This window comes from Balaenoptera musculus, chromosome 16 (genome assembly GCF_009873245.2).
Source record: "Balaenoptera musculus isolate JJ_BM4_2016_0621 chromosome 16, mBalMus1.pri.v3, whole genome shotgun sequence".
Taxonomy (NCBI): domain Eukaryota; kingdom Metazoa; phylum Chordata; class Mammalia; order Artiodactyla; family Balaenopteridae; genus Balaenoptera; species Balaenoptera musculus.
In genome coordinates this window covers 55761317-56328162 of record NC_045800.1, presented here as the reverse complement: position 1 = coordinate 56328162, position 566846 = coordinate 55761317, and the positions used below count along the sequence as shown (strand labels likewise).

The 566846-nt window shown below is 53.5% G+C and overlaps 5 protein-coding genes, 1 long non-coding RNA gene and 1 pseudogene across 18 annotated transcripts; 4 read left to right on the top strand and 3 right to left on the bottom strand.

Moving 5' to 3' along the window:
• Window positions 1-100962: 100962 nt before the first annotated feature.
• ZMIZ1 (zinc finger MIZ-type containing 1) lies at window positions 100963-334417 on the top strand. Of its 9 annotated transcripts, none has more exons than XM_036827832.1 (25): window positions 100967-101333; window positions 147042-147164; window positions 168423-168518; window positions 190416-190493; window positions 226985-227093; window positions 233194-233307; window positions 240295-240400; window positions 298135-298279; window positions 308360-308474; window positions 309519-309736; window positions 310693-310891; window positions 311874-312164; window positions 314896-315078; window positions 316030-316107; window positions 316789-316963; window positions 317486-317627; window positions 319456-319666; window positions 320833-320938; window positions 321827-321987; window positions 322944-323011; window positions 323329-323397; window positions 323883-324127; window positions 325380-325546; window positions 328978-329232; window positions 330718-334417. In XM_036827832.1, exons 5-25 carry the CDS (start codon window positions 227034-227036, stop codon window positions 330823-330825), a joined length of 3216 nt encoding a protein of 1071 aa, XP_036683727.1. In that variant the 5' UTR covers window positions 100967-101333; window positions 147042-147164; window positions 168423-168518; window positions 190416-190493; window positions 226985-227033; the 3' UTR covers window positions 330826-334417. The 9 variants fall into 9 exon arrangements, with proteins under 9 accessions (XP_036683733.1, XP_036683731.1, XP_036683727.1 ...); XM_036827831.1 differs by having other exon boundaries at window positions 190413-190493; XM_036827835.1 differs by having other exon boundaries at window positions 100969-101333; window positions 190413-190493; window positions 311892-312164.
• On the bottom strand, window positions 291719-293238 carry LOC118882309. Its single transcript, XR_005016756.1, has 3 exons — window positions 293118-293238; window positions 292523-292625; window positions 291719-292134 (listed from the first exon to the last, which is right to left on the bottom strand). It is a non-coding gene; the product is annotated as an uncharacterized LOC118882309 (long non-coding RNA).
• A 24911-nt stretch (window positions 334418-359328) lies between the features above and the next one.
• Window positions 359329-365628, top strand: PPIF (peptidylprolyl isomerase F). The gene is made up of 6 exons (XM_036828944.1): window positions 359329-359604; window positions 360857-360887; window positions 361442-361530; window positions 363305-363401; window positions 363940-364015; window positions 365349-365628. The coding sequence occupies exons 1-6, from the start codon at window positions 359416-359418 to the stop codon at window positions 365482-365484; spliced, it is 618 nt and encodes a 205-aa protein (XP_036684839.1). The 5' UTR covers window positions 359329-359415; the 3' UTR covers window positions 365485-365628.
• An 11904-nt stretch (window positions 365629-377532) lies between these two features.
• ZCCHC24 (zinc finger CCHC-type containing 24) lies at window positions 377533-439977 on the bottom strand. 3 transcript variants are annotated; one of them, XM_036828158.1, is made up of 5 exons: window positions 439527-439614; window positions 436601-437294; window positions 427213-427413; window positions 389702-389866; window positions 377533-381626 (listed from the first exon to the last, which is right to left on the bottom strand). In XM_036828158.1, the coding sequence occupies exons 2-5, from the start codon at window positions 436829-436831 to the stop codon at window positions 381513-381515; spliced, it is 711 nt and encodes a 236-aa protein (XP_036684053.1). In that variant the 5' UTR covers window positions 436832-437294; window positions 439527-439614; the 3' UTR covers window positions 377533-381512. The 3 variants fall into 3 exon arrangements, with proteins under 3 accessions (XP_036684053.1, XP_036684052.1, XP_036684054.1); XM_036828157.1 differs by lacking the exon at window positions 436601-437294 and having other exon boundaries at window positions 439527-439977; XM_036828159.1 differs by lacking the exons at window positions 377533-381626; window positions 436601-437294 and adding an exon at window positions 387845-389545 and having other exon boundaries at window positions 439527-439927.
• A 25253-nt stretch (window positions 439978-465230) lies between these two features.
• LOC118883007 lies at window positions 465231-465696 on the top strand (annotated as a pseudogene).
• A 37469-nt stretch (window positions 465697-503165) lies between these two features.
• Window positions 503166-543558, top strand: ANXA11 (annexin A11). 2 transcript variants are annotated; one of them, XM_036828019.1, is made up of 16 exons: window positions 503181-503420; window positions 526082-526144; window positions 527217-527395; window positions 527682-527794; window positions 528819-529205; window positions 530517-530604; window positions 530852-530946; window positions 531576-531689; window positions 533705-533795; window positions 534185-534264; window positions 534397-534453; window positions 536511-536604; window positions 539666-539761; window positions 540781-540839; window positions 541052-541174; window positions 542780-543558. In XM_036828019.1, the coding sequence occupies exons 3-16, from the start codon at window positions 527371-527373 to the stop codon at window positions 542837-542839; spliced, it is 1482 nt and encodes a 493-aa protein (XP_036683914.1). In that variant the 5' UTR covers window positions 503181-503420; window positions 526082-526144; window positions 527217-527370; the 3' UTR covers window positions 542840-543558. The 2 variants fall into 2 exon arrangements, with proteins under 2 accessions (XP_036683913.1, XP_036683914.1); XM_036828018.1 differs by lacking the exon at window positions 527217-527395 and having other exon boundaries at window positions 503166-503420.
• A 9681-nt stretch (window positions 543559-553239) lies between these two features.
• PLAC9 (placenta associated 9) lies at window positions 553240-565266 on the bottom strand. 2 transcript variants are annotated; one of them, XM_036828023.1, is made up of 4 exons: window positions 565111-565266; window positions 555145-555242; window positions 553852-553993; window positions 553240-553373 (listed from the first exon to the last, which is right to left on the bottom strand). In XM_036828023.1, the coding sequence occupies exons 1-4, from the start codon at window positions 565172-565174 to the stop codon at window positions 553363-553365; spliced, it is 315 nt and encodes a 104-aa protein (XP_036683918.1). In that variant the 5' UTR covers window positions 565175-565266; the 3' UTR covers window positions 553240-553362. The 2 variants fall into 2 exon arrangements, with proteins under 2 accessions (XP_036683918.1, XP_036683917.1); XM_036828022.1 differs by having other exon boundaries at window positions 553865-553993.
• Between the last annotated feature and the right edge of the window lie 1580 nt (window positions 565267-566846).

Below are 566846 nucleotides of genomic sequence, written 5' to 3'. Positions count from 1 at the left end.
CAAGTAGGCCCTGGCTCCAGCCCAGGAACTTCTCCCATCTGCCTTCATCCTGTGGTGTGTGGGGGTCTGTTCTGGGACGGTGGGGCTCAGACATGGGCTCTTTATCTGAGTCTTTCCTGACACCCCTCTGATAACAAAGAAGGCAGCTTAAGAGAGAACAGAAGGTTTACTGGGGATTTCAGCTTCTTCCTCTAGGTCTGTGTTGGAAACACGGATGTTCACATAAAGCCCAAGGTACCATTGGCAGGGAAATCAGAGGGGCCCATGGCAGCTCTGGGGTTGGCCTAGTTCCCATCCCCTCTCCTGGTCCTTGAAGACTCTCAGCAACCGTGTGTGCAGCCCACCCTCTCCCTGGCCCGTCCATTTCAGGGAACAGAGGAAGGGGGAGAAGACGAGGAGAAGAGCCAAGTTGCACAGCACAGAAGGATGCAATGCTTGCAGCCACCAGACTGGAGTTCAAACCCCAGCTCAGCCACATCCTCTTGCTGTGTGATTTCAGACAAACTGCCTAACTCTCCAAGCCTCGGAACTCTCATTTATAAAACAGCAGTGATAAGCATGGGATTAAAGAACATCCATGCTGGCTGCAAGATCCAGAAAATGTTATTTTACTTTCCTTTGCCTCACTAACCCGTCTTTAAAATGGAAACAATAATGTCTATTCCTAGAGATGGAGTGAGGATTAAATCCATTAAATGAGTTAATCCACATAAAATGCTTACAAGAATGTCTGGCCCATCCCAAGCAAGCATTAATTGTTCCCTATTATAGCACTCCTAGCATGGGCCCAGGCACACAGTAGTTCCTTAAGAAACATCTGCTTCCTTCCTCCGCTTCCAGATACTTTCCGGATGTGGCCGAGTGTAGTAGGCAGCTGCCTTCCTCTGATGCCTAGTGACTGGCTCTGAGCCAGCTCCTTAAAAAATTGGAAACGTTGCCCACTTTCTCTTCTGTTTCATAAAGCGATCGCAGAACAGAGGCACTGACCTTGGGCAACCTTGTACTGCAATGGTTTCCAAAAGGCAAAACAGTATAAGTCACCACGGGAGAGGTTGGCACACCACGCACGCCCCACCTCCCTCCAGCAGCCAGGGCCCACCTGAGCAGGGCTGGCCTGTTGGTCTCTGCTTTTTCTTATATGGAGGATGTCCCCCAGGGCAGAGGGCGCAGGGGGGCCTAGATGTTCTGGAGCAGTGAAGAATCATGGAGACTTTTCCAAACTCAAGCCATGCTTAATAAGCACCAGCCCCGTGCCAGGCCCCAGGCTGGTCACGCTGGAAGCATTTCCTCTGATCCAAGTACAGCCTTGAGGGGCACAGTTTCTGGAGGGGAGGCCAAGGGTCAGAGATCTCCACGACTGCCAACTGACTTGAAGAAGTGGAATAGAGGGAACTCAAACCTATGACCTGTGACGCTGTGTCCCGCATTCTGTCTTTATCATGCCATGCTCTTCAAATAGTGGATAGAATTTCCTGCAGAGGAGGGGTCAGGCTCAGTGACTGAGCTGGGCCCAGTGGAATCACTGAAAACAGATTTCAGGTCTGGATAAGCACAATGGCTAACGGTCCAAGCTGCCCAGAGATGAAAAGTGCTGCCTTAGGGCCAATGAGCTCCCATAGTCCCCTGGGGCTGAGGAGGGATGCAGAGGAATTTCCAAGATCAAGCCAAGAAATGACCAAGATCCCTTCCCACTGGGTGTCTATAGCACCCTGAAATTCACTCATTTGACAGAGTTCCTTGAACACCCTCTCGGCTCCAGCCCAGGCTCTGGACCACAGGATGGACGAGACAGGAAGTGCCCTTTGTCTTGAAGCTTACATTCTAGTTGGGGTAGTGGGAGGACAACAAAACAAGTAAGAGCTCCAGAGAAAGCAAAGTAGGGTAATGGGATAGAGTGAATAGGGTGGAGCAACGCCAGGCCTCGCGGTCAGGGAGGGTCTCTTTGAGCAGCTTGCTTGACCTAGGTGAGAAGGGCAGACCACAAAGACACCCAGGGGAAGGGAATTCCAGGCAGCAGGGACACCACGCAAAGGCCGGGAGGTGGGACCAGCCGGGAAGTCAGGGATGAGAGAGGAGAGAGCAGTGCCGAGGCACAGTGGGCCAGGAGGATGGGGGAGGTGGGCAGGACCAGGTCACACAGGCCGTCTCCTCTCAGGCCAGGGTCCAGGCCCCACAGGGGAGTGCCATGTTCTCCTGACAGCTGCGTGGAGAAGGAAGCATAGGGGTGCAGAAGCAGACAATCGAAGCCCAGTTCGGAGGCCAGTTTAGTCACCTGGCAGACAGAAGATGAGGGTGTGGATGGGAATGGTGAGAGTGGAGGTGGTGAGACATGGAGAAATTTGGCATCTAGGTAGAGTCAATAGAATTGGTTGTCAGCAAGGAAAGGAAAGCAAGGAACCAAGAGTGACTCAGGGCGATGTGGGGCATTCCCGGAGACCAGCCTGGGGAGGAATCAAGAGGCTGATATAAGCCATGATCTTTTTGGATGGGGTACCCACTGAGGGCCTGCCCAGCCATCTGGGGTTAGGAAATGCCCTCCCTGAGTCCAGGAGATGTGGGGCTTAATGCCAGCTCCCCTCAAGGAGTTCACTCTCTCATCCGTTCGTTCATCCGTCCAGCCAGCCAGCCACGCCTTCATTCATCCCCTCGCTCATTAATCCATTCATTCATTCAACAGTTCTTAAGGAGAGTTCTAGAAGAGGAAGTCCCCTAGTTCTGGGCCTGCTCAGAGCATCCAGGTTTGACCCGGACCGCCTGCAGGGCAGGGGCAGCCGTGCCTTCACCCAACGCCTTCTGGTGAATCTATCCCAGAGAAAGAAACCAAGGGGGCTAGGCCAGCAGTGCCCAATGGCTGAGCCAGTGGGGAGGGGTGTCCATAGGAAACCAGGACTGGAACTCCCAGCTCCCAGCTGGCTGTGTCACCTCAGGTCAGCAGCTCCCCAACCCCAGGTAACCAAGGTATGACTGCTGTTCCCAGACAGAGGTACAGGGGCTGCCTGGCTGTATGCTGAGCTCTTCCAAGAGTCAGAAGCGTAGGCCACCCACTGACCCTGCACAGCGAGTCAAAGGAACGGACAGCCTGGACAGCTGCCCTCTGCTGTCCACTCCTCTCCTGCTCAGGGCCTGCTCACCACGGAAGGTCAGCAGCACATGGCTGGCAGGAGCGCCATAGAACCTGGAGAACTTAGGGACCCCAGTGCGTGCAGAGTCAGACAGATGAGGGGCTCCCGTCCTGGCTCTCCCATTTACTTGGGGCGCAATGGTAGGAAAGCTGCCTGTGTATTCATTTGTTGAGCAACGCTTTTTCCGCCAGTGAAGTGGGGATAGTAACTGCCTATCTCATAAGGTTATTACAGAGATTAAACACCCTCGGCTCACGCCAACTTTTCCTTCAGTTGTGGCATCTCAGAAGCTCTTCCTGGCTCCCTGGACTGGAGTGAGATCCCTGCTAGGTCATCCCATTTTCACGTTTGTCACACTGTGTGGTGATTGACAAGGTACAGGCGTGTCTCCTACTCTGACTATTGTGTTCACCATCATGTCCTCAGAGCCTGACACAGTGTTGAGCATGACATTGATGCTCAGTAAACTGTTGAATGAATGAATGGATTAATGAGCAAGGCGATGAATGAATGAATGGATGGATGGATGAATGAGTGAATGAATAAATGGATGGATGGATGAGTGAGTGGATGGATGGATGGATGGATGGATGGATGAGTGGATGGATGGACAGGTGGATGGATGGATGGGTGGATGGATGGATGAGTGGATGGATGGATGGATGGATGGATGGATTGTGAATGAATAAATGAATGAGTGAGAGAGTGAGAAGCTGCGTCTTCAGTTCTAGCCAACCTCCAACTCTCTGGAGAGACACCTCTCAGGGTCTTATCACACTACACCAGCCATGCAAGGCACCGGGGCTGGGCTGGGGCTGAGCAAGTACCCCAGCTTGGACCCAATCTGCACCTGATCATTTGGGGCTTTGTGTAATTCCACAGTTGGCCAGGAAGCCAAGCCTCAGGAACTGAGCTGGAAAAAAAGTTTACAGCTGGGAAACAGCCTCTCCAGCCGGAGCATGTTCCCCAGTCAGACCTGGGCCTAGAGGCAGTTCTGACAGGACAGAGGTCTGGGGCACTGGAGGCCAGCCTGCCCACTGTACAGATGGAAGACCTTAAGCCAGGGAGGGCGGGGACTTCCCTGAGGTCACAGGGCAGTCCTTGCAGTTGCTGGTACTACACGCTGGGTTTCCTGACTCTTGGGCCCTGTGTGGTGCATGCGGGGAGAATTAGGGCAGGAAGCATGGGGACCAGGCCTTCCCAGGGCAGCTTGGGGCCATGAGAACGGACTCCGAGCCTCCTCCAGCAGCCCAGCTCTCACAGGTGACCCGCTGCCTTTCGGAAGCAGCCAGCTCCAAGCAGGCAGATGGCCGACGGGCCCCTGGCCCAGCCCTCGAGCCCTGGGCACCAGGCAGGATGTCGCAGCAGCAGCAGCAACAGGAAGCCCTCCGCTTGCCAAGGCCATCAGAGGCCCATCATCGAGGGAGGAGTGCCAGCTCCAGCCACATGGCTGCCCTGCCCTGCCTCCCGGGGCCTGGCGCTGCTCAGAGGCCAGGAAGACCATAAGCATAGAGGCAGGGGGTGGTCCCTGCACTGTACAGATCTTGCCTGGGCCCTACTGTTGAAGGTGGTATGACTCAGTGGGGGCACATTGCAGAAAGGGCAACTCCTCCCAGGTTCAGCCGCCATCCCTCACTGCCTGCTTGTCTATGACCAAAGGACTGGGGCTCACATGCTGCCCAGAGGCTGAAGAGTCCACATCAGGGCTTTGCATCTCCAGTGGGATCTCTGAAGGTCACAATGAATAATTCTAACAGTAATAGTAATTGCTAATATCTCTTGAGGGTCTACTATGCACTGCACACTAAAAGCTTTTCAAGTACAAATTCAACCCTGGTAAGAACTCCGTGAGGCAAGGCTATTATGATCCCATTTTACAGGTGAGAAAATGGAGGCTCAGAGAGGAGATGTAACTTGCCCTAGTCACACAGCTAAGAAATGGCAAAGTCAGGACTCAAACCCAGGCAGCCTGGCCCTAGAGCCCATGTTCTTAGGCACCCCACAGTTCTGGCTGGGCCCCCAGCTGGTGATTCCTACAAAGCACAGCGCAGAAGGGCCAAGGGACCCCCTACCTTAGGTTCAGGGGCGTGACTTGACAGATAATGAGCTGCCCATCACAGGCGCTCAACCCCATCCCCACCCGGGGCTGAAGTTCTCCAGGCTGGCAGGAGCCTCCTGCAGCGGGGCCAGGACAAGTCCAGGTGAGCCCTACGAGGTGGATCGAAAGGGCAGTGCTGTGGAGGCCCAGCCATGGGTGTCTCTGGGATAAGGCACGGGGACCCTAGAAAAGCAAACACACTGACACACAATATTACACCCTCCAATGCTCACAAGCGTGAACTCATAGATATGAGTTTGTGTGTGCACACCCACAGACACACCAGGCCATTCTGAGGAGAAGTAGGACACTATGATGACCACACGACAATTCTGGGTGCCCATAAGGCCGCCGGGTTGGGGGCGCTCATCTTGATGCTTGCCCCTAGGAAAGTATGAGGACGGCCCGACCTCTCTGAGCCTCGGTTTTCCCCATCAGTGCAAGGAAGGGGTTGCCTGAGGTCATCTCCAAGGTCTGGGCTCTGTGCCGCCTGGCCAGTCACCTGCGACTCTCTGTCCCAGAGCCTGGCAGGGAGCTGTGACTCAGCAGCAAAAAGCCCTGTAGGAGCCCCCTCCCCCATCCAGCACACACAAAGGGCATCTTGTTACCGAAGCCTGCTAGCAGGAGGGCAGGGCCGAGAGGGCTGGGGAGGTGAGAGGACAGGATGCAGCCAGTGTCAGGGGGACAGGATGGGGAGTGGGGGGGGGATGGGGGGTCTGCCCGGCCAGGGCTGTCCCACACAGTGGGACAAGGTGCTCCCAAGTGCGTGGTCACTTGGAGAGGCTGCCCCCTACCCCGGCCTCTGCACAACACCCTGTTTATGAAGTTCCCTTTTTAATTTTTAAGTTACAGATCTGAATGAGCTTTGCTCTTCTAGCAGCAGCTGTAGACCTGGAATTTCCCAGCAGTGTGGGGCAAAACCCACAGCCCAGGGCTCCAACTCAGAGCCTCTGAGTCTCTACTCTGCACGGTCTGGGATGTGAGAGCCCTTCGAAGGAGGTCATGGCCAAGTCCCTTTTCCTATCTGTCAAAGAGAATGCTGAGCTGAGGCGAGCTGGCAGTCACTTCACTCACAGGTAAGGGCATCTCACTCGCGGGTAAGGGCAGGCATCCTGGAGCCAGACCTGCTGCTACTGGCTCTGCCACTGCCCTGCTGTGGGACTCTGGGCAAACCTCTTACCCTCTCTGGCCTCAGTTTCCCAGTTTATAAAATGGTTCTGAGGGGAGGCAAGAGGTAAATGGACAGAAAAATCTCCCTGGAAGTTTCTGGGGAATCATCTTTCCATGTGTGTGTAGAAAAAGACACGAGGCACTCGCTTGGGTCCATGCAAGCGAGGGGATCAGTCTAGAGCACAGTGTGCCTGTGTCGTGTGCCTCTGTGTGTGCGTGTGTGCTTCCACCTGTGTGTGTGCATGCATGTGCACACATGTGAAACATGTGACTGGACAGGCAGGTGTGTCCCCACCATGAATGTGTCCATCCTTCAGGCTACCCAGGCCATGGCCCAGGCAGAGCAGGGCCCAGGGCAAAGGATTTCCAAAGCCGTTATCCTCGGTGCTCAGGGCCCCTTTGGCTACTTGTGACTGATGTGAGAAGTTCAGGTAAGCCGTAAGCTGTGGCTCTGCAGGGCAGACCGGCTGCTTCAGACACCTTCTTTTCCAGGCATCAGGCAGAACTCACTGTCAGCGGTCTGTCTGTCCCAGGACACAGTGCAGCCACCTCGCTCTACTGCCAGGGGCACATACGTTGTATCCACATGAATGGTGCCCCCAGAGTTGCACCCACACCATGGCATCCTGAACTTTCACGTGTGGGTATGTCATCTCCCCAGTGCCCATTAAGACCCTAGAGATTCCAGAAAAGGAATGGTCTTCATGGTCAGGAAAACACACGATAGGCTATTACAAACTGTAAAGTACTGTGAGAGCTAGTTATTCCATTGGCTCCTCAAAATACCACCCACCTTACAAGGTTCTAATTCCCATTTGACAGATGAAGAAACTGAGGCCCAGAGGAATGAAATAGAAGAGCCAGGACCCAGGTGGCTTGATAAGGAGACACGAGTGCCAGGCTTGTGGTCAGAAGTGGATTCAAGAGCCGGACACAGTTTGGGGAGGTGTGGACAATGACCCCAGAATCCCAGGCTGAACACAGCCACCACAGTGGGCATGGCACTCTCTCTTAGCTGTGGGCTTAGGGGCAGGCAAGGCCCCATTATCAGGCTGAGGAAACCAACCTTGTGTGCAGACGCTCTCTGTGCCAGGGATGTATCCTGGGAGGCCCTGGCACACAGGGTTTTCTTTCAAGCAGACCAACACTGGGTGCTCAGATCACAGGTACACCTCACCTGTCCCTCCCTGACCTCACCGCATCAGGGGCCAAGAAGATGGTAAATCACCCAGTGGGCGGCTACTTCCCCAGAAAAGGCAAACTTGTGCAGGCTGAACGGGGAGCCTTCTGCCAGTGGAATTTCCCACCGGCAGCCTGAAATGAGGAGCAATTACATGGCCTCTGGGGGCTGCACTTGATAAGAAGATCTGTAATTGATTGAGTCCCTAGTATACATGGACACTTTTTATTTTTTATTTTTTTTTTAATTCTTAGTGTCTTATTTCTTTTAAATAGACTTTGTCAGAGCAGTTTTAGGCTCACAACAAAATTGAACAGAAAGTACAGAGAGTTCCCATATTTCTTTATACCCCTTGCCCCACATAGATACAACCTCCCCCTCCTCCCCATCAGCATCCCACACCAGAGTGGTACATTTATGACAATCCATAAACCTACACTGACACACCATTATCACCCAGAGTCCATAGTTTCCATTAGGGTTCAATCTGGGTGTTGTACATTCTATGGGTTTGGACAAATATATAATGATATGTATCTACCATTATTGTATGCAGAGAAGAGTTTCACTGCCCTAAAAATCCTCTTGCACGGACACTTTAAATTTGTTATTTACTTAGCAAATATTCACTGCCTTTGAAGTGCCAGGCCCTCTCTGTGTACCAGGGAGGCACGGCCCCTGCCGTCACGGAGCTAACTGTCTAATGGGGGAGGCCAACCCCAAATAGAGACTCACACAAGAACCAGTGACCAGGGAGGGCTTCCTGGAGGAGGTGACATTGAGCCCAGACTTTCTGAAGGATGAATAGGAGCTGGCCAGGCAAAGAAGAAGGGAGAAACACTTCAGACAGAGAGAACTTGAGACAGGCGGGAGCAGGCACAATGGGGCCTGTAATTTCCACAATAGCCTTATGAAATGGGAATGGGTGCCCCATTTTATAATTGAGGAAACTGAAACACTGAAAGGCTGAGTCACCACAGAGCGCACACATCCAGCTGGGGTGCATGACCCAGACCCTACACCACATGCCGTGCCTTTCCAATCCCCAAAGCCCTGCACCTGAGCCCTGAGGCTAAGAAGCCAAGGTGTGGAGGGAGAGGCCATGTCTGTTCATGCCTGCAGCCCACACGCGTGGAGATGAGTAAGGGCTCTCCTTGCAGCAGAAAGAGCCATATGTGCTCTCTTACCAGAGCAATGTGAGGGCCCCTGTGACAGGGCCAGGTGTCTCTCCAGATGGCTTTGGAGCTGCTCACAAGGTCCAGCTAGGCCTCATTCCTGAGCTGTGGGTGGGTCCGTCACTGCCCTTCTAGCCTGCTTAAAGCATGGAGGCCTCAGCTTCTCATGGACACCAGGATGAGGCCCAGAGATCCTACAAGGACAGCAGTGGGGAAAGCCCAGGGCGTGTGGAGAGTAGAGGCCTTCTCCAGGCAAGGCTTCCTGGAGGAGTTGGCCCTGGAGTTGAGCCTTAAGAACTGAGAGGATTTTGAACAGGCAAAATGGAGCAGAGAAGGGAACTCCAGGCCTGGCAAATGGAAGCAAAGGCCCAGCAGTGGGAGCGCCTGCAGCATCAGGGGAATGGCCAGAGGTGCCCAGGGGTTGGGATGTCCAGTGCTCTCAGAGACCATCAGGGCCTCAGCTCCAGAGCTGCCCAAAGCCCCTCGTGTCCCAGACCCAGAACTCAGCAGAGGCTGAGGGCACAGTAAGATGTGGCCTTTCCTTCAGCCCGTGTAACTTCACTATGTACGGGGAATGGCGCTGGGTTCCGGATCTGGTGTGGACCTCCCAGCCTTGGTCCCTGCCCTCGTGAAGTGATGGTGTAGCAAAGACAGCAGATGTTAAGCAAGCATGAAAGCCCGGCAAGCTTACAAAAGGAGAGGTGCCCTTGGTCAGTCCTCCCTTCATCAAGGGCTGGGCACCAGCCATAGGATGGCTGAACTGGCAGATGACGGAGTTTAGAGTCTGCAGCGTCGCACCCACAGCCTGCAGCATCCCAGAGCCCGGGAACAGGGCCAGGACAAGAGGGAAGGCAAGCAAGGTGAGGGGGAGCAGGAAGACCCTTCCATATCCTTTGCTGACTCCCAGTGCTGGAGGGCCAGAGCCCTGGGAGCCAGACTCAGCCCACAGCCCAGGCCTCTGGTCAGACCAAGGCTACAGGACATCCAGATCATTCCTGAGAACCCTGATGGGAGCTTTGACAGACATCAGCCTCCCCGTGCAGTCTCCTAATGACCGCAGCTCTGTCAGATATATTGATGGTCCCGGAACAGAGATATCCACATTTAATTTCCATAAAAGCTTCTTTTGCTTACAAAGGGACCCTCCAAAGTGCCCTGGGCTGTCTCTGCTTGCACTTGGAGGGGAGGGGATTCTAGCCCTTTTGAGAGGATGACACTTCAACCTGGGTGGGCAGGAGGATAGGTCTCAGTTCAGCCCCGACTGGTCTCTCCTGTCCTCACTCTCAGGAGAGCCAAAGGAGCCTTTTGCTGGCCTTCCGGAATCCCAGGCAGGACCCACTGTCCCCTCGTCATTCCTGGAACCCAGCTCTGAGTCCTCACTTCCACCCCATTGCCTCAAAGCCTGTGCTCCCTTCTTTGGATGGACACTCAGGTGGGACTCTAAGCTGATTTGCATCCGACTGCACCCCTGCCACTGCCCATCAGCTTCCCATAGGTCTTTTCAGTAGCTAACAGACCAGTCCAGCCCCCACCTTGTGCCCAGCTCCGGTGCCTAAAATCCCATCTTAAGTCCGTGTCCCAGGTTTCTACTTATTCAAGAGGCCAATGAGACCCACATGATATGAGACCTGTTCTTAAAACAGGAGTGACCAACAAAAATCATCCTACAAGGCACCTCTAATTCAACAGCATCAGCTTCCTGGAGGACGGTATTGAGAAAGATTCTGATGCTATGCGTGGGCTCAATGGGAAAGAGTGTCATGATTGATTAGTGATGTCTGCTGTGAGCACACTATGGGAAGAATGTGCCACTGGTTTTCCATACAGGGCAAGATTCTTTAGCCATTTTAGGAGATGTAAATATGGGAAGTGCCAGTACCCAGTCCCACGCCCTGGCATGTGTGGAACCCCTGCTCTGTGTTCATCCTTGGGCTGGACTCTGAGAGGAAAGCCAAGAGGGAGGAAAAGTTCTGCCCTTTGACCCAAGTTGTTGAAGAATGACTGGAAAGTAGGGGGGAACTGAAAGCACTGGATTGGGGCTCCTGAAGTACTCAAAGTGGTCCTGAAGTTTCTGAGGTCAGAGAGACAAAGTAATTTGCCAGAGGGTGGTGCAGCCTCCTGGACACACCAGGGCAGCTTCCTGAAGCCACTACGCAACTACCAGAGGCGCTGAGGGGCTGGGCCCCTGAAGAGTCAGGCAGCTGCCAGAGCTGCGGGTCAGAGGATGCAAAGAGAGAGAGAGAGAGAGAGAGCAAAACTTGGGCACGAAGGTCAGGAATGCTCCCTGGGTCTGGTGAAATGGGGGCTGGACTTTGAAGGGGGTTAAAATGACAGGGGTGGAGGGCACGGGTGGAGGGGGAGACCATGGGGCGAGGATTAGAGCCCTGGTCTCCTGACTCGCCATCTGCGCTCCATCTTTTAGGGCAGAGATTCAGGCTGACTTGGTCTAGGATCCCATTTGCTTCCCAACCTCCTTTTCCCCCACATAGGATAGGGACCTCTGGGAGGCTTCCCTGACCACCCAGATTAAAGAAGATCCCACATACCCCATTATCTCCATCTCAGCACCCTGATTATTATCACAATTCGTAATTTCTCCTTTTATATATCTGTTCAATTTGTTTTGTCTGTCAGTCCCAATGGTCTGAGTCCGACAAGAGTAGAGACTACATATCTTATTTGCCCTGTCTCCATATGCTAACCCAGCACAGCAACAGAACTGGTTCAGATTAGGATTGTTCAATGAATAAACCATGGTGGGCACGGTCACACACTCAGACATTCACGGGGCTGAGCAAATAACATAAATGAATGAGGTGGACAGGTGTAAGAATCCAGCACAGAGAGTGCCCACCTGGCCCCTCCCCCATGTCACATTCAGGGCAGGCATCACTATAACATTTTAAGTAGCGTCTATTTGACATACGTGCAAATTGCACACAGACACACGGGAATATCCTTCTTGTCCCCACAGAAATACATATTCCACTTTACTAGAAAAAATATGCTTTCTGTCCTTTTTTATTTTCCTACTTTTGCTAGAGTTTGAGTAGAGAGAAATATTGCCCTACCCCACAGGAAGACAGTGGGCCAAGTGAGCCGATATATGGTAACCCACAGTCAGATTCAATATCAGATGGGCCAGGAGTACTCAAAGTGGGTCCCTGGACCAGCAGCAGCAGCAGCATCTGGGAACGTGTTACAAATGCAAAGTCTCAGGCCCACCCCAGACCCACTGAAATAGAAACTGGGGTGGAGCCCAGCAATCTGAGTTTTAACAAGCAAGTGATTCTCCTGCACACTCAAGTTTGAGAACCAGGGCAATAGGGAGTGGTGGAGACTGTGGTAAACAGAGAGCACATGTCCTGCCCAAAGGGGGCCCCCCACTTCTCAGCTTCAAGCCCACAGTTTGCCACATAGGAATGTGAGCCCAGGGTGGCCAAATCTCCCAATTATCCAAGGAAGTTGAAAATCCACATTTTCATGGGAAATTTCTTCATTCCTAAGTATTCGCTGTTTTTTTTACCCCACGTAGACCAAACAACTTGTCCACAAGTCGAGGTCAACCCAGGCACAGCCAGAGTATGCTCTGAAGGGTGGAGACTTCTCCCCACAGAGAAAGCCCCAGAAGGATGCTGTAGGTCCAAGCTGTCCTGCCTAGATGGGCCTGGCTCTGAAGTCCAGGCTCAGATCCCACACTGCCCTGGGAGACCCCAGCTACTGTGTGGGACTGCTTCTGAGTCCTCAAATTCTAGACAAGGTCCTTGGGGCCAGCACTTCCCTAGGTCAGAGGATAAGCAACATTGGGCAGGTAAAATTATGGGCCCTGATGATCTAGGTCCAAGGCTGGCTGGAGACGGGGACAGACAGTGAGCTCTTCAGAGCCTCTATTCCATGCTAAAGGCTCATGGGCATTTTTTCCTTAATATTTGCAACTACCCCATGAGGCAGGGGTCAGTTTGTACATTTTAAAGAAGAGGAAAGAGGGACTTCCCTGGCGGTCTAGTGGTTAAGACTCCACGCTTCCAATGCAAGGGGCGCAGGTTCGATCCCTGGTCGGGGAACAAAAAGATCCCACATGCTGCGCGGCACAGCCAAGAAAATATTTTTTAAAAGAAGAAGAAGGAGAACAACAAAGAGAGGTTCTGGGAGATCAAGTGACTTGCCCTAGGTCACCCAGCTACAAAGTGAATGAGCCAGGCTATGAACTCACATTTACTTGCTTTCCAACCCATGTTGATCTAGACTTTCAAACTGCCTGTCAGCTGAAGGATGGGAAGGAGGCTGGGAAATGACCAGGGTTGGCCTGCTGCCCCCAGAGCCTGCCTCCCGGTGTGGCCGGTCAGGGCCACAAGCACCACCGTGATTCCAGCACTAAGAAACCAAATCCAGCAAGCCAGTGCTGCCAACAGAGCTGCAGGAGAGGGTGATGGTGAGGGAAGGGCAGCAAACCTGCACACTGCTTCAGTCTCAGGGGGACCTGGCCCTAAGTGCAAATCTCCAACCCGGAGCTGGAGAATTTTAGGAGCCTGGGCTGGCCCGTGGAGAGGGAACTGGGCCAAGGCTGGCAGGGTTCTGGACTCAGCCAAGTAGCAAGGGCTTGGGCTGCAGCTTGAGTCACACCCACGCTTGGTCTCACCAACCTTCTTCCTGAAGGCCTAGCGGTCAGCACTGGCCCTGGGATGGATCTCTGTGAAGCTGTGTGATTGCCAGGGAAGCCAGAAGAAATGCCCCACTCCTGCCCCTGACTCTGACCCCATGGAGTGGGCTCTTCTCTGCACCAGAAGCCCCCAGAACGTCTGGGCTAGCTCAGGCCTCTGTCCCTGAGCCCCAAAGCTCATGAGAACTCCCACAGGCCGGGCCCAGAGTGCCCTCCCCACACTGGGGGCTCACTCAGCCCAGGCCCTGGTCAGACTCCACTCCGCTCTGCTCTCGCCAGGCATGAGTCAGCGCCGGGAGCCTGCGTGTGGCCACAGCTGGCTGGACTCTGAGGCCAGCCAGGCCAGGCCCTGGAGGTCTGCTGGGGCCCTGGGGCCTCACTAATGGGAAGAGATGGCCCCGAATGACCCACAGGATCACACAAGGGAAAGGAAAAAGGCCCAAGTAGAGAAACTAAGCACAAAGCAAGAATCTCAAACCTTAAAGTGGCAGAGGCAGATTCAGTGTCAGAAAAACCATCACATAACAAACACACACACAGGCCACCAGCCCTGACATGGACACACACTCTTGTGTATCCCACACTCCAGACGTACACCGCACGCATACACATCCCACATACACACACCCTCACAGTGTTCAGGCGTCAGCAGCATACACCAGACATACACATAAAGGAGAAACCACACCAACACACACACACACACACACACACACACACAGGCATTCCCAGAGGGTGAGCCCACACAGGGAAATCAACCCCACACAGCAGATGCTCACATGCCTGTTTGTGGCGTATGGCTTTTGTCAAACCCAAGAAAATCAGACTCACAACCCTCAGCACACGTGTACAGATAGGCTTGCGGACATCGGGTCACACTCGCTTGCTCTAACGGACACGATGTTTGAGAGGTCTGTGCTCAAGGCCAGCTTGGCAACTGTGGTCCCGGGCACCCCATTCCATGCCCACTGGGGGACCCGCCCGCCCCTGCCCACCCCTGCCCACCCCAGCCAGCCCGGCTTCTGCGCCCGCCAGGAGGTCGCGGAGCCGAGCGCGGCCAGGAAGTCAGCCCGGAGTGACAGCTCCCCCACGCTGTTTGTTTATTCATGACTCATTCGACTCCACAGACTGGCTCTTCTTTCTTTTCGGGAGGAGGGGAGAGAGGAGCGGGAGGGAGGGAGGCGGGAGCGAGGGAGGGGGACGGGAAGGGGGGCGAACCAGACTCCACAATAAACAATGAGGCAGCTGAGCCGGCGGGCGAGGGAGGCGGCGCGGGCCGGGGCCGGGGGAGAGGCGCCCCCCGACCCGCCGCCCGGGCTCTGCGCGCAGGAGCCCCGCTCCGCCTGCTCCGCCCGGTCCATCCCATCCCATCCCATCCCGGCGCGGCCCGCCCCCACCTCCAGGCGACCGGGCAGGAGCAGCCGTAATTGGATCCGCGCCGCCTCCTCTCAGCTCCCCGCCCCCAATCGGGGAGCCGGATAAATGCCGGGTACCTTGGCAAAACAGTCGGATCCAAACCTATTATTTGGCTAATGGGCTTCCCTCGTGCGGCTCCGCAACACCCCGCAGGCTCCCCCCTCCCCCATTTCCCAGAGCCTTTCCCCGCGCCCCTCCTCGCCCGCCGCCTCCCCGCCCCGCTCCCGGAGGGGCTCGGCCGGGGCTCCGGATAACTGGAGGAAGCGCGGGGCCGAGGCTTCAAGGGCCTCATTGTTCTGCCTCGAGGGGCACATTGAAAATGCTCCAGGATTTGCTTCCTGTGAAAACAGCCTGGGAGGGAGGGGGCGATGCACGGTGGAAAGACATTATCCTCCTGGAAGCTGCCCAGATTACACAGGGAGAAAAGGCTTGTTTTGATTGTTGCTGGCTCTTCTTTCCTTCTTTCTTCTTCCTTCCTTTCTTCTTTCTTTCTTTTCCCTTTTGGCCCTCCCCGCCTTTTGCTACCCTCTCCGGACCCAAGATGAATCTTGACGGCTGTTGAGCAAGTTGGAAACATGGGGCTGTTTTCTGCATAAAGAAGGCGGTGAGCGGCAGCGCCAGATATAAAGTCTGATTCAGAGAAATTCTAAAGAACGCAGGGGCGATGAGGTGGGCAAATCCAAGAAACTCATTTCCCCAGCATGCCCCTCTGAGTCACATCTTGCACCATGAGGGGAAAACACATCACGCCACAGTATGTCACATGGCTGCTGCAGAGGACTGGGCCTGGTGGGGGATGTACAACTCCTCCTTCCTCAGTCTGGGTCAGCACGGTGGGTCCCACTCAGGGCCAAGGTCAGCTGGGAGGAGGCAGGGTTAGCCCCACCACGGGCTGTCCAAAACCCTGCTCTTCCCCTTTCTACCTGAAGGAACTTGAACATAAATAACAGTAACAGGGAACACTCAGTAGCACCTACTGTGTGTCGGGCTCTGTTCTGTGTGTTTTCCATACGTAATCTCATCTAATCCTCACCACACCCCTATAAGGCAGGTGCTTTTATTATCCCTACTTCCAGATGGGGAAGCTGAGTCCAGAAGGATTCAGGAACTGCCTGATGTCCCGTGGCTAGTAAGACGGGGGCCACCCAGCAGGTTAGCTCTCAAGTTTGTGATCTTGGCCACTGTGTGACTCTTCTGAACCACACACTTCTCATCAGGAAATGGAGATAATGACCCTGACCTCATGAGGGGGTGGGAGGATGCATTAAGAAAATGCAGGCAGTGTTCAGGACCATGCTGAGTACTAACTCCTTTTGATACTGCCATTATTCTCATGTAAACTAGGGACAAATAAGGACAGTTCCTTCCTGACTCCTAGGCTTGTCAGGAAGAGTAGTAGAGACTGATTTAAGGAGCCATCCTAGCACAGTGCCTGGCCCTTAACAGATGCCCATGAATATTTGTTTTCATCTCCTTCCTTTTCCCATCACTTCTCAACCAACCTAGTCGATTCTTCTTGTCTAAAACTCTTCCCACGGAACCATCCATCAGGGGAACCATACAGGCGCCTCTTCCCTTATCCTCACCCCCTACCACCCATCCATGTCAAACTACGTGGAATTTCCCACAGACCCAGAGCCCTTGGCTGACCTGGCCCTACCCTGACCACCATACTTTCCATTTCAGCACACTCCCCCCAGCCCCCTGCCCGACTCCACCTGTAGGACTACTGCTGCATCTTACACTGCCCTGCTTCTTCCTTTTTCTATAGCCTTATCACCTTCTCACATACTCTAAAATGTACTTCTTGTCATGTTTTCTTTCTGTCCACCACCCCACCACCCCAGCTAGAATGTAAGCTCCCTAAGAGCAGGGAACATCCTTTTGTTCACTGATGTATCCCAACCATTCCCATCTCACAGAAACCCTCTATGGAGGGTGGAATGAATGAATGGGCCTTCACACTGGCTACTCCCTCTTGTTGAGTTCTCTTCCCCCTTTCCCACCCCCCTGCCTTTGTTCCCCAGGGAAACTCCTACTCATCCTCCAGGTCCCCACCTCTCTCAGTCCTTGCTGTGTGCTTCTTGCCCCGCATCCTTGGTCATGGCCCACAGTGCACTTCCTTTCCCCTCCCTGCTCTGTGCCTCACCAGGCCTGACCCACCTTCCTTACCACACCTCCCCTCTGCCCCTTCTGGAACTCACTTCCTTTAAGAAGCAGGTTCACTTCTTCTTGTGAACGCAAAAAGTATTCACAAGGACACTTCCCTCTGTCCTTGACCTTGTGATGGAAACCTTGCGACTCCTGTGCCCTCGGTCCTCCCCGGCGAGGCTGTTCCTATTTCCACATCTCACTTCCTCGAGTAGTCCCCAAGGTCCCCACATCCCCTTCACGTCCCCAGGGGTATTTCCATGATTCCATCAACCTCACGTGATGGGGTTTTCTCCTTTGAGATTCATGCCATCCAACTCTGCTACCTTGCCCCTCTCTTCCTGCCTCTCAGCCTCCACCTTCCCAGTCACCCTTGAGTGCCTCCTTGCCCACCTGCCCCAGATCACTGTCTCTCCTTCCCCTGCCAAGGCCTGCCATCAGCCCGATGGTCTTCGACATCTGTTTAGGTGACGTCCAACACCTGGGCTCTCCAGAGCTTCAGCTCCCCCTCCCCAGGGACCTTCTCCCCTATTCAAGCCCAACCCCCAATCCCATGACCCCCTGGCCATCACCCAGAACTGCTCCTTTTCTTCCATTTTAACCTCAACATCTCTTTCCTTCTGCCCACATTCTCTAGCTGCTCCAATGGTTTGGTCATCCGAATGGCCCTCTCACCAGCACCCTTGATTTTTTTGTACGCCACCATTCCCTTCATCTGTGCAGCCTAACATCACCCAGGGCCAACCCCAGTAAACTTCACGCTCAGGCTGGTGAGAACCCAAAACAGGAAGATTAGGGATCCATGTCAGTTGTAAGATCTCCAGCCTCAGCTGAACCCTCGATGTCACCCCAAACTCCCCTGGCCTGCCTTGGCCAGCTTCCCATTTCCATTTCCCTCACTGGTTCTTTGCCTCACTGACCTTCAGCCCTCTTCTCATGACCCCTGTCCCTTCTGCCCACCTCAGTTCCTGGAGATGCCTAACTTCATCAAATCCATTAAGGCCTTCAGGTGCAACCTGCTGCCCCTGTTCCACCTCCAATCACAGCCCCCACGCCCACCCTGATCACAACTCTGTCCAGAATCAGAGGGAAAGGACGGTCCCCCTTCTGTCTGACAGGCCACCCTTCCAATTGTGTGCTGGGCCACCCACTCTGGACCCTCCATCAATGCCCCCATCTCTCCTGGGCCTCCAAGACCTCCCTCTATTAAGACTTCCTCCTTCTACCAAGCCTCCAAATGTGCTCAGGGCTCTTCCATCCAACGAAACCCTCCCAGATTCTCATTCTCCCTGGTGGGCCTTTTTCGGTCCTTTTCTCACCAGCGACTCTGCTGCACTCAACTCAGTTACCCACCCTCACTCTTGCAGCCCTTCCTCACTTGGCCTGCATGATGTCACTTTTTCTGCTGGCCTCCTGCCTCTCTATCATCTCTTCATCTCCCGGGGCCCTCCCTTCCTCCACTCACCCCCTAAAGTTCAGGGTCCGCAGGGAGGGACCCACTCCTCCCTCTACTCTGTCTGCCTGAGCCATCTCACCACTCCTGCGGTTCCCACCACTGCCATATGCTCATCAGTTCAAATCTACATTTCTAGCTCAGGTCTCCCTCCTGACCTCTAGTCCCTGGGTTTCCAGCTGCCTCCTGGGATTCTTGCATCACCTTAACACTTCCTGGGCACCTAAAAGTCACCGTGTCTCAACCTGAGATCAGTCTTGAGTCTCTAAGTTTGCCCCGCCCCCTGAATTCCTTGTGGTTTGGGTTGCAACACCGCTCAACCCCTGATAAGGCCAGCCTTGAGTCCAACCCATCCCTCATCCCACACAGCCAATCAGTCACTAGGTCCTGACAACCTGCCCTCCTAAATGTTTCTCAACCCATCCCTCTCCCCGCGTCCCCACTACCACCGCCCAAGGTCAAGCCCTCATCCTCTCTTCCTGGGTGATTGCAACAGTCTCCCCGGCCTCCTGCCTTGGCTCCCTCTGAGTCAGCTGCCACACTCCTGCCAGGGCCATCGTTTAAAACACAAATCCCAACAAGCCGCCCTCCACCTTAAAACACCTGTAGGATGAACTCAAACTGCTAAGGAAGACGGGTCAGGCACCAGACCTTGTCCCCTCCCCGATCCCTCCATTGTCCTCTGCCTTCACTCTTGGGCTGGGCTGTGTGTTAGTTATCACGGAGTAAAGCAGTAATCACTTTACACAGCTTCATGGCTCCCTGGTTTTGCTCACGCTGTTGGATCTGCTGACAGCACCCTGCCCCATTTGCGGTCCGCTTAGTTCTCTCTCGTCTTTCAAGACTCATCTCAGGTGCCTCCTCTTCCAGGAAGCCTTCTCTCACTACCCCTCCTCCGTTTAAGGTTAGAGGCTCTGCTCTGGGTGTAGGATTATTCTATTAGAAGTACTTGTTTAGCTGGCCCTCTTCTCCATAAGTTATGAGTCTTTCTTGATACCTGTATCCTCAGCACCCAGAGCCTATTAAGTGCTCACAGAGGGTAAATGGAGATGAGGATGATGCCGGGCACACAGTGGGTACCCAGCTGATGCCCCAGGCAGAGGCTAAGGGAAGCTCCTCCCTCCAGCCTTTGAAAATATTAAAAATGTCATATTGTCTTCCTTAGTTTGGCCATCCTTTCCACTGCGGGGCCAGGGGGTGGGTTGGTAAGTCGGGAGACACCATCACAGCTTTTGAAATATAAGTAATATATAATTTGGGGCCAAATCTAAGCCAGATCTTCCACCTGACACTCAGCCCCAGCTTTCCCTTGGTGTGTCTCTCTGACTCTCCTTTTCTTCCAGCTCTATCTTCAGCTCCAGCAACTCCCCTCTAAGCTCTCCCTAACTTGGTTTAGTCCTCATGCCCAGAACCAGCCCAGGGCCTGGAAAAATGCCCCACGGAGAGCAGGAAGCGAAGTTCTACCCTTGGTTCTGCCACCGACCCCCGGTGTGATCTTAGCTGGTGCTTCCCCACTTGGGGCCTCAGTTTTCCCCTCATAGAGTGAAGGATAGAACAGAGGACCCATCGGGCCTTTAAGCTCTGCAAGTAGAATTCCTGGAGGCTGTGAATAAAGCTCGGACCTGGAGGTCGCCAAGGGACTCATGAGAAGTCCACATCCTCATCCACAGGGACCCCGAAGGCCACCGCTTCTCTGCCCTCCTCTTTATGCATCTTGTGCTTCACCTCTGGCCACAAGACACCTTTAGTTGTTAAAAATAAAAATTAGCCAGAGCCACCAGATCCAGCTAAGACAACTCTCCTATTTTCATTGCAGTCACTAAGCTTGAGTCTAATCCAAGAAAATCAAAAACAGACATGACTTGGCCCATCCGAGCTGATCTGACCCCAGAAATGTAGGTCAATCCTTGTTGTGGTGGCATTTGAGGGTTTCACGCCAACATCGCAGAGCGAGACACGGAGCACAGTGTGCGCGTGCTCAGACCATGGGCCAGGTTTGATGGAGGACATGCAGTGCGCAGCCTACATGGAGCTGTGGGCACCCGGGAGGAAGAGGACAGCTGCCGTGCCAGGTAGGCTGCCGCACCTGTGCTCTGCCACCGTTGCTGTCCCGAGTACGGGGCACTTGGGACATTTGGGAAAAGCTTCATCGAGGAGGCAGGATCTGAAGGCGGGGTGAGGAGGAGACAGTGTCAAGAAGAGCCAAGGCGTGTCTTTGATCGTGTCTCTCTCCTGCTAAAAGCCTTCCTTGGCTCCCCGCCGTCAAGTGGATGAAGTCCAGACTCCCCGGGCTGGCGTGCGAGGCCTCCCCACGCTGACCCCGAGGTGACCCCTCCACTCTGGCATCCCGGGGCTGCCCGCCCTGCCCACCCTCCTTCACAGGTCCTGGGTGTCAGCCTCCTGGCCTGCTGCTCACTGCTCTCTCACTGCAAGGAGGCTTTGCACATTCCATTCCTGGAGCCTGAGACACTGTTCCCGCCCCTCCCCAGCCCCACCTTTCTCTCCTCTTCGTTTAAAATCCCTTCCTGTTGCCTCAGGGCCACCTCTCATGTCCCTTTCTCGTGGGCCTTCCCCAAGCTCCTAGCTGGAATCCAACAATTTATCCTCCAGTTCTGCAGAGCAGCACTTTATATTCAAAACAAACAAACAAATACACAAAGCCGTGCTCTGACCGAGACAGAAATAATCCCTATCAGCTATGGAACGTGTTGCCACCCTGCTTTCACAATTGCTCTGTCACTTGACTCTCACAGTCTGTGGAGTGAGAGGGGACAGAGTAGCACTGTCCACAATCGACGAGCAGGCACCTGGGGTTCAGAAACCTCAGACCTCAGGGGACTTGTCCGCAGCCACGTGGTCGTTTGCTGGCCACGCCCTGTGCAAGGCCGGCTCTAGCGTCTAGATTCTGGAAGGGAGACTCCCGGTTCTGACTCTGTTTGCCCATCTTTCTCCCACCCCTCCCTGTCTCCTTAGGTCATCCCCTCGCTCCTTGAGGGCAGCGGCCTTGTCCAGGTCTCACGGTGGCCCCTGGAGCGTGGAGCTTGGTGTTCAGCGCACAGCAGGTCCTATGGTTTCATGACAAAGGGGCGGGCTCTGAGCAGTGCGGGGCAGCGGAGAGAAGGGGTCCCTGCGGCACTGCCCGGACGGAGCAGTGTGTCTGTGACAGTGGGAGAAAGGGCAGCAGGCAGACTGGGGTAGGCTGGCGAGGCCAGCCAGGCCCTAGGTGAGGATGCGCAGGCAATGGGGGTCGCTGGAGGATGTGAAGAGAGGTTGCTTTGAAGCCCTCCTAGCCAGCGCCCCCAGGAAAGAGCCATCACTCTAAGAGGGACTCCCCAACCCAGCCCAGATCCCCACGCTGCCGCCAGCTCAGCTGTAGCCCCGTGTGCAGACTCACCTCAGGAGAGGCTGTTCCCCCCTGAGATGAGAGACCTTAGAGATGTTTGTTGTGGAGGTCCGGGATCCGCACGTGGGCTGGGGTCCACTCTCCTGAGGAGAGACTGGCAGCAGTGGCAGACCCCAGAGTGGTGACCTGTCCCTCCCAGGGGCTTCCTGCAGCCCAAGGCTGGAAAAGGCTTGGCTCCCTGGGAGAGAGAAAGACAGGGGAGCTGGTCCTCCCATTCCCTGGTCCTGTGAGTCCCCCATCCCGCCAGCCCCCCAGGAGGGAGGGCAAACTCTCTCTGCTGCCTTGGGCCAGCCCTGCTCAGGGGAGCACCCCGCACGCAAGCAGATGGCTCCCCAGACTGAGCCGGTGCGTCAGCGTTTCTGAAGACACGGAGGCGAAGCCTGGATTTACCAAGATAGCAGTCTGCGGGGGGGAACCAATAGGACAGGGAAGGAGGCACCTCCGAGGGGACCACGGGGCCAGCAGCCTGGGCGCCCAGCCATGCAGGGAGCTCTTAGCGGGCTCACTCCTCACATGTTGCAGGGAGGGGCTCATCAGGGGCGATAGACCCTGCACTTGCCCCTCCCTGGTCACCAGCAGCACACAGAGATCGGGGCTCCAGCAGGGGGGCTCATGTCCAGCTGCTGCCAGAACAGCTGCCCCAAGAACGTACACCAGTTCCATCGTGGACCCAGCACAGGCTCCCCACATGCAGCATGGCAGCCGGCTCCCTGGCCAGGATCCCACAAGGCCCTGCCCATTTGACCCCAGGGTTCCCCCCCACCCCATTACCTCTCAGGCTGATGTCTTCCTGGATTGCTACCTCCACATACTTTCACTCACCACTTGGATCAGGGTAGCTAGGTAAAGTACAGGATGCCCAGTTAGATTTGAGTTTCAGATTAACAGTGAATGTTTGAGGACTTCCCTGGTGGCGCAGTGGTTAAGAATCCGCCTGCCAATGCAGGGGACACGGGTTCGAGCCCTGGTCCAGGAAGATCCCATATGCCGCGGAGCAACTAAGCCCGTGCGCCACAACTACTGAGCCCGCGCACCGCAACCACTGAAGCCCGCGCACCTAGAGCCTGTGCTCCGCAACAAGAGAAGCCACAGCAATCAGAATCCTGCGCACTGCAACAATCACCGCAACTAGAGAAAGCCTGCACGCAACACGAAGAACCAATGCAGCCAAAAATAAATTTTAAAAATTAATTAATTTTAAAAAAATGCACTTTATAAAAAAAACATTTCTAAAAAAAGACCAATGAATGTTTGCTATAAGTATATCCCATGCCGTACTTCAGACACACTTATACTGAAAACTTATTTACTGTTTATCTGAAATTTAACTGGGCATCCTGTATTTTTAATTGCAGAATCTGGCCACCCTCACTTGGATGCCTCAATCCCTCCATCCCACCTGTAGGGACAGGTGCTCTTCCTCACATCTAGGGGGTGAGCCCTGCTGGCTTTGCCTCCCGAGGGCCTCTGTCTTGCATCCTGTTCCACTTTCTCTGTTGCCATGGAATAAACTACTCTGAAACTTAGTGGCTTAAAACACGAACTATTTTAATATACTTTACGATTTTATAGGTCAGGAATTCAGGCAGGGCTCAGCTGGGTGACTCTTCTGGTCCACATGGTGTGGGTGAAGGTCACTCACCCACATGGTGGATGGGCCCATCTCAAGGTTCTCTGTTGGCTTCATTTGTATGTCTGCCACCTTGCGGGGGGATGCCCGGAAGGCAGAGCTCAGCTGGGACTGTCCGCAGAGCAGCGGCATGTGGCCTCTGCAGCATGGGGGCTTTGAGGTCGTCAGAGTTCTTCCATGGCAGCTCAAGGCCCCCACATAGTGTCTGTCCTAAGGAGCTCAGGGAAGCTGCGACCAGCCTCAGAGGTCCCGAACATCACTTCTGCCACATTCCATTGGTCAAGGGAGTCACTAAAGGCAGCTCAGATGCAAGGGTCAAAAATTAGATGGCACCTCTTGAGGGCAGGATTAGCAAAAAATACACAGATGTCTTTAATCTATCACATGTCACCGCCCTCTCTGTCCCCTCCACATGGGCCTGGTTCTGACCAGTCCCCCTGCCTCTGCCTTCTCCTCCATCCTCCATTTCAGCTACCATAATACTTAAATTTTCCAAGATCCCAGTCTTACCATGTCACTAATTGCTTAAGCATCTTCAGTGGGTCCGTTATAGACTCTAAGCTCTGCAAAGGTTGGGACCATGTTCTCTTTTTCCACCAGGGTATGCCCAGAACCTAACACAGAACCTTACATGTAGTTAGTGCTCAGTAAATATCAATATTAGTGAAAGACATGCCTGAGTGAACGAGCTACAGGATAGTGTCCAAACTCCATAGCCTGATATTCACAAGTTTTTGTTATATGCCCCCCCACCCAGCTTGGCACCCCACACGCAGCCCTGTAAGACTTTTCACCATTCCTCAAACACACCTTCTCCCCTCCATGACTTTTTACTGGCTGTTCCCTTGGGAACACGGCACAGGCTGTCTTTCCTCTCTTACCTACCTTGAAAACTCCTGTGTATCCTTCACAGCCCTGCTTGAGTGTCAGCTCCTATCTGAAGCCTTTCCCAAGCTTTCCTGCCCCAATTCCCATAGCTTTTTCCACATATATCAAATATATTTGTCCCAAATGTAAATTCCCCCTGTGGACCTAGCTCCCCAAACACACCACATGGGTGAAGGGCTTCCTGAAATTAGAGACAGCCTACCACTAACTCAAGTACGTTAATAAGCGTTTATAGAAAGCAGTTAAAATACCTCTCCCTTCTCTCCAGCTGTTCAGCATCCTCCAAGGCCATGATCAAGCCTCACCTCCCATAGAAAACCTTTCCTGACCACTACTTCCCATAAATGTGTGCTGTTGGGTATACAGTCCTGACCTCTCATTGCAGTCAGCCTGCACTCATTTGACACTTACTGTATACAGACAGACAGCACCCCTTCGATCATTCGACTAATATTCCCTGGGAACCTCTAATGAGCAGGGCATGCACTAGGTGCTGGGGACTGTCCCCTGCGGCCCAGAATTTACCGTCTGATGGGGAAGACACACAAGTAAACAAGAGATGGCAATGCAGAGGCTGATGGTGAATGTAAGGGGCACCCCCAGGAGGGACCCCTTATCCTCACTCGGGTGGGAGGAGGTTGCCAGGGAAGTGAGGTCTAAATTGAGACCTGAAAGAAAGCAGGAATTGGCAAGAGTGGTTTAGACTGCGGGAACAGCATGGGCCCAAGTCCGGAGGTCAGAAACCTGTTCCAGAAACAACTTAAAGATTTATTTTGGCTGGAACATAAAGCAGAGAGTGGGAGAGGGTTAAGGCAGGAGAGGAAACCAGGGGCCAGGTAGTGAAGGGCCTTCCACGTCCAATAAGACATCGGGGCTCTGACACAGAGGACAATGATACTAATTAATATTAATAGCTAACCCATATTGACAAAGTGCTATGTGCCGGCTCGCTTACCTATAGTCAATCCTCCTGACCGTGTTTTGAGATGGGTACTGTGATGACCACTCCCTGTTTCCATAAGAGGCAGCCAAGACTCAAGGTTACTCTACACTTCACCTAAGGTCACACACCTGGTCAGAGACAGAGCCGGGGTTTCGGCTCAGGCCACCTGACCCCAGAGCCTACACCCCAACCGCCCTGTCTGACAGGCTGAGCTCAGGGGATGGGGGAACAGTCCCATTAGCACATTCATGGCCTTTCATCTGGACAGGACACAGCACCCCCATCATTAGAGCCAGAGAAGCCCTGAGTTCTTGCTGTGCTGCCTCAGTTTCCCCATCTATAGAATGAAGAGTCTGCACAACTCGAGCCGATGCCAGGGTGAGGCCTTCTCCAAGTCCTCCCTCCACTTCAGCCTGCCAGCCCCCAGGGGGACTATGCCCTGACTTGCCCTTCCCCTGGGCTCCCCCAGGAGACCTAGGAGAGGGCCAGGCCCCTGCAGAGCCTCAAGGACACTAGGCCTGATTCTGCAGCATCAGAGCAAATTCACAGAACCCACCCTCCATTTCTCATCGGAAGTTCTTACTAAGCAGATGCCCTCACCACAACAGCGCCCTGCTGGAGTTCAGCCAGGGGAGGAGGGATGGGCTCCCCAGCGAACACCACTGTACTAGTGCCCAGAGTGGCCCAGCCGCTGGGCCAATGCCCCAGCAGCCAGCGGTTCCCTCTGTTCTCACATCATTAGTGTTTTGACTGAGAGGCCGGCTGTGGTCATCTGGTCATCGTCTGAGGCGCTGCCATTGCCAATCTAGTCATTCAGATATAGAAGCAGCAGCCTGTGTGTCTAAGTATCTATAAAGCACTCTGCCAAAGGCTCCAGGCTGCCCTTAATAAAAGCGGGAAATGGTGGCCATAGCTAAAAGCTCCTCAGAATAGTGAGGCTGGAGGGGAGAAAGGCGTGTAGCCAGATGGTTCTGTGTTCAAATCCTGCTCTGCCTTCCTAGCTGGGACACGGGACAAGGGGCATAACCTCTCTGGGTCTGTTTCCACATTTCAGAATGAGAATTTTTGCTTCTTTCAATAGCCGTGAGAATGGCCCTGTGGTTATGGAAGACAGCGTCCTTGTTTCAGAGGTGCGTGTTGAACTGCATGAAAGTAACATGCCACACGTGAAGTCTGGGGTTTGCTTTATCTCCAGCTACTCAGATGCTCCTGTGCACGCAGATCCCCTGGGGCTCTAGTTAAAAGACAGATTCTGACTCAGTAGGTCTGGGGTGGGGCCTGAGGTTCCGCATTTTTAACTAATTCCCAGGTGACACTTGTGCTACTGGTCCATGGAGTAGCATATGTTTGAGATTCTTCAGCAACCACCTTGGCAAAAAAGGTAGAAGCGGGATGGAACTTGATAACAATGAAGTTGGGTGGCTGGATAAAAGGAGTTCTTTATGCCTTCTCTACTTTTTCGGTACATGGGGAGGAGAGAGAGCGAGGGAACGGAGGATGACTGCTGCTGGGGACAAGGTTTCTTTGGGGGATAATGAAATGTCCTAAAATTAGATTATGGTGATGCTTGCGCAACTCTGCGAATACACTAAAAACCAATGAACTGTACACTTTAAACAGGTGAGGTGTAAACAATAAAGCTGTTAAAAAATAAAAGAACAGTAACTTCTTCATGGTTTCTTCTGAGGAAGAAATGAGTGTATGTAAATGCCTAGGTCCCTGGGAAGGAATGAAATTCCCTTCCCCTAGAGATTTGGATTTTCACAGCCTGGAAGTCTTTGAAGCAGGACCCACATGTGTCTAAAGCTAAAACCAGTGAGTCCTTGGAGTTCGTTGCCAAGGAGGTGATGGGTTTCAGAGAGAAAAGGGTGTTGGGAGACTCCAAGAAAATGTTAGGGACTCAGATTCTGAGGCATGGAGGGACCAGAGGAACGGCCTCCTGTCCTGACCCTGGCTGTTCCAGGCCTCATACAAGGTACGGTCAGACCCCCGCCCCATCCCCAGGGCCTGAGCCCTTCCTCTATCCTGCTCTCCCCTGCATACTACTGATGGAATTCAGCTGAACCCAGAGTTCTGTTAGGTCTCCTACCCCTTGGCCCAGAAAGGGTTTCTCCTCTCCAACTTCCATGCCCTGTGCCAAGGCCATCTCCTCCAAGAAGCCTTCCCTGACATTCCATATCCCTGGATTTGCCTCTCCCTTAGAGAAGGGACCATTTTCCCCAGTCTGGGCTATCAGGCCACACAGGCTGTATCTGGAGGACTCAGTGGGCAGCTGGTACTTACAGAGCCCCTACAGGTGCCTGCTCTGGTGCAAGGCCCCACCATGGGTCATACATCAGGGGATCATTCACTCAGTCGTACATTCCTTCATGCCTGGCTAGGCCTGAACCTCAAAATCACCTACCATGCAGTTTGGTCTTGTGTTGCTCACCTATTGTGTGCCAGCCTCCTTGACTTCTCACCCTGATTCTGGGGCAGGTGAACCTGCAGAGGCCCCTCATGACCTAGTGTCATGTGTACCCTGGATGGAGCCCAGGGCTGGAAGCCAGTAAGTCTGGGGCTTCTTCACACAGATGACCACAAGCAACAGGCTTCACCTCCCTGGGCCTTAGTTTTTCCATCAGCAGAATGGGGATACAAGCCATGCCTGCTGCCCTCCCCCTAGGGCTGTACGGAATTAAGCAGAGCCCCACCTTGGGACCCACCCAGCCTTTAGAAACACTCTCCCACCTGTGAGGTCGAGCAGCTGAAGAACAGAGAAAAGGGCCCTGGACTGCAAGCAAGGCAGCGTTACTGTCTTCCTCTACAGGGCCTCAGTTTCCCCTTTGTCTTAAGAGGATGAGACCTCCCACACGGGACTTCTGGGAGAGGAGAGGCCTGCCAGGACCCGCCAAGACCAGTGGAGTCAGAGTGTTCAGCCAGGAGGGGAGAATGAAGGGCAGCAGGGAGGGAGACTTTATGCATAATGTCTCCTGGGGAGAGCAATGGATCCCCACGAAGCAGGGGAGGGGCCAGAGACAGGTGACCATCACTCCTCAGGGGCTTGAGAGCATTGACTTTGGTGCCAGAATCCCTGGGTTCAAATCTCAGACTCACCAATTACTAGCTGAAGGACACAACCTTTTTGTTTTACAATGAGGATACTAATAGCACTACATTATAGGTTGTTAAGAGGAGTTATTCTGTTAATATAGGTAGTTTAAAACAGGGCCTAGTGCCTATAAACACTATCAAGTGTTAGCCATTCCTGTAACTCATTCATCGGGTACTGGCTGCACTGGGTACTGGGAGCACAGCCGAGAACAAGGCCACAGTGACACCACGGCACAGAGCCGACAGTCCAGCAGGACAGATAGACCAGATCTAGAACTCATGAGCCAACAGACAATGGCAGACTGTGATAGTGCCAGGGAGCAAACAAGCAGGGGATGGAGGAGCTTTCAAGGAAGAGAGAGTGGATGGTGGATGTCTTTTTATGGCAATCAGGGAGGGCTTCTCTGAGGAGGTGTCCAAATCCACGTGTAAGGCTAGAACTAAAGGGCCTAGAAGAACCAGGCATGAAAAGAGCAAAAGGCAAGGGGATCCAAGCCATGGGGACAGCGTACAAAGCTCAGCCCACCAAGAAGGGAGCTGCGGCAGAGGAGCCAGCCTGTCCCTCAGCTCAAGCAAGCCAGGCCCTGCTGCCACCTGTCAGTCCTACGTGCCCCCAACCCAACCTTGCCTCTCTCACTCGAATCTTTGCTCTCCAGACAGCTCCAAATGAACTTGGGCCTCGTGATCACTGGTTGGTCCTGGGAGAACAGGGCAGCACAGGAGCCCTGGGCTCTGTGGGACAGGCCAGGCCAGAGAAGGGCTGTGTCAAGAGGGGAGATTGGGGCAGGGGGCAGCCAAAGCAGCCCACCCAGGCCACGTGCACCCCTCAGGGCAGAGCCTGGGCCATTCTGATCTGGCCTCACGGAGCCACATCAGCCTATCAGGGCGGGGAGCCAGCTCCAAGAACCATCTAGTCCAGCCTTCATGGGGGCCTGCGTTCCACCCTGGGGTCCCAGCAGGGGCTGTGCAGCTTCCCCCATGCACCTCCAATGATGAGCTCTCAAGTGGTCTTATCCTGAGCCTGGAATCAGCCTCCTCCAGTTCTGCCTTCCAGGCCAAAGAGGCCCCATCTCCTCCTCCTGTTTCCCTCTGCCCAGGACAGCCCAACCCCACTCCCTGCCAGAGCCCTCTCTTCTGAGACAGAACAACCAGGTTCAGCCAGTGCCTCCCTAACTCCTGGGATTCAGGCTTTGCCTTTGCTCTGCCCTTACCTGGCCAGTCCCTAGCAGGGTGGAAGCCCAGGGGCCCACCCTTCCTCTGCTGTGTCCTATGCCCCCCTAACCCCACCGTGTCCCTGGGCCCACCTGCTTACTTGAGTGAAAGTCTGCTCTCAAAAAAGCATACTTTGTGGTGATGGAAATGTTCTCTTTCTTGACTCCATCAGTGTCAAGGTCCCAGTTGTGATAGTGTGCTATTGTTTTACAAGATGTTACTGATGCGGGAAATTGGGTAATGGGCACACGGGACGTCTGTATTTTTCTTAAACTGCATGTATATTACAATTACCTCAAAAAAAAAGATTTAATTAAAAATAATTTATAAAAGAAAGAAGCATAACAATATAAAGTATTACTGTAATTATTATGGCTCTTCCTGGTTTTCTTCCTTGTCTTCCCACTCCTCCTCCTCCTCTTCCCTCAGGCATATGGGTTTTCCAAAGATGCAGTCAGATTCTTAAAGTGACTAAGGGTCCACGGCCACAGATGCCCCTTAAGAGCAACCCCAAGCACTGGGCAGCTCTAGACACAACTCCCACTTTACCCAGCTCGTCCTTTCTCCTCACCTGCCCCCATTGCACAGATGGGGAGAATGAGGCCCCAAGGGGAGGAATGGCCTGCCTGATGTCAGGCACTCACAGTGTGTTTGTGGCAGAGCTGTGGTGTTTGTGAGCCGGTCTGACTCTAATGATCAAGACACATGACTAGCACAGAGCAGGCACTCAAATCATCACACATTTTAGCCTCTTCCTTGCTTTCTTCTTCCCACCCTCCTGCCTTCTTCCATCCTTCCCTTCCCTCTGCCTTTCCCCCTTACTTCTTTCCTTCCCACCTGAGTCTTAATCAGACTCAGAAGGCAAATGTTCCAGTTATCTAGTTCTGTGAAACAAACCATCCCCAAGACTTAGTGGCTCAAATCAGCAATGGTCATTTATTTTGCTCACAAATCCGCATGTAAGGCAAAGCCTAGCAGGGAAGGTTCATCTCTGTTCCACGCTGCACCAGCTAAAGGAGTTCACCCAGAAGCTGGAGGATCCAATTCAGAGATGGCTCCCCGCCCAGGGCTGGCAAGTTACTGCTGCTGAGGACTGGAGACCTCGGTTCCTCTCCACACAGACATCCAATGGGCCCCTCCAGGCTGCTTGGACTTCCTCACAACATGGTGGCTGGGTTTTCAGAGCAAGTATCCAAAGAGACAGGAAGCAGAGGCAGCTAGCTTCTAAAGGCCTGGGAACTTGCCCCTGTTACTTCTGCCATATCTTATTAGTCAAGAACTTCCAGGGCTTCCCTGGTGGCGCAGTGGTTGAGAATCCGCCTGCTGATGCAGAGGCCACGGGTTCGAGCCCTGGTCCGGGAAGATCCCACATGCCGCGGGGCAACTAAGCCTGTGCGCCACAACTACCGAGCCTGCACTCTAGAGCCCGCGAGCCAAAACTACTGAGTCCGTGGGCCACAACTACTGAAGCCCATGCACCTAGAGCCCGTGCTCTGCAACAAGAGAAGCCACCGCAATGAGCAGCCCACGCGCCGCAACTAGAGAAAGCCTGTGTGCAGCAACGAAGACCCAATGCAGCCAAAAATAAATAAATAAAATAAATAATTTTAAAAAAAAGAACTTCCAGAGCCAGACTCAAGGGTAGGGACATAGATTCCCATCTCTCAATGGGAGGAATGTCAAGACATTTTGGTTTTAAAACCACTGCAGCATATGATACATATACAAAAATCAGTTGTATTTCTGTCTACTACTGATGAACAACCTGAAAATAAAATTAGGAAGACAACTCATTCACAATAGCAATTGTGAATAGAATTCACAATTCAAAAAGAAAGAAGTATTTAGGAATAAATTTCACAAAAGAAATAAAAGAATCGTGCACAGAAAACTATGAAATATGTTAAAAGAAATCAAAGAAGATCTAAATAAAAGATCTAAGTAAACACTCATGAATTGGAGGACTTGAAATTGTTACGATGGCGAGTTTCCCCAAATTACCATTAAAATCCCTATCAATTCTCTATCAAAATCTCAGCAGGCTTTTTTTGTAGAAATTGACAAGCTGATCCTACAATTTATATGGAAATGAAAATTACCTAGGATAGCCAAAACAATTTTGAAAAACAAGAACAAAGTTGGAAAACTCACACTACTAGATTTCAAATTTTACTATAAAGCTACGGTAATCAAGACAACATTGTATTAAAAAGATAGAAGAATAGATCAATGCAACAGAGTAGAAAATCCAGAAATAAACTCTTGTATGTATGATCAGTTGATTTGCAACAAAGTGCCAAGACAATTCAATGAGGAAAGGATAGTCTTTTCAACAAATAATGCTGGAACAATTGGATATTTATATGCAAAAAAGGAAAAAAAAAGGAGAAAGAAAAAAACTTAGATTCTTACATTACACCATACACAAAATTAGCTCAAAATAGATCATAGATCTAAATATAAGCTAAAATTATACAATTTCTAGAAAAATATAGGAGAACATCTTTATGACTTAATTTAAGCAAACATTTCTTAGCTATGACACCAAAATGTGATCCATGGTAGAGAAAATTGATAAATTGGACTTCACTAATAGTTAAAACTTTTGTACTTCTAAAGGCTATTAAGAAAATGAGGAGATAAGCAACAGACTGGGAGAAAATGCTGACAAATTACATAGCTGATAAAGGACTTGTATGGAGAGTATATGAAGAATTTTACGACTCAATAATAAAACAAACAACCCAATTAAAAGAAAAAGATTTGAATAAACACTTCACCAAAGATACACGAATGACTAACAAGCCCATAAGGAGAAACTCAGCATCATTCATTATCAGGGAAATGCAAATTAGCGACACTGCTATAGACCCAGGTGAATGGCTCTAATAAAAAGATAGATAATAGCAATCACTGGAGAGGAAGAGGAGAAAATGAAACCTTTATATGTTGCTGGTGAGGATACAAAATGGGGCAGCCACTTTGGAAAACAGTTTGACAGTTTCTTTGAAAGCATATACTTAGCATATGACTCTTAGGTATCTACCCAAGAGAAATGAAAATATATATCTGCATAAAGACTTATCTGCAACTGTTCATAGCAGCATTATTTGAAATTGCCCAAATTTGGAAGCAATCCTAATGTCCGTGATCTGGTGAATAGATTAATAAAAGGTGGATAGCCACACACGAGAATACTACTTGGCAATAAAAAGGAATGAAGTACTGACACCCAAGACAACAAAAATGTACCTAAGAAACATTATGCTGAGTTAAAGAAGCCAGAAACAAAAGATTCCTTGTTGCGTGATTCCATTTACACTAAATTTCTAGAAAAGGCAAAACTAGAGAGAAGGAAAGTGGATCGGTAGTTTCCTGGGGCTGAGGGTGGGAGTGACAGAAAGCTGGCATGAGGGAACTTTTTGGAGTGATGGAAATGTTCTAAACTGGATTGTCCTGATGGCTGCGCACTGCGTAAATTTATTAAACCTCATCAAACTGTGCACTTCCAATGGATGACTTTTATGGTATGTAAATTATACCTCAACAAAGCTGGTTTTTCTAAGAAGCCACAGCAAGGCGCAAGCCTGGAAAAGGCTGTGGGAGACTCTGAGGGGCAAGGCTGGCTACGGAGAGGCAGAGAGCCCTGGACTCAGACCCCTAGAACACAGACTGACTTGAGCCCCAGGAAGCCCCTTGATCACACCCCGATCCCTAGATTCCCCCAGAGCCCCAGGCCGTAGACAGCTCAGAGGCCTCTTACCAGGCTCGTCGACAGCACCATCATTCAGTCCTCTGGGCCAGGGTCATACTGGTCTCATGTGCTGCTCCCGTCCCCACCCCGCCACCTTCACCACCAGTGCTGTGTGTCCAGGATCCCACCCCCCAGGAGCCCTGAAGGAAGTGTGGTGGGCCCCTGGACAAGTCATTTCACCTCCCTAGACCTCAGTTTCCTCATCTGCCGATATGGTACCGCCACCTGCCTCTCTCAGGGGTAGGGGGTGGGGAGGTAGGCTATATTAGGGGAGTGGGTGAGATGGTACCTGAAGAACTGTCAGATCACGGAGTAAATGTGGTGGGAAATTAAACCACTGAGCCCCAGGGCATCCCGGGAAATGGGAGAGAGACTTCTAAACCCAGGACCTGCCCAAACTCTATGTCCCCAAACTCCCTGTGCACAGATGTCTCCGTGAGGGAGGAAAACCCTGGAGATGCCCACCCAACCTCTATCTCATTCAGGGTCCCTTCTAGCACAGCCTAGAGGGTTGGTGGCCCAGATTGGGCTTGGACTCCTCTAGCACCGGGGGCTGGAGGCTGGCTACTTGTCTGGGCATCCCTTGCCTCTCTGAACAACTCCAAATGTTCAAAAAGCACTTCCTACCCTAGAGGGAGACACCACATCTCTTGTGACCTCCTCCAGCAACTTGGGGCCAGAGCACTGGGGTTGATCTGACTCCTCAGCCCCCAGCAATGGTCTGAAAATTCAGATTCTACATTTGGGGTGATGCTCTAGCATGTGTGTTTTGAAAAACATCCCCCAGATATATGCAATGCACACACACAAACTGAGAAGCACCTTCTAGGACAATGGGTCCCATAGTGTGGTCCACGGACCGCAGCATCAGCATCACTGGGAACGTGTTAGAGATGCAAATAATGGCCCCGCCCCAGACTCGCTGAATGGAAACAGACTCTTGGGACCCACAGGTTCTGTTTTAACCAGCCCTCCAGGTAAAAACATGCAAAAATTTGAGAACCAATATTGTCCTAGAAAGCCTGACTCGAAAAACGGATTTAACCTGAGCACAGCATGGAGGTTCCTGAATGTCACCCAGTGAGCCTCTCAGTTCCCCTCAGCAGCTCTTAGTTTGAAAGCTACGAGTCATGATGCTTTGGGGGGCCATTTTAGTTTCCCGACAAGGAAAAAAAACATTTGATTTAAAGAAAAACCGGACCTGAAGCTTTCCCTCTGTAAGAGAGGTGATGGCAGGTGATGGCAGCCCATCAGTCCCAGGGTGACAAGCACGGTGACAAAACATCAAAGCGGGCAGGCAGCCTGCGTGTTTGCCCTTACACCTGTCAGGGCCTGCCTGGCAGGCCAGCGGTGCCCAGGGCCAGGCCGCCAAGGCGGTAGGGGATGGCGGGGGGCCATTGTTCCCATCCAGCCTCCAGCAGCCCCGAGTAATGACACCGGGGTCTGACAGCCTCAGAGGAAGCTTTTTGTCTCACAGCCATGGCCAGTGCCCGTAATTGATATGGATTGCGGGACTACCACCCTCACCCTGGCTGGCAATTAGCGCTCGAGCTGCCGGCTGTCAAGAACTCCTGACGCTTGGGGGGAGTGAAGACTTGTCAGGTTGCTGGGCCCACGTGGCTCATTATGTTAGGGGCATGGGTCCCCCACCCTCAGACCCCTTTGATCGCAGTGGGGTGGAGAGAGCAGGTGAGCTGGCTGTCTCTCCCACTCTCTTTTCAGGAAGGTGAGCCAAGGCCACTGGTGACAGCTCTCCCACCCCTTTTCCATCTGGAGTCTCTAAGTCCTGCACAGAGTGACCAGTGGGGAGGGCTCCAGCGGAGCTCAGGTTGAGCCAGAGGGAGGAGTGTACATGAAGGTCAGATGGCCTGGCAGGTTGTGGCCTTGGGCACCTCCCAGCCTGGGGGGGTGGGGCTAGTCATTTCCATGCAGCCTTTGACAAGTTCTTTGTCAGAAAACTGAGGGGGTGGACCAGATCATAAGTATTCAAACTGCTGGTCGCAACCATTAGTGGATCATAAAAGTAATTTAATGGATTGAGACAACATTTTAAAACTTTAGAATGGAATATGGAATGGAATGGAATAGAATGAATGAAATGAATAGAATAGAATAGAATCCCAAACATTCATTAAGCATAAGTATTGTTGCCTAAAATTTTGTTCCAATTATGTATGTATAACACAGATGTGTGTCTGGGGTGCAACGTAAAATGTTTTTCATATTTTGGGTAAATAAAGTTTGAAAGCTGTCACACTGGATGACCCCTACATTCTAGAATAGGGGCTGAACACCCAGAGTGTGTGGAGCCTCAGTTTATAAGAAAAGAGCCTGGAGGAGTGGAGGAAAGGAGAAGGCCTAGAGCTTGGCTTCAGGGAGCCTCCAGTCTCATTGGCATGAAAGGCAAATGGACAAGAGAGGAGACCACATGGGTCCCAAAGAGCCAGGCAGGGTCTCATTCACTTGCTGTGGTTCCCACTGCCCACCCTTGCCCAGTGCCTGGCACAGAAGCGCCCCCTGAACACTCCTATAGGTGTTTTCCTAACTGGACTGATGTGGAGAGAGGAGCAGCCTTCACGGGCTGCTTCCTGTGTACCGGGCTCCCTGCTGCTTCGTCCCGAGCCCATCCAGCCCGAATGAGTGACGTGGGAGCTCTCGAATTTCAAGAACATGCACAAATGAAGTCCGCGGCTGTAAGGTACATGATGTAGGTCATGTGCACACAACTTGACAGCGCACTCCAGCACGACCACATCCTTCCACCCACACTCAGCACATCAAAGCCAGCCCTGTGCTGTAAGAAGTGCAGGAATCTTCGCCAGCTGGGGTCGTGTTCAAATGAACATTAATTGGCCAGCCCCTCGCACTTTACAGTTTATAAAGCTCTGGCTCGTGCACCAGCTCCTGCATTCCTCCCTATGAGATCAGCATCTCCATCCCCAGTTTACTCAGAGAAGTGCAGCAGCCTGCCCAAGGTCACACAGCCACCAAGCAGTCAAGCTGGGAGGCCACTCAGACTGACCTGGGCCCACAGGTCTGTAACCCCCCTTCCCCTCCCCCCGTCCGCCAGGCCCCCCGCTCCCCCGGTCAGTGTGCAATGTGAGAGCCCTGCCATCCCTCCCCTTTCAGACAAGTACAGCTATTTTGAAAAATCCCTGTTGAGCTAAGTCAGGTTCAACGGGATCCAATAAAGGCTTTATATTTTTCTCTTTGCTATTAAATCGTATTTCACTTAAAAGGCTAAAGCCCCACAAATCACCACTAAAGCAGCCTGCCCCACGTTGGCTAGGCCTGTATCTACCAGCCTCCACCCCCTGGAATATGCAGATGGCCTCACCCGCCCTCCCCTCCCCCTTTACACACTGGGAGGAAACACTGGAGCTTATGACTATTATATTGTATCTGTCTTAAAAGCCAGCCCCTCTTTGCAGACACAGACACTCCCCAGCTCACATTTATCAGTTTTATTCCTTTAATGATTCAAACTTGTGCTGTGATGTGCTACTCAGAACGGAGGATTTTATGGATTTAACAGTTTTATTAATTTAAGAGGTTTCCACTGAGTGCCAGAATGGCACAGTGTGACAAAGAAGGTATCATAAATGAATTGATTTGTCACGTATCAGAATGCGATCCAGCAGTGATTTCATTATTGAAGTTATTTTCCTCCAATTATCTGCAAACTTAAAATGCTAAAGAGCAGCCCCCTCACCCCCGCCCCCAGCAGCAGCCAGCCTGGATCATTTGAGCAGGAAATAAATGCAAATCGATGGCCCAAATTTGCCACCACGGGTGGAGGCCGCCCATGCCTCCCTCCTCCCCTCAGCCCTGCCGCCCCGAGAAAACAAAGCCTCGGGACGTAGAGTGTCTCTGCGAGGCCTGGGGGCGGAGGTCATCTGCAAGCCCACGTGCTGTGTCCTGGAGACCAGGTCTCGTCCTCAGTGGGTCCCAGGCCTGGAGGAGCCTTAGCATCTGTTCCTGAGTGCAGGGGGCAGACAGGCCAGGAGAAAGGCATCTGGCCACAGCCTCTCCTGGCTGTCCAGGCCTTTGGACTTGTGTCGGGTGCACACGGAACACGCACCGGACAAGGAGCCTGGCCAGATGGGGTTCTAGTCCTGTCTCTGCCCACACCTCATGCCACGGCCTAGGCAGCTCCAGGATCTGAGGAACTCTCCACCGTGTCCTGAAAGTGGCTACGCACTGTCACGTCGGGGCTGCCATATGTTCTTTCTTCTCAGCCTGGAAGACACCTGCCCTGCCCCACCCCCTCCCTCCTCCTCCCCAGCCTCGGCCCAGCTGCTCTGCATCTTCTCCCGCACCCTCAAGCCCAGGCCACGCGCCCGTGGGCCCCTGAGCTCCCAGCTCTGAGCCCTTCCCTGGCAGCCTTACTCTGGCCCACTGAGTCCTCTGTCCACGCCCTGCCCCTGAGACTTCTGCTCTCAGGACTCAGTTGCCTCATCTCCTTGAGGGCGTGAGGGCTAAATAAGTTCCCAGACAGGGCTTACTGACTCCAGCGGGTCCCCAAGACCCTCACTCGCTGCTGAATTGATTTTGTTTGTTTGTTCTGCAAACAGCCACCATGTGTCAGGCATCCATCCGGGGCTGGAGAGAGAAAGTGATGCATCAAATGACCCCTCATCCAGGCAGGGAGATAGGACGTGTGGCCCAGACCCGAAAGTGATGTGTGCCCTCACTGGACCTCTAAGCTCTGTAGAAATTCAGACGGCGGGCAGCGGGGGAGCTCTGAGTCACCAGGCTCAGCCTCCCACCAGGGGTGCTCCTCCAGCCTCCATCTCTCCCTGATCAATCGGGGCCGCCTGGGCTTGCCATGGGGCCCAGATGGGAAGGGAACAGTCGGGCCCAAGGTGACAGAGTGAGGGGCAAGGGGGAGGGCCACGGCAGAATCCTCACAGGCACATTGGCTCCCACCTACTTCCCTGGCTAAGCAGACTCGAGCCTATGCCAATCCACTCAGTTTTAAGGGGAAGGAAAGGGCCAAGAACCGCTTTATGAGACATGCCTCCTAAGCTCCAGAAACGTATCTGGGCCCTTCTTGTTTCCTTCTGACGAGATTTTACCGGTGAAGGGAGGAAGGCCCAGAAAGATGAAGTGACCTGCCAACCCAGGCCAGGTCTGAAGGGGCGACTCCAAAGCTCTCCCAAGAGGCAGTCTCCCTGCCCCTCCACACTGCCCACTTATCTCACAGGCCCTTCCGCCTCTGCCCAGCGAAGCATCCAGAGGCTGCAGGAGAAGCAGAGAGAGAGGAATGGGGTGTTCAGGTCCACCTGGGGGGCACAGGGGTTCTAGACCAGACCCAGTTCAGTCCCTCACTCACTGCGAGCTGGCCACCCTCCCTTCATGTGTCCAATGGGCAGTGGCTGCCGCTGGGACTCTGAGGGTTCTTGAGCAAAGGAGGAGAAAGTCCTTGGTAGACTGTAAAGTGCTGTGCCCACTAGGGCCAGGGCAACTGTGGGGGCCAACAGCCCAGGGTGGCCAGAAAGAGCTCTTGTTCCCTCTCACCAAAGGGCACCCCGGGAATGCACTTGCCCCCACTCCAACCCCGGGCGAGTCATAGACTTCAGGCCTTTCTGAGTTCTTATAAGGGTGCAGGTGACTCCTCACATCTGCTGGCTTATCAGGAAAGCTGGCATCCAAGAGGAAATCAGAGAGGGGCAGGCTGGGGGACAGGGGGTGCCTCAAAGGGCACTACATGGGCATTCCAGAAGCATCACCAGCCAAGCCAACAGCCCCAAGGGAGGAGAACAGAGACCCTAGAGCAGGTCTGATTGCCCCAGCCTGGGGGAACAGAGGCCCCCAGAGTGGGCCTGGGGGACCCCAGAGCTAGCTGAGGGCCTGCTAGCCCTACACGAGCCCTACAGAGAGGGCCTGAACGGAGCTACCACATTTCCTGGGAAGCGGCTGGAGGTCTCTGGTCTAAAGTCTCCCAGCAATGGGAGTCGGGGCCCAGAGAGATCCAGAATCCTGGGATCCCAAGGCTGAGTCCATCCACCACCTCTGCAGTGTCCTTCCTCCCTTATAAGAGCCCCTCCAGAGAGACCGGCTGCCCAGGCTAGCTCTGGGGCCTCTTGTTCCTCACAAGCACTTCCCATAACGGGGAGCTCATCCCCGCACAGGCAGCCCGTCCGCTTTCCTCCAGCTCAGTTAAAAAGGTCTCTACACACATACATATGCGTGGAAACCCACTCACTCTTCACACACACACGCACACACGCACACATTCACGCCCAGACACACAGACACAGGCACGCTCACAGGTGAGCTGGGTTTTTTTCATTTTGAAGTTTTTTAATGCACAAAACGAACATCCCAGAAACAGAACAGGCATTGACTTATTAACGGTGAAGCACTGTTTAAAGAAGCCCCCTCCCAACTTAGTAAATAGGAATGTAGTATAAATAGACATGAAAGAAGGTGAACATTTTAGGATTAAATGCAAACCCTAACACACACTTTTATGCCACACTCCTGCACAATGTGCACACCAGTCAGGCCCCAGTGTGCACCCGGGTCAGACCACCCATGCAGACCCTCCCCCTGCCTGCCCACCCCTGTTCTAGGATGCTTGAGACTCCAACAGGCCCTGGGCAGTGCCTGACGGATGAGCTGACGGCACTGAAACATGGGGGAAATGACCAGACTCAAGGTGAAGTGTGATTTCTCCCTTCTAGCTCAAGTACTTCATTAACTCTCTGACCTCCGATGGCTAATAAAGGTGTCTAATTCGTGTGGCACGAAAATAGCATCTTAATGTGCACCACGACTATCTCCTAAAATTAATGCTATGACAAGTAATGAGGGTCTCCATTAGCTAATATCTGCATGTGGAAATTCTCATTTTCCCAGAGTGGGCTAATGTCTCTGAAAGCCCCCCTTCGGGGAGCTTACCTTTCCAGGCTCTAGACACAGAGCAGATTGGAAGGCACTAGACCTTGTCACCAGGCTACCACAGACAAACAACTGCCAGCCAGTCGCTCAGGATAACAACTTTGACCGAGGACCACCAGTGACTCTGCCCCAGGCATGGAAGGACAGGCAGGAGGGCCCAAGTGTCCCTGGGCTAACCTGCACGAGGGCGTACAAATGTCTCCACGGTGGAGCCCATGTTGGGTATTATGGGTATCCCCAGGAGGTTGTAACTCACTCAGCCCAGGGGAAGTCCATGAAGACTTCTCAGAAGAGGTGGTAATTCATCATCATCCTAGTTCCATTTGGTGTTTGCATGAATAAGATTGGTAAATTGCATGGGGATGTGATGTGGGCCTCCATCGTTGCATTCTTTGATAGTGGTATTAATTTCTGGGATTCCTCCCAAGATTGATTGTTGCATCTGATTTAAGATTTGGGGCACGATATCACTAATTATTAGAGAAATGCAAATCAAAACTACAATAAAGTATCACCTCACACCAGTCAGAATGGTCATCCTCAAAAAGTCTACAAATAATAAATGCTGGAGAGGGTGTGGAGAAAAGGAGCCCTCCTACACTTTTGGTGGGAATGTAAATTGGTACAGCCACTATGGAGAACAGTATGGAGGTTCCTTAAAAAACTAAAAATAGAACTACCATATGATCCTGCAATCCCACTCCTGGGCATATATCCAGAGAAAACCATATTTCAAAAAGATACATGCACCCCAATGTTCATTGCAGCACTATTTACAATATCCAGGACATGGAAGCAACCTAAATGTCCATCAACAGAGGAATGGCTAAAGAAGATACAGTACATATATACCATGGAATATTATTCAGCCATAAAAAAGAACAAGACAATGCCATTTGCAGCAACATGGATGGACCTGGAGATTGTCATACTGAGTGAAGTGAGTCACACAGAGAAAGACAAATATCATGTGATATTGCTCATATGTGGAATCTAAAAAAAGGCTACAAATGAACTTATCTACAAAACAAAAATAGAATTACGATGTAGAAAATAAACTTACGGTTACCGGAGGATAAAGGGGGGGAGGGAGAAATTGGAAGATTGGGATTGACACATACACACTACTATATATAAAATAGATAACTAATAAGGACCTACTGTATAGCACAGGGAACGCTACTCAATACTCTGTAATGGCCTATATGGGAAAAGAATCCAAAAAAGGTGGATATATGTATATGTATAACAGATTTACTTTGCTGTACACCTGAAACTAACATAACATTGTAAATCAACTATACTCCCATAAAAATTTTTTAAAAAGATACACACACTCCAAAGTTCATAGCAGCACTATTTACAATAGCCAAAGCATAGAAACAACCTAAACGTCCATCAACAGATGAATGGATAAAGAAGGTATAGTACATATATACAATGGAATATGACTCAGCCATAAAAAAGAATGAAATAATGCCATTTGCAGCAACATGGATGGACCTAGAGATTATCATATTAAGTGAAGTAAGTCAGACCGAGAAAAACAAACATCACATGATATCACTAATATGTGAAATCTAAAAAATGATACAAATGAACTTATTTGCAAAACAGAAATAGACTCACAGACATAGAAAACAAACTTATGGTTATCAAAGGGGATAGCGGAGGCAGGGGGCACAGGCTGGGGGGAGATACATTAGGAGTTTGGGATCAACATATATACACTACAATATAGAAAATAGGTAAACAACAAGGACCTACTGTATAGGACAGGGAACTATACTCAGTATCTTGTAATAACCTATCATGGAAAAGAATCTGAAAAAGAATATGTGTGTGTGTGTGTGTGTTTGTATGTATAACTGAATCACTTTGCTATACGCTTGAAACTGACACAACATTGTAAATTAACTATACTTCAATTTAAAAAAAATAGATTTGGGGCACAGCCAAGCCCTCCAGGCCAGAGCCCTTTCCTCGCCACTGTGCATAGACACACGGTACTTGTCACGTGCTGACTCTCACCAACTCCTACCAGATTTACAACAGCAAGGACTGAAAGACGCTGAACTAACAAGAGCCATTCAGGTGCCTTCCTTCCCCCTTCTCCCTGACCTCCACCCTGAACAGTCTCCCTTCCCATTTGCATCTTCCTCCTTCCTTCTTTCAGGTCTCAGCTCAGAAGTCACCTCCTCCAGGAAGCCTTCCTTGGTTGAGGTGCTTCTGCTGTATGCTCCCAGAGCCCCCTGAACAGCCCCCATAGGATTACCTTCCCCATGGGATTTTCTAATCTGACTACTTGTCTGCCTGCCTATCAGACCGTGAGATGTGTGAGGGCAAGACCAAGCCTTCTTCTCATCTCCCACACCCACGATGGTTGTACATAGCTCACCAGATACCTGTGTAACCTTATCTTTATTATCTTATTTGATCCTCCAGCTGTCTTAGAAGGCAGAAAGATTATTATTGACACCCATTTCACACATGGGAAGACAGAGGTCCTCAAAAGGGGAAGCAGCTGCCCAGCATCACATATCAGTAGCAACTGACACCTGGAGGGCTGGGACAGCGGCATCTTCATCCATGTCAAGTCTGGTTCTTTCCTGGGGCTCTTTCACCTCTTGAGTCAAGGACTGGGTTTGAGACAAACTGCCGTGTAGAGGGATCAATTCATCTCAAATGATTAATGATACATTATCTGAACAAATGCTAAGCTTAGGTGCCCCAGCTTCCCAGGCATGGCATATCCCCTGCCCAGCTCTGCTTTGCAGATGGTGACCCCCGCTCCAGCTGTGAACCCATCCTGGGATCTCTTTGGACACCCTGCAGAGAGAATCGCGGTCCCTTCTCCACCCTACAGGATGCTCTCTGGCTCCCCAAGGCCAGCGCTCCACCACCCACTTCGTCTCCTGTTTGTGTGTGGCAGTTTCAGTCAATACCTGCCCATTCCAAACACGCCTATCACCCGCACGCATGAGGTTCCCGTGCACGGGGGCTTCCGCTCTGGGGAGCTCCAGGGCTGCTTATCTGGGCTCAGCAAATCCAGCTCTGCATCCCCCTTCCTGTGTGGACGCCAACCCGGTGGCCAGTGGTATTTCCCAGAATGTCCACACTGCACGACCGGTGGCATAGCCCCACAGTTCTGCTTCCTCTCGGAAATCCAAAGGCACAGGGGACTGAGGGGGTGGGAGGGCGCCTCAAGGAAGGTCCTCGGCCACTGGTGTCCTGGAGCACCTCTCCTGTGTAGTCAATGGCATGGACTCTCAATCACCCTTTAGCCCCCAGCCTAGTTGTCACTTCCTCCAGAAAGCCTTCTGTATTACCACCTTGGCCCTTAGTCAGAGGAGTCTTGCAGTTCAATGACACGACTCAGCGTTTGTGTCCAGGGTGGCCAGGCACAAAAGGCTCTAGTAGACAAGCTCAGGGATTCGGACTTGCTCTTGAGGTCTATGGAAGCCACCGAGGAATTATAAGCAAGGAAGGAAGATTAGCTCAGTTGTGCCTTAGGAAGACCCCTCAGTCTGAAAGGTAGAGAAACAGCTAGAGGGAAGAAGCCCCTGGGTAGAGAGAAGCAGCCGGAGACGATGGCAGTGACCCAGCAGGCCAGAGGTGGCGCTGGCAGTAGGGCGGGGACAGTGGCGTGGGAAGGAAGCAGGCAGAAGCAAGGGCGGTAGGAGGACGGACCTCCCAGTGGCTGACAAGACGAAGGTACCTGGGTGACAGGAAGAGACCAGTGGGGCCCCCAGGATCTTGTCTGGGGGACTAGGATGGGGGTGGGGCACTACTAAGCTAGCACACCCAGGGTGAGGTGAGAATTCCCTGAGATGGCTCTGAAAACTGTGTGTAAATTAAGCAGTGCTGGGACCTCCCTGGCAGTCCAGTGGTTAAGACTCCACGCTTCCACTGCAGGGGGCACGGGTTCGATTCCTGGTCAGGGAACTAAGATCCCTCATGCGGAGTGGTGCGGCCTAAGTAAATAAATCAATCAATCATGCAGTCCTGCTCAAAAAGTATCTTCTTGGCATTTTGCTAAAGATTTCCGCTGTGTGCAAAGTTGAGCCAGGGATTCCTCGGTCAGCTTCCAGAGCCCTTGTGCGCCCATGTCCGGATTCCTGCCCTGGCTCTGAGTCCCGGCTTCTCTCGTCCTCCTTCAGGAAGGAGGCTGACCACCCCCATCTCTCAGGAACCTCCTCCTCCTGCCTTTCACCAGCCCCCTGTGGGTTCTGAGCTGCCGAGGTCACCAGGTTCTTTCTAATTCAGGGGACCTCTCAGCTGCACAGTCAGCCTCCTGTGGGGAACACGACATCCATCTCCCCAACCCAGAGAGGAGAGGGCCTGGCTCGGGGCATGGGCCAGGACGGACACCCAGGTGTCCGGACAGCTGGCCCAGGGCTCTCTTTGCAGCTGCATCCTTGTGGTGGGGTAACATGGTGGCTAAGAAGGGCGTTCAAACCCAGCTTAGTGACTAACCAACAGATGCTGTAAGTGATTTGCTTAACCTCTCTGTTCCTGTTCCCTCATTCTTGAGAGGGGATGTCAACAAGAGTAGCTCCCCCACTGCTGGGTCTGAGGATCAAATGAGTGGCTCCAGGAAACTGCTTAGCCTGGCACCTGGCCTGTAGTAGGCGTTCAGGGAATTGCAACGATGATGGCTGTTAAAAATGTCTATGGTGCCCAGGGTCCCTCCCTGGCCTGGGTGAGGGGAAACGCCAGTAACAGTCCAGCCCATGCTCAAGGAGAGGGGAATGAGGCTGCACTTTTGAAGGCAGGAGTGTCAAAAAGTAACGGGCAGGACTTCCCTGGTGGCACAGTGGTTAAGAATCCGTCTGCCCATGCAGGGGACACGGGTTTGAGCCCTGGTCCGGGAAGATCCCACATGCTGTGGAGCAACTAAGCCCGTGAGCCACAACTACTGAAGCCCGCACACCTAGAGCCCGTGCTCTGCAACAAGAGAAGCCACCGTAGTCAGAAGCCCACGCGCTGCAATGAAGAGTAGCCCCCGCTCGCCGCAACTAGAGAAAGCCCGCGCGCAGCAACGAACACCGAAAGCAGCCAAAAAAAAAAAGTAATGAGCAAATTTTAAAGCCTCACATTTGGCATCTCTATGTGATGAGATTCAACCTAATTGTCATTAGCCGTGGTGGCAGCTGGTCGAGGGCACAAGCTGGCCTCATCCAAAGTCCTTGCTCTTAAGCACTGCCTCGTGGTGCACCTAGGCCATGTGGCTGAAATCACACACCTTCTCTCTCCAAGGGCAGCAGCAGGAACCTCTGTTATTCCAACACCCCCAGGCTGAGACCTCAAGGGAACCAAATCTGCTGCCTCCAGACCTGCTGTGGGCCCCCCCCCCCACTGTCTGCTCGCTGAGTCCCCCACTCTGAGAGGCAACTTTGCCCACCCTGCTGCCCAGTGAAGAATGGCACGCTCCCCGTTCAAGGGCGCTCACTGGCCCTTATCACGGGAGAGTGATGTCTGCAGCGCAGAGCCGCAGATCCTGCTCGCCTGGTCAGCACTCTGCGGAGGGCAGGGAGGCAGCAAGAGACAGACAAACCCCTGCGCTTGACAAACGCCACGTGGCCGGGCACCCAGGCAGGAGCGGAATGAAACCAGAAGGGAAGGAGGTGAACCTGGCATCCTGACCAGGTGCTGGTGGACACACCGGGCTTCCGCAGGGGGGATCTAACATGCAGAAAATTGGTGACCTTGGTCATAAAGGGGATTGATTGGCCTGGGACCCATTGTGCCTGCCGAGGTGTGGCCTTGGCTGGCCCTGCTTCCTGGAGGACGGGTGCCCTCAGAGACTTCAATTCACCAAGGTTCAATTAGCTAATAAGTTGTGCTGGGGCGGGAGGAGGCTGGTGGAGGTTTTCCAACTATGAACACCAGAAGAGGTGGCTTCAGGGACCCGAAAGGGCCTGACCGTGACTCTTGTCCATGGGAGGAAGAGGGAACTAAGGAAGACGACGGTTTGGCTTTGGACTCACATGGAGCTGAGTTTAAACGACCTTCTTGGGCAAGTCCCTTCCCCTCACCAAGGCTGCTTTCCCATCTGTCAAACAGGAGTGACAATCCCATTTATGGGGGCCCAGCTACGTGCCAGGCACTTTGCTACCAATCTTATGGGCGTGAACTCATATAATCAGAAGCAGAATCCTAGGAGGATAGCTACTACTATTATTATTAGCATTTACAGATGAGGAAACTCAGACCCAGAGAATGAAATGACCTTTCACAAGTCCCACTCTGAGTTGCACACCAGGAACCAAACACAGGCAGCCAGCTTGTACCTAAACCCTTGGCCACGCCCCTTTTCTTCCTCTTGTCATGAAATACACTAACAACAGCAAACTAGCAGCACGGTCTATGGGCTGAAACAATAACAAGAACTTTCCAAGGATGAACTCCTTTAATCCTCACACTAAACCTATGAAGAGGGTACCAGTGTAACCTCCATTTACAGATCAGGAAGCTAAGAAACAGAGAAGGTGAGTTACTCACCTAAGTCACCAAGCTCATGGGCGACAGCAATGAGAGTTGAGCCCAGGTAGTCTGGCTCCAGGGTCCTGACCTTGACCTTATGCAAAGGCATGAAAGGGCCTCACCCAGTGTGTAGCACATGGCACGGAGCAGGCTCGGCGAAGGGCTTTTCTACCCTGGGGCAGCCCTTCTCCCTAAAAGGAAGACAGATGTAGTGAACACTGGGGCAGGCTCCCCACGTGCCCAATACAAGCCAGGCTTCGGGAGGGTTCGGAGATGCTCTTGGCAGACTCCGAGCTTCCACTGCAGAGGGCACGGGTTCAATCCCTGGTCGGGGAGCTAAGATCCCACATGCCTGCGCAGCGTGGCCAAAAAAAGAAGGAAAGAAAGAAAGAAATGCCTCTGGTTCAGGGAAGATGGAGGGAAAGCCGGGGTTCATGGGCCCCAGTGTGTGGCGGCTTCTTAGCAGAGGTGGGCTAGCAGGCAGGTGGGGCTGTGTCGGAGAAAGGGAGAGCACACTTCCAGTGAGCCACTGGGCTGGAGTGAGAGCTAGGAGGTGAGCGGCTATCGGACAGTCGAGGCTAAGGTAGCAGACAGAGATCGGGAAGGACTGTCAGGATCTCCAACTCCAAAACGTCCCACGACGCCTGGCCAGGGCTGTGGGTCACAGGAAGCAGCCAGCAGGTGGACAGCTCAGGAGAGTGACAGGAAGCAGCAGGCAGCCTTACCCCAGCCTGACGCTCAGCCTCGGGCCAGCCCCTGCCGCTGCCAGGCCAGAAACGCTGGGCCTGACTCCTGAGGGGTCCCACCCTCCTCCCCGCAGCTTTGCTCCCATCCTCCAGCCCTCTGGGACCCCACCCCTTCAATCATGACCCCAGATCATTGAACTGGAGGTCTGTAATGCTGACACTCCCTCAGAGAGCATTTATCTGGAAAGTCATAAAATCACACCACGCATGGTAATTAACGATTAGAGATGTTTATCCCTCAGCTGGCTCTGGCCTGTGGGAGTCTGTTGTGGGGACAGAGGCGGGCTTCCCTCCGCAGAGTGGAGGTGGGCGGCTGCCGCTGCCAGGTTCTTGCCATCGGAGCTGTGCCAACAGAGGAGGCCAAGCCCTGCAGTCGCTCGCTGGGGGGCCCTGTTGGCGCACTGAGCCATCTTCCCAACAAAGCCGTGCAGAGCTGGCTCCTAACACCTGACCTCTCCGACCCCCATGCCTTTGTATGCACCATGCCCCTCACCAAGAATACCGTCCTGTCCGTGCCTCAAGGCTCAGCCACCTCCAGGGAGCCCTCCCTGACCACTCTGGGCACAGAGCTGCTCCGTTGCAGGCCATCAGGACTCTCGCTTCCTCTGATCTTCACCCGGATGTGTGCATCCTGTGGCTGCATCCTCATCACTCAGCCAGACCTGATGTTCCCAGAGGGTACAAACTCACTCCCATCCTCCACCCCGCCACTCTCCCGTACCCAGCACTGGACCATGCACCCAACAGGTCCTCAACAATGAACCATGACACCAGAGTGTTAGAGTTGCAAGGGGACCCCCCTCACCCCCTAGACAATGCTCTGCATGTATGGACATCAGCACCTGGCTCTGGGGAGCAGGCCCAGGCTCCTTCTCAAAGGGACTTGTAGCCCAGACAAGGCCAAGGCCCAATGCACACCAACTTGGAAAATGGAGACCTGGACCAGAAGTTAGGAGCTTCCTTCGCATCTGACAGCATTTTGGGTGGCAGAGCCAGCACTCAAGCCAAGGTCTTCAGGCACCTGGGCCTGGCTCCCCAGGGAGAGTGGTGGCCCACCTGAAGTCACCTGGAGAAGGCTGGAGGATCCTGGGCCCCAGGGTGTGGGCTGGCTCTACCACCAAATTTCTATGTCACCCCAGGCATGTCCCTGATCACCTGGGCCTCAGGGTGAAGATGATGGGCAGAGTATAAACCTGCCGGTGCACAGGCAAGCTCTGAGTAGGGTAGCCAGGACAAAGCGTCCATCTACCCTAAAGCCAGAAGGATCTGGGTGGGAGAGGGCTCTGTGGCTGAGTGGGCCTCTCATTCCTCCTTAGACACAGGCAGAAACACATGCACTGCCCCTTCTCACCCAGCCTGCCTGGCTCCTTGCAGGCAGCAGCTGCCCATGGCATTCTCAGGGAAGCTGCAAAGGCCAGGCCCCCTGGTGCTGGCACTCACCCACCCAGGCCCAGTGCTTCTGTGGACTGAGCCAACTCCCAGGGCAGCGGCCAGCACCCAACCACCCACCCACCTCATAGAGCCTCCCCTACTGGCCTGTGAGTCACTGAGGCCCAAGTATCAGGTCATCTAGTCCAGCCTGGCCCAGAGCCTTGCCCCGAGATGCTCTGCAGGGATGAAAAGGGCCCAGTACTTAGAAAAGTTATGCAGCATAGCTGGTCTTGGAGATCAAGAGCTCATTGCAAGTTAAAGGCACAGACAAGGCTTTCAGGAGGAAACAAGACTAGGTTCTTAAACAGCCTACGTATGTGCATGTGTGTGTGCATGTGTTTTATGGGCACGGAGAGAGATGTGTAAAGACACAGCCCAGGCCATTAGCAGCGCTTGCCCTGGGAAGTGAGCATTACAGAGGGTGGTGGCTATTGGCAACTGCTTTATAGCACTGTATACTTCCCGCTGATCATAGTGAGTATGCATTTCTTTTGAAATTAAATTAATTATTTAAATAAAGTAACGTTAGGAAAAGAAATCTGTTTAACTTTGTTTAACCCAGCAGTTCCCAAACTTATTTGATGATGAATTGTTGCTTTGTGTAACGCCTAGAAGCATCCACTGGAAGTGGGGATGTGCACGAAATATACTCTGGAGAAAGATAAACTGGTCTAGTTTTTGATAGATAAAACCATGGTCCCTTCTGACTCTGGGAACCAGGAAGAGGAAAGGGTTTGCAGAATCCAGACACCGCATCAACCTCGGAGATAGACCGGAGCCCGCAGCTCCTGAAACACCAGTCCAGACGCTGCTGCTCTGCCCGGTCCCCTCTCTGAGTTGGGATGAGCTGCAGGCAGGGGTGGTGAAGAGGGTACAGTGTCACAGGGGAAACACCTGGTACAGAGAGAGTGAAAGGACCACAGAGGAGTAGGGCAGAGCCAGTGCTGCGGGGTAGGCACAAGCCCTCCTGGGAAGAACTGGAAACCAGGAGCCGCCACACGGCCATGACATCCTGCAGCCAAGCATCAAGTCCCAGCTCCGGTCCCTTCCAGCTCCCCAACTCTGGGCAAGTTGAATTTCTCTGGGCATGAAATAGGGGCCAGATGGGATGGTCCCTAAGGTCCCTGCAGCCTGAAATTCCAGGATTCTCGGCTTCACAATGACCACTGTAGGTATGACCCTACGAATTATCACCTCCACTTTATAGGTGATATAACCGAGGCTCAGAAAGGGTAATTTTTTTTTTTTAATGAATGTAGCTGCCTTTTTTTTTTTTTGGCTGCATTGGGTCTTCGTTGCTGCGCACGGGCTTTCTAGTTGCAGCGAACGGGAACTACTCTTCATTGCAGTGCGCAGGCTTCTCATTGAGGTGGCTTCTCTTGTTGCGAAGCATGGGCTCTAGGTGCGTGGGCTTCAATAGTTGCAGCACGCGGGCCCTAGAGCACGCAGGCTTCAGTAGTTGTGGCACACAGGCTTAGTTGCTCCGCAGCATGTGGGATCTTCCCAGACCAGGGATCGAAACTGTGTGCCCTGCCTTGGCAGGTGGATTCTTAACCACTGCGCCACCAGGGAAGTCCCAGAAAGGGTAAATGACTTCTTCAAGGTCAGCAGAGAAAAAGTAAAGTCCAAGTCTGCCATCATGCCACCGACCTTCCTACAGGGAGTGCTCTGGTTCTTGGCCTTGGGAACTGCTGCTTGTACCAGAGCCAGCCCCAGAGTCAGACCACCTGAGTTTCTAGTACTGGCTCCACCTCTTACCAGCTCTAAGGTTTGGACCGGTCGAGTAGCCACTCTGAGCCTCAGTTTACTCCTCTGCAATTGGGAATAAGCCCTCACTGGTTACATAGCACAGTCCATCATGTCAAATTCACCATGGGGCCCAGCACACTTAGGTCTTTGGAAAATGGGAGCTATTATTTTTACTATAACTCTATAAATTATCCCACAGTTGAGAGAAAAAGGAGAGGTAGGCACTGAACTCCAGGTGTACTGGCCTGGGGGTCGGGAAATCTGTGTGCCCCAGGCAGATCCCAGGACTCTCTTCTACAGACTGAGTCAACTCCCAGGTCAGTAGCCAGCTTGCTGCCCATTCGAGGTTCCCATTTGGAGCCTCCGTTTCCCCATCTGTAACAGGAGGGGCTGGACTGGGTGACCTCTGGGAACACACGGATCTATCATCTGGACAGAGGAAGGTCTCCATGAGATACTCTTTTCCCACAATGGGTTGGAGAATTTTGCTCTCCAGCAGCCTGTAATCCTTTTCTGGGGGATGGGTGTGTGGTTGATGCATTAGGAGAAGGAGGGATAGGTCAGGGACAGGAATAAAGAGAACATGAATGGGGCACTTCCTGTATACCAGGCGCCATCCTAGGAGCTGTCCACAGATGAATGCATTTAGTCCTCAGAACAAGCCTATGAGGCCAGAACTAGTTAACCCATTTTATAGACAAGAAAACTGATGTCCAGAGAAATGAAGTCATATGCCCAAGGTCAGAGGGTTGGTGAAGCAGGATTTGAACCCAGTCCTCCCCCATCTTCATGGCTCCATGCTCTAAACTGCTGAGTGGTGCCAGCTCTAGGTCTCTACAAAAGACAGAGACCCAGGGAGGGAGAGATGGGGCAGGGCAACAGGCGCAAAGAGAGCAGGTGCAACGTCCCAGGGCAGCCTGGGCACGTTTTCAGGGAGGGGAGTGGGAATCCCATCTGGGAAACAATCGTTTGCCTCCATCTGGGGCCTGCTGAGTTTCGGAGTCGTTGTGCCCAGACAGGAATGCACAACCCTCTCCCTGTAGGGCCGCAGAGGGTCCCGCTGCCACGTCACCAGGAAGGAGGCACCTGCTGGCCTGAGAGAAAAGTGGGGCCTGAACTGCTTTGTCTAGTGGCCACTGGGCCCGGGAGATTCTTCGCCTGCCACTGCTTGGTCACTCCAGTCCAGCGACCCCCACTAAAGCCACGCACTCCGAGACGGTTTGCTCCCCAATATCACGTGCAAAATGTCTGTCAGCTCTTGACACTAATATTATTTAAGGCCCAAAGTCTAATGTAAGGCTTCCTTTTAGGGAGATTGTCTCATTTAATAAAACTCTCTGTCTCTGTTCCCCCAAGGTAAGCACGCTGATGATAACGTATTCCCCGCACTGTGATTTGATCTGGGAATAGAATTAGCACACAGCCTTGCTTCATCGTCAGATTGGTATTTTTATTTTTTTCCCCGGAATAAATAAACAGGAAGCCATCCAGGTGAAAGGCAGTCATCTGCCCCTGGGACCTTTAGTCGCTGGCCTCCTAACTGGGTCACCTCCCATCTTCAGGGCTCACTCATTCACTCATTCATTCTTTCACTGATTCAGTCAACAAGCTGCCCCAGTGTCAGTACCCTAGGCTGTACCCAGGCTCTGAGCTGGGGAGTTGGGGTGTGACTAAGACAGAAGAGCCCTGTCCTCAAGGAACTGACACCTTCATAGTATTGCCCTGCACCCCTCATCTTCCTTTAACTGCCCCCCAGCCTGAGGTGGCACCAGTAGGACTGCCAAGAGAAAATTCAGACTCTCGCTCACACGAAGGCATTGCTGAGAAAGAAGACCTGGGCTCAAGGGCATCCCTGTCCCCACACCACTGTGGCCCGAGGCAAATCACCTGATCCGTTCAAGTCTGTTCATTCCTGGGTGGGAAGGACATAATGAAAACATGGGACTAGAGTCAGACAGAGCCTGGTTCAAATCCCAGCTCTGCCTCCTACTAATCGTGGGACCCGGAGCAAGTCACTTTGCCCTGCAGTGTGGTGCCATCATTTGAGACACGACCTGCTTTACAGAGATGCTGTGAGCAGGGGCACAGCAGTGAGAGAGGAGCTCACCCCAGGAGCCACTGAACTTGCACAGTCCTGAGAGGAGGGGCCCCAGAAATGTCGTGTCCTCTTAAAAAGGAGGAAGTTTAAATGAGATGATGTAGGTCAAGTGCCCGGCTCATGGGAATTACTCAGCAAACTTGCTGTCACCATCACCATCGTCATCATCAACATCAACATCATCATCATCATCATCATCATCATCAACACTGCTGAGATCACTCATCTAGTGAGGAATGAAAGCTCTTTAAAAACTTTAGGGACCGGGCTTCCCTGGTGGTGCAGTGGTTGAGAATCTGCCTGCTAATGCAGGGGACACGGGTTCGAGCCCTGGTCTGGGAAGATTCCCACATGCCGTGGAGCAGCTGAGCCCACGTGCCACAACTACTGAGCCTGCGCGTCTGGAGCCTGTGCTCCACAACAAGAGAGGCCACGAGAGTGAGAGGCCCGCGCACCGCGATGAAGAGTGGCTCCCACTTGCCGCAACTAGAGAAAGCCCTCGCACAGAAACGAAGACCCAACACAGCCAAAAAAAAATGAATAAATAAATAAATAAATTTATTTAAAAAAAAAAAAAAACTCTAGGGACCTAGACTGGAGGGTGTGCAGGGCTGGCACTAGGCTGGGAATTCTCGCCCTGTAACCACGGGCAAGCCCCTTCACTTCCCTGGCTTGGGTGTCTAGCTGTGACGCAATATCCTTCCTGGCCCTGATGCCCCAGTGCCTGTGAGCAGCTGGGAGAACACGTCTCTCACCCTGCTGGGCCCTCTGTTGCTAGTTGACCCAGGGAGGGCCAGGGGCTTGGCGGGGCCTGGGGACTCCCCCAGCCTGGGCACGCCACAAACAAGGTTACACCAGGCCTCGAGCTGAGCCCAGCAGGCAAAGATGGGGTGCTCGAGGGCCCCAGCGGAACGGGGCTCCAGGGCTCGGCTGGCCCTGCTGCTCAGATGAGCTCTCCCTTACTACACATCACTAGAGGTGCCTGAAAAAGGAAAAGAGGTGCCTGGAAAAGGACAGGAGTTCAGGGCTCAAATCCTGCCCCTCCTGGCACTCACTGTGGGAGGCACCCTGGGCCTCAGCTTCCTTCTATGACATACGGTGTATCGGTGAGAGTTCTGGCAGAAATGATCACTCAAGAGGGCGACTGAAGAGAGTTTAATGAAGGGGCTTTTTAAAAGTGTAAGCAGGGTTAAAGGAAAGCATAAAGGACTGGTGAAGCACCCCAGGGTTAGCGACAGTGGGAGCTGCTGCCACCCCTAGAATGATTCCAGAAACGCCCGTAGGTTGGGAGCTGCCACGAAGGAGAAGACAGACCAACAGGAGCTGTGGCGTTTGCTAGAGGAACACAGTCATTACTGACCCACGGTCCAGCCGGGAGGAAGCTACGGAATGTTTGTGGATGGAACCAGAGAGTAAGTGAATCAGTGAATCTGATCTCCTGCTGATTTATCCTGAGGCAGATGCCATTTTCCAAATGGCTGCTTCAATAGCTCCCCTCCCACACACTCTTCTTACAGTAGAACTTTAACACTCCATGAATCTGGGCACAGCTGTGATTACAGCGGAAGTGACACTATGTGATATCTGTTAGGTCATAAAAAGCGATGCAGCTTCCACCTGGCTCTCTTTGGGATGCTCACGCTTTGAAGTGAGCCATCGTGCCGTGAGGAAGCCCAAGCAGCCACGTGGAGAGGCCACACACAGATTTTCCTGTGGACTACCACATCGGAGGTCCCGGGCCACAGTCAGTATCAATTGTCACACAGGTGAGTGAGTGAGTCTTCAGATTTCAGATAATTCTATCCCCAGCCTTAGAGGCTTCCAGCCCGAGGTCCCAGACACTGTGGGGTAGAGACAAGCTGTCCCTACTGTGTACTTTCCAAATTTCCAACTAATGGAATCAATGAACATAATCAAATGGTGGGTGTTTTAGGCCACAATGTTTGGAGTAGTTAGTTATGTCAATTGTTTGCTTTGGTCCATAGGGACCATGTTCCCAGAGCACAGAACAGGGAGGAGAAGGGTGGAAAAGGAATGTGAGGGGGAAATGGAGAAAACCCAGCAGCACAGATGGCTCATATAGGGCAGGGCTTTTAGGACCCATCCAACCTGACAGAATCTAAAAACCCATTCTTACACCCAAAGTTAGTTCCACTAACCTGCAGAATTGCCCCAGCTGCCTCAGTAGCCTTTTGCATCTCGAACCTGTGTTCCCCATGCCCCATTCCGACTCAGCCCTGCCCACGCTGCCAGAGAACCAGCACACACCCGCTACCTGGGCACTCCGTCCTTGACCAGTGGACCCGCTGCATACTCTGACTTGGCAGGGGAAAGAAGCGGGTGGCAGGAGGGCCTGGAGTGACAGGCCTCCTCATTCTGCCCTACACACACCAGGCACCTGCACACCCCTTGCCCTCCCCTCACCTGGAACTCTCTCCCCACCACACAGCCAACACTACCAGTACCATGACACCTTCAAAGAATTAACCCTCTGCCATGGGCTGCATGTTTGTTTCCCCCTAAACATCATATGTTGAAGCCTTAACCCCCAAAGTGGTGGTATTTGGAGGTAAGGTCTTTGAAAGAGATTTAGGTCATGAGGGTGGAACCTTCTTGATGAAATTAGTGCCCTTATAAGAAGAAGCACTAGAGAAATGGTCTCTGCCATGTGTGGACAGAGCAAAATAGGCAGTGGGCTCTCACCAGACACGGAATCAGCCAGCACCCTGATCTTGGCCTTCCAGCTTCTAGAACTGTGAGAAATAAATGTTTGTTGTTTAAGCCACCAGTGTGTGGTATTCATTATAGCAGCCAGCCCAACTAAGACACCCACCACCACTACCACCCTCCCCCTCCCCTGAACCCCATTCCAAGATGCACATGGTTGTAATTTTCCTGAAAATGCCAACAGGATAATTTGAGGGCACCATCTGAGTAAGAGACCTAGCATACACAAGATTTGTCTCGCCAGGAATGTAGACGGGTCTGTTCTAAATCCCATGTATACCTTCCACCCGCAGTCCTGGGCAGGGCTCACAGCTGCTTGCTAGAAAATCTTCACCAAGGCCACAAATCCCCCCGGCTCCCCTGTGCATCCACAGCATCTTATGTCCACTCCCCCCAGCCCAAATCTCCCGTTACCATAACTAATAACTTCCCTAACCACGCTACCACGGGAGCAGGACCCATGTCTTCCCAACACTCCTGATAAAACAATAACCACACTTGGTGTTTCAGTCACTGCTAAAAAGAACATCGCATTTCCTCACTTGATCCTTGCAACATTATGAGGAAGGTGGCTAGCATTATCTCCAGCTCACAGAGGGGACAAGCTCAGAGAGGTGAAGTGACTTGCCCAAGGTCATCGAGGAGGTGGGGACCAGAGCCAGGACTCAGAGCCAGGTCCGGCTCTCCCCACATGCCCACCCCCAGAGTGCTTTATCACCTCTGCAGCTCCAACATGGAGCAGGGGGCTGAGCACGAAGCAGGAACTCGACAAATATTTGTAAACTGAACAAAACCTTAACAAATTCTCGTTGCATGAATACAGCTCTGATACGGAATAGAATCCAAACACCACCAACCACTCCGTGCATTCTGATGCGCTGATGTCTTTTGTTTTTTGGAGGGGTTTTGTTTCCTCCAGCAATGCGAGTGGGCGGCAAGGAGGTACACAGAGTCCCCTGGGGAACTGTTTCTGCACAGCATCTCAAATGTGAGGTGGGGAAACATTCTAGAACAAATAGGTTCTGGTTATCACAACACTACTGAGAGAGAGGTGGGCAAAGACTCCCGATCCCATTTAACAGATGACAAAACTCGGACCCCCAGAGTCAAGGGACCTGTTTGCAGTCACTCAGAGAAGGAGGGCCCACACCAGCTGTCTTGATGCCCATATAGGAGACTTACAATTCCCCGGCTCCCCTACTTCCAAAATGACCAGCTCTGAACACTACAGCCTCGTAAAAAGGATAGAGGGTACGGCTCTAGGGAAAACATGTGGCAGCCTCACTTGATCAGACGGCCGGGCTCTGAATTCTGGCAGAGACCAAAATGAAGCTTCCTGAGGCAGAGGCCTCAGCACCCCACACACCTCCTCCCACCTCCCCTTCCTCATTTCTGCACCCAGCAGGCAGATCATCAGACCACGTGGGCTGAATCTCCACAACCAGGCAGCTCTGCAGAGGAAATGAAGGGAACGTCGCAGGCCCTACGCCCTGTCGGCAATTGATGGCTCTGGCTGGGAATGGGGTTCTCAGAGGACTGTGACCCTCAGAGGGGTCTCCTTGCCAGGGAGTGAGTGATTGGAGACCCCCTCAGCCCAATCTCCACTGGAGACTCAGGCCCCTACCTCGGCGATGGAAGGAGATAGAGTGGACCCAGCCCCAGTCTGGAAGGCAAAGCCCTCTGGTCCTTTGACTTCCTGTGTGACCTTGGGAAAATCACATCCTTTTGAACCTCAGTTTCTCCATTTGTCAAACAGGTTCATACTACCCTCTTTCGCTACCTCTGGGGGTAAATGTTCATCTCCAAAGATAAAATGATAACACTTAACTTTATGCCTATTTACTATTAGCTCCCCCACCCCTGGTGCTGACTCAAGCTGTCCAGGGTGTGTTCTCATGGTCTGGAGGTCAGTCGCCCTGGCCTGACTGATGGTGAGTGCGATTGCCCATGGCAACTGGAATCAGGCTACATCCAAGGGACAAGGTCGAGTCTTAGCTGTGAAGGCAGCCAAGCCAGCTTCTCGGGAGCAGTATTAAGCATCATCACAGAAGGGGGATGAGGCAGTGGGTGAGGAACCACAGAGATGAGGAAGGTCAGAAGGCAGCAGCAGGGCAGTGAGGCCAACAGCTCAGGAAGAAGCCCAGTTCTTGTCAGGGAGCGTCCACCCCATACAAGGCCTGGCAGGCCACAGCCCACAGAACATGGACCAGGCTGCCAGGAGTGCGTGTGGCCAGAGCCTGGAGGGAGACAGGCCTGTGTGGCCGAGAGCAGACCCAGCACCAGCGCTCTTCAGCCTGTAACTGAATCCTGGGTCAATCTGGGATCAATGTGCTCAGAAGTACCATGTGTATGCACTTGGTTATACCTTGCCTTGTTCCAAGAAAAATGATTTAAAACATATACAAACCCTAAGGGATTTACAAGGATACCTAAAGTACTGCAATAAAACATAAATTAGAAATTGATAAGACAGTACAGAGGCAAAACAGAGGAAAGGACATTAAACGAGACAGAAATATGACTAGTTCAGAAATGAGGACTACAAAGCTCTAAATGTTGTTTCAAAGGATCCAGATTTTAGATCTGAGCTTCCTGGTAGCAACTGCAAAAGGGGAAACCTGCTCAGTCACACGATTCCATGAAATAAAATATAAATATATAAATAAAGCCTGATATTTAGGAAAATCATAACTGCTTCTGATTATAGAGCAGGAATATTTCCTGGCAGTCTTCATTATAAAATTCTATGAATAGACACGAAACAAATCTCATGGAGATGTTTTCTGGGGAGTGACATCATACAAAGAGACAATTCAAGAGAAGCAGTCCTACAGGGACCAAAATAATATGCTATGGAAGCCATCTTCTCCTGGCCTAGCTTAAGGTACAGGCAGATGAGGCTGGGATATTTTAAGCAGGGAGCATTATTGCTATTACTGCTAATAGCATTGGTTGCTATTTATTTATTTATCTAAAATTCTTTTACGCCACCTATACTTACTGAGCACCTAAGTAGTGCCAGCATTGTACAGGGCATTAGAGAAGCAGAGGTGAGCAGGACAGACATGAACCCTGGCCTCCTAGAGCTCAAGGTCTTGGAGGAGAATCTGTTTACTACAGGCAGTTACAGACCACAATTCAACAAGGGTCCTGACGGGAAGCCCAGGTCACTATGGGAGGACAGAGAAAAGGCCTCTGAAGAAAAGGCAGATGAAGAAGCAATGGCTGGACCACCAGAAATCAGGATGCCAAAGAACCCATCATTGCCCAGAGACGCCACTGAGAACAGCCTTAGGAGGGGCCCCAGAGGCCAGGCCTGGTTGGGTTGGGTCCCTCACCCAGCCACTGTCAGGATCAATCTCAGGCAGAACTACAAGTGTGGCCAAGCTGGGAACAAATGCCCCAGCATCCTCTCTGGGTCCTTCCAGCTCATGGGTGCTGCCCCTTCCCCCATTCTCAGAGCTTGGCCCTGCTGCCCAGGAATCATGGATATCAGGCCCTCTTGGTTTGTTCACAGCCAAGAGAGACTCAGCTTGGAGAGGAGCAGCAGGCAGTCCTGAGAACAAGCCACTCCCGGATATGAAAACAAACTCGATTGTTTTAGAGCTGAAAGTGCCCTTCGACATCAGCCAGCCCAACTCCCTCATCTTATGGAGGGGGAAACTGAGACACAGAAAGGGGAAGTTATCCAAAGCCACACAGGCTGAGACTCCAGAAGTCCAGAGGCAGGAGAGAGCAAAAGTAAAGAGGAGACCAGGCAAGTCAGCCAGGAGCCCTAGGGGGGAACAAAGAGGAAAATTCCAGAAGAAGCTTGACAAGAGGAGGACAAAGGGCCTATACCTGAGGCCATGGACACGAGCCACATCCAAGATCTGCAGTTTTCTCATCTGTTCAATGGCAATAATACTGACCTGCCCCACAGGGTTGCTGGGGGAACTAGAGGGTACCTTGTAAACTGTAAAGTCCTGTGCACCTGCAGATGGCACAAGGGGCCAGGAAAAGGGTGACTTCAAGGATAATAATGAGCCACACCAATCAGTGTGCTTGCTATGTGCACGGCACAGCTGGCAATAACCCTCTGACGAACGTAATTATCACCCCCATCTTACAGACTAAAGAAACTGAGTTAAGTAGCTTGCCCAAGACATCAGAGCTAAGAAGAGGTAAAGCGGGGATCAGGACTCTTAATCACACACAAGAGGGCCTGAGGCAGACCAGATTTGGGAACTTATTTCTGAGAAAGTAGTGGGCAGAGGAAGCTGACCAGATGCAACCCCCAGGAGATACAGAGCCCCCCACACACACACACACCAATCCTGTACCCTTCCCTTGGAGCAATGATTTGCATGGAGAGTGTGAGCCCAGCCAGCTGCCCAGAGGCCATGAGGAAAAGATGGGCTGGGTGGGACCTCTGAGACGACTGCATGGTATGTCCCAGCTGGCATAGCTGTGCTGGTTATCTATCGTTGCATAACAAATCACCCAAAAAACAGTGGCACAAAACAATTTACCCTGCTTCCAGATTCTATGGGCCAGGGGTTCAGACAGAGCATAGCAGGGATGATTTGTCTCTGCTCCATGACGTCTGAGGCCTCAGCTGGGAAAACGAAACAGCTGGAGAGGCTAGATGGCTGGGCTCAGCTGGGACTGTTAACCAGGGTGCCTAGACACGGACTTTCCATGTGACTTGGGCTTCCTCACAACGTGGCAGCCTCAGGTCAGTGATTCTTCTTATTTCTTACATGGTGGCTCAGGGCTCCAGGAGCAAATGAGCTCCAGTGAACAAAAGGAAAGCTGCATGGTCTTTACTGACTTAGCATCACTTCTGCCATTCTCTGTGGAGTGAAGCAGTCACCAATCTGCCCAGACTAAAGGGGAGGGGACATAGAGGTTATTTCTCAATAGGAGGAGTGTTGAAGAATTTGTGGCCATGTTTTTAAACCACCACAATCGCCATGGGTGGCCCAGCAGCCTGATAGGGGAGCATGGAAGGGACCCACCCCTCTGTGGCAGATTCACAGAAGCTGAAGGAAGTCACATTCAGTCAGGACGGACCCAGGACCCAGCCAGGACCATCTAGGCCTCCTCTACCTGTGCTGTTGGCCTCTTGCACCCCACCTTTGACTCGAAGCCTCCCCCAGAATGATGACAAGGTTAGACCAGGTACTCACAAAGGCAGGGCTTCATCACATCTCTGCTACGGCAGGATGACCCTGAGTGAGTCATATGACCTCTCAGGGCCTTGGGCTCCTCACCGCATCATGGTGAACGCTGCCTCGCTTCCAGGTTTCTGGGGAGGAATGGAAGAGAGAACATATGTGAAACCCAGACACCCAGTAGGCTCCCAGGGAACACTGGTCTCCTTCCAGGGAGAATTGGGTGGGGGAGGGGTGTCACATGCAAGGAGAGGATCTGAGTGCCTGACTCACGGGGTTCTTGCCCAAGGACTTCACCAGGGTAGCATGTCTGCACTTGAAGCTACAGCAGGCACCTCTCGGGCCTGTGGCTCCCGGCTCTAATTACAGCTTTCTCGACAGGTTTCCTGTTTGGGATCCAGCAGGGTCCCCTTAGAGGAGCCACGGATTATAAGCAGCTGGCGGCAGAGCCTCCATCCATGGGGACACTGACCCCAGAGCAGGCCTGAGCAGGCCTACCTAGAAGGGCAGAAGGCCCTCAAAATTCCCGGTCTCAATCCTGCCCTATATACACACACGTACTCACACACACACAACCACAGCCATGGCCACCGGATTTCCTGGTCTCTGCTTGCACAGCTCCAGTGACAAGGAGCTCACTACCTTACAGGCAGCTGGCTGACCTCCAGACAGTACAGATGGTTAGAAGCACATCCCAAATCAGACTGCCCTTCAGCTTCTAGCTGTTGATCCTCAGGTCCTCCAAGGGAAGGAACTGGCATTAACTGAGCCACCAATGCATTCATTTATTTATTTATTTATTTTTATTTTTTTAAAGAAATTCGCATTCTTATTGATTGATTGATTGATTGATTGATTGCTGTGTTGGGTCTTCGTTTCTGTGCGAGGGCTTTCTCTAGTTGTGGCAAGCGGGGACCACTCTTCATCGCGTTGCGCGGGCCTCTCACTATCGCGGCCTCTCTGTTGCGGAGCACAGGCTCCAGACGCGCAGGCTCAGTAATTGTGGCTCACGGGGCCCAGTTGCTCCGTGGCATGTGGGATCTTCCCAGACCAGGGCTCGAACCCGTGTCCCCTGCATTAGCAGGCAGATTCTCAACCACTGCGCCACCAGGGAAGCCCCCATTCATTTATTAATTCTTTCATTCAACAGGTATCTACAGAGCAATTCCTGTGAACCAGGATCTGATTATAGCACCGAACAGAAGTGAAAGGAAGCTCGTGCCTCATGGAGCTGGCCCAGTTCTTTGTACCGCCTGCTTTATCCCTTTTATCTCATTTCACCTTCACCTTCTCATGTCACCTCCAGACAACCACGTGAGCTGGATGTCCTCATCCCTGCTTTACAGATGAGGAAACTGAGGCCCGGAGTAAGTGGCAGAGCTCGGGTTCAGAGCTGGGGTTCCACAGACCATCACATGGCCCCGAGACCTCTGCCCTAACCAAGCCCCACTTCCTCCCGCTCTCTGCTGGGTGGGGGTCATTCCCTCCAGGGTACTCCTCCCCGCAACCCTCCAGGGTCCACCACCTCACAAGGAAGTAGAAAGATCAGTAGCCATGGGGATGACTGTTCCCACCCCGCCCCAGATTTGGGGATTCCAGGGCTTCTACCACGCCCCGCCCCCTTTCACCGATTGCAGGCTAGGCTGCTCAGACCCTCCCTCGGCAGCGGGTGCCTGGAATAACTGGGTGCTCTGGGAGCGCTGGCAGGCCTTTCTAAGTCCCTCATCCCCGCCCACCCTGCCCATCACCAACTCCAAGTGCCCATACGTGACCCACGAGGTAGAGCGAGCCCACGGCGCAGGCACTAACACAACACGGCTCCCCAAATGAGACAAGTTCTGCTTCTGTGCACTTATCCAGTTTTACAATCCAGAAACTAGAAAGGGGCTAATTTAATTTCAACATACAAGGAAGCTTAGTGTTGCTATGGAAAGTAAACTTTATCCTGAGTTATGCAGGGTGGGAACAAGCATCTTCTCAGAGCTCAGGGCCCTTAAGGTCTCAGCCAGCCTTGGCCACATGCCTCTCCGTTCCACTTTGAAGATGTGCCCAATCATTTCCCAGGGCCCAGAAAACTCCCTCTCCTCTCTGCCTCTCCAAAGATGCCCATCTGCCATGGCTCCATTCACCTTATATGTCTTCCAGGAAGCTGCTCTCGGCCCACTCGCTCTCCTAGTTCCCGCTGCTCCAGCTCCCAGCTCCCAGGACTGAGCTCTTGGGCCTGGTGTTTGGCCTTTGGCTGATTGCTGGGTTCCTGAGGCATTTGTCAGGTTGAGGAGCCTGTGCAGGGGTCATATCAGGAACGATCTAAGACACCTATTCTTTCAGGGGCTCTGCAAGGTTGGAAGGTGTTATTTGCCTTATTTACCCTCTTCCTTTTGCAAACATACAGTGGAGTTTTCCAGCGGCTTCAACAGATTGAATGCAGAAGCAGACATGAGAACCCAACCGTCTTCTCTTAAGTGAACCATTTTTTAAAAATATTTATTTATTTATTTATTTTGGTTGTGCCAGGTCTTAGTTGCAGTGGGCGGGCTCCTTAGTTGTAGCATGCGAACTCTTAGTTGTGGCATGCGAACTCTTAGTTGTGGCATGCGAACTCTTAGTTGCGGCATGTGAACTCTTAGTTGTGGCATGCGAACTCTTAGTTGCAGCATGCATATGGGATCTAGTTCCCTGACCAGGGATCAAACACAGGCCCCCTGCATTGGGAGAACAGAGTCTTATCCACTGCGCTACCAGGGAAGTCCCAGTAAACCATTAAAGAGAACTGTGAAAACATACAGTGGTACCACTCCTAAATTTTTTCATTTTAGAAAATAGTTATTTCTCCCGAAAAATATGTTAATGGTTGATATGTAATGATTTATTGTCATTGTTCTTCAAGAATATTTTATGATTTCTCAGATTCATTTTGAATGTGGTAAATATCAATAGACATAACCCCATAAACAAAAACTATTTTGGGTCCTCGGTAATTTCTAAGAGAATAACAGGGTCCTGAGACCAAGTTTGAGACCCTCTGGGTGAACGGAAAGTGCCCGTCCAACCGCCGCTGACTGCACGAGGGCTGGGGCCTGACAACGGGCAGCTGGGGCAGGGAACCTGGCAGGGTGGGAAGCTGACCTTGAACTGGGAAATAAGAAGTGAATTGGGCATGCAGCTGGGGGAGAGGGCCTGAAAGGAGGCGTGGACAGAGGCCCAGTGGAGAGTGGAGCTTCCAGGCAGACGCATCCGTGAGGAGCAGGGGTCCAGCACAGACACACAGAGAGGAAGAAGGGAACGTGGGAGCTGGCGTGGGACAGACAGAGCAGAGAGCTGGGAAGGAGGAGGCCCACTGAGGGTGATGCCAGCACTGCAGCCCCGGGGGTTCTCTGCTGCACGGGCCCCCAGCTCCTGTGGCTCCACACCGCAGTCCCGCCTTGCCTGCAGCCCAGGGAACTGGCTCACCCCACATCCCCACGATGTTCCTCTTTTCATTCAGCCCTCCCTTACTCGAGGTCAGCTGAGTACCTCTGTGCTTTGTCATCCTCAGAGCCCAACCAAAATAGCCTTGAGTTCTATCCTAGCTCTGAAACCCTGGGCAAGTGCAGAGCATCCGTCCTCTTGTTGTCAACATGGAGATGGTAGGTCCAGCTCACGGCTCAGGGGAGGACTGACATCAGAACACATGCGGGAGCCTGGCACGTGCTGGGCCCTCAACAGGTGCAGCTAATATTAGTATGCTTGCTCCTGCTTCGATGGCTACTGTTATTATTAGTGGTGGTATTAATATCCCAGCAGGAAATGATCTTCAAGGTCACAGAGCTGCCGACGTTACTGAGGGACAAACAGGAAGGCCAGGAGCAGTCAGAAGCAGAGCTGGAGTCAGAAACCCAACGCATCCCAGTGAGACTGAAAGCTCCTGGGGGCCAGGGACGTGCCAGCAATGTCCACACTCACGACTCCATCCATTCCTTCTCTCCGCAGTTAATTTTTGGACACATCTCATGGGCCAGGCACTAGGCCAGGTGCTGTCTGCCCGTGGGCTTGGCCCCAAATTGGTTCAATCAATGTTTGTAGATCAATCCATGGCCTCTCCCATCTGGCTGGCCACTGGGAATCTAGGCCAGGGGTGGGGTTTGGAAAGGATTCCATGAGCCATCCCCCGACCAGCAGTAACAAAAACACAGCTGTTACTCTGAGCAGATCCCACTCTGGGGCCCTCTGGGGCTGAAAAAGGCCTGATTCCTCATCCTTTTAGCTAGGTAGAACACAAGGTCCGGAGAGGTTTAGTGCCTGGCTCAGGACTCACAGCCAGGTCTGGGAGAGCCAGGGGACACAGGCTTCTCAGTACAGGCTCTGGATTCCAGAGTGTGGCCAGGGATGGCCATGGAGAGCTCCAGCAGGTAGACGCTGGCCAGGAGCCTGGACACTGGTCAGGTCGTGCCTGAGAGTGGGGAGCAGAGACCAGGGTCCTCATGGGCAGAGGACAGGGTCCGCGGTGGGGGGAGCCTGTTGGTGCAGCCATCCCAGAAACCAAGCCCCTGGAACAGCCACTTCTCCCGCCCTCTGCTCAATGGAGCACCTTCACACTAAAACAGCGGGGCATCCATGCTGGATGAAGCCGGCTGTCCTGAAAAGGAAGGAAGATAGAGCGTGGGTCTGGCAGAGCCACCCGTCCTAGCCAGGGGTCAAGTGTGAAGAGAGGCGGGGCCTGGGAGAGCACTCGCTGGGGAGGAGGTGGGCAAGTGGACAGTTGCAGGCGGCAGGGGGCAATGTGGCTGAGGAACCAGCTTGAGCTGAAGCTAGGAGCCCATGGGCTCCTGGAAAGGAGGGTGGAGCCGAGGGCACCCGGGCTGCCTATGGCTGGGACCCTGCCCTCCCTCTCTCCCCACCCCTTACTCCTCATCCCAGCTGGAGTCAAGGCGTGTCTTCCCAGCTGGATGTGAGGCTCCCTGAAGGCAGACCCTGCTTGTCTTGCTCACTTCCAAATCCAGGCCCTGGCCCAGAACAAAAGCTCGGCAGGTCTGCCGAGCAGGTGGCTGCAGAGGCTGGCCGTGAGAGCCCGGGACACCGAAAGCAGAGCCCTGACTCCAGATGGGTCTGTTTCTAAGAGGCTTTGCCCTTGTTTCCTGATTTGTTCTGGGTGTTACAACCCAATGGAAAAGAGGGTGGCAGAGAGGAGGGCCTGGAGGGGGGCGACCACCGGGCAGCCAGGTGCCAGCAAGACCCAGGCGGGGTGTCAGTGCCCCACCCCACAGAAGCTCTGCCCACAGCCCCAGACCCCCCCACCCCGGGGGCCGACACGCACACCGGGAGGAAGGATGCAGCACCAGCGCTGCCCCAGGGCAGCAACTCTTGTGCTATCCCTGAACACAGGATGGAGGGAAGAAAAGGGGGCTTTGCTCAAAGAGCCCCTGGGTGGGGTTGGGGGGAGCAGGAGGTGGGCAAAATCCCCCTTGGTTGGCACCCAGCAGGCCTGAATTCAGGACCAGTGCCACCTCCAGCTCCCTGGATGTCCTTAGCCAAGTCGCTGGCCCAACGTCTCTGAAGACCCTAAGGGGGCTCTGCCATCAGGCAAGGCCCACAACTAGGTCTGTACCCCCAATCTCTCACACACTCTCACACACACACTCACGCCCTGCACGGGCTCCTGCCTGCCTGCCGGGGAAGGGAGGAGGCAGCCCAGGCAGCAGGCCCGCCGCAGGGCCCCTAACAAAGGCAGAGGGGGTTGGGCGGACGTCGGCAGCCAAGAGCACTGGGGGAGGGGGCTCGGGCTGGGGAGGGATGTGGCTCAGAGCCGAACAGGCCACCAGCAGCTGCAGCATCTGCTTTTTCTCACCTCTGAAGGGAATCGATTTGTCTCTGACTGATTTCCCTGACGTCTAGTTTTCTTCTCCGCCCGGCTGTCAGCCCAGCCACTGTGTGCGGGGAAGCGGGGACGCGCCCTGGCCGCCCGCCCGCCCGCCGCTCCCGCGCACACCGCCGCCCCCCCCCACACCGCCCCGCACGCTCACCCCACACGCCACACAAGCACGGAGAAGCCCACGCCCCCCCGCAAAGCAGCCACCCTCCCAGAGAGACACGCCCACGGCCAGACAGACAGACACACCCAGACAGACACACACACCACAGCACACACACACACTCCCACCCACACCCGCACCGCAGTCACCCTCCCAGACAGACACACCCACAGACAGACACACACATCTCCACACTCACGTTCCCCGGCACCACAGAGCACTAGCACCCACACACCCACGACGCGCGCACACACACACACACACACACTGCTCGCCCTCTCAGACGGCAAAATGGACCTGTGCACACACAGCACACTCACCCACACGCTCCCACGCTCCCAGACAGCACAGCCGTGCCCACACACCACACATCTGCCCAGCCACACAGGCTACATTCCTACCGCACAGACCCACACGGACACCCCACAGTCACCCCTCCGTGTGCTCCCACATCGGCCCCGCCGCCCAGGCCGCCCGCAGAGCTGCTATGAGCGATGCTGTCACCCTCCCGCTGTAACACTGGGAATCGGGCGGGAAAGTCTTGCAAGGAAATCTACCCCAACGTCTTGGGTGCAGGGATGCCTGGGCATGGACGGAGGAGGTGGTCGGGAGGCAGCTGTGGGCCCGCTGAGCGCATGCCCGGGGATAGGCTTGCTGCAGAGCATCCTGGGTGAGGCACTAGACCCAGGCAGGGTCCCAGTGATTTGGGCTGGAGGGTGTCAAACCCTCAAGGTTACCAGGATCAGGCCGGGTTTCCCTGGTCACAAGCACCTTGATAGGGTCTCCTAATCCTCCAATGGACCCCGATTGGGACTTCCCTGATGATCCCGTGCTAAAGAATCCGCCTTATAATGCAGGGGACTCGGGTTCAATCCCTGGTCAGGGAGCTAAGCTCCCACATGCCCCGGAGCACCTAAGCCCACATGCCACAACTACTGAGCCCACACCTCAACTAGAGCCCACGTGCCACAAACTACAGAGCCCATGCACCCTGGGGCCTGCACACCACAACTAGAGAAGAGAAAACCCGCACACCACAACTAGAGAGAAGCCCGTGCGCCACAACGAAAGATCCCACATGCCTCAACGAAGATCCCATGTGCTGCAACTAAGACCTGACGCAGCCAAAAATAGATTAAGTAAATAAATGAATAATAAATTTTTAAAAATAGATATTTAATTTAAAACAAAAGTTAAACATCTATCTACTGGGACTTCCCTGGTGGCGCAGTGCTTGAGAATCCACCTGCCAATGCAGGGACACGGGTTCGAGCCCTGGTCTGGGAAGATCCCACATGCCCCAGAGCAACTAAGCCCACGTGCCACAACTACTGAAGACTGCGCGCCTAGAGCCCGTGCTCCACAAGAGAAGCCACTGCTATGAGAAGCCTGCGCACCGCAATGAAGAGTAGCCCCCTCTTGTCTCAACTAGAGAAAGCCCGCGCGCAGCAACAAAGACCCAACTCAGCCAAAAATTAAAAAATAAAATAAAATAAAACTATTTTTAAAAATCTATCTACAATATGATCCAGACATTCCATTCCTACTCACCCATAAGGAAAGGAAATAACTGTCCATACAAAGACTTGTACACAAATGTTCATAGCAGTTTTATGTGTTAGCCCTAAACTGTAAACAACCCAATGTTCTCCATGAGGTGAATGGCTGAACAAACACTAGTACATCCAGACTATGGAATACTACTTAGCAATAAAAAGAGATGAACTACTGGGACTTCCCTGGCGGTCCAGTGGTTAAGACTGTGCACTTCCACGGCAGGGGGCCCGCGGTTGGATCCCTGGTGAGGGCACTAAGATCCCGCATGCCACGTGGCACGGACAAAAATATAAAAAATAAAAAATAATTAAAAAACAAAGGTTTTTTGATTGATTACCCGATTAATCAACAACGGCAGCAAACAGCAATAATAATACACACTGACCCTCTCTATGTTCACATTTTCACTTCCATGACAGCACTTGATTGGATCCTGGAAACACCCACTGGGATTGGTATTGCTCCCATCTCACAGATGAGGAAACCAAGGTCTGGACTGGGAAAGGGACTCATCCAGGCGCCCGCATGGTTAGTGAATTTAGACCTCTGACTCAAACCCAGGTCTCCTGATTCCACAGCCAAATATTCAGACCAAACCAACCAGCTCCAGGTAATGATCCATCTGCCCTCAGAAACCCCATAAGGCCAGTCCATTCTGGCACCACTCTCTGCCTGGGGGAACATGTAGGAAGCCCTCAGCATGGGTGCTGGCAAGGTGTGTGCATGGAGAACGTGCATATGGACACGCGTGCGTGCCAGAGGTGTGTGTGATTGTCAAGGCGGAGGATGAGTGTGCGGAGGTGGGCGGGGCAGATGGGAGCAGGCTCTGCGGGCTGATGTTGGGGGAGGGTGTGTCCACGTAGGGTGCATGTGACCGTGGGTGTGGGAAGCAATGTGTGTAGGGGACACGCTGCAGGAGCGATCCAGGCGTGATTGTGGGTTCGTGTGCGCTACAGGTGCACGCAGGAGGGCCTGTTGAGGGTGTGGGGCTGCGTGTACATGTGAGAGGGGTGATAGGTGTGCCAGAGATGTTCCCATCGTTGTGTGTGAGTGTGAGGGTGCATGCCCACCGTGGTGTGTGCCCACCGGATGCGGGGGCTCCACTCCTGCACCCTGTCTGTTTCCTGGCCCCCTGTCCCTCCCCTGGGGCTTTATCTGTCCAGGCAGCCCTGCTCTCAGCGCAGGCAGCAGATAATTGATGAATAGAACTGGTTCTTGGCTCTTCGAGGTCTGGTCAGAGATAAGAGGAGACGTGAGAACCAGCAGAGTGGGTGCTGAGGGTTCAAGGACCACCGTCGGAGCCTTTGTCCTCCTCCCTCTTTGGCCAGTGATCCACACACCCACCACAGCAGCACATGACAGGCAAGGAGGCCCGGTGAGCGCCTGGAGGGCGGGGGCTGGGACAGGGGTGCCCACCAGGCCTGGCACTGAGCAAGGCTGAGCAATGTTTGCTGAGTGAATTAGCTCTCAGCTCAGCATCTACTCATTCCTTCCAACACCTGACCCAGCACCTACTAAGTGCCCAGCTGGGGCTGGATCCTGGAGCCGGGGCGGCCAAGGACACCCAGGCCCTGCCTCAGGGACATCACAGTCCGCATGGCCGCCCCAGGCCAGCAAGACAGGCAGGGGACAGAAACGTTAACCCCAACGGTCTGGTCACATTAGGAGAAGCCCCAGAGCTCAGACCTGCAGTTATCGGGCCAGGGTCCCTGGCAGACGTCAGGAGGGAAGGCATGTTTGAGAATGAATGGACCTGGCCCGCCCGGGGGCAGCGCCGATGGGAAGGCCACCACCCACCACTTACTTCCTGTTATGTGCCAGACCCTGTGCCGCGGAGTCATTTAGAGTGACGGTCACTCCACTTTGCCCAAAGCCCTGTGGGGTAAATACTGTTTTATCCAAGCTAAGGACCTTATCCGTAGGAGTTGAGAGGAATGAGGGAGGTGGACAGATGAGGTTTTAGAAAGACCCAGCCCCTGCACTTCAGTGTGTAAGAGGAAGATGAACGATTGTCAGGCAAGAACACCCAGCTGCCCCAGGCGGCTCCAAGCAAGGCTCCTCCCAGGCTGCCCCAGAACTCTCCCGGGACTGATCCTCAGGAGGGTCAGGGCTTCCTGGGATGAGGGCAAGAAGGCCTGGTTGGGACAGGGGAGGTGAGGGCGATAGACAGGTGGAGGGCAAACACACAGGCCCTTGCAGTTGGGGCTTGGAGTCCAGGGACCATTCAGGTCCACAGTTCTCCCTTCAAGGAGCAGTGATGGCCAGTTGGTGCTGGGAGTGGATACCAACTCCATCCTGCCAGGCAGCCCTTCTGGGACATCCCCACCATCCTGGCCTGGCACCGGTATAGCCTTCCTGTGGCCTCCTCAACGTGGCTCACTCCAGATGGGTAATTGGGAGAACTATCAAAGGCCAGGACCAAGGGAGAAACTGAAGCCAGTGGGGGCGGGGAGCAGACTGGCTTCTGGTCGCATGGTGGGACTGGGATTGGACTTCAAGTCTCCTGATGCTCAGCCTGACCACATAGTGAGTGGCTGAGGACGTCTGACATGGGATGAAAGTCAATTTTCCATCCTCCTCCTCTTTCTTCTGCTACTCCTCCTCCTGCCCCATGTTCCTCTCCTGTCCTGCTCCCAAGCCCTGCCTCCTCTTTCTCTTTCTCCTTTTCCTCTCCTTCTTTCTTCTACCTCATACCTTATCTTGCTTAAGAGAAGCAATGCAATGTCCTCTGGCTCCAGATTAGAAAATTTCTCTGAGTGACGGAGACCTCAGAGGTCTTACCCGTCATCTGTGATAGGTGGAGTAATCACGCCACCCAAAATGTCCACATCCTAGTCCCCAGAACCTGGGAATATGTTGGTTACATGAAAAGGGGAATTAGGTTGCAGATGAAATTGAGATTGCTGAGCAGCTGACCTTGAGATGGGGAGATGCTCTAGGACCATCTGGGTGGGCCTGATGTAGTCACAAGGGTACATAAAATAGAAGAGAGAGGCAGAAGAGAGAACCAGCAAGATGGCATCACTAGAGGGACACAGCCTGGTGTCACTGGCTTTGAAGATGGAGGAAGGGGCCGTGAGTCAAGGAAAGCGGGCAGCCTCTAAAAGCTGGAAAAGGCAAAAAAATTGGACTCTCCCCTAGAAGTCTCCAGGAGAAATGCAGTCCATCCGACACCTTGATTTTAGCCCAATGAGACCCATTTTTGAGTTCTGACCTCCATAACTATAATAAATTTGTGTTCTTTGAAGCCATGACTCTTGTGGTCTTTTGTTACAGCAGCAATAAGAAACTAATACACGGTTCCATGTCTCCTGAAGCCCTCCAGTTGCTTTCCTCCAGTGACAGGGAGCTCCCTCCAATGTCAGCCAGCTCTGGCCATTACCAAATCCCTCCTCATGGGATCCAAGCTGTCCCCTGGGACTGCTTTCCAATTTGCCAGCTCAGCCCTTCTGGGCCCCCCAAACAAGCCACTCTCTGCCTTTATAATGTTTAAAAACAGTATTCATGGGATTAATCCCCCTCCATTCTTTCCTTCTCTTTGCCCGGCATCCCCAGAAAGCTTTTCTGATTGCCCCACCAAAAACGCCTCTCAAAGAAATCTTATTCCCTCTTCCTACATTTCTTCTGAATTCTGGGGGTCACTCACGCCTAGGCCAAAGTTCTCAGGAGCAGAGACTCAGCCTGCCTGCCAAGGAGGCACTGAGGTAGGATGGAGGTCATGGTCTCTGCTGGCTGTGTGATCTTAGTTAGACAAACCCACGCTCTCTCTGGACCTCTGATGTCCCATCTGTAAATTGGGATGAAACCCCATGAGCTCCGTGGACGGCCACAAGGCAGAGTGAGTCTTACTTGCCCTGATTCCTTTGCCAACACAACTCTCAAGTGTTTGCCTCCTCTCCATATTGCTTGTCATTAATAAGAGAGGGGAGGAGAGGGGAAGAGAGGGGAGGGGAAAGAGAGAAGAGAGGAAAGGAAGGAGATGGAAGCTGTAAGTCCCTACAGAAATTGTATTTGAATGTTTTATAACGTGCTCTGGCTCGGGCAGCACCTTAGTTAATGGTGTGTCAGATGATGGTACAAATTTATAGCTGAAGGTTTACATCACAGACAGCTGGAATGAATGACAATAAATTAATTTAAAGTGCTACCAAAGTGTTCCCCAATGTATATGTGCTTATGAGCTCTGGGCTGATAATTTATAAATGCATGTCTTTTATAATCCTGGTCTTAAGTCTTGAAAGCAGATAGTTAAAAAGCAGTCACATGACATAAATTATTTTTATTAATAATGATGAGGGTGGCGGGAATGCTGGTCACCAGTACAGATTTCTGCAGCCAACCTTCTCTTCCTTCCTCCGTCTTCTTGTCCTGAGGGGTTTGAACCTCACAGTTCCAGGTTCCATCCCAGCCCAAGACCCCCTCAGGTTGCCAGGGCCTGAGCCGGTGCCACCACTCCCTGCTCCCCTCTCCTGGGTGAGAATTTCACTCCACATCCATATGGGGTCCCTCCTCGGATAGGAGAGAGCAAACACGTTCTGTGTGCAGACAATCAACACATTCACACAAACTCAAAGACAGAGAGAGACTTGCTGAGCCTCAGTTGCTCCACCTGTAAAACGGGCATCACCGCATTGACCTCATACAACCAAACAGGGCCACTGGGAGAACTGATTAAGGCCGAAGTAGCACTCAATAATAAGTGTTGTTCTTAGGAGTCTCTCTGCTATGCTACAAAGGGAGGGGAAGTTCAAAGTAGTTTACACAACCCAGAATTTTGTGGTTGGTTGACCTGCTCAGATCTTGATAAAATATACGATGACCCTACCCTCCTGGAAGCCCATTCCAAGCCCTTCTTCTTTCTAAAGCCAATCCCACTGCATGTGCCCTGGGCCTCCAGCCCTGCCATTTTCTCGATAGATCCATCAATTATTCCCGTTCAGGTTCAGCTTTCCCTTTTCCTGTGTTATGTTAAAGATTGCCAAAATTCTTCGCAGCTCCTCCCAACAAGAAGTGATGGAATCTATTGCCCCCACCCACTTGACTCGAGGCTGGCCTGTGACTTGCTTTGACCTATATAGAATGTGGTGGAAGTGACATTGGGTAACTTCCAAAACTGGGTCTTAAGATATCTGCAGCTTCTTTGGAGCACTTGGAATACTCTTGGAAGCCAGCTGTTATGCTGTGAGAATCCCAACCAAGATGGAAAGGCCACACGGAGAAGAACCACGATGTTCCGATCGGCCCAACTCACCGCCAACAGCCAGCACCAGCCGTCAGCCATGTGATGGGCCATCTTGACATTCTAGTCAAACATACAGGTGACTGCAGCCCCACATGAGCCAGCGGAGCCCAGTTATTCCAAGAATTATGAGAGATAATAAATGGTTGTTGTTTTAAGGTATTACGATTTGGGTGGTTTATTACACAGCAATAGACAACCAGAACACCCCTCTCTACTGGCTGCTTTGCATCAGCGCTTAAACGAATCCAGGCTGCTCTCATCTAAAATCCTCCCTGGATCCCACATCCCTCACCAGCTCCAGCCTTGGCTCACCCGTCCCCACCAAACTGCAAAACAAGACAGAGACACCACGCTCCAAACGACCTCCCTGTCCGTCCCCACCATCCACTCCTCACCACCAGCCAGCTCTCCGGCTTTTGCTCCTCCCACTCTTCCAAGGGGGTCATCTCTTAGGTCACCAGGGCCTGGCCATCCTTGAGTTCTGCCCTTTATCTGACTACCCTTGGGCAGCATGCCTGCTGGTGCCCGCTGCCATGCATTTCAACACTCGCCCCAAGGCTCCTCCAACCCTCTTTTGTCAGCATCTCTATTTCCCACACCATTTCCTTCAATCTCGCTTGGACACCTCTTGTCCTTCTCTTGAAATCCTGGTGCTCCTCAGGTCCCTGTCCTGAGCCCTCGGCCCTCCACATTCTTCACGCATTTACAGGCACGCTCATCTGCTCCCTGCTCCGTGCCAGGGCCTCTCAATTCTGCATGTCCAGCCGATTCCCTCTCCAGGCCACAATATCCAGCTGCCTCCTGGACTTTTCCACTTGGACATCTTTGATCTCAACAGTTCCCATGTTTACTCATCATCTCTACACCCCCTGCCTCCTCCTTACTTGCTCCCCTTCCAGGGACATGGTTGCCCAAGTCCCAAACCTGGGATCTAGTCTTAATTCATTCTGCCTCCCCCCCACATAAAATCAGTCACCAGATTCTGGCAGGTTTCCCCTAAGTTGATCTAAAATCTCTGCTTCCCATTGCCCTTGGCCTGGTCACCACCACCTTTCCCTGGAATACTTACAACACCCCCACGGGCCTTTCTCCCTGTATTTATGCACCCAATCCTTTCTCCACTCTGAAGTACAGAGATCCTGATAAATACTTTGCAACTTAAAGTCTTTCAGTGGATCCCTTTTGTCTTTAGACTAAAAGCCAAACTCACTGATGCAAAATATGGGCCCTAGGACCACCTCTCCAGCCCCAAATCTGACCACTCCCCACGTTCACACTGGCCTCATTCCTCCAACATGCTGTGTACTCTGTGTGCTCACACGTGTTCCTTCTGCCAGGCACACCTTTCCCTCCTCCACGGTCCAGCAAACACCGCCTCCTTCAGGCCTTCACTTCCCTGGGAAGCCTTGTCCACCCCATCATGCCCTTGCCCTGCCCTCCCCATCTCCCACCCTTTCTTTGTCTTCCTTTCTCCCAGCACTGATCTCCCTCGCTGTTAACCGCTTGGTGAGTTATTTGTCTTCTCAGCTCAACAGTCAGCTCTGGAGCGGGCAGAAACCATTCGTTATAGCCTAGCACAACAGTTGGCACAGAGTAGATACTCAGTAAGTATCTGTGAATTAATGAATGATAAATGAGTCTTGGGAAAACGTCATCACCTTGCTTCCTCCAACCTCCATCAAAGCCTGGCTTTAACAGATTTGCAAAGTCCCCACCTTCAGCTTCCATTCACCCCCTCAGGTACTCAACACCCATTTATTGAGCGCCCAACATATGCCCAGCCCTGGGATGGACAAATGAATAACAGATGCGTGAATTAACAAAACACTGCCGAAATAAAAAGGACCAAACTACCGATATACACAGCAACATGGGTGAATCTCAAAAGCAATATACTAAATAAAGGAAGCCAGACGACACACTGGATAATTCCATTCATATGATATTCTAGAAAAGGCAAAACTATAGGGACAGAAAACAGATTGGGACTCCCAAGGCATGTGTCATAGAGAACGAGTGAGGCAGAAGCAGGGATGTCTTTTTATAACCAGTCTTAGAAGTCATTAGGCATCACTTCTGTCATGTTCTATTCATTAGAAGCGAGTCACTAAAGCCAGAAGGGGAAGGGAATTAGAGTCCACCTTCCAATGGAAAGTGTCAAAGAATTTGCGGATGTGATTTGATACTATCACAGGTACCACCTGACCACAAGGCGATGCCATGTCCACCAGGCATGGTGGCCACACGCCCCAGCATTCACAGTATCTGCAGGCAATGGGGTACCATGGACACCTGGATGACCCAAAGGCAGCTTTAAGAACATTATTATAATAATGTTAAAAGAGTATTTTGGCAGAAAAGAAAACCACCTCTAATTGATAGTTATTCTCTGTGTTACCATCAGTCATTTCCCCTCTCAGTGCCTCGGTTTCCTGATCTATAAAATAGGCATAGTTATAGCCCTACCAAGTAGTGTTCTTGTGAGGACTAAATGAGGTGATTGTGTAAAGTGCTTAGAATAACACAGGGCACATGGCAATTCCTAGTAACACTGTAATCTTTCATGAGCTGGCAGAGGAGTAGATGAGATGATCCATGGAAAGAGCTTAGAGCAGTGCCTGCCTGGCACATGAAAATACATCAGTTACATGTTATTGTATTTATAATTATTTCTTGCTATAGCCTCCTCAAGACCTCTGGGATAATGTGCAAACTCCTAGATGTCATTCCAGGTCCTTTGCAAATACATTCCTGCCTATCTGTCTGTTCACGCATAACCTTCCCCACACACGTACCACAAACACCATCCCTGAACATGCCCCAAACTCACAACTTCCCCCTATGCAGCTCTTTCTCCTAAGATGCCCCTACACATCTCTTCCTGGTTAACTTCTACTCAACATGAACATTGGACAGGAGTCAGTGCTGTCCACTCCTAGCCATGACAGAGTAACTGGTAATCAGATTAGCACTAGCATCAGCACCATAAAAAATAAAAAGAAATAGAAAAAGAAAACTGAAGAAACATAGAAACACCTATTTTCACATAGAGGCACAGGTCAGTGATTCCCGAGAGACGGGAAACAGATGAGGTAAGCTCTATGATTGTCTCAGTTGTCTAACTGGACACACGTTCCAGGCTACTGAACAAAGAGAGAGAATCCAAGTAAAGCACAGCAATCTCACTGAGCCGATGAGACAGGCTGGAGAACACGGAGGCTAAGCCTGTATAGGAAGTCATGGGCAGAGTACCAGAGAAGAGGGAGCTAGGCAGAGAAAGTTCCAGAAATCTTCACAGAGGTCCTCTTGAGCCTTAGAATGAATTATAAACTGTGCCTGTCTCGGGTGAGATGTGATGAAGCCAGGCAAAGTCCAGCTATCAGAGAAAAATTATTACCAAGGAACTATGAGTTTAACTACTTGGAGAGCTCACACAGAGCTGAAAGACTTTGAGTTCCAACCAGCCAGAGCAGAGCAGAGAGGCCTCATTGATCAGCTTAATAAAGCTTAAAAATAAGCCTCAAAAGGAGCAACTTGATCCACCAGTAAACTAACTAACTGCCTGCCAAAGCTATATCTTTAATAATCTTTAAAGAAGACAACAAAATCCAAACACTCAGCAATGGAACATCAAAATGTCCAGCATCCAAACAAAAACTGCTAGACATGCAAGAAAGCACGAAAATACAACCCACAACCAGAAGAAAAATAATTCAGTAGAAACAGACATGGATGACAGAAATTATGGAATTAGCAGACAAAGACATTAAAATAATTATTATAAAAATATTCAAGGATTTAAGAGAAAACATAGTGAAGAGATGAATGAGAACCATAAAAAGAAACAAACAGAACTTCTAGAGCTGAAAAATACAATTTATAAAATAAAAATTTCATAGGAAGGAATTAATAACAGATAAGATGCTGCAGACAAGTTGAAGCCAGGGCAACAGAAATCACAAGGGAAATTAGAAAATATTTTGAACTGAATGAAAAAATAAAAACACAATATATTAATTGTTGTAGTATGCAGCTAAAAGACTGGCTGGAGGGAAATGCATAGCTTTAAATGCTTGTATTAGATAAAATGAAAGTTTTTAAACATTTGTGCAGAAAAGCGTTAACAGAGTAAGCCTGAGACTTCTATCATTAGAAAGTCCTGCTTGGGCTTCCCTGGTGGCACAGTGGTTAGGAATTCGCCTGCCAATGCAGGGGACACAGGTTCGAGCCCCGGTCCAGGAAGATCCCACATGCTGCGGAGCAACTAAGCCCATGTGCCACAACTACTGAGCCTGAGCTCTAGAGCCCGTGAGCCACAACTACTGAGCCCGTGTGCTGCAACTACTGAAGCCCGCGCGCCTAGAGCCCGCGCTCCGCAACAAGAGAAGCCACCTCAACAAGAAGCCCGCGCACCACAAAAAAGAGTAGCCCCCACTCGCCACAACTAGAGAAAGCCCGTGGGCAGCAACAAAGACCCAAAGCAGCCAAAAATAAATAAATTAATTAATTAAAAAAAAAAAAAGCGGGGGCTTCCCTGGTGGCGCAGTGGTTGAGAATCTGCCTGCCAATGCAGGGGACACGGGTTCGAGCCCTGGTCTGGGAAGATCCCACATGCCGCGGAGCGACTAGGCCCGTGAGCCACAATTGCTGAGCCTGCGCGTCTGGAGCCTGTGCTCCGCAACAAAAGAGGCCACGACAGTGAGAGGCCTGCGCACCGCGATGAAGAGTGGCCCCCACTTGCCGCAACTAGAGAAAGCCCTCGCACAGAAACGAAGACCCAACACAGCCATAAATAAATAAATAAATAAATAAATAATTAAAAAAAAAAAAAAGCGAAGCGTGATAAAAGGGGGAAAATAGTTTGAAGAGAGAGCAAGCATTAGAACCAGACTCGGATATGGCAGAAATATTGGAATTATCAGACCAGGAATTTAAAACAGCTATGATTAGTATGCTAAGTCCTCTAATGGAAAAAGTAGGCCACATGGATGAACAGATGGGTAATACAAGTAGAGAGATGGAAATTCTAAAAAAGAAAAAGAAATGCTAGAAATCAAAAGCATTGATCCTGGATCTGCTGACCCAAAACATAAACCCACCAATGAATCTCAGGTTGAGCCAGTGGGCATCACTTCCCAGGCCCAGAGCCCATGGGGAGGAGGAGCCCATGGCAGGCCTGGGCAGGGCCGGGGCTGTGCCTGCTGCAACATCTGGGATTGAGATGTGGCTTCAGTGGGTCCAGGGCAAGCTCTGCAGCCAGCAAGGGCTGTGGGAAGCAGGTAAGGAGGCCAGAACTTCTCCACACTGTCAGGACCTGGAGGCCTGGTGTGGGTGGCCTTAGGCTGAAGAAGAGGGATGCTGGATGGGCCGTGGGCAGCTTGGACCAAGAGGAGGGCAGCTTAGTGTCTAAGCACAGACTGGGTAGTCCTCCCTCACTTCCTAGCTGTGTCACTTTCCCATGTGGGCCTTATTGTCCTATCTGTCCCCCAAGTGGGGTGATCTTGCCAGTCAAGGAGGCATAAAAAAGGCAAAAGCGGCAGAGGCTTTGACATCAACAGACCAAGGTTCTGGTCTCTGATCCACCAGTTCCAAGCAAGATGTCTTTGGACAATTATAAACTCTCTGAGCTGCAATTTCCTCATCTGTGCAGTGGGTCTAATAGAACTATTACTAGGGCACGACGCTATACCAAAATGTACAACTGCAAGAAGTATCACATTCTGGATTTTTCTTTCAAGAAACTAAATTCTGACCATCTCACCTCCATCATTATCAGGCTGTTACCCTCGGCCTCAAGAAGAGGGAGGCCCCATGGTGCCCAGGAAGTAGGGCAGGGCCTTGGATCTCCACTCTGTCCTGGCCACTGCGGAGGCCCTCGTGCTCTGAGTTGTGTGTCCCTGACGTCCTGTGGCCTCCTGCACTGCTGGGCATGAGGCTGAACCAGGTGCAGGATTGGCTTCCCAGAAATGCTGAGGCCTGGTCACACACCCGAGTCTGGGCCTGTTTTACCCACCTTCCTTCTCAGTCTGTCCCATCCTCCTTGGGGTCTTGTCCCTCGAAGGCCCTCCAGGCCACCTTACAGCATCTTGTCTGAGATGACAAGAGAGAGCTTTGGATCTGGAGCCATTTCTGCTATAGCTCCCAAACCCCCGGGTAAAGGGATGCAAAGGCCTGGTCAGCAGGGGAGTACCAGTATAATATCTATAAAAATCCTCCTGCGCAGAACCCCCTCAGATGGTGGGTAGATAGTAAGTGGTCCATGAAGCTCACTCTGTGTCAGACATCTAAGGCTGCTGTGAAGACAAATTAAACACACAGAAGGGGGCTGCCCAGTGCTGGCCCACAGAAAGTGCTTCCAATCCCCTGCACTCACATCCTTTGATCCTTGCAATCCCACAAAGCAGGCACTGCAGATGATGTAGAAGAGGCCCAGAGAGGGTAAGAGCCTTGGGGAAGGTCACACAGCAAAGCAGGGTGAGCACTCGTTCCCTGCCTGGAGGCCTCTATCACCAGGAGAGAGGGTGAGGCAGGCACATTCCCCCAGGGTATCTGGTTGTCAGCCTTATAGGCAATGCCGGTCCTAATGCGAGTTAAAATTAGAACTAACTGGAGAAGTATTTTTATTACAGGGTTGAGCATGTGGACAGCAGAGGAGCCCAGCAACACAAGAGCAGCCACAGGGCTAGCAAGGAACAGCATCCCTCCTCTTGTGCAAGAGACTGTGTACTGGCCAGAAACTGAGGACCGTGGAAGCGGCAGGGCAGCAATGCCTTGGAAGCAAGCAGAGAGAGACTTTTCTTCTTGACCTAAAGTCCAGAGAGTCAGGCTCTGAATATGAGCAAGGACATCTAGGCTCTCACTCTGGGCCTTAGTGTACCTGTCTCGGAAGTGGGTACAATGGCCACAGGAGGGCTGTGAAACTCAAACACCCTTCTTTCCTGCCATTAAAGAACCTTTGCCAGAACAAGATTGCTATGGTCCGAATGCTGCCTCTGGAAATTCATAGGTTGAAATCCTAACCCCCAAGGTAATGGTATTAGGAGGTGGGACTTTGGGGAGGTGATTAGGTCCTGAGTGTGAAGCCCTCATGAGTGGGATTAGTACCCTTATAAAAGAGACCCCAGAGAGCTCCCTTCCACCCTGTGAGGACACAGTGAGAAGGCAGCTGTCTATGAACCAGGAAGCAGGCTCTCAGCAGACACTGAATCTGCCACCACCTTGATCTTAGACATCCCAGCCTTCAGAACTGTGAAAAATAAATGCCTTGTTTATATAAGCCACCAGTCCATGGTCTTCTACTGTAGCAGCCTGAATGGACCCACATAACGGTGCTCCCACTCTCCACACTCTCCATCCGACAAACTTCAGGAGAAGGGGGAACAGTAAAGTTTCCTCAAGCGTCCCGGCCTCCTCAGCTCCTCCAAGCTGTGGCTTATCCCCAGGAAAACCTAGTACAGGTGGCGAAGGATCGTTCATCTTTAAGAATGCCTGTGACACTCACAGGGAGACACATGTCAGGGGAACTCTTCACATTACAGAAAAGGTGCTTCCTTCACAAAAAGAGATGGCCTTCGATTCCCTGCATCATGAGCTTCCCTCCCATGTCCTGGATGTGGGGAGGCTGGAGTTGCGGCGGGGGAAGTGTACACAGACGGCCCAGCTGCTGCCCTGCTCTGGGGGGACTTCTTTACCTGTAAGGTGAGGGGTTGGAGGGAGTTTCTCAAGGGCTCAGGGAGTGTCGGGAGGCTTGAAGCAAGAGGTTTAGGAAACCCAGGGGAAGAGGTCAGTGAGAAATGGAAACTGCGGTTCTCAGGTGGACCTGGATTGCCAACACTTCTCAGGGACACTGGGGCTGTTGGGAGGAGGAGGACACCCTATGTCACACCTGGCCGCTGGTGTGGGCTGGGGTTCAGGACCCCTTAAACCTCCAGTTCCTCCTCCCACAGGGCATGATAGCTGAAGCTGGGAGGAGGCCAGTGGGGGGAATCTGTCCTGGGCAGGAGTCTGGCACACCATCATGGTCTGGCCTCCATGATTCTTGCTCCTGGTTGCAGGGGGTGAGCGTGGGCAGGGGTGTGGGGTAGGGAGAACATCACCTTATTTTTCTGAAAAGGAAGTCAAAGCCCCCTTCAACAGCCCCCCAGCCTCTACCTCTCCCCTGCAGTCTTCACCCACACTGATGCCTACGTGATCCTTCTGGAACATGGTCTTCATTGCGGTGCTCCCTCACTCACCCACCTTCAGCAGTTCCCCACCACCTCTGCCAATTCCCCAGACCCGGCTGACAATTGAAACTTCCTGAGGCCCCTGTTAAGCAGACAGAGACCCCAGCCCCCTGCCTGACAGCCTTCAGAGTCCACCAGTCTCTCTCAGAGATTTCTCCAAGTTTCTCTCATTTGATGGCTAAGCCAACTGATGCTCAGCGAGGCTAAACAACTTGCCAGAGGTCACACAGCAGGAGGACTTGAAATTCAAATCCAGCTCTGGTAACATGGCTAGAGCTCATGCCCTACCTACAGAGGGGCCACGATGCTAGGACGGAAGATTCAGGAAGCTCTGTCCCTCAGCTGGGGAGAGCCTGGGCCCTGTGTGTGTGGGGAAAGGCAGGTAAGGAAGGAGGAGGTTGGAATGGTGAGCTCTGAAGGCAGCACGGTGTGGTGGGCAGAGTCCGGACCACAAATCCAGAGGCCTGGGGCCCAGCCACCTCTGCTGAGCCTCAGTTGCCTCCTGTGGGAAACGGATAATAACCACCCGCCCCACCCCCACCCCCACCCCCACCCCCCCTGCCCCACCCCCACCCCCACCCCACCCCCTGCCTCGGGCCCAGATGCACAGGTTCCCGAGGGAGTGTGAATACACAGTAGGTGCTGCAGAGCCCAGCCCCCGAGCTGGGGGCACAGCAGGTGTTTATTCCTCACTTGTTGCCTTTGCACAGGATCCAGAGGCTCAGGGTTGTGCGTGCAGCCTACGGGCCCAAATCCACCCCCCAGCTGCAGCCCACGGTGAGGCCTTGCAGGCCCAGTAAACAACCCCTCACCGCCCTCACCAAAAGGAAACTTTTTTTGAAAGCAACAGAAACCAACATCTCTGCAGGCTGCGTGTGTTGGTGACGGGAAAAGGAGCTTCTGAGAGGAAAGGGCTACGGGGGGGTTGGGGGCGGAGGCCAGGCAGAGGCAGCAGAGCGGAGGAGAGAACCAAGATCTGATAAGGAGCTCTGCTCTTCAGGGCCTGGGGCCTGGGGGCGGAGGGGAGGCTGGGGTGCAGTGGGGGAGGGAAGCTCAGCCCCTCCCCAGCCCTGCAAGCACGGAGCTGGGAGGTGGGGTCTGAGATCGCCTGGGGAGTGGCACTCAGGCCACAGGACTACAAAGCTCAACCATTCTCCCCTCCCTTGGGGCAAGCCCTTTCCCTGGATGCAGGAGCCAGCCAGAGGCTCAACGGCTGGTGGTTCCTTTGTCTAGCTGTGTAGCCACTCACCCATGGCCTTGGGCCAGTCTCTCGGACACCCAAGGGGTCTCAGTGTCCCCCTCCCCCAAAAGAAGGTACTGCCTGTCTATAGCGACAGCATCAGGACATGGTGCCAGCCTGGGAATCAGGAGGTTCAGGGCCTGGGCTTGCTGTTGGGCCCTGAGCAAGCAGCCCTAGCTAGGGTGATGGAGACTGTCCCAATTTAGCAATGAAAGTCTGCATCCCAGGAAACCCCTTGGTCCTAGGGAAGATGTTGGTCACCCTTTGCCTCTCTGGGCTGGGATTTCCTCTGCTGAGACTAGAGGACTTTCCCAGCTCCCTGCATGGCCCTCCCCATGACTGAGGACTGGGCCTGGCCTCTTGGACAGACTCACAGACTGATTGCAGAGACTGGATGTGAACCTGTGCCAGGGAACCCAGACAGCTCCTGGGACAGGCAGGCAGAGTGAGTCGGTATCAGAACCGGAGGGCGAGCGCATCCAGGGAGGCTTGGTGTGGCATGGGCTTCACAGAGGAGTCTTCCAAGCAGAGAAGAACAGGGAAGGGCATTCCAGTGGGGGTAACAGCTTCCCCAAGGCTGAGCGGACAGATGGTGGACTAAGCATTGCGCGCGCCCTGTACTGAGTGCTGGCCTAGATGGTAGGGCCCCAGCTGGCCCTCAGGGGCCCTACAGTTGAATTTCTAAATGTACAGCCTCCACTCTCTGAATTCCCCCAGCTGTATCCACCACCAAATGATTTGCATAAAAACAAACACATAAAAAAGAAAACCGGCAACAGACAACAAAAGTTTGTCTTTTTTTTTTTTCAGTGAAGATGGGCTTTTCACAGAAATTAAAAGGACCCACCTGGGCTCTGGATGCGTATGCCCACGCCCCGCGTGCTAACCTGACTCCCTGTGCAGCCCACCCAGCAGAGGCAGACCCCCCTAGGGAAACTGGAGGCTGAGTGGAGAGGGCCTGCCTCCAACACCCAAGGGTCCACCCACACCCCAGGGCACAGGGGGGCTCCACCGGGCCCGGCCCAGCTGCCAAACCCAACCCCTCAAAGCATCTCACCAACAGCTTCAGGGATAGCAGGGAAGTCACGAGCCCATCCTAGTTTCTTGTGCCCAAGAGCCCCCCCACTTCCTAGCTGAGCTGCCCTGAACAAGTCACTTACCCTCTCTGAGCCTCAGTTACCTCATCTGCTAGAGGAGGGCAATGAGACATGCCGAGGGTGGAGGAGGGAGGGCATCTGGTGCATGTGCCAAACTCAGCGGGGACAGGGCTTCCAGGAAGCCCAGCAAACGCATCTCTGACCCTCCTCGGAAACCACAACCCCCATCCTCCAGAAGGGCAGCGAGAGGCAGGAAGAACAGTGAGCCCCACTCTTACCTGCTAGGCTGAAAGCTTGGGCCCGGTCCTGTCCAGAACTCTCTGCTGGGAGGAGGGGAAGGGCCGCGGGCCATGAGGGCAGAAGTGCTAGAAGTAAATGCTGTCGCCGTTCCTGTGGCCACCTCAGCTGGTCTGGGGCCTCAGTGGGGGCGAGGGCTGAATCTGCCCTTCCTCTCTCCTCAAGCATTTGCTGAGCTCTTCTGACCTCTCACCGAGCCAAGTCACGTGATTCTCCGCCCCAACCCCCCAAACCACGCTGTGTAAGTTACATAGCCCGTGGTTCACTCTCAGTGACCCTATCCCGAAGGCCTTGGTTGCTCACATTTCCTTAATCAGTGAACTGAGGCTCAGAGAGGCAGTGACTTGCCCAGTATAAAGCAGAGCAACTTCGGAACCGAGTCTGACAAGAGATCAAGGTACTTTCCACTGCGGGTGAAGGTCCCAAAGCAAAAGGCCCTGGCAGGAAAAGGGCCCTCGGGAGCCACCAAGGTTCCTGAGCAGAGGAGTGGCGTGATCAGGGGGGCAGTGGGAAGTTGGACTGAGGGCCCTGAGCCTGGAGCCAGCGAGACCAGGGAAGAGGCTACAGTAAAGGTGCAGGCGACTGGGGGAGCCGAGGGAAGTGTGGGTGCGAGGGACGCTGGGAGGGCAGACCGCTGTGGCTCTCAGCCTCTGGGGACTCAGGGTTGGGAGGAGGAGGCACAGAGGGGGAGAGGGTGGGGTGGGGAGGACATCTAGAGTGTGCTCACAGCACTCCCCGCTCAGCACTGCCTTCCATCTTCCAGCTCGCCACGCAGTGGGCCCAGCAGGGTCGTCACCTCACCTCCCAGGTCGGGAGCAGCCGGGGCTGGGCTCCCCCAGTGCCACTTGGCCAGTGCGGGGCTGTCCCTGCTCCCTACCACACACCAGGCTCCTGCACCCACCTCTTTTTCCAGGCTGATTCCCCATGCCAGATTGATGAACAACGTAATAAAGGAGGCAATCACATTATTCCTGAATGCATTTTAATAAAAATCAAATAAAAGCAATTATGCGAATTTTCAAAAGGATCACCTCTGCTCCTTTCCCTGAGGTAGGAAACAGAATGAATTCAGGAAATCATTAAAATCAGAAACCCAAGCTGCGTGCCACCACCCCGCTGGCGGCTGTCACACAAAGGCAACAGGGAAACCCAGTCCCCCGCGGCAGAGCGGGTGCCTTTCTTTAGTTCTTTGAGTGGAAATTCCACCTATGGGTGAAGAAGGGTAATTAAGGGCCAGGAGAGATGCTTTGAATCCAGGCTGCCTTTGCCCCTCCAGTACAAACTTCCCAGCTTCAAAGGGGCCTCAGACTCCCCAAGGGAGAGCTCTCCAACCTGGCAGCTCAGGGGCCTGCAGGGAGGGCAGGCACAGGGCTCAGAGAGGGTCCCCAAATGAACACGCTCTCCCCTCTGTGAGGGACGTGCAGCTCTCAGCCCAGCTGGGGGCCAGAAGGAAGAGGTCCCACCCAGGGGCCTGTTCCCCACCCCAGCATCCCCAGAGTGGGCATTTGCAAGGCCCTTCCCATCTGATTGGTCTTTCTAGCCCCTCAAACTGGTGTGCTCATTCGGGGCTGAGGAGGGTGAGGCACCCAAGGTCACCCAGCTGGTGAGGCAGCACCAAGACAGAGCTTGGTTCTCCGGAGGCCAGACCCGAGTCCTGTGGACCAGGCAGTCTGGACACAGTGCAGCCTGGCCTTGTGCTGACCACCTGCCGGCCATTTCCTGGGCACTGGCCTGGGCCACCATCCCCAAACACCTGGAAGTGAGGGTGTTCCTCCTCTGGGTACAGGTTCAGGACTGCGCTCCAGCCAGGTGAAGCGGCCAGCCCACAACCCTGCAGCTAGAAGTGAGGAATCCAGGGTGTGCGCAGGGCCGTCAGAATCCAGAGCCAGTTCCTGATTGCCAGGCCGCAGGGCATCCTCATCACAGGAAAGAGGCCTTCATGCAGGGCATTCTGGGTTGCATTTGGGCGTTAGGGGGAGGAAAGGCAGGGATTTTCCCTTCCTCTGGCCTCCGTATTCACACTGGGTAACCCACGTCCCCCTCCCACCTGAACAACAGGCTAATGGTGCTGCAGAAGGAGCACCTAACCACCCCCAAGGTCATCTCCCTCAGCCACTGGGTCCTGGTTCTCAGATGGAGGCAAGCTGGAAGCCTGGCAGCCAGAGGTCCCCTTTAGGGCAGCCTGAGTTAAAGGAGCAAACAGGGCTGGGAGGCAGAGGGCCAGCACTGGTTGTGTGTGACCTTAGGCTACTCCGATCGCCTCTCTGCATGTGCATGCGTGCGTGCGTGTATGCACGTGTGTATTTGTGTGTGCACATGCATGCATGTGTGTGTGAATGTTGGGGGGGGGCAGTGCCCGGTCCCCAGTTCAGACCCTTGGCCCTGTTCCACACTGTCCTGTCTGACTCAGCTCAGAGCTACCCTTAGTCCCTGCTGCTGCTAACAGTTATGGCGCCCTCCTACAGGACGCTCCGGGAAATGTCACTCAAGAAGTGTGGTTTCCAACAGGGGGAAAGCAGAGTGACTGGGAGGTTTCTGGGCAGCCCCTCCCAATATCAGCTTTCCCTGGGAAGCAGGGGTTTCTGGCAGGCCCTGTACCATCCAGCACCCAGGACTGGGAACTGAGCACAGAGCTTCTGGTCTCGTCCACCTGTCTCCACTGGTGCCCCTGTCTGGCCTCTGAACTTCAGGGGCTTCTGAAGCGAAGAGGAGACAGTGGCACCTGGCTTCTAGGGCTAGTGCATAGGGGAGAGCAGGACGGGTAGATGGTGTGCAACCCCTCTGTCATTCCTGTCCTCCCAGGGGCCAGCTGCCCCCTGCTCTGCTCTGCCCAGCCCCTCGGGTCTTGCACACAGCAGGCACTCCATAAATGTGTGCGGTGTGATGCTCAGAGAGAAGACAGGCTTGTTCAGGAGGGGGAGTTGAAAACAGGAAAAGGAAGTGCCCCTGCTTGTTTCCTCGGGGCCTGTGGACTTGGGACTACGTGTATGCACACGTGTGTAAGCACATGTGTGAACGTATGTACTCCTGTGACCACACCCACCAGCTGACGTACCCACTGGCTTGCACACATGTCTTGCACACACACGTCAACACAGCAGATGGGTAAACAGCAGCCCCAAGCCTCAGACAGTCTCCTCCCAGCCTTGCATCCAAATCCCCCTTCAAGACGGGCCTTGGAGCAAACTGGCTAGGACCTTGGAGGTCCAGGCCCATGGGGTCCAACAGGGACATCCATCTGCTGTCACCTTCACCCAGATTCTATCTTGGTCACTCTGGGAACATCTGCCCAGGTCTGACTCCGGCTATGCCTGGGATCTGGGGATAAAAGGCTGCTCTTGGGAGCTACTAGAACATCTGCCCTGGGATAAGGGCTGACAGAGGGATGTCCAAGGACTCTGACAGGGTAGAGGAGGGCTCATCCAACTCTGCTGGGGGCTGAGGGGATGGGGATCACAGGGAAGACCTCCCAGCAAATGGAATCTTGGAGTGGGACCTAGAAGGAGCTGGGTTTCCTGAGCAGACTAGGTGGGCAGGACATTCCAGGTGGAGGGAAGAGCTTATGCAAAGGCATAGTGGCACGCTTTGTTCAGGGAATGCCCAGCTGCCCAGGTACCTGCCCTGCTTCTGCTGGCTGCACCAGGAAGAAGTGTCCTTTTCAGAGCACTCTCGAGAGGGAGAGGGCAAAATGGGGCACCACACTGCAAACAGACCCAGAGCCGGGAGCTAGTGCAGAAGGCAGCTCCTGAAGGAAAGAGACACATGGGTGTGAGTTGGCCCTCAAAACTCCTCCTCTTTCCCTTTAAAGAAGTCACTTCCCCTGGGAATGCAGCATACATATAATTCAATGTCTCAAAAGTGCAGTTAGCCCAGGGATCCCACACTTGTGCTAAAACCATGTGTCAAAGCGAGGAAGGGAGCAATGGATGAACGTCAGGTAGTGGTTCCCTCTGGGAAGCGAGGGGCTGGGAGGGGCAGATCCTCACTGGTGTCTGTCATACTGTTAAGTGCAGGGGTCATGAGGGTTCATTTAATGTGCTCCATGGCTTACAAATAGTCTTTTATATGTATGAAATATAATGTAATAAAAGTTTTAATTTTGTTTATGCCCAAGTTTACAAGGCTGTTCCAAGGCCGGGTTGGATGAGACGCCCCTATGTGATTATGCTTGGCATCCTCACAGGTACCTTATCTCCGACTCTAGGGCAGTGTAGGGGCTGGACTCTTGTCCCAGCTCCACTGCGTCCATAGAAGATTCCAGTCATTTCCAGGTGTAGCTAGGAAGGTAGGAGATAAATGCCCAGCCAACTACCTCTGTGGGCTTCGTCCTTCCCCTCTCTGGGTTTCAGTGTCCTCTCTGTACAGTGAGGGACTCTGCTCAGCTTGTGTCCTGGGTTTGAATCCAGATGTCACCACTGCAACAGTTACATGGAGCAGTTTCCTTACCTGGAAAGTGGGACCATGACAAAGCTGCTGTGAGGAATGAATGGAATGATGCTTTAAGACACAGTTCCTGGCATGTAGTGACTACTCCATAAATATCGTTGTTTGTTTGTTTTTTAGGTTTTGTTTGGGGTTTTTTTTTAGTCACCAGAATAAAAAAAGACCCTCAGTGGAAACAGGGCGAGATTGGAGACTGAAAAACCTGTGCTCCGGGTCTGGACCCACCACTCACTGGCCCAGAAGCCTCTGGAGTCCTTTCACCCTGGGCCTCACTCTGCTCCTGTGTAAAATGGGAAGCCCAGGGCCCCCTCGGAATAGGAGAGAAAATGAGAAAGTTCTGGCAAAGGAGAGTACATTGTGAATGCCAGGGTCAGTAACCAGAGCTCTAATCCCCAAGACCCCTCCCCAGAGGAGAAACCCCAGTCTGCCACGTTGGGGATGCGCCCGCGGCTTCACCCAGGCAGCCCTAATCTCAGGCCAGCCCAGCACCGGCTCCCGCTCAGAGTTAGGGGCCTGGGCTGGATCAAAGGCGGAGGGAATTAGCATCACAGAGAGCCCGGGGGAGGGGAGGCCAGGATTAATTCACTCTCCTCTTCCTGCTGTTTTTCCAGCAGCTTGTGGAGTTGGGGGAAGGGTAACCATCCACCCCCAAGCCCCCAACCGCACCCCCAGGCCAGTTCTCACGGGAGGAGCGGAGCGGGGGCAATGATATGGGCGGGACCTGCAGTAATAAGGGGATGCTCTGTGTACACATCTGGACCCATCGGTTTGAACGGACAAGAATGCAAATGCCTGGGCCAGAGGAACATCCTCAGAGGCTGGATGTGGGGCAAGGGGAATGCAGTGTGAGTTCACAGACGCCACTGTGTCATTTCAGGGACCTAAAAATGTGTGTGTGTGTGTCTGTGAATCTACGATGGTGAACCACATGTGTGAATGTCTATGTGAGTCCGGGTGACCAAGGTGTCAAACGTGTGGTCATATGGGCACACGTATGAACAGAGGAGCTGCCTGAGAACTCTGAAATGAGCAGAAAGGAAAAGTGTGAGGGGGGCTCGAATTGGAGTATTTCCCACAGGGAAACAGCTAGAAGGTGTCCAGACGACTATCTCGCAGGGCCTGCCTCTAAACTCCACAGGCTGTCTCCATTCCTCAGGCTTCACCTGTCCTACCAGGGAACCGCCTTGGGACCACCTGGCTTAACCTTTCTGTGCCTCAGTTTCCTCGCTTGAAATGTAATTACAGTGTGTTTGTGAGGATTCAATTAGTTAATATAAGGGAAGCAGTTAAAAGGGCCCTTGGCACACAATGAATGCCCTCAGGGATTTGTTGGTACAATTAATGCTACCTGGAGGGGGCATGGTGGGGCTGAACCGGAGGAACAGGGTCAGACCAGAGCCTGCCAGGAGCTGTCCTTGCAAAAGCCTGGAAGGAAGATTGCTTCTAAGCCAGCAGAGCTGGGCAGCCTTTGGCAATGCCGGGAAAATGGAGCATGTGGTGTTGGAGGAATCACGAGGCACAACCTCAGCCAACTTGGCAGGCTTGGCGCTCACTGGCCGTGCACACGGAGCTCCTCCCACCCCTCCCCTTTTAGCTTCTCATTCTCCCCACCCCCGTACTTCCCACCTACTTTCTGCCCCCCGGAGTGTGAGGCACATCCCCCCAACCAGGCCTGTTTCATCTTTCAACTGGCTGAAAAGGTCCATTCTTCATGCCCATTCTGCAGGTGGGGAAACTGAGGCTTGGAGAAATGGAGGGATGGGAGCAGGGAGCAGAGCTGGACTCAGGAATCTCAGAGTAGATTATAGAGAGGCAAAATGCCAGTCCGGCCTCCGGAGCAGCCCAATTGGCTCTCAGCTCCTTAGGGTCTGTGCTGGCTTTCAAGGCCCCTAAAACAGTTCCCTCGACTATTCCTGAGTGCAGACTGGGCAACTGACACACGCCTCCCCACATTCACCCTGTCTGCTCCATCTCACCCTCAAGAACAAGGGGAAATGGCTAGCCTGACACCTAAATGAACCCCTAATGTACCTCCCCCACCTCTACACTTTTGCTCCTGCTGTTCTGTCTTGTCCATCCCAGTCCAAGTCCTCTTCATCTGTCAAGGACCACGGCAAATGCCACCTCTTCCACGAAGCCTTCTCTGATTGCCTTGTCCATTAGTGGCCTCTCGGTCCCCTTCCCCCCAGGGACCTAGCGACTTTCCTCTCATCAATACAAACCACTTTACCTGTTGGGAGGTCCTAGAGGGCAGACCAGGAGCATCTCGGTACACCCCCACTCCCACCCCACAGGTCAAGGAAAAGATGTCCACAGGCTGGGGTGCACTGTGGGTACTCACCCTCCCACACCACTCCAGAAGCCCCTCCAAGCCCTCGTACTGTGGCCATGTGACGTAGCGTTCAACAGCTAAGGCTCTGGAGCAGATTTTTCTGGATTCAAATCTCAACTCTCCCACTCACTAGCTATGTGAGCTCGGGCTTATTATCTAACCTCTCTGAGGCTCAGATTGCTCATCTATTAATGGGAATAATAATAGTTCCAAGGCCACCAGGTTGTTGTGATAATGAAGTGAGTTAACCTATGTTAGTTCTTAGAATAATACCTTGTACACAGTAAGTGCTATGTGAGTGTTTGCCATTGTTGTTAATAGTTATACTGTTATTGTTATAACCAGGAGAATACAAAGAGGCACTGGACACAATCTGTCCCTAAGAGGATGAGAGTCCAGACAGGAACAGGAAAGGAGGTTTACATTTCTAATCTCATTTAATGGTCAAACCACCTTCGTAGATATCACCAACCCCACTTTACAGATAAGGAAACTGAGGCTCCAAGAGGTGGTGTGTGTAAGCTCCCAAGGGCTCACAGCCCTAAGTGGCAGGGCTGGGATGCAGGGCCAGGTCGTGCGGCTCCAAAGTCCATGCTCTTTCAACAAGCCCGCGCTGCCTCTCTGTCTGGCAGCGAGATAAGCTGCGTACACAAATAGCTGTAATCCAAGGTAGAACGTGATAAGTGCCAAACAGGGACTGATAAAGGCTCTGGGAGGGTGGGGCTCTGGGAGGGAAGGGAAGAGAAGGGGTGGAGGTCAGGGCGGGCTTCTGAGAGTGGGTGACATCTGAGCGTAGCCTCAAAGGTGGACAGGCTGAGTGGGGAGACTTTCCAGCTGGAGGGGGCCAGTGTGAGCAGACATGGGTCACTGTGTCCACAGTACCTAGTACAATACCTGTCATGTCACTGAGGCCCAATAAATATTTGAGGAAGGAGGGGGGAAGAAGGGAGGGGGAGGGGGGAAGAAGGGAGGGGGGGAAGAAGGGAGGGTAGGGGCGAGGGGAGAGGGAGGGGAGAGAAGAAAGGAGGGAGGGAGGGAGGTTGGGTGAATATACCCTGCCCCCACTTGGCCCAGGAACTACCCTTCTCGCGTGGAGCCAGTGTCAATTCCTCCAATTCTCTGAAGGGCTTCATTGGGGCCAAAAGGTCTCCCTTGTCGTATGACACCCCCAGAGAAGTAGCTTCAGCATTTCCAGGCTGGAGTTCCTAACATTATTAGATGTTTTGCTCAATAACAGGAAGAACTTCCCCAGCATTTAAACGCTGGACAGGGCTTCTCTGTGGGGCGGGGAAGTGGTGTGTTGTGGCCAGTTTGGACTGGGCTCACAGGAGCCGATTGTTAAATTTTCAGGAACTGCCTGACCTAGTTGATATTAAGGTGGCAGCCTAAAATTGGCCATGGTGGGAGTATCTTACACCATGCGAAATCAGCAAATGCTACAGATCAGGTTTTCCCTGCTTTGGAGAGCCAGCTGTTAAACATTTAGCAGCACACCGCTAGGCATTATCTGCTACGTGAGGGAGCAAGCTCCCCATTTCCAGAAAGATGCAAGCAGAGACAGTCACCTCCTGGAAAGAAATGAGACCAAGGGGTTCGTTGGTAGTGATGGGGCTCAGATTAGATGACGTCAAAAGCCCCTTTTTGGGGCTTCCCTGGTGGCGCAGTGGTTGAGAATCTGCCTGCCAATGCAGGGGACATGGGTTCGAGCCCTGATCTGGGAAGATCCCACATGCCGCGGAGCAACAAGGCCCATGAGCCACAATTACTGAGCCTGCGCGTCTGGAGCCTGTGCTCCGCAACAAGAGAGGCCGCCATAATGAGAGGCCCGCGCACCGCGATGAAGAGTGGCCCCCGCTTGCCACAACTAGAGAAAGCCCTCGCACAGAAACGAAGACCCCACACAGGCCAATAAATAAATAAATAACCCAAAGTTAAAAAAAAAAAAAAAAAAGAATTACCCTCTTTAAAAAAAAAAAAAAAAAAAAAGCCCCTTTTTGGCTCCAGAACTTATGAAAAGTCAGGTTTAAGAAAAAACTTAATCAGGGTAATTATTCATGCCAGGAAATTATTAACCACTTGACTCGAGGCTGGGAGTAGGGCATGAGGGAGCCACATGCTTGCAGATTTCACAGATGGAAAACCCTGTCTAACGTCACAGGGGGAGTCAGTTGGCAACACTGGGACCAGAACCTGTGTCTCCCAGCCTCTCGGCCAGAGCTCCTTCAGGGCACATGGGCTGGGGTGGGGTAGGGGAGGACAGGCACATCTTGCCTGCACAGTTTGTTTTGGGGTCTGTCTCCTCCACATAAGAATTAAGCACTGACCGCATCTGTTTTGCTCACTGTTGGATCTCCAGTGCCTAGTTTTGTGCCAGGCACATAGCAGGTATGCGATAAATATTTGTTGAAAGCATCAGTATGTCTGAGATCCTGTCTCCTGGAAGCGTTTGGAGAGCTGGGAATGCCGTCGTCTGAGGCCATTACCACTCGGGTCCCCACTCCTGCTTAGTAACATGGGATCAACAGATCAGGCTTCCCATTCCCAACTCTGCCCCTTCCTGTATGACCTTGGCCAAACCACCGGTTCTCTTGAACCCTCAGTTTGTTCCTCTGCCAAGTGGGTCGACTTTTGCCTGCCTCCTGAGGCTGCTGTGCACTCAGGTGAGACAGAAGTGCTCTCTACAGACTCTAAAGTGCTGTGCCCATTGCAGGAAAGTCGGAGATTGGAAAGCCGTCTTTGTTGGCTGGGTCAAGCCCAGGGTTCCCCCCGTGGACACTGGGTAGTGGCGAGGCTTGCTTGCTCTCTCAGGGCTGACATTTTGGGGAAACCCTGCGCCAGATCAGCTCATTGTGTGTGTGGCGGGGGGGCGGGGAGGGGTGTAAAACCAGAGCCCAAAGTTCTAAAGGGGCAAGTGAGGGGGAATGAAATAAAGATAGTAAGGGAGAATTTGGAGAAGCCTTTTTCTCCTAAGATCAAGTCCCTTGAGCAAAGGGAGCAGGCAAACCAGTGACTTTAAAAAGCATGTTTATGTATCTGCAGAGCTGTTTGTCACTGCCCGCCCAGCCCCCCAGGCCTTCCCTACTGCCTTAGTGGGTGAGGATTGGTACCTGCCAAGTCAGGTTGGGGGCAGGGAAGATGGAAAATCCTGGTATGTTCTGAAATCGAACCAGTGTTCCAAATGATTCCATGGAGAAGGCTTTCCTGCCACTCTCCCAGAGAGGTATCGCAGGCCCCTCCCGGTAGGGTGAGGGGCCGGGCTGTCAGGGAGGGAGGCCCAGCTCACCCCAGGCTGTGGGAGATGAGGAAGGAAGGCAGGGGGCTAATGGCCCTCCCAAGTGGCATCGGATTTTCGCAAAGAGGGCGAGGGCAGCAGGAGGCTGAGGGCTGTGGCCAGGGAGGCAGGTGGAGAGGGTTGCCCATGGAGCATCAGCCTGGGCCCCCCTTGGGAAGCAAAGAGAAGGCCCTGTGTCAGCAGCCAGGCCCCTGGGCGGCAGGGCTCTCGGCTCCATTCTGTCGGGCGGGATTCTAGTTGGCACCAGCTGCAGTCAGGAACAATGCCTGGATTTCTTTCTTCTTTCTTTCTTTCTTTCTTCTTTTTTTAAAATTTTAATAGAGGGGAGAGAAGGACCAGAGCCACTCACTGAACAGCTCAGCATCATGGAGGCGTCTGAGGCCACGTGTCCTTGAAAAAGCACAGGCGCAGGGGCCCTACAGCTGGCTGCAAGGTGCAAGAAGGCACGTCATACTGGCAGCCCGGGGTCTCAGCCCCACTGCTGCCTCAAACTTGCTGTGTGACCTTGGGCAGGTCCACGCCTCACTCTGGTCTATGGTCTTTCCAAGGCCCCCGATGAAGCCAGCCTTCCAGGCCTCACACAGTGACGATTAGTCTCTTTCCCCCAAACTCTGAGAGTGGCATTCGGTGTGGGTAGTCCTTTCTGATAGCCTGTGAGCTCCCAGAAGGTTGGGTCTGGTTCATCCTTGTGTGCCCCCTGCATCTCTCACGGCACTTGACCAGCCATCAGTCACTCAGCAGCTATGCTGGGTGATGGGATAGAGCAGTGAGCGATCCTACAGCCTGCAGTCCCCAGGGAGGGGAGATGGGCGCATACCAAATAACTTCCCTGACTAGTGAGGTGTCACACCAGGCAAGTGAAACTCTCTGTGCCTCAGTTTCCTCATCTGTGAAATGGAGATGTTAATCCTAATAATCAGCTCAAGTGAGGACTGGAGGAGTTTATACACAGTGCCTGGCACATAGTAAGAACTTAACCAGTAATTGCTATAACGATGACAATGCTATGGGGACAGCAGCATATGGGGTTGAGACCAGGTAGGCAGCACATCTGCCAGAGGTAATCAGAAGAGGCTTCCCAGCAGGTGGCTGTAGATGTGGCCTGGAAGGCTGGGAGGGGTGCGTCCCAGGAGGTAGGCAGAGCATGAGAAGGACAGTAAGTATATAATGCTGACAATTCTGGAAGCCACCCAGAATGGCTACATGACAGGGTCAGGGCAAGAGGTATGAGCCTTGAGGCCAGGCAACTGCTGTCCAGGTGAGGAGGGGAGATGTTGAGGCTCTGAGATCTTCTCCGCCCTCTCCAGCGCCAGAAAGGAGGTATCCCTCAGGGCACAGGAGCTGTCAGGAAGGAGGGAGAAGGCTTGACCCTCCTCCCATCGCCTGTCCCAGAGTCCGCCCCGCCCCCACCCTGCAGTGCAGGACGTGCTAGATCACCCCTCTGGCAGCACTCGTGCAGGTGAAGGATTAGGAGAACTGGTTCCTGTCCCATCTCTGACTCTTCCTAGATGTGTGGCCATGGGAAAGCCACCACCTCCATCTGAGGCTCAGTTTTGTCACCCTTAAAAGGGCCGTTGTGAGGCTCAGAGAGTGAGAGGTACCCCCTGAAGGGAGGTGTTAAGGTTGTTACCTATTCACAGTCTCAGACAGCTCCCTCCGAGATATTTTCCTGTCCCTACCTGGCCAAAAGGGGGCCTCTGAGAGCACTCCCCAAAGCAACCACCCTCCCCCGAAACCCTAAAGTGCACTGTAGCTCAGCCCAAGGCTGGAAAGCTCAGACCTACAGAATCGCAGGATGATCAGAGGCACAACTGCCATTGGACAACACCTGTGTGTCCCACGCTCTCTTGCTTGGCAGATGGGGAAACAGAGGCACAGAGCCTGTGATGTGGAGGCAGGCTCTCGGTTTACTCCCTGGGGCCTCCGATGGGAAGAAGTGAGTGGTGCTGGAGCTGGGTCTGGAACCATGGGGCAGAGCTCCCTGATGGAAACTGAGAAGATAACAGGCCTGGGGGAAGGGCCTGGGAGAACTGGGGCCTGGATGCTGGGTGGGTGTGGCCTCAGAGAATGGAGGGGGCCATCTGATGGGCATACGGAGAGGAGAGGAGGCAGACCAGGGGAGCCTGCTGTGCACATCTGCTCTCTGCTGGACCTCACCACCCACCCTTAGAGGCACAGGCCTCAGAGCTGGGCAGGAACCAAATGTCTCCTGGATCCAACCAAGGTGTGAAGACTAAAGGTCCTCCCTGTTATTCCACTGCCATGGGAGGGCCCGATGACTGCCTGGTGAGTAAGAGTCTTTACTCCACCTCAAAGTACCCAGCTGGTCACCCTGTCTGCACCATAGCCTGGGGATGAGATGAAGGCAAGTCCCCATTCTCAACCCAGAGGCCCAGCCCAGACCTGCAGCTCACTCCCAGCCCCGCCCACTGAGTAGTTGTGAGGTCCTAAGCAGGTCACTTAAATCTCTCTGAGCTTCTTTCCTCAGAGGCAAATTACACCTTCTGGCTTGTGGAGAGGATGTAATGAGAGACTATTTCCCAAGTGCTTGGGGAACCGTAAGCACTCAATGAATGTAACTTTCCTCCTGCCCCTTTAGCCCTCTGGCTCCCTTTTGGGGAGGGGGGTTGTAGAGAGTGGAGACAGAGAAGGCAACCCCGTAGATGCAGGAATTCACCCCCCACATGTGTCAGTCCCCTGACCACCCCCAGCCCACTGAGGAGCCCCTGCCCGAGGGGACCACAGTCATGACACCCTGCATAGGACCTAAAGCCTCCCACCACTGCCTTCCTCCCAGGCCTAAGCAATGGCCTTCTTCTCCTGCTGATAGCTCCCCGGAGGGTGGAGGGTGAGGGAATTAATAGCACTTAAGTCTGTTCTGAAGGTGGGTGTGCGCTGGGCCCCATACTGGCGCCCACAGGCAGGCCCCGTGCAGCCTGTACCCTCCTGATGGCCGCTGAAGCCGCCTCTGGAGCCAGGTGATTTATGGGCCTGCATGGGCTGAGCGGAATCCATCTTCCAGCTCCCAGTGGCTGGGCAGTGAAAGCACTCTCCTCTCTGATTCACCCCAGACCTCCAGGCCCACAGAGGCCAAGGCCAAGAGGGTGGGGGCCCAGAACACACGGTCCCCAAAGATGCCTGATCACCATGATGAGACCTTGCCCTTGGTTTACAGAGGCCCAGAGAGGGCTAGCTACTTGCCTAGGGTCACACAGAGAGTCTAAGGATGAGGATACAGAGCTGGGGCTGAGGGACCAGCAGGAAACTTTGTTAATGAGGACCTGAGTTTGACTCCTGTTGACCCTGGACAAATCCCTCACGGTGCAGTTTCCTCTGAAGGGGGAATGGTAACAGCACCTAACTCAAAGCAATGTGAGAATTCAATAAACTAATGCTTCAGAGGCCCTCAGCACAGTACCCAGCACACAGTAGGCACTAACTAAGTCATAGCATCTTCCAAGACCCCACAGGGATCAAACCTGCCTTGTTATTTCTCAAAAGTGGAATAGAGACAGCAAGGGCCTGAGTCCCAAGAACTGGAGCCCAGGGTCCCCAGGAGGCCAGGCAGACTCAGGGCCCAGGTGAGATTTCTTGGACTTGCTGCCATCAAGTGCCATGCTTGCCCAACTGGGAAGAGGGGAGATTACCCCCCGGCTCCATGCTTCAGAGAGTTGGGCCTGCTTTGTGTGCTGGGCTTGGCTCTTCTGCCCTCTTCAGCCACTTCCCAGGTTCCAGATGCAAAAGGAACTGGCAAGGGAGGTGGCAGGTAGGTGTCTTCTGGACAGGAGCTTTTGAACATGAGTGGTCACCCCCAAGGTCACCTGCATCCCCCCACTTCCTAGAGGTAGCTATACCTTGTCACTCGCTGAGAGATTTGGACAAAAATGTTGAGAGGACTGAACATTCTGACGTAGGTGGTCATCAAGGCAACAGGAACTGGCCTAGTTCTCGGCTGGGGCTGAATTCTTGCCCTCCAGGTCCTTAAACACCCAGAAACTCTGTCCTAAGGTTTTGGACCTGGGGTGGGGATAGCTTTCTGGCTGCTGCAATGCTATGGATTCTTGGAGGTGGGGTGGGGTGGGGTGGGGGTGGAGGGAGGGCAGCTGTGGCTCCAGTTACCTTTCAGCAAGTGGAATTGCCACCCTCCAGCCCTGGATCAGGCCTTCAAGGGTTTCTCAGGCTACCCTCATGTCCCAACTTAATGAACCTGGGCCACTTTGATGACGAGGGGTTGGGGCTCCCTCCCACAGGAATGTGCTGGGACCGCGCCTCCCTGGTGTCCCTAGAGGTCTGGAAGTCTTTCATACCATCCACCCTCCCCAGGGGACGCTCAGCTGACACCTGTGTGAGAGCAGTAGCAAAGTAGCAGCGCGGTAACAGTCCATGTGACAGGTCGAAGGACTGAGGCCCAGAAAGAAGTGCCTAATGGCATAGGGAGGCAGAATTTCCCATGGGAAAATCAAGCAGGCTCCCGGCATCCTCCCTCCGTCCCCCAGCCCCTTTGGACCTGAGCTGCAGTCCTCTGAGCCCTCAGGAATTCAGGCTGAGTTTGCTGGCTGTCAGAATATTGTAGCCTTGAGAATGAATTCAGGGCTGGCAAATTCATTTTGCCTCTTCTCCCTCCGGTGGTGGAAGGAGTGATCTCGCCGGCCCTGAAGGAGTTCAAGCCGAGGTCAGAGAAGCCCTCTGAAAGATGTTCTAAAATGGGGGTTGGGGGGGATGGTACTCCGGCCTGCTCCCGCGTTGGCCCAGGGTTCTTGCTGATCACTGCCCAGGAGGCCGGGGGTGATCCTCGAGTCTGCGTGGCACGTCCGCGCTCCCAAGCGGGCCTCGTCAATCAGACAGCGGCTCTGGCCGGGCCAGGACGTCTTCCGCTAGTCTCAGGCCCCGGGGGAGACCCCCGCCTCGGCTGTCTCCGGGTGCCCGCCCCCCTCCCCCGGCGGTGTCATTGTTCTCTGACGTCACGCTGCGGCCCCGCCCCTCGACCCCCACCCTCCCTCCCCATCTCCGACTTCAGGCGCCCGAGACCCTGCAGCCTCCAAAGCCCCGGCCGACCAAGGCTCCCCCCGCGGCCCGACCGGGGCTGCGCCCCCTTGCGCTCTCCCCAACTTGCCTTTGTTATTCCAGCTCCCTTCCTCGCCTCGCCTCCGACACCGCGGCGAACTGCAAAACGCGGAGCGCGGAGCCGCCACCACACCTGGAATCCGAAGCGGGCGCCGGGCCGAAGCCTCCCCAGCTTGTGCGGGGAGGGGAGTGCGCGCGTGCGCGCGCGCGTGTGTCCAACCCGGGCTGCGCGGGCGCTGATTATGATTTGGAACTGAGGGTACCGCAAATCATGAGTAGGGGGGCTTGGGGAAGGGGTGTGGAAGAGAACGTGAGGGGATGTATTTGTATATGTACTTGAACGTGAGGATTTAGTGCACAGGGAGATGTTTTGTTTTTTGAATGTATGTGGGTTTGCACAGTGGTGTGTGTGTGTGCGCGCTTGCCGTGTACACGGGCATTTTTGTGAGCGAAAGTGTACGTGTGTGGGTGCGTGTGCGTGTGAAAGCGTGTTTGTAATACTGAGTGTGGGCGCGAACGTGTGTGCCGTTTGTGTAGGAGTTTCCGTGTGAGGGGCAGCGGACGTGAGCCAAAGTGGGCGCGCACTTAGATGCTCTCAGGCGTGGGTCTGCCAGGGGAACCCCGCGACCGGGCTCACCCAACTAAGCCTTGTGAGTGCCATCGCTCTCCGCGGCTCCTGGGACAGTGCACAGCCCTGGGCCGGGATCCCGCGGCCCCCACCCCGCCCGCACACATTGGGCCGGGACGCTTCCCGCCGGGCCTCTGGGAATCCAAGCGCTTTTGGACCGCGCAGGGTACCGGGGACAGACCGTGCGCACCGCTTCTACCCAGCGCTCTAGCCTACCCCAACATTGCCCTTGGCGGGGGCGGGGGGGGGGGGGGTTCCTCTGCTCGCCCCACCCGCCAGCCCCCGGGCTTTAGGAGCAATCCCAAAGCCTCCTCCAACGGAAGTCTTTGGCAATCTCGTTAGCGACTCGCTCAGCCCCAGTTTGGGTACCTGACAGCTTTCGCGGCCCCAAACGCACTCCAGTCGGGGGCTTGAGAGCAAAGCGGGGGACACTCCGGTGAGACAGGTGATTTTAGCCCCCTCTCCAATGTGATCCTCAGCATTTCTCTCCTGCTCCAAACTTGCTGGAGCGGGTGGGGGTGGGGTCGCGGTTGGTGGGGGGAGCGGCCAGGGAGTAGTGGAGGTAGGAGAGAGAAGGTGAGTGGGAGTGGGTGACGCGTGAAGCCCCATCAGAGCCATAGAGGGGAAAAAGCTTGGAGAGCGCCCAGACCGAGGAGCTGGGAAGAAAGGGAGCAAAAGAGGGAAAGGGAAAGGAAAGGCGAGGGAGAGAAAGAGAGGCGAAAAGAGACAGAGGGAGAGGCGAGAGCGCAGAGAGCGCTAGGCGAGCGGAGCTGAGCGCTGGCGGCGGCGGCGGCGACGGCGGTGGCGGTGGCGGTGGCGCGGCGCTCCGCTCCTCCCCTAGTTCCGCACCGGCTTTTGCGGCCGGCCGGCGGCGCGGGGCCCTTTGGAAATAGAATAGCCAATGTAATCTGACACTTCAACTTGCTCGGCTCCGGGCGAGTTGATTCACTTACTCACCCCCTAACGCCGAGTTCCTTTTCACTGTCTGTGGACATTAAAAAAGCGAGCGGCGGCTGGCGCCCGGGAGAGCGAGCGGCCGGGCGGCAGGCGGAGAGCAGCGACCGGGCGGCGGAGCGAGCGAGCAGCGCCGGCGCAGCGCGGTGACCCCAGCCCCGGTCGGCGCGGAGCAGAAGCCGGCGCGGAGCCCATCTCGGCGCCCTCGCAGCTCCTCCCGGCCGGAGCCGGCCCTGCCCGGCAGCGGCGGCGGCGGCGGAGGCAGCGGCGCGTCCTCCAGCGGCGGCAGCGGCGCTCGCAGCTCCGGGTAAGTTTGGGGCCAGACCCGGGCGTCCGCTGGCCCCAGGCCTTCCTCCCGCTCCCCGTGGACTCTTGGGGTGCGATAGTGGGGCGCTGGGCGTTAGGGTTTTCCCCTTTAATTTCCGCCGGTACCTGGCGAGCCGGACGAGTGGCCGGCGGCTGGGCCCCGCTGCGCTCTTCTTGGCTACCAGGGGCCGAGGCCCAGGCGACCGGCGAACGCCGGGCTGCGCGGAGCCGTCTTGGTCTGCGCGCGGGGGCCGGGGCTCTTCGGGTGCGCGGGGCGTGAGTGCAGTTGTATGCGCGCGGACCTGGTGCCCGCCTCCTGCCGGCGCGCCTGCAGCCCTGGTTCAGTACACCGGGGGCCGGGCAGGACCGGGATTCGGGAGGGAGGGAGGGAAGAAAGAAGGAAGGGAGGGAGAGAGGGAGGGAAGGAAGGACCGGCGTAGGATCACCTCGGTTTCCCTCGTCTCCTTTGGAAAGACGCGAAGTTGTGCGCCTGTGTGTAGGGGAACCGCCAGGGAAGGCGCCGGATTTCGTGGCGGCAAGGGGTGGTGGTGTTAAGTTGTGCATCTGAATTTCCAGGGAAAACACACACTTTTGTAAATGGGAGGGGGGGGCGCGGTTAAGTTGTTTGTGTGGGAATTGCCCAGGGAGACGCGGCGTACCATACTAGCGGGGAACGCCAAGGGGTGTGTGTAGGGTCTTCCAGTAGATCTTTAGAAGCCCGAGGAACCTTAAGGCCAAAGCCTCGATGGGGCTGCCCCGGCCAGGAGGGGAGCCCAGGGGAAAGATGTGCGTGTGTGCGCGCGCGTTGCAAATACGAAAGTAATTTCCCCGTGTTCTTTTCTTCCTCTCCGTCTCCGGCGGCGGCGGCGGCGGCCCCGGGGGAGTGGGAGGCCGGCCGGGGCGGAGGTTGGGGGGCCGGGCCGGGGCTGGAGCTGGGGTGGGGGGCGGGCTCTGGAAGCTTGTTTCACATTCCTGGCGTCTGGGCTGGGGAGAAAACAGTGGGGAGCGCGGCCTCGGCGTCTGGGGCGCGGGCAGCGGGCGCGCGTCGCCCCCTCGCCGGGGACATCTGTCCAGGAAGCCAGCCGGGCGAGGAGAGGGCGCGGTGCGGAGGGCAGGCTCCCCGCCCCGGAGCAGCAGGGGCGCGGGCGAGGGGCGGCCGCCTTCCCGGCCATTGTGCGCCAGCAGATTTTCACGGGAGACTGCCCCGGAGCCGCCGGAGAAGGCCGGGAGCCGGCCTCAGCCCCGGGTTTAAAAGACACTCCAGGAATGTAAACAACCCGAGCGGGAGGGCGGGCGGGCGGGTGCAAGCCAGGGCAGTCGGCCCGGGCCCCCCACCCCTCCCCGGGGGACAGCCCGACAGCAGGGCCGCTCAGCCCGACCCCTCTACCTGCCGCAAACTTTTTTCTCCCTTGCCGTCCCTTCCCACCTCGCTCCTCCGGCGGGCCACGGAGCGAGGGCCTCTCCCTGGGCGGGAGCCCAGGGCTCCTGGCACCTGGCGCCTGACCCTGGAGGCCTGGCGGCCCGGCCCCTGCTTGGGTGTCCGGAGTCCCGGCAGCGCCTGCCTGGGAGCCGCAAGCTTCCTGCGCAGGCAGTGCCGGAGTAACTGGGGCTCTGAGAGCCTGCCCGCCTGCCTCCCTCCTTCCCGCTGCTCCTTCCCCCGCTCTCCGCCTTCTCCTCCCCCCTGACTGCCTTTCCAATGCCCTGACATGAGGGAGGAAGATTTAACTTGGCAGCCCAAACAAATGTTCTCTCAGAGGTCCTCCAAGAAGCTGGCGGCTGAGCTGGCAGGGTGAGGGCACTGCTCGGCCAGCCTTTTCTTCCTCCCTGCTCTGCCATGGCCATTCGGAGCCCCCTGGGTGGACAGCCCAGGGCATGGGAGAGTAGGGCCCAGCCCCACAGATTTAAAAGGGCAGAGGGAAGCCACCTCTGGAAGCCCCTGGCTTGGCGCTGGGCAGGAGCTGCCCGGAGTTGCCTTCTGGTGCCAAGGGTTTTCTGGAGGATTTTCTTGAGCAACAGTTTGTCTCCTTGCTGCAACCCCGGGAACAGGGCCTGGTAGACCAGAGGGTTAGCCAGTGCTGTCTCCTCCTCCCTCGTGGGTGTGAAGACAGGCTCCTTACACAGGGCAGGGCAGGAGGCCAGAGGCTGTTCCCAGAGGTGCCTGGGTTTGCTTATTATTGTTTCTTGAAGGTAGAGATAAAGAGGCAGGCGCTGTAGCTGGAGAATGGGCAGCTTGGCTGGTGATGAAGTCTGACTGGCCTTTGCTGGCATTTGTAGTGTGGTCCCGGGAGTTTAAAAGTTGCTCTCAGGGAAGTTCAGATGAGGGAGCAAACCCGTAACTTTCTCTGTCCTGGCTGCTTTTTGAGGGGGTCCAGGGAATTCCTGGCCCCTCACTTGCCCGCTGCCTGCCCCTCGTGGCGCAGTTTGTGAACGCCCCAAGCCAAGTGCTGACCTTTCTCTCTTCAGGTTGAAGATATTGAAGCACCAGCATCAAACAAAAGACACATTGAAAGCCGTATCTGCCACAGAGCACGTGTGACTTTGGGGCCAAGGGAATGCATTTGGAGGGCGATGGTGTTTTCTTCTGAGTTTTATGTTTTCGGTTGGGTTTTGTTTTCCCCAAAAGGACAGAAGCATCTCCTTGTCCCAAGTCACAAGGATATGAAATGCTGTTTTCACATGTAAATCTCAAAACTGTAGACTTCTGAGTTGGTGGCAGTGACTGTGGTGACTAGGGGGTGGTGGGGATTGAGCAGTAGGGAGTTTTCAAGAGTTTTAAATGGTTTTTGGATTGGGGTTTTGAGGCATTCAGGGTATGGCTCACAGAGAAGAGTTGGGAATAAGTAATTGTTGGACTTATGGGAAACTTTGATAACTAGTCCTGTCTATGCAAAAAAGATTGCTGGCTTCTTTATGGGGACAAATGTCCCTTTTTTCTCCTAAGGAAGGAGAGAGGAGGAGGAGCCTCATTCCTTTCTCAGCCAGGAGCAAAGAAAGGTCCAGAGACTTAGGGTTTCTTTCTCTCTCTCTCTCTCTCACACACACACACACACACACACATGCCCAGTGACAGTAACACAACATTGTTTCCATCCCTGGTCCCCAGAGATGTGCCCCAGCCTAGGACAGGTGTACACCATCAATGGAAAATTGCAGAGGGAAGGACCCAGCTAAGAGCTGCAGACTTCACTTTTTCCCTGATTGACAGAGATCGGGGTAAATAAGGAAGGAAGACACTTGGAAACCTGCTGTGTCCTGAGAGTTTTGTCATAAGAGTCCGCGTGTGTGAAGCCACAGATACTGAGTTCTCTAGCCTCGGCCAGCATCCAACAGGCAGTCGTGACCCTAGTCTCATGGAGAGATGTTGCTGTAAGAAATTCAGGCACCAACAAGTCAATTTCCGGAAGCTTCTCTGGGCACTCTGTCACAGAACCAGGAAGCCGGGCCTGCCAGGTCCTGAGTCCCATAAGTTTTCATTCATAACTTTGCTCCCCAGGGCCCTAGCCTGGCTCCTATCACCACCTCATCTTTATGAGGTTCCTTAGTTTTTGTGTGGACAACAAAGGCCGGGCTGCTGTAATTACCCTGAACCCTGCTGCAGCCTTGCCTGGTGACTGCTCTGACCTCTCAGCAGGACACAGTGGCTTCTGTCCACGCCCTCTAAGGAGGGGGGCTCTTTGTCCCTAGAGCTCTACCCTGAGGAAAGGGGGAGGCAGAGCCTGCGTAGGCTGGAAGCTCCAGGGGTGATCCAGAGGTTGGACCCTGCCCTCAGGGAAGATGAAGGGAGGCTGAGAAAACCAGTCCCAAGCACAGGCTGTGAGGAAAGAGTCCAGAAACCCGTCACGATTATGAGGGCGTTTCCTATTACCTGAGGAGGTAGGGAAGAGGGATCAGGAGGCTGTAGCTGACTGGCTGCTTTGAGCCCATAGCTTCACTCAGCTGGGCCTCAGTCTCCACATCTGTAAAATGGGCCCAAGGGCAGAACCCCCCCCCCCCCCCCCCCAATCCTTGCTGTGAGGATGAGGCAGATATGGGCGTGAGATCCCTGGGTGTGTGTCCCCTGAAGGCCTGGCAGGCTCTGGGTACAGGATGGATGAGGCACAAAGGGGTTGGATTGGAGGTGCTAGAAGCATTTTCCAGAAACTGCTGTCCCATCCAAGGCTACCTCCCTGGCAGCTTATTGTCCAGCCTTGGCTTGCATGCTCCCCATGACAGGGAGTTCACTACCTTCGGGGAGTTTTTGCCTTTGGTGGACAGTTCTGACTATTGGCGTGCTCGGCTGCATGCCTTCTGGAAATCAACCCCTCCTGACCCTCTCTGGGCTTGAGGAGCTGGGGGTTCTCCAGACCACAGACTCGTACTTTCCTGAATGATCCCAGATTCAATACCAGTGCCAGGCAAGCCACACTCTGTGGGGTGGGAGGACACCCTTCAAATGGCTGCTTCCAGCCCTTATTGGGAGTGACCCGTGGGAAGCAGGAGAGGGTCTGCCTGAGGGGCTCACTGTCATCTGTCTTTGTGTGCCAGCTTTGCCTCCTGGCACTTTCCTTGGATCGGGTAGGAGGAGAAGGAAGGAGATAGATAGCAGGGGGTGGGGTTGGGTCAGGGGCCCAGCATTGATCCCACAGATACTTCCTGAGAGTCCGCAGTGTGAGGACCGTGGCCTGTGAGAGACCCTGAAGTGTGTAAGACAGCTCCTGTTCCTTAGGAGCTCCCAGTCCGGCAAGGGCAGGAAGATCAGTCCAAATAAATAATTAACCACCACCTGCTGGCTGCCTGCCACGGGGCGCAGGATGACAGTAATAACCACAGCCCCTCGCCTTTGTATGGCACTTGGTGGATTTAGAAGCGCTCTCCAACTTTGCTTAACCCCAAGAACAGCAGCGGAAGCTAGCTGCTATTTGGAATTAGCCCCATTTAGCAGAGAAGAAAACTGAGGTTCAGGGAGATGAAATGACCTGTGCCTCAGCCAGGACTCAACCCCAGGCCTTACAGATGCCAGCTGTGCTACTGCCTTCCCAGTCCACCAGCAAGGCAGGGACAAGGATACAGAAATCCACGTGGACCCCGAGAATGGGGAATCGGGAACTGAGGTTAAGGTGGAGGAGCTGTGCCCAGGAAGGGTCATGGTGGGGCCTCCCTTGCTCCCCCCATTTGGCAGCACGCGGCCCATGCCCCGAGCAACTGCACCCTTTTCTTATGGCACAGTGTCTTACAGCCAGAGCTTTCTCTGAGCCCCAAATCCTGCCATGACTGCCCAGGGCACACGTGTCTGTGCATGGGGCTTCATCCCTGGCCCTGGAGCAGGAAGCAGAGATGTTGCCAGGCCCCAGATCCCCGGGCAGACCAAGGCTCTTTCCTGGGCTGTGATGGTTTCTATAGGTACAGAAGTTGGCTCAGCCTGCCCCTCCTCTGGCTGAGTCAGTCCCCAGGCCGTGCGGGGTAGCCGCCCTATGGTGGCTCTTGAATTCCTTCTGCCCCTTGACACTGCCCGCCTGCAGGCCAGGCCCCTGCCCCGGGTTTTCTGGAGCTCATCTGAGCGCCACCCCAGGACAAGGCTGCAGGTGGTGGTGTCCAGAGCAGGGAGCAGCCGGGCAGGCTGAACTGGCAGCTCCCCAGGAACCCTGGCCCAACCTGGCACACCTGCACAGGTAACGACTGTGGCCCGGGCGGGCCCCGGGCCCCGCCTGTCAGGCCCAGCTGCCGGGGTTACTGCAGGATCGTGTTGGGGGAGGCCGGGGTGTCTGAGCTAATTAGATTTCTTAGATTTCAATGCTCCCCTAATCCTGTTAGCCCGGCTGTAATTGTAACCACTCGAAGGTTTCAGCCGTGGCAGGCTGTTGAGGACAGACGGTGTGGGGACTCTACTCGGCCCCAGCCCCCAGCCTTAGCCAGCCGGCTGGGGACTGGGGACTCCCTTCCCAGGTCTCCGGGGTGGAGGCCTGATTGATGTAGGTGTTGTGCTTTTCCATAGAGTCTTAGCATTGCAGACTGTCACAGCAGGCCTGGCCCTTAGGGATCATCCAGCCCAAACCCTTCACTGTGCCAGTGGGGTAACTGAGGCCTGCAGACGGATAGGGACTGGCCTAGGGCCTGGATGGCTGGTAGTGGCAGGGTGGCAGGGACTTCTGTTCTGGCTTTGTAATCTTTGTACCTGGAGACTTCAGGGCAGGTCTAGAATTGTCCAGGGGCTAGTAAACCCTCCAGAGAAGTCTGCTGCCAGAGCTAGGGGCTGGAGGGATTCATTTGTCTCAAAGCTGGCTCCCCAGTTGGCATTACCTGTACACAGACACAATGCTGTTGCCTCTGCTGGCCAGGGTTTCTGCTGAGGACTCAGGCCTGCCTCTCCCAGGGCTCCCAGACATGGGGGCTTTCTCCCTCCTCTCCCACCAGTCTGTCCCAGATTCTTGATTGTTTGGAGGGTCCACCTCAATGCAGATTATAGATTAGCCGGAAAATAACAGAGCTAATCTGAATGTTGGGGGGAGGGGGGGGCATGTCGTTTAAAATATAGTCTCTTTGTACTTTTCAGTGGCTCTTCTAAAATTATTTTGGAATTATTTTGGTGTCTGTCTTAAATGGACACTGCACCCACTTTCTATCCTTTCTTCTACCCTGTCCCCATTCTCATTCCCCAGCATCTCTAGTCATTCACCCACAGAGTTTGGCACTTGCAGGGAAGGGGGGCGGATGGCTGTGATGCCTTCAGAACCCCTGCCTGGGAGCTTCCCACCCAGCAGTCACGTCCTGTCCTCCTCTTCGCTCTGGAGCAGTGGGAAGAGATGTTTGAAACCTCCTTCTACTCTGGAAGCTCCCTGCCTGTGTGTTGCACACCTAAGCATGTGGTGTAGAATTGAGGGGCCGTAAGGGTTACCTGGTCTGACTTTTTTTTTTCCAGTCCGGGAAACCCAACTATGGAAAGAAACAATTGGCTGTATCCAAGGGCAACAGCGAATTAATGGCAGAGCCAGGCCTGGAACCCTGTCTCTCTAGCCCATTAGTTCATTAAACATTTATTGAGCACCTATTGTTGGCCTGGTGCAGCCCCAATAGCCACCCTTTGGAGCTCAGAAATGAATGCTGTTCCACCTTTGACTTGGGAAGGGCCAGATGAACCTGGGGAGGACATTTTCAGTCGAACCCCCAGATCCTATGCAGCTGGGGGAGGATGGGCCATGGAGCCCCAACCCAGCAGCATATTTCTTGAAAGGTAATAATAGGCTGGTTGCATTGGAGATTTGAGGGAAGTAAAACAGAAACCCTTTAGGGAGGGTACAAGATTTCTCATCTGCCCAGGCCTGTTTAGTCCAAGGAGATGGGTGGCTTCCTCTGCCTGTCTCCCAGCCCCACCCGGCCCTCTGAGGGCTGATTTTTGTCCTTTGTAGAATGGCCTGCTGCCTTGTTCCTGCTAACACTTCCTCTGTGGATGGAGAAGCAGGGAGGGAGCCCGGTCCGCCGTGGGAGTCACCCGTGTCACCTCAGGATGAGGGAGGAGAGCCAGGTGCCTGGGCCTCACCCCATGCCCGGGCTTTTGTCCAAACTCCAATCCTACTCCCTGGTAGACCTTGGCCAAAGCTAGGAAACCTGGCACTCGGCTTAGCCCAGGTAGCACTCTGGCTGAGGGACAAATGGGGCACACAGACCTCTGGGGAAGGGTCCTGAAACCCTTTGGCATTTGCAGGTGGGGAGGGCCCTTCTAGGTCTCTGTCCCACCTTCCTGTTTTGCAGTGGGGAAACCCCGAGCCCAGAGAGGTAAAGGGACTGGCCGCACATCACACAGCGAGATGGATCCCTTGCACCAGAGTGTCTCATTGAGGGGGCCTGAGTGTTCTGGGTGCGGAGGGGTGGAATTTTCTTATTGATGTCATTATTTTGGTGCTTCTGCTGTTTACATCTTTAAAACAACTAACCAAAGTCCTCCATAAATATCCTAATAGCCAGCATTTCTTGGGCAACTCGTTTGTTTTAGGCTCATATACTGCCTGGGATCAACTCTCATCTCCACCCTCTGTGACATCTCTGACTTTGGGCAGCTCCACATCTGCAAAACAGGCTCACTAATAGTATAAAAAGAACATATTACCTTTCCGTTAGGTTGAGGAGATGGAGCACATGCAGGGTCTGACACATAGTAAGTGCCCAAGACACAGTAGCCTCAGTCATCGTCATGGCCGTTGCTTCCCACGACACCTGGTCAGCTGTTAGCCCTGTGTTACCTCCAACTGACCGACAAGCAGACTCAGGTCAGGGGGATTGCCCAAGGTTATCTGGTACCTCAGGACCAACAAAGGGAGGCTTGGGATCCAGGCTTCCTGACACCTGCCATTCTCCCCTCTGTAGCAGGAAGGGCTGCTGGGACATCTCGGAGAGGCCCCCTGTGACAACCCAAGTTTTCATCCACCCTATCAGGGAAGCCTGTTCCCCTGGGAGAGATGTTCCGCAGGTGGAGACTTACATCTGGGTTCCTGCCTTGGAACCTCATATTCCTCACCTGTAAATTGAGGCGAGTGATGATCATCCGTCCCTCGCAGGCTTTTCCCCGGTGGAGAAAAGGAGAGGATGGAGGGGCTGAGCCTTGTCAACCATCAACTACTGTGCAGAATCACAATGGATGGTAACTGACTCTGGGACCTTAGGCCAGTCACGGATGCCCTGAGCCTCAGTTTCCTGACCCGAAAATCATGAGCTGAGACCACATCCAGGTTTCCCAAAGTGGGTCCTCGGGAACACCGGTCCACAAAAGGAAGGACAGATGGCAGAGCACACCCTGTCCTGGGAAATCGCCAGCCCCTTTGCCTCACCCAGGGTTTCCCAAGCTGTAGGACACTCCTCCGGTCTCCCTTTTTAATGCAAAATAACTATTAGAGACACCAGTGGAACATCCTGGGAAACGTGCGGCTGGGTGGTCACTTCCAGCTCTGGCATCTGCAGCTCAGCCAGCCCAGTGGATGGTTACCCTGCTGAAGAACAGCCTTTCCCGAGGGATGCCTACGATGGGGAGGGCGAGGACGGCTTCCCTGTGGACAGAATCCCCGCCAGCCTGCCTTCTTGGCGGTTCTACCTGACTTCCACCCCCTTCAAGCCTGCAGGTCTCTGTCACTTTTGCTGGCCTCCTTTTCTTTTATTGTTACCAGACCACAAATCCGTTTGTGGTTGGGCAGGCCCCAAAGCAAGGCCAGCTTGGCAGAGGGGTGGGGCCCCTGCCATGTCCCTAGAGATAGGCCTCAAAGACCTGCCAGCTGTGAGGCAGGAGGGGCCTTGTACCCGACCTGCGGGGACCCTGAGCCTGCGTGCACACCTTGGCAATTATGTATTTTTCTGGAGAGATATGGTCCCCAGCTTTGTTCCCATCCTTGAATGACTTTGGACACCTGAAAGCAGTGTAAGAACCACAGCCTTCATCCAAGGGTCTAAAATTACTCTGGCCCTGGAGTGAGCATGACTGTTGGGTCGTTTTTCCCTTCCTCCTGCCCACAAACCCTCTGATTCCCACTCATTTTTGTGTGTCACTTCCGTAGTCACGGAGGCATTTGTGTTTAAACCCCTGTTCCTAATCCGGCCTGACTTTGGGCTGGTGAGGAAAAGAGGCCGAGGGAGGGAAGGGACCTGACCAAGGTCACTAACAGCGGTAGGGCCCCCGGGACACAAAGCCTGGCACAGGGACTGGGTGGCCCCAGGGGGTGGCCTCTTGTGCTAGCCGACCTCACTGCTGAAAGCATTCTGTCTCATCCTCTGTCAGCGCCAGGATTCAAAGTCCCCAGAAAGAGCTAAGGATTAGGGTGAAGGGAGCAAGGTCCCGCCCACTCCCTCTTCTAGGAAGGCTGGGCAGGACTGGTTTAGGGCTTACCTCCTCTGGGTCAGGAGGCCAGTTTCAACCATGCTGGCTGCACTGCCTGTTTATCCTGCCCCGGTTAATGTTTCCTCTTCCTGGGCCGAGGGGCCCAATGGCATTTACCTATAGAGGAGTGCTCTGTGTCTTCCGGATGCCTCGCTGGTATGAATCAGCTGTGAGCTGTGGGTGTCGTGCTGCTGTCGGAGAGGGCGAGGCGACCTGGGGCCCTGGGGAGAGCACCGTGCTGGCAGGCCCACTCTGTGACTGTGGACGTGTCACTTTCCCTGCCGGGCTCGCACTCCTCCTGTCCCTGACCCTGTGGGATTCTGAGGAATGGGCTTTGTGGCTGGCACGGGGCGAGTCAGGGGGCTCCTTGGCTCTCAGCCTCCCTGCCCAGTTTGCTCACCACCACCCCGCCTCACACCCCGAGCTCCAGGAACCCCCTGTGATTCTGATCCTGGAAAAAGGGAGGAAACCTCAGGTGTGATTTCTTGCCTGGTGTTTGGTAATGGGGCCTGGCTGTGAAAGGAGCTTCCTTGAAGCTGTGAGCTCAACACTGATTTATTTCCTGCAAAAGGACTGCTTTGTGATTCCTCCCACCCCAGCCCGGGTTGACACCTTCATTTTTGCACGTGAATTGTCTGTGAGGCTGATTTCTATAGGCAGAAGGAGTGGAGCTGCTTTGAAGGTTGGAATCCTTGTGGGCCCCAGAATTCTCAGCGTTTTCTGCCCTGTGGATGGCTGCCCTCCTAGCCGGCTCCCTAGAGGCGTGGTTGTCCAGCCAGTGTGATGGTCCCCCAGACCACCCCCTCCAGGGGCTCTGGACACTACTATGCCGGCTATTCGTGGGACCTTTGGTTCTCAGGACTGCAAGGGAGCTTGGCGGCCACCTCGTCTGGTGCCTTGTTACACAGATGACTTCTGGCCCTTCTGCAGCATCCCCAGAGAGCACCCTCTGTCATGGGCTTGCACGCCTCCAGGGACGGGCCGCTCCCTGCCTCCCAGCAGCTCCCTCCATCTAGGAAGTTCCACCTCATGTGGAGCCTGGAAGGATGCCTCCTGCTAGTTCTCATCTCAGGACAATGCAGATGTGGGGAAGTCAGTTCTCGGGAACTCCCTTCCATACTCCACGTCATGGGTGTATCCCCAGAGACTTCTTGCTAGGCTGAGTCCAAGGCTGGAGTGGGCAGAATGGGCTTCCTGAAAGAGGTGGCCTTTTTCAGTTCCCTGGGCCTCCTTATTATCTCTGCCTCTGGTAAGAGCTTGGGCAGCTTGGAGACCTCAGGCCTGACCTGAAAACGGTCTAACCCAGGTCGTAAGACGTGGATCTAGGCTGGGGAGGTCCTAAATGTGGCTCAGTAGGGTCTGAGGGAAAGAAAGTGGCCTGGCATCTGCTCTTCAAGGGTCAGACCTACCCGATGGTTCGAGAAGGCTGTCTATCTTCCTAGCCTCTCCCAGCATGCTCACCTACCACTGGAACTGGGGTCCCTTTCTAGGAGTATAGCCAGGGGGCTGTGGGTAATCCTCCCTCCCTGTCTGCTTCCATCTGCCTCCTCACCGAGCCCCTCTCTGTCCCCTGCCACTCTGTCAGGGGACATCCTGCCTAAGTGTCCTGAGGCCCCAGAGACCTGGGTGTCTGCAGAGAGCACTGGACTTAGAGTCAGAACTTCTGGCACTGCCGCCCACCGACAGTATCCTCCGGGGCTGTCACAAGAGTCAGAGGGGAGGGCCAGCACTTTGCACGCTGTACAGTGTCATGGCGTCGGGGAGGGCAGTGTTTTATTACCATGTGCCTTGATGACAGTGTCAGCACAGAAGGGCCTTGGAGATTATCCAGGCCAACCCTCTCATTTAGCTGCTGAGTCTGACCCCAGAGGGGACAGAGGCCTCCCCAGGGTCACAGGGCAGTCTGTGGCAGAGCTGGAGCTAAAACCCGACCATCCGCCAGTGCCCATCCTCTGCCTTGTCGCTTGACAGAAACCCTTTGCTCCAGTGAGGCCCGGGGCGAGGTCCCTTATGGCTGTGGTGATGGTGCGCCTGGCTTGCCTGGGATTTACCATCCTCATCTCACAAAGCTCCTGGGCCTCATGTCTCTGGCTGTGCTCATCAGAACCTCTGGGCCTGGGGGCAGGCAGGTGTTCCCTGGGGTCTTCAATGAGACAGCTGGCTCCCCCAGCCTGGGGCTGCTGCCCTATAACAGTGTTCTCCCCTTCACTTCCTGGCTCAGACGGGGCTGCCCCGCACTCTGCCAGCCATCACCTTGGGTGGAAACGGGGTCTCCAGGAGCCCACCTGAGACGCCTTGCCCAGGTGTCTGTTCTAATTGGCTGCAGGATGTTACCCTTGCCTGGGACCGTGGGTTGAATCTGTGGCCCTAGTTTCAACCTGGTTTGATCCCTCCTGGGGCTCTGAAGACCCAAAGATGCCCAGACTGTTGGAGCAGGAGGGACCTGGGCAACCAGCTTATCTTATCCCTGTCTCATCCCCATTTCCCAGAGTAGGAGACTGAGGCCCAGAGAGGGAAGGAAGCTGTCTGCAAAGCCAGCAAGATGCTAACTCCTCCCGCCCTAGCCAGCCTGGCCTCCTTCCATCCTCTGCTCCCTGAGACTGATTCCTTGGGCTGCTCAAGTCTAGTGTGTATGGAAAGAACTATTGACCCTCAGGCCAGGCCCTGCTTCCCTTCCAGGTCTGGGAGCCCGTGCACTGGGAGGGCAGCACATTTTTCCTGCTTGTGGGTCCTTAGGCCAGCCTGAGAACAAATTTTCCTGGCTGGTCTGGAAGCCTCCAGTGTTCTGCGCCTGAGGGAGCAGGGCCTGGGATCTTTCTGTGCCTCCCGTTACCCAGCTCTCCAAGAAAGATTGATTACTTATTCATTTATCAATTTGTTGAGCACCTCCTATGTGCCAGGAACTATTCCAGGCCCTGGGGATGTAGTGGTGAACTTGACAGAGGCCTTGCTGCATTCTCCTAGGTGAGATAGTCAACAAGTCTACAACTTTATGTATGATGTCATGCTGAGTTATGATAAGTGTTTTGAAGAAAAATAAGTCAGGATGAGGCGATATAAGGAGATGGGAGAATAAGGGTTCTTTAGATGGAGTGACCAGGGAAGGCTTCTCTGAAGAGGCTACATTTGAGCAGATATCTCAGGGAGGTAAGAGAGTGAACCCCATGAACATCTGGGAGAAAAGCACTCCAGGCAGTGGGAACAGCATGTGCAAAGGCCCTGTGGCATGCTCTAAGAAAGGCAGGGAAGCCAGTGTAGCTGGATGGAGTGGGAGGGGGAGGAAGATAGGAGAGGAAGTTAGCAAGATGGTCAGGGACCAGGTCGCAGAGGGCCTTATGGAGCACGAGAAGGGCTTCTGACTTCATGCTCAGTAATTTGGAAGCCACTGGAGGATTTTAATTAAAGGACCGAGACTATCTGGTGTACCTTCTAAGAAGATCCCTCTGCCTAGTGAGCTGAGAATAGACTCTAGGGGACAAGGGTGGAAACAAGGAGACCAGCTGGGTAGCTTTTACAGTAACCCACATGAGGATGCTGGTGGCTTTGACCAGACTGGTCAGTGGACTTAGTGAGACAGAGTCAGATCCTGGATGTATTTGAAGGTTGACCGAGGTTATGCCTAGAAGCCCATTGGGAATGCCTACCTACCTCTGCAAAACAGGCTGAGGGCTGGGACTGGAGAGCTGGCCCAGATCTCCAAGTCCTGTGGCAGGACTTTTTCTTTTGCGCTTGTCACTTTCCATATAGCTATAAGGTGTCCATTTAACAGTTGGAAAAACAGAGGCATGGGGAGGTGTTTGTCATACCCTAGTCGCACTTGTAATTTTGCCTTCTGCATTTGGTTTCCATCGTGATTTTCTTCCATTCATCTCCTCCACTTTCATGCCCTCTACTCTGTGCACTGTCCCTTTCTAATGTGCCATCACCCTCAAGCCCTGGGACCTTTGCCTATGTCAGTTCCTTCCCCAATCCTATCTGGTTAACTCCGCTGCACCCCTAAGAGCCCAGCTCAAGAGCTGCCACCTCTGACCTCCCTCCCCTGACATTCTCAGACACTAGGGTAGGGATTTCTTCCTCCACTGAAAATTCTCCTGTTCCTCTCCCTCCTGCCCTCCATTGCTTGGGATCAACTGGAATGGGGGCTGGGTCTGTGCCTCCCTTCACACCCCCTCTTTCCGCTCTGTGTCCTCACAGCCTGGCCCAGGGCTGGCAAAGAAGAGGGAACACAAACATTTCAGTGTATTCCTGGAGCAGTAGCTAGTCACTATGGAAACAAGGAAGTGTTGCAACTTCCCTAACTTTTGAGGCTGGGGTCACAGAGGGCGGCTCTATCTTGGCCCCACGGGATCTACCCAGGATTATCATCCTGGGATTCTTATTGATTCAAAGTCACGTTTGTCAGGTCCTTTCCCATCCCTGGGCCTCAGTTTACCTGTCAGTGACATGGGGACACTGGGACTGCTTGGCCCACTAAGGTCATCTCTGCCCTAACATTCCTTGTCCCTGTGCCTCCAATCCTGCCTCGTAACCGCAGGCAGACCCTTTGCCCTCTCCGGGCCTCCACTTCCCCATTCTCTTCATCCCTCTCCTCTAAGAGGATAACCTGCCTGAGTCAGGCCACTCCAGAATCCCAGAGTTCCCGCAGCCGGGAGGCCCTCGATAACTAAGCTGGGATTCGTGTGACTTGCAGAGGCAGCAGGAGGGTGGGTTGCGGGGGAGAAGCCAGGCCAGCTCGCTCTGGTCTGAACCTGTGCAGGCCGCTGGGTCTCCTTGCCTCACCTTGAAGGTGACTAGAGCCAGTGTTTGTCGGGTGGGCCTTGCCTCCGCCGGCCACCGCCTCTCAGCATTCTGGTGCTGAGCAGAGGGCTGGGGCTGCGGTCCAGGGCGGCCCCAAGGCTGCCCGCAGTGAGTGGGCAGGCAGGGTGAGCGGATGGACAGTGCCTTCTCGCCATGACTCCTCTCTCCACTTCATTGCGTAGAAGCCAAGAGTTAGCCGAGCACAAAACCGCAGCCTGGCTGCCGGCACCCTCCGTGGCCTAGCAGCACCTGGGCACGGTGGTTCCGGGGCTCTGCCCCAGCCATCAGGGCTCAGACTGCTGAGGCCGAGGGTCCAAGATGCCCCACGAGGCCTGACCCTGAGCCAAGTCCGCACCTTCCAATGGGCTCAGTGGGCAGAGGACTCAGCTTGTACCAGCCCACCCCAACTCCCGCCTGGCACTTAGCAGTGGGTCAGTCTTCCCAGCAGGCCCAGAAAGAGAGGAACCCGGGCAGAGAGGGGTCTCTGGATCTGCCTGCTCACCTGTAAAATGGGTGGAGAGCGCCCGCCTCCCAGGGCTGCCAGGAGGGGAGGCTGAGGAAGGGACTTTGTACCCAATAAACACACTTGTTAGGATTGCCAGCTGGAGGCAAGAGCGGGCCTCAGCCAGAGGGATGCCCCTGTGAACATCTTTTTCAAGAAATGAAAGCCCGAATTTTTTTAAGAATGAGAATCTGGCCTGTGTAGGAGAAGTACCTCCCCCTCTATGTTTAAGTGGTTCCCAGGGGTCAGGGACTCATGTGGCCATCCAGATGTGTATTCCCTGCCTGTCACTGCTCCACAAGTGTCAGATGTTGGGCTGAATAGCTACCCCCAGGGCAGCACTGGGCCCTGGAAGGGGCTCTGGCCAGTGTAGGAGACTCATTTCCCATCTCTACCAGGGAGCAGCTTCCTGACCTAGTCAAGGCCCTGGCTCTGTCTGCCCTCGGTTTCCCCATATGTGCATTGAGGCCTCTTCTACCTGGGATACTTCTGGAAGCCTGGTTGAGCATTTGTACCTCCAGGATAGGCAAGGCTTTCTATACCAGCCCCCCCACAAGATTGAATGTGGTCTTATCTGACTTCTACTCACAAAGTTCTCACGTTTGTGAAACAGGGATCTGTCCATGGGGCTTTGGACATCATCATGTGGACCGTGGCATAAGGTCTCCCAGCCCCTCCTTACTGACAGGCCTCCGTTTTGTCATTGCCTCCTCCTGGGGGGTCTCTCAGTGCCCCCCTTTACTCCCCCAGCCCTCTGCATTCTCCCTGGACTGCCCCTTCCGTGAGGGTGCCAGCTAGGTCTCATTCCTGTATCCCCAGACAGCCTGGATCGGTGAAGATATTCAGTAAAGCTCGGATAGATGGATAATGAAATAGAAACCCTCAGCTATCCATATACTTCTGATTTTCTCAGCACTTAGGTTTCACTCAGCTGTGTTCACTTGCTGGGGTTTTGCTCGGTGTATAGGATCCTTTAAAAGAAATCAAAGTTTTAGTAAGCTCCAAGGCCAGAATTGGTTTTCTATAGTTTTCGCCAATCTCTGTCTTTTAAAACTGGTGCTTTCTGACTTGTGTTTTTGCATTTCATTTATTTACCTTGTTTGAGCAGCTACTTTTTCTTTTCGAATTCCATATAGTAAATAAGCCCACCTCTCATTTTATTTAGATTTCTCATGCTGAAAAGGCAGGGAGGGTTAGTAAACACTCTGCTTTGGCTGTTCTTTGTTATGTTCTTACCTTCATGGACTAGATTTTAATATTTATTTATTTATTTATTTATGACTGTGTTGGGTCTTTGTTTCTGTGCGAGGGCTTTCTCTAGTTGTGGCAAGCGGGGGCCACTCTTCATCACGGTGCGCGGGCCTCTCACTATCGCGGCCTCTCTCTTGTTGCGGAGCACAGGCTCCAGACGTGCAGGCTCAGTAATTGTGGCTCACGGGCCCAGCTGCTCCGCAGCATGTGGGATCTTCCCAGGCCAGGGCTCGAACCCGTGTGCCCTGCATTGGCAGGCAGATTCTCAACCACTGCGCCGCCAGGGAAGCCCTGGACTAGATTTTATGTCTGTTCTTCCTGCCTGAACCCCAGGTCTCTGACACTCCATCTTCCCAGCGCTCGCTCAGTGCATTGTGCCTACTGGGACCACCATGTGTGATCGTGCATGTTGCGCACTGCACAACTTGGGGGCACTTGCAGTGTAGTTCTTATAGATTACACGTTTATTAAATAGGTTCTGGTGGATGGTGGTAAAGTGTTTGAGGAAGGGGAGCCTTGTTCTAATTCTCGTAAAGCCACTGTAAGCTTTCACTGGGGCCCACTGCCCCAACTGAACCTTGGGAGTCACCCTTGACTCCTCCCCAGGACTGCCAGCTATGACATTGGGTTTCCATGTCCCCACTGCCCTGCCTGGAGCCTGGCCTGTGGGAGTATATAGTCAGGGAGCTGACACCTCTAACTCCACCTTCCAAATGCTTCCGAAGCCTCCCCTCCTTTCCACTCCCATGCAGCAGCCTTTCCCTCCGGTGTCTACCTCCAGCTTCCCCTCTCCTATTCTCCCTCCACTTAGCCACCAGCATTACCTTAATATTGTGTAAAAGAGACCTCTGAGGCTGTTACCTCCTCTGCTCTAGTTAAAACTCCTTCGTGACTCTCTACCACCTACAGCCTGGTACTCAGGGCCCTTCGTTCTCTGGCCCCAACTAAACTTTCACTTGTGTGTGCTTTGCATATTCTGTTCTCTGCCCTGTCTGCTTGGTGAACTCCTAGGCATCCTGCAAAACCCTGCTCAAGCCTGGACTTGCCCTCATGCACCAGCTAGATCAGGGGGGTTGCTCCCCCACCTCTGCCCCCATTTCCCCAGAACGGTTGCAGCCCTCATCTGGCGGGATCTCAGCTATCTTCAAGGTGCCCTATCCACAGGCAGGCTCTGACTCCCTGATACCCAGCACCATGCTTGGCATGTAACAAACATTCCAAGATGCTTGCTGAAGAGGCAGATGAATAAACGATTGGCTACACTTTACACAGAGCTGGTAGGTTTTGCGGTTTGGAGATATATATAAATACATAAATACAAATAAATAAACACATACATAAATATAAATAAATAAATACATACATATATATATATATATATATATATATATATATATATATATATATATATATATATATTTGCACTCTAGTTGGGCACCTTGGAAGTGATTTGCCTGCTTCGCTTGAGAAAGAATTGAGTAACTTCGGTCCCAGAGTCCCAGCTGCCTCTTGTACACAGTCTGACCCCTCGGCCCCTTCTTGTGCCTCCTGCCCCCCACTCCATTTAGAACCAGAGGGGTAGCTGCGCCCAGCCGAGCTCCTAGGAGCACCTCCTGGCCCAGGTGGTTTTGCCCAGAGTTGCCGCCTTCCTCGGCTTGGCTTCCTGGGAGAATTGGCTCAGCAGCAGCCTGGCCAGGTCTCAGGGCTTCTTGGGCAAGACTCCCCGGGCGGGCCGGGGGCTGGAGCCTCGTACGCACAGCCTACGCAGCAGGCCAGTCTGCGGGGCGAATGGGCTCCAGCTTGCCACGGGGGCAGGAGGGAGGGACACCCTCTGTCGGGTAAACAGGGATGTTCGGGCCTGCCGAGGCATATCCCCGCGCTATATCGGTTAGAGGCGCTGAGCTGGGAGTTGGCAGGTATCAGCCAGAGGGTGACAGGGAGGGAAACTTGCCTGGGACTCGGACCCTGCAGCAGAGCAGAGGCTGCAGAAGGTTTGGGGTCCCCAGGCCAGCCTGACTGCTGTCCCTCCCGTCGCTGATGGTCTTTTCGCTCCCTCGACTCGGGCAGCTCCCGGGGACCTGGGGAGGCTGGGTCGGTCACAGGCAGGTGAATTTGCTTAGCCGGTACTGCGATCAGAGCTTCTGTTTAGCTGTCCCCACTGCAAATACATTTCAGTCCATGTTCACTTGAGTCAAAACTCATATCCTTGGAAACACCCACTGTGCACCAGGCATGGTTAGTTGGGATCTCATGATCGTTACAACCCTCAGAAGTGGGTGGTGTTATTCCCATTTTAACCAGGCAGAAGCTGGAGCTCAGAGGGGTGAAGTTGCTTCAGGCCCCACGGCTACCAAGGGGATGCTGGTTTTTTTCTTCCTACATGTGACCCCTTCTAGATTTTTCTTTTCAAATCCATCCCTGTTGGGGCAGATGAGTAACCCAGCGGGCATGGTTGCCAGCCTCTGCCCCTGACTGGGGAGCCTGGGCAGGTGCCTGTGCCGGCACCTCTCTGGGGGAGGTGGAAGGCAACCAGGGAGCCTGGAGCAGCTGGTGGAGTTCATTGCCACCAGGGAGAGTATCTCTGTGGCCCATGGCTGGCACACTGACATTCTGGATCCTTCTCCCCCGCACAGCTGAATGCCGAATGAGCCCGCTTCAGTGGAGGAAAATGTACCCCGTGGTACTTCTGTAAGCACAGATCGAGGGCCGTGGCATTGACAGAGAAATCCAGATGCCGCCCGTGAACCCAGTACTGTAGGTGGGAGCGTCTGCTTACTTGAACTTGGCTGAAGGTGTTTCTTGTCTTCCCTGATTTCCTCTTGTCTGGTTTTTGGCCCAGTGCTGTTGGAGTCCTGCCTCATGCCAGTGGAAGCAGTGAACCCCTCTCCCTGGCCCCTGAAAACCTAGGAACCCTAGGACTGAGACGTCTAATCAGACGGATTTGGTAGAAATTGGCGGTGCTGGGTCCCTCGGGCTCTTGGGGTGCCTGCTGCATGCTCCTGAAGGTGGAATCTCACGCAGGGCATGCCAGCCAGTGTGTCTTCATCTGTCGATGGAGACAGCCCCCTGGCTTTGGAGGGCTGCTGTGAGCATCACCTGTACGGGCTGCACCTGAAACAGGGAACCCGCCAGCCCTTCCCAGGACAGGGGCCAGAGCTGCCTCCTCCTTTGTCCCCCTGCCATGCACATATGTCCATGTGTGTGCACAGGACTTCTGGTTTTCGGAAGGGAGGGGACAGGTGGCAGAGAGACAGGATGAGCCCGAGTGTAATTTTATTTCTGTGGTTCACCTTTCAAGCTGTCACGGTAAATCTGTTTTACTTGTCACTTTGTAAATCATTATGCAGGATTAAGCCTTTTACCAGCTTTTAGGGCTTCTGCAGCCATCGACAACCCCACCTCTTCCCCATCCTGCCTTCTGAACGCCCCTCACTGCTCTGGGCATTGGTCCTGCTGCTGTTTCTTCAGGCGTGGTTGGTTAGAACGACAGTGGGGGCCTGGGAGACAGCTGGCCCATCATTGACTTTAGCCGCCCCATTTTACTGACGGGAAAACAAGCTCGGGGGGAGGGGCAGAGACTCCCAGACCCAGTGCCCAGGATGCTCGCGTGTTTCTGCCGCCCCTGAAGCAGTGGGGAGGGAGGCTGCTGACGGTAACCCGGGGCGCTGCAGATGGAGGGCTTCTCCTCATCCCCTAGGGGGCTTGGAACGCCCCACCCCGCCATGGCTGTGAGACCCACAGAGAGCTCCAGCTTGGAAGAGGTTTTGAAGGGAGGCAGGGTCTTCTCGAATCCAGAGAAGAGCCTTCTGTCCCCTGCCGGGGTACAGGGCCAGGGCCACAAGCTTGGGTGACAAGGAGCTGGATGTGAGGGTGTGGTCAGAGGCCCCCCCGCTGGCATGCAGGACCCCCATTTATTTATTTGTCTAGACACCCATGTGCTTCTCTAGAGAAGGCTTCAGGGTGGAAGAACAATGCAACCGTTCGTTGAGATGCTCAGAGCTGCAGACGGTGGCCAGGGCCCACTAGGCCAAGAGCCAGCAGTGTGCGGTGGTGCATTTCCTATCGTCGGCCCATCTGGAGAGGCCTGCTCAGAAAAACAGAAAACAGAAAGGCCCCACCCGCAAGGCTGACACATGTTTCGGGAGCTGAGGCTTCTGGGGCGCTGGCTTTGAGGGGCTAGGGAATGTATGTGCCCCGCAGAGCCCTGCCGGCTCGGGCTCAGCCTTCTTTCTCCCTGCCTTTTCCATCAGGGTGGACGGGCTTCCCCCAGGCCAGGGGATTCCTTCTTGTCACTTGGGTTCAGCGCTTCTTCCTGACCGCCTGCAGGTAGAGGGCTCGGCCTTGGAGGGCAGCGTTCGCCCACCCTGCTTCCCCCACGCGCCCAGCCAGACCTCCTTTGTCTTGTAACCTGACAGATAAATCACTCGCCTGCAATTTCAGTCCAGCAGGAGACCGGCTAGAGTGTGTCCTTAGGGTAGGGCCCCGTGCTTGGCATGGTGAGGGCTCCCAATGGAGAGCAGCACGTGGACCAGGCAGCGGTCCCGTGGCCTCCCACTTCGCCCGTTGCAGCCCCTACTAAGCTAGGTGGCAACTGCCTGTTTCTTTCCCCATTTCTAGATGTGAGCTCCTTCTAGAAAGCCAGAGCCGTGTCTCCTGTATCCCCTAGCACGGGGTCGCAGGGAGGTGGCGTGGGCAGAGGAGCACAGGCTAAGGCAATATTTCTTGAGCAGAAGGATGGCCAAACGAAAATCCTGAGACCCTGACTTCAGCGAGTTTCACAGTCGAAATTGGAAACTAAGCCTTGGCTGCTTGGCAGAATAGGAATGATACATACTGAAAGTGCCAGAGAAATCTGCTAAGAGGTTCCAAGGAGACCTTGAAACAAGTGAGCGATGAGAACGGGCTAGAGTAGTCAGGGAGGGCCTCCTGGAGGAGGGGGCACTTAAAGGTGGTGTTGATAATGCAGAGGCTTTAGCTAGAACAAGGCGAAGAGGACAGGGGAGGAAAGGCACTTCTGGGAAGCGGAAAGGTGTGAAGAGAGGGAGAGAGGTGTGCATGCCCCGGGGGTCCGGGGGAGCCCAGCCAGTGCCTGTGTCTTCAGGGGAGTAACTGAGGCCAGGTCTCCAGGGATGGCTGGGACCCCAAAGGGAAGGCAGGGTTGGGAGGGGACACTCATCCTAGAGGCGAGGGAGGTCAGGGAAGGGCAGTGTTTTAGGAGATTAATCGGGGGGCAGGGTGCTGCTTGGATTGGAGGGAGAGACTGGAACCTGTTGATTATACAGGTGAGTGGAGTCCCTCAGCTGCATTTCAGGACCAACCTACCTGAGCTGGGTGGGAGGGCTGGTGGGGTCGGGGCCTAGGGGGCTGGCCCTTCCTCCAGCTGGGCCCGCCCATGCTGAGGGAGCGAGGAGAAGGTGAGAGCAGCAGGGGTTTCTGCAGGTCTGAGGGCAGGCTTGGCCCAGCTACTCCCTGACGGGGTGACATGGCCCTGTGCCTCTGTCCTCAACCTGCAAAGCGGGGAGATTTAACAGCCCCCACCCAGCCTGTCTGCTGGGCTGCTGTGAGCAGTAAATGAGACTGGGAGGTGAAGGTCTTTGGGAGCTGACATCATCCGTCAGGTGTCATCCCATCGGGGAAAGTTGGTGGCTGCAGTGGCATGGCCATTTCATGGCTGCTGGTTTCATTAACAACAAGCTGTGTGACCTTGGACTGGTCACTTCCCTCCTCCAGGCCTCGGCTTTCTCCTCTGTAAATGGGTCCATCCTGGTAACCCCTGTCTCCCCGGGTGCTAAGCGTTGCGGTGAATGCATGCCACGTACACCGTTGCTGGCGTTCCCTGCTAGGAGACCGAGGCTTGGGCCTCACTCTGTGGGCAGGGCTCCACGTTGCTTGCCAAGCCCAGTTGTCACGACAGCATCGTGATGCCTCCTTGTAAGCCTTGGAACCCCCACCAAGAGCTTCCAGTGCACGTCTTGGTCTCTGGTGACTTCTAGGACCGTACTGAGGTTACTTGCACTTCCGGTCCACTCCCTGGAGGCCCCTTATTAGTCTAGCAGGTAACAGGCCCTTATCAGTTCCTGGTTATCCCTCAGCAAGCCTTGCGCAAGTTATGTGCCTTTAAGTGATGCTTACGGCTGTTTAGACTTCCTGACACCAGCTGGCAGAGGGGCGGTCAGATAGTTTGCTTTTCTATAAAACGCGGAGGGGTTTTTTTTAGAACAGATTTTGTTTTTCTGATAAAAGAGCCCTTGAGAGAGTGAAGAGAGAGGGTACTGGAAACAGCAATCCCAAAGCTGTTTGAATATGATGCAGGCAGTCGAGCGGCTGGGCGGCCAACCAATAGGAGAAAGGCTGCTGGGGGCGCACTTTACAGTGGGGACACCTGAGGCTCAGAGAGCAAAAGGGACCATCCTGAAGCCACCCAGCAAGAGTAACTGGGTGGCACTTCCAAGCTTCAGATAAGAATGGCAACTATTTTCTTCTCCTTCTTCACCACCACCGCTACTACCACCCTATTCAGAAGACTTACTAGGGTTCAGCAATGTATCAAGCAGTTCACATACGTTATCTCATTTAATTCTCCAGCGAACCCTATAAGGAAGGGACTATTTTTATCCCCACTTAACACACACACGGGCACATGGAGTGATGCTCAGAGGGATTAAGCCCACAGAGCTAGGAACGTGTCAGGGGCAGGATTTGAACACAAGTCTCAGAGCCTAGAACCTTCTCTCCCACTGCTCTCATTGACCCCCTCACATGCCCTGGACGCCTCTGCATGGCCTGTCCCCGGACCAGCCCCTGTGAAGCAGAGAGAAGACGTCTTCCTCTTTCTAGGAGGTATGGGACTTTCTGTATTGAGGAGATAAAAGAGCCCGTTTGGGATGATTTTTATCAGCTTGAGCAAGCCGGTTTGACTTACAGGAGGAAGCCAATTTGCATTTTGGGAAAGAGCTGAGTGTAAAGGCCGCGGTGAGCACTGGGTGGATTTATAAATAAACAGTCGACCAAGGGCATTGTGTGTTCCCAGCTATACAATGCTGGGCTCATATTGACACCATAGACCATTCTGCACGTCACAGCTGCCCTTTGGACAGAAAGGGCCTAATTGAGTAAGAGCCCGCTACTAGAAATGCCAAGGAACCCGTCCCCCGACCTGGCCTCCCCGGGCACAGGCCAGCCGGGTGAGTCCAGCTGCAGCTGGGCCTGTTTACCGTGGCTGCTGGCATCGCGTGCCAGGTGCAGAGCCCGCCGGCGGTGACAGCCGGGCGGCTCAGAAGGCTGCAAGCACTGGGGCTGGGCAGCCCGGAGGGAGGCACAAGGGCCAGGTTCCAGGCATTTAGCCAGGTGGCACGGGGGTTACCCAACAGCCTCCCGTCTGGGTCCAGACCCTCACTCTGCCCAGCAGTCCTTTTGCTTTCTGGAGACTGAATTCTTTGGCCATGAAATTGGTAGTACTCTCTTCCCAGGTTATTTTGAGAATTAAGTGAGGCGACGTTCACGGTAGATTTATCTGTTGTCCCTGCCCTGCCTGGGATAACTGTGTGATCTGGGGCACGTCCAAGGCCCTCGGTGATGGGCCTTGGATGCTGGTCAGGCGGTGGGACCCTCGGGCCAGAGGGGCTGCTCCTGCCCCAAGGGGTCCAGGAGCTCTGACTCTCGGATCTGCCAGGATTCATACCCTGCATCTTCCACCTGCGGGACCTCAGGTATTCCGACGTCCCCTCTGAGCACCTCAGTTTTCATGGGTATAAAGTGGGGAGACTGGGGGTTGTTAGGATGAAATATAGGGTTAGTGCTTAGCATAGAGCTGGGCACGTGGTAAATGTTCATAAATAAATGATATCTGAAATATTTATTTCAGGAAAACCTACTTGCAAATCAGAACACTACCTATCAAGTCAAATATTCTGATTTAATCTCAGAAAATACTAAATAACAATAATAACCATAATACCAGTAGTTAGAACACTACCCCTACAAGGCCCATACGTTGGCCCTGTGAGCTTCTAGAACCTTCACGGTGACCCTCATTCATGGCTGAACTGAACCAGTTCTCACCTGGCCTTTCAGCCTTTCCAGCGTCCAGCTCGCCTCTCTGCTCAGATAAGGATCATCGTGTCTTTTTTAGCTGCCTGCTCTGAGGGCAGACGTGCTGCTTCCCCCATCTTCTCATTTCACCTGTCTGTTGCCTTGGGCCTGGAACGCACCTAATAATCCTGCCATGTGAACAAGGGCCCTTGGTACCCAGAGATACTGCCCGGGCCCCTGCACCCCATGAGGCGCCCACTTCTTCTATTATTCCAAGCCTTTGGGGAATCCACGTCTCACAGCCACCTGGGGTCCCTGCACCTCAGTTCTCATGGTCACTTTGAACCACTGTCATCTTCTGAACCTCTGTCACCTCCTCGCCCGTGTTTTGTAGGAAGGTAGTTGGGCAAAACTTGGTGCAGTCAGTTACATGATCTGCTCAGGTGGTGAGGCCGGGATTTGAACCTGGCTCCCGGCCTGACCTCCAGCCCTCAGCTTCCCACTGGCCCTGCGGCCTCTGAGGGCTCCTGGAGAAAGCTGAAGGGGAGGCTGATTTGGGAGAGGAAAGGCAGGAGATGAGTCCAGGTGGGTAAATGTCTGCACAAGGAGCTAGAAAGGAGAGGGCCTAACGGAGCCCCTAGCATGGAGGTCAGGGGTGGGAAGAGGACAGTCAGCTTGGAAACAACCAGCCATTTGCTTGAGAACCTCTTGACCCAAAACACTGCCTTCAGGGTTGATAGAAGCTGGCTCCTTCAGTGGCTGCCTGCTTTCAGACTCATGCACTCGCTCCCCACGTGGGTACGGGACCTGCAAGGCTCTGGGGCAGTGGTGGTGACCAGAACAGATAAGATCCCTGTCTGCAGGGAGCCAGAGGGGAAACAGGTCAAGAAGCCGATCGATGCCACCTTTATAAACAATGAAAGATGCTAAGAAAGAAACAAGTAAGGTGCTGGGTGGAGACACCAAGGGTGGGCGTGGGAGGCCTTAAGGTGGGGAAGGCCTTTCCAAGGAGGGCCCTGCGATGGTGGGGGTGGGGTGGAGGGAACCTGAGGGCAGAGGGGGCAGCCTGTGCTAAGGCAGGCCCTGAGACCGGCAATGGCAAGTTCTAGAACAGAAAGGAGTCTCGTGTGGCTGGAGGAGTCTCCCGAGTGGCCTGAGATGAGGTGGGCACCACCTCACATCTTCCATCCCATCCTGGGTGTCCCTTTTGCCCCCGGAGAGCCAGCAGAGCTGCCAGGCCAGGTGTGGACATGGGCCAATTTCTGCGTGTGGGTTCCATTTGGGGCCAGTTCCCTGTCCCAGCCAAGGGGCAGATGACAGGTGACATCAATGGCTATTTCTTCCTCCCACTGGCACCTCCATCTTTGTGGCATGAGTGGGAGGCCTGGCCTCAACTCTTGATCTGTCCCCCGGCTCTCCTCTCCACGAGGAAGCCACGCTTGCCCCTCTCCGCCGCCTGGCATTTGAGTGACCCCACCCTGCTGTCACAGAGGAAGAAAGCAGAGGGGTGGGAGAGCCATCACCAAGGGTCCCAGGACAAGCCCAGGTTTTCCCACCTGAGGTCAGCCCTGGTCAAACCTTTCTTTATTTGCTTTGGTCTTTGCTCAAAAACTCTGGTAGCAAGCTGCGTGGAATGAAATGTGAAGAACTCAAGATAATAATAAAATCAATTGGACTGTTTCCCCAGTAATTCTAGAGACTGATGCATCATTAATGTTGGTAATACAGTGCCTGTCAGATCACAAACTTCTCAATAAATGTGCAGCTGGCAAGCTCTGATAGAAATTGCAGGCAAGCAGAGAATGGAATTTGGGGCCTTTGATATATGGGGTGTCAGTGGTGTGGTGAAGTTTTTATCAATTTCTGTCACTTTGGGCCTTTCTGCTCACTACATATGTGGTCTTCATGGCACCTCTCTGTGGGCTGCCTAGATGCTAACTTCCCCCCCAGCAGTGTGAGGAAGAACACCTGCTGGAGGGACCTTGACATCCGGGCCTCGAAATTTCTGTGGGGCCTCATTACTGAGAGCTTCTCAGGTGACAAGGACTGACTGGATGGGCATAGCCAGAGGCCTTTGGACCTGACCCCATGGGTCACTCAGCCACTCCACAAGCATTTATGGAGTCCCTGCTGGGTCCAGGACACCACTGGGCCCTGCCCTTGGGGGCTCCAGGAACTGCGATGGAAGCCTAGGGCTTGGGGAGCGGAGAGTAGTCAGGTGGTCATTTCTACCTGAGGTCAAAGGTCTGAAGGCAAGTGGAGGGAGTGCCTGAGCTCGTGTGGCAGTATCTGCCAGTAGACAGGCGGGGAGGAGGCACACTCAGGACCCTGGAGTTGATGGGGAGTGAGGAGTTTGACGAGGCTAGGCCCCCAGCAGCATTGGAGAGACGGTGGAACCTTCCTGGGGGCAACATAGAGTGGCGATTAGCGCGTGCTCTCTGGAGACGGCCTGCTGGGGCTGAATCCTAGCTCCCGTGCTTACCACAGGGCAACCGAGGAGATGAGACTCAGTTTCTTCATCTGTAAAATGGGGGGTATAGTAGCAGAACCACCTACCTGGAGGGATCTTGGGAGCATAATGAATTAATCCCAGTACAGAGCCTAGAACAGGGCCTGGTACCTTGTGAGCGCCTGACCAACACTGGCATTATTTTTGCTCAGTTGTCAGTTAACCCTCTAGTAACTGAGAGTTAACTCAGCCTTACAACTGAGATTCAGAGAGGTGAAGCAGGACATCCCAACTCACACAGCTGGCGGGAAGCAGAGCTGGGATTTGAACTCAGCTGCTACTGAGGCTGGGGAGGAGGTGTCAGGGCCTGCAGCTTTCAGAGCACTGGGCCTGTGAGGTCACCAGGGAGGTTAGCAGGGAGGTTAATTAGCAGGCGGGCAGTGGGTGGGCTCAGGCCTCACTTGTTGGTGGCCTCTGGGGCCTGGGGAGATTCTGAGACTCAGGACCTGACGGTGGAGCTTTGGAGTTGGCTCCTGGGGTTTGGCGGGAGAAGGGCGGCTGCGTCTGTGAGATGAACCAATAGGGAACCACTTTGTTTGCAAATCCCAGCAGCAGGTTGGGATTCAAATGCTCCTGGGTGCCCCCTGCCAGGGATCGGGCCCTGAGAGCCAGCAGCCTCCTTGATACCCAGCCCAGAGCCACGGCCTTGGAAACCAGAGCGAGAGGACCCCTGAGCGGTGGGAAGGACTTGGGGGTGTTCCGATGGCTGCCAGAGCCGCACTGAGGGCCTGGGGGTTGGGTGTACCCATGCTGGGAGGCTGCGTTCCTAGGAGGGCTCTGGGTGCAGGGCCCCTCACTCCACTGGACAGCAGTCCCCCGAGTCTGCCTTTATCACGTTGCTCCCTCCCGTGGCTGCACGGGAACCCCAGGATTTACTCACTGGTTCTGTATTTGTTTGCTTTGAAAGGAAGGCCAGGTTGTGAGGCCCCCTGGGGCCTCAGGAAAGAGGAAGCGATCTAGTTAGACTGGGGTGTGCAAAAGACAGAGGGGCCTGCACTGCACTTCAGGCAAGGAGAGGTGGCGACTGGGCCCAGGTCTTCCCCAGGCTCCCCTGCCCCTCTTGGAGCTCCCATGACCCCTGTGGGCCATCCTGCTGCTGAGCCTGGGACGCTGGCGCTTGCTCTAGGTTGGGGAGGAAGGCTGGCTTTGCATTTAGCAGGTAACTTGCCTGGAAGAATCTCTCCCCATAACTCTCCCCACCCCCCTAACCATGGCTTGAGCTTAGAGGAAGTGTCCCCTTGTGCGAGTGGGAGCTGGGTGGGGGCTGAGTGAGGTGCTGAGTGGAAGCTGTAAGGTACAGTAGCTGCAGGTGCGTTAGAAGGAGGAGCAGGTGGCCCTCTTTTCACTACCTGGAGGGCCTGGTCCCAGAGGCGTGTAGGAGGAGCACGGGTGCTGGCTGGTCCCACCCTGCCCGAGTCCCACCACTACTGCTTATGTGACCTGAACGGATCCTGCGCCTCTCTGAGCATCACTTTCCTTATCCCCAAAATGGGGATCCTCATGCCCACCTAATTGGGGGTGTGGTGGGCACGTCCCGTGATGCTCGGGACCTGTCTGCTGCTGAGTGCCAACCTTGTCCCAGGCTCTGGCTGACCTGTCCTGGCCTGACACCAGCAGCTCAAAGCCTCACTAGGGAACAAGACAGGCCAGCATTGCTATAGCAGGAAGGCCTCGTAGCCATGATGAGAGGCCTGCCAAGGGGACTAGCTCGGGTCAGGCTGCTGGGGAAGGGCATTCAGGGAGGGCTTCCCACAGGAGGTGACCTTCGAGCTGCACCCCAAAGGACGAGCCAGGGAATGCTCAGCACAAAGGAGCAGCGGAGGGCATCAGGCCTGGGTGGGTGGGAGACAAGACCAGGCTGCTCAGCGGGGTCCTGATTACATCCTGAAGGGCCTTAAATGCCGTCCATGCCTTAGAGTTTACCCTTGATGCAGGGTCAGTGAGAAAAGATTTGGGGTGAGGAGTGAGGTAGCCAAATCTGAGTGATAGAATGATCACCGTGGGGGCTGCCTGGAGGGTATCCTCGCAGGGGCCCTGAGGAGGCCTGCCACCGTCCAGGGGAGGGGGCGTGAGGCCCGGCGCTGGCTGGGCCTGGGCAGGGGCCACAGCAGTGCTGTATGGGGGGATGGTGGTTGGTGGGGACACTGGGTGCTGGGGTATCTGAGGGGAGTGAATTCCAAGCACTGAGGGATGGGGGGGTGCCCTTGGCCCTCGGGGCTTCTGTGCACAGGACCCCTAGGCACTTGTTTAACATGCAGGTGCCGGGCCTCACCCCAGCATGTCTGGGCAGGTGCATTTGGAAACCTGGTTGAGAACTGCAGGTCTGATGAGGAGCACAGAGGCAGGGACGCTGAGGGGTTTGCAGCAGGACAGGAACCTCTGAAGGAAAAGGGTAGATGGAGCTGATTGCAGACTCTTGAAGGGATACAGGGAGGTGCTGCAGGGGTGGACTGGGCTGGGGAGAGGAGAGAAAAGGACTGAGCTCTTGCCTTGAGAGTTAATTCAGCAAACAGGTACAGAGCACCCGTCCCATGGCAGCCCTGATGGTGACCAGGCAGGGTCCTTTCTAATGGACGGGGGGCACACGGCACTGACAAAGTACTGAGCCCACTCTACTGGAGAAGGAGGCAACTGAATCAGTCATCTGGGATGAGTGGGAAATTCCCAGGCCAAGAAGTGAGGGAAAAGCATCTGAGGCAGAGGGAATAGAGCTTGCAAAGGCTCAGGATACGAGAGGGATGTTGTCAGAGGAGCACAGCCCTTAAGGTCAGGCCAGTGGGCCTGGACTTTGTTCCCATCTAGGGGCAGCAAATCAACCAGGCCTCCCAAATCAGAGAAGAAAGGCCTGAGGCTGCTGGATCCTAGGAGGCCTGAGGTCCTCAGCCTGGTGGCTGTTTGAGGGTAAGGGGGCTGGTCAGTGCTTGCTGGGCTCTGCCTGTCCAGGGAAGGTGACTGAGCAATGTGCCAGCCCTCTGACAGCCTGCATGTTTCCTTTTGGCAAGGCCACATTCACGGGAACTGTGGGGTCAGAGACAAGCCTGTTTGTCCAGAGCGAAAGGCCGCCTCTAGGCAGGTGACTGGCACCTGCCCCTCCAGTGCTAAAGTCCATCTGGGCGAACCAGGGCAGGGAGGGAGGAGGGTGGCCAGGTGACGGCCTTCTTGGAAGGTGTGCCCTGTCATCCTGCATGAAGACAAGCCATGGGGCCCCAGGTGCCAGCACCATCCCTCACACTGTCCCCTCCTCCCAAATACACACACACACACACACACACACACACTGAGGATGCACTGTCAGCCCTCCACACTGAGGACGTGACGTGGGGAACCAGGAAGGTGTCAATTATGGACTGCCAGTTGCCACAACACAGAGGTCACTGAAGACCAGAGAGGGGAGGTGACCTGCTCTAGGTCACACAGCGAGTTAGACCACCAACTGGCTCCCAGGCTCCCCCATGGCACCATGGCCCCAAAAGCTTTGGGATGAACTGGCTGGGCCGCCACATGGCTCAGGTTCTGGTCACCTCTTTAACTCCTGCTTTAGCTGTATCTCTGAGCCCCGGGAAGGGGAGCTGTCTGCCAACAGTAAGCTTTCTCCTGATGGAATCAGCTTGTGCAGCTTCTTCACTCCCCGCACCTAAAACAACCCAAGGAAAGAAACCCACAAAGCGCTGGTCCTCGCCTCTGTTGGACCAACATTACCCAGCCCAAGTGGAAGATCTACAGCGGTGAGCGTGGACAGAGTAGAGTCCTGAACGCCTCCTGACAGGGAGGCAGAAATCCCAGCTCTGGAAGTGTGTAAACATGGTTATTTTTAGCCCTGGGAGGGCTGTGGGCGCAGCAGCGTGACCCGCATTTGGCTCAGCCCCCTCCTCCTGCCCCCCCCACCCCGGGAGAAAAGGCCTCCTTTGCCCCCCTGCCCTCCCCTGCCACCAGCCTCGGGGCTGGGCCAGTGAATTCAAGGCCCACCCAGAGAAGGAGCCGGGCGGGGGAATCTCAGGCTGCCCACGGCCGGGAGCTGAGGCCAAGACCGGCTCACAAGGGGCAGGATGTGGTTTGCAGAGAGGCGACATTTCACGTTACAAGAGAGATACTGGAGCCACACAATTTCATGCTTTTTCCATGGGCTCTTATTCCCTAATCCTTGTACCTTCCCTGGTCTGGGTGTCATGAGGCCTGGTCCCGAATGAATGTGCTGCCACTTTCACCATTGTGTGCTCTGACGTGTATGACACCTCTCAGCATTTCATCCATGCCCTCATCCTTGAAGTGGGATAAGTTCCCAGCCTGGCTGGTGGGAGTGGGGGGTGAGCTTAACAAGATCATGGCTGTTCACTCACTCATTCAACAAACACTTAGCATCGATTTTGTGCCAGACACTATTCTGGTCACTGGATATAAAATAAGGAGCCAGGCTGACACGGTGCTGACCCTCCTGGGGCTAACATCATTAGGGTGGGGGCAGGAGACAGATAATAAATAAGCACGTGCATAAACAGTAATCAGTTTGCAGTACGTGCAATATGGGAATAATACGGAGTGATGTGTTATGGGGTGATTGGAGTGAGGGAGGGGGCACATGTTTTAGACAAGGGCAATCAGGAAGGAACCCCTGAGAAACTTAAATAAAACAGAGCCAGTCATAGTGAGGGGAGGAGGTAGTGAGAGGGAACAGCAGGTGCAACGGCCCTGGGGCAGGAAAACCAGTGGGGCTGGAAGCTAAGCAGTATACTTGGTAAAGTGGGCAGGGCCAGATGCATGGGGTGTGTGGGTCATGGGGAGGCCTTGGAGAGGGCTGAAAACAGGAAGAGATTTGCTTCACAGCTACAGGGTAAAGCATGAGGGAAGTGAGAGTGCCAGGCCAGTGGGGGGCTGTTGCGCTCACCCAGGCAAAGGAGCTGCCCAGCGGTGGGCAGATTAGAGCACAGGGAGGGTGAACCGTGGAGGTGGCAGGTGGCTTGGCTGAGAGGGAGCATCAGAATCGAGGATGGCTCCTTGGCTTTTGGATTTGATGGCTGGGTTGTGCGGGGAGAGGGCAATTGATCAGAAGGGGCCAGTGCAGAGAGGGTGGAGGGAGAACAGGACCGGGGGGACGGAGGCTCTTCTGGACACATGCATTGGGGATATCTGTTGAAGTTCAAGTGGAGAGGATTGCTCAGGCGAGTGGCCGCAGGGGGAGCACCAGGCCCCAGTCTGGCACGGCTCTCCTCCCAGGGGCTCTCTACCAGCCTCAAGCCAGGCTGTGTGGGCGGGCACTCCCTTGGGGCCTGGCCTAGGGTTTTGTCCCAGTGCATCATGAATGAGGGCCTTCCGGTCCCCTGGCTTGGGTGGGGCGTGGGCAGCTCCTGCAGCCTCAGTGCAGAGGGGCTTGAAGGCTCTGCCCAAAAGCTTGGGCTGGACAGACCAGAAGGCACCCTGCTGGGGGACATTGGAGCACCATTTGCCTTTGGCTGGACCTGAGCCCTGGGTGTCACTCCCATGCCTCATGCCCAGCTAGATTGACTTCTTATTGTGAAGTAGCAATGGCCCCTCCTGTGTCTGGATCAAGATGTCAAGGATGGAGGGAGTAGCAACATGTTTGGGATTTTTTCACAGCAAACTTGGTTCCCCTTATTTTGTCATCAGCCAGCTGTGTGACCCCCAAACATGTCCCCTCCCCTCTCTGGGCCTCAGAATTCCCATCTGAGACACCAGGATGGAGCAGAAGGTCCTCAGGGTCCTATAGTGACAATGCGTCCAGGTTTGATTACAGAGGTTTGGTATTAAGGGTCATGGTGTGAGCAAAGGCCTGGCAGCTGGACCATGGAGACGCCTTGCAGGGCCCCGGGGAGCAGATGAGTATGGCAGAGAGGCCACTCGAAGGATGGTCACAGGAAATGAGGCGGGAACGCCAGGCTGCCTGTAGAGGGGCAAAGGGCCCAGCTTACCATACCAGCAATTGTGCCTTCGGGAAACTCTCTACGCTTTTTAAAGCCTCAGTTTTGCCATCTGCCAAATGGGGGTGATAAACGTCGCTGACCTCAGAGGGATGAATAACTGTTACTGAGGTACCATGAGGAGAGGTCAGCTCAGCCCTTGCTCATGGAATGTCTTCGATTTCTGATGGCTGCCCTCTCCCTGTCCCTCTCCAGTTTGCAGCCGGAATCCTAATTCAGGGGAGGGCTCTTTTGCTCTTGGGGCTTCCTGTGAGAGCCACAATCCTGGGCCTGGGAGTCCTGCCAAACCTAACTGTGGAGGCAGTGAACCTCACCATGGCCTTGGGGACCGGCCCACTGGCCATGGCTTTCTGAGCATCAGCCTTCAGTTTTGCTAGTAGAGGCGCATTGGGGCTTTAACCAGAGGCGGTAATGAGCTCTGAAATCACGCCAGTTTTGTGTTTTACTTCTCAAAGAAGAGGTGGGTTTTGATTTCCTGTCAGCATTGATGTGGTTGCTGTAGTTGTGTTGTGGGGTGTGTGTGTGTGTGTGTGTGTGTGTGTTGTAACTGCTCCGGGTTTTAGAGCTGTGGTAGAAAATGAGGAAAATAGCAGATGCTATATCCATTTGCCACCAAACTGTCTTGAAATGCTATAAATATTTTCTAAAAAGACTAGCTTCCCAAGCCCGATGTGTTAGTTATCTCCTCCCCGAGAAACTGATTCCCGAAAATTAAGACAAATAACCTCTTAAATCACTGTGTTAACCTCAGGTGTAAAAACCGTTACCGCGCCAGCCGCGGGTCAGAGTGACTCTCCTCCGCCTAAGTGACTCTGTGTGGTATTGAGACGGCGGCAGCAGCAGCAGCAGAAAGGAAAGAACCCTGTGCTCGGTCAGGAGGCCTGGCTCGGCCACTCACTGCTGTGTGACCCCAGGCTGGTGGGCTCACCTCTCTGATCCTCTTGTTTCCTCATCTGTGTCACAGAGACATGTCACCCGCCACCTCTCAGAGGTGACGCTTGTGCTCCTCAGAGGTACACAAAGGAGACCGGCAGGATTCAGCCGCTGCATTCATCACAACTGAGAAAAACCCTCAGCTCCAGGCCTGTCCAGCCCTCTGGCTGTGTGGAGGGCAGCCTCCAAGCGCCGGGCCCCTTGCTGGTCTCTCTTTCCCGCTTGCAGCCTCCAGCAGGCAGGCAGCAAAGTAATGCCAGTGTTTCTCCTCCCTGCATTTGTTTTTATGTTCAACTTCTGTTTGTGGTGAGTGAGGCTAATTTCATACTTAAGGTAATCCTATAAAGTTTTTTTTAATCAAGGTATTTTAGCAAAAACTGTGAATCGATTTCAAGAAAAATATGAAACGAATGGCAGGCTAGATGGCAGGAGGAACTGACAAAAAGCCAGGAAGCTGGTTAGGAAACGTGGGGGGGCTCTGCAAACTGGGTTGCCCTTTTCTCTCCCAGTCACCTCTCTGAACTTTTTATCTCCGTTACCTTTGCATCTCCTTGTAAAGGAGTGGATGGCGGGGGGGTGGAGGGCAGTACTGGGAGGACATTTTGGTGAATTGTCTTCCGATGGCACGATATTCAGAGGTGACCACTAACTCCGTCACGCGGAGGGCTGCAGGTGTCCCTCTCCCGGGGTCCAGGCCTTACCTCCACCAGGTGTGGCCCACCTCTGGCAGGGTGTAGTAGCCGCTCCCCTAACAGGGATGTCAGATACTGTAGGTTTTGTTTTATGCTCCATCTGGGAAGGACAGGCTGGAGGGCTGTTTAGAAAAGTCATTCTCAAGTCACGTTTGAGCTCTGAAGGGGAGTGTGGGGATTTGTTGGTAAGGCCACCCTGGGTGTGGCAATGAAGCTCGGTGACACCTGCCTTTCTGTCACTCACGAGCTCCCCCAAGCCTGAGGCTGGATCCTGTCCACAGTGCACCGCCAGCGCCAGGCAAGGTGGTCAGCCAGGGATGGGTCCACAAGCTCCTGCTGGAATGAAGCAGGTGCTCCTTGGATGGGCCTTGCCCATTATGCAGGGGCCCTCCCCCAACCAAGTCGCAGGCCCTGGAGGGTCTGCACCCAGCCCAGTGCTCATGAGGCCTATGTACTCCCCATGCCCCCGCCCCATCATGGCTAGCCTAGAGCTGCACACAGGGTAGGTGCCCAGGAAGGGCTTGACCAGACCCAGAGGTCGATGCGCTGCCACGGTTTCAGATCCCTTGTCCATTGTTCTTGGGGTTCCCACCAGGGCAGGGACACAAGCTTCTGGTTTGGAAATCCTGGCTGCCGTATACACAGACATCACGATCATGCCCTGTCATCATCCTCAGAACCTCACTCTACCATTGCCTTCATATCTGGTCAGTAGATGAGGCAGCCCCATTTACCCCCATTTTACAGGTGAGGAAATTGAGGCCCGGAGTTAGCAAGTGACCTGCTTGAGGTCACACAGCCGATGATGCAGAGACCTAGCCCGAACCCATGACGATTATTTTCTGGCCACTTTGCCTTCCACTCACAAAGATAGTTCAAAGGACTTTATGTATCTTGCTGCTTAAATTTCATCCATTCATTCATTCAGTTGGAATCTTTGTAGCCTAGTGGGTAAGAGCTCTGGAGCCAAGTGGCCTGCTTTGAATTTCAAGCACTTCCTGGCCACGTGACCTTCGGTAAGTTCCTCTATCTCTCTGTGCCTCAGTTTACTCACCTGTAACGTGGGCGTAAACACCACATGGGACTGTTGTGATGATTAACAGGTTAGCCGTGCCTGGCTCAGGGTGAGGTTCTCGAGGGCCCGCTGGCCGTGCTTATTCCTCTGAGCACTGAGGGATTGTAGAGACCTCTGGGCTCCACTGCAGGGTAAGGTAAGGGTTGAGGAGGAGTGGAAGGGCCAAGTGGTTTGTCCCAGTGGTAGGCAGAGAGAATCCTGTCCCAGAGCCTTGGCACAAGGTAATGGTCTATGGTTCATCTGCCGACCAGCCGGCTCCTCACCTTCTGTCTGTCTGCCTGCCTGTCTGTCTCTCCTCTCGGCATCTGTCTATGCAGTGCAGTCCCTCCCCGACATACAGCCCCCAAGGATCCGCTTGCAGGCCTGTGAGTGGGGGTGACACCCCAGCCCACCTGGAGACCCATTTATTCTGCCGCTGGGGCATGGAGCCCGGTTTTAATCATCCTCTCTCCACCACGAGATGCAGATGGTTGTATTATTAATAGTCATAATTAATCAGCATCCACGGAGGATCTTTTCCCTGGGCATCAGATCCTCAGGACGAGCAGCCCCAGGAGGTCCCGCTCCACTCCTCACTTTACAGAAGGGGTCGCGTAAGGCCAGGAGGAGGGAGGTAACTCATGGGAAGTACAGCTGAGAGTGGCCCCTGGGCTCAGAGCCTGGGTCTGGTGACAGCGCCCCAGTGTTCCTGCCCAGAAGTGGACTTTCCAGCACCCCCAGCCTCAGCCCTAGTGCTCCTAGGTCCTAGGGTGCTGGCCCCTGGGAGAAGCCTTCAGCACTGGGGGTGGGAGGGCTGCACTCAGCCTGGGAGCTGAACTCTGGGGTCTTGGGCCAGGAGCAGAGGAAGGAAGGTAGAATGGGAGGAAAGGCCGGGGGGAAGCAGGGCCTAGTAGGCTAGCAGGAGAGGGGCCTGACTGGGGGCTGAGTGTGGGGAAGTGGCACTGGGTGGAGGGGTGCCAAATACCAGGTACCTCTCCACCCCTCACCCCAACGGCGAGCCTGGGCCTGATGCCAGCTGCTTCTCCATTCTAAGCACCGCGTCCTAAGGACAGTGATTTACCGCTTGCGGCAGGCTGCTTCCTGATTTATGGGCCTGCTCCGGACAGGCCTAACTCCGTGAGTGCAGCGGCAGCGAGGGGCTCCTGCACGGTTCTGCAGATGGCCACCTGCCCACCTGCTCCCCGTGCCCACTCTCCTGGGCCCCACGGCCGCCGGGGCCCTGCCCATGCGTGTGCGTCAGAGCTGTCCACATCCCTGCTCAGCGTGCAGGTGCCCCCGGTGCCCCAAGTGCAGGTGTGTGCTGTTCTGAGTGTGAGCGTGTGAGCGCTCATCTGAGCACGTGTGCCTGGGTGTCTGCAGACACTAGTAAGGGAAGCGCGCGTGCCCGCGTGTGACTGTGTTGGGGTGTGATGAGGTACGTGCCTGTGGGCTTGCGGCCACCACCTCACTCTGTTTTCCTCGAATGGATGCCATCCACCCTCACACACCTACACATGGTGACCTGTGTGGCCGGCTGAGACATCCCGGCCTGATCATTAGACTCAGCAGTAAGACTCTGCCATGGTAAACGAGTCCAGAGTGCCTCCGCCCAGGAGTCCTGCAGGGAAGTGGGAGGTAGGCTCATCCTCAGGGCAACTCCATCCCCACAGTAGGAGGCTGGGAGAGAGGGACACAGCCCCTGGCCCCAGGCCCCCATGCCGTGGTCCTGTGTCACCTCTCCCTACCATGCTCACAAACCTGCACTTACTCTGTGCCAGGCCTCGGGGACAAACCCGTGTCATGGGAGAAGCCCAGTCGGGAGTCAGGCAGATCAGGGCACAAACCCAGGCTCTGTCCCCAGCATGTGGGACACGCTCCCTCTGCTTCTCTCATCCTCAGAGTTTTCCCATCTGCAAAATGGTTTTAACAAGAGCCACCTCCTGGGGTTTGTGAGGATTAAAGGGTTATAAAAGCTCCTAGATAAGTCAAGGCTCTGCCCCATCAAGCCTCAGTTTCCCCATCTGTAAAATGGTCGTAATGACCCTCACTGGCCATCTCATGGGGCTGTTTTTAGGATCAGATGGGAAAAGGGCTTTGTGAAGAGGGTGGGGTGGCGACCACAGGGCGTCTTCCAGTGCAAGTGTCTTGCACTTGACTGAGTATAAGACAAGGGGCTCTGGGCACATGGGAGGTGGGTGCCAAGTGGGGGAAGGGTTCTGGGTCAGATGCTCCATCTGAATCCTCAGCTGCCACATTCCAGCTTTGGGACTTGGGCACATTACCTCATCTTCATCTGCATCTCTGGGAACCGTGGATTCCTCCTCTTTCAAGTGGGTGTATTAATAGTAGGTACCTCGTGGTGGGATGGAAGGACTTGTGAGAAATGTGTGTTGAGCTTAGCACAGTTTGACACAAAGCAAATGCTCGAGTCAGTGATATTTGTTCTTATTTTTGCCAGCCTTATTGCCACACAGGTGGACGTTAAGTTCAGAAACACAGGTGAATGATGTACTGACATCATATTATAATAGGATCTATGTTTCCAGACTTTGTGTTCATTAGTCCCCACCCAAGAAGAGTTCAGGCCCCTCTTCAGGGCAGCTTGGAGGGGCTGTGGTGAAATTGCAGCCCAGCCTGCAGGATGGTGCCCTGGGGATGGAGGTGGCCAGTGCTAACCTCTGCTGGCTCCTGGGAATCAGGGTGCCGGGTCCCCCAGAGCCACCTGGATCCCCAGTGGGAGTCCAGCGGGCACCTCTAGCCCCGCCTGAACTGCTGGCCTGAGGCCCAGAGCAGGACTTGATGTCGCACCTGAGCCAGGGGAAGACTGCAGACCCTGCCGACACCCAGGTGCTTTCCCCTGCTGGCTGCAGACTGAGCCCATGGGCAACCCCATCACGTGTGGGCTCCCTGATCTGTGCCCTGCCTCATACCAGCTGACGGGGTCCAGGAGAGGGGCAAAGTCCACATCCCGCTGAAGGAATGAGGCCCTGCACCCAGGCCAGGGCTGGCAGACACAGCCAGAGCTACAGGGGCTCAGAGATGGCGGGCCAAGGTGGGCCCAGATAGGCAGGGCAGAGAGGAGGAAGGCCAGGCTGGAGCCAGACCTTGAAGGACAAGGGGACTTAGCTCGCTGAAGGGACAGCATTCCAGAAGGACAGAAGTGTGTGGCAAAGGTTTGGAGTCGTTCCTAGGGAGAGGCATGCCCTCTCCCATAAGACATCTGGGCTGCTCTGGTCCAGATGGCCTCGACTCTCAGTGACCAGTGGCCATCGGGTGAAGCAGATGGCCAGCGGGGGGCGGGGCCACCCTCAGGCCTGAGCCAAGGGAGGCCAAGTGGCCCACATAGGCCAGAGCCCGAGACCTTGGCACCGGCCACTCAGAGCTCTCGACTCGAGAGTTAATGATTCATTTGTGGCCAATTTCTGCTGGCCTTTGCCTGGAAATTCCCAAGCCTGCCCCTTCCCTCGGCTCCCGGGAGCTCCAAGAGTACAGTCTCATTTACACTTGGCCAAGAACATCTCACCCACTATCCAGGGAATGGCTTTTACAATTACAGCAGTAGTGATGCAGGTTAGCCCTTAGGAGGAATTGATTCTGGCCTGCAGGCGGGGGGCCGGGGTGGTTGTTTGTAGTAAAGTTAGAGACCCCTCTCTGACCCCATGGGCAAGTGCTGATGGAAGGAACCCTGTTTGTGTTCATGGTATCCCTCATTAAGTTCAGAGCAGATGCAAACAGAATCCAGTCTGGTGTGATGTGGAAAGTATTGCAGCAGTTACAAAGGGGGAAATAGAGCTTGACCCAGGGCAGGACTTGGCTGCATGAGAGAAAGCAATAATAAATGCAAAGACCAAACCAGGCAAAAAATAGAGTAGCCTGATCCTCCAGGTTGAAAAGTCCCAGGCTTGCAGAGGGGGCTTCCTTTATGTCTTTTCAACTTTGCAAATTTAATTTCTTCTGATTTTTTTCTTGACGGTCCCAGGCGTTGGTGGTAAACAACCGCTCTCCCCAGAATGTTTCCCTGTGACAGCAGCTTTCTCTGGAGAGGGTGCTATCAACACTTGGCAGGGCCTCCTCCCGGCTCCCAGCTCAGGCTCCTGAACAGTGAGAGCTCCTAAAAGGCGTTCAAGAATGTGATGCTCTCCCGGGGTGCTGGGGGCGCAGGGCCGGGGCGAGCGTGGGCCTGGCCTCTTTGTTCCCTGCAGCGGCCCAGCAGCCGGCCTGGCCCCAGAACCTCAAATGGCCCCTGATTGTGGATGGTCCCCAGGCGGAGAGGTGGGGGAGTATCGGGTGTCCTCTGGCTCCCACTGGTGCCCTGGTCCTTGGCACAGCTCAGCGACAGGAGGGAGCCCGTCTTCCGAGGACAGCTCTGCCAGGCCCGTCTGTGGCCAGGAGACCAGCGGTGTCCCGGCCCTGCAGCCTCCATGGTCTGCGTCACGCGCTGGCTTAGGTGTCCTGAGTCAGAGCCAGGAAATGGATCTGCCGTGCGGGGGTGGAAGTGCCGCTGCCCCGGGCAGCTGGGGTGAACCCTAACCTCCTGCCCATCCACGCTGAGGAGGGGGTCCTGGCCTCGTGCATCCCTCCCCTGGCCTGGCCTGGTTTTGACCAGTACCTGGAGGAGAGGCTGAGGTGACAGCCTGCTCCCTGCTCCACAGACGGTGCCCAAGCCCCACACCCCACACGGCCAGTAACCGCAGGGCTGTTGACAGGACGGAGCGCTCAGATCAGGCGCAGAGAGGCTGCTGGGCCTCTCCCAGGGCCGGACCGCTTTCCTGGAATGCCCTTCCCGGCTTGTGCTCTGGCCGAGAATTTACCCAAGAATGACTTCTTTGGCAAAGCCTTCCCCGTCAGCCCCCCTCCAGCTGAAGCTGCCCCTTTCCTCTGAGCCACCTTCTGTGGACCTCCATCGCGGATCCTAGCACAATGTGGTGTGATCACGTTTTCCAAAAGGGCTGCCTCGCACGTTTGCCTGCGTGTGTGCTTTGAGGCGTATTTATCTGTGCGCCTTGCGTGCCTGGTACACACTAGACGCTCAGTAAAAGCAGGCTGGATTCGATGAAGGGGACTCCTGAAGGTGGTGTTGGAGTGTCCCTTTGTTAATCATGTGGTGAAGATGGGGGCCTGGGGTCAGCACAGAGGCTGACCCTCCCCCCCCCCCACCACCAGACCCCCTTCGCGGCCTCTGCCCGGGTAATTGCTGGGGGCTGCAGTGGGCCCCTCCCCGATTCCACACAGCCAGTGCCTTCCTTGCCAGCAGGAGTCGGCTCCCTGGGCTGCCCCTGTGATCACTCTCCAGAAAACACCCCAGTGGAAACTGCATGAATGATTGATAAGAGCTGAGAGCTGTTTAATTTTTCCCCCTGTTTAATGGCTATCAATAATTTAATACGCTCTGTGTATGTTTTTAAGAAATAGCACCCATTTCGCCGGCTCCTGTTTAGCGGGCTAAATGATTTAAGTGTTGGAAATATGCTCTGAGGATGGAGGTTGAGAGTCAGAGGAATCTGGAGGCCGGGGGTGGGGGGAGGTGGGTTCAGAGCCAGCCAGCAGCATCTTGGCCTGGGGTGTGCGTGTGTGTGTGTGTGTGTGTGTGTGTGTGTGTGTGTGTGTGTGTGTAGGTGGGAGGGAGGGGGAGGGTACAAGCCAGCGCCATTCTGCTAAGAGCAAGATAATTGCTTTTCCGGGTCTCACTGAGCAGCCCCTGAACAGCTGTCAACTCACCCCCTCCCCAATGCTGAGCTTTTCTGGAGACTCCGGGGGGCCCAGGGGGGGTAGGAGGGAGCGGCTGCCGGTACCACCATGGGCTGAGAACTGCCCTCCCTCTGACATCTTTGCCCCCTCCTAAAGCTGTTAAATCATTTTTATTTTAATGAGGCAGTTAGTCTCCTGCCAGCCTCATCTTCCAGATAGGATAGGGGTAGTGTGGAGTGGGGGGGCTCAGAATCACTAATCTCAGGACCCAAAGGGACCTGGAAGGTCATCTGCCAGTGCTCCCCCAAACTTTCCAGAGGCACAGGATCACCTGGGAGGACTTGTTAAAAATTTAAATTTCTGGGCTGCATTCCAGACCCACAGACTTCCATTCTCAGGGGAGAGGCCTGGGAAGCTGTGGGTTTAACAAGCAACCCAGGTGATTCTTATCATCAGAGGAGTTTGGGAAATAGAGAATTCAGCTCCAGTTCTGATGCTTCCTGCACCCACAGCAGCACAGGGCCGCTGCCTCTGCTTGCACGCCTCTGCGGACGGGACCCTCACCGTCTTGTGAGACAGCACACCCACCTGTGGAAGGTGCGCCCCAGCCCAGAGCTCCTTCTGTCGTTAGGCTGGGCCCACGCAGCTGCCCTCATGTGCTCCTCATGTGGAGTTAACCTCTGCTGTAGGACAGACTGCCTGGGACCTGGTGTCTTGCCCTCTCCCATCCTGGCCACCCTCTGGCTTCTCTGTGCCTCTTTCTTGGGCAAGAAGCTTCCTTTCTCAGCAAAGGAATCTGGGTAGCAGAGGAAGCATAGGAGTGGGGATGCACTCTCCCCTCCAGGCCTGAGTGCCCCCTTCCCAGGGGCAGGCGGGTGACATGGTGCTGTGGCCTGCCCTTGGTGGCCTGCAGTAGCCACATCAGCCTGCTTGTGGCAGGCACCGTCGCTGACACAGTGGAGATTCTGAGAGGGGGCAGAAAGATTCCCGGGCCTCAGAACCACCGTGGCCTTTCAGGGGCCAGTCCTCCCATCCGAGAGAAAATGTGACTCATCAGAGATTGTTGACTAAGCCAGATCTCTGGGATGAGAGTGGAGGAGCTGAGGCCAGAGGGGGCTCCCCCAGGGCCAGGGCTACACATCCATTGAGCACAGAGCTGAAATTGCAAAGGTGGGGCAGGGGCCTCAGACAGGGGCATTCAGGACTGAGGCCCTGGCGCTCACCTGAGTCACGGTCACTGAGGGCAGGGGGTGGGGCAGGGGAGAGCGTCCACCTTCTTGCTTGGCCCTGATGGAGACAACTCAGTTCATGGAAGGACTTTAGCAGAGCTGATGCCCTGGCCGTCTGACATTACAATTCTTCCTTTGCTTTGGCAGTTTGCATTGTTTCAGCAGAGATACAGTGCTGACTGCCAGGCGGGCTTGCTACTTCATTTCACGAGATAATTAAGAGGGAAGGAGTGGTACCCTTTCATAGGTGTCACCATCTGCTACAAAATGGGGGACCCCTTAAGTCCTGTGCCTCTTTGTAGACCCTCTTTGTACCCCCAAATTCAGCCCTGCCCTCGGTCTACATGGGAGAAGCCGGGGTCCCAGGAGGTGCTGTCATATGACCTGTCTTGTAATCACCAGTTCGCCTTGTGCCCCTTCACCCCCGCAAAGCCTGCAGTGATCATCACAGCACCACTGTGGAGGTCTCAACCCTAGGGGAATTGGAAGAGGGGTGCCACCGAACCCCGACAGGGCCCCTACTTGGAGAGTTCCAAGAGCTGGGGAGACTGAAGGGAAAGACTTAACCCCATGCTCAGGAAGACCCAGGTCCAGAGAGAGAGCTGTGTGAATATAGACACCTGGGCAAGGCCAGGGGCAGTCAGGGAAGGCTTCCAGGAGGAGGTGCTGCCTGCCCTCAGGCTTGAAGCAGGGGAGGAAGGGGTGGGGCATCCCCAGTGCAGAGGTGTAAGGTGGCACTGTGAATTGCAGAGGAGAGTGAGGTGAGGCCCAGCAGGGCAGGGCGGGGCTGGATATTGGCTGCCTAGGCGGAGAGCCACCTGAAGGTTTGTTTGTTTTTAGCTTCTGTCGAAGTATTACATCCATGCAGAAAAAGTGTGCATATCCTAAGCGCAGCTTGACAAATTCTCACAAAATGAATACACTCATGTAACCATCATAGAGATCAAGAAACAGAACATTCCAGATCCCCTAGAACCCCCCGCATACCCCCTTCCGGTCACTGCTCCCCCTCAAGGATAATGACAGCATTATCCTTACATGATCAACAGCACACTCAGTTATCTACTGCTGCCCCCAAAACCGCCCCCAAAACTACCCTGAAACTTAGTGACTTAAAATAAACAACCACCATTTATTATGTCTCATAACTCTGTGGTTTGCCTGGGCAGTCCCTTTGCCAGTTTCCCTTGGGCTCATGTGACTCCAGTCACCTGAAGGGCTGGCTGGACCAGATGGTCAAAGATGGCCTCAGTCACATCTGGCAGATGGTGCTGGCTGTTGGCTGGGCAGCCTCAGTTCTCCTCCATCCTCCAGTAAGGTAGACCAGCTTCCTTCCATGGCTAGGCTGCGTTCCAAGAGGTCCAAGGCCAGAAACAGCAGGATCTCTTGAGTCCTAGTCTCTGGAAGTCACAAAATACCACTTTCACCAAGTCCTATTGGTCAAAACAAGTCTCAAGGCCAGCCCGGATTCAGAGGCGGAGAATAGACTCCACCTCTCGATAGGAGGAGCTGCAAAGAATCTGTGGCCATATTTGTTTTAGTCTGCCACAGCATAGAGTAGCTTTGCCTGTTCTTGACCTTTATACAATTGGACCCCTTAAGTATGTTCTCCATTGTCTCTGGCTTTTTTGATCAACATTATGTTCATAAGATTTTTGTGTATTGTTGGATAGAGTTGCAGATTATTTGTTCTCATTGGTGTGATATTCCATTGTATGCATACACAGATTTATCTGTTCTACAGTTGATGGCCATTTGGGAATTTTTCATTTTTGGGCTGTTATGAGTAGCACTGCTGTGAACATTCTTGTATGCATCTTTGGGTGACCACATGCACACACTTCTGTGGAGGTGGAAATGCTGGGCTGCTGATAGACCACAGTGTAGGGGATACTTCCAAACTGTTCTCCAAGGTGGTGACCAGTGCATGCCCTACCAGCAGTGTTTGGGAGGCCCAAAAGAGCTTTGTGGAGGAGAGTGAGGTGGTTTTAGAAAGACCCCCCCCAGCTGAAGATGGGCTGGAGGGGTGTCTCTGACCCTAGGGCTCCCTGTAATGTACCCTCTCTGCCTGCCCCTAGCCTCAGGCCTCCAGGCTGGGGAAGAAGGGCCATCAGACCAGATGGCTCTTTTCTGAGTGTGATCTCTACTACTGCACTTTTTCCCATCCCAGGGTCCTCCTACTGCCCTCTCTCCTTTACCCAGAAGCGTCCTTCCACAGCTAGCCTGATCCCCCAACAGCCAGGGAAGCTGGGTGCCTGCATGCGCTGACACACGAGGACACAGGAGCTGGGAGGGACTGCCATGGCAGCCTCCATCCATGATAGCTCTGGGCAGTGGACAAGACCAGGAGACTTGGGTTCTACTTCTGGCCTTGCCTCTCTCTTGCCATGGGACCATGGGAGGAACCCTTCCCCTATCAGGGCCTCAGTTTCCTCATGAGGCAGAGAAGGGAGTCAACCTCACCAAGTCTCTTTCCTCTCACCAACCTGAACCCTGGATTCTAGAATCTAACAGGGAAAAGGGCACGAGGAGGCCCGTGGAGAGCTTGGCAGGCTTCTGGATTTCAAGGCACATGTCAGTTGGCCCCCTCTGTTCAGCTTCTTCACGGAATATCTTCACTGCCCCACTCATTCATCCATCCATCCATCCATCCATCCATCCATCCATCCATCCATCCATCCGTCTCTGTGGCCTTGTGAGCCTCAGAGGATAGAGATAAACTAAGACCTCATTCCTGATGTCCAGGAGCTCTGCTCGGGGGAGGAGCCTGGCCTATAGAAAGCTGGGGGAGACATGGTCAGCTAGACCCAAAGCTGCTGGGGGATGAACAAAGAAAGGAGCGACAGGTCGGAGAGGGCTCCATGTAGGCATCTGAGCAGAGTGGGGCTTTGAAAGACAGAGAAGTGGGGAAAAGGGCTCCAGACAGAGCACCCAGCTTGTCTGAAGGGTGGGGGTGCTAGGGGGGCTGGGCTGACTGCAGCACAGTGGTGGGTGTGCCAGCAAGGCTGCTGCTGTGGTACGCGGTGCAGAGGAGCTGACCTTGGTGCTGGGGCCGGTTCTGGGCCTCTGACCTTTACTGGCGGTTGGGGACAACATCCAGTTTCTAGGGTCATTCCACTTCTGTGGGCCAGCTCGGCTCTCCAGGAGATGGCCAGAGGGGCCTGGGCAGGCGGGACCTAGAGCTGGGTGAAGGGGGTCGGGGCCACCCCCAGACTCAGGCTTGGAGCTCACCACACCCTCTCCTCTCTCCTGCAGGACCTGCAACAGCTCTGCTCGGCCAAGTCAGCCTGCTGGGGCGGCCGCCTCCTTCCACTGTGACCTCCTTTCCTGACGCCCTTAGCAGCCTCCAGTCCTGGTGGTCGGCAGAGGCCTTGGCAGGTGAGCAGGATGAGCTGGGCCCTGGCACTGGGTGTCTGCTGGTGTGGCGCCCAGCCCAAGCAGCTGGTGCCGTTTCAGGGCCTGGGGAGCCCAGAGCTGGCCTGTCATCACTGAGGAATTAGGGGAAGGGGCTTATTTCTCAATTTTCACTTCTCCTTGGCCTCCTCCTCTCAGAGGGAGCCAGAGGGCGGAGGGGTGTGCCCTGGCCTGGCACTCGGATATTTGGTTTTCTTCTCTTGCCAACTCCTGGTGTAGCATTGGCTAGCCCTGCCCCTTCATGGCTGAGAGCCTCAGTTCTCTCATCTGATGCATGAAAATAATAATATCCTTTAACATTCTGAGCACTTAACTGTATGCCAGGCACTGTGCTAAGTACTGTGTAGTTGTTAACTCTTTTCATCTTCACCACAACCCTGTGAGGTAGGTGCTGTTATCTTCCCCATTGTGAGGCTTGTGGTCTGAAAGCAACTTGCCCAAGGTCACACTCCTGGCTGAGCCCCCATGGGGTTCAGTTCCAGGTCTTTGTGGCTCCAGTGTGCCAGCTCCTGACCCCTGTTCCATTCTGCCCCTGACCTTGCCCCCCCTCTGCTGGCCTCTTCTTGTGGGTGGGCGTCAAGGCAATCGTGGATGTCCTCAGAAGTGTTAAGTCCTGTCCCAACTCAAGGCAAAGGGAGGGGGCTTTTACAAGGTGACAGTTGCTGCTGGTTGCCTGGGGTCATGATTCATTTGTGGATATGATGTGACATGAACCAGACCTGACCCCTCTTCCCCAACGTGGCACACAGGGCCCTTCTGGAAGAGGGGTATGTTGGTTGGATACGGCTCTCTCTCCCTCTGCCTCCCAAGTTCAGTTTCCCAAGCTTGTATTAAGCACTTACTGTATGCCAGGCCTGACAGTAGGCCCTGTGGTGCCGGGGAGGAGGCCTTTTCCCATTATGTACTCTGGTGGAGAAACAGGGAGATCACATCAGATGTGGAAAGCCCAAGACAGGGGAAAATAGATGGGGTTCATAGGTTAGAGAGGGGCATTCTGGGGAGGTGACCCAAAAGTGAATTACATCATGGGAGAAGGCTGGGTGAGAGCCTGGCAGGATAGGGGATGAGGTTGGCGAGGGAATGGAAAGATTGTAAAAGGCCACAAATGCCAGGCTGGGGAATTAGATCCCAAGGGCACTGGGGAGCCATGGAAGGTTCTAAGTCAGATAGTGGCCTATTGAAGGTGGTTGCATTGGAGAGGCCTTTGGAAAGGCCTCTCATAAGAGACTGTGAGGCAGGGAAATTGGCAGGATTTGCAGTTGGCTGGTGGGGGGACATGAGGTTAGGAAAGCTGCCGTGACGTGGGATGGGGATTAACGTTGGAGTTCTGTGTAAGTGTGGGGAGTCTGGAATCCAGGAAGGCTTCTTGGAGGAGGTGGACCAGGTTGTGGTCCGGAATGCCTCTGAGAGGGCCGAGATCTTCCTGAGGAAGAAGATGATTTATAGTTACACATGAGCTTGAGGTTTTCATCTGGAAGTATAGATACACATACAAGTCCCAGAGGATTCTCCCAGCCCATATTCATATCTGTGTCCATGAACCCATGTGCACGTGCATGCTCTACACAGACACACATTTGCTTGTAAACCTGTTCCTGCATGCTAAGGGGCTACAGATGTGCATGCACATATGGCCATGATTGGTTGTCTGTGCACAGACACATGCAGAGATGTGCAGAGACATGCTCCCTCACACCCATATACACGCAGACATTACTTGTGCGTGCTACAGACATACATGTGCACACACAGACTTGCTGCACACACACGCTCACAGATGCACGTTCACGAACTTCTGTGTTGACACCTCACACAGATACACAGGCAGAAGTTTTCACAACACATGGTGTCTCCACATTCACCCGGGGATGCACTCACATGCACACACAGTGGGGGATGTGTTCCAAGGAGAAGGGGCTGTTCAGGGGTCATTGGCTTCTCACATTGCAGCTCCTGGGGTCACTGGGCAGCTTTGGGTCAAGGCTGAGCCATGACCTCTGAATGTATGTTGGGAGGGGGACTGTCAGGGTTTGAGGGCCAGTCATGTGACCATGGCCACACTCTTGCCCTCTCTGGGCCTCAGCTTCCTCAACTGGAAACAGAAACAGTCACCATCTGGCCCCAGCATCCTGGACAAGGTGCTCATAAGGATTAGAGACACCAATTCACAGTGCTGAGAAAAATTCCCCTCACAATGTAGGGCTTAACAAATAGGAACTATTATTCTCATGAGAAGAAAGTAGGTTGTGGGTTAGGTAGGGGCGCTTGGGCATTGCCATGGGATGTCCGTGGGACCTTATTCTTGCTCCTTATCTCCTGCAGACTCCATCCTGGCTCCCTGGGGCCTGGGCACCCTCTGAGTCCTGGGCATGACAAGCTGGTAGGGTCTGTGTCATCCCTGCCCCCAGCTGCACTTCCTCTGTTGGCTCCTGGGAAGTCGGGGTCTTGTGTCGTCCACTTTGTTACACCAACCGTACAAGAGTCCCTGCCGGGGAACTGGTATGTTACATACATGAGCTTACGAGCCCTGAGAGGGCGGCCTCACTGAACAATTTCTAGATGAGGGAACTGAGGCCCATCGAGGGTAGGTGAGGTTCTCAAGGACACCTGCCCAGAAGTGGTGAAGCTGGGCTCCAAACCAGACAATCAGATGCCAGAGTTTGTGCTCTTTTCTCTAGTAAGCTCCCTTCAGGGATAGGTCATTTAATGCCTACTTTACAGATGAGGAAACTGAGGCTCAGAGTGGGTGGGCCACACAGCCAGGACGTGGTACCTGCACCCCAGATTCAAGACTTCCTCTTCCCTCCGCTCCCTCTTCCCGGCAGGGCCCCTCCAAGTTGGAGGATTTTCCCAAGGGGGATCCTGGCTCCTAGCTTTATTTTAGCCTGGCCCAGTCTTCCCAGGCCAAAGAGTGTCCATTTTCTTGCAAGTAAAAAGGTGGGTTATTCTCTGGGGTCCACTGTCTGGGCATCATGTAATAACTTCCTCTCTGAGACCCCTTTGTAAAATGTCCTTAGCATGGTCCTTTGGAAACCTGGTCAGCAGGAAGCTCTGGGGTGCCCTAGCCCTGGGGGAGGCAGGTGCTGCTTGCACACCCATCAGCAGGCTTGTTGCGTGGGACCAAGGCAGGAAGTGTGGGTTCTGCCTGGTATGTGGGGTCAGGTCTGTATATGGGGAAGAGATCTGGGAAGGATCCCCAGGAGGTGACAGGTGGGCTGGGCATTGGAAGGTAAGGAGAAATTTGCTAGGTTGATGTCAAGGGAAAAAGGGAAGACCAAGCAGAGGGCCCGGCTCTTGCAAAGTCCCAGAAAAGTGACAGTTCATTCACTGGCCCTCTGCCTCCTCTCCCAAAAGTGCCTATCAGAATCTCCTAGAATCAGGACCGCTACATAATTTGTGGGGCCCAGTGCAAAACTGTGGGGCCTGTTGTCCACGAATTATTAAGGATTTCACAAGGGTGGCCCCAGAGCAGTAAACGAAAGTGGGTCCCTCTGAGCTTGGGGCCCCATGCAGCTGCCCGTGAAGCCAGCCCTGCCTGGATTAAGTGAAGAACTGAGTTCACGTGCAGGCTCCACCAGCCACTGACTGGCCCAGTGACCTTGGGCAAGTCCCCCATCACCCTGTGAGTCTCATCTGCCCGAGGGAGAGATGTTGCCCTCCCCCCAGCAGCAGAAGCCTCAGCGGTGCCAGCATGCAGCTTGTCTCAAGCATCCAGGTTCAGTGGCTTCAGTGAGGGTGGGATTACAGCTCCTCCTGTCAGGCAGTGGTGTTTGAGGGTTCTCTGATGTACCCCGTCTACCTTTTCGGCCCTGTCCCTGCATACTTCGGAAACCTGGTTTTTTTGTGCTTTTCCAAATCCACAGGGGCAGAGGGGGTTGGGGGCTGCTCTGTGTTTTATTTGCAGAGTCTTCTGCCTCATTGCCCCTTGCCTGCCCTTCTCTGCTTGGCAGACTCACTCCAACGGGTCAGATGCCATGGAGCCTTCTCTGACCCCAGCCCCTCCCTCCCGACCTTTGCCCTGTGACCCCTCCAGTAGCTACAATGACCTCTTGTACTGTAGAGTTCTCTACAGCGTGTAAGCTCTTTCACACCCCATCAGACCAATGAGAAAGCCCTTGAAAGGTCCTATTCCCTTTACCGGACTGGAAAACAGAGACTCAGAAGTTCAACCCCCAGCCCAGCTCCTGGGCTGATGTCAGGCCCACATCAGGAAGGGGTACAGGCAGTGGCAACAGAGGGTGGCATCTGGGCTCCGCTCTGGGGCAGCTTCACATTTCAGCATTTTGGAAGACTGGCTTCCCCTCTGGGAAAGAGCCCCAGCCCCTGGCCCACGAGAGGCCCCGCAGGTGTCTGGGTTGGTGAAGAGGAGCCAGTGAGCCAGAGGTCTGGCCAGCTGGAGTACACAAGCCCCAGCCCTGCCCCTACCTGTGGGTGACTTGGCCCGCTTCCCTCCGCCTGGTGGACTGGAGCCAGGCCTGTGTGAGGCTCAGGCGAGGCCCAGAGCAAACAGAGGTGAGAAGGCCCCAACTGGTCTGGGACGTGACAACCAGCAAGGTTGGACACAGAGGATGACCCGTCAGGGGCATGACAGCTGCCCCCTCTGGCTGGCACTCCATAAAAGGTACTCAGAACAGCTTTGGTGGATGACTGCACAGGGCACTGACGTGGTGAAGGGTATGGACTCTGGGCCTCGGCTTTAGGATTTTCCAACACTGCCACACTATTCTCTTTGTGACTTCAGATGAGTGCCTTAACCTCTCTGTCCCTCATTTCTTCATCTGTAAAATAGGGATAATAATAGAACCGACCCCACTGAGTTGTGAGGAGTTCAATGAAGTCAGCCATGTAAACCCTTGCAGCAGTGCCTGGGACCAGGCTAGCGCTCCACAGCGTACGCATTGACGGTGGGTGAGCAGGCAGGGGTGAGTGTTGGAGCTGATCCCCAGGGGTGTGGGCACACAGGGAGGGACTTGGCTGGATTGTCATTTCAGAGAGGCTGTAGGGGGACAGCGAGGATTGGGGTTGGCCTGGATTTGGGTTTCATATGCGGTGATCCCAGACAGTTGTTGATGAGAGCTCTGTGGGCAGGGACCTGGGGTGACAGCCACACTCCCTGGCCAGCCCCTCCAGCCCCGGGTTTGTGGCTTCATGCTGACAGCATGAACACCATCATCTGTCAGTCAACAGGTTTCCAGGGCTACATGTCGCAAGGCGGGTTTGGGGCTGGCTTTGAAGACCTTGAATGCCAAGCCCACCTCACAGCGGGCCTGGCCGTGGCCACACAAGAGCTGGGATCCCAGGGCCCCCATGTGGCATACCTGTCAGTATCCAGCGCCAGCTGAGAATGCACACCCTCCTCTCACTCCCCGGAATTTGTTGCCTGCAGCCCAGGAGGCCTCTCCAGCCCCTGCCTCTGCAGCCAACCCTGACCCTGCAGCCCCTACCCCAACCTGGAACTGGAAATAGCCCATTGGTCACTCCTGCCCGATGTGGGATGCCCTCTGGGTCAGCAGGGTGGGCCACTGTGCTCACGGGCTCTCTGAGCAGGACTTTCGTTCAAGCCTCAGTCCTGCTGCAGGACTGCTGTGTGACTTCGGACAAGTCGCTGTCCCTCTCTGAACAATTGTTCATTGGTCTATAAAGCCAGAGGCTCCGCTGGGACAGGTCAGGATTCACAACCTCCAATGTTGTCAAGGGTCTCAACAACCCAGGGAAGCTGGGATTATCCCACTGTGTGGAAGAGGAAACTCATAAAGCATAGAGAGGTTAAGAAATGTATCCAGGGTCACAGAGCTATTGGTGGAGCTGAGATTCAGCCCAGTTTTACCTGACACAATAGTATGTGTTTTCCCCACTAAGTCAAACTGTCTCTGGTAGGTACATGTGTGTTTGCTGGGTGAACTATTCACTCCGTCAGCCACAGTGGTCGAACACTTAACTGGGTTCCAGCACTGTGCTAGGCACTGGCATTCAAAAGTGAATCTTTGAGCATCGGCTGAGCACAGCCCTGGGCTTGAGTGGAGGTCACACAGTCTACAGTGCAGCGTGTGCTAGGTGGGTGCTCTCAGCGGGTGAAGGCAGTAGGACTTGGGATGGGCAGCTCTTCCCCCATGCTGGAGGAGGCAGCCAGGGGAGACTGCCTGGAGGAGGGGGCTAGATCCCTACACAGAGGAGTGAAGGAATAGGGTCTTCCTGGGGTTTCTGCATAACTTGATGGGGTAGGTCTGGAGTCCATCTGGAGAGGAAGCTTCATTCAGCCACAACTGGAAGCAGGCGCTGAGGCAGCTCCTGGGGGCCACAGAGTTTGACCTGCAGAGAGTAGGGAGCCAAAAGGGGCCGTGGAGAAGTGGCAGCTCCTCTGTGAAGGCCATGAGGGGTGGGCTGGCCCTGGCCTGCAAGCGGGGGCTCACAGCTCACGCAGAGACTGTCGATCAGGGAGGGGCAGGACTGGGGCTTGTGTACTCCAGCTGGCCAGACCTCCAGCTCCTGACTCCTCTTCACCAACCCAGGCACCTGTGGGGCCTCTCGTGGGCCAGGGGCTGGGGCTCTTTCCCAGGGGAAAGCCAGTCTTCCAAAATGCTGAAATGCGAAGCTGCCCCAGAGCAGAGCCCAGGTGCCACCTTCTGTTGCCACTGTCTGCACCCCTTCCTGATGCAGGTCTGACATAAGCCCAGAGGTGGGGCTGGAAGGGAGACATGGACAAACCTGTTCAGTGACATGGTGGGGACAGAGAGGCCCAGAGCCCAGCCCAAGGTCACGCAACATCATCATGGCAGGTGCAGGAGGCCGACGGGCTAGACAGGAGGCATCCTTTTGGGGGGTGAGGGGGCAGCTGGTCTGGTACCCCCGGTTCTCCCAGAGTCTGGTGGGAGCCTTGCTGTTGTGTGTGGTCACCCGTGTAGGCGTGTGGGGCTGCACTCACACCCCAGAGACCCCTGACCTCGGCCACCAACAGGGCTCTCCGAGGACAAACTGGGATTTGGTAAACTACGCTGAGAAGGATTCCTTGGGTGTTACTCAGCACGGGTGCTTTTCCCTCCCCCTGATGTTTGCTCACCGTCCCCCCGCCCCCGTCCCACTGAGTCCTGGAGGTTGTCTCCCTCTGGTTCAGGAGCCACACACTTAGGGTGAGGACAGCCGCGCCCATGCCCTGTGTCCTAGGTCCAAAACCTCCGTGACCTCGCAGGGAGGGAGCAGACACTGGGTGGGGCTGCAAGGGTGGCCTCTTTATTTGAATCATAGCATCCCGGCCACCTGGGAGAGGAATGGTCTTTAGAAATCATTTGGCCCAGTCTCTCATGGTACAGATGGGGAAACTGAGGCTCAGAGGTAGGAGGGTACACCCCAAAGTGGCCCAGCATGGCACTCCAGGCTTTCAGCTGAGCTCACTGCCACCCTAAACTGCTTCAGATGCATGGCGGGTGTAGACGCCAGCAGGGCCCAAGACCTACAGCGGTGCTCATGACCCAGCCATGGGGCGTGGAGTCTGCAGAAAGGCAGGACCCACCCCTGAGGAGCTGGGGGCGCAGAGTGTGGGGCTGGGGAAGTTCTGGGGATCTGTGGAGAGCTGAGCAGGGCGCCCTCAGACCTGGCTCTGTTAAGCCTCATTTGTACTCCGCCTCTTGTAATCACTACCTCCTGCCAAGACCTGCTACCATTAGGGCTTCTCCTCCCATCTGTTTACCCAGAGAGCCCAGTGAGGTCTGGAGATTGCAGGCCCAGAGGCCAGGCCAGAGAGAATGCTCTGGAGTCAGGCCCCGATTGGAAAGCTGACAAGATGCAAGGGGGTGAGGAAGGAAAGTGGACTCTGGAAAACCAGGGGCCACCCGTGCCCCTCATCAGCCCCTTTGGCTGAGCCACAGCAGTGTGCCCAGTGGCCTGCAGTCCACGGGAGGCTGCTGGGTCTGTGATACCTAGGGTGAGTTCCAGGGGTTCCGAGGGACTCAGGAGTCAGGGTGGACTTCCTGGAGGAGGGGGAGTCCCAGCTGGTTCCTGAAGAATGAACATGATTGTGAACTGAAAGCATTCTAACCAAAGGGTCCAGCTGGGCCAAAGCCTTGAGGCAGGCACGCTGGGGACAAATTCAGTGGGGCTGGATGGAGAGCCAAGACTGGGCAGTGAAGGAAATAAGGTTGGAGATGCCCCCTAGAGGCCGGATGGTAGAAGGAGGAGGAAGTTTGTACTGTGTTTCTAACGTGCTAAACATCCCTGAGAGGTTCACTGCCCACTTCTGTGCCTGTTTCTGTCAGATCTCCTCGGAGCTTTGGGCACCTGGGAGCCACAGCAGGGCAGCACCTCAGTGGGAGAGCCTGCCTTTGGGGAGGGTGTGAGCAGGTGCCAGGATCCTAGGCTCCCCTGGGAGCTGATGGGTCTCCCTCAGCCTGGGGTGATGGGGGATTCAGCCCCTGGGGCAGACTCTCCTGCAGGCTAAGGGTCCAACACCCAGGGTGGACTCCAGAGCTGAGAGTTTTGCAGGGGAGGGGAGTGGGCTGAGAGATGGGCTTCCCTTCTCCTTCCTGTGACCAGCTGCCTCCTTCCTTCTTGTAGAGAAGCTGTGTGGGGCAAGGATGGGAGTAGGTGGCCCTCCCCGAGGCTTTGGGTGCGCTCAGAGCCTGACAGAGAGGAGGTGAGCCTTTGAGCTACGTGTGCTGTACCAAGCTTGTGATTTGCTGCAGGCGCTGTGGGTTCCTGGTGCCCCCACGGGTGCAGCCCCTCCCTGTAGCCCTGGGTTCAGCCCAGGTTGTGTTCGCTGAGCCTCCACTGACCCAAGGTGGCCTCTCTCTCACCTTTCCTATCAGCAGAGCAGCAGCCATGGGCCTGGGAGCTCAACTCCTGGTACCCAAGATTTCATACATCCCCCCAGCAGTTTGCACAGCAGCTGGCTCCGGCTCTGTCAGCTTGGGTTCCCACTCGGGAAGCCCAGAATTCTTTTCTGGGATAATACAACAGCCCTTCCACAGCAGGAAGGGCGAGCTGCCCTCATGGCAAAGCTTCTTCCTGAGCCCTGGCTCCTGCACCCTCAAAATAGCAGGTGGGCTTAGCAGGGGCACATTTTCCAGGGAGGAATTAGAGTCAGAGAAGAGATGGCATGGGACTTGGCCAGCATCACGTGGCCAAGGCAAGACTCACCCAGGATTCCAGGCCCTAGTCAAGCTCCTTTGGGGACGGAGCCACGGTTTCTTTTCAGGGCCACAGGAAGACGCTCCAGGGCTTGGGAAGAGGAGGTGGAGGAAGAGAGCTTCTGGGGGGCGAGGAGCCCAAGAGAGAAGCCCCGAGTCACTGTCTCTCCTCCTCGGCTCCAGCTACTTTAATGGGCGGGTCCACCAGTAGTGCTGACATTTACCTGGTGGGGAGGTGGGCCTCCTCCCTCTTGAATCAAGATGCTAAAAATAACTGGGCCCAGCTTTTCAGGGCCCCTGCCCAGCCAGCGCCTGCTTGCCTGCCTTGGCGACCTTTTTCCTGGGTGCTGGAAGCTAATTGCTTTGTGAGCATTTGGTTCTTTGTGCCAAGGACTTCCTAGGGGTCAGAGCAGGGATAGCATTGCATGCTCAGCTCCTGAGCCTGAAGAGGGGTCTCTGCAAGGCCTAACTATCCCCCAGGTATTGGGGTGATGGGCCCCTGCCCAAACCCTGTTTTCTCCCTGGGTCTAGTACCCTGCCAGACTGGCCACTCTGCCCCTGGATGCTTGAGCCCCTTCCTTGAGCTGCTGGAGTTTCTCCCAATACCCCTCCTCCTCAGAGTTATCCAGTGCTCACCTTGAGTCCTGTACCACGCCCAACACAGATGTCCAAGGTGTGGTCTCCTGCCTTCATACTGCATGTTCATCCTGCAGCCAAGAGCAGCCCAGACTTTGTCGCTGGGCATGTTTAAATCCAGCTCTGCAAACTTAGCGCATTTCTGAGCCTCAGTATTCTCATCTCTGAAATGGGCATCATACCTGACTTTGTAGTGTCATTACAAGAATGAAGTGGGGTAACATGCAGGTGTCAGATCAAGAGAGCTGCCTGCCGCCCAGCCAGGAGAAAGCCTGAGCACCTCTGGGGGCTTTCCTTTCTCTTGCTGTGTAAATCAACCCTGGAAACTTCATACATATGGTTGATGTGTGTGGACTCGAAGAGGAAGGTCTTAAAGACCCAGGCTGAGGACTGGGGACTTGATCTCCTCAAAAACAGGGGTCCCTTGCCCGTTCCTCTGCATGTCCAGAGTGGCCTGCCCCACCTGAGTGTTTGTCCACTTCTTGCCCTCGGTCAGTGTGATCAGAATTGTGTTGGCATTGGCCCACAAGTCCCTGGCTGTGGGGTCAGCCCCATGGAAATGGAAGTGGTTTTCTGGGCTCCATTCTCGCCCACTGTGAGAACCTGGGCTGGTGGCTTAGCCCCTCCATGCCTCAGTGTCCTCATCTGAAAATGGGGATAATAACGGCCCCTCCCAATAAGCATTGTGAGATTAAATTAGCATTGTCCATACGGTGCTTAGGACAGAGCCTGGCATGGGGTGAGCCCTTGGTGTGTGTTCGCTGGTCCTTGTAGTGGTCAGACTAGTCGTAGCCATCCGTGGTAATAACAGTGGCCACTGCCCTTGGTTGAATGATTGTTATCAGATGCTGTGTCAGAGGCTAAGGACTTTACTGACATTATTTAACTTAATCTTCGTGACAGTCCTACACAAGGTACTCCTATAAGCTCTATGTTCCAAATGAAGAAAACCGAGGCCCAGAGAGGTGGTACAGTCTGAAAGTGATAGCGCTGAAAACCAGAATTCAGATTCAGCCCTGCTAGGTGATCAGCTATTCGGCTTTGCACTGAAAATTTCACATCCTAGAAACCTCTCAGTGCCAGGCCCACAGGGACAGTTGACGAGCTAGCCCCATCTAATCCTCCATTCCGTTGCTATACCCACTGGCCCCCCTGGCCCCCCTCCTCGGCTTTCAGGCTCAGCCCTGTCCTGCCCCTGCTCCCTTCCCACACCTTATAGGTGCCTCTTCTCGCCAGATCATCCTTGCCCATCCACTGCGGCCTGACTGCAGTCTCGCCATCCAGCTTCCTACCCTCAGCCAGCTGGAGGGGTGTGGGTCGCACCCCGTGGGCTCTCTGTGCCCAGGGCTGTGCCTACAGTTGGCTGGTGGGTCCTGAGCTGCCCCTCACCAGCCTCAGGCTCCCCGATTTGCACTGAGAGCTTTGGCACCTCTGCTCCCAGCCTTCTAGAGAGGCTTTAGAAACCTCTTCCTTAAGAGAGGGAAGACTGAGTGAGCCCCCGCCCCCAGCCCTGGCCCCAGGCGGCTGAGAGAGATTGCACCGGCCCTTCCGGTGCATTGATGGAGAGCACTGCTGACACAGGAGAAAGGTCAGCAGTGGGACAGAGCGGAGTTGGTGGCGGCCTGCCGGCCAGCAGCACCCTCCCCCAGGTCAGGGCTTCCTGGGGGGAGGGGCCCAGTGCTCCTTGGGGTCCTGGTCAATTCGTATTGACTCAGGCAGCCGCTGGTTCAGCGAAGCTGGGCGTCCAAGCCCCCAGAGGGCTGGGGGAGATGCCCAGGTCGTCCTTGGCACCTTCCTCTCCCTCCCCCCACAGTTGATTAGATCCTCCAAGCCATCTCTGAGTTTGTGTCCCCCTCAGCGCCCCCATCCTCTGCTGGCTCTCAGGTCTTACTCTCTTCCTGCCTCTCAGTTACTGAGCCCTTCCCAGTCTGCCACTACCCTCCCTGGCTCCCCACTGCCACCAGGAATAAAGTGCAAATTCAGAGGCTGACATTAAGGTCCTTCTTGAGCTCAGTGAGGCTGCCCAGAGCTGCTGGTCCTTCCCCAAGGACTGAGTCAGCCGTCCCCACCCTCAGATGAAGGCTGAGCCTCTCTTGGCCTGGGAGGGGTGGGGATGGAGGTCTCTTCGCCCCAGACGTGCCTTTCCAGGACCCAGCCCATTGCTTTCCCTACCCAGGACTCCCGCCCTCTGGGAGAGGTTAGAGGAGGTGTGTGAGATATCCGGGCACCCTGAGTGCCAGGCCAGGTCTGCACCCAGTGCTCCAGCCTCACCCAGACTGTAGGTACAGGACCTGTGACTAGGACATCAGCCCGGTGCATTGCCCACCCCACACCGTTCCTCACGCTCCCCCTTGAACTGCTCAGTGCATCTCATGCCCCAGCCTCCCGGTGGGCAGAAGCCATCTTCTCCCCAGCTCACATGGACGACAAGCCCCAGTGAGGGCAGGAGGTACAGCGGTTAGTGCACAGTCTCTGGGGTCTGACCCCAGCTCCATCCCTTACTAGCTGTGTGACCTCAGGCAGTCACTTAACTCTTGTGAAATGTGGGTAATAATAGTTCCTTCTCCACAAGATGGTGAGATTCATTGAAATGACACATGTTTGTGGGACCCTGGAACGTTTTCAGATCAATAAAGCCAGCTTTCGTCATCATCAACACCGGGGTCCCCAACCCCTGGGCTGCAGACTGATACCAGTCCGCAGCCTGTTAGGAACCGGGCCACACAGCAGGAGGTGAGCGGCAGGCGAGCTTCTAGAGCAGCTTCATCTGCTGTTCCCCATCGCTCCCCATCGCTCGCATTACCGCCTGAGCCACCCCACCCCCTCGTCCCTGGAAAAATCGTCTTCCACGAAACTGGTCCCTGGTGCCAATAAAGGTGGGGGACCGCTAATCAACACCATCATCCTCAGGCTGGCGGGTACCGTATCCACGAGATGAGGACCCTCTCCTCCAAATGGGCTCCTCCTGGTTATTTGAATGCACCTTCCACTTCTGCCCCTCACGGTCCCCTTTATGCCCTTTTTGCCCTTTTTTTCGCAGCACTTCTCTCCCTCATTTCCTAAAATCCCAGGAAGCCCAGCCCTCCCTGGCCTCGTGTTGTCACCTGCATACTTGCCTTATGCACCCTGTCCGTCGGAGCTGGGCCCAGGATTTATCCTCTGTTTCCCCCACGGCCCCTCACAGGTGCCTCAAGCACAGTAGGTGCCTGATGAAAGTTTGTTCTGTTGAACGGACACTCTATGGAGCCAAAGTCACCTGCAGGAACAACACAGCAGTGACCAGCTAGGCCCCTGGGTGCATCCTCAGGCTGACGAAGGGCACGTCTGAGACCGGGCCTGAACCGCCTCCCGCTGGGTCATGGCTTGTGCCCACTCTGGCCTCCTCCACGCGGGGTTTTGGGGGAGGCAGCGGGTGGCGTGGGTTTGGGCCGCTGTGTTGGAAGATTTTTCAAAGCTGGTTCCTCTCTGGTCCTCTGGGCCGTCCCTGTGTTTTGTTTGCCTGGGTCCTTTCCCCACCCCCACGCTTCTCTGTTAAACTGTGATATTATATTTAAACAAATCAATTCCATTGCAGAGTCCTTCCTGTCCTAATGATGAGTTTGCAGCACAAATGCCATTGATTTCTCACAGCCCTGAAAACCAGTTGATGAATAGCACTGGGCTTGTCTTTGGAGAGGCACTTAGAGCAGCTCTGGGCAGCCCCCTTGTTCCCCACCCACACTGCCCCCCATCACCACCCCACGCCCACCCGACATTTCACAGCTGCTGCAGTGGGGCTGAGGCTGTGTGATGAAGCAGGACCCTCAGCATCCTCCGCCAGGGGTGGAATGTCATCACCAGGGGCCCGGCCCCTCGTGCTGGTGAAACAGTCATAGCGGGGAATTGTATTGATTTTGGCCGAAGGCAGGAGCGCAACTTACAAAGCAGAGAAGCAGTGCGGTGTGATCTTTGTCTTCCCTTACAAGTTCAGAGCATGGTCCTGAGTGACAGCAGATAACAGCTCAGGCAAAGCTCAGGTTTCCAGACCTTGATGGGGCTGCTGGGTTGCTGCTTTTTTAAAGGGGCGGTTCAGAGGTGAGGGAGCTATCCCCACCGGGGAGCGTGAATATTCCCTCTGTGAAACCCTTCCCAGCCTCCAGTGTCAAAGTCAGACCACTGCTCAGGGCTTTGCCCTTCAGATCACTGCCGGGATCACGGCTTGTTTGAGTTTTGTAGTGACGCCAGGGCTTGGGTGGACAGGAATTATTCTTCCCAACTTTGAGCCGGGCGGCCTGAGTCATGGGCAGTCACTGGAGAGGGACGGTCAGCAGCCACACAAGCCCGTGAGTTGGGCTGGGGTAAGGCAGGAGGCAACAGCTGGGACTGGGGCGAACTGGAGTGCCTGCCTCACCTACATCCCTGAAAGTTAACCCCATGCCCGTAAAACTCTCCGGGATGGGGCTGTGAGCTGAACTGGTCACTGCTTCTCCCTGAGTCTAGTTCAGGCCTTTGTTTTAGAGACAAAGATGTGGCCCGGAGTTGGGAATGGCTCTTCAAGGTCACAGTGCAAAGCAGTGGTGGAGCTGGGGTTTGAACCCCAGATGGGGGGCAAGGTCTCTCGGGCAGTGCTGGCTCCCCTCCCCCCCAGCAGTTAGGGTTGGGGGCAGGGCAGGGGCTCTGTTGTAGGGGAAGACAGGCCCCTCACTCAGGAGACCCAAGAGTGGCCCAGCGTGCCCCCCTTCCCTTGGCCCTCAGAGCTGTCACCCTCCCTCCCTTCCTCCCCGCAGACAAACCTCCTGTCCCTCCTAATCAGGTTAGTCTCCTGCTCCATGCTCGCTCTGCTGAGCTGGACCAGCTGCCTCTAATGGCCTGTCGACCTGGCCCTCCCCCTGGCTCTGGGGTGGGGGAGGGGATGCTCAGGAAAGAACTGTGAGTGGGAAGGGGCTGCCCGACTTCCTCGATTCAGACCTTTCCACAGCTTCTAGGACTAAGTCCAAACCCTTAGCCTGGCATCCAAGACTCATCGAAATGAGGCCCCTGCTTATTTCTCCAGTCTCCACGGCCCTGATGCCCTCTTTGCTACAGTTGCAGAATGCTATTTTTATTTCCCCGCTTTTGCACATGCAGGTCCTTTTGCTACTTCCCAACTTCTCAGGAAACTCCTATGCATCCTGCAAAACCCAACTCTTGTCTCTTCTTCTGGGCTGCCTCCTCTCAAGACTCCTGCCTCTGTCTCCCACTGGATGCTCCACTGATCTGGAACTTAAACCTACTGTGTTTGGGTGCATTATTTCCTAGACCTGCTTCCCCTTGAGTTCCTGGAGGAAAGGGAGAATGTTATAGAGAATATGCCTCAGGGTGCAGCACAGAGAAGTGCTTAGTGAAGAGATAGGGCCAGCAAAGAAGAGAGAAGTGGGGACTGGGGAGGGAAAGAGACAGGAGTGCGCAGAACAGCTGCTCCCAGCCCCTCCACACTGCTGTAGCCTACTTCCTGCCAGGGAGGCCACTCCCGGCGACACATGTGGGGCCTGAAATAGACATGTGGGGGCCATGGTGGTGCACTTTCACAGCCTAGTGCTAAGCACCATCCCCCCCATTCCCTGGGCACAGAAGCTCCGTCTCCCAGGGCTCTGCCCCTGCAGCCACGACCCCTCCCCCAGCAGTGCCCAGGCCTCGCCCCTCTGTTCCTGCTAACTTTGTTTTATAAATAAACTATATAAATAGGCTCCTCTGATTCCTCCGAGCACGCAGCATTTAAGGACCGGGGCACTGCTGCAAGCATAATTGTACTACCGAATCCATCAGCTGCCTAATTACCATTCATTTTGCATTTATTTCTGCTAATTAAAAAGAGAGAAACTCCTAACAACTTTTACGTAAATACTATATTTGTTCTATGTAAAGATGGGATGCTAATTTGCTGGTGATTAGCTGATTATCTAATTTTATAGCTGTCACACAGGCTGGCCCTGTCTCCCCTTTGCACCCCAGATGCCACTTGAGGCCCCCGATCAGGTGTGGGAGGAAAGGGTCCAGGGAGGTCCACATAGGTGGTTAGAGGGTCTGTCTGAAGCCCAGGGGTCACATGGATCACCACACATCACCAGGGTTCAGGGGGGCTGCAGTCTGACCGATAAAGCTGGGAGGAACCATTGGCTCATCCACTGTTTCTGTACAGATGGAGAAACTGAGGCTCAGAGAGGTCCAGCGTCCCCAAGTCAGACAGTGATAGAGACGGACCCCCGACCCAGGTGTTTGGGCTCCTCCTCCAGTGCTCCCTCTCTGTAGAGCTACTGTCAGGAGGAATTTGCAGGCTCTGTTTGCAGCTGGAAAAATATCTGGACCAAAGGCCAGCCCAAGTGGAAGAAAGAAGTAGTCTGGTCTGAGCCCATGGCCCAAACCAAACCCTCCACATGCCCTTCTGGGAACCTCTGCCTCCTCCCACTTCCCCATCCAGCCAGGGCTCCGTCCTACAGCCTCCTGACCTCGCTTACCGAGGCTCACTCTCCCAGCCCAGGCCTTGCACGCTGTAGACCACCGGGACCCGTGTGAGGGTCTGAATCTCAGATCTTAACATTATGTGTTTATTTTCATGTGAATTACGAACAAATATTATTAGTACATCAAACCTGTGATTTCACAGACAATATTGCTTTAGATGAGGTTAAATAAAACAAAAGTGATTGGTTCAAAGCAAAGTGATTTAAAGGACAATATGTGAAAGATGTAGATGAAACATGATGTGGTTTAAAGTTTCTAATAACTGAAGTCAGGGACATACTCGTGGAGGGTCTGAGAACACAGGTCAGGGACCAAGCGGCGAGGCCGGGGTCAGCAGCAGGAACCCGAGGGCAGGGTTGGCCAGTCTCTGGCCTGTAGGCCACCACTGCCCCATCTCATGGCCAAGCCGGCAGTACCTCTGCATCATGCCCTTCTCCCCAGCCCTGCGGTCAGTGGGAATTAGCCCACCACAGAGGACTCCTCTGCCCTAGAGGCAGTTTAAACGGGACTCTCGTTTCAGGGAGGCCAGGAAGTCAGACTCTGCTCCCTCTCATACCGCCTGACCAGGTGTGGGTGACTTCTTGGGCTCCCTGGCCGGCCCGCCTCCCCAGGCGTTGGTGGGCGAGACCCAGTCTCACCACTCTCTCTCTGACTACTCCACTCTCTCTTCCTGGACAGTCTGAAAATAGCCAGTTCTAGACGTAAAGGGAGAACGGCTTCCACTAGACCAGGTGTCATCTGGGCTTGGAGGCAGGTCAGGGCCAGGGTCAGCACGGCCCGCTGGAAATCCCCGAGGCCAGGGATCCGGTCCTGGCTGCCGCTCTCTGGCGCATCAGTCCCCTCCTAGACTGGGAGATCGCTGTGCTTTCCTCCCAGGGTTGCTGAAGGGATTCTGAGAGCCACATGCAGAACCCCTCAGAGGAGCACTCGGTGTAGCTGGTGGTGAGCCCGATTCCTGGCCCGGCCCCCCCACCCCCACCTCGGCCTCCCACCTGCCGCCACGGTGTCTGTGCGAGGTGACCCGCTGCCGCCAGAGATCTCCCGCTCATCTGCCCTTTTATCGCCCTGTGCACAATCAGGGGAAGCCTGGAAGGCCACGGGGGCGCGGGCAGATGGAAAACAAAGAGAGAACAAAGGCGCTGCTCTCAGGAGGCCAAAAGGCAGGGGGCCTCCTCCCGCCACTGCCGCCTGGACAGCTTGTCTCACCAGTGCCGGGCCTTGGCCACCCTAGGCTGCAGGCCACCTGCCCCGCCCCTCCAGAGCCTACCCCTAACCTCACGCGGGGTCCCCACTTGCTGGGTGACCCTCGGAAAGTCACTGCTCTCCAAGCCACCTTTTTCTTGTCTGTAAATGAGGAAGTGGTGGGACAGCTTGCTGTGTGATCTCCAACAGACCCTGCCCCTCCCACCCCTGCTGGGGTCTCTTTGGGGACAGGCCGACCCATTTCTCAGGCACTCCCCACCCCCTGGCCCTAGAAGGTCAAGTTGGGTGCCCGCTTCTGCCCACAGAGAGGACCCCAGTGTGCCCTGGGCCGAGTGAGGCAAGCAGGAGGGCCCTGTTTACAGCTAAGATCTTGGTGCTGGGTGTAAGCATTGGCGTGGAATGAATGAACGGTTTTATCAGAAGGGGGCTTAGCTGTCGGCCTTTTGATCGCTGCTGCTGTTGGAGCCTCTGAGGGAGGGGAAACTCCTGGGCCCTCCAGAGCAGTAGCAAAGAGGAGTGGTTGAGGGCTCATAAGAGCTCCAAGGCCAGGTTATCTGGGTTCATATCCTAGCTGTGTGACCTTGGGCTGCTTTCTTAACCTTTCTGTATCTGTGTCCTCATCTGTTAAAATAGGTATAGTACCTATATCATAGGTTGTGTTGAGATTAAATGAGTTAACTCACATAAAGGACTTAGTACCAGATAAAGGCCCATTAATGTTGGGAATTACTATTATCAGTTTCAGCACTATTATTGTTTAGAGGTGGACTTAATGGGAAGCTCATGCAGCTTCAGCCCCCGGGCTCCGCCCCTGCACCGCCTGGGTGAAGGTGGACGTTTTGCTGGCAGCTGGGGAGGGTTCTAGCTGGGGAGGGGTGGCAGATTGCCATCAGGAGCATTTCTGTGTAAGCATTTCTGGTAAATTGTTTAAAGGGGCCTGGCTTCCTAAGGCTCTAGGAATTTGTTACTTCTTTTCTCATTCTGAGTATGTATTTGTAGGGAATTCCCTGGCCGTCCAGTGGTTAGGACTCTCACTTTCACTGCCAGGGCCCGGGTTCAATCCCTGGTTGGGGAACTAAGATCCCGCAAGATGCGCGGCGCAGCTAAAAAAAAAAAAAAAAAAAAAAAAAATATTTTTAATTGTATATGTATTTCTAAAGAGGACCTCCAAAATAGTATAAGCTTCGGGTCCTGCAAACCTGGACCGTCCCCTGCTCATTCCCGTTACCTTGATTATATTTCTGGGGCCTGACCCTGTGCTGCCCACCTTGTGGCGCCCCAGGAGGATGGATGCGGCCTTGGGGCTGGAGGGACCTAACTTCTTGCCCTGTGGACAGCTGTGTATGCAGCCCAGACTGTGGTCTACACCCCACACTCCAGGTCAAGGGAGCCCCAAGGAGGGCAGGCGGGGAGAATGGGACCCTGTCCTGAAGGAGACCCTGGATGTTCAGTGCACAGAGTCCTGTGCCCAGGGCCCGAGGGCCCCTGCACCGCAGGCTGGAGCCCTATCCCCTGCCTCCTCCCTCCCCCCACGCTGGGCGGGCTGGGTGGGCAGGCGCAAGGGGCGGTTGGGGCCGTGGGAAGCAGGCTGCTGAGTTGGAACAGTCGCCCTGGAGGCTGTCGCCGAGGGGGCTGGCTTTGCGCCAAGCCCCAGGTTTAGTATCAGGTAGGTGGAGACCTGGGATGGCCCCTGCCCTCTGAGAGCTCTTGAGGGAGCTGGAACCACAAGATTTGCACCTGGAGGGGTGAAGAGTGGGCAGGGGGAGGTGGTATTAGACCCTGTCGCATCAGGCATCTCAGAGAGGGGTCGAGAGAGCCCAGAGGTCGTGAGGGCTGGACGCCTGGGGAGGGCCTTCTGGAGGATGGGCCCTCGCCTGGGGACGCCCCCAGAGGAGTGGGCGCCGTGGGCCCTGGCGCCTCTACCCGCAGCAGGGCCTCCCAGCCCGGGCTCTGACAGGGACATTTATAACTCACAGCTGTGCGGTCCTGGGCCCAACTGACTGTGGTAAACCGATCAGGCTGCAGGAAGTCGAGTCCTGAGGCCACTCCCCACCCCGACCCTACACTCTCCTTCACCTCCTGACACCCACATCCTGTTCTGGGCGGGAGGGGCGGGCAGCTGGGGCATGGAACCGGGGCCCAGCCAGGGGTCCCCGAGCTGGAGAAAATGGAGAAGCTCAGTGAAGCCCCCGAGCTGTGAGGCAGGGCCTCCAGGATCACCAGGGTCTACCCCTCAAGGCACATGTGGGGAGACCCAGGCCCAGAGAGTGCCAGAGGCCACCCAAGAGCCCACGGGAGCCGAGGAGTGAGAGCTCAGGCTGCGGGGCTCAGGGGTGTGCTGTGTGCTTCCACATCTTAACTGGAGAAGGGATTAAGCTTCTAGCCGCTGCTGACCAACGCCAGCCTGGGGGAGCCTGGTGGAAGGGGGCGGAGGTGAACCAGAGGCCTCAGAAGTTGCTGGGAAGAGGAGCAGAGGATGCCTGGACCCTGGGCCTCTGCACAGCTTGTAGCCCTCTGTTGGAATATGAGACCCATCCTGAGACCAAATACCTCATACCTTGTGCCCGTCCACCTAGATTCTCACAGCAAAATTCACATTTGGGGAAAGGAATGGTCTCGCCCAGTGCTGGGAAGGACAGTAGGAAGAGCTTCCAGCATACCATGTTTTTGACCCCCTTACCTCCCTTGGCCTTATTTGCTAACCTATTCTTGGACTCCTCTGGCCAACCACCCCTCCCCCACGCCTCTTTCTCCTTCCGTGCAAGGAGAGGGATGATAAACGATAGTGAGTTTGCCAGAGCTTGGCCCACATAACTCTGGTAACCTGCGACACGATTCTAGAATTAGTACCCGAAAGAACATAGAAGTTTGTTTCATTAGTTGTATATTTATTAAGGTATATTAGAAATATATAACTAGCACATCAAACCAATGATTTCACAGATATGTTCCCTTTGGACAAGGCCAGATTCATCAGAGCTAAAAAAAAGTGCATTGAAGTAGAGGCAAGTATTAATTAAGTCATCATATGGACAGGACTCAGCTCGGACCAAGAGTTCTGAAGGGCATAGGAGAAGGCCTGAAGTTCGGGGGACACTGGGGCTCTTTTCTGCTTGAAACTCTGTTCCTGGGCCTCCTCCAGGACTCTGGGCCTCAGTTTTAAGCGAACCGTCCAGCCCCACAGGCAGGAGGGGATGAGCGGGGAGTGAGCTGGTTTTCCGAGGAGGTGTACACACATAAAATGACTCCAAATGTTGGTCAGAGATCTGGTGAACAATTCATAATGAGGAAAGAATTCAGGCAGGGGTCAAAGAGTGGCTTTGGAAGTGGCTGCCGACCGGCCGGCTGTGTGAGATAATTCCCCGAAGCCAGGCATGGTGCAGAGAGAACACCGAGGGCTTAGAGGCCCGGCTAAAAATACCCCCGACAGCTTCTCCCTGTCACCGTGCCTGGGGCCGCACAGGAAGGCCCTGGCTTTCTACCTTTCTCACCAGGAAGAAAAAGACAACAGCACAAAGCCCCCGAGCCCCAGAAAAAACAAAACTTACATAGATTGCACATTTTTTTTAAGAATGCCACCAGGAGGAGTTGGCTTGCCAGTTGGAGCACCGCAGGGTGGGGAAGACAGCCGGTTCCGATAAATCAGGCATCCCGGGGCGTGCTTAAGTGGCCCAAGAGGCCACCAAGATTAGCCCGCCGGTGGGGACAGAGGTGGGAGGGAGTGGACTGCCGCCTGCGCCCCTGGCCACTCACACGTGTCCTGTGTCTCTCCCTGCGTACCCAGGACAAGGAGGACGAGGCCCGTTGGCATCAGACCAATGCTGCGAGGGGTGTGAGGATTAGAGCCTCCGTCCATCACTCAGCTGCCAGACCTAGAAAGGTAACACCAGACCCCCGACGCCCTGATGCCCAGGCTGCACTGCCCACTTCACCTGAAACCTGGCCGGGGCGAGGTGGGGCAACCGGTCGTGATGGGGCAGGGCCAGAGCCAAGGGTTATCAGCCTTTTCGCCCAGCCCTTCTTGCCCTGGGCTTCGGGGCTTCTCTGTAATGCCTGTGTGTGTCCAGCACAAAATGCTTCTGAGCTTCAGTTTGTCAGTCTCTAAGATGGGTCCTCCATTGACTCCAATTCTCGAGGATTCTGTGAATCACTTGGGCCTCCTTGTTATTTGGAGTTAAGCCATCTTTGCAACCTGGCTCAGTTTGAACTCTGGGGGCATAGCCAAGGGTCCTAGCCCTTGGGGGTATAGCATTAAGGCCACAGGATCTGCAGGGCCAGACAGGGTTTGAGAAGGGAGGATTTTCCAAGGCAGCCCTGGCTGGAGATGTGTCTCACTGGAGCTGTGGCTGCGGTCTCCTTTGTGGCAGGATTTGAAACTCCAGAGTGATCTCCCTGGCAGCTCTGGGCAAGAATTATCATCTACATTTTCAGACCGGGAGACCAAGGCACAGGGAAGTTAATGGGCCTGCAGGGGTTCACACAGCAAGCTCTGGCCACACCGTAGCAGCTCAGCTTTATCCTATTCGCTCTGTCAGCCTCTATGCTTTTACTACACTACACTGGTCTGGCCAGGGAAGTCTGGCTGTTGAGCCCAATAAACCACCAGTCTTTATTGTGTGCCCATGGTGGGACCCATCCATCCATCCATCGACCCATCATCCATCCACTCATCTATTCATTTGTACATCCTCCCACTCAACCTCCCTCCTGTCCAACCATCCTCCCATCCATCCATCCATCCATGCATCCATCCATCCATCCATCATCCTCCCACTCAGCCATCCTTCCATTCACTCATCCATCCATCCATTTATTCGTTTGTCAATATCTATCTGCCCATTCTTCCAACCGTCCATTTACTCCTTAATTCACACATCAAACACACACTGGCTCTTATACCAGGCCAGCCCTGCACTAAAGGCTGGGTTTTGAAGATGAATCAGATCCAGCCCTGCCCTGGAGATGGTGCACTCTGCGATGGAGGTTGATACATGATCTCAGAGCCAGGCTCAATTCCATAAGGTCAGTGCTCAAGGCCCCTGTAGTGTCTGAGACTGCATGAGGAAGGGAGGAGGGGCCACGTGCTGGTAATGCAGGCAGGCATTCAGGGAGTGCTTCCCAGAGGAGGTGGCATTGTTCATTTATTCATGCCCTAATTGTTTATTGAGAAAGTCTCCCTGTTGGGAACCACTTGATGTTTTGGAGACACCTCAGGGAATAAAACTGACAAAACTCCCTTTCCTGTGGCGCTTACATTCTCATGAGGAGACATGGACAATGAATGCCTAAAACGTGATATATCATGTCAGATGGTGCCAAGTTTTAAGAAGGGAAATTAGGCACTAAAGAAACAGAGACTACAGGGACTTCCCTGGCTGTCTAATGGTTAGGACTCTGTGCTTTCACTGCGGAGGGCCCAGGTTCAGTCCCTGGTTAGGGAACTAAGATCCTGTAAGCTGCGCGGCGCAGCCAAGAAAAAAAAAAAAAAGAAACAGAGACTACAGGATGAGTAGAGTGTTCTTTGACGAAGGATGGTCAAGGAAGACCTCTGACAAGGTGACATTTGAACAGAGACATGAATGCAAGGAAGGAGTGAACCAGGGTGCACTTGGCACGTTCATGGAAGTAGCAGGGAGGCATGTGGCTGGAGGGAAGTGAGAGGTAAGAGGGGAAATCAGATCCTGGGGGACCCGCTCATGTAGTCGGACAAGAGGAGAGCAGGGAGATGGCTGAGAAGCTGTTGTCCACATCCAGGTAGAAGGTGGTGGTGGTTTAGACTAGGGTTGCAGGGAAAGCAGTGGAAAGCATCAAAGTCTTGACTGTATTTCAAAGACCTTGCAGACAGGCTTGTGGGTGGATTAGACGTGGAGGATGAGGGAGGGGGGGACAGTCCAGGAAGCCTCTTGGGTTTGGGACAGGAGCCACCGGGAGAGCAGAGGTAGCTGTTTTTCTCCGCCGGGGATGATGGCAGGGAGGGCTGAAGGCAGCCAAGGAGCTGTGTTTTAGACACATTAGGTTTGAGATGCATTTGAGACATCCAAGTGGAAAGGTTGAGAAGGCAATTGGATATATGAGTCTGAGAGGCAGAGAGGGGTCCCGACTAGAGATATAAATGTGGGAGCTGTTGTGTATAGATGGTGTCGCAAGCCACAAGGCTGATGAGGTCATCTTGGGAGTGAGTGCAGAGAGAGCGCTTCAGAAGCCTGCGTCTGAGTCACAGGGCATCCAGCCCTTAGAGGGAGGGAAGATGGGGTGGAGGCAGTAAAGGAGATGGAGAAGGTGCAGCCAGAGAGGGAGGAGGAGAGCTGAGGGAACAGGCTCTTCGTGAACCAGGAAGATTTTGCTGGCAAATCGGGGAAAGGACACTCCAGGTAGAGAGAACAGCATAACAAAGGCTCAGAGGCCTCAATAACAGAGCCATATTTGGAGAGGGGTGGTGGAGAGGGAGGAGGGACCAGAGCAGCTCCCCCCGTACACCTGGCCACACAGAGGCCAGGGCCCATGGGTGTCTGGCAGGGCTGTATAATAAATGACCCCATGTCTGGGGACCTTCCTTGTCACCCTGGTTGGCACTCCCTGGTCTCAGCTGATGTCTGCGCGCTTTGCACTTTCTTTCAAGAAGCTTTGTCTACCTCCTCTCCTGACCTCCCACCGTCCCTCTGGGGCTCTTGGGCCCCTGAGACCTCCCCCTTGCCCAGAGCACTTGTCTGAAAACACAGGGCTCAAGGCAGCAGCTCAGGAGCTGTCAGCAGGGGAACGGCACCCAACAGCTTCCTATTGAATGTCTAAGCACTACCTGGATCCTTTATCTTAAAAGAAACTGTCGAAACTTCCTGGACTATGAGTGTGTCAGAGCTGCCCGCTCACGCTCAGTTAGAGCAGAGGAACTCACTACCTCTAGTGGGCAAACGCGCGCGTGTTTGGGTAGGGCAGGGTCAGCCTTTTGTGCGCCTGTGGTGTTGCGCACTCAGTACTCAGCTCTTGGTGGAGAGAATGGCCACGGCTCGGTCAGGGAAAGCTGCAGAGAGCAGCTGCTGCCCGGAGGCTGAGCAGCGGTTCAACCGGGCTGTGAGGCGGGATGGGAGGTGGGGGGGAGAGCATGTGGCGGGCCAGCAGGCTGCAGGGGCACAGGCCGGCCCCTCTGCCCCAGCGAACACAGCCCGATGTGCCTGGGATGTGGCAAAGGCCCGGGAGACTTCTCCGTACTGAGTATAGGATGGAGCCAGGCAGGGACTTGGTGACCCCCATCGTCCCTCAGGGAGGTGTGCCTCTGACTCCGGAATGGGGACTGGGGGAGCCATGGGAAGCCGCTCTGATGATGCACGGCTCTGTGGCAGGCCGGTGGCAGGAGGCTGTGGGTAATCTAATTAAGTGTGCCAGGCGGATGGGCCAAGTAATCCTGTGCCTTTAGACTCACTTTCCTTTAAGCCTGCCCCCACCCAATCTCTCCCTAAATCCTTCCACTGCCTGGGTGGCATCTAACGGGCGTGGACTTATCTCCATTGAACAGATGGGTAAACCAGGGCCCGAGAGGAAGAAGCTTGCATGATACCACAGCTAATAAGTGGCAGGGTGGAGCTTTGAACCGGGTCCATCTGAACCCCAAGCCCACGCTCAGCGCTGCCTTCTACCTTCTCCCAGCCTCTCCTAGAATATCCAGACTTGCATGCACCTTCATATAAACCACCTCTTCAACATCCCCATTTTGTAGATGAGGAAACAGAGGCCCAGAGAATGTAAGACACTTGCCCAGGAGCACACAGCAAGCCACGGGCAGAACCTATACCAGAATCTGATCTGGCCCACTGTGTCCACCCAGCTCCGCCCCACCGTGTGCAGGCCCAGGGATCCCATCCTGGACCCCACCCACTTCCTTTCTGTTCTCCTGCAGCCTTTGGCACTCTCTCTGGTTGAAGGCACCAAGTTCCTCATCAGAAGGCTCCATTGTGCCTATTGTTTAAATATAGATTACTAATGAAATGCCTTTTCATTGCCTTCCCAGTGAATAGTTTCCGTGTAAAGTTAATTTGCAGTGTTATGTAAATTCTGTTTAACTTCAATCAAGTTTCTAATTATGTTTTTACCGCAGTAATTCCCATTTGATTTGTCATCTCCTGTTAGGTATTTAATGTTCCGGCGGGCAGGTTTGCTTTCCCTCTGTCTCTTGGTTTTCCAAGGTCCACTCCCTCCCTGACCCCCGTCTGTCTTTCCTCCTTTGCTCCTGCTTCCTTCGTCCCCTGCCCCTTCCCCGTGAATCTTTCCCACCTCCTCTCCTTCCTTCCCTTCTTCCTCTTGCAGCCGTTCCTTCTCCCTTTCCTGTTTCCCTCTGCTCTTTCTGGCTTTGTCGCCCTCTCTCTGCTTCCCCTCCTCCCTCCTGCCCTCTTTCCCCTTGTCACCTCCCCCATCTTCCTTCTCTTTCCATTTCTTCATCACTCCTTCTCTCCTGCTCGGTGCTGGGGGCCTGGCCCTGGTACGGTGGGAACTGGTTAAGAGCATGGGTGCTGGATCTGTGTGCAGGTCCTGATCTGCCCCTTATTAACGCTGTGACCTTCAGGTTGCTGATCCCTCATCTGTAAAGTGGGGTGACAACATTACCTACCTTGTAGGGTTGTGAGGATCCAGTAAGATAATATGTGAAGAAGGGCTTAGCTTAGCGAGGGGGCCTGGTCGGAAATGGCTTTCATTTGAGAACTCTCGGCCACACCCCTTATTTCTCTGTGGGCTTCCTGAGGTGCCTCTGCAGTGGGTGTCTGTGCCACTGGGGTGATGGAGGTCAGGCCTGAGGCCAGGGCAGGGTGGGAGCCAGCCGCAGACCCCCACAGAGCTGGTGGCCGTCCCCCCGGAGCAAGGTGTCAGCCCTGCCTGTCAAGAGATGTGGCCTCCTTCTCCCTTAGAGGGCTGGTCTCGGGGCTGTGAAGATGAACAGGCCTGCTGTTCTCAGGGAGCATCTGAGGCACAGACCCCCAAAGCTGGAAGAGCCCTCGAGACCCTGGCCCCCAGACCTTTCCCAAATGACAGAGTAAAGGCAGAGCTGCTCCCACCAAGTTGGACTAGACACCCCCTTCCCCCCACCCTTTCTCCCACCCTGGATGCCCCCCAGGCCAGACCATGGACTCTGGCTTCAAAATTGCTGCTCCGGGTACCAGGCCCCGACAGACCTGTCACTAACTCACTTGGAGACTCCCCTCTGAGCCCCGGCTCCCCTCCTGCCCTACATCCAACGCTGGGCTTTGGGATTCTCCCTGCCGGCAGCAGCTGGGCGGCCACAGTTTCCCAGCAGGCATCTGCCCTCTGGGTGGGGAGGGCGGAAGGAAAACACCAGACAAGGCCGAGGGCTGGGCGCTGCCCCTCCTTCTCTCCCCTCCTCCCCCCCTGCTCTATTCCCATCCAGCACGTCCCTGACTCGTCCAGGAAGCAGAAAACAAGTGTTTGGAGAAGGCATTCTTCTGGGTGAAGAAAGGCAGGCCTGGTCCCTTGTCCTTCAGACACAGGGAAACCTGAGCTGGCCCAGTCCTGGCCTGCTGGGCTGCATGATCACCTGACCTGCCGCAAGTGTCTCTGTGTGTGTGTGTGTGTGTGTGTGTGTGTGTGTCCCTGGTCCAGGAAACCTTAACCAGTCACGTGGCTGCCTTCCCTGTTTGTCTAAGTAAGCAGTTCAGGCCAGCTGCAGCCAGGAGGCTGAGCCAGGGAGCCAGGGGAGGGGGCCACACTGGTAGGGGCAGTGGACAGAGGGCAGCCCTGAGCCAGGTCCTGGAGTTCTCGGGCCTCTGGATTTGGCGTGGGGAGGCCTAGCCTGGGGAATGGCCACTGCTTCTGACCCCCTACCCTCCCTGGACCTCCCCTACCTCCATCTGTCAAGAAAAGATATTGGGCTTGCTGACTACAGAGAACACGCCCAGCCCTGAAACAGGGAGGGCATCCTCTGTCCAGGAGCAGCTCAAAAACGCCAAAGAGGGACACATGTGGATGCAGCAGCCCCTGTGATGTCCCCTAGAGCGTGTTGCTGAGTCCTCGCCCCTCAGCAGGAGAGCCCAGGTCAGCCCATTGTCATGCATCCAGCAAGCCATTGGTTAATTCAGCAGATAGGTATTAAGCACCTACTGTGTGCCGGGTCCTGGGCTAGGCAAGGGGGTAGGGTTGTCCGTACACCAGGTCTTCCAGAACCTCTCTGGACCTCCATACCTGTGACATATTTTCCTCCTGTTGGATGGACAGGATCACCTTTCATTGCAAAGACCCTGTGCTCACGTCATGAGGCAGCCATGTCCCACCACACTGCCACTCCAGGAGGATGAAACCTCAGCGTTGGGCAGGGGACCTCGGGGGAGCTGAGACACATCACTGAGTCCCTCGGGGGCCAAGCAGCTGGGGCGAGGGTCCCTGTCCTCCAGAGAGGCTGGAGTCAGAGCCAGGCTTCCAGAGCAGATGGGGGCAGAGTGCAGAGGCCCTGAGCCTGGACATCTGAGGGCCTTCTCCGAGCCCAACCAGGCAGCAGAGCCCAAGGGAATGCCCTGAGTAGGGCCTCCCTCGGCCTTCCTCCATGTTTACCTGACCTGAGCGCTGTGTCTTAGCTATAGAAGGCACAGTCCCCCAGGTCCTGGAGGAGGAGGAGGGCTATGGTGGCCTTGGGGGCAGTGCTTTTGAGAGCCCGCCTAGGTTCAAGTGTCTGTTTATCTCCCTTCCTCCCTGCTGCTTCTGTCTCTCCTTCCTTTGACAAACATTTCCTGGCAACCAAGTCTGTGCCAGGTCTGTGCTCAATACAAAGCACATTCCTGGCCCTGGACATGCTCACTGCCAAGCTGGCATCAGCAACGTCTCAGGGTGGGCTGAGGCCCAGGGAGAGGCAGCCATTGGGTGGGGATCAGGGTGTGACTGACCCCACAGGCTGTCACACCCTAGGTTCTGGGGAAGCTTAGGCATACTTTCCCTGGATGGACTGAGGCCGATTCTACTAGGTGCCCGGGATGAGGGGCACAGAGAGCTGCCATCAGGGCCACACAGAGCATTGTCGGACCTTGTCTCTGTTGTGATAGGATTTGGGGGTGTTCAACCTGTAAGGGTCCCATGGGCTAATGAGCTCAAGGCCATTCTGATACAGCTGGAAAATTCCAATCCAGAAAAGGGATGGAGGTGGAGTGGCCACTGGTTGAGCTGGTGACACAGGCCAGCCATCCTGCCACCCATGACTGAATGTGGATTCTGGCCAGGGGTGGTTCTAAAGCCTGTGTATCTCCAGCCTCAGCTTGCATGCCCCCAGGGTCAGGAGGCTCACTACTGCCCCATCGCTGTCTCAGTAACTCTCCCTGGTAACTGGTGCCCTGGCCGCACACCAGGCTGTAGTCTGGCTTGTCTTCTACCCTGCCCACCTCAGGCCCACAGACCTGAGGCTTTAGCCTCCTTGACCTAGTCCCTCCCAAGCTTCACTGCTTCCAGGAAGAGCATCCGGCTGGGCCCGCAGACAGCCCCATCAGGGCCTGTTTGATTGGACTAGTGTGGACACGTCATCAGTGTCCTGCGTTGGGCAGCCGAGGTGAGGCCAAAGTCAGCCCCTGCCCGAGTGAGCAGTCCCACCTCCCCAGCACAGCCCCTGGGGAGGCCCTTGGGCTGCCCACGGAGCAAGCAGGAGACCTGGATCCCAGCTCCATTCCTGTCCCCACGGTGATCTCAGGCAAGGCCCAGCCCCAGTCAGCCCAGACCACCTCCTGTTCGCGCTCCTCCCCAACACTGAGCTACAAGAGGCCTTTGTCCGTGGTGGGCCCTCCGCACTGTCTGGCCTGTTTGCTTTCTGAGTCGCCGGTTTGCCGAGCAACCTTGAGAGAGACCTGAGGTGCTTCTCCCATAGCCTGTGCCCTGGGCTGAGGGCCTTTGTTCAAACCTCTTCCCCCTCACTGGGCCAGGCCACTAACTTCTCCTTTCCCACCACATCCTCTCCTGTGGACAGGTGAGTCCCCAGCTCCTGAGGCACACGGAATGGGTTGGGTTCACCAGGAGACCATGGGTGGTCCCACAGCCCCTGGACCGAGTTCCCATCCCACCCAGAACCTGACACTTTTAAGGATCCAGGCATCCAAAACTGGGGTGGGGGGATGAAGGTGTCTTGCTCTGGGTGCTGCTCCCATGGTTTGACATCACATTGTCCCTGGCGTGGGGACTACCCTGCCCGGCTGGGATGCCACAGCTTCTGCAGAGGTACCACACTGTCCCTCGTCTTTGACCCCTGGGAAGTTCTGCCTTTGAGGCCTGAGATCCATCCTTGTTCAGCTTCTCCCCTTGTCCTGGTCGCTTCGGCATGGCTCCTTGAAAGTGACTCTGCCCGAAGTGGGGGAAGACAGTGATCTGATCCCCAGGGAAGGGCTGATTCCTACAGCCTCTACTCAGCTGTGCCTGAAGTTCTGGCACAGAATAAAACCCAGTAGTGCTTTTTTGTCAAGGCCTCTTGCTAGAAAACAAATAGCTGGAGGTCTAGAGGTCAGAGGCCAAAGGCCACTGAAGAGGCCAGGGCAGCTGCCCACTCCTGCCCCAGAAAAGTTTGGTGCTTCTGAGGAAGCCTCCACAGGGCCCTGCTCTCTCCTGGTCTGGGCGGGGCCAGTGAGACAGGAAGCCAGGGCAGGCCTGGAGGATGGGACTCAGGGTGGCCTGGGCCTGAGCCAGGGATGAGGCGAAACCCAGCCCTGGCCTGGTCCCAGGGCCACAGGCACACAGGTCACCCACCCAACAGGAAACCCTGCCCGGCACCCCCTTTGTCCCACCCTGTGTTTCCCGCGGGTGGCGCTTCTACTGTTTCCCGTGGGAGCTGCTGCCAGGAATCATGCCCTCTTGAGAAAGGAAGCTGGACCTCAGGCTCGCGGCTACCCTGCCTCTGACCTGTTTTTACCCCCTCCCAGGGCCTCCCGTTGGTGGAAGCTCTGGGTCCCTGACCGTCCCTCACCCACACATGCTGGTGACTTATCTTCTCCTAGATGATCAGTCACCTTTAGGGGCCTGGCAAGAGAAACCTCATAGTGGGGCCAGGCCTGGGAGCCTGGAGAGTAGGGTTTTTGTCTGGGATCCACCACCAGCTTGCTGGTGCACGTGGGCTAGTCTCTCACCCACTCTGGGCCCCATCGGTAGAAAGGGGAGAGGAAGAAGCTTTGCCCAGCTATGAGCATCCCATGGGATAAAGGGTTTGGAGGTAGGATGAATCTATACCCTATAAGGACAACCAGGTTTGGGGTTAACTGCCCCAGATCCCCCCCACCCGCAATGCGTCTCAGATATCTCTACATCCAGCCCAGTGGGGAACAGTGTCTGTGATGGCCCCCAAGCAGGGAGTGACACGTGAGTGGCTGCCAGTGTCGCCATGGGCGATGGGGGTAGTGATGCTGGCATCCCCCCTCTCTGGGTCATCCCACTGACGACACAGGGGCAAGCTGGGCATCTGTGCCTGGGCAGGAGCCCTCCCTCCTCCCTCCTCCCTCCTCCCAGCACCTGAGAGGTGGAACATGCCAGCTCTCTCTGCTCTGCTCTGCTCAGGCAGATGGGCCAGGGTGGCAGCTTGTGGGCCGAAAGCTGGGGAGGGTGCAGTGCCGAGGGGCAGATTCTCCTGCCACTCTCCAGCCCTCCTCCTCCCTCCTGGTAGGTGCTCTGAGGATTCCAGTTTTCCTCTGGTTGTGATGTCGAGTGTAAGGTGCAGGGAGGAACAGGGCAACGATACTAAGAGCTGCAAACACTTCTGTAGCACTCTGTGGAGGTGCTGCTCCGATCCTTTATCTACAGGAATTCACGTTCACTGTGACAGCATCTCTGAGGTCACTACTCCTGTTGTCCCCATTTCCAGAGGAAGAAACTGAGGCACAGCCTGGTGAATCGACCTGCCCAGGGTGGTTACGCTGGGATTGAACCGGGCAGCTGACCGCAGAGCCCGTGCTCTTGGCCGCTGTGCTGCACAGCTTCTCTGACCCACCTCCCCCGACCAGGTACCCCCAGCCTAAGCCCAGCCCAGTATCAGGGGTTACAGCCTGTTCCCAAAGGGGGATGAAGGGAGGGTCAGGATGCCAAGGTGAGCAGACCCAAGTCGCCATGGCATTGGGTGAGCTAACTAACAGACTCGGGGTCACCCTGACCTTGTGGGCCAGCTAAAAGCTTGTTAGCAACAGGGAAGACCATAGGTCCAAGCAACCCAAGCCCCTGCGCTGTGTGGTGACAACTCAGCCTCCAGTGTGGTCTTGGACACGTTGCCGCTCTGAGCCTCAGCCTCCACGTCTGTCAAATGGGCCTTTCAGAGCCAGTGGCATAGGGAGCTGTAAGGAGTCCTTGAGGGTCTGGGAACACAGTGTCTGACCCCCGCGGCTCCTCGGGGGAGGTGTGAATTTCCTTCCCAGTGAGTCAGGCCACAGGGACGGGGACATTCCTGGCAGCAGGATTAATGTGGGCAGGGTGCCGAGGTGGGATCCCAGACGTTATGGGTCAGAGTCAGGCTGGGGCCTTGAGTATGAGGGTGAAGAGTTGGAGCTGACCTCGTAGACAATGGGGAGCCACTGAAGTCCTTGGCCAGAGGAGTAATGCATCCTTGGGGAGAGGAACCCGGCAGCAAACAAACCTAACATGCCCTTCCAGGTGTGGGGCCCCGATGCAAAGGGAGTCACGTGGCTGAGAAAGTTGCCCCTGGTGGGTGTCAACGCCAGCTTTCCTCCTGGGCGCGTGGTCCCCAGGGCGCTGGCCAGCACAGGCTGGGGGTGCGGGCACGGCAGGGAGGAGCAGGGGCAGTGCTTATGCCTCTTCCTCTGCGTGTCCCGGAGTCCACCCCGCCCCCCCCCTCACCCGGCTCTGGTTGTCTGGCTTTCCCACCCAGCTCTGGGTGGGGCCCCGCCGCTCCTTCCTCCCTCTGTGGCTTTCTGGTCCTAAATGGGAGGGGACTCTGGAGGTTGCAGCGGGCTGTGGAGTGTGAGCCAGGGTGGGGACACTGGCGGTGGGTGGAGTCACGGGATGGGGGGCCGTGAGTCAGGAACTGCTGGGCCTGTGTGTCATCTGGCTGCGGGCTGTTCTGGCTTCCCTGCGTCCGTCCGCCTCATCTCTCCCACCCGCGTCTGCGCCTGTGGGCTGCTCTGCTGGGGCCACAGTGCTATTTCCAAGAGCTCCAAGCCCACGATGGAGAAGTCAGAGGAGCTGGACTCCAGGTCCCAGGCTCCCCCAACACTCAGGGTGACCTTGGACATGTCCCCTCCCTGTCTGAGCCACCATTTGAAGAGTGAGGGTGGGGCTGCCCAGGGTTTCTCAGCTCTTGCTGTACATGAGATCCAGGGCAGCTTTGAAAGATAGCGCACCCCAGACCACTTAAATCCCTGGGGCAGGGCCTGGAGCCTGGGCGGGGACCTCCGGCCTGCTCTCTCCACCCTCCCCAGGGCCCCCACCCCAGGCAGCACCGTGGACCAGCGTGTGGATTCTGGAGCCCAGGGCCTGCACTGGATCTAGCTCTGCCACTTTCTAACACCATGGGCAAGTGACTTCTTGTCTCTGAGCCTCAGTTTCCTCATCTGTGAAATGGGGAGGACCTTACCGCTTTATAGAATCGCCATGGGGACTAATGGGTTAACCGGCGTAGCCAGTGCCTCTTAGAGCCGGGCCGAGGATGGATGTGGTGAGCACTGTGCAAGTGTCAGCTGCTGTATTCTCTGATCTAAATCTGTTTTCACACCACCCCTCCCATCACTGCTCATTCATTCATCCATTCATCACTGCTCAAACATTCTGGGGGCAGGTCCTGTGCTGGGTGCTCTGGGCGACAGGAAGGAGACACCATTGTGGGGCTGGCCTTGGCCTGTCCAGGGGTCCAGTCCCAGAGGGCAGCTTCTGTCAGTCCCAAGGATTGATGGGCAGGTGGGGGGTGGCTCCCCCAAGAATCCCACCAAGTTGTTGGGCTCAGGGAGCCCCTTTCTTAAAGAACGCACAGAGACCTCAGCCTCACGGGAGAAGGAGGGGCATCGTAGGCTGGTCCTGACGGCCTCAGCTGGGAAGCACCTAGGAGTCCTCAGTGCCTCCTGGCAGGGGCCCTGGGACGCTCTCTGGGTGTGTGATGGCTCAGGCAGGGCTGGGCCCTGGGGCTGCCCAGGAAGGCAGGAGCAGCCAAAGTAGGCAGTGAACAGAACAGGGAACCTCCTCGTAGCCCATCACCAGACCTGGCCCAATCCTCCATCTCCCAGAGTCCTCCCAGCAACCCAGGACATTAGATAGGCACTAATGCCACTTTACAGATGGCAGATGGAGGCTTCAAGGGATCGGAAGGCACTTGCCCAGGTCAGGGAGGGTACATGCCAAAACCAAGCTTGGAGCCCCCCTCGGTGTTAGCAAGATCCGGTGAGACCAGTCAAGCTTCCCTGGGCGGCTGCATCAGTGGAGCATCTTGGGACAGGCTACAGAATGCAGTTTGATGACTAACACACCCCGCAATCCTTTTCTTCCCCAGCCTTCCCAGCAGCGACCCTGCAGACCACAACTGGGCTGCCCTTGCAGGGAGGGCTGGCGTCCCTGCAAATAGCATGAGCTCCCGTGGCCTGGCTCCTCCGAGGGCCAGGGGTTGGGCGCCCTTACCCCAGTGCAACCTTCTCCCTCCCCATTGCACCGTGAGTAAACTGAGGCAGGGAGAGGTGCAGGGACTTGGCTGCGGCCATGTGGCTTGCAAGCAACAGAAGTAGGACTTCATCCAGGCCTGGGTGATGTTAGTGCCCGTGCTCTGACCCGCTACCTCTTGCAAGCGAGAACGGCGCTCTCCTTTGTCTGGCATCTGTAGATCTGGGCCTTGGCCATCACTTCAGACTGGCCTGGCCCACGTGTGACCAGAATCCCAGAGGGATGCCTGTTTGGGGAGTGTGACCGCCGGGGGCTGGCCCCTGGCCCAGGACAGGGATCGTCAGGAACACTTGGTACTAGCGTTTTGCATGTGCTGTCGGGAGTGCCCGTGCCCTTCAGCCTCTCGACCTTCCCGCCTGCCCTGGGCCTGGAGTCCAGGCTGCCCTGTGGAGCGGACAGCTGACGGGGCTGCCCAGTCCTGCACCAACCATGGGTTTCGTGTCAGCTCAGCCAGTCTTCCAGCCAGTGTTAGCCCAGACCAGGAAACTGAGACCTGGAGGGACAGGGGGCTTGTGCGTGGGTCCTCAGCTCCTCAGTCTAACCTCCAACCAGAGCTGGCCTGGCTTCTCGTCCTGTCCCTCTCTGAACTTATGTCCCCTCCTCTGCAAGGTGGCAGGCTTAGACTGAGGACCTCCACGGACTCTTCTAAGCGCCTCTGCAGGCCCAGTGAATGCTGCAGGGGATTTGGGATCGAGGGTATCACAGGGGTGAGGTTGAGATGGGCAGCACAGGGCCCTGCCACCCTAAGCAGAGTGGGCAGGGGCAAGAGACAAAGCCCATAAGAGGGGCCACTGGCAGAAAATTCAGTTTAAATCATCGGCATTGGGAGTGGCAAGCACCCAGGTGGGTGGCAGGGGCCCTGGTTTGGCCAGCCCCAGCCAGGTGCCCCTCTGGGCAAGACCCTGGCCCCTGGGAAGGGTGAGGCTATGCCCACGCATGGGGCCTGATGACATGGTGGGTGTGGAAGAGAGCCCCTGGCACAGAGCTTGTACCCAGAGGATGCTCAACACGTTTGGCCGTTCTGTGCGGAGGGATTGGGGGCCCCCCTCCTGGGAGCAGGTGTGACCCTCAGGAAGCCTATCTCTGGGGAACAGACCCACCGGGCTGGCTCTTGAGTCAGCCTCAGAAGGGGCCTGAAGCCAGGATTCATCTTCTCAGGATCTTTCTCCATCTTTTTGGTAAGAGATCCAGTGCCTCCCTCCCCAGCAAGACCCTAAGTCTGCACTTGGCAGCAAACCTGAGCCAGTGAGAACAGTGACAGTCCCTGTTTACCAAGCACTTCCTGTGCAAGTGCAGTGTGGGCATAATCTTGTTAAGTCCTTACAACTCTGTGAGAGGAGGGACTCATTATCCCCATTTTACAGATGAGGAATCTGAGGCCCAGAGAGGCTAAGTTTCTTGCCCAGCATCACAGCTCAGTGGATAGCAGAGCCACTGTACACACACATTCTGTTGTATCAGAATCTAGAGCCACATTATGTGCCCTTAGCCCATGTTGTACCTCTCCCCTTGATTAGAGGAGAAATTGTTCATTTGACGGCTTGGAAAGAAGAGAGCCCCTTCCCTCTTCCTCCAGCAGGAGTGAGCCACGAGTCACAGCCAACTTCTGTCTGGTCTCAGTTTGCCCCATTGCGCAAGCCCGACATCAAGAGGCTGGGTGGCTCGGCACACACGTGCGCCATGAGCCGGAGCGCCTCTGAGAGGCAGGTTGGGTGAACGTCGTTCCTCGGGGCCTGGGTGGTGCTCGTGGAGAGAGCGAGGACTTTCCCCTCTGATAGGGCTCTCCCGAGGAGGTGCCACTCCAGCCTGGCCTTGAAAACACAGCAAATTGGGATTGGGCTCTGGGTGAAGCTTTGGCGGGTTCGCCGGGGATGTGTCTGCATGTGCCCTTGAACGCAGCTGTCCCCTGCTCCTGATTTCACCTATCATTTTCTCTTCAGTCTGAGGCTTTTCTCCTGACAAACCTCTGGGCCTTTGCCCAGGAGGGGTGCCCTCCTGCCTGAGAGACTCTTCTCAAGAGCATGATGCCCTCGACACGCCGTTTTGCTGCCCTCCAGCACTCTGTCCTAGAATTACTCTGTGTCTTGCCCGCCTCGCATTAGACAGTGTGCGAACACCCTTGGGAAGCATCCAGGCTGGCGAAGTTGGCCTTTGACCGTGCCCTCCTCTCCCCACCCATCCACTCCTACTCTTTTCCCTTCTCCTTCTCTTCCTTCTCTGGCACAAAGTAGGCAGTGTCATTAGCTGTCGGGAGAAGGAAATGAATGAATGGATGGATGGCATAAACAGACATGAAGGGGAAGCAACCTAAGTGTCCATCGAGAGATGAATGGATAAAGAAGATGTGGCACATATATACAGTGAAATATTACTCAGCCATAAAAAGAAACAAAATTGAGTTATTTGTAGTGAGGTGGATGGACCTAGAGTCTGTCATACAGAGTGAAGTAAGTCAGAAAGAGAAAAACAAATACCGTATGCTAACACATATATATGGAATCTAAAAAAAAAAAAAAAGTTCTGAAGAACCTAGGGGCAGGACAGGAATAAAGGCACAGATGTAGAGAATGGACTTGAGGACACGGGGAGGGGGAAGGGTAAGCTGGGACAAAGTGACAGAGTGGCATGGATACTACCAAATGTAAAATAGATACCTAGTGGGAAGCAGCCGCATAGCACAGGGAGATCAGCTCGGTGCTTTGTGACCACCTAGAGGGGTGGGATAGGGAGAGTGGGGGGGAGACGCAAGAGGGAGGAGATATGGGGATATATGTATATGTATAGCTGATTCACTTTGTGATACAGCAGAAACTAACACACCATTGTAAAGCAATTATACTCCAATAACAATAAAGATGTTAAAGAAAAAAAAAAAAAAACCATGAACAACCCCTAGAAGTCCTTTTATAGCCCCCATTTTCCAAATGAGGAAACCAAGTCTCAGAGATGTTAGGTGGGCAGAGAGGTTTTGGAAGCCCCTACCTTTCCCAACACCCTCTGCTTCCGTCCCGCGGTGCCAGGTGTGGCCCCAGGTTTGTGCTGGGCGTCTCCTGACCACCAGAGCTTTTCCCACCTGGAGGCATCCCTGAGGGCCCAGCAGCAGACTTGCCAGGCATACACTTCATTCAGCAGAACCTGCCAGTCTACCCTGCCCCAGTCACTTGCGAAGTTTCCATGCAGGAGAGAGGGAGGCGGGAAGCCGAGGGGCACGCAAAGAGGGGCATGCAGCAAGGACCTGCAGGGCAGGGCCAGACAAGACGCACTGGGCTTCCTGGGCCTGGGTGTGGGCAGGCTGTCAGAACAGTCAGAATATTCTCAGCAGAAGTGAAGACATACAGGATTATTGAACCAAGGGTAGTTTGTGATTCTCAGGCAGCCCTGGCCAGGAGTTTCCCCAGACCCCAAGCCACCAGCTTCCTAGGTCTGTTTACTTATCTTTTCCTTGAGGCCACCTGCAGCTGCTGTCCTTTGGGGAAAAGACTCAGGATTTCAGGCCTCCCCTGAGCACTCAGGGCCGCCCAAGCCTCTGTGCTCAACCCCGCTGTCCCTGGAGTGAGTATGAGGGTCTCACAGCTGGAGATAACCAGGCACCCAGTTTTAATTTTGCAAGGAGAAAGAAACACCGTCCAAATGTCTGGAAGTTCTGGGCAGGGAAAGCTCACTTGGGAGAACTATCAGGGAAGGCAGCATGGTGTAGGCGGTCCTTTGGGCATTGGAGGATGGACAGGGTTCCGATGGGCAGAGCTGGGACCACAGAGCTGTTGAAGGCATGGTTTGGGGTAATAAGACAGTGCACGTTCTACCACTTCCAGCTGCGTGACCACTGGTATCTGCTGCAAAGTTTCTTTGTCTATAAAACAGGTCTTGCAGTTCCCTGGTGACAGGATCGTGCTGAAGATGGAGTGAGGCAGTGAGAGCTTCTGGGGCTGTTGAGGAAGGGCCCTGGCAGGCGGGGGAATCTGCCGGGTTTGTCACATCTTGAGCACAATGGGTGTGTGTGTGTATGTGTGTTATTGGCAGCAGGTGTGAGGATCTGAGGCCTGGTGACAGCCCTGAACTGCAGGCCAAGAGGTGGCATTGGTGTAGCCCCTGCCCACCACACCACACGGGGTGGTCCAGCTCCCTGCCCCAGTGGCTTGTGGGTAGGTCGGTGTTCTGGCCAGTGTTCTGCTCTACAAGGTCAGCCTGGGGCCTCCCCTAGTGGGTGAGTAGTTAGACAATTCAGAGTTGCCTTTTTCCTCCTGGCCATCAGGCCTTGGTTTCCACATAGGCCCAATTAAAACTGGGTGACTGGTTATCTCTGTCTCTTCCCCATGTCTGGATTCCCCCAGCTTGGTGAGGTCAGAGAACATGTATTCCAGGAATGTGGGAGGCGGGACAGCCTGCCTGGTTTGGATAACCATCGGGGTAAATATTTGCCTTGCTCCTGGAGCCAGCACTGGCTGCCAGGGTAGGACGGGGGGCCTGTTCCCAGGGTCATGTAAGGGGATGCTTCCCTGGGTGGGTCTTTGAGGTGAAGGAGCCCAGGCGAGCCTGGGAGCTGGGTCTGAGGCCACCCTGCCTGTGCAGGGCCCCTGAACCAGCAGCTGTTCGGCCCATCTGTAAAGCGGGGGTAGGCAGAGCTGCCTGGTCCAGCTCAGGTGAGGAGGATCGGCCCCACGTGAGAGCCAGTTCAGGTCAATCAGTTCAGCCCGTGGAGCAGCAGGTTGGATCCGGTTTGGGTGGGTGCCCACATGACCGTGTTCTGGTCCCCACTTGACCACTTATGACCTTGACAGTTAACCCTCTCCCAGACTTTAACAGTCACCATTCGCTGACCTGTTCTTGCGTGGCACCTGCATCTACACACCCGTGTCTCGTTAAACCCTCACAGCCACCAGGGCATGAGGGGCACGTGTGTGTGATTAGCAGCAGATGACAAGAGCCCTGAACTTCAGCTCAGCAGTGCCACTCGTGTGGTCCCCTGCCCTGCGACCACAGCGGGGCAGTCCAGTCCCCTCGCCCAGAGGCCTGGGGATAGGTCAGTGCTCTGGCTACCATCAGGCTCTACAAGGTCAGCCTGAAGCCTCTCCTGGTGGGTGAGTATCTGGAGGGGCAGCTAGTGCCTGTTTAGAGAGGAGATGGTCAGAGATGCCAAGTGACTTGCTCAAGGTCACCCAGCATTAAACGGCAGAGCAGGGATTCAAACCCAGCTCTACCCACCCTTGCCCTCGACCTCACCACTGAGGACAGGGCCGGGCTCCAGGCCAGAATGTGGGCTCCCAACCCTTGGCGGCTTAGAGAACAACTGGTCACTTAGCCAAGGGCACAGAGCCCTCATGATGCCCCACATCCTGGACACCCTGTGGCACGGGCGCCTCTGTCCTCCAAGAATCCCTAGTCAGCCCTGAATCTCTCTGGGCCAGCCCCAGCCCCAGTCAGCTTGGCCTGGTGCCTCCACCCAAGCCCACACCCAGGCGGGTCCTTCCTCCCAGGGGATCCATTAGAGGAGGAGGGGATGGGAAGGTGACCATGGCTGGGAGAATCCATCTGGGTCCTGGGACAGTCCCCACCCCTGAGTGACCTCTGCCAGACCCAGCCTTGCCACTTCCCAGCTGCAACACCCCTGGCAACTCTACCCTCCCTCGGAGCTCAGTGTCCTGCTCTGCAAAATGGGTACTCGTTCCTGCCCTGCCCTGCCCCCGAGAGCGCCAGACACGCGATGAGAGTGAAAGCACGTTTCAACCTGTGATCTGCACACCGCGTCTTCTGCCCCTTCCTGCCCTCGCAGCCAGAAGCGGCCCTGTGGTCAGGGTGTCCCCTTCACCCAACCCGACGTGAGAGTCCTGAGCTGAGGATGCCCAGGAGAGCCCTTTGGGCAGTGGGGCACCTATCCCTCTGGGAGCCTGGGTGGGCCCTACCACCCCCCTGGGCCCTGAGTCTCAGGCTGTGCACCGCCCCATGGCACCGAGGGCCCTTTAAGCAGAGAACACTTACCTGCGTGGATCCATGTCCTTTATGGTTGTGGTCTGCTCAGGCTGGGAGCAGGCATGGGACACCTCTCCCTGGTCTCACCAGGTGGCCAGACCCTTACAGGCTGTGAGGCCCACCTAAGGGCACCCAGGGGGCCGGGGATGGGGATGGATGATTTCACCTCTGTGTTCACAGCCCTACCTGGGCCTGAGCTCCCTCACCTCCACCCCAACCTGTTTGAGCAGCCAGTGTGAGTGAGGCCCAGCACAGGGTCAAGGGAGCCCGGGTGCCCAGTGCCAGCTGGGCAGGGTGTGGGCTCCCCGGCTGGTCACCTGGTAGTGGGCAGAGTCTGAGTGTCGGCAGACCACCCGCTCATGTCCGGGCTCTGTTCCTATTACTTATTCGCTCCTTACTACCTGCATAATCTTAGGAAGCTATAGAAGCTCTCTAGGCCTCGTGTGTAAATTGGGGGTGCTCTTTAGTTTCGACCTCATAGCATTTCACCGAGGGCTAAAGGAATATCCCAGGCATAACCCCCAACGTGGACCCAATCAAGGCGAGCTCCTGGTCCTTTCTCCTTCCCGGGTTGGGGTCCAATACAGGTTTATGGGGAAAAAGGGTCAGTCCCCAACCAGGGGAGTTCATATCCTGGTGCCCCCTCTGTGTGGTGCCCTTGCTGTATGACCTTGGACAAGTTCCTTCCCCTCTCTGGTCTGTTTGCCCCTTTGCCCAAGCCCAACAGCAAAGAACCGGGGACGGCTGGGGGCAGAGAGGCACGAGCACGTGCGCCATGAGTCCAGGCGCCTCTGCAAGGCAGGATGGGCAGACGTTGTTCCTTGGGGCCTGGATGTCGCTCACCGAATGAGCGAGGACTTTCCGGCTTCTGTCTCAGCTGCCAAAATAATTATTTTCTCTTTGTCAGTGGGTCTGCGGCCAGCTTGCCTTTGGGAAAGGCCTGAGCTGTGGGCAGTGGGGAAGCAGGAGGCTGATTCCAGTTCTCCCCCAGCCACTGACTTGCTGCGTGACCCCGGGATGGGGGCAGGTGCTGCTCTCTCCAGGCCTCACTTTCCTCCTCTGTGAAATGGGAGAGTTAGAGTCAAGGGCCGTTTGTGTCCCCATGGCTAGCAGAGTTTGGGGACTGCCAGAGTCGAAGAGTCAGGACACAGAGATATTCTCTTTCCCGTGTGGGGTGGAGGTGCCAGGCTAGGCTGTGGGAGCCTGGGGCTCAGGACCCCAGCGCTCCGTGGAGGCCAGCACCAGCTCCTGCAAGGTAATTTAGCCTCGGCTGACATGGCCGGAAAGCTGCCTGCGTGTCCGGCACTCATATGCGTTGCCTTACACTGTCTGTACCACTCTTAGAGGGAGGACCCCTCCTTCTCTCTCTATTGCCTCCCACAGGTAAGGAAACAGAGGCACAGAGAAGTTTAAGAAATTGTCCAAAGCCACATGGTAAGGGGGTGAAACCAGGACTTGAACCAGATCATTTTTATTATTGAGCCCACCTCTCAAATGCCAGGCCTTGGTGCCCTTTATTGAAGCCATAGGCACCCACTTCACTCCCTGGGAGACCCTGTCTGCTGCACAGCGGGTCTGAGGCCTCCCTCCACCAGACCCCCACACATGTGGGAGCCCACAGTTAATGTGGCTTATGCACGTCCACTCCTGCTGTAGCCACGGGCCTCATCCCAAGAGGCGCTCAGCCCTGTAGGCAGGTTTCCCATATCTTTTTTCTTTTTTTTAGTATTTATTTATTTATTTGGCTGCGCTGGGTCTTAGTTGCAGCATGCAGGATCTTTGTTGCTGCGTGCGAGATCTTTTGATTGCAACTTTTGATGCGAACTCTTAGTTGCGGCACGTGGGATCTAGTTCCCTGACCAGGGATCGAACCCAGAGCATGCAGCCTTAGCCACTGGACCACCAGGGAAGTCCCATGGTTTCCCGTTTCTTAGAGGAGGGCACGCAGGTGCAGGGAGCATGGCGATCACCCGGAACCATCCAGCGAGGTGCCTTCATAGCTGGGACTCAAACTCTGGGCTGTGTGGCTCCCACCCTGCAGCCAGGACTCCAGAGAAGCCTCCCTGCCAGGCCCCTGGGTCTGGTCCTCCTGGATTCCCATGGGGCCCAGTGGGTAGGGAGGAGAGGGGAGCACTGGTGGCACGTTGTGGAGATGGTGCAGCTGGACCCGCTGCAATGGGGGGCATGGGGCCTGGGGTCCCCACATACCCAGTGCACCAGCGGATCCTGCCACTTCTGCCTTCTGTTCCCTCTGCTCTGAGCACCACAGTCTCTGGCCCAGACCCCTGGGGCAGCCTCTGCACGGGTTTCCCTGGCTCCTGCTGTCCCTTCTAAGCCCTTCTCCCTAGCAGCCATGGGGATCTGTTCAAACTAGACCTAAGCTCATGTCCCTCAGCTGCTCAGACTCTCTCATGGCTCCCCTCCACCCTCGCAATGATCAGGCCTGCCTCTTGGCTGTCACTCACCCCACCCCTCCCTCCCCTACCGCACCCACCGCACCGCCCATTCTCAAGTCTTCTGCTGAGCCAGTCTATTTACCCTATCTTGGAGTCTTCACATATACTGTTCCCTGTGCCTGGAACACTGTTCCATGCATCTTGGCCTGCCTCTCTCTGGCTCATCCTTCAACTTTACTTCCCCAAAGAGACACCCCTGACACTTGAGTTTATGCTGTGTATGGTCGCCCTTGTACTCGTTCTTTCTGGCAGACATCACTGGTAATTATGTATTGTTTGGTTCTTTGCCTATTATCAGAGTTCCTACAGGTCGGGGACCACTGTCCTGTTCACAGCTCAGGGTGTTTGCTCAATGTCTCTTGAGTGAATGAACGAATGTCAAGTGCTTCTGTCACCATATGTCCTTAGAGCCTCCCAGAAACCCTAGGAGAGATCATTGTGATCCCATTTAACAGGTGACAAAACTGAAACCTGGAGAGGCCGGGAGCTTATCCACGATCACATAGCCAGTAGCTGGCAGATGTGGGGTGTCAGGGGCCTGTTTGTGTTAGGGTTCCCCAGCATGATGCCCATTTTCCTCTCCATCCTTCAGATTCCCCATCTGTCAAGTGGGGACGAATGGTTTGGCCGGCAGTAAACGTTCCAGCAGGTGGACAGTGTGGGTGGGGTGCAGTGGGGAGATGCGGCAGCAGGTCATTTCTGGGGCCCCTGCTGTGAGTGGTCCCTGACCACCCTTCTCATTGCAGCAGGATGGAGCTGGAGTGAGGCAGAGGGGCCGCCAGCTGCTGACCGGCACGTGGGACGCTGGTGATTCGTGGGTCACTGAGGTAGGTGTGCGGCTGGGCTGGGGGAGGCAGCTTGGCCTGGCTGCTTGGGGAAGGGGCAGTATGTCCTGAGTGGGGGACAGTGCCGGCCCCGGCACACTGCGCCTTTGTCTGTGGCACAGCCCTCATGGGCGGGATTGGGTGCAGCACCCACCCCATCCCCACTGAGACCTCGTCGGCCCCCAGAGGGGCCTCGAGGGGCCTCTTAGGCCTGGCCTGTCTCTACAGTGGTTGCCAGGGCAGGGGTGGGGAGATGCACACAGAAAGAGGGGCAGGTTTGGCGTCCCCTGCATTGGCACAGCAGCCCTGTCTGTACCACTCAAGCCCGTGGCACATGGGCTTCATGCAGTATAAGCAACATGGCAGCTACACGGGAAGAGGCCTGGGTGGGCAGAGAGGCCTGTTTGCTGGGCTGGGTGCTGTGGCTGGCCCACCCCATTCTCTCCCACAGTCGCACTGAGGTGCACACCTGAGCACTCATAAACCTCTGGGCTCTGGGGTCAGAGTGCCTGCGTGCAAATCCTGGCCCGGCCACTCGTCCACCATGACCTTGTGTGGTTTCTTTGTGCCTTGGTTTACCTGTCTGTAAAAGAGGGATTGGGATCACAGCACCGGCGCCCACAGGTGCACTGGCACAGCTGGCACACAGTAAACACTCTGGACCTGTCATTTTCCTCAGCAATGTAGGGCCCCTTCCTTCTTCTTGCATACCTCAGTTCCCACCATCCCTCCTCCCTGAGGGCCCACCAATGCCGGGATAGAGACCAAGTGGTCGTCCAGCCTGATGAGGGAGGGGGCTTGGGCCCCGCAGGGAACTCCCGGGAGCAGCTGGAGCCCGAAGGTCCCGAGCTGCGCCTCCCGGGCCTGCCTCAGGCCCGGACACCAGTGTGTCTCATCCCAGAGTGGCATTTCAGGGTTGATGACACTTGGCCCTGTGCCAGAGGGCAACCCGTGTAATCCCTCTTTACTCTGTGGCTCCCAACCCAGAGGTGAGAGGCTGTCACAGAAATGCTGACTTGGGCCAGGGCCTTTTGTCCCAAGGCTCTGGGGCCCAGCCAGGGGAGCCCGAGTCTTCGTCCTGACGTGAGGCCCTGCCCGATCGTCTCCCTGCTGCCCTCAGCATCTCTCCTGAGGCCCCAGTGCTCCCAGGTACCCACAGGCAGGGCCAGGCGAGCCCTGGGGATCCTCTACGCTTCAGCCAGACTCTGGAACCAGGGAGCAGGCCTTGATCTCCCTTCCTGCTGTAGGAAATCCTGACTTCCTCCTATCAGCTGCACGACCTTGGGCAAGTCCTTTCACTTTTGTGAGCATTCTCATCTGAAAATGAGGATAATCATACCAACGTTGCTGAGAGGGCTGTTATGAGGATACTTAGAAGCCTGGAATATTTTAAGTGTTGCAGCTTGGTGAGAGTCGGCTGTGTACCAGGCACTAGGCTCCTTAAATACATATTTCTCCACACAGTAATCCCATGAGGAGGTATGTTGAACGCCTTATTCTCCAGAGGCTCATCGTGGTTAAGAAACCCATAGAACTGTATGTGGTGGAGTGGGGATTTGAACCGGGAGAGGTACCTTGGAATTAAGCAGCCCACGATGCTTTAGAGACCAGGGGTGGAGCCACAGGGCAGGCTCAAGGTAAGGTGCTCAGGAAACAACCCCCATTTCTACCGGGCGGCCTTTGGCCAGCCGTCCAAGCCTGGCTGCCCGCAGGAGCCGGTGGGTGGCCCCCAAAGGCTGGTGGCCTGCCCCTCCCCTGAGGGCTTGCCGGCAACTCCATAAGGCTAGGGGAACCCGCTGCTCATTGTGAGGTAACCTTTGAAATTCTCCTTCACGGTGGGTTCTCTTTTCGGATGTTTTTCAAGGTAATTCATTCCCTTTCCAGAAATTGCTGGTGGAGGAGCATTAGGCAGCTGGTAATTAATAATAGGAGCGGCTTGGAGTTTATTCTTTTAAAATAAGAAAAAGGAGGAACAGAAAGGCTTGGTGGAAAAAAAGAAAAGGAAAGAAAACCACTCCAAGGCGAGGGTGGTAATCAATACCTCTGTGTCCTAGAAACGGCTGGGGGGTGGGGATGGCGGACGCGCAGGCTTCTCCCTTTCTTCCCGGGGCTGGCAGATGGTCAGTGCCTGCAGCATCATGTGTGAGGCTCTGCCCTTAAGCATCAGCTCCCTGCGTGACTCTAAGCAAGCCGCTGCCTCTCCCCAGACTCATCTTTGCCGCCTGTAAAATGGGCGAAGGTCAAGTGTCAGACTAGGAAAGAATATTAAACGACTATGCTTGTTCACTGCCACATCCTAGTGCCCGGCACATGGTCATTGCCTGGTCGATATTTTATCAATTGAGTGAGTAAATGAATGAATGATTTTCTTGGATCTTTGTTAGCTGTCATCAGTCAAGGAGGTGGTCCTGGCTACAGAACACTGTTTCTCTAGTTCTGTTGTAATTTAGAGTGACAGCCAGGGTGACAGGCTAGTTTTGTCACTTTCCAAACTAATGATGAAAGGACAGTCTTTGATGAAAGGCAGACTCTGGCCAACAGAGCTCTGGCCCCTCAGTGGCAACCACACTGTCTCTGTGGTGTCCTCAAGTTCAACTTTCCAAGAGTCTGAGCTGTCTGGAGGTTTTTTTTTTCAAGCTGCTTTCTGGGAAGATAGTGAGCTCCTCATCGCTAGAAAATATGCAAGCTGGGGTTAGGGCTGCACATAGCACTCAGGCAGCATTCCTGAGTTTGGGTGAGAGCATGAGGCTCCCTGGGTTGGACACCGGGATGGACACTGGGATGGACACCGGGATGGACACCGAGGAGGCTGGACTGGCAGGGAGAGAAGCCCCTCCCCTCTGGGAAGGCTGGAGGAGGCCACTGAGAAGGGGGGTTGTCCACGCAGGACTCCGCTGTTTTGGTGCCTGTTCTCTGGAGGGAAGGAGAGTGTGCAGGTATGTGTGTGTGCCCTCGTGTGCTGGTACGTGCGCATGAACAGGTGTGTGTGATTATCTAGGCTGCGACGTATGTGAATATGCGTGAGTGTGCAAGGAAAGGAGAGTGACCGCCCATATAGGAGTGCCCCCACCCCTGTGTGCAGCTCCCGTCAAGAACCTGGCACCTCAGGCCATCCCCACACACGAGGCTTGGCTCCAGCCTCCCATTCAGACTGACCAGATGGGCCCTGCCGCCCTGGTGACCACGGCGGAGCTGACTGAGGGGCAGTGCTGGGGACAAGGTGGGCTCCTGAGGGACCCTGGAGGGAAAGCACGCCCGGGCCCTGAGCGCTGACCTCCCGGCCCCCAGCTGGCCACATCCCAGCAGCTGCCCACGGTCACGGAAGGAGATGGTTCTTGGAGGTCCATGCCTCCTGCTCCAGACGCGCAACCCCTGAGTCTAGTCCCAAGAGTGGGTGGTCCCAGCCGGCCCCCCGTGGGGAGGAGGGTGGGTCTGCTTGGGGAGTCCTCGGAGCAGCCTGGCCAACTTGGCCCTGGTGTTTTCTTTACTTCTTCTCTCCTTGGCCTCCAAATCCCAGCTCGTGTGCATGTGTGTGTGCGTGTGTGTCTGTCTGTCTCTCTCTCTTGCCCCGGCATGTCTTTGTGTCTTTCTGTCTGGTTCTCTCTGTGCGGGCGCCTCTCTCCTGCCCAGCTCCCCTCTATTCTCACGGCGGCAGCCCCACTCTCCCTCCCTCTCAGCTCTGTGTCATCACCTCCATCATCCCAGGACTCCGCAGAACTGACACCTCCCAGGCTCCCACCCTGCCGTCTTGCCCCCCGTTTGCCCAGCTCTGGCAGCACAGTGTCCTCCCACCCTGCTCTTTGGAGACGCCCAAGGCAGCGCCCCACAATCCCGCCGCTGGGAGGCTGTGCGCTGTGTGTGTGGTGGGCCCCATCCCACCCCCTGGGGGCAGGCACCGTCCCATCCCCACGGACCCGCCATGCCGACCACTCAGGATGGAGCCTGATCTGCTGGCTCAGAGATCTGCCCCCATGGCTGCCCCTCTGTGCCATCCTGGGCATATGGGCCACTGGCCACAAGCTAGAGCAGGGGAGGAGGGGGCCTGCATCCACTAACGGAGGCAGCTGGAAACCTGGCGTTTCCCTCCAGCACTAATGAAATTTTACTATAATTAGAAGTGAGGTGTCCAGGAGCTGGCTGCCTGGAGGGAGGGGGTGTATGCTCATGAATAAATAAATTGTCCTTTTCTGAGGGGAGAAGGAGCCAGAGGGTGGGCTTCCTGAGAACTGCGGGCCGGGAGGGTCTCAGTGGCCTGTGAGGTGGGCAGTGGGCCCTGGTGGCCCCCACTCACCTGGATGCCCTCGGGGACCTCTCTGGGTCCCCGTCCCCCGCCAGCCAGTCTTCCTGCAAGTGCCTGCTGTGTGCCAGGCCGACCCAGCCTGGCATTCGAGGCCGCCACCATCAGGCCCCAGCCTCCTTCACGGGTGTCCTGAACCGCAGCTCCGCCGTGCCGCCCCCTTCCCCATCGTTGTCACCGGTCCCCACTGCTGCACCTTTCTCCTGCGCTTCCTCCTGCCTCGAGAGCCCTCGGCCCTGTGGCCTCACGGCTCGAACCTTCTGGAGCCTTCTTCCAGCCGTGCTCCCTCCACAGGATTGGACACGGCCTCTTCCCCGCTGGGCCCCGGGGCCTCCATTCCTCAGAGGCCCTGGTCCTTTCCTCTCTGAACTCTCCTAAGCTCCACACCCTCTCCTCCTACTCTGATGCCCTGCAGAGTGCTCATGAGACCGCCCGCCGCATCATCTTTTATTTTGTATTCATTACGTGTTGGGATGGTAACATATTGGATGTTTTACGCTCTTTTTTCCTACTAAGTCTTCGGAACCTGTTGTGTATCTAACACGGACACCACCTTGCGGGCTCCGGCGTTCAGTTGCCACGTGCGGTTCTCGGCTGCCATAGGGGACCACGCAGCCTTGGCGGCCCCGGTTTCCTTGTTTCCAGGCCGGGGAAACTGAGGCTGGGGAAGGAAATCTTGCAGATGAGAGTTTGCAAAGCGAGTATGCTCGCTGTAGGCAAGGCTGCTGCTGTCCTGCTGTTCAGAATAAAGAACTGGGCACGCCGCACTGGCCATAAAGGTAAACTGAGGCAGGCAGGAGTGTAGCTAGTACCCAGGGGAGCGAACCTCGATGAGAACAGAGGAGAGATAATGTGGGAGTTCCAGTGCTCACGAGCGTCCCCACCAAATCCCCAAACAGCCCCAGAGCAAGGCGTCTCTCACAGGCTGTGCCACAGTGGGGACCAGTCCCCCCCCATCACCCCCAGAAAACGGGGCTGCGGGTTGGAGCCCAGGAAGGGAAGACGCCCCTGTCCTCCTCCCCCTCCCACGTCATCCAGGACGCAGTCTGAGTTGCAGAGGTGTCCAGCGGGCGTGTCCCTGTGAACCCAGAGGTTTCCCACAGGGTCAGGAGATGCCTGGGATCCCCACCTGCCTGGAGGGGCTTCCAGAGATGAGATGTTTCTCAGGAGCAGACTGGCAGCCGAACAGCCGCTCCAGAGCCCTCCTCCCTCTGAAGCCGATTTTCCCCTCCCCGCTGACTGCACTTTGCTGCCCACTCAGTTGACAGGCGTACTCTTGTTTGCCTCCACTGAGGCACTGCGGTGGGAGGCCAGGAGGTTCAGGTGCTGGGCTTGCCCTCCCTCTGAGGGGCCCCTGCCCAAGGAGGAGTCCCCTCGGAGGGGCTGCGGAGCGTGTGTGCGCTCCCTGAGACACACCCATCCCCTCCTTCAGCCTCACGCACCTGGGGCCTCTCCCGGTCTCTGCTCCTCCAACCAGCCCCCTGCTCCCTCCCCGCTGGGGTGTACGCCCCTTGAAGGCTCAGGGCAGCTCTGAACTGTGTCCCCCGCACAGGTCCTGGTACACCGGTGCTGAACGGCAGCGGGAAGCCAGCAGGCACCCGGACCGTGCACCCTCAGCTTCCTGTGCAGACGGCAGGGAGGTTTTATCCGGCATGCCAGTTTTTAATGTGTGGGGCGGGCTGTGTTAAGAAGGACTCTGAGGCTGTGCACAGGTTGTGAGAAACAGTGCCGTGGGCTGCGTGGTGCACGTTTGCCCTTTCAGCCCCGGCTCCCTGAGCATCGGGTCTCCTTGTCAGATGTGTCAATTCTGGGCTGTGGCGGTTACAGGGAGGGGCAGTCACCTCAGTGTGGTCCCACACGTGTCAGTCTGCCGTGGCTGCTGGGCGGACCGTGCTCAGGAAACCTTCCAGAGCCCCCGAGTTACGGGAACCACATATGTCCCCAGAGAGCTGACTGGGGAGCCCCAGCCCCTGCCCCCCGACCCTGGTTAATGGAGAGCAGGGGGATGTATGGAAGCTTTTCCCTCACGTCTGTCTCTCCTGTTAAGTGCTTCTCACCCTTCCTCAGCTCCAGTTTGGGAACCAGCACCTCTTGCCTCACAGCTGTTTGGGACCCTCATTGCTTCCCTGAGGCATCTTTGGGGGCCTCTTCCAGAGCCCATGGGAGCATCTCTGCTTCATAACCTTCGTGGAATGCTCCCCTGGTGCCCCCTCCTTCTGGCCCGCGCTTCAGTCGGTGGACAGTCTATTGTGGGACAGCCCTCACTGGGTGGCCCCTGGTGAGCTCCCTCAGCCCTGCCCCCACCCAGACTCCCCACCATGGTCACCGTCTGGGGACCCAACCCCCTGTGCCCGCCTGTCTCCGCCCTCAACAAATGCCAAAGCTCCCAGGTGTCCCCTGCCCGGCAGCTGCAACAATCGAGCCAGGAGGACCTTGATGCACTTGAACCTGTAAATCATCTGGACCATTTTTCTCTGTGTGTGGAAGAAACACAACGAACAAACACCCTTGCATCCTTGATCCAGCTTAGTTTCTCCCCAGTCACAGCTCCGGGAGGCTTGCTCAAGGTCATCCTGTGCCTGCCAGGGCTCCTCTAGCAGCTGCTTGCACGCCTCTGCTGCTGGAGAGCTCACCATCCCCAGGTCCACCGGTGTCAGTTTCAGTGTGATAAAAGACGCAGTATGACACACGCTTAAAGCAAGGGTCTTAGGGACAGACACTTCTGGTTTCAAATCCCTGCTCTGCCACCTATCAACTGGGCAAGTCGAGACAAGTTACTTCATCTCTGGTGCCCTCCGTCTCCTCATCTGTAAGTGGGCAGAAGCCCACCCACCTGCGGGCAGTGCTGTGAGGCTGGAATGCAGCAGTGGCTGCATGGTGCCAGTCTTCCCTGTTGACTGAAGTCTCAGAGAGACACCTCCCACCCCTCAGCACTGGAGCATCTGCTTGAGGTTGACATTTGTTATGTCTGGTACCCAGATACTTCCCTCCTTCAGGGACACTGGCCTTCTGGGTCCTCTCTGGAGCTCTGGAGTGGGAATTGTCAGGATGACACTTCAAGATGACACTTCTCCAAAGAGCCAACACACACACAGGCCACCTGGGCACCTGGGCAACCTGGAGTCTGATTCTGTGGGTTAGATTTGGGCCTAGGGCTCTGAATTTTTAACTGGTGCCCCATATAACACCTGTGATCAGGCCAGGCTGGGACACACTGATGCTGGCCAAGGGGAGCTGGCCTAGAGGTAGGGCCTTGGACAGTATCAAAGCCTTGCTGGGGGAACTTGGGCAAGCCCTGTCCCTCTCTGTGGCTGTTTTCTCGTGAATAAACCAGGGGTTTAGATGATCTGGAAAGGCTCTTCCTGCTCTTAAAACCCCATGATCATCAGAAAGACATTCCCTGGTGTGTCTCGTCTGCCAGGCTCCCTGAGTCAGCTCTGTGCGTTTCAGCCCCACTCCCTCTGGCCACAGACTGTTCAGGTCAGCAGCTGCCTGCCAGCCCCAGAGCCCGAGGGACAGAAAAGCTGTTCCCTGGGTGTGACATGCCATTTAGTGGTGATTCCCCTGGGCCTTGCAGGAGATCTTAGATCCGGAGGCATCTGCTGAGTCCACTGAGATCTGAGATCTCTTCAGCAAGCTGAACTAGCCCACTAACCTCGGCCTGGCCGAGGGAAGCAGGGTGAATGGGGTCGTCTGGCTCCTCTGAGGGACCTTGGAGCTTTATTAATAACCCGCATGGAAACCTAGAGTGTCAGAACTAGAGGATGGCCCTGTGGAGCCCTTTCTTTTTTGTAGATGGGGAAACTGAGGCCCAGGGTGGAACGTGCCTGGCCAGGTCCCCAGGGAGAAGTGGGTAGCAGGCCTGGAACCAGGCCTCTTGCCTTGTGGTCTGGTCTCCGGGCCACACCAAGCCACCTGTCACCCCTCTCCTTGGACGGTCCATCTGGCATGGGTAGGCCTGCCAGGCTTGAGCCCTAAACCAGCCTCCACAGCTCCTGGGAAGAGATGGGAGCTGTCTTGGGACAGGGACCAAGGGGCCAGTTGCTCCTGAACAGTGGGCCCTTTTCAACCCTCACTAAATCAACAGCTCCCAGTCTACCCCAAGTCTTTCCACCCCAGCCAAGGACGCCCCATGGAAGGTTTCCAGGAATATCCATGCAGAGGGCGACGTGCTCCAGAAATGACAAGGTTCTCACTCCCTGATTCCCTCCCATTTTCCACTCACTAGCGCTCAGGGGAGTTAATAAGCAGAGGTGAAAAACCGGTCCTTGCCCTAATAAGACCTCGTTTGAGGCAGCTGGGCCCTGGCAGGTGGCAGAGGAGGAATTATTCCCACCAGGGCCTTCACCCCCGTCTGGGATGATGTCAGAGCCTGGGGCTCAGGGTCTGGGCTACGCCTCTCTGACCACTGGCATCCTGCTCGCATCGCCAGCCCTGGTGTGGGCTGGGGCCAGCAGCTCTGTCTCCTCCCTGGGCCAGGAGTCCTGCCGGGTCCTTGGTTCATGCTGGCACCTGGTACAGGGCCCTTGCACAAGCTAGTCCTCCTCACAGTCTCCATCTGCAGTTAGTAAGGCGGTAATTTTAGTAAGCACCTACTCTTTGTGTGGGTCTGTGGTTAGCTGCTGGGAGATCAGGAAGCAGAAGACCCTATGCTAGCCCTCAGGTGGCACACAGGCTGGGCCAAGACTCACATGCAGGGAACAGAATGAGTGATGCCCAGTGCCCCTGGCACCAGGGAGATGTGAAGATCAAGGAGGAGGAATTTTCGCAGAGTGAGGGTTACGAAAGGCTTCCTGGAGGAGGCTGATTGGAGCCGAGCGACGTGCAAAGGATTTCAAGGATTTCAGGTAGGGTTAGGGGTGAGGCAGGAAAAGCCACAGCCTTAGGTCAGGTGTGGTCCAAACCAGGACCCAAGATAGATGCCTGTGTGTGAGTGTTCTTGTGCGTGCGTTGGGGGGAAGGGGGTGGTGGCATTTGTACCAGAGCACCAGCGGGCACACACCTGGGCCTCTCCTGCATCAGGGAGGAGCAGGGAGGTCCGTTGGATGGAGCGAGGCTGTGGCTCCGCCTCTGAGGCAGCCGTGCGCTCAGGCCTGGCTCACTATAGGCTATGCGCCTATTAAGTGGATGAACAGCACCGAGTAGCTATCCTTTGAGTGTTGTGGGAATGAACAACACATAGTAGGTGCTCAATAAATGCAGATTGAATGAAGGCTACGTGACATACACTAGGTATCTGCCGAGTGACTGAGAACCCAGGTCAGGAAGCAACAGGGACAAAGAGGTAGGGGGAAAGGCCTGGAGACAAGGAGCAGAGCCTGTAGTGGCCCAGCAGAATCCCTCAGAACCCAGGGTAGCGGGTGCCCACCAGGGACTCGGTGTGGGACCTGACCAAGTGGAAACATGGTGGGTAAAGACACTCGGGGCCCAGCTGCAGGGTGGGGGGAGCCTCCCTGGGGCACGCCTGTACATAGCATTCGGTGCACGCCTCAGGCAGATCCACCCACCCTGTAACTTCTGGGACAGGAGGAAAATGCCTATCACACCTCTGTCGCTGAAATGCAAAGAACAGCCAAGCCACAGGACCCTTTGACAATAATAATAAAGATAATGTCAGCAGGCAGGACAGCATCTCCTTTGATCCTGACAACACCCTGTGAGGTGGGGACCGGTATCATCTCCATATTGCGGATGGGGAAACTGAGGCAGAGGGAGGCCAGGAAAATAGCCAAAGACGCCAGGTGGCAGAGCCAGGATGGGGCTTGTGTTGTCTGACCCTGAACTCCACACTGTCCTGCCTCTCCCCTGGGCTCGCCAGCCTATGGAACTGCCAGCCTATGGAACTCAAGGCCCCCTGGAGCATCTTTTTTGACACAAAGAAGAAGGAGGACGGCAAACTCTCTGAGAAATCATTTGAAGTCTTTCATTATCGATCTTTGCATAGGTTCTTTCGCAGCCTTCCCAGCTCCATGGGAAGGTGAACGCCCAGTGGTTAGAGAATGGGCCCTTCCCCTGAATCGGTCTTTTGTAACGAAAATAAATTATCTGCCAGCCTTTGGTGCCCGGCCTTTTGATAATTCAGGTGTTGAAATGGTAATGACCATGGGGTCAGCCAGGGGAGGAGGCCAGTGAGTCAGATGGGAGATTCAACAGGAATTAAAGGCATTTAATCTCAATGCAATATGATTTTTTCTAAATCTGCCGCCTCTGCACCAAGAATGAGCTGACTGGAGACACCAGGAGCCCTGGTGCCGGGTTCCCTGGGGCCAGCCACACCGGGCCTGCTTGGCTACACCGGCGAGGGCCTGAGCTGTGGAGCTTCTGCGAGGTGGCAGGAGCTCCGTGGCTGTGAGTGCAGAAAAGGACACAAAGGGTCAGAGGGCAGCCAACAAATCCCTCAGGTCCCAAGGAAAGCCTGCTACTATTTTAGGGGCTGGGGAGGGGTCTCCTGGAGAGTAATACGGAAGAATTTTAAGAATAGACCTCAGTGAGCAAACAGAGCAAGTGACTTGCCCAGGGTTACCCAGTCAGGATTGAAGACCCCGTCCTTGCTGTTATTCGCAATAGTATATTGCTGTGTGTATGTGTGTGTGTGCGCGTGTGCACACGCACGCACATGCTTTGGGGGAGTCTTAATGGCAGTAGTGTTCATTAACACTCTCCCCATGGCCTTTATATGCATTATCTAATTTCCTCTTTGTAGAGCCTGTTTTGCAAATGAGTGAACGGTGGAACAGAGAAGTTAAATAGCTCACCCATGGTACACAGGCCCTGGGAGCAGGGGTCAGAATGTGAACCCGGTTCCAACTGACTTTCAAGCCTGAGTCCTCAGCCAGACCCAGGGCACGGAGCACTTGCTCTGGGCATCGCTGGGGGAGAGCCCCCCACCAACCAGGAAGATCAGAGGGGGCTTCCTGGAGGTATGTCAGTTTTGTCCCTGACAGACTGATATCTTTAAATCTTTAGGTCCTGAACTGTGTAAGGTCGAGTCACCTGACCTCCAGGCTCTTCCTCGTCATCATAAAATGAGGAGAATAGGGCCTCCTCACTAGGGCCTAGAGGATTGGGCACGTAGTAGGTGCGCTCCCCAGATTCAGCCAGGATTCTGAAGCAGCCAGGGCAGCCATGGGTCAGGCCTGCGTGTATCGGGGCCCAGAGCCCCTCCCAGCATCAACTCGGACTTTTCCCACGGCCAGAGTGAGCTCAGCTGCAGGGGCGCCTGGGCCACACGGCTCCCACTGGGAGGGGCAGGAGAAGGCTGAGGCAGAGCGGGTGGAAGTGCCCGTGGGTGGAAGTTCCCCTGGGTGAAGACCACAGGCACGGCCAGTCCCGGCCACCCAGGTGTTGGCTCCAGAGAGGCACGTAGGAAGAGAGGCCCCACGGTGGATCCCACCTCTGTTTGATGGGTGGCTAGGAGCTAGTGAAGCTTTGGATCTATAGAAGGACATGGCCATGCCCTTTCTCACCAAGCTTTCCTCAAATCCTGCATGTCAGAGCAGAGACCAGATGTGGTCAAGCAGCGGCTCTGCTGCCCTGGGCTCTGGCAGGGAAGGGAAGCTGACATCGGCAGCCCCTTTGCAGCGGAGATGTCCTGTGGCATGTCTGGGTTTTAAAATCCAAACCCAGTGGGCACGGGGTTGGAAGAGTTCAGAGTTCATTCAGAAATAGGGGCAGAGAGGGGAGGAATACACAGAAAACATGTAGCACAAAGACGCCCTAAATGTGAAATTCTGGAGACCCTGGATGTTAGGGGCTGGGGGAGCTGAGGAGCCAACAGATCCCATCTTCCCTAGATAGGGGGAAACTGAGACCCAGAGGCTGGAAGGGGCTTGTCCCCGCAGAGGTTGGGGCAGCAGCTCCTGCTCTGGCCTGCCCTCCCTGAGGGGTTTCCGCCTCCCTCTCTGTCTGACCTTCCTCCCCAGGCTCTTCCTGAGCACGAGCTGGAGGCGAGGGAAGGAGCAGGACGGGAGGGGGGGGGTCAGTGTGTCTCACCTGGGGCACCTCACTAGGCCTTGGAGATGCAGAGCCAGGGGAGTCCTCAGGAAGGGGTGGAGAAGGCCAGCTTCGCACTCTGAGAGCCCCAGCTCCATGTCGCAGCCCCATGACCCTAGAGAGGTTTCTAAATTCCTCTGGGCCTCAGTTTCCTCATCTGTAAGATATGAAGGTCAGACAGCTCACAGGCTTGTTCTGTGGCTTAAGGGTGGTCACAATGCCTGGCTTGTAGGTGTGCAGTGGAGGTCAGCTGTCATCACCATCATGGCGGGACATGGTGGGGGGCTGCAGGACAGTCCCGTCTTGCCAAGGGACTCAGTTGGGAATCTGCCAATCTGATTTGAGGTCATTCTTTCTTTGCTAATATTCTGGTGGCATTGGGAAGCCTCTTCTCTCTGTGGGCCTCAGTTTCCCCGTCTGTCAGCAAGGGAGTAGGACTAGCAGATGTGGGAGCCAGAAGGCCAAGGATTGGAGTTTGTGGAGTGGCGTCACCGGGTGCATCAGCTGCTAAATGCAGCCAGAGCTGTCCCGGAACAAGGCCCCTCAGGGATCCCACGGGGTCCCTCTGCGGTCCTGGAGCTCCACTGGGCCGGCCGAGGGCTCCCAACTGCGGCGGGGCCTGGAATTGCTCTCCCCGCACAGCCGATTGGTGGAGCGCGGGCCTGCTCGCAGCGCCTGGCAGGGACCCGTAAATTGAAAACATGATGTTTCCTGTCGGAGGCCAGCGCGGGGCTGGACTCGGTGTGGCCTTGGAAAGCTGGCCTCGCTCTCAGGAAGCCCTGCTCCCCACAGCACTGCCACAAAAACAGTGGAAAAGTGAAACCTTTTCAAGTCTGTGTTTCCACTGTAAACAGGGGATGAAAGCTGGCCCCTCGCCTCCTGGCGCTGCTCGGCCCAACTCCTCCACCCTGCGCGCTGGCCTGCCCGGTCTTTGGAGGCACCTCAGCTGCCCCCTCTGCCCCAGACAGTGCCCCATCGATCAGAGAAGACCTGTGCCCCTAATTCATGAAGCCTTCTGAATTTAGTTCAAGCATGCCCAGGCCCAGCAGTCCTCGGCACCCATCCAGTGAGGTGTGTAGGGCAAAGGGAGCACACCAATGCACAGAGAGGTACAGGACTCGCCCAGAGTCACACAGCAAAGTGAGAGCAGCCCTGGTCCCCTCCTTCCTGCCTGGAGTGACTTCTCATGGGTGAGCACGTGCGCCTACTCGAAGCTGCTGCCTACATCCAGCAAGAGTTTCTTTGACGTCCTGTAAATGGAGAATGTAGCACGAGTAGCATTTAGTGGAAGGGGCTTAGTTATTTTAACTCTAATAACGTCCTTTTTTCCTTATTGTAAAAGTAATGCATGCTTGTGGTAGAAAGTCTGGAAGTCACAGAAAAGTTGGAAGAAGAAAAACAAAACTTGCCCATCATCCTTCCAACCAGGGGTCATCCTCGTCAACATTCTGGTCTGTTCCTTTCTGGTCACTTTATAATTCTCTTTCCTTCTTTTTTGGACTTAACGTCCTGAGCGGTTTTCAGGGTCGTTTGCTGTTCCTAGGAAACGTGATTCTTGATGGCCCTGTGGAGGGGCCCGGAGGAGAGCCAGGGCTGCAGCCCCCTTCACAGGTCTGCTCGGCCCCAGCCGGGCTGGCTGTGATGTGGCACTGTTGCGGACTCAGCAGGGAGAGGCCCCCCAACCTGCAGTTCATGGTGAAGGTGGCCTGGCCTGGCCCCCGGGCTGGAGAACCCAAGCGGCTCTGATTTGTGTGTGACTCTGGGCCTGTCTCCCCATCTGCTAAACAGGCAAAAGGGCTCCATCCAGCCCTCACGCCTTGTCAGCCTGCTTCGAGGCCTGCTTGCCAGCTGCCTGCGGACACGGCGCTCCATTCCTTCCGTGGGTCGGCCTCAGTGACAAGGGGCCCCTGTTCCCGGCCCTGTTCTCCCGAAAGCTGCGCCTCCGCCACTCCTGCCCCTTTTATCCCGCAAGCCCACCCAGCCCCTCTCCTCCCCGACCCCTCCCCAGTGGGGGGCTGGAGCCTAGCTGGGTGGGGGGTGGCAGGGGTCCCGGGAGGAGCCATCTCCGGCCTCCTCTGCCCACCAACATCCTTGGTGGCCCTAAGACAGCTTTATGGAGGACGGATCGAGGCTGTCTTCCTCCTGGCAGGTTTATTTCTTCATTTTTCAAGCCCTGCTCTGATTTTTCCAGGTCTCCCCGCCCCCTCCCTCCGCATGCTTCCCTTCCCTCCCCCTATAATCTGTCAGCCCAGCCAGGAGAGAGGGCCACTGGCCTCCAAGGTGATTGAATTACTGGGGGGGGAGACAGGCCACGGTTTTCTGCCTGAGTGCTCTTGGCTTACTGCCCTTGGAGAGGGGCTGAGGGAGGGGATGTGATGGCGGCGACTGTGGGCCGTGGGTTTCCCAGACGACCCCACTCTCCCCCGTCTGGGCCGCAGATGAGCCCTGCCACCGACAGTGCGGGCTGGCCCACGGCCACTGCTCTGCCACCCTTCTCTCCCCCAAGCCCAGCCCTGCTCAGGCCTCGATTTCACCTCCCGCTGAATGGACAGGTCAAGGGGAAGGAGAGGCGTCAGGGCAGCTGTGACTGCTGACTCACACGGGAGAATTTCCTAAACATCTGCTATCTCTGTGTTGCCAGCCAGGGCCCCAGGATGAAGAAAAGAAGGGAGGTTAGCACTTGTAAAACATCTACTGTGTACACCAGGCATGTTCACATACATAACTTCATGTTACCCGCCCCCCTCCCCACAACAGTAGTAACTCAAAGATAGTAGCAGTTAAGCGTTACTGGCCTCATTTTTACAGCTGAGAAACCTGCCCAGTACAGATTCCTCCTGATAACCAGTGGGCTCATGAGGGACAGGGGCTCTGTCTGGGTCCTCTCTGGCTCTCTGGGGACAGCAGAAGGCCAGACACTCAGAAGGGACCCAATGAATGCTTGATGAACTTGGTTCTACTGAAGTGAGACCAGAGAGGTGAAATCGCTAGCCCAAGGTCACACAGCTAGAAACGGAGCCCCGCTTTCCTGGCTCCAAGCCACCTCTCCTGGTCCGGGTGTTGGCGGGAAGGCCTGCCTTTCTAGCTGGCGTTGTCCAGCCACAAGGCTACTGTGGCGGGTCGAGCGAGAGCTTGGTGGCTCCAGGTCTCACGCCCCTCCCGCTGGTGTCTGTGCCTCCGCTGCTCAGGCCCCACACACTCTCTATCCAGCCTGCCTTCCCCCAGAGCGGGGGGCCGGAGGGGAAAGCCCCCTCCCCCGCTCTGCTCCTCACTCCAGCTCATGGAAATGAAAAACACATTGGCTTCATTATCCCGGACTGAATGAGCAGGGTTGCCATGGTGACAGCCATCTCAGGCCCGCGAGGGGGCAGGGAAGGGGCTGGCGAGGCCGTGGCAAGTGGGACCAGGCAGTGGGTGAGCAGACTCGCCGGTGGGCAGGCCCCAGGGACATCGGCCACGTGTGCTACCTGCCCTCATGTCAGGCCCAGGCTTCAGATCACTGTCTCTGGCCAGAGAGAAGCAGGCAGGCCCCGTCCTCCACTGACTGGCCCCTCGTTCACCTGTCCCACCACCTGTCCATCTCTTCCCTTCCTGGAAGGGTGCCAAGGGTGCCTCACGCCGTCCTGGAGGTCAAGAGGGAGGGAAGAGATGGGAGCTGGGGGCCAGGAGAGGGCAGCGGCCTGTCCCCAGCAGAGACCAGCCCTGGGACTCCACTGGCCTCTCCAGTGGCATGGCCTGAGGAAATGGCTGAGGGTACCAGGCCCTGCACACTCCAGCACTCCTGTGTGACCAGGGTCATCCTGGTGACCTGTCCTTAAGCATAACCCTCTTACAAGAGGTTGGGTCTCCAAATATCCAACAGGACAATAGGTGTGATGGTAGCTGTGGGGATGCCAGCAGAGAGTCCTGGCCCAGCACAGCCTGTGCCCGCAGAGGCCCCAGGCAGGTGTCTTTAGCTCCAGGCCTGAGCTGGGCCATCCCCATGGCCCTGACCCAGAGGCCCTGAAGCCCAAATGGGTCCTTGTCTCCCCAGGGCCTGGGGACCCCGTTGCTCTTTGGCCTGTCACCCTGGGGCTGAGTCTAAGAGCTGCACCCTCGGGTAGGCCCTGGCCCTGCCACCCCTGTGCTCAGGCTGATGCAAGGGAGGCTGGCTGCACCCCCTTTCTCTTCTGGGCTCCCTGGGGGTCTGGGCGTCCTAGCAGGCCCTCTGGAGTGGCCCCAAGCAAACACTGCCACCCGCTCTGAGCAGGCAGGCTGGCCAGTCCCTTCATGTGATCCAGAGACATTGGAGCAGCTGCTGAGGGCCCCTGCTGGAAGGTATCGGGCGCCCTCAGGAGACTTCCCTTTCAGACAGTACCGGTCAGAGAAATCCAGTGCTGACCCCAACTCCAATTTCAACCTTGACCCTAACCCTAACCCCACATCCAGCCTCAATCCCAGTCTCCTGGGCATGTTTCCAATGGCTCTCTCACCCAAGCTGCTGTTCAAGCCATTCTGTCCACCCGGAATGCCCTCCCCTCACAGCCTGCACGCTGCCAAGTCCAGCCTCCTCCCACTTCCTATTTTAGATGAGGAAGCCCAGGCCGAGAGAGGCATGTGACTTGTCCAAGGCCATGGAGAGTCAGGGCAGCATGACCTGGGGCGGCATGTCCCTTTTCCAGGAGGTCGGGCCTTTCATTCCCCACTGGGACGGGGCGAGGGTCCAGGTGACCCTGGACGAGAGCCCCGCAGCGCTAGGGGCTGGTGACACTTCCCTGCCAGAGCAGGTTTGGAGGGGAGGCAGAGAGCGCCAAGGTTTCAACTCCCTGACAGCTGTTCTCAGTGGGGAGGGGCCTGGGAGGGGTGCTCAGGGGCTGGCCCAGGCCTTGCTGACCAGGCGGCAATAAACCCAGACAGTCCTGCAGCCCCGCCCACAGACGGGTCACGTGCCTCTAAGGAGACAGGTGGTGAGCAGCCGAGCTCGGCAGACGTGCTCCGGGTGTCCGTGGCACCGCTGCGGCCTTGCCTCCTGCCAAATGGAGGTTGGTGCTGAGGGGAAGGCAGCACAGGCAGGAGAAACCCCAGCAGCTCCCCGTGACAGGGGAGATCGAGAGGTTCCCAAGCAGCCTCCTGCAACCAGATCTCAGTGGCTCATTCTAAAATGCTGATTCCCCAACCCTCCCGGGAGGCTGGGGCAGAGCCCAGGAATCTGTGTTTGTAGCTTCCCAACGCCCAACCGGTGGGCAGTGCTTGCCTTGCTGCCTCCAGGGGCCTGGCCAGCCTCAGGGTCTCGGGCCCAGGCCATCGTCTTTCTGCAGAGGCCCCTTCCTTGTGCTTCTGGCTCCTGGGTCATGACCCCTTGCTGACTCTCCCTGGGCCTTGTCCTGCAGAGAACCAGCCTCAGGCCAACCCTGAAGTCTTGTGCCCTCCCCTTCCCCTCTTCCCTCTCATCCAGTGTCTACCCACCCCAAAGCCCACAGTCCCCACGGCATTTGTCCCCCGCCGTTGACCTCCCCTGACTCGGCGGCTGTGTGTCCCGGGCCCGCCTCCCAGCCACCACCATGGCCACCGCCCGGCTCCTCGCCCATCGGCCGAGGGCGGCTGCCGGGCAAGGCTGTCATTTTCCCTGCTGGGGATTATAGGTTTGGGGCTGAAGGAGTCTGAGCTGGAGGGGGAGGAGCGGGGGCTCTCACCCTGGTGCCAGTCCCGAGAGACACCTCTTGGGTAGGGTGGCCTGGTGTGGAGTGCTCTTTGGGCCGGGATGGGGACTCCTGCAACCCGATGTCACCTCAGCTCTGTGGGTGCACGTGTGTGCATGGACGTACACACCTCTCCAAAGGGTCAACACTCTCTCATGCTCATTTAATTTAATCCTCCCAACAATCATGCAGGCAAGCCCAACTCATTTCCCAGATAGAAGAGACAAAACTCCGAAAGGGCAGCACACTGGCCTGGGTCACACAGCAGGTTAGGGCAGAGTCAAGACTCGGCCTATCCCTGCCCTTGACTGCTGCCCGGTTTGCCCTGCCCTCGCCCATCCTCCCACCTGTGAGGGTGGGGCAACAGGAGAATTGGCTGGGAGATCACAGAGGGCCCAAGTGCTGGGCCCCCCATTCGGTGTGCTATAGTCACCGTGCCCGCTGCTGGGGAAGGCTCTGTGGAGCAAGGTTTGGGAAGAAAGCATGCGTCCCTTTTCCGCTCTGTGATCACAGTGCCCCCAGGGCTGGGTTTAGAAGGGTCAGTGTGAGCCAGACTCAAGAGTGGGCAGCACCAGTTCTGAGCATGCAGAAGCTGGAAACGTCTCGTGGTTCACAGCTATGGGAACTTGGATGGGGTTTAACCCCAGAGGGGTGACCCCAACCAGAACCAAACCTGGGCCCCCTCGTTGTCCCCTCTGGGGGAAATTCAGTGAGTATCTGTGTACCAGGGACACGGTCCAGGGACCCCAGTGAGGTTTGAGGATTTGAGGGAATACAGTGGAGTGGTTCTCAGAACAGGCTCTGGAATCAGACTGCTGATGTTGAATCCCAGGCTCAAGTCACATAACTTCTCTGAGCCTTGCTGCGTGTGACGTGCACTCAAACGAGACAAACCTTAAAACACTTAGTATAGTATGAGGTATGTGGTATGAGTCGAGACATTCGCTAGTGTCCTCAGTTCTGTAGGTGCTAACGGCCCTGCTCCCTGCCTCTGAGCAGTGAGGACCAGAGTGTGAGGGCTGGCAGTGGGGTAGGACCCACCCAAGGGTGGGGGATGGGTAATCGGGAGTGGGGGTGACCCTGGAGCCAGCGTTTCTGATAGGCAGGAACAGGGCTCTCCAGGTCGGCGACCACTCCCAGGGCTAAGCTGGCCGGACCTCTGCAGAGCTGACCCACAGGTGGCCAGGTCACCTGGGCCTGTCTCAGCAGTAGAGGCTGCGGGGAGGCCTGCCTGTTCTTGGGAATTCACGGCACGCTTGCCTGTCACAAGTGCCTCGATAGGGAAGATTTGTGAGTGAGCTTTGCAATTCTGTTTTCTCTGGGGGTTATAAATTAGCTGCATGCACAACCTGATGCCACCCAGCCTGAGGTGCACACACCTGCCCACTCACATCCACACATGGAAACGCACTCCAGGTCCTGCCTGCCTGTTCCTGGGGGTGGGAGAAGGCACTCTCCTGGGAGCTGATCTCTAGGAAGGGAAAAACACAACTGCTACCTGGCTTTACAGGATCCCAGAATCAAGGGCTCAGGCCTGGGAGGATGTCCCAGTGGTTGGAGAAACAGGGCATCTTATGAGTCACTAGTATGAATTTCAGGAGTCTACCTGAATTTCTGGATCCAAACCTTGGCCCTACAGCTTATGAGCTGTGTGCCCCTGGCCATGTTGCTTATAGAGCTCCGTGCCTCAGTTTCCACATCTGTGAAACGGAGCTAATTGTAACATGTACTTCATAGGATGGTTGAGAGAATAAAATAAGTAAATGTGTGTAGAGTACTTAAAACAGGACAGACACATAGTGAGAGCTCAGGAAAGTTTGGCCATCATCATTATCACCATCATCATCATCATCGTTAGTTAAGGGTATACCTAGATTTTGACATCAGACTGGGGCTTGAATTCCAGCTTCGCCTCTTGCTAGCTGTACGAACTTGGACATGCTACTGAGCCCCCAGTCCTCATCTATAAAGTGGACTATTACTACCTACTTCATAGAGCTGTTCTGGCCTTAAAGGAGACAAAGCTTATAAAGGATGCAACATCAGGCCCTCAGAAAACGTTAGCCAGTGCTACGTCTGCCTCGAGGTGGAGTGTAGGGGCTGGGGCCTCTGGGTCAGAGCCTCTGGGTAGCTCTGCTCTGGGGCCTGTCTTCCTGGGGAATGTTTAGATGCAGGGGGGATTGGGGGGAGGCTCTGGGGAGGGGAGCAGAAGGGAGAATTCCAGGAACCTCTGTCTCCCTTTCGCCACCAGTGGAGTAAACCGCTAGCCAGAGCAACTCTCCCCTCCCTCCCTGCCCCTGGCATTCCATCCACCCCTCTCCTGAGAACAGGCTCAGAGACTGGCAGGTGTGACTCACAGCTCTGCCACTCACTTACTGGGTGGCCTTGGGCAGGTCACTTGACTCCTTCCATTCCCTCCAGCCAGGAATAATTGTGACTGCTTCCCCTGGCAACTGGAGAGAGTGTTAAATGAGACAGAGCGTGTGGGGCACTTAGCATAGCGCGCCTCGGTGGGATAAGTGCTCTGCAGATTCCATCACCGGCCCCTCTCTGCTTCCTCTCCTCCTCCCACTCACACCCCACCCCTCCCACACCTGCTGCACGGATGGCGTCTTCCCAGGCCAGACGTTTAAATATTTCTCTCTGGGAAGCTGGGCTCCAGAGCCACGTGAGTGAGCCTGGATAGAGGGAGGTGACTTCAGAAATTCAGACCTTCTCTGTTCTGATGCCATTCCTCTGTGCCAGCCATGCGAGGCTGAAGCGCGCTGGACCATCAGCCACCCGCCCCAAAGCCATTACTGTTCCCTCGAGGTCCTCGGGTGCTGTCAAACGCAGGCTTGTTTCCAAGCTGTTTCTAGCATTTTTTACCTGCTTGGCCATAAAGCCCTGGAAAGTGGTGATCTGGGGATGAATAGCTGCTTGCACAAGTGCAAGGGGGAGAGACGGAGATCGGTGCCCACGTTTTTGCAGAGCCGACATTTTTGCACCTCTCCCACCCAGCGCACTGCCTGGGCGAGTGGGATGGTGAGACCTTGGCTGTGGATAATTGTCGGGAGCATCCCAGGCCAAGCCTTGGTCTCTCGGCAGAACTTTGGAGGCTGGACTTCTCTGTTGCCAAGGAAACCAATGTGTTCCCTGGAAAGGAAACCACAGCGCCTTTGGCTGTTAAGACGCCCCCCTCCCCACCAAACAAATGAGTTCCCTCCAAAACTGATTCCCCCAAAACTGTTGAGTCGGCAGCATCCTGCCTCCTACCTCAGCCTGCTAAAATTAGAGAAAATGAAATCTGCCCCTGACCTTGTGCTCTTCACCTCTTTTTTAAACATTCCGCTGTAGCAGGAGGACATGTTTTGTTTTTTCTTATTTATCTTCCTCCCATGCCAGCTGGGGCTCCGAGTCCTTCTCTCCTGTTGTTGACTGGAGCCAGAAGGGGATGGACTTCCACATCTTTTTTTGTTGTTGTTGTTCAGCTGTCAGCAAAAATAAAACAAGCAGGTTTATATTTGGAAAGCAGAGGGTCTCAGCCACCAGATCACTATGTCCAGAGTAGGTCACAGCCTTGTATCCCCTCATGTAACAAAAGCTTGAAATTTGATCCACAGATTTGCAGAGAGGGGGCGGCTTTTGTGGTAGGCCTGTCTTTACTCACATTGATTTTAAATGCCATTGGAGGATCATGGGGAATTCTCCACTAGCTGGGATGGTTCTAGAAAAGGATCCTCTGGAACACTGCTAGAGCAGTCTGGTATGGGCAGGGTCTGGAGGGCCCACATTTCCTTCCCATCCATCTTCAGATCCCTGTGCAAGGATCCATCTTCTTCACCCCATTTCACAGGCAAGGTACCTGGGCCTCAGCGGGGTTTTGAGATTGGGTAAGGAGTAGAGTTGGGATTCACAGCCAAGGCCACCCTGTGGGTCAGTTCATTAGGAGACAAAACAAAACAGGAAAGAAAGGAGAGAGAAATGTGGCCAGTGTTCATTTCAAGATCCCTGATGCTTCAGAAGAGATGGTAGAGGAGGAAAAGGATGCGAAGAGACCTTGGTCCCAAACCCAGCCACGCCCCTCCCCTTCTTGGGCCTGGGTCTCCCCATCTGAAGAACTGTCTCGGACCTGAAGCCTCTCGAGGCCCCTCCCAAGTCTGCTCCACGGTCAGTGTTCCCAGGGCCACTTTGTTTTGGTGATCTGAGCAGTTAATTTTTCACCTAGAAGTGACTCTCTGTTCCGTAAGTAATATTAAACAAATTCTGTTCCTGTCCCTGGACTTCCGTGAGGGAAAAAACAAGACGCAGCTGGGTTTTCCACCGTCCTCAGCAGATAAGGGTTTGAAAGCAGTGTGCGCTCCAGACCATGATCCCTTAGAGCCCCGGGCAGTGAGGGTCCAGCGCTCTGTTCAGGAGAACAGCCTCGAGGGGCACAATGACCGGGCCTCAGGTCAAGCAGATGAGTCCCAAGGAACCATCCTGATGGGGCTCAAGTCCTTTTCAGCCCCATTCTGGGTTTTCAACAGGTCTTTCTTGGTGATTCCTGAACCCCTCTGTCAGATCTTGCTATTAGCATGAGGCTCTCAGAGTGTAAACTAATGAATTACAACATGATTACACAGCACATAATTAACTTTGTAATTAATATGCAACTGCCACTTAAGCTAAAACACTGCTTATAGAGATGTACGGCAATAGTAAATCACAGGTCAGAAACAGCACTTTGGAATTTTCAAAAGAATGAGCGTAAGCAGGGAATCACTTAAGGCAGCAGGGCGAGTTAATTGAAAAGCAGATGAATTGTGAGCGTCCTGCTTCATTTCAATACCTTCTCCCTTAAGAAAGACCCCGATGCCACCCTGCCAGGCTGACTGGCCAGGCCTGGCCAAAGGGGCACTGGGCATGTGTGGTTTTATTTCCAAAATAAGAGAGGCTTTCCTTGCCCCAACCCAGCCCACCCTCATATCTTGGCCCTCTGCCCAGCCACACTGCCCCTGCTGGAGGTCTAGCTCTGCCCCTCTACCTTCAGAAAGCTTATGGGGTTGCCCCCCAGCCCAACACTGGGCCTTCCATAGTCTAGCCCCCATTGTGGGCATTGCCAACAGGTCAGTTAGTACAGCTTGTCTGCCTTCACCTGGATTCCGGGCTTCTGGAACTCGGGGATGCCATCTCACTTTTTTGTTGTTATTTAATCCTTTCCTCCCCCACCCTCCTGTCAGAGCATTAAAGCTAGAAAATGCCTTAGGAATCATCTCACCCAGCCAGAATTTCACCAACGCCGAGAGTTGAGGGGCTGAGTGCTACAGTCACCCGGTGATGTGGGCCCAGGCCTGGCAGGAATCCCTCCCTGCATCCTCTTCCAGCCCTGCATCAGGCTGGGTGGGCCTTGGAAATGAGGCAAACCCAGGTTCCAATCCCAGCAACCCCGCTGCCCCACTGTGTGACCTTAGGCAAGTTTCATAACCTCTCTGGACCTCAGTTTCCTCATCTGTGAAGTCTGAGCAACGATGCCCACCTCCCTGGGTTGATGTGGGAATTAGGGGAGGTAATGTGTGTGAAATGGCCTGGTACAGAGTGAGTGCTCACTAGATCCTGAGTGTGCCCTGCCATCCTCAGGGGTTTAGGGAGTACGGGGAAAAGTATATGACATCTCAATCAGCCCCATCCTTTAGGGGCTCAGAAAACAGGCCCAGAGAGAGGTCACCTGTGTGTCCACAGCACTGCTCGTGTAACTGGCATGGTTGGGGTCCCCCACCCAGGAGCCCCCTGAGAACTGACGGCTCTTGTCCACGTTGTCCAGCTCTAGGCTGGGCACAGCCAGTGCAGAGCTGGCAAAGGGTGGCGCCCAGCGGATCAATGAACTGGAAGGCCTCTTCCAGAACAGCCTGGAGCTGGGCCATCTGCAGAGAAGCTTTCTCAGCCCCCAGCCCCAGGATGGTGTGGATGTAGCTTGGTTTAGGGGATAGATGCTGGGTTTTGAAGTCTGACAGGCGGGTCTGAATCCCAGCTTTGCCATTTTCTGATCTTGGGCAAGTTCCTTAATCATTTTCAGTCTTATTTATCCCATCTGTAGATGGTGCTAATCATTCTACCTATATCGTTATAAAGATAATTCACATAAAACACCAAATGCGCTGCCTGACACACAGGTACTTAATGGTGTTGTTGTTCTTATTATGCATAATTATGAACAGAGATTTCTGAGTGGCTGCTGGAGGGCCACCTTGGCCTGTGGCCTCCCTTTAGATTTCTTGGCTTGGGTGGGGCAGGGGATGTGCCAGCATCCCCAGACAACCCGGACTCTTGTGTCAGGCAGCTCAGTTGACCTTCCAACTCTGGCCTTTGCCCTTCCAGAATGTGACCTGGGCTGCCCTTCTCCTGACCTGGGCCAGCCTTGCGCAGGGCAGGGAGCTGCAGGGGCCCGCAGGCGGGCTCCTGGCTGGTTGGGTACATCTAAGTGGTGGTGGCCTCATGAAGCTGGCCATAACATTGGATTCAGAATCCAGGGCCCCAGGCCTCCTGGGCGGTGCGTTTCAGATCTTGGAGTGGGTGCTCTGTGACTTCTCTTCCTGCGACCAGAAACACTTCAGTTTCTGGTCCCCCACCCCATTAGGCACCCCTCCCCTAGCCTGCCAGCCTACTGGTCTTCCTCTGCAGTCTCTCTCCCTGCCGTCCAGCCTCTTCACCCTACAGCCACTCCCCTTAGGTCGGAATTTGTCAAAGGCAGTTCCGGGGAAAACTAGCTCTATGGGATTTTAAAACGTGTTTAGTGAAAAAAGTATTTTGCTCTCTAGTCACTTTGGGAAAAGCCAGATTCTTTAAGGCCCTTCGCGTGCAGGTGTGCTTCCTCCCCTCCGGAGGGGGTAGAATGTGCAGCTTTCACCCAGCGATCTGACCAGAGAATCCTTCGCTCAGGGAGGACCCATTTCCAAGGAACAGACCTCAGGCAGCCTGGTCTGGAGTGTCCTGGCCACTGCCCTCCTTCTTCCCAGAATAGGCCTCCTTCAGTGACAGTGCCCACCTGGACAGATCCCGCGTGGGCGTCCAGGCACTGCTCTGCATCAGCCGTGCTCAGTCCACACGGCCCAAAGCACTGACCCTCTCCCCGCTTCCTTCTGGAACTTTTCACAACTGGCCTTTGCCACAAGGACAGATCCCTCCAGCTCCTCAATGTGGCCTTCTGGCCAGTGGGCACGGGGCCCCTGCCTCAGCCACCCACGTGCTCCGAGGCGCCCGGCACTGAGGCGCAGGGTGGCTCCCAGAGGCCCCGGTGTGAGGGCTAGTGGAGGCGGCAGCCTCGCCCCCTCCCCTCCATCCAGAGCCCGGCCCCTTTCACTGTTGCATAAGCTGAGCCTCTGCCTAAGATGTTGTTGCAAGGTTGAAAAATAAGTTTTAAAACTAGGTTTCTAAAGAAAGTTGAAGGTCTTTAGTGTCTAGGGTGGTTGGCTTTTAACTCCCCCCACCCCCCAGCAAGTACCGGCTCCTCTCTGACCCCCGGTTTCCTCCTGCCTGCGATGGAGATGATAAGGCCCACCTGGGTCCTGTGTAGAGCCAGGGCCCACGTGCTTGGGGCTGTGCTAAGTGCTTCCTATTCAGTAACTCATTTAACGAACACAGCAGCCTACGGAGTAGGCACCGTTATTATTATCGCCTCCGTTTTACAGATCGGGAGCCTGAGGCACTCGGAGAACAGCATTTTGCTCCAGGTCACAGAAGCTAGCAAGTGAAAGAGTCAGGATTTGAACCCAGGCAGCCTAGTGACCTTAACCGCTAAGCTATACTGCCCGTGTAAATGAGGTGATAACTAGGGTCAAATGAGGTTATGACATCGGTGCTTTGTAAACTGTAGAGTGCCTTGCACAGTGAGAGTGTCAAGTCAGCACAGGATTTTGGAGCACCTAGTGTGAATTTTTGTCTCTCAGCAGACATTCAGGAAGCATGTTTTCAGGCTGCCTGTGGGGTGCCCAGCTTGTCCCTGGAGGGTTCCAGGGATGAGGCTCCCACTCCCAGCCTGGGTCAGGGGTGGTTTAGTCCCTGAGTAGCCTCAGACCCAGAGATTCCCCGCGTGCAGATTTGATGACAGCCAGGGTGATGGGCACCAGATCCCAGCTGACTCACCCCCTGCACCACAGGCCTTCTAGAAAGAGGCAGGACTTACGGGGTCAGTGTGCCAGCTTCAGCCCAGCTGGGACGCCAGAAGTCCACACAGAGCCACGGGGACGTCACAGGGCTTCTGCAGAAAAAACCACAGATGCTCCCCAGGGGGAACAGAGCCCTTGCTCCCACCAGGCTTGGCATAGCCTGTCATAGTCACCCTGTCCCTCCCCACCCCCGCCACCTCGAGACCCCTGAGAGCTCCCCGGGGCAGGCCCCTATTTGAGCGGTCTGGGCCCACAGGCCTGCCCTCAGCCGGCACCTGCAGGAGGTGCCTGGACATGGGTGGGGCAGAGAGAGCCAAGAAGTTCAGGGCAGCCAGGGCTCCCGAGGCCTGGGTGTGGCCCTGGCCCCCACTTCTGACCCAGAACAGAGGCTCAAGGCTCTGCTCCACCTCCACCCCTGCCCCTGCCCTGGGCCTCAGTTTCCTCATCTGTAAATGATGGGCCTGAGCAGATCCCCAGATCCATTCTAGATCTAAGCCATGAGGACTGCTTGTTTTTATCATCTACCACTTTTAGTGCAAATAAATCTTTTGGAAAATCTGACAGTTCATAGGGACTAACTAAAAGAAAAGGTATACCCATAAAAATAAAAGCCCAGGCTCAGGAGAAACAGCTATTGTCCTGGGCCAGCCTGTGTCATCCCTGTGCGACTGGGTAGTAATCACCCACCCACTCTGAGCCTTAATCTTCTCCTCTGCAAAATAGGATAGTACTGTCCACAAGCTGCTGTGAGACCGTGATTGATGTAAGGTTGCTTGAAATGTGGCTGGCTTGCCTGAGTGGTCCATACGTGGGCTCTCAGCTCAAGAAGAGCCTGGCTCTGACTCCCAGTTTAGGGAAAAGAGGACTAAGTCAGGAATTGGGAAATCTGCACGCAGGTCTCTGCTCATGCCTTGACTGGCTGGTGACCTCAGGCTAAGCTCTCCCCACTCTAGGCCTCTGGTCACCCTCCTTTTAAAAATGGAGCTGCCCAGGACTTCCCTGGTGGTCCAGTGGTTAAGGCTCCGTGCTTCCAGTGCAGAGGGTTCGGGTTCAATCCCTGGTCGAGGAACTAAGATCCCACATGCCTCCTGGTGCAGCAAAAAAAAAAAAAAATGGAGCTGCCCAGAGGTTTTCTTCTCATGTGTCAGTACCAAGTGGTTAAGAATGGCTGGGCAGAAGGGTGTGTGGAGGATTGGCTGGGCATGTCTGGACCCAGTGGGAAGAGTACGGTGACTGATTAGTCATGCCTGTCATGGGTGCAGGAGGTAGAAGTAGCGTCCCATACACCACAGCCCTATGTGCTTCTTAAGGGCTCATCTAGTTATATCTGACTCTCCTTTGGACATGCCATTGCCCCTGCCCCTGTCTGGAGCTCCTGGAGAATGCCAGGTGAATGGATTTGGAGCCTTGAGGGGCTGGGGTAATGAAGACACAGTGGAGAACACCTCTTTTTCCTAGAGCTGGAGCTGTAGGAATATCTGCAGGGTATTTACAGCCTTCTAGAGGACACCAGATGGTAGTCAGGGGACCCTGGCTCTATCTCCAGCTTCATCCCACCCTGTGATCTCTGAGTGCCCTTAAGGAACTGTTTCCACCCTCCCTCTTTCCCACTTCATGGCATCTGAGCCTTTTGTCTGGCACATATAGGTTCAGTACTTGTTCAGTTTCTCTTTTCATTCTGAGGAAACAAAAAGCAGAGGTGGCATAGCCTTGGGAATGAGAGAAAACCCAGCAACCTTATCCAGCGCTGAAGCTGGCCCTCCTTCACCTTTTGGGGAGAGAAGCTGTCAGTGAAAGTTCACTCTGAGGTCACGGACTTGGAGTGTGGCCAGAGGGTGGCAGGAGAGTTTGGCCTCAAGGGCATGGCCTGGGCCTGCTAAGGTGTCACATGCCCCAGGGGGATGAGGCACACCCAAGTACAGCTGGGATTCCCAGCACAGTGTGCGCGGGACAGTGGGCTGGCATCTTTGTCAGCATAGCATAAACACGTGTTCTCCCAAATTAGCCATCCTCTCCTCTGGATTAACTCTTGTGTCCCAGAACAGGTTGTCAGGCGTACAAGGCTGCCCTCAGGAAGCCCCCTCTCTGAAACACCCAGGGTACATTGTGTTGTCCCATTAACGACCATTGACAGTAGGGGTTCCTGTAGAGGAGAGTGGGAGCTGGGAGATGGGGTCATGGAGAGAAGTAGGTCCACCCTTCCAGGAACCTCAAGTGCCAAGCCAGAGCGTCTGAACTCTGTGACCAGGAGGTGTGGAGCCTGGTCGAGTCTTGTCATGGGGCATCCTGGAGTTGAGAAGGGGGACCTGGATTTGGAAGAGATGTTGTCCAAATCAGGATTTCCCTTTTCAGAACACTGTGCCCTGAGTGACTTCACTTACTCAGCTCCTCAGTGCAGTGGGCCGGGAGGCGATGCACCTTTCTGTTTGACAGATGAAGGCTTAGGGAAATAAAGTGCCCTCCCACAGTCTCCCAGCCAAGAAGGTCTGGCTCTCAGGGCCCACCCCCTACCCAGGGGCCTCACCCCATGCAAGGCCACAAGGTGGCCCAAGGGCCTGCTCCAGCTGCCTGGCCAAGAATGGGAAGCAGCTGGGCCCGGTCAGCTGCCTGGAGTTGCCTCTTTCCTCCCTCTCCCCCCTCACGTCTGTCCCTCTGCCCCACCTCCCTGACTTCCCTGGGATAGGACACAAAGTCACTCTGACTGTCTTTGCTTCACCACCACCCTCTTCCTCTGCCTCCAGGCAGTGTGTCTGGTGCAGACTGCAGAGCTGCTACACCTCTCTGAGCTCCTTTACTTTTAAGAGGAGGAAGGCATCAAACTCCATCAGTGCTTGCTTAACTTCCGTCACTTTCATACCATTTATACTGTGTTTAAAATGGTTCTTTAATCCTTTTAGGTTTGCCATCCCTCCCTTATTTAACCCTGTCCTAAATAATAATGTCCACGAACTCACCAGTGATAATTGTTCTAGTCCAAATACTTCACTATGAAAATGTACAAGTTTTGCCCATGGACCACCTAAAATCATCTTCGTTCCACCAGTGGTACACGCATCACTCTTTGGGAACCCCAGACCGAGTTATCAGAGTCTCTCCCCGTCTTAAGATCCTCTGATTAGGGCTGAGTCATTGGGTTTTCAGCTCTTGCCACTCTGGGCCCAATGATGGCCATCCATCCATCCATCTAATAAACACTGCTGAGCACCTGCTGGGTACGTAGGCTAGGCTCTGGGAATCCATAACTGGAAGACACCCCAGCTGACGGGGGAGCCAGACGCAAAGACACCCCACTGGTCTAGTACCACCAAGTTGGGGGTGCGTGACAGGGGCACTGAGGACATAGAAGTAGAAGTGAGTGGCTCTGCTGGGGGAAACCAACCAAGAGGGTGACCGTTGAACCAGGCCTTAATGGATGAAGGGGGCCAGGCATTCTGGGCTGAGGCAAAGACGTAGAGGTGTGATCTTCAGAGCACTGTCCAGGAGGCAGGGAGCAGCCCCACGTGGAGGACACAGGATCAGCGGGGAGTAGTGGGAGGTGGGGGCCAGGCAGAGGAGGACCTAGAGTGACACTGTCACACTCAGGTCACTGTTGAACCCAGGGCCCACGACATCTGCCCCTCTTGGAGTCTGAAAACTAGAAAGGGGCTGGTCGGGATGGGTCCCCTGGAACCCCAGGCTCTGCCACCAGGCTGACCAGCAGGCATGTCCCAAGCTCCTTGGCCCTGGCAGTGTCTTGGAATGCAGCCTCTGCTCTGCAGACTGTAGGTATAGTCCCCCCACCGCTGTTGCCGGCACTGCTCGCCCCGGGGGAATCTGAGCTGCAGATGTGCATGGTGATTGAATTGTTTCTGCACACCACTGCTCACACAGCTCCCCTGGGGACCTGCCACTTGCCGGTGCAAGCTGTCAGGAGTTGTGTGTGCTCTATACGTCTGGGCCAGCCCTCAAGTGTGTGCATATACCTATGCGTAAGTGTGCAAAGGGGGTACCTAATTATGTGGGTGTGCACACACATATGCAAATGCCTCTCCCCTGGGTGCTTGTGTGTTAAGTGTGCCAGTTAACTTGTTTGGCCTCAAAAGGGAAAAATAAAACACACTGATATTAGTACTGCTGATGTCAGCCCCAGGGAGCTGCCTCCAGGGCTCCAGGACCCCACTTTCCACGGGGCAGCTGAGAGCACCCTGTTCCCCGTTTCTAGGGAGGAGGCCTGCTGAGGGCCATGTGCCTCCCCCAGCATTTCAGACCAGGAGATATGCTTCCAGGGAGCCTGGAGATGACCCAGGGCCCTCCTTAGACCCCGACAAATGGGCTCCAGTCCCGCTCGCCCTTGTCTCCCCTGTGTCCATCCTGCTGCATGAGGACCCAGGAGCCGGTGGTTCCCAGGCGCCCTTTCAGCTCTCAACAGTCTACTCTCTGAGCAGCCCTACGTGCCTGAGAGCAGCTAGCTTTTCCTGAGCTTGTCTTCTGTTTTAGGCTCCTCTGAGGCTGAACTTGCCCATGCCCCGCTAGTGGTGAGTCGTGCAGAATGGAAGCTTGGCCCTTTCAAGAGCTCCCCTGGGAGCTGAGAAGACCGGCCAACCCAGATGTCACCATCAGAAAACCTGCCTACGTGCAGTTAGGCCAAGCTGAGCGTAAGCTGCAAGGAAAAGTGTGTAACAGAGAGGGGGGCAGTGTCTGCGGTCTTAGGTGACCCTGGAACAGCAGTTCTACCAGAGTTTCCTGGGCCTTCAGGCTCCCCGCAGGCCTGCCTTGAGACAGGCTTCGCAGTTCTAAAGTCAAGCATCCTACACTTGTTGAGATGGCATTTTCCAAACAGCTGGAGCTCCTGACACCAAAATCCTAAGATGTTGAGTTTGAAGGGCTGCCAGCGGCCTGCTAGCCTTCGTTTTACAGATGGGGAAACTGAGGCCTGGAGGAGGGTGGCAGAGCTGGGCTGCCTCCAGGCCCCCAAGCTGACTAGCTGTGCATCTCCTGCAGGCCGGTGGCTGCTCAGACCAGGAGAGAGGGCCAGGGGCCACAGGCGGTTGACTGCCTGAGCTCACTCCCCATTGGGAGGCAGGCAGATGGCAAGAAGAAGGGCCGAGGCCCTGGGTACACCCAGGGCCGGGCCAACAGTGATCTCCAGTTGGGAGGGAGCCTGGCCTCTGTGGGCACTGGAGTTGCAGCCGCCACGGAGGATTTGTAGCAACTCGACTCTTAGCTTAGGAGTCCAGGCTGGGAGGAGAGAGACTGCAGCCAAGCCCAGCAACGCTCCTGCGGCGGAGAGCGACCTCTGCTGGCCGCTGAGCGCTCGCCACTTCCCGGCACTGGCCAGCAGGCAGGGAGCCCAGTGGCACCAGGATGGCCTTAGAAGCAAGTGGATGGGTTTGGGCAGGTTGGGTGGAACCAGGGGAACATCTCTTTGGGCTGAGGCACAGCCTTGGGTGGGGACTTCCAGGAGGCTCTGACAGTCTTGGAGGAGTTGAAAGAACAACACATTAATGGTTAGAAAGGCAGAGGGTTTGAATCTCAGCCCAACACTGTCCCGGCTGTGTGATCCTGGGCAAGTCACTTCACCTCTCTGAGCCTTTTAGGATTGAGTGAATTATCAGTGCACAGGGCCTGGCCTGGTGCCTAAACACAGCAGGTGCAGAACTGATGGAAGATCTCAGACTGCCCCTCAGTGAGCTATTAGCTCTCTCATGCCTCCTTCAGCCCTCCTCTTCTCTCCATGTCCATAATCTTTAGCCTTCTAGGCCTTGACCCTTTTTCTGCAGGGGTGGAGCCTCCAGCCCCATCCATTCCTGGTGTTAATAACCCCAATTTCCCAATGATCTTGGTGGTTTAAAAATGTCACCTAAGTATCTCCTTAATCAGCCAGACATTTTGTTCTTTTATAGATTAAGACATACACGACACACAGTTGTCCCTGTGATGTCTCTCCTGTCAACGCTCTGGGTCTCACAGGTGTCCCAGGCCCAGCCATTCATTTCTTGGTTCCTACAACATGGAGCCCCGGCCTGGGAGAAAAGCCCCCTGGGGTCTAGATCCAGCCCAGACATGCTGTGTGACCTGGGACACAGCACCTGTGGGCCTCAGACTCCCCAGAATAAAACCAGCTGAGCTCAGGGTGGTGGGACACCTCAAAACACCTTTGGCCAATGATATTCTGAGCATCTTTGAATCCAGAAGCCAACTTAGTCCAGCCACTGGCCTCTAGAAAAGATTGCCCATGAGCCAGAGTGGAGACAAACCCGACAGTCTATCTCCCCTTTACTGTTTGCTTCCTCGGGGGAAACCTGTGGCCCCCTGCCATGGCTCAACAGGAAAGGACAACCTCTGGGCCCCCAGGTGGCTGTCTGGGTGAGTCTGGACTCCTGGTGCCTGCTTGGGGCTTCCCTGGGTGGGCTGAGCAGCCCCAGGCCCCAGAAATGATCTGTCAGTCATTCTACAAGCATTTATCAAGGCCCCACTAGGTCTCTGACACTATAGACAAAAGGCCGTGCCCATCCTGGGAAAAGTTCCTACTTTTCTTTCTTTCTCTTTTTTTTTTTGGCTGAGCCGGTTCTTAGTTGCAGCACACGGGATCTTCATTGCGGCATGCAGACTCTTAGATGCGGCATGCGAACTCCTAGTTGTAGCGTGCATGCGGGATCTAGTTCCCCAACCAGGGATCTAACCCGGGCCCCCTGCATTGGGAGTGCGGAGTCTTACCCACTGGACCACCAGGGAAATCCCCCAAAAGTTCCTACTTAGAGACAGTGTGTTGTGTGGCCACCTAATCCCTCACCAGATTTCCACAGTGCAGGTTTCTAGCCCCCTGGGCAGTTAGCTTCATCAACAGCACCCCCTGCTGGCCTCTTGGGCCACCACAGGCCCTTTGTCCTGGTTGGCTGCAGCCTGCAGCCAGGGGATTGAGGCCTGCACAGGCCTGGGGTTTCTTTGTATTTTCCTTCAGGCTCCTCCTGACTTGGCGCAGCCCTTTGTTTTTTTCTGGGTTTTTTTTGGCCGCGTTGGGTCTTCGTTGCCGTGCGCAGGCTTTCTCTAGTTGCGTCAAGCGGGGGCTACTCTTCGTTGCGGTGCGCGGGCTTCTCATTGCGGTGGCTTCTCTTGTTGCGGAGCATAGGCTCTAGGCGTGCGGGCCTCAGTAGTTGTGGCACGCGGGCTCAGTAGTTGTGGCTAGCGGGCTCTAGAGCACAGGTTCAGTAGTTGTGGTGCACGGGCTTCATTGCTCCGTGGCATGTGGGATCGTCCTGGACCAGGGACTGAACCCATGTCCCCTGCATTGGCAGGCAGATTCTTAACCACTGCGCCACCAGGGAAGTCCCCAGGCCTTTGTTTAATGGGTCCCTTTGGCTTGGCGTCCCTGCCCCACTGACTGTGGAAATGGCACTCTGTAATTGGGACCCTGGCAGCCAGTGTTCACTCATGTCCTGGGTGGGGCTGGAAAGACCCAGCTCCCTGTTTACCTCACCAGGCCAGGTGCCTGGGAGACCACCAGGGTCTCTTCCACTCAGATGGCATCTGGCACCAGGAACTGAAGTGGCCTCACCGAAGGTGGCATTGGCTCACTCCTGCTCTGGGCCCCACCCATGTCCCTGCTTCCCCCACCAGGGTTTGTCCCTGGTCCCTGGAGTCCTCATCATGTGAGCACTGGCTGAGGTTCCATGCAGGTAAACTCAGCAGGAGAAACCCAGCCCCTGCTTGGGGGACCTACAGGTGTAGCAAGGGGAGTAACCCCATCACCACTCTCCCCGCTGACACACACACCTACAAGACGGTGGTACCCTCCACCCTCTGTGGCCCATCCCCAGTACCTGTACAAAAGTTTTGGTTGTAGTGGGAAAGCCAGGATTCTGGAGCTGCTACTATAACCCCTGAGCTTCAGTTTCCTCATCTGTAAAGTGGGGATATAGTAACAGTGTCTTTGCCTAGTGCCTGGACCAGCACCTAACTTATAGGAGGAGTTCAACAAATAGTCACCTAATAGGTGACATGGAGTGGATATGGGGTTAGACCAAGAGTTCCATGAACCCAAGAAACTGATTTCGTTTTCATCTCTCATGCCCCGTAGAGCTAGCACAGTATAGATATTGATAAGTGTTTACTAGGTGAGTTGGAAGCATGCATGGATGGGCAAGGGGAGGCTGAAGATGTTTGGGTGGGTGGGTGGATGGATGGACAGACGGGCATTTAAATGGATAAGTAATGGAGAAGTTGGATATCTGGGTATGTAAATGTGTGATACTGGTGTGAATGGAGGGGTGCTGGTGGGGTGAGGGTAGGAGAGATCAATGTGGGGATGCTACCCCCATTTTTACCGTTTTGCTGGAAAGCTCCAAGATAAGGTGAGTCCAGCAAGCATTTATCAAAGTACAAATGACCAAATGACCCAGAAACTCCACTCCAAGAGTGTGTTCTCTAGATTAATTCACACACAATAATGTGGCTGATGTAAAAGGCGATCCTTCAACAGTGTTTGCAATAATAAAATCTGGGGACAGCTCAGGCCTCATCACTTGGGCTAGAGTGTGAGCCCCTGGAGCAGAAGGGCCTTTTCTAGGACCTCAGGCCTTAGGACAGCACCTGGCAGGGGTGGACATTCAGATGGCAGTTGGATAAATGATTCATCGGTGCCTGGGAATACTGTGCAGCCATTAAAAAATGAAAAGGCTCTTTACGTCTTGATGTGGAATAAACTTTGAGATATTATTAAGAGGAAAAAAGCAAGGTCCAGATAGTGTGTACAGAATGCTACCGTTTTATGGGTTTTTTTAAAGGAGTGGCAGGAGATAGTACACATAGATATTTGCTTCTCTAAGATGAGTCCCTCAGAAGGAGACGGGTGACACTGGTTCTCTCCAGAAAGGCCCCTGGGGGCAGGCCCCTGGGGGCTGAACAAGGCTAGCACTTCACTGGACACCCGTGATTTTTGAACCACACAAATGAGTTGCCTTTTCAAGCACAAATGGAACAATAAGAAGTGCTTTAAAGGAGCTGTGTAGTGAAGAGCTCCTTGGAAGAGGAACAGGGCATTCTTCGCGAGGCTGCAGCCAGGCATGGTGTCAGTTTCCCCAACCAGGGTGCCCGTGCTGGGGGCAGAGAGCCAGGGCATGGGAGCAGACAGGCAGACAGACACTGTCCAAGCTTCCACTAGCCATGGGACTTGGCAGATTTCAGACCTCAGTTTCCTCATCTGTAAAATGGAGATGCTTCTAGTCTTACAGAGTAGGCGTGAGGAGTCAAGAAGAGAATGCAAGGGCCCAGCCTACAGAAAGTACTTGGTAGATGGGACCTGGTGACATGGACAGAGATGGGGGGCCTTCAGGGGGCAGTATTTCGGGGTAGCAGAGAAGGCCAGGTGCCAGGGGCCTCTGTTGAGCACCCTGTGTCTGACCCATGTGTCTGCAGCCTGGCTCATGGGAGGGCAAACAGCCAGTGATGTGCAGACTTCTGCTTTGGCCCGAGGACCTGGACCCATGAGCAGTGGGGGGACCAGAGGTGAAACCTCGCTCTTCTCTCTCTGTCTTACTGCCTCTCCTCCTCCATCGCTATCTCCATCTCTGCCTTTGAAGTCGAGGCCTCCCTGGAGAGGCCTGGGGGCTCCAGGGGCCTCCTCACCTGCATGCTCATGTGCCCCAGGCCCAGCGCCATTCAGGAAGAGTGAGCCTGTTGAGTGTGACAGCTGTGTCCCCCAACCACTCGGCCGTGAACTGGCAGTCAGAGCCCCGGGGCCTCGTTTGAGCTCTGACACAGGCTCCCTGTGCCATCCCGGGCAACTCCTTCCTCTCTCTGAGCCTCAGTCTCCTTATCTGCAAAAGGGGGGCGGTGCTGAGGGCTGCCCTCCTTCTTTCCCGGGAGGGCAAAGGGGAAACATGGAATTGTGGTTTGCAAACTCTAAGGCGTGGGGGGTTCGGGGAGGGCACCCGTGACGGGGCTGCTGCACTCAGACCACACATGCAGTCAAGGTCGTCATGTGGGAAGATCCCTGTGCACACGTGCACACACACGCGCCCACACGCACACACAGCCACATCGAGTGGGTAAGCCCCGTGCCGGGAACCTGCGGATGGAGCTGTCGTCCCTACTGCCGCTGCCCAACACGCACGTGTGTGTAGAAATGCGTGGTGGACACGCCTGCCCAGCGCCCATGTGAGCCACCCACAGAGAACACGCAGGAGCACCTCCTGCCCTCAGCCCAGATGGGGTTCCCCCAGGGCTGAGCGTGGAGAAGCGCTGGCTGGCCGTGGCCACAGTTCCTCCTTCCAGCGCGGGGCTGCCCGGGGCAGAGGCCACCACAGCTCACGAAGGGCCCTGGAACCTGCTGGGAGCCACTGAGGCCAGCACGGGGCAGGAAGGTGGCGATGAGGCCGGCGGGCCTGGCACAACCCCAGTGACACCCACTCTCCTCTGTCTTCACAGGCTGGACAACGTTCATGGCTCTCGGGTAGAACCCAGTGAAACGGCCAGAATGAATTCTATGGACAGGCACATCCAACAGACCAATGACCGACTGCAGTGCATCAAGCAGGTGGGTGTGTGGCCCGGGCTTGCTCCTCCACCTCTGGCAGCCAGGCCCGCTGGCGAGGGCAGGGCAGGCGAGGCGGGCAGAGCAGTGGGGATGCTCTACACTGTGTAGCTGAGCACGCAAGGTGCTGGGTGGAGGTGACAGTGGGCAAGGCTGACTGCCTAAGGCTCCCCAGCTGCCCACCTCGTGAGAACGTGGCTGGCACGGACCAGCCTCGCACTGGAATCACTCACCTGGGTTCAAATGCCGGCTCTCTCCTGTCCCTTCCCTTCCCTTCCCAGCTGTATGACTGGGCCAGTGTCGTGCCCTTTCTGAGCTCTGTGCACTCTGGGCTGTGTTGAGGATGCAGTGAAGTGCCTAATCTCCTTCCCAGACCCAAGCTCCCCACTTCTCTGCTCCAGGGGTTCTCTGTAAAGAAATAGAAAAGGAAAGGTCCTGGGAAAGTCAACCGTCTTACAGAAGAGGAAACCAACGCCCAGAAGAGGGAAGGGAGTCACCCAAAGTCACACAGTCCAGCCCCACTGGTGCCAGGAGGGCCTCGTCCCAGAGGGTACAAGTTCCCCCTCCTGCCTGTACTCACACCAAGCTTAAGACGCGATTCGCCTGCCAGTACCCTGTCTGGATTGTTCACAGTGGACTCAGAGGTCCCCACTTTAAGAAGCCTGGTTACGCTTGGGCAGGCAGATGCCCCCCAGTGGCGACCAGGAGTGATGCGGCCACCCTCTGGGCTCAGCCTCCCTGCAGCCCAGGGCAGCAGTGTCCCTGCACAGGCTCCGGTGTTGTTTTACTCCAGGAAGGAGCAGATGTGGCGGAAGGGGCAGAGGCTTTGACATCAAACCGACCTGAGCCCAAATCCGCACTCCTCCACGTACCCACCCACGGTACAATCTCAGGCCTGTCCCTCTGTTTCTCTGAGCCTCAGTTTCCCCCGCGAAGTGGGTCCAATAAGGCCGACCTCGTAGGACGCTCTGAGGACATTGTGGGCGGAGCACGTAGCCCAGGCTGGCACGTGGCAGGTGATCAGCTCACTGTGGCGGGGGCTCTTGTCCTCAGTGTCTCAGTGACAGGGAGGGGACAGCTGTGGCGAGGCCCCTGGCTTAGGCGGGCTTAGCTGGCAGCTCGGGTAGCCAGCGTAGCCCTCTGGCCTCAGGACCCCGGGGGAGGCAGGGGCAGAGCTCACAGTCCCACCCCCACCCAGCATGCCCCCTCCCCACCGAACACCAGGGCCCAGTGGAGCCGAGGCTAGTCGGCAGGAATGAAGGATGTGTGCCGTCCCATTAGCATCACACAGAGCAATCTCAGAAGCCTGGGCCTGGTCTGAGGAGAGGAAATTGAAGAAGACTTGTTACAGATTGAACTCCCCCGAAAAGCTCTCCCAAACGCCAATTGCGCCTCTGTTCCCCGTCACAGAATAGAAACCAGACGATGGGCTCCTCCTCCCCTGCCCTTCCCTCCTCCTCCTTCTCCTCCTTCTCCTCCGCCTCTAGGCTCTTTGGGGCTGTCTCCCAGCTCTGCCTTTGACCCAGTTTCTTCCGCCCATGAGGGATCAGCTGTCAATGGCTCCACCCCCAATAATACAGTCAAGCCCCTATGCCAGAGCCCTCTGTGTGCTGGGCAAACAGCTCCCCCTAAAACCTGCTCACAACTTGACTTTTCTCTCTGCGTCTGATTCCCTGCGGGAATCAGGGTGCCCTTTAGTCCCTGGGCCTCCCAGGGATCCAGCGGGGGCAGAAGCCCACCCAGGAGCAGCCCTCTCGAAGCGTGGCACACAGGACTCAGATTTACCAGTCAGCGAACCTGAGCCCCCGTTCCACCACTCACTGGTTTCCTGGCCTTGATTAAGTCACCGCTTCATCTCCCGTCGTCTGTAAATGGGCATCATGATGCACACCCAGCCATTGGGTCCCAGAGCTGCTGAAAAGCTAGGGATCGCCTCCACTGCCCTCCCCCGGCCTGCCCTGCGCACACACACACAGACACACACAGAGCTCTGCGTTTGGGCCAGAGAGTGGCACATCAGTGAGGGTGAGCAGGCTGTCCAGATGCCCCCCCTCCCGGGCTATCCAGAGCTCCCTGTGTCCTCCACGCCCACTCCTGCACTTCCAGGCAGACACAGCTCAGCACTGATGTCTGTCTGCTCCTCAGCTGCCCCAGAGGGCGACCGCGGCTGGCTGAAGACTGTTGATTCTCAGATGTCCCGTATCCTAATTAGAAGAGAAAGGTCTGCGTGCCCTGAGGATGATGCATGTGTTGGCTGTGCCTACCTCTGGCCGGTGGAGCTGTGGCTCCCATCGGGGGCCTCACAGCCTCCGACTCTCGGTCCTGCCTGACTTCTACAGCGCAGCCTTCCCTGTCCACCCACCCCGGTTCTAGCCACTGCTGGCACTGGCCAGCCCCCGAGCACCCAGCTATCCATCTTCCCTCCAGGCCTCTGTCTCAGCTGTCTTTCTCCTTTCTCAGCCTCAGGTAAAGGGAGAACCAGTGCCCCCTCTACAACATGCCCTACTCATGTCCCCACGGGCTTATCTGGGCTACACGTGCAAAGCCATGCAAATCAGCTAATTCCTGCGCAGCAACCTCCCCAAACCCCAGGTGCCCTTTTGAGTATCTGCACTTCCCATTTCTGAGCCCTGGTGCTTCCTGGGCACCCAGTTACCTCACCCATCCTGCTCTTTCTCCCTTAAGATACCCTGCAAGGTATACATCAGGTCTCCCACCAGGCTGAGTTCCTCAGGGGCAGAGGATGTGCCGTATTCCTCTGTAAGTCAGCAGAGTCCAGGCCAGGGTGGGGCCCAGATATGTTGGGGAAGAATGAGAGAGGGGTGGACTGACAGATCAATAGCTAAGGGAATGAATGGATGGGTGGATGGATGGACAAATGGAAAGGCAGTTAGGTGAGCGGATGGTAGGTGGATGTAGATGATGGATAGATGAATGAATGGATAAGTGGGTGGTTGGATAAGTTCTGGATGGATAGGAAGATAGGTAGGTAGATGAATGGATGGATGAGTGATGGATAAAGTAGTAAATGGATGAATGGGCTGGTGGGCAAGTAGATAGATGCATGGATGAATTGATTGATTTTTGGATGGATGGATGGGTAGATGGATGGATGGATCATTTGATTCACAGATGGACTGATAAAATGCATTCATCACTTGGTCTGGGTAGCCAGTCCCTAATCTGGGCATTGGTGTCCCCAACTCCTGCTCCAACAGACTCAGTGGCCAGTGGATATAGCCCAGGAGGATCTTCTGAGAAATTGTAGAGATGGGCAGGCTTCCTGGGGAGGGACGGGGTATTAGTATCCAGTAACAGCCACAGCCAGGGAGGCCTCTGCCTGTGATTCAAATCTGTGCTCCCATCCCCATGTCATCAAAGGGTAGCCAAGCTCAGCCCACCCAGCCCTGGCCCCTCCACTGGGGACCCGTTCTGAAGCTGCCAAATTGCTGGCCAGCTCTGCAGATGGACCATCCTTTGGCCAGCTAGCTGCTCACTAACCATTAATGCATGGACTTGGCCTCGTGCCAGTTTTGGGGGTTCTGGAGGTGAATGGGGCCCTAATTCTGCTCTCAAGGAGCTTGCAGGAGAAACAAGAAACTGTACAGAGATCCTAGCATATCAAGCAATAGCAGTCTTTACCTGACACCTGCTCTGTAATGAGGATGTCATGACATATGTTGTTTCTAAACTTTGCAGCAGCCCTGCAAGCTGTCCCCACCCCATCTTGCAGATGAGAGATCTGAAGCTCAGGAACACACCCAGGCTGTGTGACTCAGTGGCCGAGATGGGGTTTGGTCCAGGTCTATCCTGTTCATTTCACTGCATCACGTAGCCACCTTGTAGTCTAAACAGATGACAAAAGCACAGAGAGGGCAGGAGGTTTGGCCAAGGCCACAGAGCCACAGAGCAATAGCTACTGAATGGGGTGCCTGACGTCCTTTCTACCAATGAGTTGCACCCACGAGTCACTACCCATAGCCCAAGCCGAAGGCCACGTGAACTGGCTGGGTCGAGAGTGGAGAAGCTCAGAGGTGGGCTGGACCGATATGGGAGGCTGGGTGCTTGGGGGCCAGAACAAAACTGGGCCCATGAGACTGGGAGCCCAGAGCCCCAAAGAGGTGTGCCTAGGGTGGGAGTGCTGTAGGTGGGCAACTCTGAGAGCACCAGGCGGTGGTTGCTGACCCTGCTAATTGGGTGTGACATCATGGAAATAAATGGAATAACTCAGTTAGCAGAGGGAGACTGCTAGGCAGGGAATTAACCGATTTGCATGGCTTTCCACGTGGAGACCAGATGCCGCCCGTGGCCTTGGAGGGGGCAGGTTTTAGAGGGGGCACAGGAGGCAGAGGCGAGGGCCCAGTGCTGCCCTCTCAAAGGGTCTGCTTCTAGCCGTGGAAGTCCTCCTGTCTTCCGCAGGAAGACCACGCGCAGGGAGCTCTGTCTTTGCAGAAAGAGCCGTGTGTGGGGCTAGGGCGGGAGCTGCCGAGTGCACAGCGGAGCCTTTGGGAGACAGAGTCGGGGCCAAGGGCAGCCCCACGTGGGAGCATCCCACGTGCCAGGCGCTCTGCCAGGGGCCATATAAGCCTCATCTTGTTTAATCCTCACCGTGGCCCCATAACAGAGGGCTGTGTTGCTGCACGCTTGCCCTCTTTCTTTCCTTCATCTCTCCCTCTCCCTTTGCTCCCACAGAGGGAGGATACTCCAATTCAGTTCTCTTTCCTCCATCCACTTTTAAATCTTGCCTTTCACAAACCACGTCGTAATAGCAGTGATGGAACCCTAAGCAAGACAAAAATTCCCACCACCAAGCCGTGATCTGCCATCCCCATTTTACAGGTGGGGTGACTGAGGCTCAGAGAGGGGAGGGGATGCCCTAGGTCATGAGATAGTTGTGGATGAAGGCAGTGTGACTCCAGGGCGCCGGCCCCACAGGGGCTCCCCCAGCACATTTGGCTCACCTCCCAATTCTGGGACCTGGCAGCTCCTAAGACCCCTCCCTGTCTTGGCTCTGAGGCAGACTCTCACTGCAAGTTGGGAGAGAGCCACTGCCCCGGGGACAGCTGCTGTTCCCAGTCTCTCCCAGCACCGAGGACACAGGGATCCCAGAAGGTACCACCATCCCCTTTGCAGCTGGCTTACACTCCAACCCCTGTGGACACCTTCTAGGTGTCCTGATGGAGGACCCACAGGCGGTCACACCCAGCCCTGGAGTCCCAGCTCGGCCCCAACCTGCTTCATGACCCTGGACTCAGTGCCTAGTTCGGCCTGGCCTGGGAAGACATGGATAAGTGTTAAGGAAGGAAGGGGTAGCCGTGGAAGCGACCCTCCACCCCTGTCAGCCCCGTGGCCTGGCTCTGAAGCAGGATCTAGACGCCTTGGCACCAGAATTCATTCTCTGTTAGCTCAGACCCCGTAACTGGGCGGGGCCTGCACCCCCGAGCTGAGCCAGACTGAGCCCAGGAAATCTGGGTTTGGGGAACAGGGGTGGCTAAGTCACATACACCTGACCACGGTGTGACAGTAACCTGGGCACAGTGTGCTTGAGTGCACCTTCCCGGCTGGGTGTGGCCTGGAGGCCTCTTTCTGACGCCCCTGCTCTGGCTATTTGGCTGTGGCAGGGCTTGCTGAAGCCGGAGCAGGCAGCATGTGGTGGTGGTTACTGGGGCAGGGGTGGGGGTGGGTGCTCATCCAGGAGGAATCTCCAGGGCCAGTCTGTCCTGACTCAGGGAGAGCCAGCAGCCCCAGGGATGGGAGCCACATGCCACCCTCCTGAAGCCCACAGGGTTTCCTACCCCACTGCCAGCATCCAGAAGACATTTTAATATCTAATATTAGTGCCCTTTTCTAGACCCTGGTTTTTCTATCTTTGCAATGGGGCCGCTAATCCCCATGCCACCAGGAACTGGGCTGGGGTCGGAGATGCAGAGGGACGGTGGATGAGAAGGAGTTTGAGAAAACTCGTTACTCCTGGCCTGCCCCTTTCTGTGTGTCTCCTCCCCAGGGATGCCTGGGGTCTTTGCGGCCCCAGACTCTCTCACACTAACGTGTGCTGGCCTCACTCCTGGAGCCTCATGCTGCCTCTCCTTTCCCTCTCCCACAGCACTTACAGAACCCTGCCAACTTCCACAATGCTGCCACGGAGCTGCTGGACTGGTGCGGAGACCCGCGAGCCTTCCAGCGGCCCTTTGAGCAGAGCCTGATGGGCTGTTTGACGGTGAGTCTGCACTCGCCCCGCCTGTGCCTGCGCCCAGGGAGGATGGCTAGGGACTAGTGCGCCGGTCCAGGCTGCTGCTGGAGGGGAGGGCCCTTCTGTGTGTACCCCTGACACACATACACCCGCAGGGAACCTGGTCTGATGGGGAGACAGAGTCCTCGGGTTACGTGGGTTCTTTACACTTGATGAGAAAGACACAGATCCTACCTTGAAGAGTTCCAAGTCTGATGGGAGTAAATGTTCCATCATAAGTAAAGCAGAGAGACTCTTGAAGGGTTTTCAGCCCTCCTTTTATCCAGTCATTCATTCATTCACTTAGGTAAACATCTTTTGAGCTCTTTTTATAGTCAGCCATCCATCTATCCATTCATGTAAGCGTTTATTGAGCTCCTATTACATCCATCCATCCATCCAAATGAACACTGATTGATCCCTCGTTTATCATGCACAATCCCCTCTGCTAAGTCCTGGGAAACTGAAGATGAGTAAGACCTTGCCAAGCCTGATTCCCTCTTTAGGGGGGAGACAGATGTGGAAAGAGACGGTTGAGAAGATTGTGTACAAAATGGAGGCAGCATAGAGAAGGGAAGTGTTATCGGCCCGGGTGGTGGGCAGGTTGCAGAAAACTGAGAAAAGGAATGACTTCTACATCTGCAGGAGTTTGATACATCTGCACAAGCAGCTGAGGATAGCGAGAGCATTCTAGGCACATGGAATGGCACACACCAAGGCCCAGATGTGCAACAGAACCCAGGGAACTGAAATTAACTCAGCTTGGTGAAGGTCTAGGATACAAGCTGGGCAGAGGCCAGGCCCAGAGCTAGCGGTATCATTTGCCAAGCTTCGGAGCTTGCCGGCTGACAGACACATGGAAGGGGCTCAAAGCTTATGCTTGTCCCCAGCCACGTGGCCTATATCCATAAGTGTGAGGGCACCTCTGCGGCCAGTGAGGACAGCTGCTCAGAGGGTCCTGAGTCAGCTTTAAAGGGAACGTGGGTAAACAGATTGCTGGGGAGCCCAGCTACCCCAAGGCTTGGAGAGGAGAGACCAAGACTTATGCCTGGTTAGGCGGGAACAATAAGTAAAATTCAAGGGCACCATGTTTTCTGAAAACCTCCAGACAGGAGAGAGGTGAAAGGCCATCACTGCAAAACACCTCTTCTGTGCCTGACACTGAGCTTGGCCCACTGGATATGCCTTCTCACTGTATCCTCAGAGAAGTCTGGTCCTGCCTTCTTCCCCATTTCATAGAGAAGGAAACTGAGATGTTGTGACTGACTTCCCAAGTTCACACAGCCAGTTAGAAGTGGACCTGGGATTCAAGTCAAGACCCGTCTGCGTCTAGAGGGGATATTTCTGGCCATTAGGGATGCGAAGCAGGGATGCAGCCAAGACCCTCCCTGGGCTCCTCCATTTGTCCGAAGCTGACACCATCTGGCTCCCTCAGGGCCACTGGGCCAAATCAGGCGGCAGCCTGCACTGCCCAACCCTCCTTATCCTCCAGCCCCCTGAGCTCCCCCTCCTTCACCCAGCTCCCTTAATCCTCTTTGTGGGGATCCTGGGTCAGGCTAAGCCCTGCGGGCAGGGACAGATGTTACTCCCATCCCAGCTGCTGGTAGCCGTAAGTGAAGGGGGTGGGGGGGCTGCCACGCTCCCCCAGCACCCCACCCCAAGCCTGGCCCTGCCTAGGAGGTGGGGACCTGAGGCTGAATCCAACAATGGCCCTGGCCAGGCTGGCTGGGCAGGTGGACAGGAGATGACTAGAAACTGGCCCTGCCCCAGCCCTGTCGTTCATCTATTCATTCAAAAAACATTCACCGAGTCCCTGCTGTGGGCAGGTCCTGCACAGGGGCCCCCCAGGGGAGTGCAGTGAGCACAATGGGCCTCTCTCAAACAGCTTACCTTCCAATGGGGAGGCAGACGCTAAACACGTAAGGAGTAAGTAAGGATGTAACCCAGCGCCCTGTAAGAGGGGGCAGGGTGGTGGTCAGGAAAGGTCTTGGTGGAGGTGACCTCCAGCCGAGACCTGAATAGCAAAAAGGAGTCAGCCAGGGGACGATGAGAGAGAAGGGTGCTCCAGGCAGAGGGAACTGCTAGTGCAAAGGCCCCAAGGCTTGATTTGTTCAAGGAACAGACAGAAGTCTCAGATGTCTGGAGCACAGGAGAGGGAGAGGGGTACAAGATGAGGTCGAAGGGGGAAGCAGAAACCAACTAACACAGAGCCTGCAAGCTAAGTGAGAAGAGTTTGGAGATGATCTGAAGGGCAATGGGGAGCCCTTGAAGGGTCTTAAGCAGGTGAGGGATGGGATGTGATTTGTGTGAGGACGTGAGCTCTGAAGGGGAGCATCCTTGGAGGGTAGGATGGAGGGATTCTGGAGGTCTTCCCGGAGGAGGGAGCCCAAGGAAAACTGTAGGATCTGACTGGCAGGGGATGAGACCACAGGAAACTGTGTAGACAAAAGCCCAGCGCCAGCTCTGCACCCCAGTTTAAGGCATACACTTGGTTGAATGGCCAGCTCTGACCCCCACCCGAACCCCCGACCTGCCACTTAGCCAGAAAGGGGACTTTGGCCCACTGGCCACAGCCATAGAGACCTGAGTCTGACTGTCACTTGAAGCACAATAGAACCAGCAGCAGAAAAGGTTGGGGGGCGGGGGGGCCATAGAAGACACCCTTGGTGCCCACAGCATTTTCCTGGCACTGTCTCCTTGCATCCTTATGAAGACCCTGCAAGGGGACAGGGAAGGGCTTATCGATGCTATTTTACAAATAAGGCAACAGAGAAGGGGAGCAGCTTGCTGCAGTCCCAGGCTGGTACCACTGACCCCCCAGGAGCCCCAGGGCCCTGCTTGCTGCCAGTCCTCCCATCCCCCTGGGTATCCTTAGCTGCAGCCGTGACCCATGGGGAGGGATGAGATGGGACAGGTGAGAGATCCCAAGGGGCCTAGGCAGGGCAAGCCTGCCAAGTACCCCCCATCTCGCTCCACAACACACATACACACACGCACACATACACACACACACACACACACGCACTAGTACCGCTTCCCATTCAAGGGGCAGCCTGAGCCCTCCAGGTTGCTCTCATTCCCTGGGTGACCTCTGGAAACAAATTCCTCTGGATCCGGCTTACTTGGAGGGTGTAAATTAAAAACAACTTAGCCTTGGGCAGTAAATGGACACATTTTTGCCACACCAGGGCCAGGCCCTGGGATGAAGAGCCTTGGGACGCTGGCAGCCCCGGTCCCCACTCTCTCCTTCATGCCCTCTGACGCCAGGATGCAGAAGTGCAGGAGCCCCACAGCCCCTCCCGAGGGGCATCAGCATGGGCACTACTTACTCTTCAGGATCAGGTTCTTCCCTGGCCCCTCCCTTAGCAGCAGGGCTGAGCCCCCTCTCTGGGGGTCCCCCTCAAAGTCAGGCCTCTCTGGACTTGCTCCTCCTTCCTCCCCTGAGGTGGAACATGCTTGATCTGCTCGAGGAACAGAAAGAAAGCTGAGGCGGCCAGAACATAGGAGAGGGGAGATGGGTACGAGAGGAGGTGGGAAAGGGAGACAGAAACCAGTTAGCACAGCAGCAGTGCCCTCCCCGTCTCTCCAGGGAGGAATTACCCACAGCCTCAGAGTGTTCACTGCTGAAGCCACGGGTGTATGTTCACAGACAGCATTCACTGAGCTGTGTGCCTGGTCCTGGCTGTCATCCTTACAAGGAGGAGATTTTGTGCCCATTCCACAGATGAGGAAACTGAGGCCCAGAGAGGTTAAATCACCTGGGTGAGATACAACAACGAATAATTGGCAGATCCAGAACTCCGTCTCATGCCTGACTCCAAAGCTGCAGCAGCAGTGGCCACAAATACCTGTCCACCCCAGTATTGAGAATGGTAGCAAAGTAGGAAATGAGGGCTCTGTCCTGAGGGGCTTAGGGTATAGCCATGAGACAGAACTGGGACACATGGAACTGGCAGAGCCCATCACACACAACCTTGGAAATGAGAGACATCCTTGTACCTTTACAGAAGAGGAACCTGAGGCTCAGAGAGGTTAAGTAACTTGCCTTAGGTTGCACAGTATAGGATGGAGCAGGATTGGAGCACAGGCCAGTTCTGCTGACTGCCTCATAGAAAGTCAGAGTCCAGCCACCAGCTGGGAGCAGAAACCCCTTCTTTAGCATCTCCCAGACAGCCTGTCCTGCTTCATGGCCAGGAGGCTCACTGCTTTTCAAGACAACACACTCCCTTTATGGGACTAACGTAACTGTCACATGCCTTTGAATATGCCCCCTCTTTTGCCTCTGGACTTCAGTTTCCCTCTCTGTGGCATGAGGGGCTGGACTCCCTGACCTACAGGGCCCCAGGGTCTGGGTCTCAGCCAGCCAGGCTCCACCGGTCAGCCTTAGGAGCACCTCGAGGGCTGGGCCGAGCCGAGCTGGCTGGACCCAGGCAGCCAGCAGAGGGCAGCAGCTCTGCGGCCGCTCACCGCAGGCCTTTGTCGGGGAGGGGTCTTCACTGAGGGGTCTTTACGCCCATTGGGGTGGGAGAAGGCCTCTCTGAAACACGACAGGAGGCTGCTCAGCTGAGCCCGCCCTCCCCACAACAGTCAATCAGACTCACCTCACCGGACCTTCCGGGGGTCCTTAGACTGGGCCAGGGGCTGCACCAGGTACTCTAGAATCGCAGGGTCCAGCTTACCCTGCTCTGCCACACCTGTGCTGTGTGACCTTCAGCCAGGCCCTACCCTCTCTGTCTTGGTAAAAGGAGACCGTTGGAACCAATGACCCTTCTGAACACTGGGCTCGGGGCACTTGGTGACAGATACTTCCAGGCCTGCAGGAGAGCCCTTAGAACCAGTCCCAGGCCCCTCTTGCTCAATATAGCTAGTTTCTGTCTTTCTTTTTTCTTGGAACCAGAGCAACAGGATTAGCCAGTATTGGCCAAACAGAAGGACCTTTGCCTTTCTGCCCTCAACCCAGAGCCTGAGGGTTCTCCAGGCAGGTTGGGAGTTATGGCCTTAACCCTTTGTGGGCTGAAAAAGAAGTCCTCTCATGGAAAGAGCCCAGGCTTTGCAGCCTGACTGCCTGGCATCGCATCCTAGCTCTCTCACAAACAAGCGTCGTAACCTCAGGCTGTTATTCATCCTCAGTCTCCTCATCTGTAAAACAGAGATAGTCATAACACTTCCTGGAACTGTTGTGAGCATTTGGCACCTCACTGCTTAGGAAGGAAACATTTACTTAGCCCTTGTACCTGGGAGCGAGCATTCTTACCACACCACTGTGTCAACATAGCCCACAAACAGCAGCCTCACTGATGCAAAAGTCCAAACAAACTGCCTGTGCTCACTCGCATCCACCCCCAGGCTCTCCTACTAGTGAGGGCACCATAGTCAACATCTGAGCTGAAGTGACCCTTCCGGAACCCTTCTCCCCGATGTACAGTGTCTGTCTCCAGAACTGAAATACTCAACAGGCCATAAAGAATTAGGGGCCTTGGTTTTTCTGCTTGGACAGTGAGACTAACAGTGAAGAAGCCCCGGCCCTGGGATGGCTCAGTGACTCTGGAACGTGGCGTGCGTGTGGTGGACGGTGCAAGGGGGAGTGGACGGGGTGCATAAGAACTGCAGTACAGGGGCAGATACTCTCTGTGGGCCTCAAGTGTCCATATATGGTAAATGAGGTGGTTGGCCTAGATAAGTGGTTTTCCCACACTTTGTAGCTCTAGAGCCCTTGTAATGAACCCCTAAAATATAAAGCATATAATGGGGAACTGTTCTAATGGCTGCAGGGGCCGGGCGAAAACCCATGGCAGCCTCGGCCCTCTGAGGACCTCCGAGCGCCTCTGCAGCAGGTGGTCTCTAGGGCTCGATGACGGAGCCTTCCCTTTCTCAGAAGAATGAGCCCCACATCTGGGAGCACTCCTTTCCCAGTCAGCCATAGCCGCCCCAGCTGCTTCCTGAAACGACTCCATTTTCCAAGGTCCTTTCTTCTTAATAAGGAAACCTAATTTGGCTGCTATTAATGAGGAAGCCAGGCAGGAGGGAGCAGGTCTGGCTGGCGGGACACCTGGGAACGGGCAGGTGTGAGCCTGCGGAACCGTTCATGGGGCCCCAGGAGCGTCCTGTCCCTCACTGCCCCCCACCCCCTGGCTTCTCCCACTTCCAGCCCACACGTCTGAGGTTCACAAGGAGATGGGTGGGACCTCCGGTCTGAATGCACAGCCTGCGCTCTTATAGGTGCCTCCCGTGTGCAAAGCCAGCGCTTGGCGCTGGAGACAGACCCCAGGCTGAGCATGACAGCCCTGCAGTTTGGGGACTAGGGTCTGAGAGGCTGCGGGGCGCTTGGCACGGAGCTGGGGAGCACCAGGTGTGTCCATCTGGGGAATTCTAAGCTGTCCGTTGGGCAGCTCCAAGCTGGAGCTCCTGGGAAGCGGTGAGTCCTAAATCAGGGCTTCTCCCCAGGTGCAGATTCTGACTCAGGAGGGACCGATGCCGCTGGGTGGGGACCGTGCTTGGAGTAGTGATGATAGCGAGTGCCCCGCAGTGGTGGCTGCTGGAGCTCAGTGAGGGATGGGGGAGAGGTGGGAGGCGTGGGAGACTTCCTTGGGGGGGGTTTGAAGAGCTGCACTGGGGGAGCAGAGACCCTGGCTTGGGGCCACGCAAAACGCGGTAGTACAGCATCCCCCCGCCAACTCCTAGACTGGGGCCAAATTTGAAAGTGGCAGGGCCTGGGATTTGGGGTCAGGCCTACCTCTGGACTGGAAACCCCTGAGGGCAGGGCCCGGGATCGCAGGGCCTGGCATGGAGGAGGTGCTTATCAGTGTTTGCTGAGTGACTGAACGAGGCAGTTTGAGTCCCAGCTCCGCCTGACATTGGGGACCTGCCTTAGCCTGCCCGCCTCACCTGTGAAATGGGCACATCTGCCACTCTGGATTCAGAGGCCTGGCGTGGAAAGTGACTCACCCCTGCCCTTCCTCCCCATCTTGCTGGCAGGTGGTCAGCCGGGTGGCAGCTCAGCAAGGATTCGACCTGGACCTCGGCTACAGACTGCTGGCTGTGTGTGCCGCAAACCGAGACAAGTTCACTCCGAAGTCTGCCGGTAGGTGACGGCTGGGGGCTCCACGGTATCGTCGGGAGGGGGGTGGGGCACTGGACTTGAACCCAAGGCTGTCACCACCCCTGTTGGCTGGCACCTTGGTTGGTCCAGGTATGACGTGAGCCCCCGAGTAGCAGCAGCTCACCTGCTGGCCTCTTGAGCCCACAAGTAGGGCCTGTCCCTCATCTCAGGGCCAGCAAGGGGCCCGGGGCACACCACACCCCAAAAACAGGCTTAAAGGGAGATGCACATCATCTCATTCCATCACCACAGTGACCCCTTGGTGTAAGTGCTGTGATCATCCCCATTTTACAGCCCAGGAAACTGAGGCTCAGAGCAGCTGCAGAGATTTCCCCAGGTCACACAGCTAAGAAGTGGCAGAGCTGGGATTTAAGCCCAGGCCTATACTCCAGAATCAGCATCCTTAACCCTGAGGCTCACTGTATTCATTCAAAATTTTTTTTATTTAAAATAAAACACAAATTAAAATAAAAATGAATCAGTACATTCAGGATTCTAAAACACTGCTCTGTGTAGTATTCTCCATTGCAACTCTGTCCCGGCACGGGACCCCCTGACTCTATAGTAAACAGAGGCCACAGAAGGTGCCAGGCAGCATTCTGTCTGTGAGAGCTTTAAGCACACTAAAGGTGCAGCTTTACCTGTCCCTCCATCCTCATTACCTTGCTTAAAAGCAGAGGAAGCTGTGTAAGCTTTTACTTGAACAGACCTGGACAACCCAGCCCTGTCACTTGCTGAGTGTGTGGCCTCTGAGCCTCAGTTTATCTCCTTGGGAAGGCAGGAATGGCAATGAGACCTACGTTGCCGGGGTCAGTACTGAGCAGTGTCTAAATGTTGTTAACGTTCTTTATGGAGTCTGAACAATTCATTGAAAAAGAAAAAAGTCAGTTATTTCCTCTGTATAACAATAAAACAGACGTTTTCTCTGAATTCGTCCATCAGCGCTTTGGAGTGTATCTAGAAACAGCTTAATGCAAACGTTTAAAGGACATCTCATGATGGGTTTTCATCAGTCTGCACAGCCCACAATCGCTTGAACGCGGGTTTGTGCTTTGCTGTGTTTACGACGGTCCATGCACGTGGATGGCAGGTCACTTATAAAAGGTGGTGAAGGTCTCATTAGCCAATAGCTGCTCTGAGATCCCTGACGTGCCAGCCTGTGTTGGGCTATCGCTATTGTATTGAACTGCTTGCCAGAAAATGGTCTTGGAATCTCATAAGAGACGTCTGTTCCTGATGGAATCTGCAGTTTTAATAATAACTTAAGTCAATACAATTTTGACAAGGTAAAAATTGCTACTTATCCAAGAAGCATATACATCCATATCGCTATTTAGTGCCTGCTCTCTGCAGGCATCTGGCCAGGGCTGGGTTGTGCTGAGGGGTAAAACAGATGTGGTCTCACCTCGGGAAACGTACCGTCCAGAGCAGGGATCGGCAAACTTTCTTTGTAAAGGGCCAGATCGTAAATAGTTTAGACCTTGCAGGCAATACGAAAGCAGCCATAGACAATATGTAAACAAATAAGTGTGGCTAGTTCCAAGAAAGCCTTACTTATGAAAGTAGATGATAGGATAGTTTCCTGATGCCTGGTCTAGAGGGAGAGAAAATCATCGACCAGATAATCACAGCTGTTTGCTGTACACCAGAAACTAACACAACATTGTAAATCAACTATACTTCAATTTTTAAAAAAAGACATGCAAAAAAGTCACAGCTGTATGTGTGACTGTGTGCGTAAATTCAAGCTGTGATAAGGGCCATGAAGGAACGGTCTCAGGGATGCCACGAGACCACCTGGGAGTGGGGAAAGTCTTCCCTGAGACCCAAAGGTCAAGTAAGAGTTGAGTAGGGGAAGAAAAGGAGGAAGGATTGACCAGGTAAAGGGAACAGCCTATGCAAAGGCCCTGAGGTAGAAGCAAGCATGGCTTTTTTTAATAAGAACTAAAGGAAGGCCAGTGGTTCCAGAGCCCTGGGGCAGAAGTCAGCAGCAGTTAGACACACAGGGCCTGTCTTGAGGGTTGTCCTAAGAGTAACGGGAACGTGGCTAAATTCTAATTTTGCAAAGATCGCTCAAGCTGCAAAAGAACAGATTGACCAGGGGAGGCCGGTGTGGATGGAGGGAGCCAGTTGGCAGATTGCTGGGATGTCAGGATGAGGATGATGGTGGCTGGACCAGGAAGGTTCCACTTCCTGTGGAGTGGAGTGGAGACAAAGGGATGACTCCAAGGGATATGTAAAAGGCAAAACCAAGACAGGGAGATCGTGGCCAGAGGGGTAGAAGGAAAACAGGAGAATGGGCTGTCCCAGAAACCCCAGCTGCTCCCCAGGTCCATGTGTAGCCCCTCCCTCAAGGGTCTCTCATACCCCTGCTAGTACGTTCTGGGTGCTCTACCATATTTTGCTTCAATGCCCAGCTCTGTGAGACACAGAATATTTTCTACATTTATGGATGAGGAAATTGAAGCTCAGAGAGGTCTTGTGACTTGCCTGCTGTCACACAGCTCGTAAATGATAGAGCTGAGAGACTTGAAGTCCTGGCCTCCTGAATCCAGGCCTAAAGCTGTGCCCACTGCATCATTGCTGACTCTGGGGCCAGTTGGGGACCAAGATTTAGGAGGCCTCTGATCACCTGGGCCAGGATCTGAGAAGCTACTCCATTTGGAAGTGCTCTTTGCTTCACTCAGATCTCTCTAGCATGGCCCTGCCCTCCTCTAAGTGGTATTTCCAGCATCACTTCTTCTCCTGAGACAAGGGATTTGTTCCTTCCCCATCTGTACCCCCGGTTGTGCACTGCTCTTTACAGTCTAGAGAGCCCTTTCCCATGCATATGTCTATCTAGTCACATGATAGGCCCTAGGCCCACGAGGTGCGTTCTCGTATACCCATTCTGCAGCTGAGAACACTGAGGCCCAACAGGGCCTGTGGCTTAGCTGTCACTTGAATTCACTTATCAGGAGTCAAACCCAGGTCAGCCCCAAGAGCCATGACTAACCACATTTCCCAGGCCACCTGCCCTCTTGAGAAGTATGAGCCTCAAGGCTCTCAGGGTCCCGGTCACCCCCCTGCTTGGCCCGTCTTTTGGGAAGGCGGGGCACCAGTCTGACGGTGAAGGCTTCAGCTCCTGGTTTCGTTGGTTGGGATAAAGGGTCCGCGGGGGGCAGGCTTGACCATGAGAGGGGTGGAGACCACAGAGAACACAGCAGTGACCCCAGATTCCAGAAGCGACTCCAGCACTGGCCCCCATCTTCTCCACATTGCCCACCTCCCAGAGCTGTGGCCTCATCTGTAAAGAAGGATTATATGCCGATCCCACAGGCTGCCTGGGAGGATTAAATGAAATGCCCCAGGCGTGGAAGTGAGGGGCCCAGCTAATACCTGGCACACGGTGGGTGCCGAGTCAATATTACTTTCTGGCCTTCCTTCTCTACTTCTGTCTGTCTTTTTCCCAACATGGTTCCCTACCTCTCTAAGGCCCTTTCTGCCTTAGTGAGGCTGTTTCCCACCCTCTCTTTCCCTGAGGCTCTGTGGGTGGGTGCATGACCTGCCTAACCCCACCTCTGGGTACAGCTGGGAGAGCCCCTGTGTTATCAGTTGTGTGTGTGCAGTGGCCACACCGGCCACTACTGGGCCCACCTGGGCCTCTCCCAGCCAGGCTTCTGCAGTTCTAGAACATGCTCTGTCCCCAGAGCTCCTGCAGCCTCTCCGCCCTCCCGTCTTCCTGTCTCCGTCTGGGTTCCCACTCTGCCTCACTGGCTAATGCAGTTTTTACCCTCCCAGTCCTTCCCTCTCCTTTCTCTCTGAGTGTCTCTGATGCTATATGTCTGTCTCTGTCTGTCCTTCCCTTTCCTGCTGCCTCTGACTTTCTCCCCGCGTTGTGATGTGTCTGCGCGTGTATATGTGGTGGTGAACATGTCTCTGTGTGTGTGTGCGTGCGTGTGCGTGTGTGCGTGTGTGTGTGCGAGTGTGTCTCCCCTTCTGCCTCCCCCACCCCTTCTCCCACTCTATCTCCCTGTCTGTCTCTCTTGTCAGGAGGCCAGGCTAGGGCCAGAGGGCCAGTGGGATGAGCTCATGCAGCGAGGAGCAGAGCGGTGCTTTGTCAGGAGAGATGGCGGTGCGCTGGGCTGGGCTGTGCGCGCCAGCATTGGTGGGCTCTGGAGCAGGAGCTCAGGCCTGGGGGCAGTGCTGTGCGGTGTGTGTGTGTGTGTGAGAGAGAGGGAGAGGGAGAGCGAGAGGGAGAGAGAGAGAGAGGGAGAGAGACGGAGCGTGAGCGCAGAGCAGACACTGCAGCAAACAGCCAAGTCAGGCGTCTCCACGTGGGCCCCTCTGATACCCAGCCCCCAGCTCTTTGTTCTGGTGCAGCCTTTAGCCTGTGTGCTCGCACACGGGAGCACGCGCACACGAGCACGCACGACAGCATCCTCCGCGTTGGGAAGGTCCTGGGGGGCCAGCGGCTCCCTCCTCTGCCTCAGTCCAGAAGGTCACCTGCCTTGCGCCTCCCCTTGTCCCCTCTCCAGGCCACGGCAGGCCCCCGCGCCCCCCGGTCGCTGCCTGCCTGCTCTCGGCAATTTGGCAGGCAGTGCTGAAATGTCAGCCTCCCTGGCACCAAGAGGCCCACGCCTGCTGGCTTCATGGGCACCAAGCACCAGGCAGTTACCATGTCCAAGGTCCCCAAGAGCCCTCTGTGTGCCTCTGCTCCTGTCCACGCTTGAATGACTCTGTCCCTTTGGTTGCCCCTGTGAACAGCCCAGAGGCGGGTTAAAATAATAGAATAGGGAATGTCAGAACCCAGGGGATGGGGAGCCCAGGGCCCAGAGAAAGGGGGACCTGCCCCAGGTTACAGTGAGGCGGGGCAGAGCCCAGACAAGAGCCTGGGTTGCCCGCTGCCCGTCCTCACGCCCCTCTTGCCTCCCTGGATGATGACTCTGGGCTCCCTCTGAGAGGTGAGAGGCATGGGGCTGCTGGCAGAGTGGAAGATGTGGAGAGAGTCGCAGGTCTGGGAGGTGCCAGGGCATCCCGGGGGCATCCTGGGAGAGGCGACCAGTAGGCATTTGGAGAAGGGACCAGAGAACTCAGGAGAGAGGTCAGGGCTGAAGAGGCAGCCCCTGAAAGCTCCGAGGAAGAGGAGGCCAGCCTTCTTAGGGACAAGCGGAGGGCAGTTGTCAGTGACCTGCCTGTGGGCTGGATGTGACCTGCAGACAGCTGAGGTCCGACTGTTCAGCAGTTCTTAAAAATGCATATTAGTTGCCAACATTTGCTCTTTGGAAGATTGCACCGTCCAGTCAAATGCCTGGCTTCCTGTGAATGGGAACCTTGGTCCCAGCCCGGCGCGGACTGGGTGGTGGCGGACCCCTCGGATAAGTGCCGTGCTTCCCGAGTTGTCTCACACCCCAAGCATTTCCTGAATTTGGAAACCGGCTGGGCCCTGTGGACATGTGTGTTTCTTACCTCTTTTCTACACACACGCTCACATCCCAACACAGCAGCCTGAGCCCCGGGCCCAGGAGTGGAAACCCAAGCAAAGTGGATCACTTGCTTTGTGTTGACAAACATCTGCCCGGTCTGGTTTCTCCAGTGTGCTGACAGCCCCCAGAGGAGCTGACAGCAGACCACAGGAAGGGACTGAGGCATGCCCTGGGCCCCCGGCCAGCCTGGGAGGTGAAGAATCAGGAATGTGATGGGGCCCCTGCTCTGCCCCTCCCGGTCTGTGGCCTGTGATCCACTCAGGAGGGGCTCAGGAGAAGCTTGGTCCTTCTTGGAAGCCCTCGATCCCAGGGGAGCTTCTGCAGCAACTTGTGAAGCAGCCCTGAGGCTCAGAGACGGACCCAACCCCGGGGACCAGTGGCAAGGGTCCTGCCTCCATCGGAGGATTGGGATGGGGCACAGACCTCAGAGGCCAGCCAGGTCATTTCATCACTCCCACCCAGGACTCCTTAAGCAGGAGAAGGCAGGTCATAAACCATTTTCCTCTGTCGTTGAAAACAATCCGTCTTGCTCCCACCTAGCTGAATGGGGGGCTCTCAGACCCCCATGGTGGAGGTCACATTCCTGGCCTCTCTTGGCGTCCCAGCTCCTATCTCTACCTTCACGCCTCCCCCATGGCCTCTCTCCACCCCCTCTGCCTCTGCCCACCCCGGGGCATGCAGCCGCCTTCCCGTCCCCATCACCGGGGAGGAAAAATGGCCTCATTCAGGGACACCCTGCCAGATCTGTCTCTCTAAGACAAAGATGTGCGCAGCTCTGCGTGAAAAACGGCTCGCAGCCGCCCAGTGAGCAGGCAGGATTGGTGGGTGCAAATTACAGAGGGATTTGTTAACGCTTGCTGGCTCCCCCCAGAAAAAGCGGCAGGTGGGCCCTCGCCCTTGAAATGCCAGGCCGCCCGGCTGCGCGCCTTGTCGAGGCCGGGGACAGACTTCCTCCTGGACACCAGCCCCCACCGCCACATCTGAGCTCAGCAGAGCTGGGATGTGAGGGAGGGACTTGGCTTCCTTCCTCCTGCTTGGCCGCCTCTGCACTCCAGGTCAGGTCCTGCTCAGGAAAGGGCTCTGGATTTCATCACCCAGCCCCTGGGAACTGACTCGCGGTCAGCTCTGTTTAAAGGACAAAACCTGTTTATCACTCACCTTCCGTCGAGTCACTGCTGTGAGCGAGGCCACTGGGGCTCTTATCAGCACACCCATTTTGTAGAGGAGGAAACTGAGGCTCTAACAGGGACGAGACAGACCAGGTACATGACTTCCAGGGCTGGAAGCAGGACTTGGACCTCCACGTGATCAGATCTGGAGCACAGGGAGCTGTCCCTCTTCTGAGTGACCCTGTGTGAGCAGGTGGGGTGGGTCGTCCTGGGCCAGTGGCCCCTGGCTCCCTCCCCTCCCCCAGCTCCCTGAGGGCTGAGGCCCGGTCACTCTGCTCTTGGAGAAAAAGAACAGTGGGGAGGAACTCACGTGACAGAGGGTTTGTGGACACAGCGTTCCCAGGCTAAGGAATTGGGGGGAGGGGTGTGTGGTGGTCCCTGGGGTGTCCAGAGTGAACAGTGAGGAGGGGGGCAGTGCCACGGAAGAATGAAAGAAGGCAGATTTGGAAATAGCTTCAAGGCCCTGGAAAAGGGAACTGAGTATTTCAGTAGCCATTAAAAGTGAGGTCCCCTAAGAATGATTACCATCCGGAAATACTCATGACATAATATTAATTTCTTTTTAGAAGGGTAACAAAATGTCATGCTCAGTATGACCTCGACCAGGTGCAAAAACAAAATATACATTTGGTTAGGCAGAGGAAACAGAAAACAGAAGGGAATATACCAAAATGTCAGCTTAGAAATCATGGATCTATCTGGATGGGGGGAGGTAGCTGACTCTTTATTTCCCATATTTTCTGCAGGGAGCATGGATTCTGTCTTGGTCAGAATGGTCGATGGTCGCCATGGGTCCCTCTGGAGTCTGGCTGGAGTTGGCAGGGGTGGGGGGAGGCGAGCGCGCCCTGGTCTTTGGGCTGGCTCAGCAGTTTCCCCAGCACAGCCCTCTGCTTCCCGAGGGCCTGGGGGGCAGGCCCCTGCTCGCTGGGGAGGCTATTCTTCCTGCCTCCTTCTCTTCTGTGGGATTAGCTCATCGCTGGCCCCCCCCCCCCCCACAGAGCCAGGGTGTGCAAGGACACGGCTGCCTGAGGCCCAGCCGGTGGAGATCTGCTTTCCGGGCCTGTCCAGAAGGAGAGGGGGTGGGGGGATGAGGGCATTGGCTCATGGCAAGGGGGGGCCTGGGGGCCGGGACCCTGACAGGCCGTGCAGAGCCTTCTCAAGATGGGGCTGCTTGTCTTACCTGGACCCTCACAACTCCAGTCCGGAGCCCCAGCTGGGACTCCACACACATGATTGGGACGGGAGTCTGTGAGGCAATAGAGGAAGGAGAGGCCACTGGAGGCACTTCAGTCAAATGATATGTGTCTGAGTTTGGGTTTCCGCAGATGCAGACCCCGCAATGAAGATTCCAGTGCAAGCGATTTATTTAGGAGGAGCCCAGAAAGCGCCAGTAGAGAAGCAGAGAAATGAGATGCGGAAGGGGAGGAGGAGGGAGAGAAGTGTGGTGTGAAGCACTGTGCCTGCTGTGGGGGGCTCCTGGAGACAGAGTAGAGCGCGCCCCGCAGTCAGCCTAAGAGGCCGGGACAAGGAGGTGTTCATCCAGCAGCTGGCATCCATTATTGGCTGGGGGCTCCTTGGGGTCGGGGTGTGGATGCACCCTCCAGCACTCACCTTGGCGGAGATGCCAGGAAGAGCCACGGTGCCCGTGGTAAGCAGAGGGTGTGTGATGAGGCATCCACAGTGCCAACAACAAGGCACCCAATTTCCGTCACCTGCATCCCATCCTCATCCCCACCCCCTCCCCGCCGTATTCTTCTGATTGTATTCTCCATATGGATGCTTACTTATTTTGACTTCAAGAGAGGAATCTGAGAAGGAAACTTTCTGTCTTCTCTCTCTGGCCACCATACCTGGCAGACCAGCCCCCCTTGCCACATTTAGATGCTAACTGTCCAAATAAAGACAGTGAAGAGCAGGCCCTGCATCCAGGTGTAGCCCCAGGTGCCTGCTGCATGGTACAGCCTGGGCCGGCTCTCCACTAGTTAAAAAGGGAGCCCCTGGGATTTGGGAAGCTGCCCCTCTCCCCCTTGAACTAGCAACATCCCAAACATGGGAAGAGAGCTGACATGGCAGTGGTTTTCTCACCAGGTCCCGTGACCACCTTAAGCCATCTTGGGGGCCACATCCCTTTGTCCACACTTGAGGGTGCTCCAGACAAAGAGGACAGCCCTGGACAAAGCCATGGGGGCTGGGTACCACCCTCCACCTCCACCTCCCCTGGGCAGGCCATGCCCCGCCAACACCACCACCCCCAGCATCAATTTCTTCCCCAGTCCAACGCATCCATACCATTTCTCTACCTTCGTGGCTGCAGGAAGAATAATGAAGTCCTGGGCGTGGGAATGCCTCTCAAAATAAAAAATACTAAACAGAAATTTTCAGGGCAAGGAACGACAAGCGTCTTGTGCCAGGCCCACTCCGTGCCAAGCACGGGGGCTACAAACACATATAAATGCACCACACACAGTCCCTGCTCTTTGGGTTTGAAATCAATGAATGCTCCCATTCTGGGGGTGAGAAATGACAGTAATCCTACACACAGACACAGCCCTTTACACGGCCTTTCTTGTCCGGCCCTGTGAGATCCCCACGGCGGGCTTTTTCCCATTTAAAGAGGAAGAGACTGAGGTTCTGAGGGGTGAGAAGGTGGCCTCGCAGGCGCGAAAGTGGGGCCAGAGCTCTGGCTATCCTTGCTTCTCTGCAGGTGTCCCCAAGGAGATGCACAGCCTCTGGGGTGATGCAGGGCCACGGGGTTATCGCCATTCAGGCACCAAGGTGTTGCCACGTTGCAGCCAGAGCGCTGCCTTCCACCGTCTGGCCCAAAGGTGCATCTGGGACAGAGGACCTGCCAAAACAGTCCCCACTGCCCCAGGGTGCCCTGAAGATGCCATGGCCACCCGAGAAGTTAATAAAGCCATGGGCAGCAATTAATTCTGCAGAGGAAAGGGCCAGGTAAGAGGATTAAGGAAGCCAGAGCTTTGGTTTTAAGCTGGAGCTTAGCTTTCTCACCCCCAGAGGAGGGATTTCAGGGGATTCGACGGTGTGAGAGTGACATGGAGCAGGGACTTGGCAGAAAGTGGGCGAGGTGGTTATGGAACTTTCAGAGCAAGCATTGCAAGCCATGACCTTATAAATTCCTTCTGGGTTAGACAGACAGACAGGAATCAATGATGGTGCAGGTATCATTAGCCTTGCTTATTCAGACTTACAGAGCCAGGGCAGGGCAGCTGGATTAGGAAAAGAATCTGATTTATAGCCCCTTTCAATCATGATGATAGCAAATATTTGGTCAGCGTTTTCCCAGTACCCGGCACTGTGTGCACCATCCATGATGATCCCAGACCCATGTCTGCCCCATTTTACAGATGAGGAGACTGGAGTTTAGGAAGACTGAATGATTTGACCAAGGTCAGAATTGTGATTCAAACAAGAATATCTAACCCTGAAGCCATAAGCTGCCCCATACTCTATGTGCAGGTTGCAACGAAATGCTGGGGAAGACATGTTAATACTCAAGAGAGCTTGTCAGGATCACCTGAATTGATTGCAGGTGGAGATATTAAGTATTTGACGATGACTTGTCCTTGTTGGTGGGTGAGACATCCTCTCATCTTTGAACTCATTCAGTACTCACCATCTTTTGGATGGTGAGGAGCAGAGATCCTGGCATATAGTAAACATTCAGTACATGTCAGCTGTTATTATCACAGTTCCCTGGTCAGCCCCGATTTCAAATATTTTTTTCCAGAAGCCATTCAGCTATTTCAGAGAGGAGTAGTGGTTAAAAGCATGGACTCTGCAACAGCATGTCTGGGTGTGAAAACCACCCGGCCCTCCACTCACCAGCTGTGTTACCTTGGAAAAGTCATTTATTAAGTGAACCAACATATGTATAGTGCTTAGAATGAGGCCTGGCATATACTAAGTGCTGTATACATGTTAGCAATCTTATGTTCCAATGTGTTGGCATTCAGACTTTCTTAGGATGCCTCTCATACCTGGAGGTAGCCCAAAACCCTGTGCCTGCCCCTATGTTGTGGTTTGGGGTCTGGAAAATATGGATCCTCTACTTAGGTAGGGCCAAGGTCAATGCCAACCACACCCACCTCCAAGTGGGTAGGTAGATAAGTGGGGTCCTATTAACTCAGGCCAGGGAATGGCCCCTTCTTGAGGCTCCAGGGCCAGAACGCCACAGCTGTCTCCAAGACAGCAGAGGGTCACATGAGGTTAAGAGGGCATCTTCTTTCCCCCACAAAGAGGAGGCTGGGCCCCAGCGTGCAGGAGTGGAGAATAGAGAGCCAGCTGAGGCAGGCTAGACAGGGCCAGCAGCACCCTGTTTGTTCCTTGGCCTGGGGAGGTTTGAGGGCCTCTGTTTCTCCAAGTCTCCCAGCAATCCTTCTCAAAATTCTTTCAAGAGAGAAAGTAACATTTAAAGTACCATTTATTGGGAATTCCCTGATGGTCCAGTGGTTAGAACTCTGCGCTTCCACTGCAGGGGGCAAGGGTTCGATCCCTGGTTGGGGAACTAAGATCTCGCATGCCGCACGGCTCAGCCCCAAAAAAATAAAACTAAAAAAATAAAGGACCATTTATTGAGCTCTTGCTTCATGCCAGGCTCTGTGCTGGGTATTTTATGAACATCAGTGCTGATTCACGTGAAGAACCAACCCCTTTTATAGATTGGAAAACTGATGAACAAAGATATTTATTCACTTGTCCAAAGTAACTCCAGTCCTTGTTGTAACAAGGTGAGGGATGAGTGGATAGATGTTTGGATGATTGAGACTAAAGAGAAGATGGAAAAAAGCAAGAGAATAGGGAGAGGGTGTAGACCGGTCTGCCCCAACTCCAAGCCTCGCTCCTTCTTCTGTTCCTTCTTGGGTTGTGCCTTCTCTCTCAGGGATCAGGCTCATTGTGAGTGTCACACTCAGCCTGTCCCCAGGGCCCATCTGGCAAGCAGGGACAGGAAGCAAGACCCTGGCCAACAAACCCCCATCCTCTTATCCCTCATAAGCTACCCAAGTCACTTTGCACAGCAGAGTGAGGGCTTAGGAGGGACCAGGCCCTGGAAACTGTGGTCTCAGCCTGCAGGCCCCCAGCCCTTCTGGCCTCCATGCTTTCAGAGGCCCTTGAGTCAGGTCCAGTGAGTTGCTGGGATAGGGCTGGTCTCAGGACATGCAGAGCCAAGATCTGGAAACCAAAGAGGGGGCAGCATGGGACAGAGGTCCAAGCTCAGGCTTCAGGGTCAGGCTGACCTGGGCTCAGCTCAGCTCCATCACTTCCTGCCATGTGTAACCCCAGCCATGTCTCCCAGCATCTCACAAAGTAATGGGTACAAAGTACTTAACTCAAGCTGGCATCTCAGAAGGGCTCCGTACATAATCGTTCCGATTATTGAGTCCTGCATTGCAGCACAGGCTCTAAAACGTACTTGCTGTGTGACTTTATGCAAATCACTTCACTTCTCTAAGCTTGGGGTCTAGAGGCTCTAGAATCCAGGTTTCCTGGCTGGAGCAGCAGCAATTCTGTTTCCTTGGCAACCCAGCTTCCTCTCGAGGGACCATCTGGATCATGTCACTGTGGCAAGGTGCTGCCCGGGCAACCAGGTGTTTGTGTTTTGCAGTGGAAGCTCTGCAAGGTGGTAATTCCCCTCACTGGTGACAGGGTGGTGGCCAGGCAGGTGGCTGGAAGGAATCAGCGCTGTCTCAGTCGTGCCTGCCCTTGCTATTCCTGGGTCCAGAGAGAAACAGACTCCAGAGCTTAGGAACTCTAGCCAATGACTTTCCTTGAAGAGCTATTAACAGATGCTTCATTATATTCCTAGGCACATTTTCTGGCTTGTTGAGGCTGGCCAGGTGGGAAACGCTGCCTGGGGCTGGACTCCTGTAGGGAATTCCAAAGGACCCAGTCTCACCTGTTTGGGATGAAGAACCACTATTGTCTCTGGCAGGAAACAGGAATTACTCGGGGGGAAAAATTAGGACTCTGCTTTTGAAACAGGCACATAATTATAATGACAGCAGAAACTTGGTGCAAAGGATAAACTAATTCACCCCTTCAACAGACGTGCATGGGCATCTATTATATGCAGATTTTGTGACTGGCACTTAGGTCACCCTAGAGATTGTCTGTGTCTGCAAGGAGCTCACAGACCTGGACAGCTTAGGAAAAACACAATGTCAACAGACCCACATCAGCCAAGGGAGAAGCTGAAGGGGTGGTGGTGTGCAGAACCCTCTGGGGGCCAGCCACTTCCAGCAGCAAGCTCCCAGCCCAGAGCAGCTGGAAAAACCAGGGACAGTTCAGGGATAGCCCAGGCTCTGCCATCACTTCACACAGGCGAGCGCCTTGACTTTTACAACAGCCCACAAAGGTGAGCTCTGGCCCCTTTTCCAGATGGGGAAACTGAGGCTCCGAAAAGTGAAGTCCATGCCCAGGGTGACACAGCTGGGGAGTGGCCGCCTGAGATCAGAACTGGGTCCATCTGCGTCCACAGTGCATCCTCTGGGGGGACCCTGCTCTCCTGGTGGTCTGTCAGGGGTGGCTCCATTGCCCGGAAGCGTGTGGCCTCTATGCTGAACAAAATAAAAGAATCTTCCACCTCTCTGTCCTTCTGGCTCTTTCTCTCTCTTCCTCTCTCTTCCTCTACCTATGTCTCACCCCCCCACACCCTCTCTCCTTCCCTCCCTTTTCTTCTCTCTCCCTCACTGTCCTTCTCCCCTCTCCTTTCCTCTCTCCTTCATTTCCTTTGTCTCCCCGCCTTTCCCCTTGGGACCACAGCGCCATGCACCACTGGTCCCACTGGCTGCAGCTCATCTCTGCCTCGGTGTCACCTGCAGCCTCTTCCTCTGGGCCCCAGGCTCACTGTCCTCGGGTGCACCGCCCAGTCCGGCCCCTGTCCAGCCCTGGGCTACACCCCCAGAAATGCCTGCTGCTGTTTGGTGCTGTCACCCTCAGCCGAGGAAGTGACATTATGGCATGTCTTCCCATTTCCTCCAGGCTCCGTGTGGTCCTGAGCCCACTCTCAGATGTGCGGCCCAGATGTTTAGAATCACTGCCTCCCAATAAAGCGTCTGCTGGGAGGCTGGGAGGCAAGGGGCCCGCGTGTGTGAAGGGCCCACGTCTGTGCAAACGGGGCTGGGAAGAGAGAAAACGGGAGCTCGCCCTCCCCAGGCACAGACGGCAGGAAATTGGTGTGCTGTCGAGCTCCATGGGAAAGCCGAGCGCGGGCGAGTGCGGCGAGGCGCCCCGCCCTGTGTGCTTGACCCTGAGCCGCTCCTGAACCTCTCAGGGGAGAGACTGGTGTGCCCACCCCCTGGTCCAGGGCTTCGGCATCTGGTTCTTTCCTCCCACCCCAAGTGGAGACAGAACTGTGGGAGGAGAAAAACAACAGAGGAGAAAGGCGCTGCCCCTCTAAAGAGAGAGGACAGGGAGCAGGGAGGTGGCCCCATCTGTGGGGTCTGTTCCCTCCCAAGCGCTGGCCAAGGCTAGACTTCGGGGTCTGGGTCCCAGGCCCCCTGCTTGTGCGGAAGGGGCTTCCTCAGCTTGGAAGACCCACATGTCCACACAGCCAGGAGGCGGAAACTACAGGGTGGCCCTGGGGGATCAGAGAGCCCAGCACCCCCAGCAGGGCAGCCGCCACGCAGGGGGCCACCTGAGGCTGTGTGAGACACACGCCCGCCACTGCCAGGGCTTCCAATTCTGCGCGAATCTCCTTTAATGTCGTCTATTACCTCTTATTGAAGACCCATTGCTGGCCAGTCCAGCCGTGCCTGAGGGCTAGCTCTTAGGTGGCCAGTGGAGGCATGGGACTTAAATCATGAGGATCAAGCGGGGACAGATGGATGCATGACTGATGGGAAGAGGAAGGGTCTGTCTGTGGAGTACATGGGAGTGTGTCACCTTCACTGAATACAGAAAGAAGTATCGTGCCATGTCAGCAGGGGAGGGTTGGTAGTGAGGGGCACCTGAATGGGGTGGGAGTGGGGCGACAGGACCTTTGAAGTGTAGAAATCACCCACGTGGCATGTCCAGCCACAGAGGTAGGCCACCCTGGGTTTGCATCCTGTTCCCTGCTTTCAAGCTGTGTGACTTCAGGTAACTGACATAGCCTCTCTGATCCTTAGCGGTAGCATCAGGAAACAAGGGATGATAACCATATATCCCTCCCAGTTGTTTGTGGTGTTTGAGATGTTGAGGATTAGGTAGATGGTGTAGGGGAAGCTGTGCCCTGCACAAGTGAGGACTCGGTGTCCATTTGCCATATTCCAGTACCTGAGGCAAAACGCATGTGTGAAGAGTACCCTGTCCCCAAAAATCAGCTGTGAGAGGAAGAAGGCTGGGTCGGGGCGGAGGATACTGTGTGCTGGAGAGGGAAGGGGAAGAGGGAGGACAGTGCCCTTTTGGAGTACAGGGGGTATATAATAAGTATAAATAGTAAGTATCCGTAGTAGTATCATTTTAATTGTTACTGTTACTCTCTGATGTGAATGTCAGCATGCAGAGGGCCTTTCAGGATCACCTGGCCTATTTTTATCTGAGAGGAGACTGGCACAGAGAGAGGGAGCGGTCTTCCAGCATCCCTCATCATACCAGCGGTAAGACCGGCCTGATGCGGTACTTACCACTAATATTCTTCCTGGTAGTACTGTTATTCCCATGACAGCTACTATTACTGCTATTTCTATTACTCACACTAGCCTATTGCTTCTAATGCTACCATTATTTTCCTAGTTCTATGAATCAATTAAGGAGTGAAGTTTTATTGAGTTCTTACCATGTTCCAGGCGCTGGGCAAAATACTGCAGAGACTTCCTCTCCTTTCATCTTTATAAAGATATTAAGAAGAAACTGAGACTCAGAGAGGTTAATTACTTGCTCAAGGCCACACAGTTAGCAAGTGGCAGGGCTAGAATTAGACCCAGGCGGTCCCGCTCCTGCACACCTGGGTACCGGGTCAGACCGCCTCCCAAAAGAAGGAAGGAGGCTTGACAACCCCGAGCCTGGATGAATGGAGGCCTGGATGCATCCCAGGAGTAGGGCTGCCTTGTGAATTAGCCCAATGGGCAGCTACCTTTGTGGAGGGATCTAATAATCTCTCTCCTGCCTTGTTTCACAAGACCTGAAATTCCACTCTTCACATGATGTTCTTTGGATTAAATTTCATGTGCCTCTGTCTGTTAGCCTTGTTCATTCAGTCTGCCATTTGATAATAGCATGGTGAGGGGTGGTGAGGCCAGCTCCCAGGCTCAGAATCCTGGCTTCCAGTTCTGGCTGCTTGTAGCCTGGGTGACGTGGGCCGGTCCCTTCATCTCCCAGTGGTGGGATGTCAAATCTGAAGCTCCCAGCTCAGGGCCTCATAGAGTGGCCCCTCTGTCCTTCCCCTGCGACTCTGCGAGACCCCTGTCATAGCCCCAGGTGTAATACTCGTTGCAGATGAGACCCCCACCCCCAAGGCCCAGGCCAGTGATGGCAGGAAACCAGCAGATTGCATCTAGAAAAAAACCAGAATTTAGAGATTACTCATCCATTCATTCAGCAAACGTGTATTGAGTACCACAGTGTCCCAGGCCTATGCTGGATGCCTGGACAGTGTGAGTGAGGTAGATGTGGTCCTTACCCTCCAGGAGCTCAGGGCTTCATGGAGAGGACAGACTTAGAATAAAATGCCCTCCGACAATGATGTAATCGTTGTGACAGGCCCTACAAAAGACACGTGGAGGGGGCCGTGAGCCTGGGAGCTTAGAGAAAGCTTTCTCGAGGAAATGACCCTTGCAGGAAGGCTCCAAGGAGAAAATCTGCCCAAAGAGGAGGACAGAGAAAGACATTCCAGGCAGAGGAAAGAGCACGTTCAAAGGCCCCAGGTGCAGAAGGAATGTGGGTTCAAATTTTCTCTCTACTTCTTCTGACTCGGTAGCTCTGTGCAAAATGCTTCTCTCTGAGCCTCAGTTTTCTCACCCGTAGAATGGGAACAGTTGCCACCTGCTCCCCAGGGCTCCAAGCAACTGAGAGGGTAAGGGGTATGAAGGTGGTGGTGCTGGCACTGCCCCCCTGAATGCCTAGGGAAGCTGGAGGCTGCCTCTTGGCTCCTAGCTTCCAACCACCCCCGACACTTGAGGCTTCTGTCGGTACTGGTTGTTCCTCAGCACAATTAGGTAATTAGGCCAAATTCAATTACACACCACATTCCCAGGTCTGTCTGGGGCCCAACGGGGGCGTGGGCTCCCTTTGCTGGCGGGGAGCAGTAGGAGTGCTGCTCCCAGAGTTGTGCCTTCCTACCATGCATCCCAAAATAGTGCCTGCATCCCAGATGGGGAAACTGAGGCAGGGAAGAGGCAGTGCTGCTTAACCCCAAACCTCAGGGCTGAGATCCCCAGGGCTGATTTTTTCCCTCCTTGACAGCCCCAACCCAAACTGTGAGCCCATGGCTTGTCCCACCTTTCAGATTCATCACAGGGGTCCTGGCTCCTCTCCCCCTGGACAAGCCCCCCTCCCCCCAGTTGGTGGGAGGGTGGGATTCAGCTTCCCTGCCACCCTTGGATTTGTGGCAGTTTCTCCTCCCAGCTGCAGACTGGTACCCAGCCACTATTCAACACTTTGATTGGTATGTGAATTTGAGGGGAGAGCACACCTTGACTTCCAGGCTGAGGGGTGTGCTGTTCCCACCTGCCAAGCTCAGCTCTGAGGATCCTGATTTCAACATCAGGCCTCCTACTCCTTGCCCTGCCCTGGCGGCCACTTTGGATTTTCCCCAGACAGACATTCCTTCGTGGCCTGTCTGCTCACGTCCAGAGCCCCCCGGGGGTGGGGGACACCTGGGACCACACTGCAGGTGTGAGGGGAGTCACCAGACCCCCTGGGCTGCCATGGGCTGTGAATATAGTTCTAGAAGGGAGCAGGCACCTGGGAGAGTGTCCTCTCACAGGGGACTGTCAGGAGAGGAGGGCGGGAAGTGCACCAGGTGACGCAGGATTCCTGGCGAGCTTTAATGGGCTTAGGAAGTTCATAAAACTGCTGTATTGCTGCCCAGGATGCACTGAGGTGCTTGGGCATGCTTCTCAAGCACCCTTCCTCTCCTCTTACCTATCACAGCACCTCAAAACAGAAAGGGCCTCAGAAACCATAAGCCTACCAGTGTGGGATCCCCTTTACAACTCCCCATCCTCAGCTTACACACCTCAGGTGACAAGGTGCTTACTACCACCCTGGGCAGCCCTGACTGTCAGGAGCTCCTTCCTTCTTTTGAGCCCAAAACCCATCTTTTTTTCAACGCCGCCATCCTTCCTTCTGATGCATGTGACCCCCACTGTGGATGAGAAAAGGACTGAAGGGTCCAGGGTCTGGCCCCCAACCTCCCTGTGAGGAGGGGGAAGAACAGAGTGGGGCAGACCCTCCCCATCTGAACCCCAGCTCATAGAAAGAGACAGTGGATGGACAAGAGCCCTTTAGAATAGTAAGTCCTCATGTGTTTAGGACTTTACAGTTTGCAGAGCACACCCTTGACATTACAGTTGGTGGAAACACGGAGAGATGGCCTGGGGCTCTGGAACAAGTCAGAAGACCTGGATCTATTCCTGGCTGTACCACTAACTTGCTGTGTGACTGGAGGGAGCCCTGGTCCCTCTCTGAGCCTCAGTTTCCTCATCTGAAAATTAAGACTAGGCTCTCTTTACTTCAATGCTGAGAGTTGGGGGTTCCAAATAGGCAAGCAGAGACCCTGTAAGGAAAAGGGCTGCACGTAACAGGCCCTGCAGGTTGTGGGGCACACGGGGGTCACGTGGTTGTTGGAGCAGCCTGCATTCAGCCTTGCCGGGGCCCCCAGCCTAGCGTCAGAGTGTGTGGCCTGAAATCCTTCCCCCAGCTGAGCGCCGTTTCTTCCTCTGCAGAGAGGAGGACGGCATCCTCCTGGTGCCTGCATGAGCCTCTGTCTGATAGCATCAGGAGTGAAATTTGGCCGCCCCAGGCCAGACAGGGAGCTGTGCCGCCCAGCCAGGCAGGCAGACAGGCCGACAGCTTCAGCAGGAAGGGAAATTGCCTTTCCATCTGGAGGGAGCTTATGTCAGTCCAACTGGGGGCCATCCGGAAGTCCCCCGTCAAAGCTGTGTCCTGGGAGAAGCAATAAAGCCCCAGGACTGCTGAGGCACAGACATTCGTGCTGCCTTGGCCGTCCCATCCCTTCAAAGGCGACTCCAGAAATCAATGGGAAGAGATTCATGAGGGGCCTGGGTGGCGAGCTCCCCATCACCTCTGGCAGCCCCTTTGTTAGCTGGCCTGAGCTTCCTGTCTGAACAGGATGCTTCCACTGAGAGGCAACCCACATTCTTGCAGACAGCACGTCGGGGACCCAGTCTCTGGGCTGGCAAGCAGCGGGAGCAGGGCACCGCAGACCCTACTGTTCACTCATTCATTCCTTGATTCACTTATTCATTCAGATAGCTGGTCCGTGCTTCATTCACACAGCAGATATCAAGCATCTGCTTGGCATATTGTAGATCCTGTCGATATAACATGTGCAAAACAGACAAAAGTCGCTGTTGGCAGGGAGCTTGACTTCTGGCAAGGGAGATAGCATTAGCAAGAGAAATAATTGAAATACATCAGTCATAAATGCTAAGGAGGAGCCTAAGTCAGGAAAGAGTGGTAGCAAACGTCAGGAGGGGCTGCAGATTTGGGCAATGCAGCTGAGGAAGGCTTCCTGAGACTCAGGTGTCCCCTGGGTGGAGGCCTGCAGGAGGTGGGAAGTGAGTCTGGCCACCTGGAGAAGAGCATGGGGGTGTCTGCAGCCTGAAGGCAGGGAGACTGGAAGGAAATGAGGTCAGGGAGGTGACAGGGGCCAGGTCACACAGGGTTTTGTGGGGGCATCATAAAGACGTGGATTTTTACACTGACTGAGCCAGAGCGGTTTAAGCAGAAGAATGATGAGCTGAGACTTAGGTTTCTGCAGCATCACCGTGGGTATTCGTTTGCTAGAGATGCCATAACAAAGTACCACAGACGGGGCGGCCTAAACAACAGGATTGCATTGTCTCGCAGTTCTGGAAGCCAGAAGTCTGAATCAAGGTGTCGTGGTGGCAGGGCCGTGCTCCCTCTCAAGGCACCAGGGAAGGACCTGTTCCAGGCATCTCTCCTGGCTTCTGGTAGTTCCCCGGCTCATAACAGCAGAACGCCAGTCCTCACATGGCACTCTCCCTGTGTGCATGTCTGTCTGTGTGTCCAAATTTCTACTTTTTATCAGGACACCAGTCATATGGGATTAGGGTCCACCCTAATGACCTCATTTTAACTTGATCATCTGCGACCCTGTTTCCAAAAAAGGTCACGTTCACAGGTACTGGGGGGTAGCCCTTCAGCACCTTTTGGGGGAGGGGGGATCCACAACCCCACAGCCTCTCAGCCTCTTGAGAATGATCGCTGTTATCTCCTTTGGTCCTCCCTGGCACCTGGTATTAGTTGGCCTCGCTCCCATTTTACAAAGGATGAGGCAGAGGCCCAAGAAAGCCAAAGTGACTTGTCCAAGGCCACCAGCTAGTCAGTACTTGTTTCCTGAGGCTCAGCCTCCAATTCCAGGCACATCCCCACCCTCCACAACTCCTCAGCTAGCGGGGACATGGTCAGTTCCTTCCTGTCTCCGCTCCGACCCCTCTGGCCTCTCTGTGTAGCTGAGAGGCTGTGGGCATCCTAGTGGCATGGGCAGACAGCCTGGGCACGGCTGCCTTCCCAGCTGAGTGGATGGAGGGGCAGGCAGCTCTTAAAGACGGAAGCCACCTGAGGGACCATTTCATGCCTGGTTCCTGGGTTCCCTCCCCCATCCTCCTCCTCCAGCCTGGCAGGAGGCTTTCCTGGACCCCCGATAACCTCACAACCCTAGGGTTTCTTGGCAGTGCCGATGGACGTGTGGGGCAGGGGTTGGTTTTGTTTTCTTAATGAAATGATTATAAGATTTGGGCCGATGCCAAATGCAGACTTCTGGGAACGCAGCCTGAGTGTGGGATGAGGGCCCTGCTGGAGGATACATCCGGGAAGGGGGTGGGGGGAGCAGTGACAGGCGGTTCTGAGCCAGGTAGGTCTCATTCTCCACCATGACCCCCATGCCCCCTCAGGTGGAGCCCTGGACAACCCGGAATGTCAGGTGGATGGTTAAATCGCACAGAGGCTAAACAGGAAAAAAAAACCACAAAGAAAGAAGACATTTCCATATATGTAATGTGGTGTGCTGGAAAGAATATAAAACCTGACTCTCATCACAACTCTAACTCGCTGTGTGACTTTGATGGTCACTCTCTCTAGAGTCCCATCTTGGGAATACGGTATTACGGTTGCTGGTGCAGACTTTAGAGCCAGATGGCTGGGTAGTTTAAATCTTTCTGCAAGTTGTCTAAACCTTTCTGTGCCTCACTGTTATCCTCTGCAGAGTGGAAATAATAATCACACCTTACCAGAGAGGGCTGTCTGTGAGGATGGCGTGTTGATACTTGGAAAGTGCCTAGAACTGTGCCTGGCAACCAGCAGGCACTTTGTCAGTGGGAGCACTCTATTACTATGGACAGAGGAGAGGCCTGGATCCAGCTTGGGGCTCCCAGCTCTGTGTTCCCAGTGGGAGTGTGCCCTCCCACTGTCCCCATGTGTGGGTAGGGCCCCGAGGCCTGGCAGAGATACCTGCATTGGCTGGCTGGGAGCTGAATGTCAGCTGTGCCTTTCTTCTTTGAGATTGTACATGTAGAATTAAGGCGGCTGACCAGGGTGAAGGAGGAAGGGAAAGAGGCAGAGGGAACAGTATTATCAAAGGACACAGGAGTTCGTGTCCTGACCCCTCAGAGGTGGGCAGAAGCCCCAGAAAAAGGTCCCTGGAGGCAGAGCCCCTGAATCAACTCACGCCCAGTGCAGCTGCTTGAGCCTTCCTGGGGCAGCTGCTCTGGCAGTGAGACAGATGCTTCATGGCCGGTTATCCTCCAGTATGTGTGCGTATGTTTATTGAACCCACTCCATGCCCTGCACGCGCTTCCATGCGCCCTGAGAAGGATCAGTTGAATGGAGACAGATGGCCAAGCAGCTCCCAAGGCCTGAGCTCATGACTGCCACACTCCCGTGGACACCACCTGGGGCCTCCCTGTCTTCTTCACTCTCCCTCTGAGTGCTGGAGCCCGCATGGGTGACATCTCTGAGTCACAGGGATCCTTGTTGAGACCTGCTGAATCAGCAAGCCCTGCTTGAGGAAGACCTGGCTCGGTGGCTCTGGGGTTCATTGTTCTGCCTCTCAGTCTCAGCTGGAGGGAGCTGGGGTTGTGTATGCCCCTAGCCCCCCGAACCAAAGCCTTACAGAGGAGGTGACCCAGCCCTGAGCCTGGGAACCACTTTCTACCCACCCCCCCCACCCCCCAGGGGGACCTACATCCGGTGGCTTTGCTCATTCATACTTACTGGCCTGGGCTGGGACAGGATCCAGGAGCCCATCCCTCTGGAGGTGAGCGGGAAAGGCCTGGAGGAGGCTCCTCCTGCACCACATTCTCCCCCCACCCCCACCCCGGCCTCCACGGCCTGGTTGGTCCTGAGGAGGTAGGCTCTGCACGACAGGCTCCCCAGCTGGGTGAAGCATCCTCCCTCCCACTCCGTCCAGTGCAAGCCGCGGCTGCCTTCCCGGCTGCAGTGCTGTGATTTATTGGCGGCTCCTTCTCGCCAGGGCCCACGGCAGGAGGAGTTCAAACACCCACAGGAGAAGCCACCAGCTCTTGATCCCTGAATCAGGCTTCCCAAGGGCTCCCGGACATTCATCAAGGAGCCACGGCGCCAGGGCCGCAGCTCTCCCTTTCTTCTTCCTTCTTCTGCCTCCCAAGTCATCCCTCCGGGCTGTGCCCCCCTCGCCGAGGTCACTCGGAGAGCTCCCCCAGTGCGCTCAGAGGTGGAGAGTGCCTTTGTCTGCAGCCGCTTTCCTATAGATCCTTATCAAGGCAGGCGCCCAGGGGGTGGAGCGGGCCACTTTGGGCCTCAGGCTTTTGAGCAAATCTTTGGAAGTTGGAAAAGTGGAGTTGGAACGTGGAGTAAGTGGAGAGAAACCCTTCTGAAGTAGGAACTGGTTGGAGTACCCATATTTCTCCAGACTCCGGGCTTGTAGTATTAAGAGCCTGCTAACCTAGTGAGCCGAACTGGGGCTTGAATGGGACCAAGCAGGCCTTGAAATTAGCATGTGAAAACGCGAGCTTTAGCCAGGAGGCCTTCTGTGAGGGCTGGTGAATGGATTCTTGAAAACAATTTGTTTTCCTAATTACATAAATCTGCTAGTGGAGAGTATTTACCTTTTTTTTTTTTTTCCTCACCTGGGGAAAGTCAGTTGGTCCCAGGCCTGTGAAGTTTAAATAAGTGTATCACTACTCTTCTCTCACCCCACCTTGGGGCTCCTTCCAGAGTAGGTCCCAGGGAGAGCTGGGAGGTGGGGGAGGAGTGGGGCTGTCACTAGTTTCCCAGGCCCTGCCACCAGGTCTGTGTTCCTCTGATGGAAACCTCTGCTCAATTCCAGTCCAAATTCTGGTTCAACCTATAGGAGTGGTTTTTCTGAATTCAGTGCCTGGAGCCACATGGTACCACCACATACCGGGTATTTCAAGAATGAACCTGGAAGTTCCAAACATTTGGGTCTTTGGTGGCTCCAAAGGCACTAAGAATCAGACAAATATTGTGAACTATCATTGCAGAGAACTTCTGGGAGGGGAGGATCCAGAAGAACGTTGTTCTGGTTATTTGAGGTCTTGGCAGCTTTGAATTCTGTATAATCGAGGTTTGAGCCCTGACATCATGTTAAAACCAGATTTATGATAGAAAACAGGTCTTAGGGACATCCGTCTCAGTGTTTTCTTCTGAAACGTGGACCCAGCTGTCGTGCCCCCTCTGTTTCTGGGTGTCACTGGCTGAGCACTGGGCTTTGGAGTCTGTGGTATGCAGGATCTGCAGTGGGGACTGGGCCAACCAAAGAGAAAGATGGAGGGTCTTCACTGGCCACAGGGCTCTTCCCTCATGGGCTCCCAAACCCCTGTGGGGCTGCTTGGGAGGGCAGGGCCCCAATGGATGTCTCAGTGAATAAATGACTGTCCCTGAAGAAGCCATTGTAACCCAAGATGAGGGAAGTTTCCTCCGAGGAGGGGAGACTGAGCAGAGCCTGGAATTTGGGCAGAGCAGAAAAGTCCTTACCCTGGCTGCCCCAGGGTTGGCCCTGCAGGAAGGCGATGCAAATTAATCTCTCTTGCAGGAAGCTAGTTCTTGTCCAAAAGGCAGCAAGTTATAAAGTATGAATTAATCCATTTAACCAGCTCCTCTGAGGGAAAGCCCATGACAACTGCATTTCCAAATGCCATCTCTGAAAGTGATATTTCAAGTGGCAGTGGGTGGGATTAGAGCCTGCTAACGATTTATGTCAAACAAGGAGCAAGAACATAATTTCTAGATATGTGATTTGTTTCAGGCACTTCCAGGGCTGGCAGTAGGATAGACACGAAGGTTCAGGGGCCAGCCAGAGCTCAGACTGAAAAGGAGGGGGGAGGCTGTGTAATCGGGAGTGATGGAAGGAGAACAGGAGAAGCAACGTCAAAGGCTAGCTGACCTGGTCATTTACCCATGATGGCAAGGAGAGCAGTGCAGGGCAGTCTAATACAGAGGAAATTTTTCAAGGCAGTTCTGGTTACCCTTCATTAGGGTGAATGATGGGGCCCCACTTACCTTCCTAATTGTTTGGGCAGTTAAGTCGACATTCAAGAAACCTTCACTGCAGGTGGGCTGGGGGAAGGGGCTTAAAATAGTTTCTCCCAAGAGGGTCGTGGTGATGGGAAGTGCCTACGAAAGAGGAAGGAGCGAAGAACCCTTTGGGGTGGTAGGGCGGCGGGTGGGCTTCCAGGTGTGTCTGCTCAGCTCAGCGCCAGCAGCCCTTGCGACAGACAGGCTGGAAGGAAGAGGCCGCGGCCACCACAGGATGCAATGTCAGGAAGGCAGCAGCTCCCGGGGCGGGGCAGTGCAGCGCTCAGTAGCCGCCCCCGGCTTCCCTACCGCCGCTGGTTCCAGGGCACAGGAACTCCCCGAAGTCAGCGAGCTCGAGCGTACGTGCGCCCGCTCACCTTGCCTCGGGGAATCCCAGGGGCGGCAGGGGCATCAGTGCCAGGGAAGATGCCAGGCCGCCTGCCTTCTCCGCCCCCTAACCCGTTCCGAAAATCCTTGAAACCAGGTCGCAATCCAGATGCCCCAGTCCCGCCCCGCCTCCTCTCCTCCCCGGGGCCGAGGCCGCCTCCAGGCCAGCTCCCTCCTCCGCCCCCACCCTGCCTTGGACCCTCATTAGCATGACCACTTGGGAGGATTCTCTGGGGGGCGGGAGACACCCGAAGTCATCCACCGCCTGCGCATTCCCGGCGGCCCCCTCGGGCGGCAGCGTTCCGGGAGACCCACTTGCACAAGTGTTGCTTCCAATTTATTGCCTGGGCGGGGGAGGGAAGGGGGCCTGGTCGCCGCCCCCGCCCGGAGGCTGGAGCGCTGCCTGTCGGGTCGTGCGTTCGCTCGGCGGCGGCGTGCACCAGCACCACCCCTGCGTGCAAGTTTGAAATGTGAGCTGCCTCCGATTCATACTCGCTCGCGCTCCCTCGCAGCAAAGTGGCTGGGCCGACGGTCTGCGCGCGCGAGTGAGTGCGGGTGGCGGGTGGCGGGTGGCGGGTGGCGGGCTGGGGGGCGGGGGTGCGGACGGGAGGCTCGCGGGGCGGGGAGGGCGCGCGCGAGCCAGGGCTCCCTGGAGACGCCGAGGCAGGTCTGCTAGCCTTTCATCTCTCCGCGCTCCTCCTCCTCCCTCCCCTCCCCCCGCCGCGGCGCGCCCGGCCTCCCCCGAGCCCCCAGCCCCACGCGGGCGCACGCAGGGTGGGTGGTCGCGCCGGCGGGGTACGGGCGCGCGGCGCAGGGCGCTGGCCGTGGGAAGTTTCGCTGGCGCGCCCCGTGCACCCCCGCCCCCCGCGCGCCCCCGGCCCATCCCCGTCCCCGGAGGGCTGTCGCTTGCACCCGGGCGCGCGGCTGGCTGCCTCCTCGGCGGCGGCCCCATTAACGGAGCCTCCGCCTGTGATTGGCTTCGCCCGGGAAGCTGGAGACGGGCGATGAATAATTGATGTGTGCTGTGCGGTAGCCGGACGGCGGCGGCGGTGGCGGGCAGCAGCGAGCGGGAGCGCGGGAGCCGGAGCGCCCTCGGAGCGGGCAGCGCGGAGCGAGCGGGCGCCGGAGCCGCCCGGGCCCCCGCGCCGCCGCCGCCGCCGCTCCGGCGCGGAGCGGGGATGCAGGCGGCGCCCGCTGCCTGCGTGCAGCCTTTGTTCGGCGCCGGCTGAACCCTGCCCCGAGTCGCTCGCTGCGGCCGCCCCCGGCTGGGCCCCAGCCCCCTGCGGGCGCCAGGGCGGAACCGCGGCCGGTGCAACTTCCAGGTAAGTGCGGGGTTGGAGGGGCCGGCGCCGGGGCGCCCGCGGACCGGGCCCCGGCTCCCTCCGGGAGCGGGGGTGAGTGTGCGTGCCTGTGTGTGACAGAGGAGGGCCGGTGCATTGTGGGTAGCGCCGTGTGCTGCATGGTGTCAGCCCGAGGCTTGGCCGCGAGAGTGGCACCGGCGTGCACCGGGCCCGTTTTGTGCGCCCACACAGGGGCCCCTCATTCTCTTCGGGGCCCGGGGCCAGGGTGCTCCCCTACCGCCCCCACTCTCGAAGGTGAAGTGTTGGCTCTCCAGCAGACATTTTACAAGACTCCGTCCTCAATCGGCTGCTATTGCAAAAATAAGAATCGGCCAGGAAGCCTTCCGCGGAGGCAGCCGCCGAGGGTTCTTAACTTCAAGCTGCTCCTTTGTCAGGATGCAGCCCTAATGCTGAAAGCGCCCAGAGACTCTGAGGTGCGCTGGTGGTGCCACCGTTGCAGCAGAGCGCCCTTCCGAGAGGTGGTGGGTGCAGAACAGACTTCTGACAAGTGTCTGCTGGGAGGCCAGCTGGAGGAGGAGGAGGAGGAGAGATGGGTTTGCACTAGAGAGCAGGAAGGGGCCTTTCTGGGGGTGCCTGACACCAGGCTGTGGAGATCTTGTTTAAGACCTTGGAGAGAGGGTTTCTCAGAGGACTGCCTGGGCTGAAGGTCTGTCTTGGTGGTCAGGAGCATGTGGGTTTGGTGTTGGGGTCTTAACAAGCCTTGGTGCCTGGAGCACTAGATAGGTCCCACTTCTTGAGTCCAACTGGAAGCCAGCTTGGGTGAGACTAGGAGACGTCAGGCTGTCTTTCCCTGCCCTAACCCTTTGCACCAGTGAACCTCCATAGATGGGCTTCAGGACACCATCACTCTCAGGATGGGGGCCTGGGTCCCCTGTCCTCCACCATCAGGCTGGACTGGCAGATGGGTGCTAGGCATGGCTGGTAGCTCCTCCAGCGGGAAGGTCTTGTGAGGCGGCTGGGAAGGAGTTGGTACCAGAGAGCTTCTTAATGGGCCATCCTTGAGAATGGGCCAGAAATTCGATTGGGGAATGAGTTGGAGTGGGAAAGGTGATGGCACCCTGAAATCAGGGTGACCCCAGAAGGTGTATAGGGACCAGGCCCCTTCCAGTTCTGGAGCTCTGGGCCGGAAGCTCATCTCCCATCCGCTACAGAGCAGAAAGCCCTGTCCCTCGGCAGGAGGGGTGTGGTGGGGGGGGTGAGTCTTGAAGTCCACGTGGCTGCTGGTAAGCCTGTTCCCCTTTTTTGTGTGCTAGCCAGGCAGTGACTACCCCCCAACTAGCAGGATTCAAGTCCCCTCCTGAGCTATTTTTACCCTGAACTTCCTTAGTGAGAAACCACCGAACAGCGATGCTTTGGTGAGAATCTGGGTCTTTACCGGAAGCAGCAGCCTGCACAGAGTTTGAGACTTGCTTCATAGTGCTGTGTCTGCTCCCTTGCACAGCCTCCTCGACAACAAGAGCCCCTTCGCCTCTCTCTCTTTTGCCTCCTGGTTCTCACGACAGTCTGTGCACTCAGGGACTTGGTAGCGCCGTTTCAGATGGCAAAATTGATGTCCTCGAGAACACCCAGTAGGGGACAGAGGAGACCAGTCAGCTCTGACTGGAGTGTGGCCTTGACTGTGAGCTCCTTGAAGGCAGGGGCCGTGTGTTTACTCATCACAGTATACCCCGGTGCCAGCCACCGTGCCTGGCAGGTGGTAGGTGCCCAGTGACGACTGAGTGACTGCATGAGCAGAAAGCTGGCCGCGTGCTGCTTTCCCTGTGGGAGTGGGGAGGTGATGGAGAGATTGAAAGAGTGCTTCTGCTTGTAAGTCAGTGTTGGCTCAGTACTAAGCAACAAGGCTGAGCTCAGTCCCTGGGAACTCCAAGATGAGTTCCGAGTCTGATGTTAGCCAGTCAGACTGAGAGCTCCCACAGATGTTCAACCAGAGTCCTACCTGGGAGCTTGCTCATGGCTCTTTCTGGGTCACATGCCAGGGAGTAAGGACGGCGGAGCTGTGTTTAGAACTGCATTGTTCAGTATGGTAGCTACTAACCGCATGTGGCTGTTTATACCCTTAAATTAATTACAAGTTCAGTTTCTCCTTTGCACCAGCCACATTTCAAATGGTCAGCAGCCGCATGTGGCTAGTGACGACCAGATTGGGCAGCTCAGATCATAGAACATTTCCGCTGTGGCCGCAAGTTCCATTGGACAGCTCTGGCCTAGAATGATGGAGACTTAGGACAGAAGTGAGGTGAGGACACTAGACCAGAGCCCACAGGTGTGACAGTGCAGGAAGAGTCCATTGGATACAGGGACCTTCCATTTTCTTAGCACTGCATCTTCTGACAGCCTCCCAGTAAGGGGAGTATAGACAAGCCAGGTGCTCCCACTTAGCACGGGAGAAAGCCGAGATTCAGTTTTGCCCAAGGTCACCACCCAGCGAGCGGCGTGAGCCCCAGGTCTCCGACTCCTCCGCCAGTGCATTACCACCCAGCAGAGGTCAGCCAGGGGGGCAAGGGTGGGCAGCGGTCCCAGGAGCAGCCTCAGACCTCCCTGAGGACCGTCTTGGTGCCCGGTAGGCGTCAGTCTTTGTGAAGTCATCCATCGATCAGGCGGGAGAGCCAGCTCAGCCTCGAGTCCCCAGGAACAGAGAGTTCTGAGCTGTCAGAGCTGGAAGGAGAGGGAGACGGGCTCCCTGGTAAGGGAGGTGTTTACCTTGATCGATGCGGCTTTGGTCCCAAGGGAGAGGCTGGCTCTTCTCCACTGGGAAGGACCCCAACGGTAGGCCTGTGGCCAGGTTCATTAGCACCACCCCAGAGGGAGGTGTGCAGGCCCCAGCCCTGAGGGGAGAAGGGGTGGGGGACATTTGGCTAACACAAGATGCCCTTCGCTCCCGTCCTGCCAGGGCCTGCTGCCCCTCATGTCACGGGCCATTCGAGGTGCCACTCTCCCCTTTGCTTTCCCTGAAGCCTCAGCTGCAGGAGGAAACTCTCCCAGGGCCTGGCAGAGAGGCAGCAGCCTCACGAGGGAGCCTGCTCAGGGAAAAACAAGGCCCCTACCCTCTAAGCACTTCCAACCTCTCTGGGTCAGAGGGGCAAAGTGACTTCCTGCCCCAAGGTCATATGGCAGGGCAGGCCTGGGATGGAACTGATGCCCTCTTACATTCCATTGCAAATCCCAGTCTGCCGTTTTGAACTTGAGGTTTATATAAGATTTAATTGTGCCTTGTTTCACTTTCCTCCTCCATCCCTGTGAGGTCACTTTGTCTCTGGCCTTGTCCCTGTGTCCTGAGGTACCCACCTCCCCCCTGCAGCAGGCCTCACTGCAGCTGCCTGCTCCCCTGGGCCCTGAGCTGACCGAAGGAGGAAGTCTCAGTAGGGGCTGGCTCTCTGACAGGGACCCCAGCAGCCCCAAACCGGGGTCCTCAAGGCCCATCCAGGGGAGCTTGAGAGATGAGAGGATCTTTGGGTACAGTCCCAGGTTTCCAGTCCCCTTGAGTGAGGTGGAGTTGTTGTTCAGGGCCTCTGCTTACCGTGCCTTTCCCTGGAGCCAAGGTGGGCCGCCTGGGGATACTCGCAGCACGCTTGATCCCCAGAGTCTGATGTGCCGTGTGCCCTTCAAAACTGACTGACAGAGCCAGACCCTGACCCCACCACCCAGAGCGTCAGGCTGGGCCTGCCAGGCACTCTGCTGCCCTCCTGCCCCCTTCCTCTCAGTAGCTGTAGACGTGGCATGGACTCCTGCTTGGAGCCCCCGAGGCCCTCTGGGTCCTCCGACTGCCTCCACCTACCCTTGGGGGGAGGCCAGGCCTTACAAGTGCCGGGCCCGGGGCAGTAGTGGGTGCTCTGTGCATGTGTGGTGAATGAAGGTCGGGACTTTGGCCAGGACACCCACATTCCCTGAAGCCAAGGCTCCCCAGTCACCCTGGAGTTTCGGTAGTTGTGGGGTAGAGCCCAGCCTCTGTGATTTGGCTTTGGTTTTGTAAAGCCCCCCTCAGATAATTCTGATACTGTTGGTGGCAGCATGGCTCCCAGGGCCTAGCATTCAAGTGATAACGTCTATGATCTGTTACCAAATTAGTGTGACCTTTGGCAAGTCACTTCCCCTCCGGGGGACCTCTGTCCTCATCTCTGTACTGAGAACATCGCCCTGTGTCTGATCTCTGAAAGGTAGACTCCACTCCAGGAGTTGAACTCCTGGAGTCTTGGGCCAGAGGGTGTGTGTGTACGATGTGAGGAGACAGGAGACTGAAGGAGGTCTGGCCCTGCCTTTGGGTGCTACCTGCTGCCAGCATCTGAGGATGCAGCGGGAGATAGTAAGGTGCATGGGGGCGAGGAGAATTGAATGAATAGAGTCTTATGCTCCACACCCTAGGAGCTGTAGGAGGAGGGGAAGGTGGTGCCTTTGGGGCTGGGGTAGCCTGAAACTCTTCCCAGGTGGCCCTTGATTTTGGAAATGGGTAGGATTGGGGTCTTGGGTAAGAAGGGGAATGAATGTCAGGTGGCACACCTAGGGAGGCGGTCCCTCCAGACGAAGCAGCAGAGGTGAGCACGGGAGGTGGGGCCATAGCTGAAACAGATCTTATCCCAGGAGCCTGGATCTTATCCCCGGGGCAGGGAGGAGCCAGGGAGGCCCCTGGGACTCCCAGGGCTTCTGGGAGCAGGGATGCTGCTGGGTCGAGGCAGGAATCCATCCAGGGAAGTGGGGGAGCCCTGCGAGGTCGGAGCTCTGCTGCAGGAACGTCCCTGTCTCTGCTGACGCAATGGAAAGCTCGTTGTGTTGCAGGGTTCCTGTTCTGCGGTCGCCCGTGGTGGGGAGGCGAGGGCAGCCAGCTCTTCTCAGGAGCTCCGGGAACTTGGTAGAACTTGTCCAGGCCTCCCCTCTGTTCTCTCCTGGGAAAAAGAGAACCTTGTTTGTAGACTCTGCCCCTAGTGCCTCGGGGGGGGGGGGGGATGGGGGGGGGATGTGTTACAGCCACGCCCCCAGAGGGTTTAAATCCATGTGGGCGGTTCCTTGGGACTGGAGGGGACAGGTGACAGGGGACAGCCTTTGGACTGGCATGCATTTGGTCGCACACCCTCCCATGCCTCCTCCGGCAGAGCCTGAGGCGGCCCTTGATTTAGAGGCACCCTCCCTCTCCACCTCCCAAGAGTGTGACCTGGTTGGCAGCTTCGTAGTTGTGCACAAAAGACTTAACAGCCCCTGATTCAGACCCTACGTGTGGGAGGGAAGGCTGTGGAAAATGGGGGGCCACATTTCGGAGGGGAGGGGAAAAAAGCCCAGGGAGGAGCCCATCTTTCTGTCACCTCCTCTCCACCCTGCCGCTACTAGGCCCAGCTCGAACGTCACCAGCCAGGAGGCCTTCCCTGGTCCCCTGACCCCAGCACACACACAGACACAGGACCCCATCTCTTGGCGGTCCTTTCCACTCCTTCGTGCTTCCGGGACCCGCAACCTTACATCAGTCTGTTTTATGTGGTCGTTTGCCCACCGGGTGTCATCCCCACTAGGTTGTACATTGCTGGACGGGCCGCCCCTGACTAGTATCGATGCTGGGTACTCAATATACGTCTCTTAAATGACCAGCCCGGGCTTAGGTGTGTTGCAGCAAAGGCAGTCACCCAGGAAGAAACAGAGAGGTCCGAGCTCTTGGGCCAGCTCTGGCTTCCCAAGTTGACATGTGACGTGCGGGAGCCCTCGTCCTTCTCGGGGACCCCACATGTAGGAAGAATCACTGGGTTTACCATGCTGTCTGATCGAAAGGCCACTAGCCACAGGTGGCTATTTAAGTGTATATTAGATAAAATTAAATGAAATTCTATGTCAGGCCCTCAATCACACTAGCCACATTTCAGGTTCTCAGTAGCCCCGTGGGGCTGGTGGCTACCATATTGGACAGTGCAGTGGTTGAAGGTTTCCATCATCACGGAAGGTTCTGTTGGACAGTGCTGGAGGGTGTCTAAGGAGTCTCAACAGCTCTGTCATCACAGATCTATAGGGAGGCAGGGTCCCGGGGCCTCTGCCTGCCTCTCTGTTAGCAGCTCCCACCCCCCTCTGTGCACAGGGCCCTGGACTTTCCCCGCTGTCCTTTCTGTGAAACACAGGGCCCCGCAGAACTTCCCTGCTTCACCCACCCCCACCCACACCCTGGGTTCTTCATTGAGGCCACCCAGCGTCCTTCCCAAGACAGCGTCGGGGAGTAATTATGAAACCCACAGCTGTCGTTTACTGGGTGACCTTGGGCAAGTCACTTAACTTCTCCAAGTCTCTGTCTCCTAATGAATAAAACACAGCTGCCTGTGTCTGCCTCTGCCCGGCAGGGTTGCGGCAGTGGGTAAATGAGATGGGGCTTTGAGCACTTAGTGTCTGGCACATAGTAATTGCTCAGTAAGTGGCAGCTCTCATTACTATCAGGTTGACTTCATACCCTCTCAGCGTATGATCAGCTCCCAGACCAGCTGGGCTTTCGGTTTCTCTTGAATTCCCCAGCCCAAGAGCCTGGGTCCCGGCCACACCACGGGCCTCAGTTCCTTGTCTGTAAGGTGCCCCTTGCACTGTGTGTTGTGACCAGAGACCTGGCCGCACAGGGCGGAGGGCGGGCTGTCCAGGGGCTCGTGCTGCCTCCTGCGTGGCTGCTGTTAGCAGGAGAGCCTGAGAAAGCCGGGAGAGCGAGGGGTGCAGTGTGCCTGCCACTTGTTCTGTCCTGATGAGAAACTGCAGGGCTTCCCCGCTGGCAGCCGTCTGGTGTCCTAGCCCTGGAGGAAGGGTGGGTGGGCCAGCACAGGCGCCCACTTTCATTTCCTTCTTGGGGGAGGAGCTATATATACATCTACACCTTGGACTCCTGAAGCCCCCTGGGCAACTTGCCCAAGAACTTCTCCCTTCTGAGGTCCACGGATAGTTCGTTTGGGTCCTTGAGCCCCCCCAGCTTGTGTGGAGTGCATTTTCTGGGCAGAGGGCCTGTGAGCCGCGTTGTGTCGAGGTGGCTCCCAGGGCCCAGCAGCCCTGAAGGAGGTGGGCTGGCAGGGTAAGGCCCATGGGTCCAGGCCTGGCTTCCAGCTGTCCAGAGGACTCCCGGAAAGGCACTCAGTGAAAGGAAATTCTCCGAGTTGGGGGAGAGCCACAGGAGCCAGTATGCTGTTTCATCTCATACCCCAGGGCTTGACAACCACTGGGTGCTGGGCGCTGGGCTCCGCAAAGCAGGACAGCACTCAGGCCCAGCCTTGGAGAGTCAGGCGGCAACAGTCTCAGGGAGCAGACTGCGTGCAGGGCGAGTGCAGGGGCAGCTGGGGCTGGGGGGCCGGGCCATGTGGCTTCCTAGGGATTTGTCTCCACGGGGAGAAGTAGCTGAGGTGAGGGCTGGGCATTCCCAGAGAAGTGGATATGGGGGGGCATTCCAGATGGGGAGGGCGTGGCCCTCCTGTGCCCCCCCCATTAGAGGCTGGAGACCCTCACACCTCAGAGGCCCCCTTCCCCAGCCTTGCTCACCAGCATCTCTCCCCCTCCTTTCCTGTACTCTCCACACAACGGTCCTCTAACCCTCTCTAAGCCTCAGTTTCCTCATCTGTAAAATGGGGGACTAGCACTCATCTCATTGGGTCCTAGGAAGATTAAAGAGCATATTCCAGCTACAGCTTGGAACACAGTGCTGGGACCTGGTCAGCCCTGAGTAAGCATTAGCTGTCCTTGCTGCTCTGTCATGGGTCTCCTTGTGTTTGTGCTAGGCCTGTTCCTCTGGGGACACATCCTCCTGCTTCCCTGCCTCATAACTTCCATCACAGCCCAAGAGTATCCAAATGCTCCCCCATCTCACCTGCTCCTGCGCCTGCACAGGGGTGCCTTTCCCCCAGTGACCTGACAAACATGCGGAATGCCCACCCCCCTCCCCCCAGCCTGAGAAACCCTGGAGTCAGCAGCCCCCCACCCCACCCCCCAATCTCCCCTGGGGCCCTGAGAGCTCTTGGCCTCGGGCTCAGGCCTACCTCACTGCTGAGAGTAGCTTGTGGCTTCAACCCTCAGGTGTGTCTGCTTTTCATTTGCCAACAGCAGGTCCCCAAAGCTCCTGGGCAGTCCTGGGGAAGTCCCTGCAGGGAGGACAGATACCACCATCCTGGGGGGCTCAGGGCACTGGCACCCAAAGCAGAGAAAGCCCCCACCCCCACTTTATTGGACCCAGGGCAGCCTTGCCACTGGGTCTCTAGTGACTTCTGCCCCAGGGAGACAGCCCAGCCCACGGAAGGGGGAACCCAGAGGTCAGCATCAGGAAAGGGAAAGGGGCAAGCGCCAAGCAATCACTTCTTTTTTTGAGCACAGGCCCTGGCTTCTCCTGTCCAGGCCACTTTGACCCTTGAAACAGGAATGATTCCTCCGCTCTCTCCATGCCCCTGCCCCGTGGCGCCAGTGAGCAACAGACGGGCCTGGTGGGGAAGAGGGATCATCACTGCCCGGCCGCCCTCCTGACCCCACACCGGCCCGTGCACCCTGTGAGCCAAACCCCTGCAACCCACCTGCCTGGAATTAAGCCTCCCAGCATCAGGCCTGTCAGGGGCCGATAATCCTCTCAGAGCTCTGCGCGGTGCTATACCCTCTCTGAGAAGTACGTTTGATGACCTGGATGAGATCTTTGTCCTCAGGTTACAGCCTCCGCCATGGAGATTTCTTCCCAAGTTGGGGCATCCTGATGAGTGTGCGGTGCTCCCTGTGGTGAGGGCTCTGGCCCAGATAGACCCTAGCCTCCAGATGGGCCTGGCCACCCAGAGGCTGGGTTCCCTGGATGCCTCCCTGGTCTTAAACACCTGTTACCTGAAGCCTTGCTGGCACCCCACCCAGGTGATCTGGAGCTTGTGATTCCACTCTGCAGTGCACTTGAGTTGCCTCTTCTGTAAAATGGGGGTCCCCTTCTTTCACAGGCCTGTTGCAGCAACAGGAGTCCTGGAGCAGGTGTCCTGCCGAGGCACTGCACGCACGCCCTCCACGCGTGTCCGCTCACTCATACACGTGCCTGTGCCTTCTCTGGGTTCACTGTGCCATAGTTATAGCCCTCGGTTTGCACGGGAATGTTTTATTTCTTCAAGCTCATGGCTATAGCTCCTTCACGTTTGTATGTTCTGCATCCAAATGGGCAGAAGTACACACTAATATGTTTTGAATGAGTGAACGAACAGATGAAGAGCTGGCTCTGGGTGGGGCACTGTGGGGCATGTGAAGAGAGACAGGGTCCCTGCCCTCTGGGAGCTTAAAGTCCCCAAATGAAGATGGCAGCACTGGAAGACACCCGGCCGTGCAGGGCCATACGTGGAGTGGTAGTGCGCCTGTTGCAGGGGGGCGGGCCGGCGGGGTATGTTGCAGAAAAGCATAAGATGGAACATTGGAAAATGTTACGTGGGTTTTGCCTCTGCGTACGTACATCGTGTATTCTTGCAGTTGGACACGCGTGTGTTCGTGTGGACACGCACGGGACGAGATAAGTTGTATGATTGTTGGATGAGTGTATATGACAGTGTTCTCATGGGTTTGTGTAGATTCATGAACACGGGGGTTGTTGGGAGTGTCTGTGACGTGGGAGGGGCACCTTGGGAGCCAGATGGTGTATGTGTGTAAGAATGAACACGTCTTGATCCCTCTGGGGTGCTCAGGCACCCGCACCATCCCTCCCTACCATGCTGGGCAGCCCCTCCACTTAGCGGTTGTGTGACCTCAGGCAAGTTACTGAAGCTCTGAGATGCCTCAGCCTCTGCAGAAACAGGGATGGTAATAGCAGTGACCTTGGGATGGCTGTGAGGACCCACCAAGTCCATGTGCCTGGCACAAGGGATGTGTTTCATAAATGTTAGTGTTATCGTGCTGGGGTACGAGGGACGGTCCTCCTACTGGCCTGGGGGCCCAGGACAAAGGCAGTCACTGCGCCTGGCCCTGTCCTGCCCCTTCTCCCGTGCAGGCACGCCCTTAGCCCACTCAAACCAGAGGGCAGACATGGAGCTCTGAGAGCGGTAGCATCTCCAAGGCTCTAGGATGTACTTCCTCCTCAGACGTGGCCAAGGGCATCTGGCCCAGCAGCCTTTCTCACTGCACCACTCCAGGGACCGGGGGAGGGGTCTGGGAAGGCTCGCTGGAGCTGACCCCAGAAGGCCCTTCCCATCCTTGGGAAGATGACTCTGGACCCTCCCAGACCCTCAGGAAAGGGCATTTCGTGGCCTCCTGGTGAAATCAGCCCAGGCTATCCACAGCTTCCTTTCTGCCTGTCTCAGGGATGGCAGAAGAATTCTGTGAATATTCTCAGAGGTTCCTGCAGAGAGAGACTTTCAGATGGTCAGTGTATCAAAGCACCGTAGAGTCGGGAGACCGCCGGGAAGTCACTCGCCTCTCAGGGCCCCCACTTTCCCCATCTGAAAAATGGGGTGGTTGATTCCTGTCCTCCTTGGCGTGGGGACTAGAGTCCAGGCTGGGTCCCTGAACCCTCACAGGCCCATCTCCCGGGCACAGCGCCTGGGCAGGGAGCACCTCCCTCGGTTGGCCTGGCGCCTTCCCCCTGAGCTTCAGCTTCCTGTCACCAGCTCTGCGAACTCACCTGGAGCGCTCTGTCCCTTTGGGGGGTTATGTGGGGAGGGAGAACACCCCGGCCAGGTGGCCTTACCTTATACTCCCCACCCAGGGTCCTGACTTCAGGGTACTAAGTAAATAGAGGTCAGATGCTGGCTCTGAGGTCACAAGTGGGAGCAGGGAGTAAAACTATCTGATGTTTCTAGAGCGCTTCGGGGTCCAGAAGAGTGCTTCCACCTGTGTGGTACCATCTCTTCCCGGGGGGTGGGGGGGGGATACAGTCGCTGCCAACAGTGGGCAGACAGGGGGGCTGAGGGCGGGCGGGTTGTCAGGGTGGCCTCGAGGCTCCAGCCCTGGCCTTCCACCTTCGGAGTGTGAGTCTTTGGTGCCCGCCAGAGACCCTCCTCTCCATTTCCCTGGCAGTGCCTGTGGCGGTGTGGGGTCCAGACCATAGGATCCGGGGCTTGGTTAGGGGCTCCCGAGATGATACTGTGACCCTAAAAGGCGATCCACCTGCTGATCACCCAGCATGCCCTGTGTGGACGTGCAGGCCTGCACACACGCGCACACAAACTCCTGGCCCTCCGAGGTCCCTCTCCATTTAGACAACTTCATTGTAGCTTAAATTCTCATTTTAGCCAACTTCGTTTTTAATGTTGAACAACTATCACTTGTTTGTATATACTTCAGAAGCAAAGTCCCCGGGGGAGAAGCAGTCTGTTTTCTTAAGCTGAATCCTGGAAGCCCAATTAGGAGTGATTGTTCCACTTCTAAGGTTTTCCAGAGGCTGCCTGGCATGCCCTGCTGAGCCCCTAATTAGGCAGCCAGGGCACCCCAGTTCAGGGCCCAGCCTGGCTGGGGGTAGCCTGTTTGAGGGCCGGGCCGGGGCAAGTTCAGGGCCTGAACCCAGGCCCAGGAGGTCCTTCAAGGGACGGGGGATGGTCCTCTCCTCCATTCAAGGAGGGCCAGGCTTACTGCCCTCCGTTCCAGGGCCCTGGCTGCCTTTGAGGACAGCATGCAGGTAGCCACAGCAGAGTCGAGGCACCCTGGGTTTGAGGGAAGCCATCTCATCGGGTCTGGGTGGCCTTCACGCCCACACTGATGCTGGTGGGAAGGCTGCCGAGTGCTGTTCTTGCTCTAGTCACTGGGAGGTCACCTGTGATAGGGCCCAGCCTGCCTGTTACCTGTTCACTGTTGATTCACTGAGCTGATTAGAGAGCCTGGTCTGTGGGCCACCACGGTCCTGCGTCACAGTCAGTGTGACACTTAGTATCATGGGGCCCAGGAGAAGAGGGTCCAGCCGGGTGGGCCCAGGAAAGGCTTCCCTGGAGAGGGGAGGCTGAACCGTGAAATACAGAGGGCAGTTCAGACAGGTAGAGGAAAGGGGCATCGAGCCTGGAGGCTTTAGAAACCAAACACTTAGTGTTTTTGGCCGTAGTCGTGATTTTCAGTATGTTGCCTGATCTCTTTTGCTGGAGAAGAAGAGCGTGTAGTAGAAAATAAACATATGCCTGCAGCCTAGGGGTTAGCTGGAGCTGCACACACAGCTGGTGCCTGCTCGCTCCCTGTGGGGCCTTGGCCTCCAGCCTGGGCTGGCTCGGCCCTGTGGTGCCAGGGAGTGCCCGTGGCTGCCCTGGGAGGCGCTGCCCCTCGCCCAGCTCAGGCCTGTTCCCTGCAGCCTCCGGGAGGTTCCGGTTTCTGCCCGCCAGGTGGGCGGCTCCCCCCTCCCGCCCCCACCCCCATTCTCCACAGCACACGGCTCGCAACACTGCCCTGCTTCTGCCACCTGAGCCCCCCAGGTGCCATCTGCCACCCTGTTTTCAGGCGGCAGGTAGGCGGCCTTGGGGCAGGGCGAGGAGCACGCAGGCGGATCCCAGATGGGGCAGGTAGTGCCCGGCCTGCTACCTGGCACCTGGGTTGTCCCCACCTGCCTAGGAATAGGTGAGAGCAGGTCTGGTAAAGTGTGGGTGTGTATAAGGGGGTCCTCCTCTCTCTTGGCCATCTTTGCATGTATGAGCTGTAGGGTCTGTCTGACCCCTCTGTGTGTATCTGAACATCTGACCGTCTCTGTCTTGAGCCTGGCCGTTCCCTAGGCATATCCCTGCCCGCCTCCCTGTGTCTCTACTCCTTTGTGTCTCTCCGCCTGCACCTTGCATCTCTCTCTCACTGTCTCTGAGTCCCTGCCTGTCTTTCTCAGATCCGAGCTGGTGATGGTGCCTTTGCCATCAGAGCCACCACCACCCCGCCCCCCCACGTTGGGTTGCTCTGCTTAATTTCATTTTCCCGGGGCTCCAGCTCACAGAAATAAACCCTCCCTCCCCACCCCTGCACTTTTTTGATTTAACAAGCCGGCTGCAAAACAATAGTGATTTCCGCATCGATCATAAACAGAAGTGATTACCATACAATTACAGCCTGAACCATCAGCCTCCATGCAATCACTGAGCCTCATTGTAAATAGGAAGACAATTGCCTGCAGAATTACCCCCAAATTGGTTTAAGTGGCAACAAAAGAGTGTTGGCATTTTGGGGAGGGGGAGGGGGAATGCTGGTGGTCCTGGCAGCAGCGGGTCCCCACTGCTGTCTTCCTTGCCTTTGTGGAGGTGGCCTGCGAGGGCGAGCTGCCCACCACCCTTCCCCCACCTCATTTCTTTTTGCTTCGGTTATTGCTCCTTGCCCATCTTGGCACCGTTTGTTATAAACTCATTTATACTAATGTGCGAGTGGCTAAGTATACCTTTGACTGGGAGAGTAGAGGCGGGTGAGTCTGGGGGGACGGGATACTCCGGGGAGGGCTCCTCAGCTCCCCTGATTTCCCCTCTCCCCAGCGCCATCTCATCTCTGCCTCTTCCAGGTCACTTCATCCCTCTAGACTCTTCTCCTGGCCTGGCTCCCGCCCTGCGGCCTTCCCTCCCCATCTCCCAGCCTAGTGGTGGTCCCCTGCCAGGAGCCTCCTGCTTTCCGTCCAGGGCGGCCTACTCCCTCCTACAGCTGCAGCGTGTCCCCTGCATCCTCCGCAGCCGCCCAGGCCAGCTGGAAGCCCCCGTGCCTGGCCTCGTGAGCCAGGGCAGCCCATTCCTGGGAGTCTGCCAGCCACCCCTGCAGCAAGTTCCAGGAGGGGCTCACAAAGCAGGCCTCCGCTGACCTGGGCCCGCCCCTTTCCAGCCTCTGGTTTTATGAGAAGTCCTCTGCCAGCAGGCTGTCTCTTGAACGTCTGGAGACTGGACTCCTGAGCGCCAGCCGTTTCTGCAGGGGGCTTGTCTTTGCTTGGGAGGTGATTTCTCTCCAGGGTCGGGCTGCTCTGAAGTTACCGGGAAAGCCTGCCCACTGGCACACTTAGATTCTATCAGATTTGTCCAAATCCAGGTTAGAAGTGCTTCTGCATGTTCCATCTGATCCTCGCAGAAGGATTAGCGCGTGCTGGTGATCTTATTCTCGTCTTTGACGGAGGCGTGATGCAGCTGGCGCCGGGTCACACAGCGCACCAGTGAGGGGTGAGGTCTCAGGCGCCATCTCTCCAGCCTTCTCAGACCTACAGGATGCAGGCTGGCTGTGGTGGGCTGGGTCTCACGTGGTCTCTGACCTGCTCTGAGAGCTCGGACAATACCAGTGATTTGAACAGGTCCCAGTGAGTGACACTTGCGGGTGCCGAGTTCTGCTCACACGTTCATTAGTGCCTCTCATCCCCACTACAGCCCCTGTAAGGGATGGTCAGGCCCCCGTTGAGAGCACTCGACTCACTCAGAGCTCGGGTTCCTGGTACGGAAGCTAGTTTGAGGCATGTCTGCTAGCCTGCCAGCCTGTGCTAACTGGCATCCTGTAAAGCAGAAGGCAGCCGGGGTTCCCCGGGCTCTCTCACTGGTCCAGGTATCACCGAGGCTCCCTGTCTGGTTGCTCCCTGCCAAAGTCTCGGGACGGGGCCCCATCTAGAGTTGGTATATTTAGAACCCAAAGTTCTGTCGGCTGCCCCAGCTCTGTCCTGCGCTGGGAGGGACCTCAGTGCTGCCCTGGGCCTGGCCTGAGGGGCTGGGGTGAGTTGGGCAGGGGCTGGGGCGACTCTGAGTTGCCCCTGTGTGCCTGGCACCCACCTCTTCCGCTCTGACATTGAGAGGAAACCAGTCCAGAGAAGAAGCTGGTCAACATGGCATCCACACACCGTGGTGGTCCCTGCCTGCCCAGCCGACCTGCCCTCACATGCCCCGTCCCTGAGCCTTTGCTCCTGCTGCACGTCTCCTGGGTAGCCAGGTGTCCAGTGGAAAGAAGGGGAGTTCAAAGCCACAAAGACCTGGACTCAAGTTCTGTGTCTGCCACATCATGCTTTGTGCCATCCTTACCTCTGAGTTCTGCTTCTTTTTCTTTAAAACGGGACTCTGCCCGCCCTGCTGGACGACTAGACAGTAGAGGTGAGCATGTTATCAGATAACAGCTGCTGTTATCCTTGGCCTTAGAATCCAGCCCTCCCTCCGAGAAGGAGGGAGCCCACCCTTCAGTGAACATTCGTCATGTGCAGAGCCTTGCACTGGGCGTTTTAAGGCTGCCTGGTTTGACCCTTCACCACAACCCTGAAAAGACACCCACCAGTGTATCTGCGATGTCCTACACGGGAGCCAGAGCCCCGTGTGGGCGGTCACACTTAGATTTAATGAAGTAACGTTAAATACAACGTAAAACTCGGCTCCTCAGTACAGCAGCCACGTTTCAAGTGCTCAATAGCCACGTGTGGCCCGTGGCCCCTGTTTCGGGCAGCGCAAAGATAGAACCTTTCCATCACTGCAGGAGTTCTGTTGGACAGGCTGCCCTGCGTTATCATCCCCTCTCACGGGTGTGAAGATGAGACTAGATCAGTGACACGTCACACTCAGGGTCCCAGCTGGAGGAGTGGGAGCTGGGGTGCAAGCCTGGGCCCCTCAGCTGTAGGACACACTGAGCTCTCCTTTGTTGCCAGACCTCATACCTCCTCACACACCCTCCGTGGGACCCTCAAGGGCAAGGACTGTGTTTGCTCTGCATCCCAGTGCCCAGCCTAAGACCTACCCCAGGGCAAGCATTTGGGGCGGTGTTTGCCGAGAGGGCGATGGAATGAATGACCGAACAAACGCTGCCTGCTGAAACTTGGGGGCACACTTCATTCCCCTCCCGCCGGAGGATGCATAGAGTCAACTGCTGAGGAGTGACGGATGGCCCCTCTCCCGAGATAAATGTGGCAGTCAAGGTAATCGGATTGTGTGTGACGGTCTCATTTGTAGGCGAGGGTAGGAAGCGCCCAGCCATGCCTCGCCTCAGCCACCCATATTAGTTTAATCAAATGCCTAGTATCTAAATGACCGGGCCTCAGTGATAGATGATGTGAGCTTTGCTAAATGCCGTTGCCCTGTCAAACCCAGCTTCTCAAGGCCCTGCCTGGCTCCTGGGTGCTCTCATTTGTTTTTTCTTGCCTGGTTATCTCTGAGTGGGGCAAGGAAAGGGGGCTCTTGCGTCTGTCTTAAGTCTCTGGTTTTTCATGGAGGAGGAGGAAGAGGCTGGAGCTGGGGGAGGAGTGAGATGGAGTCACCTTCCGCCTCTTCTGAGAAGCCTTCCTGGGTGGCTGCAGACAGTCTAGGGGAGCCTGACTCCCCAGAGCCCCTGAACTTGGGCCTCACCATGCACTGTGTGCCTTCTGTCTCGTACAGACTCTCCCCTCCCCTGTGCTAGCTAGCCTTTTCACTCTCTTCAAGGGGTATACCAGAAGTTTTTCCCTTTAATGTTGGAAAATTCTCAACTTTCCCCTTATGGTTAGTGGTTGTTGTGTCCTCTTCGAGAATATTCCCCAATCCCAAGGTCATGGAGGTATTCACCTATGTCATCTTCCAGACAATGTATTATTTTGCTTTTTTTTTTTTTTTTTTTCGGTCTGTGGTGTGAGGTAGGGATCAAGTTTCTGGTCTCCTCATTGTGAGCTCTGAGCTTCTACTGTGTGCCCCAGACCAGGCTGGGTCCTCTGGAGAAGCAAGAGGTAGAAAAGGCACAGTTCTGTCTTCTAGGAATGACAATCAGTTTGAGCTTAAACTTGTGCTCTTAAAAAGGAGGCTGAGCCCAGCATGTATAACATGCCACCCTTTGTGTCAGGGTGGGGTCTGCCCATACAGGCCATGCCCAGTGCTTCTGGTAATGTTGAGTGTCACTTGTGTGTCAGATATTGTTCTAGGCACCGGGGATGTGGCAGTGATTGCAGTACACGGAAACCCCTGCACTGGAAAGAGCTTTTGCTCTTTGCCGAGGACCACACAGTGGGGCATCAGATGAGAAATGAGATAAAAAGTAGAAGGTAATAAGTGCCATGGAGATGGGTTGAGCAGAGGAGGGTAATAGAGGGAGTCAGGTGGTGGGGATGGTACTGCTATCTACAAACTGGAAAGGTCAGGGAAGCCCTTGCTGAGTAAACCAGTGAGGGCTGAACCATGTGGATATCCAGGGCAAGAAACTTCCAGGCAGATGTTGCAAAGACTCTGATACATGTAAATGATGGAATAACTCTGGAAGGAAAACCAAAGCCACTAGCATGATTCCCCTGGTGGGAGGAACTAAGATACGAGACTGGGGAGGGGAGACTGCATTTTTCAGGACATACCTTTTTTCTACTTTTGTATATTTTTAATCACATGCACACATTACTTCTCCAAAAATTACCATTGAAAAGTAAAGCAGGGAGGGTGGGGAAATGTAACAGTGAGGCGGAACCATCAGATGTAATAGCAAAACTATGGCTTTGGAGGCCAGCAGATGTGGGTCCTGATCCCTCTTCTGGCCTCTGTCTGAAATGTTAGCTTTCTAAGGAGACTATTTGTGCATTACTTAGGTAAATAAAAAGTCATTTTATTAATTAAAAATCAGTAGATCCCACTCTGTTGATTGTTTTGGCTGGTTGTCGTTGGGTGGGTTCCTTAACCTCTCTGAGCACCAGTTTCCTCCTGGAAAATGGGGGTAGTGATCGTGACATCACAGGATTGTCAGGAAAATGAACAGAGAAAAAGAGTGTGTTGAGTTTCTGCCCGGCCTGGAGTTGACCTTCCCGAGGGCATGTCCCTGGATGACCTGGCCCTCTGCAGGGCAGAGGCAGAGAATCTATCCCTGTCCTCAAGTTCTCCAATGGCTTGGGACCCCAGGAAGGCCCAGGCTTTGCATTCCAGATGCCTCAGAGGCAGATGGATTTGCTGTGGACCCCCAGGCTGATGGCCATCCAAGACCCTGTGGCCTGCTGGCCCTTCAGAGCCCCTTCAGGATCCAGCCTGCCCAACTGGTGCCTGCTCGGCTGGGACCAGCTGGTCTTCACCAGCTGGTCATCTGGCTCTGACACCCTCCCTGCCCCAGTGTCTCCTCCTCTCTGGGCGCTGTGTTAATTTTTTCATGGCTTCCCTCAGAGGCAGAAGGCAGAGAGCTGTTTCCTGCAGGGAGAGAGCAGGCTCTGGGGGCGGGAGGAGGGAGGGAGAGCTGAGTGGTGATTAAACACTGCAGAGGCCTAAACAAATGATGGTTCCCTCCCCCAGCTGCTCTGGGAGAGAAACATGGAGCCGGAGCCGGCCTGAACTGCAGATGGCCCAGGCTGCTGTCTGCCCCCGCCTGCCTACTTGGAGCTGCCCTGGGGCTGCTTCCTGAGAGCCACGTGATGCTGAGCCCTGCAGGAGCCAGCTCAGTCCTTAGGGCCACTGTGAGGCAGGCCCCGAGGCAGAGAGGGTTCCGGGCCACACAGCTAATGCACTAGCGAGTGGCAGAGCGGAGACGTTATGCAGGGGCAATAGTAGTTACTTCTTAGAGTGTCAGCCTGAATGAGACGGTGCATGCAAAGTGCCCAGAACAGCACTTGGCCTGAATCAAGTTCTTGGTCCGCAGGAGCCACCGTCAAGGTTGCCCCATTACACCTTTAGAACAGCTGGGTGAGATAGGTTGCCGTGCGGGTGAAGAAACTGAGGTGCACACACCTACCAGGGTGTTGCCCAGGACCACACAGTTCACACAGCAGATTAAACCCAGGCTCGCCCACTTCTGACTCCCTGCCCAGTGTTCCTTCTCATGGACCAACACCGGGAAGAGGGTCAAACCTCCAGAGCCTTGAACACAAAGATCAGGGGAAGTCAGCAGCGGGGTCAGAGGCCATCTGCCAGGCCCACGGCCCTCCTGGCCGGAGAGCTTGCATGAAGGGGAGAGGGAGGAATGGTGGTGCCCTCCCACTCTGTTCATGCAGAAAATGGCAACTGAGCTCACCCCTCTGTCTAGAGCAGTGGTTCTCAAAGTGGGGTTCCCCGGCCCAGCAGTAGCAGCATCACCTGGGAACTGGTTAGAAGTGCAAATTCTTAAGCTCCACCCCAGACCCACTGAATCAGAAACTCCACCGGGAGTGAGACCCAGCACTCTGGGTTTGAACAAGCTTTCCAGTTGCTTCTGATGCACAGGCAAGATCGAGAACCCCTGGCCTAGAAACCCAAGTACTTCTGTCCTGCCCCGGGGCCTCACCGTCCAGGCCACAGTCACCCAGACATCACCCAGGTGTGTTACACTCTGAGTAACAGGTGCAGCCAGGAAGAACTAGATGTAAATGGAATTTTTATAAACAATTCTTATTTTCATTGCAACAAGGCAGCTGGATATTTAAAGAAACCTCACAGAGAATCATTTCATCCCATAAAGGAGCTTCTGCAAAGAGAAAACTCCTCTCTCGATTCCTGCCCCCTCCCCGCTAAGTGTTCTATAAATTCAGTCTCTATGTCAGGTTTTCTTCGAATGGTGTCTACCTATACATAACTAAAACGAGTAGACAGCCTGCTAAAAGCATTGCAAATAGTCTCCAAAATACATCAGGGACCCCTGCAGTTTAGAAGGAGAGCCCTGTGGGACAGATGGAGGCCAGTTTGGTGTTTGGGGCAGCTGGGTCATCCACTGCCAACCCCTGCTGGGCACCTGGAGGGGTCGTGCCAGCCAGGCACGGGTGGTTTCCAGGGCTCCGTCAAACATCCACACTCAGGGGTTCTCAGAAAAGGAGTGGAGTGACCAATTAGGAAGCCAAGACATAAGACACCTGAAATGCGCAGCTATCGGCTGCTCTTGCTAGATAAGTGGATAAGAGAGAAAACCCTGCAACACGGTTCTGGATAGGGAGCCCACCGGAAGGTTGTCATCTCCCACAATGCGGGGTCAGGAAGCAGCATCTGAATCTGCCACCAAATGCTGCCCCTGGGGCCAGGTCATGTGCCTCTGAGCTGATTTCCAGAGTGACTGTAGGTGGAGTGGAGCTTTGCCTCCGCCTCTAAGCCACCTGCCCAGTGCTCAGGCCTCACCCTCACAAGCCCAGAGTCAGGGGCAGGAATCACTGACTGCATTTCTTGTGCCGGGAACCTGAGATTCTTGGAGGTTACCAGGTCACTCAGCCAGGGGAAGCCGGGAAAGAGTGGGAGGGTTGGGGTCCAAATGGTTAGAGGCAGGAGAGCTGGGGGTCTGGTCAGCAGGTTTCTCCTGAATCTTCTCTTTCTCCAAGAACAGTGCGTGCCCTGAACCCAATTTGCAATAATCAAGGATCACCAGCAAAGTGCAGCTTGCCCCAAATCTCTCTCCTGCCCCCGTCACCACAGCACACATCCCCTTAGCCACTTTTAAGGGCTGGTAAGTTTTCCAGGTGGTTCCTTTATAGAAAGAAAGCTGCCCTGGGATCAGTCAGCACCTCCCTAAGGCTCTCACCCTGGCTTTATGAGCCCAGGCTGGGTGCAAGGAAACTGCCATTTGAGGGTCCTGGGGTTTGTCACTGGCTCCTGGCTCCCACGGGAAGAGCCAAGGTCCTGAGATTGAACATGGGGGCCGGAGCGGATGGAGGGAGTGCTCAGCAAGGCCTCTCAGCTCTCAGACTCACAGCCCTCTGGCCCTCCACAAAGGTGGATGGCTGTGTGTTTGGTCTTGGGGGTCTGCTTGACCCTGGGAAGGGCCTGACCTCACACCGACCACTCCTTCTTACACTGGGAGCGGGAGGACACAGCCAAACTGTGAGTACCCAGCTGGGAAGCCTCAGAAAAGTGAAGTGCCCAGGGAAGAAATTGATTCCGGTAATCCCTCCTTACCCCTCGGGCTCCCTGAGAGGGATCAACAGGCAGTAGTGTTTAACCCCCGGGAGAAACTGGCCATGGAGAAGAGAAGAGGCTGCCCAGGTGGCCTGCTGGAACGCGGGGCGTGAGCTCTGCAGGCAGGCAGGCGGTATGGCTCCCGTCTTGTCTTGCAGATGCACTGGGAGTGTCACGCCAGGGCCAGTGGCTTGGGGAGACCATCCTCGCCAGCCTGGGCCTCTGGGTCTCCTCTGTCCTGCTCAGGTGCTGCCTCGGAGCAAGATGGAGGTGGGGAGACTATTGGCTCTAGGCACGCACTGCCCCCCAACCCCCATGGATATTCTGGTCCATCCTTGGGTAGCCAAAGAGGTCTGTCCTGTTGGAACCTCTGTTCTTCCGGCATATGGGGTGCAGGTGCACGGAGGCCTCCTGGCCTCGATCTGTTGTGGGCGTGGCTCGGGGCCCCTCCCCTCTCCAGAGTGCTTGCTTTGCTATGAATGCTGCATAATTTTCAGCTGAGATGGTCTAGAGCCCCACGCTCACCCCACCACCAGCAAATGTCCCAAGTAAGATGGGAAGATCCTGCCTTGGTCCTGGCCTGCCACAAACTCAGGTGTGTCCTGAGCCAGGTTACCTAGCTTCTCTGTGCTCGCCCCTTATCTCTAAGATGGGGGTTGTGACTTCCCCACCACCAGGTGGCTTATGAGAGTCCAGGGGGCAAGGGGTGTGTGAGCCGGCCCCCCACGGGGGTGCAGTACACAGTGGCAGCTCCCTGCCAGCTGGTGTCTGCAGACAGCAGTGATTTGGCCAGTGCCCCTATCCAGGCCCATCCCTCCGGCTGGCAGGTCTGAGGGGCACCCGCAAGAAGAAAGGGGCATTCTTTTTCTGATGAAAACACCCCCTTGAGCTTGTTTCGGGTGTCTTTTCAGTTGAATCCGAGTTATCCAGGAAGGCCCAGAGGGTGGTGTGAGGTGGACAAGGAATTTTCCAGGCTGGGATTTTCCTAAAGTCCACGGACAGGCTCAACCCGTCTGACATCTCTTGGGTCGAGCATCCTGCTCCGCAGGGTTGAGGGACGGCCAAACTGGTTTGGGGATCAGCCCTGCCAGCGGCAGCTCTGAGATCCCCCAGAGTTCACTTCCTAGGGTGAGTTCACAGGCTTGGAGACTCCCAGTTCCTGCCAACCCCACCAGCCCTTGGGGAGAGGTGTGGGAACACTGGTGGAGCATGCCGGAGGGAGGGAGCGGCCCAGAGGTCCTCTCCTGCTGGCCCAGACCGTAGGACCGCAGATAGCAGGATCTGCCCAGCACAGAGAAGCAGGTAGGGCTGGGCGGGGCAGGCCGTGGGCCTCCCTGTGAATCCTGGGACCAGGCACCACTCATCTGGTAGTCGCCCTGCCCATGGGGCTTGTGTGTAGATGAGGGGGGCAGGCAGAGATGGAGAGGAACAGGGTCACTCAGCCAAAGGGCCAGCAGTCGATCCTTCCTTGTTTTGACTTTCTTACCCATGGTGATGGGAGGTGACAGAGCAGGAAGCAAAGTGTGGGAACGATCTAGAAATGCCAAAAGGAGCTGAAACTCAGGACAGCGTGCTGCTGCTTCTGCTGGTGCTGGAGCAATGATACGGCTGTTTTGCAGGAGAGCAAGATTTTCCCCCAAGGAAAACATCTTTGGTTTTATGTTCCAGGGGTCAGCCGTCAGGGCCACCAAAGTCCAACCTACAACCCCCCAGGGAATGACATTTCCTGTAACCAGGGGGAAGTTCTAACCCCTCAGCTGCCCAAGCTGCTGAGGCTGCAGAGTCCTTCCTGCCCATCTGCCCACCTACCGGGCCCTGTCACACCTGCGTCTTGCGCACACCGGCTCTTGGACCTCAGCAGATCCACTTGCTGCCCTTGGCTCAAGGCCTTAGTAAATGGGGTACTTGGGCAAGGTGAGAGCTCTGGAATCCCTTCTGTCTGTAGCCCACCCTGGTGGGGAGGGGGAGGGTCCAGGATGAGCCCCTCATCCCACCCACGGCACCTGCAGGATTGAGAAGGGGTTGAGGCTGGCTTCAGCCTCGAGAGACATGAGCTCGCTGTGAGGCCAGGGCCGAGCCACGGGGCAACAGACTTCAGAAAGCACAAGCGCTCACCCCTCTTTTACATAGGGCCCAGAGAGGGAAGGAAGTTACCTGAGGTCACACAGGAAGTTGGTAGCAGGCCAGGGACAGTGCACTGGGGTGGTGCCGATTCGTGGGAGTAGGAGGTGGGTAGGAGGCGCGCAGCCATCTCCCGGGGATGCGTCTGCTCTCAGATAGGTGACGTCCTGACTGGGGCTGAAAGGGAAACCATCCCAGACCAGCAGTGGGGCTGCTGTCCTGCGATGTGACTCTGGTTGAATCACCTCCTCTTGGGCCATTTCTGCTTCGTAGCACATGGACAACCTCATCCTCGGCCAGCTACCCCCTGGGGGTTGGGAGGCTGCAGTGAGGCAGAGGGCACCAGATGGTCGGGAAAACGAAAAGCCTGTCCGTGTGCCCCCCATGATCCCGTTAGGTCCTCCCATCCACAGTGGGGTGCTGTCACCCCATTTCGCAGATACATACGTGGCCCCAGGCTGCCTGCTGGCTCAGTGGCCACATAGAACAGATGCCTGATTTCCTGAGGCTGAACAGCCACTGCCCCGTGGCCCAAGGGCTCTGAGTCGCTGTCCCTGGCCCTGACCCTTTGGGGTCACGTGCATCCTGTGCCATTTCCTTGGAGGAGATGGTCCAAGAGAACCGGCAGGGAGGGGCCCCTTTCTCTGTTTCTGGGGCACCCAGCGCTGGTGGGCACAGAGGAGGATGGACAGATAACAGTTCCGTGGACAGCTCTGTTCTCAGGGGTCATGGATCAGAGCAGGACTCCTGACCTTGGCTCCTGTCCCGCCTCCTGCTGGACACACAGGTGCATGGGGACTGAGGAGGGGCCGAAGGTCTGCCCGCCGCCCAGGCACTCCAGAGGCAGGAGTCTGCCCAGACCGGCCGCCTGCACTGCGTGGCCTCAGAGCTGAGTCAGAGTGAGCAGCTACTGGGGCTCAGTTTCGTGGGGTCCCGGGTCTGCCCAGTTCAGAGTGTCTGGCAGAAGAAAACATTGGGTATGGGCACCACTGGGTGCTGGGAAGCAACACTGCCCACCCAGAGAGCGCCCGGGGTGAAGGAGGTGGTGTAAGCCTGGGCCTGAGGCGTGTAAGTGCTTTCTGTGATCCTCTTGGACATGGGTGACAGAAATTGTGTTCTGTTTGAGCAACAGTATGTAGATGGGGAGACAGAGAAACCTCCTAATAACAGAAACAACAGTTTATTCTTATAGTCCTTCCTGTATGCTCGGCATCATACTAGCATTTTACGTGTATTAGCTTGTTTCATCCTCATGATGGCTCAGGAGGTAGGTAATATTTATTATCCCCATTTTACCAAAGGGAACACCAGAGCACAGAGAGGTTAACTAACTTACCCAAGGTCACACAGCTGCTAAGTGGCTGAGCTTGGGCTTGAACCCAGGCAGCCTGGCTGGAGTCTGTGCTCTTGGCCACTCTGCCTTCTAGAAGCAGAAGGTAGTCAACATTTCACAGCTTCTGAGTTTCCAGTTGAGACTGGCACAAGACTTGCCATCTCTCACATGTGGTTTATTTAATTTATTTATTTATTTATTTTTATTTATTTTTATTTATTTATCTATCTATCTGTTTATTTATTTATGGCTGTGTTGGGTCTTTGTTTCTGTGCGAGGGCTTTCTCTAGTTGCGGCAAGTGGGGGCCACTCTTCATCGCGGTTCACGGGCCTCTCATTATCGCGACCTCTCTTGTTGCGGAGCACAGGCTCCAGACGCGCAGGCTCAGTAATTGTGGCTCACGGGCCCAGTTGCTCCTCGGCATGTGGGATCTTCCCAGACCAGGGCTCGAACCCGTGTCCCCTGCATTAGCAGACAGACTCTCAACCACTGCGCCAACAGGGAAGCCCTCACATGTGGTTTAAAGCTCAGGCCCTTCCTTCATCTTAGGGCTCTTCATGCCAGGCCTGTGAAGAGAGGTTCCTCTTACTGTCTCCCCACTTTACAGATGAGATGGAGAGACCAGCCCAGGCCTGTGTCATCTCAGCAACCCCCTTCCCCCTCCCCTCTTGGGCCCTCACCATTCCTCCTTTTCTCTGCACAGATCTGTAGAGTGGAACCCTGGTCCCCAGGCACAGGCAGGAGTCTTCACTGTTTCTGATCCCCCCACCACCACCACCAAGCTTCCTTGGGCAGTGGTCCCAGGCAGGACCCCGTGTTTTAGGAGATGAAAGAGGAAGGTCAGAGGATAGGAGGGTGTGGCCTGGGCCCGGGAGGCAGGAGGAGGAACAACAGCAGCATCTCCAGGGAGCCCTGGGTGAGGTGCTCTGGGATCATCGGTGTGACTGACGCATCAATAGGAACACCAGTGCCAGCGCATGAGTAGAGAAAAGCCAGGGCTGCAGCTGGCCTTCCAAGTTACATGAATGGATGTTGTTTCTGTAAACTGGTTATCTTTCATTCCCCAGTTTGGAGTGAGTGGCCTACTGATGGGTGTGCATGTCACAAAACAGGTGTCAACTTGACTTGGTTGTAGATTTTATTTGATGACAGCCCCAACCTGGACACATGGTGATAGGATTCCATTCAGGGCTGATGGTCTTGGGGCCGGATCCCCACCCCTGAGGAGTGGGGAGCTGCTGGCAGGTTTAAAAGCCACAGGGTGCCAGGGTATTACCCTGATCGACTGGGTCTCAGATGCAGCGTGCCCAGAGTCTGTCCATCTCTCCTGTCTTCTGCACACTGGGTTATGTAGCTGCAACTCCATCTGTTAGTTGTGTGTTGGCTGCACAGCCTGTGCTGGGTGCCAGGGTTGCAGAAGTGAACCCCTCGAATCCCATCATGGCCCTCGGGGTTCATGCTCTCTCTGTAGAACCCCCAACTTGCCCCGGGGTAGCCCAGCTCTCACTCATTTCAGCATCCTTTGAGCATCTACCATCTCCCAGGCCCTGTGCAGCCTCTGGGGACACAGATTGGAAAGAGGTGAACAGAATACATTTGTGGAAAAATTCCTCTGGCCGCCTTATGGAGGGCGGGTTGGCAGGAGGCGGGATTGGAGACTGAGATAAATGATAGGACGTGCTTGTCATAATTCAGGAGAGAAAGGACAAAGCTGCAGAAGGTGATAGGAACAGGCAAGAAGCAGAGGGGACAGACCGCAAAGATAATCAGGCTACAGTGACCCATGGGTGGTGTGGGGGGGCAGTGCCCATCATCCGGAGGTAGCTTGAGGTGGTCCTGGGGATTCGAGTGGATATGGGAAGAGGAACTCAGATGTGCCAGGGAGGAAAGGAGGGGAAAGGGGGAGGAGCCCAGAGTGGAGGACTGGTTCTTCTGCCTTGACTCACCAGGCCCGTACCAGGGCAAGGCCCATACCAGGCTTCCCTGCTGGGAAAGGGGACCACCAAGCTTCTGCTGCCACTTCAGAGGGTCTTGTATGGATAGAGTAAGCTGATGGTATGAAAGCATTTGAAAATGTGTCATTAGTATATTTCATTGACCAGTGAACCCCGTTTGCATGTTCCCAGGGGCTCTTTCTGCCTCACTCTGACTTCCTTTCCGCCATCTCCCCCAGAAGCATGGTTTGAGGGCCCGCCGCCTGGCAGGCATACCTCCTGAGCACCCCTGAGTCCTGCCCCATCCCTGGGTCTCAAAAGCCCTCATCCCTCCCTCCCTCCCTCTTCACACACACACTCTCTCACCCACACACACTCCCACACTCAGAGTTCCTCTGTTCTCCAGCAGCCTTTTAGCCGCTAAGATGCCCTTTGATACTTAATACGCCTTTGTTTCATTTTGCGTGTAGCTTCCCCGGGCTGCAGCGCATTTGGTAATTCTCCTGCCTGGCCCTCACACCCAGGTCTCTGTACCCTCTTCCCCAGTCTGCCTTTCATCCTCCCTGCACCCCCATGCTCCCATCCCTTCCCGATTCCCAGACCTTACCAGGAGTGAGTATCCAGGCCTCTCACTGTCTGGATATCCGTATGCTCACCTCCATAGGAAACAAATGCTGCTTGCTTTTTTTTTTTTTTTTTTTTGTGGCCACATGGCTGCCTCTGGTTTCTGACTCCTTCTTAAGCCCAAGTCCTGCCTGGCAAGGGGCAGTTTTTTGCACATGCCCAGGCGAGCTTGTCTGCCCCTTTGATGCTCCGACTCCCAGACTCCAGCCTCTGCCACCCCTCCACCCACAAGTGGCTCATTGTCTGCCGATTACTCTGCCGGTTTGGAGGATGCAGCTCCACCCTCCCTCTCTGGAGCCCAGGCAATTCCCAGAGGCAGCCGTGCAGCTTCTTCCTTCTGCCGCCTCTCTCAAGTAAGACTAGCAGCCCCATACTAGTTCATCTGATCAGCCCAGCCTGAGTATCCCTTCTGCCAGGAGCTGCAGGTAGAGGCAAATGCAGGGCCTGTCACTGTTTTCAGGGAGGGCACATCTGGGACAAGCCAGGACTAAGATGCCCCTGGGCTCTACTCCAGACCTTCCTTCATTTCTACATCTGGTTTCCTTTTACTTGTCCCTAAAGGACACTGAGGTGGCTGCCAGCTGTAGGGGCAGAAGCTAGGGAGATCTTGGGGAGCAAATGTCGGGAACTTGGCTCTCCCCTGGTGCCCTCCCTCAGACCTGCGTCCTGTGCCCCTCCTGATTCTCAGACCCCGTGCTCATTTCCATTTCTCTTCCAGAGAAGTCCGTGCCGCCTTACCATAACACCCTCTGGTGCAGGGGCCCCTAGATATGTCTACTGGATCCCATTAATAGGAGATGCCCCCCTTTGTCACACACACCACTATTTCATGTACTACTAGGAAAGAAAAACATACCACCAGTCACACCATGGTATGGCATCGACTGTAAGACACGTGCTGCTGGCAGATGACTTAGTTGTTTAAGTCCATGGAACCCTGGTGTCCCTTGCGGCTTCCTGGATAAACTGCAAAGACAAGTGCAAGTAGTGGGAGCATGAGAGGTCAAACTGTCGTGTCTTCTCCCTGGCTGGAATCCCCTCTCCCTTCCACTGACCCCTCAGGGCTGCTGCTGTGTGGTCAGAAGTGGGCAGAGACACCAAAGCCCATCCTGTTGGTCACTTATCTACCAACCAAGGTCAATAATACTAATCGTCATTGTGTCAGTAGCAAACATGCGTAGAGCACCTACTCCATGCCTGATGCTGTTCCTGTGCTTGGTGGTGGTAACGCAGCACATCCTTACAGCTGCTCTATGAGATGGGGAGTAGAATTGCCACCACCCCAGTTTAGAGATGAGGAAACAGGCACAGGAATTTAGGTGACTTGCTCAAGGTGTCACACGGGTGGTAGAGACTGAGCTGGGATGGGTTGTGGAGTCCGTGCCTCACCAGCTCTTCGGGTGCTTTGTGAGTGCAGAGGTGGGTGTACGATGGAGGGGTTACTTTTCTGGGGCTGCTGTGAGTTACAGGGTCCTTTGGGCCTCCGCCCACCCTCCCTCCCTTTTGGCTTCTGCTTGGATGCCCATGCGGTTGACTGACAGTACCAATTTACAGCTCATGTCCACTCTCTGAGGCAGGCAGCTCCTGTTAAGCCCATTTCACAGATGGGGAGACTGAGCTCCAAGTAGTGAAGCAGCCTGTGTGAAATCTCGCAGCTAAAGAGTGTCAGGGCACAATTTAAGCCCAGTCCGTGGAGCTCCAGAGCCAGGGCACTTAGTCACCATGTCCCACAGCCTGCTCGCCATTGTCCCCTCTCCTCCCCTCTCCTGGGGTGGCGTAGACACTGGTGCCGCCTCATCAGAGAGGTATGCTTGGCTCAGCCGTGTACAGACAGAGCAGATGCACACCCAGACACCTACCGCGCCAGGCTGTCTTTCTGTCCTTGCATAATCCTCTACCTGCCTCTGTCTGTCAGTTCTCCTGGGTCTCTTGAGTTTTTGGCTGCAAATCCCCATGTGTTATCATTAACCGATGTTTGCCTCGGAACAGCTTGTGTTGGTTCGCACCACAATGAGAGCCTGCCCTGCGTCCGTCCGCCATGCGTCTGCCCACGTGGCCTCAGTGCCAGCTGGCCACTCGGGCCAAGGGGGTGATAGGTGGTGCCTCCCTCGCTCCCTGTCCTTTCCCTCTTGGTTGTAGGAATGTGGCTGTCCTGGCATCTGTGTTGTGTCATGGCTGCCTAATACCCACAGCACATCTGCTCACAGCATCCCAGACCCTCCCCAGCCAGGCCCCTCTACACCACCAGCCTCCCTTTATTCTCTCTACAGAAAACCACTCCACTAGCAATAGGAAGACAAGGGCCGTCCTTGACCAAGTAGGCGGGTGGCTTGTGACACAGGAGGAAAGCTCTGAATGCCCCCGCTGTGCCCCCATCCCCTCCCATGGCGTGTTGGCCCCAGGAGGAGCACGGGCTGGGAGGGGTGGCCGTGGGCAGGGCGGGCAGCAGGCGGCACCATCTGCAGCCATCCTTTGTGCTGGCAGCCGAGCGATCCCTCCATCGCTGTGATCCGCCGGGCCTCGTGCTTGGCGTGCAAATGAGTTTCCAGATGCCCGGTGCCCCCCCGCACAAGAAGCGGTAACTAGGGGCCTGGGAGAAGAATGGAGCAATCTGGAAATTCATTTCTGTTTGTTCCAGCCTCGCTGAATAGGCTGCTTCTCCCTCCAGCTGCGGCAGATGTGTGCTGGGCACCCGCTTCAGGGGCGTTTTGCCACGGTTTCTGGGTAGACACACGCCGGGGGGTGGTGCCTCTCCTCTCTGGCACCCTCCTCCCTGTGCAGGTGGTGGTATGGTGAGGCCCACAGAGAGGGGCAGGACACAGCTTTTAAGACGCAGCTCGCCCACTGGCACCCCCTCCTGGAGGGAGAAACAGGTGCCCTGTTGGGAAGGGCACAGGCTGTATCTCAGCCTTGCGTGCCTCTTTGGTTGAGCATTTTTGCACACCTGGTGACCCCGGCGGGACCCTTCACCACCCCACCCCATTCTCACAAAAAGCCCTTCTTTTGTCCTTTGGTCCCCAGCAGACCCCTGGGAACATGGGCACCTCCCTCCCAGCCAGCTCTCAGCAGGACTCGATGGACGGGGTTCTCCTGCTAGTCCTAAAATCTGCCTCCTAGCCCCTGCCCACCAAGTGAGGGGCAGGAAAGAACCTGCTGCTCCTAAAGATGCTGGGCCCCACTCACTCTGCACTCCTGACAGATTGCCTGGGCCATGGGCACGGGCAGAGCCTGGCAGGGTCTCAGAGGGTCCCCAGCCCTGCCTCTCGGGGCCTTGGGCTGATGGGGCAGCCTATCCAGGATCTGAGCGGTTTGAAGTGGCAGCCCTGTGCTGCCACCCCGGGGCCTTGTGTGTCTGTGCGTCTTCCCCCAGTGCCTGCTAAACGAGGTAAGGGGTGTGATTCAGATGAGGCCCGAAGCGTTTCTCGTTGAATCAGAGGGGCTAGAGACCATGGCCTCTTGGTTTTGGCCTTTTGAAGAGTTCCGTCTCCTCCCCCACATTCTGGTTCAGCCTTGGGCTTCACCACCAGGATGTGCAGCAGGGGCACCATCTGTGTGTCTGCCGCTCCCTGACTGTGGTTACTGTGAACGAGTGACTTCACCTGCCTGAGCAGTGAAGCAGTCCGCTCCTCTGTAGATGGGGATAAGAGCTGATATCCTGCATCACGTGGGGTGGATTCGAGAAAAAGACACAGGAGCATGTTGTGCAGGGTCCAGATGGGAGACCCTGGAAACAAGCAAGTGGGCTCTGCATCCAGCCAAGTGGCTGAGCAGTCCTGGTTCAAAAGGCTCCTGGTTGCCTGATCAGGTCGACGCCTTCCAGAACTATCAGATCAGTCTGGCTGATTACTCATGGCAGGAGTGAAGCATTGGCTGGGCTGTGATCAACGCTTTTTCTTCCACAGTCTCCGCAGTTTCCCCTCCTGCCCCTGACCACAGCCCTGGAGGAAAGGCAGGGCAAGGGTCGTTACTCCTCTTTCCCTGCCAGCAAACTGAGGCCAAGAGAGGGTCTGTGAGCTCCTAAGGGTCACACAGCGAGGTGGTGACAACCCAGCCTTCCTGACTCCTGACTTCTTCCCCAAACCTCAGCTCCCGTATGCGCTTTGGAAGGACTGGCCAGAAACACTGACCTTGAGGGTGCTTTTGGCCTCTGGTGGCCGCACCGGCACAGTTCAGGATGAAAGAAAGTCTCCCAGCACCCAGTTCATTCCGGTTGCTTTTCTCCTGGTTTCCAAGGCCTCCTTAAGCCTGGATGTGGAGGGTTCTCCTGTGCTCCTGCCTTTGGTGCCCCTGGCAGACTCTAGCTCAGCCCCTGCCCCACCCCTGGGCCACTCTCTGCCCTGGAAATCCTTTGTCCCTTCAAGCATCTGTGCCCAGCAGTGCAGGGACCAGTCGCAGGTCTGACCGGAAGGTGGGTGCACGCGTGCTCAGCGAGCAGGGCACTTTTGGGGGAGGAGTGTCAGGGAGGACCCTGCAGGCACTCCTGGGAATGTCAACAGGTTCCAGGAAGGATCTGGATTTTGTTTAAACCTTGTGATTTGGGGTCCCACCCATGGGGAGGAAGTCATGTTGAGCCCATTGTCCAGAGTCCAAGGGGGGTGGGCTTCACTGAGACGTCCGGGGGCGGCCAGCAGTTCCTGACCTGGGCCCAGGGCACAGATCTGTGCTTGGCCCCTCTCCCCCTCTCCGGTCTCCCCTTGGCACCGCCTCTGCTGACTGCTCTGTTGTCTTGACTCTCTCCTCTTTGCCGTTGCGATCAGCCCTCCTCTGATCTACTCCTCCAGTAACAGCAGCTTTTCAGTCCTCCTTCCTTTAGGTGTGTTAGCCCCACTATACAGGTGAGAACACTGAGGCCTCCTGAGGAGGCTTAGTGACTCTCCTGGTGTCACACCAAGGTGGAGGCGAAGCCAGCGTCAGGAGCACCCAGTCTGGGTGGGTGAGATGGGCTGGGCACAGAGTGAGGTGGCCGAGGAGCCTGCTGACCATCCCGTCCTTCCTTGCAGCCCTGCTGTCCTCCTGGTGCGAGGAGCTCGGCCGCCTGCTGCTGCTCCGACATCAGAAGAGCCGCCAGAGCGACCCCCCTGGGAAACTCCCCATGCAGCCTCCCCTCAACTCCATGAGCTCCATGAAACCCACTCTGTCGCACAGGTGAGTGGGCATGCGCCACCAGGGGTGGGTCCGGGGCCCGCTTGGGTGGATGCTGGACAGCCCCCCTTCAGGCCCCCAGGTCTCCTTGGAAATGCCCCTCAGGTGGGAGAACTGGGGTGGGTGCCCCTGAACAGCCGGGAGGATAGTACGTTTTCTAAAATGCAATTGTCGTGTTTTAAATCCTCGTGGGTGATCGCTGTTTCTCCCCCATCAAAACAGAGGCTGAAAGCTCTGGGCTTACCCAGCCTGACTGCTTTGTCCCTTTGGTGGAGGGCTGTCTCTTCTTCAGGTTCTAGACTTTTGGCAGAAAGTTAGCCTTCCTGAACCCGGAGCCTTCCCTCTTTCCTAAGCAGGGTCTTAGGCAGGGCTGGAAGGGGCTCAGGAAGGTCACCGGGCTGGTGATCACAGCCCAGGCCGTCCAGACAGGAGCCGAGTGTGGCTGGGCCATCAGCACTGGGCAGGGCCACCAGAAACTCAGCATCACAGGTGGGACCGGGCTTGCCAGAGGCCAGCAGGCACTAAGGAACTGTCCAGTCTGCCCTTCACCAGCCTCAGAAGGAGCACGTGGTCAGGACCAGCAAGTGCCCCAGTTCATCATCTCCACGTCCCTCGCTGAGCTGGGGATGTTCTCTCCGAGCGCTCTGCGGGCTGACCCTGGAACAATGGGGCCTGTCATGCTGTCTGCTCTCCCTGTGCCCAGAGCGCTCTGTAGGACACCTGGGTCCCACCATCAAGGCGCTGCCGGGAAGTCTGGTACTGGCCACGCTTTGTAAATCGAATTAGAGGCAGTTGATTCTTGGAGCCAGAAGGGAACTTAGAGTTCTTCGGTCCAGCAGCTGCCCGAGCAGGATGGTCCCCAACATGTGGCTGGTTCCCCGCCTTGGTCAGACCCTTCTCAGGGTCACTGCCTCGTTACGCCCTCGGTCAGGACTCTGACGGCTCTGATGCTTAGAATAGCCCCCTTCTGTGGGTGTTTCTGAGGATGGGGTACTGTTGGCATTTGGGCCAGAGTAGTTTTTTATGGTGCAGGGGTTTGCAGGGCATGTCATGTCTTGGTCCCTGCCCACTCGATTCTCCTAGTGACCCCCAGGCGTTGCTAAAGGACTCTCACACACTTGGGGGGTGGAGGTATCACCTGTGGTTAAGAACCACTGCTCTAGAGAGGCAAAACCCTCTTCCGTCCACCTTCCCCCTCTTGCCCCCCGCTTGGCTAAAAAGCCACAGGTCTTCTCCAGCTGAACTGCTGCCCAGCCGCTGAGTACATGCTGTGGCTGAGTGCAACCCAAGCTACACACTTTGCATTTACCCTTGTTACCTTTTAGCTCCTTAACTCTCCATCCTGCCAGAGTCATCCTGCCTCTCATCCTCCCACGTCTCATGTCCTTCTCAGCCATCCCTCCTGCAGGTCATTTCAGTAAAGCTGCCTCTGATGGCGTGCCAGCCCCTCCGGGGATCTGCGACAGACCCGCTTGGCCGTGACCGCAGCCAGCCCTTGGCCAGGTCTCTGCTGAGTTGAGCTGGAAGCATGAGACTGCCTGGTCCTAGGGTTAAACAGATGAAGGGTGTCTCTGCTCCAGGAGCTGACTCTCACTGGTTGGGGAAATAAGACTCAGTGAGGCAAAATTGGGAGCTGGCAGATGGAGGCAGGGTTAGGGTGAGTGACAGACAGGTTGGCTTTGGGGTTCTCTAGGAGGAAGATGGCCAGGGTGAGACAGTCAAGAGGCCCAGAGGATATGGGCCTTGACCTTGAAGGACTTGGGCTGGAAGCTGGGCAGATGGCATCCTATGAGTTCGAACTGGCTTTCCCAAGAAATGCTATGGGCTAAAGAGCCACTGGCTGGTACCCAGTGCCCTGCCACCCCCACCCCCACCCCCCACTTCAGCCCCCTGTACGTGCCCATGGAGTGCTAGAGAGGGCAAAGCAGGTGGCCTCTCAGAGAAGGGGGAGCTGTGTGCATTGGAAGACTCGCTAAGTGTTGATGGGTAACAGCACAGCAAGTTGACAGGCATTCTGGACCATATCCTACACGCCAAGGGCAGAACTGGAAGGGAAATGCCCAGAGCAGGACAGTGACTTGCCTAAGAACACACAGCCCGGAAGGGGCAGGGCGCTGACCCACACACAGCGCTCTGCCCTTCACCCTCCCACTAGCCATTCAAGACCAGTGACGTGGTATCTGGTCATTAACCCGACCCTAATCCACACCTCGCCCTATTTCCCGATTTATAGTGGGACAGTTGAGACCAGAAGGAAGTATCATCTGTTGAACAAGGCCCAACCCATGTCTATTCAGACCAGGGCTATTCCGAGGGCACACTGTGGCCTGTGATTAGAGATCGGCTGCTCTCTACCTGTAACTTCATGCATTTCCCCAAGGTGGGGAGTCCCTCATTTCCAGAGAAACTCCAACGGGGTGCATCACCTTCTAAGTCCCTCATGTAATTTCCCAAACAAGAAGGAAAGAAGGTGGAAGAGAAAGTCAAATACTGTCACAGCTAGGAAAGTCTTCTCTGCCCGCCCTCCTCCACAGCTGTATTGAATGACTTGGAGGAAGGAAGCTTCTCTTCCCCTTTCATTAAGGAGACCTCAGGCGGGGGGTGAGCTTAGTGTTCAGGATTTGGTGCTCGGAGGTGTGCGGCTATTCCAAGACTCAGGGGTCCTTGTCTGGAGGTTCTGAGGACAAGCCAACAGGAGAGGGTGAGGGAGCCCGGATGCCTGAAGCCCCAGGCCGGTGGGCTGGGAGGCTGTGACTGTTGCATTTCTGTAGTTCAGGCGTCACGGTCACATCCATTACAGGCCATGGAGGTCGGCCCCACAGCATCAGTCTGTGAGTTGGGGCCTGCGCCCATGACCCCTGGAGCCAGCTTCTGAGCGTGCCAGCGGTTAGGAGGAATCCCGGGTACCCACACGTTTGGCTCGCGCTCTATGGTCTGCGGAGCAGCCTGTGGGCTCGTCCCCGTCTGGTCCTGACCACTGAGCCGTCGGTGTGCCATCCTCCCACTTTATAGAGGTGCGCAGAGCACCGCACAGGAGAAGGGAGGCCGGGAGAGGCCAGCCCAGGGCAGGAAGGGGCCTCGGGCCTGCGGCCAGGCAGCAGGATCCCTTCATAGTCCCTGCAGTGACCCAGACTTGTGGCCAACAAATATTTCTGCCTTTTCCCAGATTTTTAGTGAGAGGCTGAAAAAGCCATTTGTGATTAGCACATTGTCCATGTGCAAATCAGTGCTACAACAGTAATGGAAAGCCTAATAAATCTTGTTTATACTCTTAATTTGATTACAGTCAAAGTCTACTAGAGCTGGGGAAGCCTCCAAGACCAAGGGGTGCCACCCTTCCCCTCCAGGTGAGGGACTTGCAACCCCCAGAGGAGAGGTTCCTGGGAGGGGCCTTGGGGCTCCCCTCGGATTCTGGGCACGACCCTGTGCTCCCCTCCAATCCTGAGCAGGGCCCTGTGCTCCACTCTGTATAGCAGGCAGGGTACAGGCCCTGGAGCCAAGCTGCCTGGCATCGAGTTTCAGCTCTGCCATCTTCTCGCTGGGTCACTATGGGCAGCTCTGTATCCTCTCTCTACCTCCGTTTCCTCATGTGTAGCCGTGGAATAACAGCAGCACAGGAATTACAACACGCTTGTTGCCAGGCCTGGGCATAGGGAGCCCCGTGGACGAGTCATTATTCTCTGAATCCTCAGCCTGGGGCCATCAGACTCAGATGTGCTCATTCACGGTCAACCAACAAAGAAGGGATCAAGCAAAACTGACTGCCAGTCCTCTTCTTTCCTTGGTCCCATCACACCACTTTCACCGCTTTTCATTTTTAGCTCTTTTTTGTACAGCCACACCGAAAGCTCAGTTTGTAATAGACCCCTCTTCTTGCCCCCAGGAAAAAAAAAAAAAAGCAATGAAAGGGAGACTGAAGGATCTATAAATCCATCAGTTCCAGATTGCCAAGATGCAAGGATCTTTTCCTTTCCTCCTTCCTCTTGAAAAAATTTAAAACCCTCTAATACACAGTTAGCTGCACCAGTTCCTCTCTGAGTTTCACCGCAGGGAGGGAAGGAAGCGGTCCCCACTGATTGTGTTGATGGAGAGCGCTGCTAATGGTCCCCCTAAATTAAAGATGGTGGGAGCATCAGCTCCTCACTGGCTTGATGTGTCATTAGTGGTAACACTACAGCCTTGCGCAGAGACGGGACCAGTAGAGCTGGATGAGGGAAATTAATTAAGGTCTGATGATACCCTTAATAGGAATTTGTTATTTCTCCCAAATAAAGTGGCTGTGAGAAGTGCAAGAGAAGAAATAACGCAGCCCTTCCTCCCGCTTCCCTCCATGAATGTCTGTGTAGACACTTTCACAGGAGGCGCCCGGGAACCAGGAATCATCGCTCTCTCTTTACTCATTTTCTCATATTTAGCAAACATCGGTCAGTGCCCATGGGGCTGGCAAACAGACATGTAAACCGTCTGCTGTAACTGCAGTGTGAAGAGCTCTTTGTAAAATATATGAAAAGAAGTGCTGAGGGAACAGAGTAAAATGCCCTTGGTGGTCTGCTTAGGAGAGTCACAAAAGGGAGCATCCAGGCTGGGCTCTGAAGTATAGGTAGGAGTTTATGAGAGAAAGGAAGGCAGAGGAACACTAAGGAAAGCCTCAGAGGCTTGGAACATATGTTCAACAGGCAGGAATGATCTTGGAACATATGTTCAACAGGCAGGAATGATAATAACACCCCCTCCCATTGATAGCCTATTTGCAAAACTTCTAAGCACCATCACTGTATCATCAAGCAAATACGGGTACCTACACCCCAACTGAGCTGGAGAAATGGAGAGAAAAGTATAGGTACAGTTGAGCAGAGACTGTCTGCCAGGCACTGTGCAAAATTTTACCTGTATTTGTATGTTTCATCCTAAGAATATTAGTATTAGTCCCACTTTACAGATAAGAAAGTTGAGGCTGACTTAGGTAATACGGCTCAGGTCATAGAAATCATCAGTGGCCTACCAGAGCCAAGGTTTGACCCCAAAGAATCTAAGTTCAGAGCCCAGATAGTTAACCACTGTGCTTTGAGGCCTCCCTCTGCCATTTGAATATTAGCTAAAAAAATATTTAGTCAGGGTCCTTGCATATTTGCCAGTATACTCAGTCCAGGCCAAAGCTAGTGATTTGATGTATAAAGTGTTTTTTCCTGGGACACTGTTTGGGTTTTGTCTGCAGCCAGTCTTTGAAGCATAACTTACGTCTCCTGTGTGCCTTCACTGGCTGACTTCCCCAAGAACTTTTAGGAAGTTATGCCCCTTCTTGGAGTTCTCGTGGACTTCTAGATGGCCTTTGTAATGGATGCTTCCTTGCATTATCGCCATCTTTGTACAGGGAAGTGCCACCTTACTGGACCCTAAGCTCCCTGGGACAGTGGCCAGGCCCACTGTCAACCTTACCCTTGACTACCTCTGGGAGCCTGTGAGCCTCAGATCCTAAGACATGTGTCTGTTGAGCCCACTTCAAGGGATTAAATGAGTTCTTGTGTGCAAGTCACTTCACACAGTTCCTTACACGTAGAAGCCACTCAATGAATCATAACAATGGTAACAGCAGCCAGTAGTTCCAGGGTACCCGGGTGTATTAGGCCTTGCCTTACCCATGTGAGCTCACCTAATCCTCATGACCGCCCTCTGAGTGAGGGGCTCTTCTCATCCCTGGGTGTGGCAAGGGATGGCACACTGAGGCATAGTGAGAGCGAGTAGCCACTCCATTAGCTTTCCTCTGTCCCCCTCCCTGGAGGGCAGGACCTCTCGCTTCCTGGGTGCCGGTGCCCATGTGGTCACAAGCACACTGTAGGTGGTCAGCAGTCAGGCTTAATGAATGAATGCATTCATTCATTCTAAGGCATCCCTCTGAGGTCAAGCACAGAGAGGTGGTGTTTCTTTCTGGCACTTTTATTAGAAGCTTCCTGAGCCCTACAGGTGTGTGAAGACATCATGCCAGGCACAGGTAGCCGGAGGACCTGGGGCTCCTGGGGCAGAAAGAAAAAGGCAGGAGGGCTTTCGCTCAGGCTCCCACTTGGGCCCCAGAAATGTGAGGAGAAAGTGGAGTTCAGGCCAGTAGATGGGGCGAGGGCTTCCTGGAAGAGGTAGCCTTTGGAAGAGGAGCCTGGAAAGGATGAGGGTGAGGACAAAGCATCCTAGGCCGAGAAGAGGCACAGCGGTAGGGAAGCAGCTGCCCCTGTGTTGGGAGTTGCTTGGCAGGTAGAACACTGCTGAGAATTCTAGTGGCTTCTGGCACTGGTGCCTCTGTAGGTGGAACAGGATTCTTGGGGCAGGTTTGGCTGGACAGGACTGTGGCTGGGGGTGGCTTGTGGCTTGAGACCAGACCATGCTGGATTGCAGGTGTGCAGAGCTGGGCAGGGCTACTAAGAGTGGGTTCTCAGATCCCAGGGGTGCTGGCCTCCCTCTGAACCAGGTATGGACAGGTGGAGGGAAGTGGTTCCCAGTGGGCAGCGCTGAAATGCCAGGGACCTCTGACCTGGCCTGAGCATGTCTGCTGGGGAAATAGTACTTGCAGAGGAGGGACACAGCCTCCGGCCACCCCTAAGCCCCTAGGCCTCCTCTTCAGCACCCTGAGCCCCTCCCACCCTGGTAGGGCCCAAGAACCTGGCTGGTCCTTGATCCTCGGGCACTGGGAGCCAGGCAGCCCCGCCCGACAGCAGTGTCTGTGTCTGGGCAGAGACGTCAGCAGGGCTGACTGCCACCGTGGGCCCATGGGGGCGAGTGCCTTTTCCGTGCCAGTAGGAGCCGTCTCCCCAGGAGATGAGTCACAGCCCTGTCGGTGCGGCTGCCACTTCTGCTTTTGCAGCAGGTGCGAGTGGGGGCGAGCAGGTCCCCGAGACCACCCTACACGCATGTGCCCGTCTCCCCCCGCACGCGTGGAGAGCATCGTGCCAGCGGGGCCTGTGTGCGTGCACGCACACGTACGTGTACCCCGCACACGCCGGGTGTGCACCTGGGCTCTGGGGTGAACCGTCCAGCCAGACAGCGGAATGCCCAGTTTGGGAACCTTGGTTAAGTTTGCTTCTCACTGAGCTTGGGGCGGAGGGGACAAAACAGGAAGGAGCCGGTTTCCGCCCACAAGGCCCACCCACGAGCTGCAGGGCAGTTGGGAGCTTGCTCGAGGACCTGTATCCCAGGGAGCCGGGACCTCCCCGCCTGAGGAGGTGAGGCAGCAGCTGTGGGTCCCCGCCAGGCTCCGAGGGGCTCCCGGGGGGGCTCTACTTCCTGAGCCTGCCAGGTGTGTACCTCGGCCGGAACCAGACCTCAGCCTGGAGGGTTGGTGGGAGCTTATGGGGCAGGAGTTCTGGGGAGAGAGGACAGACTCGGGCCTAAGCTCTGCTCGGTTGCTGGGGTCCTGTGTTGAGTCCAGGCACACCTAAGGTGAGGGCCCCGAAGGAGGGCGGGTGTCCAGGGTCTCCTCTTTGTTGTTTAAGACCATAGCCTGCAGGGCCTCCCTGTGAGACTGTCGTGCCATCCCTGGGACCAGGTGGTGCCCCCGGGTCCCCAGTGACCTCCTGGGAGAGCGGGGCTTCTTCCAGCCCAGCTGCGCTGAGGAGCAGGCCCTGCTTGTTTTCCTGTGCTTCTCTGCCCCATCCGGGCTCTCTGGGTTCCCAGGCCCCCCAGCAGTGCCCCCAGATGCAGAGAGTGTGAGCTGCCGGTCACCTTTGGCCTGTGCACCTGGGCCTCACCCCCTTTCCACTGACCCACATCACATCTGGCCTGCAGAGGCGGGGGGGCGGTCAGGCTGGTTCCCTGAGGACAGCTGCTCTCCCTGCAGTTCTAGGCCTGCTGTTTCCCCCCAGAAATCATGAGTAATGCTAAAGCCTGTGTCACTTTCCAGTTAAGAAAGCCTTTTTGTCTGCAGTCTCCTCTTTGAGCCGCGTCAGACTTAGGCCACAGAGGCCCATGTTCAGGCTAGCCAGCCTGAGATCCACAGTAATGCGCACATTTACCCCGAGCCCAGGGCACACGTGTGCTCGTGCATAACATCAAGAAGTCAGTTCGAGGGATGATATTCCTCCTTACTGTGTGCTCACACTTGATTACTTTCTGTTTTATTCCCTCTTTTTTCCCCCTCATGGTTCAGTGTCACAGCACACTCTTGTGTCATGACCTGCAGTTTGAAGACACAGAGTAGAGCGGGGGTGGGAGTGTCTTGTTCTTATGCCCATTTAACAAATGAGGAGAGTGAGTGCACACAGGCTCGGAAACTTGCGCCGGGGCCCTGAGCCAGGGAGGGGCAGGTGCAGGACTTGTACCCACAGTACCAAAAAAAAGGCCAGAGTGAGAGGGAAAGGGATTGGGGCTGGGGGGTCCTCTTCTCCCAGGAGGTCAGGATAGCTGCTCCGGTGAGGTGACTTCTGAGCAGAGACAGGAAGGAAACCAGGGGCTGGCCTAGCAGAGAGGGTGTCCAGGCAGGGGGGCAGCAAGCAAGCATCAGTGACACAGTCCTCCCTCCAATCTGACCCAACTTGACCGAGGGCCCCGCCTGGCAAGGAGCAGGGCACAAGGCTCAGACCCCCGGCGCCCCTCTGCCCACCTGTCATGCAATCCTGCGCCTCCTTCCTGGAAGTCTGACCTCTGGGCTGGTTCCCCACACCTCCATTCCCAGTTGCCCCGACCTCTAGGGCTTGGGCTGGCTGCTCGGCTGGGGTATGAGTCAGCTTTTGCCTTCTGCTGACTTCCTGTGATGAAGGCACAAGTCAGACAGAGGCACAAGGTGCTTTCCTACCAAGCCACCCTCCTCCAGAAGCCCCTTCTCCCACCTGCCCCCACTCCCCGGCTACCCAGCAGTGCTGCCTTGCAGGCCTCACCCCCGTCGGGATGCCGTGGGCAGAGGTGGTAGCACAGATGTGAGTGCTCTGCTTTTCTGCTCTTTCTGGGGCCGTGTCTGGGATTTTCTCTCGGTAAGAGGTGCTGGAGAGTCAGCGCAGGACCGGCTCCAGGGGAGAGGAAGCCCCAGCCCAGCACTCCTTGGGGGCTGGCACCCCTGGCATGTTCTTTATACTGTGACCTCGCTGGCTCCTTCTCGAGCCTGTGCCCCTGCTCCTCTCCCTGGGGTCTGCTGGACCTCACTCTCCATCTGTACCATGGCAACTAATAGAAAGCCATCTCTGAGCACTTATGGTATGCAGGGCTGGGCGTCGGGCCTTCTGATCTTTGGGGGCTCCTCGGGAGATGTCATCAAACAAGGTGGGTACTGCTGGGACTACAGAGGAGACTGGGGGAACAGCTGGGGCCAGGAACTCCCAGAGAGGTGGGAACCAAGATGGGAAGCAGGGTAGGCTGGGATTAGCAATGGGGTAAACCATTCTGCTGTGTGAGTTTGGACTCTGTGTGTAAACACTGGAAGCCATTGAAGGAAGGTCTTTGATTGTGCCTAGTGTCTTAGGTGTTTGAAGGAGATTGGCTTGGCAGGGAGGTGCGCGAGAGATCGGGGTGGGAGCAGGGGAGGAAGCACAGCAGGTAGGCCACTACCTGTCATCCAGGAAGAAAACCTGACATAAGGAGGCTCCTTGCAAAGACCAGATCAGCCGGGCAGGGCGGCCACCTCACTCTGAGGGGTCAGGAGGAAGGGGAAGAGCTGAGACTTAGACTGGAGCCCTTCGGACCTTTTCTGAGAAAGGACGGGGTAGCTTTGAGGGGAAGCTGGTGCGAAGGAACCAAAGCTGTTTCTGGAGAGCCACTTAGAGCAGAGCATGGTCGAAGGCAGAGCTTAGATTGAGCCTGCAGGTCTCTTTTCCTCCGTAGCATGGCCTGTGGACTTGGGCTAAGGTGAGACAGACAGCCATGGGGGTGGCACGTCCACAGTGATGGGGGGAGAGGTCGCTGTCATACGATCGGTCACCTTACAAGGTGCACCTGTTCTGCATTGGAAACCATGCCAGGCCTAGGGGATCCAGAATGGACTGAGAATGGGGGTCACCTGGGCTTGGCTGGGAGCCGCAGAGCATGGTGGGGTTAGTAGATGGGGCATGCCTCCGTCTGCGCCTGTGTCTGCAGCCCCTGAGGATCCCCCCACCCTGTCTCCCTCTGCAGTGATGGGTCATTCCCCTATGACTCTGTCCCTTGGCAGCAGAACACCAACCAGCCTCCCGGCTCCCTCTCCGTGGTCACCACGGTTTGGGGAGTGACCAACACATCCCAGAGCCAGGTAAGAGCCTGTCCTCCCCCCAGCAACAGCCCCTCCCAGGCGGGGTCATCCCTCGAACCCTGAGGCGCTCGGGTCACCATGCCGTGCTAGCCCTGCTCACTCTCCCAAGCTCTCCCCGGCTGGAAAGACCAGCTTTCAGGGCACACCCAGCTGTGGACACACCTCTACCCAGGATGGGTCCACACCTGCCCCAGGAGGATGGCCCCTGGCCCCTGTGCGCTCCCCCAACCCTAGGGCCTTCCTGAGGGAATGTTTTTCACCTGACACACAACAAGGGGTTCTTTCCTGACCTGCATTTACTTTGGTTGGATAAACAGGAGAACTTCCTGGGTATTATTGGCCTCAGGGCTCCAACACCTGGGGTCTCTGACCCTGGATGGCCTGGGTTAGATTTCAAAAGATTGAGCCTAAAACTTGTGACAAACTCCACTCCACATCCCTATCAACCCTGCCTCCCGCTCTTGTTCCTTCCTCTTTCCTCCGCTCCTTCCTCTCCCTGCTACTGGGCCTCTGCCACGGCCACATGAAAGGCTCAGGGCTGCTTGCCGCCCTGGAGGGAGCCAGCGCGCTTACCTGTGGTCTCGGGCCACAGGGAGCCCCTCGGCCAGGACCCTGCCGCCCTCTAGAGCTGGTAGGTTGGGCTTCTCTTTGCCCTCACAGAGCAGCAGCCCAGGGCCTCTGTGTGGCTTGACCCTTGGGCATCCAGATGGCTTTGCAGGGCAGGAGGGCTGAGAAGTCCAGAGATTTCCCACCTGCCACCTGGTGCTGGACCAGCCTCACCTCCTTCCATCACAGGCTGCAGTGCTCACCTCCGCTGCCTGCTTCCAGGCTAGGTTACCCCCCTTCTAATCATGTATATACTATGGCAACCGTCCGTGCCCAGATGAAATTAAAAAGCCCCCCCGCCCTTTTTCTCCTCCTTTCCTCAGTCGTCCTTCCTCTGTTTTGCCTCTGTCTCCACCCCCACCCCTGCCATTTTTCCTTTTCCCTCTCCATGCCACCTGGGGTACCCACTTGGATGACAGCCCCTCTCTCTGCCCACAGGTCCTCGGGAACCCTATGGCCAATGCCAACAACCCCATGAATCCAGGCGGCAACCCCATGGCGTCGGGCATGACTACCAGCAACCCCGGCCTCAACTCCCCACAGTTTGCTGGGCAGCAGCAGCAATTCTCAGCCAAGGCCGGCCCCGCTCAGCCCTACATCCCGCAGAGCATGTACGGCCGGCCCAACTACCCTGGCAGCGGGGGCTTCGGGGCCAGGTGAGCAGGGAGCAGCCTTCGCAAGGGGCACATCAGCCCTGCCTTTCCCCTCCAGGCAGGCTTAGGAGTCGAGTGGGAATCCCAGCACGTGCTTCCTGGCCTGGGAAGCATGGGGAGCCTGGCGCTCCCCTTCTCCTCAGGTATCCCATGTGCCTGCGGGGCACAGTCATCCCCCATCCTGGGGGCTGGCCGGCAGGCCAGATGCTGCACGGCCGGGGTACATTCTGAGAGCCGTCAAGCCCGTGGGGTTGAAGGGCTGCAGTTGCATTTCTCCAATGACCCTTCTCTGTGTCATGTCTTTATACGTTGGGAGACGCTGAGAGCTGGGCGGCAGAAGGGTCAGCTCTGCTCTGCTGGTGTGGAGGAAGAAGTGGCAGGGCTGGGGTTCCTCGGTCCAAGGCAGGGGGAGGGCAAGGAGGGGCGTGGGGCGGGGCAGAGGCACCCCATTCCTCCTCTCGCTGCCCGCCCTGCTCTGCCCTGTGGCCTCACCCCTGCCAGGCACCCCGGGGCCAACCTCAGCCCTGCCATGTGTCAGCGCAGTAGGGCCTCGTGGTGAAACCCAGCTGCATCCCCACCCTGCCATCCCCTGCCGGAGGCCGTGGGCCGGTTGCTCGGGTTCTCTGAGGCTAGGCGTCGTCCAGAAGGTGGGCTGACGGGTGTGGCCCAGGGCGCCATGACCTAGTGCCTAGGAGCGATCGCCGGCTAGCACCGGGTGGGGCTCCAGGAACACAGCAGTTTGGCGGCTTGGTGGTTGCCAAGTGGCACGAGGGGCTGACAACCCCCAGGAGGCCCTTGTCCCAGCCGGGCTCTTAGTCTAGACCTCCCCGCTCTGTGAGCTATGGACACAAGGGCCTGGAACGGCCTGACCTCTCCCTCCCCGCCCAAGGTGGGCGTGTCATGGGTTCATCTTGAGATTCAGGGCAGCATCTAACTCTCCCTTCTTCTCTCCCTCGCAGTTACCCTGGGGGTCCTAATGCCCCTGCTGGCATGGGCATCCCTCCGCACACCAGGCCGCCCGCTGACTTCACTCAGCCGGCAGCCGCTGCCGCAGCAGCTGCAGTAGCAGCAGCAGCGGCCACGGCCACGGCCACAGCTACGGCCACTGTGGCAGCCTTGCAAGAGACACAGAATAAGGATATAAACCAGTATGGACCGGTAAGGGCCACACTAGTCCTGGGCCACTCAGCCAGGCAGACAGCCCTGGGGATCAGAGCTGGGGTGTTGGTGTCTGTGTGCCGAGGGGAGCTGATGGCGTCAGGGTGCACTTAGGTTTTCTTAGAAGCGCAAGGAGGGGCGTGTGTTAGGGTGTGGGCGTATCAGTGTGGTTGAGAGTGGTGGGGGTGTGTTTGGGAGCTTGTGTTTGTTCTGTGTGTGTTGGTGGCTCGTGTGTGTCTGTGTATGGGGAAAGATGTTCCATATTGCAATCTGGGCCTCTACTCACCAAAGAACAGGCTATGTCTAAAGTAGCCTTGTCACCAGTCTGTCCCCCCCGGTGGCCTCTGAAGACCAGTGCTCTCCTAGTCATCCCATTTGTGTATCCTGCCCAGGTCCCAGCTCTGCTCCCCTGACCTTCAGAAGGATGGGGTGGGGTGTGAGGAGAGGGGGAGCCCCCCTGCAGAAATGCAGGACAGGCGTGGAGGTGGGAAGTCCAGGATGGGGACAGCAGGGCAGGTGGGCACAGGTGGGAGCCGAGGCCGCCTCGGACTGCGGATGGAGGGTGTGTGTCCATTGGCTGAGGAACAAGGGTGGGGCCGGGGCTTCCAGGAAAGGGGCCCTTGCCTCCATCCTTATCCACCTCCATTCTCCCATTCCCCCCGCCACCCCTGCACCCTCTTTCCCGTTCCTTGCCTGCCTCCCTGGAAACGCTGCCTGTGCATTGGAGTGACTGCACCCCACCCCGTAACACCCCTCGGGCTGCATCTTTCCTGTGCGGCCTGCAGAGAGCAGCAGTGAGCCCATGAGGCCGGTGGTCCTTTGGGACCTGGTCACCAGCTGCAGCCACACAGGAAAGTGCCCAACCTCCAACCCCGAACCCCCCACTTCCCCCACCCTTCCTTCCTTCCCTGCACTTTCAATGCATGTGGCATTTTATTCTTTTTTTTTTTTTTTTTTTTTTTTCCTTCTTCTCCCGTTGAAGGTCTGTTCCTCTTTCCAGATGGGTCCCACCCAGGCGTATAACAGCCAATTCATGAACCAGCCCGGGCCTCGGGGGCCTGCCTCCATGGGGGGCAGCATGAACCCCGCAAGCATGGCGGCTGGCATGACGCCCTCGGGGATGACCGGCCCTCCCATGGGCATGAACCAACCCCGGCCACCCGGCATCAGCCCCTTTGGCACACACGGGCAGCGGATGCCCCAGCAGACCTACCCGGGCCCCCGGCCCCAGTCCCTTCCCATTCAGAGCATAAAGAGGCCATACCCGGGAGAGGTGAGTGTGACAGCTGGCAGCCGGTGGGCAGGGTGGGAGGTGGGGACGACACAGGTGCTGTGGGTAGTTCCTTGAAAAGGGCATGGATTGACCTTCGGGAAACCTGGACCAGAAGGCAGAATCTTAGGAGTCAGGTGCTCCTGAGTTTAAGGTCAGCTCTGGCATTTCCCATACAGAAGACCTTGAGCAAGTCACGTCACCTCCTGGAGTCTCCGTTTTTTCTTTGGTAAAAGGCACTGACGATCCAACCCACCTCCTGGGGCTGCCTGGGAGTCTTGAGTGAGGGGATGTACGTGAAGCGCCTGGCCCTGGGCCGGCATGGGCGGGCACTTAGCAAGCAGTAGCCGCTGTTAGGACTCTCTTCCGTCTTGGCATAGACACTAGCTGGGCGACTTTGGGTAAGGAACTAAACCTCCTTGGGTCCCCGTTCCTCGCACCCACATGAGGGCACCTCACACCCAAGAGCGAGAGATGAGACAAAACCCTGTAAAGATCTAAAGGCCGTGCACATCAGAGAAGTGGCTGGAAGGCAGACAGCATGTTTCTTGGGGCTCTGTCGGGAGGAAGGCTGCCCGTTGGGGTGCCCAGCCACCTCAGCCGCGAGATCAGTGAAGATCGAAGGAAGCAAACCCACACCTGTCCTCCAGGAACCAAGACTTCAGCAGGAAAGATAAGGTCTAAGCTGGAACTCACAAGGGAATGATGCACCTTGGGGTGTGTGGAACTCAGCGTGAGGTCAGGAGAAGGACTTCCTGGAGGGGGTGTCACAGGGCCTTCAGCGAGCACCCAGAAAACGGGTTGGCAGCAAATGGCCTATGTGGGTACCTGGGTAAGGATTTAGTTCACCTGCGGAAGACACAGAGACCCCAGAATCGTGGTGCCTGCACACGCTCCTCGAGAGGCCCACCTTGATTCCTCACCTGGACAGAGCCCTTCCCAAGCATCACCCAGGGCTCTGCTGGCACACCTCTTCTCAGGTTGGCTCCACCCCATCTCAGAACTGCGCTTGGGCTTCCAGTGCGTTCAGAGCCCAAAGACCCTGAGTTCCCTGAAGCTCTATGTGCTTCCCCTCAGCATCCACCCTTACTTGGGCTAGAAGGTGGCTTGGCCACTGATGGGGATGTCCTGGGTCCAAGAGGGGAGATGTCAGGGACATCCTCAAACACCCAGGAGCCGGGGTCAGGCCCAGACCCCCTCCAGGTGAGCAGCAGCTCAGGGAGAAGCTGGAGAAGGATGGCAGCTCCCAAGGCCCTGGCTGTCCTTGGGGGTGGGGGGCCTGACCCGTGGGCCTCACTCCCATGCACAGCCCCCACATGAGTTCTGGGCCCTCTCAGCCCCCTCTGTGCTCAGACTCCCGGCATTCCCTCTGGCTGGGCTGGGAATGCATCGGTCGGCCCAACCTCAGCTGCTGGCACCCAAAGAGGCGATCACAGAAAAGGCAGCAGAATTTCCGGTCATTAGCCTGACGTCAGCCCTGTGCCTGTACCCGTGTTAGCTCCCCAGCTCTTACCTGTCACAGCAGGGCACACCAAAGGCTCTCAGTTATCTTTACTAAATCATCCTCAATAGACTGCTGGTACTACCCAGCTACAAAATGCCCGACACTGGGCTGTGACACCGGTGGCCACAGCCTGCAGGTCCTGACCCCGTCTGGGAAGACTGGCCTCACCTCTCAGTACACACTCATAGAACCTCTGAGTTGTCGGAACCTGGGGGCGGGGGCGGGGGTCAGGTCACCTGGTCCCGCAGAGGGACTAGTGGACAGGCCCGGGTTCCCCTTCCTGTCCTGCAGTGATGTGGTGGGAACCCCACCATCACACAGAGCAGCTGCCATATCGCAACAGCACGAGCTCCGCAGAGTTCTTCAGCGCTGACGCAAACTTTGCCCTCTTCTGCCGTTTACCCCCTGCCCTTCTTTCATGTGTTGAGCAAGTATTAATTGCAGGCCTGTTCTTTGCCATACACTGAGACACAGCTGTCTCCTGGACCTCTGAGCCTAGAGGGCAAAAGAGACAGTTAATAGACAAGAAGTTTCACAGACGCGGAAGAAGCACTGACTCTGCAGGATGTAATGGCCTGGGGTGCCCTGCGAGTCACCTGATTTTACAGACAGGGAAGCAACTGGAGGGTGGGAGTGGCTCTCCCAGGACAGCGATCCTGCCCCTCTCTGGAGCTGTTGCTTCCCCCAAGAGGGGCTGCCTTGTCCCTTCACCAGCCTGGTTCTCCTGACCTCTGCACCGGTAGCCCAAAACTAAACATCAGTTTGTTCTGCTCAGTGTGGGGTACGGGGACAGTGCCTCCCAGATTCAGCCTCAGAATGCAAGGGCTGGGCATCACCTTTCTGGAAGTGCATCCTGTTGTCTGTCACATACCAAGCACTAGGGGAGACCCAAAGGGGGCTTCAGAATCAAGCACCCTCATGATGGCAAGAGCAGGGGGCTCTGGAAGTACCCCCAAGCTCAAGGGGCATGGAGTTTTGAGAAAGACAGCTTCATGGGGAGGTGGCCCTCGAGCCAGACAGGCTGATGTAACGTCCCTGGGTGTCAGGGCAAGAAGGGCCCCGGGCATCATCTGGTTCAGCTGCTCTCCTTTTCAGGTGTGGCGGGCATTTTCTGGGTGGGTGGGAAACAGCAGGGACAGAGGAGAGGAGGTGGGGCGTCCTGGCATCTGGTGGGCAGCCTGGCTTCGAGACACTGATGACCTTTCCCCGCTCCTTTCTCTGCCACCATAGCCCAACTACGGAAACCAGCAATACGGACCAAACAGCCAGTTCCCCACCCAGCCAGGCCAGTACCCCACGCCCAATCCCCCACGGCCGCTCACCTCTCCCAGCTACCCCGGGCAGCGGATGCCCAGCCAGCCGAGCACCGGGCAGTACCCGCCCCCCACGGTCAACATGGGGCAGTATTACAAGGTGAGTCCCGCCACCCCACGGGCCCCTTCCCTCCTTACCGCCTCACCTCCCCACCCCTGCCTGTGTCATCCTGACCCTGGCTGTCACCAGGGGGCAGGCGGAGATTTCTGGATGTGATCTCACGTGCTCAGAGCTGTGCGTGCAGTGGCCAGAGTGACAGACTGGCTTTTCTTGGTTCCTGTTCTCGTGGGGCTCAGATGATGGTTTTCCTTCTCCTTTTACTATTTATGGCACGTACGAGATAATAACAATGAAGGAAATATACTTTTTTAAGTAAAAGCGCCCACCCCGATATATTTACGTTTGATTATAGACTTTGTCCCCACGCGTGTGGACATCAACCGTGTTGTATAGTTGTTGTTACGGTTGTAATTTTGAATCTGTTTCTTTCACTTGAACACAGCGTGTCACTTACTGCTACACTCCCCGTGGTTGTCACTTTTAATGGCTGCCTGACATTCTCCTGGGAACCACACCACATTTTATTCTTTCTGTTGGACGTTTGGGTTTTTTCTGAGTTTTCACTTTTGAAATAGTACTATAATGAATGTTTTCAGGCACGTAGCTCTTTCCTTCTTTGGGAATATTATAAAGTACATTCTCAGGAGTGAGGAAGACTCTGGAAATATTTTACACTTATTTGCCAATGAATCACGCCAACTTACATGACTACCCACCCCTTGGCTTACATGGGCTTACTATTTTTAGCCCGACTGCAGCACACTAGGTGTTGCTATTTTTATAAACTTGCTCAATTAGTAGCTATGGGCAGAGAGAGGCAGAACACTGACCGTGGCAGTGGTGTGCTCTGGCCCCACCGCACTCCCCACCCCAGCACTGGGCGGGCCTCTTCAGCATCCCCCGTCCTCCTGGAAGGTTTTCATTTCAGGAGGGAGAGCAGGGTAGCTTTTCTGCCTTCCGTTCACAGCATTGTTTATCTTGCTTTACCAGCCAGAGCAGTTTAATGGACAAAATAACACCTTCTCTGGAAGCAGCTACAGCAGCTACAGCCAAGGGAACGTCAACAGGGTATGTTTCAGTTTCCATCTCAGAAATTATAACCCACGTGCACTATGTTAGAGGGGGCCTCACCGTTCCTGCCCCAGCCTTTCTGGACATTAGTAGGGTCGTCCGCTCCAGGGCCCAGAGATGCTTGGAGAATCTGCATCTCAGATGGGTGGGCCAGGGATGAGTGTGGACCTGGCCAGTCCTGGGAAGAAAACAAGGTGGGGACTAAGAGAGGAAGGGAAGGGGCTCCTGGAGATGCTTCATGTCTGACTCCATCTGGGGACCCCAGTGGGGTGGGGTGGCGATGAAGGACATGGCCTGGAGTCATGATGTGGGCAGCGGGAGGCCTGGGATTGTTCCTAGCATTCTTCTTCTCCCAAGATTATATTAGGCGAATTCCCCGTCACCCTGAGCCTGTGTCCTCATTGGTCAAATGGGCTGGGGACCTTACAGTCCCCCTGGTGCCGTGACCCAAGTGAAGGGTGGGGAGAACCTTTCCAGGCCCACCTGTCTTCCCATAGAGGCAGAGGCCTGAGTGTGGCCAGAGTGGAGGAAGGGGTTTTCCTGGGGGGCTCTCCTCCCTCAGGGGAGCAAGGGCCATAGCCCTAGGACCCTAGGGTGGGTGGGGCATGTGTCCACAGCCATGGTCCCTCCTTATGCCTGTGAGCCCATAACCTATATGTGGTTTCTCTTTCCCTCCAGCCTCCCAGGCCGGTTCCTGTGGCAAATTACCCCCACTCACCTGTTCCAGGGAACCCCACGCCCCCCATGACCCCCGGGAGCAGCATCCCCCCATACCTGTCCCCCAGTCAAGACGTTAAACCACCCTTCCCACCTGACATCAAGCCAAATATGAGCGCTCTGCCGCCACCCCCAGGTGAGCGCCCTACTCTCTCCTTCCCTCCTCCCTCCCTCATCAAGCCAGCTCCACCTGCCCCCACCTCCCCCCCCACCGCAACCCCGCTCACAGTGTGCCAGGAGTCGGGGGCTTGGAAATCTGCCTGCCTGCCTCTGGGGGCTGGGCGCGGGAAAGAGCAGAGGGTGTGAGAGCAGGCCTCCTTACCACCTGCCTGAGCGGCTGGAGGCTGGGAGGGAAAGCAACTCTCAGCTGTGGCAAAGGGCTGGGAGGAGAAGCCAGCCGGGGCTTCCAGAGCAGGGAGCAGGTGGAGACAGGAGGGGATGCAGAGCGGGGGGATGAGTGGGAAGTGGGAGGCAGGGATGGTCAGGATGCGGTCGGAGGGACCGGAAGAAGCCAGGGGCTGCCTGGTGTGCCCTTGAGCGCACAGCCCAGCTGCCGTGGCCCTGTTCGCACACGCACCCAGAGCATGCAGCCAAGGGTGCGTGTCGTGTGCCGCCGGGGACAAGGGCCGTGAGGCTCACCTGCTCCTCCCCCGCGCAGCCAACCACAATGACGAGCTGCGGCTCACGTTCCCCGTGCGGGATGGTGTGGTGCTGGAGCCCTTCCGCCTGGAGCACAACCTGGCCGTCAGCAACCATGTCTTTCACCTGAGGCCCACGGTCCACCAGACGCTGATGTGGAGGTGAGCGTCAGGGCACAGCACAGCCCGAGCCGGGTGGATGGAGGTGGCCCCGGTGCTGACATTCCTGGGCCCTAGCGTCGCCTGAGACACGTGGTTACAGCATCTGCTTGACACCGTCACCTGTTGAGCATTGCTGACTGGGCCCTGCTGTGTGCAAGGCCCTGGGGGTGTCAAAGTGAACCTGCAGGTGCCGGGAGACAGACAAATCTGCCTTGGCTTAGTGGCCTGAGGGCCACTGTCTCTGACAGAGAGCTGCTGTCACTCACCCCAGTCCTGATGAGACAGTGGTCAAGAACAAATTCCCAGAGGAAAAGGCGGCTAGCGCAGGCTGAGAAGGAGGATGTTCCCGCAGGGCCCCCGAGTTGGCCCTGAACGTGGCTCATGTGGTCAGAGCCAGGAATATAGGGAGAGGAGCGGGAACAGGGCCGGGTCCTTCCTGCAGCTGGCCACCGGGCGGGGCTGCTGCTCAAACAGTGGGCGCTGGAGTGAGGGGTCTGGAGGCCCCCTGCTGGGCCAGGTTCTGTGTTCTGAGCCTCCTACACCTGATCTCTTTTTTTTTTTTTATTTTTGGCTGTGTTGGGTCTTCTTTTCTGTGCGAGGGCTTTCTCTAGTTGCGGCGAGTGGGGGCCACTCTTCATCGTGGTGCGCGGGCCTCTCACTATCGCGGCCTCTCTTGTTATGGAGCACAGGCTCCAGACGCGCAGGCTCAGTAGCTGTGGCTCACGGGCCCAGTTGCTCCGCGGCATGTGGGATCTTCCCAGACCAGGGCTCGAACCCGTGTCTCCTGCATTGGCAGGCAGATTCTCAACCACTGCGCCACCAGGGAAGCCCCCACCTGATCTCTTTTGATCTTATGAGTAGGCATTGCTTGCCCCGTTGACAGTGAGGAAACTGAGGCCAGAGAAGTGATTAGCTTGGATGAGTCCTCGCAGCTAGCACGGGGCAGAGCTGGGACTCGGGCCCGGGTCTCTCAGACACCAGAACGCATTGGTGTCTCCACCCTCGGTTCCTCCTCCTCGGGCAGGACTCACACTGCCTCGCTGTGTCAGTGACCAAAGGCCTCAGCTGCCCAGTGAGCACCCTGAGGGCACGAGATGTGTCTGAGCTGGGCATGTGCACACACACAACTGTGCGCGCACAGCTGGCCCGTTGCCTTGAGCAGGCTGAGCCGGCTACAGAGCAGGCCAGAGGCAGCTGGGGTGGGCAGGAGGGCACGGGAGTGCACTCAGGCAAAAGGGTAGAGAGACCCCCCCCATGCAGGGGCCCTGCTCACCCACTGCTCCTTAGCCGTGAGTACCGTCGCCTGCGAGACCTTCTGTGGCTCGGCCACTGGCCCTGCTCAGTTTTCATGCATCTGTGGTTTCCTTCGGTGCCGTGTCCTTGGGGCCCACCGCAGGGGTAGGGGGGCGGGAACGGAACCAGGCAGCCCCTGGCCTGGGGTGCTTCTCCCACAGGAGCTCAGGGCATAATCAGCCTTCAGCTGGCCTCGTTGAGTTAGCGTCTGTCCGTCTGTCTGTGTCCTGGGGGAACAGGAGGTGCACTTCCATGCAGGGGACTGAGGCAGATTGTGGCCAGAGCTGTGGGGCTGTGGTTGAACAGTAAATGGGAGTCATGGGGGGAATTTGGGTTGTTGGGATGGGTTTTGATGGGAGGCCTGGGCAGGGGGAACGTCCAGGGCGAGAGAGGAGAGCTCGAGGCGGCTGGTGGAGCCTTCGTGGCTGAGGACGGGGTACTGAGTGACTCGGTGGGGGGCTCTGGTGAGGGAGGGGTCATGGAGGCCACGGGCAGCCCCCTCGCAGAGCCGCCCTGAGCCTCGCCCCGCCCCCAGGTCTGACCTGGAGCTGCAGTTCAAGTGCTACCACCACGAGGACCGGCAGATGAACACCAACTGGCCAGCCTCGGTGCAGGTCAGCGTGAACGCCACGCCCCTCACCATCGAGCGCGGCGACAACAAGACATCCCACAAGCCCCTGCACCTCAAGCACGTGTGCCAGCCGGGCCGCAACACCATTCAGATCACCGTCACCGCCTGCTGCTGCGTGAGTGTGCGGGTGGGCCCGAGATCCTCAGCCTCCTCTGGGCCTCAGCTGCGTCATGGGTCTCCATCCCCCCTCCCCAGGAGTGATCTTTCAGGAGTACCCCAGAAATGTGCCACAGTCCCCGCCAGGGCCGTGGGGTGAAATTCAAGCCGCCGTGCTCTGGTCCGAGGCCTGGCCTTTTCTCCTACCGCAGCCTCCATCTGGTCTACACACTCACCTCCCTTTGCTCCTGTAGATCCTCCTCCCGGACACCATCCCCCGTGCCCACCACCTTCTTCCACTGAGGAAGTTCTGTGTGTCCCTCAAAGCTAGGCTCCTTTCGTGCCTCATTTGCAAGAAATTTTTATATTCTAATCATTTCTTCCCCTGAGAACCAACTCCACCAAGTCTGGAGTTAACTCCTTCCCTTTGTCACCCAACCATGCTGTCTCAGAACTGTGTATGTATGTCCCCTGACCTGTGACTCACTGATCTGGGACCACGTCTGAGCCACACTCCTGTCCCCCAAGATTAGGGCCTGGCACTCAGGGCTTGCCCGGGGATTTGCAGAGTACCTGCCCTGCTCTGCTGGCCTCCTTAGAGGAGAAGGAAGAGCTCTGATCCTGCCCTTATGAGGGTCGGGGCGCCACGACCAGCCGGGGATAAGAGTCACAGGACTGGGGATGCTGTCAGAGTGAGGAGCCTGCGGGGGCTTGTTGGGGGGGGGGGGGCAGTCCTGGAAGGCTTCCTGGAGGAGTGAAGACAGGACAACATCCTCTGGCAGGAAGGGTGGAGGAGGCATGATGGGGAATAGCGGGGCGAGGGGCAGGAGGGCCAAGGCTAGGAAGTGAGTTTGGCCCAGATCTTGATGCCTTGTGTCCCATAACCACATCCCAGGGGTATATCAGCATCAGAGTCAGCCTTGTTGGCGTAGACAGCAGCAGCTGTCCCCGGGTAGTGACCCCGGTCTGGGTCCCCAGCTCGCAGGTCCCAGGACACATCCTGGGCCTCAAGGGCTCTCTTCCAGGTCCCAGGGGACCCTCTACTAACGGGGCATCGCCACGGACATGGGGCCCTTTCCTGCGCTTAGCCTCTGGGGTGAAGGGGGCGGCCTAGGCCTGTGGAGGCCCAGGTGGCAGATGTGGGGGCCACGCGGCAGGGACCGAGCCTCTGCTCTTTCTCGGCAGTCCCACCTCTTCGTGCTGCAGCTGGTCCACCGGCCTTCCGTGCGCTCCGTGCTGCAAGGCCTCCTCAAGAAGCGGCTCCTGCCCGCAGAGCACTGTATCACGAAAAGTGAGTGGGGGCTCGGGGGCTGGAACCAAACCCCAGTCCCACCACGTTCATTGTCCTCTGGGCCTGGCACCACCGGGCCCTGAGTATTCCCTGGCACTAGCGCCTCCCCATCCAGTGCCCCTCCTCTGGGGCTGTGGGGATGATCAGATGAGCACACAGTACCGTGAGTGCAGCATGTGGGGCAGATTAAAACAAGACGCCGTGGTGCAGGTAGGCCAGGCAGGCTTCCTGGAGGAGGTGATCACCTGGAAGGATGGGAGGAACTGGAAGAGGGGGTTCTTCATCAGGAGAGAAGCACAGGGGTGGATTCCATCTCAACAGCCCAGGCCTAACTCGAGAGGGGGGGACTTGGCTCTGACTCCCAGGTGCAGACACTTGGGGGCCGGGGCGGGGGAGGGGGGTGCACCATGCAGGGAAGTACATCACTGCTCCCCGCTTCAAATGTGCTTCTTCACGTCCTGAGCCCTAGAATCCGGCCAGGCCATTTCCACATTTGGAGAATTAAGTGCAAAAGTGCCTGTGGGGCTCTCCCACTGACCCAGAAAGTCAGTGAAGTGCCAGACTGGGTTTCTGCAGGTTTTGCAGAAAGTCCTGCCTTCCTAGTGAAGACAGGGCATGAACTGCAGAGACTGGGGGACTGATGTAGCCACCTCCAGGGGCACTTCACACATGTCGCGTGTAGAGTGTCATTCCAGAGTGCTGGGAGGCCCAGGGCCTCCGGCATGCTGAACTCCCTTTTGCCCAGGCGGGGGTGCCCTGCACCTGTTCATGAGACCTCCCTGTGTTGGGGGGCGTGGAGAATCAAGAGTGTGTATCAGCCACTTGAAGGAGTGGGGGGTGTGCAGGACAGCCCTGCCCTCCTTATCCACCCGTGCCTCCGCCCCACAGTCAAGCGGAATTTCAGCAGCGTGGCTGCCTCATCGGGCAACACGACCCTCAATGGGGAAGATGGCGTGGAGCAGACAGCCATCAAGGTGTCTCTGAAGTGCCCCATCACATTCCGGCGCATCCAGCTGCCTGCTCGAGGCCACGATTGCAAGCACGTCCAGGTGAGCAGTCCCAGGGAGAGCGTCCTGGAGTCTGGCTGGGATGGCGAGGAGTAGGCGGGGGGCGTGGGCAGCAGGGCCTGTCTCTAAACCCGGAAGGATGCCATGGCCATCAGGAGCTGATTTCACTCACTCACTCCTGCCGTCATTTATTCTCTGAGCATCTTCTCTGTGTGCTCAGAGCTAGGTTCCCGGGGGGAACCAGTCCCAGCCCTGGCAGATGTCAGATGCCAGCTGGAAATCCTGCACATATGGCCACTACGGCTGATAGGGAACCTGAAAGCAGGGACGCCTCTGCCTGGTTCACTGCTGTGTCCCGAGGCCCTGCCCTGAGCAGGTACTCAGGAAGTGGCTGTGGGATGAGTGACTGTCACAGTTTGGGTGGCTAAATGCGGGCAGCCCAGGTGGGTGGGATTCACTGGGTGGGGGCTACCATGGGGGCAGGCCAGCCGTACCCTCAGCCCCACCCTCTCACAACTGGCCCCGAGGGCTTCATAGTGGGTCGGGAGCCTCCCAGCCCCCCTAACCCCCATCCTTGGGAAAACGGGGGCAACAGAGGTCTGGTCGCTTTATTTGTCTGGCGCACACTGATGAACTGGATGGGGTGTGTCCTCCATGCCTGGGCCGGGCCAGGGAGAGGTGCTGTCATGGGGCAGGATCGGTGAGAGGCGGCTGCAGAGGAACCAGGAAGGCTTCTCAGAGGCCATGGGTCATCTGGGGCACCGGGATGGTATGAGGAGGGCTGGGCACAGGTGTGCAGGGATTCCACGTGGCCCGAAAGCTGTAAGCACAGCAGAAAATCGGCAAGGTCATCACCCCTCTCAAACCTGGGTCTCTCCATCCCCTGTCTCCCTCCCTGGTGGGACGTCTTCATGAGGGTCCCGGAGGCAGTGGCACTTGCATTTAAGAGGTTTCTGAGAGCCCTGGTCTCATCTGTCTGTGTCTCCCGGCCTCCGCAGTGTTTTGACTTGGAGTCGTACCTGCAGCTGAATTGCGAGAGAGGGACCTGGAGGTGTCCTGTGTGCAAGTGAGTGATGCCCACCTCAGTATAAGCTACGTCACCCGGCTCCAGGAGGAGCTGTGGCCCTGCTCTGTGGGGTCCAGCCACCTCCACCTGCCCTAAACACGGATGAGAGAACCCAAGCGCAGCAGAGGGGCTCAGATCACGGGGGCTGTGCACAGTCCCTTTGTATCAAGCGATCACAAGGCTGCCCTCTCCTGTCGGTGCCCCCAAGTAGTAACCAGTGGCAGGGCCCGGGTCTCTTGGACACAGTGGGGAGGAGTGGGCTGTGGCCTCCGCTAGGGTCCAGGAGCAAAGGCCAAGCCCCCTTTCTCCTTTTCCAGTAAAACCGCTCTGCTCGAGGGCCTGGAGGTAGATCAGTACATGTGGGGCATCCTGAATGCCATCCAACAGTAAGTGGGCCTCCCCACACTAGGGCAGGGGGTGGGGGAGGAGGCGGGGGTGGGCGGGATGCTGACCTGGGTTGCATGAGGTGAGTATGTGATCACCCCTGATACCCTATCCCCCACTGGCCGGCAGACCATTTTCCCACATCCCTCACCTCTCTGCGAATTTAAGGGGTTCTGTACCTGGGGGCAAATGAACTTTCCAGAAAGGACCAAGCTCAGCTAGAGCAGGAAGTTGACATGGCCGCATGTCGGGTGGAGGCTTTGGGGCCCGCTGCCCCATGCCCAGCCACTTGCTTTTCCTAGTCTCAGTCTCCCCATCTTTCAAAAGTTATAAAAATCTGTCACACCTCTGTCCTATGCAGAGTGTGGTGGGAATGGGGGCAGAGGGAGCCTGGATGAGGACATCACAGTGTCTGTCCGAGCTGGAGGCCCTCGTGTCCAAAGCCCGGTACCCCAGAGCCTCAGCTCTGCCCCCTTGCTCCCCCCAGCTCCGAGTTTGAAGAGGTCACCATTGACCCCACATGCAGCTGGCGGCCAGTGCCCATCAAGTCGGACCTCCACATTAAGGATGACCCTGACGGCATCCCGTCCAAGCGGTTCAAGACCATGAGTCCCAGCCAGATGATCATGCCCAATGTCATGGAGATGATCGCAGCCCTGGGCCCCGGCCCGTCCCCCTATCCACTCCCACCCCCTCCCGGGGGCACCAACTCCAACGACTACAGCAGCCAAGGTGGGTGATGGCCGACAAGGAGGGAGGGAGAAGCCCCAGCAGGGGCCCAGGATTTCTGGGGTGATGGTGGCAGGTGCAGGGAGGGTGTGGTGTGAAGAGGCAGAGGTAACGCGCGCCCTCAAAAAACAATCCCACATAGCTGAAGTTGGGGGTACAGCGACCCGTGCAATGCCATCCCCCCCTCTCCGTCCAGCCAGCCCTGTGGGTTGGCACCCAGCTGGGAAGTCATGAGTGAGGAACTGCCCCGCGAGCCAGCCTCCCACCTCTCACACCCCCCACTGCCCAGCCTCCCTCCCGACTCCTGGATCTCCCTGGTCGGCAGCTGCCAAGCTTAGGGGCTTCAGAGCCTGCTTTGCTGGGGGCACTAAGACCACACTCCTCCTGGAGCTCCTGGCCCTCCCGTGTTTCCCTCTGACATCTACGTATTGTCCCTATCCCTGCAACTCTCCCACCCTTCCAGAGACGGGGTCCAGGGGCCTGGAGCACCAGCCTTCGGCCACCAAGGTCACTGTCACTGCCCCCTCACTTCCTGCTGCCCAGAGCAAGCTGTACCGCACTGCCCTCAGTTCCCAGAAAGTACCCCACCCCCCACCCCCCAAACACCGGGCATGGCAGCTCCCCGCAGAACCCCTGCTCTTAGGTTCCTGGGGCTCCTGGATGATTAAAGGCCCAGAGAGGTTAGCCTACCTAGCCAGAGTCCCACAGCATGCTGAGCACCCCAGCTTTCCAGTGTGCTGATCCTCTGAGCTCTCACTGTGGCCACGTGGTGGAGGAAGCAGCGGCTTGGGAGGCCAGACATCTGGCTCTGAGGGTGTCATCTTGAATCTGGCCCAGCTTTCTTTGTGGACTTGGCAGACTCCGACCTCCCCCTCTGGGCCTGGGTGGTCCCAGTGACGAAGGGCAGCCTCATGGGGGCTGTGGGTGAGCAGGTCTGGGGGCCTCGCTCAGCAGATCCTGTGGGAAGTTCAGACTCGGGCCTCATTCCATGTTTCCTGCCGCAGGAGCCCGACCACCCTCTCCTCCCACTCTAGCCCTGCTCGTGGCTGTACACCAGCACACGGCCTGGGGTGCTAAGGCCCGCGGGAGAAGGCTGCATCGCTGCCCCGCTGTGCAGCCCTGAGGTCTACGGCTGCAGGAGCCGACTCTAGCCTCGCAGGAGGGTGGGCCTTGGTTCTTCCTTTACACTCTGAGTTTCCTGGGGTGGCCGTCTTCCCTCTGGGTCACATCCCTCCCCATCTTGTTCCCTCCCCAGGCAACAGCTACCAGGGCCATGGCAACTTTGACTTCCCCCACGGGAACCCCGGCGGGACGTCCATGAACGACTTCATGCACGGGCCCCCCCAGCTCTCCCACCCCCCGGACATGCCCAACAACATGGCTGCCCTTGAGAAGCCCCTCAGTCACCCCATGCAGGAGACTGTGAGTACCTCTTCCTCGCCGCTGACCCTCCACCTCCCCCGTGCCCCCAGCCCCAGTATGGGGCTGAGGGGGACAGAGGGCTCCCCTGGACCTTTCTCATGTTTGCCTAGTTCCCTACCAGGCAAAGGGGAGGACTGAGAGTTGAGTCTCAGGACCCAGGAGGGCGTGGGAGGCCTGACTGAGGCTGGGTCATGGCCCATCAGTGTCCTTGGATTTGGCCGTTTCACCCAGGACATCAGATTCTCAGATGGGGGAAGCTTCAAGCTCTTACCTGCACACACATTGCAAGCATATGCACACATGCAGATGCCTGCACACCCCCTACATACAGGCCCACACCCCCCCATACACCCGACACACATCCTATACACACACACACACACACACACACAGCCCCATCCCCTGTGTCCCCGTCTTACACACACACTGTTATGCTGACTTACTGTAGCTTCATCCAGCCATCTAGAATTTAGTCCCAGACCCAGGCACTTATTCCCCAGGGCTCTGAATCTTCAGGGTATCACCTCCTCCTGCAAAAAGAAACATTAGGATACCTACTTATCCCAAGAGTATTCACTTCTCGTCCTGTTTCACATATTAACGCACACTGTATTGCTGAGAAAGCCCCTTCAGGTGAGGTGTCCCGTGCTGTCCAGAGGCCTTCCCTTCCTGTGGCGCCGACAGCAGTGGTGGGAGGCCTGGCCGCCTCCCGAGTCCTTATCTAGGCAGCGATGGATGATTGCATTTGATCTAGCAGACGTTTTCTGAGCCTGGTCTCCCGGCTGTGCCTTGTACCAGGTGTAAGCAAGACAGACACAGGCCTCGAGCTAATGGAGCAAAAGTTCTGGCAGTGCCTGGATGGAGGAAGAACAGTTGGGGTTTTGAGGAAACCGAGGCCCAAGGGCTGAAGACTGAGGCCTCAGTCATTCTTTCTGTCCCTGGTCTCTCATCTTAGCAGGAGGGGCAGTCACTGAGGGCCTGGCAGTGGGTCCTGGGCCACAGCAGCCAGAGAGAAGGGTCCAGGAGTCTCGCCAATGCCTGGCAGTGGAGTTGGGCCTACACCCGAAGGTGCCTCTCCAAGCTCTCCCGGTCTCCATCATGTGGCCTGGAAGGAAGGGGCCTCTGGATTGTACTGTGTTCCCGACAGCTGACATGGAGTTGGGGAACATCCAGCACTGGGCCAGGGACTATCCTGTGCACCAGAGCCACCAATTCTCAGCAGGAGTGACTATTAACCAGAAGGGTTCTAAATGAGGGGCACTGCAGCAGCTTTCCCGCAGGAACCCAGAATGCCAAGTTGGAAATAGCTGCTTTCACCAGCCTTCAGCCATGTTTTCGCAAGTTACTTTCTGCCCCATGGGGATTCCAATTTCTGGGGGCGTCTCTCCTGGCCCCCTTCCCCAGCCCTGCTCCCCAGGCCCTCAGCCTTCCATGTCCAGGAATCACCCAGCTCACACCCCTGCTCCACACTGACCTGGCACCTTCTGAGTCCTCACAATGCCCAGCACTGGAAGATGGCAGCGGGGGTGCTGTGTGCTTTCTGCATCCAACAAGGCATTTTCCTGCCTTGTCAGCCCTGCCACCAGGGTCCTCGCAGAGGGACTTAAGCCCTTGAGTTGACTTCACAGCCCCCCCAGGAAGCTTTTCAGATATGCACGGTCCTTGTCCGTTTCTGGGCTTTTGTTAGATGGGAACTGGACCCAGAGGTACAGCTGTGCAGGGTGGTGTGTTTGCAGTCACAGGTCAACAACCCACCTGCCCAACCAGAGCAGCCTGACCCGGCTGAGCACGAGGCCAGGAAGGATTCCCAGGCGCACGGACTGGTGGGAGGGCTCCAACCAGGTGCTGGCTCACCCAAGGCTCTCCCGTGCCAGGTGGGAGGTTGACAGGTGTGTCAGCAGGTCCCAGAGAGCGCTTGCCCCTCCAGGTTCTGAGATAATCCAGCAAGACGTCAGGGCCGAGGGCGTTAGTTGTGTCAGCAGATCTGGGGGCTGTCTGTCTGGGGCCGGGCTGCTCCAGGAGTGTGGAGCCCCTCCCTGCCCCCCACTTCCCAGAATGGTCACTATGGAGCGTCACAGGCTGGCCTCGCCGACAGCTGTGAGCGCTGTCCCTCCCGCCCCTCCTGGTTCTTCTTACTTTGTGTGCATCCCACACGGAGTTCCCCCAGGGTCAGCAACCTTCATGTCACGTGGTCATCCCTCGTTCTCAAGGCCCGGGCTGGAGGGGCTCTGTGCTGCGGAGGGCCACCTGGACCGTGGGCAGGGGCCAGCCCACAGCAAGGCTTGGGGAGCAGCTTTTAGGAGAAACAGGAAGAGGAACTGGTGTCTGGAGAAGATCAGGGATGGTGTCGCTGCCGTTTGCAAACCCACGAAAGAAGCGTCAGTGTTTCTGTGTGGCCCAGAAGACAGGGCTGGGAGGAGGGTACTGACCAAGGAGACATTTGGTCACCTGGCTGCCCATTCCAAGTGAGAGGCCTGGCCAGTCAGTGAGCTCCCTTCACTCGCAAAGTGCGATGGGGGCTCGGGGGCCGTTGGGGATGCCGGGGGTGGGGGCCCAGACTTAGACTTGGCCTTTCACTCCGAGATCTGAACTCTGAAGGCAGGGCTGCTTGAGGCAGCAAACAGACCAACAGGGGAAGTTTAAATCTCACCCACTCGTGTCCCCTGCCCACCCATAGCCCCGATGGTTCAGTACACACGTGGGGGCAGGGGGAGGGGGGCGCCTAGGTTATCTATGAGAGAAGCACGCCTGTTGCTGCCTAGGTGGGTGGCCAGCAGGAAGGTCTGGCAGGACTCAGAAGCCCCAGGTCATACCTTGGGCGCAACTCCGTCCTACCCCAGGACAGCAAGGAGAGCTTACACCGAGGCCCCGGCTGCCTCCGGAGCCAGCGTGCCTCGTGTCGCCCCCAGACCAGGACCCACGTGGAGGCGCAGACCCCCATGAGCTGCACGCCTGCCCCATGCTGTCGTCCGTGTCTGCTCCCCGCCGCCCCGGCTCGGGCCTGCACCACACCGCCAGCAGCACTCCCGCCCGCCTCCCTGCTCCCCGGAAACATGCCCATTTCGCTTCTCCATCCTGCCCTTGCTGTTGTTCATTGTGCTGGTGTCCGGGCTAGGGAGACAGAGGGGCTCCCAGGGGCCTGGGCCCCGACCTCAGTGTCTCTGCTAGTCTCAGAGCCCCTGGCCGCCTCCCTCCCTGCCCCACGTGGCTTCAGCCTCCCTGACTGGCGGTTTTGGGGGGAGGATTTGTTTGTTTGTTTGTTTCTCTGCAGAAAAAAAAAAAAAAAAAAGAATTCGGCCTTGTAGAGGGGTGGCTTTGTTTTGGGGGTTTTGTTATTTTCCTGGTTTTGTTTGCTTTTCATTTCTCCAGGCATCTCGTCGCTGTACCTCGTCACCTCACCTCTCTTTTTCCTGCTCTCTCCTCCTCCACAGATGCCACACGCTGGCAGTTCTGACCAGCCCCATCCCTCCATGCAACAAGGTTTGCACGTCCCACACCCCAGCAGCCAGTCAGGGCCTCCATTACATCACAGTGGGGCTCCTCCTCCTTCCCAGCCTCCCCGGCCACCGCCACAGGCCGCTCCCGGCAACCATCCACACAGTGACCTGACCTTTAACCCCTCCTCAGCCTTAGAGGGTCAGGCCGGAGCGCAGGGAGCGTCTGACATGCCGGAGCCTTCGCTGGATGTAAGTTGGGGTCACCACGTGTCTTGGCCTGGGGCCGGGACTGCCCGAGAGCAGGGGCGGGTGTTGAGGGCCCGAGGCCCAGGGTGGAGGAGGTACAGCTGTGAGGAGGGGGTGGGCGGGCGGAGGGTGGGCCCCGCCATCCTGCCTCCCCTGTGGCTCCAGCACCGGGGAACCCCACAGTGGGCAAGCCTCAGCGAGGGTGCCACACCCCTTGCCCCACCCTGCTGGCCCCGCCCCCTGTCCCCTTGGCCACAGTCCTGCCGCCCGGCCCTGCCCTACCTCCGCCAGGCCCTCACAGAGTCCCTCTGGGCCGGTCCTGGAGGCAGCACAGGAGGGTCCATCCCCCCTTCCTCCCACCTCCCGTTCCCCGACATCGGCTTGCCATCTCTGCATCTGCCACTCGCTGGCCCAAGGCAGGGGAGGGGCTGGAGGGACAGGTCCCTCTGTCTGTCTTGCTGGTGTGTGTCTCCAGTTTCTTGTCTGTGTGTTGTCCATGCCCTGTGCTTTTGCTCACTCCATCGCTCACTCTGAGAGGCCCCCACGTGGGGTGACAGAAGGATCGGCCTCGGGTCACACTGGGGGTCGGGGGTGGGGGGGTCGTGTGACTGAGGCAGAAGCGGGCAGCTGAGATTCAGGGATCACCCCCCTTGAGAACTGAATGGTCTGGAAGGTGGGCAAGGGGGACACTGAATGATGGGTGCTGGGCAGCTGTTCAGGGCTGCCAGCGAGGGACACCGCCCTTGCCCCTCCCACCCCTCGCCCCCAGGCTCTAGATTCCCGGAGAGGAGGCCTGCCCTCTCCTTGGTCGCTCCTGTCCTTCACGTCCCAGCCCCAGCAAGAGTCACCCTTGGCCCCAGCAAGAGTCTCTGGTGAATGGGATTCACTCAGCTTTGGGGCCATCTTGGATTCTTGCCCGACTCTCCTCCCCAGACCAGGCCAGGGCAGGTGCTTTTAGATTGATGAGGGTCCCCTGTGTGACTGAAAGAGTCCAAGGACCTCACAGTAGAGGGTAGAGATGGTCTGTAGCCTCTTCCCAGAGTCTACAGGGAAGAGCAGTGCTGCCAGCTAGCCGCGGGCTCAGCAAGGAGCCGGGAGCTCTTGGGGGAGGTGTGGGGCGGTGGGAGCCGCAGAGATGGGCCAGCCTTACATGCAAAGCCACATGGCTTCTGCTGGGAGACATGAGTGACCCCCAGCCCCTTGTGGCAGGGTCTAAGGAACACTGTGTTCGTGAGGAGGCTTCCCGGCTGGTGGGCTGAGGGCCCCACTCTCCCAGACTTGAAATAAGCACGGGTGTGCCCCAGACTAGCACGGTGGCCTGGATGCATCTGGGGACCACCGGCACTGTTAGTTTCCCCTGTTTGGACCAGGACCCCAGGAGGCAGGTAGAGGGCAAGCGAACAGGCCCGAGGGTGCCCTGCTTCCTCGCCCTGGGCCAGCCCGGCCTTCGGCCGACACCTCATCTGAGCTTCTGTACTTCTTTTGCAGCTCCTTCCAGAACTCACAAACCCTGACGAGCTCCTCTCGTACCTGGATCCCCCCGACCTGCCGAGCAATAGTAATGACGACCTCCTGTCTCTCTTTGAGAACAACTGAAGCCCACCCCTCTGTCGGGGCCACCCCTCCCCACGCGGCCTCCTTCCCCATCTGCCCCCCACACTTTCCCGCCGGGAGCCCGTGCCCTCGGACCGCCCCTGCTGCGGCCTTCAGAGCCTAGGGGCGGGAGGGTGCACTGTGAAGGCGGTGCAGGTCTGGAGCCCACGCCCAGAGCAGGCCCCAAAGATGACCCTCGAGACAGGGCGCTGGCCCGGGGAGGGGGCACACGTTGACGGCGGCTTCCAGACGACCCTCCAGTGCCCCGCAGGTTCTTCCAGTTTCTAAACTGTAACCCGGCCTCCCTGCTTCCTGGCCCAGAGCCGCCTCCACGTGACTGTGAACCTGAGGGAGGGGCCCCCGTATCCCAGCGGCCCCGAACCTTGGAGCAGCAGCAGCGGTTGGTGGCAGTGAGAACGGCCTGCCCACCACCACGACCACCCACCACAGAAAAGCACAAACCTCTGGGAAAGAGAACTCTCAGGGGCCAAGGTTATCGCTTTGACCCCAGACCTCTAAGCCAGGATACCCTGTAAGCACTCTCAGAGAGCAGAGAAAAAAAGACAAGAGTCTGTGTTTGGGAGAGGGTGAGCCATTCCTGCTTGGGGACCGGTGGAAAAGGGAGTCAAGGCCTCCTCCGAGCCAGGATGGCTCCACAACTTCTGACTCAGGCCAGGGCCCAGCCTTGGGGGGGCCAGAGAGAGAAAGAACCCAGCTGAAATTACTGTGCCCTTAATTGGGGAAGGGGGGGAGTGCCGCCAGCCGGATTTGGAGTCCAACAGAAATGGCCAACTTACAACTTTGCTCCAAGCCACCCCCTGTTCTTAAACGACAGCATCTTAAAGCTGCGAAGTCATCTGAGGAAAAGGAACACTGGACTTGGACAGCAAGCGACCCATTTCTCTCCATGCGTCCTGTTTCCTTCCTCTGCTCCCCCCTCGCCCACCTCTCTGAGACTGTTACGTGGGACACCCACTTCCCTCTGTCCCAGTGCCCCTATGTCTACCCAGACGGCAAGGTGAGTGGTGGAAAGGCAGGGGATGCACGGGCTCAGCAGCAGGAACCCCGGGCATCACTCTCTCTCCGGCTCCTCTGTCTGGTCTGGTCTGTCCCTGTGCTCGAGGCTGCCCCCGGCTCCAGCCCAGTCTGCCGCCGCCTGTGCCAGGATGTGCCCTCGAGCGTCGCGTGGTGTTTCTGTGGCTGTCTCAGACCCCACGCTTGGCTGCCAGCCTCTCCTTCCCTCCATGTCCCTCTGGCCTCGAAAGCTCACCCCACACTCCTGCTCCTGCAAAAGCAGCCTCTGGTTTTCCCTCCACGCTTCGCTCCGTCCAGCTAACTGCTCGCTCTCAGAGTCTCCCAGGTAGCTTCTCGTGAGTCCGTTTTGTTCCAGGCTCCCTTGTGCTCCCCTGTGCTCCCCGAGCCGCATGGCCGGTGACGTTGGGCCGTTGGGTCACTTGGGTCCCCTCTGTAAATTCATCGCGCCCCTCCCCTGCTGCTGCCCGAGGCCCTCACCTGCTCCCCCGTCCACTGTCTGTGTTCTCAGTCTCCGTCTCCCTCTCTGTTGGGGGTTGGGGGAACACCCCCAGCACTCCTCTGGATGTGACCGGAACGTTGGCCCCAGCTGTTGACTTCCAGTCGCTGTACCAGACGGCCCGGCACAAGGTTTTCTGTAGGAAAGCTGCCATCGTCCCGTCCTCGCCCCTTTTCCTTTGTCGCGTTGTCAGAGGTTTTTTCAAACAGCGTGGTGTTCCGTATACAAATCAATTATTTTAAGAATTGCTTTTGTAAATATCTTTGTGAATATTTTAGTATTGTCTTTGATAATATTCAACATTTTCATGACCTGGTTATAGCCTTTGCTGGTGTTTTTAAAATACCTTGACTCAACGACAAAGACCGAGTCCCTTTTTTAAGAAAAACAACAAACAAAAACAAAAAAGCAACCAGGGCCATTTGTACAGAAGAAGGGACTAAGAGCATGGGTGAGTACAGTGAGTTAGAAGACCAGGCCACCCGCCGTTTGGAGCCATCCCCAGTTGGCTGGTGGGGACAAGACGATGCCAGGTAACATGTGGCCGTCTCTGCCCAGTGGCCAGTAGCCCCAGCTGTGTCAGGCCATCTGGGAATGTTCTGCCCCAGACAGATTTACAGATGCCTTCCTTAGAAGTTCCCACTTCCTGCCGTGCAACTTTTTCTCAGAAAGGCCTGGGGTCCGTTCTGGTTGTTATCGGGGTGTCCCCCTCTGCTCACTGACCTATCCACAGCTTTCTAGCACAGAGGGTCGATCTGTTCCCCACAGCCCAGGCTCCAGGCACCTGCCTCAACCATCTCTGAGGAAGCCATGGGCTCGGCACCTGAGGCAGGTTTCCTGGGTCCCCTCCCAAGCGAGCCTCCACCAGCAAGTTCAGCAAAGAGCTTTCCAGAACCGTGGTGCCTGCAGCCCGCGCTCTGGGCGTGTACTCTTCCAGAGCGGTTTTGGAGCCAGGTCGGGGGGTGGTGGGGAGGCATCAAGGCGTCCGGGGCTGTAGCGAGCCCCAGTTGGTGACACATTCAGGTGATGACAGCCTCCCCAAGCAGGGGCGGTTCTGAACTCTGGGGAGATGCTTCCCTGATCCTTTCGGATGACTACTTGGAGCCATAAGTAACCTCAGCAAAAACAATGCCTCAGCAAGCCACTTCTCCATGACAAGCATCCACCCAGCCCACAGGCATGTTTCTGTCTCCACTCCACAGAATGGACAGGGCGCTGGCGGGCAGGTGGGAAGGCCCAAGTACAAGCAATCACCCCCATCTTCTTGGTTTGAAGCTTTACCCATGTATCATGTTCCTGTAGCCATTTTTATTTTTTAAGAAACTTCTAATACTTTCTCCGTAACGGAAGCCCTGAACCCCCAGAGAGCTACACGTCTGCTCCCTCGGCCTGACCCATCCAGACAGGGCGACGTGGGCAGCAGCCACTCAAGGGACGTGTGTACATATGTAAATGAGAAATAGAGACATGTTAACAGATGCATTCATTTCCCTCGGAATGTGTATTGTTTTTATTTTCCGGAACAAAACAAAACAAAAAAAAGGCTTGGAACTCCATCTTCACGTGGAAAAAACTAGATCCTGTCTGTTAGCGTCTGTGAGGTCTCTCTCCGCATCTGTCTCACTCATGTAATATACTCTGACTCTGTGTAGAAAGGAGTTTTTTTTGTTCCGTTTTGTTTTTATTCTACCTACATGTACTATTTAGCTTCAGTGTACTAGTCCTGCCACCTGTGTATTTTTAGGGTGCTATGGAAATAATGAAAAGAAACGGGGATTTCAGAAGAAAATTGTAACCAAATTCATACTTTGTATAATTTTTGATATCATGATCGCAGGTGATTTCACACGTACACACACATGAACACACCCACCGTGCAGCCTGAAGTAACTCCCACTGCGACTGTCATCGTCTCTGTACATCTCTGTACAATGCAATCATTTCATACTTTAAACTGGTCAGAAAACTAATTGTGATTTCTAGTCTTGCAAAGCTGTATGTAGTTAGATGATGTGACAACCTCTAATATTTATCTAATAAATATGTATTCAGATGAAACCTGTATATTAGGTGTTCATGTGGTTCTTTTGTATTTAAAGATCAAATTATTTGACTATTGCTAGACATTTCTATACTCTGTTGTAACACTGAGGTATCTCATTTGCCCATGTTAATTTTTTTCTAAATAAATGGACGAAAACGAAGGTTCGGCCAATTAGCGATTTTGTGAAGGAGCGGTTTGGGTGTTTTCTGGTTTTGCTTTTCAGCACCACCCCTGCCCGATCACCCTGCAAAATAAAACATACAAAACAAAAACTATGCAGTCAGGTGCTTCGGGTGTTAAGATGGAGGAGCCCCTGACACAGGGGTCCCTGGAAGTGGCCCTGGAACCTGGCTCAGGTGAATGTTCAGAGCCCAGTGTCCTCACCTCCTGGTGGACCCCGTCTCCAGCAGGCCCTGGTTCTGGGGAGGGGGCCCTGAACGGCGCCAGGCCCTATATGGGGTGCTGGAGACCCAGACCCAGTGTGACTCGGGGAGGGTGTACGATGCTGGCCGGGTTCAGATGGCGAGCCCTTGTGGATTCTCTGGGCTTAGGAACAGGTACCTTGTCAAGTTAATACAGACGCTTTCCTGTTGGCCACCTTTCTCTGGCCACCCCACTTCTCAGCACCCCTGCCCCCCTCCCCTTGAAGGGGACCTTGGGTCTCCTCTTGCGCATGACTGCAATTTACATAGGTTACTTTGCTACAGCCCCTGCCCAGGCTCTGGTTCTAACTGTCCTTACAGCCTCAGACACACAAACGACTGCCCTTCCTTGTCCCCTCCTGAACTTTGGGGAAGTGAATCTGATTCTCAGGGCCCAGCAGCCAACCACCGTCCGTCCCCCCTTTACTCAGCTCTGGCCTCGGGCCATAGGACAGAAGCAAATGTGGCTGTCGTAGCCTTCCCTCCACAGAGACTGGGTGAGGACAAGTCCAAAGAAGGAAGTGGGGTCTGGCAGACACCCCAAGATACATCCCCTGGAATATGTGTGTGTGGCGGGGGGAGAGTGTGTCAGGAGCGAGTGAACGTCTGCATCTGAGCAGGTGTGTGTGCCAGGAGGAGCCAAAAGGCCGCGTGCAGGGTGTCATCAGCCACGGGACGGCCCATGGAGAATAGGGGGCCTTCTCTGGGGCGGCCAGTTTCTCTTCGTGGGGGGAGATGGAAGGGGAGGGGAGAAGGAGAATTTACATTAAAAATGGAATCCCGTGGCCACTGCCTTCTGCCGGCAAGAGGTGTTTTCTCTGAGAACAGACACTCCTGGAAGAGGGGTGAGTAGCCTCAATGACAGTTTCCCAAAGGGGCCCCCAGCTCCCCACTGCCTTGGAGCAATGCTTCCCTGTGGCCTCACTGAGTGGCCCATGAAATCAGTTTGGTGGGTTGTGACCAGCACTTTTTAAAGAAATAGATGAGAATAAAGTAGAAAACATCAAGAGCGCCCTACAAAGTAAGAGTGAGGATTGTATCGTGAAACTTTTGTTGCAGTTGTGTGTGTGTGTCTGCTGAATCATGATGTAAAATTAATTCTTACTTGTGGGTTGTGGTTAAAAACAAAAAGCTTGAATGCCATTGCCTTTAAGGCAGGAAGTGGGCAGGGGGTGGGGAGGGAGAGGCGGGGCCATATCTTCCCTAAATTCATGATAAAACGCAAACCTTCCTGCTATTCTAGCTTCAGAACCTGAAGCCAGAGATACAGCTGAATACAGGCCAGCGACCTTCTAGCAAGGCTGCGTGGAGACCCGCCCACCCCATCCCACTAACTTCTCCTGAGACCAGCTACTTCCTTCTGTGGGCCTAGAATGAGAAAAGCCCGTGGGAAAAGTCCAGCAAGGGCCTGGCTCAAAGTAGCTTGGAGCTCAGCCTCCTGCCACTGCCCCCTCCGCCCTCCGCTCCCCTCCCTCCCTCCCCTCACTCGGACCACGCAGCACATGCTCCAGCCCATGGGTCTTGGGTTTCCGTTCTTCCCAACCCACCGTGCAAAGCCCTCACCCTGAATCCAATGACTGTCCCGCCACAAAAGGCCATAGGATGCTGGCAGGGAAAGTTATTCAGCCTGCAGGTGGCTGCCAGGGCAAATTAGGGTCTCCAGCCTCACTGAGACCTCAGGGCAGGGTGTCTCCACCTGTCCACCCATTTCCCTCTTCCTCTGCTCCAGCGCCCTGCTCCACCACGCCCACCTTGCTCTAAGCAGGCTACCCCCCCATCACACAGACCCCTCACTAACTTTCCCCCACCCACAAACCTACCTCCATCCTGCCCCAGCCTTATCTTCTTCCGCCAGGCCCAGAGGATGTGGTGTCCCTTCCCCAGTCAGGGACAGCCCCTCCCCAGCCCCTGACACCATCACCTCCTTCTCTTCTGGGAGGGATTTCAGCCCCTTCCCTTTACCCTCCCCCACCCCCTTCCGCAGGCCTGGAGCTTTGGGCCTCGGGTCTAAGAGCCACATCCACACCCTTTGCTGTCCAGCCTCTCTCTGCTCCTTCTCATGGAGACTGCTCCGTCTTTCCTTGATCACCCATCATCCTTGACACCCTGCAGCCCACGTCTCTGAAGTTCTCTGAAACTTCTCTTGCAAGCTCACCTACAACCCCTTGGTTTTTCGAGTCCGTGCCGCTTTTGGAGACTGGACCTCACAGCTGCCTTTGATGGTTGCCCGTTCTGCCTTGAAACCTCCTTCTCTTGGGTTCCATGACAACCCCCTCTTCTGGGTGGTCAGTGCTCCTGAAGTCCCCCTGACCGTGCCTTCTTAATCGTCTTCAGGGGTTCCATAGTCACTAGGTACAGTGGAGGTCCGTCAGGCTCTCCATCTCTGGCTGGCACCCATCCCTCCACTGCTGAGGGTGTTGGCTGCCAGCAGCTCACTTCTCTTCACCAGACAATTGTCCTCAGCAGACAAGGACCTCCTTGCCTGGGACGTCACCCACTCCTGCCCCGACACATGCACCCCTGTCTAGGGTTCCGCAGCCAAAGACTGATTATTAAAAGCCACCAGATGACAGCCTCTTTGCTGCAGTGTGGGTAGCGTTCCCTGTGGATCGGGTCAGGGCTGGACTTCACCTGAGGCCAGATGCTTACCCTACCCTTTCCCCTTCTCTTCACCCTCACTGTCTCCTTTGTAGGTTTCTCCTGAGAGCACTCCCTCAGCAAATCATGGGAATCTGAAGGCCCATCTCAGGCTCTGCTCCTAGGGAACCAGACTAAGATAGTGGGTGCCAGGAGGGGGCCTGGGAGGCAGCCTCTGAGAATGAGATGCTGGAGGTGAGTCATTGACCAGATGTGAATGAGGTGCCATCACTGGTGACAGTTGCGGGCATGGGGTAGCCGTGCATCTGCTATGATCTTCACCTGCAGTGACCTGGGATGGCACACGGATCAGGGGGCTGTGCCAGCTGATACAATGTCTCTGGCATTTGAGAGGTGAGAGGAAAGAATAACTGTTAGGACTGTGCAACTGAGTGACTATTGCCAAGTGTCACTGATTCATTGAAAAAAGGAAATGACAGTCCCAGATCTCTTCATCAGCCATTCAAAACAAAGTGCGAGTGGGAATTCCCTGGCGGTTCAGTGGTCAGGACTCCGGACTTCCACTGCAGGGGGCACAGGTTCGATCCCTGGTTGGGGAACTAAGATCCCGCAAGCCACGTGGCAAGGGCAAAAAAAAAAAAAAAAAAAAAAAAAAACCCAAAGTGTGAGAGTCCACGGAAACCTCTTGGCAAGAAGCACTGAGCTTATCTTCTGCAGCTGGAGGCCAGAAAGAGCAAGATGAGGCGAGGACTTCATCATAGGCAGAAACTCAGAAGGGCTGGGTGCTCCATCAAGGCCATTCTCCTGTACCAAAGTCAGGCCCCTAGTAGGGAAGAAGTGAGACCCCAAGACTCGAGATGGTGTGGTGCCCCAACGCCTCCCCTTGGCAGGTATCTATTGCCACATGGAGGGCTTATTATAACCAGCTGGCAGACAAGGAAGATTCCTGAGCATGGTTCACAGATGAGGCCACTTGGTATGTGGGTGCCAACCACGTGTGGACAGAGCCTGCACTACAGCCCCACTCAAGGGGCTGAAAGACTCCCGTGAGAGGGCATTCTTCCAATGGGCCGAGATTTGGACAGTGAGCCTGGTCTTCTATTCTGCACGGAGAGAGAAGTCACTGAGAAAAGATGTACACGTGCTCGTAGGCAGGGGCAAATAGCTTAGCCAGCTGGTCAGAGGCCTGGAAAGAGCAAGAATGGCCTATCCAGGATGGGAGGACTGGGAAAGAGGCATGTGGTTAGACCTCTGGGAGTGGGCAAAACGTGAGGATCCACGTAGCACATTTTAACAGATGCCAGGGAGTGTCCAGTGCAGAAGAGACACCAAACAACCAAGGAGGCAGGGTGACTTGGCCAGTCTCTGTCCCCGCCCCTTGCTCTCCATCTCGTGATTACACAATATGGGCCTCCAGGGAGCACCATGGAGAACAGAGTATCAGGGAGACAGAGATCAAGTTAGATATGAGTTAGATATGAGCCCACAGCTTGGGCTCCCTGTCACCAGGGCTGATCTAGCTACTGCCACTGCTGAATGTCCAACCTGTCACCCATAGAGACCAAAGCTGAGTCCCTGATCCAATAACATCCCACGAGGAGACCAACCAGCCACCCAGTGCAAGTTTACTACATAGGACGCCTTCTATCTTGGGGAGGGCAGTGACTCGCCTTGACCCGAATTGATACATCTTCTGGGCATGGGTTTGCCTCTCCGTCCTATGGAACCTGAGGCCAGCACCCTTACCTGAGGGCTCACAGAGTGTCTGATTCACTGGCATGGGCTCTCATGCAATATCGTTGCAGAACAGAGGTCCGAAATGCAGAAAAGGTCGTGTGGCCATGGGTCCATAATCCTAGGTTCCGCACCACGCAAAGGCTGCAGACCTGAGAGATGGTAGAATGGCCTCGTAAAGATACAGCTGAGGTACCAGCTTGGAGATGACACCCTGTGAGTATTGGATGCTATCCTTCGGGTTGCACTGTATATCCCAAACCAATGACAACTCTTATCTGTCAATAGGCAGGTGAGATCAACTTAACGTGAGAGGCAGGTGTGTCTGAGCAGTGCAAGGACTGTAGGAAACACTGTGGTGTTCTGCCCACATCCCTCTTCAGGGTCGAGGCGCCCACCCCCAGCTGCCATGAGTGTGGGCTCTCAGCCTACATCCCCCCTTTCTCTAGAAAAGAGGTGGTCCTGAGGTGACAAGAGCTGCCTCATCTGGGAACTTACACCCCTTAGAGGCAGCCCACAAACAATGGCTAGTACAGAGTATAAAATGCTGGCCCTCTGCCTTAAGGGAAGATGTCACTGTGGTATAGTTTATGCTCCAAAGCCCTTGCTCTATGACCAGGCCAACGCTAGCCTCTCCCTGCTTCACCCCTCCCTGTCTTGCAGGTTGTTCTGAATAGCAATCCTTCAATAAATCAACTTCACAAGGATCCCAATCTCAGGCTCTGCTTCTGGAGAACCCCACCTAACACAGCAGCACTTGGTTCTCTGGATGTTGCTCCTGTGCCCTTTCTCCGTCTGCAATTTCTTCATCCCACCCATGACCTTAACAACCGAGTCTTGATGACTTGACTTCCTCAATATCTCTTTAATCTGACGTCTTCTCTCCATCCCTGATGCTTTACGGTAATTCAAGACCAGAATATAAATACCCACATCATAGCCTCAGTTTTGCCTCTTGGCCCATAAAACATAAAGAATGTATTATCTGGCCCTTTAGGAAAAAGTTTGCAGGGACTTCCCCAACGGTCCAGTGGTTAAGACTTCGCCTTCCAATGCAGGGGCTGCAGGTTCGATCCCTGTCAGGGAGCTAAGATCCCACATGCCTCGCAGCCAAAAAAACCAAAACATAAAACAGAAGCAATATTGTAACAAATTCAATAAAGACTTTAAAAATGGTCCACAGCAAAAAAATCTTAAAAAAAGAGAAAAAGTTTTGCAGACCCCTGGCTTACATGGTAGGGCTCGGGCACCTGGATACATTGATTTACAAACTCAGAAGATGTAGTAGGAGAAAGATTTCCTCCAAAGGAAGTCAGAGTGTTGTTAGGAAGGGGAAGAACTGTGGGAGGCCAGACATGACAAAGGTGTGTATGTGTGTGTGTGTGTGTGTGCCTGTCTTCAAACTGAGATGTCTCCCCATCAGTTCTGTGGTCTAGGAAGAAACTGAGGAATTAAAGTGAAGTGATTTGGACAGGATGCCCTTCATGGTCGTTGTCAAGTTAACAGAAGACATGCGTTGCAATGCAATTCATAGTAGGAAGGAGTGGGAGCTCTCTAAACATCAAAGAACATCAAGGTTACTGTCAGGAACAAGGTCAAGTTATATAAGATGGAGAAACGTGATGTTTCTTATAGATCTGGGAGCCCTCAGCCACCATGAGGAAGCCCAGCTATCTGAAGCCACAATGTGGAAAGACCACAGGAAGGGACCACATAGAGAGTGAGGGATGCATGCAGAGCTGTCTCCAGCCCCGCCTGTCTGAGTCTTTTCAGCCTGAGCACCAGACATGGGAGTGAGGATGGCTCCCATGCCCAGCCACCATCTGGCCGCAGAACACCCTGAGGGAGGACTGTCAGCCCATGGCTGGGTCCAGTCGGCCCCCAGGTCTGGGAGCCGAATCAGTGATTGTTATTGATTGAAGCTGCTGTTCCAGGCTAATTTGTCATTCAGCCATAGGTCACCAAACCATCAGCGTGAAGCAAATTCATGTTTGCCATGCAAGATGCTCTGGGTGTGTAGTTATTTTAGGAGAGCACCAGCTCAGGGAATGGAAGGACGGAAGTAAACCCTTGCCATCTTCCCCATGCATCACTCCCAGGACCAGTCCAAACAGGACCCCTGGGCTTCATTGTATTGTGAGGACTAGGGCCCAGGTTTTGTCATGGCTTTGGGGAAAGATGGGGTGTCCCAGGAGAAGGGGAGAAAGAGAGAGAAGATATGGAGAACGTGGCAGAGGGTGCCTGTGGGCAGCTTTTCAGAGGCCTGGGGTGATCACCTTTCCTGTCCATGAGAACACCACTAGTGCTAGGTAGGGCACAGAGCCTGATTCTTACCCCCAAGGTCCTGAGACTTTGAGACAATCACTCAACCGTCTTAAGCACCTTCACAGCAGCTCCACACTTAGGGGACAGGTGAGAGGCTGCAGCTATAGCCGAGGAGCGCTATCCCCTCTGGGTCCAGAGAGGCAGCAACTTCTCCCTCACTGTGGCCTCTGAGCTGCACCAGGCACCTGCCCCCCAGCGGTGTGCAGTGGAGAAACAGGAGCATGTCCTGCGAGCCTCTTTCCTCCAGGAACAGGAGGAGGTTAGAAGGAGACCCCCAGTCCCAGGGTTCAATCGGAGGGCGCAGAGCTTGGTGCCCACCAGAGGAGGGAAGAGCCCCAGGAAGCACTGGGTAATTGGTGTAATGGGAGCTCTCTCCCTTCCTGGTGCAGCAGGAGAAACAGGGACAGGGACACAAGCCCAGGCAGTGGATCTCACTAGCCGTCGGGGCCCTGACCCCGCCAATCAAGGAGAGATGAGCTGAAAAGGTCCGAGGATGCAGGTTCCAAGGAGGCCTCCGATACCCCAAACTGCCTATTGAAGACCCAGCTCCGCCCCTGCTGCTGCCAGAACAGACCAGAAGGAACAAGTACAAGGAGGAGCCAAGTGTCTGTGGGGCCTCGGAGGCGATGTCACCATGAAGGGGGCACCTGAGCATCAACCTCACCGTGAAGGAGGGTTGCTTGCAGCCCCTCTCCTGTGGTTTCCCTTGTAAACTGCACACCTCCTGGGAGAGGAGGTCCAGAGGACGACTTCACGCTCAGGTGTTTGTGACTCACCTGAGCCAGGCTGAGGGTGAAGAAGGAGACCCAGGAGACACAGAGCTGCTCTGTGACAATCCTGCCACGTGAGGCCCCAGCCTGAGAGATGCCCACAGACAGTGACCTACCACACCAGCCCCTGGGCTGTGGTACTGGCTGGGCCTGGAATCACTTTCTGTTTCATGTTTGGTAATTGCAATCATTGTTGCTTTTGTTGTGGTCATCCATTTACAATGCTTGGTGTCAGTCTATTTATCTCTTGTAAAAATAAAATACAGTGTGTGTGTGTGTGGAAAAAAAAAAAACTTGTAGAATTTTTCATAATAGTAAAAAAAAAAAAAAACAAAACTGCAAACAGCCTAGCTGTCCATCAACAGGAGCATGGATAAACTGATTGAGTTATGTTCATAAAATGGAACCTTATCCAACTAGTCCAAAAGATGGATGAGGGTAAAACATTATGTTGGATAAAAGAAGCCTGACATATAGGAATAAGTTGTGCATAATTACTATGAAATTCCATTGTATGTGGAATTCAAGAACTCACAAAACTCATCAGAACAGAGATTGTTTTGGGTGTGGGATGGCTGGTTGAAAGGGAGTACAAGGGAACTTTCCAGGTGGATGGAAATGTTCTATACCTTGACTGGGGCTTTGGTCACATAGGGATATACATTTGTCAAAGCTCTTCAAACCCTACTCTTCAGATCCGTGCATCTCACTGAATGTAAATCATACTTGAATAAAGTTGGGGGTGGGGTGGGGAGCACCTCCTGGAAGCACTGAGGAGGTTTGACTGAGGCACTCAGGCTGGAGCACGTAGAGAGGCCTCCTCCAGTCTCTAAGGTGAGGGGCTGTGGCCTGGACCTGGGGCAGGGGTCGTAGAATGAGGAGGGAGGGTGGGCAAGAGAGATGCAAAGGAGGTGGATAGAACAGGGTGGAGAGGACACTCCTGATTGACAGGAGGGGGGCAGTGGGGAGAGGAAGGAGGCGAGTGTGACGCTTGGGTTCTTTTCTCTGTACCTGTGATGCTTTAGCCATCAGCCTATTCCCGCTCCATCCCTAGCGCTTCTAGCTGCCACCTGTGTCACCATCTTGTGATGTTCCCTGACTCATGGGAGAAGAAGCACAAATGACTTCAGCTCTGTGCGGTCAGCAGAGGGGGGCCCTCGGGGCTTTCCAGATGTGCTTGCTGCACTGCGGAGAGGAGGGTGCAGGCTTGGCAGGCCACCTCAGCTCATGAGTGGTTTGGGGCGCCCAGGGAACCATCAGAACTTCCAGTGTAAACCACCTGGGAGGTGTAGCCCAACCTCCCCATGTAACCAAGGAGAGAACCAAGGTCCCAGAGGGCAGAGGAGTAGCTCAAGGCCTGCCTTTCTCCCACCTCCTCCTGAAATGAAGCAGGACCCTATGGTCCATGGCCCCCCATGTCCTCAGGCTGCCTTTTGTCTGTGGAAAAACTTTAGCCAAAGAATAAGTTTAATCCGAGAAGTGAGAAAATGCAGAAACGAAGGAAAACGCTCAAAGGAGACCAAATAATAACAGTTTAGTCAGTAAGCACAGTCAAGGACCTTTAGTTCCTGCTCAAGGGCTATAGATAATATTCTGAGCCGTATCCTGTGAGCTGTCTTGTAGATGCTGAAACCCCCGCCAGGTGGAAGAAGTTAACTACATGATGGCCGGACTGTAGCCACGACATAAGCTGCCACAATTCTGAGAATGGGCCTCAAAGAAATGGGTAAAAAAACGACCCTGGAACTGAAGATTAAATGTACTTAAAACAATCAACATGATGCCGGTCAGACCACCGATGACCAATTTCAAGATGACTGTCAGAGCTGACTGTGCTGTTTCTGCATGTAACCCCCTCCCTCCGCCTATAAAAGCTCTTGCCCACTGATTGTCAGTGGCGGGGAATTGGCCTTTAGATAGGCGTCTGCCTCCCCCGCCACCCTCCCGCCCTGGGTTGCCAGCATCCAAAATGAAGCAAACTTTCCTTTCCACTAACCTTGCCTCTTTACTGGCTTTCGAGTGGCGAGCAGCCGGGCCCCACTTTCGGTTACACTCTCGTGCACCTCTGGTTTCAGCTGGGTAGGCAGCTGCTGGTGCAGTGGCCAGCACAGACCCTTCCCTCCCAGAGACCGTTGATGGGAAGCTGGTTACCCTACCCCTCGGAATACGGTACAGGAGGGTGGGGAGGCACAGAAACCCAGCCCACTCTCTCTGTGGGCCTCAGCAGGTGAGGTGCGTGATGGCCTGGAGCAGAGCTGGCAGGAAAGTCCCAGTTGTGTGTCACTCTGTCATCATTTACCCCACCCCTTGGACTTCCCTTAAGAGTATCCTCTCCTTGTCATCTGATCAAGCCCCTGCATCACCAAAGACTCAGTCTCTTCTCAAAAAATCCCTCTGAGATGATTTACTGAGTCCCAAGAACTGTGCATATTTGAAGGGCCATGATAGGGTTCCCTCTGGGTTTCTCCCTTTACCCCACGTCCAGGCAGGTACACTGAATTCTTCCAGAACCAAGGAAACTTGGATGTATTTTTTTAAATGTTTTATTGAGGTGTACCATAATAATATAATGACTATAATATAAACACACATCATCAATGTAGAGTTCAATGAATTTTACACACACATCCACCACCCAGATCAAGATATAGAGCATTTCCAGAATTCCAGAAGGCTCCTTACACCCCTTTCCTGCTAACCTGACCCCAAAAGTAACAGCTATCTGATTTCTCTCACTTTAGATTAGTTTTATCTACTCTTGCACTTCCTATAGATGGAATCACACAGTAGACACTCTGCCTTTTTTTTTTTTTGCTGAATATAATGTCTGTGAGATTCACCCATGTAGTTGTATGTATCAGGAGTTGGCTCTATTTTATTGCTGGGTGGTACTCCATTGTATGGATGTATTCCAACGTGTGTATCTATTTTACTGTTAATGGGCATTTGGGTTGTTTCTGGTTCGGGGCTCTTATGAACATTCAAATATAGTATTTGTGCAGATGTACACACTCATTTCTCTTGGATATACGCCTAGGAGTGGAATTTCTCCTAGGTCATAGGGAAGCATGTTTTTATCTTTAGTAGATAAGTACCAAACAGTTTTCTGAAGTGATAGTACCAATTATACACTCCCACTAACAATGTATGAAATTTCCAGCTGTGCCACATCCTCACCAACCTTTTAATTCTAGCCATCCAAGTGGCTGTATAATGCTATCTCACTGGGGCTTTAATTTGCTTTCCCTTAATGACTAATGATACTGTGTGTCTTTTCATATGCTTATGGGTTATTTGGATACCTTTTTTTTGTGAAATGCCTATTCAAGTCTTTGGACCACTGTATACCCGGCTGTTTGCTTTTTTGTGTTGATTTGTAAGAGTTCTTTATATTACTGGTTATGAACTTTTGTCAGATGTATGCATTGTGAATATCTTCTCCCAGTGTGTGGCTTCACTTCTTTATTTTATCTAGGTTTGAATTTTGTGGGTTTTTTCTTCCAGTTTTATTGAGATATAAGTGACATACACTGTGTAAGTTTAAGGTGTACAGAGTAATGACTTGACTTACATACATCATGAAATGATTATCACAATAAGTCTAGTGCACATCCATCATCACATATAGATATGGCTTCACTTCTTTATTGCATTTTCTTATTGATGTCTTTTGATGAACAGAAGTTATTAATGCTAATGAAGCCTAAGTTATCCATCTCTTATGTTTTAGTGCCTTTTGCAACCTCTGTAAGAAATCGTTGAGAAGCCTAGGTTTTGTGCTGATAAGGGTTATGCAGCTTCTGTTCTGGCCTCCTCCCAGGGCAGGATTCAGACAGTTATTACTCAGCCAGCCCTGTCTGTGAAGTTGGCTGTTTATCAGTTCACCCACCCACCTATCCATCCACCCACCCACTCATCCCCCATCCATCTATCCACCCACTGATCTATCCTGTGTTTCTTGCCATCACCTGTGAACTGAGTGATGACAGGGAGTGAGAGACTGAGATGGTGGTGGAATTACTGAGATGAACAAGACCCCCGAGGAGCTTATAATCTGGTGGGAAAAACACAACCTACATGAAATCCTTGACAGATTTCTATTTATCCTCACGCTGTCCTAAAATCTGTAGCTTTCATTCATTACTCTCTGAAACGTCCATTTATTTGTCTTTGTTCTGTGACACTTCTAATATCTGTAAAGAGTCCTGTTCCCACAAGTGTGAGCTGCAAATAGCAAAAGTGATTCTCACCTCCATCATTTTAGGTACTTGGCCTTTATTGATATGGCCTGAGATAGTCAGCAGCCCTGGCCCACCATTGGCTTAAATCCTGTTTGTGACCAGCCTATACACAGAGAAGCGTCCCCCTGTCGGTGGGTGGGGACCCCTTCCCCAGGGCTGACTGGCCAGCTATGGATATTTGAAGTCTGGCCCTGTGGGACCAGCAGGTGGCCCAACCCAGCAGCAGAGAAGTGGGCAGCGGGCCCAAGCAGGAGTTTCAGTAGTCTGTTGTGCAGACGGGTGGTCTCCTTCCTGGCTGAAGGGGGTGGACTCCAGCTCTCTGCTGCTGGTCTCGGGTTGCTCTGGGGCCTGGGGCCAATAGTGGGGAGGGTAGAGAATTTGCACCCGTCCTGGGGGGCCCTCATCTAACCTGTAGCCACCGACTTGGCAAATATACCTCATCTCCCCAGCCCAAGCCTATGCCTGCCTCCCTCCTCGAACTCTTTCTGGGGCAGTGGCTCAAAACCAACAAAAACAGTGAAGAGCCCGCCAGCCCTGGCTCCGACTAGTCAGACCCTGGTCTCACTCCTCTGTGATCTGACTGCCCAGAATCCTGCAGGCCTGGCTGCCATCCTGCCTGCATAGCACCTGCCCTCCCGACGACACTGGCTCTTTGTTGGAGGAGATGGCTTGTGGGGAAAGCCCTGGGGAGGGGCACAGCTGAGCGGGCCAGGCTGGCGCCAGGCGGGACTCGGGGGGCCTCAGCAAACAAGGCCTCCTAGAGAGTGGCCTGCGGGACGGGGGCAGGACCGGGCAGTAAGCAGCAGTCCAACCGCAGCGCCTGATGGGGCTGGAACAGGGATTGAGGATGGGAGGGCGAGCAGCCCCTGAGCCCCAGCCGCACGACCCTCCCCAGACACACACCCGCAGACACACAGACCCCCTCCCTCTCCCTCCCTCCACCTCTCTGCCCACGCTCAGCCCTCACGGTGACTCTGCCAGGTCTGGCTCAGAGGACCACATCCACTCCTGCCAGGGGTGACTGGACCCGCCTCTCTGATCCCTCAACAGGCAGACAGAGCCTGAGGGTGGCCCTTCTGTTCATTCTTCACTCGGAGCTTAGGGGTGACAGAGACCCCCTGACCTGAAGTCAGCCCTTCATGGGCTCTGTGGTCATGCTGACTGAGAGGCAGACCTGAGCTGAAAAGAAGATCATTTCTACCCTCTCTCTGTGCCAGGCAGGGCGCTAAGTGCTTGACCTGCAGCATCTCATCAGACCCCACAACAACCCGCAGAGGATGTACAGATCGTCCTCAACTTACGATGGGGTTATGTCCCCATAAACACATCTTAAGTTGAAAATATCGTTAAGTCGAAAAGGCATTTAAAAACACCTAACCTACCAAGCATCGTGGCTTAGCCTAGCCTACCTTAAATGTGCTCAGAAGGCTTACATTAGCTTACAGTTGGGGAAAATCATCTAACACAAAACCTATTTCATAATAAAGTGTTGAATCTCATGTACTTCATTGAATACTGTACTGACAGTGAAAAGCAGAGTTGGTTGTATGGATACAGCATGGCTGTCAGCGTATTGATGGTTTACCCTCGTGATTGCGTGGATGACTGGGAGCTGTGTCTGCCCAGCATCACAAGAGAGGATCATAACACATATAAATAGCTAGATTAAAATTCAAAATTAGAAGTATGGTCTCTCCCAAAGGTGTATCAATTTCACACCATTGTAAAGTCGAAAAATCATAAGCGGAACCATCATTAACCTCCTGTTCTAATAAGAACCATGTCAATTGAGTCCCCTGAGACCACCCAGATAGTCAGCAGGGAGCCCTGGTGTGAGCTCAGGCTGCCTGATTCCCGAGCCCATGTCCCTAAATAGTGGGTGCAGCCGTGGACGGTGTCAAGTGAGAGGGCGGAGACCTTGACGGTCAACTCAGAAATCTGCTCCTTATCCTGGAGGAGATGGAAATTATCAGTGGATTTCACAAGGGAGAGATGTGTGTTTTAGAACGATTGCTCCAGACACAGTTTGGGCAGAGGGACCAGAAAGCAGGCTGTCTTAATGATCCAGCAGCCATGGAGGGTGCCCTGGGCTCTCCCTTCAGGAAAGAGTGCTCAGTTCAGTGGCAAGGAGTGGGGTGAGCTGGGAGGCCACACTCCTCTAGGCTGCCGCAGCAACAACTGTGCACGGTGGGATACGCCGGCCTGGCCACTTGAGCCCGATGGGGCTCCTGCTGGGTGGGCCCAGGCTTGGGCAGAACTACATGGGTTGTTGGAGAGATCAACAGGAAACCAGGAGACACGGCCCAAGGACAGCCTACCGTCAGAGAGAGCAGCCTTCCAGGAGGCTGTGTCGAAGGGCACCCGCGGCCCCAAGGATGGCCAGGGGAGCAGCCACTGTGAAGAGCCCGCAGGGGGGAAGAGTATGGAGCTCCGTGGTGGAGCGCTATTTTGTTAGAGTATTTATGGCAGCTCGGGCAAACTAATATGAGATCCCAAAGGAGTGAGAAGGAGGTCTGCCCAGACACTTACATGGGGTTCTGGTGCATTGCTGGGGGCACTAGGCGGAGCAGAGACAGCCCTCAGCAGGAGCACACCGGCTCGGGGATACACGTGACACCTCCCAGTTGTCAAGGGGCAGGGGAGCTTGAGGGGAACATGGCTGCCAAAGGTCACAGGACTTGACCAGCAGGTAGAGCGGAATCTGAGATATCATTGCTGCTGTAATCCTCTTCGGCCGTCCTGGCGAGGTCGACATTCTACTGTAAGGACACAGCAACACTGTCGCTGTTCAGGGAGGGACAGGCTACATCTGCAGCAGTGGACCCACGCGGTAACAGCCCAGTCTGTGTAGGGGGTGTTAGTCAGCGGCCTCTAAGAAGCAGATGCCAAGCCAGGATTAGATGGGAAGGAAATGTATTAAGGGAAATACCTGTGAAAGGCAATGGGACAGGAGAATGGGGAGGATGGGAAAGCTGTCAGACTGTCAGCCAAGTCTGACCTTGAGTGAAGGATAGAGGGAGGGAGGGAAGCAGGCAGGGGGGAGGGAGGAGGGTTGGTGGGATGGAATCCTTTAGCCAAAATCGGCCATCAGAGGGGTCCGCGTCTCACAGGAGAGGGGCTGCCGTAGCACCCCTTCCACACTCAATCAGTCTTTCGCAGGGATTGTGGCTCAGGGGTGGACGTGAGAATGGATTCAGAGGCCAGCAGCCTGGGCTAACCCCACGCCTTGCAGAGATCTGAGCAATGCCTTCTCATGGCTGCCATATCAGGCAGTCAGGAAGGGAGGCTGGGCCACAATGGAGAACCACAAAAAAGCACAAGGCATTAGGGGTAAATGATGGCCCGATGCACAAGACTGATGCTGCTAAAATGATATCCCATAGCTCTCGTGGACATTTCTTCCACAACTTCCAGTGAGTTTGAACATCCTTTTTCTTATGATTACTGGCCATTTCTATTTTGCAGTTTGTGACCAGCCTAATCATTTCCTCTATGTGTTTTCTGTTGAGATGCTAACGTATTTCTTGTTAATTTTCATGAACAATTTTCCTCTTAAAATTACACATACCACACTGATATTTTCCCTGGTTGTTTGAAAGCTCTTTAATCATGTAATGGATGTGAATTCTGGTCCACAAGCCCACGTATGCAAGATACACAACTAAATTTACTTTTCTATAAGTTAATTTCTTTTTTTAAGCTCCTATTTTGGCCCAAATGTTGGAAGCAATCTGAGTAATTTGGGGAAGACCCTACCCCCATCCTTTCTCTCAGCATTGCCTCTAAGTTCCTGGAGGTTACAGAGTGTCAAAATAGGGGTCGGGCATCTGTCAGAGCTGTCTTTGCTGATCCCTTGGTGTCTACTGACATCCTTATTTCCACCTGACTCTTGTCCATGCCCTACCATGATCTCCTCATTCAACTACAAGACCTCCAGTTCTTCAGACTTACTGCATCACTCTGTGCTCTCTTGGGTCTCCCCAGGAAATATGTTCATTGCTCCTTATACCACACCATGGCTGGAGGAGGGCTGGGGGACTCACTTGCTTGGACACATCCAGTCCTAGACCCACCAGGGAAAGGGGAGCCTGGGTTCTCATTCCTTTCTTGGACCCAAGAAACATGGCTCAAAATGTCCCTGCTTCTGGATTCCCCAAGCTCATCTGCAGCTTCTCATGTCTCTCCACGGGTCTAACTTACTTGCTTCCCCTCCATAGCCTTCCTCCTCCAACCCCTAGAGTCCCTTGTTGGTTGGGGGTGGATCAAAGTCTTGTGGAAAGAATGGATGAGCAAACATGCACATTTTCTAAAACAACAGGGCTGTGTCCTGAGGGTTTTTGGAAACTTCAAAGCCAAGTATTGATTTTTTTGTCATTATTTCTGAAGACTGTCTGCCCTAAAGCATGGAGGGAAAGGACAGCAAGAGATACCTGGGAAAGAAATAGAGGTCACTTTGCCCCAGCTGTGCCCATGGTGCCTTTGGCAGGGCAGATGTTTAAAGTATGCATGCCTCCAAAGAGTTCTGTATCTTCCTTTACAGTTCCTCCCATCTGCTTCTCTGCTTCAAAACTTTTGACCATTTTGAAACCAGTAACCATACACCAGGATTCTCTTCTGCCTGTCATGGTTTCATGTTACATGTTACTCACCAACATGCCAATCAATGAATTTGAGGTTGTGCCCTGTTCTTTCTGCTCCCCCTAGCTGCTCCACCTTTGGGGTCTAAATCGCAGAGTCTCAGAATGGAACAGAGCCTCATGGGTTACCTGGTCCACCAACCACCCTGAGTAGGACTCTGCCTCTCTGTGGCATCTCTCCAGTCATGGGGAATTTGCTACCTCATTGTATCATTATGTGATATCACTGATTGATAGAAAGCTTTCTTGTCTAAATAAGCCCCCATCTGGCTCCCGCTGGTCCAGCTTCAGGCCAAGGGAGCCCCACTGTGCTCTCTGTCTGCGATAGTCCTCGTCACTCTGGAGATGGCATCGTGCCCACCCCATCCTCTTGTGAACAGCCTTGCTAGAGCTGTCGCCTTGATTCCCCAGGTCCCCTGCTCTACTTCCTGGCTGCGTCTTCTGCTGAATTTCTGGGGCCTGTCCACGTGCAGCTGAGGCAGACACTGTGATCTCCTGATGTGCTCGGGCCAGCCCAGTACCAGGACGTGTGATACTGACACAATGTCTTAGGAACACAGCCTGCCAGTTTATCAATTTTCCAAGCCTCTGCTCATCTAATATCTGAGATCTTTGTTACATAAATTGAGGTCTCTCCCAGCCTGACTTGTACCTGCTGACCTTTTGTACTAAAATTCAGTGACGATGGAGATTAGTTCTGGAATTAGGCCGAGTTGGGCCAAATACAGGCTGCTCGGCCACTTACTTAACACCAGAGAAGGCCCTGTAACCTTGGACAGCTTTCATAACCTCTGCCAGCTTTGGTGACCTGATTTTTAAAGAGCAGTTACACTAGTACCTGTTCTTAAGGGCCATGGGAGGATTAAGAAGTAATGTAGGGAATTCCCTGGCAGTCCAGTGGTTAGGACTCTGAGCTCTCATTGCCAAGGACCCGGGTTCAATCCCTGGTCAGGGACCTAAGATCCCACAACTGAAAAAAAAAAAAAAAAAGAAAGAAAGAAAAAAGAAATAATGTAAATTCTTACCATGTGCAGTTTATTGAGTGTGCAGTAAATGATGGCTATTCTTACTGTTATCAAGCATCTAAGACTATAGTGCTCATCTTAATTGGAAGAAAAAACCAACACTTGGCATCAATTGTGGGCAATCTTGATTACACAGAGGGTAAGTGATGTTGATTCGAAGGGATTCATTGAAATGGAGGAGGAAGAGGTATCAATGTTAGTAAGTAGAGACTGAGGGTCAAGCCAATAGAGTCAAGAAAATTACACAGGTCAACAGGAGAAAAACAGACCAGAAAAAGGAAAAGGGACAGCAGAATTGCAGGCCTCTTTGTCTCCTTGCAGCCATAGAGCAGAGAACAGAGCTCAGACAAGGTCTGCCCAAGCAGCATCATAGTCTTGGCAAGGGCTCAAGTCCCATCTTTGGGGAACCTGGCAGTGAGGGCCCCTCCTTAGGATAATGATGCCAACCTGGGCTGGTCAACACAGGTGGGGGTGGGTTGTGCACGATGGCTAACGTGGACTTCCTTGGCAAGCTCTTGAGTCCTGCTGATGGCTCCTTTTCCTGCTGACTCTGGGCAGGAACTGCGTGAATAAACTCTGTGCCCGTGTTTACACATTGCTCACCTGTGCTAGTGGACGCCACCCCTGCAGGGGTGAAAGCCAGTGGTAGATTCTCTAGGGCAAGAAGGCCCAGCCAGCAGGGGGACAGTGCAAGCTTTGAAGTCAGTGAGACCTGGGGTCAGACCCTGCTCAGCCACCTGTTATCCGTGTGGCCTTGAGTAAGTCACTGGCTCCCGTTCAGGCTTGGAGCTGTCACCACCACATGGAGACAGAAGCCTCTCCCTTGCGGAGTCATCACAAGGACTAGATGAGATTTCAGGTCTAAATCACCAAGCACAGTGTCAGGCTAGCTGGAAGAAAGGCTGCGTGGAAGGGATGATATCTGGCATAATTCCCCTAAGAGGTGCCACTTGCAGCCCCCCAACTCCTGAAGGAAGACACACAGCCAAGGGGAACTGGGAAGAATTCCAGTCTCCACTTCACACCAGTGTGACCTTGGAGAAATCGCTTACCCTCTCTGGACGCCTATTACTTCATTTGTAAGACAGGGATAATCCCCGATTTGCAGGTTCCTCCTGAGGATTGGGGCGGCGTCTAGGAAGTGCTTAGTTCAGAGCCCAGCACGGAGTCATCAAGTGAGGTACCGTTCCTTCCCCGAGGCCACCGGGATGCCCTGGCCAAACCGCAGCTCAGGCCCTCTCGCCGAGGGCTTCCTCCCAGCTCCCTCTCTCTCTCAGGCTTCAGGCATTCTCCTTCAGAGGAATGAGACAGAAACAGCAGCCCAGGGAATTCCCTGGCGGTCCAGTGTTAGGACTCCATGCTCTCACTGCCAAGGGCCCAGGTTCGATCCCTGGTTGGGGAACTAAGACCCCACAAGCCGTGCAGCGCGGCCAAAAAATTTTTTTATTTAAAAAAAAACCCAAAAAACAAAACAGCAGCCTGGTCCACATCCTCACCAAGACCTGTCAGGCCTGTCTCTCAGGGCCAGTTGTCCCTGACTGTGCCCGTGAGGTCTTTGCCAAGAGCGGCTGGTGACACAAGCCTGCTGAGATGGCAGGTCAGTGCCGGGCTGTGTGTGGAGCAATGGGGTCGGAGCTGGGCTTTAAAGGGTCCTGGCTGGGTGCAAGGTGCTACAGGTATCATCTATTAGTTATCTGTGCTGCATAGCACATGACCCAACACCGAGGGGCTTAAAGCAACAAGCATCTATTATGTCAGGGTTTCTGTGGGTCAGGTGTCTGGGCGTGGTTTAGCTGGGTCCCCTGGCTCAAGGTCTCTCGGGAGGTTGTAGTCAAGGCGCCAGCTGGGCGGCAGTCACCCCAGGGCTGCCCAGATCACAGTGGACAGTAGGTACGCTCAGAAGCGTGTTTCCTCAGCTCCACTCTGTGACCGGGTGGCTGGGGGGGGTGAGCCCTGTCCTGCCCTGCTGGCTGCTCCCCAGGGGCCCACAGGAGCCTGGATTGCACAGGTGACCTTTATTATTATTTTTTAAATTAATTAATTAATTAATTTAGTTTTGGCTGTGTTGGGTCTTCGTTGCTGCACGCGGGCTTTCTCTAGTTGCCGTGAGCGGGGACTACTCTTCGTGGCGGTGCGCGGGCTTCTCATTGCGGTGGCTTCTCTTGCTGCGGAGCACGGGCTCTCGGCGCGTGGGCTTCAGCAGTTGTGGCGCGTCGGCTTCAGCAGTTTTGGCACGTGGGCTCACTAGTTGTGGCTTAGTTGCTCCGCGGCACATGGGAATCTTCCTGGACCAGGGCTCGAACCCGTGTCCCCTACATCGGCAGGTGGATTCTTAACCACTGCGCCCACCAGGGAAGCCCTGCGCAGGTGACCTTTAAAGCCCAGCTGGACTCTGAAGAGGAGTTTCTCTAGACCTCCCCCTTGAGGCCTCTCTCTTCTCACTGTGCCCACCACCACCCTGGGCCTTGAGAGAAACCCCCGTGCCCGCCTCTTCCTGACTCCCACAATGCTCTGCTTCAGACCATGCTCGGGACCAGACACACCCATGTTTCCTGGAAGCAGCAGAGGGAGGCTGAGGCATTGAGAATGACTTCGAGAAGCCTGGGAATGCCTCGGGAGAATTCCCCCAGAGTGACGTGATCACGGTGGCCTGTTAGCAGACTCTGGTTCACTTTTTGGGTTCTCACCCAAGAACCTCTCTTCTGGGCTCCCTGTCAGCGCCCCATGACAGATGCTCTCCTGGACCCCAGTTCCCCAGATGGAACCAAGAGAAATGAAGTCCAAGGCCTTCTTCTACCTAAGGCACATTGTCCCAGGGACAGACACAGGCATTGATCATTCATGAACACCCCGCCCCATGACAACAGCAGGGCCTCCTTCACTCCCAGCCCCTCCTGGAAGGCTCTTCAGGACCCCTGTAACTTCATACCCTATGATGACCACAACATTCACCCCTGCCCGGCACACAGGCAACCTAGGAGAGGCAGGAGGTATTCTGTATCTGAGGGCAAAGCTCAGGCCCGGCCATTATTAGGTTTTCTGAAAACATGTCTGCTGAGTGAATCTTGTAGAAAGGGCCCTGGCAAGTGTGAAGAGTGGGGTTTGACCACAGTTCCAGTACTTTGAGGTTGTGTGACCATGGGCAAGTTCCTGTCCCTCTCTGAGCTTCAGTTCTCTCATTTACACAGTGGAGATCAGAACTTATAAACTATTGGCTCAGAGGCCCTAGCTAGGTTGTAAATATGTTGTTTAGGGCTCATTCAGGGTTTAATTTTATTTTAAAATGAGTTCCCAACATTTAAAAGTTGGGAGATTTCCACTAAACATAATGTTTTTAGTTTTTATTGAAAAATGAAAAGATCTGGCTACACTGGACCCATTGTCCACATACAAAAATTAACTGGCCTGGGCAGGAGCTGCCCCTTTAATTGTGGTGTTTGGACACAGTTCCACGTCCACTTATTCCCTATAGCCTTGCCCAGCACGCTTCACCCCAGTGTGTTTCTGCCTGGCCCCGACAGGTATCTGAGTTTGCAACCCCTGGATGTCAGCATGACCTGACTGTTCTTTGGCTCTGTGAGGCCTAAAGATGGCATTACAGGGTCCCTGAGTGATGAAATCCATTAACACCCTGGATAAGAAGCCACTTGGGCTGAGTGGAGAGAAACTGCTGTTTCTGAGGATGACACAGAGTCTATAAATAGCCATAGAGGCTGAGTGGTGACACCTACCCCATCTCACCTGGGGATGGCATGTTTCAGTTCATGGCTCAGCCCAGAGACAGTCCTTGCTCCTGAGGCCACTGAGGTCAGCACAGGTAGAAATGATTTCACAGCTGAGCCTGTGGGGAAGGTGAAATTTTCTCTGGCTCAGGCAAGAGGGAGTGATGATGTTTGATTTTTCAAAGAGGGTAGAAGGTGTAACATGGTGGGGATGAAGGATTGCACCATCCATGGCTCTCCAGTACTATCCAACAATGTTAGACCTCAGCCTGGCCTTCAGGATTCTCTGTGATTGCCATGCCCCTTCCCCTGCCAAGCTTTCAGCTCATGGTCAATATTGTAGCCTTTCTGGCTTCCCTGGTGGCGCAGTGGTTAGGAATCCGCCTGCCAATGCAGGGGACATGGGTTCGTGCCCCAGTCTGGGAAGATCCCACATGCCACGGAGCGGCTAGGCCCGTGAACCACAACTACTGAGCCTGCGCGTCTGGAGCCTGTGCTCTGCAACGGGAGAGGCTGCGACAGTGAGAGGCCCGCGCACCGCGATGAAGAGTGGCCCCTGCTCGCCGCAACTGGAGAAAGCCCTCTCACAGAAATGAAGACCCAACACAGCCAAAAATAAATAAATAAATTTATTAAAAAAAAAAAATACTGTAGCCTTTCTTTGAAGATGCCCTGACCTCTCTTAGCTCTGGGCTTGCTTTGGCTTATTCTCCCTCTGGAATCTCCTCTCTGCATCTTTTTGTCTCTGCCCCTCAAATGCAGTTGTCTCCAGGCTGACCCCGTAGGCAGAAACAATTTCCCCTGTCCCCTGAGTTCCACAGTCCCCCAGCTAACTCAATCTCTATCTTGTTATGCCGTCTGTCCAAGGTTTTTGTCTCTTGCCCTCCCCACCCTGTCCCAATTACCAGCTCCTCAACGATAGTGACATATGCAAACCCTGCTCCTGGAGTCAGACAGAATCCTCCCAGCTCCAACACTCTGCCCTTGGGCAACTCACTCCCCAACTCTTGGGGCCTTGCTTCCCTATCTGTACAATGGAACTGCTTCTCAGGCTGCAGTGGAGAGCAGCCGAGCTAAGGGCTAGGCAAGGGCTTTGGGAACTAAAGTGGTTACATGAATGAAAGCAGCTCTTCCCTGGGTTAGGGCTGCTCATACTCCATTGGGTGGGAGATAAACTGAGGCCCTCCAGGAGCCGGCTTGAGAGACAATAGGGGACCACTAATACATTTGGCGTAGCTAAGGGCTATGTGAGCCAAGGGCCTGGAACTGATATGTGGGGTGACTCCTCTCTTCCTCTTTCAAATCTGCAGTATGCACTGATACAGGGGAGTATCTGCGAGATGTGCTGAGGGCCCAGATGGGGCAGGGAGCAAGCCAGCTTCCTACTCAGGCCTGTTCTACTTCAGGGCACAATCACGAAAAGAGAAGCCATTCCCCAGAACAGAGTGAGGCCCCGTCCTGGGCTGGGACCTGGGGAGCATCTAGGCTCCAGGATGCAGCTGGAGTATCATTGAGTGCAGGCCCCTCCTGGGCCAGGAATAGAGAAGGGGACTGTGGGCTTCCAGAAAAGGGTCAAGCCAGCATTCTCATGAGGTTAAGACACTTTGCTCTGACCCCTTGAATTGGCTTGGGTCAGCATTTTGCTTCCTGACCCCATCTCAGGAGTCAATTCAGAGCCTGCGGCAGGTCAGTCTAGAACTGGTCCCAGCTGAAGGCCACCTGATTCCAAGGCCCAGACCCCACCCTCTTCTCTGGCCCCTCAGAACTCTGAGCCCCTGCAGCTGAGGCCCATTACTGTCTGAGCCCCAAACCCTGAGCAAAGACCATCTAGACGGGACTTCCCTGGTGGCACAGTGGTTAAGAATCCGCCTGCCAATGCAGGGGACACGGGTTCGAGCCCTGGTCTGGGAAGATCCCACATGCCATGGAGCAACTAAGCTCGTGGGCCACAACTACTGAGCCCACGAGCCACAATTACTGAGCCCACATGCCACAACTACTGAAGCCCCACGAGCCACAATTACTGAGCCCACATGCCACAACTACTGAAGCCCATGCGCCTAGAGCCTATGCTCCGCAACAAGAGAAGCCACCGCAATGAGAAGCCCACGCACCATGACAGAGTAGCCCCCCGCTCGCCGCAACGAGAGAAAGCCAGCATGCATCAACAAAGGTCTAAAAATTAAAATTAACAAAAAAATGACACATACACACACAAAAAATGACACACACACACACACACACACAAAAGAATCAGAGGTTTAAAAAAAAAAAGACCATCTATACTCTGTCCATCACTGATGCTCATGGCACAGTACTTAACAGTTGACAAAGTCCTCTCTCTCTTGTTCATTTTATCCTTGGAACAGACCTGGAAAACAAGCAAGGTAGGGATTAGCATCATCCCCTATTCTGCAGAGGGGAAACTGAGGCCCAGAAGGTCTGGGAGGACTGGCAGAGGCTGGCTGCGGAGACTCCAGGGTTCCCCTACCTCTAGGCAGTGCCTTCCTCTCTCTGGGCCTCATTTGCACATATGGAGAGTGCAGGTGTTGGCGCCGATGCTCTCTCAAGTCCCCTGCCTGTCATTCATTTCCTGTGGGCCTCCCATGCCCCCAGGCTTCTGTGAAGCCCACCTCAGCATGTGGGGTAAATCCCCCACACTGTGGTTTCTCCTGCTCAGTTCCCCTTCTCTTCCTGTCTTACCTTCTTGCTTTTCCTTGGACTGGTCCCTGTGCTATGTTATCTGCAGGTGCAGTTTTGGGGTGAGTGGGGGTGGGAGGGGAGCTAGCAGCCGTCTGTCCTCGTTGCTGGGGATCAGGGCTGTCAGTCTATGTGGTCGGGGAGTAAGAGCCAGGCCCAGTCCTGGTGGAGGACTGGGGGCCTGGTAAGAGCACGACAGGCCCAGGCTGAGTCTGGAAGAGGGACTGGTTTCTAGAAGCATCTGGAGACAAGTCCAGGAAAGGACAAGGAAGCCTGTGGTCACCATGGGAGGTGTCTGCCTGCCGCCTCTCGCTCTAATCCCGCTTATCATCTCCACCTTTCTTTGACTGACTCTCAGTGCCACGGTTTCTCCTGGTCCTCCTGTCTGTCTACAGGGCCTATGGGGCGAGGGGCGGCCGTGCAAAAGTCTCAAATGTAGACTTTTGTTATATTCAATGAAAACATATGGATGCTCGTAGTTTGGAGTTAACCACGTTTTAGCATTTTCCCCTTTTTTCATCAATTGGGACTCTCGCAAAATCGAACCGGTCTCCTTTTGCGAAGTCTTGTCTGCCCCTCAGGTCTCTGGCCCTGGTTGGGGTGTGTTCAGAAGACTTCATGCCCCCACCGCCCCACCGGCAGGGCTGCGCTGCCCGCTGGGGCCAGCAGGGGGAGCCCGCGGTCAGGCCGGAGGGGGCGGGATGGAGGCGGGGCCACGAGGCCGGCTGGGCCAATAAAGACGGCGGCACGCCGCCGCGGCTAACTCGGCCCTTTGGGCGCCCGTGACCTTCGCTTCTGGAGTCTCTGCTGGCCCGTCGCTCTCCCGCCCGGACCTGCACCCACGATGCAGGCGCTGCGCTGCGGCCCCCGTCTGCTCGGCCAGCTCTCCGGCCCGCGCTCCGCGCACCTGCTCCTACCCGCGGCCCGCGCTTGCAGCAGCGGCTCCCGAGACCCGTCCTCTTCCTCCCGGAACCCACTCGTATACCTGGACGTGGGCGCAGACGGGCAGCCGCTCGGCCGCGTGGTGCTAGAGGTGAGACCACCGGACAGGACCGTGCTGGACTGGGCGTGGGGGACGGTCCCGGAAGAGCTCTGGACCCCGGGCCGGCGCTGTGCCTGGCTCGCTGAGTGACCTTGCTTCCTGCTCCTGGGCTCTGGGCCTCAGTTTCCCCATCTCTAAGGAGGGGCATCAGATTGCTCTCTCCAGGCCTCCCCTCAGAACTCTGGACTAGTGGAGGCGGGAGGGAGGCCCCTGTGGAGGAGAAAGCTCAAGGTCAGATCATAGGCTAGGAGGGCCCGCCCCGCTGGCCGGGGTCGGGGAGGGGCTCCGAGACTTCACGGGGCGGGATCCTAAGCCCGGAGCTTCGAGGTGGGTTTCGGGGGCCTCCGGGGTCCGGGCGGCGGGCCCGGCTGGGCGCTCACACTGTGGCCCTTGCAGAAGGCGGAGCGGGCCCCCGCCCCGCCCTCGCCATCGGGCTCTCGGCGGAGCAAAGGTGGTTTCGGGCCGCCTCCTCTCCCAGCAGGGCGGCTGGCCCGGCCTTGGGCTCCAGCCACCAGACCGGGCATAGAGCTCCTGGAGTCGGGGTAGTGTGCTCGGAGCTCATCGCCGCAACTCCATCCCCAGCCACCCTTCCGGGGTGACACTCAGCGTCTGCCCTGGCTCTTTGGGCCTTTTTGAAAAACAAAGCAAGAAACACACCTAGTAGCCCGGAAGGTAACAGAGGAGAAGCTTGGGTGTAGCCTTCAAGCCCATTTTGAACAAAGGGGCCTCAGTTAAGCCTCGGTTCACTCTTCTGGAAAATGGAGAGAGCCCCTTTATTTTAAAGGTTCGGTGCCAGTGTGGCTCTTGCAGCTGCGAGGCAAGAGGCAGGCTTAGATGGGACTTCAGCCTCCCCTTTCCTCCACCCCTCCTGCCTCTCTCTGAGCCTCGGTTTCCCATCTGCCCACTGAGGAGCTTGGACTGGCTCCTCCCCAGGGCCCTCTCTCCAGGCCTTGAGTCTCTGATGCTTTGGGCCCAGCTGAAGTGGCTCTGCCAGTTCTGCCCCTAGAAGTAGGCCAGGATGGTGTTGTCATCTCTTCTGACAAATTAGGAAATCGAGGCTGCCTCCTCCCAGCCTGGAGTTCAGGAAGCAGCTGGCAGAAATGATAGCTGCTTAGGTGGCCTCCCACGGAGGGCTGGGAGTGACAGGAATGTGCTTTCCCCATCTCCTGGGCCACCGTGCGGGTTGGGTCTCTCTTTCACCTGCCTCTGGACTGACCGTCTTGTCCCTCTTCTCTCCCCACAGCTGAAGGCAGATGTCGTCCCAAAGACAGCAGGTAAGACAGGGCCCAGGGCCTTCTGAGTCCAGTCTGGATGGAAGAGAGAGGGGCAAGGCAAGGTGGGTGGGGTGGTGAGAGGAGTCGGGGCATGAGAACCGTGACCAGATGGGAGTTCCACGTGTGGCTCAGCTGCTGAGTACCCTGGGGCAGCCGCTGGTCCTCCCTGAGCCTTAGGGCTGGCCCCGCCCACCTATCCAGTAGCAGCCTCAGAATCAGAAGATACACATACATTTCCTCTGGGACAACTTCTTCCCTCCTGGTGCCCGATGGGGCAGGCTGGTGGGTTCGCAGCCCTTGCTTGGACTCTCTGCCCTGCTGACCCGGTGCTGGAATAGCCAGGAGCGTGTGCTCTTGCCACAGTGCTCGGACACTGAAGTCAGGGCGCCAGATGACTTGTCCCAGGTCACACAGCCAGTGCAGACCCAGGGGCGGGGGGGGGGGTCTTTCCATGTCTCAGCAGGGGGCAGGTAGAGAAGGCGCTGGCTGGAACAAGTTGTGGCCCCTGGGTTGAGGCCTGGCCCTGCTGACCTGCCTCTTCCTTCAACCCTCAGAGAACTTCAGAGCCCTGTGCACCGGGGAGAAGGGCTTCGGCTACAAAGGCTCCACCTTTCACAGAGTGATTCCGTCCTTCATGTGCCAGGTAGCGGGGGCCTCTCCCTGCCTTGGGTTCCTCTTCTCTAAGTGGGGATAGTGACTTGGATGCCTCGAAGGATTCTCATGGGGATTAACCAGCATGCATGTGCCTGGAAAGTACTGAATGGAGGGCAACTGCGGTCACTCGCTCGGCCTGTCCTCTTACTCCGAGAGGCCGGAGCTTTTCCTGGCTGCCACAGGGCCTTCCCTGCCCCAGGAGTTAAGCAACAAGGCAAGCGGCAGGACGGCCCTGCCTGGCGGGGTCGGGAGAGTGAAGCAGTGGAGGGAGAACGGGCATCGGAGTGTGGATGTGCTCAGGGTTAGATCTGAAGGCTTTGGAGGACCAGCATATTCAGACAGTCTCTGCCCATGCCCCACAGTGTGTCCCACTGAGCACTTGGCATGGGAGATAAGGATAGAGAGGAGGAGGAGGAGGAGGGAGGAGACCGGGCACACACAAGAACACACAGGTCTGGACTTGGAGCTTCTTTCCAGAGAAGGGCATCTTTCTCGGTTAAATGAGTCTGTTCTTTAGTCATGTGTTCTGCCTCTTTTCAAAAGCATTAGTTTTGCTGTGTCAGATGTTTTGCAGGTAGGTGTTGAAAGCAAGAACTTCCCCCGGGGCCAGAACCTGAGCTATGCTGGGGGTTGTCCTGTGTGAGGTCAGACCCTGCTAAGACAGGGGCTAGTGTCTGGGGCCAACAGACCTAGAGGCAGGGGCATGAATGTCATGACCTCTTTGAAGTCCTTTCAGCCTGGAATTCTCCTCCCCCCTTCCCTCCACCCTGACCTGGTGGCTGTCATCACATCGTGGTGAGTGGCAGTGGGTTGAATGTGACAAATTCAGGGAGGGGTGAGGGCTGTGGCTGTGAGACAGGCCTGGCCCCGTCCCGTGGCTCTCAGCTGCGACGGCTCCCGGCTCTACCCGAGGCTGTGGATGAAGCAGGAGCTGAAGTGGATGTCCCAGCCGGGCTAGGGTCTTCCTCGGAACCACAGCAGGCAAGGGCAGAGACTGCAAAGCTGGAGGGCTCTCGGAGGCATGGGATGGTAGCGCCGGGATGCCCAGGCCAGGGTTTTGAATCATCCCTCTCTGGGGACACATTATTGGCATTTGGGGATGCTTCAGCCGGGCCGGTCAGGTCACCCCTGTCGCCTGAGGATCGCATCTCAGGAAAACAGCAGGATGACCATGGCCGGGGGCTGGGGCTCTGCGGCAGCTGGCAGCCCCTGGGCTCTTCTGGCCGTGGCTCCCATGGAAGCCTCAGGTGAGCTGTGAGGAATGACGCCAGCCCTGGGTGGGCTCTGTCCCGGGCCTGGTGAGGGGGAGATGCTGGGACAGGGAGGGGGACTCAGTGTAGGGAACTGGCTCTGTGCTGGCTGCTGCCGCCTCCCAACAGACCCCACTTGGGAATGGGGGTTCCTGGTCTTCTCCCTATCTACCCTCCAAGAGTTGTGGGTAGAAAATTCTAGGTCACTAAGAAGCATCTTGGAATGGCCGAGATATTTTTCAGGATCATTTAAAAACTCGCTCAGACAAAAATGAATCATTGGGAAACCAGGGTAGTTATGGTGGCAGAAAATATTTAAGCTTTATCTTATTGTTGCTTATCTTCCTTAGTGTTGTATGCGTCCTTCTACCATTGGATGTTTTTTGACCTCTTTGCCTGAGGGCTTCCGGCTGGGTGGCCCCTGGGTGGGCTGGGGGCTGCATCCTAGCGCTGGAGTAGCACCCCTCTGCCAGCTCTGGTGGCGACGTCTCAGCCGATGCTCTGTGCCCGCAGGCCGGCGACTTCACCAACCACAATGGCACCGGCGGGAGGTCCATCTACGGGAGCCGCTTTCCTGACGAGAACTTCAAGCTGAAGCACAAGGGGCCAGGTGAGTACAGGTCGCCAGTCCCCGGGCCATGTGCCCCGAGCTATGACCCTGCCTCTGCCATCCCAGCAGGCTGGAGGCTGCAACCTGATTGCTCCATATGATTGCTCCATATCTGATGTTGTTGCTTCCTTCCTTCAATGCTCTGGGTGGGCTTGTTGGGTTTTCCTAGAGCTTTTTCATTCTGAGCTCTCAGTTTCAAAACCAAACCTTCCTTTGAGAACGTGGGGGAGAGAGCCTTTAAGCAAAACCCCAGCGTTGTGTCAGACCCAAGGCGCGATGTGGCAAAGTCTAGAGTTCAGGGCTGGGGGTCCCGCTCCGGCTCTACCACTGAGAGCTTCCACGAGGCCCTTTTCTCCTGTGGCGGCAGAGGCGGACAGGCCCTGGGGAGCTGCGTCCTCTGGGCCCTGGTTCCCTCTTCTGAGCCCCAGGATCTTCAGGCTCAAGCATCCTTGATGTGGTTTGCCCCATCTGCTCATCTGAGTGACTCCCGTGTGAGATGCCTCCTGGGGCAGCCTGGTCATCCTGCTTGTGTTTGCAGGTGTTCTGTCCATGGCAAATGCAGGCCCCAACACCAACGGCTCCCAGTTCTTCATTTGCACCATAAAGACAGACTGGTGAGTTGCTTGCTCCTGGCTCCAGGCCCTCTGGGAAGATGGGGTGGCCTTGCAGCTGGAGGGGGAAGCTAGTTTGAGGCTGGACTCTGCTCTGGGACAGTAGCCCTCACCCAGGCTGTGTGTCTGTATGAGAGAAGGAGAAAGTTTGTGAAAGGACTGAGGGAGAATTTGGGTTATTCTTGTAACTGTCTTTATTAAGCTTCCCATTGTTGCTGTCAGCTGGAGTTTTCTCAGTGTGTTTTGTGTGCATGTGTGTGCGCACACACACACACACACACACACACAGAGGAAAGGATTCTTTTACCAAATATATTTGTGAAATGCTGCGGAACATATTAGGTCTCAAGATGGCCTGTGGCAGAAACCTGTTTGCTTGGTTTAACCTGCTATTTCCCTGGCTTACTTGACCTTGGCATGCACCTTGGAAAATGCTGCAGGAGTCGTTTGGATATCACACCGGATTTCTCATCAGGCATTAGCATGGGACCTGCAAATAGCTACCAGCCCCTTAGAGCCCTCTTTCCCAATGCCCTTGTATTTTAAGGATGTTTCCCAGGTAAATTTTACACTACCTAGTAAGCTTCTCTGCCCAAAGTCCCCTGTGTCCTAGCCCTGAGGCATCTCAGGGAGGTGAGGGGACAGCCGCTGGCCTGGAGCCAAGACTAAATAAAGCCCATTTCCAAGGACTTTAGGGAGACCTGGGTAGTGGGGCATACTAGTGGTCTCTACCCTCCGAGCCAGGGGGACATGGATGTCAGGGTGGGCAGGTTGTTGCTGGCTCTGCCTGCCCTCCTTCCGGGGAACCCCTGGTGGATCCTGAGGTATAACCAGTTTTGGCCTTGCTGGCCCCGAACTAAGCTGCCTTTTAGATTCTTGGGACTGTCTCAGATTGAGAGCTGCTTGGGACTCGCATAGGTTCACCAGACGTATTATCTTGGCTCTCACCTCAGAATTTACGACTGTTAAGATAGTTCCATTTACACAGACCTCTTATTTCTTCAGAGTAGTTCAGTATCCCTTTATCTCCCTGTGCAGAGCGAGAATAATTCACTTTTTGTAGGTGAGGTTCCCAGGATTCAGGTTAAGTGGCCTGGGGTGAGGTCACACAGCGGGTGAGGCAGAACATAGCCTGGGAGGGAGCTGTCATCTGATGTGTTCTGGGGGGCTCAGCAAGGCTCGATACCGGAGCTGTGACAGGTGGGGCCAGCTTTTCGGTGTGGGTTCCTTTCAGAACTGCTGTTTTTGGTAAATAGTCCCATGACCAAGGGGCTGTGACCCTGGGCGACACTGCACCACCCTCGTTTCTGCTTACCTGGCTCACCTCTCCTCACAGGCTGGATGGCAAACATGTTGTGTTTGGCCACGTCAAAGAGGGCATGGATGTCGTGAAGAAAATAGAATCTCTTGGCTCCAAGAGTGGGAAGACATCCAAGAAGATTGTCATCACGGACTGTGGCCAGGTGAGCTAACCCGCCATGGCCAGGGTGCTAGGCCAGTGGCAGCTGCTGGCAACAGTGAGTTGACTCACCCAGGCGGCCGCCTCAGGCTCCCAACGCAGGGGCCCCTTGGAATTGCCTGTGCTCGCTGCACCTTCTCTGTGCTTCAGGAAGGCCTCTCAGGCATGTCAGACCTCACAGGACCCACCAGGCTGCTTCCCCAGTGCCTGATCTTCCCCAGCGCCCTGTTTCTGGACACCCGTCATGGACACTGTGTCACTGCTCCTCATCTGGCATCTCCTGTGATCGCCCGGCTCAAGTTCACCTGTGCCTTGGACGTCGAGGGTGGTGATGGGTTAGCTTTGAAGGCAGTTTCTGCCTTTTCTTTGACCAGGGGGGAAAGCCGGTTGCTGTAAAGGGCTGTAATAGCTGTTTAATGTCGTCTTCCTAATCGGAATAATTTAACAAGACTCCCTGGAGCTGAAGCTGTGGCACTAACTACTCCAGGCTGTGGTGTGACCTGAAATCGGTGGCACAGGCCACGAGCTTGGCCTTTGGAGCACAATCTGGGCGTTTGTGAAGGTCCCACGGCTGAGGCCTTTTATCCCAGTCACTGTGAATCCCATTGGTTTGCTGGTCTTGTGTTTGGGGAGAGTCCGTGGCGGTAGAATCAGCTGAACCTGGGGACAGACCCACTGCGAGCTGTGCCTAGTCAATGTGAGTTCCCAAGTTGAAAACAGAAATGACCTGTAAGTGCCCTGTGCTCTGGAAGGAAGTCAGTGTGTATTCCCTGGTGGGCTTTGATTTCTTCTGTGTGTCTTATACATTATACCTACTGATTATACACACAATATACTTCTGGAACATTTCTTTGTGTTCACCTTAAATGTGAAAATAAATCCTGTTTTCTATAAAAGACTGGGGTATGTGCTTTAGGAAGCAGTGTCTGTAACAAGTATTTGGAGCTGACGTTTATTGTTACCACTGTCACTCAGTGCTCCACAGAGGGCCTTTCCTTGGACTCTCAATCCCCCCAGCAACCTATGAGGGTATTCTCATCATCCTGTTTAACAGACAAGGAAATGGACACAGACAAACTGTCTTAGCGTCCGCAGCCCATCAGAGCCCTGGTGCCGCCTCTGGGTGACAGAGCCTCAGTTTTGCTCAGCTGTGTAATGGGGTAACAGTGCCCACCCACCTCACAGGGTGATGAGGGTCAGACATGATCTGTGTAAAGTGCACAGCATGGGCCCTGGCACATGGTCTTAATAAGGCTCTGGAGTGATGAGGACAATATTTCCTGTGTTTCTGGGCCTTAGAGGAGGAGGAGCTGTGATTATCTCAGGCTAGATGTGGACTTTACTACCCTCGATGTGCCGTTTAAATTTGGAGTTAAGTTACAGGTGTTTCTGAATTCACAGGGAGAGCAGATTGGGGAATGGGAGGAGAGCTAAAAACTTCCTTAAACAGCCAGGGGAGGCACAGTCTGAATAACAGAAGAATCACAGTGTAATTAGCATTGCCTCACGTTGGAGTTCCCTGAGTCTGATAACGTGTGGTCACAGGTCCTTGAAGGCATTCTGAGGTCACAGTGGCTGAACTTGGGTCATCTGGAATATGGGGTTCCCTGAGTTATGTGAGGTCACAGGTAGATGTAGTCACTCTGGGGTCATGGCTGGAGTTGGGTCATTGGAGTCATGGAGAGTTTCCATGAAGTCAGTTCAGCTACATGGGTTGGGAACTCAGCCGGCCTAACAGTTTTCAAACAGTTCTCAAGAGCCTTGGAGGTCCTCAGGCATGGGCCCCTGAACCCCCTTTCAATCATCGATACCCTCTGTTTTCTAAAAGGGATTTCATTTGACGAATGGGATCCTAAGCCAAATAATAATGGGTTGTTGCTCGACCCTTCCAACCAACATTTTACAGACGGGTAAACTGAGGCCCTGAGAGGGGACATGGTTGCCCAAGGTTACCCCGTGAGTCAGTTGGCAGAGCAGGGGCTAGAACCCCGGACGTGCCAGTCCAGAGGGTTTTCTGTTGGAGGCCTTTCGGGATGCACAGACCCCTTTGTCCTCAGATCACACGCAGTCAGAGCTCTTCTGATTTCTGAGGTCAAAGCCATGATTTTGGTCCCTGTGGTGTTTCCTCTTGACCTCTGGGGACTCTAGGGAGGAGGCAGTGGTGCTGTTGACAAGTGTGAGGGTCAGCTCCTTGAGGTGTGACCCACTGGCCCCCTGGTGACTTCTGAGGGGTCTCGGGGTCACAGAACATGTGGGGCATGTCTTTAATTCACAGAGCATTTCCTTCCCAATGAGGAGGAAGCACGTGTGCATGCGTGTATGTGTGCGTGGGTGCGTGTGCATATGTGTGTGTGCGTGTGTGTGTGTGCGCGCACGCGTGTGTGTGTGTCCCTCCGTGCAGAGGAGTCTAGTGTGGGCTAGCGGAAGAAAGAATGCAGGAATTTCCTAAAAACAGTTTCCTGAAGGTGGGGCTGTTCCCTGCAGTTCTCTTCCCAGAACTCTTGCACAAGGGCCTGAGCCTGGTCTTACTACATAAAGCAGGAGCCTGTGTAATATGCAGATAGGATATTGACTTGTTGCTGGTACACTGGTGCCTAATGCATGAAGGAAGCAGTGAGTCATACACGTGCTCTCACAGATGGAATCATATGTGATGCCATGTAAATTCACAATGTGTTTAAATATCTGAAATAGCATTTTTATGAGACAACACGTGATAGCTTTCCAAAATGACTTCACTGAGGTATAATTTACATACAATAAAATTCACACATTTTAAGTGTGCAGATAAATCACTTGACAAATTCATACACTGAGTAACCACCACCAAATTAAGTTATAGAACATTTCCCTCCTTCCAGAAAGATACCTCTGTGCCTTTTCCCAGGAAGCCACTGATTCTATCACTGTAGATTAATTGTGCCTGTTCTAGAACTTTGTATAAATGGAATCCTACAAGATTTACTTTTTGTGTCTGACTTCTTTCGTGTAGCATGTATGAAGACGTGGGAGAATTTAACACACTTCTGGGCTTTATAGAATGTTGCTCCATGAAGAGGAATGTCAGTAAATGTTTCCAAGGTCTGCTAAGGCCTAAAGCAATGCTTCCCCTAGGAATCATGGGGTGCTGGGAAAGCATGCAGGTTCCTAGGCCGTGGCTGAGACCTGTTGAATACCAGTCTCTGAGGGTGGGATCTAGGAATCTGAATTTCCAAATAATTCAACTAAAGTTTAATAATTTGAGTGTAGGCCAGAAGGGGCAAGATTGAAAAGGGAGATCACCAGACCACTCGAGTCATTGTTGACTTGCTGAAACGTTTGTTGCTGGATGCTCCGCCGCTTGTAAAAGATGCTTCACTTGAGGGGTCTGGCTGATAACTCTTGGGTGGTGGGTAGGGCACCCTGTGCAGCCCAAGCTTCGTGGGGGCCGGTGGGAAGCTGTGCTCTTCCATGGCTGCTTCCCAAAGCCTCAGCCGATGGAGAGGCCTTTCAGGGGAGGAGTTCCCATGGTGTAGCCCTCGGTCTTCTTCTTCTTTTGTGGGCCCAGACTGGAGAACATTTCTCAATGAATAGCTTCTGGAGGCCACGAGTCAGATCCATGTCCAAGGTCCACTGGAACAGGGTGAATAGAGAAAGTCTTGGTTCCATGCTGAGTGTTCTGATGGTTGCATATATCTGTGAATATACTAAAAAAACATTGAATTATATACTTTAAGTGGGTGAGTTGTATGACACGTGAACAGTATCTCAATGAATCTGCTTAAAAATATGTGTTAGTAAATTCTCAGAATTCTTTGGGTGTGTAAGCTGTTTTTCTGGAGTCCTGTCCCTCTGGAAAATGCTGAGATTTGACCTCGTTGTGGAAGTGGTTTGGTGGGTCTTGGGAATTGCCTTTCAAAGCACCTGTCCCAGGTGAAGTTATCACAGTGTTTTTAGACAAAGAAGTCTGTTCTTCTCAGACACAGAAGGGCAAGCTACTTGCACAGGCAAGGGAGGAATGGAGTGACTGGAGGATTCAAGTTGTTAGTTTCATTTGGACCCAAACAGATGTCTCCATTACGAATTTCAGGATCCCATTCTTTCCCACTGATGCCCTTTCACACGAAAAACTTAGTGAGACTGTGAATTCAAATGATGTTGTAATTCAGCAAGCTACACAATTAAATTTTTGTTTGATTTTAAGTGATTATCAGTCTAGGGTCTACAAGAAGTAAGAGATGTTTTAGAGGTGTCATGGAAGGTTTCTGGTTCTCAGAGGTTAACGTAAGCTGAGAATTAAAAGACATGAGTTTGTCATCTTCTTTTGGTAAACAATCAAGCATGCTCAAAATAATTCACCCCACACTATAGTCCTTATGGTCATTGATAGTGCCATAACTGTCAAGCGTACAGCCACGTGGCCTCCCAAGGCACATGCTTCTCTCGTCACTTAACCACAGGTGACAGCATGATTAATTGTGATGTCACTGCATGCCAAAAATTACAATCATCCCACTTCCAATTGGCAGGTAGTTCAGCCCTGCCTTCAAGCCCAAGGGCACAGCCAAACACATCTCGAAATCCCATCTTTGTGGGGTTATCTCCTAGGACCACTGCCTGTGTCGATTCTTTATTGATCAGGGTCCAGACAGGATACAGAAACAACAGAGTAATTCTAACAGGGAAAGTTTATTATGAAAAATTATTAACCGGCTTCCCCGGTGGCGCAGTGGTTGGGAATCTGCCTGCCAATGCAGGGGACGTGGGTTCGAGCCCTGGTCCGGGAGGATCCCACATGGCGCGGAGCAACTGGGTCCGTGTGCCGCAACTACTGAGCCTGCGTGCCACAGCTGCTGAGGCCTGCACGCCTGGAGCCGGTGCTCCGCAACAGGAGAGGCCACCGTGGTGAGAGGCCCACGCACTGCAGTGAGGAGTGGCCCCCGCTCACCGCAAATGGAGAAAGCCCGCGCACAACAAAGACCCAACGCAGCCAAAAATAAATAAATTTAAAAAATAATTACTAACCATAACATGGGTTAACCTACTAAAGGAAAACAAGAACTCTGAACAAATTGTCTCTCCAGTGCCCTCTATTGATAAAGCTTAATATAATTCCAGGTGGTAAGAGAGAACTGTTACAGTATCACAAACAGGGCAACGAAGGGAGGATTTAGAGCTAAAAGACGGACTCATAAGTGGTGGCATTGCTTTCTTAAACAATCTGACAAACTCTGCCATTCAATTAAATGTTTAGGCCACGTATATTTAACTTAATTATCAATATAGTTAGATTTAAATTGACCACCTTGTTATTTATTTTCTCTTTATCCCATATGGTTTTTGTTCCCTTCTTACCTTCTTTTGGATTGAGTTTTTTCCTCCCAAATGATTTCATTCTACCTCCAGTAGTGACTTATTAGATTTAATTCTTCATTTTATATTTTTAGTGGTTCCTCTAAGATTTACAATATATAGTTTAACTTACCACAGATTACCTGAAAATAATATTGTACCACTTTACATATAGTGTAAGAACTGCTGGGTTAAATGCCAACTTCATGTTTACCGTTTTGAGGAACATCAAACTGTTTTCCAAAGTGGCTACAAAATTTTACCTTCTCACCAACAATGTATAATCATTACAATTTCTCCATGGCCTCACCAGCACTTGTTATTGTCTATCCTTTTTTTTTTTTCCTTTTTTTTTGGCCATGCCATGAAGCATGCGGGATCTTAGTTCACTGAGCAGGGATTGAACCTGTGCCCCCTACAATGGAAGGGTGAGGTCTTAACCACCAGACTGCCAGGAAGTCCCTATCTATCTTTTTGATTCTTGACATCAAAGCAGTATCTCATTTAGGTTTTGATTTGCATACCCTCAATGACTAATGATGTTGAGCATCTGCTCATGTGTTTATGGACACATGAGAAGATGCTCTTCTTTGGAGAAATGTCTATTCACATTTTTGCCTGTTTTTAAGTGGGGTTATTTGTATTTTTATTGTTGAGTTGTAAGAGCTCTTTATTTATTTTAGATAAAAGTCCTTTATGAGATATAGGACTTGCAAATATTTTCTCTCATTGTGTGAGTTGTCTTTTTACTTTCTTAAGGGTGTCCTTTGAAGCACTGTTTTAAATTTTGATTCAGTCCAATTTATTTATTGTTTTCAAGATGACCAGAGGCTTGAACTTCCCTACACTCTATTTCAAAAAATAAAATATAAAGTACAATCGGTTCCTTTATGGAGAGTTCTGGAGCTTTCTTCAGCTGTTCCTCCCCACAATTGTCAAAGTGCTCACCAGGCCCCAGGCCTAAAAGAGGTTTTGGGGCTCTCAGGTCCCCTCCCTGCACCAGCCCCCAAACTTCATGAATTACATCAGGGCAGCTCATAGGCTTTGTCAACCCAGTGTGGAATCACAGATCAGAGGAATTGTTGGAGTGAAGGATTCTAGGTGGAGCCCATTGCCCCAGTGGGTAGGTGGGGAAACTGAGGCCTGGGGAGAGGGGGTGAACAGGGATGTGATCAAAGGTAGTGGCCTGAGACTTTTCAAGTCAGACCCTAGCTCGCCTGACCCCAGATCTCCCTACTGCACCAAACAGAAAGGTGATTAAGAAAAACAAAAAGATGCCCGTACTCTTCAATAGGGAATCGATAAATACATTACCTAACAAAAGAGTACAATCAGCTGTTAGTCCAATGAAACAGATTTCTGTGCTAACAGGGAAAGATGATGATGAGAACAAAGCAGGTTACAGAACGGCATGTCAAGTATAATCCTGTTAGGTTAGTGTGTGTGTGTGTGTGTGTGTGTGTGTGTGTGTGTATATACATTAAACACAAATATATTTGCACAAACAAAAGACTAGGGAAGGATATGGCCAAACTCTGGCCAGTGGTGTCTCTGGGGGAGGTTCGGCTGAGAATTTTCTCATCCTACTTCCTATTTTTGTGTTGTTTCCATTTCACGTTGTGCATGCGTTATTTTTATAATCAAGAAAGGAAAACCCAGATATTACCACTTGACAGTTTTACTCAAGTAAAGGTGCATGAGGCCTGGATAGCACTGTGCTGGGGAGATCAGGACTCATTTCAGGTTTGGGAGCAAAAAAAAAAAATTCCCCTTTTGTCCCCTATGCAGGCTTGCCGCCAGCAGGAAGTCGCAGTTCTCAGATTTAGCCACCAGAGGGCAGCAGGGGACCAGCCGATTCCTGTGAGAGGAAAGCTGGGGGATTTTGAGCTGGCAAGGATGTCGGAGGAGAGAGATCTGGGCCAAACTGTTTGAAGCAGTCTCCGCCGTGGGGCGGGGCTGGGTCAGGTTCCCAGGGAGAGGAGGACCAGTTACATGCTAGACAAAGGTCCCTTGCTGCAGCACAAGAGGGAAACTCGGGCAGAAACCTAGTCAGAGCTGAACTAACACTATGTGGGTGCCTGCGGAGGGAGGGGGACAGGCCTACAGGCCAAGGACCAGACAGGTCAAAGGCCCTTCCTGGGGGCAAGGCGCAGGCTGCTCATCTCCTGCCACCTGGCTGGGATGAAGTTTCCAGAATGCATGGCTCAAGGGCCTGATAAGTAGGAGGCAGAGGCAGAGAGAGAATCATGGCGGGGGGAGGGGGAGGCCGCATGAGCTGGGGGGGCAGCGTTTCAGAGGCAGCACAGGCCCAGGGGCCTGGCACCCCTCCATGAACAGTGCAGTAGCTAAAAGTTCTTAAGCATGGCCCAGGTGTTTAATCGTGACAGTGACCCTCAGGTGGTGGGCAGGCAATACCATTCCCATTTTACAAGGGAGGAACCCGGGGCTCAGCGGGGGAGGCGACTTCCTCAGCTCAGGATGACAGCTGATAAGTCGTGAAGTTGCAGTTCAGTGTCCAGTCCGTCTGACCCCAGGACCCTTGCCAGGATGAGAGTGGGGAGGCCGAGATGGAGGTCACGGCAGGTGCCATGATCCTGGATGAACGAGGCAGGACTTGGACCCCAAACTGCCCCACAGGCTGCAGAAGCTGGGTGTGGAGGGGTGGTGGAGGCTGAGCCCTGACCTCCAGGAGTGACCAGAGAGGGAGGGGGGATGTTGAGCAGGTGGTAGAGGGGGATGCTGTTCAGCTCCCAGGGTGGAGGGCTCGGGTGGGAGGAAGACCCCCTTCCTTTCCTGGACCAAGAGGGAGGATGTGGAAGGGGGACAGGCCTGAATACAGGGCTCCAGCGGGGGAGGGCCGAGCGCCAGGGAGAGAAGGCACAGGGGTCTGGCCTGGCTCGCCCTGGAGGCAGTGGAGGTAGGAGCTGGGCTTCCCCTGCAACTGGGAAAGGGACCCCCCAGGAAGTTTTCAAGGACAGAGGTGGAAAGGGGTTGGGAGCTGTGTTGGGGGGCTTGGCTTGAGTTCTAGCTTCTGCACAAGCCCGCAGTAACCACCATGGAGCCTGCACTAAGTGGTTATTGGCTCCGGGCTACCATAGGAAGGCTGGCGGGCTCGGCTGGGCAGGTGTGAGGGGCCCAGGGAATTGGGGGCTGAGGGCAGGCCAGCCCCGCCGCCTGGCTGTCTTGGGCGGGTGGCACAGCTGCCAGAGGCAGGGACTAGGCCCTGGACCTGACACTGGGGGGTGAGGGGTGGGAAGTGGCGCTGGGAGGGGGCACAGGGAGGGGCTCTGCTTCTCTAGCTGTATGATCTTGGACAAGTCACTCAACCTCTCTGAACCTCGGCTTCCCTCTCTGTGAAATGGTACTCATCCCAGCACCCAGCTCACAGGGTCGTGGTGAAGATCAAGAATGATGATGCATATAGATCACAGAGCACAGCAGCTGGCACACTGGACGTTGGCCAGATCCCACTCATTTATTCCACATTTAACCCTGCGGTGCACCAGGCCACACCGGCACTGCAGACGCACGGACGGTGGGGTGCTGGGAGTGTGCGGGGACGGGACTGGAGGCCCCCTCTGCCACCTTGCCCCCGTGCACCTCCGTGGCCTGGCTCCCTTGAGCTCGTCTCCTGCCCAGGAGCGGAACACACGCAAGTAGAAAGTGTCTCCTCTCTCAGCACCATGTGGGAGGCGGGCCAGGGAGCCGCTGGGGTGGCGTTTGGATGCCTGACCTTGGGGAGCTTGTGGGGAGCCAGAGTCCAGCTGTCTGAGGGCAGGCAGGGGCCTGACTCCCCACCCAGGCCCCGAGAAGACGCCCCTAGTGCTTTGCTGAAGGCCTGAGCGCGCTGGTGGGAATCCACTTGGAGTCTCTGGTAGGGATCAGAAAAAGCACAGAGCGTGGAGATGGGAGGGTGCAGTGGAGGACCCGTCTGCCTGTCTGGGGCGTTTGGGCCTTCCCTGGCCTCAGTTTCCCCACCCGCCATATTGGTCTCTGCCCTGGCTCCTGCCGGGACTGTTAGGAGCACACACACGAGGCCAGAGGGACAGGAGAGACTTGGGCCTGTGGCCAGGGCCCAGGGCAGAAGCCCGATGGCCGCGGGAGCCGGGGAGAGGAGAAGCAGCCGGCACAGAGCCTCCGCTGCAGCCCGGTGTCCGCTGCAGCCTGCAGTGTGTCCCGATTGCTCCAGCTCACAGGTGAGGACACGTTCCAAGAAGGTGGTGGTGCTAGGAGCCTTGTCTGGGCCCCGCGAGGGGCCCTTGAATCCCCAGGGCTTTTGGTGCTGAGGTGGGAGAGGGAGGGGTGGTTGAGCCCACATGCCTTCCCCCCCCCCACCCCCAGATCTGAGGCACTGGCCAGTCTCCCCTCCCCGTGCCTGGTTCCTTACACCAAGGCCTTCACGGGCTGGAGCTGCCTGTCCCCCCAGACCACCCCCGCCCCTGGGGCCCTCACTCCTTGCCCCATCTTTGCAACTGTGGGCATAGCATGCTGCCCGGGGCTGAGCCCCAGCTCTGCCTCTGAACCACGGCACTGGGAGGTAAGAACTCAGGGTTCAAATCCTGCTCCTCCCACTGGGTGACCTCAAGTGAGCCCCCGCCTCTGGAGGCCTCAAATGTGGGGTTAGGGTGGCGGAGGACACCAGCTTCGAGGAGGGCAGGCAGGGCTGGGCCCAGAGCTGGGCCCTCCCCTCTGGGTCCCCCGACACCCCTTTCTGCGGTGGACTCCGCTCTCTCTGCTCTCAGCTGCCGCCGCTGCCCCTGGACATGGACATTAGGTCCAACCGGAAATCCTTCCTGTCCAGGGGAATTACTGGTCTCCACGGCGGCAGATGTCGAAATGCAGGCTGTGTTTGCCTTGGGTTTGTTTTCTTTCCACGGAAAACGAAACAAAACAAATACGGGCGCATGCACACGACCCACAAGGGCAGAAAATCGAACATTAACCTTGACACCTCGGCCCTAGCACAGGGGTTACTCAGCCAGTGAGCAAGTGAACCAGGTTCCTGGGTTGGCGGCCTGGCACCCCCTCGGACTCCCTGGGTGACCTCTGGTCGGAGCCACAGACAGTGGGAGCAAGAGATCCACAGCCCCTGGCCTGCCACCCGCCAGCCAGGTGCCAAGCTGTGTGCTGGGCCTTGTGTTCACGGGGCCGGCTTATCCGCACAGTGTCCCGGTGGAAGCTGGGGCTCAGAGAGGTCAGGGACTCTGCCCAGGGTCGCCCAGCCGGGGGAGGCAGGGCTGATCTGGAAGCCGGCACTGTGGGGCACGGGCCACTGAGACAGACGGGCTCCGTGTCCTCAGACCTGTACCGGGAGCGCAGCCCTCCCTGGGCTGTGGGTGGAGAGGCCCTCATGGGAGTGATTATCCTCTCCCCCGCCCACTCTGCTGGGCTGGGTCCCCTCTCTGCTCACTGCTTGGCTGCACTGACACCCACCTGCGCTCAGGCCAACTCTGGGCCTGCCCGCCATTTCACGCAGCCTGAGGCCAGGCACCCGGAGGTGAATTCTTCCTTTGTGCCAATAAGCAGGATAGGGCTTGATGGCTCCCAGGATTCGCTGTGCACCCCAAATAAGACAAGGGGTCCTGCTTCCGGAGTTGGGAGCCTCTGTTCCTGCCTGTTCGCCACCCTTCCCCCATCCATGATCCCTGATGCCAAGGACTTACCTTGTTTTCTCTGCTCCATCTCAGGGGCTGCATGGAGACATGGGCTGGTCCACAGACATGTAGTTTGGCTATTGAATAAACTAGTTGCCAAAGTTTAAAAATTGGAGAATTTCACATAACAGCCTAGTCCCCCCACTACTCCCCTCCCCACCCCAGGTGGTGTATTCTTAGATGGTAGCAACTGACTGAAGCCGAGGATGGGATGCCCTCCAGTGAGCTGGACGCCCCCTGCCCACGGCCCCCTCACGGCCATCACCATCCACCCCGCAGGACCCTGAGGACCATTTCAAAGCCTGGTGCTTCTCAGCCGTGCACACTGGACTGATCAGGGACTTTAAGAACCTGAGGACACCCAGGCTGGTTTCTCAAGCATCTCTGGGATGGACCAAGGCTCCCATAGGCGATTCTGGTGAGCAGCCAGGTTGAGAACCGCAGGCGCGCTGATCCTGGGCCGCAGGGCTCCGGATGCAGGTGGCTCCTTCAGGCCTGCTTCGCCGTGGCTCCAGGCCCTGTGAGCCATGGCTTTCCGTCTGTGGCCCCGGTCAAGAGCCCCACCTTGAGACAGCCCAGACCGGTCCTTGCTCAGAAGAAGGGCCCTCTGTTCCCTCTCCTGGGGACTTTCCAGGAGGCCCTGGACACTTGAGTTTGCTCACTGTGGGATGCCCAGCGTCTGAGGCCCAAATCCCTGTCTTGGTGAGAGGGCCAAGTGGGAGCTGCAGCTGCGAGACCTAGGGCTGCTGTCTCCGAGGAAGATTCACTCCTATATATGGTCACCAGCAGTCCCATCGCAGAGCTAACTGTGACCTAATGTGCCGACAATCTTGCCCAGTCTGGGGCCCCGCTTGGGGAGGGCCCTCGCCCCGGAGAGAGTGTCCGTTTGGGGACAGGGGGGCTGGGAGGAGGCAAATCAGTGGGGTGGAGGCAGGGCAAGGACAAGACATTCCAGAGGTGGGAGAGTGGAAGGGCAGGCCCAAGCCGCCCCTACCCAGCTCAGCACCCCCGAATCTGTGAAGACGTTCAGCTCCCTACCGATGCTCCGTGTAAACAAGGACACCCAGGAGCCTCTCTTGCTTTTAAAAGTTCTTTTAATACAGCATGAAAAGGCTATATTTCTATAGGTAGGCCGTATACAGATTCTCCAGGAATAAGGCACACAACGGAATGCCATCCCGAGGGCGGCCCTCGGGAGAGGTCGGGAGGTTTCTCCTCGCACCCTCCGAGCTGGCCCACGGGTTCTGTTTGTCTTTTTAGCTGGACACACACGTATTAACAGATACAGACACGGACAGGGTCACCACACAGGAGCGGAGGAGGTCGAACGGTGAGGTTGGCAACAGAGAGCGATGAACTCCCCCGAAGGCCGGACGCCTCCCAAACTCCAGGGTTAGTTGCCACACTGGGCTACGATGTAGTGATGCTGGATTAAATATTCGTTTAGAGTAGATTCAAGTCCATTAGATGTTGGAGGGCAGGTGTAAGGGCTCTGGGTGACAAATCCAAGTTCAAAGAGCGTAGGGCACCGAGGCATGGCTCAGATGGCAAAGCTCCAAAGGGGGCGGCTGGAGAAGTCCGCCTCCTGCTTCCTCTTCCATCCTTGGGCCCTGCTGACCGGGACCCCTGGACCAGGCCAAGGACACCATCTTTGGAGCTGGCCGACCATGGTGGGGCTAGTCACACGCCCCGTGCTCCCCAGGCACACTCCTGCCCCCCACAAGTTTAATAACCATAATAACAAGATAATAATAAGAAGGTGCAAGAGAATGGATTATAATGCTGTGTTATCCTCAGCTGAAGAGGCTCGAAGGGCTCACCATTCCCTTTTTCACTAAGTATCTAATAATAGCTTCCCTTAAAAAAAGGCAGTACTTTCCCAAATACACATATGTATAAATACAGGACAAGAACATATTAATAAGTCTAAGCACTTGAATAATATGCTGGCTACTTAATACTGATATTTTTATCCAGGGAAAACAACAGAGAATAACAATAATATGGCTTAAAGAATTGCAAAGTTTTTTTTCCTCATCAGAATTATGTACCAACTTCATATAATAATCTATGTAGACAATATTTCCTTCTTAATGTAATTCAGTTGCAGACTTTTTACAGACCAAAGCATAGTAAAAAATCACCCCCCCCCCCAAAAAAAAACCAACAGGAAAAAGAGAAAAGTTCTCACCATAAATATTTTCTTGCAGCTCAACAAGAAGGTTTGCAAAAAATACTTCCAGAAATCTTCATTTGATATTCTATTGCCCTCCTGAAAGCTCTGAAGTTTTGAAAATGCCTCTCTTTTTGTTTACTTTAATCTCAAAAATCAGGCAATCATATTTTTCTTTTCTTTTTCTTTTTTTTAAAAAAGCCCTCAAATATATACAGACAAAAATCACTGTGAAGATTTTTCGGGAGAAGGTAACAAATTCAGTGTTGTGAGAAAAATTGGAAACCATGCAGAAATTTTAACATCCATGAATTTTCGTTTCAAAATACACACATAGTATTTTTTCTTTTAAAAAAAAAAAAAAAGGAATTCTGTGTCAAGTATAACTCAAAATAAATACAAATTCACAAGTAGAACTATTGAATACTTCATATGGGGTAAACACCGTTCTCTCCCAACTGGATCGCTAGATCTACTAACTGCAAGCGATTGTCCCTTTGAACGTACTAAAACCACACACTTTCTTGTCTCCTGGGTGCCCAGGCCCTCTGAGCACTTAATTCTCACAGCACCAGCCTGGACAGCAGTGGTTTTCGCTGAGCACACAGCGCTCCCAAATTCAGCCAAACAGTGCAGGAGGGGGCGGTGTGGAAGGGCCGCCTCAGAGAGAGGGCCCAGCCCCTGCGGTGGCCAGCTCTGCACAGATGGCGGGGGCAATGGCTGCCAGCTGGACAAACCCGCTGCAAAGGTCACTCTGGGGTGATATCCCTTCTCCTCTTGGCCTGTGGAAGGCCCTGGCCTCCAGGGGTCTGGAGCCTGGGTTCTTTCTAGGGTGTGGGCTTCCCCCACGACTGCAGCCCAGGTACCGGAGGCCAAGGTCCCCCTGTGGAGCCAGGTCCCTGGAAGGGTTGGGACCTGGTCCTCGCAGCGGAGACCAGCACACTGCCCACCACTGCGAATGTTCTCGTTAGCAGGGCGCTAGGATGACTGACAGCAACAGCTTCTCCCTGGGGACAGAGAGCCCTGGAACAGGGTGACTCTGGCTCACCTTGACACCGTGGAGCAGGCAGGGAGCAGCTGGGAGGGATTCCTCAGTGGGCGTGTTCACAGTCAGGGGCAGGCCGCTACAGGGCTCAGGCTGGAGCAAATACACACTTCTTAAATGCTCAGAGGGCATGGCTCCCCCCCACCACCCCGCCCAAATCTACCCTGCAGCCCTCTGGCTGCAAATGCACTCACTCCATCTCTTCGACTCACTCCCTGGACCCCTGATTAACACTTTGCTGTAACTCCTCAGTTGTACAAAGCATTTTCATTTGAAAACAAAAGGCAACTGGACACGGGTTGGGTGTCCTTGAGCCGTGGTAAACACTGAATTTCAGGCCCATTTCGTGGTCTGATTTTTTTTTTCCACAGAGGCATCACGTTGGGGCAAAATCAAGTGACCCAGCTCTGACAGCCGGTTCCCCTGGGAGAAAGGAAGGGTGATACGACAATAAAAATAGGACTTCTCACTGGGGAGAGAGCGAAGAGGAAGGCGATCCCCCCGCTAGCCAGGACAGCGTCGCCCTGACCAGTGTGAGCGCCAAGAGGCCTCCCCCACCCTCGGGAGGTAGGAATCATTGTCCCCACTTTGCAAACGAGAGGTTCTGTAGCTTGTCTTGGGGCGGGGGAAACCCTCTCCTTCACGTTTGCAGGGTAGGGGACAACAGGCAGGGCTGAGCCTGCAGGGGCGACAGGGGAGGACCGGGGTCCCTCCGCATGACTTCTTAAGTGACTGACTGACGGGTGATAGTCGGGGTGCGGGACCTGGGGATACTGTCCAAGTAAAGCTTTCTGCTCCAGGAGACGGCACACAGCCAGGCTGAATCCCAGCACATCAGAACAGAAACGGGCCTCTCGGCTCTCTGCTGTCACTCTCTCACTTAACTAGTAGCGAAGCAGAGAGATGAGAATCCTTCCCAGGCTCCACAGTGTGTCAGTGGTGAGGCCAGCATTAAAACCCGGGTCTTTGATCTGCCAGGCCTGTGTCCTTCCTGCCAGAGTGGCTTCCCTGCTGGGTCCTGTAGCCTCCATCAGGGGGTGGCCCCCTAGCGTGGGTGGGAGGGGAGGGAGAGGGGAAGGGAATGGGGCTGACAAAATCCAAGCAAGTGGGGATAGTATGTGCTGGGAGAGGGGGGAGGCATTGCCTGATGTGCCCCAGGTCACACCTTGGGACACTGTCCAACATTCAGTGCCTCCCCGTGCCTGACCTCTGGGTCTATGGGGGGGGGGGGGCAGGGTGCGACGCCCAGGTGCAATGCCAGTGACGGCAGAGGCGATCAGGTTTGGGGCTCAAAGTGGCAGGGGGCAGAGATGCCCGCTCCCCAGCAGCTGCGAGAACAGGTGTCAGCTTGCCATGAGTGCTGACTTAGACAGAAAATTAGGGCTTTCTAAGAGTGGCTTTTCACACAGGGCAAACTGGAAGGTTCTGGGTGGGAAAAGGCGGCCTGGCCGGTCTTGGGGAGACAGTCCCCTGCAGGCTCTGGGATTCACAGTAAATTTAGTGCACTCGTGGCCAATACAAGGCTGCTCACCCCAAAGGGAGTCTCAGAGGAGAGCCTGCGGGGACACCAAGGGCTCTGCGTGGTCCTGTGCGCTGACCTCTGCTTGCCCTATCCCCTCCACACAGACCCAGGGCCCCCCGTAGAGAGTCGCAGAGGCCCGGCCTTCTGGGGGCGCAGCTACGTCAGTAACACTGTTTGTCAACATACATGAGCCAAGAGCCCACCCCCTAGACCTGTAAGCCTGCGAGGGCGCCCCCACGCGCACACAGGGGACACGCAGGGGGGTGGCGTCTTCTCTGGCTGGCAGGAGGGCGGCGGGGCCCAGCAGGCGGCCGGGTCATTGCACGCGCCGGCAATAGTAGCCCAGCACCTTGCACTTCTCGCACAGGTGCTGGGGGTGCTCCTTGCTCTGGTCGGACACGTCCAGGCCATCGGGCTTCTCCAGGGGTCTCTGCAGAGAGGAAGGAGGAAGCGGGCCCAAGGGTGGGGAGGAGGGGGCGGAAAGAAAGAAATACCAGAGGAGCAGGGAGAGTCAGGCAGATGTGGAGAGAGGCAGAGAGTGCTCAGACAGACAGACAGGCAGGAGGAGGGAGACAGACAGGGAGGGCCCAGAGAGAGAGCGCAGGCGTCTGTAATCAGAGGTTGTTTCCCAAAGCGCCCAGGACCCTTCCTGCTTCTCGCCTGCTGCAGGCAACACGAGTGTCCTGCGTCCTGCATCCTGGGAGGCATAGGCTGAGGCCTCGGGCTGGGGCCAGCGCTTTGGGAGGAGGTCTTGCACACAGAGCCCCAGGTCTAGATGCCACTTTGCCCCCCAACTCCACCCCCGCCAGTACTCTCTAAGCAGCCACCACCTGAAGCTCACGAATGCCCGAGACAGAGGCAGCACAGCGGGGCACAGGCATTATCCAGATGGAGAAACTGAGGCCCAGCGCAAGGGAGACCCAAGCCGCATCTCCTGATTCCCAGCATCCACTGCTTCTTCCCAGGCCACCTGTCACCACCACACCTGCTCCTGCGGCCTCAAGACTCAAGGGGAGTTTAACCTGGACGGGGTCACAGTGTTTCAGGCTTCGGGTGAGCGAGCCCTTAGCTCTGTGACGTCAGCAGCCAGTGTTCCGATTCATCCCACGTCCCAGGGCCTGGCACGGTGCCTGCCCCGTTAGTGGAGTGGCTAGGTGTTTCTGAACAGGGAAACTGAGGTCCAGAGAAGGGAGGTGACTTGCCAGACCTCTGAGGCTACTCACTCACGGTGTGGCCTCAGAGAGCCTCGGTTTCCACATCTGTAAAGTGGGCCATTGTTGCAGCTCGTTTACAGGGCGGAGTCAGATGTCTAGATGCTTGTAAACTGAGCGGCGTGTGGCACGTACAAGCACACTTCTGTTACACAGGGGGCTTCCCTGCTCCCTCTGTACCTCGCATCCTGGCTCTCAAAAGCGAGCTTGTTTCTCTGGAAAATGTACGGAGGTTATTAGGCACACTTCCCGAGGCAGACGGTTTCTTGGCTGGCAGCCGTAGCCCCAGCCCAGAACCCCTACCTGTAGCAGGGTCCTCTGCATGGACTCGGGGGGACTCAAAGGAAGCTGATCAGGGCCAGCTGGGAGCCACTTGCCGAGGACAGGGGGCAGGAACTGCAGGCTGGTGTGGGCCAAGGGAGCCTTGGTGCCAGTGACCAGGACCCAGAATGGTCCTGGAGGGAAGCTGAGCGTGAGCGCTAGCCCCTGGGCAGGCTGCAAACTGCTCAAAAGTAGCGCACCAACTTTTCTGCCTGATTATGCAGTGCCTGGTCTGAAGCTGACACTCAGAGCAGAGAATGGATGAGTCAGAGGGCTCTAGAAAGCAAGTGTATGGACTGTGGGTGGGCAGGGTTCTGATCCATGGTCATAAAGCCCATCCCTGTGCTTCCAGGCCCAAAGCCACACTGGGAAGACATGGAAATAGGGCAGGAGCCTTGGCTTCATCTCAATAAGCTTTTAATCACTGGCTTTCCTGGCCAGGGGAAAGGAGAAAGAGTTTGGCTTCATGTCAGACCTGGGCTCAAACTACCTATGAGCTGTGTGACCTTGGGCAAGCCACCTCACCTCTCTGATCCTCCACTTCTTCATCTGTAAAAGGAGATGTCAGTAACACTTTTCTCATGAGACTGTTGTTACAACTCAAGGAAGATCACAAATAGAAGGTGCGTCGCACATAAAAGTTATTAATGCTGTTTATTATTATTACTAATAGGAGGGGAATACCAGCTGGTAGAGGGCCACTGAAAGTTGAAGCCACAATTCCAAGCTGAAAGACCTGGGAAGGTCACATCCCCTGCCCTCCAGACATCTTGATGCACACCTACAGTATCCCAGGGCTTGGCCTACACGCCCCGGCGCTGGAGAGCTCCCTGGTGGCTGAGCTCACTGGCTCAGCCCATTGCCTCCACTGTAAGAAGCACTTCACGATCTTGGGCTGAAGTCTGGGTCCCTGTACGCCCATCCCAGTGATCCCAGCCACACAGGGGCCATGCAGACTCTCTGCTGGCCCCCATAGGTCCGATGTGAGCAGCTCTGAAGTCTTCCCTCCCCTAGACCAAACCCAGCCTGATGTCCAGCTCCCCTCCCGGACTCTTCATGCTGGCCCGAGCCCCTCCCTGAACCGGTCTTCCAAGTGCGGCCGGAGAGACCAGAGCAAGCAGGCCTGACACCACCCTTGCTCCCTGTGGTTTACACTTTGCAAAGCACGGCCACATAAATCATACAACCTAACGTCCTGTGAGGGGCATATTATCATCCTCCTATATTACAGATGAGGAAACCGAGGCTCCAAGACATTAAAGGCCTTGCCAGAGGCCTGCAGCTTTACCTACCTGCCAAGGGCTGTTGGGAGAGAACTTTCTCCTTTAGAACCTTAACTTGCCCTTCTGTAACTTGGGTGGGGGGGGGGTTAATAACATTTGCTGTACGTGTGATAGGGAGAGAAGTAAATGAGATGACTGTCTTAAGGTAGTTTCTAACCATAAAGAGCTCTGTAAGACTCTGTAATTGCTGTGTGTGACCTCTTGCAAGTCACTTAACCTCTCTGTGCCTCAATTTTTCTCCTCTATACAATGGGCTACTAAGGGTACCTACTTGATAGGGCTGTTGTGAAGAGTAAATAAGTTAGTATATGCAAAGTTTTTAGAACAGTGCCTGGTACAATAAGAGCAGTGTTGATCAGTATTAATATCATGTATTATTGCTATTATTATTATGTGGAGGGAGCAGGCTGGGATCAGGGGAACCAGCTGAGTCCCTGTGGAAATGCACTTGCAACATCCTGGCCACCCCCGCTCCTTGGCCATGACCCTGTCAGTGCCCCTTCCCTCCACGGGTCCTGGCTCAGCCCTGCCCAGGCACTGGGTGGAGGAGCTGGGGAAGCTGTCAAGGCGACTCCCCTCTGCGGAGGGAAAAACACAGTCAGCAGCTGGGATTGATCACCCCAGGGCCATCCCCACCCCCAGCAGTGAGGCAAAGCCCATTAGTGTTTTCTTCTCATGGGGGGCAGGGCTGACAGGGGGGAGCCGCAGCTGGAGACTGACGGGAAACAGATGTGGTAGGGGAGGGAGGGGAGGGGAAGTGGAGGGTTCTCAGGAGATGGATACCACACAGGTCAGAGCTCAGGGGGCAGGAGAAATAAAGCAACCCCTCTCCACCGTGGGGGGCAGGGAGAGTATGGGGGGGACAGAGGCTCTGAGCCCCTCCTCTCAGCTCTTCAAAGGCTCCTGACTGCTGGGGAGCCCGGCAGGGCCACCACCCCCTCTGCCCTCAGCCCAGCTTGCCACTTCCCTGAGGGAGAAGAGCCCTGTGACAGGAGATTGGGGGGTGAGGCAGGGGGAGACCCGGTCCCAGGCCCCCCTGACTGGCTGAGTGACCTTGCTCAAGTCCCATCTCCTCTCTGGGCCTCAGTCTCCCCGCTGCACACAGTAGGTGCTCAACAAACAAGGGCTGAATGACGAGGAGAAGGAAGAGCAGAGCCACACGCACTTGGAAGATTCTTCCTCACTGGGCCCGAGAGACTCTGATCCTGAGTGTGGAGACGGGGAGGTGATGGTCAGGGAGGCTGCGCTTGGACTGAACTTCACAGGATGGAGACGAAGCAGGAGAGGCCACGGCCAGCCTGGGGGGTGGCGGTACGGGCCCGGCATCATGGAAGGGGTGCTAGGGCAATACAGGGGTGCGGCCGAGGAGGCTGGAGCCGCAGCGGGGAGTTGGGTCCCGGTGGACTTGGGTGCATGGGCTGGGCCCTGCCTCTCTGCTTAGGTCACAGAGGTGTGAGAATCATAAGGACTGAGCCTCCCAGACCCCCAGCACAGCCCCAAGCACCACACGTCTGAGCCCCTGCAGGAACTGGCCCATCCCCAGCCAGCCACCCTGACCTGCCCTTGCTGTTCCCCCTGTCCCCGCTTCCCCCAGGCCACTCATCTGTCCCCTCCAGGCTCCATGTTCTCCTCCAGCCCCAAACTTGATCCCTCTTCATGAGTTCCAGCTTCTCTACTGACCTTGGGTAAGTCACTTATGCCCTTTGCCTTAGTTTCCTCCTCTGTAAAATGGGGAGACAATAGAGCTGACCTCATGGGGTGGCTGAGAGGACGAAGGTATAAAATACGCAGAGGAGTGCCTGGCCACCGCACACTGCTGTCACAATTCTCCCAATTCCTGCCCGAGTCTCCAGTGACTGAGACGCACCTACAGCACCCCTCCTCTCTCCTGTGCTCGGAGCCAAGCCCAGTGCTTTGCTCCAGCCCACCCAGTTCAGGGGGCGTGAGCTGGGACACCAACGGAGGCCTGCCTGGCCTCAGGGCCGGGCTCCAGACACAGGTGCAAGTTCAATGCCAAGGCACCACTTCCACGTGGGGGCCCTGGAAAGGCCACGTGGCTTCTCAGGACTGCACGTTCCCTCCCAGTGAACAGGACACCCGGTCTGAGGGCAGAGCACACACGACGGGTGTGCAGGGGCTCAGCAAACGGCACCCGGAGGGTGACCACACCTGCGACTCAGAACAGGAGTTCTCTGAATGCCAGTTGCTAACCCTGTCTGATGGAATCCTGTCCCTTGGGTTGGAGAGGAAGCTCCTGGAAAGCCAGGCAGCCCCCTGACCTTCGTCTTCCTTCAGAGCCTGCATAGACCTGGTGAGCAGCTGTCGACAAAGTGTGTCCAGTGAGAGAAAGTAGGAACCCCTCTGACAGCACGGACCACGCACAAGGGCCCTGGGAGAGCAGAGTTCAACGAGGGCGAGTGTGCTGACAGTCAGACATTTGGGGAGGTGCTTTTGAACTGGGGTTCCAGACCTGCTCAGGAATTGCCAGGAAGACTTCAGGATCCAGGATGCCGTGGCTCCTTTACACTGCCCGCCTTCAGCCCCAGCCCCGACGTGCTCCTACAACACTACGTGCATATCACGTGCCCTGCGCCCAGCCACTGGGTCATCAAGCCTGTCTTGGCGCTCCAGGGCCTTGGTGTCTCCCTTGGTGCCATTAGGTCGTGGGCCAGGCCCCCTGCACTAAGGAGCCCCTTGTCCACTGGGCTGCACGGCCAGCTTCCCATCTATTTGCCTGTGTGCGACAGTGTGGGTGAAGGGAACCACGGAAACCCTTGCGGGCGGGAGGATGGAGAGTCTGCAAACAGAGGCAAAGGAGGCCTGCACGAGGGTCATAAAATCACAAAATGTTTCAACCACAAGAGTCCTCTTGGACAACTCCCAGACGCTCCTAGTAGGATAAAGACCAAATTCCGTGCCATGGCCTCCGAGCCAGCCCAAGGCAGCCCGGCCCCTCCTTCCGCACTCTGCTTCACCCCTCAGCTCCTCCAGTGCTCGGCTTGGCCCTGTCCTCTCCACTCTGCACATGCTGTTCCCTCGCCAGAAGCGCACCCTCCCCTCTCTGCCACTCCCACCCCAGCCCCCTTCGTCTGCTGACCCTCCACTGCCCCTCGGAGCTCAGCCTGACGTTACTGCCTCGGGGGATCCTCCCCCACCCTCCTGCCTCCCTTTCCCTGTGGCCTCCTCTGCCCCCTGCTCCTGCCATCCTTCCTGGTGACTCAGCTTACACAGGGAAGGCTCGCCCCACCCCGCTCCTCGGTACCCCAACTACCTCACCAGCAGTGACCTTGTCTCCCACCAGCCCCTCAGCCACAGCCTGGACTTGGTCTTCAGAAACCTGCGCTCTGTCCAGCTCTCGGCTCCGCACTTCACCCAGTCCTGGCCCCGCCTCTCCATCAGGGCCCCTCTGGCTTCCCTTCCCAGCCGTCTCGCTCACAGCCCAGGACCACACTCTTCCAACATCACACCTGACTCTTTGACCTCGTCCCTCTGAAACACTCATCCGGCACACCTCTGTCCCCGAACCCCTGTAACACCATCTCTGGCCCGCACCTGTGCAGTGAACACTACTGACCAAGTCGCAGAACTGGGCTGATGGCTTGGGTGACAGTTATGATCTCGAAGCTCCCCCTGGGCTGGGATGCTGCTTGCCAGTCTGGCTATGTTTCTCTAGTAGGTTCGCCTCCTCCCTTGTCCTTCCCCAAGCCCACCACACCCCTCCTCACTCTGACTTTTAGCTGAAAACCTCGTGTCCCATTTCACTGAGAAAACAGAAGCCCTGGAAGTGAGGTCCCCCTTCTCTGCCCCATCAAACCCATGACCCTCACCAATCATCCCCCACCTCCCTCCCTCCTGGGCTGATGATAAGGCATCTCCCTCTTGTCCCCTTATCATCAGCCTTTTGCTTTCTTCTGGGTCATTCTCATTTGCCTATAATGTGCTCCAGGCTTTCCCATCTTCAGAACACCCATCTCAACGCCACTGTCCCTGCTCTAGCTACTGCCCCATTTCTCTGCTTCTCTCCATAATCAATGCCCTTTGCAAAAGTGGACAGTGAAGGTATTTCCTCTGCGGCCTGGCCCAGGGAACCTCCGCCACCATGGACACTGCCCTGGCCAACAGATCCGCTGTGAATTAACATCTCCCCTCCGCCTCATGTCCGACCTGCAGGGCATCGGCTTCAGTGGTTCTCAGAGCTTGGTGGCAGCTCAAAAAATCCTCCAGGTAAAAGTGATGCCCCCCAAAGTTTCGGGACTACCTCCTTATTGCCAAACCTCAAGGGCCCTTCCCCATGGTCATTACACCTGACATCTCAGCACCAGCCGCCACCTGTGCCACCCTCCCACCTCCAGGACTCCACGCTCCTTGGTCCTCCTCATCGCTGGATGCTTCTCCTCCATCTGGCCTCCGAATGCTGGGATTCCACAACACATGGTCTGGGGAATCCCTTCTCTACTTTGTCCACATTCTGCAGGAAATCTCATCATTCCCTAAATACCTTTAGGCCAATGGTACCCAATTACCGGTGAACCACCTTGACTTCTCATACGAGCTTCAGAATAACAAACCCAACTGACCTCTTGACATCTTGACCTGGATTTTCAGGAACATCTCAAATGTAGCATGTATTAGAGATCTCTTGCTTTTATCTAGAACACCTATGTCCCATCCCAACTGCCCCCAGCCCAGGCTGCCCACCTTGGTAACGACCACCTCCATCCACTCAGGAGCTCAAGCCAGAGTGTGATTGTTCTGGATTCCTGGCCCCGCCCCCTCACCTTTCACATCCAATCCCGTGATGCTCTGTGTTGGACCCAGGTCCAGAGCCACCACCTTAGCTCAGACCTCCTTCGGTTCGCCCGGGACTATGGCCATGGCTTTCCTGCTGGTCTCCCCAGTCTCCCAGCCCCTCTAGGCCAGTCTCTACACACAACCAAAGCAATCATCTCAAAATGAAGCTGAAAGCCCTGTTGCTGGAGGCTTCCTTGTAGGGCCCCCCAAATTCCTCTGGTGACGGCTCCATTTAGCTCTCCCGTTCCTCCCACTCCACTCTCCCGTTCCTTCACCGAGCTTTCAGCCTTGAGCATCTCAAGTCCAACAGCCTCAGGGCATTAGCACTTGCTGTACCCTCTTCCTAGGATGGCCATCCTCCCTCTTGTAACAAGTCTAGCTTCCTCCCCTGCTTCAGGTCCCAGAGTAAATGCCGCCTCCTCTCTGCAGCCTGCAGTGAGTGCTGCCTGGTATGAGCCGCCTCAAGCCCCTCCCAGCAGGGCAGGCAGGCCCTTGGCCACCAGCCCTGTTGCACAGTATCTGGCACCCAGTAGCCACCTTGTAAACATGCGCCAACTGGGCGAAGAACCAACAAAATGCACTTTTCTACAGCATCCCGCTGCCTGCGCATCCCTCTTTGTGTCACGGTTGCAGTTCGTTACTTTCAAAATTCACTGGGGTCTGTGGTCTCAGGGTCTTCGTACAGTTGCCCCTTTATCTTCCTTCCCTTTCTGGAGAAACAGGCCCTCTCCCCCCCCCATGTCCTATGAGACACGGAAAGAAAGGGCTAACTTGGATAGATCTGGTCTCATCCCCATCATATGAAGGAGCAAACTGAGGCTCAGTAAGGGAAAAGGTCACCCTCCCCTGGTTCTTACGCCTCACCTGCTTCCCGCTCCCCCACCCCTCGCCCGGCTCACCTGCTTGTGTGGGTACACGTTGATGTGACACTTGATGCACTCCTGCCCCATATTGGCCCAGGAGTTCCCGCTCATCCATTTTCTCTTGCACTTGGGACACTTGTACTCGCCGAAGCAACGCTTTTTGCCCTGGTACGGGGTCAGACCCTCGCCTTTGGGGCGTGCCTAGAGGACACGAAGCAAACACAGGGATTAGGGTCCAGCAGGCCAAAATGATGCCCCACGGGGTCCTCATGGTTTCCCTCTTCAGCCTTCGTGCCCTGTGTCCCCATGTGCCGGACACATTTTGTCCCCAGTCCAGAGAACACCAGAGTCACCCTCAGAGCACACATGGGAATCCCAAGGCCGGGAGACTCGTGTGGGGACAGAGAACAGAGGAGGTGGTGAGTGGTGCACATCTCTTTTAGGTTTAAGGGAGCAAAGTCCTCGATGGTGCCTAGGAACTACTCCTTTAACTCTGCTGTCATGAAGGGGCAGCTGGTGGTCACATGACCTCACACAGGTACTCTCTGGCCCTGGGTGGTGTGGTTTAAATGGCTACTGAAGAGACAACGCAGGCAGAATACAACCTTGTAGGCAGCGAAAGTGTGTCTCCCCTCACCCCTGCTCCCAGCCACCTGCTCCCTTACCTGGCGGCTATCTGAATTTCCTTTAGACCACCCCAAAGACGGGCTCTCCATTTACAAACGTATACACCATATACATATGTACGTGCGTCCTTTCTTTTCCCTCACTCGTATGGAGACAGATTATATACTTGGTTCTACATCTTCCCTTTTTCATTTAATAATATATCTCAGACATATATATAATATTTTCCCCCAGATCAGTATAAACAGAGCTGCTGTATTGTGTTTGAGGGTTGCACAGTATTCAAATCTATGCAAGGTTCGTAGTGCTTTCCCATCACTACCGCAAATGTCTAGATTGTTTCCAGTCTTCTATTACAAGCAATGCTACTATGAATAAATTTGCATATATGTGTGTATATACATATATAATTTTGCACATGTGAGAGTACATTTGTTGAATAAATTCCTAGAAGTGAAATTGCTGGGTCGATGGGTATGTACAATTTTCATTTTTAAAGATGACAATTGCCACTACCCGCCTCCACCCCTCCAGCTGCAGGTGTACCAACTTAATGTCCCGTCTCCTCCCTAACAGAGTTTTCATCATTGCCAACCTAAGAGGTAGAAAATCTTCTCAGAGTAGCTTTGACTTGTACGACATGTATTATGAGCAAGAGAGAATTTTTGCATTTAAGAACCACTTGTGTTTCCTTTGTGAACTGTTAGTTCATATCCTTTGTGATTTTTTTTTTTCTGCTGGGGTTTGGTATTTTTCTTGTTGATTTGTAACTGCACTTTATATATTAAAGAAACTAGCTCTCTCCTACATGGTATTTTTTTTTAAAGCAGCTTTATTGAGATATGGTTCACATACCCAACATTTCACCTATTCAAGGTGTACAATTCAATGGGTTTTAGTATATTCACAGAGTTATACAACCATCACTACAGTCTAATTTTAGAACATTTTTCGTTACTCCCCCAGAGAAACTCTGTATTCATTAACAGTCACTCAAAATCCAACCCCCCACTTCCTCACCATACCCAGCCCCAGGCAACCACTAACTTACTTTCTCTTTCTACAGATTTCCCTATTCTTGACATCTCATACAATAATTGCCCTTTTGTGTCTGGCTTCTTTCACTCACTGTAGTGTTTTTAATGTTCATCCACATTGCAGCATGTATCAGTATGTCATTCCTTTTTGGTGCCGAATAATATCCCATTATATGGTCATGCCATATTTTATTTACTCATTCATCAGAGGAAAGACACTGGGTTGTTTCTAATTTTTGGCTATTATGAATAATGCTGCTATGAACATTCATGAACAAGCTGCCTAGTGTTTTAGAAAGTTGAATTTGTTGCCCCATTATTTGAAAGTGCGAGATTTCACATAGAAATATGACCACATTGGTCCAGAATTCTTGCTGGTGATTATCAGCTGAGGTTAAGGAGTGGCCGCCCCATCAGACCGACTGCAATGCATTCTCCGTGTCACCTCTGTTCCGACCAACTGCGCCCTGCATTATGTCACCTACTTAGCACTCACAGGATTTGAGTTTGAGGCCGGCTTCAACGCAGGCACTACACTGTGACTATCAGTCATTCCTAGACTGGCATCCTTAGCATTGCCTGGGAGCTCATTCGAAATGCAGAATCTCAGGCCCCATCTTAGATTCACTGAATCAGAATTTGCATTTTCACAGGAGCCCCAGAGAATTCATACGCTATTAAGTTTAAGAAGTACTGGTCTATGAGATGGTCTGTTTCCATAGTAATGTTTCCCTGGGTATTTGCCTGTTTCTGAAGTAGTGCATAAAGGTTAAGAACACCAGACTCTGGATCCAAATCCTAGCTCTGTGATCCTGGGCGAGTCACTTCACAAGACTAATGATAGGAACTACCACGAAAGACTGTTCTGAGGATTAAGTGAGGTAAAACACTTAGAACAATGCCTGGCAAATCAAACAGGAGTATTAACTATTATTATTTAATAATATAGAACAATAGCGGTATATAAAATAATAATTTCTTCCTTCAGTAATCATGTCTTTTTTGCCCAGCCGCCATTACCACCACTTGGTGACAACCGACTAGAATTACAGACAAAACCCTAAAAACGGACATACATGCTGAATGTGTAAATCTAAACTTAGAAAGTGACAACAACACCGCCCTGGTCTTTTGGGCCCACTGCCTAATGTCTTTTGCATCCTTATTGGCCTTCCTAGCAGCCATGATATCATGGGGAGAAGACCGAGCTCCAAGGCAGGGCTGGCTCTCGGCACTGGTCAGGTCCATGAGAGAGGCTAGTTATGCCAAGGGAAGCACTCGGTGTGTAGCCAGGGCCCAGGGTCCAGTCGATTTGCAGTGGACAGGCCACCTATGACCCTGAAGGCACTTCGAGCTGTGTTGGTCTTAAGATAGGGGGTGTGCAGTGACCCAACCACTTCTGGTGGCACGTTTTTCTACCTGGTGCCTGGTACCCACAACTTACACAGCCTCCGTTCTGCAGTAATCCTGAAATAAAGTAATAGATGAACTCAGTTGCCTGGTCCCTGTTCTTAAAGGCACTTACATTTTAAAGGGGGACAGGGGATAGGCATGTGGTACCTCACTAATGGTAGGATTTGAGACTCCTTGGTTGAAGTGGGAAATGTGGGGGCCATCACGAGCCAGACCCACTCTGGGATCTGGTTCTTCAGGCCTCTTGGTTCAGAGACTGATGGGACCTGGCACCTGGCCTCACACAGCTGGGGCCAAGGGCAGGGGTCAAGGCATCAGAGGGAGGGGTCAAGGCATCTCGGGACACTCAGCAGAGTGAAGGGTGAGGATTGGGGCAAGATTGACAATTCAGTTCCCAAAAAGTCTCTGCTTCAGAATGAACAGGAAGGAAAGGTAAACAAATAAAGAAGATACAGCATGTGCACCAAAGGGAGAAGCAGGAAGATGAGAGAAGAGCAAGGAGGTGAGTTGGAAAGCATCACCGCACCACGTAATTAGAAAACTGGCCATTCTGGAGCCTTCCATCAAGGACTGGGAGCTTCTGGGCAGGGACAGGGGCTCCAGGCTCCTGCAGTATCAAACATCTTCAGCACACCATTCCCACACTGCTGTCAGGCCAGGCACTGAGAGGGTCCAGCTCTGACGCCCCACCACATGAGACGTGGCTCAGATCTTGGACTTCAGGGCCAGATGCCAGTGATGGCATTCTGCCTCTGCCTGTGACTATCTGGGGGACCTTCAGCAAACTATGCAACCTTTTTGTGACTTGGTTTCCACATCCAGGAACCCAGGATGATGATAACGGGCCAGCTTTCCCAGCGCTGTTGGAGGGATCTGATGCATTCACGCAGATGAAGGTCTTAGCTCGGTGGGTGGACATTGCAAGTGCTCAGTAACCATTAGTGATTTCAGTAGCATTCGTTTCTGGGGCTTGTGCAGAGAGAGGGAGCAGATGTGTTCCAGGTGATACAGAGGCTGGGGCTGAGACCATTGGGCATAAACTGTAAGAGGAAAGTCCCAAAGATGGGAGGGAAGCCTGAGTAGAGGGTGGGCTCACCACCTCTGTGTTGCCAGGAGGTGGGGGGTGGCAAGCAAAATAAGAACAGCATTAGGTGTCTTCACCTTCTGGAATCCTCAGGGGGAGCCAAGAAAGGTAGAGGAAGGCTGTGGAAACTCTGTGGATGCTGCTGGCAGAGGACAAAGGGAAGAGTGAAGAGAACAGACTTTTACGAAGGACCACCTGTGCGCTAGGCTTTGTGCTACAGCTCCATGGCCTGTCAGGCTCCCATTCAACTCTCCCCATAACACTGTTGGGCAGGGAGTATCATCAAACCCACTTAACAGATGGTGAAACTGAGGCACAGGGAAAGGGAGGCACTTGCCAAAGAGTTTCTAGTATGTGAGGGGCAGGAGGCCAGGCCCAGCAGGCTTTTCCACAAGGCTACACCCTTTCTGTCTGTCACCCCCAAGTGTGTCCCCACCATGAAGCTGAGGCCTGTGCTCAGGAGAAGAAATCCCCCAGGCCCCAGGGCCTCCAGCTCAGCCTAGCCCAGTGGCTTTGCCCTCCTACGGGTCAGAGGGGAGAGATGCCTGTGGGGCAGGGGCAGAGAGGCAGTGGGTGGAGGGAAGGCAGGCCAGCAGGCAGCTCTGGGCAGTGAGCAGCAGCTTCCCGGAAGGGCTGTTAGAGTGTCAGTCCCACCACTGTTACACTTACAGACAAGGGCAGGGCCAAGGGGAGTAGGAATTTTTGACAGAAAGAAGGCTTCTCTGCCTCCCACACTTTTCCCCTGCCTCTCCTCCCAGAAAGGCACGGCCTCTTCTCATAAACATCAGCATGAAGCAGACAGTGACTACCAATGGCCCTGCAGGGACCACTACCCACCCCAGCTGGGAAGCAGGCCAGGCCTGACCAGGCTCTCCTGACCCGGGTCCCTGCCACATACCCCTCTGGGAAATCACATCTGCCAGGAGCTCAGGCAAAGCTCAGTGGGGCTCAGAAACCAGCCCTCTTAGTATAGATAGGCCCTCTGGGGACCAAAGGGGCCAGGGGACTTGCTCAAGGACACATAGCAAATGAGGGACTGAGCTGAGATGAGGGATCAGGTCCTCTGACCTCCATACCAGGCTAGAATCACCATGGAGGGGAGCCTGGGAAGTGAGAGATGGTGGCTGGCATGGTGGTGGGAAGGAGGACTTGTGCCAGGGAGTAACCAGGGCAAAGCTGGGCGGGGAGTGGGAGGAGACATCCGGGCAAGCCAGCAGCTTGGGGAGAGATGTAGAGGATGCTGACACTACCTGGGCACTTTTGCAGGATGGCTCAGTGTTTTCTTCCCAAAGGCTCATGAGATTTCTTGTGGCTGGACACTAGGTAGTGAGCTCCCTTTCACTAGGGGTATGCAAGCAGAGACTGGGTGAACAACTATCAGGGACATTGCCAAGGGGACTTTTGCCCTGGTCAGACAATTGGACCAGGGAACTCTGAGGGCACTTCAGCTCTGTAATCCTCCCAACTCTTGTTGCTGGTGAAGGCCAACCAGGCAGGTGTGGAGAGGGAACACGCTCAGACACTGCTGGGGGTGGGCTTGAACAAGTACATTTCCTACTGCATTTCTATAGTGCAACTTGGTGGTAAGGTTTCAACCTTTAAAAGTTCCATTCCTTCCCTCCCAGCAAATCTATATCTGGGTGACCATCCTAAGGAAATAAAAGATCAGAGGTGCAGACCACAAGGATGTTCAAGGATATCCATCACAGAATTGTTTATGACAGCGACAGGCTGGAAAAAAACCAATGCCTTGGTTCCCTAAATGACGTTACACCCATTGGACAAATGACAACAAAGCCATTAAAATATTTATGAGGTTTTTTAAAAAGGGTTTGGGAAAACATTTTAAAAAGAAAGCAGGATAAGCGATTGAATATAGACTGCTCCCAGAGTAAAACTGTAAAAAGGAAGAATGTGCAAGGAAAGGGCCGGCAGGAGATCAGTCAGAAGTGTTCAGAGGTTGCCTCCAGGAGACAGGATGCTCTGCTCTAATTAATGAATTGTCTTGAATGAGTAGGTATGACTTTGATGGAGAAAATGATGATGGTCCATCAGCTGACTCCCTGGCCTGCAGGCCCCTCCTGCCCACAAGGGGGCGCCCTGTGCTTTTCCAAGGTGGTGGGAACCAGACAGAGATGGCAGCTCTGTCCATACTTGTCCCCTGGGGCTTGGGTGCCAGGCAATGGCCAACCTCTGGCTGCTGGTTCTGTTGGACCATGTTCATGTCCGTAGAGCTGCCCGGCCCCCCAGCCCCCGCCATGGAGTGGACGTCCCACCCCCTGGATCCCATTTGCTCCCTCAGTTTTGAGGACAGCTGGAAGTATCCACACCTATCACATGACATAAGAGCCTGGCTGGTCACTGTGCCCATCATTTTCCCTGCCCCTGCTTCCTGAAGTCCCACCAGGAGTGAGTCAGGCTTCAGAGTGAAGTTTGTTTTCCTCTTGGCCCCTTTTAGACTGTCTTTTTTTTTTTTTTTTAATTAATTAATTAATTAATTAATTTGGTTGTGTTGGGTCTTCATTGCTGCGTGCGGGCTTTCTCTAGTTGCATTGAGCGGGGGCTAATCTTCGTTGCGGTGCACGGGCTTCTCATTGCAGTGGCTTCTCTTGTTGCGGAGCTTGGGCTTTAGGTGTGTGGGCTTCAGTAGTGTGGCACGTGGGCTCAGTAGTTGTGGCTGTGGGCTCTAGAGCGCAGGCTCAGTAGTTGTGGTGTACGGACTTAGTTGCTCCACGGCATGTGGGATTGGGATCTTCCTGGACCAGGGATTGAACCCGTGTCCCCTGCATTGGCAGGCGGATTCTTAACCACTGCACCACCAGGGAAGTCCCTAGACTGATTCTTTTTTGCAGGGAGATGACATTGTCATCTTTGGCAGCTTGAAGGAGAGCATCCCAGGGACCTTGGCCCAGGAGGGAGCAGTGAGGTGGGGTGCTGAGGACCTGAGGCCATGCCCTGTGCATCATGACTCCACACTGGCTTCTGCCCCAGGACGCACGGCCTCTGCTCTCTTGATCACGGTTTCGGCTATGGGCCCCAGCTGCAGGCCTCAGCCCCAGCCCTGGCCACACCACCTCTGCCTGCCCAGGAGAGCAGCCTGTGCCCGGCCAAGCTCTGGGACACAGTAATAGCCATATTCATTGGGTGTCTTCTCACAGCCAGACCCCCTTTGTACAATCACCTTATGAGTCAAGTATGCTTAAGTCTCAGGTTTCAGATGAGAACACCGAGGAATGAAGAGGTTAAGTAACTCGCCCAAGGCTATACTACCAGCAGGTGGTAGAGTCTGGACTTGAACCCAGGCCACTGACTCAAGCCCATCCTCTCAATTGCCCCGCAGTGTGCGAAGATGACATTAAGATGAGGAACCCACCCAGCCAGGATGGTGAGAAACAGGAAAGCGTTGCTACTGTCACAGGCCCTGGCATGCTGGGTGGCCCTGGGGGCATCCCTTCCCCTCTCTGGGCCTCAGTTTCCCCATCTCTCGAATGAGTGTGGCACTGACCGCTGGGCAGGCTCCCTTTCCTCCCTGAGGCCCATAGGACAGCCTGGCAGCTGCCCTCACGCTCCCGCTCTCTGCCAGGGAACACTAGGCTGACCCCACAGTGCGTCCAGCTGAGAGGCACTGGCCGACCCAAGAGAAGCAAGGGAGGAAACAAGGAACAGGTGGGTTCCTTGCTGGATCCCTGTGCCCCCTGTCTGCGTGCTCTCCTGTGGCCAGGTGGCTGAGGTGGTCCTGGCCTAGAGTCGAGAGGGAAAGAGCCCTGCGTTTGAGATGCCCTTTCCATAGATGAAGACACAGAGAATGAAGGGCCCAGGACTCTTTGTGCGTCCTTGCTGGCCCTTCCTGGAAGGCCCCAGAGGGTTCTGGGGACCCTTTCTAAGGGCTGGGGGCTCTCCCTGGAGGAGGCAGTGCCCCTCTCCCAGAGCCTCCTCTCTTGAGCCCCCCTTCCTCAGGCCCACAGGTACCCCCTTGCCCTCCGTGCTGTCTCTCCCTTCAAGCCTGGACCCCTGGGGAGTAAACAGGGGCTGCGGTCAGAGGCCGGGGCTCAGCCCTGGCTCTCTCAGGCCCAACCTGGAACTTCATCTGCCAAGTGTAGGAGCTGGGGCGCTAACATTTCATGAGCACCTACTATGTGCCAGTCACTTGCCAACCTGTCACTCCAAAGCTCTTCCATTTTATGGGAGAGCAAACAGAGGCCCAGAGAGGCCAAGCAACCTGTGCAGGGCCCCACAGCCGTGGAGCCAAGACTTGAACCCGGTCCGCTGACACCACAGCAACACCTCCCACCTCGTGCACAACCGCTCCTGAAATGGTTGTGGGAAAATGAGAGAGCAAGCCTGCTCCTAGGACCACGACTCCACCTCTGAGCTCTGACCCTTGGCTACCACTGCAATTATTCATTCATTCAACTAACATTTATTGAGCACCCGCTCTGCACCGGGCTCTGTGGAACATTCCAGGAATATGGAAATAAGCAAGACAGATGAGGAAGGCTCTCACAGTCTGGGGCCTTCCAAAGGGATCAGCCCTGTGTGACCCTTTCACCAAGCGTGGTCCACACCTGTCACAGACACCCTCAGACACACATTTCCAGGCTCCGGCCCAAGTCAGACTCACACCTGCAGAAACACTCTTGGACCCACGTCCTCAGGCAGAGGCTGCTCTTCACCCAGTCCTAGGTGACAGGCATGGGGCCAACGCACAATACATGTGAAATGACCTCTAATCAATGCAACAGCCCTATGAAATCAGCACTCTGAACCCTACTGACAGATGAGGAAACTGAGGCTGGGGACAGGGGCAGCACTTGCCCAAAGTCAAAGAATTAGTAAGCGGTGGGGCCCGCACTGGAGCCTGGATCCGAGCTTAAGCCCGTTCAGTGCCCGGACCCATGCTTCTCTTTCCCCTGCGCCCTGTGACACTGCTTTAGCAACCCTCCAAAGACCTCCACACTCACGTGTCCACACACATGGCCCGGGGAGGTGGGCAGGAGGGCTGCTTCAGCCCCTGCAGCCTGGTCCCGGCAGCTGCGGGCTCGGCGGAGGCCCCAGAGGAAGCAGGCGATCAGAGGGACAGGTGGGCTGGACCCTGTGGCCCGCAGGCTGCTGGGAGGGAGGAAGGACGCGGCAAGAGGTCCCCCTGGGTTTCCTCCGGAGCCTCAAGGGCCCCCTTGTCTGAGCACAGGCGTCCTGGCCCCCTCCCCCAGGCCCCCTCCCCTTTTCTGGGTTCCTGCCGCAGCCCAGCATGAGCCCAGAAGTCCCAGCCTCCTCATCGCCCCTCCCGGCCCGTTCCCAGCCCAAAGCCACCGCAAAAATGCCATCCTGATTCCACAACACTAGGGTTTGTCCAAGTGCCGGGGAACAATGACGCTTTCACAGTGCCAGGAAAAGGTCTCAGGAAAACCCTGGGGAGGGGGCATGGAGTGGAAGTGTGGAGACAGGGAAAGGGCTGAGATGGAGAGGAGAAGACAAGGGGAGGCTGGGAGGCAGGGGCAGAGCACAGTCAGGAGTCAGGGGTAGGGAGCCAGGAGACTGAGGAAGACGGGAGGGCGGCGGGGGTGGGGGCGGGGTGGGAGGGTGAGGAGTGACAGACAAGGGGAGAGAGGAAGGGGGGAAACGAACCAAAAGGGAAGGAGAAAACAGATACAGGAGGGACGCCCCGACAGAGGCCAAGAAGCCCCTCCAGGACCCAGAGCGGCGTAGAGGCCCCTGGCACCCCACAGGCCTCTGGGCACTGTGCCCCTAGGAGCCCCTCCCCGCCACAGGAACCCCTCTCTCCAAATCCCACCCCAAGGCCAGGCAATTGGAATTGCTCTCAGGCAAAACTTTTTGGAAAGCAGAGACTTTGTAATCACATGTACAGCCACTCCCTAAGCTATCTGTTTCCTGCTTCTGGCTTTCCTCCATTAGCAAACCGCACGGATCAGAGCTCAGGGGCGGGAGGGGAAGGGGGGGGCCCGTCCAAAGGGGTGGAAAACATCCGAATCAGAGCGATTGCAAAAGGCCTGGGTTTTCCTCCCCTCCTGTGACTGCGGAGGGAGACAGCTATCGCTCGTCCCGCCTCCGCCGTAGGGAGTGGATGCGGTGGACGGAAGATCTGCAACCACCATGCGGTTGGCCGAGAGCTGGACGCTGCCCTGAAAACCATTTGTTCTCCTGAGCGGGTTCCCAGGTCCCTGCGCATCCCTGTTTGGGTGGTCTGTTCACCCAGCAAACTTTCTTCTGACTGCTCCTCCCCAACCGTGGCCACAACCCGGGTCCAGCCAGGCTGAGTCACCCCCAGGTACTTTAATGGCCACTTCAGTCTCCCCAGACTCGGAGGACGGGGGTAAAACACTCAAGGCTTTCGGACCCTTCCCCGTCTGGCCCAGCTGACCTCACCTTCATCGTTGCTGCTCCCTCCTACAAAACTCATGCTCCAACAAAGACAACAAAATCATTTCCTGCAAATGACATGCCCCGCTCTGCCCCCATGCCTTGGCTCTTGCTGTTCCCTCGGCCCCAAACATTTCTCCACCTGGTGAATGCTCATGTATCCAGGGCCAAGCTCCAAGGCCACCCCTCTGGCCTCCCCCATATCCCAGACAGGGTTAACTGCCCTCCTCAGGGTGCTCACGCCACTCTGAGTCCCAGGCTCGAGCGCTAGCTGAGAGCCCTCCCACTGCCTCCCCTAGAGAAGGCCCTGGCTCCCCAAACTCCCAGGGGACTTTGTGGTCTGCACCACTCGCTTGGCTGCGGGTCATGTCCCGCCCTGACCCGGCCTCCAGCATGCCAGGGATGATCCAGCACGCCAGAGATTTCATCCTGAACGTAAAGAACTTTTGAAAACTGCTGTTTCTTCGGTCTTGTTTCCCAGTAGTCTCTGAGTGTGCTGGGGCCACGCCGGGCCCTCTACATCTCCTCGGAGCACCCTGGGTGGAGCTCAGAGCACATCGAAAGCTGGAGGGGACAGTGGTATGGGCAGTGCCGGTGATGGGTGAGGTGTGTGGCCCGGAGTCGGGGTCACGCAAGCAGGGGGTAGCGATGCTGGGGCTGGCTCACTCTCAGGACGCCCCTCCTGGGCTGCGCTGAGCACTCTGGACGGCCGCCTCAGGCCACCAGCGCCACTTCCACAGACTGCCTGGTCCCAGGCTCTGCGTCTGAGGCCATCCCTGGCGAGGCCTGGCCAGACATGACCCGGCTGGATGTGGCTGTAACCAGCCCAGCTCCATCTGGCTGGAGGGAGGCTCTGCACCAGTCCCGGGGGCAAGGCTGGGGGCAGGAAGGCGGTGGGTAAGCCTACAGGGTGTGAGGGTCACAGCCCTGGGAGGAGAGGACAGGGGAACTCAGCTCAAAAATAGCGATGGGGGAAGGGTGTGGAGGGTGGCCAAGTGCCAGAACAGAAATCTGATCTGCCCTGGCTGATGAAACGCTGAAGTCAGCAGTTTGGGGCCACTCTGGCAGGAGCTGGGGCTGAGGCTCCCACGGCTGCCTGGTGAGAAGCTGCAGGCCCAACTTCCAGCCTCGGCTCTGTCCTCACATCAGTCGCTCCTCTCTCTGGGCCTCCATCTCCTCATCTGGTCACGAGGGGTAGAAAGAGAAGCAAGCTGTCCACCTCTGAGAACTTTCATCAGGTGAGTGTTGGAGTTTGAGACACTTAGGAGATGGAGACAGCCACAGGCGGGAACTGCCCGTGGGGAGTGTCCACTGAGTGCCGCGCCGGCCATGCGCCTGACTTGTAGGTGGCTTCATCGTGACCCTGTTTCCAGATGAGGAAACAGAGGCCCAGAGAGGTTAAGTCACCTGTCCAAGGTCACAAAGCAAGTAAGCGGCAGGCCTTTGATCCCAGTCTACCTGGCTGTCATCCAATTCCCTCGTTGCCGAGTGAGGGCCAGAAGGCTGTGGACTGGTTTCAAGGTCGTCTGTGGCAACTGTAATTGGGCAGAGCAGGGGTTAAGAGGCTCCTGGAGGCCAGCCCAGGTGTCTGCCAGCTTTTACCGTGGTTCCACGGTGTTGGCCGGTACTGAAACTCAGAGAATGGGCCTTGGGGAGGAGGGTGCACGTGGCTGTAAATGCATGTGTGTTTGTGTGCATACAGGCATACGTGTACCTCTCACGGTCACTGCAGGGCAGCAGACCATGGCACAAATCTACCCGTGCTCTCCCCTTCAGGGTGGGGGCCTGGCAGAGGAAGAGCTGCCCTTCTGTGACTTTTCTAGGGGGTCACGGCGAGGAAGCCAGGCACTTCCCACCCACACAGCCCAGGCTGCAGTTGACCTTGCTTTTTCACCCAGGGGCAGGAAAAGTGTGCAAAACCATCCCTTCCCCACTGTCTCCAAGAGCAGGGGTGCTCAGCACAGCGGGCTCTGTAGCAGTCAGGAGGACGGAGCCGTGCTGTACAGCCCCAGATGGTCCACTGCCCTCCCTGGGCACAGCTGTAAAACCCTTACAGCTCCTGCCACGTGCAGTGTTACCTTCACCAGCCATTCCATCCTCCCTACAACCCCTACAGATGAGGAATCCAAGGCACAGAGAGGTTGGGAGATTTGCCTGAGGTCACACAGCCGGGAAGCAGCAGAGCTGGGATGCAAACCCAGGTCTGGCTCACTCCCACAGCACCACAGCACCTCTGCTATGGTCCCCAGCTCCGACCTTCCGGGGTGTCCTCGCCCTTGTCTGTGGGCAGCCCCACGTAACAATAAGCCTGCTCGTGTGCCGAGAAGGGAGGGGAGGGGAATGTGCCCATTACAGGAGGGGGGCCGGCTGGTGGTACTCGTTCTCACACCACCTCTGCCCGCCAGTCCCACTAACTGGCATACCTCATCTCCCAACAAAATCCCGTGGAAGCTGCACTTCCCCCTGGAAGCCTTCCTTGACTGCTCCTGCTTGCAGGGACCACTCTGTTCTCGGTCCCCCTCTGCGGCTCATCTCGTGCCCTCTGTGCCCAGACCCAGGCAGCACTAGGGCCCACTACACTCCTGTGAGGGGAAGCAGAGCACACATGCCCCTTTGTCAGGGTTCTGAGGCAGCTCCTTTAAAGTGCTGACGGTGGCGTGAGCCAGGCAGGCACGGGACCTGCCCTCACGGAGCGTTTGTCCCAGAAGAGCTCTGGTGTGGGAGCTGGGCTGACCAAGCTGTGTGCTATCTGTCTCATTTAATCAGCACAGTAACCCCACCACACACAGTATAGCAATATCCATCCATTTTCCTTACCAGGAAACCAAGGCTCACTTCCAAAGCCACAGAGCTGCGAAGTCCACATTCCATCTTTCTGACTCCAGATGCCCAAGCTCTTAATTCTGGAGCACAGGTTATTACTCACACTTGAGCGCGCATCAGAACCATCTGCGGAGATTGTTATCACACAGGCTGCTGGCCCCATCCCTAGAGTTCTGGAATCAGTAGGTCCGGGGTGGGCATAAGGATCTGCATTTCTACAAGTTCCTGAGTGATGGTGATGCTGCTGGCCCAGGCACCCACTTTGGGAACCTCTGCTTTAGGTGATACTGATAACAGTCTGTTAAAGTAGGAGTGTCCATCACATACTGTCTTTTCCACACTGCTCCCTTCCCTCATGCCCATTCTACAGCCCAGGAAACAGAGGCACAGAGAAGGCAAGTAACTAGCCCAAGCCATACAGGAAGTTAGGGTCAGAGCTGGGAATAGAGCCCAGGGCTCCTCACCCCAGCAACTGTTCTGGACGCAGGACAGTGAGGCTGCTAGGCTTAGCAGGACAACGGCCCAAGGTGAGGAGAAGGGCCATCTCTTTAAAAGTGGGACTGGTGGTGGAGGTGGTGGTGGGGTGCTGGGGGAGGGCTGGCCTGGCTCTCCTGGCCCAGCCCCAAGCCTGTGACTCCTCGGCATCTGGAAAGCATCACAAGGAACAATGGAGGGAGCAGGGGGCCTGGCTGCTCGGGGGCTCTGGCCCCCGACTGTTCAGGAAAGCAAGGGAACTGGGGCCCTGCAGCCCTCTCCCGCCACCGCCCCCCCTCCACCACCGCTGTTTGCTTTGGCCCCGGCACACATAGCTCCCAAGGGGCCCAGCTGTCAGGAAAAGTCAGCCCCGGAACTACAGACCTGGGGGCCAGCGGCCAGGTTGAGTGCCCAGGAGCCAGGCGAGAAGTCAGGAGGCACCGGCCAGCTCAGCTCCCGCTCAGTGGGCAAGACTCCTGTATTACTGTGGTTCCCCGGGCCTCGGTTTCCCCACAGGAAGCTCAGGTACCACCCCGCCTGGGCTGGCTGCTTACCATGTACTGGCACGGATCTGACCAGCTTGGTGCCTTGGCCCACATTGCCCGCAGGGGCCCGCTTGTCCTCTGCAGGCCAGTGGGGGCCAAGCAGCCAGCCGTGGAGTGGAGAAGAGATGGGTACAGTTACTGGGTGCATTTACCCCGCCTGCCACCAGCTCTTCCACTCATGCCCTCAGCACATATGCACGGAGCACCCACTATCTATGAGGCACCAGAGCAGAGCGGTTAACAAGACAGATGTAACGCCGGACCCCACGAACTTACAGTCAGGTGGGAAAGGAAAAACGCAAGTGTCTCATTCAAATAATTATAGCCGCGATGAAAGCTATGAAGGAATGGGATGCTATGACAGAGATGACTGACAGGGATCCCGTCTTCAGAGAGGGAAACGCTACTGTGGGGTCTGTCCCAGCCTCCGAGGTTCCACAACTTAAACTGTAAGGTGGGTGTTTCTTTTTTTTTTAATTTTTAATTTTTATACAAATTTTAAAGGTTACTTTCCATTTACAATTATTACAAAATATTGGCTATATTCCCCAAGTTGTACAATACATCCTTGAGCTTATCTTACACACAATAGTTTGTACCTTCCACCCCACAACCCCTATTTTGCCCCTCCTCCCCACTGATAACCACCAGTTTGTTCTATCTGCAAGTCTGCTTCTTTCTTGTTATATTTACTAGTGTGTTGTATTTTTTAGATTCCACATATAAGTGATATCATACTGTATTTGTCTTTCTCTGTCTGACTTATTTCACTTAGCATAATGCCCTCCAAGTCCATCCATGTCGCTGCAAATGGCAAAATTTCATTCTTATGAAATGGCTGAGTAGTATTCCATTGTACGTATGTGTGTGTGTGTGTGTGTGTGTGTGTGTGTATAAAACCGTATCTTCTTTATCCACTCATCTGTTGATGGACACTTAGGTTGCTTCCATACATTGGCAATTGTAAATAATGCTGCTATGAACATTGGATTGCATGTATCTTTTCGAATTAGTGTTTTTGTTTTTTTTCAGGTATATACCCAGGAGAGAAATTGCTGGGTCATATATCAATAATAGCTCTAGTTTTAGTTTTTTGAGAAAACCCCATACTGTTTTCCACAGTGGCTGCACCAATTTACATTCTAAGGTGGGTGCTTCTTAACACAGCCCACCCCTACCCCAGCCCCAGCATGCTGCCACCAACGTGCTCTGTGACCTGGGACAAGCCCCTTCACTGCCTGGGTCTCAGTTTCCCCATCTGTCAATGAGAACATGACAGGAAAGGCAAATACTTCATCTTGCATGTCCAATTACTTGCTATTGGAGCACTTTGTTAAGAAAGATGCTGTAGTAGCATCCTAGCTTGATAGGCAAGAATAATGTGATTTTGGTGCTATCTGCCTTGCCATGGCCGTGGGCTGGGGGTGACGGACACACATGACTTGTGTTGGCATTCCAGGCCTAGGCGATCCCCAAAGGTCCTTCCAGTGCAAAGCTTCCACAAGCAGACAGCACACAGGCTGAAGAAGCAGACAGTAGTTGAGTCTGGCGTGGCATGAGTCTTGGCTTGCCCTAAGGCAGAAATCACTGCTTCCTTCCACCTCTGGGCCTGTAACAGATGCTGGTCTTGCCCTGCCGGTGCCACATGGTTTCAGAAACACTCCTCTTCCAGCCAGCCTTCCTGGCAGACATCCCCCTGGGACCCAGTTTGCCCCCTGTACTTTGTGCGTCTCTGTAGGAAGCACTGAGGTACCCTACTCAGTCTGTGTGCCTGTTGCCTTCTCCCCAGCCCCCTCCCCAGGAACAGAGACCATGTAGGATTCCTCTCTCATCCTCAGGCCCAGCATGGGTCTGGTGCGGAGCAGGGAGCCTCTGGGGAGGAGGGTAAAGGACAAAGTGATCATTTTGGACATAACCATCATCCTGAAATAAGGAGCTAGAGGAGAAAGTCAGGAGGGCCGGGGAGGCATGGGGAGGGGGGCGGGCAGCAGGCTGGTGACTTCCTGCACAAGCATGCCGGCGATGTTCCCGGCCCTCAGTGTGGCCATTGTCCCATCCGGTCCAGAGAGTGGGCTCAATAGGGCCTCTGTCCCTCCTCGGGCAGGCGGGCCGGCTCAGTGGCGTCCCACCCGGGCAGCTGGGAGGCAAGGGCCGACACTTCCTGTCCCTGCCGCCGAGTGTTCCGAGGGGCAGTGAGAGGGGAGGGGGACCCTCGAGACAAGCACCCATCTATGTCCCCCAGGGGAGGGCTGCCCAGCTGGGGGAGGAGGCGGGAGAAGGGAGAGCAGCGCTGGGGATGTGCTCACCCCTGTGCCTCATCCCCTCTCCTCCCAACCAGCGCTCCCCCCGAGCGGGAGCTGTCAGGGGAGCCACTCTGGCCCTCCTGCTCTTCCTCAGACAGGCCAAGCACATCCTTGCCTCATCTCAGGGCCCTTGCTCTTACTGTTCCCTCGGCCAGGAGTGTCCTTCTCCCAGATCTCCGCATCGTTTGTTCCCTGCTTCATCTATCTCTATCCAAGTTGCCGCTTCTCCCAAACAAGCCTTCTGAACACAACCTAACACCACAGCGCATCCATCTGTATCTATGTCTTTACCGTAGGTCGTCCCACACCGCGTGAGCTGTATTCTTCCCTTGTCTTTCCTGTTCACTACGGACTGTCCCCAGCGCCTGGGGCAGTGCCTGGCACACCGTAGGTGCTCCATAAATACATGCTAAATGAACAGATAAAAGTAACACATTTGAACATCCATCTACACACCGAGAGATGTGCTCTGGGAGAGCAGAGCCCTGTGTTTTGGGAGCATGGGGCCAGGGTGGCTGGGGAGGAGGCCCCGGGAAGTACAGGAAGAGCCAGGTGAAGATAAAGTGGAGAGGGATCCACGTGGACCGGGCAGCTTCCGCAAAGGGCTGGGATGGCAGGAAGCGTGGAGGGCTTAAGGATTAGAGGCCAGCGGAGGCCAGCCCACGCCGGCCCTGGGACCACGCTGCCCAGATGGATTTTAGCGTGGGAGTCACGGGAAGTCAGGGAAAGATTTAAAATCAGGGGTGGCAAGGTTACCCTGGCGTTTCAAGAAGTCTCTGGCTGGGTTTAGAGAATGGATTGAATGGGGGGAGGGGCAGGTGGGACATGAGGACACCTTGGGGGCTGCAGCCACATGGCTAGTGAGAGGCGATGGTGTGGGCTGGGGAGGGGTGGCAGAGAGGAGAAAGGTGCAGGGACTCCAGAGACAGACAGGAGGTACCGTCCACAGGACTCGGGGTGGCCCTGGGGGAGGGCGAGCCAAGGGTCAAGCCTCAGCCATCTTGCCTGGCTGTGAGGGCTGGGCCAGGGTCCCCCCCCTCTGCTGGTGACAGCCCTGGCTCTAACTGGGGGAGGGCAGGGCAGGGGGAGGTGATGGACGGAAGGAGGACTGGGCAGCAGGCAGCAGTGATGGATGGAACAGCCTCGTGATAACTACCTGCCCAGCTCCTTCCCAGGGGCCTGCCCTCAGGAGTCAGGAGTTGCCCATAAACCTGTCACCTGAGCCTGTACAAGCTGCCCCCAGGGGGAGGGGCCACCACAGAGCTGATGTGGAGGGGAAGCCAGATACCCTGGTGTGGTGCTGCAATTACACACACACACACACACACACACACACACACACACACACACTCCCCTGCAGGTGAGCAAAAGTCTCTCATTACAGGAAGGGGCAAGCTAGAAACACCAGGCCATGAGTGCTCAGGTTCAAGGCTTGCCCACAGTCTCGAGTTGCCTGCTAGGCCCTGAAACGATTCTTCAGAGCCCAGAAGGAAGAGTCAATGGAAGAAGTGTTGAGTCTTAAAGAGGGATAAAACTCAGGAGGAAGGGGAAGAAGCTGGAGTCGGAGGGAAAGGTGCCCTGGGCTCTCTGTGGTCCAGCCTCTCAGTGTGCACCGCAGGTGATTAGCAGGGTCTCCGGGGCAGGCGAGGGGAGCTCCAGCATCACACAGCCCATGAGGGGCAGGACAGAGCTCAGGTGTCCCCGATCCAAGTCCAGTGCCAGGGGAAAGCCTGAGGCCGATGCAGAGACGGAGGAGTGGAGGGCACTTCCAGAAGCTCTCCCAGCACCTTCTCAGCCCTGGGACCCGGCCATGCTCCCTGAGAGGGTCTCTCAACCCCAGAGGAGCACCATGCCACCTGACACCAGCCACGTCCCCAAGAGGGCACATCTCCTCCCCAGGGGTGGCACCAGGGCAGTACTCAGTTCAGGGACCCAAGGCAAGCCCCCCGGAAGCCCAGCGTCTCCAGTCCCTGAAGCCCACCCACATGTGCTCCTATGGGTCCTGGCTCATCTCTCCCACCCCTGCCTCACTCCCAGCAGCCCATAAGGTCAGGATCGCGGGAGTGGAAGGAACGGTGCGGGAGACTGGCATGTGGAAGCCAAGGAGCAAAGCCTTCTTATTCTGCCCACAAAAGGGCAGTGAGCTTGGGCCCTGGACTGAGCCTGGGCGGGCACGTGTCTGCAGACTGCAGGTGCTCACGTAGTGCCCAAAGGAACGACAAAGGAATGACATGCACAGGTGTTTCTCCGGGGCACACACCTTAAGATGAGCTGCCAGCTCCATTTTAAGTCAACTGACAGGGAAGCAGGTAGTCAAGAGGGTAGCAGAGGCTCCTTAAACCTGTCTGGGATGCAAGGGAGGCGTGTTCACTGAGCTTCCCATCAACCTGGCAGCTCCCTGGGGCCCAGCAGCGGCACAGCCTCTGTGTGGGCATGTGCACCGCACACTGGAGAGGGGTGTGTGTGCAGCGTGCACACTTGGAGCTCCGGGTATGTGCGCCATGCGTGTGGCTGCACAGAGCCCCTCGCTCTGCACCCAACTCTACAAGCTGCAGTGGGCCGGGGAGAGGTCGGGGAGGTCCAGGGCTGGGAAGCCACAGGCAGCTCTGGATTTCTCAAATCCATCAAAATAACTGCATGGAAAACTGGGAGAATCATGCTGAAGGAAGAGAAAAATGCAACCACTCATCTCTCCTGGAAAATGTCTTTCTAGTCCCTGGCCACTGACTATCCCATGACCCCACATCCTCTCAGCCAGCCAAGTGCAAAGTGAAAGAGCTCTGGCTGTGCAGCTCTGAGACCTGGGTTCGAATCCTGGCTCTGCCATTACTGGCAGCAAGAGCTTAGGGAGGTTTCTAAACCTCCCTGAGCCTCGGTTTCCCATCGCTCAAGTGGGAATCATAGTATCTATCGGGTGGGGAGTTGAGAAGCGTTCATGAGCTCGTGAATGCAAAGTGTCTGGCACGTAGTTGGAACTCAGTAAATGGTAGACCTCATCGCCTTCCTCAGCATTATATGGACACTCGTCTAAAATTTCACATGTCCAAGGCCTTTATCTCTTTCCCCTCTATCTTGCCAACTTTCTGAAAATCCAGGAAAGTCTCTGGAATCCCAGATTTCATCCTCTCAGCGAATATAAATAAACCCACTCAGTCTCCCTCAACAAACACAAGTTGCTGTTCGGAGCCTGGCTCTTTGCTGAGCATGAGGAACTGGCAGTGGGTGAGGCTGGCCTCTGCCCCCTCCTAGCACATCAGGTTTTCCCATACAGGGTCTCGTGTAATCCTTACAGTAACTGGGAGCTGCAACGCACCGGCCCAGAGAGGAGAAGGGACTTTCTCAAGGTCACACAGTGAGTGAGTGGCGGCCCCAACCTACACCTGCCTGTTCCTAGCTCCCCCTCTGCTTCCTGGTCTCTGAGCCTGACGTGTCCTGGCGCACGTGGCACCAGTCCTGGGGCAATGAAACAGAAGACGGTGTCGTCTGGCCAGCAGGAAACAGCCAGGGGAGGTCACGTGGGGCAGGGAGAGACGCTCTTGGGCCTGGTGAGATCCACCAGGCTACAGGCTGTGAATGTGGAATCCTGAGTCGCAAGACTGGTCCCTGTCACTTCAGGGGGACCCAAAAGTTGATTGGCTGCTATAGCAGGTTGATGATTCTGTGCAAAAAGCAAGGCCTTAGAAGGATGGGATGGAAGACACGTGCAGTAGCTGGACGCTTAGTGAGGAGGCCTGGGTTTGGGCACCAGCTCTACCAGGCAAGTCACCTCCTATTTCTGGGCCTCAGTTTTCCCATCTGGAGTCAGGGTGTGTGTGGGTTTAGAGGAGATGCTTTGGATGCAATAACCTCTAATGTCTGAGTCACAGCTGACCTTCTGGGAACTGACTGCTCTGCTGTGAGATAGGGCCAATGCACTGAGCCAACAAGAGATGCTGCAACATGCCTAACCCGTAGCCCTTCCTGCTGCGTGGTCAAACACGCCCCTCATCCTTGCTCTACCTTCCACTCCTCTATTGATAGTGACAGAGCAAGAGCTAGAGCAGAGAGAGCTCTGTGGGGTCTCTGCTCTCCCCACCCCTGCTCTTTCCCCCAGAGAGGCCATCCAGGCCAAGCAGGGGAGGGGGCACGCATCCAAGCTTACACAATCACCACCTTGTCTGGGGGAGACAAAGGCCAGGCTCTGGGTCTTGGCGGCCAACGGCCCGGATGGAATGACGGATCACAGAGTTGCTGAATTTAGAATTTTAAAAAATGTTAGTACCATGATAGCTTAGATTCTTAATCTCTAAAATTCAGAATAATAATGTGTTAGAATCATAGACATGGAGAATCTTCATTTCAAAGAACAAGAATAACAGCACGTTGAAACAAAAAACGTGGGAGAGTTCAGAATCCCACCACTTAGATATGGAATGATTACAGGAACCTCAGACTCCTGACAAACTCAGAACAACCAAGTGCCAGTATCATCCCATGTGGGAAGCCTCGTTTCCCAGAATAACAAAATTTGGTAATCACAGGATCTAAGAAATCTGGGATTGAACTTTGTACAGTGTTGGAAGCAGGAACTCCTGGAATGTTCATTTCCATCTCATGGAACCTTCTAATCTTGCATCCCCAGGACCTCAGAGGGACAAAGATGGTTTTACTCACCTGCAGGGGCCCTCTCCCATACCTGCCTGAGCTCCACTTCAGACGTGGGCAAAGGTGTATCAGAATCACCTGGAGAGCTGAAAACATGCCCATGGCTAGGCCAACCCTGGATCTACTGAATCAGAATGTCCAACACCAAACTAAAAAAAAAATCCCCAGGTGATTCTACTGTGAAGCCCCAGTTGAGAAGCACTGATCTGGTAAACCTCACCACCTTATCACAGACAGGGAAACAGAGAATGCAAGTAGCTGGCCCGAGAACATACAGCAGTGGTCTCTAGCCTCTACACCAAGGTCAGGCCCCTCAGGCCGTGCTCTACCTTCACCTGGACCTTTATGGCTCCAGGGACCCTGTGCCCAACTCTCCATGTCTGCCTTAGAGTCCCCCTGCCCCAGGGGCATCCCCAGTGGTCTTGGGGACCAAGCAGGCCAGGACAGAAACTGCTAGGCTCACAAAGCCAGCCCCTCCCTTCCCCCTGCCCTCATGCTTGAAGTCCTCCAGGTGGTTTCCAGGGGGGCTGGAGGAGTACTGTGGAGGTCATCAAGGTCAATCCCCAGCCTCCAGGGAGGCCTGTAATGAAGGAAGGTCCCAGGAATGGGGAGTCAGAGGCCAGGAGTCCCTGCTGCATTAGCATGCTGAGTGGCCGTAGATAAGTTCCTTGACCTCTCTAAGTGAAAATGGTCTCAAGGCAGAGGCTGGACAGAGAACCTCTGGGAATCCATTCTGCCTCTGCCTCTGCCTCTTGACCTCACCCAACATGGCCACACATTTAAGGGAACGCGAGCCCTCAGCAGCCTTAGCCAGATTGTTCTCAATCAATTAGGAAGTTCTTTCTTTTGTCTAACCTGAAACATTCCAGCTGCAGTGTTAGCCCTTTGCCCTCCTGCGTGAAGATGGAGCCTATCTGGGCACAAATGCCCTTTACTTGCTCAGAGGAAATCCCCAGTCCTCCTGCACCTCAGCTGAGGGTGTCCCTCTCCCCAGTCCCTGTTGCCGGTCTGGCTGGCCTTGCGGATTCCTGTGGGAGCTGACCTCCCAAACAAATGATGGGGGTGGCACTCCTCAGAGCCCGCCAGAGCGGCAGAGGCGCACAGCCTCTGCCTGAGTGCAGTTTTAATCAGATATGCTCACAGCTCCTAAGCAGTCTAGCGGGGCAGGGGTCCTGCTGGGCCAGAGTGTTTCCTCCAGCGAGATGGGGGATTTCCAGCCAAGAACCCCTACCAGGCTATGGAAAGAAAACCCAAAAGGCAGTCTCAAGGAATGGGGAAGTGGGAACCCAGATGGTCCTTAGACCAGTGTTTCCCAAATTTTAACATGCCCACGAATCACCTGGGAGCTTGTGAAAATGCCGATTCTGATTCAGCAGGTCTGGGGTGGGGCCCAAGGTTCTGCATTTCTGATAAGCTCCGGATGCTGCTGCTGGTCCACGGACCACACTTTGAGAAGCAAGTCTTTAGATGTTCATAAATAAAATTTTTTTATTCCTAAGAAACCCTTTACTTTTGCCTGGCTTGGTTTGCAATTCATTTCCAGCTCTGTCGGCTCATGAGATCCACAAAGCAGCCCTGAGGGGCAGACAGGATGCATATGGCTGGGTTCACTGCACAGAAGGGGAAACTGAGGTGTAGCAAGGGCAAGGGGCTTGTTCAAGGTCACCCACCTGGCTACAGTGCCTCCTCTAAACTCTTCCTACGTGGCTGGTCAGAACGACACACACCTTGGCAATGAGTGGCTTGACCCAGCAACTCCCTAACCTGCCTTCCACGCAACTGTGTGGGCCTGGAGGCAGAGGCCAGCCAGCTCCTGTGCTCTGAGGCTTCCTGGGGGTCCCCGGGGGGCCCTCACTGAACTGTGCTGGCTACTGATCTGGCTCTCAGTGGCCTTGGTTGGTGGACCAGAGGGTTAGGAATCAGCCAGGCTTGCTGGGCTTAAATCCTCGCCCTGCCCTTGGCTCCTGTGTGACACTGGGAGAATTGACATCTCTGAGGACATGGATGACGTGCCAGGACTCAGCATGGTCTCTGGTACACGCAGGTTGCTCAGCCAACATTCACTCCCTGCCTTCCTTTCCTTTCCCACCTCCCAGCTGACTCTTGTTTATTTCTCCCTTCCTCCCTCACAGCCTCTGAAGCAAGAATGCTTGGGATTGGATCTGAGCTGTGTGACCCTGAGCAAGTCACGTACTGTCTCTGTGCCTCCGTTTCCTCCTCTGTACAATGGGGATAATAAGCGCCTACAGAAGGCTGATGTGAGGATTAAATGAGTCAATATGTATAAAGTGCTTAGAGCAGAGCCTGGGACATAGAGAACTCTCCCTGTAAGTGTCAGCTACCATACTGTTAATACCATCTCCATATGATGGCCCGGCTCTGCGGCAGGTGCCATGGCAGATGCTGGGGGCACAGTATCGAAGCAGCACTTGCATGTGCCAGGCACTGTGCTAGTGATTTCATGGACTTCCTGCCCACTGCCCCCACGCTGACCCTGCCCCAGGTCATAGTCAAAAGAGAAGACAAAGACACTAAGCTGGTTGTGCGAGGGTCCTTTGGGAACACACAGGAGGGAGGGACCGGCGAATGGGAGGGTTCAGAAGGCCTGTGGGGGGAGGAGACCACGGCCCTGTTTAAGCTTCACACTCCCCACCAAGGAGCAGGGGCAGCGGGCGGGTGGTGGAGGGGAGTTTGGGCTTGTGTTTGCTTTTACCCCTTGTTATCGTGCTTGAGGACACGCCTCTCCTTAACCTGTGGGATGAGAGACACTCACCTCCAGCACAAAGTGCAGATGCAAGGCAGAGAGGAAGCCAGGAGGCACGCTCCCTCCCGCAGCCTGATTTCTGCCTGGGCCAGAGCACAGCAGATGCACAGCGTGTCCTGGTGGATGGGGCTGTTCTCAAGGATAGAGAAGACAGTGGAAAAGGCTGGGTCCTGGGATCAGACAGACTTGGCCTGATCCTAATCAACTGTGGGACCAAGGGCAAGTTGCTTAACCTCTCCATGATACTTCGTTACAAAATAAAAGAAGGAAGGGAGGGAAAGATGAAGTGGGAGAAAAAGGTGGACAGATGGACTTCAGACACGCCCAGGCTAGAGTGAGCATTCTATGAGATAATGAGATGGAGGCGCTTTGCAGGCCAGGCATGAGGGAGGGCGCATTTCTCCAGGCTCCCCACCCCGCTCCATGGGCGTAACTTCCCTGTATCTGCTGCCTGATTTCTCTGTAGCCCAAACCTTAGATGTGGGGCAGGGGTGAGAGGAAGGAAGCCCAGATCTTAAAGGCAGGCCAGGTCGATGGTACCAAGTCGTGGAACCCAGAGACTGAGCCACCTCTCACCCCAGACAAGCCATGGGGCACAGGCTCCATCCTGAGGGGCCACCCAGATGTGGTGGGAAGGGAAACTCCTGCCATCAAGGTGTGCCTCCAAGACCCCCCAGCAGATGAGGGCAGGAGCCATGGCAACCTCCGGGCTCACACCCACCCTAGAAGCCCACTTGCTCACCTCTAATCAATTCAGCACACATTTTGGGAGCGCATGCAGTATTCAGGGCCTGTGCTTGGCCGCTCACTGGGCAGTGGGGCAAACAGTACTTTATAGTTTTCAAGATGGGTTTGCCTGCCCCATTGTTTCTGGATCTCACAGAAGCCCTGAATGATGGGCTTAATGGCTGACCCCATTTCATGCACTCAGGGGGCGTGAAGGCTCACGGGCAGGATCAACTTGGCCAAAGTTGAACAACTACTGAGCCATAGGCTTGGGATAAGAGCTCAAGGCTTTTGACCCCAAAGCCCATGACCTCTTGCCAGCCAAGCAGACAGACTCTACCTGGGGTAGGCACCCGGGAAGTGGCAGAGATGGTTGTGTGAGGATCGGCCCCAGGCTAGGCAGGGCTCAGCAAGGCAGGGTAGGAGCAAGGCGGGGTCACAGGAGGCCGCTCCACCGGAGAGGGCACATTTGGGTTGAGCTTGGAGGAGAAGATGGAGAAACAAGAGTGAACTACCAGCTGAGGGCACAGCACAGGCAAAGCCCTGGGGTGTGAGAGTCTCAGCAGAATTCAAACGGCAAGTAGCCAAGACCACCTCCTGGGGCCCAGGCTGAGGCCACTCTCCAGGACCAGGGCAGGGCACAGAGCCACACAATGAGGGGGTATCACCTGTCCTCTGGGGACAAGGTGGGGAGGCAGGACAGGTGAGAAGCCACCAAAGGCCTTAGAATCAGGTCCTGGGATAGGGGTGCAGATCATGGAAAGTGGAGCTCCAGAGGAGAGCTGGTGGGCCTGGAATGGCTGGGGAAGGCATCTCCAGGGAGATGAGTTCAAGCTGGGCTCTGAAAGGGGGGTGGGAAGAAAGAGGTTAGTGAAAGGCACTGCAGGCTGGGGGGACGGCATGAGCTGAGGCACAGAAGCTGGAGGGCCCCGGGTGCGCGGTGCACCTGAGTGTGTGGTTAAGTGGCCTGGCTGGGGTGGGGCAGGGAAAAGAAAAAAGAGGCTTCAGGGCCTGTGGCATCCCAGGCTGCCTCTCACCCACCTCACATCAAACCCATAAAGACAGGCTGGTGAGCCTCCCTTTATAAATGAGGGCGGATAAGGCTCGCGGAGGCCCAGCAACCTAGCGAGTAATACTAACAAGAGCTGCCAATGACTGAGCGCTTGTGGGATGCCAAGTACTGTATCAGCTGCTTTGCCCACACATTTCCCACAAATACCCAAGAAGTAGTTGAGCCCATTTCACAGATGCCTGGGTGATGTTGTGAAACATACACAAAGATACAGCTGGGGAAGGGCAGAAGTGAGCTCTGAGCCCAGCTCACTGAGACTCGGGAGGGTGGTCCCTTTGAGCTTGGAGGAAAGGGGAAATCAGAGAAGGCTGACTGGAGGAGGTGACACCTGAGAGCTATTCAGCCCAAGGATACAATTGCTCTGCTCCAGCCCTCCATCCACTAGGCCTTGCAGGTGGTTAAAGGACCAGGAACAGGTTCTGGCTCCCAGGCTCTGCCAACATCCCTGTCCCTCAGAGACCAGAGACAGAGGATTGAGAAGGTGAAGCCAACTGACATGGCGAGATTCCTGGGGGCCCTGAGTCACCACCTGTGGTCCATTTAAAAGAAGAACTGGCAGCTGAGGATGTGAAACTGGCCCTCTCAGACTCTTTCTTGCCAGGCTTGGGGCAGCAGGAAGGATGTAAAAGTGACTGCCCCATGAGCCCCCACGCCCTGTCCCTCCATCCTCCCAACAGCTGCTCCCACTTGTCTCTGCCAGGGCAAGCACTTGGCGGGTCCATCCCTCTGCCTGGCCAGAGGGGAGCTGACAGCCCACAGGTGGCACTTGACACCTTCCAGCCATGGCCCATCGCCCCTCCTCCCAGAGCACCCACCCTGGGTAGAGTGGAGTCTCCGGGACCCAGTTCCTAACTTCTCATCCCTCAAGCCAACCTACATGACTCAAAGTCATCAGAGCCTGTCCCAGCCCCCATCCCAAGGCTCCTGAGAAAGCCCAGCCTCATCACATGGGCTTCCTGCAGCCCATCCCAGAGGCAGCCCATCCTGTGGGATGAGGGTGGGATGGGAGGATCAGAGCCCTCTCTGATGACCCCACAATCCTGAAACGCTTTCTTAGACCTCTAGAACTTCTCAAACCAGTTTGGAACAGCTGAGCTGAGGCGTAACAATAATGATGGTCATTAACACAGCTAGTCCAAGGCAGTGCTGGGGGTTGAACGCAGGCGGGTTGGCTTAAGGGCTATGCTTGGAACCACCATGCCACAAAGTGAGGGCCTCGGAAGGGGAGGGAGGAAAGACCGAGGTCACAACATAGGGTTTGGGGGGACCACCCCAAAACCAGCACTGACACCAACTAGCAGGCACTACACCATCCCCATCAACACCCATCCCAGCTAACATTCTCCAAGCGCTCACGACATCCCAGGTTCTGTGCTGAGCACTGGAATATCAGCCCAGACCCCAAGATTTGGAGCAAGCCCCTGCAATGATACTTGTTACATGCAATGCAGGCCACCTGCCCTGGGCCCAGTCATTCCTCACTGGAATCATAAAATGACACTGTTTGTCCTCCCCACCTTCCTTCTCTCCCCCTCCCACCCTTCCTTTCTTCCTTTCGTTTCCCTCCCTCCTTCCCTTCCTCCTTCTATTAATCTTTCATAACTTGTAGTCCTGGCCAGAGCCGTGAGAAAACCTTGGTTTCCCCATCAGTATATGGATGTCTCTGAACTAATCAATGGTCCCTGCCCAGAGGTTCTGCACAGGAAATCCTGCATACCCTCAGTCCCTCTCTGCCTGTCCCCTCCCCAGGCTCAGCCACTGTGGCCCCATAGGAAACCCAGGCCTGCAGGGAGGTCAGGGCCACAACAAGGGGTTGGAAACCCCAGGAAGAGGCCAGACATGGGCTGAGGGCCATGGCCCTCGCTGCCTCCTTTGGACACCCCACAGGGACCAGCCTGCTCTGGCCTGGGTAGAGGTGCAAGAGCTGGGGTCCAGGGGCTGCCGAGACTGGGTTGGGGACGGGGGGGGGGACCTGCGCCAGCCTTCACTTTCCCCCTGCCTCCTGCCCCTCCCCCAGCAAGACCCTGAAACTATTCACATCCCACCTCTAAGGTTTCAGCTGTTCTAGGATTGGATTCTCTCACTGCTCTATTTTTCTTCTTCTTTTGCAATCTCCAAGAAACCCGAGCTGCCAGATGGGTGGGGGCGATGATTGTTTTCCGTCTGACATCTGGATTTCATTAGCAGCCCTGGGCATGCTGACTCAGGAATGGCAGCTCCCCTGGGCTCAGACCTTCCTCAGACCCCTCACAGTGCCCGGTCCTTAGCTGGACACAGGAGACACAGGTGATGACACCCCTCAGACCTCCCTCAAAGGAGCAACCAGCCCCCCAAGAATATCTTGGGAGTGGTGGAGGCTGAGGGCTTAGAGAATTCCTGCTCCCAGCTCAGCGCCTGATGGCTGGCTGCCAGCTGGGTGTGGCTGGGCCTGAGCACCATGAAGGGTGACAAAGGGCTTAGGGAAAGTGTCCCCCATCGGTACCCCAGTCTCCATCCCTAAAGAGGTGCTGAGTGGGCCATCAAGGCAGGGAGCCCTGCACTGGCCCCAAATAGCAGACACGTTTTGGAGATGAGGAAAGGTGGCCCAGAGAGGTTAAGCGACTTATCCAAGGTTGCACAGCAGGTAAACAGTAGAGCTGGAACTTGAACTCTGGTTTTGGGGTTATAAATTTGAAGCTGTTTCCTTTGACCTTAACAAGATGTCCCTTCACTAACGTCAGGGTCCTTACTGGTGTCATATGGACCCTCAACCCTGTCTGAGCTTCAGAGAAAGGTGGTACATAGGGTTTTCACATTCTATCATCCATCAGAGAGGCCTGCAATGGTCACCTGACCTAAAGCAGGCCCAGACACTCTTCAAGGCCACATTAAGGCACTTGTGGGCCCCCTCCTCCATAAAAAGTGATTAAAAATTCTATTTTATGACTGTGTTGGTATAAAGATAAATATTACCCAGGCTGGATTCATTATTATATACTCATTATTATTACTTTCATTTTCCTTCTTCTGGTTTTAAAATAAATGAAAATTACAACATTTTTGTGGGCCCCTGAAAGAATAGTGGGCCCTCAGCGTGCCTGCTGTTTCTCCCAGAGAAGTCGGCCTGGCCCTCTAGGTCAAAGCACTCATATTCTGCAGACCACTCCTTGCCACATCATAGCTCCTTCTTTTCTTACTGATTTGTGCTTATTGTCTGACTACGCCCACTGGAACATAAGCTCCAAGAGAGTGGGAAGCTTTCCTGGTCTGTTCACTGTGACATCCTCAAATGCCTACTACGTGCTTGGCACATAGTAGTGTTCAATAAATGTTTGCTGAATGATTAGATGAAGAGGAGCCTATCTTCTCAGGCAGGTGTATTTGCATCCCAGGTAGTGGCACCCCACTGGCCCAGGTGGCCACTTCAGCGATCTGGTAGCCCTCCCTGACACTTTACCCCTCTCCCCCTCACCTGCCTGGTCACCAGGCCCCACAGACGCTACTTTCTCATCATGTCTGGACTTTGTCCCCTCACCTCCAACCTTTGCTTGCCCTTGCCTTATATCTGGTCTTATCATCTATCCATGTTCCTAGACTGGTTTTTGTCTGCAGTCTTGCCTCTTCCAGCCGGGCCTCCCAACTGCCACCAGCATGATCTTTCAAAATGCCAATCCGAGCATGTCACCTAAAACTCTTGGATGGTTTCTTCTTGCCCTCCAGATAAAGTCCAAGTTTGTGCAGCCTGGCACACAGGTCTTTCACCACCTGCTGCAGCCACATCTCCCACCCCTCCCCTCAGGCACCCAGAGTGCTAGCCTTCGCCAAGGGCTTGTGGTTCCCGGAAGGCAAATTCCCACTATTTACATGCTTGCTTGGAAACCTTCCCCGCCCCAGACTCAGACTCCTCCTCTGTGAGGTCTCCCATGAACCCCCAGGCAGAGCTGGTATCTCACTGCAAACCTTAACCGCAGCCCTGGTCGCCCTAAACGGTCAACAGCGTTTCTGTTGTCCACTCTGTTCCACTGAGGACAAAGGTAGAGCTTTATCTAGCACAGGCCTGACACATAGTAGGAGCTCAGGAAAGGCTGGGCAATTGCACTGAGTGCTGGGCCCAGCTCTGTCCTGGCAGACTGTGTGTCCTGGGCACGGATGTGGCACTGAGCCAAGGTCCCACCACAAACACACATACCCGTGCGGGCAAGCACGGCTGACGCGGAACAGGTCCTGCCACATCAGTGTGCAGAAGCCAACATGACACACACGGGTGACCCTGCAGGCAGGCCCAACAGAGAGCACCCATGACATCCCTACAGCCACCTGGGATTTCTGCAGTCACCAGAGGTGGCAGCCCCAGCCACCCCTGGCCTCCTTGACTGCACTGGGGCAACAGAAACCCTGGGGCTGGACCAGCGGTCGACACAAACAAGACACAATGACTTGGCCAGACCAGGCCTGATATGGCTTTTGCCCACATTGTCTGTGTCCCTCTTTATTTCCAGCAACCCATTTTTTAAAGAACCCTTTCTGAGAATGATGGTGGAGATCAAAGTCTGGACGCTAAAGCTGATGGTAGAATCTAATTTAAAAAGCATGGGCTCTGGAATCAGGAAGGCCTGAGTTCCAAGCCCAGCTTTGCTGTTCATTAGCTGTGTGACCTTAGGCAAGCCAACCAACTTCTCTGGGCCTCGGTTTTATCATCTGGCAATTGACCTGATAGAGTTTTTGAGACAATTAAATGAGCTAATGCATATTACACACTAAGCTCAGTGGTAAACTCAATGCTGAGAGACTGTTATTATTGTTGTTCATATTATTATTACCCTTGAATTGACACCTGGCACACTGTGTGGGGACTGCAACAGGGACAGATTTGTCAAGAGCTGAATGGTAGACATTCTTGAGTCCCAGTCTTCTTGGGCCAGTGCTGACATTGGTTGGAGAGAGACCCTGGCCCAGGCACAGCCTCACCTCACAAAGAGGGGCTGCCTTTCACCAACACTGGGAACTTGTCTCCCGCACTTTCTGCCTCTGCTTTTGGGGCTACCCCTCTTCCTGTAGTGCCCAATCCCCTTGCACTGCACCTGGTACCTATGAGAAGCCTCATCAGTCTGATGAGCTGAACTCTGGACACCTCTCTCCACACTTAAGGTTGGAAAAGAATCAATTAACAGGTTACCATCCTCTGGTTCCTGTATCCCACTACCCAGGCTGTTGGCAGTGAATGCTTTAACCACATTTGCTACCTTCTTCAGAGCCTGGGGCTCCATGGGCAGCTTCAGGACACAGGCAGGGCTGGCCTAGTGTCCTGCACATTCCACCCCCAGTTAGACCGTTTAAGATTTTAAAAGCATTAGACCATTTAAAAGTCATTCCACAAAAGGAGAGGAGAGAAAGGAGTAGAAAAGTTATTCAAAGAAATAATGGCTGAAAACTTCCCAAATCTGATTTAAAATGTTAATCAACGCATCCAAGCAGCTCAACAGACGCCAAGTATGATAAAGATGAAGAGATCCAAAAATGGACACATCATAGTAAAACTGCTGAAAGCTAAAACAAGGAGAAAATCTTGAAAGCAGCAAGAGAAAAATGGCATGTCATTTATGATGGATTTCCAATAATATTAACTGGTTTCTCATCAGAAACAATGGAGGCCAGAGGGCAGTGGGATAACATATTTAATGTGCTCAAATTTAAAAATATCTGTCAGCCAAGAATTTTATACCCAACAAAGAAATCTTTAAAAAATGAAAGTGAGATAAAGACATTCTCAGGTAAACAAAAACAGAGAATTCATCGCTAGCACACCAATCTTTCAAGAAATACTAAAGGAAGTTCTTCAGGCTGAAAGTAAGGGACCTCAGAGAGTAATGTAAATACACATGAAAAAAACAAGGAGCACTGATAAGGTGATTATGTAATTGTAAAAGACAGTATAAGTGCATATTTCTTTTCTTCTCTTAGCTGATTCAAAAAGCAATTTATAAAACAATATGTATATAATTGTATTATTTGTCCTATAACACAGAAATGTAGTACATTTGCCAATAATAGCACAAAGGAGGTGGGTGGGAGAAAATCTGTCTTGGGCTAAGGAAAGAACACCAAGTGGTAACTTGAATCCACAGGAACAAATGATAAGAATTGGAAATGGGAAATAAGGAGGCTAATATGACATAAGCTATGGATATATAATTGCTCTCATTTCTTCTCCCAGCTTCTCTAAAACACATAAAGCTAACTAAAGTAATAATTATAACAAGTATTGTTGAATTTGTAACATACATAGATGTAATATGTAAACGATAATGCCACAAGAACAAGGAAAAAAGTATAGAGCTACAAAGGAGTTACATTTCTATATTGGAGTTAAGTAACATTTCTCACTGGAGTTAAGTTAGTATAAATCTGAAGCACATTCTGATGAGTTAAGAGGTATAAGATAAGCCCTGGAGCAACCATTAAGGAAATAGCTTTTAAAAATGGAGAAAAAATAATTAAAGAAGTTAAAAGGTTACATTAGAAAATTATCACTTAATGCAAAAGGAAGCAGTGAAGGAGGAACAGAGGGACAAAAAAGACACGAGCAATTTCAAAATCAAAAAGTTAAGTGGCAGACCTAAATCCAACTATATTAATAATAGCATATATGAAAAGAGCATTAACAATAGCATTATTAATAATGTGAATGGATTAAGCAACCCGAACAAAAAGCAGGAATTGTCAGACTGGACAAAAAGTAAAACAAGATCTAACTATATGCTGTCTACAGGAGACACAGTTTAGATCCAAAGCTATGAATGAATTGAAAGTAAAAGGATGGAAAGAGCTATATCAGGTAAACAGCAACCATAAGAAAGCAGGCTACACTAATATCAGACAAAATAGACTTTAAAACAAAAAATGTTGCTAGAGATAAAGAGGGACATTTTATAATGGTAAAAGGATCACTCCATCAGGGAAATACAACAGTTATAAACATATATGTGCCTAATAACAGAGCATCAAAATACATGTAGCAAAACCCGACAGAACTGAAGAAAAAATCGTCAATTCAACAATAATACAGATTTCAATAACCCTATTTACAATAATTTACAATAGAACTAGGCAGAACATCAACAAGAAGTCAGAAGACATGAACAACACTATAAACCAACTAGACCTAACAGACATCTATAGAATTCTCCACCCAATAATAGCAGAATACTTTCTTCTCAAGTGCACATGAACCATTCTCCAGGACAGCCCAAGTTCTAGGCTATGAAACAAATCACAATTAATTTAGAAGCACTGAAATAATACAAAGTATGTTTTCCAACCACAATGGAATAAAACTAGAAATCATTAAAAAAAAAAGATATCTGAGGAACTCACAAATATGTGGAATTAAACAACATACTCCTAAATAACCAGTGGGTCCAAGAAGAAATCACAAGGGAAATCAGAAAATACCCTGTGATAAATGAAAATGAAAATACAACATACCAAACTTATGGGGTGCAGCTCAGAGGAAAATTTATAGCTATAAACACCCACATTTAATTAAAAAAAAAAAGATGCACAATCAGTATCCTAACCTTCCACCTCAAGAAACTAGAAAAAGAAGAGCAAACTAAACATAAAGCAAGCTAAAGAAAGGAAATAATAAAGATTAGAGTGAAGAATTGAAAGCAGGACTCAAAGAGATATTTGTACACCCATGTTCATAGCAGCATTATTCACAATAGCCAAAAGGTAGAAACAATCCAGTTGTCCACTGATGAATAAATGGATAAACAAAATGAGGCATACACACAGACACACAGATACACACACACAATGGAATATTATTTAGCTTTCAAAAAGGAAGGAAATTCTGACACATGCTATAACATGAGTGAACCTTGAGGACATTATGCTAAGTGAAATAAGCCAGTCACAAAAGGGTAAATACTGTATGATTCCATTTATATGAGGTACCTAGAGTAGTGAAATTCTTAGAGACAGAAAGTATAATAATAGTTGCCAGGGGTTGGGGGAGGGAAGGGGAGGGAATTATTGCTTAATGGGTACAGAGTTTCAGTTTTGCAAGATAAAAAGTGTTCTGGGGATGGATGGTGGTGATGGTTGCACAACAATGTGAATGTACTTAATGCCACTGAACTGTGTTCATTGACACATGGTTAAAATAGTAAATTTTACGTTATATGTATTTTGCCACAATTTTTAAAAAGATTAGAATAGAAAGTAAGGAAATAAGAATAGAAAAACAATAGAGGAAATCCACTAAACCAAAAGTTGGTTCTTTAAAAAGTCAACAAAGTTGACAAAACTTTAGCTAGAATGACCAATAAAAAAAGGAGAGAAGACTCAAATTATAAGAATCAGAAGTGAAAGAGGGGGACACTATAAAACAATATGAAAAGGATTATAAGAGAATATGATGAACAACTGTATGCCAATAAATTAGGTAATTTAGATGAAATGGACAAATTCTAGAGATACACAAGCTACAGAAACTGACTCAAGAAGAAATAGAAAATCAGAATAGACCCATAACAAATAAAGAGATTCAATTAGTAATAAAAAACATCTACTCACAGAAGAAAGCCCAAGCTCGGATGGCTTCACAGGTGAATTCCACCAACCATTTAAAGAAGAATTTATATTAATTCTCCACAAACTCTTCCAGAAAATAAAACAGGATGGAATACTTCCCGAATCATGGAACTGATAAATGTTATTACATGAATGAACCTTGAAAACGATACGCTAAGTGAAAGAATCCGGTGACAAAAGACCACGTATTATATGAATCTATTTATATGAAATGTCCAGAATAGGGAAATCTACAGAGACTGAAAGTAGATTAGTGGTTGTTAGGAGATGGGGGGTTCAGAGGGTGATAGCTAAAGAGTATGAGGTTTCTTTTTGAGGTGACAAAAATGTTCTTTAATTGATTGTGGTGATGGTTGCACAGCTCTGTGAATATACTAAGAATCATCAACGTGTATATTGTAAATGGTTGAATTACAACTCATTAAAGCTGTTACCAAAAATAAGCATTTCACTTTTAAATATTATAAATGCTGAGCTCTTACATAATAGTTCATTTGAAACAAAGATTTCCACCTGTTCCTTCATTCAGGAAGACTTGTACTAAGCACCTGCTGTACTTTATGGTACCTGGGCTGGCAGAGATGAATCTAGCCCAGCACTTGTCCCTGGGGCTTGCGGTCAGGTGAGGGGTGAGGAGCATCCAATCATATTCCAGCCTGCTAAAATACTTATCTAAGTATGTGCACTCTGCATTGTGACGCAAGGGAGACAAAAATAATACTGGCCAACAGTTACTGAGTGCTTCCTGTGTGCCAGGCATTGTGCTAAGCACTTTTCATGCATTACTTCGTTGAGTCCTCACAGCAGTCCTCTGTGTTAGCGTTCTCACTAGCCTCGTTTTACGGATGGTGACCCTCATGAAGAGTGAAGGGAGATCCTTGGGTCTGCAGGAATCCCGGATAGAATCAAGTTTGAGATGGGGCCGGAAGAGGGGCTCTACCAGCTCAAGGCAGAAACAGGCTCCACAGGCCATGGAAGTCTCAGCCTGGAGTGGTGTGGATGCTCAAGGAAACAAAGAGCACCGAGGCCCCAAGACCAGGGTTCTGCCCTCTCCTCAGCACGTCACCTTTCTGAGACTCTGTTTCTCCAACTGTAAAATGGGGCTATTACTCCTACTTCGGCCACAGAGTTAAGAGCCCTGCACAGGATAAGCGAACACACTGTGTAACGCACATAAAGGAAGGACCGTGGTTAGCACAGTGCTAGAAAGTGAGAGGCACCTAGGAGAGGGACCCTCCTACCCCTCACATTGGGAAGAGCTCTGGCCCGTCTGGGAGAGCGCAGCGCGTGCGCAAATACACACGCACCTTCGCCATCCCTCCACCTCTGACTCATCATCTGTTGCCTTTGGATACTGGTCACCCTTGTCCCATCAACCTGCCAGCCCCACTCAAGCCCCTCTCCTCCTGGAAGCTTTCCCAGGCTGTCTGCCCAGCACGAGCACACCTCCTCAGAGCCCCTGAGAGCCCCTGCTTATGTCTGAGCGTCACCTGCCTGCGGGGTTGAAATCTCCACTCCTCCAGTGACTGGCTTGATGGTCCAGTGTGAGACCTTCACTCACACAAAGCATCCCGTAACAGGAGGCTATTAAAAGCACTTAGCACACCAGGCAGAAGTGAGCGTTGAATGAAATGCTTGGAGAGCACTTAGCACACTGCCTGTCTCCTCCTTAAACCTGGTGGAGTTCTGCTCTGCCCTGTAGGCAGAGTGCCTGAGAGCTGACAGCCCCTGTGCTGGCGGCTCAGCTGGGGAAGGCTCACTGGGTGGGCCGTGGGCACATCTCTGAGCGCCAACCAGATCCTCACCCTCTGCCAGGATCTCCTCATGCAAAGGGCCCCTTGCTTACTGTGTATACTGAGGGTAGACAGGGCACAGGGGAGTGCGGATCTGGAGGGCAGCCCATCAGTGGGTCCAGGGTGGGTGGGCCTCTCTTGGCCAGGGCTGGGGGGAGGGCTGAGGTCACCGGCTGAATCACCGGGGATCTTACTAGAACACAGTTCTGGGCTGGGCCTGAGATTCTGCATTTCTAACAAGCTCTGGGGCGACACTGATGCAGCTGTGGCCGGCCGTACTTGAAGTAGCCAAGGACCTGAGGCATGGCACGGTCATTTCTGAGAAGAGCGGTGATTGGCAATCGCACCTCGACCTCCCGCCGGTCCTGGAGGGACCCAGCCCTGCCCAGCCACACCCTCGGCTGCCAACATCTGGAGGTCAAGACTACACGGATTTTCTGAGTTTCCAGGATTCCATTTCCATTACACGTACAAAATAAAAGTAGTACCACGTTCTAAAAACAGTGGAAAGTATGAAAAAAACAATAGGGAAAAAAAAATCACTGATAATCTCGTATGGTATTTAACACAACTCTTAACCTCTCTCGTCCCAGGATTCCACAGCCATGTTGGTCAGAGAGTCAGGGTCGCCTGGTGAGTGGGGTCTGCCCCCCGGAGCCCCACCCTGTCGTGGCAAAGCACCGGGTGAGAGACGGGGCTGCTCCTGAACGCCTCGGTCTCCCGACCCTCTTCCCACACCAAGGGAGCGACACCCAGCCCACGGTGCCCGAGGCCTTCACCTAGACCTATCCCGGGGGCACAGGGCGCGGGCAGGGCGCCCCCTCCCCCTCAGGGGAGCAGGCTGCAGAGGAGGCAGAGGCGGGGCCTGGGGGAGGGGGCGCACATCTGGATCCCTGGCCCAGAGCCCACATTCCTTCCCTGTGAGCGGGAGGCGGCGGGCTCTCGGGAGAGCTGTGAAGACGCTGCTGGCCCCCTCCTGCCCCACGGTAACAGGACCCACCTCGGCAGGACGACTGGGGGGACTCCAAGGCCCAGAACCTCATTCTGGGGTCCCCCACCCAGATTGCTGACCGGCCAGTGCAGCACCAAGCTGGGGGCTCTGTCCCGTCCATACCAGCCAGCCTACCTCAGAAAAACCAGAGGGGACAAAAAGGTGGCGACCAGCAGCCACGGGGCCAGGCGCTCGCCGAAGGGGCCCTGGGGGGACTACTCCGCCTGCTCTACCCACGGAGGCCGGGCCACAGGTCAGCAGGGGCCCTGAGCCCCACCGGGGCCGGGCTGCCTTACCTGGGGGCAGTCCTTGATGTAGTGTCCTTTGTTGAAGCACAGGTGGCACAGGTAGTTGGGCGGGGGCCGCTTGCTGGGCTTGCGGGTCTCAGAGGTGAGGGTCAGCTCGGAGAAGTGCTCGGTGAGGGAGCTGAGGCCGTCGGCGATGTTGTTGAGGGAGCCGTAGGGCGAGGCGCTCTTGTACACGCTGCTGCTCAGGGCCTGCAGGGGACAGAGGCTGTGAGGGCTCTGGAGGCCTGGCCCCTTGCGCCGCTCTGGCCTCCTGGGAACTTCCACAGGCCCGTACACACACACGCACACGCACACGCACGCGCACACACACACATGAATTCATAGTGACCCTTCAGCCGCCTGCGGGCTCCAGCTCCCTGGAGGCTGCATTCAAGTCCTACCTCTAGCTGTGCATCCAAGGACAAGCCAGTTAACCACTCGGGGCCTCAGTGGCCCCATCCGGTAAATGGGAATAACGATAGCTACCTCCAAGGGTTTCTATGAGGCTAACGTGAGGCCAAGAATGTAAAGCCCTTTATTTCCTGCCGGGCGCTGAGGAAGCACTCAGTATATGGTGATGGTAATGACGATGATCATTAGTTCTCTACACACTGCCAGGGGTAAGACGTACGGCAGAAAGCAACCTGTTAGAGCCGGGGCTCTGCCACGTCCTAGTGGGGTGACTTGAGATATCAGCTCACAGCATTGTTTCCATCATACAGAAGAGGAGACTGAAGTCCAGCATTTTGTCTGGTCTCCTGCAGCCCGAGGCCTGTGCACACTGTGTTCCGGGGAGCCCTCGTCCCGGCCCAGGCCAGCTCTCTGGAAGCCCGGGGAGGAAGTGGCCCACCTCTCTCACCTCTCCCACCTCCAGTTGACAGGAACCAGATGTCTTGCCTGGCTTCAAAGCAGACGCGGCCCAGGCCCCCTCCTGGTGTATACAGCGTCTATTTATAGGAGTCACGGGCTCTGGGCGGCCGGGCACACTGGAATTTAGCAAAGGTGGGGCCTGCGGTGAGGCTGGCAGGGAATGGCCATGGGCCCCTCTCCTGGGACCAGGCCAAGGCTGGAAAGAGGCAGCTTCCCCAGGAGGCTGATGACATACCTGGGCACGGGGCTTGGGCACACCTGGCCCCAGCTAAGGTGCCCAAGAACCCCAGCAGTGAACTACAGACCTTGGGGAGCCTTGTTGGAGAGACAACACAGCCTTGTTCTTGGGGGTCCCCAGGCTCACAGGGGAGGAGAGCCACTGAGAGGAAGTTGCCTCAGGCTCCCTTACAAAGATGGGACAGAAGGAGCCCGGGTTAGGGACAGTGCTTTCTGTGTCCCCTCAGTGTGGGAAGGGAGGGAGGTGAGCTGAGAGCTGGCCCCAGGGGATCAGACACCCCTCGTCCAACCAGGACAGATCCCACCCCTCACACATGTACGCCTCTGGGGGTCTGGCACTCCTCCCTAGAGGACACAGCCCTCACTCTTCTTGGCTCCCTGGACACCCTGCTATGTGACCCTGGGCCAGCCCTTTCCCTCTCTGGACCTCTGTTCTCTCCCATGTAGGTTTGGACCACAGCCTGGGATCTGGAAGGAAAGACAGAGACACCACATCCAGGGCAGCCAGGCCCAACACACAGTCAGTTTGCAGTGACTGGGCAATGAACTCAAAGGGTCCTAATGACCATCTCTGCTCTACCACTGCCCAGGGCCACTGTGGAAGATCCCACACAAACCTGCATCAAGTCTGAGGGCAACTCTCCAGCTCTTAGATAGCCCCAGATGGTCCATCCTGAAAGGCAGAGGGTCCCCCATCCCTGGAGGCATGCGAGCCAAGACTGGACAACCTTAAAGGATGTGGGGAGGGTCCCAAAGGAAGTGGGATTAGATGATAATAGTAACATATACTGAGCACTCTAATGTCCCTGGTGCTGGAAACGTTACACGTGTTAAGATAGCTGACGCTCACCACAGCCCTATGTCACTGTCCCCATTTTACAGATTAGATGAGTGTGTCCAGCCTTGTATTGAATGGCCTGGGACACTTTTAACAAATACAGTTTTCTGGGCCCCACCTCAGACCTACCAAAGCAGCCACCTAGGAATGAGGGCCCAAAATCTACTGCATTGTTTCATTGCAGTAAAATATACATTACATAAAACCTACCCTTTTAACAATTTTTAAGTGCGCAGTTCAGTGGCATTAAGTACAGTCACATCCTTTATCGTACAAGCCTCACCACAATCCATCTCCAGAAATTTTTCATTATTCCAAACTGAAACTCTGTCCCTGTTAAACACTAACTCCCCGAAGCCCAAGTCTGCATTTTAAAGCTCCCCTGGGGCAGCTCAGGTACAGCCTGTCCAGCCCTACCTGGCCTTGGGAGCACCTGGACTTTCCAACTATCAAGGTCTCTCCTTAGCTTGTCTCTAGACCTCTCCCCACCAGAACTGGTGTGGGGGAGGGCAGTATCGCCCCAGCCTCCCAGAGAAAAGTTCATCCAAACAAGAAACTTGAAGCTCCAAATGGTGTGACTCACCCGCATGGCTGGGAAATGCAATTTCACAAATAACAACCCTCTTATTTTTTTTCTCTTTTCTTTTCTTTTTTTTTTTTCTGGATAAGATTTAAGCAAGTCCACAGGAATCAGGGCTGTTTTGGCAGCAACTTGTCAAGAGGAAGGGGAAGTTTGGTGGGTGCCAGAAGAGCACTAATTACACCCTGAAAAAACCTCTCCCCCATCTTGTGGCCACACAACCCTGCCCACGGGTGGCCCCGTGGGTATCCCTGGGCAGCCAGAGGCCTCCGAGCAGGCTGTCCTCTCCCCGGCAGCTTGACATCCCCCCCCCATAGCCTCAGATGGGGCACAGCTTTGCCCCTCAGGAGGGTCACACAGGCAGCTGCGGGTCAGAGAAGCGAAGCCAGAGCTCCCCTCATCGCCGACCTGTGTGCTCTGGCCTGGCCGTCACGGCACTCCAGCTCCCTTCCCCCGGCCACCATTCAAGACGACACCACGAAAGGACGAAAGGCGGAACAGTCAACTGACCCAACCTCACTCTCAAGTTACAATGGAGAAACTGAGGTCCAGCGAGGCCCGGGGGCACAGACCAGAGCACACAGCCAGGCCTAAGGGCCAGGAGTCCTGCTTGCCGGCCGGCTGGACGGGCAGGTGGGGCAGCAAGCTGTTTCCTCTCCGAAGCCCCGAGGAGCTCGGGCCATGGAGGTGAAAGGCAAGTTGGTCTCTTGGACGTTTCCACGGCCTGTGGGGACTGGCCAGAGCAGAGGCCAGGACACACAGAGCTCCCTCCCTCTGTCTGTGGAGCCGGGGCCCTGGCCTTTTGGGTTTCCCACGTGTAAAATGTAACATGGACCAGGGAAGGAGGGCAAACTTGATGATCCCTGCCAGCCTGCTTCTTCAAGGTCCAGACTCCAGGTACTGAAAGATGCCCCCAGAGCCTGGTCCACAGAGGGCACTTCATCCACGAAGGCACCATCTCTCCCAAGTCCTGCCGTCTGTAGCTGGAGGGCAAGGCTGGGCAGGGCTCCCCTTCATCAGTCAGCCCCTAACTCTGCAACAACGAGGCTACTCCCCTTAGTGTCCCACCAGCAACCGCTCTTTTCCCTCCAGGCCTGCACTTGCTGTCCACCCCTGGGATGCCCACTCTGGATCCAAACCCCTCCAGGACCGGGCTCTTGGCCATGGCTCTAACTCTAGTGGTGTGGCCTTGAACCCACCCCTTCTTCTTGCTCAGGCCTGGGCTCCAAGGGACGGTGTGAAAAGCACAGGTTCAGGTGCTACTGAGGCCCCACTGGCCACAGAGTCCCCAGCCCCCTCCAGGGGCCTCCCGACCTCCCGGCCATAGCCCTGTGCTGCAGGCTGGGGTGGGGACCACCCTGTGACTCCCCTGCCCTTGCCTGAAGGGGCTCTGATGTCTTTCTCTAATCTCTTTACATGGTGATACCTCCTCATCTCTCCACAAGGCTGGACATCCCCGAAGGCAAAGATTCTGCAACCCTCCGTTGCCCCAGAGACCAGACTGTTTCTGTTCCCTACGCCCATGACTGTCCTGTGTGCAATAATCACAGGCGGGAAGGGAGCTCCACTTGACAGATGAGGGTATGGATGCCCCAACACCTTGAAGGATTTAGGTCAGGGTCTCTGAGCTCCCACGGACTAAGTCGGAGGGTGATCTCACCTCAGATTCAGCTGCTCTGGGCAGTGGTTGTGGGCAGCCCCACTAGTGTGTGGCTCTGGGTTATCTGGGCCCAGATCACCAGCCTGGGGGAAGAAACCACCCCTCCTTCCCCCCTGGGTCAGTGACCCCAGCAGCTAGTAGGAAGCGTGGGATCCTTATGCCACATGTGGGGAACAAAGCATCAGATTCCTGTCCATTGCTGGAACTCCTCCAAGGTTCTGGCTTGGCTGTTGGAGAAAGTTAGATGGGAAGATACTATAGTTTATTCTCATCCTACTTGTGTTAGATACTTGACTGGATCCTTTCCCTTTCTTAGTCTCATCCCTGGCAAGAACACTGTTTGGATGGGCCTTATTGGTCCTATTTTATAGAACTGGAAACTGAGGCTCAGCGAGGCTGAGTAACTTGCCCAAGGAAACACAGCCAGCACGTGGCTAAGAGGACAGTCACACCCAGATCTGCTGGCCTGTTATATTTCAGCCCCCGAATGGCCTCCAAGGCTTGGTTCCCCCTACAGGAAGGGGACCCAGCGTAAAACACCTGGCGGGGACCATCCTCCTTGGCACAGAGGCCCTGTGACATCACATGGCCAAGCCCCTCAGCCCTGGCAAGGTGAGGCACCAGCTTCTCTGGGCTGCTTGCGGGGCTTGGGCCCCGGGGTTGGTGGTTCTGTTGAGGGGTTTGGGATACACAAGTGGAGATTTCCAGGGCTGACTCAACCTGACAAGCTGTGCTCCCCCTTGGCTGCCTCCCCAGGACAGAAACAGGGCACAGTGGGAGGGGGGGAGGCAGGAGTTAGGGCAGGTGGGCAGAAGCTTCCGAGGGCAGCCCAGAGGGAGAAGCGATAGGTGCAAGAAGAGAAGAGGGTCAGCAGGCAGAGGCGGGAGCAGCACAGCAGGGAAGGTCATGGCAGTGGCAGTGGGCAGCGTCCAAGGAGGTCTGTCCAAAGCAAATGCTGAGTCCTGCTGCCCCTGGGCCTGAGACGGCCCTGGAGGAGGAATTCTCTGGTCCTAGTCCTCAGCTCTGTGGGGGCTCTTTCATCAGCTGAACAACTGCTTTCTTATCCCCAAAAGCCACCCCCATACACACACACAGACACGCACACGCGCGCACACACGTGCACACACATACACACCCACACTCCTCTCTTTGGGACAAGAAACCATTCATCTCACAAATGAGTCTACCCCTTCTCCAAAGAGATCTGCACTTCTTCTACCCGCTGGGGTCTATCTGGGGCTCCGGCCCGCAGGGTCAAACACAAACACATCCTATACACACAAGCAGGGGCGGATGTGGGCTGGGCGCAGGGACAGAAGGAGACAGCCATTGTCAAGGCTGGAGCTGGCCGATGGGAAAGTGAAGCCACACCTGGACCGAGGGTTTCCCTAGCCACAGTCAGACCCCAGCTCTGCTCCTGTTTCCAAGGTCCAAAGCTGACCTGTGGGCCAAGAAGGTGGCAGGGTCGACCGTGAGAGAGGTGGCAATCCCCCCACTCGGGACCCCCAAGGGCACCATTGCCTCCTAGAGTCCCATTCACCCGGGGCATGCAAAACACAATTCCCCGGACACAGCCAGAGCTTGATGAGAGATTCAAATTTAAATAAGCAGGCTGTGTTCTTCTTGGTAGGGGGAGTTGGGAGAGAGAAATGGGGAAAGAAAGGACCAGGGGATGGAGGAGCACAGTGGCAGCAGGACAGAGCAGAACAGACACAGGGGAGGCTCCCCATCCCCACTCAGTCCCTCCTGCTCCCCCCCAGGTCATCACTCACTTGGTAGGTGTTCACGTTTCACAACCATGTGCCTGCTGCCCAGCTAGAGCATAAGCACTGGGGACCAGGCTGCCTCTCGCTTCTAGAATATACTCACTAAATCAAAGCAGAAAGCATGGATCCAAGAACTAGAGGACTAGAGGTCCCTAAGATTTAGCCAGTCTGGGGTACCACTGAGGCTTGCAGCTTCTACAGTAGGGGGCCTGGATTTGGGATCCACTGTTGACATGATCCCCTTGAAATTACATGCAAATGTGAGTTCTGCGTGTGCATGTACTTGTGTGCTATGTGCATGGCGCTGAGGAGAGGAATTCGAGCTGCTTTCAGATTCTCAGAGAGGTCCATAGCCAAAGAAGGTCAAGAACTGTTAGCACACCTAAGCTTCTGCTGGGACCCAATCTCTAGGGATAGGGTTTCATGACTCCCAAGTCAGCTCTTTAAAATTTATCAAGCAATCCATAAACACTTCTTCTGTGCGATAAAACAAGAGGTTAAGAGACTGAGGAAAGCATTCACAATAGTCACAAGTCTGGGGAAGGAAGAGGAGGAGAGAGTCCAAGTCATCCATCCACCCATTCACCTAGTGAATGTTAACTGAGCACCTAGTCTGTCCCAGGCACTGACTAAGCATCGGATGCTGTGATTACGAAATGGAGAAAGACAGGATTCCTATTCTCAGAGTGTTGAAATGTAGCTATGGAGACAGACACATATGGTACATGTTTCACAGAAATACCGATTGTTAAGACATGCTTTACCAGAAGGATGTACCACTCATCTATCATGGGACATGGAAGCTGGAGGGAGGTGTGCTCGCCATGACAGCGAGGTAAAGTCTTCAGAGAAGAGACATCCACTGGTGCCATAAAGAAGTAAGTTGGAATCTGTCAGTTATACAGGGACAGTCAATAGCATTAGAAGCAGTAGAAGCAACAGCAAGTGCAAAAGCTTAGAGGAATGGGAGCGCTTGGTGTTTTCAGAAACCTCAAGTGGACCAGTATGGCCAGAGAAGGACAGAATAAAGATTATACAACACCTAGGATTTCCCTGGTGGCCCGGTGGTTAAGAATCTGCCTTCCAATGTAGGGGATGTGGGTTCGATCCCTGGTCAGGGAACTAAGATCCCACATGCCACGGGGCAACTAAGCCCGCACATGCCACGACTACTGAGCCCACGCACCACGACTAGAGAGAAGCCCATGCGCCACAACTAGAGAGAAGCCCGAGGGCCACAACGAAGAGCCCGCACACTGCAACAAAAGATCCCACGTGCCGCAACTAAGACCTGACACAGCCAAAAATAAACAACTTAAAAAAAAAAAGATTATACATCACCACCATACACACATACACATATACACACACACACACATACATGACAGACCAAGCATCCTGAGACGTCCCTAACTCTATCTTCCTCCTCTTGAAGAGCCTTAGTTTCCTCATCTGCACAATGGGTTTGCGGCACGCAGTGGATGCTATGAGACAGGAGTGCTAGGAAGTGCTCAGTGTCCATCTCCTTTGCCTCTCCCAAGCCAGGCCACCCTTGGACTCACATCCCACAGAGCCCCATCCTGGAGCAAGGACATGACAGGAAACCCAGAACCCATGACCAATGCCTACCACTCCTCAGAAGGTTTGAGATCGGGGACAAAACATCCAAGACACTGAGGCTTGACAGAACACCCTGGTTACTGCTTGCCCTGCACTGGCGTCCAGTGAAGCATCCAGGCGAAAGCCAACCGCACCAGCTGGACGAGCCACAGAGATGACTGTAGGTGGGATGGAGAAGACTGCTAGATCTAGCTCTGCCACTGTCTTGCTGGGTGACTTGCCAGGCCTGTTTTCTCTTCTGTAAAATGGGAGCCACGAAGAAAAAGATGCCAAGAATAAAGCACCACCAAGAGTAAGAGATGCTACTCAAGGGCCGTCTTCTCCACAGGGCCCTTCTCTTGGTGCTGACAGAGCCTGGCTCTCTGCCGCTGCTAATTCCTTATTACTAATGCTGCCTGCTTCCCTCCCTCCCACCTGACTCAGATGGTCCACGAGGTGTGGTCTCCCCTCTGAGTCCAGGCCCGCCCAGCCAATTTAATTTGATGGAGGGAGGGTCAGACCACCTCAGCCAACAGGCCCGCGAACGATGGTCCCCCTTGCCTGACTCAGAGCTCAGCTTTCCAGGGCTGGCCAGAGGGAGCTGGGCATCCTCCCAAGCTCCCAGCTGGGTTGGAATGGCCATTCCTCCCAGGCCCTGGGGCTGCCCCCCACCGCCCCACACAGACCACAAAGGCTGCTGGGAACAAATTTCAGTTCCTGAAGCCCACTCAGCCCCAGCGAGGCAAACTCCCACCCTCGAGCAGATATGTGGCTTTGTTCTACACTTCCAGGCAGCCTCTCAGCTCAGCCGCACCTGGGGAGAGCACAGTCCCTAATACCTGGGAACCTTTTAAAGCAGGACACTGCGGTCACCCCGGTATGGGTTCTAACAGCCCTGTGTGTGCCGGAGCCTGAAGCCCTGTCTGGTAAGCCTCATGAGACCTTTGCTGCTGTTCTCAAATCTCCAATGAGACCAGAGCTGCAAAGAGGAGGGTGTCCTCAGTGCTACAGAAGATAGTACTGGGACCCAGGAGGGCAACTGGGTTAACAGCTCCAGGAAGAGCCTCCTACGGTTTGAGGAAAGAGGTCTGCTTTGACAGAGCATTCTCTGAGCCTGGAGATGTTCAGAAGAACACTGGCATGTGTCCTGTGCCAAAAATGTAATCCAGTCAAACAGGTATGCAAAATGTTGGGTTGAAGAAGAAAGTTTAGCAGGTTTTGTACTGCAGGACTTCTCAGAGCCTTTACTGTGTTAGCATGGTGCGTTTCCAAGGGAAGGACAGTACGCTATGTTTCCCAAATGTATTTGACCCCAAAGCCCTTTCCACAACCTCCACAAAGTATCACTTGACAGTAGGGCCACATCTTCAAGCCACATCTGGCCCTGGAGGAAGAGGGAAAGAAAACAGTTGCCTTAAGCATCTGACCTGGAGTGGGATAGCTACATCTCCTTTGAGGGGGTACAGGGACTACCCGGGAGGGGCTCTCGGCATCCCTCTGAGGTTCCTGAGAGCTAATGCTCAACATGGGGTAACTCTACTTTTCTGGAGGTGGAGTCCCACAGTCCCCACACTGCTGTGAATTTAAATTCCAAACAAAGCCTGGCAGGGAAGAACCCCCCCATGCCACCCACCCCCCACTCCCTCTAAGATCTGGCTTCCTTAGATACTTGGAGAGAGACAGGAAGGGCTCAGCCAAGGGCCTCACAAGTTTCCCTCCAAAGACATATAGTTGTTGCCACAGATCAGGGGTTGAAAGAGGGGTTCACAGGGCCCGGTTTCTAGACCCAGAGGCCTTTTAAAAAACTGCGCAGAGTACCTGTGTGTGCTTTGGCCTGGCAGCCTTACCACAAACTGAGACGCCAAGGAGTCCGCACAAGCATCCAAGCCGCATCCTGGTGTCTGCTCCTGCACTTTGCCCATGAACTCTGCCATCTCCCTCTCTGCTCCCAGGGCCAGTGTTCCACTCAGAACCCTTGGCTTATCTTCAGCTTCCAGAGCTGAGGTTCCGGGGCACAATGGGCTTCTGTGCCCCCATGTCCTCACACCTCCCCCCGCCCAAAGCCCAGCTGCATTCATGGTGTTTTGCTATTGTGGTGGGAGCAGCCTGGGGTGGTGCGGGAGGGGGTGGGCCCTTGGCACAGGGACCGGTGCAGACAGGCCGTGGTCAGCGGTCAGCATGCAAGTCACATCCGCAGGCACTACCACCAGGCCTGCCAGGCTTTGCACAGAATGGCGACGCTCCTGGGCCCCTGGGTCCCTTCGTAGAGTCCCCTCCAGCCCACACACGACTTGCTTCCTGTCCAACAAGCCCCTTGGTGGCATTCAGGTGGGGGGTATTTTTTCTTGTCTTCTCAACCAGTTGCTATTTTGGAGCCATATTAGGTCACCAGCTAAGCCCTGGACACAGGAAAGGCCTGTCCCCAGGAGCACAGCTGGGGCTTCAAGAGGGTTTAGGAGGCAAAGCGGGTGGGGGGTGAGAGCGAGTGAGTCTGAAGCCAAGAGAGTCTTCCGGAAGTCAACAGGCACAGTCCTCCAGCCCCTGCAAGGAAGCCACTGGCCCATTAGCATAGAAGAAGCCCCTCTTACCTCCCTAACCCAGCCTGTCTGTAGGCACATCCTCTCCTGTACAGCTCTCAAATCCCATACACATCCCCCTGGGGGAGAGCAGAGACTACATTTTACAGGTAGGTAAACTGAGGCCCAGACAGAGACGAGGGTTCCTCCAAAGTCAGACCATGAGAGACTTTTTTCCACCACTGCTCTAGATAACCTTTACCAGCTCCTTCTACAGTGGCCCCAGCAAAGGAATGTGCCTCTTCATGAGGACATCGAGGTAAACAGCAGTGAAGTGACAGAAGGCAGGTCTCACTGAGACTTGGGTGGGATCCTGGATGCCAGAAATTTCCAAGAGGAGGCACAACAGCCTACCCTCACAGGGGACTCCTGATGGCCCCAAACTCCCAGGCCATCTTAGCAGAGACCCACATGGTGGAACAAGGCCACCATAGGGTGGGAGCAGAGGGAAGCCAGTAGAGGCTGATTAGGGGACGGACTCTCACTTGACCTGTGAGTCATGGTCACCCTCCTGCCTTTGGGCTCCCACAGGACCCCCATGAAACCACCCACCCTTCACATGGGTCTGTCTTCTAATCTGGGGCCCCCACGAGACTCTGGCGGAATCCCCAGGGGGCCACATGGAGCTCAACAAATGTTTGGTAAGAGAACAAACAACTGACAAGACCCAGGCACCGTCCTCCAAAGCCCTTGGTCACAGAAGCCATTCCCTGAAGAGGCGGCAAAGTCTCTTACAAGAAAGAACGATTCCCAGCCAAGAACAATTCCTCACGTGGAGAGAGTGCTTTACAGTTTACAAAGAGCTCTGGCATACAAATGCTCTCGCCTGGCACCAAAGAGTGCTTTCCAGACTCATCTCCCCCAGCTATGCTTGACTAGCCCAACACAGGTCAACCAGCCTTCTCTCTGCTGCCTGCCATTGGCCCATCTCTAGGCCTCAGGCCAGCGATTTACATGTCCATGTCTCCCCTAGTCAATAATGGCAGAGGGGAACACATTATGGGGCCAGAAAGGGCGACCCTCTGTCTTCCCCACCTCCATCCCCAGCACACTGGTGTATACACAGGCCTTCTCCCACAAACTATCAAGTATTCTGACTCTCCTGAAACTAATTCGTGTGCCCAGGTCTAGAAGGAAAGTTCCCCTCATGTGTGTCCTCTGCCCTGCCCCTTCCCCCTGCACTTTTGCAGAGAGAGCTGCCAGAAGGAGAGTGACTGAAGGCCACAGAAGGGTGTCTGCAGTTCCCAAATGAGGCAGGAGTAAGTGGGAGTGGGGCCCGGGAGAAGTCCAGCTGAAGCCAGAGAGGGTGGTATTCGGGAAGGCTCTGAAGACCTCTCAAAGGGGCTGGGAGGTCCCGGCAATCTGTATTTATCTAGCTGGGGGAAGATGCACTGCCCCTCGGATTCTGTAACTGAATCCACCCAACAGGCAGACTTTGCAACGGCAGCCGGCCCAGGTTTCTGGAGAAGGCACTGGGCAGCTGGAACCTCTCCCCCTATCTAGCCCCCCTCCCAAGAGCTCAAGAGGATTTCCCTTTCATTTCCTTCCAGGCTGGGAGGGCGGGGGACAGCGCAGTCTGTGGGGTCAGGCCCTCAAAAACCACTTCCTATGTGGCTGGGGGAGGGCGAGCGGTTGGAGGATGTATCTGGGGGTCCCTGTGTGAGAAGAGCAGAAAAATTCTCCGGGCTAGTCACTGCTCTCCAGTGTGCCCTTCGGATCGGGAACCGCCGAAGTCGGAGGAGAAAAGATTTTAGGCCCCTCCAGAGGAACTCGGAGCAGAATCTACACTCTCCGTCCCAGCCAGCGGTGGCCGAGAGGGGGATGGGTTTGGGCGTGGGAAGGACACTTGGAAGGGGCTCCCTGCACAGGCCGCGCCCCGGCTGTCTGGAGAGAATCCGGAACCCACCCGCCCAGCCGGGCCCCCCCAGTCCCCTTGGAGCAGGGCGCCCCGGGCTGGAAGAGAGGGCAGGAGGGCCCCGCCCGCGCCTGAGCAGCTCCGGGCCGGGCTCAGCGGGGAGGTGACGCGCTCCCGGCGCCCCGGGGACTTCGGGCGGCGAGTTTGGCAGAGCTAAGCGAAGCCAAGCCAAGCAGGGCCGGGCAATACGGAGCCGGGCCGGGGCCAGGCCAGGAAGAGCCGGGCAGATACGAAAAGGCCCGGCACGGTCGACTGAGGGCGGGGGCGCGCAGGGGCACCCACCTCTCCGCGCTGCAGCTGGAAGAAGCTGTTGAGATAGCTGGAGTGCAGGGGCGAGCCCAGCTGCTCTGGGCGGCCCTTGCCGAAGGCCAGCTCTGGGGGCGCGGCACCAGCGGGCGGCTCGGGCCGGAAGGCATCGAAGGCGCTCGCCTGGTGCGTGTCCTGCAGCGACAGGTAGACCCAGTTGAGCAGCTGGGCCGGCTGGTACACCGAGGCGGCGCTCGTGTCGATGGCCGACAGCAGGCTCATTTTGCGGCGGCGGTGCCGGCCCCCCCCCCCGGCCGCCCGCTCGCGCCCCCCCGGAGCGGAGGGGCGGGCACCGGGGAGCCTGCGCCCACTGCCGCCGCCCGAGCCCCGACGGCGATCGCCTGCACCCCGCGCTCAGCCCACAGCCGCCGCCGCCGCCGCCGCCTCCCCCCAACTGCAGCCGCAGAGCGCGCGGGCGGAGGAAGGAGGCAGCGAAAGTTGGGCAGGAAACTTTTGGGCCCGCCCCCTCCGAGCCGCCCGCCCCGCCCCACGAACCGCTATCTGCCTCAATTCTGACCCCTTCAGCGGCCGCTCCCGGGGTGGGGTTCCCCGAGGCCCCGCCCCTCCTGGAGCCGTCCTCGCTCTCCATTGGCTGTCTCATTGAATATAGAGTGATGGGGGCGGGGTGAGCGGGGAAAGAGAGCTCATCTACATATGTAGCACGGTGCGGGCCCGCCCATGGGCGGCCCCCTCGCAGGCCCCGCCCCCTCCGTGCGGCCAACCCAGCTCCCCCACCCTACAGGAGCTCAGTGCTGCCCGGGCCTGATCAATCCCGTCTCGCTTTGCTCTCAGCTCTCTTCTGTCTCTCTTTCTTTACAAATTCTTTCCAATTATTTCATTTTCACTGGTTTTTTTCCTATTTTCCTACCTTCCACATACTCTCTCCTTTCTCTCAGACTAACATCTCCTGTGTCCATCATCTGTCTGTCAGTCTCGTCGTCTTTCTCTGTGGATCTGTCTCCGACTCTGTCTCTGTCTCTGCCTCTCATCTTTTCTACTTTCGTCTAGTCTGATGTGTCTCTCTCTCCTTCCTTTCTCAGGCCCAGAGACACACGCGCGCGCGCGCGCACACACACACACACATCTCCCTCCCTCTCCTCGCTATCATCGAAGGACCCTCCCCCTCCCACTTAATTCCTTCCATCTGCAGAATCGCTTTGCAGGTCGGCTCAGCCAAGGGGGGCCTGGGTTCCTGTCCCAGGAAGGACTCCCCGCCCCCTTCCCTCGTTCCCCCTCCCCCTCTCTCTTCTCCTATTTCTGCTCTGGGTCCGCCTCACTTCTCGCCCTTTTCCTCAGCCCGGCCCCCCGGCCCCAGGCCACCCCGGTGCCTCTGCGGGTCGCCAGGACCCTAGATGGGTCTGGGGGAGCTGGGGAAGACGACTGTCACTCACCGCCCCAGCACCCCGAAGCTCCAGGGGGACTTCACCCTCTCAGACTGGGGTAGTCTTCGGGCACCTGCACTGCGCCAGCGCCAGGGACCTAGCGGCGAGGTGCCCGGAGGGGGCCGGAGTCGCCTCTCCAACCTCAAACCTGGCTCTGGAGCCATTTCCCCGGGCGTTCAAGTGCCAGCTCGGCCACCTTCCAGATGAGTGGCCTTGGCGTGGCACCTAACCTCTGTGAATAAACCTGTTTTCTCTTCTGTAAGATGGGGAGGGTCACTGTCCCACCTCTGGGGATGTTTGTGAGCTTACCAGTTTGAGTTTAGTAATCAGAAGATATTCCATAAGGGTCAGCTCTCTGCCACCCCCTCCATGAGGATTTCTCCCACGACTGGCATCGGCACACATCTGTGGATGCTTGGACCTGAAAGAACTTCAATGATGACCAGTGCTACCCTTTCCAACCATGTCACCAAGCAAGTACCCCTTGGATTGTCTTCTGTCTCATTTGATCATGTTTTCAAAGATTTTGTCTATCAAACAATTTGTGATTATTAGGACAAATGATAGCGCACACACCAATCATATCTTAATATTTTTATTCATCCGAGACACATCTCTACAGTACTCTTTATATTTTAAACCTATTTGTTTAAAGAGAAGGTACACACTTGTTAGGAATAAATGTTATAGCCATTTACTTTTGGAAACATTTGGGGTCATCTCTGGAACTCCGATACTGTCTTTAAGGTTCCAAGGTGGGGGGCTGGATAGCATTTGGAACCACCGATCTAGACTTTCCCTAAATTTTACAGAGAAAATTGCTGGTCAGAGAGGGGACATCTTCCAATTGCACAGGAAGTTGGGGAGCCCAGAGGAGACCCCAAGGCTCCCAGCACCAGCCCAGAACTCTCTGTCTTTGGCCCCCACTCTCCTTCTGGACGAGGGTAGTCCTGTTATGTTGAAGTGCTGATATTTTTCCCTAGTATGGGTTGCAAATTCAAATTGCTTTAGGGGCCAAGCAGGTACCACTAGGTATAAGGCAATAGACAGGTAGTGATGGGGCATATGGAGAACCAAAGTGCTAGCCACACAGGACCCTTCTGCCATGGTTCTCAGCCTGAGACTATGAGTCTGACACCTGGTCTGGGGTTCCCTGTCCTTAAGAGTGATTTGATGCTGTGAGGTTGCTTGTCCTACCTGGTGACCACACTGATGGCTTCTGCCCTTTTCACCCCAACCCCACCTCATCCCTGCCCCATAGTTCCTATGCAGGGACTGGTACATAGATAGCAGATGATCCAAAAATGTTTGCTAGGTCAATGGTTGGATGGAGAGATGGCCAAATTATGCTCCCCTTTGAAGCCCGAAGGGCTTCTTTGCTTTTGTACTTTTCCCCCTCCCCTTGCCCACAGCACACCTGCTCGACACATGGGCTCTGTATCCAGTTAGTGATCAATAAATTTGAGCAACTGACAGGCAGTTTGCTTGGATAGCAGCTGATTGGGCCCCTCACCAGTCCCTCAGGTCCCTGAGACAGCACGTCCCATGGGATGGGAGGTGATGGGTGAGGGTGACCAGATGGGTATCAGAGGCCTGGGTCCCAAGATAAGAAGACTGGTCCAGGCCCAAACTCTGTGCCTCCCCACTCCCCATCATGTACACATTAAGAAGCCTTGCTTTCAAAATGTCAGGGGTCCTATCTCAAGCCTTCACATTACAGAGGAGGAAGCACCATGGCCCAGGGAAGGAAAGGGAGTGGCCCAGGATCACCCAGGAAGCCTGATGTCTAAGCCACCTGCTCCTAACCCAATCCACATCTAGCTCTCCCTTCCTTGGCCCCGGTCTGGCAGTCTCCTGTATGGCCACTCTGGCCTATACACTATCCTCAGAACCACAGGTAGGAGGGAACTCTCAGGTGAGGTTTGGATCCCTGTCCCCTGCCCTTTCTGGGGACTCCATGCACCCTGTGGTCTCCAGAATGGGATAATGGAGAGAAGACAGGATTTGGAGAAAAGAAACCTGGGCGAGTGGCTTTGGGCAAGTGTCAGCTCTCTCTGTAAACCTCAATTTTCTCAGTTAGTGACTGATGGGGTCAAATGAGGATGCAAACAGGAAGGTGCTTTGCTAGCTGGGAATAAGCCACCATGCGGGAAGGAAGTGTGGTATTAATAATTTCAGTAAGAGTAATATTCAGCTTTCCTGGACCGGTGGTTGGAGGAGGAGGGAATATGTAGGGAAGTGTCTGCCGCCGAAGTTGCCCAGGCAACAGTTCTGATAGGTGTTTGGTGGAATTTCAGACCAAGAGCTTTGAGCTCAGAGCAGGAGAAACTTTGGAAAGAAGAGCAAGCAGGGGTCTTCATGGGGTGGGGGGAATCGGCCTTCAATTTGGGCTTGAAAGGCCGGCAGAGATGAGCAGAAGAAGAAGACGGGACTTCACAATCCTGTGCAAGTTTTTGCTGCTTATTTCACTAAAAAACATCTCGTGGTGATTTGTAATGCAAAGGAACGCCTAACTCTCTTGAACCTGCCTGCATGCCATGCGTCAGGAATTTAAAAAGCAGATACACACTGGGAAGGCTGACGTTTGCCTCTCCTCTGGGCCAGGGCCGAGCACTGGGCTCCTTTGGGCTGTGTGTTGACACAGAAGGTGTCAGTTTACAGCAGTGATAGCAAAATGGCAAATACTCTCCCTGCACACGCCACTGCCCCATCCTCCAACCCGGGACAGAAATCACTGAGCGCAGAACTCCTTCCCAGACGGGATGCCTGACTCCACCTCCACACAGCACTCTGCATGGCCACTAAGGGTGCAGTTGGCCCAGAAGATGAAAACGATTTGCCATCCCTTATATCCACCCTCCCAAAGAACTCTCTGACCTATATGAGGACTTTGTGCAGAATTAGAAAGAGGCCACCCTCAACCCCAGTGGGCTTGCGGTACCCCTTCTTCCCGTGGATGCAGCCCCCTCGTTGCCAGGGCATAGGACTTAGTAAATGCTAACTAGATTTTGGCACCTACCAATCCCTGATATCATTGTGCGGTACTCCAAAGGGAAAACCAGAGAGACAGCCTGACCACTCCAGGCCCCACTCACAGACTCTTGACCAGAAGAGAACCATACAAGGTGGGGAGAGCCATGAACCTTGAACTCAGCCGGCCACTGCATATAGGTTCAGAGCAGCGCAAAGTGCCTAGGCCTTTGGAGTCTGCCCCCTTCCTCACTGTGTGACAGTGGCAAGTTGAGTATCCTCTGCTGCAGTTTCCTCGTGTGTAAAATCTTTCCATGGTTGCTTGAATCCCAAGACGCAGGAAAGCATTGGGCACCTGACAGCTCTGGCCCCTAGAAGGCCTTCAGAGAGTGCTTGCTCAGTTTCAAGGCTAGATTCCTTGAAGTGGGCGTGAGGAGCACCAGCTTGGATATCGGACGCCTAGGGTTCTCAGCCTGGGGCAAGCTGGCAGACGCCTCTGCACCTCAGATCCCTGGAAGTCACAGGGGCAGGTCTAGCAGACCCCCTGCTCCCCAAGGAACGGCCTTCAGAAAAGTGGTGGGGCAGAGATGGGGCCTTCCTCACATAGGGACTGTGGCAGCAGCGACTTTCCTCCTCTCCTTCCAATTCCGCATCCACTTTTCTTTAAAAAACAAGCCATATACATTTTACCAATAGTCTGTTAGCCACCCCAACCCCATGGAGAGACCCCAGGCCTTCAGGGCTAGAAGGAAGATGCCTGGTCACTCGGGACCAGTGATTGAAATGTGAGCGTGTCCTCTTGTGGGGCACAAAGGGGAGCGGCTCTTTGATTTGTATGTATTTAGGCTTGTGGGGCCTCTGTTTGGAAGATGGGGGTTAAGACTCACCCAGAGTTGAGTGTGCAGAGCTCTGTACATTGTCTTGGGAAAAGTCTTGTCCACATCAAAGGATGGAAGGGAAACTGGCTAATGGAGACTTTGGGAGGGGTTGAAATGGCCCCTCTAGTGACCATTGGCCTTCCTTGCCTCCTTAGAATCTTTCCATGGTTGCCCAGTGGATAAGGTCCAAACATTCACTGGGCATGACATTCAAGGCCCTTTTGACCTCTGACTCCCAATCACCTTTCTACCTTAACTGTAGTTTCAACCTACCCTCCAGCCCCTACACCACACGTGTGCCCTGCCCTCTGACCAAATGAAACCACTGGCCTTTCCCCACTCTTGCAAGGCCTTCCTCGCCTCCATGCCTTTGCACATGCTGTTCCCCTACCAGGAAAAGCCCCTCTTTCAGCCTTCCCGGCAGACTCCTCTTCTCTTACCCTTCAAGACTCTGTCGAAAAAATGACCTTCTCCAAGAAGCCTTTTGTAACCACGACCCCCACCTCCACCCTCACACACACCCACTAGATGTTTTCTGTTTTATTCTTGACTATCAGTGTTTGCATGGTATTATGACATCATAATACCGTGAGAAGGTCAGTCCTCCCTTCTCACCCCCTTCCTCACAGCACCGCCACTGACTGGACGATGAGCTCCTTTGCCTGACCCGGTGCTGGATCAGAGCAGCCCCACTGTTTACTTAAGGAATGAACGAATAAACTCAGAAAGCCTTTGTGGTTTGTAGACTCAGAGACAGGAGACTGTCAAATCTGGCCTGGAACGGCTCAGAGGCTCAGAGGATTGCAGGAACTCAGGGGGCTCTGGCAGGGAAAGTCACTGTTCCCTGCGCATCCTTGCCCTCCCTCCTTTTCCCAGCCTCCCTTGCAGTTGGGCTGGGGCCATGGGACTTGTTCTCGGTGACAGGAAGGTGAGAAGAAACAGCGTGTCTCTGGTGAGGCAGCAAGTGTCGGTGAGGGTCTTCCATATTTTCTCTCTCCCATTCTGCTGGTGGGAAGTGAAAGATTCCAAGACAGAAGAGGCCAGATCCCTGTATCCACATCGCAGGACAGCTGACGAGGAGGACCTCTCAGACTGTGTTGGGGGCTAGAAACAAACCTTCTGGTGTTCAGCCTCTGAGAAGGAGGCGTGGGTGGGGGATTATTTGTTACAGCAACAGAGCCTGCTCTAGCTCAGCTAAGAGAGGGGCTCAAAGATGATCCGGTCCCCAGACCTCATTTTACCGATAGGAAAACTGCCACCTAGAAGAGGAAAATCACCTGGCTTCCGTGTCTGTGATTTTTGAGTTGTCCGCCTGAAAAACTATGTGGTGCCAGCAGCCAAGTCTTCTGATTTCCAGCGCCAACCTTCCCCTTCTTCCTCAGCCTACGCACACAGAGGGTGTTAACCATAATCCCCACTCCGTAATATTATTTTTTATTTAATTGTTTATTAATATAATAAGTCCCTATGAACAAGCCGGTCGAAGCAAAAACTCGGACCTTGACAATACCTTATATCTACCTATGAGGTCGACCCTTAGCCAATCCCCCAGGCTCCCCCAATCAGAGATAATCAGCGTGTAGAATCATTCCCTTGCTTTCCTATTTATAGAGTTTTGTCTCGTATATGTATAGGTATTCTAAAAAGATATATATTTGATTTGTTGTTTAACTTTATTTAAAGAATATCATACTGTTTGAAATCTTTGTGACTTGCTTATCTCACCTAATATAGTACTACTAAATGGTAATCATATTGAGGAATGCCACTGTCACCCATTCATTCAGATGGCTGTACTCTATTCCATTGTGTGACTACAGTACAGTTTACTCAACCATCCTCCTGTTGATGGCTCTTGCAACAGTGCAGGCGGGACTCTTCCTGACCTACCTTTGCAAGAGTATCTCTGGTGTATGTGCATTTGCTGCATTGCAGGATCCGTCAGTGTTCACCTTTACATGATATTGCTATAAATGTTTTCCAGCAGAAGAGGTCCTATGGGTCCACGCTCTCCCCAACACTTGATTTCAGACTTTTTTATTTTGCCAAACGTGTGCGCCGTTAGTTCTCCTGACACTGTGGCAGGCTCCCTGACCTCCCTGACCTCCGTTTCCAAATCTGCTGAAGGGAGGTGATATTCTCAGTGCCTACACGGCTCCCAAAGTGAGGCCAGCAGGGAGAATGGGTGGTGTCCAGGCAGGACACACGAAGCCAAGGAGCAGGAAGTCTGGCCTTGCTCTGCCATGGTCTGCACAGCGAGGGACAGGCAGCTACTCCTTCCCAAGTCTCCAGGACCTGGCGGTTCTCTCCATTGCAAAAAAGCAAGAGGCTGAGAGGAGTCAGCGTGTGTAATCAGCACACTGGGGTACGGAAAGCAGCAGTAGGCAGACCCTGAGAGCTCAGGGCTGGGAAAGGATTCCTGGCCCACCCAGATCAGCCAACTCATCTGACCCACGCTTGGGGGGTTTTCCTGTTGGCTCATGAAGTGATATTTAGTCAGGGGTATTGTTCTCCCTGGTCTCTGCCATTGATAAGACAGAGAAAAACAGCTCCCACAATAACACTGATGCCGCCAGCCTTTCCTGCCACTTGCCTGCCTGGTTGGAGTCCTTCTCTCCTGCGCTCCTTCCTCTCTCTCCTTCCAGAGACTGTGATTCAGGCCAAGACGCCTCGTGGGGCTGAGGAGCCAGGGGTGGGCTCAGTGCCCACTTTCAGTGGCCTCAGCGGGCTCCTAGCTCCTTCTAACCTTGGACCTGTAGACTGTCAGAGCCCAGAAGGCTCCTAGGCGGCGGTGTGCAGAGATCAGCTTACACCGGCTCACCAGAGCCAACTGCTCGATGTTTAGGGATTCTGTCCTCCAGTTGTTAAACACAGTCATTACTAAAAATTAAATTGTATAATATTACAATTAAATAACATAATAAAACGCAGGTAATAAATACTTAAAACTCATCACATCCTAATTATTTGATTACCTTTTGCTGTTATCGAAAACATTGCACAAAATATTGTTTCGTGTTACTTTTGTTCCATTCATAAAAAACATACACTGGTATACATACCTGGTGTACCTGGTCATGATATAACCAGAAATACATGATACGTATTTCTTTCTTTTTCTTTTTTCTTTTTTAATTAATTAATTTATTTATTTATTTTTGGCTGTGTTGGGTCTTCGTTTCTGTGCGAGGGCTTTCTCTAGTTGCGGCAAGCGGGGGCCACTCCTCATCGCGGTGCGCGGGCCTCTCATTATCGCGGCCTCTCTTGTTGCAGAGCACAGGCTCCAGACGCGCAAGCTCAGCAGTTGTGGCGCACGGGCTTATTTGCTCTGCGGCATGTGGGATCTTCCCGGACCAGGGCTCGAACCCGTGTCCCCTGCATCGGCAGGCAGACTCTCAACCACTGCGCCACCAGGGAAGCCCCTTTTTTCTTTTTTTTGTGATAAGAACACTTAGGGACTTCCCTGGTGGCGCAGTGGTTAAGAATCCGCCTGCCAACCCCGGGGACACAGGTTCGAGCCCTGGTCCGGGAAGATCCCACATGCCGCAGAGCAAATAAGCCCGTGCGCCACAACTACTGAGCCTGTGTTCTAGAGCCCTCGAGCCACAACTACTGAACCTGTGCTCTAGAGCCCGCGAGCCACAACTGCTGAAGCCCACGCGCCTAGAACCCACGCTCCACAGCAAGAGCAGCCACCGCAGTGAGAAGCCCGCGCACCGCAACGACGAGTAGCCCCCGCTCGCCGCACTAAAGAAAGCCTGCGCGCAGCAACAAAGACCCAACGCAGCCAAAAATAAATAAAATTAAATTTAAAAAAAAGAGCCCTCTACCCTTTGCTAAGGTCTACCCTCTTAACAAATTTTTGAGTGAACAATGCAATATTGTTAACTATAGCCACTAAGCTGTGCAGTAGATCTCTAGGACATATCTTGTATACCTGAAACTTTGTACCCTTTAACCAATACCTCCTCCCAGCCCCTGGCAACCATCATTCTACTCTCTGCTTCGATGAATCTATGTTAGCTGCCTCGTATAAGTGGTAGTGTGTAACATCTGTCCTCCCGAGCCTGGCTTATTTCACTTAGCACAATGTCCTCAACATGTATTTCTTTTTTTTCTTTTAAACATCTTTATTGGAGTATAGTTGCTTTACAATGTTATGTTAGTTTCTGCTGTATAAAAAAGTGAATTAGCCATATGTATACATATATCCCCTTATCCCCTCCCTCTTGCGTCTCCTTCCCTCCCACCCTCCCTATCCCACCCCTCTAGGTGGTCACAAAACACTGAGCTGATCTCCCTGTGAGATGCAGCTGCTTCCCACTAGCTATCTATTTTACATTTGGTAGTGTATATATGTCCATGCCACTCTCTCACTTTGTCCCAGCTTACCCTTCCCCCTCCTCATGTAACATGTATTTCTTAAGCCACTACTTAAAACATCTATCAGCTGCTATTACACTGCTGTTCAAAATTCTCCAATAGCTTCCACCACACTCGGAAAAAGCCCAGAGCCCTGACCCTGTCCACAAGCGCTGCAGAATCTGCCCTCTCCCTCATTTCCCCCACTCTCTTTCTGGCCACTGGCCTTCTTCTTACTCTTCCATGACCCTCAGCTTGTTTGCCCCTTGGGGTATTTGCACTAGCCATCTCCACTGCCTGGATCATTCAACCCCAAATATCTACCTGGCTGCACAGATCATTCAGGCTTCAACTCAAACGTTGCCTCCCTACTCATTTATTTGTTCACTTATTTATTGTGGGTCTCCCCCGACTCCAGCTCCGCACACACACACACCAGGATGTAGACAGGGACTTTGCCCAGCACACGGCATACTGCCTGGCACACAGTAGGGCATCAATTCATGTTGGTGAGTGAATGCACTGACCCCAGCATATGGGAGCAGTATTCCATGTCTCCTAACTATTGGAAACTAGCTTGATGTTCTCCCTGAGCCCGTCAGCAGAAAGTGAGGCCCGAAGAGATAAGAGATGCCATAAGGTCACTGAGGGAGTGAGTAGAGTGAGGCGTGCAGCCCTGGCCACCTGACACCACTGTCCCCGGCTGCCCTGGGCTCCCCAGTCTGTAGCCAAAGGTTTTGTCCTTGAGCCTACCTCATGCTTGTACCTGTAGGAATTCCAGCTCTCTTGGACCTTTACCAGAGGGTTTGGCACCTTTATCCCTTTTAGTTTCATTATTTTATGTTGCTTTCTTGTATTTTATTTTTGCTGTATTTTATTTCATTTCATTATTTTATAATAATGGTCCACAGTTTCTGTGCTCTGGTGAAGGCTAATCATTTACTAGTAGATCCTGAGCTTTGGTCATTTTTCTTCTCCCTGCCTCTCCCTTCCTCCCCAGTGATGGCCCTCTCAGGCCGATCCCCTTTCCACTGTGCCCCAGCTGCCCCCTTACTGGGAGGAAAACACCGTGCTCCCCAGGGCCTGCTGGGTGGGTGTTAGGGCTTGCCCCACCCACCCTGTGTGAGCTAGTGCCTTTCCCTAAGGCCCCTTCCTTTGTGGGCCCTGACTCCAGAACCTGAACGAAAACTCGCTGAACCCCAGCTTCCTTGTCAGTGCTTTGGACACAGGGATCTGTGCTGTGCCTACTTCCCAGGGCTGAGAGGATCCAATTAAAATAAGCAGTTGTGAGCATCCTTTATGGGCTCTGAGGTTTTATCTGATCTTGAGCATGTGTCCGTAGTTATGAGCAGAAAGGTCTTCTTACTTAGCCCATTGGTCCTTCTGTCCACAGGCTGCCTCAGCCGGTTTTGAGCCCCTTTCCCTCATTGTCCTCCCTCCTCTAGCTGACATGCTTCTCTCAGCCTTGCTCAGCCCTGCCCTCCCAGCCTCCTGAGCCAATAACAAGGCTCTCTGATGCATATAGCCACTCAGACCTACTCCCCTTACTCCTGAATTGCCAGATGTAGCAAAATAAAACAAACAAACAAGTCTGCCGAGAGAAATTTGAATTTCAAATAAACAATAATTTTTTTTTTTTTTTTAGTGTAAGTATGTCCCATGCAATATTTGGGACATACTTATACTAAAAAAAATATTCGTTGTTCATCTGAAATTCGAATTTAACTCGGTGTCCTCCTGTATCTTATCTGGCAACCCTACTTCAGGGCTTTCCTCAATTTGCCTTGGGTCAATCACTTAAATCACACTCTGCATTGGTTTCACTTTCTGAAAACAGGAAGCACGAGAAATAACTCTCAAGAAAGTTATGAGACTAAAAGAAAAAAATGCTTGGGAAAGTCCCCCAAAAGTGTGACTTGTGTACAAGGTTGAGCAAATCTCATCCTCGAGCTCAAAACCGCCCACCAGGTCTGGAGGTGGGGTCTGTGTTCGCCATCTTCCCCAGGAAAGCTTCCCACCCAGGCTTCCCCACCTCTTGCAAAGCCCCCACTCAGTGATCTTCTTGGCATGGGCCATGCCACGTTCCCCCACTCTACCCTCAACGGCCTGCACGTCCCATCGGTCCCTAATGACATCATACCAGGGCACTGATTTTTCTTCTCCATCCTGAGGCCTGCCATCAGCCCAAGTGGCTAAGCATTAGGAGGACTCTACATTTAAGTTTGCTCACGAAAGTCCAGTCTCCTGCCTGTCATTCCTGTGTGGATTGTAAATTAATAATGCCTCCTTTCACTTTCAAAAGTGGACAACAAATTATCTGTGACCCGTCACCACCCTGCCTTCTTAGTTCCTTGTCTGCCCATCTCCAGGGGCCATCACTTCCACTGCACTGCAGTCCTCACGCTTCCCCTGGCCATATTCTGGCCATGTCACTCGGAACCATCTTACTTCTGACATGGAAAACGCAAGCATCTCTCTTTGACCATAACTCCTCTCCTTCCACTTACTCCCATTTTTTCTCCTTTCCCCCACCCACCTTACATGCCTTGGTGCATCTTGTCAATCACTCTTGTCATCATCTCACTGGTCCCATGGGCCTGGTATCTCACTCGCCCAGAAATTTTCCAGTGTGGATTCATCCATCATCAGCCTTCTCTGGACTGGCCTGGACTGGCAAGAGATGCTGGCGAACCTCACACAATCACATAGTCTGAGGCCACTAAATTCTTGGTGGAGGAAATGGCATCATTGAGTATGTGCTTCTGACAGGACGCCTTGGCTACAATGTAGGGCATAGACTGGGGTGAGGGTGGGGTGCCAGCAAGCATGAGACCAGAGAGGAGCTATTCATTCACCAAGACTTTACTAAGCACCTGCTCTGTGCAGGCACTGTTCTAGGCACTGGGGATAAACAGTCAACAAAACAAACAAAAATCTTTACTCTCAGCAAGCTAACAGTTTAGTGGAGGGATTTAGACAGTAGACAAGTGTATTAGTCTGTGTTACACTAATAACAGAACTATGGGAGATATCTATATCTATATCATCTATATGTGTATCATCTATATCTACATATAGAGAGAAGTTTATTGTAAGGAATTGGCTCCCATGGTTATGGAGACTGAAAAGTCCCAAATCTGTATGGCAAGCTGGAGACCCAGGAGAGCTGATGATCCAATTCCAGTGGAAATCCAAAGATCTAAGAACCAGGAGAACCTATGATGTAAGTTCTGGTCCCAGTCTGAGTCCAAAGGCAGGAGAAGACCAACGTCCCAGCTAGAAAATGGTCAGACGGAGAGAGAGAATTCTTTCTAACTCAGCAGCTTTTTATTCTATTCAGGACTTCAATGGATTGGATGAAGGAGGAGGGCAATCTGTTTAATTCAGCCTATGGTCATCTCATCCAGAAGCACCCTCACAGACACACCCAGAATAATGTATGACCAGGTATCCGGGTGCCCAGTCAAACAGACACCCAAAATTAACCATCACCACATGTAAGCAATTAAAATAAATAGTACATTAGAAAGCGTAAGTGCTAAGGAGAAAAAAAAAAATAAAGGAGGAAAGGAGAATAAGAAAAGTTAGCTGTCGAAGTTTTCCATGGGGCAGTCAGGGTCAGCCCCTCTGAGGAGGTGACAAGCGAGGACCTGAATGAAATGAGGGGGTAAAACTTTGGGATATCAGAAGGAAATGCATTCCAGGGAGAGGAAACAGGAGGTTCAAAGGCTTCAAGGTGGGACTAGGCTGGCCGTGTTCAAGGGACACAGAGTAGGACCCAGGAGAGCAAGAAGGAGGGTAGACAGTGATAAGGTTTCGAGAGGAAACGGGGTCCCATGCAGAGCCTTGTGGGTCATTGTAAGGATCGTGGCTTTTATTGGGTGTGACAGGCAGAGGCCCTGGAGGTTCTGAGTGGAGCGACAAGATCCGACTTTCACTAGAAAGCAAGTGACCACGGAGCATAGACACTGGTTGGAAACCACCACAGTGATCCAGGCAAGAGATGATGGTGGCTCTTCCAGGGCCTCTGAGCTTAGCAGGGATATTGGACTCTCGACCCAAACACCCACACGCAGTGTGCCAGTGTGCCCGGTGCCGAGGTCCTGACACAGGCACACGGTAGGAGTCCTCTAGATGACTCCAGATCACAATGTGCTAGTGAGTTCTGCCAAAGCTCATGGGTGTGGGCAGCCCGGAATCTGAGGCGGGTCAGCTGTGGTCCATGTCCGCTGGCAGAGTGTGCCTTGTTCATGGTTGGCTTGCTGTGGCACGGCCTAGGAAGATCCCCAGGCACAAGCTTCCCACAGGGGTCAGCTCCAAGTCGGCTGACCTAAAACAGCTAGAGCCCACAGAGATGCCTCTGCAGACCAGGGGCCAAGCAGCCACCCTCCTCAGGTCCCTGCGTCTGCCTTTCTCATCCATGACTCCCCTTAGCCAGAGCTGACAGGGCTGGACACTGATCTTTGCCCAGGCGGCACAGTTTTCTCTCTTGGAGTGAGAGAGACCCAGCCAACTCCCAGCCCCCGCCATCATCCCAGAGCAAACCCTGCCCTTGGCTTGGTGGAAAGCCAGGCTTAGTGGAAAACTCTTGCTCCCAGTGGGCAGGCTCCAAGCAGGTCAGCCACTCCTGACCCCTTCGCTGTGTCCGAGGGGCTCCCCTTTCTCTGGAGCCTTCATATCAGTCCTCCTCAGAACCTGTGAAGGGGAAATGGATTTGTTCTTGAATAAGAGGTCAGGACTCAAGGGAGGACCTCACTGACCCCTGGGGCATTATCATGATCATCATTAAAGCTGTAATTAATTTCACAGTGTGGACTTGTTTTCAGAGTTGGTCACTGCCCCTGGGAATTTGTAATCTGAGACAGATAGACTTGTTTAAGATACGAGTAAACAGAAAAGACATTTGCAAACCTCAGGCAGAATTCAGAACTCCACAGGATGGAGAGAACCTGATACTTATGCTGAGTATATCTTAGATATGCCACCAAACGTATAAGCAACAAAAGAAAAAAATAGATAAATTGGACTTCATCAAAATTAAATTTTTTTGTGCTTTAAAGGGCACAAAGTAAAATTTTAAAATAAGTAAATAAATAAAGTAAAAGGATAACCAACAGAATGGGAGAAAATATTTGCAAGTCATATATCTAATAAGGAATTTGTATTCAGGATATATAAAGAACTATTACAACTCGTTAATAAAAAGACAACCCTTTTTTTTTTTTCCCAAAATGGGCAAAGGATCTGAATACATATTTCTCCAAAGAAGATATACAAATGGCCATTAAGCACATGAGAAGGTGCTCAATATCATTAGTCATTAGGGAAGTGCAAATTAAAACCACAATGAAATACCACTTCACAGACACCAAGATGGCTATTTCTTTTTTTAAAAAAATGAAAATAGCAAGTGTTGGTGAGGATATGGAGAAGTTGGTGGTGGGAATGTAAAATGGTGCAGCTGCTGTAGAAAACAGTTCCTCAAAGAGTCAAACATAGAATTACCACATGGACCGAGAAATTTCCACTCCTAGGGTATATACCCAAAAGTGTTTGAAAACAGGTACTCAAACAAATCTGTACACACATGTTAATAGGAGCACTAATCACAAGAGGCAAAAGGTGGCACAAACCAAAAGTTCCATCAACTGATGATGAATTTTAAAAAGTGAATATTATTCAGCCATAAAATGGAATGAAGTACTGATACACGCTACAGCATAAACCTTGAAAACACTCTGCTAAGTGAAAAAGCCATACACAAAAGAATTCATTTTGTATGATCCCATTTTATATGAAATGTCCAGAACAGGGAATTCTACACGTAGGGGAAAGCAGTTTAGGGTTGCCAGGGACTGGAGAGAGTGGGAGAACCGGGAATGATTGCTAATGGGTATGGGGTTTCTTCTTGCGGTGATGAAAATGCTCTGGAATCAGATAGTGGTGATGGTTGCACAACTCTGTGGATACACTAAAAAACACTAAATTGTGCACTTTAAAAGGATGAATTTGTGTACGTGAATTACACCTCAATTTAAAAAAAAGACCAGTGTAAATTTTCAAGTCATGTAGGGACCCGTTCTTCAGCGCCCCCTAGGGGTGAACAGACTCTGGTGTGTTGCCTCCATCTTGGGCTGTGTTGAAAGAGGACAGCTCGGGGCATGGAACAGGAGCCCTTTCAAAGTAGCTCGAGCAAAGGGGAAGATTTGCCCGGTAAATGCAGGAATAGCTCGTGATGCCTGAGGCCAGGCAGTGCAGGACCTCACAAGGTGTGAAAACAAGAATGGAAGTTGTCTGGAACTAAAGCAGCCACTCTCCCAGCCTCCCTCCTGTCTCTGCTCCAGGCTCTTCAGCCCCCGGGGGATGCTCTTCGTCTCTATTTATGTACGAATCCTCATGACTGCTCCCGAAGGCTCTACCCCTGAAGAGCTCAGCACTGGCTAATATCCGACCCCAACACGACATGCTCCAATTCTAGGAGACACAATCTGATAGGACTGAATCCAGCTTCTGGATTGATTCCCCCAGGTCAAAGATGTTCAACCACAGTCCAATCAGCTGTACCTCAGAAGAGTCTGGGGGAAACGGGTCGTTTCTCTTGTATCTTAAGGATGGTCTGCAGCACTACGCAGTAGGACAGACAGGGCTGAAGATCACTTTTGTTCTGTTTCTCTCTGTGTGTCGGCTTTGCTTCCTCACTGCAAGCTGGTGTTTTCCATGTGGCTGCAAGCAGCTCCAGATCTACACACCTTGGAGAAGGAAGGATTCGTCTGCTTCCAGCCTGAAGAATCTCAGAGAAGGGACTTCCCTGGTGGCACAGTAGTTAAGAATTGACCTGCCAATGCAGGGGACACGGGTTCGAGCCCTGGTCCGGGAAGATCCCACATGCTGCGGAGCACCTAAGCCCGTGCGCCACAACCACTGAGCCTGAGCTTTACAGCCCATGAGCCACAACTACTGAGCCCGCGTACCACAACTACTGAAGCTCGCGCGCCTAGAGCCCGTGCTCCGCAACAAAGAGAAGCCACCACGGTGAGAAGTCCGTGCACCGCAACAAAGGGTAGCCCCCACTCGCCGCAACTAGAGAAAGCCGGCATGCAGCAGCGAAGACCCAGAGCAGCCAAAAATAAATAAAATAAAATAAAATAAAATAAAATAAAAAAAGAATCTCAGAGAAGAATTCTGTTTGGTCGAGTTTAGGTCATGGGAAGGTCCTGAGGTCAGTGGAAACCCAGAGGATGGGTAATAATCCAGCAAGGTGCTCCCTCTATAGACATGTGAATGGGGTGGGCATGGCTCCCAAGAAGAGGAAGGGATCCAGAACTACAAGGTCCTCTATAGGGTCCATAAAAGTTGGAGATTAGGAGAGGATAAGACCACTAGCCTATCTGATCAATATGTGAGAGCATCTTGGAGGAAGGTAGGAGTTGAGGAGTATTTCCATGATAGAAGAGTTATCATCTGGTGCCTTCAAAGCTGCCAAGTCACTAGAACAAGGCATTGGGAACCATCTCAACAGATTCTGACAATCCGAGGAGCATCCAGGGAAGCCTACACCAATAAAGCACCCTAATACACATGCCTGGTAAGAACCTAGCACATGCTCACTACTTTCGCATGCCAAGAGCACCTCCACAAATGAGTTCCTTTCCCTGCTTTTCAGATAAGGGAAACCGTGGCTCTGAAAGGCAAAGTCACCCATCCCGGTGGAGCAGGATTCCTTGCAGGGCTTCTGACTCCAGCTCAGACTCCTCCCATTATCGTGTACTGCCTCACCCTTTGCAGACCTCTGAGATGGTGCGGGGCGTCAGGGCCGGGGCTGGGTGTGGAGCCTGGATGTGTGCGGCCAGATGGAAGAAGCCCAGACCTCAGGAACTACAGTCACAGGGCATGTGGCCGTCGCTAGGCAGGTCGAAGCTCCTGTGGGAGCTGCAGGGGCGGAAGGCAGGCGGAGTATGTGTGTGTCTGGGAAGCCACATCCTCCAAATAAACACATCCGTGAGGGAACTGGGGCACCTCCCTGTGACTGAGGCCATTTGTTTCTGAGCAGTAAACTGCGGCTGACCGGGAGACTGGCCGATGCTTCCAGGAAAGAAACTCATCTGATGCTCCACCAGCCCCAAGATGCCTGCTCCAGGGCCTCCCCCAGCCCCCGACTGGAGCCCTTCTGTGGTCACCGTCTCTGAGGTGAGAGACCTGGAAGTGTCACTTTGTTCCAGGGAAGTCTTGAGGGAAATGCAATCACTGCCTACACGTCCTGTAGGGCTCAGATTTAAGGCAGAAGCAGCAGATGTGTCCTGGAAACACCAGAGACGACAGAGAAAGGAGGATTCCCACCCGACGGGACGAGAGACTCCTAGTGGTGGAGATGTCTGGAGAACGAACATGGGTCACTCTGTGAGTGAGTGGGCTGCCTGTGGTTAGAGGTGTACCAGCTGAGCTTGAATGTCACCCACGGAGGAGAGACGAGGAGGAATTGCAGCCACGCCGGTGGATTAGGCTATGTGACTTTCAAAGTCCTCTCCCAGCCCTGAACTCAAGTAGTACTTCTCCTCCTCCAGCTTTAGTTCCATTCCATTCCTTTTGTTCTAGGGAATACTTCTGTGATGAACATTGCCGTTTGCTTCCCAGCATCCTTCCCACTCTCCCAGCATTCCAGAACAGCTGCCACGCGGTTCTGGTGGGACTGACCCACCCCCAGCCCTGGGAAGAGGCCTTGGTTTGCCTCAGCCAATCAGCATGACCCCATCTCTTGCCAGAGTGATGGGTTACTGGGCAGGCAGGAACTGAAGATGAAGGCAACCGGGGCAGAGTATTCCCCCAGACACAGGTTTTGGTTCAGGCGTGGGCACGGGACCTCAGCAGGACAAACCGGAGGGCAGCCCAGGACTACCATGTGATGGCTGTGGGAAGGATCCCTCCCTGTCCCCGTGGGCATGACTGAAGAAGCACACACCCAATGTAACAGGTGCACTCCATGCCCTCCCCATATCTCCTGTCCCATTTCCCATTGCCAGCTCTTGATTTCTGTTTTTTTCAGCCTGAAGCTTTTTCTGGCTGCTGGAGCCCACTCTGCCTGCTCCCAGGACAGGCCAGAGTAGCTGGTCCACTTGGTGGGATAACTCTGATACATGGTTTCCCAAAATTCCTCAGTAGGATTGCACTCTAGTTTTCCAAAGATAATTTTCTTGATAACCTTTTATGGACTATTTCCCTTCTCTATCTCAGTTTCACATTTTCCTACTAGTGTTTCCTGGGATATCTTCCCAAATAAACTACTTATTCTCACATTCTCATCTCAGGATCTGGGGCCGGGGGTGGGTGTGGGAGAAGGGACCTAGCTTAAGGCACCTGGATTGTTTGCTGACAGCCAACCTGAGGCTACATGGGAGCCAGTGTTAGGATGAGACCAAGACATGGAAGAAGGCAGGGCAGGACAATGAAAAGTGGGTCATTGGAGCACTGACGAGCTGTTGGAACCACCGTGCTTGAAGTCTGCCTTCCTCTAGACATTTCATTTTGTGAACAACACATTCCCTTTCTAGTTTAAGCCGCCTGGAGTTGGTTTTCTATTATTTGCAACTGAAGCATGGTGAGCCATGTGATTCACAACATGGATAACCTCAAGCAGGCCTTGCAGATTGGGGTGATGGACAATGAATGTTTAATAATGAGGCAGGAAGAGACAACCTGCCACGGAGATGAGGAGATGGACGCAGTTAAACTCACATCTCTGCCACTTAGCATTTAAGTGGATGAGGCACTTACTTTTCCTCTCTAAGGCTCAGTTTTCTTATCTGTAAAATAGGAGCCTTTCAGGGTTATTGTGAGTTCTGAAAAACTAACACTTGAAAAGTAGCTAGCCTGTAGCAAATGGTCAATAAATCATAGGTATCATTGATAATAGAAGAAGGAAAAGAAGAAGGAGAAAGAGAGAAAAGAGGAGAAAGAGAATTTATTCTGTGCCCTTGAAGACGCTAGTGAACAGAAGTTCAGAGTGGGGGAGGGGAACAGGGCATTGTCCAGACTGCTTGGAGAGGGTCTATCTTGGGATGCAGGGAGGTGATAACAGTAGCTGACAGCTCTTTCTCAGCACCAGGCACTGTTCTGAGCCCTTTTCACTTGTAAATTCATTTAGTCTTCTCAAAAACTCTATGAGGCACATACTAGTATTACCATCACTCACCACTTTGCAGAGAAGGAAACTGAGGCACAGAGAGGTTGAGTAACTTTCCCAAGGTCACACAGTAAGTATGTGGCAGAGTCAGATGGGAACCCAGGCGGTCTGAATGCAGAGCCCACACTCTTAACCTCTACTGACTCTTCTCAGCCCCAAGATAAGGGAAATGCCACAAATGTTGAATGGTTTTCATTACAGGATGAGGCGTCTGGGCTCTACCCGTAGGCAGTAAAGCTTTACTGACACTGGCCTGGGGACAGTGAGAACATTGCATAAACCCCTGGTAATTGGTTAAATAGCTATGGAGTCATCCCAGGAACCAGATTTTCATCCCATTCTTCCCATGGTAACAAAACCTCCAGTGCATTTTCCAAAAGCGAAACCAGAGAGCTGAGAAGCTGTTCTTAACCCCTCTGAAAGATAAGAGATTATGTAGGAGAAAGAATGAAAGATAAAATAAAGTAAGAAAAACTTCCGAGTGTTCGTGAGACCCTGAACTGTGCTCTCGTAAGAGGTTGGGAAACATCCTTTTCCAAAGAAGGCAGACTTTCACCCACCTTAGGATGGTTTCGGGGCTGAAGGAATACCATGGGACCCTTCAAAAATGAACTCCAGCAAAGCAGATAACTGTTCTTTCAAGTTTCATGTCACATAGCCCTTCACCCGAAGACCTAAAAAAGTATTGCAAAGATATTTAAAAGCTACGAAATAAATACATCACAGTTTTGAGAAATAAGAAGAAGATATAGAAGTGAACCAGAAACCTGGAGGAACCTTTAGGAAACCCAAAACAGATGATGGGCTCTGATGGGAAGAGGGAAAGCGTGGCACAGGGTATACATGGCTATGATAGCCGTGGTACGTCCAGGGCAAGGCATCTCGACTCAGCTGGAGTTCGGGAAGGGGACTGTGGCTGGAGCTATGACGTGGGGAGGCCTTAGGATCCTGGCTGTGAGCGAGGGCTCTGAGGGGATGGAATCACATTGGAAGAAGTCACTCTGGGTAGAGTGAAAAGAGATCAGGGCGAAGGATATCAGAGGCTGGGCAGAGGGAAGTGACTGTTCAATGACCAAGTATGTAATTTCTTCACTGTAACCCTGACTTCCCTTCTTTGTTGGCTTCATCACCTCTGTCACGTCCCCCTGAAGGTTTGCTGCAAGACATTGTTTGTTAGGGAGGTGAGGGTGGACGTACCAAAGAGGGACTAGAAAATGTTTGGGCTCCAGTCTGTTCATGGGGTCTTATTCTCTTTGCCCTTTCCTCCTGCCCCACCATTTGTGTCATCTTCCCAGGCTGAGCCATATCCACACATGACCTTGCTCTGAGGCCTCCAGCTCAGAATGTTGAGCCAATTCTCCTCCCTTCCCGACAGGTTCGGGCCTTCAAAGCCCTGAGGTCGGGATCGTTAAGGGCAGGGGGTTGGGACTGAGGCCCTGACTGGACAGGCACTGGGAGAGAGTTTGGGAGCAGAGGGTCTTCTCACGGGACTGGAGTCACAGCGGCCCTGACTTTACATCCCCAGGGAGATCAAATCTCTGCCTCTGAGAAAAGAAGGGGGGATACTTCTGGCCGAAACTGGTGGGTTGAACATTGACATTAGCGTTCACTCCATCCCACTAAAATGACAATAAAATGGTCAAGATAAAAACCCACAAAAATAATAGGACAAGAAGAGGGGATTATGCAACATAATTTTCCAGGGTGGAAAGCTGACGGGAGAGTGTAATGACTTAGCAGACCAAGGTTAGCGGAAATCACAAACGGGCAGGTAGGAAGCCAAGAAGCAAGTCGATCTACATTACAGAACCCCTCGAAGGCTTGGAAACAGAAGACATCCCTTTCCTCTGGAAGTGGGTGTGAAGGTGAAGCCAAAAGAGGAATGATCGGTTAAAAGTCTGTTTAAATTATCCAACTGATTTGAAAACTTACACCAACACAAAAACCCTCACACAAATTGTTTATAGCAGCTTTATTCATAATGGCCCCCAAACTGGAAACAACTAAGATGCCCTTCTATGGCGAATGGATAAACAAACACACAAAATTGTATATCATACAATTGAATATTATCAATGATAAAAAGAAAGGGAGCTATGAAGCTGTGAAAAGACATGGATGAATTTTTTTTTTTTTTGGCCACACTGTGCAGCTTGTGGGATCTCAGTTCCCAGGCCAGGGATTGAACCCCTGGCCCTCGGCAGTGAAAGCGTGAAGGTCCTAACCACTGTACTTCCAGGGAATTTCCACACGGATGAATCTTAAAATGCATATTGCTAGGGGGAAGAGCCAGTTGGAAAAGGCTACATACTGTATGATTCCAAATATATGACATTCTAAAAAAGGCAAAGCTATAGAGAAAGTAATTGCCAGTGATTGCCAGGAAGCAGGGGAGGGTTGAATTGGTAAACCACTGGGGATTTTTTTAAGGACTTTGAAACTGTTTTGTATGTTACTGTAATGGTGCATTTGTCAAAACCCATAGAAATTTATAGCACAGTGAAACTTAACATATGCAAAATTTTTAAAAAATCACTTAGGAGGTCATCAGACCCCAGGATGGAATGTATAACGTGACAAAATAATCTAACTCTACTGCAAATGTATAAGTGAGCCTGATTGAAAGGGGCCAGGGCGGGAGGGTGGTGGGGAGAAGTTGCTGACCTAAGTCACTTTGGAAATGAAACAAGACTAAAGGCAAAAGAAACTGTACATAATCACTATATTCTAGTTGCACTCTAATTCTTTCCCATGAGTTTACAGGTTAACAGTTCTGATACTGCTATACATGTGCAGTGGAAGTGAATAATTAGGTAAATGCATGGAGACTGGTTTCTCACCGTTTGAGTGGGAGGTTACAACAAGTAAGAAGAAGAGGATGATCCACTTCTTAATGGATTAGAGGTGGGAGGGTAACAGTATGATTTACATTTAACTTAGTATAGATACCATACAGATGGTTACATATAGAACGTGTGTTAGTAGATATGTATATAGATATGGGTTAGTGGTACACACAGACAGTTTTGTTCTGTCAGCTGAGCAGCCTAGAAGCTTACAACATCCCAATATCAATGAACATACCCAGCACCCAGATCTTGGTTTCTAATACCTCTCTCCAATAAAAGGAACCAGGACTCCTTGGAAAAATGGCTGGTTCTAGAACTGGGGCAGGAAATATACAAACAAGCCTGGGATGGAAAGTAAGAAAGTGCTCGCACATACATAATGCACACGCAATAGTGAGGGCATGTCCAAGGACAAGGGCCACCAACTGGAAAAAGCTCCTAACAGCCAAAGTTGGAACAATTTGAGCAACTAAATAAAGTAGTATTGATTTATAACTCAAAGTATAAAATAAATGCCCATACTGATATAAATAATGATTAACTAAATAAGCAGAGGAGACTAGTCAAATCTCCTGTACAGAAGAATTCCAAGTAATTTATGTAGATACTCTGCCCTCAAGGAGGTAGAACATAACACCCAGTCCTTAAATATGGGTGTGCATAGTGACTTCCTTCCGAAGATTACAGTATTGGGAGCTGGTGAAAAGAGTCACTTTAGAAGGGAGAAACCTGACAATCAGTACCTCAGTCAGGTGATCAAAGTTAATATCATCGGTGATAAGCCATGTTGGTATCATGTCCTCTTGATATAATATGTTGAGAATGGTGCTGTGCCTCTGTGGTCTTTCTCTCAAGAACACATAACCCAAGTCTAATCACTAGAGAAATGTCAGAAAAATTCCAGTTGAAGGACATTCTACAAAGTACCTGAACAGTATTTCTCAAAATTGTAAAGATAATTTTAAAAAACATGAAAAGTTTGAGAAATTGTCATACCTAAGAGGAGCCTAAGGAGACATGAATACTAAATAGAAACTTTATTTTTTAAATCCATAGAAACAATAAATGCTAGATAATGCTAGCTAGAACCTAGAACACCTTGAAGAATCTACTCAACTAAAATATATAGAGGGGGAAAGAAAGGAGGAGGGATAAACTGGAGATTGGGATTGACATACACACGCTACTATATATAAAATGGATAACTAATAAGAACCTACTGTATAGCACAGGGAACATTACTCAGTAGTCTGTAATGACCTATATGGGAATAGAATCTAAAAAAGAGTGGATATATGTATATGTATAACCGATTCACTTTGCTGTATAGCAGAAACTAACACAACATTGTAAATCAACTATACTCCAATAAAAATTAATTTAAAAATAAAATATATAGAAATACTTTCTGATAGAAGTTTTTGTTCAAGTTCATTCATTATAGGTACAGACTGAGGGTAAAAAAGCTGGATCTTTGGATGAACAAGTGATAGAAAAGTATACATTTTAGTAAAATCTCATTTTAGGGGTGACAAAATAATTCCATCAAAATTCTCATTAAAAGAAGATTATTAGAAATTAGTGTAAATTACACTCTTGTCTAGTATCACCACTTCTGGATTTTAAATTTAAATCTACAAATAAGATGAAAAGACATTAGATGTTATTCTTGTAGACTGTTAAAACACTGGGGAAAATGAAAATTTTCCTTTGGAATAAACTCAATGTATTATGCCCAAAAAAGTCTAAGAAGCAGTTTAACCCCAGATCCATTCCCTCCCTCACTACACAGGTGGGGGACGTCTGTTTCTGCACCTCAGTAGAAGCCTGAAGCTTCACTATCTGGAGAAGATAAAATAAGGATATCCAGACAGGAAGACAGCAGACACAGATGGGTGTAGAGTGTTAAAAATAAGGATGAAATGGAAGTTTACTTACTGGATGGTGAGACTGCCAGTCTTCTTCCCCCACTCAATCCAAAAACTACTAGTAGCCAGGTTTATAAGGTCCAGCAAGGACTGGGTAGGCAAGCTCTCCAACAGAATGTTGGCTTGATTACCCTAGAGAGAAGCCCACAGTCACCAAGCACACACCCCTACCTCCAAAACACAAACAAACACAGAGTGTACAGTCAGATTTCGGTGTCTTCCTCAGACAAGAAGACAGACAAGAATCACCTGTTGTTTTGGGGAGAGCCTCTACTAAGAAATAAAAGCAACTCGGGAGAAACAGAGGCTTGCAGGGAGAGGAGCACTTCAGGAAAAACTATCATGAATATTTTCAGAGAGATGAGAAGAAATTATTCCATACATGAAACAAAAAGAAGGAACTATTAAAAAGAACATCAGAGAACAAAAATGAGCTATTAGACGTTAAACATATATAATAATAAAAGCTCAGTACCTTAAGAGAAGGAAAAAGCACATCAAAGACTGGGAGAAAATATTTGCAAAACACACATCTGATAGAGGCTTGTATCTAAAATATACAAAGAACTCGTAAAACTGAACAATAAGAAAACCAACCAATAAACCAAAAAATAGACAAAAGATCTGAACAGATACCTCCTCAAAGAAGATATGCGATGGCAAATAAACATATGAAAAGATGCTCAACATTATATGTCATTAGGAATTAACAAATTAAAATAATGAGATACCAGGAATATCTAAAAGCCAAAACACTGACAACACCAAATGCTGGTGAGGATGTGGAGTAACCGGAACTCTCGTTTATTGCTGGTGGGAATGCAAAATGGTACTGCCACTTTGGAAGACAGTCTGGAATTTCTTACAAAGCTAAGTGTAGGTTTGCCATATAATCCAGAGATGGTGCTCCTTGGTATTCACTTAAATGAGTTGAAAACTTATGTCCACACAAAAACCTACACACAAATGTTTATAGCAACCTTATTCATAGTTGCCAAAAACTAGAATCAATCAAGATGTCCTTCAGTAGATGAATTCAAAAAGTACCAACAGAGCCCAGTCTCTCGGCTCCTTGGCGGTAACTGTCTCTTTGGCCTTTTTACTTCTTCATTTCCAGGACTCAAATTTACTGCCATGTCCTCTGAAGAAGAGAAGCTCTTCGTGGGAGCCCACAACTTCAACACTGATAAGCAGGCTCTGGAAGACCACCGCAGCAGCTTCAGACCTATTTCTGAGGTGGTTGTTGTCAAGGGCTGGGAAACTCAGCGATCCCAGGGTTTTGGCTACATCACTATCACCAATCCAGAACATGCCTCAGACGCCATGAGAGCCATGAATAGAGAGTCTCTGGATGGTCGTCAGATCCGTGTAGACCACGTGGGCAAGTCAGCCCTGGGGAACAAGAGGGGGTTCCTTTGGGACCTATGGGTGTGGTCACAGTTACTCTAGAGGTGGTGGGGACCAGGGCTATGGAAATGGCAGGTATGACAATCAACCTGAAGGATATGGATATGGAAGGTCCAGAGACTATGGCGGCAGAAGCCAGGGTGGTCATGACCGCTACTCAGGAAGAAATTACAGGGACAATTATGACAACTGAGATGAGGCATGCACCCCTAATATAGATACACAAGGAATGAAACTTCTTCTGATTCAGGACCATCCTTCCAAATGGCTGTATTTATAAAGATTTTTGGAGCTGCACTGAGACATCTGTTTTAGTACATCAACCTCTGTTTTTGAATTGAGCTCCCAAGGTAGTTTGTTAAAGACCTATCAGAAAGCTCCATGTGTTTTTTAAAATTTTTCTCCCATTTAAAGACAAATTCTGAGCCATTTGTAGAGTATGGGTATTTTTTCCTTTTTTTTTTTTTTTTAACCAGTTTTTTAGTTCAGGCTCTCAGGATTATTGGTTCTGGCAAATGTTTGGCCAGACTGATTGTTTTTAAAAATGTATATCTAGGAACATTTAAAAAACCTGTACACAATGTTTAATCATGGTTAGGAAGCAATTTCCAACTGTTAACTATAAGAAATCAAGAACATGATTACTTAGAGGTGTTTTATACTCCCGATCTCTGTCTGATTATATAGAAATTTCTTCAAAATATTTGTGTATGTTTTTTTGTTTTCGTTTTTTTTTTTTTGGCCGAGCTGCGTGGCTTGTGGGATCTCAGTTTCCCAGCTAGGGATTGATCCCAGGCCACAACGGTGAAAGCCCAGAATCCTAACCACTAGGCCACCAGGGAACTCCCCCATATATTTTTTTTTAATACTGGAAGAAAAAAATATTCTGTTGTGTTTCATGGAGCATTTAGGACATCCTTCACTGAGTTGATTAAAAAGATGAAACCTGAAAACAAAACAAACAAAATAAAACAAAACAAAAAGTACCAATACAAGCAAGTTATTTTGAAATATGCAAGTAAATACAGAAAGAATTGTTTAAAAGAGTTGAAAGTGGTTGCCTCTGGGGAAAAATAAATAGTGAGGACAGGGTAAGAAACTAGTTTTTGTTGTAACGAAAGAAGAATTTGCCTCTTAAACAGTGTTAGTGGATCACTGTGATAAAAGTAAAAACAAAAATAGAGAAAAAGAAAAAAAGAACTGGAGAGGAAGGAAGACTCACACATAGACTGAGCACCCACTCTGAGCCAGTGCTGTTCCAGACACATCTTCATGCTTTGTCTCTTGTAATCCCCACCAGCCTAGAGCATGTATCACTCTCCTGTGAGCCAGGTGATAAAACAGAGGCATGCTGAAAGCATGCCTGGGGACACGTATCTAACAAGAGCTGCCCAATCCGTTCATCTCCCTGCTCCCACCACTTTGGGCAGCTCCCACCAGCACATTATTTTTCTTCTGAGTTAGTTCCTCTAAGGAGAAAAGGTCTTCCCCAAAGCCTTCCTTCAGCCCCTGCTGACTTGGGGACAGAACTCTGTCAGTGATTTAATACAATCCAGATGGAAGGCTCCAATTGGCTCTTAAAGCATGCCTTTTGGGAGATTTGCAGATAAGCCTTGGGATGTGAGCGGAGAACAATAAAACAGGAGGGTGACAGAATACGAAGGCTGGGAGAGGGGGAGTCTCTTAGGGATGGGTATGAACCTCACAAAGCAGCCTCCTCCACAGCTGTCAGGCCTGTGGCCAGGGTTTGGGGCTCGGCCACCAGCCCAGAATCTTAGAGTCAGAGACACATGTGCTCCACACATTCACAAATTCCGGAAACACTTTTGAGACCCAGTGGCAGGCATTGGGGTGGGAGCTGGGGTACAGTGTTGAATCAGACACAGACCTCTGCCTTGAAGGGTTCACAGACTAGCAAATGAGACAGAAAGATGGACGGATGGATAGCCAAATATTTATGATCCAGTGGGATCATAAATAAACATTACAGTAGAGGCAGGGACAGAGTATAAGAGGAGGACAAGAGAAGAGTCCTTGTTATGGAGGAAATGACATAGGACTGGGTCGTGAAAAATGAACAGACACATGCCAGCAAAAGAAGTTGGGAGGGGCACCCCAGGCAGAGAAAAGAGCAGGTGCAAAGGCATAGCAGCTTGAATGGATGGTGAATCATAGAAGCAGAGTGAAAGGAGCTCTCGGGGCTATTTGGAGCAGCCCCGTAGAGCTCAGAGGAGCTGGTGTCATGAGATATAACATCCATTCCTGGTCCCTCCTCTTCCTAGTGTTGTGACCTAAACAAAGTCACCTCACCTCTCTGAGCCTAAGTTTCTTCACCTATTTTAGTGGGTATGATAGATTTTAATTTTTTTAACAACATGAAAATAATATATTATGTTGCACTTTTTTTTAAGTCAAGAAATGTTAGGCTTCCCTGGTGACGCAGTGGTTAAGAATCCGCCTGCCAATGCAGGGAACACGGGTTCGAGCCCTGGTCCAGGAAGATCCCACATGCCGCGGAGCGACTAAGCCCGTTTGCCACAACTGCTGAGCCTGCGCTCTAGAGCCTGTGAGCCACAGCTACTGAGCCTGTGTGCCACAACTACTGAAGCCCATGTGCCTATAGCCTGTGCTCCACAATAAGAGAAGCCACCGCAATGAGAAGCCGGCGCGCAGCAATGAAGACCCAACGCAGCCAAAAATAAAATAAATTAAATTAAAAAAGAAAAGAAATGTTATATACGTGTGTGTCATGAAAAACAGGTTTCTTGGTCCAATCCTTTCTACCCCTGACTCACTTCCTCAAGGCAACCTCTTTTAAACATTTGTATTTTTGTTTACTTAGGTGGTAAGCCTCTGAAATTATTCCATTTCTTGATTTACAGATTTTAGGTAATCTATTGACTCCACGGTATGAAAAATGAAAATTTAGTTCACATAAATGCCCTCCTTTTTCTCTTCCTCTCTGTCTTGCCTGTTTATCTATCTATCTATCTAGTCTATCTATGTCTTCTTCTGTTTACATTTGAACATTTAAACAATGTACTTACACTTCTATCCATTGTTTGTTTTATCAACTCTGGTCAATATCTCAGCAATCTTGTATGAGAATTAGACTATTAACTTCTCCACTTTTTATTTCATTTCCCCACCTCTAATTCAAGTATTCCACTGACTATACATTTATTTTTATATTGTCAAAAATTTTAACATTGACATTCTATCTTCAATCATCACTGAGTTTCTATGCTTTGTCTACAAATTGTTTCTAAAAATTGAAAATAGTGTTTATATTCTTATGACTACATATTGTTTACTATGTAACCAATAGGATGCTATAATTATATTACCTCTATTGGGTTTTTTTGCCTTTTTTTCTGACATTTATGATCGCCTTTCTTTTTCCCCCTGCATTACCTTATTTTGCCCTATCCCTAAGTTCTTCCAGTGTCTCGAGGATAACAAAATATCTATGTAATTTCTAGATTGTGAGCTCCACAAGAGCAGACATTTTTATCTGTTTTGCTCACCATTGTGTGTCCTCAATCTGCCATCTTGAACCTGAAGTCAGAAGTTTTTTTATCTACCTCTCAAGACTATTTTTTTGGCCATGCCGCATGGCATGTGGGATCTCAGTTCCCTGACCAGGGATCGAACCCGTGCCCCCTGCAGTGGAAGCGTGGCGTCCTAACCACTGGACCGCCAGGGAATTCCCTGAAGACTATTTTAAGAGGCAATTGTGCCAAAACAACTTTTTAAATGTCAAGTAGGACTTCCCTGGTGGCTTAGTGCTTAAGAATCTGCCTGCCAATGCAGGGGACACAGGTTCGAGCCCTGGTTCGGGAAGATCCCACATGTCGCGGAGCAGCTAAGCCCCTGCGTCACAACTACTGAGCCTGTGCTCTAGAGCCCATGAGCCACAACTGCTGAGCCCACGTGCCACAGCTACTGAAGTCCTTGCGCCTAGAGCCCGTGCTCTGCAACAAGAGAAGCCACCGCAGTGAGAAGCCTGTGCGCAGCAACGAAGACCCAACGCAGGCGAAAATAAATAAATTTATAATAAATAAATAAATAAATGTCCTAACACACCATTGTAAGGCAATTTTACTTCAATAAAGATGTTTAAAATAAATAAATAAATAAATAAATAAATAAATGTCAAGTACTATAAAAATAAAATTATTATTTCTATTAAATTTTATTTTATTAATTTTTTAAAAATAAATTTATTTATTTATTTATTTATTTTTGGTTGCGTTGAGTCTTCGTTGCTGCGCACGGGCTTTCTCTAGTTGAGGTGAGCGAGGGCTACTCTTCGTTGCAGTGCGCGGGCTTCTCATTGTAGTGGCTTCTCTTGTTGTGGAGCACAGGCTCTAGGTGCGCGGGCTTCACTAGTTGTGGCTCACGGGCTCAGTAGTTGTGGCACATGGGCTCGGTAGTTGTGGTGCACAGGCTTAGTTGCTCCGCAGCATGTGGGATCTTCCCGGACCAGGGCTCGAACCCATGTCCCCTGCATTGGCAGGTGGATTCTTAACCACTGCGCCACCAGCAGTGGTCCTCTCCATCACCTCCCAGACTAATGACTGTTCAACCTCTGTATGCAGTAATGAGAAGCTCACTTTCTATATTTAGGCATCTCTGATTCCTAAAACATCTTTCCTCTATTAAGCGTAAATTTGCGTCTCCGTAATTTCTTGCTATTAGGCCTAGCTCTTCTTTCTAGGGTCTTAGCATGTCAGACAGCTCGTTGCCTCCTGGGTCCTCCTTCAGAAACAGGACAGCCACATCATGACCTTCCTGGTGCTCATCTGTCGAGTTTACTCCCAGCTCCTCCCTTCATTCCCCCGACCATGCAAGTTCCCACCCTTCACTGTCCTGACCATGCTGCCCAAAGGGCAGCGCCTACAGCTGCCCACAGACTCTAGGCCCATCTCAATCCTCACAGTAGACAGTAAGTATATGAATGGTATTATTTTCTTAAACTCTCAATCCTTAAAACAGCATGAGGACCAAATATAGAAAACAATCTCTCTCTCATTTAAAATGTCAGGTCTTGTTAATACACAAAATATGTACTGAAAGGCCAGTATTGACACTCTGCCTTATTACTGCAATCACAACACAGCCTCCTAACATGGAGTTCTTCTCAAACCAGGTCCTCACATCAGCTTGCTCCAAAACCCCAGCCCAAGGACACAAACTGGTTTGTGGTAAGTTTTTCATTTGTTTGAGCAAAACAGAAAAATTGAGGGCAATAGAGTGAACGTTCCATAAAGTTAAATTTATTAATTTAGAGGACTTTTCTTTATTCAGACACTCTGTTCCTATTCCTTGTTTTGGTATTAAAATAAAAGTATCGATATTAAAATTTGTATTAAAATTATTTTATAAAATGATGAGTGATTCCCATTCAAAGGTTCAAGGAACTACATCTTGGGAAAACTGAAGTGCAGATCAGATAATATTTTAATGGACTTCTTGGAAAATAAAAAGTAGGGAACCTTATTTAGCCCTCCAAATTGCAGGCAGTGGGCACGGGGGTGGGGGATTGTTGCTTATAGGCCCTTAAAATCCAGAAGTCTGGGAACTGGGCTAGATGGGTAGAGAGTAGAAATCCAGGTGGTCTCTGATGTTAGTGGCAGTGACTTTAGGTCTGTTCTGAGCACAGGCACTTACCTTTGCTACCCTGAAGACCAGCCCGGGGCAGTGGTGGGTGAGTTAGGCAGGGTTGCTGGATGAGATGGTAAACTGGGACGGGACCAGGGCCAACTTGCTAGGGCTCAGGCTATGGCACGGGCTGGCTCGTGGGGCGTTGGAATAAGTCTTCTCGTCTTTTCCTCTCTTGGAGATATTGGCCAGGAGGGCCTGTGCCTGTACTTGTTACAAATGAAGGGAGGGAAGAGATTTTGTTATACTAAGATGGGTAGAGCTGAGCATCCAGTTAGTGACAAAAAATGAGATATCAGAGGACTTCCCTGTCAAATAACCTGGGGAATGCTACATTTAACAAAATCATACAGGCTTATTCACTACAGGGCTTTTAACATGTGTTAACTCCATGTGAGATGCTTAATCTCCAGGAATCAAATATGCTATGTTTCCTCAAATTATGGACCCTTTACCCAGAAATGACTATGGAAAATAGGGGAGAAATATGGTAAAGAGGTTTGACAGGCTAAGATCATAGAAAGCCTTGAACCTGAGGTTCTCAGTCCTTCCTGTGTATGAGAGGAACGTGGGCTGAGTATTAAAAATGCAGATACCTGGGCCTCATCTCCTGACAAGAGGTCTGGAGCAGGGCCCAGGAATCTACATGTCTACAAACTAGTTCCCATGCGAGGGCTCTAGGAACCACACTTTGCAAGCGTGGAGTGCAGATGAGACGGTATCCACAAACAGAAGGCCTGGAAGCTACAGTTCAGACGGCATGCATGAACTCAAGCCTCTGAGCAGGTAGAAGTCTGGAGCTGAGAGCCTCGTCGGCAACTCCACCCCTGCTCAAAGGAATGGGAGTGGGGAGAGCTGAGCTGTCTTCTATCAGAGCAGAGGACATCCCAGCAAAGCCACTTGTCTTCCCCCTGGTGTCTGAACAAGATACTGCAGGTCAAGGCTCGCAGACCCAGAGAGCAACGGATTAGCAGCTGCCCTGGGAAAAGTAAGAGGACAAGGCTCAGCTCAAACCTTGCCTCTTCCAGAAAACTTCTCTTAATTTCATCCTCTCATCTGTGCTCCTAGAGTTTCTGAAACATACCACTTTACTCCGCCATGCCTCCTTCTGATGTCTCTGAAATGGTGATTTTCAAGCTTATGGGGACACGGATAACTTTATTTCAGAAAGTGCAGAGCCTTAGGGATACCTTTTACAGCTGGAGGTATACATATACTAATTAGAGCTATGAAGATGACAATCAAGGAACAAATACCAGCGATGTAGCTGGACAGGGAGAAAGGGGGAGGGCAGATAATAATCTCCCATCTAATATGGCCGAACCTCAACAAAGTAGATACATTAAGAGACAGCAGAAAGGTTACATACTGTAACCCGCCACTTCTATGACATTGTGGAAAGGGCAAAATCATGGAGACATAAATTGGATCAATGGTTGTTAGGGAAGATTTGAGGATGAGCTGGAGAAGGTAATTGCTTTGCAATCAGGCTTGGAGGCAGGAGGAAGGGGAAATATATTAGGGAGTGGAAGTGGGTTAGAGAAAGTCCCAGAAAGCATCCTACCTCGGCAGACCATGCCACAGTAGTGCGGAAAGCAGCCTGCTGGGCTGTGCACAGCACTCTCCCAGCTCTGCCCTGGCCGCTGACTAATGTCTTAGGGATGTGAGAGGCCCAGGAAGGGTTGCTGCCAAGGATTCCAGGAGGGGCAGGTCACAGAATCTTGGGTAGGAATGAGAACAACAACAAGAGCAACTGACTTGATTCAAGCTTCCCATTTGCCAGGCACGGTATGCTATAGACTTTACATATATTATCTCATCCAATCCTCATAACAGTTTTTGGCATTATTACCCCCATGTAACAGAGGAGGAGACTACTGGAGCCCAGAGATGTTAGGTAATCTGCACAAAGTAACACAGCTAATAAGAGAGAACAGGATTTGAACACAGGCACCTCTGTCTCCAGAGCCCTAGCCCTTACCCACCACCATGTAGGCCATCTCCCGTCACCCCAGCGATGGCAGAGTCTCTTCCACCACCTTCCTGCAACGTGCCCATCCTGCCTTGGCTTGCATAGCTCTGTTGGTGGGTACGCGTTATTCCCCTGCAAAGGTCATGCTTCAGTGGACTTAAAATTGACTTCTGAATGCATTCGCCCATAGCCCAGTTACCCCTCCCGGCCCTGAGATCGTCATTAGTGCTGCCCGTCAAACATTTCCGTCTGCTCCTGGGCCCTGGGTGGGTCTGCACTTCCAGCCCCCTGAAATTACGTGTTTCCACGTGACTTCCTTCAACCAATGAAATGTGAAGCTTTAGAAGTCAGTGTGCGGTTCACCTCTTTCCTCTGCCACAGTGTTTGGGGGGCAGGCGATGCTCATGTCTGGAGGAAACCCCACTTGGCTTGGATCCCTGAGTGACCAGGATGAGCAGAGCCCCTCCTGCCCTGTACTGTGATGTCAGCAAGAAATGAGCCTTGGTTGCGTAAGCCACTGAGACTTGGGGATTGTTCATCATCGCAGCCAAACCTAGCCTGTCCTGGCTGAATCGGTCCCACAGAGCAAGTCAATCTGCAACAACCCAGCCTCCTCTAAGCCTTCTCTAAGCTAGTTAGCCCGTTTTTTTTCAGCTGAGCCTCCTATGACTTGGTTTGTTGACTTGTCACCTGATCTTTTCTTCTAGACAGATTGCAATGTGAGAACTCTTCCAGGAGCAATTGGCAAAGCCGTTGCCCCTCCCCTCCTCCTCAGCTCTCGACCTCAGTTATGCAGCTGTGATTGCACTAAGCCTTGGGCAGGCAAATAAGTCTTCCCTCTCCCCGGGGTCCCATTCTGACCTGCCTGGTTCCAATTCTTTGGGCCCTGGCTAAAGAGAAGACTCAGGATTTGGAATTAGAGTGACCTGGGTTTATATCGTGGCTCTACTACTAACTTACTGAGTCACTGTGGGCACGTTACTTAACCTCTCTGAGCCTGTTTTCGCAAAAGGATAGAAATAATAAGACCTAACCTTGATATAGTTAGAAGTATCAGGTCAGGTGCCCGGCACCTCCCTGGTATCTAGTGGGCCTGTACAGATGTTATTTCCCCTCTTTTCCTCCTAAACCCCATCTCCTTCAGGCTCACAAAATGAGGGGAGTGGAAGGCATTTTTGGAATGAGGCCCCAGGTGGCTCCTCTACCATTGCTGTGCCCTAATCCCCACGTCTCAGGCCACTCAGGGGCCCCTCCTACCTCCCCTCCCAGGTCGCAGCTGTCTGCTCCCCCTTCCCCCGCCCCCTCCGTCTCAGGGGGCTGGGAGAGAGGGAAGCGGACGCCAGGATGCAGATGTTCAGAGCTCAGAGAAGGCTGCTGAGCTAATCCCAGGTCTGCTGGTGAGACTGGGCCAGCGCCTCAGAAGTGGGCGTCCAAGAGGCCCTCTCCTGCCTGCCGGCAGCCTGAGACTCAGCTCGAATTTCCGAGGCCCCAGCTCGGGAACAGCTGCGTGGCTTCCCCTCCCCTGCCTCCGTTTTCTCTCCTCTCTCCTCCCGACATGAGTCAAGTAGACAGTGGGGCCGGGCTAGCCAGGGGTCTGGATGGAATCCAGAAGGCTCCCAGCCACTCAACCCAGGTCTCTAAAACCCCAGGGAGCTCAGATACACAGGGTTTCTTGGGCCTCTCCACTCCCTGCTGCTCTCATTTGGCCAAAAACCTCAGGCCCAGCTTTGATGTTTGGATTGGTGTCTACCCCTTTGCTCCGTGCCTGGCTGGGCTTCACAAGACACCTCCCCAGTGCGGCGGGCCGGACTAGACTTGGGGTGGGGCCTCTTGGTTCAGTGGTACCCTCACCTACAAGCCTCCCCAGCCTCCTCCCCCCAGGTTCCTAAACGACTCTTCCAACTGCCTCCCAGGGTGCTGGATCTCTGACCTCCCTTTCCACGTCCCCATCAACAGCCCCCCACCTCACCCTCCGCCAGCAGAGGTATATGTGCACGCTCACCACCGTTTCCTGAATGTTTGGTACATGAAAAGCTTGTTTCCTTTTACCCTCAACTGTCTTGCTTTTTCCTCTTTGACAAATAAGGAAATGGAGAACCAGAGAGGCTAACTTGTCCACAGAAATATGAAATAGCAAAGTCAGGATTTTGAACCCAGTTCTGATGTGTTGATGACTTTTGAGCCCATGCCCTCTCTCCACCCAGCCACCTGGCCTAGTAAACACCAGCCCAGTCCTCTGGCCTGGAGCACGCAGGGCAGCTGCACCTGCTAACTTACTTACCGAGCACCCTGGGAGCCGTGGATATACGTGCGCCATTTCAGCTGAACACGTTTGGCCAAGAGAGAGAATGAGGAGAGGATGATTTAGCTAGTGATTTAGGAAGCGGGCGATGGGAGGGCTGAATCCACCACCCTTGGCTGGGTCCCCAGTCTCCAGCACAGTTCCTTTTCGTGCTGGGAGTGATTCTGGATGAATATAGGGGAACCGTTTGTGTGTGACCTTGAAACACAAGCCTGCTACCACTCAAGGATCTGAGCCCGGGCGGGAGGGAAGCCCACCCCCGTGGGTGTATTGAGGGGCTGCGTGGAGGGTCCCCCAGCTGTCTCTTAAGATGTCTTTAAGGGTAATTTTGACTCTATGCAGTCCCTGCACGTGATTGTGAACTACCTCTAAACATGAATAGTTGTTCCTTACTCCCAGGGAACTGGCTTATAATGGTGGGATTCCAGAAACGGGGGGAAGTCAGGGGAGGAGACTGGGGACCTGGGGCCTTTCGGGACCTCAGTCTCATGCTGTGAGGTCCCAGGAGCTCTCCCTTGTCCCTCTCCATCTAGGTTTTCAGTGCGGAGCCGTGAAGGAGTGTTGGACAGGGAATGAGTTCTGGTTCTGTGGTGCGACCCTGGGCGGGTCACTTATACCCACAGTTTCCTCCACTGTCGGATGAGGCTGCTGGACAAGCAATGCTGATGAGATGCTAGAGGCCCCTGGGGACTCCATCTGGGCTGGGGAAGGCTCAGAACGCTGGCCCGGGGGCAGCCCCGCCTCCAATACCAGCTGTCCTGCCTGAGGCCCCTCTGCCACCACTGGTGGTTGCTTTGGGTTCAGGGCTGGCTACTAGATCTGCTTCCACGGATGATGTCATCACCTGATTTTCTAGGTGAGAAAAACACCTTTGTTGCCTGTGTGGCCTGTGCAGCCTTCCCCTAGCCCTACCCCCTTCCCAACACCTCCATCCTCCCTGTGTCCCCCTGTTTCTAAGCCCCATCTTCCGGCATTGTCCTTCCAAGGCCTGCCTTTCTGCTGAGCCTCAGGCTCAGGTCCCCGCAGACCTCCCCCATAACCAACTAGGTGCCCCATCCCCCAAAGAACTGCCCCTGCCCTTTCCCTCTGCTTCAAAAAGTCCATGTTTTGGCTTGAAATGGTCATGGGCCCAATTGCTCATTAATATCGGCTAGGTGACCTTGAATAGATCACTTCAGCTCTCTGAGCCTTAGCTTTGACATTGGCAATATGAAATATGAATGACAATAATAACAGTAATTTGAGCATCAATCTTATACTGGGGGCTTACCCTGAGCCAGGCTGAAAACCAAGTCTTCACAACGAGCCAATGAAAGGAAAGCAGTTGTCTCTCAGGTGAGGAATTGGACTTCAGAGAGGTTAAGTAACTTGCCTAAGGTCACAGAGTGAGTAAGTGGTAGAACTGGGACTGAGCCCAGGGTTGCCAGTTGCCAAGGTCACTATGCCACGCTGTACTTCTGGGACCTCTGTGAGGCTGAAGTGAGATGGCAGTGCTAAGGGACTCAGCAAAGCAATGGCAGGTCTTTCTTCATGATCTTATTGAATCAAAGTTCATCATGTCCAGTGAGAATGTGAGTGTCTGGTCATCTCCAGAGCCCTGGGGATTGTGTCTTAGAAGGAAGAGTGCAGCCCTGACCTTAGGCTCTTATCCCAGGAGGGCCAGGCCTTGCCCAAAGTTTGGGACATTCTCTCGGCACTGCCCAGCCTAAAGGCTGATAGGGGCTAAAGGCTGATGCAGTGGGAGGCCTATATATATGCACCTCCCCCGGGATGGAGAGGCCTATACCCATAGCGCCCTGTGCACGGCAGAAGGTTGGGAGTGAGGCAGAGGGGGAAACTTGCACTGGGGTGTCTAAGGTGGTTTGGGGGGATGGTAGGTCTGCTTGGCAGTGCAAGGGGCTGGACTGAGGTCTAGCCAACCACGGGAGAGCCACAATGTAGGGGCACTGGGCACCTCACAGCTTCTCCTCTGGCAAGTGGGGAGAAAGTTCCCACCCGGCAGGGGGTTGTAAATGCTCAGCGGGGCGCTGCTACACAGTAGGGTTAGCTAAATAGGGACGGCGGCATCAAGCTTGCTGGATCCCCAGAAAGATGGGCTCAGCATGAGGTGGCTGAAGAACCCCCTGCCTGCAGTCAGGGCTGGCCTGGAATTGAAGAAGGGTTGAACCTCAGTGGTAGTAGAGGAGGGGGTGTTGGTGGGACACCAGTGGTATCTGGAGGCAGCAGAGTCTGGGGAGGGAGGGAGGGGAGGGGCGGTCACCCTGGGACTAATGCATTCATTGAAGTAATAGTCATGTAACATACAATTCACCACTTCTTTGTTTTTATTTTTTTTTAATTCACCACTTGAGGATTATAATTTAGTGGCATTTAGTACATTCACAATGTCGTGCAACCACCACTTTTATCTAGTTCCAAAACATTTTCATCATCCCCAGAGGAGACTCTTTACCCATTAAGCTGTTGCTCCCCTGCTTTCCCTCTGCCCGGCCCCTGGCCACCACCAAATCTGTTTTCTGTCTCTTGGATTTACCTATTCTGGATGTTTCACATACATGGATTCAAACAACATGTGACTTTTTGTGACTGGCTTCTTGCACTCAGCATAACGTTTTCAAGGTTCATCCATATTGCCACATGAATCAGTATCCCATTCTTTTTTTATGGCTGAACAACATTCCATTGGATAGATACACCGCATCTTATTTATCTATTCATCATTCATCAACCATTCACCAAATGTTGGTGGACATTTGGGTTGTTTCCACCATTGGCCCCATTTTGAAGTGAAAGTCATTGAAAGGCTGAGGTCCCACCATCATCACTCAAACCTTGGGGTGAGCAGAGCTCCAACCAGAGTCCCCCCCATGAAGCGTCAGTCCTTTCCTGCCCAGGCAGCTGCCACGACGGCCACAGCGGTGTTCTGGAGCGGCTGCTGAGCATTGCCCCTTGGAGAACAGCTGAGTTTCTTGGTCTTTATTCAGATCCCCTGGCCCAGGGCAGAGGGACAAGAGGATGGGAAGAGAAAGGGAAGGTGGGAGGAAAGAAAGAATGAGTATGAGCTCCCACAGAAGCCTCTGGAAGCTCCTGGCCAGTGAGTGGTGTCCACGGTGGAAAAGCCTAGCTGTGCCTGAGTCTCAGTGGAGCCCACCTGAGCACCATCAGCTGGACAGGCTTGTCCAGGTGGGGAAACTGAGCCCTGGGGAGCGGCGGTGGCTTGACCAATCTGGAGCCGAACCAGAGATCAACCCTGGCTGTTCTGATTCCCAGCCTGGGTGTGCTCTGCCTTCCTGAGATCAGCACGGGGCCTGGTATGGGCTTGGAGGGGCTGCCCCCCCTCTCCAGTGGGCCCATTCTGCAACCAGGAAGCAGGTAAGGGGTCTGTCTCCTTCCAGCACACTCAGGAGACGGAAGAGGGAGGAGCGAGCACTGGATCTGGAGCCCTGGGTTCCAGCTGCCCTCCTGCGAGCCCCTCCTGCCCTTGCAGCTTCCCTTCGCCCCCCCGCACCTGTAAAATGGAAACTTTAGCTCCCTGGCAGGGGGCTTTGGGGCCCAAATGAGACCACACCTGTGACAGGCACATGCAGGCTGTAAAGCCCTACGCCGACGCTTTGCTCACCGTGGCCCTGGCAGGCGAGATCCGGCCGTCCTGTCCTCCTAGAGGAAGGACTGTCCCAAGAGAGTGTTTATCTCACCCTGGGCCAGTAACACACTTGACCCAGCCCAGCCCCCAGCCTCAGCCCCAGCCCCAAGGAAAGAACAGCACCTGATCTGCATTAATCTCCACTCCCCGCTCCATGCCAGACTTGGGCTAAATTAAGTGCATCCTTGGCCAGCAGTTCCTTCCCCAGAAACTGAGCACATCCTTCCCGGCTCCCCTCCCACCCACAGCTGTGCCTTCCCATCAGGCTGGTGGCTGGAAAGCTGGCAGGCCTCCCACCCATCTGCAGCCCTGGATCTGCCCCCTGGCCTCTGGCTGTCCCCAGTAGTACCAGGGAGGGGACGCTCCGCCACACCCCTCACCATGGGCCTGGCCCAGGGGGGATGTTGGCGTTAAGTCCCTCCCTCCTTCCCTATATATTTTTTGAGCACCTTCTAAACGTCCTGCATCCTCTCCTCTAAGTACAGATCCCTGCCCTCAAGGAGCTTACATTCTAGTGGGGGGAGACAAAGAAGAAACATAACAAGTAAATTATACAGTGTGTTAGAAGGTGAAAAGTGCTATCTTAAAAAAGAGAGAGAAAAGGGACCAGTGTGAGGGGTCAGGGTGCAGGTGGGTGAGAGTGAAGGGTGCGTTGCTGTCTGAAAGACGGAGGTGGGACAGGCCTCACTGAGAGGATGGCAGCTGAGGGGGGCCCACCCTCCCCACCTAAGGATTTGCGTACGTTTGCAGAGCGCTGGGGGCAGGCACTAGTTTTGACTATTTTCAGGGGCAGGGAGGGCAGCTGCTGACGTGGCTATTCTGTCCGGCCCAGGCATGGCTCCTCCCGTCCTGGGCAGGGAGCGTTTCTCCTGTGGGTGGAAGTCCCAAGGGAGCGGGGCAGCTGGCCTGGCCTGGAGGGGACCTGCCGTTGGGGACGAACCAGTGTGAAACCTCGGTCTGTGCCAAGGATGTGGGCCTGTTTGGAACAGAGGAAGCCCCAGCTGACGCACTGAAACAGGCCTCGGCTGGGCATGCTGACCAACTAGGCAGGGACGCCGGGGCGGGTACCAGGGAGCCGTGAGCCACAACACACGTGCCGCTAAGACGTGAGCGTCCTGTCCCGGCTCCCTCCGCGCCAGACCCGCCATCCCCAGATACATACACCCCCACCCCCGCACACGTACTGCATCAGCAGACTCAGAAAGACCCACCGTCACGCTCACACACATGAATATCACAGCACAGATGCACAACGCACATACACACCCCGTAGACATGCACAGTATATCACACACACCCCAACCATCATGTCACATACATTACACACCCACCCCACACACCCTCAAGCGAACACACCCAACATATACACACTACTCCACACAGACACACACACGCCACACCTCACTGACACATATCATAACATCCACCCACTTCCATATACACAGCTCACATGCCATCCACACCCCACACTTTGTCATAAAGTACAGGTCTGAAGCGTCTAGATGAGCTCTCTGGAACTGTCTCTGTCACTTACGGAGCTGGGACACCTGCGATGTGTCCCCTGACAACCACTTTATCTCTGTTCCACGGCAGGGAGGAGGGAGACCTTCAGAATTCTTGAAGTGTCACTTCATAAAATGTCCACTAAGGAAGGGGAGTTCTCTTTCACCACGTAGAGCTCTCTGGAACAAGGGGAAGATCTGGCATAAATACCAGAAACTGGGTTTTACTGCTAGCCTGACTGATTACCAGTTACCTGTCACTGGGTAAGTTACTTTTCCCCTGTAAACCTGTTTCTTCATCTGCAAAATGGGAATGAAAACTGCTCTTTCCAAACTTCTCAGATGAAGTGAAACTCTCTGTGAAATTGCTTTGTAACCTGAAGAAATACTGATACAAAATAGGATTGTCAGAAATTCATACAGGGCTTCCCTGGTGGCGCAGTGGTTAAGAATCCGCCTGCCAAGGCAGGGGACACGGGTTCGAGCCCTGGTCCGGGAAGATCCCACATGCCGTGGAGCAACTAAGCCCGTGCGCCACAGCTACTGAGACTGTGCTCTAGAGCCCACGAGCCACAGCTACTGAGCCTGCATGCCACAACTACTGAATCCCGTGCACCGAGAGCCCGTGCTCTGCAACAAGAGAAGCCACCGCAATGAGAAGCCCGCACACCGCAACAAAGAGTAGCCCCTGCTCACCACAACTAGAGAAAGCCCGCGCGCAGCAACGAAGACCCAATGCAGCCAAAAATAAATAAATAAATTTATTTAAAAAAAAAAAAGAAATTCATACAACTTGTACATGCCTTGTTGTTCCTCCCTCATCCCAACCCCCACACGCCCACCCCAGCCCCCGCCCCCGCCACACACACACACTTCCGGTCAAGTCCCGGCATCCTACACTCCGTGGGGTGGTATGAGCAGGGGTCCCTGCTGCTTCCAGGGGAGGCTTAATGGAGTCGCACAGGAAGTGAGCTGGTGCTGCAAGATGGGCTCTCTCTTTCTTCTCAACTCAGACCCCAGCAGGAAGTGATTCTTGCCAGCAACTGCCCTCCCATGGGCTGTCTGGGGCAGAGAAGTCACAGCCACGATGGGGAGAACACCAGTGCAGGACAGAGAGCCCAGCTGGGGAGGAGAGACACAGAGCTGGGGCATCTATCACTCAGCGCCAGCCTGCCTATCTGCTCGGGGCCGACACTTTGCAGAGAGCACTGGAAGGACGTCTACGCTGGAAGAGAGCTTCTCTGGGCAAGGTAATAGCTGCTCTGAGCCATCGCAGGGCTGGGGGTCCCAGGCAAGAAGACAACTAGGTCCCTGTAAAAACATGCAGTCAGATCTTGAAGCTTCCTGAAAGATGGGGACTCTGTCCTTCTCAAAATCCACAAAGGCTATAATAGCTTAGGCGGGCACAGGTCGGCAGCTCCGAGCCATTGCTAACTTGCGTCTGTTTCATGTAACAATCCTAAAGGCAGTCTGGGGCTGGGGCAGCAGCCCTGTGGCTTTGGGGACCAGGCTCACTGCAGTTTCTCTGCCAGCATCTTCATGGTCCAAAATGGCCCACTGTTGTGTCTGCAGCCCAGTGGTGGGATATTGCGGGGCAGCCTGCAGTCTCTGTCACAAAAGGCAAGGAAAGGAGCCCTTACGTGGGTCATTCTCTCCTGTCACCCCTTCCTCCACTTTTTTCTTTACCTGTCTCTGTGCTGGGGGGGCTCAGCCCTGCAGACTGAGTCCTCCTGGCTCCTTTGCCTCTGGTTTCCTGTTGGGTTAACCAAGGGAGGCGCAGGGGGATTCTGGAAGGCAGGAGGTGATAGCGCTGGGGTATCTCTCCCCTGCTCCCCACTCTCTTCACCAGCATGTGTCCATCTGCCGGTATGACCCCCATGGTCGCAGCTCCCTCAGGAGATCCCTCCTCCATGGCTCCAGCTCTCAAGGGGCCCAGAACACAATTTCCTTTCCTAATCCCTTCAGCCTGGGAGTGATGAAGTCTTCCCACCGCTGCTAGTCTCTATAAGCCTCTCGCTTCCCTGTCTGTTCCCCTAACCTGCCCACACCTCTGTCAGTAATCTCTTTATTACAGCATCTTCATGGGTACCATCTGGGGTGATTCTGTTTCCCACAGAGAACTTAATGGACACAGCCCTCAAGGGAAAATGATGTCTAAACACCTGGCTCAGATGGAGTATGCTGGACTCTTGGAATTTAAGCTCTGGATCATCATCAACGACCCCTCTCTCTCCTCTCTCCTTGCAGATTCTGCCTTCTCCTTCATTTCTTTCTAGATATGCCCTGTGTCCCCCAAGACTTTTTTTTTTTAAGATTTTTTTTTTGATGTGGACCATTTTTAAAGTCTTTATTGAATTTGTTACAATATTGCTCCTGTTTTGTTTTGGTTTTTGGCCGCGAGGCATGTGGGATCTTAGCTCCCTGACCAGGGATCGAACCCACATCCCCTGCATTGGAAGGAGAAGTCTTAACCACTGGACCTCCAGGGAAGTCCTTCCCCCAAGGCTTAATCTGAACACATAGGTGCAATTTAACACCTTCCATCAAATGAGAAATGGCCGTCTCAGTGCCTAAATGAATTGGTTGAGAACAGAGGACCCAAGGGGATGAGACTGCCTTTCTCAGCCTCCACTGAAAGCTTAGGGGCCTCAGACTCACCTGGCAACATTCCACCTCATGCAGAGATCATGTGAGCAGCCCCCCTGGCGGATGGCCAACCAATTTCTGCTCGTATCCTTCTGGTGATGGGGAGCTCAGTACTTCTTGAAGCAGTCCATTCTAAATGGCTTGCTCTCAAACTAGTGAGAATCAAAATCTGTCTCCCTCCACTTTCTACCCACAGGACACAGTTATGACCTTCGCACAAGTGTTGTGGACTTTGAAGACGTCAGTAATTGTGTCCTCCTGAGTCTTCTCTCAGGCATTTCATGTCTAACCCAGCCTTCCCGTGGCTTTCAGGTGACCTCGCTCTCTCCCTCTCTCCCTTCTTACCTTGATATGAAGAGTTTACAGACTATTTCCTGGGGAGATGGGAGAAGAATCACATCTCACCTCACACAGCAGAAACTTAATAACATTTCCCCTTAAACATTTCTGACTTTTCCTCCAAAGGTCCTTTATCCTGCTGCTACTTCACCTTTCTTCCCCTCCCCCGCCCCCTCCTCCAGAGTGGTCCCTTCACCGTCGAACTCAGAATCTCTCCGTAGCCTCCAGGCCCACAGCATAGTGTGCGAGACTGTACTCTTCTCAGTCACCAACAGAGGTCTCCCCACTCGAGTCTGGTTTGCTCCCATTCCAAGCCACTGTGCATCTTGGACAGTGGTTTTGCCCATGCTCTTCCCTCTCAAGACTGTCCTTTTACCAGTGTCCATTTTTTGCCATCTGGATTAAAATATCCATCTATGGAGCTCCTAATTATCTTTCAGATATCAACTGATATGGGGTCTCTGAGGAGCGTTCTTCACCTTTCTGGTCCTGAGCAGTGAGATAACATTGCCTCAGCACTCTCTGTACCCCTCTAGAGTACTCATGACATGGTATCCTCAACGTGATGGCTTTTCTATCCTTGAACATAAGCCTTGTACATTTGATACTCTCTACACCAAATACAGGCCTCGTATAATACACTGAGCAATGTAGAGTGGGACTATCACCTCCCTTGTTCTTGTTTTTACATCTTTGTGGCTAAACATGGCAAAAAAAAGTTTTTATTTTGTTTTAGTCTTGGAGCCAACCCAAATTCCTAGACTTTTTCCCAGGGATCCTTCCTGAGTCAGATGTTCCCTGATCCTGAATTTGTGAAATTAATTTTTTTGAGTCCAAGGAGATAATGTTAACAGGGACCTGTTAGCAAATCTCTCCTGGTTCATTTTGGCCTCTCATCCATCTTTACAAGGTCTCTGTGGACCTTGATTGTGTATAGAGCACAATTCCCCAGGTTTTTGTTCACGAAGGCCCAACGCATACCAGTGAAAGCTGTACCTTCCCCCATGAGTCCCAGGTGGAGCACACGAGCAGCAAAACACAGTAGCTTCCCCTCCTTTGAAGGTCAACTCTGAACATTTCTGTCACCTGTCTTTATCCTCAAAGTCAACCAAATTCCAAAATGCTCTCCCATAACCTTGGACACATAGAAGGTGCTCAAGAAATGTTAGTTCCCTTTTACGCTACACAATGATCTCAATACTTTCTTGTTACTCATTAATTCAGTAAAGAAATCACGTTTACATGCTAGTTCTACAAGATACAAAGATTTGTAAAATACACTGATTCATCAAAAGGAAAAAATTAAAAAGACATGCTTCCTGCCAACAAGGAGCTTAAAATAAGATATAAACAAGCAAGTGAACAATGATAAGACACTGTAAACAAGTGTTATATAGTCTCTCCTTCCAAATTTTTGAAAACTCTTCTATATAATTAGTTTCCTGCCATATTTTAGAATGAGGTAGTATCTCAGTCTTCCTAGGGATAGCCATAAACAGAACAAGCGTTGGTACCAAAAAAGTATCATTAGATTTTGGGAGAAAGTATATCACCCATGTGTTCAATTCTACATCAATAGATACCTGTATTCATTCATTCAACCAGCAAACATTTATAGAAACTGTGTTAGGCAAGATGCAAGTTAGGTTGTTGTAACAAAGACGCCCCCAATTAAAGAGGTTTAAGCAACATAGAAGTGTATTTCTCTGTCATACGAAGAAGCACAGTTGGTAAAATGAGAAGCCATATGGGCAAGCCATATTGCATAAAGTCCTCTGTCAGTGAGGCAGGCTGGAGGAGAAATATTGTCCACTGTGAGCTCTGCCTCTGCCATGCTCTGTTAGCCTGGAAAAAGTAAATGCCAAAATAACTCAGACACACAGCCCTGTGTCCTAGGGAAGATTCCAGCTGTCCTGAAACACAGTCCTGCCCTGCTCCCCAGTGAATGTCTTACAAATATCTAGTTGAGGAAGAACTTGTCTCACGCCCAGATAAATAATAATCAAGAGGAACATGGTCTCTATAAAAAGATACTCCATAAAAATAGGAAAGTGACAGAATATTTGTCAAATGAATGCCAGAATGATAGAAAAATATCACTACACAGCAGTTGGAAATTGTGTTCAAATACATCACCATGAATTTTATAAATGTAATAAAGCAAATTCTTCTATTACACAAAAATTCTAAGCAGATACGTAAGAGGCCAGGTAAGATCAGACAAGACAACAGAGGAGATAAGACAGACCCTGATGGAGATCTTGAAGAGAAGTGAAGAGAAAAGAAGCATTCCAGAAATGAACAGTACACCAGGAACAGCAGAAGAACAGACACTGGAAAACACAAAAAGAGATGGAATATTTCTTTATCTTATCCCAAATCAAAGACACATACTTTGGAATGAACAAACAATTTAAAACAGGAGAGAAAATTATAGCTATGGAAGACAAATGAAGAACATTCAATAGAGGGGAACTATACCCAAAGACATCATAGGAATTGAAAGAACTTGAAGAAATATTTAAAGGTATAATTTAAAGTTTCTGAAACATGGCAGATTGAACCTATGAGTTCTTGCCACTCCTTTCTTAAATACCATTAGTATGCTAGTAAAGGTGTAAAAAGCCCATAGCACCACAGGAACAAGAGAATTGGGGGAAGAAACAACAGCAGAGAGGAGATGTCAACAAAATATTAGAAATTGGAAAAGAAATGACTGTGTGCTAATCCAACAGGCGGGAGAAAACCCCACGTTCCCGCTTGGTGGAGGAGACAGCCAAGGATCTAACACTCACAGAGCAGAATCCTGGAGAGCGTCAGGAATTGGAGGCACCAGGAGGGGGCAGCAGAGTCACAATATCTGTTCTCTTCCTTCAGAGTAATGGAACGGGAGCTGGGCGCATGATTGCTCAGCTGGACTCTACATTTTCCGTCCTCCCTTGCATTTGACTGCGGCTATAGCCTAAGTGATCAGTGACCAAGTGTGTGTGAAGTAATGTGTGCCATTTCTGGGTCTGGGCCCAAACACCCTGGGTGTCTGCTATTCTCTCATCTTTATCCTTTTCAGAACTGGAACACAGAGATGCCTTTGGCCCGGCTTTGACCATGCAGAGGAGGACCGTGTCCTAGGAGACAGCAGAGCAACAAGATGGAAGAAACCTGGGTTCCTGAATGACCACGTGGAGCAAAGACTCTCGCCAACCCAGACTGCCCACCACGGCACTGTTTCATGTAAGAACATGTAAGAAACTTCTATTTTCTCTAAGCCACTACATGTTTAGGCGTTTCTGGTTTTGTTTGTTTGTTAGTTACACTGGCTTCAGCCAGTTACCTGAACTAGTGCAACCAGAATACGGAGTAGAGCTAAAAGCCGGAGTGTTGGTTGAGAGTTTGAATAAAAATCAATAACAGTCCTAGATTTTCTTCTCCACTCACTGAGTCTGTAGCTCTCCCTCCTCCACCTTAGCAAAAACACGGGAGGTCTACTCAGAGGAAATGTTTTACCCTCTGGCCTCAGGGGCACCAGGCTTAGTCGCAGGTGGGCATTAGATGCTGGAATCAACATGGGATTAAATATGGACAATACCATGAGCATTGAGGCTCCCGCCCTCTCAGCCCACAGAGCCCAAACATTGTCCTCTGTCCTCTGCTCTAGAATGCTGGTAGCAGATTTATTACTCCAAACCCACATGCCAAGCAGGAGACTAGTAGATTCCTCTAGGGGGGGAATGGCCACCTTCTTCCCCAAAAAGATTTATAGGAATTCACATTTGAGGATCCCTACACAGTCACCGACAGTGAAGGCCACCAGTTGACAAGCCCTACTCATGCACACAGACCTTCCAGTAGATGTTTTAGTGCCTCACTAAAGGATTTCCAGAAATTATCACAAAGTTTTAACAAGAAAGATGGAGGCCAAAGAGAAAAACAGCACACCTAGAAAACAATTTAGAAAACACAAAAACCAGGCAGATAGAAAAAACTAAAACTATGCCACTAATATACTCAGAAAGATAAAAGAAGGTTCATAAACGTGAAACAAGAGTAGGCTGTTTAAAAAAATAAATAAATAAATAAAAGAGCAGTCACAGGACAAAAAAGATCCAATGAATTTTATTTAAGAAAAACCATAAATGATGATTCTACAGAAAGAATATAAAATTATAGGAATCCTCCAAAACCTAGTATGAGAAGAAAAAGAGATAGAAAATAGGAGAAAAAAAGGTGAGAAAATTAGAAAATCAATCTAGAGATGCAGCATTTGATGAGTAGAAATTCCAGAAAGAAATAACAGAAAAACACATTGGGGAAACATTTTTTAGGTAAGTAATTTTTTAAAAACCTTTCCAGAATAGACAGGCATGAGTTTCCAGATTGAAAGGATACCCAAAGCACCCTGTGAAATGGATGAAAAAGAATTCGTACATAGCATACCACTGTGGTGTTACAGAGTCCCAGGAATAAAAAGAAACTTCCAGAAAAAAATTTTAAATAAGAAACACACAAAAATCAAGAATTAGAAAGACATGAGACTTCTTAATAAAATCATACCCTTATGGGCAATGTAGGTATGCCTTCAAAATTCATAGCAGAAATGTTTTCCAACATGGAACTACATATCAAGACAAAATAATTACTCAAGTCTGAGGATAGAGCTATTTACACATGTGCAAGATTTCCAAAAACTTACCTTCTGAGCATTCTTTCTCAGGAAACTGGTGGAGGATGTACTGCAAAAAAATAAGGGAGTAAAAATCAAGAAAGAGGAAGATATGGGATCCAGGAAAACACAAGAAACTGGCAATGAGAATGCCCAGGATGACGGTTTAAAAAAAAACAACAACAAAACAAGCTAGCAGCGGTGCAGTGAGCTTACAGAGCAATCAACACAGAGGGGGCAGGTCGGAAAGCTCCAGACCAGGAAAGGTATCTCCAAGGCAATTCAATTTACAGAATACTTTATGTGGTGATGTAAACTCATAGCAGAGCATTGGGAATGAAACGTTCTAAGTACTTAAAAATATGGTAAATCAATAAAGAAAAAATTGTATACTCCAAGAAAAATTTTAAATGCACAAATTAGGAAAAGTAATTATGGTATACTTCAAGATTCAGCTGTGAATAACATGTACAGAGTCACCATTGAATGGAAATGGAAACCCAGCAAGACACCATTCACCCCACCAAATTAGCAAAACTTAAAAAATCAGACAATATCAAGTGCTTGCAGTGAATTTGGTGTAATAGGGATCCCCCGTTCCTCCACACATACACAAACATACACACTTATAACGTGAGTTTCAATTGGTGGACCCTCTTGGGATAATAAATTGTAATTATCTATAAAGTTGAAAATGCACATGGTCTACAACCCAATAATTCCACCCCCTGAGTATATACTTGACAGAAATGTATGTGTATGAATGTCCAAGGCAGCAAAAAACTGGAAACAATGGGAAGCAATTCAAATGTCCATCCACAGTAGAATGTGTAAATAAATGATAATATATTCATATAATGGAATACTTCAAAGGAAATGATATGGTTCCTACTTCTTAAAGTTGGCAGAGACTACACAGGAGTTGGTTTCATTCTTCCTTCAAGAAGTCCTTCCAATTCCTCTGTCCCTGCCCCTGAGCAGCTGTCAGGGGAGGAGAGATGCTTAGAGATCTGAAGCCTAACTGGCTTCACAAACAAGGGGACAAGAAGAGGACACGTGTCAGGCTTTCCAAAGGGCATGTTTTGAAACCCTTCATCTTAGACAAACCCTTAGTCTTAGTCTGCCTAGGATGCCCTCCTTTCCTTCTCAGTACCCACCTGTAACAACCTCTTCATCTTTTAAGGCCCTCCCTCCAAATCCTTTGTCCATCCACCTGCTGAGAAAACTGAAGTTGAAAGCAGCCGAAGAATGTGCTTGGGGAACACAGCCATTGAGAAGCAGCCCTGGCTCTCCAGAATCTGTGTCCTCTTTACAGGCAGCATCCAAGACTAATTCACATCTGCATTCATACCACCGTTGAAGATGGTCCTTTGTAAACAGTAGGTGCTCAACGAATGCCACATCCTCCCTCCAGGTCCTTAGGTAAGTTTAAACAATAGTGTTGTAAAACTATTAATATTTTGATGCTGCTACACAGAAACTGACCAGCAGATGGCAGCATTGAGCTCTCTTGGCGCCTAACGTCCCACTTGCAGGTGTAGGGAAGAAAAGTTGGTTTTTCTTTTCCATCTTCCAAACTCTGCTGTCAGTGCCTCCGGAATGCCCACTGCTCCCGTTTGAAGCACCCGTCCTCCTACTCCTTTGATGAAGAAAATGTACTGAGCATCTGCAGAAGCTGAAGTTTGGGACACAGTGGCGGGAGGAGAGCACAGAGACATGCAACAAGGACGTGAACCCTTTTACTCTCTACAGAGACTTAACATGCCGATTCCCATGGCAAGCCTGTGGTACAGTGGCAGGGAAGGCGGCTTACTTAAGGTTCCAGTTTTCACTTGGGGAAACTGAGGCTCAGAGAGGCAAGGCGATGTGCTCCAGGACACACGGCAAGGTCAGATTTTCTGACTCCTAATTCAGTGCACCAAGTTAGTTTTACCATTAGTTTCTCAAAGGCAAAATCTACCCTGAAGGCACTTTCAGCTTACATATGCAGATAGGAGATCTGAGAGTTAAAAAATAATGCAAAATGCCCCACCTCCCCAGAGGGTTCAATGCCTTGTCCAGGCTTTCCTGTGGCTGCCCTGCAACCACAGACAAGCCTGCCTTTGAATAACTTCCCCTCCAGGCACTCTTCACTTGGGGTCTGTGAACACCCTAGGAGTAGTATCCCCCATGAGCAGGGGAGATTATATATATATATGAGCACATGCATGAGTGTATAGATCCACACTTATGTTTTCCCAGTTTCTTCACATGCCCCCACCAATAACTGTGCTAGTTATTCATGTATTATTCCTCAACTCCAAATTCACCCACCAATACCAGCTCTGTGCTGATGGGCAGAATTCCCATAAGCATCTCTCCTGTACAAGGAGCATAATGCTATAATGTAAGCTTTCTCAGTAGAGGGTGATGGGAGAACACTGCAGGAGGAAGGGGCTCCTCTTGCTGGCTTTGCCAGGTATAAGACATCCTGTGGTGCTCTGCCCTACCCACATGCCCAGAAGGTCCTCCAGAGACCTTGCAGTCCTGCCTGGCCTGGTGATCATTTTCCCATGACCCTCCCAACCCAGACACTGTGCGTGCCATGGCACCCGCCTACACTGCCACTTGACCCCCTCTATATGCCCACATGCCTACCCAGCAGGTTGTGGCTCAACTGTGCCCTGGAGGTTTGCTTCCTCCTTGTCCGGCAGCTGCAGACCAGCTCTGGCCCAGGCACCAGCTAATCTCTCAGCCTCCAGTGGGAGCCATGACACCTTCTCCAACGGGGTCTGATCCCCAGCCTGGGAAGGGGGCCCCCTTCCATGGGTCCTCTTCCTCAGCTGAAGGGAGAGTAGCTTTATAGGGTTCTGTTTACATCCTATAGTTTTCTTTTATCATAGCACAATATTCTTTAATTAGAGTTCCATTTCTTAAACCCCTATGTGGTTTCTGCCTCCTGATTGGACCCAGATTGGGACTTGTGTGCTTGTGGCCCCCAAAATATTAAGATCCTGGGACGTCCCTGGTCCAGTGGGCAAGACTCCGTGCTTCCAATGCAAGGGGCACGGGTTTGATCCTTGATCATGGAACTGAGATCACACACGCCGCATGGCGCGACCAAAAAAGTTTTTTAAAAAATCCAAAATATTAAGATCCACCATACCTAGACCCAGATAAAACAAAAATATAAAATTCTCAGCTCATTGCTGAGCACACAGAGAACAATAAATCTAAGTTTTTGTGTTACTACCGTATGCTGGGGATGGAGATCACTTCCCCTGTTGCCACAAAGGGTTGGCAGCTCTGGCAATCTCCCTTAAGTGGTCCCTCTTGCTTGTTTAGCTTGAGCTGCATTCTCTCCTGGTGTAGCAGTAAAATAACAAGCAATTAGAGCTATCATTTATAGAGCCCACTCTTCATTTCAAGTGGTGTGCCAAAGGTTTTATATGTACTATTAGCTCCATTTTACAGATGAAAAAAGAAAAAAAAAGCAAAGGACTAAAGAAGTTAGGAACTTGCCCAAAGTTTCACAGGTAGCCCAGGAAGAGCTGGATTTTGAACCCCACTATATCCAATTCCAAAGCCCAAACTCTTAATGACCATGATATACTTCTTCATAGCAAACATCTATTGCTGTGTCAAGCTCTGTGCTAGACGATTCACAGTAGTTATATAATGTGTCTCCTATAACAGCTGTGTGTGATAGCAGTTCTGTACATTTTATAGATGAAGAGACTAAATTTCTTACCCAAGGCCACTCAGCTAGTGAGTGTGGAGACAGGGTTTGATACTGGCCCTCAACTCCAGAGCCCACACTTTTATTTCATTTTTTTCATAATTTTGGAATTAGTAAGGGCTGTCTTTATTAAACAAGAGCACAGGTATAAAGAATATTGTTGAAAGACTTGATTACACACACATACTGAATTACATACCCATATACATGAGTACACAGAAAACCTTACCCTAAATAAATAACATAATAATAATCTCTAATGGCAAAAGACACCAAAAATAAATTTCAAAAACAAACCACAGCCTGGAAAAAAAAATTTTTTTAAATACGTGCAGTGTGAACTTCAGAGCCCACATTTTTAACGTCAATAGTGTACTATTTCCCAGCTCACATACTGGAAGTGATTTTGGGGATGAGAATGTACCCTGACCTGGGGGCCATGATGGGTGAAACAATGGAAAGCACATGGTGCCTGACTTCATATTCAATGTCCATCAGTTGTCAGTCATGTCATATGTGTTACAAGATAGGAAGCTAGTAAGGGAGACCCATACCAGCAGATCTGCCTCTCTCCCCTTGTCATTGCCCTACTGCACCTGACCTTAACCCTCACTCTAAGGAAGAGGGATGATCTGCAGGCACCTCTGTAGGACTGGTTTGGAGGGACTTACGATCATCTCCAACCCTCCTCTAGGGAGGGGATTCCCTGACACCCAATGGGGCAGGCACGGCCCCCTAGAGCATCTTGTCAGCACCCCATGCTCTGATTCTATACTCATCAGTGGTGTCAATCCTTGTGATTAGTCCCCTTTGTATGGTCTCATGATTGTTCATTAATTTAGCTCTAAGACCCTAGCAGCTGATGGAGAGAGGGAAATATGACACATTATAAGATTCAGAGTATTTGCAGGTTGCTAAGAAAAAGCAACTATTCTAGATAGTGAGGCCAAAGAGTATATTCACTTCGATGAGTGGTTCTCATGAAGAGGCCACTGTGAATGTAATAAGCGATGCCCTCAACAACATCCCTACAACAGATAGGGGCTCAACGTTCAAAACTGTATTTTGTATAATGTCCCTCAGTGTAGGTCGAAGGCCACAAACCAAAGCAGAAAGCATGAAAAGTAATTCTCCAGGAAGCCATGGGAGGTAGTCACAGCACAGAAGTCTGCTGCTCTGGCTGAATTGGTAATATATTTAAGAATACATGTCTAGAGATTGAACAGAATACATACTTTATAGGCACTTGTCCACAAACGGCATTTCTCTTAGCCAAGCTTTTGAAAAGTACTTTGTGTCTATGGGTTTTAGCTTCTACTTGCAGTGGTGGTGCTTTCCATTGCCAAATAAGAAATGAGCCACATGCCTTAATAATAAACTGGGCTGGAACTTTTATTCGATCCTCTTATGAAAACTCAGTCACCGACAAGAACACGTTCTTAAAGAGAAGGCCAACCCACATCCCCTCCAAAGTGCGTCAAGGGAGTCCTTGCCGGCAGAGCCAAGATTTGCTTTGGGAGGAACTTTGAGAGTTCTCTAGCAATGCAACAGATGGGTAATTGAGGCCCCACAGTTCCACATCCTAAAGTGTGACAGCAATAAAAATTAGCCTAGAGACACGGTAAAGCGGGTTGCTAACCATCTTCCCTATTTGGCCACACACGCAAAAACCTGCAGCACGTCTCATTTTGAGCAACAGATCTGCTAGTTAAACCGGTTGTGAAATGTCCTCCCAAAGTAACTAAATAAGGTAACTTACTATTTATAATTATTTTCTATACATCTCCCTAAAGTTGGAGGCTAACTATTAAAATTATCTCAGATCCAGAATGTTTCTGGAGGTAATTAGATAGTAGTATCAATTGTCTATCAAGACCATTCCTGGTCCATGACATGAAAATGAGGTAATTTGCATCCCAAAGACTGCTTGGCTTTCTGTTTTCCAGTGCAGGGCAGGATGGCACGGTGAGACCACATTTAACTGCGTGCCTGGCACAGACTCTGACCCTTCAGAACTGACACTGGCTGGCGGGCTGCACTGAGTCCAGCAAGAAGCAAACCTGCAGCTCATCCAAAAGTGGTTTCAAGTGATAAAGATCAAGTTAAGAATGACCTTCTATTTACTAAATGGGACCTTCTATTTATTAGACTATTTACTGCCCGATTCATAATTGTTGAATAAAGCTAGTTAGATCTTCAAAAAAAAAAAAAAGATCAAATTAATAATAAAAGAAGCCAGGACACATCTTTGTTTGACCTGACTGGACATTATGAATAGTGTAGACCATAATTTTCCCTACATATTGTGTCAAAGGCTGGGAAAGGATCAGCAAAAGTCACAAGCCATTTAATACAATTTTTGGCAGATTTTGCCTCAAGACCCTATAAATTATAGCAGATGACTGTGCACACAGCTTGCAAGCTGTGCACGGAGAAAGTCAGGCTTGCAAATTGTTAAGCAAAAGCCAAGCTGTTGGATCTTGCTTGTACTTGCCGGAGTAGAGTGACCAACTTGTCCTGGTTTGCCAGAGACTTCTCCTGTTTGAGTCTGAATGCCCAGTGTCCTGAGAAACCCTTGAGTCCCTGGTAAACCAGGATGGTGGGTCACCCTACCTGGAGGCCTTCCTTACGAGCTGGTGATCTTGGGCTGGACATCTGCGTTTGGAGGTGAGGCACAAAACACCGCCTGGAATCTCTGGGTGGGAATTGGGCTTGTTGACTGATGGAGTTCACTGCAGGGTGTTTAAGCATCCATCAGCGTTGGCATTGAGAGAACCAGTAACTATCAGTCATTGGAGGACGTTTGTCTGCGATGCTCATTTTCTGCACAGATGAATCCTCCAGTTGCCTGCTTGTGGATGGTAAATCAGGTGGCTCACTTGCTGGGGACTGGGGTCCCATTATTCAATATGCAGATTTTTGCTTATTCCTTGCTTAGCCCAGTACCTTACCTCCTCCTCCCAAATTCATTGCCTTACATCTACCATTTTGCAGTCCCCACAGTTCAACTTATATGACAAATAAGTCTCCTTTCTCCCATATCTCCCTGAAGGAGATAGGAAAGGTGACCTAGGGTTTCCACCGGTGCCCCTGTTGCCCTGTGGGTGGGGTGGGGAGAAATAGCTGGCTTCTCCTTGTTTTCTCCCTCTGGGGGCCCCCATGTTGAAGCATCCTCTATTCTACCAAGTTAGTTACCACTTCTCCATATGTTTTCTATCATCTAAAAATGTGTTAAAAATTCTCGTCCACTATTTTCTTCTCTCTTGTTCCTTTGCTCTCGTAGGATTTTACCTTTGCTATTCCTCCCTTGTCCTTTCACCAGGATTTGGGGAGGAAGAGGAAATAAACTTGTGCTGCCAATCAACCACACTTAACTGGACATCCATTACTCCAGTCTCTCTTTTTGTATCATGTGATGGATGGATGTTGGCATTTCTGCAACGATCTTCCATGTCCATTATCTTTTCTAGTTTCTATTTATTTCCCTTCCTGTTATTTTCAGGGAAAATTGCTTGGTCCAATCTTTTAGCCCATGAGCTCTTCAGCTGCACACATTCTACTACTTAGCTCATCCACTGAGGCAGTTTTTTTCACTATAATTATAAATGATGTATTTTTTACTTCCAACATCTCTAACTGATTCTTTTTATCCTCTCTTATTTGAGAATATTAATTATGCTTACTTCAAAGCTCAGTACTGGTTGTCCTATTTGTTCTGTTTAATCTTGGAATCTGCAGCAGACAGCCTGGGGGGCAGAATCGTGCTTCACACACTAAGCTGTATGACTTTGCAGGAAGTTACTTAATCACTTATACCTTAGTTTAGTTTCCTCATTTGTAAAATGGGGATAAAAATAGTTCTACCTTAAAAGATTCTGGTAGGGTTAAAGTTTTCTTGTTTTTTTTTTTAAGTGCATGCAGTACATTTAGAATAGTGCCCGACATATAAATACTCAGCAACTCTTTCCTAGTGTTGGTGCTTCTCCAGTGACCTTTAATTTTTTGACAATGAATTTGTGTTTTCCTGTGAGATTTCCTGCAAGAAATCTGCTTGCATAACCCACTCTGAGGAGGGGTGAAAACCATTTTGCAAATGTGTGTTCCACATTGCTTCCAGGGAGGGTGCAGAGTGGGCTGGATGCCCCACGAGTGGATGCTCTTTTGGGTGGTCTTTGGGGCTTAGCTGCTACCTTTCCTCCCTGGCTTTGCCATCCATCTGGGCCCTGCGCTGTCTCTCACTCCCTTAATACAGCTTGCACCTGGAGACAGACCCTCCTGTCTTGGCCACCTTGTTTGCAAGGGTGGGATTTAGGGAGCTGTCCAGGAGTCAGCTCATCTAGCTGCTCCCATGGGGATGCTTGTCTAACCTTCCCAGCAGTACTCCATTGGCCCCCTCTCGCTCCACACCTCGCCTATCTCCGGGCATGGAGTACCCTTGTTGCTGTTCTCGCTTTTGTAGTATATATTGTAGTGTAGACATTCAAGAATATATGTAGTTGTAAAGCAACTATACTCCAGTAAAAATTAATTAAAAAAGTAAGACTTGTTAAAATCAAAAAAAAAGAATTTATGTAGTGTACGCTCATGAGCTGGGCTGTAATGTTAAATCTCGTTGTGTCTGCTTTCAGTTTCTTAGAAATTCCTCAGCACTTCTGATTCTCTGAACATCTGTCATCTTTTTTTTGAGGACACGAACTTTTTCCTTTCCTGTCATTTCTGGAGTTTGGGTCAGGTACTCAGTCCACTATGATGAAGAAGGAAGTCAGAGGATTTCTAGAAAAGATGAAAATTAAGCAGAATCTTGGAGAATGAGTAGGAGCAGCCTAGTGAAAAGGGAGAGAAGGCCACTGAAGTCTGGAAGACGGCAAGAGCAAAAGTATGGGGACACACACGACACGGTACGGTAGCCGGGGAGGAGGGATTACAGGCACTTGACATTTTGAGAGAAATAGGACCTGTACGAGCTGCAAAGGGAAAGGCAGGGCATGGTCTTCTGTGCCAGGTTAAGAGGTTTAACCTTATCCTGGATAGTTCCAGATGGTTCTAAAGGAATGGCATAGTCAGATGTGTGTCTTGTGCCACTCTGGAGGGTAGGTTTGAGTGGAATGACACTGGAGCCAGGAAGACAATCTAGAAAGCTCCTGCAGAAGTCCAGGTTAGAAATCATAAGACCCTAGAAACTAGGGCAGTGGTACTTATGGGATGGAGAGTAGGGGTCAGTGCAATAAATATTTAGGAAGAAAAATCTACGGACAGGGAGGATTTTCTAATAGTATTGGTTTTCTTTAGGTAGACTAGAAAGAGACTTCTGTCTTCTTCCAGTATGGTCGTATGTTTTTGTAAAATTTGCAAAAGTAAGTTATTTTCGCTGCAAATAGTTAATACTGCTGGTAGTATCATGTAAATTTTTACAACTATTGTCAAAGTTGGAAATACTTCTACCAAGTTTCATGTATGAGCTATGAGATTTCAGGGCATTTTAAGTTTTCTTACGCAGTGTCTAATCTTAAATACTTCTTGCATCGATACAATCCAGTTTAACATGAATGTTCTGATTGTGGTGGTGAATTGAGTTTTGTGTTATCCTTGTAGATGTAAGTATTTCATATAAAGTTATCAGGAAATTTAATATTTTCTTAGTGTATGCCTCTGGAATTTACAGACTTCATTAGGATGAAATACATCAGAGAAGCTAAGAGGCAATCTGATACAGTGAGATGCATGAAACATTTAATTTCACATGCAGGCATGCTTCGATTTGCAGTACTCCCACAGTTTGTGCCTTATTACACAAGAGTTTAATAAAATATATTCCCTGAAATTGTTCAAAAGAGATGTATGTTTATATGTGTGTATGTTATCATTGTATAGGTTACCTTATCAAGTACATTCCCTATAGGAAAGAACTTTTCTTTTTTTTTCTTTTTATTGAAGCATAATTGACTTACAATGTTGCATGAGTTTCAGGTGTACAGAAAAGTGATTCAGATATATATAACTATATATATATTCTTTTACAGATTCTTTTCCATTATAGGTTATTACAAGATATTGAGTATAGTTCCCTGTACTATACAGATGGTCCTTGTTAGTTATTTTATGTACAGTGGGAGAACTTTTATTTTAAATAGGCATGGACGAGAATAGACTTACATGCTTAAAACTTTATACATACAGTCGTTGAAAGAGTTTTCCATAGACCAATTTCTGGCTCTATAAATGTAGAATCTTGTTTCTCCTCTACTACCTACATATTTCTGAGAACAGATGCTATTTGGACACATTTATTATTGAGATACCATCTCTGGCTCTACTGGCTGAATCAGAACTGTGTTCCTAAAAGCTATTCCTACACTGGGAAGACTAGCAGTAATGTAATTACACATAGAAGTGACTGCTAACAACATAAACATATCCTACTAAACCCAAACTAAATGTATCTCCAGCTCACCTTTCCCTAGCCAGACCCCCAAGTGCCCATGGGCACTCCAACTCACGGGAGGGGCTTGAAAAGAACTGAGATGGAGGAGAAATCAGAGTAGAAAGAGGCTGCCATCTTAACTGTTTGTACCTAAAATAGCTTACTTTTGCAAATTCCACAAAAACATACGACCGCGTAAAACACTGCTAAGCCTCTCCCATGAGGAGTCCATGGAAACAAGGGGCCCTGCAGCTTCGTGGTGAATCTTCCTAATGTACAGGACTTGGAAGGGGATTCTGGCAAAGGGAAATCAAGTGGCTACCAGAGCTCTAGCCTGGATGCCTTGGCAGAAGGTGGTATCTCACCCGAGATATAGGACCCAGAGGAAAAGCAGGTTGAGAGGGAAAGATGGTTAGTTCATTTTTTGACATTATAAGTTGGTGATTTTTGAGGGATATTCTGGTAAATGTATCCAGTAAGTGGTTATTTATTCATACATTTGTAATTCTAGTATCACTCCCCTGTTTAAACAAAGAAAATTCAAACAATCCAAAGGTAGGTAGGAAAAGAGAAAAAAGAAACCAAGAGAAAGCATATGTCACATGATATTCAAATATTAAGCCACCTGTATGGCCTGTCTGCTGACCAATTAGAGACTTGGAAGAGGTCCTGGAAGGCCTCCCTGTGACAAGCACTGCCTCTTTTGTTGCTAGATCAGGGGAAGGTCAGGGGTGGGGGTAATGTAAGGTCTCAAGGCAACAGCTATTTACCAAACAGGACAGAAGAATTTCAATTTGTTATATCAACTTGTTCTAGTTGCATATTAGTATATCAGTCCTGAGGGCATATATATATATATATATATATATATACACACACACACACACACACACACACATATATACACACACACACATATAACAATAACAAAAAAGGGGCAGAAATAAGTCCCAATATTTCTGTAGTCATTATCAATATAAACTGGTTAAACTCACCAATTAAAAGCAGATACTTAGATCTATTTTTTCATTCGTGGAAAAAAAAATTTATGTCATTTCCAAGAGAAAAACCTAAAGAACAATATAGTAAGAGTGAAAAAGAGAGAGAGAAAACATATACTAGACAAGCACTATCTTAGATAGCAACACTAAGAGCAGGCATAATAATTTTTTAAGGAGAAAAGTAATAAAAGGAGATAGTCACCAAAAGATAAAACAATTATGAACTTGTATGAACCTAATAATGTGTCCTCAAAATTATAAGGCAAAATCAGACCAAATTATAGGCAGAAGTTGACAAACTACAAAAAAGTGGAAAATGTTAAACTGTCTCACAAATCAATGGATTGAACAGAAAAGAACCTCAGGATAAAAGCAATCTAAGTAAACAGATTAGCAAACTGGATGGAGAGATACAGAGAGAGAATCTTGCACATGTAAAGAGTTAATATACATTTACAAAAACTGGGACATTCAAAGTCTGTTTACTAGACAACAAAAAGTCTTAACAAATTCTAAAAAGAGCACATCTCTCATCTCCAAGAATTAGAGTTAGAAATCTGTGACAGAATATTTTTTAAAAAGCCATAACTTTGAAAACAAAATTGGAAAACACACTTCTAAATAGTCCATGAATTAAGGATAAAATTCTAGTGGAAAAAAACCCAAAATATTTATAACTAAGGCATAACAAAAGCATGGCATATTAAAACTTGTGATATGTAGTTAAAGCAGGATTTAAAGGGACATTTCTGCTCTCACATAAATATTAGAAAACAACAAAAGATTCTGAAAATAAATAACTCTAATATTCAACTCTAGAAACCAGAAAAAGAACAGCAGAGCAAACACAAAGAAAGTAGAAGGAACAAAACTATTGATACAAAGATAAAAGTAGAAATTAAAGGAATAGATAATTTTTTAAAAAGAATTACCATGATTTTAAAAATTAGAAGGATATTCATTGCAAAGTCTGGCAAGACTGATCAGAAGACTTTCTGTACTCCAGTCTCTCACCTGCATCTCACTTACCCCAGGTATCCTTTTTGCAAGCCTCTATTGTGTGGGGTATTTACTATTTAATTTTTTCTCCATTAAAGAGCTGTGTTTAGAGCAAAGGAAATTTCTTTTGCACCTCTTCCTGTGGCACCTAGCATAGGGCCGGTCACGTTGGCTGGGTCACGCTGGCTGTATTCAACCATTGTCGGTTGAATGAATCGATGTAAGAAAGATGACAGTACTGTACTACTCTCAAGTGCTCTACAGCACTTGACCTTCTTACAAGGCACTTACTTTCCCTTGCTTCTTTTGATGTTTGCATCAACCCTGAGCAACAATGAAGCAGAGGTTACTTTCCAGATCTTTATAGATTGTTTTGAAATTTTTATAGGCGAGAAAACCAAGGTTTGGAGAACGCATCGCTTGCGAGTGTCAGAACCAGAACCCAAACACCAAATCTATAGTTTTTTCCCCCACGTGGTGTTCCTACCGAGTCATGAAAAGCACAGTGGTAGCTCTTCACCATTCTGGCCTCGAGGGTCTCTGTTCTAAGGCAGAAAAGTTTGTGCTACAAATAGAAGGAATTCCACCCTAAATAATTTGTTTATTATCTTTTAAAGTGGTATTTCAAGAAGCATTCGCTCAGCCACGAGAAAAATGAGCCATTCAAAGAAGCTCGCTTTTGCTGCAGCCGGGGAGCAGGGAACGCCGCAGGGAGGGGGTGCAGGGTGTCCAGGCAAAAGAAAGGGCTGGGTGGGTGCCAGGTAACCTTCCCGGACAAAACCCCCAGCCCAGAGAGAGCGCCCGGTAACAGAAGACCCCCGGAACGCTACCAATTCGGTCGGGGGCTTCACACTGGCGTCTGCTCTTGTGCCGCCGCAGGCGTCCCCACCCGAGTAACAACAACCCTGGGAGAGACGCCTTGTGCCTCTGACCCTCCACTCTTGTTCAGCTCCGGCGCGCGTTTCCTCCGAGCAGCTCCCGAGCCTTTGGCCTGAGTTTCATCCTCCCCCGCCCAATCATCTCCAAAAAATGCAGTCCAGTCCCGAGAAAGAGCCGCGCCTTGGGGGAGGTAGGGTTGTTGGAGAGGCTGCGGAAGATGACTGGATCCCCAAGGTTCGTAGCTGGGCTGGGGCCAAGGCTGCCGCAGGGCACGGCTTGCGTCCAGCCCCAGCACGCCGGCCTCCTCTGCGGCCCACCGCACCCGCCCCAGTCCCGCTCCTTGCACTATTAAAACGCAAGCTGGACCAGCAGGTTTTTTTTTTTTTAACAGCGTCAAACGGGCAACAATCTAAAAGTCCTTTCGTAAAGAGCTAAGTAATTAAGAATGGTGACGCACAAGACCGCTAGTATCGTGCAGTGTTTAGGAAGAACCAAGTTGATCCAGGTGCGCTTGCGTGCAAAGACCCTCCAAGATGTAGTGAGTAAAAAAGCGCGTTGCAGAAAAATACAGCAACACCGTTTTGTAGACAGTACATCTACGTAATGTATGAAAGGCAAGCCCAAAAGCGGGCTGGGGGAATGAAGAGTGAATCTGTTTTTAAAAATATTTAATATATAATATCAATATAAATAAATATGTTCATATATTGCGTAGGTGACCTTTTTTCAAAAAAATAAACTTTATTTTTCAGAATAGTTTTAGATTTACAGAAAAGTTCAAATAGAGTTCTCATAAACTCCAGTTTCTGCTATTACTATCTTTTATTAGCATGGTGTTTTGCTACAATGAATGAGCCAATATTTATGCGTTATTATTAATTAAACTCCATACTTTATTCAGATGTTCTTAGTTTTTAGCTAATGCCCTTTTTCCAGGATCCCATCCAGGATACCACGTTACATTTAGTTTTCGCATCTCCTCAGGCTTCTCTTGGCTGTGACAGTGTGTGTCTCAGACTTTCCTTGGTTTTGATGCCCTTGACAATTTTTGAGGAGTACCGGCCAAGTTTTCCGTAAAATATCCCTGAACTGGGATTTGTCTCATGTTTTTCTCACGATTAAACTGTGATTATGTATACTTGTGAGGAAGACCACCATCGGTACACACTATCACTGTTTGTTTGTTTTTTTAAATGGGAAATGACCTTTTCATTTATTTTTTATTTTTAGCACCTTTAATTATTACTTATTTATTTGGCTGTGTTGGGTCTTCGTTTCTGTGCGAGGGCTTCCTCTAGTTGCGGCAAGCGGGGGCCACTCTTCATCGCGGTGCGCGGGCCTCTCAGTATCGCGGCCTCTCTTGTTGCGGAGCACAGGCTCCAGACGCGCAGGCTCAGTAGTTGTGGCTCACGGGCCCAGTTGCTCCGCGGCATGTGGGATCTTCCCAGACCAGGGCTCGAACCCGTGTCCCCTGCATTAAAAGGCAGAGTCTCAACTACTGCGCCACCAGGGAAGCCCCCATGCTATCACTGTTGATTTAACATTCTTGATGTTGACCTTGATCATCTGGCTAAGGTAGTTGGTCGCAGTTTCTGCACTATAAAGCTACTCTCCCACCCCCATCTCCATTTCCATAGTGTTGTGTCACCTTTTTAACGTAGAGAGGGTCACCTTTTTAATGTACACAGTCACTAAGTAAGGTACACTGGGCTGGAGGGGGCTTGGGTAAATCCCCTCCCCACGAGTGCGGCGCAGGGCAGGACCGGCCTGCTGTATCCTCCTCCCGCGACGGAAGGCCCTGTAGCTTCCTTCCCCTCCTCGGGGAGGTTGCTCGCAGCCTGCGGGCCCAGGACAGCCCTCACCTGGGGGCGGGGCCGCGCGAAGACCACGCCCCTAGGGCCCGCCCCGCCCGGGCGCACGCGGCTCCGCCCCGGGGCGCGTTGGGGCGGCGGGAGAGGGGAGTTTTCCGCCCTGCGGCTCCTCCTCCCGACCCTCCCTGACTGCTGAGCAGCTCGCGGGTCCCGAGTGCCCAGCGAGCCCCGAGAGCGGGAGTGGGACATAACTCGAGGCCGGTCCGAGGTGTCGCGCCTGGGACGCCCGCAGAGAGAGCCGCTGCTGCCCGCGTCCCCGTTCGCCCCTCGCGGTCCCCCACCCCGGTGGCCAGTGGCTAGGTGAGTGAGGGTTCCCCGGCCTGCTGGGGGCAAGGGACGGGGCGGTGGCAGGGTTACGCCGCCCCCGCCGGAAGGCCCCGGACTGTTCCTCGCCCCCTCCCGTTCCGGCCCTGCGGCTTCCTGGTTACATGGCGTGGGGGTAAGGGGGCGGGTGTCGGGCTGGTCCCGGACGGGCTGAGTCGGCCTGGCTGCCCAGCTCGGTCAACGGCGGGGAGCCCTCCCTGTGGGGTGGGGGGGGTGCACAGGCGGGGCCCCCAGTGGCCAGGGCCACGTGATTGTGCTGCTCCGCCGGAGTCTGAGGCTCAGGGCCTGGGCCGGATTGGGACCGGGTGAACCTGCGACAAGAAGGCGACTGGCTGGTTTGGGGATGGCCGGTGGCCACGGCCCCTCTGACCCCGCTGAGTTCTCGGGAGTGTGTGTACTCTTCTGGGAAGGGCTTATGTTGAGGAGAGCTAGCAGAGGAGGCTGCCTTCAGGAACTTTCCTCCGGAACTGGAAAGACGGAAATTCCTGGGAGCTGCTAGTTGGAGTTGATTTGTAAGGCACTCTATTTGAGAGAATGCGGGATCCATCCCAGGTGCTGTGTTCACCTGTGTGTTTACCTTCTCTGCCTTTCCCCCATTTCAACCTTGAGCTACAGTTTCAGGGAGAGATTCTTGACTTTTACCTCCCGCTGGGCTCTACCCAGTACCCTGAAGATTTAAAAAGGTAGAAACGCATCTGTTGGCTTAAAGGAGAGTTGTGCAGTTCATCAGCTTGAGACTTTGGGGAGGAGAAGCTAAGCTAGACAGTTCTAGCCCAAGCTGGGAACAGTTTGCCTGGTACATTTCTGTCCCTGCCCCTCTAATCAGTGACCTTTCTTCGGAGACTGGGTGTTACAGGACAGACCTGGGGTATCTGTGGTAGCCCGCCGCTCTGCCTTCCCTCCCTGCCTTCACTTTGCTCCCTGCTGCTTTGACCTGGGCATGGAGTGGCCCTGTGAGGGGTGAGCCTCTGCCCTGCCCCACGGCAGGAACAAAAGTTTACAGGGCAGTGCCAGGCTGAGTCCAGGAGCTGGACAGTTAGGGCGTGCTATCTTGCTCACCCCTGCGGGCTCTCATTACGCTCCTCCATTCCTTCCTTGTTTCAGTCAGTTGTTGGGGATTCCAGGAGGATTAACAGGGCCCCTTCCCTCAAGGCACTCTCCATGCTACCAGGTGTTCCCTGACAGGAGAGGCCAGGTGAGGTGCCAGGGCTATTTGTTACCCTGGCATGGGGTGCTCACTCCCTCGGGCTCCTGCATCCCTCCCGAATCTCGCCTCTTACTAGTCTCTATGCCTTCATTTCCTCATCTTTAAAGTGGGTGGTAATAATAATACCTACCTCACAGGGTTATTGTGAGGATTAAATGAGTTAATATACTTAACAACCATACAGCTCAGGCACTGATCTGATCAGGTGGTGACTGGTGCGCCATACCCCTGTGTCCCAGGACAGACATAAAGCTTACAGCAGGGCCTGGCGCATGAGTAATCATCTGTAAGAGTCAACAGTAATAACAACAATAGCTATCACTCCCTTCGTGCCCTGAAGGTCCGAGTTGAATTACTCTCCTTCTGACCTGGTCCTCTGTCTTAGCTCCTGCTGTTCTGCCCTCCTTCCCCCAATTCTGCCCGTTATTCACCACCTCCTGGGAGCCATCCAGGTGCCTGGAGCAGGAAGGGACCAGACATGCTGTGAGCCCGTGCAGCCCTCCTCCACTCCTTTGGCATCACTTCTCAATACTCCCCTTGGAGTAATAATTATTTGGCCACAAGTCTTCTCTCTGCCCCGTCCTCTGTGTCTGGAGGGTGGGGGGTATTTCTCACTCATCTCTTGGTCTCACAGCATCCAGAGGGGACCTTGCCGAATGTCGGTACGCAGTAGATATTAGCTAAGTGAAAGAGACAGGCCAGGGAAGTAAGGTTTCCCTGTTCTCAAAATATTTGACTTTGGAAGCTGCATTTGGATAGGCCAAAAAAAAAAAAACAACTTGGGAGAGTGAGATGGAAGTGAGTCCAGACTGAGAGGTGGGCCTAGGAACTGGCTGAGAGGCCAAGTGGGAGTCCCCTTGGACTCCTTTATGTCTCCAGGGCAAGGATGGTAGTCAGGGCTCATCCTGGATTGCTGCACCTAAGATCCATTAGTGATGCCTTGGCCACGTGATTTTGGGAGGATGGGTAGTTTGAGGTGGTAGGAGTGAGAATTGAGCCAGAATAGGTGAGTGTGGGTTTTTCTTGGGAATTCACTGGGCGGGGGGCGGGGGAAGCCTGTGTGGGCAGGAGGTGAATGTAGAAATGAAATCTGTGCCGAGTGCTGGATGTTCAGAGGACCCAGGGTCTTTGTGGAGCTCCCCTTCCTTCCTGCTCCTTCCTCTTCTCAGCTGCCGTCTTTTCCCCCCCCCCGCTAAGCCTGAAGCAGTCCCTGATACTTGTCCCATGGGGGCCACTGGAGGAAGATTCTGTGTGTAGGTGTATTTTACAATCACAGCCAAGCAAACAGACTCAGGTTTCTCTGAGTTTTTGTCCGCAGCACCCTGTGAGCCCATTGCCTGCAGAACATCAGGTATCTGAGGGCTACCTAAATAGAAAAGCTCTTAGGGGAAATGAAGAAACCAAAGTTTCCTTGTTGGGAATTTGCATTTTTAAAAGGAGTTGTGAAATTCAGTGGCGCTTTCTAATAACCCTGAAACCATACCATATTAGGCCTACTGACCCTGAGCCCGGTACCCCGTGAGATAAAGGTCTGATGTCACGTGGTGGTTTGTATTTGGGAGAATCCTGACACTGCAGCATGAACAGTGACTTGAACCACAGCTGACTTTGCTCCTGATGTGAGAAAGTAACAGGTGAGGCCAATGGAGGGGTGAGGAGACAGAGTTCCCATCCGTGCTTGGTATCCTGGGACAAGCCACATAGCCACACAGAGTCCCAGTGTTCTGGGTGGTAAAATGCCTACCTCACATGGTTGTTTGCACAGTCTGGTGAGAAGGTGTTTGCAAAAGGGGTTTGAGATCAGTTAGGGGGTGGTAATGGCAGTGTTGATATCTTGGTTGTGTTCCTGCGAGGAATCTTGAAGCTGGGGGTGGAGTGTGCAGATGGCAGGTAGCTGACTTCTGGTTCTGTGATCTCTGAGTGTCTAGTCTTCCAGGGGCTTGTGCTCCTGAAGGTCCCACTACCTTAGCAGAAAAAAAGGGGGAGGAATCACTCCTGAAATTGAGAGGGAAGTCAGGAGCCCCCAGCCTCTTACACCTGTAGCGTGGGGAGAGACTGGCTTAGAGGACAGTGTGAGGGACAAGGAGAAACTCAGAGGCTGATAACAGGGAGCCAGAGGGAGTATATGGCAGACTAAGCCTGGGGAGTGGCATCCCTGGGGGAAAAGGGTGTGTATGTGGGAGGCTGGTGATAGCAGACATCAGCTTGCTGTGTCCACCTAAAAGGGCACGGCTATTTTAGGAAGCAGGTGACAAGGGATATTTCTATTGAACTCAGTGTTAGTGAGTATCCACTGTTTGCCCAGCCCTGTGCTGGGAGCGCAAAAGCAGAGGCCACCCCTACCCACCCTAGGTTGTCCCCTGCCTGTTCTGTAGTACAGATGTAAAATAATTTACTCAACCTTTCCCCCATTGCTGGGTATGGAGACTGTTGACTTTTTATAGTTTGAAATGGTGTTGGAGTAAACAATCTATAAAATCCTGACTGGAATGTCACTGAATGTTTTATTTATAAGGAAGAGTTCACATTTTTATGATATTAAGTTTTCCAAATCAGGGACAGATTACAGGCCTTGTGATGTAGAATGTCTTCATTAGATATTAAGAATAGGATTCTAATTGGATATGCTGGCGATATATATATATATATCTCATAAAATATATGTCATATAATTTGGAAATTATTTGTAAATAATTTTTTTTTCCTACTTTTTTTTTCCTGTTTTTTGGTCATTCATTTCAACCTTTATTGTTACTCATTTCTTTTTACTTCTGGCTTATTTTGTTGCTCTACTTTTTTTTTTTTTTTTAATGTCAATTTCTTATTAATTTATTTATTTTTATATTAATTTTTGGCTGTGTTGGGTCTTCGTTTCTGTGCGAGGGCTTTCTCTAGTTGTGGCAAGCGGGGGCCACTCTTCATCGCGGTGCGCAGGCCTCTCATTATCGCGGCCTCTCTTGTTGCGGAGCACAAGCTCCAGACGTGCAGGCTCAGTAGTTGTGGCTCACGGGCCTAGTTGCTCCGCGGCATGTGGGATCTTCCCAGACCAGGGCTCGAACCCGTGTCCCCTGCATTGGCAGGCAGATTCTCAACCACTGCGCCACCAGGGAAGCCCCCGTTGCTCTACTTTTAACATCTAAATTGGTTCATTTATTTTTAGTCTTTTAATTAAAAAAGTATATAAATCTCAACGTTTTCCTCTGAGTACAACTCTAGCCAGTGGGCCTTTGTATGAAATGCTCACCTTTCCATTGCTTTCTAGTACTCTGTAGATCAGTTTTGATCCAAGGATTTTTTAGAAGGCAGCGTCCTGAATTTTTTTTTTTTTTTTAAATCACTATTGACTTTCATTAGTTTTGAGATCAGAGCTAACAGAAGTAGCTCGTTTTTTGTTTTTTTTTTTTGAAAGATTTATTGATTGATTGATTGATTGCTATGTTGGGTCTTCGCTTCTGTGCGAGGGCTTTCTCTAGTTGCGGCAAGCGGGGGCCACTCTTCATCGCGGTGCGCGGGCCTCTCATTATCGCGGCCTCTCTTGTTGCGGAGCACAAGCTCCAGACGTGCAGGCTCAGTAGTTGTGGCTCACGGGCCTAGTTGCTCCGCGGCATGTGGGATCTTCCCAGACCAGGGCTCGAACCCGTGTCCCCTGCATTAGCAGGCAGATTCTCAACCACTGCACCACCAGGGAAGCCCACGTCCTGAATTTTTGAGTAAGTTTTGTGGGGGGTATGGTCATATTTTAATGTTGACCGCTAGTTTTAGCAAAATCTCTTGTTGGACTGTATTACGATTTTCTTTGTGGCCAGCTACACAATCACTGTGAAAAGTTTTCATGGACGTGTACTCTCTGTGGGATACAGACTTCAGATAAATCTGTGATCTTGAGGTTGCCCTGTGCATCCCTGCTTATTGAATCTTTTTTTTGAGTCAAGCTCAACTTATATTTGTCCTGGATTTATGAATTTGGCATGCATGTTTGGTGTATACAGGTTTATCAAGCTTACCTTTGTGGATTGTACCTTTTGTCATTTGTTGCTTATTCAATGCTTTTGACCTTTGGCCTTAAATTCTGTATTAACTCTTTTAGGAGCATATATCTCCAAGAATCTGGGAGAATCCCTTCTTCTTTACAGTCCTAAAATTAGTAACTAAGTGCATTTTATAGGACAGTAAGTGAAAGGCTCAGAAATTTGGAGGCAGGCGTCAGTCAGGGAGGGAGTAAGCCGCATCCATTAGTTTCCACTTAGACTCATGCAGAGTAGGTAGTAATCAGGCTGCCCCTGCTTGCTTCTGAGTCAGGATTACTGTGAGCTCCCCCTCCTTGCCTGTCCCAGTGGCCCCCATGATAGCCAGGTTTTAGGAGGGATGGATAAAAGGAGATCTGTCTGCAACGCCCAGAGATGGGCCTGGGTACCACTCCTCTGCCTTTGTGTTTGGTTCCCCCCCATCCCTTAGGTCCAAGGAGGTGGACGGCTGTGACTCGCAGTTACATTTCCTTCTTCATCTGAAGCGGCAAGACGGACTTTCTCTGTTCCCCAAGGGATGTGACAAAACAGTACACAAAAATGTCCCAGGGCCAAATGTCAGGTATAAAGACTTGGGCCACAAGTTTTACACTCATTTCTATGCTTGTGTTTTAAGTCACATAAACTATTTCAAGGGACTAGAATGGCCTAAGCCCTGTTGTACCATGGATTCCTAGGGAGTAGTTTTCCAAGTCTTGTGTTTCCAGATGGCTGAGAAATGGTTGGAAAAAACCCTCAGTTTGCAGAGGCAGGATTATTGGAAAGTCCTCAACATGTTTTTAATATTAATATTTCCACTTCTGGTTTTTCTTTGTGTTTACCTAGTATGTCTTTGCCTTAATTTTTAACTTTTCTTTCTCCTTTAAAAAAAAAAAAGTGTTTCTCTTGTAATCAGCACGTGACTGGGGTTGGGGGACATGGCAGAAAGCAGTGATAATAGCAACAAACCGAATTTGGTCATTTCTGTCTTTGGTAGAGAATTCAGACTGTTTGCATACCAGATAGTCTTGATTTTATTTCTTGTGTCTTGTTTTCTGTTTATTATTTACTATACTTGGATGTTGTTTCTTTCCTGATTTCTGCTGTCTGGGTTAAGTTTCTCATCATTCCTCTTCCTTCCTCTTCCCCACCCACTTGCATTAGGATTCAGGTTTGGCCATGATTTAAGAGAGGAGTTTCTCTATCTCCAGAATTTGGAGTCCAGAGTTGATAAGTGTCTGTTCCATGAGGTTGTCCAGGCACGAGGCTCCTTATGAAAAGTTGCTCCCAGCATTCTCCATGGCTTTGGTTTTCAACCTTGAGCATGTTTAAGAATAACTGGGAAGGTTTGTTAAAACACAGATTCCTGGGCCCCACCCCTAAAGGTTCTGATTTAGGGGGTCTGTGGTGAGGCCCGAGAAATTTCCTTTCTGACAGGTAGCCAGGTTGTGCTGATGCGGTCAGTCTGGGGACCACACTTGGGCAGTAGTGCTCTGGGTGCTTCCCTTACCTGCGAGGCCCAGGACAGCTGACTCCCTGACAGGGCCCTGTCTCGCTGCTAGGGAGGCTTGGAAACATAGTCCTTATTTGGGGCTGCCATGTGCCAGGCTGCAGGTAGTGCTCTGTTATGGAAGCAAGAGGGGGCAGATGGTTGAGCGGGGGGGGGGGGGGGGGGCGACCGAAGTTTCTGGAACACCACCCACTGGTGTCCTCAGTCTGAAACTACTCCTGTGCTTGTCGGTTTCGCCACTGGCTAAGCCAGCCTTCCTTAGGTTAGGAAGCAGGAATGGTATCTTGTGACAGGGGCAAGCCAGCAGGCAGTGCAGGGGGTGGCAGCCTCCGATCCTGAGGGCTGGTGACTAAACAGGCAAATTGCTGCTGCTACTTTGCTCATGGCTCTGAGGGTCTCGCTGCTTCCAGGCCCTTCCCAATAGTCAGGTCTGGCAGCCATTCGTTCTGCCACTTGGAGTCACCTCCTGATCTTAGAGGCCCCTCGGGGTGCGGGGGCGGGTGTCCCTCCAAGACCCAGCTTTGGGATGGAGAGAGTCTTACTGTGCTTCCTTCTCCCGACTTACCTTCATCAACTCCAGGTGTGACACATCAGTGTCAATTTCCGGGAGAGCTTGGGGACAGAGGCCATTTGAACCCTGAACTGAGTTGGGCTGTTGGTCAGTGCAGCTCCTGATACCCTGGAGAGATCAAAACAAGTGGCTGCCAACCCCTGCTCTCTGCTCTTGTTAACTCATGGGGGTAAACCTGGGGAGAAGCAATGTCGCAGAGGCTTCCCTGGGCAGAGGATGCTTTCTCTGTGGCTTGATGATATGGGGCTTTATTAGGAGGCAGCAGACTCATTTTCTCATTCTGTCTTTCCCAGGGTAGCCTTTACATTTCCAAGTCCATTCTCCAGCCCAGGAAGGTGGAATGGCGCCCAGAAGCGTGAGTGGAGGGGAGCCAGCCTGGGCCGCGATGCATCGGCCGGGAGGTCGAGAAACATGATTTGAGTCTTTGTCCTGTCCCAGCCCATCCTGAGAGCCCAGGCAGGCCTTGCTCTCTAGGCCTTGGCTCCCACCTTAGTAAAATAAGCTGGTTGAGTCAAAGAATCTCCTGAAGGCCCCTTCCAGCCCTGATATTGTAGGATTCCTGTGTAATCCAAATGCCAGCGCACTGGGAATTGGCTTTATTTCTTTTTTTTATTTTTTAATAATTTTTATTTATTTAATTTATTTATTTATTATTTTTGGCTACGTTGGATCTTCATTTTTGCACGTGGGCTTTCTCTAGTTGCGGCGAGCGGGGGCTACTCCTCGTTGCGGTGCGCGGGCTTCCCACTGCGGTGGCTTCTCTTGTTGCAGAGCATGGGCTCTAAGCACGCAGGCTTCAGTAGTTGTGGCATGCGGGCTCAGTAGTTGTGGCTTGCAGGCTCTAGAGCTCAGGCTCAGTAGTTGTGGCGCATGGGCTTAGTTGCTCCACGGCATGTGGGATCTTCCCGGCCCAGGGCTCAAACCCGTGTCCCCTGCATTGGCAGGCGGATTCTTAACCACTGCACCACCAGGGAAGACCTGGCTTTATTTCTAAGAGGTGTCTTTCTGAGCCTGCTTGCTCAAGTTCAACCCCTTGGTCAGGCCTGGACACTGGTCCGTGGCCACTCTCCAGCCCGCTTTGCCCGGAGCTTCTCCAGGCTGGGCCGCCCTAGGTGCCAGCCCTCGGAAGGCAGAGTCTGAGGCACTGTCTGGCTAATGATTGACCTGGGCTCCAGCTATTCCTCATTCATGGGTGTGGGTGAGGAGTTGAATGTTTAACAGCACTTTCTGTGGGCTTTTTGTTCAGTGCCTGGGAAAGGGCGGTCAGGGTTGGTGGAATGCTGCCCTGGGGCTCCCTGGCTTGCTCCTGGGGCCTGATGGCATCAGTGACCCACACCTCAGAGGTGAGGCAGTGCCCCAGCAGAGTCAGGGATGTTCATACGCCCTCTCACATAACTTGAGGTTCTACCTTGTCGTGGGAGGGAGAGAGGGAATGTCTTAGATCAGTCCTTTCTGCCCCCAGAATTCCTGGAGCCTCTGTACCAGAAGCTCTGACCGAAGAGGTCACTGGGACAGGTGCCACCAGGGTGTGAAAGAGATGAATCAGGGTACACTGGTGTCCTGTTGGTGTATGTCAGGGACCTCGCTGTGCCCTGCCCCATACTGGCCAGTGGAGGAGGAGAGGAGAGGCCTGTTCTATATCCCGGGCACTGACTTTCTCACTGGGAGGCCTAGAAAAAGTAATTCTGGCTCGGGCACTAGTCTGGTGTGTGATCCTTGCTTGTCAAGAATTGTCCCTGAGCCTTAGTTCCCTTGAGGTGATAATACCTCTCTTGCAGGATCATTGCAGAGGTTAATGAGGTGATATATAATGAGGTAATATATGTATTAGTACCTGTCATAGGTACTGGAAAAGGGAGAGTATTATTAGAGCACTAAGAAGACATAGAAAACATTTTAGGCCAAGTGCTGGTAAGTTCCAGAAAGGGAGATCATCGTTGTGGGTGGAGAGATCAGGGTGGGCTTCCTAAAAGAAGCGGGGCTCCATCTGGCTTAAAGGAAAGCCAGAATTGACTTAGGCTTAAGGAAGGCACAAAGGAGACAGGAGGACAGACCAGGTAGAGGGACTGTCTGAGCAGAAGTTCTGAAGATGGAAAGTGCTGAGGTATTGGCCTGACTGAGCTCCAGACATGCATTTCCTGCATTCTTTCCATCACACGGAGACCTCCAGGGACCTTCCATTTTCTTGCCATGGCACAGCCCAGGGCGGGTTGGCAGGCTTTAGCATCCCACAGTGATCAGCCCCACCTGAGATCTGAAAGAGCATCTTCTCCTCCAGTGTGATCTGCAGATTCTGATGGGGATTTCTTTTCAGCTTCCAGCTGAACAAGACTGGCTGGGGACTTGGTCACCATTAGAAGAGCAGCCCTTGATAAGTGCTATTTGAAGGAGAGGTTTCCTGGGGTTTCTAGGAGCTGGAGTATATACTCTCTCAGGTCTTCTAGGTTTGAAGGGACTGGGTCTTTCCAAAGGCATTTGAACAGGCCCCAGGAATGTAGAGGCCCAGGGACTCCCTGCTGCCTTTAGGTCTTTAGTCTTGTGTGCCACCCCTCTCCCCACCTCTTACCTGGCAGGGCCTTGGATGAACATCTGTTCCTTTCTTTACAGATACGGGTACCTTGTAGGGACAGCCCTGGTGGGGACAGTGGGCAGCCCAAACAGGCATCCTGGATGAAGGGGCAGTTGCTGCAGCCCTAGCTGTGTGCCACCACGTGGGAATGTTGGACCCTTGTTGCCAGGTTTCCTGTTTTTCCATTTAAAACAAAATTTAAGTTGGAGAGTCTCTTTTGTGGCCTCACCACTCCCCTCCCCACAACAAAATAAATGTTTGTGAACTACAAAACCTCCAGGGAGCCCCAGGTCCTGGGCAGCACAAATTGACAACCATGGATCCCTCGCAGGCTCACTCGTGTAACAGATGAGGGAGAGATGCCCAGGGGAGCCTTGGGTTTGCCGAGGCCCATCCATCAGAGAGAAGCCGCTTTCCTAGACACCACGCCTCCCACCTCTCCTCCCTCCTCCTCTCTGCTCTCAGAGCCCTTTCCTGATTCTCAGCCTTAATCTCCATTCTGCCTGGGAGTGGCTCTTAAACATTTTGTGGGTATTTTCCTGTGATTGCTCTTTTGTGTTTATCTCCCCAGCTAGAGGGAAAGCCTGGTGCAGGTCAGAACTTTGTTTTTTCCTCCTGTGCTCAGGGAAGTCTAGCCCAGCACTGGGTGCCTCTCTGAGCCCAGGGGTGGAACTAGTGTGAAGCTAATGAAACTTAACCTTCAGGTTCAAGCCCCCCCCACCCTCCAGTCACTTGCGTGTGGCCTTTGCAAGGCTGTGGGAGAGGCCCTGGCAGTGAATTCACAAAGTCATATAGTTTTGTAGAATTTGCAAGAAAGTGTTCTGCATCTAGGGTCTTAAAAGGGCCCCTAAAATTATATAGGCTTCAGGCTCAACAAAACCTGAACCTCCCTCTAAAGATGCTGTGAAAACTCAGCAGTTGGCTGGGGTCCTGCCTTTTGGACAGTGGGCCCTTGGCTGGGGAGCAGGAAGTGGGCGGGTCCTGAGCCAGCCCTGGGAGGATCTTGCTGTGTCACCTTGGCCTGTCACTTCCACTCTCTGGTTGTCAGTTTCTCCGCTTGTGAAATCGGAGCCGAGGTGGGGCGGGCGGGCGGGCGGGAATGAACCGAGTCCTCTCTAGGGCAGAATGACCTCTGGTGTCCCAGCTGCTTGGTGTTGGCAGGCTGGGTGTGATTGCCCCACCAACCCGAACATCGCACTGCCCACCTTTTCCCTCCCACGAGCATTTGCATTGCTGGCTGGGTGTGCCTGGCCGGCCATCGGGAACCCACTCACAAGCCCCGGGTCTCACCATGGTGACTTTGTTGACTGATAATAATAACAAGCAAGCAAAGCTTTACTGAGTGAGCTCTTATTCCCAGACAGGTAGGAGACGTGAGCACCTGGTCCCTCCCTTCTCGGTGGAATGGTTTTTTCTGTGGTCTTGGTTTATTGCTTCTCTTGCTGACTGAGGTAGACTTGTGCACTGATCTCTTATACAAAGAGAGGCTTTTCAAAGAGGACACCATGGAAAGATCTGGAGGGAAGGAGAGAAGCAGCGGTCACTGTATGTACTTGCTTTCTATTGCTGCTGTAGCAAATTATCCATATTTAGTGGCTTAAAAACACACAGCTTTTTTTTTTTTTTAATACCATTTTTCGGTCTGCTGTTTGGTGGCATTGAGTACATTCATATTATTGTGCAACCGTCACCACCATCCATCTCCAGAACTTTTCATCTTCCCAAATTGAAACTCTGTCCCCATTAAACACTAACCCCCCACTCCACTCTCCGCACCCCCTCCCCACCCCGGCCCCCGGCACCACCATTCTACTTTCTGTCTCTGAATCGGACTACTCCAGGTGCCTCATAGAAGTGGACTCATAGAGTATTTATCTTTTGACTGGCTTATTTCACTCAGCATAATGACCTCAAGATTCATCCATATTCTAGCATGTGTCAGAATTTCCTTCCTTTTTAAGGCCAAATACTCTTCTGTTATGTATATACCGCATTTTGCTTATCCATTCACCTGTTGATGGACATTTGGGTTGTTTCCACATTTTGGCTGCTGTGAATAATAACTTCTGTGAACACTGCTGCACAAATATTTTCGAGTCCTGCTTTCACTTCTTTTGGGTACATATGCAGAAGTGGAATTGCTAGGTCGTACGTTTAATTTTTTGAGGAACTGCCCTACTGTTTGCGGCTGCCCCATTTTAGCACATGACTTTACTGTCGTACGGTTTTGTCTCACGGGTCTTCTGGTGTTTGTTGTCAGGGTTATATCTTTTCTGGAAGCTCTAGAGGAGAATCCATTTCCTTGTCTTTTCTAGCTTCTAGAGGCCGTCTGCATTGTTTGGCTCCTGGCGCCCTTCGTGCATGGATGGAATCCCTCTCAAGCTTCTTATCTCTTTCTTTTCATCCTTATTTCTCCTCATCCTTTCCTTTCATCCTTAACATAGCAAGGAAAGGACTCATGGGTCCACCTGGATAATCTAGGATACACTCCCCATCTCAAGGTTGGTAACCTTGATCACATCTGCAAAGCCCCTTTGTCATGTAGGGCAACATAGTCACCAGTTCTGGGGGATCAGGGTGCAGACTGTCTGTTGGGAATATTTTTGACAGACCTACAAGGAACCTGATGGTGCCTTGATCGTCGACACTTTTTAGTGTCGCTATTCCATCTCCAGCTCTTGGGTTGGAGTTTGCAGGAAATGGAGGGACTTGAGCGCTAAGTCTGGGACAGCCAGGAGGCCTCCAGTACTCTGGGACTTGTGCTTGATTTACATCTGCTAGTCCTGAGGAGCCCCTTCTGATCAGGTGGTGTGATTGCCAGCAGCTTCCCCATGCGGACGTGGTGAAACTGACAGACACAGACCTGCCTCCCCCAGCCTGAGCTGCACTTAGAAACAAACCACGGTTTCCGTATTTGGGGAAGGGGGTATTTCCTTAGGTCCTGGCCACACCTTGGACTTAGGTGGGGGGATTTTTCTTTCACTGACACTGTGTCTGTCACAAGAACCTTGGCGACTACAAGGACCGCAGCCTGAGCCCCCGTCATGTCCTGGGCCTGGTTGTCAGCCAGATACTGACACCATACCTGGGTTCACCTGCTTCCTCTGTGGCCGCTTTCCACTCCTCAGAAATCCTGAATCGGGGTTGGCATTTGACTAAGTGTTGGCTCTTCCAGAAGCCTGTTTGGTATGGGCACCTGTCACAGGGGACTCTCCCGATGAGCTGGAGTGACCCAGGTTTGCCAGGGCTGTGCCGTGGAGGAGTTAGTAGAGAGACCTCCTGTGAATCTCTGTGTCTACCTGCAGGTACTTTTCCATGAAAGTGTTCCCTCCTGCCTCGCTCCCTCCTCACTCCTTCTCAGTTCCCACGACCTGGTCTGGAAAGGCAACTGAGAGCAGAGAAAATGGTTTCTGTCAGGGCCGGGCCCAGAGTGGACATGCTGACAGTAGGGCTGGAGCTTTGTGCAGGCTGAGGCCCTGCTCCTGGGCAGGTTTCTTTTCCAAAGGCCTTTTCAAAGGTGCTTCCTCCTCCATCCCTCCCACCCCCTTTTTTTCCTGGAGCTTGGACCAAGCCTCCAGGGCACCCAGGCCTGCAGCAGGGATGGAAAGAAAACATTGCCAGTTTCCTGTTGGTGGTTTCTCCTCGGGGAGATTGGAAAATCCACCACAGCCCTTCCCATCCAGGATCTGCTGCTGCACTGGGCTTGGTGTGGGAGAAGGAACCAGCTGACTTTACTGCTCCTGTCCTCTGCCCTTCTTCACACCGTCCTGACCCCCAGCTTTCCACCCTGTCCCCTCCCTGCTCCCACATTTCTCATCCTGTGTATTATCAAATGGCCCAGGGTCCTCTGGGGCCCTCTAATCCTGTTTGCTATTTTATGTTGGGGAAACTGATACAGTGAGAGGTTAAATGATATCGTGAGAACATATTTGATGTTAAACTATTGCTATCTACGTTTAACAGATGTGGAAAACTGAAGCCCAGAAAGGTTAAATAACCTGCCCAAGACCACACACCTCTTAGGGAGCAGAACTGGGATTTGAACCTGGGCCATCTGGCCTCAGAGTTCATGTTCCTCCCACCACCCTAGACTGCCTTTAGTGAAATACGCGGGATCACGGTGAAACCTGGTGTCCTGCTTCCTAATTCTATTGTATTCCATCAACCAGTGTTTTTAAAGTTTTGGTCTTTGAAATACTAGTGTCTGGGGCCGGTGGGCTCTGTGAGGAAGTACAGCGTAGGGGTAAAAGCCCTGAGCTTTGGAGCCTGACTGCTTGGGTTTGAATCCTGGCTTATCATTTACTGGCTGTAACCTAGGGCAACTTGTATAATCTCTCCATACCTCAGTTTCCTTATCTCTAATACAGAGATCATAATCTTAGTATTTGTCTTATAGAGTTGTTGTAAAGTTCTGTTCCATGTATAGCACTTAACACAGTGCCTAGTACATAATAAGTATTTGATAAATGTCAACTATTATTATTGTTGCCTAGTAAGTTTGGGAAATTGAGGGAAAAAGTTAAGCAGGCACCTTTGTTACAGGACTTCTCAGAGCCTTTATTATGCTATTAAGTATTGGCACTTTTCCAGAAGGGGATGTAATAGGCAGCATTTTCCAAAGTTTTTGGACAACTAATCTCTTTCTCTTTTTTAACTGGGCACCTGGTAAATTCTCAACTCGTAAGATGTAAGTTGGTGTCGGGGAACACAGTTCAGGAAGCACTGAGCTCTACATCATGCTGCCTGTTTTTGCTTGGCAAGGCTGAGCTGGAGATGGGAGTCCAGACTAGACCTGAGCAAGACTTTGAAGGACTGTGTGTGGCAGAGCTTGGGCTGTGCCAGGCTTCTCTCCTCCTGTTTCTGTAGGTATGGGGAGAGGGAGGTGGTGGGAGCCGAGGTACCTGAGGGTTTCTGGAACCTCCTGGCCATGAAGAATGTCCTTGGCTGACCGCAGTTCAAAGCAGTCATTGCACTGTCCTTGGAGGAGGGGTCTTAAAGTAGGTCACCAATGGCAGGACCGGTTGGGACCACCAAACAAGCCAGCCCAGCCCAGGTTGAAATGGTCACAGGTTTTGCAGTATGACCCTCTTAGGGAAAGGCAGGCAGGCTTTGCTCCCAGCAGGCTGAGTGTTCTACCTTGGACCCTCTCCCCATGTGTTTGTGACTTGAGTAAGCGGTGTCCCTGGCATATTTTGGCTCCAAAACCAAGGTGGTTAGAAACTAAATAATCTTCAAGTTTCCTTCCAGCATAGGCATTTAGGAAGTCTGTAAATCTAGGATTGGAGTGAAAACCTGAAGAGGTGTCCCCTTCAGGAGTCCAACTAGGAAGAGCCCCAAGAGGTGAAGCCCCCTGTCACACCCGAGGTCTGGGGAGGTGAGGGCCTGGCTCCAGGTCACTGGTCGGGGCCCTTTTCCATATTAACATTCTTGGAACTGACTACCTTAAATAGTCTTGCTTTGGGCCCCATTCGCGCCCTGCTCTGGGTTGTTGCCTCCCAGCAGTGACCCCGGAGAAATGGGCAGTGTATGGCGGTCAGGAGCTGCTCAGACCGGCTCAGGGCTGGCTAACCCTTCATCTCCCAGCAGCCAGGTGCTGGAGGTGGGCCAGGAAGGCATGTGGCTGACCGGTTACACCTTAGCCTGCCCAAACCTAGCTTTGCACTGGAGCAAGGAGAGTTTGCAGATAAGCAAATTTCTTTCTTGTTTTTTTTTAAAATTATACATATATGTATACATGAACATACATAAACTGTATATATATACATAGATATATGCATTTACATTTGTGTGTATGTGTGTGTGTGTTTTGTCTTGAATTATACTTTGGAAACTGCTCAGTGGTGACCTTTGAGTAGGGGATTAGAGGGGAGAATGAATTTTGCTTCTTTGTGCCTTTCTGTTCCATTTGAATTTCCCTACAATGTGTTTGTATTCCTTTTATTTTTTATTTTTAAATGTGATTTATTTTTTAGAGCAGCTTTAGGTTCACAGCACCACCTCCGCCACTATCATCACCCCACATCAGAGTTACAATTGATGAACCTATATTGACACAGCATTATCACCCAAAGTTCATAGTTTACATTAGGGTTCACTCTTAGTGTGGTACATTCTATGGGTTTTGACTAATGTATCCACCATTTTAGTGTCGTACAGAATAGCTTCACTGTCTTAAAAATCCTTTGTGCTCTGCCTATTCATCCCTTCCTCCCCCTAACTCCTGGTAATCACTGATTTTTTAACTTCTCCACAGTTTTACCTCTTCTAGAATGACATATAGTTGGAATCGTGCAGTACATAGCCTTTTCAGACTGGCTTCTTTCACTTAATAATATGCTTTTAAGGTTCCTCCCTGTCTTTTCGTGGCTTGATAGCTCATTTCTTTTACTGCTGAATAATATTCCATGGTCTGGATGTACCACAGTTTATTTATCCATTCAACTTTTGAAGGCATTTTGGTTGCTTCCAAGTTTTGGCAATTATGAAGAAAGCGACTATAAATATCCATGTACAGGTTTTTGTGTCCATGTGTGTCTTCAGCTCCTTTGGGTAAATACCAAGGAGTGCTGTTGCTGGATCATATGCTAAGAGTAAGTATGTTTAGTTTGTAAGAAACTGCCAAACTGCCTTCCAAGGTGGCTGTACCATTTTGCATTTCCACCAGCAATGAATGAGGTCCTGTTTCTTCACATCCTCATCAGCATTTGGTGTCGTCAGTGTTTTGGATTTTGGCCGTTCTAATAGGTGTGTAGTAGTATTTCATTGTTATTTTAATTTGCAATTCCCTAAGGATGTATAATGTTGAGCATCTTTTCATATGCTTTTTTGCCATCTGTATGTATTCTTTGGCAAAATATCTGTTCAGGTCTTTTGCCATTTTTTAATTGAGTTTTTTTTTTAATTGAAGTATAGTTGATTTACAATGTGGTGTTAGTTTCAGGTGTACTTTATTGTTGAGTTTTTAAGAGTTCTTTCTGTATTTTGGATAACAGTCCTTTATCAGATGTGTCTTTTTAAACATTTTCTTCCATTCTGTAGCTTGTCTTCTCTTCCTTTTATTTTTAAAAAGAAATCAGCAAGGATCATCTGAGCTGCGTGGTTTAAACTCTACATTTAAATTTTCACATAAAAACAGATTGAGGATTTAATGTTTAAAAACTAGCACAAATAAATACTCTAGTCCCCAGACTGGGAAGGCCAGTGGAGAGGTCATCCCACGAAAGCGTCCACCCTAGTCCAGGCCCTCTTGGTTTGCTGCTGAGCACTGGGGCGGGAGGTCTCACAGCCGTGCAACTTCTGGCCCTGGGAGATGCATCCAGGTCTCTGCCTCCTCTCGGTGTTAGCCCGCTGTAAGCTGTGTCCCCACCTGGCCCTCTGGGGAGGACAGTGCTATATCCTTGTATGAGGCATGGCCCTGCCACCATCCTTTTTCCTCCATGTCCCTGGTAGTCAGGCAGGACACCAGAAGATGAGCATAGTGCATTGCCCAGCCCTTATTGCCATCTCCCCCACTGTTGGGGTGGGGGAACAAGAAGACTCCCCATTATGGGGGGTGTGGCTAGGTCAGGGTAGTGAGGTGCCTCTTGTTCTGGGTGATTTTGCCTCTTCTCCCAACACAACAATTTCTAGATTCCTGTGTTTGGGACTCTGGCTAGAGCCTTTGCGGAGCCCTTGAAATTGAATGGTATTCTTGTGTACACAGTTTTAGGGAACAGGGCATTTTACAGTCCCTGAGAAGCCCCCTATGTACCTGCTGTATGCTTTCAACATTCACCTAGTAAACTGAGGCTTGGTCTCATGGAATCCTGGGATGCCCAGGTTTGGTGTTTATCCTCAGAGCTTACTGCTGGGAATAAAGTCTAGATAGAATAAACTAGAAAGTGTCAAAGTACCTTAAAGGAAAGTGTGTTTCCTAGAGTGTGGAGCACAGAACCAGTTACATCAGAACTTCTGCAGGACTTCCCTGGTGGTGCAGTGGTTAAGAATCCGCCTGTCAATGCAGGGGACACGGGTTTGAGCCCTGGTCCAGGAAGATCCCTCATGCTGCGGAGCAGCCAAGCCTGTGTGCCACAACTACTGAGCCTGTGCTCCAGAGCCGGCGAGCCACAACTACTGAGCCCACGTGCCACAACTACTGAAGCCCGCCTGCCTAGAGCCTGTGCTCCACAACTAGAGAAGCCACCACAATGAGAAGCCCACGCACTTCAACAAAGAGTAGCCCCCGCTCGCCGCAACTAGAGAAAGCCCGCGCGCAGCAATGAAGACCCAACAGAGCCAAAAAAAAAAAAAAAAAGAATCCCTGGAGATGGGAACAGGATGCTTGTTTATATTTCAGATTCCTGGACCCTTTCCAGATTGAAGGGCCCAGGATGACTGGGGCCAAAGCCTCGGCATTTTTAGCAAGCTGTCCAGGTGATTCTCACGCGTGATGAAGCAGTGCTACAGAAAGCGTGGTCCAGAGTCAAGGAGCCATCAGCATGTTTGGGCCAGTCTCAAACCTACCCTTGTAGAGACTATGGGGGCAGGACCCAACAATCTGGGTTAAAACAAGTCCAACAGGTGATTGTTTTGCAGACTGAAGTTTGAGAAGCACCAGTTTAGCCAGAGAGGGCCACAGCTGGATGAAATCAGGCGTATAGGTGCAGGTAGATGGTCCCAGTGAGGAAGGAAGGGTGGTATTTGTGCTGCATCGTGCCCCAAGAGAAGCAGGACCAGAGGCCGGAAGTTCCCTGCAGGCTGGTTTCTAGGAACTGGAGCAGTCCCCGAAGAGGCCAGCTGCCTGCGGCACTTGGAGGCCCTCTCCAGTGAGTCCTGAGACAGAGTGCTCTAACCAGAGCCAACATGGAACGGGGATGTGCCCAGCCTGTCAGAATCCCGGCCTGTCCACTGTGTGAAGCATCCCACCCAGGCACCTTTTTTCTTTCTTAAAGGGCAGAAGTAGAAGGAAGGCATTGGTCAGCACAGAAGGTGTGATATTCGTAGATGCCACAGAGAAAGCAGATCTGCAGGATTATAACCCAGGGGGTTCCCTTCTGTCGTGAAGAGTGAGGATTGGACAGAGTTGGGAGAGGAAAATGAGGTCCCCCCCCAAGCCCTGCCCAAGCTCCCCTTTGAATCAGGATATGGCACCCCAGCGTGCCAGGCCGACTTCGCCAAGGACAGCGGACCCTGCTGGTGGCCTCTTTTGAGAAACAGTGGAGGCTGCAGTTACCCAAAGACTGGGCCATGAGCAGATTTCTTAATTTTCAAAAAAGTGGGGAAGACTGTAGATGTTGGGAGTCAGAGTTGCGTGCTGATCTAGGACATGTGGTCGCTGGGAAGGGGCGAGCTGGGCACTAGGGCATCCGAAGGTCGAACCAGGCTCTCCCGCTGCCTTTGCTTTTCTCCTGGGGATTATTAGACGATTAAGCTGGAGGGCTCTAGGCACGCGGGGGACGTGTTAGCATTCTCGTTTGATGGAGGCCTTCTTTGTACCATTGTGAACAAGACGAGGAAACAGGTGTCGGGCTATGGTAGAGTTAGGTGGTCTGGTAGCTGGTTGAACGCCTGTACCCGTGTGGTCCTGGGTGGGCTGACGTCGGGCTGGGAAGTGGTCGGCAGCGACAGTTCAGGAGTGCTCTTTCTGTATCACTCGCCTGGAAGAACGCAAATGCCATGCTTTCCCAATCGGTGGATATAAAAGAAAGCTGAGAGAGAGTGCTAAGATGCTTGATGTTGGTCAGGATGGCAGGAGATCTCAGTAGACTAGAGAGACGATGGGCAGAATGGAAGAGAGAAATTTAACAGGAATCAGCATCCCGTCTCCATTGTCCAGAACACCCAAGTGTTACCCATCCGGGGGGGGGGGGGCGGAGCTACTGCCCTGTGCTCTCCAACCACCCCGGGGGCCTTTGGTTCCCAAGAGAGCGCAGAAGGAGAACGGAGTGGGTCGCAGACGCGAAACCATTTCAGGCAGGAAACAGTGGGAGAAAAATGAGACTGTTCTTTCAGAAGAGGGGAAGACTGGAGGTGGCCTCTTGGGGAGAGGCGAAGATGGGGGGCCCGGGGGCATCGTCAGGGAACTCTGGGAATGAGCACCATCACCCTGTGAGCGGGCTGAGGCTGGCCTGCAGTCCTGCCCCAGGCCGGAAACCTTAGCAGTCCCTTCAGGTCCGAGTCCCATGGTATATTTATATAATAATGCCAACCCCAGGCTCAGAGCCGGGCCGCCTTGCACTGAATGGACCCTGTGTGAGTTATTCAAATCTTGGAAGAACAGCACGGCCTCAAGTGAGCTCAGAAATCCCCACCTGAATTGGGCCTTTTTTAAAGTTGTTTTTTTTAATCGGCATACATGCATGTGGCGAGAAATGCAAATATAAACAGTGAGCTTCATTTCTATTCCAATTTTCCCCTCCAGAGGCAACCAGCGTTACCCAGTTTCTTGTTTAACATTCTTGTTTAACATTCCAGGGATGGGTGTGTGTGTGGGTGTGTGTGTGTGTGTGTGTGTGTGTACAGTGCTAAATTTGTACATTTTCTTTTTTTAAAACGAAGTTAGCTTAGCATACACACAGCACTACACCTTGATTAATAATGGTGATCATTTCAAATCCCCACTTACAGAGCTGGCTATTTCTAAAAAAGCTACAGAGTATCCCTTGTGTGGATCTGTTTGATTTACTTAACCAGCCTCTTGCAGGTGCATAGTTGGGGGTTCCTTCTTGCTGTTGTGGCAGATGCCGCCGTTTAGTGTGTCTGGGAAACAGACTTCCAGAAGTAGAGCTTCTGAGTCAAAGCGTGTGTCATGTTTAATTTCTACATCTCTGTATTTTTAACTGGCAAGTCAGCATATTAGTGAGGGTGAATATCTGTAGTTCCTTTTCTGTAATTGTTTGCATCATTTGAGTTTCTATAAAGGTTATTGGTCTTTTTCTTATCATAAAACATTTTTCCTAAATTTGTCACTTCTCTTGTCTTTATGTTGTTTTCGTTACTTGTTTCTTATGCAGAAATTTAATTTTATCTTTGGGGATAAGGGCTACTTCTTATGCTTAAACTTTGGTCTGGCTGAAGTTTTATTTTGGCATATGGAACAGGGTAGTATCCAGCTTTTTTGTTTTGTTTTTCCATCCGACTGTGGATGGGCCTTTGGACTCATTCTCCAGGGAGGTGATCTCCAGAGACAAAGGTGTCAGGAACACAACTGCAGCTCCCCCTGCTTTTCTGAGGGCTGGTTTCTCTTTCTTCCATCACAAAGTTCCTGGCCCATCCATCATTCGCCTCCCCAGGGTATCTCCTCACCAATGACGTCTGAGGGTTCTGGTAGATGGGTCAGACTGAAAGCAGCACCACTAGGGACCTCAGTCAGCACATGACAGCATGCTTGGGAAAGGGCCTTTGGCCCACACCACAGGTCGCCAATTCTAGCTCTCTCCAAGGTCACTAGGCCATCATCTGGCCTCCCATTGCAGTCACCTGTGGACCCACTGACCCAAACAAATTACCATGCCCACAGAGCTGAGAACCCAGACCCACCCCATGGGGACCAGTGGCACCTTAAGGAAGCCCTTCAGCTTCCTTGAAAGCAGCATGCCTAGTTCGCCAGTGTAGCTGTGAAAGGCAACCAGAATCTTGTAGGTGGATAACAGCTCTAGAGCAGTGTTTCTCAAAGTTGGGGGTGGGGGGGGGTGGTCCTTGGACCATTAGCATCACCTGGGAACTAATTAGAAATGCAAATTCTGGTTCTACTGACTCAAACCCTGTGGGTGGAGCCCAGCAATGTGTTTATTAACAAGCCCTCCAGGTGGTTCCGATGCACACTGCAGTTTGAGAACTAGCTTGGGACCCAGCGTGGGAGGAGGAGCAGCTAACCTAGGGTCAGCAGGTGTGATTGTTAAGGGGGCCCACAGGTTTCCTCACTCTCACTGGTTGTTGGGTGCCTCTCAAACGGCAGCAGCCACTGATAAGCAAGAGTGGGCAGGTTGCCTGACAGGGTGTGGTGTTACGGCAGATCGGTGTCCCTCCTGGGCAGTTCAGCTAACGTGAGACACGGCAGAGGGATGTGTACAGGGAGGGGCTTTGTGAGAACAGATATCCCACCATCACCAAGAGGTAAGAGCTCTAGGTCCTGGCCTTTCTCCTTCCCTTACTACTGATCTGCAAGTCACTTACCCTTTCTGAGCTCCATCTGCCCCATCTGTAGGGACAGGATTGTACTCCTCACTTGCCCTGATTCCGGATCCTGGATCAGATGAGCCTTCCTGAGGTCTCTCCTTGTTTCTAGGAATGATGATACCATACCCGGTTCCCTTGCCTGGTGAACCAGAGGTTGGAGAACAAAAAGTGTCGTTTGGGGCAGAGCCAATTTGGAGGCCGCTGTGTATAGCTTGGGGTCTGTAGGTTGGGCACAGGGAGGTAGGGGCTCTGGCTTTCCCTGTTGCTGGATGGATGGTGAGAAAGAAGATACAGGCAAATAGACCTGGACCCCCCTGAGAATGAGGTGGGAGAAGAGCTTCACACGTGCAGCATCCCTTGTCAGCAGAAGTGGGAATGGAGCTTGGGTGACAGGGGTTTTCAGGGAAACTCACTGGTTCATGGGTGGTGAATCCCATAATGCCCCCGGTTGCTGTTTCTGGCGGGGGCCCAGCAGGTACAGGGTGAGCTGGGCTGCCCGCCACGGGTCAAGCCTGATGCAGCTCCTCCTGCAAGGGCCGGCTTGCGGCTGACACTGTTCTCCGGTGAGACTGGTGAGAGCCCCCGGCAGAGCCTGAACACACTTTCCTTTTTCCTTTCAGATCTAACCATGAGCTACCCAGGCTACCCACCGCCCGCAGGCGGCTACCCGCCAGCTGCACCAGGTAAGAGGGTCTGGGGCAGGCGGGGGAGGGAACGCCCTCTCTGCTCAGGGCCCAGGAGTGGAGAGGGGAGGAGTGATGGTGCTCTCCAGTTATTTCCTTGCTCCCTTCGGACCCCCACAGTGCAGCCAGGCGGGGGAGGGGCTGGAGAAGAGCTTGGACCTTGGGGCCAGGCGAGGTCAGGGTTTGAAGCCACTTCTGGAAAGCCAGGACCAGGCCAGGCCCCGATCTCTTGCCTTATTAGCTAATAGCAGCAGACAAATGTGTACCGTTCTCTGAGACTCAATTTTCTCCTTTGCAAATGGCTTCAAGCATCTCCATCACTGGGCTGGCCCAGACAGGAACACGATAGCCAGGTGGAGCCTCTGGCACAGTGTCCTCTGGAGCACTGCTAGGTGACGATTGCCCCTTGTCACTTCTCTTGCCCTGTGCTCAAGGTGTGTGGTTTCCCAGCAGCAGGGCCCCTGCAGAGGGAGGAAGTGGAGGCAGTTGCTAAGGGTCAGACGTTACTGCTGCAGCTGCTCCTGTGGCCCGATAGCAGGGAGGCTGCGCCAGCTGGTCAGGCACCCGTGTCCTACCACTGCCACCTCTGCCATCACCTGAGCAGCAAGAGAGGGAGCAGGCGGGCGATTCCGGGACCGTCCTGAGTATCCCGGAGCCCCGGGGCTGGAAAGCCAAACACGAGGCCCTCAGGGCCTTTTCGCTGTCGTGGACAGGGCTGCATCTCACAGGCCAGCAGCCCGCAGGATGATGCTAGCTGCCTGTCACGGTGACAGCTGTAACACATGAATGCTCACCGGGCTCCCAGCTAAGCCCTGCCTGGCATTAACTCTCTTAATCCTCCTCACAGCAGTTTGAGGCAAACACTAATTATCCCCACTTCACCTGAGGAAACTGAGCCAGGGTGGTTGAGTGCCTTGCCCCGGGGCACATACCCCGGTCCCGATGGTTTCAGAGCTGGGGGTCTTTACTGCTGTTCCCCTGTTGTCCTCCTGACAAGGACAGGTGTCTGTATTCCATAACCGAGCCCTGTCTCCCTCCGTCCTGTCACCCTGCCTCTCCCTGCCCCTTACAGACTTGTGATGACAGCACACAGCCAGATTGGCAGGACACCCCACCCCGACGCCCACCCCCACCTGCCGTGGTTCTCCATCACTGTGGACTCTCAGGGATCCCTGAGCTTGCCGCTGCCCTGGGCTTGGCACAGTGTCCCCGAGTGACCTGTCTTGATGTCTGTACTCCCACTCCATGGGGGTGAGCCCAGGAGGGCAGGTCTGCCCTTGGCCCTCCTACCTTAATACCCCACAGAGGGTCTTGGGAGTGTTTGCTGAACACCGAATTGAAGGTTCCCTCCTCCCTTCCTCTGGCAGCGGGATCTGGCTAGACTTTGTTGCCCAGGTGTTTTCCGTGTGGTCTATATAGGACTGTCCGCGGCTCTGCTTGGCTTCCCCCCCCCCCCCGACCACCTGGGAGCTTGATGTCTCTGCCTTGTCCTGCTGGGGAACCGCGGGGGCGCCGACAAGCTTGGTGTTGCTTTCAGGTGGCGGTGCCTGGGGAGGTGCTGGCTACCCACCACCCAACATGCCCCCCATCGGGCTGGATAATGTGGCCAGCTACGCAGGGCAGTTCAACCAGGACTACCTCTCGGGAATGGTGAGTCCAGCCCTCCTGCTGGGCTGCCCCGGGGGCCACACCGGCGTGGCCAGAGGGAGAAAGGCTGCTGGCTTCCGTGGCGTCAGGTGTGTGTGTGTGTGTGTGTGTGTGTGTGTGTGTGTGTGTGTGTGTGTGTGTGTGTGTGTGTGTGTGTGTGTGTGTGTGTGTGTGTGTGTGTGTGTGTGTGTGTGTGTGTGTGTGTGTGTGTGTGTGTGTGTGTGTGGTGTACGTGATGGTTTCCATCAGGGCTCTCACCGGCTCACTGTCCCTCTCTGCATCTTGATTTTCCCGTCTGTAAAATGAGCGGTGGGGGAATGCATTGGGCCACATGGTCTTCCAGGTCCCTTTCAGCTCTGGGGGATTGGGTAGGGGTGGGGCCTTCGTGGAGTATGCATCGAGCACCTTCTGTATGAGCTCAGTGTAGGGATGGAGGGGTGGAGGTGTGCACCTATGTGTGCATGCGTGTGCCATATGCAGGTGGCCACACGCGTGCGGGGGCTGTTGGTGCACGTGGATGACTCTCCTGGTTGGGCCTGGCAGCAGGTGCCCGGGAGCACGGGCACACATGCTACTTTTGTTGATTTGCTTGTAAAATAGCATATTCTATCATCTAAAAACAAATGTATGCTCAACGTAAACGGTGTAACCACTCCACAGTCTAAATTTGTGCCAGGCCCATTCTAGGCACTGGAGATAGAAAAATCCCAGCCTGAGAGTACTTACCATCCACTGGGAAGAGACAGACAGTAGCATAAGGAAACGGTGTGGTATTAGAGCAAGTGTGGGTTCTTTGGGCACAGGGCAGGTAAAGGGGGTCAGCAGTGCAGGTAGAGGGTGTGTGGGACAAGGTGGGTGGGCAAGGTGGGCCGTGCTGAGAAGCCGGTGGTGCTCGGACTTGGCTTGAGCTGAGTGTGGCTCCTGGGTGCCCGCTGCAGGGCTCAGGGCGGGGAAGGGCAGATGGACGGAGTATGGCTGTACCCCTCAGGGGCTGTTAGTCTAAGGCTCTTGCTTCGTGGACTTTCAGGCTGCCAACATGTCCGGGACATTCGGAGGAGCCAACGTGCCAAACCTGTACCCCGGGGCCCCTGGGGGCGGTTACCCTCCCGTCCCCCCGGGGGGTTTCGGGCATTCCCCTTCCGCCCAGCAGCCTGTTCCTCCATATGGAATGTACCCGCCCCCTGGAGGAAACCCACCCTCTGGGATGCCCTCGTATCCACCATACCCAGGGGCCCCTGTGTCAGGCCAGCCCATGCCGCCCCCTGGGCAGCAGCCCCCGGGGTCCTACCCTGGACAGCCGCCCATGACCTACCCTGGGCAGTCGCCAATGCCACCTCCGGGACAGCAGCCAGTGCCAAGCTACCCAGGGTACTCTGGGTCCGGGACCGTCACCCCTGCTGTGCCCCCAGCCCAGGTGAGTGCCAACTTTGTGCTACTCTCTGTCCAGTCCTGGCTCCAAGGGCCTGAGACATGTGGCCCAGTGTCCTCTGCCAGCAGGGCTGGGGACCGTGCAGGGGATGGGGTGGGGGGGACTAGGTCCTCCAGCTCTAACTTGTAGTTCTCAGTGTCACTTTCTCACAGACTCCCCATCCCCTGTTTGTATGCCTGAGGACCTAGGGAGCCACCCTCTTTGTCGCAGCTTGTTAGATGGTCCCTGTGGGAGTTGGGTCTGAATGCCTCCGGGCACTCTTCATTCCTCTGGTGTTATTTACTGCCTGGGTTTTGTAAGAACTGGTCTCAAGGCCTTTGCCCAATGGCTCTTAGTTTTCAGTCCCCCGGATGTGCCCTCCCAGACTAGCTTCAGAGGATTCTTAAAACCAGCTCCTTTGGGTAGGGAAGATTGTTGGCAGTTCTTTCAGGGCTGCTCTTGGCTCATTTTGGAGAGCAGTTCATGTTTGCAGAGCCTAGAATTCATTGTCATGGTTACATAGCCAAACCAGCCCAGCACAGGGCTAGTGGTATGTGGTTGACTACTATTTTTAGTCAGAGGGTCCATTCCTCTCCCTCCCTCACACCCACACATCCCCCTACCCCTGCCCCGCTCTGCACCCTCCCTCTCTGCCTTCCCCCTTATCTTGTCTCTCAGCTTACCTCCTTAACTCTGTTAAAACCAGTTTGTACTAGATAATCCACCAAGGGAGAGTTTCGGCAGGAAAAATCAAGTTTGTTTGGAGTGTAGCTGTCATGTCAGGAAGGAGTCCAGCAGGCAAGCGGGTCGTAGAGTCCAGAAAACAGTGCCGGGAAACAAGAGCTAGTCCGAGAGGTAGCTGGGCTGCATGTACCATCGTGAAGGCTGGACACCTGCATCCCAGGGGAACACCTGTTTCTGGTGTGCACAAAGGTGGACTAAGCAGGCCCGTTAGGGAAGCCCTGATGTGTGCTGTGGTGCTGAGGCCTTGAGGAGAGGCCGCACCCCTGTTCCCGAGGCCTCCCCTTCATCAGGAGCCCGGGCCCAGGCCTGGAGGACCCAGGCATAGGGTAGATTTTCAGCATCAGGACTCAGCTCTAGGTGGGCTCCTAGCCACGGGGGCCAGGCAGACGTTTCAGTGCCAGGACAGGTAATGGTCACGTTAGGCTAACTCGATGTCGAGTCCCCTGTGCTGTTGATTGCAGGCTCCTTCAGGTACCCCAGTTGTACAGGAAAGGTTATTTCCAGAGTCTGGGGCAGGCAGCCTCACATCTGGGCGATATAGCATTCTTACTGTCTGTCTGTCTGTCTGAGCAGTTTGGAAACCGAGGCACCATCACAGATGCTCCTGGGTTTGACCCCCTGCGAGACGCCGAGGTCCTGCGGAAGGCCATGAAGGGCTTCGGTGAGAGACCCCAGGTGGCGCAAGTCCTAATCACCCCCCGACTCCCTAGGCAGTTACACAGTGGCTCTGTGGGCTGGGGTCGCTGGGTGGAGGCAGCCTGGCCCCAGTGGTGGAGGGAGAGAAGGTGGATACGGGGGTGCAGTTGGGATGCCCAGGAGAATTGGAAGACCCAGGCCAGGAAAGTCTGTAGCCGCAGAGCATCCCCACGACCCCCAGCCCTGCCCACTCCCGCCTCTCCTTCCTCCAGGGACTGATGAGCAGGCCATCACTGACTGCCTGGGGAGTCGCTCCAACAAGCAGCGGCAGCAGATCCTCCTGTCCTTCAAGACAGCTTATGGGAAGGTGAGTGTTGGCGAGATGGGGGTGGGGGTGGTTGTCCCTCCTGAATTAAGGCATATCCTCTAGCACAGCCCTACTCCTGCTTTTCCTTGGGGCCTAGTGGGCCTAGATCTCCTGGACAAACCATAAGGCACATTAGGGCATTTCCTGCTGGCTCTCAGCTGATGGCATCTTCTAGAAGCAAAGGATGCTCTGAAGGAGAAATCCCAGAGTCCACAGGGTACGGAGGTTTGATGAGAGGCGCCCAGGAATCTGGGTTCCAGATTGTGGCTGTGCCACGACTCACCAAGACCATGGGCAAGTTATTTCCCTCTGAAGGAAGAGGCTTTAAGTACTGAACAAATGCAAGGGGGCCGTATTTTGATTTTGGGGGCTTTCGGATCTTTAGAAAGGTAACCACTGGGTACATATAGGCTAGTGTTCTGGCCCGGTGCCTCTCCTACTTTAATGGCCATGAGTCCTCTGGGAATCTGGTTTGAATGCAAGCTCTGATTCTGCAGGTCTGGCTGGGGCCTGAGGTTTGGCTCTTCTGCAGATGCTGCTGGTCCCTGGATCTGGGATATTGTCCCTATTGGTCACCTCCTGTGGATTCTCAAAATAGGTTTTGTTTGTTTGTCTGAATGTCCAATCAGGATTTGATCAAAGATCTGAAATCTGAACTGTCAGGAAACTTTGAGAAGACAATCTTGGCCCTGATGAAGACACCGGTCCTCTTTGATGCTTATGAGATAAAGGAAGCCATCAAGGTGTGTACGTGGGCGTGTGTGTGTGTGTGTGTGTGTGTGCGTGTGTGCATGTGTGTGTACCTGTGTGGACATACAGCCCCGGGAAAGGCCTGGACCATGTGGTGTGTCTTCGCTCGCTTATTAGCTACTGTTGTCAGCGCGGCTCCTGGACCCTCCCGGTTGGAGTCCAAATGCTGTAGAAAGGGGAACTTCTGGTGGCTCCCCCAAGAGGCAAATGAGGCGTCATTCGTCATCAGGGAGCATCTAAGTCTCTCCACCTTAAAAACAGGGTGGGAGCTGGGGTTGCAGAGGGAGCTAGTGATGCAGTGATAAGAGTGGGAGGTGTGGATGGTATCCTCATTCATTAGGACTCTGTTGTTAGCAGATAACAGAAACACACTTGAGGAGCTTAAGCTGAACAGCAGCCTGGCTTGGAGAGGGACGGGGCCGGGCAGACTTTCTCTCTCGTCTCTGCTGCTTCTTGAGTGTCTGCTTCATTCTTCCATCTGCTTCTGTGCCTCTCCTTCCTTGGCACAGCATCCCTGTCGACCCTTCTCCATGTACCTGTCAGAGATCCAGCTACAGAAGAGGCCAGCTGTCCCTTGGTTCAAATTCCAAATGGGGGCAGGTTCTGATGGGCTTCGTTTGGGTCTAGTATCCCCCTAGTTCAATCAGTTATGACCAAGCGGAGGGTCCTGCACGTTTTGTACAGTCCTGTGGCTCCCAAGACCCCCAGCAGGTGTCCTGTGGATGGGGAGGGGCCGCACCCACAGACAGGGGAGTCCTTGTGAACAGAGCAGGTGCCGCAGAAGGAATCTAACATTCCTCAGGGGCCTGATAGGCACAGTGACTTTTCTTGCCCCCACGAAGATGTTACCTGAAACTGGGTTCGCCTTTTCGTGGGTGTCAAGAGACCCAGCCAAGCCAAAGAGCAAGACAAGGAAGGATTTATTAACTTGCAGCAAGTAAGAACAATGGGGATCTTTCCCAAAGCCGGATCTCCCGGAACTGCAAAATTGGGGAAGTTTTAAACTAAAGGCACATGCATATTCATGAAGGGGCTTGGGTGGTCCACAGAGTCCAAACTTGAAAAGGTCAACATCATCATCCCTTAGGTTCCAGTTGATTTGGTGGTTGAGTGCCCAAGGGGGTTTAAATTCTGCCAACAGCTCAAGAAAGTGCTTCAGGCTAGTCTTTACCATTGAAACAGAGCTGGGAGTCTTTACATCTGATTTGTTGTCTTTTCTGTTGTTCTTTTGTTCCTTTAAGGGTGAGTACTGTGGCCAGGCTTAGATCACAAGATAGCTCAGGCTAAAAATGGTTTCTCTTATGTCAAGAAAGCCATTCCTGGTTCTCTTGCTCCGGGGACACCCTACTCTGTCTGCCGGCAGTATCACTTCCATTTTATGGTCAAGGAACCTGAGGCACAGAGAGGTGAAGTGACATGCCCAAGGTCACACAGCTAGTGACCAGCAGAACCAAGATTCAACCTGACATAGAAACCAGGCTACTGACCCTGTCCTCTGCCTCCTCACTGTCCCTGACTCGGTCATCTCTTCCATCCTCGATGTTGTTGCCTTCTCCTAGGTGTCTCCAGATGCTCCACGGTCCACTCTAGGACTCACGTTTTCCCACATGTCATGCTCTCGCTTTAAACCCATTTTCTCAGTTGCTTCTCATCTCATTCATGGGCTGAACTTGGAATAAAACAGATCCAGGTCCACCTCTCAACCCCACCATTTACTGTGTGGCCTTGGACAGGTTTCTACACTTCTCTGATTCTCAGTGTCCTGGCAGGTGGAATGGGGATGATCCTTCCCGTGATCTCTACTTACCACCGAGTTGCTGTTATTACTGGTACTTTCCTGGGGCTGCAGAGGGGAGGCTGGCTGCTTCAGGCCCGGGCAGCAGCAGCAGCACGATGGGCGGGTCTGTGTCTGTGGCCTCTGTCTCTGGGGTTCGTGCCCTGGGGGATCCTGAGTGCCAGGGAAGAGGCTGTAACCAGCCTGTGCTTTGTTGTGCTCTCTGCCTCCCAGGGGGCAGGCACTGATGAAGCCTGCCTGATCGAGATCCTCGCCTCCCGCAGCAATGAGCACATCCGGGAATTGAACAGAGTCTACAAGACAGGTTAGGCTGGCCCCGGGGCCCTCTGCCCCTTGCAGATCCCTGTGCTTTTAGGGCCTTGGCCACACCCTCTCCCAGGGCCTCTCTTCCTTCCTGGCCTCCTTATCTCCCGCCACCCCCGACACACTGGGATTCCCTCCCAGACCCAGCCCTGCCTGCTGTTTACACAGGAGCAGGTGACTGAGGTAAGGGAGGGCTGGGGAAAACCTCCTGGGCGTGGTTGGGGCCAGGTCAACCGGGAAGTCACAGCCCCTCCTGATCTCCAGTTGTTTGTTCCTGGGGGCCATGTGGGCCACCTGTCTCCTCATGCCAGCGCCCACTGTTAACTGTGTGCAGTGCGCAGCTTGGTCCACTGGGCTACAGGGTGGCCCTTTCCTGTGTCTCCCTTTTAGAATTCAAAAAGACCCTGGAGGAGGCCATTCGGAACGACACGTCAGGGCACTTCCAGCGGCTCCTCATCTCTCTCTCTCAGGTACCTTTCCCAGGGCAGAGATCGGGCCCACAGCAGGGAGAGGTGGATCTCTGGGCCATGGGGAGGAGGAACAGGGAGGGAGGGGTGCGGCTCCAAGGAGTGACCTTGACCTCACAGCCTGCTTCCTTTCAGGGAAACCGGGATGAAAGCACAAACGTGGACATGACGCTCGTCCAGAGAGACGTGCAGGTGAGTGTGATGGCCGCTCACCTGGCTTCCTGCGCAGGGGGGTGTCTTCCACTTTCTTGTGTCACAAGGGAGAGTTCTGGGATTGAAAGAGCAACAGATAGGAGTGGATTCCAGATGCTGTGAGTTTCGCAGGGCTCTGCTGCTTATCGACTGTGTGACCTTGAGCAGGTCACCCCACCTCCCTAGGCTTCAGTTTCCCCACCTGTAGGAGGGAACATGTGGGATAATAAATATTACAACAGTTGGTAGATCAGTTATGGATGTGGGATTTCATGTGACTTGGTACTTGTCCTGTGTCTGGTTGCATAGACCATTATGTTTGCGAATGGAGCAGAATTCACACTTGCCTATTACGTTTTGGAAAATTTGAGCCTAGAAACCAGCTGTCACATTAGTTGTGCAGCCTTAGAATGCTGCCCTTGTCCCCAGCCTGATATGAATTGCAGACAAAAGGGGGAACAGTCTCTGGCTGTTTCCTCTCTTGGTTCAGGAGTCCGAGTGCCTCTCCAGAGGAGTTTGGGTTTCCCACTAATGAATTCAGACCATAGCAGTTCTGGCTGGAGAGAGCCCCGGCTTCCTGGTGGGCTGGAGCTGGCCGTGCCTCTCCCCACCTCACTGCTCCTGCCCCCCAGGGCACTGCATTCACCAGGAGCTGCCAGTAGGCTCCTTGTCTCTGTCATATGTCAGAGGACTTCTGTAATGCCCTCTTGTAAGGGCTCGAAGAGAACCACTCTTCTGGTCTGGCCCATTTGCTTTCTAGGTAAGGACATTGAGGCTCAGAGAGGTTGAGCATTGTGTCCAGAGAAACCTGGAGGCAGAGTCTGGGCAAGAGCCCAGACTCCTGGCTCACTCTCTGTGCCCAGACGGTGCCTGCCTCTGCCCTGGTCCCAGACCGCTCACTTAACGTCTCCCTGGCCTGGGACACCCATTCCTATAACTGGACTCAGGGCTGGGTATCCGCAAAGCCCTGGACCCCAGCTCTTGCCCCAGTGGGGATTTTCCTGTTTCTCTTTCCTGTCCAGGCCTTTTCCCAGCTGAGGCAGAAGTTGCCTTGGTTGCAGGGTCTCGTGGCTACTGCTCTGCCTTCCTAGTTCTGGACCTGCTCGGCTTCACCTCGACCTGTGGGGTCTCTGAGCCCCTGATGGCCACCTTCTGCCCTCAAGTATCAGTGCTTTTAGGTCCAAGAGCTGCTATCTGAGGCCTGGAAGGCACTTTTGAGCCATCTGGTACAAGGGTTGCAAATTGGCAAATAGATTGGGCTCAAACCTTCAAAAACTTAACAGGAAAGTGCACATTCTCCCCATCTGCAAACATAACAGTGTATGCAATGAAACGGCAGGCAAGCACCTATCACATAAAATCCCACATCCATAACTGCGATCTATCAATTGTTGCTAATAATTATTGTCTCATGTGTTCCCGCTTATAGATAGGGAAACTGCTTTTAAAGATTGAGAAATTTCACGTAGATATCTGGGTTTCTGGTTCCTCATGAAAAATGGATCAGGCAGCTGTGAGCCTTGTTCCTCTGTCACGTACTCGGCTGAGAAGTAACTGCCTCTCTGCGTGGTCCCCGTGGTCCCCACCACTCTCTGGCCTTACAGCTGGCCTGATTCCTGCATTTAAGTTACCCAGCTGGCCCCTTTGGGCTTTCAGGTTTGTGAACCCGAATCTAATCCAAACTTGGCGTTTTAGAGATGAGGAAACTGAAGTTCAGAGAGGGCCAGTGGCCTGCCTGGAGTCCCGTGGCAAGTGGGTAGCAGAGCTAGGACTCAAGCCCATGTTTTCCTCTGTGCTGCTGCTTCCTTGGTTGGGTTAAAGCTGTTCCTTGCCCCTCCTGGGCCCCAGCGGCCTGGGCTCTCCTGGCTTAGTGAGAGGATGTGTGGATGGTGTCCACTTCAGCACAATGAATGGAGCTCAGCTGGGGCCCTGCCCCCCTTTCCCTCCCCTCTGGGCTTGTAGGGCCCAGAGACTCTACCCAGCTCTCCTCGGTGACCTGGGCCTGGAGTCTGGGGTGAGGTCTGCGTTGCGTGTCTATCTGTCCCTCTTCTGTCCAGGAGCTCTATGCAGCTGGAGAGAACCGCCTCGGAACAGATGAGTCCAAGTTCAATGCAGTTCTGTGCTCCCGGAGCCGGGCCCACCTGGTGGCAGGTAAGGCAGTCCCGGCTTCCCTGCAGCCAGGTAATGAGGTCAGATGAGGTATGGCAGGAAACAGCTTGCAGGAACACTTAGCAGTTCCGCTCTGCATGGGCCTTTCACTTCCTTGAAAGAGCCCCCTGGTGGAGATTTAAAAGATAGTATCAGCGGGTTTCCTGAGTCTGCAAGCATCTGGTTCTGGAGGAAAGCAAGGGAGGAGGTTAGAGAAATGGGAGCCTCCTGTTGGCTGGTATCTTTACCTGCTAGAATGTGGAATATTAGAGTTGAGAGAGCCTTCAAGAGCACCTGACCCAGTGGTTTCCAAAGTGTGGCATAAAAAAATAAACATCACAATTAATAATACTAAGTAACACTTATTTACTCATTCCTTCAACAAATATAAACTGAGCTCCTGCCACGTGCCAGGTCATGGAGTAGGTGTAGGGAACGGCACTGCAGAATCTCTGTTCTCAGGGGGTTCACCTTGTTTGGGGAGCCCGGCAGTAAACAAAAATCAAATACAATCTGTACCAGTTGGTAAATCTTTAGAGAAGAATTATAAAGTTGGAAACTGGGATAGGAAGTGATAAAGGTGTCGGAGGGTGCTGGGGGCGTTCCTCACTGAGGTAATGACATTTGAGTTAAAAACATGAAGGAGTTGCAGGTGCAAAGGCCCTGAGCATGGGGTTCCCAGCGCAACCGAGAAACAGTGAAGGGGGCTGGTGAGGTGGAGCAGGTGGAGTGAGTGAGCATAGGAGGAGGTGAGGTCAGAGACAGTAGGAAGCCCTGATGACAACTGCATGGACTTAGGTGTTTACCCTGAATAAAACAGGGGGCCATTGGAGGGCTCTGAGTGAAGGAGAGACGTGATTTGACTTAGGTTCTGTGAGTGTCCTGGCTGTTGTGTTGAGAAGAGAGAAGGGATCAATGGCAGAGCAGGAAACCAGTTAGGAGGCTGCCGCGGTAAATCCAGGGGAGAAGTGACGGTGGCCGGGACCAGCTGGCAGGGGCAGGTGGCGAGAAGCGCTCAGATTCTGGCCCTGTTTGCCAATGAACTGGACGTGGAGTGTGAGAGAGAGAAAGGAGTCAGGGATGACACAGGGTTTGTTCCCGCTGAGTCAGTGGAAGAGGGGAGGGGCCCTCGACCGAGACTGGGAAGCTGTGCATGGAGTGGGCTTTAGGAGGGAAGGAAGTCAGGAGCCTTGAGCCGCAGATATACCATGTAGGCAGTGGGTTTGCGAGGCCAGAGGTCAGGAGAGGCCTGGGCTAGAGATGGCAGTTTGGGAACTATGAGTGGGTCGAAGGAGTTTGAGGCTCTGGGACTGCAAGAGGTCCCTTCCGAGGGAGACGGGAGGGAGACCAGCAGTCTGAGGACAGGGCCCTGGCCGTTGCAGGAGACTTAGAAGGGGCACCCAAAGAAAGGGGCATCCTGGAGACCAGCAGTGTCAGCGGCGAATATGAGAGGGCAGGTGAGGACAGAGAACGATGACCACACTTAGCAACGTGGGTGGGTGAAATCACCAGCACCCACTCGGTGCATGCACTGAGTCTTTAATACACGCAAATAGGGGCCATTCTCCTGTTCTACAGATAAGGACGCTGGCAAAGGGCAGTTGGGGAAGTCAGCTACCCAGGTGGTAACATGGCAGAGCTGGGGTTTGGACTCAGGCCGCCTGCCTCCAGAGCACACTTTTTTTTTTTTTTTTTTAATTTTTTTTATAGCTACTTTTATTTTTATTTATTTATTTATTTTTGGCTGTGCTGGGTCTTCGGTTCGTGCGAGGGCTTTCTCTAGTTGCGGCAAGTGGGGGCCGCTCTTCATCGCAGTGCGCAGGCCTTTCACTATCGCGGCCCCTCCCGTTGCGGGGCACAGGCTCCAGACGCGCAGGCTCAGTAGTTGCAGAGCATACTTTTTAACCTCTGCCCTATTCTGTACTGGAGCATGAGCGAGCATATGCTCATCTTAATCGTTGCTTATTTTAATGAGTATGGAATATATCTGTAGCACATCAAACCCCCGATTCCACAGATGTTATTAGTCAGGGGAAAAGAGGAGCTGATGGGAAGAAAATAGTAAGTAATGAAGTTGGATACAGATGTAGCGGAAATCATGATACTGATATGCAAATGACAGCAGTTTGGAGAACACAGATAGAAACTGAGACCCTGGCTGGGGAAGAGGAGGGTTATATCCTGGGGCAGAGCTCAAGTTAGGACCCAGGTCTCCATGGCACCACCTGCCTCTCTTGGAACCCACAGCGCACTTCCTGTGGGTGCTCGGCCCATCACAGGGTAAGCTGGGGCGCTGGATGGGCGTTTGCTCACAGTCAGACTGGGAAAGGTTGGCACATAGAATGACGGAGGAGGGCTGGGACTGGAGGTGCGGGATCTGGGACGAGAGTATCGGTGTCAGGGCTCCTGGACCGGGGATCGAGGTGTGATGGGTGAGCAGTGGCGAGCGCAGTGCTGGTAAGGGGACGGTGTGAGCAGGCCTGGGGGGCGGGGGGAGTGCACTCTCCCTGGGGCAAAGAACTGGCCCACTTGAGAGCTGGGCAGGTGTGGTCACTGGGGCCGTCCAGGGCGCCGGGAGCAGAGTGGGAGAGGTGGGCTCTGGGAATGGGCAGAGAGGCCTCCTCACCACGTGTCCTGGACAAGTCAGGTCGGGCTGCCGTAATAAAATACCACAGACTGGGCGGCTTAAACAACAGAAATCTATTTTCTCATAGTTCTGGAGGCTGGAAGTCCAAGATGAAGGTGCTGGCAGTGATGGTTTCTCCTGAGGCCGCTCCTCTTGGCTTGCAGATGACCCCCTCCTTGCTGTGTCCGCGTGTGATCTTTCCTCTGTGTTTGCAGCCCTGGTGTTTCCTTGTGTGTCTAAATCTCCTTTTCTTATAAAGATACCAATCAGATTGGATTTGGACCCACGCTAAGGGCCTCATTTTAACTTAACTACCTCTTTAAAGACTATCTCCAAGTACAGTTAAATTCTGAAGTCCTAGGAGCTAGGACTTCAACAAAGGAATTTGGGGGGGGCACAGAATTCAGTCCATAACATGTCCCTCTGTCTTGCCACTAGTTTTCAACGAGTATCAGCGAATGACAGGCCGTGACATTGAGAAGAGCATCTGCCGGGAGATGTCTGGGGACCTGGAGCAGGGCATGCTGGCCGTGGGTAGGTATCTTGGCCTGCCCGCTGGGGGGCTGGCGTGTGTTGTGAGTTTTCAGGGTGCTCACCCACCCTCCAGTTGAGGAAGATCATAGTGAAAAGGTCCAAGATTGCTAAATCCAGTTGCCTACGTGGTGGGAAATCAGGCTGCTTCCAGGATCGCTGCATAGTTGTACCCCCAGCAGTCCTGGAGGTGTCTTGTTTATATTTCAAGCCCAGCCCTGGGGGAGGGAGCTGCAGTGCGGGCGCTAGTGGGAGCGTGACCAACTGTTCTCCCGGAGGAAGATGACGCATATCCTGCCAAGTTTCCTCTAAAAATACATCCCTGCAGGCAGTTGTCAGATGTTTGTGATGGAAACACGTGGAAAGATTTTTTTACTTGCAGCAGCAAAACAGGCCCTGGCCAAGGAAAGCTGGCGTAGCTCCCAGGACACTGGTGCACTCCTGCAGTGCCTGTGTCATGTCCTCCAGAGCAGGGCCTGATGGGCTCCAGGTCCATCCTCCCCCCTTCCCCCAACCCTGAGGGGTTGGCCCCTCTTTATACCCACTTGGGAACGTCATGGTTTGCCCATCTTCTGTTTTGCTTTTCTTGGAGCTTTCTGGATGGAACAGATTTCCCTGTGTACCCCATGGTAGGCATCGTGGCCTGAGAACCCTAGTTAGACGTCCGTTCCGCTCGGCCGTCCTTTTCCGTGAGGGTCACGGCATCTCCAGTCTGTCCCCTCCTGCCTGAGCAGCAACATGGTTCCTCACACCATTCGCGCTCCTTCCCTACACAGCTTCCTGCATCACATTGGTTGTCAGGAAACGGGTTGGGTTGGTGTCCAGGCTCTGCATGTTTCTGTTCCAAAGGGCTGGAGCCAGGATTGTGGGATAATTGAGCCTGGAGGAGATGAGGGGAGAGGAAGATGGGTGCAGTGGTGTGTTTGATTGGCATCCGGCCTCCTAAGAGGGCGCTGTGTGCGTCATGCCCCCCTGGACTGAGTTTTCTGCAGATCGAGTTATGCCGTGTTTCTCTCTTCTAGTGAAATGTCTTAAGAATACCCCAGCCTTCTTTGCTGAAAGGCTCAACAAGGCCATGAGGGTAGGTAACCCCCAGGTGCAGGGTCTGGGTGGGGGGTGTCTCAGCACACTCGTGACTGGGACCTCGCTCAGGGGAGGAGGCATGAGGAGGGCCACCCTTCAGCCAAGAGGACAGAGGGCCCAGGGGCGGGGAGGGGACCAGGGCCCAGGGAAGGTGGGGAAGTGGACGGTGAGGAGGCCCGTTGCTCATGCGCCTGGGCCAACTCTCTTTAGGGAGCAGGAACCAAGGACCGGACCCTGATCCGCATCATGGTGTCTCGCAGCGAGATCGACCTCCTGGACATCAGAGCAGAGTATAAGCGGCTGTATGGCAAGTCCCTGTACCACGACATCACGGTACGGGCCTCTGGGGGCTGTCTGGGCTGCCTCTTGGCGTCCTGCTCACCCATGGACCTCCCTGGCCACTCCCACCGTCCCCTTTACTCCCCCTCCTCAGAGCTCCCGCGGGCTCGGCTTCAGCCAAGTATGGGCATCTTATCTGTGGTCCTCGTACTTGCCCTCTTCAGTTTTCACTTGTTCATCTGGTTGTACAACAGCAGGTTGTCAGCTCCTGGTGGCAGGGTGGCTCTTGACCCTGCTGTTGCCCCTCTCTGTGTCCCAGCATCCAGCACATCTGCTGTTCAGTAAACGGTTGTGGGGGGGAGGGTCCAAAATCGGCATCAGAGAACACAGGACCTCCCCCACCTGGTGCCTGGCCTTCAGAGTCCAGCCACCCTGTGGGTCTGTGATCCGTCAGTGAGAAATCAAGCCCCGAGTCCCCTGGAGGGTGGGCGGCTCTGGCTCCCTGATGAGTCCCCTCCCTCAGCTCTGTGGTGGAGGCAGCACAGGAAGGCAGTTCAGAGTGAGGGCTCGGGGGTCACACTGCTTGGGGTCCAGCTCTGGCTTTTCTACTTGCTCACTGTGTGATCTCGAGCAGCTTGCTTAAACCTCCCTGAACCCCAGTTCCATCATCGTTAAGAGGAGGATAATAATAGTACCCCCCGCCCAGGACTGTTGTGTCTTGAAGGAGGTGGTCCACATGAAGCATGTTGTGTGACACATGTACGTGTCTGATAGGCACTGGCTCCTGTTTTATCACTGTGCCAGAGCCAGTCTGACAAAATTGATTCCTGTCGTGGCAGGGGTTGGGGGGGTCTGACACTTAATTTCTGAACTCACATGAACCTTGATATTGAAGTCACCACGCCCAGGTCCTGATTTCAGACTCATTAACGTTTGATGTTGGGCATGTCACTGAGAGAAGCTTCTCTCTCTTTTCTTAGATATAAAAGCAATGCTGTTGATAGCAGAGAATTAGTAATTATTCACAAAGTATCTTGTGTGTGCCAATAGGTTGTGGGCATCTGAAAGAAGCCACAGGCCTTGCCCTCAAGGAAGGAAACGATGGCAGGAAATGATGAGAAATTAGCTAAGTGTGGCCTTACTTCTAATGTAAGTGCAGTGGACTCAGATAGAGGAGAGATCAGTGTGAACTGGGATGCCCAAATAATAATAGTCCCCTTCACTGGATGGTTGTATCATAGTAGATTATACTTCCTGTACGGGACACAATAGTGCATTATGGTATAATCCCAACTTAGTGCAACAAAAATGCGCTGGGCCAAGGCCACCAGTAGTTAGCCCTGGGTAGGGGGGTTTTTGGCTGTTTAAAATTTTTTTGTATTTGTTTTTCAAATTCTGACTTTGATCATTGGGGTGAGTACAGCTTTCTGTTTTTTAATGGAAGGGCTCAGGAGGCTGAACTGCGTTGTCAAAGGTCTGTGCCACCTTCAAGGCCAGCGTGTGAGCCTCTCACCTGCTCTGGCACCAGCACGGTGGGGAATTTCCTAGGATGGGGCTGCCTCTCTGTAAGGGCACCTGGGGCAGAAGAAAATCAGGAGCCAGGAAGCTAGAATTGGCCGAGCCTCACTTAACTGATGTCTTACTTGTTTCTGTGACCAGGGAGACACTTCCGGGGACTACCGGAAGATTCTGCTGAAGATCTGTGGTGGCAACGACTGAGCGGTGACTGGTGGGTCACTTCTGTCCACCTGCTGGCAACAGCAATGCCAGGAAAAGGCCAAAAGAATGTTTGTCTGTTTCTAACAAATCCACAAAAAACCCCTTGGTGTCCCAGCGTGGACCATCCATAGAACCTTGGCCCCGTCCCCCGCCTGCCCTCCTGATCTGTGTCTTGTGCTCATGCTGAGGGACCTGGGTTGGTCGTGAACTCTCTCAGGATACCTCCTCCCCACCCCCACTCCTCACAGCCTCTTGCAGCTAAAGTAGACGTTTTGTTTCCTGACTCATGCAGTCATTCCCCTTTGCTTGTGGCTGAAACTCCTGGCTTCGTTTTAGTCATATAATGTTGTATGTTTATTTGGAGGTGTTTTTTTTAATATATAGTCGTTGCAGACAGATGCGCACACGTCTTTGCTGCATACACAGTTTGGGTGAGACAGGTGGGGACTGGGGGCGCCATGTCCTCACTGAGGAGTAAAAGGGAAAACCTTTAAGGGTACTCTTTGCATCTGGTGAGAATGTGTCATGAGCTTTGTTATTGCCAAACTCACTGCTTTTTAGAAAAAAGCCAGAAAGTCATCTGTTCCACGCAAAACCACGAGAACAAAGCCAGCTGCCTGCCAGTGACAGAGTTACTTGTAATTGAGAATGTGCCTTAAACCTGAATGTCGATGGCCAAAAGCTGTTTCCAAATTAAAGTCAGCCAGCTCTGGAACGTTCTGAAAGTGTTTACCTGGTGCCAGCTTGTTTTCCTGTGCTTCATGATTCTTCCCTGTAGCTCAGGGATCCAGCCTTACTAGCCGGTGGAAATTTTTATGACTTTAAATAGAAACTTGTGCTTAGGAAACCCTGAGCATAAGTAATTTGCAGGGACTGGGTTGTAAGGACATGAGAAATGGAAGTTCCTGAAATTCGTGCTCAGGGCCCAGACGCTGAAAAGGCATCATATGCGGGCACGGTGAGGTCCACTAGGGCGAGTAGGAGGAGCGTGGTCCTTCCCCCCAGGTCCGGAAGGAGGGGCACAGGAAGGAGGGGGTGTGCATGACTCCTGGGGGAGGCCTTACAGAGGAGGATCAGAGAGGCGTGAGACCAGCTCCTCCCCTCAGGGACCCTTCAGTCTGAAAGGGAGCTCCTGGCTGTGGTCCCTGGCAGGCCCTTTGCCCCTTGGTTGGTGGTGTTAGGAGAAGGCAAGTCCAGAAGGGACAGAGTTTCTAGAAGTCGTCGTCACTGCTAGAAGCCCAAAGCTTGTTTTCTGGTCAGGGATCTTCACTCCCTTTCTGGTTTCTTATGTTGAAAGTTTAGAAAGGAGAGAATCAGAGATTATGGTGGGAGCCCAAGCTTGCTGGGCCCTAGCAGGGGCCCCAGGGAGTGGCTTGTCCACAGAGTAGACATCTGCTTGGGGACACCACCCTGACTCCTCCCTGCCTTGTGGACATAGAAGAGGGGATGGCCCAAGGGGCGTGGAGCAGCTGTGAGCTGGACACTAGCCTGGTCTACCTAGACCTGCCTTGCCCAGCCAGAAGGGCTGATGTGGGCCCTGGAATGGATGGCAGGCCCTGCTTGTCACGTCAGCTCTGCTTCAGTTTCCATGCCTGGAGCCTCTTGACCAAGACCCAGCATGCTTGGCTGCTCTTCCCCAAGGGCAGGCCCCTTGCCCTTGGGTGCCAGGTGGGACCTGCCTGGTGGCATGAACTGTGTAGCACTGCACAACTTGCCGTGAGTCCAGGCTGACTTTGGTGGCCTCCTGCACTGTGCCAGGGCCTAGCTTCAACCTCCCATAACGTGACTGTAAATGTTCTGTGACATTACTTTGTCCCATTGTCTGCACCGGAGGTTCCAACCTGGTGCCCAGCAGGCAGTATTTAACCTGTACATGCATTCACTTTGGTCCCCAAAAAGTCCTTTTAGACATTTGAATTTGTTGCCAACATTTAAGCATTGAGCGATTTCATATTTTTAAAAATCTGGAATAATGGATTCTCTTGAAAAACCAAAAATTCTAGTAACACTTGCCCAGAATTCCTGCACACCAGTTGCTGCTGGAGCCAACTCGCAGGTGCCCTGTTTAGGTATGTACTCTCCATTTTGCCACAGGCCCCACTACTCCCTATTGTTATACCATGTGTACGTTACCTGTTGGGCCCCTACACGTCTTTGAGTTTGAGACCCTTGGCCTACACACTTGGGAGCCACCTGTGTTCATCCTGGTCCTTATTTTCTACCTTTCTGTCCCTCTGACTTCCCTCTTGGTCATGCCCATGGGACCCAACTCATAGTAAGGATGGGCTGGAGGACTATGTGAATGCCTCACAGATCTCTCCAGAGACAAAGAAAGGCACCTACCGCCTTCTAAGATCAGTAAAAGGTTGTTAACACTGACAGTGATGCTCAGGATAAAAAAAGATGAGGGAGACATTGACCTTACAGGTCATTTTTCTGGGAGGAAACTACACTGGGTCTTTTCCTGCTTCCTGGAGGTGTTAGTCAAGGCCAGTCCATGCCGCACATCTAACGTCACTTCCAGAATAGCAACCAGAGGATGAGGCATCAGGTGAATTCAGCCCTGAGTCCGTTTTCAACAGCTGGGGGGACATTGGAATGAACACTGTGTGTTAGGGACAGGGCCAGGACTAGGGTGAGGCAATGAGTCACTTGCCTCAGGTGCAAAATTTAAGAAAGGAACCTTGGAGTGCTCACTTTGTAGACGGGGAAACGGTCCTGAAGTGGTGGTTCTCAAACCCTAGTGTGCATTGGGATCTTCTGAGGAGCTTGTTAAAGGTGCAGGTCCCTGGGCCCCACCCTCACAGATTCTGAGCAGCCATGGGGGCCAAGAAACTGCATCTGTAACCTGCTTGCCTTATGTTCTGATGCTGATCTAAATACTCCTGCACTGAGACAGAGAACTTCTGAAATTCGAAATGTTCACACAGAGGGCAGGTGAGCAGGTGGCAGAGTGTTTCAGTCAGGTGGTGGGAGGTGGGACTGGTCCACTCCTAGCTTTGGCAAGAGGGATCTGAAAGATGAGTCTTTGCAGATGCCCATGGTCAAAGCAACAACTGGATGGCCATGCCATGTCCATCCTTGTGCTTTGGCAGGGAGTTATAGTCCTAGCCTAGGACTTGGCCCCTTATTTCTGCCCTCAGCTCCTTCCTACCCTGGCTGATATGGAGTGGAGTCAGACATGAAAACAGAAATCAAGCTAATCATTTCCCCAGGCAGATACTAGACTAGCTTAAATTTTTTACCCCATCAAACCTGAAAGCTTCTCTGCTCGTGTTCCTGTAAGGACAGGGACATCATTACTCAGTCCTCCAACTGGCCCTATACAGGGTTCCCTCTCAGCAAAGGGTTTGGTCAGTCAGGGCCTCAACTCTATAAGGGGCTCTTACCCTCAACCCCCACTCCTTGGAAAGCTTGCTTTGGCCTAATACTGGTGTCCACTCTGAACCTGGTTCCTTCCCAGTAATAAGAGGTGAAGGAGCCCTGAAGCAGAAAGAGCACTGGTCCAGGAGTCAGGCATCCCTATTCTGGTCTCAGCTCAGCTACTGGTTTGCTGTGTGACCCTGGATAAGCCACTTCCCCTCTTTGGGCCTAAAATGAAGGGGGAAGACTAGATCAGAGCTTCTTAAACTTCATTGTAGTCAGCAAAAATGGTAGAGTAGGGAACTCCAAAAGCCTGTTCCTCCGTGAAAGCGACAAATAAGATGGCAAAAACTGTCAGAATCAACTTTATGAGAGCTCTGAAAATGAAAGTTTGCAACCAAACAAAAGCTTAAAAAAAAAAAGCTGAGTCTTGGTAAGAGGATCTTGCTTCATTTTCACTTAACTCCAGCCTTATCCTCCTCACCCCAGCTTGGCATCAGCCTCAAAAACAATATCCACAGTCTGTTATAGGTTCTTAGCAATGAATGGAGCAGAATGGACCTTGTTCTCAAGAATTATGGTTGGTTGTTTTGATCTTTCTTGTTGCTCCCTGAAAGACTGGCTCAAATGACTTGCTCTTATTTTACCTAATTTGGAACTCTCCCAAGGAGGAGGTGGTAACCCTCAGGGACAATGGAAGGCAAATTCATTAGCACTGATGCCTGGAGAGAGGGATAACAGTTGGGGCAAACAGGAGACAAATTGAAAAGTTTGGGGAGCAAAGGCTGATGATGTGATGCTTTGGGGAATAATGGTTTTGGAGTGCTCCCATTAATTCCTGGGAATCTAGAAGGCCACGCACATGCCCAGGGCTGGGCACATGCTTAGAAAAGACTTGAGAGGGCTTCCCTGGTGGCGCAGTGGTTAAGAATCCGCCTGCCAATGCGGGAGACACGGGTTCGAGCCCTGGTCTGGGAAGATCCCACATGCCGTGGAGCAACTAAGCCCATGCGCCACAACTACTGAGCCTGCGCTCTAGAGCCCGCGAGCCACAACTACTGAAGCCTGCGCGCCTAGAGCCCATGTTCCGCAACAAGAGAGACCACCGCAATGAGAAGCCCGTGCACTGCAACAAAGAGTAGCCCCCGCTCAACGCAACTAGAGAAAGCCCACACGCAGCAACGAAGACCCAACGCAGCCAAAAATAAATAAATAAATAAATTTATTAAAAAAAAAAAAAAAAGACTTGAGAGGACCGTAAGCTCTCACCTCTGGCTGACCTTCAGGCTGTACACATTCAGGAAGTGAAGCAGGCAGAGTCATAGACTGCTTGGCAGAGTATCAAAAGATTTGTCCCAACACACACAGACACATTTGTAAAGACTGGGAAATTTGGGGTTTTGTGGTTGTTCCAGGAGTTTAAGGAGTTGTGTTGAATCACTAGTGACCACTGAGTTAACTGAACAGAGACTTCAATGACCACACCAAATACAAACTTTAAAAAACTAGTTCAGAAAGTCACTAAACAAACTACAACAAATTCAACAAGCAGCAATAACGAACTCTGGGGAGGGGGAAGAATCTGATTTCCAGAGTTTTTACATAATGTTCAAAATGCCCAGTTTTCACCAAAAATTATTGAGGCATGCCAAGAAACAAGAAAGTATGACCCATACTCAGGAAAACAAGAAATCTGTTCATAGAAATTGAGGAAAACCGAGATATTGGACTTACCAAGAAAAGACTTTAAATCAACTGGCTTTAAAAAGCTCAAAGAGCTAAAGGAAACCATGTGTAAAGAACCAAAGGAAACTAAGAGAATGATGTCTCACCAAATAGAGAATGTCAATAAAAGGAAGTTATAAAAAGGAACCAAATAGAAATTCTGGAGCTGAAAAGTACAATTATAAATTTTTAAATATCACTTAGAGGGGCTCAAGAGGAGATTTGAGAAGGTAGAAGAAAGAGTTGGCGAACTTCAAGATAGGTCAATTGAGATTTCCCAATCTGAGGAGTAAAAAGAAAAAAGAATGAAGAAAAATTAACAGAGCCTAAGACCTGTGGGACATCATCATGAAGTATACCAACATACACATAATGGGGGTCATAGAAGAGAGAAAGCAGAAATACTTGAAGAAACAGTGGCTGAAAGCTTAGAAATTTGATGAAAGACATTAATCCACACATCTCAGGAGCTCAGTGAACCATAAGTAGTATTTTTAAGAAGATCCACTTTGAGACACATTATAACCAAACTGTTGAAAAACAAGGAATCCTGAAGTCAGCAATAGAGAACTGACTTGTCACATACAAGGGATCTTCAATAAGATTAACATCTGATTTCTTGTCAGAAACCATAAAGGCTAGAAGGCAGTAGGATGACATATTCAGTGTGCTGCAAAAAGAAATGTTAACAGGAATCCTATATCTGGCAAAACAGTCTTCAAAAATGAAGTTAACACATTCCTGGGTGAACAAACATTGAGACAGGTTCTTGCTAGTAGACCTTTCATATGAGAAATGCTAAAGAAAGTCCTTCAAACTGAAATGAAAGGATACTGGACAGTAATTCAAATCCACCTGAAGAAATGAAATGTTGGTAAAGATAAACATAGGTAAATATAAACATCAGTATTAATATATATTTTTTGGTTTGTAGCACTTCTTTTTTTCCTATATGATTTAAAAGATAATTGCACCAAACAAGGATTATAACACTATGTTGATGGGCACAAAATGTATAAGGACGTGATTTGTGACAATAACAACATTAAAGGCAGGTGATGGAGCTATATAGGACATATATAGAGAGACAAAGCTTTTGTATACTATTGAAACTTGGTATTAATTCAAACTGGACTTATAAATTAAGATGTTAATGTAATCCCAGAAAATAACAAAAATAGTAAAAGAAAGGAGAAGGAATCAAGTGGTACACTTGAAACCATCTGACATAAAATGTGGCAATAATGGAGGAATTAAGGAGCCAAAAAATTATGACATAGAAAACAAATAACAAAATGGTACAAATCTTTATTTATTAGTAATTACTTTAAATATAAATGGAGTAAATGCTCCAATTAAGAGGCAGAGATTGGCAAAGGACATTATATCCTAATAAAATGGTTAACCCATTAAGATATAACCATTATAAACATATATGCATCTAACAATAGATCCCCAGAAAGTTTGAAACAGACTGACAATTGAAGGGAGAAATTGTCCAACAACAGTAGTTGGAGACTTCAACACTTCACTTTCCCTATTGGATAGAACAATTAGACAAAAGATAAACAAGGAAACAGAAAACTTGAACAGCACTATAAATCAGCTAGACCTAACAGACATATATAGAACTGTCCACCCAACAAGAGAATATGCATTCTTCTTAAGTGCACATGGAAAATTCTCCAGATAAACCACAAAAGAATCTAAATAAATTTTAGAAGATTCAAACCATACAGAGTATCTTCTATGACCACAATGGATGAAATTTAAAATAAATATCAGGAGGAAATCTGGAAATTTTACAAGTAGGTGAAAACTAAACATACTTTTAAAAAAAACAATGAGTTAAAGAAATGAGAAATTAAGAAATACTTTGAGATTAATTAAAATGAAAGCCCAAAACTTATGGGATGCAGTGAAAGCATTGCTCAGAGGGAAATCTATAGCTGTAAATGCCTACATTAAAAAAGAAAAAAAAATCTCAAATCAGTAGGCTAACCTCCCACTTTAAGGAATTAGAAAAAGAAGAGCAAACTAAACCCAAAGCCACCAGAAAGAAGGAAATAATAAAGATTAGAGTGCAGATAAGCAAAATAGAGACTAGAAAAACAATAGAATCAATGAAACAAAAAGCCTTCTTCAAAAAGATCAACAAAATTAACAAACCTTTAGACTGACAGGGAAAGAAGGAGAGAGGAGACTCAATTACTAAAATCAGAAATGAAAGTGAGGACATTACTAACAGCTTCATAGAAGTAAAATAAAGGATTATAAGAAAATACTGTTAACAACTGTATGCCAACATATTAGATAACCTAGATGAAATGGGGAAATTCCTAGAAACACACAAAGTCTGAAATTTGACTCAAGAAGAAATAGAAAGTCTGAATAGACCTATAAGAAGAGATCAGTAATCAAAAACTCCCAACAAGGAAAAATCCAGAACCAGGAGCCTTCACTGGTGAATTCTATCAAATATTTAAAGAAAAAATAACAACAATCCTTCTCAAACTCTTCCCCCCAAATAGAACAGGAAACACTTCCTAACTCATTCTGTGAGACCAGTATTACCCTGATACCAAAGCCACAAGAAATGTGCAAAAAACCTCAGTGAAGTACTATCAGACTGAATCTAGCAGTATATTACAAGGATTATCCAGCATGACCAAGTGGGATTTATCAAAGGAATACAAGGAGCATTCAATATGTAAAAAAATAATAAATGTAATACATATTGACAGAATGAAGGGGGATAAAAACTACACGATGATCTCAATTGATGCAGAAAAAGAATTTGAGAAAACCCAACATCTTTTCACATATAATAATAAACCTAAGAAACTAAAAACAGAAGGAAAATCTATCAACCTGAAATAAAGGGCATCTATGAAAAGCATACCCAATGGTGAAAAAATAAAAGCTTTTCCTTAAGATCAAGAACAAGACAAAGATGTCTGCTATTGCCACTACTACTCAACATTGTATTGAAAGTTCTAGCCAGGGTAATTAGGCAAGAAAAAGAAATAAAAGGCATCCAAATTGGAAAGTAAGAAGTAAAACCCTATTCACAGATTACATCATCTTATATATAGAAAATCCTAAAATATCCACACAAAACCCATTAGAGCTAGTAAACGAATTCAGCAAAGTTGCAGGATAGGATATGTGATCAACCAAAAAAGTCGTTTACATATCCATGCACTAGCAATGAACAATCTGAAAGTAAAATTAAGAAAACAATTCCATTTACAATTATTGCAAAAGGAATAAAATACTTAAGGATAAATTTAACCAAGGTGGTGTAAGATTTATACACTGAAAAATACAAAAAATACAAAACATCCTGTGCTCATGGATTGGAAGACTTAGTATTGTGGAGATGGCAGTACTCTAAAAATTGATCTACAGATTCAATCTAATCCATATCAAAATTCCAACTGCCTTTTGCTGATGTGGACAGGCTGATCCTAAAATCCATATGGAATTGTAAGGAACTGTTCCTCAAATAGCCAAAACAGTCTTGGAAAAGAACAAAAAAGTTAGGGAACTCATACTTCTTAATTTTAAAACTTACCACGAAGCTACAGTAATTCAAACTGTGATACCGGCATAAAGACAGACATACAGAACCATGAGATAGAATTGAGAAGTAAACCTAAACCTTTTGCTCAAATGATTTTTGACAGGGTGCCAGGACCGTTCAGTGGGGAAAGAATATTCTCTTCATCTAAGTGCGAGTAATGAAGTTGTCTTCCCCACCTCACACCACATACAAACTTTAACCTAAAATAGATTTAAAAAACTAAATATAAGAGCTAAAGCTATAAAAATCTTAGAAGACAGGATTAAATGATTCATAACCTTGGATGTGGCAGTGGATTCTTAGATATGACACCAAAACAACAGGCAACAAAAACAACAAAAATAGATAAATTGGATTTCATCAAAACTGTTGTTTCAAAGGACACTATAAAGAAAATAAAAAGACAACCCAGAAAATGAGAGAAAACATTTGTAAATCATATATCTGATAAAAACCTAGTATCCACAATACATAAAGAACTCTTACAACTCAACAGCAAAAAGACAACCTAGTTTTTAAAATGGGCAAAGGATTTGAATAGACCTTCCTCCAAAAAAGACATACAAGTGGCCGACAAACACATGAAAAGATGCTCAGCATCACTAGTCATTAGGTAAATGCAACTTAAAACCACGAGATAACCACTTCACACCTAGTGTGAAGCCTATAATCAATAAGATGTGTAGGGGAGGATAAGGAAAAATTGAAAACCTTATATATACATTGCTGGTAGGAATGTAAACTGGTACAGTTGCTATGCAAAAAGAGTTTGGTTGTTCTTCAAAAACTTAACATAGTTACTATTTGACTCAGCCATTTCATCCTTAATTATAGACCCAAGAGAAATGAAAACATATATCCACACAAACCTATATATGAATGTTCATAGCATTATTCATAATAGCCAAAAAGTGCAAACAACCCAAATATCCACCGATTTGATGGATGAATAAAATGTGATATATCCATAAAATGGAATATTATTCAGCCATAAACAGGAACGAAGTACTGATACGTGCTACAACATGGACAAACCTTGAAAACATTATGCTAAGTGAAAAAGAGTTAAACACAAAAGGCTTTGTGTCTGACTTTTGTATGATTCCATTTATATGAAATGTCCAGCATAGGCAAGTCCACAGAGACAGAAATATTAGTGGTTTCCAAGGGAGGATGGGAGGGGGAATGGGAAGTGACTACTTAATGGTACAGGGTTTCTTTTTGGGGTGATGAAAATTTCTGGAATTAGAAGGTGGTGATGAGAATTAGAAGGTGGTGATGACTACACAACATCATGAACCCACTGAATTTGTACTGCTTTAAATGGTTAAAATTTTGAATTTTATCTCAACAGAAACATTTTTTAAAACTTTAATGTGCACACAGATTCCCTGGGGGTCTCATTAAAATGTAGATTCTGATTCAGGAGGTCTGCGCAGGGCCCCGAATTCTGCATTTTTGATAAGCTCCCAGGTGACACCCCTGTTGTTCACCTACGGCCACATTTTGAGTAACAAGTTTACTCAAAGGGCCCTTCCACTGTGTCGCCTTACGATTCTGCACCTCAGGTGCCTCAACTCTTGAACTAACTCCTGCCCTGTCCACCCCTATAAATAAGGAGGGCAGAAGTACAGGTCTGAGCCTGCAGGGGGTGTGAGCCTCAGCGCATGGGAGCAGATGGAGAGGGGGCTGTGGCTGCAGGGGTCACTGTCAGCAGACACAGAGGGGACCAAAGGAGTAGCTTTTATTTTGCACAAAGCTGAGGAAGGCAGGCCAGAACGCACAGCTCTGTTCTCAGAGGAGGGCTGTTGTATCACTGCCAGCTGTTGGGTCGCTCCTGCTCTGGTGCTCAAAGGCGATCTGAAAGAAAGGGGGCGGCCTCGGAGTGAGCAAACAGGGTGCTGAAGGCTGCCTGCCCTCCCCTCCCAGTCCCCTGGGGACTCCTGTGCCAGGACGCAGGGCTCGAGGGAGCAGGTGGCAATCCCTCCACTGCCAATCAGAGGGATGCCAGGCTTCCCTGATAGGGTTTGGTGGCGGCAGAGGAGTAGAAGGGAGATGGTAGGAGCTGTGACATGTGTAAATGGCCAGGGAAGGAGGCAGCTGCTCTGAGTCAGGGTGGTGCTGAGAGTGGAACTCTTCCAGGTGCCCCTACCCGATGCTGGGCTGCAGCAACCCCGGGGGTGGGGGCAGAGAACACTTGGGGTGAGCCCGGGGGATGCTTCCCATTTCTGTCCCAAGGAGGAGCTGGAGCCTCCCTGGCTTGTCCAGGCTACACCATGGGGGTGGAGCAGCCGTCCCCACCCTGCTGCCCAGCCCTGGAGGCTGTCATCTCTGCTACCTGAGCTGCTCACCGTCTCCTCTCCGAGGAGGTCGGGGATCAGGCTGAAGGGGCCCGGGGGCAGATTCCAGGCCAGCTCCTCCAGCTGAGCCAGCAAGCCTTTCACTTCTGCCTCCAGGTGCTCCACCGTCTTCTCCACCGTCTAGAGCAAGGAGAGAAGTTGGGGGGGGAGGGGGAGGAGTAGAGGACAAGAGTGGTGCCAAGTCCCACTTAATCAGCCACATCCTAAGGAGCACCTGGAAGTCCAGTAGGGTGCAGTGGGGAGAGAACTGGGTGCCAGGGGACCTGGGTCCTCTTGGTTCAGGCTCTGCCCTTGCCTGCCTCTCAGTTCCCCAGATAACAAAATCCTAGGAGCTCACTCTCTAAGGCTGCTTCTGGCTCTGGCACTCAGGGGTTTTACCCAGTCATTGGTTTGGGGCTTGGAGGGACTCTGGGATTCCTTTTTCCCTTTCAGGATGTCACCACTGGGAGCTCACATTCCTTTTGTTGCCCCGCCCCCTGGTGGCAATTCTGCCAAATGACAGTATTGGGATTTTGAAATTTTCTTTATTCAGGGTTCTTAACTTTTTTCGCAAATGAACCCCATTAGCAGTCTGGTGAAACCTACAGACCGCCATCAGAAAAATGCTTTCATTGAAAAAAATAAAACATACAGGATTTCCAAGGGTATAAACTGCATTAAAATATTATTAAAGTATTAAAAATTAAATTTTGATATAAACATTTATGTATTTATTAACTTATTTAAGTAACACCAGGTCTAACAACTACTGAAAATTTGACATACTGATTAGAGTAAACAATATATTGAGATATTCACAATGACTGACTATAATGGGATGAAATTATCTGTGATTTCTATTGCCGACAAAGTCACAGTACTGTTAATACTCCTGCAGTTTGTTGTCTGTATTTATAGTGAATGAGAATGCTAAATCTCAGCTAAAGTTTTGTGAAAATGAAGTGCAATTTTTTTTCCCCACACAAGTTTATGGACCCCAGGTTACAAACCGTGGCTGTGTAACAAAACACTGCGATTGAATTTCCACCTTCTCATCCGGTGATTATGGGGAGATCTCTGGCTGGTGGGAAGCAAGGTCCTGGGGAGGCAGGGTCTGTTGGGGGCTGGGCAGCCTAACAACCCAGGTAGGGCAGGGAGATGTTTAACATAGTGGCCAGGGAACAGGATTGGCCCAGATTTCCCCAATTTTCCAAAGCAAGATTGGCCTGAACCCTCCAAAGCCACCAGCCTGGCAGGTGGTCCTGAAGCTGCATGCCCTCTCAGGTCATTACCTCCTCTATGACGTCTAACCGGCCATGGACAGCCATGTGTCTGTCACACCCTGCAGTCCGAGCTGGGTCTCCTCGGGAGGGGATGAAGGGTTCAGCAGCTGTAGGAAAACAAGTCTTGTCACTGTGGGGCCCTCGGTTTCCCTGTAACATTAGAGACTCTTGCAAACACGGGGCTCAAGGGAGGTGGGTCCTAAAAACAGTCCAAAGAGAAGCAGAGGAAGGCTCAGTGTGGATCAGGGTGTGAGTGTAGGGTTGCCCCAATCACTCACTTGGCCATGGTCTCCTACAGACCCAAGTAGGCTTCCTCAAGGAGGTACTGCCTGAACTGGGTAAGAAAAGGAAGGGAGGAAAGGTTTCAGCCAGAAGGAACGGCATGTGCAAAGATAGGAATGAAATAGCATGGCTCAGTGCACAAACCCTCAGGAAGCCTGAAGTGGCTGGAAAGTACAGGGTGGGTGGGAGATGAGACTGGAGAGGTGGATCGTGGAAACAAGGCCAGGCCCTAAGAAACCAATCATGATGCTTGTTTTGGGGTTTATTTTAACAGGAGAGTCATGCAGTCATATGTGAACTTTTAAAATACAGAGAATGGATCGGAGAGATTCGTCTTTGAAGGCAGGAAGTTACTGCAGTAATCAGCGTAAGAAGTGATGAAAGGAGGCAGTAACCGCAGGAAAAGAGGAAGAAAATGCATGGAGATATTGTAGTAATAGCATTGACATTGGTGACCAGTTAGTAACATCTGACACGAGTGAGTGCTAAACAAATGTGTTAACTCAGTCAACCTCTACAACCAATTATTACCCCCAATTTACACATAAGGAAATGGACGCACAGAGAGGTGAAATGATACGTCTAACGTCACTCAGCTAGTAAGCGGAAGATCTGAGGTTCAACTTGTTCAACATCATTTTCCTCCCCAACGTTGGCTTCTCCTTGGTTCCTAACACCACCAACCTTCACACCAGGAGTCTTAGAGCCCGGGTTTTGAGCTCAAGTTGCAGTGTTGGTGGCTCCGAGATGCTTGCAGGGCGTATGAGTTGGCTGAGTCCTTGGAGAACACGGACACACAGAAAGGAGGATGCTGCCCCAGAAACAAGGAGAAGCCAAGAGCTTTCGAAAGGATGAAGCAGTCAGCATGGCCTAAAGCAGCATGGAGGTCTAGCAAGATAAGGACTCAGAGCAACAGAAAAGTCGATGCTGAATGCCATCCCAGCGCTTTTAGTGGAGAGGTGCCGACAGAGCCAAGTCTAGTTGCAGTGGGATGAGAAGGGAAGGAAAAGTCAGGAGGAGGAAACTAAGATCCTGGAAAACATTTCCATGAAGCTTGGCTGTGAAGGAAGGGACATCAGATCACAAGGTGTAAAGAAGTGTTTATTGTTGTTGTTTCCAGGTTTTTAAGCGCTGAGGAAACGCAACCATGCTTATAGCCTGAGGACAGGAAGAAGCCAGGAGAACTGAAAGAATGCATTTCCTGAAGAGATGTGGGGCCACGGAATCCAGACATGGTGGTGGGGGTAGGGGTCACATGTGGAAGGAAGAGAGAGGAAACGCAGCAAAAATGGGTAACAAAGTTCTACTTAAAGGGCCAAGAAGTTGAGTGAGTCCCACCTGATGGCCTCTATTCACTCGGTAAAGTAAGAGGGGAATCATCTGCTGAAAATTCATGTAGGGTTAGGAAAGAGGAGATCGAGTTGTGAAGTAGTTATCAGGAATTCTGTGAGTGGGTTGTTAGACACAACCACTAAAATGGGAGCCATGGTGAAAAGTATTTCCACCATGGAAACTGACAAATGCTTTCTTTGTTTTCCGAGAGCCAGTGTATCAGCACGCCCCTGGGTAAGAAGCTTGAATAAAGAGAGGGATAAAAAGGGATGAGGAGAATGAGGAAGGCAGTTAGGAGGAGGATGCAGAACAACCTGACATCACAAGGAAGCCCTCCCGCAGCAGCTCGGCAGGTGGGTGTAAGCAGCAAAGACAGATGGCTGATGAGCTGAAACCTGGGAGTCTGTGGCATGAGTGCGGTGAAGAACAAGAGCGCAAAGGAACTGAGGATTCGACCAGCAAGGGCTTAAGGGGACGAGCTCTGGCATCTAGCTTGAATAACGAAGGAGAAGGCAATAAGAGGGCCAATAATTGGGAGAAATGGAGGGGCTGAAGGCACTGGAGATCTCAATGAGATGATGGGAGTAACAGAAGGAACAAGTGATAAGGGATACTGCAATTTTAGCTTTTAGAGGTAGAGCAGCTTCACAGTGACAATACCAAGGCTGTGGGCATCTGAAGCAGAGCAGGGGTAAGAATTATTGGACTTGATCTTTGTAGATGCAAAACTCTTGTAAGACCTCGATGTTGGCTGGGTTGCCCGAGGGGAGTTGCCCAGGAGTTTGGCAGGTCTTGAAGTAAGGATAGTGAGCCATTTTGCTGGTGATGAATGTATAACTCTGAAGGCTGAGTGACTTGTCTAAGATCACAGTCAGCAAACGACTGGACCCCAGGCACCCTGGCCTTCCCCTGGCCCCACCTCAGCCAGCTGGCCTTCTGGAGCTCTGCCAGAGTCCCCATGCCCTGAGAGCCTCTGGTCTCAACTCTCTCTGGATCTCAGCTCTTCCGCTCAGGGGCGAGAACCAAGCGCAGGGGCAAAACTTCCTTCCACTCTGAGCAGCTTTTGCGGAGAACAGTTTGGGTTTTTACATTCTCCCCTTCATTATGTCCATCCACTGAACTTAGAAAAATCTCTTCAAAAAACAATGGTCTTGGGACTTCCCTGGTGGTCCAGTGGTAAAGAACCCACCTTCCAATGCAGGGGATGCGGGTTCGATCCCTGGTCGGGGAACTAAGATCCCACGTGCCGTGGGGCAACTAAGCCTGCACGTCACAACTACCGAGCTCGTGTGCCTCAACTAGAGAGCCTGCGTGCCGCAAAGCTACAGCCCACGCACCACAACTACAGAGCCTGTGCACCGCAACAAAGATCCTGCGTGCCGCAGCTAAGACCTGATGCAGCCAAAAAAAATAAAGAAAGAAAATAAATAAATAAATAAACAACAACAATGGTCTTCTTGTTGACTTTAGGGAGGGAGGGGATGTTATAGCTTTGGTTATTGTTTTTAAAGGGAGCCTTTCAGAGATCTATACTGAAAATATATATAGGTAAAATGCTATGATGTCTTGGCTTTACTTCAAAATAATCCAGGCCTGGGAGTGGGAGGAGGCATGGGTGGGAGTATTGAGCAAACAAGATTGGCCGAGATTGGTAACTGTTGAAATTGGGTTATGCGGATGTGGGGTTAATTCTGCTATTCTCTCTACTTTTGTATATATGGTTTGAAATTTTCCGTAATAAAAGCCAGTTCTCTGACGGGGTTGTTAGCAAAAAGCAGAAGCCATGGGCTTCGTGCATTGATACAGAATGTTCAGGATGGGTGTCGGGCGGGGGAGGGGGTGGTCTGAGAGACCCCACCTGGAGGGCTGGTCTCCATTCTGGGCCATTCATCGTGAGAAGGCTTTTGACAGGCAGAGGCAGGGCTAAAGGGGGCCACCGTGAAGGGACTCCTGATTTTGACTCCTTTGTGTCAGCTGAAAAAACTGGGGTGCTCAGCTAGAGAGAAAAGACTTCAAGGGGGCAGGCAGAGCTTTTTTCACCCAAATAGAGGGCTGTCTGGGAAGAGGGGTTCTGTCCTGGTCTAGGTCCAGGCCCACACACACCCTCTGCAAGCTCCGCCCAGGGGCCTTAGGCCGAGCCTTTCCCCTGAGTCCTACCCGCCCTCTCCCAGACCCTAAATTACTCCTCCCCCTCCTCCCAGCTTAGGCCAAGAGGAAGCAACAAGACCCTGCCGGCCAAGTGGGGCTCTGCCAGCTCTCTAAGTCACGAACAACATGAATCTGCTCCCTCCCTCCCTCAGCCTAAAACATCCTGTTCTCTACGTGTCAGCGATGAGGTCTAACTTGGCTCCCAAACCCCTCCAGGGAAGAGGCTGGCCTGAGGTTGCTCTCCACATCACACAGCGCTAATCCATCACATCTGGACACAACTGCGCGCTGGGCTGCACCGCACAACTGTCTGTGAGCTCATCCAGGCCTCCCGAGGAGCTCTGCTGAGACTGAGCTGGGGCAGAGCAAGGCCACCCTGCCCTGCTGCTCTCTCCCCCACGTGGGTGCTCATGGCATTGACCTCAGCGCATGATGGCAGAAAACGCTGCAGACCTCCGTTCCCAGCCATGAATTGGTGCAGGCCCGTGGGAACTTTCTTCTCCCTGAGCCTCTGCTGCCTCCTCTGTAAACAGGGTTTGGGGGCGGGGGCGGAGGCACCGCCAGATGCAGCTCATCCAAGGTTTGCCTCTGTCTTTCAGGCCTCAAAAATTAGCTACAAAGACCGAACCAGGATGAGTCAAGGACAAGTTGCTTCTTGGCCCAGAAGCTCCAGCAAGGCAAGAACTGGGCAAGGACTCCCTTTGCTTCGTGCTTCCTCACCAGTAGAAAGGGGCTCACAATAACGCCACGTTCACAGGGCTTTGGGGAAGCTCAGACCAGAGGAAGAGTGGGGGAAGCTGAAGGATTATCACGACTGACCACGGGCGGCCAAGGCTGTGGTTCCCGGTGCTCCCTTCCCTCCTTCGATCCTGCCCTCCCTGACCTGGCCAGTTGGGAAATGGATCTTCTTGGATGCAGGGTTGTTTTCTCTGGCCTGGCTTCCGCTCAGGGCCTGTGTGCACCCTGGACGGCGGGCGTGGGTGGAACATGGTGAGAGCAGGCTGCCAGTGGAGACGGGAGGCCCAGTGCAGGCACCAAGCTAACCTCTCCAGTTAAAGGGACATGGCCACTGGGCCCCCCCCCCACCACCACTGACAGGCATAGGAGACCTTTTGTTTCTGGATCCGAACACTAAGAAGGCACACACAACTCAAATGATTTCTGACCCTGAAAGGTGCTGCTTTGACCAGCCACACTTGTCACTTGGGGGTTAATTCCATTTGACCACAGTCAATATAATAGTATAATAAATTTGACCACATTTGATATTTGTATTAAAATTTGTGCCTCATTCCAAACCATCAGTGGGTTTTTTTTTTTAATTTTTTAGTCAGAAGAACACTATTTTCAAACAACTATGTGAAGAACTCTAGTCTATGGATGTGCTCTGGCTGAAACAGGAGAGGGACCCTTGAGCGCCCTAAGAGGGAGCTCAGATGCTGAGGAACATTTTTGTTTTGTTTTGTTTTGGGAGTGATATGTTCTGTCTCCCTTGTCCTCTGGTCATTTTCCAGTTGTGGATTTGAGCCTTGCCGATCACTCTGAGAGCTTACCCCTGTCATTCCAATACAGTCGGCATCTGGTTAAGTGAGGATACAAGCTGAGCTGCTGCAACAAAGAGCCCCCCTCAATCACACATGTGTTTCTTTCTCACATATCAGTTCAGAGGTGAGCTGGCCGATGGTCAGGGCTGGCAGGGAGCTCCGCTCTCGAAGGCCATCCAGGAAACCAGATTCCTTCTACCTTGGAATATGGTGTTTTATAATCCACTGGGTTATAAAGTACTAGAACATTCCTAAATCCCCACCATGCTGAGGTCTAGGAAGCCATCCAGGATAAACCTCTCTCCACACACTGTGCACAGAACACAGGTTTGGGAGTCAGAGGCACGGTCCCACCTCCACTGAACTGTGTTCTTTGCCTCTGACTCAGCTTCGTCTGTGAGGGATCTGCCCTGCTCTGTCTACTTGGTGGGACTGCTGTGTTGATCCAAGGGGCTCCTGCATTTGAAGTTGCCTTGGAACTGCCAGATGATGTGCAAATGCCATGTAGGTCACTCACCAGGTGGACTGGAGACTAAGCAGGTCAGTGAAAGCCCCTGCAGCCCCGCCTCTCCACCTGGAGCCAGTGCTCTTCGCTAGATCACTCTGACCAGGTCTCAAGATGGGGAGGCGTCTGCTCTAGGACTGTACCTGTGCAGGGGTCCAAGGGATGCTTTGGGAGGGGCTTCTCCAACAAGCACACAGAGGGCTCAGGGCTGACCGGGCTCTCTGGGCTCTGTTACAAGCCAATCCCACTTGCGGGATCCTTAGTTTCTTCACCTTTAGAATGGGCACAACCATACTCTATATTTGAAGCTACTGTCAATTTGTGATCAGTTATTATGGGCCAAGCTTTTTGTTGAGTGCTTACATGCGTTAACTCATTTAATTCTACCTGTGAGCTCAATACTCTTATCAGTTTTTTATAGATTAGAAAACCAAAGATCAAAGAGGTTGCGTAACATGCCCAAGACTACACTGCTAGTAGGTAGTGGGGACAGGATTTGAATCCTACCTGCAAGACACTGTCTATACTATGTTCTGGCAGTTCTGTGATGAGTTAAGGGCCTCCTATCTTGGGGGTCTCAGCTGCCTCCTTTGTAAAATGAGGGGCTGGACAGGAATGGGGCAAAGGGGACCTATACACATGACATCTTTGCACCTGTCTTGAGGCCCAACAAGAGCCCAACTGTGTACGTTGGATCAAATTGTCTTTGAGAGCTTCACTCCCCACAACATCCATTTTTGTAAGAAGAAATGCAGTGATCCTCACCATAGCCCTTCAGCATCTTCCTCTTCCACCCAAAGCAAAAAGCAGAATCCCAATGGAAGACAGACGTCCACAGGGACCTGGAATGGTGGTGGACAGTGAGAGCTTCCCCCCGTGGGCCCCAAGGCATGGGTGAGAATGGCTAATAGGACTACGCTCTAGGACTTGATATCCCTCTGATAGCAAAATAGGAAAGGAACTCAACTGAAGCCTTAACTTAAAAAAAAAAAATCCTCTACAAGTAGCACAAAACAGTCTGCTTCACTCAACACATAAAGAACTTCTATAGATCAATATGAAAAAATCCCATTACCACGATGGAAAAGTCTAAGACAATTCACAAGAATTAGCAGAAATGACCAGTATGCCTTTGAAGAAAAATCCAACCTTGGTAGTAATCAAAGAAATCAAAATTAAAGCAATAAACCATCTTAAAGTATTCTTGCAAGAAAAAAATATATATCTAACTGGAATTAGATGAAGCTTCTAGATCTAACTACCAGTTTATAGACAATACGGGGAGAGAACATTTAAATGACACCTGGGGGATGCAATCAGCTAAAATTTAAATGGGAAAACCCTTACAAGACTAACAACCCAGTTTCTTCAACAAATAAATTTTAAGAAAAAAGAGGCGAAAAAGAACTTACTAAAGAAACTTAAAACTTACTAAAAGAAACTTAACAGATATATCAACCAAAAGCAATGTGTGTACCTTATTTGGATCAAACCAAATATAAAAACATCACACAATCAGGGACAGTTGAACGCTGATTGGATATTTGATGACATTATGGAATTATTGTCCATTTTTAGGGAGTGATAATGGTATTGTTATTAAAAGATGATTTATCTTTTAGAAATACATAAGGCAACACTTACAGATAAAAATATATAATGCCTGGAATTTCCTTTAAAATAATCTGAGGGAGGGGAGAGAAGGTGGGGATGGTAGATGAATCCAAATCTGTCAGGAATCCATTCTTGTTGAAACAGAGTGAGGGGCACATGGGGGTTCACTATACTATTCTTTTTTTTTTTATTATTCTTTTTCAAATCCTTTTCCCATTTAGGTTGTTACATAATATTGAGCAGTGTTCCCTGTGCTGTACAATAGGTCCTTGTTGGGTATCCATTTTAAATACAGCAGTATGTACATGTCAGTCCCAAACTCCCTAAGTATCCCTCCCCCACCTCCCAACCATAAGTTCGTTCTCTAAGTCTGTGAGTCTGTTTCTGTTTTGTAAATAAGTTCATTTCTATCATTTTTTTTAGATTCCGCATATAAGCAATATCATATTTGTCTTTCTCTGTCTGACTTACTTCACTCAGTATGACAATCTCTAGGTCTCTGTTCTGTGTTTATATCCAACAGATTTGATAATCAACCGTTAAGAAAAACCATGGTATACTGTCTGAAGTCTGAAAGGTTATACACAAAAATGTGTGAACTCAGTGTGAAATTACATTAATATGTTTATACTCTCCTCTTTTTTTTTTTCTTAATCTGGAGCAATGAGGATGATCAGGAGGAAAATAATGTTTAAAAATGGCTTTAAGCTAAAATGTATATACCAGTCATAGCTAAAGGGGCCACAAAAAGTCTGCCACTGTGGGCGGCCAGCTTCTCCCTCTGGGGGAGCACAGACTCGGCTTTGTCCCCTCAGCTCCTGGAGGTGGGGACTCCAGCAAGATGGGGCGGGGCGGGGAGGCAGGGAAAAAGGACAGCACCTGGGCTGGGCTCTGTGCTGCGTGGTCCCAGCCACTCCTCATGCAGCCTGTGAGGAAAGGGTTGTTGGTCCTCCTTAGCCAACCTCAGTGGAGAACTGGGCCTCAGAGAGCTCAGTGGAGCTGTCTGAGGGGACGAGGGAAGGAGCCAATGTGTGTTGACAGATGTTCTGTGCTGGGTACTTCCCTTTCATCCAGCTCTGCTGGTGGGTACCATTCTCCCCAAGTTACAGAAGAGGAAATAGCTTCAGAGAGGTGACATGACTCACCCAAGGTCACTCAGCCAGGGGCTGCCCAGGATCAAGACCGGCCTCAACCCTTTCCCTGGATGCCCACTCCCACAGTTCCCTGTGCCTGAAAGGGGCTGGGCCAGGGGTCAGGGGAGCTTCCATCCTAACACAGGGCAGGGTGACTCACAGCCACCAGCTCCAGGTTGATGGGGGAGCAGCCTTAAGTGTGGACAAGGGCCTGGCTGAGGGGGCAGGCTCCCTGGATGCCTGGAGAGACTGAGCCTTCCCCTCGCCCGTACAACTGGGATGGGCATCAGCTGCCTCTGGCTGAGGCCAGCAAGAGACCCTGGGTAAATGGGAACGTGGCTTGTAAAGTGCTGTATAAAGTGCAGTCTTGGGGTGGTGGGAGGAACACCTGTGCACACAGTAAGTCCATCTGCAGCCACCCTGTCCGAGCCTCACCTGTGAAGGGGCAGCACTAAGACTGCTGTCAGGGAAGGGTAGAAGGGACAGGGCACGGCAAGGAACCCAGCCAGTGGAGCACCCAGAGGGCCTCTCCCTCCCGCAGCCTCCTCCCCACCCACCCAAGGCAGCTCAGGCCCTCAGGGAAGCTCTCCAAAAGGCTGACAACTGGCCTCCTCCACAGACTGCAGAAGCCCCTCAGACCACCTGGCAGGTAAAGCCGTGGCCTCCAGGGGCCGCCTGCCTGGGCCCTGACCGGCTGTGCTGGGCCAGGCCTGGGTCCTCTCCCTGTTGGAGCTTGGCTTCCCAGGAAATTCCCCAAGAAAACCAGGCCTGGGCGCCTCTGCAGGCCCTCTGGGCAGGGCTGGTCTGGAGGGTGGGGAGCCGGGGCTGCCCCACCCTGCAGACTTGACCATCCACCTTGTGATCCTGGTCTCCTCCTCTCTTTCCTCTTGACCTGGGGCAATGGGTCTCTCCACTCCCTCTCTCCTTGTTTGTCTCTCTCAAATCTGCCTCTCTTCCTCAGTATCCTCTCTTTCTCTCTCCCCCACCCCCGTTCTCTCTCCCCAACCCCCTTTCTCTTGCCATTTTAGTTCCTCTATTTCCTTCCCTCTTGTTCCGTTAGCCTCTCAAACTCCTTTCTCTCTCTGTCCTCATTCATAGTTCAGACCCATCTGTCTACCTCCAAAGTTTCTTATCTGTCCCAGCCTCTCCCTTGCCCTCTGTATTCTTCCCTCTCTCCTTTGTAATTCTCTCTGTTCCTCTGCCTTTATTCTCTCTGCCTTTTTTGTCTCCGTCTTTCTCTCCAATTTCTCTCACCATCTTTCTATCTCTCTCCCTCTCTGCATCTCCCTCTTTCTCCATCCCTCTCTCTCCATCTGGCTTCGTTCCCATCTCCCTCCCTCTTCCCTCCCTCTCTCCAGCTCCTTTCTCGCGGTCCGCGGTCTCCCCGACCCTCGCCCCGCGCCCGGGCCCCACTCACCGGTGAAGGCACCCGAGGCGCGGAGCAGGGCAAGCCCGGCCAGCGCGCAGAGCAGGGGCCGCATGCTGCCGGCTGGCGGAGCGCAGCGCCGCGTCTGCCCTCTGCCGCCCTCCCCGCCCTCCCCGGGATCGCGCCGCCCGGCCCGGGAGGAAATGCTCGCAGTCCCCGCCAAGATTCCTGGGCGGCTCCGGGCTTTCTAGCTCGAGCGAGCCCGCCCCCTCCAGAGACCCCGCGGGCGGAGGGGCGACGCGCCAGGCTGGGCGCCTCCCCTGGAAGGGGCCGCGCTCTGAGCCCCCGCGCCTCCCCCGAGCCCGAGCGCAGAAGATTGGGCGATGGAGCCGGGGGTCCAGTGATCCGTTATGAGCCCATTTCACAGACCGGCGGACTGCAGTTTCGAGAGAAGTGCCACCCACACCTGTGGCACGGGATCTGAATTCCTGACTGCACGGAGTGTGGAAGCTTTTCTCTGCCCACCAGGAACAAGTAATCAACTCTCATGACATCGGACAGAGTGTTCAGCACATACTTAAGGTCTGTACTAGTTAGTGTTAGGTAAACTTTGGAGGGGGGAGAAAACGAAATAATTCTCATATTCACATGTCTGCACTTGAGGAGTTCGTGGTCTAGTGACCACCCTACTATTAATGAACAGTAGCTAAGCTTTGCTTGATTTATTCTACATACGCCATCTCTCAGATCTTCACTGCACCCCCATCAGGAAGTGCATCATTACGTCCATTCTGCAGACCAAGAAATTGAGGCTCAGAGATGTTAAGAGCCTTGCCAATAGTCACACACCTGGTGTAATGTGGAGTCTGGATTTGAATCCAGTTCTGTTCCCGGTAGATAATAATATATTGATACAATGTATTGGTGAGAGCCGGGTTCTTTCTCCATTCTAAGCAAACCCAGAGTAAGAGCTGGGTGGGTTTTTCAGTTAACTTCAAATCATCTCCACCTCCCTCCAGTTTAAAACACAATAGTTGAACCTTCACCTATGGGACACACCCACTCAACAAATGAAAAAAAGAAAAAAAAAAAAGTTAAGATTTGGGAAAACAAAAAGCAAAAACCATAGCCCTGACATCTGCACTGCAGAGCCTTGAGTGCATGTCCTGGCTGCCAGTGGAGCCCCTTCATCACCAAGCCCAGGAGTATGTTTTTATCCATCAAGGGGCCCCCTTTAGGGTTAACTGGAGCCCTTGCAGATCAAGGCTGCACCTCTGCCTTCTGTATTCCTGACTGTGGCTGTGCAATTGTACAAATATAGTCACCACACTAACCAATAATCCTTCCTTCTCACTTCTTCCTCCAGATAATAGCCTCAGGAACAGAAATTCAGGTTTTGAGTCAGCAGATCTTGGACAAAGACTTGGATCTAAATTTTTAAAAAGCTCTCTTGGGAATTGGGATGCCCACATGAACTGGCTCAAAAGAAGGATTTACTTCAGAAATGCCAAGAAGTTTTCACACTTGGTAATAGGACTTTCTTGGTAGTTTACCTCGGTGGGAAGTTGTCAAAGAACAGTCAAACCCACAGGTTTGCAGCTCAGAATGAGTGAGCTGCCTAATATTTTGAATTTGCAATAAAAACAACATATATACAATACTTTCTTTTTGTGGTAGAGGCACAAAGTAATAAAGCATGCAGGGTAAAACCCCTCCCTGTCACAGAAACTCCCCCTAACCGGTGATTCTGTTACAGACCAGGCTTCTTGGCCTTCTTAATCAACAGA

Bases quoted from the DNA above. Each gene is read 5' to 3' on its own strand.
- ZMIZ1 (XM_036827834.1), top strand. From the start codon at position 227,034: ATGAATTCTATGGACAGGCACATCCAACAGACCAATGACCGACTGCAG. The intron at 323,012-323,328 runs GTGAGTGATGCC...CTCCTTTTCCAG, and splicing joins TGGAGGTGTCCTGTGTGCAA to TAAAACCGCTCTGCTCGAGG. The intron at 324,128-325,379 runs GTGGGTGATGGC...TTCCCTCCCCAG, and splicing joins CAACGACTACAGCAGCCAAG to GCAACAGCTACCAGGGCCAT.
- PPIF (XM_036828944.1), top strand. From the start codon at position 359,416: ATGCAGGCGCTGCGCTGCGGCCCCCGTCTGCTCGGCCAGCTCTCCGGC. The intron at 360,888-361,441 runs GTAAGACAGGGC...TTCAACCCTCAG, and splicing joins TGTCGTCCCAAAGACAGCAG to AGAACTTCAGAGCCCTGTGC. The intron at 364,016-365,348 runs GTGAGTTGCTTG...CTCTCCTCACAG, and splicing joins TGCACCATAAAGACAGACTG to GCTGGATGGCAAACATGTTG.
- ZCCHC24 (XM_036828157.1), bottom strand. From the start codon at position 439,772: ATGAGCCTGCTGTCGGCCATCGACACGAGCGCCGCCTCGGTGTACCAG. The intron at 427,414-439,526 runs GTGGGTGCCCCT...TGTCCCCTGCAG, and splicing joins TCCAGCTGCAGCGCGGAGAG to GCCCTGAGCAGCAGCGTGTA. The intron at 389,867-427,212 runs GTAAGGCAGCCC...CGTGTCCTCTAG, and splicing joins ACATCAAGGACTGCCCCCAG to GCACGCCCCAAAGGCGAGGG.
- ANXA11 (XM_036828018.1), top strand. From the start codon at position 526,090: ATGAGCTACCCAGGCTACCCACCGCCCGCAGGCGGCTACCCGCCAGCT. The intron at 534,265-534,396 runs GTACCTTTCCCA...GCTTCCTTTCAG, and splicing joins TCCTCATCTCTCTCTCTCAG to GGAAACCGGGATGAAAGCAC. The intron at 534,454-536,510 runs GTGAGTGTGATG...TCTTCTGTCCAG, and splicing joins TCGTCCAGAGAGACGTGCAG to GAGCTCTATGCAGCTGGAGA.
- PLAC9 (XM_036828022.1), bottom strand. From the start codon at position 565,174: ATGCGGCCCCTGCTCTGCGCGCTGGCCGGGCTTGCCCTGCTCCGCGCC. The intron at 555,243-565,110 runs GTGAGTGGGGCC...GTTTTCCTACAG, and splicing joins CGCCTCGGGTGCCTTCACCG to CTGCTGAACCCTTCATCCCC. The intron at 553,374-553,864 runs GTGAGCAGCTCA...CCTTTCTTTCAG, and splicing joins ACCTCCTCGGAGAGGAGACG to ATCGCCTTTGAGCACCAGAG.